The sequence below is a fragment of the Eschrichtius robustus genome, chromosome 8 (assembly GCF_028021215.1).
Source record: "Eschrichtius robustus isolate mEscRob2 chromosome 8, mEscRob2.pri, whole genome shotgun sequence".
Lineage (NCBI taxonomy): Eukaryota > Metazoa > Chordata > Mammalia > Artiodactyla > Eschrichtiidae > Eschrichtius > Eschrichtius robustus.
In genome coordinates this window covers 60,188,788-60,765,503 of record NC_090831.1, presented here as the reverse complement: position 1 = coordinate 60,765,503, position 576,716 = coordinate 60,188,788, and the positions used below count along the sequence as shown (strand labels likewise).

Genomic DNA, 576,716 nt, shown 5'->3' with positions numbered 1-576,716 from the left:
AATTCTTGCGTCTGCCCTTCACAGATGAGCTTCTTGAAGAGTTGTTGCATTTGCTGTTTTTGCTTCTTCACCTTCTAGTTTTTCCCCATCAACTTCAGCTTCCTTTGTGGAGTCCATCATTCCACTGAAATTACTCATACCAAGATTGCCAACAATCTCATTGTTAATAAATCCAACAGAATTGTTTTCAATCGTCAGATTACAAAGCCTTTCTTAAGAATGTATGACACTCGTCCTGTCTCCTGAAATGCCCTCTTTCTTGGCTTTCGTGATACCAGCTAGCTTTGTATTCCTTTCACCACTGTTCAAAATTATCGTCAGGCAACTTTATTAACTCCTTGTCTTCTGGGACTCCCATAACTATTGGAATTTTCCTGAGTCGTTGGCGCTCTTCTCTCCATATTTTATGATGCTCAAAAGATAATCCCATTCAGTTCCTTGGCCTCATTTATTCCAACCATATCTGTGGTGCTAATCTCTATGTGATTGTCAAATTCTACATTTCCAAACCCAAGTTTGTTTTCTTTCTCACTCGCTCCTCCTCCACTCTCCTTATATACATACTCCATTCACCCAGCAACACAAATCAGAAATTTAGGAATTCAGGAATAATACTTGACTATTTCTCAACTTTTCCTTCAGTTCATCACAGAGCTTTCTGAAATCACACCTAATTATGTTAGTGCCTCACTTACATCTGCTCAGTGATCTATACTGTCCCGAAGGTAAATCCCTATTTCATTTATAAGACTCCTAGACCTTTCAGGAGCTGAACTCCCTCTCACCAGAAATATTTTAATCATTCTTTTCTATCGAGAAAGATAAGATAATTCAAGAGAATCAAGATGCCTAAATTTGAATTCATCATGTACTATCTGTGTGACATTTATTATCTGTGTGAGGCAAGAGAATTAATTTGTCCATGTCTTTTTCCTTTAATGTTAAAAGAAATGAATAATAGTATCCATTTGTATATGTATGAGAATCAATTCATATCTGACATGTAAAATTCTACAATGGTCCTGACAAGTAGGAACCACTCAACAAATTTTACCTATATTTATTATTATTATTACCAATAGTAGTAGTAGTATCTCATTCTAGACATTAAATTTCTTCAGGGAAGGTACTATGGTAGGCATATAATAGATATTAATTAAATGATCATTGTATGGATAAAAAAATACAAGAGCTCTTCTTTTGAAAACCAACTCATGACACTATGTAATATTTTACTACTTTAAATGCTGAAATAATTGCAAAAATAAGCACATTTCAAAGAATTTCAGTAAGTGTAAACGCTGAACTTATGGCAGAAAGAAAATACTCTGATACGTATAAAATGAGAAGGGACATTAAGACTATCTCGGGAGACTCAAGCACTTCACGTGCAAGGGCTTGAGAAGCAAATATTTTCTGAAATAATCAAAAAGAAAATTAAAAGTTACGCCATAAATTTATCATGCCTATGGCATAGGAGAAAGCAAGTTTCGCAAAATAAAGCTCAACCAAAGCTGACTTTCAAACTGTCTTATTTAAAACTTCTGGCAGAGACCGAAAACTCAACAACTTGGTTTATCAAAGACCGCAATCAATATAGCAAGACTTACAGAAGATTGGAATGAACAAGCTGTTCCACAGACTCTGAACATTATTAGAGTTCAATAGAGTCAGAGCCAGCCATACCATATGGTTGCTGAAAAATTCACTCATCAGGAAGAGCCATAAAATTGCAGTATATTTCCAGAGGTGTAAAACTTCTGCCTATTAAGGATTAGAAAAAAAAAAAACAAAACAAAACAAAACTACAACAAAAAACACAGAGAACTTGCCAGGAAGGAAAGGGAAGCAAGATTAGAAGTCTTCTAAAATGCTCTTAGAGTGTTTGTGCTACATACAGCTACACAGCAGACAGCGAAATATGTCCTAGGAGCTGCAGAGATAACAGCGATGCCCAGAAATTCCAGGCTGTTTGTGAATTGTCTATAGACATTACTGACTCAATACTCACCCACTATTGACAGATGCCCTTCCAATGGCCTTTTCACCCACTACGTGTCCTGATTCAACTACTGCCATGCATTTCCTTCTATTCCACAAACTTTTTGGAATAAAACAAGTATTATGTTTTTCAAATAAAACCACAACATTTAGGTATCAAAACATATTTCTGAATAAAAGTAAAATTGACTGTCAGTCACTGGTGAGAAATTTAGTCTCTCATATTGCAGATCCTCAGGTCCCCCAAATTGTATAAAATCCAGAATATTTAAAGAGGGCCTCCTGTTTTTTTGGATTTCATTTTCTATATGTGCATATCAATCAAGTGGGACTGGTCTCCTGAGGGTGGGAGGCACCACTGGTTTGTCGCCAGGCTCAGGAGAGAGCATTTTGCCTAAATTTACAGCTTCAAAGTCCACCATCTGTTCTCCTAGGGATGTCCTGAAGCTCGTATCTTCTGACGCCTTGCTACCCCCTCCAAAGTAGCAAGAATCATGCATTGTAACTGATCAAAATGCAACTTTATTTTTGTTTCCTGCAGCCCCATTAAGTCTTATTCAGTGGTAGAATTCTTCCCTATTCGTGAATGAAAACTTGGATGAAATCAAAGTCCCTTTATTTTGTGCTCGTTCTTTATGTAATTGGTCACTTTGTCACAAACACTGTCTTATTTCAGTTATCAGCATGTCCAGACCAAGATTCTAATTAACCTCTTAACTTGATGAAGCAAAAATCTCTTCTCTAGCCTAGATCAGCCTTAGGCTAGAGCCTGCAAAAGGGATCGCAAGACCGAGTCAGATATTGTAAGTCAGCTGTACTCCTGGCCTTGGCCCGTGGTTAAACTAGACTTTCTCTTGTGATGCACTTTCGGTCACTTCAGGGACCCTCACCTGTGGAAACCTCTATTCTACAGCCCCATGCCAATGTCTGTTCCGAGCAGATACTTTGTATTCTTCTTCAGCATCCTGTGACACACCCTGTGATACCCGCTGTGATACACCGTATCAAGTCTCTCTCAGCTGAGGTCTCCTCAGTCTTCTAATCACCATTCTTGGCATGATCTTAGGTGACCTCATCCCAGCTCACATGGCCCATTCTGATCTGCAGAACATACTCTCCCATGCTTTGCCCTGAGAAACTCCACAGTGCTGCAGCATTCTGCTGGCTTGTCAGGAAGCAATTAGTTGGCACTTCTTCTGCCCACTAGTGCTTTCGATGTGACCCCCCCCCCCAACTGCAGAGACACACATATTTTAGCTCTCCAAGTCTTCTTGTGAAAGTCCTCCTCACCAGGCTTTAGGAAGTGGTACAGAGCCACGTGACTTTGGTGGAGGGTGCACAGGTTGGTTACAGAGCTCACAGCACCATCTTCTGCACAGGTATTATTCTCAGAAATCTCCTGAATAACATCATCTGCTGAGAGTTCTTGGAGTGGCGACACTGGAACTCAGATATTTTATGAATATACATTGCATATAAAGATGTGTCTTATGTCCATCCTGCTACCTCAGTCTCTCTTACTGGAACATATTTGAAACTGAGTCAACATGAGTCTCATTCCAGCATCCTGTCATGGTAGCATGACCTGCTAACACCGTAGCATCTTCAGTTGGGGGCACATTCTCAGACTTTATACTCTTGCTGCTCTGTTTTCCTTCTTGTTGCTTTCTCAAAAAATACACACGATTTCCCCTCAATTTCAATTGGGTTTTAAATCCTCTGTTCTTATAGTGGAGTGGGTAAGTAAGATGCAAAGACCAGTCTTACATTTTTCTCATCAACTGATCCCACTTTAAGAATAATAAAAATGAAAGCAAGAGTTTCACGTAACTACACAGATCAGTAACTACTGAGAAATAATACGTATTTATTATATAATTTCCCAATAGTAAAGGATAAAAGTATACACTTTAAAATTTTGCTAGCCAAATATCCAATGCGCTTGAAAGCTCTGATAATCTTTGCAATGAGTGAGACATCTTTAGTGCTGTTGAAACATTCCTTGGATATACCATGAGCGTTCCAAAGGAAATTTAAAACTTTTATGGAGGGCAGATATAACAAAACCAGTAATCACAATCAACAACCTGTGGTTATTCCCACAGATACTGTGACAGGTGAGAGCTAATATCATTCATCTCTAAGTTTCCTTTCCTCTTCTTTCTCTAGTTTTTGTCAAATGATGAGTGTACCTGGACCTCAGTTGTGTGCAGAAGTATAAATAATGCAATGAATAATCTCAAAAGAGGAGCCATTTATTTTTCAGCTAACAAAAGAGAAAGACAAGCACCAACCTGAAATACTTGCCTGGGATCCCAGAGCTGAAGCTCGATACCTGCATCTTAATAGAAGTTTGAAATTACACCAAGTATTGGAATAGAGAAGTATGTAAAAAATGACAGTGATGTCAATTATTTGAGACATCAGGTAAAATATCAAGTAAAATCTCATGTGGATAAGGAACTTGACTATAGATGAGGGTATTGCTTTGCTGTCTACACATAAATTATTGCAAGGGAAGGGCAAGAAATATTTAAACTGCCAAATGAATAACTAACAATGCCACTTATCTCCCTCAAATACAATGAATATTCATTTAGTTCAATTCAAAATTATTTTTCTTAAGCCTCATTGTTTTAGTTGGTGATAGAATTTCCGTGTGTGTGTGTGTGTGTGTGTGTGTGTGTGTGTGTGTACGTGCGTAAATGGAGTGAGACTTAGCTCATTAATGGTACGGAAGTAATTCAGTTGATGAATGAAACTGGCAGTGTGGGAGAAGAGTGGTTCATTGTAAATGCTGTACAAGGTATGATATATTACCTGTGATCAGAAAATAAGGAAGGGAGTGATGGTGTTCCTATTCTCTACAACAACAGGAGTGTGTTTGGGGTGTGCTGAATGACACATTTTTAAATGTATTGGGATGAACAATAACTCACTTAACAATGTGCAGTTAAGAAGAGAAACATGACACCGGTTAACATTTTAAAAATGACAGAAAGAGCTGAGAATGTTTTCTCTGGAGAACAATATTCAGTTGGACATGTAAGCTGAGGGATGTGAGTACTATCTTCACATGTTTGAAACTACCATGTAGAACAAGAGATAGATATTTATTTAGATGCAAGAGGAAAATGAGCAAAAGGTGAAGGGAGATCATGTTTGGATCAAAGGTAAGATGGGATATCTCAGAAGGAAGGAGGTTCTCTGCCATCTGAAGTGTTTCGATAGTAGATGTTAATCACATCTGAGATAGAATCTCACTTGGCTCATGTTTCTGGACTCATGAATCCCGGTCCATCACCTACTATCACATTAGACTCATATGGAACATATTCAAATAGGTTAAAGAGGCAAATGTATAAGAATACCCCTTGGCTCCCTATCCCAATTAGGGACCCCATATTGACTCCTACTGTTGAGCCTGGGGCTGAGTAGAGGTGATAGCCAAATCACAGAATTCTTTTGTGTCTTAGACCTTTCAAAGTGGATAGCTCCCTCCACTAGTCTCTGAATCAGTTCTAAAGAATCCTCTATTTCTTTGTTCAATTAACCCATACCCTCCTTTTTTGTTTTCAGTCATGAAACTATTTTTCATGGACTTCATAACTTAAAAATTCATGTGACACGTTGACAGACCAAAAAAGCACTTTCCCTTTTCAACATCTGTACTATTGTGATTTATGACCTCTTTTTATTTAGTTTGCTGTCCTACATTTTTTAAGCAGTAGGTAGAAGAATGAGAATCAGTTCTTTGAACTGTATTGTATATACATATCTGAGCTGAAGTACAATAACGGGTCTGTTGTGCATCACAAAGTAGAAGCAGTAAGATAAATAATGTAGCCACATAAAAATATCTTATTATTATAAACACCTCTGATTTTACCTAAACATGGCCAAGTACAGAGTAGCCATATCATCTTGGTGTTGTGCATAGCAACTGTGAAGCATATAAACTTGTAGGGGTGTTTGTTTTCAATATTTTCTAATCATTAAATGGAGGTTAACATTAGTTCGTCTTTAAATTCAGAGCATTACTCTATACATATGGAGCTTTAACATTTTTTCCCATATGGTGTCATATTTATTTCTACAAAGGAAAAGTGATGACAGAATTTTTTTTTAAAAAAAAGTTCCAAAAAATATGTATTAAAACAGCAGTAGATTTCCCATTAAGCAAAGAATTCCGTACCTCATTTTTCAGCCAGTTGAAGGAGCGCCGAGAATGTACTGGCTTTGGAAAAGATACATCTTTCCAACCAGTCTTCAGAAAAGTTCAATAAGAATAATTTCCATTCAGGAATTCCATCTTTCATATGCCAGGTGTCAGGACTGTCAAATCTTTGGACTGTTTAGTCTTATCAAACCTAATAAAACAATCATACATAACCACTAGGAAACATTTTGTTGTGCTTTTCTTCACAGCATCACTTTTAAGTTCAACTTGGTTTACTAAAAACCAGTTTTGCATTCTTGAATATCTTGTTCAGATTTCTAAAGAAAATTTTCTTGAAAGTATGTCAGTATAAGGAGTTATTCAAATATACACATAATACAAGAGCGATATTCAGATGCTTATATATTGAATGTAAACTATGAGACATAAAGTTTAAATGGTATTCTTTCTGAGGAAAAAAAATCAGTGGTTGAAACCTTTTAGCCTTATCTTACTGACAGTTCATGGGGAGTCGGATGATGCTGGCTGGATATTTCTTTGTGCCAAACATTTGAAATTCAGTAGAGAAAAGGGGTGTGCAGATGGCCTCCTTGCACCATGATTCAGTTTTGTGATATGATGGTTTCCCTTGTAGAGCTTTGAGTTGAAGGGGTCCTCGTTTTCCTTAGTTCCCATAACGTGTAGTTCTACAAAAGGAATGGGGTGGAAAGAATTTCTCAAATCAAATATTTTAAGTGTCACCTACAATTGATATTGTTAAAACCAATTCCTTGGCTTAATAACATTAAGGTCTCTTAATTTCTTCGTCAATGTATTGGTGAATAAGAGGGAAATTTATTTTCAGAGGGGGCTGATGCGATTGCTAACTGTTGCTCTGGCACAGGATGAAGCATGATATAGACTGCATTTTTATAATCCTCTGTGGTTTAAATTTCTCTGGATTTATGAGAGAATAATAAACAATAAATGCTGGAGAGGGTGTGGAGAAAGGGGAACCCACTTGCACTGTTGGTGGGAATGTAAATTGATACAGCCACTATGGAGAACAGTATGGAGGTTCCTCAAAAAACTAAAAATAGAACTACCATACGACCCAGCAATCCCACTACTGGGCATATACCCTGAGAAAACCATAGTTCAAAAAGAGTCATGTACCAAAATGTTCATTGCAGCACTATTTACAATAGCCAGGACATGGAAGCAACCTAAGTGTCCATCGACAGATGAGTGGATAAAGAAGATGTGGAACATATATACAATGGAATATTACTCAGCCATAAAAAGAAATGAAATTGAGTTATTTGTAGTGAGGTGGATGGACCTAGAGTCTGTCAAACAGAGTGAAGTAAGTCAGAAAGAGAAAAACAAATACCATATGCTAACACATATATATGGAATCTAAAAAAAGAAAACAAAGGTTCTGAAGAACCTAGGGGAAGGACAGGAATAAAGATGCAGATGTAGAGAATGGACTTGAGGACATGGGAAGGGGGAAGTGTAAGCTGGGATGAAGTGAGAGAGTGGCATGGATTCACTTTGTTATACAGCGGCAACTAACACAACAATGTAAAGCAATTATACTCCAATAAAGATGTTAAAAATATTTATATATAAATCACTCCTTTGCATACCTGTTCAGGAATGGTTGAGGATGATCCTAGTGCATTTAAAAAGGAGATAGAAACTTTATTGACCAACTGTCAGATAATGGGCCAGGTGCTTTTAGGTATATTGTCTCCTCTTACAGTCTCAGTTGTCCCTGAGGTTGTCAACCAGTCCTGCCATTAGTTAAGAGGAACTCTAAGCCATGACTTGTTTTCAAATCACTGGGGCCACTAGATCTTTTTTGACTGTAAATTATGCTTCTAAATTCAAGGATTCTGTGTTAGGTTTAAAACCAAGTCCTTGACCTTTGTATCAGTTTTAGTACAGGAGTGTTTGGTTTATTCTTTCAATACTGGCCTGATACTTGAGTTCATCCAAGAATACTTGGTTCTGTTTGCTTTAACCATGCTTCTCCAGAGACTTGAGTTCAGTCCTAATAGTTGCCACTGGGTCCTGATGACCAGTGGCATCTGACTTCCGGAATATCCAGTCATCAAACCGTTGTAGCCTCTATGATAACCATTACTTTGGAATTACCACTAGTAACTAGTGGGATAGAAATATTCATAAGCCTGTATATTCGCATAGCAGGGCAATGCATTTGAATATCAGCTATCATATGTGCCACTTAAAAAAAAAAAGATGAAAATCATCAGTTGTGGGAATTTTGAAGGTACCGTCAAAGTACAGTTTGTCGTTTTGTCCCCTGAGTGCATAAAATCTTCAAAGCCAGAGAGCCCTTTTCATCATTGTATTCCTTGCAACTAAAATGGGGCCTGGCCCCAGATGCCTGTGTCCTATCTTGAAAAAGCAGGTCTAGTTGCTACATTCTAATCCTTTCCAGTCTATTTCCAGAGTCTGATTCTAGTATCTGATAGCTTCTTTTTTTAGAGCCTTAGGAGCTTAATTTTTTAAAAAAATGTTTAAATGAGATTAGCAGTTGCAGAAGTTGGTGGCAGAGCAGAGCAAACGGTAAAGAAATTGAAGTGAAAGGGAGAAGAAAGAAGGTATACCTCTTATTACTGCCAGAAAATATCATAGGTGATTTTGTGACTGGTCATAGAACCATATTTGACAGATAACATTTAGTTTAAAAAGAAAAGCTTAGTTTAAAAAATGGGTATTTTAGGGGGAAAGTCATATAATTGACCTATATCGTCTTCCTGAAGAATACTTAATATACTTGTAGAATACTTAATATACTTAAATTACAGTTTTTTTCCACATCAGTTCCCATGGCAATCGATGTTCCCATACCTGACACTATGTGGTCATATCCACGTTTAGGCATCAAATCTAGAATTCTCTCCCCAGTGGTCAAGAAAGCAAGGAAATGAGGATGACACAATACAGATTATGTATTCTTGGTTCTTGTCTAATCACTATTTAAAGTAAAATTTATATGTTTATAAATTAATAAAATTTACAAATTTGGTACATCTAATCTTGTTAGTAGGAAATGTTTAAGCAAAAACAAACCATTAATCATAATTATGAAATAAGATATGAAGTGAATATTAACGAAATGTGAAGGTAAATCTCTATACTGCTAAACAAGTACAATTGGAGCACAGAAATATGAATTATCCAAGAGAACAAATAATTTAAGAAATGCAGGAGAAATCATTTGTTAGGCAAGAGAAATGGTTCATATTTTTTAGAGACTGTGTATAGTCTGCTTTGGTAAAGAATAGCATGTCCTCTCAAACATTAAGTTAAATGATCATGTAGCAGGTGCAAAAGAAAATATTTTGGAAATATGCCCAAATTTCATAAATTAATATATGCAAGCTCCATAAAAGAATTTCTAAGTGATAATTGTTACACGGTGGCATATAAACATTCTTGTAGCTTATAGAACTCAGCAGTATATTACCCTTCTTGACGAAATATTCTTGAATCTCAGTGATGATTTACTGGGGTTTGTAAGAATATTAAAAGTAAAAACCAATAATTACAGTGATTGTAAAACTATATATATAGAGAGAAATCATTTTTCAGAAAATGTACACAAGTAATTAATATGGGGTTGAAAAAACATTCCTCCAGAAGATAGTAAGAAGCGGTTAATACCAACAAACTTCTTAGCAACATGTTTTTATGGAATCTCAGTCACATCTATATTCTTATCTCTTGTCTAAAATCTCCAGCATTTCACTGAATAATTTTAGTTGAGATTTTCAGACATTGAAAAGCTGACTCTGTGAGAGCGTACGTGTGAAATACCTTCTAAAGTGGGTGCCTTTAACATGATTTCTTTGTATGTTTATTTTACCCATATTTTTACTCTTCTATTTTTTTTTTTAACATATTTTCCTTCAAACTTTGACCTGCATATCCTAAGGGTAGATACCCCTACTTCCTGACACTTCCAAGTACAAAACTCTCTCACTCCGTACGTCTCATGGGGATCATGGTTTCTTGTCATGAGAAGGGTGCTGTGAGAGTCAATCTACTGCCACTCAATGTAACATCTTTCTAATCCCAGGCGATGGTCAGAGGTCCAGGTGGCGTATAATACTGTCACACACATAGCACAGTGGAGCACAAAGGATGAATATTCATATTTAAATGCTTACAAGGATATCCATGATGACACAGTTGTTAGTAGAATCTGTGAGAAACAAGATTTTTAAAAAATCTCAGCTGACATATCTTCAGGAGATTATTTGCCATGTGTAATTTTAAAATAGATTTATGCTTTAAAAATACAGTCTTGAAGGAAATATCATAATTATAACTCATGAAAAATCAAACCACAAATAGTGACCAGAAAATATTTTCAGTAAGTTGGAAACTACATTAATTGTTCATAAGAGTATCAGTTTGATCATCTTTTCAGACTTAGTATTGAATTATTTTCATGTTTGAAATTATTTTTCTATTTTATTTCTAAATTTGTCATGCCATCCATGAAAAATCATACTTAAAGATTCAGAAACATTTCATGAATATATTTATTTATATATTATATAAATATAATATACATTTGTATATGTCTATATGTGTGTATATATCTGTATACACACACACACACACACACACACACACACTTTGGAGAATAGAATATTTATCTGTGTTTCTCTGTTCTGCCTTGACTTAATTCAAAGCCTGTGTTGTGAATAAGATTATAAGTGGTTTATTGGTTAAAATTTAATGAAATCCTCTCCGTTTTTTGCATGTACATTCTCCTTAATGATGCTCATTTTTTTAGCTACCTTCTCTACTACAAATTATCATTCCAGATGGCATTCCATTGTTTAAAAATTGATGCCACTTGCCTTCTTTTAGGAAAAGATTGTATTTAATAGGAAGTCTGGGCAGTGTTTTTCTACAGAAAGGCAGAGAGGGTGTAGCTTGAGGAACAATATTAGGCTTTGCAATTGAATTGTTCTTCTGTGAATTACTTCCTAAAAACTGATGTAAGCAAATAACTCTTCCAAGTCTCTAAGAACTGTTTTACAATAGGAAGTATCTCAACAATTTGCTGAAAATATTTTCATCTCTTCACTCAGGAAGTGAAGATCAAAAGTGATTTATTATTTCTTTTTCCTTAAAGTAACACATCATAGGTGCCATGTGTCATAGAACACACATCTTAGCTGTGGGTGTGTACCTGTGTTGAGAAACACTAGTACACTCTTGAAAAGAAACATCTCCCTTCCCCCGCCCCCGCCGACAATATGCTTTTAAATAAATGAAATGTAAAGATCACTGGGAGTAGGAAGAGACTTTTATATACTATGGTCATCTCAGTGCCTAGCTCAGGGTCTGACACAGATGCTTGATAAATACTGACCAGATGAATGAAAGAAAGCTGTTGATAGTCTCAGCTGCTGAGCAGCGATCTCTGAGTGAACTAAAGGACGCTGGGCTCTCTCCTCACTCACTATATTAGCCCCATACCTAAGAAAGGCCTCAAGGATATCTCAGTATCAGTTTACCCTTTCAGGTGATAAGGTGATAAGAACTGTCTATATTATGTCTGGGAAACACCAACTATGGAGATAAAGGCTATATAGAAAATTAGGAGGAAAAGAAAAAAATCACACAAGACTGAGCCAGGTAGGGACCAGATTATCACTAGCCTGTTGTTAGGTGGAGGAGATGGTCTAGGTGTCTGGATCTCTTTCAGGGTCTATATTCTATCATTCTGTGACCACTTTGCCCACAATATACACTAAGTTTGCTTATATACATGGGTGTTCTTGTACTAACAATAAACAAACCTAGATTAGATATCTTAGGAACTCCATAAAGTCACTCAGGAATGTAGAACCTAGAGGGTCCTAGCATCTTCCCTAGTTCTGTTTTTGACATTTCTCTCCATGTAGAGTAACTTTTATTTCAAGTTGAGTTTCACACTCCCTTTGTAACTTTTTCATCGGTTGAGATTCTGCAGGATGTGAATTTTAAGTCCTGTAATAACTATTTCTTAAGGAATGGATTTTAAGGTTATAGTATAGTAGTTAAATTCTGGTTCATCAGTAATCATTTCCCTTTTTTCGTTTTCTTTGGATTTTTCAACTGGCACCCACTGTGCCCTAGACTCACAAAGTCATGCTGCTCTTTCTCTTCTAACGTTCCAGTTAATAATGTTGATCTAGGGAATTCCCTGGTGGCGTGGTGGTTGAGAATCTGCCTGCCAATGCAGGGGACACGGGTTCGAGCCCTGGTCCGGGAAGATCCCACATGCAGCAGAGCACCTGAGCCTGTGTGCCACAACTACTGAGCCTGTGCTATAGAGCCCGTAAGCCACAAGTACTGAGCCCACGTGCCTAGAGCCCATGCTCCACAACAGGAGAAGCCACCGCAATGAGAAGCCCACGCACCGCAACAAAGAGTAGCCCCCGCTCGGCCGCAACTAAGAGAAAGCCTGAGCACAGCAACAAAGACCCAACACAGCCAAAAATAAATAAATAAAATAAATAAATTTATTTTAAATAATAATAATAATGTTGATCTAAATATCCCAGTAAACTTTTTTAGTGAAAATAAGAATGACAAGTTCCAAATTTTTAAATTTTATATATGCTACATACTAAACTTTTATGGTTACAGTAACTTACATAAGGGCATGCCATCTAAGAATTCTGAGCACTTCACTCATTTACCACATTTCTTATACTGAGAAAAGACAAGTGACTGCTTCTCCCAGACCCTTGGTGATGAACCTGGAGCAGTTCAAGTCTCACTTCCACTACAGGTTATTCTACTCACTTTCACTCTGCTGGGGCCTTTTGTAGTGAAGAAACATTGTTTCTACCAGCCCAGCATCCCATTCTCCTTCTTCTAATATAAATACCCTGATTTTCCTTAGGGAGCCACCCCTCCCTGAGTCTCAACTACATGGTTAGAATGTGCCTGGCATTGCTACTAGATTCAGGACTGGGCTTGTAACCCGAGTTTGTCAGATCATTTACATGACATTGACACAGCAGCTTGTTCAAGGATAGGTGTGTCACTCAGTCCAGTCTAATAAAACTCAAATCTAGAACTTTATTTGGAACTATTTTAGGAAAGAGAAACCTTTACTGGATTTAAAGGTGACACATATTTTCGGCACCGTAATGTGGAAGAGTCCTTGGGAAAGAGGATAGTATGGAGGGATAAAAAGTGATACAGAGACTAGTTATGACATTATTTAAGACATGGATTCAGCTACACCAAAGCCACAAGTCTCTGCAGTCTACAGTTATATGAGGCAACAAATACCCTTTGTCTTTAACAAGTTTTTTGGAGGAGTGGGGTGGTATGGTAGTCAGAAGATAATAGAGAGGTAAATTGTCACTTGTAACTGATTGCATCTTAGTAGCTAGTTTTATCTTTCATTTCTGGAATTTAATGGTAACTTTAAGTCAAATTCCTTCATTCATATGCAGAATAATAAAAACTCACCTAAATTTCAAACCTTATATCAAACCGTCTGGAAATGGATCATGGACCTAAATATAAAAAGTAAATCTAAAAAAAAAAAAGTAAATCTATAAAATTTCTAGATGAAAGCATAAAAGAAAATATGTATGAACTTGGGTCAGACAAAGAGGTTTGTGACCCAAGTTTGATGATTCAGACACCAAAACACAATGCATGAAAGTAAAAATAGATAAATTGAACTTCATTAAAATTAAAATTTCTCCCTGCAAAATAACCAGTTAAGAGAAAGAAAGGAAGGACAAAATACAGTGGGGGGGAAAAAACCTGTGCAAAGTATATATGTGATAAAGCTATCATATCAAAAAAAAGTTTTAACTCTAAATATTCAACAATTAATAAAAAGCGAATAGCCCAATTTTTTAAATAGGCAAAAGATTTGAACGAACATTTCACAAAAGAAAATGTAAGAAGGGCTAATAAGCATATGAAAAGATGTTCAAGATCATTAATCTTTAGGGAAATGCCAATTAAAACCACAATGAGAGACATCATAACACATCGATTAGAATGTGTAAAATCCGACAACTAGCAATACCAAATAGTGGTGAGCTTGCTGAGCAGCTGAAACTCACATACATTGCTGGTAGGATTAAAATATGTCTCAGCCATTTCCAAACTGGAAAAGAATTTGGCAGTTTTTTAATAAAATTCAACATACACCTATTGTATGACCAAGCAATCCTACTCCTAGATATCTACCTAGAATAAATAAAAAGGTATATTCACACAAAGACATGAGTATTAATATCAGCTTTGTCCATTATTGCTAAGAATTGGAAACAGCTACATGACCTTTAACTGCTGAAGGTATAAACAAACTGCAGTATGCATATACCTGCAATGAAGTATTAGCCATAAAAAGAATCAAACTATTGAACCACACAACAACATGGATGAATCTTAAATATATTTTGCTAAGTGAAAGAAGCCAGTCCTCAAAGGCCACATATTATATGATTTCTTTTACATGGCAATGGAAAAGGTAAAACTACATGGTGAAAGACAAGTCAGTGGTTGCCAGCAGTTGGGGAATGTCTAGCTTGGGGGGAATGTTGAGTGATAGAACTGTTGTATACGGAATTGCTGTGATGAACAAATGACTCTATGCATTTGTTAAGACCCATAGAATCGTACACAATAAAAAGAAAATTTTATTAAGTGTAAATTAAAAACTAAATCAGCCAGGTAGGGGATGTTGGGGAGGAAGGAGAAGCAATATTACATATAAATCACTTAATCACATTCAAGGGGATGGGGGCAAAAGGAGCTGAAACAATGTGTTCTAGTGTGTAAATTTCTCTCAGGGGTATGGATTAGAAGTCTAAAACTATTCTATTTGTATACTAGGGCTGAACAAATAAGTGAGTAGACATAGATAATAAGATCCAGTCTCATGCTAACAGAGAGAGAAGTTGTAATAAGGAAAGGGGAAAGATGAGAATGAATCCTGCAGTGCTGGATTAGTGTGGATGGTACCAATATTGACTCATTAAAAAAAATATAGCTCTATACACACAGGTAAATAGAAAAATAGCTATGGATACGTGTGCATGCATGAGTTCGCACACGTATTTCTTAGCTTTATCCACTGAATGGGGCTAGCATCAGTGACATCCTATTCGCAGATTAGCACACCTCATACCCAGATATCGGTTTCTTTTTTTTAAATTAATTAATTAACTAATTAATTTATTTGGCTGTGTTGGGTCTTAGTTGCGGCATGCGGGATCTTCGTTGGGGGCTTCTCTCTAGTTGCAGTGTGTGGGCTTCTCTAGTCGTGGCATGCGAGCTCCAGAGTGTGCGGGCTCAGTGGTTGGAGCATGCAGGCTCTCTAGTTGTGATGCACGGGCTCTAGAGCACGGAGGCTCAGTAGTTGTGGCGCATGGGCTTAGTTGCCCCGTAGCATGTGGGATCTTCCCTGACTGACCAGGGATCACACCCGCGTCCCCTGCATTGGAAGGCAGATTCTTAACCACTGGACCACCAGGGAAGTCCCCAGATATTGGTTTCTAAATGCTACTCTCTAATAAAGGAACCAGGGCTCCTGGGAGAATGGTTTTCTCAAGGTGTGAGGCAGGAAAATATGAGATGAGCCTGGAATATTATGTAGTACCAGAAGTAAAGGAGTGTGGAGAAAAAAAGAAAACGAAGGAGGTAGGCATATGGAAGGGCACAGGAGTCAAACTGAAGGATCTCCCAATGGACAAAGTTTGAATAGCTTGAACAACAGAATAAGTTACTGTGGTATTTGAGATTAAAAACCCCGAAATAAAAATCTATAAGTATATAATAATGCAAATTAATTAATTAATGCATAAATTTAAATGGGAAAAATCAGTGACTCTCCTTACAGAAGAATTTCACTTAACACATTCAAAAGTACTAAGAGAAAATAGAAAACCACCATTCGAACACTAGAGTAAAAATTATCACAGGCAAGATCCAAAGATGGATGCTAAAATGAGTTAGATAAAAGTTTAAGCTCAAACAGGATATTTGCACAGTATTTCTCTATAGTATTTAATAATTACAACAGAAAAAAAAAGTTTAGAATGAAAAATCTTAGCAGACACTTTCATGACCAAGTGGTTAAGTTTACCATCTCCAGTCATATGTACTGACTTCATGTAGCCCCTGATACAACGTATTGAGAAGGGCACAGCACTTCTGTGATAGTCTTCTCATTAATCCGCAGTGTCAATCTAATCATGAGAAAACATTAGACAAACCCAAGTTGAGGGGCTTTCTACAAATAACCAGTACTTTTCAAACGTGTCAAGGTCATAAGACACAAGTAATAACTGAAGACTGTCACACATTGGAGGAGACCACATAGGCATGACAGTTAAATGAAATGTGGAATCCTGGATTAGATCTGGAACAGAAAAATAACATTAATTTTTTAAAAATGGTAAAATTTGAATAAGGCCCGTACTTTAATACTAGTGTGTCAAGGTTAATTTCTTAGTTTTTGATAAATGTTTATAAGTATAAAATTTTCCCAGTATTAAAAGAAAACTAACTTATTGATCATTTTAACCAGCAGTAGGCTATCAGTGCTATTTATTCCATGTTGCCAATTTGAGTTTTTATTATTTAGGACATTTCCTAATTTTCCCCAGTGTGTTTTCTGTGATCATAGAGAAAGCATGGAAATACTGCAAAACATCATGTATATAATTTTTATTAGTTAAGATTGACTAAGCTGTTGTATCGAACAGACACCAAAGAATCAGTGACTTAAAAACTACAGTTCTCTATCCAAAACAGTACAGGGTGGGGCTTCGAGGGTATCGGGCAGCTTTGGTCCACAGAGTGATTCAGAGATCCAGTTTTCATTCATATTTTTTCTTCACCATCCTCTGTGGTGTCTTTCTCATATGTTACCACCATGTCCAAGTTAGAACTGATGGGAAGTAAAAAGAAAAACTCAGGAAGCTCTGCCTGGTCTTAAGAAATTATCCTGGAAGTGGCACATACCACTTTCACTCACGTAAACTGGGACATCTGTAAGGATGTCTAGGAACTGAATCAACTACAATTCTACTGCTATGGAAGAAGAGAAGAAAGAGTTTGGTGGTTGGCTACCAATCTCTAAAGAGCACTTTTAGGAGATTCCCGTCTGTTTTCAATAATGAGGAACTTCATATATAGAAAAGAATCTTTAAGAAATATGAATAATGTCATAACTATTAATGGTAATAGCTGACATCTGAATAGTAGGTTATACTTCAAAAATGATTTTCCTGTGAAATGTCACATTTAATTCTGCGAGACAAATATATTAATCCCAATTTACAAAGGAAGAAATTAAAGCAGAGAGAGATTAAATATTAAATAATAGTACTGCAGGAATACAGTTCTAGATTATCTGACCCAACATGGGCATTTTCTTTATAGACTGTTCATGGATACCCTCAGTTTAATTGTTAAGAATGGTTTGAAAATTTAAAAATCTCACCTCAGTATCATTCAAATTACATTGTTGGAAAATTGTATACACTGGTTTCAGGGAATTAGGAGTTTAAGAATGAGTCAAACTCTCCTTCTGAACATGACCTCACCATATTTGTTCAGTTTGTAATGACTGAATGTTTTATTTAGACCAAAGAACCACCAATTCTAGGCCCTGGTTAAAAGCCAGACCTCAAAGTCTGCTATTATTCCAAGACTACATTTCTAAATATTTTATTTCCTTAATTTGTCTCATGCACTGGTTTTGTCCCAGGCAGTTCTCGTTCACCTCCAAGTTCAAACAAGAGCCTTCAGTCTCACAGTCTCTCATCTCTCCCCCAATTTGTTTTGGCTGATTGCCTCCCACTGTGGCCACATGATTTCTCTCATTTGCACAATTGATGCCATAAGTCATGGCTGTTGACAAGGGAGTGCTTGAAAGGGTAGGTTCCTCCGTAGAGAGTGTGGTTAAAGGACAGATCCCAGAATTGAGGACCTCTCCAGTCCATAACATTCCATGATCAATCTCCTCCTTGTGGAGTGATAAAATAAACATCACCCCTATACAGCACAAGATTCTAAATAAGTATGCTGGTCCTTTCCTACCCACATAAAATTGATAATAAGATTATAATGAAGCTGCCAAAAATGTTAATTTGATTTTTTTCATTAATGGAAGTTTAGGTATCTGAATGGAGGAGTTGCTATTATGTCCTCGCTCTGTGATAGACAAAGCAGACCAGAAACTTTAGGCGAAAGTCATGGTCTCACAGCTTAAGAGGCCTATTTATACCTATGTAACCGTTAGAGAGGGGAAAGGACTCAGACGTTCCAAGAGGAATAAGAAGGGTTCCTTTTAAGACTGGAGAACAATTGTCTCCAAATATTTCAAAGGCAGCCCTGTAGCAGCCCTTAATAAGGCATCATTTTGCATTAGCTAATAGGGAAAGCTCAACTTTGGTAATTATTAGAAATCATATATTAGCTCAACATGAAGAAAAATAGGTATAAACATAAGAGCTATCTGGAAAAAAAATGGGGGTATTTCTACAGTGAGCTAGTTTCTCATCCCTTGGAAGTCTTCAAGCACCAGAGCAGCAGTATCAGAGTGTGTGGTTAAGAGAATAAATGTTGAGCCACACTGCCTGGGTCTGCAAACTTGGACACAGTATACTTTAGCATCCTTGCGACATAAGTGGAATAATAATGCCATCTATTTTAAATAGATTTGTGGTAATTAGTTTATATGGAAAGTACTGAGATGGATGAATCTTTACTAATTCTAAATGCTCAATAAATGTTGTAAATATTTCATAACAGCCAGAAATGGAGAAAAATCTGATGTAAATGGAAAAGAAAAAAAAAAAAAAAAGTATAGGAGATTGAAGAGCTGCATTGAAGATCATAACAGATCTGTAAACTCCCCTTAAGACTCTATATGGTCTGCTTTCCATCTTAATCTTTATTAAATTGCAAAGTATTAGAGGGCAGAGAATGTATGAAGAGAATGCCAATTTGAAGCCAGGGAAGATAGGGTAATGCACTGTTTTACAACCAAACTGTCATGGCTTATTAATGGGCTGTGAATGGGTTACGGATATGGTTACAGGAGATAACAAAATGTAAATCCATTTTATAACCATTTAAAATTTTTATCAATTGAAATTATTGTATGGAGCTATTTCAAGAATCAAAACTGATACAAAAAAGTTATGTTCATTTAGCAAGTTTAAGTTGTTCATTAAAACTTCTGAAAACATTGAGACTTTTTATTACTGATAAATAAAATACAGAAAATATGATGTTTCTCATCAAGTCTCACATAGACCACCCCACCCCTGAAATCACTTCCAAATGATGCCAATGTGCCGATTAAAGATTATGATTTTCCACATATTGTGACATTAAAATGTATTAGAAGTACTAGATTCCATGCTCTCTTATATACAGTGGTCCCTTGATACCTGTGGGGGATTGGTTCCAAGACCCTCCCCACAGATATCAAAATACAAGAATGCTCAAGTCCTTTATATAAAATGGTGTAGTATTTGCATATAACCTATGCACATCCTCCTGTATACTTTAAATTATCTCGAGATTATTTATAATACCTAAAACAAAGTAAATAGTATGTACATAGTTGTAAATACAATGTAAATGCTATGTAGATAGTTGAGAGTACACAGCAAATTCAAGTTTTGCCTTTTGCAACTTTGTACAGGTTTTTTTTTTCTTTTTAAACATTTTCCATCTGTAGTTGGTTGAATCCATGGATGTGGAACTTGTTGATACAGAGGGCCAACTGTAATCTTTTTTAATTATTTATATCTTTTACCAAATCCCAATATAAAAATTGCAATAAAACCAACTTAATCTGGTCATAATGTAAGTTTTTGTTTTTGATTTGAATTTTATTTTAATTTATTTTTTTATACAGCAGGTTCTTATTAGTTATCTATTTTATACAAATTAGTGTATATATGTCAATCCTAATCTCCCAATTCATCCCACACACCCCCAGTTCCCCCCCTTGGTGTCCATACGTTTGTTCTCTACATCTGTATCTCTGTTTCTGCCTTGCAAATGGGTTCATCTGTACCATTTTTCTAGATTCCACATATCTGCGTTAATATACGATATTTCTTTTTCTCCTTCTAACTTACTTCACTCTGTATGACAGTCTCTAGGTCCATCCATGTCTCTACAAATGACCCAATATCGTTACTTTTTATGTCTGAGTAATATTCCGTTGTATATATATTACCACATCTTCTTTATCCATTCCTCTGTCGATGGGCATTTAGGTTGCTTCCATGACCTGGCTATTGTAAATAGTGCTGCAATGAACATTGGGGTGCATGTGTCTTTTTGAATTATGGTTTTCTCTGCGTATATGCCCAGGAGTGGGATTGCTGGGTCATATGGTACTTCCATTTTTAGTTTTTTAAGGAACCTCCATACTGTTCTTCATAGTGGCTGTATCAATTTACATTCCCACCAGCAGTGCAAGAGGGTTCCCTTTTCTCCACACCCTCTCCAGCATTTGTTGTTTGTAGATTTTCTGATGATGCCCATTCTAACTGGTGTGAGGTGATACCTCATTATAGTTTTGATTTGCATTTCTCTAAGAATTAGTGATGTTGAGCAGCTTTTCAGGTGCCTCGTGGCCATCTATATGTCTTCTTTGTCTATTTAGGTCTTCTGCCCATTTTTTGATTGGGTTGTGTATTTTTTTAATATTGAGCTGCATGAGCTGTTTATATATTTTGGAGATTAATCTTTTGTCTGTTGATTCATCAGCAAATATTTTTTCCCATTCTGAGGGTTGTCTTTTCATCTTGTTTATGGTTTCCTTTGCTATGAAAAAGCTTTGAAGTTTCATTAGGTCCCATTTGTTTATTTTTGTTTTTATTTCCATTACTCTAGGAGGTGGATCAAAAAAGATCTTGCTGTGATTTATGTCAAAGAGTGTTCTTCCTATGTTTTCCTCTAAGAGTTTTATAGTGTCCAGTCTTACATTTAGGTCTCGAATCCATTTTGAGTTTATTTTTGTGTATGGTGTTAGGGAGTATTCTAATCTCATTCTTTTACATGTAGCTGTCCAGTTTTCCCAGCACCACTTATTGAAGAGACTGTCTTTTCTCCATTGTATATCTTTGCCTCCTTTGTCATAGATAAGTTGACCACAGGTGCGTGGGTTTATCTCTGGGCTTTCTATCTTGTTCCATTGATCTATGTTTCTGTTTTTGTGCCAGTACCATATTGTCTTGATGACTGTAGCTTTGTAGTGTAGTCTGAAGACAGGGAGTCTGATTCCTCCAGCTCCGTTTTTTTCCCTCAAGACTGCTTTGGCTATTCGGGGTCTTTTGTGTCTCCATACAAATTTTAAGATGATTTGTTCTAGCTCCGTAAAAAATGCCATTGGTAATTTGATAGGGATTGCATTGAATCTGTAGATTGCTTTCGGTAGTATACTCATTTTCACAATGTTGATTCTTCCAATCCAAGAACATGGTATATCTCTCCATCTGTTTGTATCATCTTTAATTTCTTTCATCAGTGTCTTATAGTGTTCTGCATACAGGTCTTTTGTCTCCTTAGGTAGGTTTATTCCTAGGTATTTAATTCTTTTTGCTACAATGGTAAATGGGAGTGTTTCCATAATTTTTCTTTCAGATTTTTCATCATTAGTGTATAGGAATGCAAGAGATTTCTGTGCATTAATTTTGTATCCTGCAAGTTTACCGAATTCATTGATGAGCTTTAGTACTTTTCTGGTAGCATCTTCAGGATTTTCTGTGTATAGTATCATGTCATCTGCAAACAGTGACAGTTTTACTTCTTTTTCAATTTGGATTCCTTTTATTTCATTTTCTTCTCTGATTGCCGTGGCTAGGATTTCCAAAACTTTGTCGAATAATAGTGGCGAGAGTGGACATCCTTGTCTTTTTCCTGATCTTAGAGGAAATGCTTTCAGTTTTTCACCATTGAGAATGATGTTTGTTGTGGGTTTGTCGTATATGGCCTTTATTATGTTGAGGTAGGTTCTCTCATGCCCACCCTCTGGAGAGTTTTTATCATAAAGCAGTGTTGAATTTTGTCAAAAGCTCTTTCTGCATCTACTGAGATGATCATATGGTTTTTATTCTTCAATTTGTTAATATGGCGTATCACATTGATTGATTTGTGTGTATTGAAGAATCCTTGCATCCCTGGGATAAATCCCACTTGATCATGGTGTATAACCTTTTATTGTGTTGTTGGATTCTGTTTGCTAGTATTTTGTTGAGGATTTTTGCAACTATATTCATCAGTGATATTGGTCTGTAATTTTCTCTTTTTGTAGTATCTTTGTCTGCTTTTGGTATCAGGGTGATGATGGCCTCCTAGAATGATTCTGGGAGTCTTCCTTCCTCTGCAATTTTTTGGAAGAGTTTGAGAAGGATAGATATTAGCTCTTCTCTAAATGTTTGGTAGAATTCAGCTGTGAAGCCATCTGTTCCTGGACTTTTGTTTGTTGGAAGATTTTTTTTTTTTTAAACATCTTTATTGGAGTATAATTGCTTTACAATGGTGTGTTAGTTTCTGCTTTATAACAAAGTGAATCAGTTATACATATACATATGTTCCCATGTCTCTTCCCTCTTGCGTCTCCCTCCCTCCCACCCTCCCTACCCCACCCCTCTAGGTGGTCACAAAGCACCAAGCTGATCTCCCTGTGCTATGCAGCTGCTTCCCACTAGCTAGCTATTTTACATTTGGTAGTGTATATATGTCCATGCCACTCTCTCACCCTGTCACATCTTACCCCTCCCCCTCCCCATATCCTCAAGTCCATTCTCTAGTAGGTCTGTGTCTTTATTCCCGGCTTGCCACTAGGTTCTTCATGACCTTTTTTTTCCCCCTTAGATTCCATATATATGTGTTAGCATACTGTATTTGTTTTTCTCTTTCTGACTTACTTCACTCTGTATGACAGACTCTAGGTCCATCCACCTCACTACAAATAACTCAATTTCGTTTCTTTTTATGGCTGAGTAATATTCCATTGTATATATGTGCCACATCTTCTTTATCCGTTCATCCAATGATGGACACTTAGGTTGCTTCCATGTCCTGGCTATTGTAAATAGAGCTTCAGTGAACATTTTGGTACATGACTCTTTTTGAATTCTGGTTTTCTCAGGGTATATGCCCAGTAGTGGGATTGCTGGGTCGTATGCTAGTTCTATTTTTAGTTTTTTAAGGAACCTCCATACTGTTCTCCATAGTGGCTGTATCAATTTACATTCCCACCAACAGTGCAAGAGTGTTCCCTTTTCTCCACACCCTCTCCAGCATTTATTGTTTCTAGATTTTTTGATGATGGCCATTCTGACCAGTGTGAGATGATACCTCATTGTAGTTTTGATTTGCATTTCTCTAATGATTAATGATGTTGCGCATTCTTTCATGTGTCTGTATATCTTCTTTGGAGAAATGTCTATTTAGGTCTTCTGCCCATTTTTGGATTGGGTTGTTTGTTTTTTTTGTTATTGAGCTGCATGAGCTGCTTGTAAATCTTGGAGATTAATCCTTTGTCAGTTGCTTCATTTGCAAATATTTTCTCCCATTCTGAGGGTTGTTTTTTGGTCTTGTTTATGGTTTCCTTTGCTGTGCAAAAGCTTTTAAGTTTCATTAGGTCCCATTTGTTTATTTGTGTTTTTATTTCCATTTCTCTAGGAGCTGGGTCAAAAAGGATCTTGCTGTGATTTATGTCATAGAGTGTTCTGCCTATGTTTTCCTCTAAGAGTTTGATAGTGTCTGGCCTTACACTTAGGTCTTTAATCCATTTTGAATTTATTTTTGTGTATGGTGTCAGGGAGTGTTCTAATTTCATACTTTTACATGTACCTGTCCAGTTTTCCCAGCACCACTTATTGAAGAGGCTGTCTTTTCTCCACTGTGTATGCTTGCCTCCTTTATCTAAGATAAGGTGACCATATGTGCGTGGGTTTATCTCTGGGCTTTCTATCCTGTTCCATTGATCTATGTTTCTGTTTTTGTGCCAGTACCAAACTGTCTTGATTACTGTAGCTTTGTAATATAGTTAGAAGTCAGGGAGCCTGATTCCTCCAGCTCCATTTTTCGTTCTCAAGATTGCTTTGGCTATTCAGGGTCTTTTGTGTTTCCATACAAATTGTGAAAATTTTTTGTTCTAGTTCTGTGAAAAATGCCAGTGGTAGTTTGATAGGGATTGCATTGAATCTGTAGATTGCTTTGGGTAGTAGAGTCATTTTCACAATGTTGATTCTTCCAATCCAGGAACATGGTATATCTCTCCATCTATTTGTATCATCTTTAATTTCTTTCATCATTGTCTTACAGTTTTCTGCATACAGGTCTTTGGTCTCCTTAGGTAGGTTTATTCCTAGATATTCTTTTTGTTGCAGTGGTAAACAGGAGTGTTTTCTTAATTTCACTTTCAGATTTTTCATCATTAGTGTATAGGAATGCAAGAGATTTCTGTGCGTTAATTTTGTATCCTGCTACTTAACCAAATTCATTGATTAGCTCTAGTAGTTTTCTGGTAGCATCTTTAGGATTCTCTATGTATAGTATCATGTCATCTGCAAATAGTGACAGCTTTACTTCTTCTTTTCCGATTTGGATTCCTTTTACTTCTTTTTCTTCTCTGATTGCTGTGGCTAACACTTCCAAAACTATGTTGAATAATAGTGGTGAGAGTGGGCAACCTTGTCTCGTTCCTGATCTTAGTGGATGGAAATGGTTTCAGTTTTTCACCATTGAGGACAATGTTGGCTGTGGGTTTGTCATATATGGCCTTTATTATGTTGAGGAAAGTTCCCTCTATGCCTACTTTCTGCAGGGCTTTTATCATAAATGGGTGTTGAATTTAGTCGAAAGCTTTCTCTGCATCTATTGAGATCATATGGTTTTTCTCCTTCAATTTGTTACTATGATGTATCACGTTGATTGATTTGCGTATATTGAAGAATCCTTGCATTCCTGGGATAAACCCCACTTGATCATGGTGTATGATCCGTTTAATGTGCTGTTGGATTCTGTTTGCTAGTATTTTGTTGAGGATTTTTGCGTCTATGTTCATCAGTGATATTGGCCTGTAGTTTTCTTTCTTTGTGACATCTTTGTCTGGTTTTGGTATCAGGGTGATGGTGGCCTCGTAGAATGAGTCGGGGAGTGTTCCTCCCTCTGCAATATTTTAGAAGAGTTTGAGAAGGATAGGTGCCAGCTCTTCTCTAAATGTTTGATAGAATTCGCCTGTGAAGCCATCTGGTCCTGGGCTTTTGTTTGTTGGAAGATTTTTAATCCCAGTTTCAATTTCAGTGCTTGTGATTGGTCTGTTCATATTTTCTATTTCTTCCTGGTTCAGTCTCGGCAGGTTGTGCATTTCTAAGAATTTGTCCATTTCTTCCAGGTTGTCCATTTTACTGGCATATAGTTGCTGGTAGTAATCTCTCATGATCCTTTGTATTTATGCAGTGTCAGTTGTTACTTCTCCTTTTTCATTTCTAATTCTATTGATTTGAGTCTTCTCCCTTTTCCTCTTGATGAGTCTGGCTAATGGTTTATCAATTTTGTTTATCTTCTCAAAGAACCAGCTTTTAGTTTTATTAATCCTTGCTATTGTCTCCTTCATTTCTTTTTCATTTATTTCTGATCTGATCTTTATGATTTCTTTCCTTCTGCTAGCTTTGGGGTTTTTTTGTTCTTTTTTCTCTAATTGCTTCAGGTGCAAGGTTAGGTTGTTTATTCGAGATGTTTCCTGTTTCTTGAGGTAGGCTTGTGTTGCTGTAAACTTCCCTCTTAGAACTGCTTTTGCTGCATCCCATAGGTTTTGGGTCATCGTGTCTCCATTGTCATTTGTTTCTAGGTATTTTTTGATTTCCCCTTTGATTTCTTCAGTGATCACTTCGTTATTAAGTAGTGTATTGTGTAGCCTCCATGTGTTTGTATTTTTTACAGATCTTTTCCTGTAATTGATATCTAGTCTCATAGCGTTGTGGTCGTAAAAGATACTTGATACGATTTCAATTTTCTTAAATTTACCAAGGCTTGATTTGTGACCCAAGATATGACCTATACTGGAGAATGTTCCATGAGCACTTGAGAAAAATGTGTATTCTGTTGTTTTTGGGTGGCATGTCCTATAAATATCAAGTCCATCTTGTTTAATGTATCATTTAAAGCTTGTGTTTCCTTATTTATTTTCATTTTGGATGATCTGTCCATTGGTGAAAGTGAGGTGTTAAAGTCCCCTACTATGATTGTGTTGCTGTCGATTTCCCCTTTTATGGCTGTTAGTATTTGCCTTATGTATTGAGGTGCTCCTATGTTGGGTACATAAATATTTACAGTTGTTATACCTTCCTCTTGGATCGATCCCTTGATCATTATATAGTGTCCTTCTTTGTCTCTTGTAATAGTCTTTATTTTAAAGTCTATTTTGTCTGATATGAGAATTTCTACTCCAGCTCTCTTTTGATTTCCATTTGCATGGAATATCTTTTTCCATCCCCTCACTTTCAGTCTGTATGTGTCTCTAGGTCTGAAGTGGGTCTCTTGTAGACAGCATATATATGGGTCTTGTTTTTGTATCCATTCAGCCAGCCTGTGTCTTTTGGTGGGAGCATTTAATCCATTTACATTTAAGGTAATTATCGATATGTATGTTCCTATTCCCATTTTCTTAAATGTTTTGGGTTTGTTATTGTAGGTGTTTTCCTCCTCTTGTGTTTCTTGCCTAGAGAAGTTCCTTTAGCATTTGTTGTAAAGCTGGTTTGGTGGTGCTGAACTCTCTCAGCTTTTGCTTGTCTGTAAAGGTTTTAATTTCTCCATCACATCTGAATGAGATCCTTGCTGGGTAGAGTAATCTTGGCTGTAGGTTTTTCTCCTTCATCACTTTAAGTATGTCCTTCCACTCCCTTCTGGCTTGCAGAGTTTCTGCTGAAAGATCAACTGTTAACCTTATGGGGATTCCCTTGTGTGTTATTTGTTGTTTTTCCCTTACTGATTTTAATACGTTTTCTTTATATTTAATTTTTGATAGTTTGATTAATATGTGTCTTGGTGTGTTTCTCCTTGGATTTATCCTGTATGGGACTCTCTGTGCTTCCAGGACTTGATTAACTATTTCCTTTCCCATATTAGGGAAGTTTTCAACTATAATCTCTTCAAATATTTTCTCAGTCCCTTTCTTTTTCTCTTCTTCTGGGACCCCTATAATTCGAATGTTGGTGCGTTTAATGTTGTCCCAGAGGTCTCTGAGACTGTCCTCAGTTCTTTTCATTCTTTTTTCTTTATTCTGCTCTGCAGTAGTTATTTCCACTATTTTATCTTCCAGGTCACTTACCTGTTCTTCTGCCTCAGTTATTCTGCTATTGATCCCATCTAGAGTATTTTTAATTTCATTTATTGTGTTTTTCATCGTTGCTTGGTTCCTCTTTAGTTCTTCTACATCCTTGTTAAATGTTTCTTGCATTTTGTCTATTCTATTTCCAAGATTTTGGATCATCCTTACTATCATTATTCTGAATTCTTTTTCAGGTAGACTGCCTATTTCCTCTTCATTTGTTAGGTCTGGTGTGTTTTGACCCTGCTCCTTCATCTGCTGTGTGTTTTTCTGTCGTTTCATTTTGCTTATCTTACTGTGTTTGGGGTCTCCTTTTCACAGTTTGCAGGTTCGTAGTTCCCGTTGTTTTTGGTATCTGTCCCCAGTGGCTAAGGTTGGTTCAGTGGGTTGTGTAGGCTTCCTGGTGGAGGGGACCAGTGCCTGTATTCTGGTGGATGAAGCTGGATCTTGTCTTTCTGGTGGGCACATCCACGTCTGGTCGTGTGTTTTGGGGTGTCTGTGACCTTATTATGATTTTAGGTAGCCTCTCTGCTAATGCATGGGGCTGTGTTCCTGTCTTGCTAGTTGTTTGGCTTAGGGTGTCCAGCACTGTAGCTTGCTGGTCGTTGAGTGAGGCTGGGTCTTGATGTTGAGATGGAGATCTCTGAGAGATTTTCGCCATTTGGTATTACGTGGAGCTGGGAGGTCTCTTGTGGACCAGTGTCCTGAAGTTGGCTCTCCCACCTCAGAGGCACAGCCCTGATGCCTGGCTGGAGCACCAAGTGCCTTTCATCCACACGGCTCAGAATAAAAGGGAGAGAAAATAGAAAGAAAGAAAGAAAGAAAGAAAGAAAGAAAGAAAGAAAGAAAGAAAGAAAGAAAGAAAGAAAGGGAGGAAGGGAGGAAGGGAGGAAGGGAGGAAGGAAGGGGATAAAATAAAATAAAATAAAGCTATTATAATAAAAAATAAGAAAAAGAATTATTACGAAAAAATTTATTAAGAAAAAAATTTTTTTTAATTGTTTAAAATAAATTTATTAATTTTTTATAATAAAAAATAAGAAAAAAATTATTAAGAAAAAAGTTTATTAAGAAAACAAATTTCAATTTTTTAAAATAAAAAATATAAAAAACTTATTAAGAAAAAAATTTTTTTGAATTTTTAAAAATATTAAATCAGGAAAAAATTATTAAGAAAAAAAATTTTTTAAGTAAAAAAAAAAAAAAGAAAAAACAAACAAAAAAAACGGACGGACCAAACCCTAGGACAAATGGTGAAAGCAAAGCTATACAGACAAAATTTCACCCAGAAGCATACACATACACACTCACAAAAAAAGGAAAAGGGGAAAACTTAATACATCCTGCTCCCAAAGTCCACCTCCTGAATTTGGGATGATTTGTTGTCTATTCAGGTATTCAACAGATGCAGGTGCATCAAGTTGTTTGTGGAGCTTTAATCCGCTGCTTCTGAGGCTGCTGGGAGAGACTTCCCTTACTCTTCTTTGTTCGCACAGCTCCCAGGGTTCAGCTTTGGATTTGGACCCGCCTCTGCGTGTAGGTCGCCTGAGGGCGTCTGTTCCCCGCGCAGACAGAACGGGGTTAAAGGAGCAGCTGCTTCGGGGGCTCTGGCTCACTCAGGCCGGGGGGAGGGAGGGGTACAGATGAGGGGCGAGCCTGCGGTGGCAGAGGCCGGCAGGACGTTGCAGCAGCCCGAGGCACGCCGTGCCATTCTCCCGGGGAAGTTGTCCCTGGATCATGGGAGCCTGGCAGTGGCGGGCTGCACTGGCTCCTGGGAGGGGCGGTATGGAGAGTGACCTGTGCTCGCACACAGGCTTCTTGGTGGCTGCAGCAGCAGCCTTAGTATCTCATGCCCGTCTCTGGGTTCCGCGCTGATAGCCGCGGCTCTCGCCCGTCTCTGGAGCTCGTTTAGGCGGCACTCTGAATCCCCTCTCCTTGCGTGCCGCGAAACAGAGAGGCAAGAAAAAGTCTCTTGCCTCTTCGGCAGCTGCAGACCTTTTCCCGGACTTCCTCCCGGCTAGCTGTGGTGCGCTAACCCCTTCAGGCTGTGTTCACGCCGCCAACCCCAGTCCTCTCCCTGCAATCCGACCGAAGCCCGAGCCTCAGCTCCCAGCCCCCGCCCGCCCCGGTGGGTGAGCAGACAAGCCTCTCGGTCTGGTGAGTGCCGGTCGGCACCGATCCTCTGTGTGGGAATCTCTCCGCTTTGCCCTCCACTCCCCTGTGGCTGCGCTCTCCTCCTTGGCTCCGAAGCTCCCCCCTCTGCCACCCGCAGTCTCCGCCCGTGAAGGCTGTTGGAAGATTTTTTAATCACAGTTTCAATATCATTACTTGTGACTGATTTGTTCATATTTTCTGTTTCTTCCTGGTTCAGTCTTGGGAGCTTATACTTTTCTAAGAATTTGTCCATTTCTTCCAGGTTGTCCATTTTATTGCCACAGAGTTGCTTGTAGTAGTCTCTTAGGATGCTTTGTATTTCTGTGGTGTCCGTTGTAACTTCTCCTTTTACATTTCTAATTTTATTGATTTGAGTCCTCTCCCTCTTTTTCTTGATGAGTCTGGCTAAAGGTTTATCAATTTTGTGTATCTTCTCAAAGAACCAGCTTTTAGTTTTATTGATCTTTTCTATTGTTTTCTTTGTTTCTATTTCATTTATTTCCACTCTAATCTTTATGATTTCTTTCCTTCTATTAACTTTGGGTTTTGTTTGTTCCTCTTTCTCTAGTTCCTTTAGGTGTAAGGTTAGGTTGTTTATTTGAGATTTCTCTTGTTTCTTGAGGTAGGATTGTATAGCTATAAACTTCCCTCTTAGAATTGCTTTTGCTGAATCCCATAGGTTTTGGATCATCGTGTTTTCGTTGTCATTTGTTTCTAGGTATTTTTTGATTTCCTCTTTGATTTCTTCAGTGATCTCTTGGTTACTTAGTAATGTATTGTTTAGCCTCCATGTGTTTGTGTTTTTTACGTTTTTTTCCCTGTAACTGATTTCTAATCTCATAGTATTGTGGTCAGAAAAGACACTTGATATGTTTTCAATTTTCTTAAATTTACTGAGGCTTGATTTGTGACCCAAGATGTGATCTATCCTGGAGAATGTTCTGTGTGCAATTGAGAAGAAAGTATAAGCTGCTGTTTTTGGATGGAATGTCCTATAAATATCAATTAAATCTGTCTGGTCTGTTGTGACATTTAAAGCTTTTGTTTCCTTATTAATTTTCTGTCTGTATGATCTGTCCATTGGTGTAAGTGAGGTGTTAAAGTCCCTAACTATTATTGTGTTACTGTCTATTTTCTCTTTTATAGCTGTTAGCATTTGCCTTATGTATTGAGGTGCTCCTATGTTGGGTGCATATATATTTATAATTGTTATGTCTTCTTCTTGGATTCATCCCTTGATCATTATGTAGTGTCCTTCCTTGTCTCTTGTAACATTCTTTATTTTAAAGTCTATTTTATCTGATATGAGTATTGCTACTCCAGCTTTCTTTTGATTTCCATTTGCATAAAATGTCTTTTTCCATCCCCTCACTTTCAGTCTGTATGGGTCCCTAGGTCTGAACTGGGTCTCTCATAGACAGCATATACACAAGTCTGGTTTTCGTATCTGTTCAGCCAGCCTCTGTCTTTTGGTTGGAGCATTTAATCCATTCATATTTAAGGTAATTATCAATATGTATGTTCCTATTACCATTTTCTTAATTGTTTTGGGTTTGTTATTGTAGGTCTTTTCCTTCTCTTTTGTTTCCTGCCTAGAGAAGTTCCTTTAGCATTTGTTGTAGAGCTGGCTTGGTGGTGCTGAATTCTTTTAGCTTTTGCTTGTCTGTAAAGCTTTTGAGTTCTCCATGGAATTTGAATGAGATCCTTGCCAGGTAGAATAATCTTGGTTATAGGTTCTTCCCTTTCATCACTTTAAATATATTGTGCCACTCCCTTCTGCCTTGTAGAGTTCTGCTGAGAAAGCAGCTGTTAACCTTATGGGAGTTCCCTTGTATGTTATTTGTCATTTTTCCCTTGTTGCTTTTAATAATTTTTCTTTGTCTTTAATTTTTGTCAATTTGATTACTATGTGTCTCAGCGTGTTTCTCCTTGGGTTTATCCTGCCTGGGACTCTCTCCACTTCCTGGACTTGGGTGGCTATTTCCTTTCCAATATTAGGGAAGTTTTCCACTATAATCTCTTCAAATATTTTCTCGGGTTCTCTCTCTCTTCTCCTTCTGGGACCCCTATAATGTGAATGTTTGTGCATTCAGTGTTGTCCCGGAGGTCTCTTCATTTCTTTTCATTCTTTTTTTGTTATTCTGTTCTGTGGCAGTGAACTCCACCATTCTGGCTTCCAGGTCACTTATCCATTCTTCTACCTTATTCTGCTATTGATTTCTTCTAGTGTATTTTTCATTTTAGTTATTGTATTGTTTATCTCTGTTTGTTCTTTAATTCTTCTAGGTGTTTGTTCTTTAATTCTTCTATGTCTTTGTTAAACATTTCTTGCATCTTCTTGATCTTTGCCTCCATTCTTTTCCCGAGGTCCTGGATCATCTTCACTAACATTATTCTGAATTCTTTTTCTGGAAGTTTGCCTATCTCCACTTCATTTAGTTGTTTTTCTGGGGTTTTATCTTGTTCCTTCATCTGGTACATAGTCCTCTGCCTTTTCATCTTGTCTGTCTTTCTGTGAATGTGGTTTTCGTTCCACAGGCTGCAGGATTGCAGTTCTTCTTGCTTCTGCTGTCTGCCCCCCTGTAACATAAGTTTTGATCAGACTTGGCATAAGGTTGGCTAGATATTTTTCTTCCAAGGAACATAATTTTAAAATTTTGTTAAAACCACACTTCAGTGATCTTTCATGGTGTGGGCTATGATCTCCTTTTGGGCAGAAAGATTTTACCCAATGGATGAAAATTTACCTGAAATGCAAGTTTTTTCTTCTGTTCTTATGACGTCAACTCCACACAAGTATATATTTATGTATAACTTAGAATAATATTTTAAAGTGAATTATTCGGGTTATTAGACTCAGAAGCAACATAAATAAAGTCTTCCATAGCAAACTTTCACATTCTATCCCTCATCTGAACAGTAACTGTCAACCCTCCCAAATGAAGTAATAAAGAGGAAAAGCAACATTACATGACTGGCAGCCTCATCTGTGCCAAAGAATATTTGTTATTCTTTCTTACCAGGGCTGTTTCCTCTGGTGGGCACTAGTGGAGTCATACAGGCAGATTTGTGAGGAAAAGCATACAGCCTAGGGAAACTTTCCAGGCACTACTTGGAGGAGACTGATTTTCTATTGTTAAAGAAAGTTGAAAGAAAAAAGTCTATGTCTTTAAATCTTATGCACATTAACTTCAGGTTACTTATTCCCTTGACTTTTTCTTGAGGTAGACAATAGTCTGGAGTTATTATGTATATGTACAGGAAGGTTGTACAACATGCAGAGAAGAGTATATGACTATCAATTACAGAAAAATTAGTTTGATTTTATTTTTTATATTCATTGTATACATGGTTTGGAAAGAGCAAAAAGCATCACTTTGCATTCAAATGAATAAAAAGAATTTATTAAGACCAAAGGATCCTAAAGAACAGGGAATCACACTTATATGGGCTTGTTGTGCCTTGGAACATAAGCTAAATCAGCCTAGTAAGCTGATTAATTAACTATCTTTGGGTTGATAATTGACCATTTTTGCTGGGTTGACAAGAAATCTAAATCTGCAACCCAAAAGGTCTTCAAATATTCTGTTAAAATTATGTGTAAAAATTAAAAGAAATTCCAATATTTTGAGGATAAATAGATTTCTTGTAGGGGATACAATTTGGTAGGGAATCATTGTCTCCAGAGCTTTGGAGCTGGATGCCTTGTTGAGATTTTAATTTCTTTTCTCCTTTGCCTGTCAGGCAGGTAAGCAGCTCTATATGTAATCATTTCAGGATAGACGTACGGCAGAAAAGAGGAATGAGCCACAAGTCTTTGTAGACATTTTTCTCAGTGTTTAAGCTCTTAGGAGAACCTAGAGGATTTTATTATGAAGCCAAATCTTTCTTGGTTTCATGAGCATAAATTTCTGAACACAGAAGGAAGATTGACTAGGCTGTGAATAAGAAGAGACAGAGAGAAGGTGACAGATTCACAGACAGGGGACACATCTTGTTCTTCAGCAGTTTCTCTGTGGAGCTGACAGGCTATTGGATGGATGGATGGATGGATGGATAGATAGATGATAGATAGATAGATAGATAGATAGATAGATAGATAGATAGATAGATAGATAAATAGATAGATAGATAGATAGGTAGGTAGCAAAAGGGTCCTGTCTGCCAAGCATGTGCAGGAAGCAGCAAGGAGTAGCTGAATTCAAAGAGCCTGTCAGCCCTCTACAGCAGTCATCACAAAAGCAAACCATAGGAACCAAAGACTAGAGTCTACATCTAGGATGACTCACATGTCCCAGGTTACCTAGGACTTCCCCAGTTTTAGCACAGAATCCCCTCAGTCTCAGATAAATCAAGACATTTGTCATCCTTTTGTCATCCCCTTTCATCCCTCTCCCCCTCCCAAGTACAATGTTTAAGTACATGGAACTATGCAACAAGCCTTCTACCCCTCCCCCTACCCCAACCACAATGTTTAAGTACATGGAACTATGGAACAAGTCTAAGATGAATATTTCAAAAAGGACTAAGATTTCCACCTGACCTAAGAAATGGGGATTGAGATTCAGAATTCAAAAGGAATTATGGATAATAAAGAAAGTTCTATTTTTTATACAACAGAACCTGTGTACTAAATGATATTTACAATAACTGAATACTAAAAGGAAACAATGTCAAGAGTTTTCCAGTGAATATTACTAGCCTTAAATTCTGTACTGAGCTAAAACATTGTGTAGACTCACCAAAGAAATAGTGTCATAATTGCAAAATTCAGAAAATCTAACAGCATTCCTGAAAAAGGTGCTTGAAGGACTATTAGTTGATATAGAAATGAATCAAAAGAAAAACTCAGGCATTAGAGTAATGAGAAATTAGAGTAGTAAGAAATTATGTAATAAGAAATCACATGAAAGCTTGAAGAACAATTAAAATTAAGTCTAAATAATGTTTCTAAAAATGATAGTACAACTAAATGTTAAAAAGGTGAAAAGGTTCTCAAAAAAAAAAATTGACACAAGAATGATAAATCAAAGATAACTTTCATCATGTCGCCTATACACATTTGAAAATTGTACCTTCGAAGATGAGGAGGTAAGATCATTTGTTTATTTATTTTTATTGAAGTATAGCTGATTTACAATGTTGTGTTAATTTCTGCTATACAGCAAAGTGATTCAGTCATACATATATGTACCTCTTTTTTTTCATATTCTTTTCCATTATGGTTTATCATAGGATACTGAATATAGTTCTCCATGCTATACAGTAGGACCTTGTTGTTTATCCATTCCATATATAATAGGTTATATCTGCTACCTGCAGCCTCCCACTCCATGCCTTCAAACCCCTCCCCCTTGGCAACCACAGTCTGTTATTTATGTTCATGAGTCTGTTTCTGTTTTGTAGATAAGTTCATTTGTGTCATATTTTAGATTCCACATATAAGTGATATCATATGGTATTTGTCTTTCTCTTTCTGACCTACTTCACTTAGTATGATAATCTCTAGTTGCATCCATGTTGTTGCAAATGGCATTATTCCGTTCTTTTTTATGGCTGACTAGTATTCCATTATATATATGTACCACATCTTCTTTATCTATTCCTCTGTTGATGGACATTAAGGTTGTTTCCATGTCTTGGCTATTGTAATTAGTGCTGCTATGAACATAGGGGTGCATGTATCTTTTTGGATTAGAGTTTTGTCTGGATATATGCCCAGGAGTGGGATTGCTGTATCATATGGTAATTTTATTTTTAGTTTTCTGAGAAACCTCCATAGTGGCTGTACCAACTTACATTGGGGAAGTAAGATTAAAATCATTCTCTGTTTTTAAAGTTTACCAAAAAAGAGATCAAAAGATTTGTTGACATTTGATTTTTTTAATAATATATAGGGTAAAATAATTGTCTAGAAACCATAAATAGATTTTTTTAATGAAAGAAAAAGAAAGCAAAGGATGAAAGAAAAAGAGAGCAAAGAATAAAAGAAAAGAAATAGGAAGACAGTATAAATAGGATACACAAAACAATTACAAAAGTAGGTCTAGTCATATTGCTTACGATCATGCAGGTTAATGAGTTAAACTCCTTAAATTATAAAACTCTCCATTTACATTATAAAAAATAATTTATTATATGCTATTATAAGAGAAATGCCTAACTTCACAGTTATCTTTGGGCCGTCCAATAGTGCTGAATCTTGAAACCCCATTGTAATATCACTAAAGGGATTATTTTAAAAGACATAAACCCGCAAGGATGAAGTGGGAGTAGAGACAATAGCGACAGAACTTTGAAGCCTGGGAAACAGATGAACGAGTGGCCTTGGCCTGATTTGCGCCACAGAATCTTCAAAAGACTCAGGAATTGCTGTCCATGTGTACCTCAGTTAGTGGGGGTGATGGCTGAGGAAAGGGATGGTGGATGAGAGCTATTTGAGAAGCAGTTGTCTGTCTAGATCTCTCCCACTCTCTCCCCCAACTGCCCCTCCCCCACCCTATTCATTGTCTAAAGCTCCCTGGAAACTTGACAGAGGGGATATCTCAACTGAGGGAAACAAGGAAAAGTTGAGGGCAGGTGTGCTGTGACAAAAAACAAACAAAAAATCCCGGGGAGATCAAGGGTACACCTGCCAACTGCATAATGAGACTTCCTCCTCAAGTCCCTTTGCCTTTTTACCAGTGTTACAGCCAAGACTTGACTTAACTTCTGGACAGGACTTGAGTGAGTTGTTCAGTGGGAAATACAATCACCCCCAAAGAAGAGGACTAAAGACACTGACATGGAGAGAGCCACAACACGTGGCCAAGGCAAATCATCTTACTGTCAGTCTCAAGAGCAACAGGTCCCATCACAGGCACAGAGCTTATAACCAGCTTTTCAGGTCCTTCAGTCTTGAATATAGTAAAGAACCCAGGATTACCAAGCATTTTAGGAAAGCCTCTAATATGAAAGACAGGGGATCAAAACATACAGAAAAAGAAAACAATTTGGAGGAAAAGAAAATTGTGAAAAGAGAAGGAAAACAGAACATCATAATCACAGGGAGGTACTGAATCTCAGACTTAAGCATACAAAGACTATATTATTTTAAAAATGGCAAATTATATCTACAATGACACCTACTTTTAATCTGTCTAATGCAGGTTAAAAACAATAATTATTCATGCTATAAAAGGTATAATGTACTTTGCCAAAACCTTGTAGGGGGCTTCCCTGGTGGCGCAGTGGTTGGGGGACTTCCTGCTAATGCAGGGGACACGGGTTCGAGCCCTGGTCTGGGAGGATCCCACATGCCGCGGAGCCACTGGGCCCGTGAGCCACGACGACTGAGCCTGCGCGTCTGGAGCCTGTGCTCCGCAACAAGAGAGGCCGCGATAGTGAGAGGCCCGCGCACCGCGATGAACAGTGGCCCCCGCTTGCCGCAACTAGAGAAAGCCCTAGCACAGAAACGAAGACCCAACGCAGCCAAAAATAAATATAAAATTAATTTTAAAAAGAAAGGAAAAAAAAACCTTGTAGGAAAGAAATCTTGAGTAGTAAACCAAGAGACATAAAAGTTTATATGCATTTTTGCCCAGAAAACCCAGTTCTAGGAAATGATCTTATGTAAATAATTATACATGTACAAATAGATATATAAGGACAGTCAATCTGAAAGTATTCATAATAGCAGAAAGTGAGAAAAATTCCATATGTGCATCAAAAGGTGGATGGTTTGCATGTAGAGTGACTAAGATTGCTTTAGTCATTAGAAATCATATCATGTAACAGTAATTGAAGACTTTGAAAATTTTTGTAATATGACATTAAATTAAAAATGAGTCACAATTTCAATTTTGAAGAAGTTTGGGTATATGTGCATATGTGTTTAGGTATATATATATAATTAATAAATGCTAAAAAATAAAAGACTGAAAAATATATCAAAATTTAACTGTTTATTTCTGGGTAATGGGGTTATGGGTTAAACTTATTTTCTTTTTATACTTTTTATTCATGTTCTAATTTTTAAAATTCAGAAATAGTAAATATTTTAAATAGGAATTTGAAATTCTCTTCAGTTGAATTGCCTAGTGACAAATATGGGATGAATGCTTTTCCTCCAAAGCATTTGATTGCTATTATAGACGTAGTCTTCCTACTAGCAGAAGAAGCCCAGAATAACCAACAAAAGTTGTTCACACAACTGTGCTGACAATGATATTAATGCCTAGAACAACGTAACAGTTAACTAAGTGAAAACCATGTTGGGTTCAACTCAGTGAGAACCAGAGGAGGGTAAAAGCAAATGGAGAAAGATGAAATTGACAGGAAAAACTGATGCTCAATTCGAGCTCCCAGCCTGGGTGGGCAGTTTGGGTGGGAAACTAACCTCTCGAGAGTTTGGGTTCACTGACCACACGTGAAACAAAGGTTTGCAGAACAGGCCAGATTGAAGCAAGTAGCTATAAAAGTGTTCTGTTCTGTGAACACCACCCTGCAACATAATTGGCCACCTCAACAAAGGAAAACAGTGCCCAGGGTTTCTCCATTCAGGAAGCAAATATGAAGAGCAGGAACTGGAGCCATGTGCCAACACTTCCCCAAGATCAGAGGCCAAGAAAATAGTATAATATCTGAAAAACAAATCTGGTCAATTTCTCATAGGACTTTCTAACTCAACTATTTTGAATTGGCAGTATATTTCTAAGGGTCTGGGTATTGGTTCTATCCTAAAACCATGAGGTTTTGTGAGGTTATTTTTACATAGCAACAGACTTTGCTATATGAACTATCATTTCTGATATTGGAAAGAGAGCTAGTCTACCTGGATTGTGGGAATACTTCTGCTACTTTAAAACAAAACAAAACAACCACTATATACACACACACACACACACACACGCACACATACACATATGCACACACACACACACACATATATATGAAATTAATAGCCTCAATTCCTTTTTTTCATTAACTCATTTGAGTATTCAACCTCAGTTCTGTGTATATAAGGCATTGATTATGCCTAAGCATTGAAGGGTGTATAAAGACAAGTCCCACACATTCTTCTTCAAACCTGGTGGGAAGGGAATAAGATTAATATATAAATGCTTTATTTTTGTAATTATAAATATAAAGGACTCTTATCAGTCAGTATAGCTAGGCTATGTTGCAGTAATTGAAAAAAAAAACACCTTGATATATCAGTGACTTCACATAATAAAGCTTTATTTATCACTTATAAAAGTCTAAAGAGGGCAAGAAGTTCTCTAGAGCAAAGCTCCACCACATGGTGACTCAAGAATATAGGCCAAAACATGTCCTCCAAATTTGCTGCCAAAAAGGGATGGAAGATGCACATTGGCTCTTTTTTTTTAAATTTTTTTTTATTGAAGTATAGTTGATTTACAATGTGTCAATTTCTGCTGTGCAGCAAAGTGACTCAGTTGTTTATACACATATACACATTCTTTTTTTATATTCTTTTCCATTATGGTTTATCACAGGATATTCAGTATAGTTCCCTGTGCTATACATTAGGACCTTGTTGTTTATCCATTCTAAATATAATGGTTTGCATCTACCAACCCCAAACTCCCAGTCCATTCCTCTGCCTCCCCCCTCCCCCTTGGCAACCACAAGTCTGTTCTCTATGTCTATGAGTCTGTTTCTGTTTTGTAGATAGGTGCATTTGAGGCACACTGGCCCTTAAATATCTCAGATCAGAAGTGATATTTGCACCAAGGGTGAGCGTATGTGTGTGTGGTGAGAATATGTAAAATCTGCTATCAATAAATTTCAAGTATGTAATACAGTATTATTAACTATAGTCATCATGTTGATTTATTCATCTCATTAATGGATATTTGTACCCTCTTACCAGCTCTCCTCACTTCCCCCCCCAGCACCTGGCAACCCCCTTTCCACTCTCTGGTTTTATGAGTCCAACTTTTTTAGATTCCATATATAAGTGAGATTATGCAGTATTTATATTTCTATCTGTCTTATTTCACTTAGCATAATGTCCATGTTGTCTCAGATGGCAGGATGTCCTTCTGTTTTATGGCTGAATAATATCCTACTGTGTGTGTGTGTGTATGTGTATGTATGTGTATATATATATATATATATATATATATATACACACACACGCCACATTTTCTTTATGCATTTATCTCTTGATGGACTCATAGTTATTGTCATATCTTGACTGTTGTAAATCATGCTGCAATGAACGTGAGAGGGTAGATATCTTTTGGACATACTAATTTCATTTCTTTTAGATATACGCTCAGACTTGAGATTGCTGTTAGTTCATGTGGTATTTCTATTTTTAGTTTTTTTAGGAACTTCCGTACTGTTTTCCATAATGGCTGCACCAATTTACATTCCCACCAACAGTGTAAAAAAAAAGTTCCCTTTTCTCTGTACCCTACCCAACACTGGTTATCTCTAATCTTTTTGATAACAGCCATTCTAACAGGCATGAAGTGATAGCTCATTTTGGTTTTGGTTTGCAATTCCCTCACGATTAGTGATGTTGAGCACCTTTTCATGTACCTGTTGGTCATTTGTATGTCTTCTTCGGAAAAATGCTTATTTAGGTCCCAGGTCCTTTGCCCATTTTTTTTTCCTAGATATTTAATATGTTTTATTCACCAAGTTAGGGGAGCTATTGTAACATTTGCTAATGACACCTGCTGTCTTCTCTCAGTGATTTTCTTTTTTTTTTAATTGGGGTATAGTTGTTTTACAGTGCTGTGTTAGTTTCTATTGTACAGCAAAGTGAAGCAGAGTTCCCTGTGCTATACAGCAGGTTCTCATTATTTATCTACTTTATACATATTAGTGTATATATGTTAGTCCCAATCTCCCAACTCATTGCACCCCCCCCTTCCCCCCTTGGTGTCCATAAGTTTGTTCTCTACATCTGTGTCTCTATTTCTGTCTTACAAACCATTTCATCTGTACCATTTTTCTAGATTCCACAAATATGCGTTAATGTACGATATTTGTTTTTCTCTTCCTGACTTACTTCACTCTGTATGGCAGTCTCTAGTTCCATCCACATCTCTATAAATGACCCAATTTCATTCCTTTTTATCCTTTGCCCATTTTTAAATCATGTTATTTGGGTTTTTTGAGTTGTATGAGTTCTTTATATATTTTGGATATTAACCCCTCATCAGATACATGGAATGAAGATATTTTCTCCTATTCCATATGTTGTCTTTCCATTTTGTTTACTGTTTCCTTTGCTATACAGAACTTTTTAGTTTGATGTAGTCCTACTTGCTTATTTTTGCATTTGTTGCCCGTGCTTTTGGGGTACTATCCAAAAAAATCATTGCCAAGACCAATGTTGAAAGCTTTCCCCTACATTTTCTTGTAAGAGTTTTACAGTTTCAGGTCTTACTTTTAAGTTTTTAATACATTTCACGTTCAATTTTTGTGTATGGTATAAGATAAAAGTCCAATTTCATTCTTTTGCATGCGGATATTGAGTTTTCCAAACACAATTTACTGAAGAGACTATCCTTTCCCCATTGTGTATTCTTGGCACCCTTGTCAAAGATTAGTTGAGCATATATGCATGGGTTTATTTCTGGGCTCTCTATTCTCTTCCACCAGTCTATGTGTTTGTTTTTATGCCAGGACCACAGGGCTGCTTTAGGCTCTGCAATTGGATGGAGGTCTGTGGGCCTGCCTCCAGGGGCCAGGATGAAAGTTTCTCCCACCAAGTGTCTGAGCAGGAAGGACTGCTGTCAGAGCATAGCTGAGAGGGGCTGAGGCTGAGTTACATAGCCATTTCAGGATCTGCTGTCAGGCTGATCGTGGCCGGCCTGCCTCAGGAGGGGTAGGTGGGGGAAACAGGTGGTGTGTCTCCTGCCTGGTCCCCGGGTGGGCAGAATTGCCTCCAGATCTCAGCCAAGACGGGCTGGAGTCAGGCACAGGACCACACCCAGGACCAATGTCAGCAGGTTTGTTACCCAAGGCACCTATGGGCATGAATCCTGCTGGGTCCCTTGGGGGATGGTCCTGGGGGCAGGACCAAGGCTGAATGGGACTATAGCCAATTCCACAGGGGGATGGGGCTATTTCTGGGTCTGTGTCCAGGACCATGGTTGGCGAGTCAGACACCTGGGCATGGGCCTGCCTTCTCAAAGTACCCCTCCTCGGTCTTGGGCTCCACTAGGGTTTCACAGTCACCTACATGGGTCCTAAAGTTCCCACAAAGGCACTTTTGTCTGTGGCTGGCTGCCAAATTATTGTTGCTGAGGGGGCATAGGAGCAGGGGACCTCCTATTTTGCCAGCTTGCTGAAGTCACCTCTCCAATTTCTTATTTTTGTATTTAACATAATAGCCTTAGAAAAAAGTGTTGATACCATTTATTTTAAATCATATATCTATTAATGTAAATGAAGGAGCTTGCTTAGCACAATGCCAGCACATAAAAAACTCTTCATGACTATTTTGACACATTAACTAAGAAACAATAATAAGAAAATGATTCCTTAGCAAGCACAAAATAATATCCATGAATGACATGGGTTACTGTTTTTAAGAAATACTCTTTAAAAACTAGTAAAATTGACTTGAAAAGAACTGGAAGAGATAAGTAATCAGAGATTCTAGAAATGTAAGATCAGCCCTCAGGCCCAAATCAACCAAAGTTCTAATCCAAATTAAGAAAACAAAGCAATTTAAAAAATTCAAACCCATAGCAGACATAATTTGTGATCTTTTTCACAGATCTTTCTACCCATAACTTTGTAGGAATTTCTCAAGAAACTTTGTTTCAGTCTTAATTGTTTTATCCTACCTTTTTCTTCTCTTTTGTTTTTAGTTGGCTCCATTTTTGTGTAATTATGCTACTCTTATATGATGATTTCCACATTAGATGATGCAGAATTACTACGCTCTGTGATTATTTTGAAGGTGGGTTATGGCTCAGTGTTTCCATTGCATTTTACCCTTCACTAACCAGTACCAAGAGGATGATACCAACTTTAAAGTACACAGTACCCAGGTTGAAACAAACATATCTGTTGGAAAATTACTGTTACTGAAACTAGCGGCAAAGAAAATAATGTACTAAATTTAAAAGACGAAAATCCAAACAAATGCATTAGAGATATTTCACCCATACTAGTATGCCTTGAAACTTGGACTTCTCTGATTTTAATGGCCTCTCTCATTCTAACAAAGAAAAATTCTAAAGAGAAGTAAGTACCAAAGACAAGGACTGCTGTACAAAATCCTAAAACATTGCTCCTAAGCATTTATCTTTACAGCAGCCAGAATACAGTTCTCAATTGGCTTTAGCTGCCAAAACACAACCCAAAGAGGCTATAAGAATCCAGGAAATTCAATTCAACTGTTTGAGAGAATGGACTTGAGGACACGGGGAGGGGAAAGGGTAAGCTGGGACGAAGTGAGAGAGTGGCATGGACATATATACACTACCAAATGTAAAACAGATAGCTAGTGGGAAGCAGCTGCGTGGTACAGGGAGATCAGCTCGGTGCTTTGCGACCACCTAGAGGGGTGGGATAAGCAGGGTGGGAGGGAGACGCAAGAGGGAGGAGATACGGGGATATATGTATATGTATAGCTGATTCACTTTGTTATAAAGCAGAAACTAACACACCATTGTAAAGCAATTAGACTCCAATAAAGATGTTAAAAAAAAAAAGCATAGTTTGGAATACCTACTGTATGTTGGGCCCCACTGGCCTCTGGAAATACAAAAATGTGTATGGCATTTTCATGCTGATACTGCAGTAAAGACATTTACTCAAACTCTGATACCAAGACTGGATAAATTATTGTTGTCTAAAGAATATTCCCAAAGGTATCCATTAACGTTAAGACTCAGTCAACACTTGTACTTAAATAATAACTAACAGTCATTTATTAAGCTCCCGCACCATTCTAGACTCTGAAATCCACCTAAATATATAGAACTCTCACTCTCATGGTGATACTGGGAATAATGGTCCTATTGTACTAAGATCTCTCATCCCTAATTACTTCTTTATCTGAAAAAAAAAAACACTATGTACATTTAAATGTTTTATTTCATTATATTAAAGGTAAGTTTACACATGGAGACTGCTGAGTACTCTGTACGTATGCTGCACTATTTGTCCTTAAGTCTAGGGATTTCCTTTACTTGGCATGAATTATAGGAGAGGTGCCCAACACCCAGACTGAGTGAGTTATTCTAGCTTATGGTGGTGTTGGAAAGAAAAGCGCATAAACCAGAGGATGTCATTAGACCAGTGACAGTGAAGGAGAAAATATCCAGCGCTGATAGCCCCGCTCACTTGCAAGCTGATGGGTGTCAACGTGCGGAGCAGTACAGACAGAATGGCTTAGGAAGGGGTTTGCTGCATCTGGCAAGAAAGGAAGTGTAACAGCAAAAAGAGAACAAAATATTGTATGTCTGTGTTTGCTCCACCTAGGAAAAGCAGACACAATGAATCTACAGTATGTACAGAGAAGGTACTAACCACATGTATTAATACAGTCTTTGTGCCTCAGCTATAAAACAGGTTCTGGACTTGTAGTTAAAGTGGCTGCCCAGATGGGGCCTTTTCCCCTTTCTTTGCAATATTCCATATTCTAATTATGACTTGCACTGCTTCTGGCACAAAAGCAAGGCCGCTGATGTGGCCCCAAGTGTAGGCATGATAAAAAGCCAGGACCGTGAACTTGTGTGACTGCTCTTTTCCACTTCCCTTCTCCTCCCTCAGCTAATTCAGTCTGTTTTTTTATTTTTTTGACAGCATTTGGAATTCTTCAATCTGTCTCTGGTTGCTTTTCAGTCACTGAAAAAAAAAAGAAAAAAAAGATCAGATCTTCAGAAGTAACTCTATAGTTACTGGCAGGAGAGGAAGCACAGACTAGTTAATGATGTAGTTTAAAACCCCATAAGCATATAAAGTGCTAATAATTGATTACAGTGAAAAGGACCTTGTGAGATAGTGGAGTTGTCCAGTGTTCTACATAAAATCCAAGTGCAAATCCACACCACGGGTGACAGGTTTCCCCACTTCATATGGTACTTCATTTTGGCCCTAAATGTTTAGGTTTTCCATTTTAGACCATAAAAAAAAATAACATCATAAAATTAACGAAAATCACTAAATGAGATGATCTAAATCACGTTGTTACATTTCTGTGATTGCTACTAGAGCCTTGTAAGTTTTCTGTTCTATACAAATTGGTGTTGAACTATTGAGTGTTAGAAGATGCATTGAACTACACCTTAACATTTCATCAAGCTCTTAAGAAGGACAAGTGTTCATAACAATGAGTCTCATGTGAGCTATGTAGCTATAAATATAGGAAAGTATACTACACAATTTGTCCTTATGTCTTAGCTCTTTGAATATAGTACTAACATAATTCTCAGGTAAAGCGTCTTCTATTTTAATGTAAATATTTGATACTTTTTTCCCCTCTTTTTCGCCCTTGGGAGTCATTTTTTCCCTGAGATCTCAATAATTTGTCATTTAATAATCATGAGTGGGACTTCCTGCAGTGGTTAAGAATCTGCCTGCCAATTCAGGGGATGTGGGTTCAAGCCCTGATCCGGGAATATCCCACATGCTGCAGAGCAGCTAAGCCCATGCGCCACAACTACTGAGCCCGCGAGCCACAACTACTGAAGCCAGCATGCCTAGTCTGTGATCCTCAACAAGAGACCCCACCACAATGAGAAGCCCGTGCACCACAATGAAGAGTAGCCCCTGCTTGCCACCACTAGAGAAAGCCCGCGCAGCAATTAAGACCCAATGCAGCCAAAAATAAATTAATTAATTAAAAAAAATCATGAGCATTGTTGTATTCATTCACTCATTTATTCATTCAACAAATATTTACTGAGTGCCTGGAAATACAGTAGTTAACACACCAGAATGAAACCCATACTTTACCAAGAGGAGATATATAATAGATAAACAAGTAAAATATATAGTAAGCTAGATATTGATGGGAGTTACTGTATAGAGAAAAATAAAGGAAATAAGAGGAATAGGGAATGGAATTTTAAATATGGTGGCCAGGAAATGCTTCACTGAGAATCAGGCTATTTATACTTCAGTAGAAACAGACAGAAATCCAGTCATGTGCATTTATGGTAGAAAATTGTTCTGTAGAGAAAAACGACTGCAAAAGCTTTGAAGGCAGATTATTCATGGAGTATGAGAAAAGCAGAGTGGCTAATATAACGAGAATGGAGCAACCAGCAAAGTTGACCACAGAGACATAACCAAGACCAGATTATGTAGATCAATATAAGGACTTCAGCTTTTACTGTGAGTGAGATGAGAAGCCACTGGAAAGTTTATATAGAAGAGTGACATATTTAAATTTATGCTTCTTAAGGCAGCTATATTGATAATAAACTGATGGGGAGACAGAGGCAGAAATGAGATTACTAGCTAGAAGCTTGTTATAATCATTCATTCAAAAAATGATGATGGCTTGGACTAGATAGAAATGAAGGGAGTACAAAATGCTTGGATTATAGATTTATTTTAAAGGTACAGTGAGCAGTGCTTGGTGATGTATTGAAAGCAGGTTAGGAGAGAAGGAGAAAAATTGACCCCAGAGATTTGGGCCTTGACAAATGAAATGTGGAGTTGCCATTTACTGATATGGAGAAGACTCTGTGAAGAACAGACTTGAAAGGAATGGTAAGAGCACGATTTTGGACTTGCTGACTTTGAGATGCCTATTAGATATCTAAGTAGAGAGATGTTGAGTTTAGAGAAGAGGTCTAGGATGGAGATATCCAACTGGGAGCTGTCAGTGGAGAAATGATGTTTGAAATCATGTAAAAGATGTGATTGGCAAAATAGTGTAGGGAGAGAAGAGAAGGGTCTGAGGACTTAGCCCTGAGTCACTCCAGTGATTCCTGGTCAGGCGATTACGAGAAACCCTCAAAGGAGTCTTAGCTGAAGCAGCCAGTGAGATAAAAGAAAACCTGAAGAGTGTAGTATCCTGGAGTCCACATGGGGAAACTTTCAAGGAGGAGGGAGTGATCAACTGCATCAAATTCTGTTGATGGGTCACATGAGATGATGAACAGGAACTGATTTGGATTTAGCAATATGGAGGTCATCGGTGATTAAACAAGAGCAATTTCAGTAGAGTGGTGAGTTCGAAAGCTTGATTGGAGGGGCTGTAAGAAAGAAAGGTAGAAGAATTGAGGACTGTTACTTTAGAAAACATTTTGAAAGTTTTTTAGGTAAAAGGAAATGAGAAATTCAGTGGTAGCTGAATGGAATGATAGAGTCAATAAAATCCTTTTCCTTTTTTCAGACGGGAGTAATAGAGCATGTTTGTTATAAATGATCTAGTAGAAAATGGAAGAAAATAATAATTGGAGGGAGAGCAATCTCTAGAAGTAGGAAAGTAAGCAAAACAATCTCCTGCCAAGTGGAAGAATTGTCTTTAGATAGGAACGCCCTTAAGTCATCCACAGTCAAAGGAACAGATGCAAGTAGGTGGTTAGTTATCATGGTAGGACTTTGTGGAAGCTCTCTTCTGTTCGTTTCTATTTTATCTGAAAGCAAGGTCATCAGCTGGGAGCTAGGATTTAAGAGGAAGCATTAGAAGTTTGAGGAGAGAAGAAAAAGTAGGAAATATTTTTCAGGAAGAGTGGGAGAATGAATGGACTAGGGGGATATAATATGATTGCCAGGCAATATTAAGAGCCCACTTGAGATTAGAGGTCATAAATTTAAAGGAAGACAATCGTTATGGTTGTGTTGTTCTGCAGCCATATTCAGCTGTATGGGAACAGATGTGGAGTAGGCAGAGAGATGGATTTAACCGTGGATTAACCATGGGTGAAATTCTGTAAGACAGATACAATGCAAGGAGAGAGAAGAGAGAAATTATAATGATGGGTCATGGGATATAAGGTAGCTGAATAAGAAAGAGAGTTCATGAGGGCACAATGAACAAGTGGTATGATCAACTGATTTTGGCCACCATGAGGTATAATATGCATGAACTGGAAAGACAAAAGGTAATAGTCATGGAGAAAGATTCCTGAAAATGCAATTTTTGGAAACTAAGAGTTGTTAGTAAAAAGAAACTATATGGTGTAACCTTAGTACTGATTGTCTTATGTAGATGGGAGGTGATCATTTTAGAACAGTGGTCCTCAGCCTTTTTGGAACCAGGGACTGGTTTCATGGAAGACAGTCTTTCCAAGGACCAGGGCGGGGGGGGATGGTTTTAGGATGATTCAAGTACATTACATTTATTGTGCACTTTATTTCTATTATAATTACATTGTAATATATAATAAAATAATTATATAATTCACCATCATGCAGAATCAGTGGGAGCCCTGAGCTTGTTTTCCAGTTGATTTACTAGGGTCTCTGTGCAGTCGGACCTCTCTGCTAATGATAATCTGTATTTGCAGCCACTCCCCACCACTAGCATCATCGCCTCAGCTCCACCTCAGCTCATCAGACATTAGATTCTCATAAGGAACGCGCAACCTAGATCCCTCTCATGCTCAGTTCATAGTAGGGTTCGTGCTCTTATGAGAATCCAATGCCACCGGTGATCTGACAGGAGGCGGAGCTCAGGCGGTAATGCAAGCGATGGGGAGCAGCTGTAAATACAGATGAAGCTTCCCTCGCTCACTCGCTGCTCACCTCCTGCTATGTGGCCCCGGTTCCTCACAGGCCACGGACTGGTACTGGTCTGTGGCCTGGAGGTTGGGGACCCCTGTTTTAGAGGAGAGGAGAGGTCAAGGCACCGAGAAGCTAGATTGAAGGAGCATCGACATAGATTTTGAAGTCAGCAAGAATTAAGACAGCAGTAGTTGAGGAGAGAGTGACTATTATCTAAGAATTAAAATCTTAAGAAAAAAGGGAAGGTGACCTAGTGGTCAGTAAATGAGTGCAACAAGGAAGGGTAATATGAGCTGTCACAGCATGAGCTTTAAAGCAGGAAGAATTGATGAAAGGGGGAGAAAGGATTGCTGAGAAATGGCAACAAGCAACAAGTGCCCCTGCCCCATCTCCAGGCCCAGGGGTAGGAGAGTGTAGAAAAGAGCCACCAGTTAAGGGGACTCCTAAGGAAACAGTGTCCTCAAGGAAGAACCAGGTTCAGTTACAGGCATGGCTCTCAGTCTTGGCTGCTCACCTCATAGATTGATTAGATAGATAATAGATAGAATAGATAGGTAGGTAGGTAGATAGATAGATTTATTTTAGATAAATATTTTTCAGTGTCATTGTTAAAGCTTTCCCCCACAATTCTCATAGAAGTCCTGCCATAGGATTAAAACAAGTAATTTTTCAGTCAAGTAAATTCCATGAATGACATTACTTACATCCTCTATTATGTAGTGAGAAAAGTATCCACAGTCACGCACATAATCAGTTTTCATTATCCCAGAAGATTTAATCAAATGCAATTAGGCAGGAAATAAGCTCACTTAAACATTCTTGGAGTATGAAGAATTCTCCAACAATAATAAAGACTAATCCTTCTTCATGTGTAACATTGAAGCTATGGAATTATGTGTGTCACTGGGTACAATTCCGCGATGGCTGCTGATACAGCCGCAGGAAGGCCATGTAGCCTTATTGAACTGGATGTCCACACTGCCTCTATTGCAGGCACTATCCCCAAGAAAACCTAGAAATACAACTGTAGTCTGCCATGTTTGTGAGAAAAGCTGTGTTTATATCATTCCTATAAGGTATTATGGTATATAGTTCATTGTGAATTAATGTACAGTTGGCGCTAGAGAAAAAGTTCAAGTGCTTATTTCTAAGAGACAAAAGAGGCAATTCATAACTTTTTAAGGCTGAATATTTTATCATTTTAAAATGTGTTCATTTATTCCTTCAGACAACAGGTTCTGAGTATCTAATATGTGCGAGGCACTCTGCGGGCTAATGGGCACACAGCCGTGAATGAAACTCTAACTTCCCATAGTTCACATTCTTCTTCACTCTGGTGAAGAGTCTTTTTTATTCACCATCCAAAAAGCAACATATATGAATGTTCCCGGATAAATATAGGGGGCTGGAATTAACTTTCAATTGGATATTTCCTCCTAAAATTATTTCCTGATATCCCTTGTGAAGACTGAAGATATATAGGAGTCTTACAAAACTTGGAATAAGAACTCACAAACTCAGAGAAAACTAGTTTCTTAGTAAATCTCTTGTGATGTTTGTGATTTCAAAAATCAGAAACAAATGTTTCTGTCACCCCCTAACAAGTGGACGAGGCAGCTAAAATCAACTCATACATCTTATTTTTTTTTTAAAAGATGAATACTAAAACATAGATGAGATTAAATAAGAACAAGAGAGATCTGAGGGTTTAAAAATAAAAAATGTGGCCATAATTCCTCTGAGAGGAAAAGCTAAGACAAAATACAGTGGTGCTGCAGAAAGAAATGAAAATCCCCAAGGCAACCCAGCAAAGGAAGAAGAGGTTCTCTTAAAGTATAAATGGGTCTTTGTTGAATTTTAACAAGCCCTCAAAGGACAGATTCCCGGAGATGTCTGAAGTTCTTCATTTAATGTGAAAATACTTTACACTTTCCTTTAAACAAAGAAATCACCCCACTGGCTAGGAGCCAGAGCTTGCACATTTTTTGAGGCACCACAGGAAAAGAGAAAAGAAGAAAGAAGCCAAGCACTTCCACATTCACCCTAGGGGAAGAATGTGCCCCACTTCCCAGAGTTCTCATCAGTGGCAGTTCTGGACCCTGACTAATGATTCCTTCCATGCTCCTGGCTTTGCCGCCCCCAATGCTGCTCTCCAGTTTCAATTTTCACCCCAAATCTGGACGTGGCTCCTCAGTGAAGAAAGCCCTGAGATGATGTGGAGGGAATAAAAGGGAAATGCAGATATTAGTGCTACCTGACTAGCAGGAAATTTGAACTGTATCAACTGAGATGGCCCAAAGAGCTGTTGAAATGTAAGATGAAGTTCAGAACAGGATTACTATGCCATGGATTTTGGGGAGGGGGGGCGGGCGGTGAGAAACAGAGTTTGAACTAAAAGCTTACCAGTCAGTGTGGCATACCATCACTTTTTCATTGCCTCCTGCTCTGGACAGGGGCTTCTTTGAGTCACAGCTGCAGTGAAGATTTTTACTTGACCTCCTGAAAAGGACTTTTCACGTCATTTGGGTGGCTGAGCTGGGATAGCTCATCTGTGGGTTACGATTTATTTAAGTATGTGAATATGATATTCATGGATACAGATAATCATAACACCTACATTTCATACTATTTGGGCTCCATAAATATAAAATAAATAAATTTCCATAACATGGCCGTATGGCATAGCAATGGGAGACAGGGAATGTCTGTGATTCACTCATGGTCCCACAGCTAGGAGATGGCGGTCAGGGCTCCAGACTGTGCTCTCACGCACTCAACCATCAGCATCTCCTTTCCAAGGGAAACATTGATATGAGCACTAATTGTCACTTTCAAAGATGTACAGATGCTCCTTTAGTCACCAGCAAAGCCCACTGGGATCCCCCAGAAAAATAAAATGCAATCCAGGGGAAAGCTCGACCCTCTTCTTTTGCGCTTAGTCTAGTTCCCTTGCCTATAGGGGGCCACCGTGTACAGAGGTCTTGCACCTAACACATGCGATTAGAGTTCCCAGTGCAGAACTGCTGCTGCCGACACCCCTATTCGGCTGGCCGTGTGCATAGATGCGCCCCCCGCCCCCGCACTGCAGCTGGCAGGCCATGTGCAGAAGCGCTGCCCCTGGCACTGCGATCTGGAGTTTGAGCAGCACAGCTGCACCTGCCCCGGAAAGCTTCCCTTTGCTTCTGAACCAAACTCGGTCTCATTCTATTGGCTTGAAAGACACCGGGCAGGAGGACCCTTCTTAGGGATTGACTGGGGAGGGTGGATAACACTTTGAAGAGAAACTAACATTTTTAATAAAAGTAGAAAAGGAAGTATCTAAGAAGGCAACACAGAACAGCAGTGAAGAGTTAGGACTGAGTTTATTTTTTTTAAACATCTTTATTGGAGTATAATTGCTTTACAATGTTGCATTAGTTGTTGCTGTATAACAAAGTGAATCAGCTCTACATATACATATATCCCCATATCTCCTCCCTCTTGCATCTCCCTCCCACCCTCCCTATCCCACCCCTCTAGGTGGTCACACAGCACCGAGCTGATCTCCCTGTGCTATGCAGCCGTTTCCCACTAGCTATCTGTTTTACATTTGGTAGTGTATATATGTCAGTGCAACTCTCTCACTTCGTCCCAGCTTACCCTTCCCCCTCCCCACGTCAAGTCCATTCTCTACGTCTGCGTCTTTATTCCTGTCCTGCCCCTAGGTTCATCAGAACCACTTTTTTTTAGATTCCATATATATGTGTTAGCATACAGTATTGTTTTTCTCTTTCTGACTTACTTCACCCTGTATGACAGACTCTAGGTCCATCCACCTCACTACAAATAACTCAATTTCATTTCTTTTTATCACTGAGTAATATTCCGTTGTATATATGTGCCACATCTTCTTTATCCATTCAGGAGAGGGTGTGGAGAAAAGGGAACCTCCTGCACTGTTGGTGGGAATGTAAATTGATACAGCCACTATGGAGAACAGTATGGAGGTTCCTTAAAAAACTCAGAATAGAACTACCATACAACCCAGCAATCCCACTATTGGGCATATACCCTGAGAAAACCATAATTCAAAGAGAGTCATGTACCACAATGTTCATTGCAGCACTATTTACAATAGCCAGGACATGGAAGCAACCTAAGTGTCCATCAACAGATGAAAGCACTGAGTTTTGATCCCTTCTCTTCGTCCTGTTTCCTAGCTGTGTAGCAACCTTGTTAAGATTCAGTTTTCTCATCTGTTAACCAGGGTAATAATAGTAGGTTTACTTTAAAGATTAAATGAGATGATGCATAATAGAACATAATCTGGACAATAACATTATAATAAATGGTGGCAATTAATTTAATGTCTTTAACATGCCTCCAAATAATCTAACAGTGAATACACCACAATGGAATCTAAAATTTCCACTTGTTTTACTCCCAGAATATATATTAGAAGATTGTCTTACCTAGCTCAGGGATTGGAAAATGGCAGGGATATTTTTGGTTACAAGAAAGAATTGTGAAAATTAACTTGAGCATATCCAGATTCTGGCAACAAGCTGACAACATGAAGCAAATAATTAAACTTAGAAGAAACGGAGAAGCGGCTGTCCGAGAAAAATCAGAACAAGTAATGCCTCCTTCTTAGTTTGCTCCCCAGATTGTCCCTCAGTCTTAGATGTCTCCTGGGCTGTTTAGTTTCTAGTCGGTGTGCTCTTGGAGCAGCAGTTGCCTAGACCTCAGCATTGTGGTTTCTAGCACCAAAGGAAGCTTTGTGACCATATCACTCTAAGTCACCGTGTTTCAAGCTGCCAAAGACTTTGGGGTTAAGAATGGTAGAGGACTTCTATAATTTAAGACCAGTTTTCTTTTTCTTTTCTTTTCTTTTTTTTTCCATTGGAGCAATTCAATGTGCATTGTGTGCACATGTGTTCCAGGACCGATGGAGACTCAAATGACTATCAGACCCTTTGGTGTGAGTTCAGATTTCCTGAAGGTGTTGGAATGTCTGTAAAACATCAGATGCCCTTCTGCTTGAGTTTTTCTTAAGTAAAGATATTTTAATTCTCTGCTGATTTGAAATCTCACTTTATTTAGGGAAAGGCTTGGCAGTATCTCTGAAAAATTGTTCATAAAAAAATGTTTTTGAGTTTCTGGCAGGTAACTGATTTTCATATTAAGAAGTTAGATCTAATTTGTCTATAAACAAAGACCAGGCATTGTGTTTGTGTGTGTTCCCTCCCACCCCCAAAATCTAAAATCTTTGTTCTTGTTCCAATACTATTAGTCATATTTTAAAGAATTATTGGTGAGCCGCTGTCATCACTCTTACAATGCTTTTTCCTACTTAAGCTTCAGAAAGTTTTTTCAGGGAGGCTTGGACAATGTTATCAATGTAAGTGTTGGGGCTTTATTTCTAAGCCTTTCAATAACTGTAGAGTAGCTTCCTCTGACTTCATTTTAAACTAATCGCATTTGTCAAAGAGAGGAAAGAAGCCTCCCCCAGTACTGTGCTTTGAGTACGGGATTCTGCAGTCAGTGGCTTCCACCAGTTACCTTTGTAGCCGAGCATCAAAACGTTAAGAAAATGCTGTGAAAAGGCGAGGATTTGTGGCAGATAGAATCTTTAGTTCACAAAATTTTCGTTCTCAACCAGAAACTGAAAACACAAAAATATCCATCAGTTAGAACATCACCAGCAAGCAACTTTGCAGGTGTGCTGAATATGTAGCTGCTTTTATAACATGGTTTGAGGTGCATTTGTGGTTTCTATTTGCCCAGCTATTCCCCTACATAAGATCTCTTGCTCCCTGTCCCATGGCAGAAATTCTACCATTAGAGTCGTTCTTACGGACTCCAAACCAGAGACTAAAGCAATGCTGCTAGAATGCTCCTGTGACAATATAATATATGATACTGGTCCCCTCAGGATAGGCTTGCTCATGCTGTGGGAGCAAATGACCAGCAAGTCACAGTGACATAAAATAATAGAAGTTTTATTTTTTTCTTGTTTACATGACATGTCCATCATGGGAGGAGAAGGCTTCTGCTCATCACAGACATTCAGGGAGTTCTCTCATCATCATTCCAAAAGAAAAAGGGATTCCTAAAGTAGTCTTTTTTCTTCTTTTCTTTTTTTAATGAGCAAGGCAGGAGGGGAATTTATTTATTTATTTTAAAATTTACTTAATTTATTTATTTTAAAATATTTATTTATTTATTTATTTTTGGCTGCATTGGGTCTTCGTTGTGGTGCGCAGGCTTCTCCTTGCGGTGGCTTCTTCTGTTGCGGAGCGCGGGTTCTAGGCGCACGGACTTCAGTAGTTGTGGCTCGTGGGCTCAGTAGTTGTGGCTCGCGGGCTCTAGAGCGCAGGCTCAGTGGTTGCGGCGCACAGGCTTAGTTGCTCCGCGGCATGTGGGATCCTCCTGGACCAGGGATCGAACCCAGGCCCCCTGAATTGGCCGGCGGATTCTTAACCACTGCGCCACCCGGGAAGTCCCGAAAATCGTCTTGAAGTTACAGTTAGGTACTCAGATCTCCAGAGTTACACATATCACTTATAATTACAATTCATCTGTCATTACTGGTCTCATGGCCCCCCACAACCACAAACACGGGCTAGCAAGCGCATCCAATATGTGCCTGAAGTGGTGAGAACCTGAAAGCATTTGGTTGGAGCACTAAGGACTCTCGACATTTATCTCAAAGGAGGAGTTCTGAATTTGGAAACATCCTTTACCTTCTGGCTCCAGGAATTCTCAAGATTAAGTGCTGGATGAGCAGAGGGGAAGTAGAGCAAGGCTCATGAGGTTGAGAGGCTTCATGGGATGGAAGCCAGAGGGAGAGGATCCTGGTTGTTTGGAAGCAAAGAGCAGATGTTAGAAAGGCAAAAGTAAGACGGAGATCAATTCACTATGCAACTTTGCTCAAATCAGTTTTGCTTAAAACTATATTGTTGTAGTTAGTGTCAGAGGTTTTTTGTTTTTTGTTTTGATGTAAATATACTTTAAAAGTAATGCAAAATAATAAATACTGTATGTGAGAATATTATCATAAAAAATGTTACATACTTGTGGACTACTACAAATAACAAAGCTGGGTCATTCATTATTTGCTTAGCATCAAAAGAAAGCAGCTGAAATTTCAAATGTACAGACACTAAGGTTTATGTGTAGAAGTTTCTAAGTTTGCTTAGGTAAGTATATTATAAGTATCCTCAGAATTCACTAATATGGATAACTACTTGTCAGGAAATCAACATTTTTTTTTTTGTATAAGAGGCCACTTACAGTTTGTTTCAATCTTAGATGTCAATGTTTTTATAATTAATTGCACTTATTTTTATAGTCACTCTCTCCAACCATGAAGCCACTCATGAATACTAGATTACTTAACTTTTTCTTAAGTGTGTCTCAGGAGTTAATTCCTTTTTATGTTGCAGAGTATTACATTGTATGGATACATGTAATTATTTATTAAATGATCTGTTGAGGAACATTTGAGTTGTTTCCAGTTTTTGGTATTACAGATAAAGGTGCTTTGAACATGCAGGCACAAGTGTTGTATGGACGTATGCTTTCAGTTCTCTTGGGCATATACCTAGGACCGGAATGATTGGGTCATAGGAAAGTGTATTTTTAACTTTTCAAGAAATTGCCAAACTGTTCTCCAAATGATCGTACAGTTTTCCATTCCTTTGAGCATTGTATGAGTTCCAATTCCTCCATATTTTCACAAACACTTGGTTTAGCCAGTCTTTTTAATTTTAGCCACTCTCACAGGTGCATACTAGTATTTCATTGTAGATTTAATTTGAATTTCTCTAATATTGCGCATGTTTTCATATGTTTATTCACCATTTGAAATATTTTGTGAAGTGTCTATTCAAATCTTCTGTTTATTTTTTGGATTGTTGTTTTTGATGTTTGTAATTGACTTGGAAGAACTCTACATATTCTTGATACAAACCTTTTGTCTGATACGTGTTGTAAAGCGTTTCTACCAGGCTGTTTTTTGCCTTTTCATTTTCTTAACTGTGTTTTTGGAAGAACAAAAGACTATGTTAAAAAACAACAACAACAACAAAGTTTTAGAAGAATTAAAAAAAAAAAAGTACAGGCAACTTACTTCTTAGGTTAGAAAGTAGCTTTTCTAAAGAAAGGGACTATCCTCAAAGTTGCATTGCAATTCTTCTGAGTCTAAGATACTAGATACTGTTAAGGTATGAACAGTCCACAACTAAAGATAATCATAACAAAAACCACCACAACAACAATATCCATTTCCTGAGTGCTGACGCTGTGCCAGGCAATGTGGTTGGCTACTTAAATAGGAAGTGAGTGAGACAGAAGCCTTCCCAACTACAAAATTATACAATTTTTTATCTCTGCCCAAGCCAGCACATTTCTGGTAGTGTTTCATAACTACTCTGACAACTTAAAAAACAGTGAATAAAAAATACACATTTGTAAACATCTGCTTCTCTGACTCTCTTTTAAATACTGTGATACTGGGACAGAAAAGTAGTTTGATGCATGTGATAATCTCAAAATGCAGGATCAAATCGCTTTGCATTCATCTCACTTGTTAAGAACTGATCGAGACAATGATATAGCATTACATCAAATAACTAAGAGGTTTTGCTTGTTTTTATTTATTTTTAAATTGTTTTTTCTTAATATTTACCTAACTTATTTTTTAACTATTAAAACAAGTTAGTACACTGTGAGGAAAATCTTATGAATTTTTAAGGTAAAATGTAGTTTCTGGAAAATATCATTCTTATGTTGGATTATTTCAACTGTACCCTCCTGGCACAGGGTTTTTTATTCACTGGCATTTGTCATGTGGTTCTCTCTGAGAAAATAGCCAATAAATGAGTTGCAAGTCAAAGGGAGTTTGATGTTTAAGTCTTGAAGGGTGGTAAAAATTTACACACGTACCCATGCATATAGTAAGCTCTAGCATCAGTGTAACCAGTTACAATTTTCAAGCAAATGAACTGAGATTAAATAATATAAAGAATTCAAACCAAAAGAGGTAGAAAGTAGAGGAAATATGTATATACAAAATGTGGAAAATATCATAAATAAATTATAAAATATAGATTTAAACATAAATATGTCAGTAATTACAGTAAATGTTAATACATTAAATTCCCTATTGAAGTCAAAGATTTTAACTGAATTTATCAACAACAGCAACAATTCTATGCTTGTTACAAGAGACACAGCTAAATAGAAAGTTAAGAAAATAATTAAAATTTAAAAACGAAATATATGAAGAGCAGAAACTAGACACACACACAAAAAGCAACTGTAGTGATAATAATATTGAGGTGTATAAGTCAGAAAGCATTAGCAGAGATAAAAAGGAAATTTTCCTGAGGATAAAAGATTCACTTGACCATGGTGATAAAAGGTTTAATTCTAAATGCCTAATTATATAACTTCAACTTTATGAGACAAAAATTAACTGAAATTCAAGGAAAAGTAAAAAATTAATATGGAATAGTATACAAATTATGATTACTGGGCTATAAAGCAAGAAATGAAAGTAATACAAACCACAATGTATAATTTTTAAAGAAAACATGTACAAACCAAATCTTGCAAGATGTAAAAAAAAATATTCCTATCAGGAAGGGATTATTCAAGTGATGCTTGGTTTTCAAATATTGAACTATCAGTGTATTTAATTACATTAAAGAAATAGAGAAAAAATCCTGATTTTCTTTATACATTCAGAAAAAGAATTAGACAAATTGCAATAACCATTACTTATAAAAAACTTTTATAAAACTGAATTTAAAAAAATTCCTTCATACTAAAGTGTATCTTCAAAAATCTATAGCAAAATACAAAGTCATAAAGTATTAAAATCTTTTCCCTCTAGTGTCCTGTTATCAACACTGTTATTCTACTTTTTATTGGGTTCCCTAGCCATTATAATAAGACAAGGAAGGAAATAAAATATATATGGAATGGAAAGAAAGAAAGAAAATTGTCACCCTTTGCAGTCAGAAAATCCAAAATAATCTATACATAAATTATTAAAATAAGTGCGTACATCAGTGTTGCTGGATATAAGGTTGTATTTGGGTTCTCCAGAGAAACAGAATCGAGAGAGAGAAAGAGAGAGGGAGGGAGATGGCAGAATTTAAGAGAATGTCTTACATAATTGTGGGGGCTGGCAAGTCTGAAATCTGTAGGGTGGGCCAGCAGGCTGGAAATTCCGGTTAGAACTGTTGATTGATTGATTGATCTATCTATCTATCTATTTATTTATTTATGGCTGTGTTGGGTCTTCGTTTCTGTGCGAGGGCTTTCTCCAGTTGCGGCAAGCGGGGGCACTCTTCATCACGGTGCGCGGGCCTCTCACTGTCGCGGCCTCTCTTGTTGCAGAGCACAGGCTCCAGACACGCAGGCTCAGTAGTTGTGGCTCACGGGCCCAGTTGCTCCGTGGCATGTGGGATCTTCCCAGACCAGGGCTCGAACCCGCGTTCCCTGCATTGGCAGGCAGACTCTCAATTATTGCGCCACCGGGAAACCCAGAACTGTTGAATTCTTGAGTCTGAAATCTTCAGAGCAAGTCAGCAGACAAGGTTTCCAATACTGCAGTCTTACGGCAGAATTGTTTCTTCTTTAGGAAACTTTAGTCTTTGCTCTTAAGGCCTTCAACTGGTTGGGTATAGCACCACCACCACCACCACCCCACCCCACCCCCGTGTTATGAAAGGTAATCTACTTTACTCAGAGTCTAATGATTTAAATATTAATCATAATTTTAAAAATAGCCTCACAACAACATATTGATTGGTGTTGAATAAGTTATTGGGCACCATAGCTTAGCCATGTTGATACATAAAATAAGCCATCACAGTCTACCCCTTGTCAATTTGGCACCCATACACATCTTTTTCAAACATATTTAAACTCTAAAGACATTATTAAAGTCATACTTCTGCTTAATATGATACAACTATCCTGTGTGAAACCCAAGTCCCCTAACCCTTTCACCAGAAGATGATGCAAAATGCTTGAATGATAATCGGTCTTCCCTTCATATTCTGTAACTCAACTACTATGATGTAAAGTTAACAAAATTTAACTACTATGAATCAAAGTTAATACATCTCATGTTATATGATGAGAAGAAAGAAAAAAATATTAGGTATACACACACACACAAATATATTCATAACAAAATAAGAAATACTCAAAACAATTATATTCCTAGTTTCTGCAACTGGTCACGTGGCCATAACTGGTATTTAAAACTACCTATTCCTCCATCCCTTCCATATTGTCTTAGCCCTCAGAAAGTACCTCAGCTGGCTGTGGTCTATACCTGGTGGCGTGACCCAAACCTGAAGGTCACGTGACCAATTCCTGAAGGTCCTAGGCCATTAGTAATCCTGCGTGAATTGAGTTGTTGTAGTTTTCTATTGACTTGAATCACAGGGCATTGTAGTACTAAGAGATGCCCTAAAGGAACTTCTGCATTACAGATATCCTCTTCCTTACCTCCATTTTATAGTAGCAGTCCAATTTCCCTTTGGCAGTCAGGATCAGTCCCCCTAGCCAGCGTAGGAACTCCCTTATTTGCCTGTTGATTCCGAGGCATGAGGAGCCCAAAGTGGTCAGGTGGCCATCTTCCCTTCCAATTCAGTGGAATCATGCTGTGTTTACTGATGGAAGCATTCCTCCCTTTGGAGACCTCCAGACCAGGGAAACATAAGATGGTGAGGACAGGAAGAAAAATTTTTAATGATGGACCACTAGCAGTAATAGTGGTTCCACTTCCATTTCCACCCCTTGATCCCTGGACCCATGAGTCCTGGATATGGTAGAAACAAAACCATATGTTGGACACTGATTTTCAAGATTCCTTGATATTTATATTATATTGTATTATATATTTGTATACATATACACCTACATATAAATCCATATATACATACATATATATCAGGGAATCTTGAAAAAACAAAGTAAAACACAAAGAATAAGTTATGAACTATGATACTATTTTATATAACATATGAAAGCACACCACAATATTATTGTTTATACATATATAAATAAGTAGTAAAGTATTAAAATCTGAACAGAAAAGATACACAAAATGCAAGAGTAGGGTTATTATTAGATAGATAAAATGATATGATTGGAGAAAGGTATAAGAGAACTTTCATTCATAAACTTATTTAAAAAAAACATTCTGAATCAAATATGGCAAAACACAAAATTTTTCAAATGGGGCACCTGAGTCTATGCTATGGACTGAATTGTGTCCTCCCAAAATTCATATATTGAAGCCCTAAACCCAATATAATCATATTTGGAAAGGGAGTCTTTGGGAGGTAATTAGGTCTAGATGAGGTCATGAGGGTGGGGCCTCATGATGGGATTAGTGCCTTTATAATAAGAGACATCGGAGAGCTTACTCTCTCTCCATCATGTGAGGACACAGCCAAAAGGTGGTCATGTGTAGCCCAGGAAGAGAGATCTCACCAGAATTCTACACTATTGGCATCCTGATCTCAGACTTCCAGACAGCAGAACTATGAGCAAATAAATGTCTGTTATTTAAGCCATGTTGTCTATGGTATTTTGTTATGGCAACCCAGGCTAAGACAGTCATCATTACATTATTCAAAATATAATTCCTTATATTTGAAAAATCACCTCTCTTTTAAAAAAAAAAATTCATTGCCATGAATATCAAGGTCATGTTGCCCAAAGGGTACAATGAAAAGCAGAATACTAGAAAAATTAAAAGTGAAAGCATTTTTCAAGTTTAAATCACTACACAACTATCAGATACTGTAAAATCCTTAAAAGTAGGAACTATATGAGTATCCCTGGTGCCTAGTGCAGTATCTGCCATATACCAGTGCTTAATGTCTGCTACATACAGAGTACATAAATGAAACAGAAAGTGTAAAGCTCCACAAACTATTGTTCTTCTGAAATCCCATAATAAAGAGATGAGGTTACAACAACTGCAAAAATATATCTTTTCAGGGACATTTTATCATGTAGCAAGTTTTCAAACTTTAATGTTGCTAGAAATAACATGGACCTCTTGGTCTGGTAAAAACCAGTCTCCTAATATCCTCTTTACACAAATTATTAATTCTGGCTTCTACAGTTGTGATTAAGCCCTTTTCCTTGCTTTCTTTACAATCTCCCTTCCCTAGTCTTCCTTTCCTAGTCCAAATCCTGGATCATTTCATACTAAACAGGCGCATGTGATAGCTTCCTTCTTTGCTGTCGTTTGAGCTAATCATCCCAAAGAGGGAATCACTCCTATTTTGTATCAGTCCCAAGAGGTGTACTTCAACTTCTTCAGGAAAAGTGATTGCATTTTATTAACCTGCATCACCCAAAGTTCAGAAGATTTTTTGATATACCAATAAGCTGTCATTGTAGAGAACCACATCTAGACTATGGGCCTGGATAGAATCATAGAAATGGAGCTATCAGGGAAAATCTAAAAAGAAAAGCATGGCTCCAAGTAAGAATTGTATGTATGGTTCTTTCTTCTCTCTCTCTCTTTTTTTTTTTTTAACATCATATGTGTTTATACTTTCACTAAATTTCCAAACGTGTTAATTCAAATTGGTCTCCTAAGTATTCCCTTCTGTTGGTAGCATTTAGCTGTATAGTAAAATGAGCAGCTGCCACAGAGCATTTGCTAATGCTTCCTTTCTCAAAGGGAGATTAGTACAAGTTTAAGTTTGTGTTAATCCCCACCTGTAGCGTGATGACCTCTGTTGGGTTTTCGTGAGTTCAAATGATTGCTACAAAAATAGTTTGGTCTTATTTGCATAATATAGGACTATAGCAACAATATCTGCACTGTGTCATTAACCCGTTTTGCAGTAAATGGTGTTTACATATGGCCTTGGACATGTGGTATCTATTAGGTAACATCTCCAAGAATGGACGCTTACTTACTTGTTAAATAGAAACCAAAGTGTCAAAAATAATTTGGGGGAAAGAAAAAGTAAATGGCAAACGTTGACAGTCATGAGGCTTACTGAAGTTATCAAAAATGCAGATTACTTAGACATTAATAAAAAGAAATAATAATAACAGCTTTTCAGGCTTGACTGGGACCATTTATGGCAAGATTTCAACATCACAAAACATGACACATTCATATTTTCCTAGTGCAGTTTTCAATTATAATACGATACAAATTTTATTAGTCGTCTAGTAATACTGTAGAATAATTGAAAGAGGCAGTGCATGATTTTTAAAATGGGGACATTGATTCTGATTCTACGAGGCCTTGATTTAAGAAGAAAATAATTAATGAAACATCTTTTATGTAAGGGAAAAATAACTATCTTCCATGGTTTTATCGTCCATTGTTGAATTTTTCGCTTTATTTCAACTGTCTTTAAAAATCATTTGTAATGGCCTAGCATAAACATAATGAACATGCGTTAATTACAAAATGTTTTTAAATGTAAATGATCAGGACCCATTTGAGAGAGAAGAGTCTTGGGTACTTTGGCCTAAGGATAAACGTGGTGTCTCACCAAGTGTTTTCTGCTCCTAAAGAACTGTTGTTGCTGGCATCTCCTGTGACTTCAGATCCAATACAAGAAAAGTTCAGCTATTCTTCTCCAAGACCATGCTACTCAGAACTCGAGCAAGAATTCTTCTGGGAAATTGTTCTGCACAGTTCAACTACCTCATTCATAGTGTGAAAGAATGATGGGAACAGATACAACATCAAAAAATGTTGGTACCACTGCTAAGTAAACATTTTTTTGAGCTATGCCACCATTCAGCCCTTAACGTAGTACAGTATTATAACATGAGTTCCAAGACTGAAGGAAGTTTGGAGAAGTGTACTATATCTATGGATAGGTAGAAGAAAGAAATAAAACAAAAAAAACAAAAAAACCCTACAACTTTGGATCTTTAATTCTTCAATTTACCAGTTTTCATTGATAAATCATAAAAAAACATAATACAAGACATCTGTGTTTCTATTTCTTATTTAATCAAACTAATTTCAAAACTGAGTTTCCATCCTGCCAGGCTGGTGGAAGATTCAGCCTGAGTTTTTCTGGGGATCCTCCTACACAGAGGTCCCAGTGTTAAGAAATAGGAAATCTCTCTGACCAGTGCTGACAGTTGGCCTTGGCTGCTGCAGGGAGGCCTTGAGGTTTTGTTGCTCTCAGGAGCCCTGGTGCTTCTCTTCAGGCATCTTCAAAAAAGCTGAGAAGCTGAGACTCTCATCAAAGTTCCACAGGGTTGTGTGATATCTTGGGTCAGAGAAGAACCCATATTTTTCTGTTTCTCAAAGGCACAACCCCTCTCCCTTGCCCCCCAGAGGATTCCAACACAGTACCTTCACTGATTTTAGGCGGAGTCTGCTATATGTACCTTCTATTTTCTGCTCTGCAAGAATCCCCAAGGAAAGGAACGAAAAAGGTCAGCTACCCATCTGGAATGCAGGGACTGGCAAATTTGTAGGGGGCACAAATGCTATGCAGTATTAGAATAAAATATTGCCATAAAAATGAATAAAAAAATGATTGCCAGAAAATTTTAATTTTAATGGTAACTGAACAAAAATGTGAAAAATATTTTGTCTTGTGCCTTCAGTGCAACCCATTCTAAGATGTCTTAAAGCACATGATATATTTTTTTCCCAGCCATTTTTGTCTGGTTTCTCTTGGACTCAAACTAAAACTGACCTTATCACTCACTAGACTCTCCTCTCCAACCTCCCCAATCCAGTCACTTCTCCCCTCTCGTCTTGTCTGCACTGGGTACTGCACTGCTAAGGTAATGTACTCCTGAGAAGGGGTACATCTTATATTTATTGACTCTCAGTGTTTCAGAAATAGTGATTGATGCAAGCTAGATTCTGTCATTCCATATTCCTCCACCAGTCAACTGGAGATGCTTTGCTCACTATACACTCAGTTACTGGGTCCTATTGATTTTACTTTTGTCCATGAACTTCTTTGTGTTGGCATTTTTATGATGCTCTGGTTACCTTACAGCACTTCATCCAGAGCCTTCTCTTGAGGAATCTGTCTACATGCAGATTTTCCTTCATTCCACCTTGTACAACATCACATGAGTCTGCTGAAAATACTGGTTTAGCTTGGTGTCCTTGGTCTTGCCCAAAAGTGTTCATTCTTTCCCTCTTGTCAGAAGGATTAATTCCAAGCTATTCAGCATGGAGCTTCCAACCTACAAAAATATGGACCCAACTTTCTTCCTTTACCTTATTTCTTCTTATATCTATTTTAAAAAATCAATCTAGGCATGACTTTATGGTTCCTTCCTTGCAACCCACAGGTCCCTATCCTATTGCTCTCCTGCATCTGAGGAAATCCCTAATATTCTTTAAGTCTGGGTCAAGATCCGCCTTCTCCAAAAAAAGTGCTTCACACCCTGTAGTAGAGACAGTGGCTTCTCTTGTCTGAAAACTTCCAGGCTTGCTTTCTGGTAGCCATTTATTATTTCCTTGAGTATAAACTTCTTTAGACTTGTTGTTGCTCTTTTGTATTTTTAAATCATTCATATTACTAGTGAAGTTTTACCTGTGTGGCTATAGACTGTGGGCTTTGAGTGTGAGACTACGGTTCTTCTGTGTAGAGATCAGCACAGCATGTGGAGCTGTTTCATCTCGCCATCAAGATGTCTGAAATGAATGTATAGCTGTGCCTCAGCCTGAAGACTATGGCCGAGTATAGAGAAGAAAATGTTTTTGGTGAAAATTAACATAGAATAAATTGTCTAATATGTGTGTGTATATATATGAATATATATGCACATAAGTATGTATGTATATCTATAGCTTCTATTACAAATAAAATGGCTAAGTACACATCTTGATTTTTGATAGGGTTGGAGAAAGAGATCCGACATTCCTCTGGAACAAAGGAAAAGGAAATTTAACTAGTGTAAGGGATGTCTTTCCTCCAAGAGAAAGGAAAAACCTTCCTCCAGCAACCAAAATCCAATAGAATTTTTAAAAAGTATTTTGTATGCATGTAAAAGTGGATAATATTTGAATTATCCATTCATCAAAGCATTAAAACGCAAAAACTCATTTCTGCTTTCCAGAATGGCGCCATCGCACATTTCTGCTCCAGAATAATTCGTGTAGATGGATCTGGCAGCCAAACGTGAAAGTGTGGGTGCTGAACGGCTGGCAGCTGGCCCAGTATTTAACCCTGCTGTTTTAGAATGCCATAAAATAAGCACAATTTAATCTTTCCAAATCATTTGGTCATTGGCTGTGATTTCCGCAGAAAATAACTTCAAAGAAGACAGGCACCTTTGTTGATGCTTGTTTAAGCAGCCTTGAGCGCCAATATATTTAAGAATAGGAAACAAAAGCCTCAAAGCCTGTGATACATTTTTGGGATTATAAAACAAGGGGGTGTGTAGACCAGCCTACTAATTTTCCCGGTGGTAAGGATGTGCTCAGATTGATACAATTAAGAGATAATGTCAAAAAAAAAAAAAAAAAAAAAAAGAGAGATAATGTCATCAGCTAAAAAGTCATCAGAGGTGGATAGATAATGCTTGTTAAAATCTATCAAAGCAAAGACTTTGCCATAGATACAGAGAACAGATTGGTGGTTGTCAGAGGTAGGGGGTACTGCTCAGTGAAATGGGTGAAGAGAGTCAAAAGGTACAAACTTCCAGTTATAAAATATATACGTCATGGGGATGTGATGTGTAGCAGGGCAACTATAGTTAATGTTATCCTGCATATTTGAAAGTTGCTAAGAGAGTGAGTCTTAAAAGTTCTCATCTTACTCATTCCACGAGGCCACCATCACCCTGATACCAAAACCAGACAAAGATGTCACAAAGAAAGAAAACTACAGGCCAATATCACTGATGAACATAGATGCAAAAATCCTCAACAAAATACTAGCGAACAGAATCCAACAGCACGTTAAAAGGATCATACACCATGATCAAGTGGGGTTTATCCCAGGAATGCAAGGATTCTTCAATATATGCAAATCAATCAATGTGATACACCATATTAACAAATTGAAGGAGAAAAACCATATGGAGGTTTGTATGGAGGTTCCTTAAAAAACTGAAAATAGAACTACCATATGACCCAGCAATCCCACTACTGGGCATGTACCCTGAGAAAACCATAATTCAAAAAGAGTCACATACCACAATGTTCATTGCAGCTCTATTTACAATAGCCAGGACATGGAAGCAACCGAAGTGTCCTTTGACAGATGAGTGGGTAAAGAAGATGTGGCACATATATACAATGGAATATTACTCAGCTATAAGAAGAAATGAAATTGAGTTATTTGTAGTGAGGTGGATGGACCTAGAGTCTGTCATACAGAGTGAAGTAAGTCAGAAAGAGAAAAACAAATACTGTGTGTTAACACATATATATGGAATCTAAAAAAAAAAAAAGGTTCTGAAGAACCTAGGGGCAGGACGGGAATAAAGACGCAGACCTACTAGAGAATGGACTTGAGGACATGGGGAGGAGGGAGGGGAAGCTGGGACGAAGTGAGAGAGTGGCAATGACATATATACGCTACCAAATGTAAAATAGCTAGTGGGAAGCAGCCGCATAGCACAGGGAGATCAGCTCGGTGCTTTGTGACCACCTAGAGGGGTGGGATAGGGAGGGTGGGAGGGAGACGCAGGAGGGAGGAGATATGGCGATATACGTATATGTATAGCTGATTCACTTTGTTATAAAGCAGAAACTAACACACCATTGTAAAGCAATTATACTCCAATAAAGATGTTTTTAAAAAAATACATTTAAAAAAATAGTTCTTAAAAGAAAATTCTGTAACTAAGTATGGTGACAGATGTTACATATGCTTATGGTGGTGATAATTTTGCAACATATAAAAATATCACATCATGATATATACCTGAAACTAACAGAATGCTGTGTGTCAATTATACTTCAGTTGAAAAAAAAAGCGAGACTTTGCTATGGGGAACACAATTCAGTGTATAAAGTTGTGATGTCCTACTATTGACCTAGAAAAAAACAGACACACATTTATTTAGGATATTCCTCACAATAACCTCATTAATTTATGACATCGATCTGAAATGCAGATTGCATCATTTTATCTTATGGTTACTTGGAAACTTATAAGAAACAACTCTTTTTTTTAATGCTGTCATTTGACAGTTTGGAGAATATTATGTGATTTATTTCAGTAATTGTTTCTATCCTATGTGGAGACAAACTCTATGGAAAATAACTGATCTCCCTTGACCAAAGCAGAGGATATATTTTAAATTAAGAAAACCAAACCTGAAGTATTCTAGCAGGAGGGACCCTGTTGTCATAGTTGAACAAATTTTATCACGGTCAGTGAAACTCTGAGACATGGTTCATTATTAAGACCATCTCACCTTGTCTTGATGAAAAAAAAATGTATAGAAGACCAAAAATTCATTATGTTCCCAGTGCATTTATCTGACTTAGACTACAAACAAAATAGAGTAGTTCAAAGCAAAATTACTTCTAATATCAATAATACAAAGCAATTTATCTCTTATTTACCTTATCATCAAGAACTAACATAGATGTCACATCATGTATTTTATTAAGCACCCTAAGGTGCTTTTTCTGTCATCAATTTTGTCCCTTATCTCTTGTGCAAATATTCTGTTTTGTCTCCTTTCTTTATATTTTCTGGTGACAACTTTTAATTATTTTACTAGTTAATAGTCCCTTATGTAGTTCAACACGTCATCGATTTTTAGTTCCTTGATCTCTTTTATATGTTCATTGCCAATCTATATTTATATTCTTCCCTCCAAAACTAGGATGCATGATTTGTCCTAATACCATCCTCAAATTCCTTGCCCCTTGAATTTCCTTATGTTGTACTTTTTAGATGATCAATTTCTATCTCTGGTTTACTCGAGCCAATTAAGTTCTCTGTTATTCTTCCTTGGCTAGAAATGATTACCAGAAAAAAAAAATAAAATGGCCTAACTCTACTAATAAATGCCATTACAAACATGACATTGGACGGAGCAATCTTTATGCTGATTCCCGTTTCACCCAGAGATTGTCGTAGATGTTTACATTCTTCTTAAACCTACATGATTCACTCTGTAGATGATCTATCCTCCTTAACCACAGAGTAAAAATTTCTCCTCTCAAATCCCACAGGGATAAGGGTCTGGATCACCCCACTAGGAGACAAACCTAGACCAAGAGAACTACTAGTTGAGGGTGAGGGGCATCTAAAACAGGTGGTGGAGGAGGGGATGAGAGTATTAATTACTCTCCAAAAGATGACCCACTGAATAACCTCAGAATAAGCCCAATACTTTCTGATCCCTCTTGTAGCAAAGCCCTACCTTTCCTTAAAGATTGATGTCAATCACCCCTGCCACTATGGTGACTCATTTGCTTTCCTCATAGTCTTTAGCATAGGAGCCTGAAGTAACAGATTAATAGCTGTAGCATAGAGTTTAATGGGACTAACTTTGTGTCCATTGGTGGAAGGGTTCTCCTTTGGGAACTAGCACCTCTCAATCCACAGAACCTAAATTTGTGGCAATGAGAAGCACAAGTTCCCCAAGTATGTCACTGGGAGTGATGGTAATTGATATGGCTGCTATTTCCACCACTTGGTTCCCAGACTTATGTACTCTACTTAGAGACAAAACATCAGATGATGGTACTTGATTTAGAGTGTACACTCAGTCCTGAGGATGATACAGTCCTGGAGGATTATTCTTGCAGGGTATCATTTTTCAAACTTGTGCCTCAGCTGTATCTTTAAGAGGTCAAACTACTGTGCCATGGAGCTAGTGGCTTCTTTCTGGTCTTGTATGGGAAAGAACCAGTGGATCCCTTGGTCTTGTTTCCACTGCCATATCTCCTCTGATGTAATTATTATATTATTTGGTATTACGTGTCAGTGAATAAAACACTCTGTAAATCCTCAGATACTGGGTCCAGACAAGGCTTTGCTGGCATGAAAGTCGATCCCTTACCAAGCGTGTGTGTCGATTACAGTCAAGATGAGTTGCTGCTCCTTTCAGAGTGGAAGGATCCAGTGTGGTCAAACAAGAAGCTGATTGGACTCTTCAGAATACAGTGCTGTAATTGGGTCAAGGATTGATCTCTTTGCTGACAATTTGGGCGTTTAGCAGGGGCAGTCACTAGAATAGCATTGGTGAGTGGGAGCCCATGCATAGTCTCCATGACTTCACTCTTCATGTATCCATTGTGCCAGCACTAGAGTGAACAATGATGGAGGCTGGCTAATGTCTACTGGCCAAGTCTCTCTATCAACTTGGTTGGTTAATACCTCTTTTGTGGACAGTGTGTGTATTTTCTGATGGACATTGACAGGAACTTAAGATTGTCACATTTTGCGCTTGCTCCATAGGTCCAAATACACGTCACTTCTGTAGACCTCCTGGTTCCTAATTTTCCATTCTTACTTCTCTATGCCCCTGACCAGTCTGCTGGGCTATTTATCACTGTCCTTGAGGTCATGTGCCCTTGGGCTATTTCTGTTTCCACACAAAGTGGATGCTAAATTCACCACTCTGAGCTCTGCCTATTGGGAGAGTTTGCCTATACAATTTCCTTTCAGGGAAACCCCTGCATTGAACTGCAGTGAATCAGCCATCCATTTTCAACTAACACCAACATAACATACCAACCCTTTAGTGAACCCATTACTGAGGAATACTATTCTCCATCAGCTGGTTATAAGGGACCTTCAATGCTGCCATAGGTGTGACTTGGGGGAAATCTGCTGGTGAAACAGTGCTAGATAATGTGAGGGTAGGTCTGGGCCACCTGCTTATGCATTTACTTTTTCTCTCTGTCCCTGCTTATGCCTGACTCTGGATGTACTACTTCCATCTTACAATGACTGCTGGGCCCACCTTGCCATATTAACTCAGTAATCTGAGAGGACTCAGTTCATCATGGCCACCTCTGGATGCTTGGTCACTTGATGTCACAGGGTCAGAAGCTCCATTCCTACCAAGGCCTAGTTTCATACCAGGAGGTATGCAGTAGGTGTATTTTTAGTAGGTGTGTAGTTCTTTGCAACAAATTGTATGGCCTGTTGCAGAACCCAGGGATCTATGTTTGAATACTCCCACTGCAGGTACCGTAGTCTATGCTTTGATTCTCCCATCAGAGATACATATGGTACCACAGTACAGTACGGCTCAAGTGGCAGGTGCTTGCACCACATCATGCTCGTTCTTCCTTTGAGCCCCACAAAAAACTGGGAGCCTACCATGTCACCCAGAAAATGTGTTGGAACATTATCCTAAGTGCTGAAGATGATGGGTGCAGAATTCAGAGTTTTGTGCTTCATTTTTAGATTCTTTCTATCCACACTTTTCCTAAAAATATATTTAAATTTCTACCATGGCCAAACTTTGCCTTGGACCAGGGGTATACGAACATGGATAGGAAAATTTTTACCCCTTTATTAAGCATTTTCTTTCATTATGTTCCACAGTTGTGATAGCAATACCTGTTACTTTTTCATTAATAGAAATCATTGATATTTTCATGTCACATTACAGTTATTCCATATATCTTGAACTATTGTTTCTTTACTTAATCATTTTAATATTGTGAGTTATAGATCTGCCTGTGAGCTCTTGAGTTTTGATAGTTTACAAGTGCGTATATTACTGCATCAAAAATTCATGATTTTTTTTACATATTTGATGTAATGTTTCAATATAGTTGATTCCCTTTATAGTTCTATATATTTATGTTATGTATTTATAAATATTTTTCTGAGAAGGAATCCATAAACTTCTACAAAATTCCACAGAGCTCTCGTTCATGGCATAAATTTTCGGAACCCCTGCCTAGACCAGGCTTCTCTCTCCAGCACGCTCTTTTATGACCCTCAGGCTTTGGCTTACATGGCAACCCTCACAGGCCTTCCTGACCACCCATCCTAAGGCAGCCTCCTGGGCACTTCTAACCACGCTATCCTGTTTTTCTTTCGTCACAGTATTTATAAACGCCTTATATTTCCTTGTTCACATGGCTGTTTGTTGGCTCAGTCTGTCATATTTGATCTAGTTGACATTTCCTTCTTAAATGTCCACTCTAGTATTTCAGGCTTTTCCCTCTGGATTTCCTTCAAGGGATAAATTTCCTTTAAATGATAATTTTCCTTAGTTTTTGTCCACTAACCTTTCTTCTCTAATTCACTTTCCTACCTGAACAATTTCACCCATTCCCACTAGTCCAAACATGATCAAAAGTGTATTACTCCCAAGGACATATGCAGGCCCACAATCCGTGATCTCCCATCCTGAAATCCATAAAGCTCCTTTTTCTACAAAGTTCACTGGCAGCAAAACAGCACCTGAATTCACAAAATAGCCTTTATTCATCTCATGTCCTGTGCATACTCATACATTTCACCAACAGAACTCATACTTTGGTTTATTACATGGTGTGGCCCAAGATTCTGCTGAAGATACTACCTTTCATAGGATGTGAATAACATAATAGTTTTCAAACTATTATAATATTTTCAAAACTGTGACATTGGAAGGGCTGAGATCATTTGTCTATTTCTAGCCCATACCTAGAGAAGGACCCAACTGTCTTCTTAGTATCCCATAGCTCAATGCGATTGCGTTGCTCTCCTACTTATAAGCCACTTCAGTCACTTCTCTAAGGACATCCAGTGCTTCAGCCACATCAGACTAGGTTCACGCACACACCTCACTTTTCCACACCCCTGCCCCCGGAAAATAAATCCTCCTGTGTAGTCCTTGTAATGTCTACACGTCTCTGAGAATTTTTCCTTAGCCTACCAAAGCAGAATTACTGAATGTCATTTGGGGACACTTTTGATTGAATAATTATTGCTGAAAACTCTTACAACATTAAATTACAAAAATGCGTGTCCTGGTATTTCTCTTGCCACTATGTGAAGAGCTCCATGAATGGAGAAGCCATGTCATATTCCCACAACAATGTCTGGCTCTGTTCTCACACTATGTTAGATAAATTTACCATTTTTCCCCCGCTCCCTCCTCCCGTTTCATTCCGTTTCTGTTAATTGCACTAACAGGTATCTAGTCACTCAAGCAGCGTTCCTTCATTCTCCCTCCCATCATTCTCTTTAACTATAACATCAGTCATTCATGCCTTGTGAATCCATCTTCTCTTCTCTATCTCCTATGCCACTGCTATATGCCCTCATTATCTCTCACCCAGTGTTTTGAGACACTGTCCTTTTTCTCTACCTGAAAACTCACTTTCTATGCAGTCTGTTATTATTCTAAATGAATGGTCTAATTGTGTTACCTGCTAATTTTAAATGTTTTAAATGACTTTACACAACCTATACAATGCTCAAAATCATTAGCATGGCATAAATATCCTTCAGAAGTTGCCCCAGTCTACTATTCAAGCATCACTCCGTGTTATTCAACCCCAAAATTTGTACTTCCCAGCAAATCTTCTGTGACTTGAATCTTCTTGCTCTTTCTGGAATATAAGCCTCTATATTGGTCCCATATCACGTTTCAACTCAAGTTAAATAGCCAGCTTAAATACCCACCTTTTAAAAAAATTCTCCAAGTAGAGAAGATGGACATCTCAGCTCAAGGAAAGAGAGAATTCACCCTTCTTCTGCCCATCCATACTGGTGAGGGTGGATCTTCTTTACACAGCCTACTGATTGAAATGCTAATCTCTTCCAGAAACACTGTCAAGGATACACTGTCAAGGATACAAGGAAAGAATGTTTTACCAGCTATCTGAGCATCTCTTATGGAAGTCAAGTTGAACCACAGACTTAACCAGCACAGTTAGAATTAAGATAAGGGTATCTGTTATCACCAGTATTATTTAATTACTCCACAAAGTAGTCAACAAATAATAAATGCATTAGACAACAACAACAACAAGGATGAAGCAAAATTTTAATTATTTGTAGATTATATGATAATTTCTTTAGGAAAGCAAAATAACTATTGTATAAATTATTAGAAATTATAAAAAAATTTCAATAAAGTAGTCATTTGCAGAATAAATTCTTTTCTTCTACAACAGTATCACATAGAAAATATATATTTGATTTACAAAATCAACAAAAATATACCTACAAGTAAACTTAAAGAAAAGAGTTACATCCACATGAATATGATTATAAAACTCTACTAAGGGACATTAAAAAGATCTTTAATGAGATATATATTGTATTACTGGAGAGAAAAATTTAAAAATATTTTAAAATATCAATCCTTCCTAAATTACTGTGAAAATTCAAGGCATTCCCAATGAAAATAGACATTTGTTTCTCTTTGGTCTCATATCAAACATGACAAAGCTGAGAAAATTCTTTGAAATATAAGCAATGAGGGTGACCTAGTCTTACATAGCATTAAATGTCATTATAAAGTTAAAGTGATTGGAAACATTCAGTACTGATGAGAAACAAACATATCAATGGCACAGAATAGAGAATCTAAAAAACAGATGCAAATATGCATGGGAAAATAATATATGTAAAAACTGGCATTTCTACATAGTCTAGATGATTCATCAAGTGGTATTGGGCCACCTGGCTTATAATTTGGAGAAATAAAATAAAAAACAAAACCTGGAAAATAAACCTTGACAACTACTTCACTTTCATCAAAATAACTCCCAAATGGACTTCAAAGCATTATAATGTAAAAGGCAACAAACACAAGAAATCATTTTCAAATATCTTTCATCTTTGGGGTACAGAAGCTTTTCTAAATATGTTGCAAAATTCAAAAACCATGAAGGAAAAAATTAATAAATTTTCAAACATAAAAATTGAAAATAAGAAAAAAAGGAAAATCATTAACTGGGTGGAAAGACAAAAATATAATAGACAAATGGGTAATAATTACAACAGAGAAAAAAGTCCTATAAATCATAATGTAAGCAAAGAACAACACAAATGAAAATTTAGCAAATTGCCTGGACTGGCATTTCAAATACATTCAATAACCTAAAAACATATGGTCAAGTTCTTCATCTCAACAAGACAAAAAATTTACAAATACAAACAATGAAATATTATGGCCATATGGTTAGCAAATATTTTTAAATGATTAATAAGGTAACTTGGCAGTATTTACCAGAATTTCAGTTGTGCATATTCTTTGACTCCATATTTCCAATTCTATATGTCTATTCTTCACAAATACACAAGTGGTAAAGATTTCAGTATGAAGTTAATATAAAGTAATCTTTGTAATAGGGAAAACCTGAAAATAACCTTGGTCAACAGGAGAAACATTGTTCAATAGGAGAAGGATTCAGTAAATTAGCATATGGACTACATAATAGCAGCCATTAAAAATAAAATAGAAAGTTATTTGTGAAACATTTTTGAGTGAAGAAAAGGATGCTGTAGAATAAAATATCAAATAAGATCCTATTTATGACTGACAAGTAGTATGTACATTAAGAACACATGCCCAAATAGAGATTTTTGGAAATGCACAGGGATGGTGGCAGTGGAGAGGGCAGAGAGAGTGCTGTGTGAGTGAGGGAAGGAGACAAAAGAGAAAATAAAAATTGCCTTTTAATCTTATTATATACAGTTCTATATTGCTAGACGTTTTTTAGATTAGCCTGTATACTTTGTATTATTTTAAAAAGGAAAAGGGAAAAGAGAGAAATTGTGATAAAATTCGTTTGTATAGGAGTAATAAAACAGGCATTTTTTATTTTGACAATTTTGTTGGCAATGCAAATTATTACGGTTTTTTAGAAAGCATTTGTTAGCATCAATAAATTGAATAATGTGCATACACATTGAGCCAATAATGATATATTCAAAAATTACACAATAGCTGTGTAAACCTAAGTATGCAAAACTGTTTATGAGAGAATGCTCAATGAAGAATTGTTTCTAATAGCTAGAGTTTGGAAACAACTTAAATATTTTATCAATAAGGAATAGGTTGAATAACTTATTCAGTTTTAAGTAAAAATAAAAGACACATGTTTCATTTTCACCAAGAATTTTATTGAACAATGTATTCATTAACCGAACGAACTTTTTGGCCAATCCATTAAGAGCATACAGTGCAATATTAAAAACACTGGAGCATATCTCTGTGTATCGGCAGAGGAAGTGGCCCCTGTAAAAAGTTGCAGGACAGGACCTGTTTCTAACTAAACTAAATTCTATCTGGTTTCTGTAATTTACATAATAATATGAACCATTATTGTATACACTGTTGGTGTATACATGTGCAAAATTAGAAATAATATACATGAATCTGTTAACATATATGTTATATATAAATACACATATGTAATCTTTGTTATAGTTGAAGGGTAAGATTAAGGGGAGTCTCTAAATTTCTGTTCTCATATTGGTGATGATTTAGAAGATGATTTAATACTTTCAATATCAGAAAAATAATAACATTATTAATTCAAAACCACCTAAGTTTTTAGATGTCCACACAAATATATTAACATGAAGCATGACTCGGTGCAATTAAGTAAGTTGTCTTCTTTGCAAAAAAGCTAGTTAAAATTAATCTGATGAATGTAAAGACCTATCAATTTGATGTCACTCTTGTTAAAATATAAATATCCAAGAGCTCAGATACTGCCTCTCGGCACACTTCACACCACTCACTCAGGTGATGTTCAAGGGTAGGAAGACCTGCAAATTATTCTCACAGAAATTAGCTTCTCTTTCTGTAGACCTATGCACTACAATGTTCATATCTAAAACTTGGTATTGTTTTCTCATTCAATCACATAAAAATCCTTCACAATGACAAGGTTTTTCAGCCTTACCTCTGTGGGTTACCTTTGAGACTTTCCTCTTTCACAGAATTCTGAATGTGGAAATGGATGAACTATATCATTATTAACCAACCCATCTTCTGCATGACTTGTACACTCAAACAATTAGAGGCTATATTCTCCTGCAAAAAACTTTATTCCCGTAAGATATTATGACACTGAAATTGAAATTCACAAAGGTAATATTAAAAAAGACTATGTTTTCAGAGGATTTTGTCTTATTTCAGACTTTGGTCATGATTAAAATCTCAAATCAATTCTAATGTGTGATAATAAATATGAAAATTTTTAGTTTAGTAACATGCATTCTCAATATAAGAAATCAAAGTAACTTATGAACTCAATCTAATATATTTGAAGTTAGGAAATATGTGTTCAACATCTAACTTACATAGAACTGAAAAAGTAGAATAAAAGCATGATTAACATGATCTCCTTAGATGTATGTTGAGTAAAAGACTACCTTAATGATAATATTCATTTTTTTGCTTTAATTTGGAGTTAACTCTGGAAATTTCAGTTTCTTAGACATAGAGTATGCATCTAACAAACTCAGTAATTTTCATTTTATAGGGAGTCATAGGAAGGCAAAACTCTAAAAACTCAAACTCTAAAATCCAAGCTGAATGAAAATAACACCAGGATATACATATGCATATTTGTTGGAGGCTCTATCTTATAAAGTCAGAGTTTGCAAAGTAACATAAATGAATTACCATTCCTTTTGCACTTATAATTATATATATATATATATATATATATATATATATATATATATATATATATATATATATATATAAAATACACATATGCTTGCTGCGTGACAAATGTATGTATACATAGCATACCTACGTATACATATAAAACACACACACACACCTAATACTGCATTTCCTGGACTCTAGAAGCAGGCACCTCTCAACCACAGTCACCCTCGCTTAACAGTTTAAAGGCAAATTTACTCCACCCTTTAATAAGGCTGTTTTTAAATTTTGAATCATTTCCTCTAGCTTTCCATGGTAAAGTATATTTTTAAATATTTTATATATATAAAAATACTGAATGGCCTTATTAGCTGCAAGCTATAAATGCCACAAAACAGATTTGGAAATTGGAACATACCCAACATAAATGGTTACCAACAGTGAATGGGAAGGCATACGAAACAGGGCAATAAAGCCACCACACAATATGAGGAAAATCATTAAACAATCTGGAAAAGCATCAAGATGGCTGGCCTCTTTGTAGTTCCAGCACAAAGACTGAGCCTTATTTCTAAATATTTTCCCTGGTGGGGAATAACAGCTTGAAAATCATCCCAGATGTATTCGTTTGTGTAACCATTTGCTTCTTGTAGCATATAGGCATGGAAAAATTATTGAAGGCTTCAGTTCTGGACTTGTATTTTTTTAGATGTCAGGCTTTTGAAAAATAGCACCATTTTTCTTTAAAACCGTTCATTTACCTGGAATGTTGGCCAGCAGGCCTATAATATGGACTTGGTTTTGTTAAGATTGAAAAAATGCCCAATGGCAAAAGAAGAATGGGCAATTTTAGTGGATATAACTAAATATGAACCCAAACTCAAATGAGCAAATGTCCAAGCAGGGTAAAAACCAGTGCTTTTATGATTCTAAGCTAGCCAAGGAATTCTAGATCCTGTTAAAGAAATATCAGTTTAGAGAGAGAAAGTAATCTAGAAAGTTTTCTTTAAAGATACTGAAAGCAGAGCATTTGAAATAAAGTTTAAGACAGTAGACTTTACACTCAGGCATTTCTTTTTTCTTGAAAGTATCCTCTCATTTTGAGATGATTCTAGATGCTGAGACAAGAGTTCCAAAAGCTAAAGGTCATTTTTTAAAATCAATTTTAAAACACAGATGAAACAATTTACAGTTCTCCATCAACTGTTGACAAATTCATTTAAACTCAACTTTTCAAAGTTCTAAAAATGTATCAGATGATCTGCTAAGTATTAATTCTGCTTTCTACATTTGAGTATACATTAATTATTTTTAAAGTAGAGTCTCTGCGTAGTGTGGTGTAGGTGTGTCCGTGTGGGTATGTGTGTAGAGAGAAAAAGGGAGAATGAGATTTCAATGGCTTTTTTTCCCCCTCACTTGATCAGATTTTTTTTGTTTTGAATCACTAGGAAATAGCTAACTTTTTTTGGTAGGCATTACTAAAATGTTGTATTATTATTATTATTATTATTATTATAAACTAGATTGTTGTTTAGAATGTGAAGGGGTATGTTTGAATCCATCATCCATTTTACAGATATTTAATGAGCACCTATGCTATGCCAGGCACAGTTTAGCAACCAGGGCTTCAACAGTGGCAGGGAAACCACAGTACATCACGCCTCCAGAAGGCTTCTTCAGAAAAACTAGAATCATACTCCTGATTACCTAAGGGAAACAACCTGGGACAAGAAATAAATAGGGGAGTATTTTTTCATTTATAGAACTCTAAATATTTTGTAAACGTTACATCAGTTTCCCTATAATTTATGTAAAAGATTTATCACCTGAGTATGTGTAACTGATATCCTGTAGCTTAGAAAAAAGATCTTTGACTCAAATGATCTCTTGCTTTGAGACATACTATTAGCCACATGACAATGACACCAGAAGGAATGGATTAGATTAATTTCAAGTGAAAATAAGGAACTCAATCTAAACTACGTAAAACTAACCTCACTATGATTTATTGCTTTTTTCAGACCATTGAAGCTGCAAATAAAATTTATGAGGGAAGAACAATAAATTAGGACTGGATAAAGGCATAATTTTAGGCCTCAAGTTGCTTGTACAGTTAGATTTTAACACATAAAATTGGGAGCATAATACTAACAAGTTAAGAAAATCAGCCAAGTGCTGACATGTAAAAACATTTTTTTGTAACAATTGGTTGGTTCAATCAGTTAGCGTTGTTGACAACCTGAAATTTCAAAAATCTACATTACTTATATTCAGTGAACATTAAAAATGTAGAAAAGTTCATAAATGCATGCGACAGAAGTTCACTGGTCTTGGAATATATTTGGGGAGTAGGAGTGGATAAGTTGCCTTTAAAGTTAAAAGTATAAAATTACCACATAATAAAAGCCTGTGCTTTGAACACTAATTGCCCATTTATTAAAAAATAAATAAATAAATAAAGCTCTCTTCCTACAATTATGAGGGTGTGATGTATAAACTTTCTTTGGTTTTACTGAGATGTGTTTTATATACTTTCAGTTCTACTGCTCTTTTCCATTTATTCTGGACTTTAATTCTACTAATATGCATAGCATCAAGAAAGCATTACATCTATGAAGATTCCTACAGTGTTTTAATTGAGAGTAAATTGCCTTCAATAAATGGGGCTTCCTACTGGCCTGGAAGGCTGGCCCACCCTAGTGTCTGGGCACAAATGTTCATTAAACCGAGAGTTAAACCGAGGCACGACAGCCCACTTTGTCAGCTGCCTAGAGGGAAGTTGTCAAGTCTGGGACCCTGCTGCTTTATTCCTATGACTGTGTTTTAGAAACACCTCACAAGTGGAATTGTGGTTGCCTCATCCAGAAAATGTGGAAAGGATTAATGTGGCATGTAAAACAAATCACTCCTGAGCTCAGCTGAGAAAGTGGGTATTAAAAGCACTCCAGTCAAAAGAGCTTTAGTGAGAGGGTCACGGTGATATACAGTCAGCATATGTTGGGCTGGTAATGCTGCAGGGTGTTTGGAAATGGTAATGGTCCATGGGTGTAAAGTCTTTCAAGACCTCTTAAAGGCACATGTGTTTCTTGAGCATGTTCTCCAAACAAGGACCTGTTATGGGTTAGATTCACTGAAGCTTTTAAACTTTATTGATTGGTTTGTGGGATTCCAGGTTCACTTACTGCTTAAAAAAAGAAAAAGAAAAAACAACCTGTTGATAAACACAGGCAAGAATCCCACTTTAATCTTAACCTTATGAATCAATAAACAATGTGGGATGTTGCCTCCTCATCGATTATGGTACACACTGTTTATTTTTATTATGGAAGTGCTTGCTAGTTTTCAGAGTTAATGGCAATAGATCTATGTTGTTCTTCTAAATCCAGGTGCTTTGTAGATTTATTTTTGAGGGGGAAGAAAAGGGAGACGTGAAGATTTCTTGCTATTTGAAATATGAACCATGGCCTTAATAAAAACTTGTGGGTTTCAAGTTGAGAGAGAACAAATAAACGTACGAAGTGTAATTTCATAAACTGAAACGATTTTCTTTGGTATTCCCACTTTAGGTACAAATTCTTTCAGAGCTCATATTATAATGCAAATACGTAATTGTAGCCACAGTTGAATGAACTGTTAAAGAAATAAAATGCACTAGTTTTCTACATATAAGTAAACTATTTTTTGCCAGTTCTCCTCTGTTTGGTTTCTATTTGCACTTTTTTATGGGACGCTTATATTTTTTCTAGGTTAGACCTCATCAATTCATTCATTTTTCTAAATAACCTACACCAAAGGATCATGCAAAATCTTTGAAAAGATGAAAGCACAGGCAAAGTTTGCAGTAAATAAGGAGTGATGCGTTTAAGTAGTTGTCAGCACATAGACTCAAAACAAGCATGTGTTTTTAGGTAAGACCTGATAGAGTATCAAGACAGGTTAGCAGGAAGTACTGGTTAACTAACCTAAAAATCTCATCAGTGAAACTAAACAAATAAAAATATTACGTGAGACTGGCAAAAGACAAGGTAGTGTGCTTTTGGGTTTGGGTTCAGTGCTCCTGAGTTTGGCCCCAACTTACAACCATGACTGCAAATATTTTTTCACCAACTTCAAGCATGACATTATTTGTTACCTTTGCTTTACTGCAGGCCTGGTAAAAGTCAAGATCAATAATTTCTCAGGACCATTTCCACTCTACACTGAAATTACAACCAGCCTGAGGGACACAGCAGATATAAAATTTCTTGCCATCTCTGTAAAACTCATAAAGCATCAGCATTGCTTTGTTTTTTAATTGAACTTCCCGTCTTAGTCCCGTTTACGTCACTACTCTCTGACAAATACATTTGGCTGGGAGGAAGGTGTATGGTGAGCACTCATGGTCATTGTATTGGATATGAAATTGATGCGTATAGAAAGAAGATGAAAACGTTACAAAAGCTAGATGGTAAGGACAAGGGAAGCTGTCAATATCACTGGATTTTTGCTAGGCAAGCATGGAATAGTATGGTTATGACTACTTTATATTCAAAGAAGCAATTAATGTTGCTGCTCTCCATATGCCCAACTGTGGCTGAAAAGGACACTGAGTTTTCTGTGCAAAATGCTCAGTATACATGAGTCACTACCCATGCACCGATTGCCCTTATAGCCTTTGATCTTCAAATGCATTTATTTTATGTGAATAGTCTTCTTCATTGATAAGCATGCATTGAGTCTGCAGCCCTGTCTTCCCAAGTTGCTTATAATTACTCTTTCAAGGTATTTCTGCCTTAGATATAAATGGATGTAACTTTTATGCTCTGTTAGAAGCCTCCACTTCCAAATGTAAAACTACTCAAAATTTTCTATTCTAGATTTAGGATTTTTCACATCATTTGCTAAATATGGTAAACGTCCAGAAGGTCAAAGTGCAATGCTTGTCTGTTCCATATTATCGGAAAAGGTATTTTCTTTTCATACTGGAATGATGATAGGAAATGGATGATCTTGACAACAGTATTTCTTTCGTTGTTAGGTATGCGTGAGTCTGTACGTGCATGTGACATTTTTGCCACTTTACACTGAAGATGGTTCTGGGCCTGAATGGTAGATTCTGAGATGTCTAACTAGTACTGAGTTGGGAAATTCCCTGTGCTCAGGGGTTCTGACTTTGAACACTTCCCCAAACACACTAATTGGGGACCTGGACTATGTTGACTTTTGGAGGGTTCCACATCTCCCAGACAAACTGCACATGAGGGCAGACTAACCCACACCAGGATGTGCTGCACACCTGTACAACAGATGACCAATTTTAAATGTGCAAAGAAAAACCTCCACAGAATAACGTGATGTTTCCTTCACGTGGTATACCTGCAATGCAGACAGCTAAGGGGCTAAAGCGTGCCATTGAGCTGTAAGTTTTCATTGCTAAAGACATTTTATAGGGCTTAAATTTTATATAGTCCAGTATCAAGTAGTACTCCTAATTGCATGACTTCAAAGTAGACATGTGAGCCCTACTTTAATATTATTTTAGTGGCAGGCAGTCACTGCCCTTCCAATTGTTCTTATGAGGTCCTAAATTAACACTATTATTGGGAATGTTATTTAACTTCAATTTTAGTGAAAACTATGCCGCCTCCTCTGAATGGCAGTTTGAACACTGAGATTAAATTGATAGAGAGAATCAAGTCTGAATCAGTATATAGCCCAGAGGTACATTGTGAATCCCATAAAGCATTTGTTGCAGGCACCTGGTTAGTGTTCTGAGCACCTGCTTAATGTTTTTTTCATCATCACAAATGTCCAAGTGCTCAGTAAGTCACTGGGGTTTGAATGACAGCCGTGCGCTAAGCAAGAAGTTATGTTTTTTCACTACCAAACTGGACCATAAATGATGAAAAAGAGGTCAAAAAGGAAGTATGGAACCATACAAATTTGAAAGGGGAAACTGCTAATAGCTATAAACCTGGTGCAATCAAAGGCTTGGCAAGTCATTGCAAATTACCTGCTCTGTGAATTACTGATCTCACTGCATTATGATATAGAACTTTCTAACTCCTTTCATCTGTAGTAACAGGGCTTTTAATAGCTCACAGATCAAAAGCAAAACACTGCCAGTGGAATTTTGATACAAGTAAGCCGAGGTTGCAAAAGTATAATGCATGTGAACAAAATGTTAATACACATCCAATATTGCTTTCAGTTGACAGATTATTTAATATAGTATATGCGTTTTATTTTTACAAAGCAAACTTACCAATATAGTACTTACAGAAAGGGAAGATAGGTAAGGCATGCCTGACTAATATAAAAGGAAGAGTGAAATCTTGCATGATACTTTCATTAGGGATTAATGTAGGTTGGTATGCTTTAAGCAAGATCTTGGCAATCTTTCACATGGAAGATGTCAAGTCCCTAAATCCTTTTCTTCTAGCCCCAAACTCAGACATGTGGGAGTCAGGGGTACTAAAAATTATCCCTCCAAATATTTTTCTAATGAGGGGAAATATCTGTATCACTAAGTTTCTTTTGAAAAATGTGAAATGCCCATGAAGTGTGAAGTCTGGCGGTCATTTGCATGCCGCTATAATCAGATTGTTTTCCTCTTGCCCCCTTGCTGAAGATCATGGGTACTGATTAAATGGACATTTTTATTCTACGTAAAAAAGTCCCAGGGAAAAGAACAAAAAAACCTTGGACCATCAGATATGTTATAGCAAAGATGTGGCTGAATTACTGCCAAGCTAGATTTTTGCACTGATGCAAAAATACCCTGGTGCCTGGGAGTTGGAGAAGAGGAAGAAGCAGATGAAGCAGACAGTTGCCAAAGAGAGATTTTCAGTCATACTTGGATCCTTTATACTTGATAATAACTGATATGGCTGAAATAGAAAATTATTTCCTTATTGGTTCTTGGATCTAAGTTCTTATGTAACCCACTGTAATTCTTTTGTAAGAATAATTTTTTTCATTTGTGATCAATTAGTGTTACTCCTTGCTCTAGTGTTAAACACAGTGATGAAATAAGAGAGCTAGCATTCTTATCTTACAGGAGATGCACATAAGTGGCCACAATGATATAAAGAAATACAAATTGTGACAGTGCTATAAAGAATATAAACAGAAGGCTGGGAAGATTTTGAATAGGGATGCTGTTTGAGGGGGGATTGTCAGGAAAGGCTCACAGATGAAATGCTGTTTGAGCTGGGATAGGATCAATATGAAAAAGCTAGACTTGTAAAGAGCAGAGTAGATGGGAAAGATAAGATAGAAAGAAAGAATAATGAAAACAAAGGTCCCAAGTATGTGAAGGGCTAAGAGTAGTTGATGAAATGCAAGAAATACAATGTGGCTGGACCACAGAGAGCAGGGAAGAGAATAGAAGATGACGAGGGCAGATGATGTAAGGCTGTGAGTCAGAGTAAGGAAGAGAGCAACATGTTATAACTAGCTATTCTAGGAGGAACAAATGATCTGTGAGAAAGCACTGAAGCAAAACCAGCTAGGTAAACATTGAAGTGCCCAAGTGAGAGATGATGGTGGTTTGGATGAGGGTGGTGGCGGTGGAGGAGGATAGAAATGAAAGCAATCTGACTCTACACCCATCAAGTCCTCAGAGAAATAGTGAAAGGCTCTCAGCCTTCCAGCCCATGTGATATAGTAGCCCAACCTTCTGGTTGAAGTGTTCCATGAACAATACTCTACCCCCAACCTCCAGACAGAGAATTTGTCTCTCCCACCAATATTCCCTTGAAATTGTTTTAGGATTTTTTTAAGTCTGTTGAATGAGCTAAGTATAGAACTCAGGGAAACACATGAATTACTCCTGCAGTGTCTATTGTAAAAGTGATTTCAAATCTTTGTGGCACCAGGTGGGGTGGTCAATAAATCCACTGGTCAATAAATTGCAGCTGATGAAATCTGAGCAGCTGAGGTGAAGTTCTATACATTATGAGGGGGGGTGGGGAGAGAAAGGTTGCTGGGGCAAGGAGTGTGAGATTAGGGAGGACTTTAGAAAAAAATGTGTTCTCGTCTATATATTTTTGCTTATTGTTTTTACAAATAGCTTTCATTCACAGTTCTGTATTTTGTATAAATTAAGAAAGTTTATTTTAAAATTATTTTAAAGCATTTGAAAAGAGTATCTGGAGACTTTCCGCACTCAGTACCAGATCAAAGAGGGGAGGCATGAGCATGGAACGTAAGAGCAAACAAGACAGGTTAGAGGCTGTTGAAGTGTAACAGAGAAATGCATTAGTCTGTGCCTGGGGCCAGGGTCCTGGGAGGGGCAGCTGGTAGATAATACTGGATAGTAATGCCTGCATATCACTTATAGTTGCAGTTGCTAAATAATTATTTTATGAACCACATATAGTTTGTTATAGAGTACAGGTTACGGTTGATTGATTCCTTTATGTTTTATAATTTCTCATGAGAGAAGGAAACTTTAACTCGTTAGTAAAGGGAGGAAGATACACACCCTTGGTCCTTAAGTTACCAGTAGCCGTTGCCTATAAAAAGACCAGTAACCAATATGCCTTGCTGCAGGGCTTCCCCATGCTTTTCTTGTCATAGCATACAGAGAAAATGACAGGATTTGTATGGCTCACTGGAGGAAACTGGAAGGGATTTAAGAGTGTCTATAAATATCTTTGGGGGCAAAAAGTATTACATTTTCTTGACATTTTATAATTACAAAGACACAGAGCATTAGAGAAAATACTAAATGTTGCAATTTTTATCATACTGGCAAATAAAATCTTTTCAAATATCCAATGAAAAACTTGAGTTAACTTTCATGTATGAACTACATACCTTTGAAGAAATCATCATGTCTGTCACTGACAAATGCAATTAATGTTGGCATTTCTGAGGACAAAATAATTTTTAATCCAATTGAACTCTTTCGTATATTTCAAACTAGAACTCAGAATGTCTGCATTGCTAGAGCATCCAACATGCAACAAGCTTAAATGTCACTGAGAGCACAAATGTCAAAAACTTATATAAGTATCCCATATATATATGTAAAGACAGGGATTGAGGCTGCCACTCACATCTAAACCTAAGAGTCCCTGCAAAATTTCTTTGTCCCTGCAGGCTGTGTGCCACTGTCTTTGGGGATCTGAGACCTAAACTCAGCTACAATATGTTAGGGTGCCCCAACTAACACAATCTGAACCTGAGTCCTGAATAGATGTCCATGTACAGCAGGGATCCCCAACCCCCGGGGCCATGGACCGATACTGGTCTGGCAGCCTGTTAGGAACCAGGCCGCACAGTAGGAGATGAGCGGCGGGCGAGCGATCAAAGCTTCATCTGCTGCTTCCCGTCGCTCGCATTACTGCCTGAATCGTCCCCCCCATCTGTGGAAACACTGTCTTCCACGAAACTGGTCCCCTGGTGCCAAAAAGGTTGGGGACCGCTGATGTACAAAACACTCCTTAGCCATCGAGAAAGACTTCATTTTTAAATTTTTTTTATTGAAGTATAGTTGATTTGTAATGTTAATTTCTGCTGTACAGCAAAGTGATTCAATTATATATATATATTATACATTCTTTTTATTAAAAAAAAATTTTCCATTATGGTTTATCATAGGATATTGAATATAGTTCCCTGGGCTATACAGTAGGACCTTGTTGTTTATCCATTCTATAAATGATAGCTTACATCTGCTAACCCCAGCCCCCCACTCTATCCCTCCCCCAACCTCCCCCTCCTTGGCAACCAGAAGTCTGTTCTGTGTGTCCATGAATCTGTTTCTGTGTTTTAGATAGGTTCATTTGTGCCATATTTTAGATTCCATATATAAGTGATATCATCTGGTATTTGTCTTTCTCTTTCTGAGTTATTCAGGTAGGATGATCATCTCTAGTTGCATCCATGTTGCTGCAAATGGCCTTATTTTCTTTTTTATGGCTGAGTAGTATTCCATTGTATATATGTACCACATCTTCTTTATCCATTCCTCGGTCGATGGACATTTCAGTTGCTTCCATGTTTTGGCTATCGTGAATAGTGCTGCAATGAACATCGGGGTGCATGCATCCTTTCGAAGTGTGGTTTTCTCCAGATATATGCCCAGGAATGGGATTGCTGGATCATATGGTAGTTCTAGTTTTAGTTTTTTAAGGAACCTCCATACTGTTCTCCATAGTGGCTGCACCAATTTACATCCCCACCAACAGTATAGGAGTTTTCCCTTTTCTCCACACCCTCTCCAGCATTTGTTATTCCCAGAATTTTTAATGATGGCCATTCTGACTGGTGTGAGGTGGTACCTCACTGTAGTTTTGATTTGCATTTCTCTAATAATTAGTGATGTTGAGCATCTTTTCATGTGCCTACTGGCCATCTGTATGTCTTCCTTGGAGAAATGTCTTTCAAGATCTTCTGCCCATTTTTCGATCGGGCTGTTTGTATTTTTGCTGTTGAGTTGAGAAAGATTATTCAGATTGTCAGATAGCTGAAGGTATCACTTGGCCTTTCTTGCAACCCAGTGTTTGGGGGTCATTATCTATGAATCATTTCAATGTTGCTTATAGCAAGAGGCTACTGAACCAGGATGCCAGGCACCCCAGGCCCTACCTGGATCTTCCAGGACTGAGGGAATATCTTGCCGTAAATCTGCAACTCAGATTTACAGCAAGAGGCCATGTACAGGAAAATTCTATTTTACAGAACGGTCACTGAACCAGGAAGCTGCCTCTCTACATGCACACTAGACTTTAGACCATATAGGCCCAGTCATACTCCAACAGAAGTGTAAGCTCTTTGATACACTCATTCCCAGCAGGCCACAGGGAAATGGGAAAGAAGTGGAAGCAAGGAGAAAGAATAAACGACTGGCTTACCATGAGGATTGTTGAATTTTTCTCATTAGCATATATTTTTGGCTAATATTTACAATATGGCATGTTCTGGCCTCTTTCTGAAAAAAAAAAAAAAAAAAAAAAAGATACAGAAATGCTCCAAATCCTTTCTTTCCTACCCTGTGGAAATGAAAAAAAATAAATAAATTCAGACAGCACAAGTTCACAGCCTGCCTTAGGTGATAAAATTAAATTTATAGTGACAGAGAAGCAGGCGTATTAATTACAGTAATGAGGAAAGAAAGATTACTATTAATTTTGATTAAAACACCTTAATATTTCTTTTTGAAACACTGATAGCTAATGTTCCTCAGGAAACCAATTTGAATATTTAAAAATACTATCGCAACCATTTTATCAGAGTGTAACGCGTCCAATGTTGAGTTGGAATTTGGATCCCTCTGATTTTCCATCTTTGCTTTGTTTGCAGTTTGTGCTCATTGCTAAACTCCTGTTTCATAGTCATGGAATATATTTATTTAAATATTTCTCTTCATATGGGCCCAAAGCATATCCAGAGGTGTCACAGAAAATTAATCTATCAAAATCAGAAGAGTATGTTTCCGTATATATATACATACAGCACACTATTTTTGGATCACAATCTATATTTTTCCAGTGTTTTTCCACAATGTGTATTTTTCTCTGAAAAAAGAGAATTTGAAAAGAATTGCCAAATCTGTCTTGGAACTTCCACTTTAAATTCAAAACAGATTCCCAAATGTCTACTGGGATATATCTCTAGTATGACTAAGAATGTGCACCTGTGATTACCTAAACCAGCCAAAGAATGGCACCATTGCTTCACATAAATGTAGTCACAGGTATTTTTTATTTGGTTATAGAATTTTATCATAAATCCCATGGCTCAGTGTAGAATTCTATCTGTCCTACAGGCCCACTTTTTGCCTTTAGATAACATTTTACAGCAAAAACCTGATGTATTGCTTCTGTCACACTTTGGCCACTAAAGGAATTTAAAACAGCACAATGGGTGAATAGTAAGGAGACAAAGGGAATTCTCTGCCCTTTTGGCTCAGTCCATGCATATGGTCATAATTTTCCAACTTTATGACAATAAGGGGAACGCATTTATCACTCCTCTGTTCCTTCTTAAGTTGATCCTCCATTGTTAAGTTTAGCAGTTGGCCATATGTCTTATAGAATTATTAAATAATGTGAGATGGCCACTTGAGTTTTACAAGGAAATAATGAATGGTAGACAAAGAGTGGCAGGTTTGAAGGACAGGTTCAGAGAAGCATTAACCAAACTGGATGATTATCTTACAGTTTCTGAGAGTTAAATAGAAAGCTAAAGATAGCCTGACAAGTCTCAGGCTAATTTGTTCTGTCATGTTCTGTTGCAGACAGGATAGGCCCACATCAGCCCTGGAGTAACTACAGTAAAAAATCTTATCTTTTTTCTTCTTCATAATTGTAGACCACACCTAATAGTCCTTTACCTGATTTATCTATAATTGCTCGTACAATTTGGATGGTTCTTAAGACTGAGTTTTCAGACAACTAATTAAATGACACAGTGATTTCACTTGTATTCAATATTGCTCAGTTTTCAAAATCAGGCAAGGAAAACAACAGTCCAATTTTTAAAAATACGCAAAAATACTGGACGGTTTACCAAGGAAGATAATAAAGTGTTCAATGTCATGACTCATCAGGAAAATGCAAATTAAAATCACAATGAGATACCACTATATAATCACCAGAAAATCTAAACGTTAAAAGACAGAAAATGTCAAATGTTGGTGAGCTTGTGGAGCCAACAGAATATTCATACATTGTTGATGAGAATGTAATACCATGCAACTACCTTGGGAAAAGATCTGGCAGTTCATATATAAAACTAAACAAATGCCTACCTCGCAATCCAGCAATTCTACTCTTAGGTATTTACCTAAGAAAAATGAAAACGTGTACACCAGAAAGACTTGCACAAGAATATTCGCTAAAAGCCTAAACTGAAAAACTAGATCAAGTTTTCATCAGCAGAAGAACGGATAAACAAACTGTGATATTTTCATACACTGGGATATTACTCAGAAATAAAGAGGAACATATCACTACAACCCCATGGATAAATCTCAAAAACATAATGCTAAGTAAAAGAAATCTTACACAAATGAGTAGTTACTATGTGATTTGTTTGAATGACTATGAAGACTAAAATGGCTAAAAGTAATCCATGATGTAAAAACTGGGACATTGGGGCTTCCCTGGTGGCGCAGTGGTTGAGAATCTGCCTGCCAATGCAGGGGACACGGGTTCGAGCCCTGGTCTGGGAAGATCCCACATGCCGCGGAGCAACTAGGCCCGTGAGCCACAATTACTGAGCCTGCGCATCTGGAGCCTGTGCTCCGCAACAAGAGAGGCCGCGATAGTGAGAGGCCCGCGCACCGCGATGAAGAGTGGCCCCCACTTGCCACAACTGGAGAAAGCCCTCGCACAGAAACGAAGACCCAACACAGCCATAAATAAATAAATAAATAAAATTTAAAAAAAAAAAAAAACTGGGACATTGATTGTCTCTGTGAGCAGGGGGCTGGGAGATGAGGATTATGTTGGATTTGGCATAGTGATATTCTATACTTTGAAAGAGGTTTTAGTTACGTGGATGTAGATACACATCAAAAATCATCAAATGATGCACAAGATTTGTGCATTTCGCCTTACATAAAATTTACCTTAACAAAAAAGAGTCAATAAATATTGAACCCTGGTTGATGATATTCATACTGTTTTGAGGTGAAGGGCACTGATATCTGCAGTTAACTTTAAAATGTATCACATAAATAAGATAGATTAGTGGATAGAGAGATTAGTGGATAGAGAGGTGAAAAGTAAAGCATGCAAAATTATAGAAACTAGATGCTGAGTATATGGGTATTTACCATGTAAAACTTTCAAACTTTATGTTTGGAAATTGCCATAAGAAAATATTAGGAAAAAGAAATCAGGCATCGCTGATTTTTCCTTCTTCTTTTGTATTGCTCCTGACAACTTAAAGTTGAAATGAAAAAAAGCAAGAGAAATACTGAATACAGCTCTCTAGTTTAAATAAGGCTTCGATGTTCTGCTTGCTATTCTGTTTAAACCCGCATCTCCATGATTACTTAACGTGGAAGTGAATGACTTCCTTACTCAGAAGGACTCTGTTCTCACAATAAAGAGCAAGCATGGAAAGCAATGAAGCAAGTGCATTGGCCAGGGGATGCACGATGAGCCAGGCATACGAGAGGCCTGCTCACAGACCTCCCCTGTGCCAGCAAGCAAACAGCAGAAGTTCTTTCTCTACATAAGAGGCAAGAAGACACAGTGATTAACTACAAGGCTTTGAAGTCAGGGGCATCTAAGTTTGAATTTGGGCTCTCCCCACCATTAGCTTTCTTTCCCTATCAACATTAGGTTCAGAAAGGTTCACTTTCTGAGTTTTGGTTTCATCATTTACACAATGGACAAGTTATTGGCATGTACTCTTGAGGGTCTTTCTGAGGAATAATGAAGTACTGTGGGTATTAACAATTATTGTCACACACAGACACTCACACATAAATGGAGAAGAGAGAAGAGAAATGAAGAAATTAAGTTGGATGGAATTTAGAGAAAAGTAAAGTTTTTGGAGCAAAGGGTGTAATGATAAAATAAGAAGCTAGAAAGAAACTATCAAACTACACAACTCCTGGTTTTCCCTTTATTGCTTTTTTGTTTTCTTTTTTTTGTACCACGTGGGTTGCAGAAGTCTTTTTTTTTTTTCCCCTTCAACATTAAAGCAGTGACAGCAATGATTATTCCTAAGCACAGGTCTGCATAAAAAGCCACACTATGGAATATTTTACTTTCTCTGTAAATCTCCTCACAACCTTCTCATAAATAAATGGGGCTAAAGTCAAGGAAACTGGGCTAAATCCCTCCCTTACTGTTTGGACTATTCCCAAATCATTCATCATGGACACTAGAGGATGGGGGCTTCTCTGTGGCATATATCTTAGGGAGGTCTGGCAGGGTTAAAAGAAAGAGACAAAGGAGCCTATGCTCAAGTATCCAGGGCATTTTTGCCAATCTAATGCTTAAAAAAAAATGCACGCACAGCATACTTTTGTCAATAAATCCTCTAGGTGCTTACACTGAAGGTGGTGGAAATTGCTTAGGTAGTTCAAAATCGTATCTGGAGCTTTTTGCAGTCCAGTGTTCTGACAAGTGAAGATGATCTCTAGATCCTAAACTCAGTGACCTCCGAGAATTGCCAGTAGTTTTCTATTGGATTAGAACGGACTAACTCTGTCAATTTGAGTGGTATCTATTTCAATTCTACCATTATTTCTGAGCAAGGAGGATGATCTTGTGCAGGGGAAACTGGGCCAGTTTTAGGGCAAAAATATCCTGGTCCCAGGGAAACTATGCATGTTGCGTAAGAGTCACAAAATCCACGATAGATTGCTCTGTACAATTGCTCTTAAGTCTGCCTAGGATTCCATGTCCTATTTAAAATCTTTGAAATGAAACTTTATGCCATAGGGTTCTCAATGAGAGGAAAGGGTACAGGAAAGATATAAAGTAGGGCTGAAGCAAGACAGCACATCTGTTATGGTGTGAATGGCTCTTACAAAATCTCTTCCTTTCACTCAAAAACGTCTTATTGTTAACTGTTTTATTTGGGGGTATAAAATTATTTATGGGGTTTAGAGTAGAAGGCCACCATGTTTTATCTTCTTCTGGCTTCTGTGCTTGAGAACAATTGCCAAATTGTGGTTGTGTCAGGAAGACTTTAAGTGAAAAGCATTTTATAATTTCTTTAATTAAACATGATCAAAGGCGCCCTTAGAGCATTGGAATGAGCATTTTCCTAGATATGTGGCACTGTCTATATTCTTTTAACATAGCCTATTGGCTCGATGAACCTGTTGTTGGTTCCATAGTTCCTTCTGCTATGAACAACCAAAATTTTCCACTCTTTGAAACTTAGTGTTTTACTATACACAGATAAAACACACCTGTTTCTGATATACAACCACTTTCAATTCTTGTTAACTGTGAAAAATTCATGAAATGGATAAAAATCTGTATTCCCCTTTCTGGTGTAAAATATAATTTGGGGCTTCACACTGTCGATTAAAAAACAGTGAGCACCTACTATGTGCATGGAAGGCACTATGAAAGTCAACAGATCTGAAAATGTTCATTGAGCACCTACTTTGGGCCAGGCTCTCATGCACCGTCTGAAAGGTGGGCTATGAAAACAAAAAAGAAAACCAGAAACAAACACCAATAACAAGCAGAGAAGGAAGGGGGTGGGTTGACGTTTAAACTGGATGACCAGAGAACTTAGTACTGGGGGAAATAAGATTATAATGGGAAAATATGAAGAAAGATGGATAAAAAAATGAGGGTGCAAAAAAATATAGGTTGTTGGGGAAGATCTTTCCCAACAGAGGGAGCCACAAAGGCCTTGAGGTGGAGGAACACTGAACACTTGAAGAAAAGAGGCCAGTGATGCCGTAACTGAACATCTGGGGCCGGAAGAAGCACAGGATGAGTTCATAGAGGTAACAGGGAGCCAAATTATATAGGGCCTTGTAAGCCATTGTAAAGACTTTGGTTTTTACCATGAGCGAGATGGGAGCCTTTGGAGGGGTTGAATAAGAGAAGACATTATCTAAGTTTTAATAATACCTAAATCAGGATGGTTGCTCTCTTGAATAGACACACAAACGCACACACACACACACGGTAGGATGTGAGTGTAGAGACAAGAGAAACCAGTTAGCAAGCCACTGAGTATCCCGGCTGAGAGATAATTATGGCTTGGATCAGGGTCATAGACATGAAATGATGAGAAGTAGTCAGATTCTGAATATATTTTGAAAATAGAACCAGCAGGATTTGTTGAAAGATTGTATGCATGAATTAAGAGAAAGAGATGAATCGATGATTCTAAAATGTTGGTTGCCATTTACTAAGGAGGGGAAGGTAAAGCAAGTTTTGGTGGGGTGGGGGGGGCAGTTACCATTTCTGTTTTGGACACATTTCATGTGAGGAGGCAAGTGAAGATGAGTCGGCACACAGGTGGAGATAACCATCTGGAGTTGAGGTAGAGATCCAGGCTTGATACATATATTTGGGAGTCATCAGCATTTAGATGATATTTAAAGCTGTAAAATACTATATGATCATCTTGGGAGTGACTGGACATTGATCAAGTTAAAAAACCAAGCTTTACTACATCGTGAAGAGTCCAGACTGAGGAACTAAAACCAAAAGGGAGGGAGGGAAGGAGGGAGGGAAAGAGTGAGAGGCCAAGAAGAAATGGCCATTGAGGGAGGAGGAGAACTGAGAAAGCATGACGCCCCAGAAGCCAAGTGAACAAAAAGAGAAAAGAGTGAGGATTATACTTTTTGATATACAGAAACAATTCTTTACCTTATAAGGAAGATATAACGATATAAAAATATTCCAAATTTAGTACAGTGAGTGGTAAGTGCTACAAAAGATCTGTATTCCCACTGCTACAGTCACGCACAGAAGGGACTTCCTGACCCTCAGTTCATGGGAGGCCTGCATGAAGCAGGTGGCATTTAAACCCAATGTTGAGAGATGTGTGGAAATTTGACGGGTAGAAGGGGAGGAAGAGAGGACAGTTATATCAGAGGGAACATCTTAAAAAGAAGCTCAGAGAAGGGAAAGAACAAGGTATATTTAAGGAACAGGCAGTGGTTCAAGCTGGCCTGGGTGTAGAGGATGTATAGCCTACTTTCTGCACACCTCTAAGGCAGGTGATGTCAGATTTTGCTATGTGGTTTTTGTTTTTGTTTTTTATTAACTCTCCAAAAGCAATGGGTATAAGAAGTCTTAACACAACCTTGAAACTTTTTCAGTCCTTTCCCCCAGTCTAACTAAGTCTTACCTACCAAATCTTATATTTTCTTTTGTAAATATGGTAACAGTCATGGAAGACATCTGTATCTGTTTATCATCTGTGGAGTTCTTGTTCTGTGTAAACTCTGGTGGGAGGAAAAAAGAGTAACAAGTATGCAAAAATATTTATTGTACTACGAGTCCCTACTGTGTTTCAATTCTGAAGTTGGGAGGAAGAAGTTAGAGAGAGAAATAGGAAAAAGATAAGGCTCACTCTTTGAACAGTTGCATGAATTTATGAGGACAGTCTGCCTGAATGGTTGGAAAATAGAAAATTCATTCTATAGATTTGGAGTTTGGCCCAGCATAATCTGACCTATGCTCCAGTTCCATGGAGACGAAAAAGTTGTGTTGCCTGCAACCACATACAGAATTCCTTAAAAATAACAGTCGTTATCTCTGGGGTCTGATCAACTCATGGCACTGAAGAGAGAAAGAGATAGAAAGAAACATGAGGAGGAATCACATGAGATTTTATTTTCAGTAATAGACAGGAAATATATTAATAGATTCCATCCCTCAAAAAAATGAACATGGTAAATTTTCTTACAGATTTTTTAATGTGAATTTTAATTTTAGGGCCAACTGCACAAGTTTTTTCCCCATCTTTGTATTGCCAGTGGCGCAGTGGGATGAACAGAGAACCTATTATCCAATTCAAACTCAGACACCAATTTAAGCCCCCGGTCTCTTTGCTCCTCATGGGTCTCATTTGCAAAATTGAGGGAGAGGACACTGGTATATAATAAAGTGGGAAAGACTGAACGCTTTGGAGTCATACAGATTTAGTAGCTGTATGATGTTGGGCAAGCTACTGACTGTCTGAATTGCAGTTGTTAAACTGCAAATTAGAGAGAATAACAGCTCTCACACAGTGCTGTGATGAGGATTAAAAGAAATCATGTAGGGAAAACTTCTGGCACATAGTAGACCCTCAATAAATATTCATTTCCTTCCTTCTTTTAACTTGAGCATTTCAGTTCCAGTATAATGTCAAGCCCTAATTTGGGGGAAAATTTTCTGAGAGAAAGTACAGAGTTTACCACTATTAGTTGTTTTACATTTTTAAAAATTGGCATCCAGTCTGTTTCAGAAAATAAGACAGCCTCTATCTTTAGGGTAAAAATAAAGAATTTGTAGGGAGCACGTACTACATGAACAGTGAGGAGAAAACTGGTATGCCCCTCAGGAGAAAATTTAAGATTATTTGGGAAAAAAGAGGATGGAAGGAAGAGAGGAAGGAAGTTAGTTGATAAATAGTTTTAAAGCCTATAGATTAAAAATGAACCAAGTAAGAGAAAGAAAGGTATTTGCTCTGCTGCCCTTCCCATTAAGATGTTAGGTATTAGGGCTGGCATGACACAGACATCTTTCTTGTTCCTAAAATGGAAAAATATCTTTTATGAAAGTGAGTGAGTTTACAGCAGGAATGTCAGCTCAGTGAATGATTCAGTGCTCTACGTAAGTGGATATATACTTTACTACTTTGACCTTTCTGTATTTTTCATATTTTGCCTGACAACATATTGCAACCATTCCTTTCAGTTAGCAATTAAAGTCTAATTTGCAGCTGCCTTTATAAAACCAAAGCTTCCCTGCAACAAATGAAAAATTTCAAGTCCTATTGTTTGTTTGATCTCTAGTATCATACAGTTCGATATTTCAGACATATAAAACGCCCAGAGCACGAAAAAAACACAGTAAATAGTCACCGTCCCTTAGCACCGTCCGTTACTCAATGTTTTCAGTTTGTCATACAGTATGAAATATAAATGAAGAAAAAGAGGAAGGGAGACACAGCAGTAATTTATGCCTGTCTAGAAAGTTTGGCACTGCAGCTCCAAGTATAGGGAGCCATTTACAGGAGAAAAACCGTAACCAGAGAATATGGAAGTGTGGAAGGTGAGATCATCCACCAGCAGCAATCTTTCAAATTCATAGACACTTTCGGATTCATGAGGTGAGAATGAGCAGTGCAGAGAACTGTGAAGTTCATTTGTAGTGTTTGACTTTGTTAACACACACTCTCAAGCTGTCTTTGTTATGAGATGGTGGTCGAATAGTAAGTGAAAAAAAAAATCAGTATGGAAAATATCCCCATTAATTGGAAATAATAATAGTGTTACACATAAAAAAGTTAAAGGACTATATGTAACTTGAAAGTGTTATTTAAAAGAGAAAAAAATATGTAAATTTAGCAGAACCTTGTACCAATCATTTAAAAAAAAATCTTTACCTGAACTTTTAAATGATTAATTTGAATTAATTTCAATTTATTTGAATGCATTTGTCTTCTATTAAGCATGGTCAAAATTTGTCTCGAAACATTGTTTTTTTAAACTAAACATTTTCTTCAAGGCAGAATTAAATCTATGAACGATTTAATACCGACAAGAAAAGTAATTTATGGAATGAAGCAATGATGTAATGATCCATGCCTTTGTTACATTTCTCTCACTAAGCCTCACATAGATGTTATTTCAATTTCAAAATCAGAAGAGGGAACTGCCCAATATGTCTTAGTAGTTTCTCTAGAAACAGGCAAATCAAAATCTAGGAATCAAATGATGAGAGTCTTTAAGGTGTTTCGGGGTGAGAGAAGGAAGGGGAGGTAGCATCAATATGGCTTTTGGGGTCTGAAAAATTAAAATACCGTGCATCAATAAAGTGTCACTTATTCTGAAAGACTTGTCTAGCAATTCAGAAATTTTAAAAGTAAACATTTGGGCTAACAAAAATACACAGGTATAATAATAAACATGATTAAATTAGGGGTAAGATCAGGAAAATCTAAAAGGATACATAAGGACCTAAGCTGTATAGACCAGAGCTTTTCAAATTTTAAAGTGCACACAAATTGCTTGGGATCTCATTAAAATACAGATTATGAATCAGTTAGTTTGGGGTGGGACCCAAGATTCTTCATTTTTCATGAGCTCCCAGGCCATGCCAATGCTGCTGGTCTGTGGACCACACTTTATGTAGCAAAGCCCCAGATCATGATAAAGGAAGAAGGTTTATCCTAGAAATTGCATCTAGAGAAGTGTGAATATCATATGATCTTTCTGACCAACCCCTGTTCCCACTGTTATTTTCAATGGAATTTACTCTAGAAAACATAAATGAAGGTAACATATTCAAATAAACACAATGTGATATTCTACTAAGGTAAATATATGAATAACTTAACTCAGTTCTCAAAAGAGCCTGTGAAGTAAAGACTTTTATTATCTTCACTTTATGGAAAAAGAAACAGTCTTGGGGAATTGAACTAATCAAGTCAAAACCACATATGCAGGATTTAGAAGCAGTTCTGAATTTGGCAAATCTTACTCCAGAGCCTAAATATTTTTGTCAGTTTTACTACAATTGTCAAGATTGCCCTATTGCATTCTTAGTAATCTTGCAAACAAAGCACTAGACACAAAAGATACAGTAGGGATACAATGGTGTATGAACGTTGGGCTATACCATCTTCATTGACAGCTTCTAGAACAGAAGTCACTCAAGAATAACTGCTCTTGACATTAGAGAACTTACATGTGTGGTGAATAGCAGCCTTGATGCAATAAATAATCTGTTTCAAGAACCAGAATGAATGAGAGATGAGAATAAAATACTGGATTAAGCTCCTTACACTAAAGAGCGGACAAATAGATTCTAGATAAGGACATACTGGAGGCTCCACAGCCCTGAACATATGGGATTACCACTAAAGCTCCACGTCAGAAAAAATAGCCCTTAGATTTTAGAATCCCTAAGGGACTTTTACTCTATGAAGGGTACACTATTAAATATTTTATGCATTTGATTTTTTTAAAGGGTATAATCCTTCCCCTAAGGTGTGCTGGCCCCAGGGTCTTTGAACAAGTCTAGACCAGAATTAATTAGGAGCCATCATTTTCATTACAAGTATGTTATAATTATGTTTGCTGATTTCACACTGTTCAATATACTCCCTCCTGTTCAACTACAGCACAAGGCCTTTAGCACCTGTTGCTTATTTCTGCCAGACTGAAAATATTCCTTTCTCTTTATTATTCGTGTGCAAGGCTAAGATGAACTTGCCAAGAGTTGTCATTCTTGAATGCACCTGCCAAGTGTCAGATACTTTAATAAGTGAAATGCTTACAGCATATGCTGTGTTTGCCACAGCTTCCAACTTCCAGTGCCCAGTATTTCACAAGAGATTGAATATATTCAGGATGACAGATCCATTCCTTGATACATGTGTATGTGACCATATGCCCATGCGTATACAACACGCTTATATAACACACCCCCCAGGTTAGCTTTGGCTGAGTATATATCTTACAGTAATTTACTACCTTACATCTTCAACTTTTTTAAAAAAAGAATAAATCCCTTGGACTATACTTACTGATTTGTTGGCAGTTGCTTTCATGGCATCAGTCTGTGTACTAAAAAATAAAAAAATAAAATTGAGTTTTGGGCTACAAGGTAGCACCCTACGTCCTGTTTTGATAAGTTCTTTGCTTTCCTTTTCTGAGGATGCCTAATACTTTTCCCACTCTTCTGTTAGGTCTTCAATCCATCCAGATAAGAGTACTGCAAAGCTACTGTAATTGAGGGATGGGGCCTAGAATAGAGGCATTCATCCTCGATATACTGAGGTACCCAGCAGGGTGAAGATTTAAAGGAATGCATCCCTTTTCCATGAGTTATTCAACTTTATCCTGGCAGTCTCATCAGATGTTATCAGAGGTGTGGAATGGAAGGAAGGGTAGAGAAGGCTTTCTAGAATGCTGACATGGGACTAATGCCAAGAAAGATGGAGTGATGATGGTTCTGCTTTCATAGCTTTACCACATTCCCAAGGATGAGTGAGGGCTCCCACGTTTTGTTCAGTTTCCGAGGAGCCCATGTGTTTTATGTTTACCTTCCCTGCCCGGCAGAACATTAACTTCCCTTTCCTTGACAGATATCAAAAATCCATGTAAAACTTTCCTGCAATCCACAGTAAAACTGACGTCTGCAGCAGGAAGCCGTCTTATTTTATGAGCACACTTCTTCAGGTAACCTCAAGATAGAACAATTTAGACAACTTTCCCTTTTGAAACAGTAGAGCAAAATATTCCTAGACCTCTCTCTCCCTCTTTTTCTCCCTCACTTTCTCTCTCTCTTTTGCTTTCACTCTCCCTCCCTCTCATATATGAAAACACCATTCAGAGCTCAAGCTGCTTGATAATTAAAGAAGGAATTATACATCCTAAGGCCTTTACTATTAGAATGTACATGAGTTTAGTTCATGAACAGCAAGCTTTCATGCACCAAGTGGTCAAGAACCTTGTTGATATAGCACCACCGGAATGAAACCAAGGGACCTTTCTCAGAGGAAGAATTTCCCACATAAGTAAGTCTGCAAACCTGTACACTGACAATTCATTACACCTTCTGGAAAGGTTGCTGTATAGGGCTATAGTCAAACTGGATTTTTCTTATCCTAAGTTAACTTATGCCTTGGTAACTATACTTCCTTGGATGTGATTCAGTCACAAGTGGGATTTTCTCAGAGGTTCTTGGCACACTTAATTTCTAATTGATGCCACTGATAACATAAAAACAGGATTGGGTTATACTTGAGGAGAGAAAAAGATTCTTCAGGTGTACTCTGAATGAGCTCATTTTATCCAGCAAAGGAACGGAAGAGCATCTGCAGGTAAGGTGACTACAACTCTACTGCCTTTAAGTAATAGTATTACTGGATCATTACCTAGGAAAACAACCCTAGAAAAAGGTCAAAGCTGGTAGCTTTCAGAGGACTCAGGAAAGCACATAGGGGATAGAGTTCTCTTTCTTTCAGAGCCTAGGCCACTGATCAAAGAATTCCAAAGAGAATTCTGTGCACAGTCACTGATAAAATTTAAAAGGAGATTAGAGGCCCATTTCCAGCCAGAATAATCTGAAAGCCCTGACACGTACCATTATATTGTTTGATGAACATTTCCAGAAGAATGAGATGTCCGTTTTGACCTTTGCAGTGTGAGTAACACATGTCGAAAGGAGGACAGAAGGCTTATTTTTATACAGATAGCAGAAAGCTGCTCTCCTTGTTAAGAAAGCATGGCAGACTGATTTTGTCTTTCTTTTTTCCTTTGTAATTTGAAAGTCCTCCCAGATAAACCTTTGCAGTATACAACTTGGTTTTGACATCCTGGCTTTATGCCTCTAACTGTTTATAAGTCATGCAAGGAAGTCATCTATCTTGACCAATATGGCTCAGACATATTTTCCATGTTAATTACACATGTTTGGACTGACATTGCAGTGATACAATTTCATTTGTTTAAAACAACAGAATGGATGGCTCTTTAACTCAACAAATGTAGGTAAAAATTCTTCCCAGAGTAAATGCAGCAAGTCTGGAAATTATAAAGGCACAGGCACGAGTGGCTGAAACCCCAGAGACTAAGAAGCTGATATTCTGCAATGATCCCTTATTTAGATTAAAAGCATGTTGGAAAACTACGACATAATTATCAAAAAATTATAATATATGTGTTAGACACTCCAACAAGATTGGTGTCCTAAAAATAATCACCAGTTGAAAAGGAAGCAGAAGCATTTTTAACTCTAACGCAATGGAACGATTCGAATTTGGGCTGTGTTTTTGAGCAGGACCTCCACATTTTTTTTACACTTACCAGAACACCAGCAGTTAACCCCGTAATGGCCAACTGCTCGTTATTACCCTACATTTGGTCCACAGCTGCGTGGTTCTGCTCACTTTATTGTCATTTCAGCCCTCAGCCCCTTAGATGCCTGGTGACCGCTTGCATGCAGAGGGGCCTTTGGTTAACTAAATCCCCATCAGGATCACAGCTGTTGTAAAACATTCGGTGACAAAAATATCCATGTGCAACGCATGGTAGATATATTTGCGAGCCAATTTGAGCAAAACTTGAAAAACAAATGAGGGGACTAGTCGAATTCTCTGGCTTCTGAACTACATTTCCTCTATTTTGGGGGAATATGCTTTGTAACATTCCAGCATTCCCCTCTCAGTGCGACGGATGATTGGGGCTAAATTTCAGAGTGATGGGCCCAGTTAAGCAAAAATATACTTTTCCACCTTCCTTCACTCAGCCTCAGTAGTTAGAGAATGAATGTCATGTTCAATTATTCAGACAGATTCCTGACTTTGGCATAATACTAACGTCAGTATTGGGTATTTATTCACGATGTGCCTCAGCTTACGACACCAAACCCTTGTTTCAGCCTGGAGGCCTAGCACAGTGGCCGCATATGTGCAAGTGTGTCTTACCCCAACCATGTGCAACAGCCAACGCTGCCAGGTCCTGTTCATCGCACAGAGGGCCCTGAAAGTGCCCTGTAGGTGATTATGGCTGGTGTTACAATGGTCAACCCCATGTCCGGTTATGACGCTGAGAGACTGTGCTGATTCTGCTTCACCTCGCTACCCACAAACGTTTAAAAACAGGAAGAAGACAAGGAGATAAATGACCTACACCCCAAAAATAGAATGAAGAGATCTATTTCTCGATTGTATCATTGAATGCCACTCCTTTGTCCCATTTTGTCAAGATCCAAAATCAAGTAACAGATGCAATCTGAGACTCCCTTAGATCTAACTAAATTTAAACCCACAAAGGGGGGAGTTGATTCTGGTTCTAACTAATCTGAACTTTGGTTTGTGCATGCCTGTGTTGATTGATTGAATTCCTACCCCACACATATTCTGTTCATTCACTAAATTGTTGAGATGTTGCTTAACAGTCAGGGACCTAGATTTTTCTCCTCCATTAACTCATTCAGACATGTCTTAAGCACTCACTATGTGCCAGGCACTGAGGATAAAATATTAATAAGTCACAGTCCTGGCATGCAAGGAATCTAAGGTTCAGAGGCATATAATCTCTCAAACGTAAGAGAGGGAAGATTCTTTTTTTTTTTTTTTTACCCTTCCATTAATTCTCCAGTCCTCTGCTGCCATAAATTATACAAATTTATGAGAGGAAAAAGTGCCATTAGTTAGTTTTAGGTGTTTCCCCAACTTGGTGAGGTAGGAGAGAACTCGCGTATATTACCTATGCACTGATGAGTTATTGACTTCTTAGTAATGTTCATTGAGGAAAAAAGATTTTTTTAATTTTGAAACTAAAAATTATCAGGTAGATATCTGGAGCACAACCAATGTATTATGTACATGGAGTTAAAAAATATAATTTATACATTCTAGCTTTAAAGAATTTGAGTCAGGGAAAACAAGATTATGACAAATAATTAAAAAACATAATTGTGTGTGTATGTCTATATATCTATGTAAGATGTGAAAAATTATGTATAGGAGAGCTCTTGGTATAGAATTGTCAAGGCAAACTTAACTAGTTTAGATTCTCATAATCTAAATTATGTTGCTGCACTTCATGATATTTTACAGAGGGTCCCCTCCATCCATAAGATAAAGCACTGGAAGGGCTGTGTGTGTGGAATCCATAGGTGAGTGCAACTCTGCTATCTGAAGCTGGTAAGCTTATTAAACATTTGATCAAGACCAGTGAATTCCAAGCCTACTTTGGTCTATCGCCCTTTTGGATCCCTATTTCTACATACTTTAGCTTTTTCTTCTTGTGTCTCCTCTCTATTGGTTAATTCTGTGCTGTTATTTGAAGGCAGGTCATGGTTCATAAAATAGAGGTTTTCTCTAAAGTTAACAAAATAAAAAGAAGTTTCTGGATTTGAATGTGAACTTCTTCCTGACCAAGAAGACCTATAAGATATATCCCTTTACACTAAATATATAAACCTGGGGCCAAGGATTAGCGATTTCCCCTCCTCTAATGTAATAAGAAAGTACAGTAGTAAACATTTTCTGAACTTGTTTAAAGTTTTTTTAAAAAAATAGAGCAGCTCACTTCTTATATTTCTCATAATAGAGGAGAAATGAAGATGTGGCATTCAGTTTAGTCCAAAAATTACGTATTGAGAGTGTGTGTGTGTCTGTGTGTCTGTGTGTCCATCCTAATAGCATATATGTATATATGCTATTAGGTGAGATATTGTGAGCACAAAGGAAAATAAGACAGTCTTATACATAAAGTTACTTCTAATCATCAGAGAAGTAGAAGAGGAGCCAAGAGCTTAATCATGATATAGATAGATTAAAAGAAGAAGGAAACGTATCATAAAAATACATATAAGGATGAGCACCTGGCCCATACCAGATAGGCTCTCAAGAGGGAGGTAAACTAACTCTTAAAAGAAAAGCAAAATTTAGGAAATCAAAGAAAAAGGAATGACACAGACTCTTACTTCCAAGGAAACAAACAGTTTTTGAAAAGAACAGAGACAGACATACAATATGTTGAATTTTAGGGAACAGCAAATAACTCAATACAAAATGCAAGAGTTGGAGAGATAGAAGAGATTGGAAGAGAGGGCTTTATATACCAGATTATAGAGTTTGGAATTTATTAGATGAGGAAGATGCATTAAAAAATTTTATGAAAAAGAATATCATGATGAGCTAATAAGGGCCTATGCTAAGCACTATTTGCCGTGAACAGGAAAAATAAACATATTGAATATATTCAGGAAATAAAATTGATTGATAGGATTTCACTTGGAAAATGTAGAGGAAAAGCTGGTGTCAAATGTGATTAGCAAGTTTTGCCTTGAGTGATTGAGTGATACATGTTACTACTTGAAATAAGAAACAGAAAAGGGAATGGGATCAAGAGCATAGGTAGAAGCTTAAGGCTTAAATAGGAGGTAGGGAATAAAATATCTGAAACTACAAAGGAGATAAAAAGTAAAAATATAAATGAGTGTTTTACTCATCAATTTTCTCTGAAAGCTAGATAGATGTTTTCTGACAGATTCTTAAAAGAAAGATTTTTTTAAAAGATTATACTTAATGAGATTGAATCTGAAAGTCAACCCTTTAAGAGAAATAATCCATATTCTGAGAATGATAACTAAGAACAGTATTTCCTAAGAGCTCTAACTACAAAATTTTGTAGTTTTAGAAAACATTACATGTCACCATTACCTGAAACTAGATTTCTTTAGGTAACATATAAGCTTTGCATTTCATTTAAAGTGAAAATACTGCGCTATAAATCTTAAAAAATAAATATTGGAAACTATACATTTCATGAGATATGATTCAATTTTTAATTAGAAAATTTATAGGCCAGCCATTTATATGAGAGAGAGAGAGAAGGAGAGAGAGAGAGAGAGAAAGAGAGAGAGAGAAAGGTAATAATACGAGAGAGAGACACAGAGGTAGTATGAGAAAATATCCACATGCATTTAATAAAAATGAAATAATTTGACATCACTGTTTACCTATCAATTGGCAAAGTTGAAGAAATAGTAAGAAAACAAGCACTTTTAAATACTGTCAGTGGATAAAAAGATAGAATTTCTTATATAGCAGTTTGAAAATATAGATTAAAACCTTTAAATTTTGCACACCGTTTTTATCAAACATGTTATTTATAAATTATGGGTGTATTCAAGAATTAAGCTGCAAATATATACACACACACACACACACACCCCCACACAAATATATATGTAATCCCTGTTGTTTATGTATTACAAATGAAGTGGTAGTTTTTAATCAGTGTTTTCTAAATTTTAAAGAAAACATCATCCAATATTCAAAAATATGTAAAAAATGAAAATATTCCTCAAAAGGACTTTTGAATGGGTATTTTAGTCATACTACACAGAACTTCCAAAAATCTTCTCCCATTTATCTTCCCTAAAATCCTCATTACAGTTTGGCAGCTGCTCCCAATGTCTCTGATTCTCTATTAAAACTCTCCAAAACTTTTTTCTACAATTGAGCACTGGCCATTTCTTCTCTCTCACCTCTTTTCTCCATCTTTTCAACTCAACTTTTTTCTTTTCTTGCATGTGTCTTCCTCACATGAATTAACATAGCCTCTTAGACTTACACATTGCTCTAATTCATCCGTTTCCTGGATCAGCACAGCAAAACCGCACGCCTGAAATTGCCAAAACAAAGTCTCCTTCCTCTTTGGAAGGTAGAAGAGAATGCTTTAGAAGAAGAGGGACAGCTGAAAATATGTATATATGTTAATTTTTGAAAGTATCTGTCATAGAGAATTTATCATATTTGTCATATTTATAATTGAGAATATTTGAAATTCTAATTATCCAGCAACAGATTGGTTACATTAATTATGCTAAATTGATGCAGAATTTGATGACATAGCTTTCAAAAAGTTTGTGTGTGTGTGTGTATGTACATATGAAGTATATTTAATGGCAATATTCATATACTAAATTTTAAATCTCTAGTTTAAATAAACGTGTGTAGAGTTAATTTCTCCACTCTTTATTACTGGCTTTGTTGATATATCAAAATATATCAGTAGGATAAGAAATTATGTTTTTCTTTTGTCCTATGTTTTCTAAATGTTTTCTAATTAAGTTATTTGTAAAGGTGAAAATCTTTACTGCTCTAATATAAATAACATGTTAAACTCAGAGAAATGAAAATGTGTCTAATTTCATCCAAACTGAATTTTTTTGAAGTCTCCAATTGACATTCACTTACAATCATGTATGCTAGTAGTTCTAAAAACAGATGTGAGTTATTTTTAGCACTAACTTAAAAAATATAGAACAGTTTCCAACTATATTAATTTGCTAGGGCTGCCATAACAAAATGCCACATACAGGTGACTTAAATAGCATAAATATATTCTCACAGTTCTGCAGGCTGCAAGTCCAAGATCAAGGGGGTGGCAGAGTTGATTTCTCCTGAGGCCTCTCTGCTTGACTTATAGATAGCTGCCTTCTTGCTGTGTTCTCACGTGGCCTTTCCTCTGTTCACGTGTATCCCTATAATCTCCTCCTCTTCTCATAAGGACACTAGTCCTACTGCCAGAAAGTGGATATCAAAATAATAGAAAGATACAGTTTATACAGTACCACTACTGTATATTTTATTATATTTTAATTCTTTGAAAGTGTGTTATCTACAAAATAACTCTATTAACTAAGAAGTATAATTAATTGAAGATGCCTTTTTTCAGTAATGCTAAAAAAATAGAAAGAGGCTGAATGTATTTCCTCCATTTTTAATCTAGCTGTGCCATTACAAGTGTCACATACACAGCTGTGCTAACAGATACAGTCATCTAGAATGCATAGCTAGAAAGGAAATACTATACTCCAGGGAATGCCTTAAAAAAATTAGGAGGGCTACTCATTAGTTGTTCTTTGTTTTCTACTTTGGATTACATCAAACTGACCCAAACTCCTATTTATTACTACTCCATTAAAACAAAAGCAAAGTTTAGACAGAGAACATTAATCAATTCATATTTCAATAAGCACAAAGACTACATAGGCCAATAAATCATGCAACCAGCTGTGTCTTTTTTTTAAAAGCATTGGTAAATAATCAGTTCAACTGAAATTAATTGCATCTTTTCTTCCCCCAATCCCTCATACACATAGCAGTGTGAAAGTATCTGGAGACAAAGAATAAACTGAGATTCAGTCATAAATAAGATAACCAATTTGTCATACAGACCAAGTAGTACATGGTGAGATCATTGAGTTCTTATGTATATAGCCAAAGCAAAACGGAGTGCTTAAAGTTAAAAAAACAAAACAAAACAAAACAAAAAAACGGAGTGCTAAGAAATTAGATCACAAATTTTTCCAAGGGACATAGGTAGTTTTTCAATGTGTAAAAATTCATCCATATATGAGGACTTTTTTTCCTTTTGTGGTATCACCATCATAATGATTTTATTTACCCAATTACTTTTCTTAAACTTTCATCAAATAATTTACTCAAATGATTTCTGATTGTAACACTTTGTTGGAAATGTGGGTTTCTAGGATTAGCTGTGTGAAATAAGTCATCTCATGACGTGAGGCTTCTACTTCATCCACTACCTACACCAACTTGGCAAAAATCCATGCCCAGAAACTTCCTAAAAAATGAAGTATCTTTCCTCTTTAGAAAGTAGCACATGAGAGTTGATTCAGGATGCTTTTATGTTAAGTATTCAAAACTATACCTTACAGTGTTAACTACAGTCACCATGTTTTACATTAGGTCCTCAGACTTTATTTACCTTACAGCCGAAAGTTGATACCCTTTTACCAACCTCTTCCCATTTCCCCTACACTTCAGCCCTTGGCTACCCCTTTTCAACTCTCTCTGTATGTGTTTTTTTTTTCTTTTTTAAACATCCCCATATATGTGATATCTTGCAGTATTTGTCTTTCTCTGTGTGGCTATTTCACTTAGCATAATACCAAAAGGTCCGTCCATTTTGTCACAAATAGCATGATTTCCTTCTTTCTCATGGCTGAATAATATTTCATTATATATATATATATATATATATATACCACATCTTCTTTATCCATTCATCCACTGACTGACATTTAGATTGTTTCCATATCTTGGCTATTGTGAATAATGCTGCAATAAGCATGGGGGTGCAGATATCTCTTTGATATCCTGTTTTTATTTTCTTTGGATATATGACGTATGAGGATCTAATGTAAAATATGGTGACTACAGTTGATAACACTACATTGTTTAATTGAAATTTGCTAAAGGAGTGGAACTTTAATGTTTTCACCAAAAGAAAAATAAACAAAAAAAGGTAAATATGTGAGGTGATGGATGTGTTAACTAGATGGAGGGAATCCTTTCACAGTGTATACGTATATCATATCATCACGATGCACACTTTAAATACACTTTACAATTTTATATGTCAACTGTACCTCAATAAAACTGAAATAAAAAAATAAAAAACTACTTTGCAGCTGATTTTTCTTCTTCTTCTGGGGACATAATGAGGACTAATTCTGTCACATCTCACACTGCTGTTTACTTTGGTCAGCCCTAAATCTGAGTCTCCCAAGTCATCTATTAACTCTAGGACTGCTGAGAAGCAACACAGCCTGGTAGTTAGGAACGCAGATCTAAAATCAGGCCGCATGCGCTCTAGAGCTCGCGAGCCACAACTACTGAAGCCCGAGCCCCTCGAGCCCGTGCTCCGCAACAAGAGAAGCCACTACAATGAGAAGCCCGTGCACCGCAACGAAGAGTAGCCCCTGCTCGCTGCAACTAGAGAAAGCCCGCGCGCGGCAACGAAGACCCAGCAGAGCCAAAACTAAATAAATAAATTTAAAAAATTATACTAACCGAAAGAAGCCAGACACAAAAGGTTGCATATTGTATGATCCTGTTTATATTAATTGTCCAGAATACGCAAATCCATAGAGTTCGAAAATAGATTAATGGTTGCCGAGGGGTATGGGGAGTTACTGCTTAATGAGTATGGGGTTTCTTTTTGGTATGACGGAAAGATTCTGGTACTAGATAGTGTTGATAGTTGCACGACTTTGTGAATATACTAAAAACCACTGAATTGTAAACTTTATGTATACATTTTATGGTATGTGAATTATATCAATTTTAACAGTAAAAAAAAAATTAATCAAATCAAATCAAATAAAATCAGGCTGCAACTTACTGTGACTTTGGGCAAATCATTTAAATTTCCAGTGTATTAGGTTCCTCATCTGCCAAAGGGGGAGATAACACCTACCTCACCTGTTAGAAGGGTTAAATGATAATATTGGTTAAGCATTTAAACAATGGTTAGCACATAGCAGCCTCAAAGAAAGAAATATAGTATATCCCTTAATCTGACCAAATGCTGCCCTCCCTTCCAAATCTTTTTCCTAGGCCCAGAATAGGTAGGGCCAGCTTCACGGGCACGCTACCTGTGCAGTCACGCAGGACCCCACACTTAGAAGGGCCCACATTTGACATAACGTTTTGTTGCCATCTTGAAATACATAACGATTTTTTTTTCTTTTTTTTGTAAATTTATTCATTTATTTATTTTTGGCTGCGTTGGGTCTTCGTTGCTGCGCGCGGGCTTTCTCTAGTTGCGGCGAGCAGGGGCGGCTCTTCGTTGTGGTGCGCGGGCTTCTCATTGCGGTGACTTCTCTTGCTGTGGAGCACGGGCTCTAGGCACGCGGGCTCAGTAGTTGTGGCTCATGGGCTCTAGGGCGCAGGCTCAGTAGTTGTGGTGCATGGGCTTAGTTGCTCCATGGCATGTAGGATCTTCCCGGACCAGGGCTCAAACCCACATCCCCTGCATTGGCAGGCGGATTCTTAACCACTGCACCACCAGGGAAGTCCCGAAATTCATAATGATTCTTGAACATGATGTCCTGCATGCCCATTTTGCACTGGGCCCTGAAAATTATGTAGCCAATCCTAACAATATACTATCCTGAGATTTCCTTATCAATTCAATCTCTTCTCTGAGCATTATCTTTAACTTCTTACCTTAAGTCCTGATGATACCATTTTCCTTGTCTGATGCAGAGGTTATTTTTTTTTTTTTTTCTATTATACCCCACATACCACAGGACCAGAAGGTAAGGGGTTGGCTATGTATCACTCCCTCCCATTTGAAGCTTGTACCATCAGACTAAACCACCCAGTACATCGCCTTCTTATTCTCATATTTTGACCCAGTTAGTCCCTCTTGACTCATTCTCTTCTCCATCTCAATTCATGCCATCATTCTTGGTAACTTCAGAATGCATATGGATGAACCATTTACTCTGCCTGTCAGACCCTTCCCTTCCTCACCTTCAATTACCTGTTCCTCCACCCCCTCCCAACCAGTGATGCTGGTTGCATCAGCAGTAACTCACCATTCCTGAAAACTTAAAATCAGTCACTCCCTTCCCTGGCTGCCAACTGCTGTTCTTTCGGCTTGCATTCCCAAGTACTCATTTTGCAAGAATTCCTCAACTTCAGTGAAACATCTAATCCATTGACTTCATGTTTCACTCTCTTCCAACTTAATTATGTTTCCTCTTCCCCCTTTAACCTGGCTTTTAGTCCATGTTTCCTAACTGAAATAATTCCCTTTTAATTATTTTACCTTGCTTGCCTCCTTTTTTCTCCAGCATGTTCCCCTGAAAAATCCCAAATATTGGCTGAAACCATTAAAAAAATTTTTTTCATGCCAGCATCGGAGAAGCTAAATGTAATTGTAGATAAACAACTAGGAAGAATACAACCACTTTAAATTTACGCTAAAATTTTCATACAGCTATTTAACACTGCCAGGCAATCCTACTGCACTCACATAGTAGTTTCATTTCCCCAAATAAAATCGTAAACAGCATTTTAATACTCTCTTCAGTCTTTTCAAACTACTGCCCATTTCTGCTCCCCTTCATTGCAAGGCTGCTAGGATGATTTTTTTTAGTACTTATTAATCCTATTTCCTGCCATTCATTATTCTACTTATGACATTGTAGGTTTTTTCCCATCACTCCCAAGAATCTATTCTTTTGTTACAGTCACTTATGACCATCATCTTGCCGAATCTGCTGTTCTGTCCTCTTCTTACTTGACCTTCACCAGCATTCTATGGTTGACATTCTCTCTTCCTTTGGTTTCCAGATATTTGACACTTTTCTGTCTTGCCTTTACCTACCTCCTCACTGGTGAGCTCTTCTAAGATTCTCTTTCCTCTTAATATTTGCCTGACTCAATCCTGGTGTGTGATTTCCTTGGTTGCTCTTATCCAATTCCATGGTGTAAATACCATCTACATAAGGTGAAAAACTACCCCAGTTTGCCAAGGAATAAGGGGATTCCCAGGTCTTAGAACTTTCAGTACTAAAACAGGGAGAGTCCTGGGCAAACCAGGATGATTGTTCACATTTTACCTATGTGCTAATAACTCCCAAAATCATGCCTCTACTCCACACCTCTCTGATGAGCTTTATTTCCATTTTGGTGTGTAATATACATTTCAAACTCAAATTTGTCCAAGCCAGAAATCTTGATTTGTGCCTTCAATTTTTTCTTCTCCCATTAGCGCCATCTCCATAGATATTATCATAATGCACCAGTTCTTATGTTAAAAAAAAAAAAAAAAAAAAAAAGGAGAGAAGAGGAAAGGGAAGGAAAGGAAAGAAGAGAAAAGGGAAGGGAAGGAAGCTAGAAATCATCCATGGCTCCTCATGACTCTTCCTTTTCTATCCTCCAGTCCAGTTACCACCACCTGGTCCACGCCACCACCATCTCCTACTTGCACCACCACAATAGTCTCCTAACTACTCCCTGTTTAACTCTTGATCCTTTCCAAACCATTCTGCATGATGAAAGCTGGGACAATTCTAGTTTTAAACTAGAAAATTCTTTTGTACGATATATATAAAGAATCATTTCTTTTTAAAACACTTCAATGGCTTACTACCTCTTTGAGAATAGCAACCAAACATCTCTCCAGGTCTTATAACAGTGCTTCTCTATCAACCTGTGGAGAGGATAAGTTTGTTTTAGTTTATGCTTTTGTTTTTTCTCTATTGCACCATGGACTGACGTGCGGTCCTACTGCATATGACTGGAAGCAATCTGCAACATGAGCTGCACCATCCAAGTTCAAACTCACCTGAACTGAGATGAGTCTGGTGATCAAGGGCTGGAATCTCAGCAATGTCAAGCTGCTATAAAGGTTTTAAAATTTAAGTACTTTTCCTGTTTGCTGACTAGAAGTGGTTCAACTCAAACATTTATTAGCAGTGGTCTATAAGTCTCTGCCTCCCTGACCTTAATCCACACCACCTATCCATGTGCCCCCGACACAGCTGGTGCCCTGGCTTCCTTTCTGCCCTTCAAATGAACTGTCAGGCCTGTGGATTCAGCTTAGAATATTCTTTGTCCAGCTCTCCACAATAAAGCTTATTGTTATGCTTCAGGTCTCAGCTCAGACACTTTCCTCAGAGGGGCTATCCCAAAGGCTCCCTCTCTCAGTTGATGGTCTTTACTCTCTGAATCATAACAGAGTTTATTCCCTTTACAATACATTCTAGAATGTTAACATTTTTAATTTTTGTTTTTTAATGTGTTTTATATTTTGAAATTAATTAGGACTAGTATAATAAGTAAAACCATCCTTTGCTTGCCAATTCTACACTTACTGAGGAAACCAGAATTAATACATGGATGTGTATCATCTTTTCAGTACAAATACATACAAACACACACCTTTCTTTGTTTTTTATTAATGGACTCATTCTCTACATATTACTCTGTGAAATAATTTTTCACCTAAGAATATATTTTAGACATTTCTAAAGTCTATAGACCAAGACTACACTATTTTATGGTTTCTCTTGAAGCAGGTATACATAACTCAGGTAGGTAGTTTTACATAAATGAGATTTTTGGTTATGTTTTTAATTTACAAGGCTTGTTTTTTTGGTTTGTTTGCCTACTTCTTCTCTGTTCCCTTTCTTCACCTTCATCAATTCACCCTCCCCCATTATGATTCTTGTAAAAACTCTGCCATTTTTTATAGTGTGTGTTGTGTGTTGTTCTAGTTGTTTCTCTGCATCTTGCTTTTCTCACTCAACAACTCACTGTCATAATCACTCCAAGACAAATGACACAGGTCTTACTCACTGTTTGTAATTGCTTTTTAATAGCCCATAGTGTAAATGTATCATAATTTTTTCTCAATTGAAGGCCATTCACTCTTTCAGACTTTTTTCTCTACAAAAAAGTACAATAAACATCCTCGTATGTATATTTTTATACAGTGGTGCTTTTACTTCTGAAGAATGGGGTTGCTTCTAAGGCTATGGTTATTTAAAATTTTAGAGGCACTGCTAAATTGTTTTCCAAAAAGATGGGAATAATTTATAATTCCAATAGCAAAGAATATATAATTTCCTTCATACCCACCAGCAGTAGGTTTATTGAAATTTTAAAATTTTGTCAGTCGGCGATGGTAAAGTGATACTTCCTTGTTATTTTAAGGACAGGAAATTTGAGTTTACTCTTCTGTGAATTCCCTATTCATATCCTTGATGTATTTTTCTATTGAGTGGTTTGTCTTTTTCTTTACAATTTGTAAGGATCCTTTCTGTATTATAGACATTAAATGCTCATCATCATCTGGGTTGCAACCTTTTATGTTCTTCCCCCAATTCTATCGTTTGTCTGCTGACTTTATTTATGTTAGTGTAGTGGACATTTGTCACGTTTGTGGCTGTTCCAGGATCTACTGAACACTTTTTCTATATGTGGATAATTTTCCACTTATGAGTTCTGTCTCCTAAACCAGAAAGTAGAAACTTGCTTTCCCAGGTTCCCTTGCAGCTAGGGTACTAGAATATGCCCCAGCCCCTTCCTATCAGATTCACCTGCACATAACTCTAAGGTGGAAATGATCAAGGCAAGACAGTGAATGTGGTATTGATGTCCTACAGAGACAGCAGTGCTATCTTCTCAAAAGCAGTCCCTCACTATAGTTTGGACATTTTCCCTTCCAAATTGCTTTTCTGAACATACAGTTAAAATGTATGTTGTTTTCAACCAAGAACCTTAACTGATACTGATATCAATGTGTATACAAAAGTTATAATTTTTATGTCAACTATATCTCTTTATTTTATTTTTTCTGAGTTTCTGGTAATGTTACGATGTTTCCCCTTAACCCCTATATTGTATAGGTAGCCTTGGTGATTTTCTTCTGTTTTATTTTTAAATTTTAAATCAATAGGGAACAATTAAATGCACATGTATACATATATTTATATTTGTATTTTTGTTTATGTTTATGTGAATATTTATAAACAATATATACATGTAAATATTATACGGAGAGAGAGAGAAATCAGTGCTGTCCAACAAAACATTTTGCAAAGATGGAAACCTATAATCTACACTGCCCAATAAAGTAAACACTAGCCACACTTTAAAACATGACTAAAGCAGCTGAGAAACATAATTTTTAAATTTAATTTAATTTCCATTAAAATGTAAACAACACTTGTGGCTAGTGGCTACAGCATTGAACAGCACATATAGTGAGAGTGGACCCAACTTAGTTTCCTTCTGGATAAATAGCTAATTGTCATCCCCACTTAATAAATAAGTCATTCTTTTCCCACAGAATAGAAATACTAATGTTTCCATATCTGAAATTTTCATATACAGACATTTATTTTCTAGATTCTCAGTTTTTTATGGATCCATATGGCTAATACCATATTGATTTGACTGTAGTGACTTTGTAGTCTGATGAATAATGTGTGAAGCATATTTTGCAGCTTCTGATTCTCCTATAATCAAACTTTTCTTGGCTGCTTCAGACATATAGTCTTCCAAGCAAACTTTTATATCATTGTACCCAATTCTAAAATCAACCTTGATGAAGTTCTATTTATTAGTGCCTCAAATTTATAGGAGAATTTTGAAGAATTGACATTTTTACTGTATTAATTCTTCCCATCCAAAATCACACTATGTTTTTCCATAGTTCAAAGATTGTTTTATGTCCTTTAATATTCTATGAGTAAGATTCACAGATTTTTTTTTTAACATAGGTCCTGTGTTTTCTTTTTTTTTTTTTTTTCTTTTTTAAACATCTTTATTGAAGTATAATTGCCTTACAATGGTGTGTTAGCTTCTGCTTTATAACAAAGTGAATCAGTTATACATATACAATATGTTCTCATTTCTCTTCCCTCTTGCATCTCCCTCCCTCCCACCCTCGCCATCCCACCCCTCTAGGTGGTCACAAAGCACCGAGCTGATCTCCCTGTGCCATGCGGCTGCTTCCCACTAGTTATCTATTTTACATTTGGTAGTGTATATATGTCCATGACACTCTCTTACCCTGTCCCATCTCACCCCACCCCCTCCCCATATCCTCAAGTCCATTCTCTAGTAGGTCTGTGTCTTTATTCCTGTCTTGCCACTAGGTTCTTCATGGCCTTTTTTTTTTTTTTTCCCCTTAGATTCCGTATATATGTGTTAGCATACTGTATTTGTTTTTCTCTTTCTGACTTACTTCACTCTGTATGACAGACTCTAACTCCATCCACCTCATTACAAATACCTCCATTTCATTTCTTTTTATGGCTGAGTAATATTCCATTGTATATATGTGCCACATCTTCTTTATCCATTCATCTGTCGATGGACATTTAGGTTGCTTCCATGTCCTGGCTATTGTAAATAGAGCTGCAATGAACATTTTGGTACATGACTCTTTTTGACCTATGGTTTTCTCAGGGTATATGCCCAGTATTGGGATTGCTGGCTCGTATGGTAGTTCTATGCGTAGTTTTGTAAGGAACCTCCATACTGTTCTCCATAGTGGCTGTATCAATTTACATTCCCACCAACAGTGCAAGAGTGTTCCCTTTCCTCCACACCCTCTCCAGCATTTATTGTTTCTAGATTTTTTGATGATGGCCATTCTGACCCGTGTGAGATGATATCTCATTGTAGTTTTGATTTGCATTTCTCTAATGATTAATGATGTTGAGCATTCTTTCATGTGTCTGTAGGCCATCTGTATATCTTCTTTGGAGAAATGTCTATTTAGGTCTTCTGCCCATTTTTGGATTGGGTTGTTCGTTTTTTTGTTATTGAGCTGCATGAGCTGCTTGTAAATCTTGGAGATTAATCCTTTGTCAGTTGCTTCATTTGCAAATATTTTCTCCCATTCTGATGGTTGTCTTTTGGTCTTGTTTATGGTTTCCTTTGCTGTGCAAAAGCTTTTAAGTTTCATGAGGTCCCATTTGTTTATTTGTGTTCTTATTTCCATTTCTCTGGGAGCTGGGTCAAAAAGAATCTTGCTGTGATGTATGTCATAGAGTGTTCTGCCTATGTTTTCCTCTAAGAGTTTGATAGTGTCTGCCCTTACACTTAGGTCTTTAATCCATTTTGAGTTTGTTTTTGTGCATGGTGTCAGGGAGTGTTCTAATTTCATACTTTTACATGTACCTGTCCAATTTTCCCAGCACCACTTATTGAAGAGGCTGTCTTTTCTCCACTGTATATGCTTGCCTCCTTTATCAAAGATAAGGTGACCATATGTGTGTGGGTTTATCTCTGGGCTTTCTATCCTGTTCCATTGATCTATATTTCTGTTTTTGTGCCAGTACCAAACTGTCTTGATTACTGTAGCTTTGTAATATAGTCTGAAGTCAGGGAGCCTGATTCCCCCAGCTCCATTTTTCGTTCTCAAGATTGCTTTGGCTATTCGGGGTCTTTTGTGTCTCCATACAAATTGTGAAATTTTTTGTTCTAGTTCTGTGAAAAATGCCAGTGGTAGTTTGATAAGGATTGCATTGAATCTGTAGATTGCTTTGGGTAGTAGAGTCATTTTCACAATGTTGATTCTTCCAATCCAGGAACATGGTATATCTCTCCATCTATTTGTATCATCTTTAATTTCTTTCATCAGTGTCTTATAATTTTCTGCATACAGGTCTTTTGTCTCCTTAGGTAGGTTTATTCCTAGATATTTTATTCTTTTTGTTGCAATGGTAAATGGGAGTGTTTTCTTAATTTCACTTTCAGATTTTTCGTCATTAGTGTATAGAAATGCAAGAGATTTCTGTGCATTAATTTTGTATCCTGCTACTTAACCAAATTCATTGATTAGCTCTAGGAGTTTTCTGGTAGCATCTTTAGGATTCTCTATGTATAGTGTCATGTCATCTGCAAATAGTGACAGCTTTACTTCTTCTTTTCCGATTTGGATTCCTTTTATTTCTTTGTCTTCTCTGATTGCTGTGGCTAACACTTCCAAAACTATGTTGAATAATAGTGGTGAGAGTGGGCAACCTTGTCTTGTTCCTGATCTTAGTGGAAATGGTTTCAGTTTTTCACCATTGAGGACAATGTTGGCTGTGGGTTTGTCATATATGGCCTTTATTATGTTGAGGAAAGTTCCCTCTATGCCTACTTTCTGCAGGGCTTTTATCATAAATGGGTGTTGAATTTTGTCGAAAGCTTTCTCTGCATCTATTGAGATGATCATATGGTTTTTCTCCTTCAATTTGTCAATATGGTGTATCACCTTGATTGATTTGCGTATACTGAAGAATCCTTGCATTCCTGGGATAAACCCCACTTGATCATGGTGTATGATCCTTTTAATGTGCTGTTGGATTCTGTTTGCTAGTATTTTGTTGAGGATTTTTGCATCTATGTTCATCAGTGATATTGGCCTGTAGTTTTCTTTCTTTGTGACATCTTTGTCTGGTTTTGGTATCAGGGTGATGGTGGCCTCGTAGAATGAGTTTGGGAGTGTTCCTCCCTCTGCAATATTTTGGAAGAGTTTGAGAAGGATAGGTGTTAGCTCGTCTCTAAATGTTTGATAGAATTCACCTGTGAAGCCATCTGGTCCTGGGCTTTTGTTTGTTGGAAGGTTTTTAATCACAGTTTCAATTTCAGTGCTTGTGATTGGTCTGTTCATATTTTCTATTTCTTCCTGGTTCAGTCTTGGCAGTTTGTGCCTTTCTAAGAATCTGTCCATTTCTTCCAGGTTGTCCATTTTATTGGCATAGAGTTGCTTGTAGTAATCTCTCATGATCTTTTGTATTTCTGCAGTGTCAGTGGTTACTTCTCCTTTTTCATTTCTAATTCTATTGATCTGAGTCTTCTCCCTTTTTCTCTTGATGAGTCTGGCTAACGGTTTATCAATTTTGTTTCTCTTCTCAAAGAACCAGCTTTTAGTTTCATTGATTTTTGCTGTTGTTTCCTTCATTTCTTTTTCATTTATTTCTGACCTGATCTTTATAATTTCTTTCCTTCTGCTGGCTTTGGGGTTTTTTTGTTCTTCTTTCTCTAATTGCTTCAGGTGCAAGGTTAGGTTGTTTATTCGAGATGTTTCCTGTTTCTTGAGGTAGGCTTGTATTGCTATAAACTTCCCTCTTAGCACTGCTTTTGCTGCGTCCCATAGGTTTTGGGTCGTCGTATCTCCATTGTCATTTGTTTCTAGGTATTTTTTGATTTCCCCTTTGATTTCTTCAGTAATCACTTCGTTATTAAGTAATGTATTGTGTAGCCTCCATGCGTTTGTATTTTTTACAGATCTTTTCCTGTAATTGATATCTAGTCTCATAGCGTTGTGGTCGGAAAAGATACTTGATACGATTTCAATTTTCTTAAATTTACCAAGGCTTGATTTGTGACCCAAGATATGATCTATCCTGGAGAATGTTCCATGAGCACTTGAGAAAAATGTGTATTCTGTTGTTTTTGGGTGGAATGTCCTATAAATATCAATTAAGTCCATCTTGTTTAATGTATCATTTAAAGCTTGTGTTTCCTTATTTATTTTCATTTTGGATGATCTGTCCATTGGTGAAAGTGGGGTGTTAAAGTCCCCTACTATGATTGTGTTGCTGTCGATTTCCCCTTTTATGGCTGTTAGTATTTGCCTTATGTATTGAGGTGCTCCTATGTTGGGTGCATAAATATTTACAATTGTTATAGCTTCCTCTTGGATCGATCCCTTGATCATTATATAGTGTCCTTCTTTGTCTCTTGTAATAGTCTTTATTTTAAAGTCTATTTTGTCTGATATGAGAATTGCTACTCCAGCTTTCTTTTGATTTCCATTTGCATGGAATATCTTTTTCCATCCCCTCACTTTCAGTCTGTATGTGTCTCTAGGTCTGAAGTGGGTCTCTTGTAGACAGCATATATATGGGTCTTGTTTTTGTATCCATTCAGCCAGCCTGTGTCTTTTGGTTGGAGCATTTAATCCATTTACATTCAAGGTAATTATCGATATGTATGTTCCTATTCCCATTTTCTTAAATGTTTTGGGTTTGTTATTGTAGGTGTTTTCCTTCTCTTGTGTTTCTTGCCTAGAGAAGTTCCTTTAGCATTTGTTGTAAAGCTGGTTTGGTGGTGCTGAACTCTCTCAGCTTTTGCTTGTCTGTAAAGGTTTTAATTTCTCCATCGAATCTGAATGAGATCCTTGCTGGGTAGAGTAATCTTGGTTGTAGGTTTTTCTCCTTCATCACTTTAAGTATATCCTGCCACTCCCTTCTGGCTTGCAGAGTTTCTGCTGAAAGATCAGATGTTAACCTTATGGGGATTCCCTTGTGTGTTATTTGTTGTTTTTCCCTTGCTGCCTTTAATATGTTTTCCTCATATTTAATTTTTGACAGTTTGATTAATATGTGTCTTGGCGTGTTTCTCCTTGGGTTTATCCTGTATGGGACTCTCTGTGCTTCCAGGACTTGATTAACTATTTCCTTTCCCATATTAGGGAAGTTTTCAACTATAATCTCTTCAAATATTTTCTCAGTCCCTTTCTTTTTCTCTTCTTCTTCTGGGACCCCTATAATTCGAATGTTGGTGCGTTTAATGTTGTCCCAGAGGTCTCTGAGACTGTCCTCAGTTCTTTTCATTCTTTTTTCTTTATCCTGCTCTGTAGTAGTTATTTCCACCATTTTATCTTCCAGGTCACTTATCCTTTCTTCTGCCTCAGTTATTCTGCTATTGATCCCATCTAGAGTATTTTTAATTTCATTTATTGTGTTTTTCATCATTGCTTGGTTCCTCTTTAGTTCTTCTACGTCCTTGTTAAATGTTTCTTGCATTTTGTCTATTCTATTTCCAAGATTTTGGATCATCCTTACTATCATTATTCTGAATTCTTTTTCAGGTAGACTACCTATTTCCTCTTCATTTGTTAAGTCTGGTGTGTTTTGACCCTGCTCCTTCACCTGCTGTGTGTTTTTCTGTCGTCTCATTTTGCTTATCTTACTGTGTTTGGGGTCTCCTTTTCACAGACTGCAGGTTTGTAGTTCCCGTTGTTTTTGGTATCTGTCCCCAGTGGCTAAGGTTGGTTCAGTGGGTTGTGTAGGCTTCCTGGTGGAGGGAACTAGTGCCTGAGCTCTGGTGGATGAGGCTGGATCTTGTCTTTCTGGTGGGCACGTCCACGTCTGGTGGTGTATTTTGGGGTGTCTGTGGCCTTATTATGATTTTAGGCAGCCTCTCTGCTAATGGATGGGGCTGTGTTCCTGTCTTGCTAGTTGTTTGGCATAGGGTGTTCAGCACTGTAGTTTGCTGGTCATTGAGTGATGCTGGGTCTTGATGTTGAGATGGAGATCTCTGAGAGATTTTCGCCGTTTGGTATTACGTGGAGCTGGGAGGTCTCTTGTGGACCAGTGTCCTGAAGTTGGCTCTCCCACCTCAGAGGCACGGCCCTGATGCCTGGCTGGAGCACCAAGAGCCTTTCGTCCACACGGCTCAGAGTAAAAGGGAGAAAAAATAGAAAGAAAGAAAGAAAGAAAGAAAGAGGCTATAATATAGTGAAGTAAAATAAAGCTATTGTAAAGCAAAGCTATACAGACAAAATCTCACCCAGAAGCATATACATATACACTCACAAAAAAAAGGAAAAGGGGAAAAATTAATATATCCTGCTCCCAAAGTCCACCTCCTGAATTTGGGATGATTCGTTGTCTATTCAGGTATTCAACAGATGCAGGCACATCAAGTTGACTGTGGAGTTTTAATCCGCTGCTTCTGAGGCTGCTGGGAGAGTGGGAGAGATTTCCCCTTCTCTTCCCTGTTCGCACAGCTCCTGGGGTTCAGCTTTGGATTTGGACCCGCCTCTGCGTGTAGGTCGCCTGAGGGCGTGTATTCCCCGCCCAGACAGAACGGGGTTAAAGGAGCAGCTGCTTCGGGGGCTCCGGCTCACTCAGGTGGGGGGAGGGAGCGGTATGGAGGAGGCGGGGCGAGCCTGCGGCGTCAGAGGCCGGCGTGACGTTGCACCAGCCTGAGGAGCGCAGTGCGTTCTCCCGGGGAAGTTGTCCCCGGATCACGGGGCCCTGGCAGTGGCGGGCTGCACAGGCTCCCGGGAGGGGCGGTGTGGAGAGTGACCTGTGCTCGCACACAGGATTTCTGGAGGCGGCAGCAGCAGCCCCAGCGTCTCACGCCCGTCCCTGGGGTCCGCGCTGATCGCTGCGGCTCGCGCCCTTCTCTGGAGTTCGTTTAGGCGGCGCTCTGAATCCCCTCTCCTTGCGCGCAGCGAAACAAAGAGGCAAGAAAAAGTCTCTTGCCTCTTCGGCAGCTGCAGACCTTTTCCCGGTCTCCCTCTCAGCCAGCTGTGGTGCGCTAACCCCTTCAGGCTGTGTTCACGCCGCCAGCCCCAGTCCTCTCCCTGCGATCTGACCGAAGCCGAGCCTCAGCTCCCAGCCCCGCCCGCCCCGGCGGGGGAGCAGACAAGCCTCTCGGGCTGCTGAGTGCTGCTCGGCGCCGAGCCTCTGTGCGGGAGTCTCTCCGTTTTTTCCTCTGCGCCCCTGTTGCTGTGGGGTCTGCGCTGATCGCCGCGGCTCGCGCCCTTCTCTGGAGTTCGTTTAGGCGGCGCTCTGGATCCCCTCTCCTTGCGCGCCGCGAAACAAAGAGGCAAGAAAAAGTCTCTTGCCTCTTCGGCAGCTGCAGACCTTTTCCCGGTCTCCCTCCCAGCCAGCTGTGGTGCGCTAACCCCTTCAGGCTGTGTTCACGCCGCCAGCCCCAGTCCTCTCCCTGCGATCCGACCGAAGGCCGAGCCTCAGCTCCCAGCCCCGCCCACCCCGGCGGGGGAGCAGACAAGCCTCTCGGGCTGGAGAGTGCTGGTCGGCACCGCTCCTCCGTGCGGGAACCTCTCCGCTTTGCCCTCCGCACCCCTGTGGCTGCGCTCTCCTCCGTGGCTCCGAAGCTTCCCCCCTCTGCCACCCGCAGTCTCTGCCCGCGAAGGGGCTTCCTAGTGCGTGGAAATCTTTCCTCCTTCACAGCTCCCTCCCACTGGTGCAGGTGCCGTCCCTATTCTTTTGTCTCTGTTATTTCTTTTTTCTTTTGCCCTACCCAAGTACGGGGGGGAGTTTCTTGCCTTTTTGGAGGTCGGACGTTTTCTGCCAGCGTTCAGTGGGTGTTCTGTAGGAGCAGTTCCACGTGTAGATGTATTTCTACTGTATCTGTGGGAAGGAAGGTGATCTCCGTGTCTTACTCTTCCGCCATCTTCTCTCCTCCCCCGCCCCGTGTTTTCTTTTTAAAAGTTATCTGTGAGAATATTATGCTGTTTACTATAAACAGATATCTTTCCATTTTCATTGCCATTTGCTTATAGACAATATGGACAAAAGCTCTTGGTCTTAGCATATTTATCTTGTTTTTATCTTAAATTCTCTTATCCATTATTTTCCATTGATTCTGATTTTAATTAGACTCTTAGGGTTTCTAGACATATAATATTGTCATTAGGAAAAAAACCTTCTATTTTCTAATGTTTTTACTAAATTTTTTTTTAACTTACCATTCCAAAGCAATGGCAGCAGTAGAAATTTACATCTAATTTTTCATATTAATTGCAATGAGAATTTTCTAACTTAATGATAATTAGTTTAATTTGAGGTTGATTATTTTGTCATATTTTATTCTTATTAATTCATAAAATTTTAAAAAAATATCTTTATTGGAGTATAATTGCTTTACATTGTTGTGTTAGTTGCTGCTGTATGACAAAGTGAATCAGCTATACATATACATATATCCCCATATCCCCTCCCTCTTGCGTCTCTCTCCCACCCTCCCTATCCCACCCCTCTAGGTGGTCACAAAGCACCGAGCTGACCTCCCTGTGCTCTGCGGCTGCTTCCCACTAGCTATCTATTTGACATTTGGTAGTGTACATAAGTCAGTGCCACTCTCTCACTTCATCCCAGCTTACCCTTTCCCCTCCCTGTGTCCTCAAGTCCATTCTCTACGTCTACGTCTTTATTCCTGTCCTGCCCCTAGGTTCTTCAGAACCTTTTTTTTTTTTTTTTTAAGATTCCATATATATGTGTTAGCATACGGTATTTGTTTTTCTCTTTCTGGCTTATTCACTCTGTATAGCAGACTCTAGGTCCATCCACATCTCTACAAATGACCCAGTTTCGTTCCTTATAATGGCTGAGTAATATTCCATTGTATATATATATGTACCGCATCATCTTTATCCATTCGTCTATCGTTGGACACTTAGGTTGCTTCCATGTCCTGGCTATTGTAAATAGAGCTGCAATGAACATTTTGGTACATGACTCTTTTTGAATTATGGTTTTCTCAGGGTATATGCCCAGTAGTGGGATTGCTGGGTCATATGGTAGTTCTCTTTTTCATTTTTTAAGGAACCTCCATACTGTTCTCCATAGTGGCTGTATCAATTTACATTCCCACCAACAGTGCAGGAGGTTCCCTTTTCTCCACACCCTCTCCAGCATTTGTTGTTTGTAGATTTTCTGATGATGCCCATTTCACTTCACTTCTAACAGTGAAGTGAAACCTCACTGTAGTTTTGATTAATTCATATAATTTTTTCAGAATGTATTGATATTACCATATGATTTATTTTTAATAGATTGATGTACGTCATTATACTGATAGGTTTCTGGATATTACAACTATCTCTTTTTTTTTTACAAAGATCTTTGTGTATTTACATAGGAGTTTGAGCTGCATTTTTGTTTTTTATGATAACTTCATAAGGTTTTATATTAAGAATTTTTTCCAGGGGAGTAGTAGCTTAAGTAACATAGGAATTATCTATTTTTTATAAAGACTTGATACAATCCAGCTGGGAAAACCTGTGGCCTTACTGGCTTTCATTAATGGCAGATTTTTAACCTTCTCAATCACTTTTTGATTATTGACATTTTTTTTTTACCTTCTCTTGGGATAATTTTAGAAATTTAAATTATGTTAGAAAAGCATCTATGTCACCTATGTCTAAGGTTTTCAGATTTGTTGTCATAGAATTGTCTGCAGACATACTTTATTATTTTATTACTATTTTAATCACACCTCTAGTTATGTCTCATATCTCATTCCCATTCTTGCATATTTTGCCCCTTTCTAGTCCCTTAATCAGGCTTCTTTTTCTTGCTCTTCAAATCTCACTTGACTTTCAGTATAGTTCAGTAGTTGAAGAAAATGTGATCTCTGAAGTCTAAATAGCTATAATTATATGCTATTATAAAACATTTGTCACTGTGAATAATAAGAAATTCTATTGTTACCTTGAGTCTTCAAATATAGCTCAATCAGAAGGTCTACTCCCGTTCAGTGATCAAAGCTCAGTCCCCCGTTGAGGGCCTATCAGGGGAAGAGAGGAGAGATGGGGCACAAACTGTATTTAGTAAGCAGGTGAGGGCAACTGTTTGTTGGCAGCGATCAGGAGTAGAAGGAAGCAAAGAGAACAGGAAAATTCTTGTTTGACTGGCATTGTTATGAGCTGGCGTGGTGATCCCTGAGGCCTGCAGACATAAAGCTGACTCTGAGAGTATTTCTTAGGTTCTTCAGAAACCTCCATCTCTAGGGAAGACGTCGGTTGATTACTACTTCTGTATTCACTGAGACTCCTTCAGGGTCTGGGCCTCTTCAGTATCTCTCCCTTGAGATCACATTCACCCTTCAGAGAGGAGCCTGCAGAAACTGAGATGATCTCATGCAGGTTCCTTCTCACGCACGGCCCGTATATGGTGTGGGTCAGATAGCTCAGGTGTCTTTACTTTGAGAACTTCTAAGCACAAGAGTTAGTCCCTCATGGCTAGTCACTCATTTGTGACCTTTATACTTAACAGCCGAAGTCAGACACTAGGCTCCGATGTCTCCCCCAGTCTGCCATGGACTGAACTAGATTCTCAGTGTTCTCTTAAAGCCCTCTCTTTAGATCTGAAGTGAAGAACAAAAGAATCCCCACCTTCTGCCTTTATAGTGTGAATTCACAGAACAGCTATTTCTAAATAATTCCTTTACTAAATTATAACAACGGTTCAGTCTCAGAAAAATGAACGAACTTAAGCAATTTTAAGCAGAAAAACGATTAACTCACTTAACTGGTGCCTACCAATCTGGGCAAGGCAGCAGAGGAGGCTCCAAGTGGGCCTGGAGGACTGACTCCCAACCACTGCAGAAAGGACCCATCAGGCCTTGGCCACTCCTGCCACAATCAGGAAACTCCACCCGATGCTATATACCAGTTTCTACAGGCAGTTCCTGAGGAGGCAATGGTGAGCAAATCAGACAGTAAATTCCTGCAACCATGAAATCTTACTTTCGGGGGGAAAGTGGGGATGGGAGACAGGGAGCAAGAGAGGTAAATATGTAAAATATACATTATGTTAGATGATAATGATTGCTATGGAGACAGATAAAACAGAGGCAGTTTGCATTTTCAAGTAGGTTTTCACAGTTGAAACATTGTTACTTTTCTTACAAGATTGAAACATACAAACATATCTGAACATTTTTTGAATAATCCTTGATATTTTCTGCACGTATTACCTCTTGGGATAATGCCCCAAGTCTCTCAGCCAGTCTCTCTGCCAGTAAATGGGGAGTGAGAATTCAAACTCAGGACTGGCTGTCTCCAAAGCACATGCTCTTTCCACTACCCACTAGTTTTTATAGTAAAATGTAAACGAGTTTTAGATTTGCCACATCTCAGTTCTTTTATTAATGTGCATATAATTAAGAATTGATATTTAGAGAAATCACTGAATCTAAGTAGATTAAAGCAAATGCCTTTGGGTCTTTCTAGTCATAAGGCCATTCCTGGAAAGTTCTGAACACCTGTCTTAATGCCTAGTTATTGCTCAATCTGAAAACATGGTGCCTTGAGTTGGACCTTGGAAGATGGTAACCAAGATGGCTGCAGAGTTGGTGAGGTGTGTTTGGTGTTATCCGTACATTCTCCCAGAACTGCTCTAGTCCTTCCAGTTTATATATTGAAATGCTCAGGAGTAATCACCATTCTTAACAGACTGGATCTTGTCCAGCCCCAGATTCTTGGGCTTCTCTGAATCTCATATAATGGCCCCAGAATCAAATCCTATTAACTGCTAAGGACCACCCAGGAGTAGCCCTTAAACTGGATGTAGACATGTCGAATTTCCCAGAGCTTCTTCAAGCTAAAGTGGGTCACCCAGACCACACAGAGGCAGGACAGGAGATCTAGTGGAGTTTTGGTTTGGACTCCACTTCCAAAGAATGTGTGATGTCTTCTCCAGCACCGAGGAAACAGGCCAGAAAGACTAGAGCCTATTCACTCATGGAAACAGCTTGGATGCAGTATATCATCCTACCACTTGGCTTCAGTAATGTGCATGAGTATCCACTGTCCTCATCTGAGGATCACAGCTTATGAATCCTAAATTGCGAATTTTCCCAAGAATGTTGTAAAAGCCATCTCTCCAATCTAGCCTAACCAATAGATTAAAGAAAGATTTCACTTTGTTTTCTCTCAATTGTCTTTGTCTGATTCTTGGTAAATTCAGATTATTTTCATCAGTATTTTTCTAGAAAATTATTAACTAGGTAATTATATGTGCATTACAATTTTTAGATGACATGTGTTATATATGTGGAAGAGTCACATCGTTTGTCATTCAGTTTATTTCTGCCCATGAGTTTTGGGAACAACACAATCAGAAATATCTACAACATGAAGATTATATCAGAGTGAATTCTGTGAACTGACAGTAGTAAATTGGGATTTGCTTTACTTTTTTTAAAGCCTGATTGTGCTGGTACAGTAGTTGAACTTACACCTAGTTGTATGTCTTTGTTTTATATGAGCAAAAGTAGAAAGTGATAAATGAGCATACTGAACCATTCTCTAGCTGAGAATTTTTGACCTTCTGAGTATCTATTACCACTGCCATGTTCTAAGCCTTTCTACTAAATCGCTTGAGCAATCCCAAATTGATATTGTTATTTAGAAGAAATTTTTCTTGTGTAAAGAGATATTAGTATGGTTACACTACAAGTCACCATATAATCTGATCTAAGCATAGAAATGCCTCTGAAAACCCAGGATGCTGCTTTTCCTTTAACCATCCATCAACCCGATGACTGAGAGTGTAAGACAATTTTATTTATGATATTCCACTTTCCCCCGAAACCAAGAACAAGAGGTCTCATCAGTTTATAAAATATATAAAATTTCATCTAAGATAGATAAATAGATCTGCAAGTGATAGTTCTATAGAGAAAAGAGAAAATTCTGCTAGTTTGTCTATTTCTTGAATAAGAGGGGTGGGGGGCTAACCCAAGAGTCATTTGTCAACCACCATGTGGAATCACTTATGCCAGACCGGGCCATCAATTAAATTGGAAAGCACTGCACTGCACTTTCTAGATTGTAGAAAAAATGCTTACACAAATGAAAAAGAGGGAGCAGCAAAACTGTACCTGGTTGATCCAATCCCCCAAGTTCCTCCAGTTCTATTACCATAGATTGTCTTTCATCACCTCCTGGATTTTCACTACAACTGCACTGCAATACCAGCATCCAGTTACATATCCACACCGCTGGTTAGCAGACACCCTAAGAAATCTCTCCAGTTTAGTCATTTATGTGTCAGTGAGCAGGGAGCCCCACTTCCCTCATTGCCAGAAAACTTACTTCTGCAGGACTGGAGTGATGGCCAGACATTTACAAGCCATCTTCTTTGGCTGACAATTTAGTTTTTAAACCCTTAATGGAGCATCTGCAACTACTGTTTTATTGACATAATTTCAAATGCAGTTGTGTTTCCAGTAATCTATGACAGTTTTAAAAGTTTGAAGAGACCAGGAGCTGGAGACAACAGTAGAGCAGATGTGTTTCATTGGGATTTGTTAACATCTTACTAAACTACGTTACAGAGACATTTCAGGAGGCAGGCATCAGCTCAAGCAACAACTCATCTTTAAACACACACTTCGATGTCAAGTGATAAAAATGAGAACACACAAGCCACCAAACACCCAGCCCAGTATGCAACTATCATAGATATATATAAGGTGAATGAGTAAAACACAGTCTCGTAAGTGCCACGGCACAGTCATGTTATTAATTTTAAAGAAAATACACCTATTCATTAAGAAATGAAACAACCACTGAGCACCTATTATATGCAAGACACGGCCTTAGGTTCATGGGATCCATCAGTGACTAAGTTACATGAGTTCAAGGAGCTTCTGTTCTGTGGGGGGGGGGGGGGGGAAGAGGGGGTGGCAAAATCAGACTGAAACAAAAATAACAAATAAGTAAATTACAAATCTTCCCAGGAGGTGATAAGTGCAATGAAAAGATGAACAAGTGGAACATGGTAAGGGAGCTCCAAAGTACAGGGATTGGGGAGGGGTGTCAGGTCACAGAATCTTAGTCAGTATACTGTCTGGCAAAGTGATGTTTGAACAAACACTTAAAGGATGTGAGGGGATTAGGAATTATTTTTAAATAATAAATTATCAATTAAATATGAAAGTATAAAAAATTAATATGATAAATTGCACAACAATCTGATAAACAGAGCTGAAAACTAAAGTAAGTTGTCAGAGAGCAAGAATGATGGTAAAAACAAACTTTCCTCAATTCTCACTGTGCTCCTCCCAACTGTTTCTTTTCCATAACTCCCTTCTTCCTCATTTCCTGCTTCGCTCTTCTTTTCTTTCCCTGACAAATTCACATGCTTTTTCTCCCTTCATAGGTGTATTTTTAAAATTACATGAATAACTAGAAGTGCTTCCAAGAATACATTATTATTTTCCCAGGAAACCAACACACCCACTTACCTTGTTCTTGCTAGAAACACCTTTTTTTCTTTACTGAGGTTGTGACCATCAGAATTATAGTAAGCTCTATGTCTCATTTAATGATTTTAATTTTGTTCCTAAAAACTTGCCGTAAAGTGAAAGGTCGTAAATTGAAAGCAAAATTCATTAATTTTAAAGGGAAAGTACGAGGTATATTATTCCAATCCAAAATACTCAAAAAAATTCTATAGACTGGAATATATATATCAAGTGAACAATGAAAACAAGTTTACATAAATAAATAGTATGAATAAATACAAACAATAGTTTGAAAATAAAACTCTGAACATAAATTGTAATGAAGTTTATTTTACTCACCAAGGAAGGAAGAGACTGAATAAGGGAGGGCAGTCGCAGTTGGTGCTTATCTTCAGACAGGAATTTGAAAATTGGATCTGCTGGATATATTAGTTTCCTAGGGCTGCCATAACAAATGATCACAAGTTGGGTGGCTTGGAACAACAGAAATTCATTCTCTCATAGTTCTGAAAGCCAAAGGTCCAAAATCAAGTCCAAAAGCCTTGGCAAGCCTTCTGGAGTCTCCGAGGGAGAATCTGTTCCATGCCTCTCAGCTTCTGGAGATTGCAGGCAATCCTTGGCATTCCTTGGCGTGTAGATGCATCATTTTAATCTCTGCCTCTGTCTTCACGTGGTGTTCTCCCTCTGTGTCTCTGTGTCCAAATTTCTGTGCTTATGAAGACATCAGTTGTTTGATGAGCACTCACCCTCCATTAAGATCTTATCATGACTTGATTACATCTACAAAGACCCTATTTCCAAATAAGCTCCTATTCACAGGTACCAGAGTTCAAGATTTGACCTTATCTTTTTGGGGGACACAATTCAACCCACTGGAAAAGAATTTCTTTAAGACTGTGACGAAATAAAGGCTAAACCTGAGAGCAGTGGAACATGTGGAAACATGGAAACATGTACAAAAGAGACTACAGATTCAGAAGATGCAACATCTGTCTTCTCACCTGGCATACTAACACAGAGCAAGAATGTTTTGTTTCATCCAAACATGATGCTCAATTTGAATTTGTTGCAAATGATATTCTTATTAGATATTACTGTGTTAAGTAATTGGCAATTGTGACTTTTCCTGGAAATATGTTGTTGATTTAGTATATAGTTTTCAGTACATTTTGGGATGAAACAGTTATTTCAAAAAAGTGTTATTTTGAGAAAAGTGAGCTGTTATGGTGAAACTGGTCAATTGAACAGTCATAATGTGAAGTAAATCTGTATCTTTAGACTCAAGAGCAACTCAACTGTAATCTAGAGTCATCGTTTGTTTTCATGATAATGTACTAAAAGCAGTATTTCCAATGTATGCTACTGAGTAGGCCCTGAAAATTCTTAAATATCCCTATAGTGTATAATTTCTGCATAAAAATGGAGGAAGAGAGAAAAGGTTGTTGCCATGTGGATGTTGCAGGTTCATTTTCTGATTAAGTCATTTGAACACCAACTGTTATTGGTTGAATTATGTTATGTTCCCTCAAAATATATGTTGAGGTCCTAACTCCTAGTACCTCAGAATGTTATTTGGAAAGAGGGTCTTTGCAGATGTGCTCAAATTAAGGTGAAGTCATTAGGGCCCTAATCCAATATGAATGGTGTCCTCATAAAAGAAATGTGCACAGAGTCAGACACTATGTGAAGAGGTTTTACGAACCTTTATCTTCACATAGATAAAGGCATAACACCATGCATGTACAGATGAAGGCTGAGATCAGGGTGAGGCATCTATAAGCCAAGGAACACCAAAGATTGCCAGAAAACCACCAGAATCTAGGAGAGAGGTGTGGAAAAGATTGTCTCTTACAGCCAATCCTGTCAATACCTTGACCTTGGATTTATAGCCTCCAGATCTGTGAGACAATAAATTTCTATTGTTTAAGACACCTAGTATGTGGTACCTTGATACGGTAGCCCTAGAAAACGAATACATCTCTTAGTGTCAGAAAATTTTATGCCTCTTGGTGTGAAGGGGGCTAAAATTGATATGACATAAAAATTTAAAGTTATTTATTATATGCCATGGACCTTCAAGTTTGGTCTTGAACAATGGAAACCTCAAATACTGAATGCCAGGGGTCTATCCTATACTGGAGCTTCCCAGTACAACCGTGTCCCTACCTCTCTGGGAGAGTATGGTTTAATTATTGCTCCAATGAGAGATGAAACTCAGGTTCCTGTAACAAGGGTGGTCAGTGGATGAAGCTGCATCTCTTCTCTTTCACTTTGGGTGACTTAACTCCAAAGAGGAGTCTGAGATGGCACTGAAATGTAACATATATGTAGCAGTAACTCCTCACTACCAGCATAACCTCCACGTTTTTATTCCTTCCTTTGTGAGAGATGATAGCGGAAGGCAAGTACCCAGCTAAAAATATATTTCTCAGCCTCACTTGCTCAAACGATGCTCAGTAAGACGCAAGCACATCTCATAAGCAAGATGCAATAAACAGTTGGATGAGACCTCTGGAAAAGTTTATTAAGCTGACAAGTGCCCCTTCTTTTCTTCTTCCTCAAAAACTGGTTGCAAGGTGTTGAGGTCCAGCAGTCATTTGGGGACCATGAGTGGAAGGCTAAGAAATTCATCCCAGAATCCCTGACACTCTTGTGCTATTGAACAGCTATCCGTATTGAACAGCTATCAGTAACTGCCTATCTCCATACTTTTTATTGGTCGACAAATATACAACCATAGATATTTAAATCACACAAGTCAGCAGCCTGTCACTGGTAGCCAAATGCAATTCTTAACTGATATTAAAATCTATTCTTGCAGTAGACACTCCCTTGGTTTCCAAGTTTCCAGTTAGCTTGATCTGAACTTGTCACACTTTACAATGCAGATGAATACACTAACATTCTTCATTTTTGTCACTGAAATAAACATTTGACCATGAGAACATTACTGCACATTTCAAGGAACATAATTCTAATGAAACCATAATAAATATTTTTACTCTGAGGATTATTCTTGTTTTATCAGGTGACTACTTCAGAGATAAAGAAAATTCCCCCTCAAAAAAACCTTTAAATTACTTAATTTTTTTTTTTAAATTAATCAGAACAAGTAATCATTTTTCAAAGCCACAAAATGGGTAAGACCTAACTATCTGGTGTGAGTTTCACAGAGTTTTCAATTTTGTAGGCAGCCAAAAAGAGATGAAGGTGGCAATGGTTATTCACTGATTCACTGAGACCTCTACAAATAGCTTCACTAGCAGTGGAGTGGAAATTAAAAAAGGAAGAATGTGAGGGATTCTTTGGGGATATTAACTACCTTTTTGGAACCCAAGTAATGTCTAGAGCATAATTCTAAGAGTACTGGTAGGTGTAACATGGAAAACACTTTAAAAAATATACCACAGAACCACTTACCTGGGGACCTACCAGGTAAGTTTGTTTTATTCATGTCTTATGGATAAGACATAAATGGAAGCCATTCTTTGCTTTTAATAATTCCTCTTTCCTTTCTCCATTCAAAGAAAAATTTTAAAAAATAGAGGAAAAAGAAGGCGATCATCTGAATTCCTTAAAAATTGAGGTTACAGCATTGCCTAAGATTAAGCTTATGTAATCTTCAATATTATAAAGTTAAAAGTATGTGGTCAAAATATTTTTGTTTTTGTTTTTTTAAAGAAAGTGAGGTTTTAAGAGATTTCCCCATGCTTTCCTAGTTAAAAGAGCGTATTAAAAACCTATGCTTTTTTCTGCAGTTTCCCCCTTAAAATTGTATTATTTCGCTTAAGAAGTCTTAGCTCAATTCAGTTACTTGGCATTGTTTCTTTGAAGGTGTCACCGTCCATGTGAAAAAAACAAGTTGCCCATGTTGACCAAGTACCTGAGATGCTTCAGATGGTTTGCTTTTTCTTCTTGGCTACAACATCTAGGCTCAGCAAAACTGTCTTAGTCAAGGGCACAAGTAAAAATATTTTTAATTGATCACCATTCCAGAAAAGTCAGCCAATAAAGCCTTTTTAGGATAGCTCTTCCCGGGCTGATAAGTCACTCATTGACAATCTTAAGCAACGGCAGACTTCACTTAAAAAATACACTGTAGTTCTTAGCCAAAGGAACAAAAGTCACAAGTGGTTCCAGCATTCTCACCTTTCTTTCCTCCTAGTTGAAGATTTTCACTTTAGGACTTCTGATTCTGCTACTATTGTAAGTGCTTCTTCTTCCCTTCCAAGCACCATTCTCTCATCTTTTTATTTTCATAGCCATTAGCCTTCCAAATCCTGTTTCTGAATGACATCATTCTTGAGTTCTTTGACACTTACCTAGATACTTAAGTGTAATATCTCAAACGTGTTTTGCATCTTGGAGTATAATGAGATTTCATGTTCATTATCTTATTTCTGAGGAGGCAGGTCAGGCAGGGAGAATCATAAATACAAGTTCTGACACTGAGGATCAGACAGCTACTTATAACTCAGCCAGTATCACATATATGCTAAGTGACAGAGCCAAGACTAGCATCCAGTCTTCAACCCCCTCGTCCAGTTCTTCATTCGCTCTGCTGTGCTTCTACACTCACTTTTGAAATGGGTACTTTTGCCCCATCAACTAGGAAGGTGACTGAAGTGACTCATGGGAGACAAAATTCTCTCCCAGTCAGACATGTCTCCAAATTGAATTATTAACATTGCTGAAGGTTTAAGAAGTTACTAAGGTACAGAAAAATGTTATTTTGAAATAAACAATTTATATTATGTTACTCTCGACAATTAGGTCATTTACCAAAGCTATAATATTCAATGCCATTCCTGCAAATCTAACACAAAGCCATTCTTAAAAGCTGAACAAATGGCAAATGTTTCCAGAGGTATCCCTGGCCTGAATTATGTGGTTACCTTAGGGAATTTTATGAATCCAGGTACAGGATGTCATAACAATGTCTGCTTGGGTCAGAGAGCTTCTGCTCCTAGATTTACAGGACATTTGGCTTGTATTCTTTGTTCCTCTATCTCATCAGTTATTTCTAAGGAGACCTATATTGCCACAGTCTTGAAAAATGGTCTTCAGGGTTAGGGAAGGATGAAGATTGGTGGCAAAAATCCAGTTTTTCTCCTCTGTTCTTCCAATTCCTACTTAATTTTAGCTCTGTCTGTAGCCATGAGAATCAGCCTAGCATAAACACAAAAATAAGGTTGAGTAAGCACACCCAGAGCCTAAATAAATTAAACCAAACTTTGTAGGTGAGGGTATAAGTAGCTGGAAGCTTAAAAATCATGTATACCTGTATTTTCTCTTGATTATTTTTCTGTTTTTTTCTTAGCCATCTTTGTTGGAGAGATATTCTGAGTTTATTTATTAGAGAAAAAAATGTTAAAACTTCTCTCACATTAGGAAGTAATTTGCTGGGACTTCCTTGGCGGTCCAATGGGACTTCTAATGCAGGGGGTGGGGGGTTCAATCTCTGATTGGGGAACTAAGATCCCACGTACTGTGTGGTGTGGCCAAATAAATAAATGCCATTTAAAAAAAAACAAAACGGTTAAGACGGTAATTTAAAAAAAAAGAAGTAATTTGCTAAGTCAATGATCCATTCAATAAGTGCCCACTGAGAGCTTATTTTGAGAGACACTGTGGTAAGTACTGGGGATAGAATATGAACCAGACAAGTATGGTCTTGCCTTGATGAAGCTTGCCGTCGATGGAAGTGTACAAAAGTAAAAATAAAAATTAAACATAATAAGGGCTGCAACAGTGAGAATATAGAATTCTATGAGAAAATTTAGAACAAAACATTCCTGTGGGCATAGCTAAGATTAAATACAATCCACTGTATATCTGGTTTAACTCAATTCAAACTTCCTCCTACTCTTAAGAAATTATACAGAAATAAAAATAAATAAGGGTGATATTATTATAAGGATAACCTTGAGCTTGCTATAACATAGACAAAAATGTAGATCATTCTTAAATTTGAATCCATTAATAATTTTTGTATTCTATTAATTGCAATGTAGTGTCTTCTAATACTATGTGACATCCTCTTTCTAAATATGAAGAGATTATTTTGAACATTAGAGTAAAATAAAAAGACATGCTCTTTTATGCTAATAATTTTTTTGTCACAGTAGGACTCCATCTTCCTTGACTTGTGTCTTGAAGTGGCTGCACTTATGGGTGTAAGTCCATGTGAAAATAAAGTCACCAAAATCCACTAATATGGTAGGAGATGGGCAGCTACAGCTAATGTTCATCTATACTTTTAATGAAGAAATTATAAATTATTTATTACTTTTAATAAAGAAATTATATTATTCTACAAGATGGTCAGTGCTTTAGTGTGGTCATACAAATATATCACATTTTCAAATTGCTCACCCAAATTCACTGCTAAGAAGGTTTGCCTGCTAACCTGATACTGATTTTAATAAAAAAATAATAATGAACTGGAGCACATTACAAATTACTTTTCTTAACTCAGCAAATTTACATAGCGTTTCTACGAGAAATAACCAAGAAACCTTGGCAAGATTCTATACTGATTTTACAATGTCATTCCAGGGAAAGAACTTGCTGTAGTAGAACCCCTAAATCTCCACTGCCAAAATCTTAGCTCTGAGTTGATGATTTGAAAAACAATACCACCACCACCCAAACTGAATGAACATGAACATCTATTTCTGTTTATGAATATGTACTGCTATCATATTGTTTAGGAAATAGTTTCCACAAGAACTTTATTCCTATCATCAGGACAGCATAACTAGGACATGTGATAATAGATGCTCCAAGATTAGCCAGCTGTAATTTGAACGTTTATCATAACTTGAAATACCTTTAAATTTTGATAGTAAGGATCCAGTCTATTGAATTTTAGTCTTGAGTCAGGCCAGAGCTATTTTGGTACTAATTTAATAAAGGAATACCTTGTTGAAGATTTACTTCTTCCTTGTCTTTTTAACAGTATACATATCCACTTGATCAATGATGCAAATCTAACTACAGGAGATCCATGGAACTGACAGGAATCATGGTACTCCAATCCATAGAATCTGAGTAAATGTTTGCCAAACTCAGATTTACATCAGTCTAAAATAAATACCTTCTAGTTTCTCTATCTAGTCGTGTTTCCTAAAGGGCTACCAAGTCTGACAGCTGCTATGGCTATAGCTATAGGCAATCCTATTTTAGAGCTGATAGTACAAAAAAACCCAAAAAACAAAAAACCACTGCATACACACACACACACACATTTTTTTTAATGTTCACATTTCCCAAGAGAGTAGTTGTCAGCTATCCAGGGAATGTGTCTATGTGGGCCAAACCACAGAGAAATATTCTTATCTAGTGTATATTTATTTTACTATTTGCCATATTATAAATATAATCCAAATTTCCCTTTCTTCATGAAATGTTAATACATGTTTTCTAATCTGAAGCTGGAAATCTGTGTCATACCAGTGCTCTTAAAAGAATAGCAAAATAAAAAATTTCATATTATATCCAGATATTTTTACTTAATACATTTAAAAAATCTACATTTATATAACTAGCCTCAAATAATAATTAAATTATGCATAATATTAACAAATAGAAAAGTGGCCTTAGTCTTTAAATACATTTCAAAAAGAAAGAAAATATTCTTATTCATGCATTAAGTAATATACTTTCTGCGAATGTTTTCATTGAGTATATGGTATATAGTACATGCTTGAAAAAGATTTTTGAATTTATTGAAAGAACAAATTAAGTATCTAATTGTATACATATATCTAATCACATTAGCATGTTAACTGTGGTATTCTAAACATTCATATATCCAGTCCAATATAAAACCCTTTTTCACTAATTCACTTAAAAACTGCACTTTCAAAACAATAAAAAATAATCATACTTATTTTTTAAAGTTTCTTGCTGTCTTCTCTTTTAAAAAAATAAGTTTCTAATTAAAATTTGACTTTTTAATAATTTGTAGCTTAAGGAATTTGAGCACACCTACTTGCTTTCCTTTCCTGTGGCACCCCACTTAAAATGATAGTAAAACAATAACAACAAAAACAACAACAACAATAAAGAATACACCCATAACAGTGAAAGAAATAGAAGGAGCATTCAACAAGAAAAACAAAAAGTAGATGAGGAGAACTAATTTTCTGGCAGTTGGGCAGATACTCTAACATAACTTGCCCTGAAAATAACTAAAAATGCTGGATACAATGTACACAGCATCAGTTGAATTTGTGGGCATGCTATAAAGAGGTAAGGATTATTTAGGCAAAAACTTGGTTTTACCTTGAAGATATTTGTCAAACCCAGGTAATCTTGAGCTATAGTTTTCAAAATTTCACAAATCATGGGAAACATGAAGTAAACCCTAGAGCCAAGCCAATATGGAACTCTTACAGATGATTTTTCTACATAAGCTAGAGAGGACATGGTGCCATATTCTTGATTTGAATATAAGTAAATGTTATCTCCTACAATCTCTTACTTTCCCACCCTCTCCCTACCCTTCTAACTTCCACCACCACCTACACCTTTTCTGCTAATGATAAAAAGAAAAACTTCCTGAAGTGAAATTTGGTGCTGGCAGAGGAGAAAAAATTAACTCACTTAAGAATTCATAAATACAAATAGTTGTCAGTGAATTTTACAAATCAATGTTACACTAGCTGGAATACCTAAAGAATTTTAGGTCATGAGCTTATTTTGAAGTGGTCCAAGATCAGTAGTAAGTACAGGCACTGGCAGAAACAACTTCTTTTCTGAGGGACACCAGTCTTAAACCAAGGCCTTAAGGAAATACAGGCTAAACTTCAAAGAAACATGAACTCATACTCAAAAATCACCAGGGCTTCCCTGGTGGCGCAGTGGTTAAGAATCTGCCTGCCAATGCAGGGCACACGGGTTCGAGCCCTGGTCTGGGAAGATCCCACATGCTGCGGAGCAACTAAGCCCGTGAGCCACAACTACTGAGCCTGCGCGTCTGGAGCCTGTGCTCCGCAACGGGAGAGGCCACGACAGTGAGAGGCCCGTGCACCGCGATGAGGAGCGGCCCCCGCTCGCCACAGCTGGAGAAAGCCCTCGCACAGAAATGAAGACCCAACACAGCCAAAAATAAATATAAATAAATAAATAAAAAATTAAAAAAAAAAATCACCAAACATGTAGGAAATCAAGCACCATGAAGGAAAGCCAGCAGAATTAACAAATAGCAGAATCAGACAAAAATAGGAACAAAGAACAAGGGCAACAATGAGAAAATAATAATGAACATAGCAGACATTAATCCAACTACATCAATAATCACTTTGAATGCCTAAATGCACCAATCAAAAAATAAGACGTTGGGCTTCCCTAGTGGCACAGTGGTTAAGAATCCGCCTGCCAGTGCAGGGAACACGGATTCGAACCCTGGTCCGGGAAGATCCCACATGCCACGGAGCAACTAAGCCCATGAGCCGCAACTACTGAGCCTGCGCTCCAGAGCCCGCGAGCCACAGCTCCTGAAGCCTGGGCGCCTGGAGCCCGTGCTCTGCTACAAGAGAAGCCACTGCAATGAGAAGCCCGCGCACCTCAACGAAGAGTAGCCCCCGCTCACCACAACTAGAAAAAGCCTGCACACAGCAACAAAGACCTAACGCAGCCAAAAATAAATAAATAAGATAAATAATAATAAAAAATTTTTTTAAAGTATACGTTAAAAAAAAAAAGATAGACGTTGTCAGAGTGGATCTAAAAACAAGATCCAATTGTATGCTGTCTACAAGAAAAGCACTTTTAATATAAACACAAATATAGATTAAAAGTAAATAGACGGAGAAAAGTATACCACACTAATACTAATCAAAAGAAAGCAAGGGTAGCTATATTAATTTCAGACAGAGCAGAACTCAGCAACATCATCGATCAGTTGGATATAATTAACATCTAAAGATTACCTCATCCAACAACAAAATACACATTCTTCTCAAGTTCATATGGAACATTCACCAAGATAGATGATATTCTGGGCCATAAAATACACCTTAACAAATTTAAAAGGATAGAAATCATTCAATGTCTGCTCTTAGACCACAATGGGATTAAACTAGAAATCAATGACGGAAAGACATTTGGGAAAGATACTGTATTTGAGAAAAGCCGAAAATACATGGAGATGACACAACACACTTCTAAATAACACGTGGGTTAAAGAAGAAATCTCAAGAGAAATTTTAAAATATTTCAAACAAAATGAAAATTAAAATCCAACTTATCAAAATGTGTTGGGATGCAGAAAAAGTAGTGCTTGGGGGAATATTTATAGCATCAAATACATATATTAGAAAAGAAGAAAGATTTAAAAATCAATCACGTAAGTTTCCAATTCAGGAGACTAGAAAAAAAAAAAAGAGCAAATTAAATCCAAAGTAAGCAGAAGACAAGAAACAATAAGAATTAGAGCACAAATCAATAAAATTGAAAATAAGAAATCAACAGAGAATATCAATGAAACCAAAATTTATTTCTTTAAAAAGATTAATAAAATTGATAAGCCTCTATCCAGACTAAAAGAGAGAGGACACATATTATTATTATCAAAAATGAAAGAGGGAACATCATTATGGATTGCATAGACATTAACAGGATAATAAAGGAATACTATGGACAACCCTATTCCCCAAAATTAGAAAACTTAGATAAAATGGACCAATTCATTGAAAGACACAATTTGCCAAAATTCACACAGGGAGAAATAGACTATCTGAATAGATTTATATCTATTAAAGAAAATGAATCAATAATTAATAACCCTCAGAAACAGAAAGCACCTGGCCCAGATGGGTTCACTGGTAAATTCTACTAAACATTTAAGGAAGAAATTATACCAATTCTCTACTATCTCTTTCAGAGGATAAAAGCTAAGGAAATACTTGCTTCCTAACTCACTTTATGAGGCTAGCATTACCTTAATTTCAAAACAAGACAAAGACATCATAAGAAAAGAAAACTAAAGACCAATATTTCTCATGAACATAGGTGCAAAAATCCTCAACAAAATATTAACTATTTGAATCTAACAATGCATAAAAAGAATTATACACCACAACCAAGTGGGATTTATCCCAGGTATGTGAGGCTGGTTCAAAATTTGAAAATCAATTAATATAATCCATCACATCAACAGATCAAAAAAGAAAAATCACATAATCATATCAATAGTTACATAAAAAGAATTTCACAAAATTTAACACCCCTTTATGATAAAAACTGTCAGTAAGCTAGGAATATAGGGAGTGAACATCTTCAACTTAATAAATAATCTACCAAAAAACCTACAGCTAATATCACACTTAATGGTGAGAAACTCATAGCATTCCTACTAACATCAGGCAAGGATGTCCCCTCTCAGTCCTCCTTTTCAACACTGTACTGGAATGTCTAACTAATGCCTAAGACAAGGGGGAAAAAAGATATAGAGATTGAGAAGGAAGAAATAAATGTCTGTTTGCAGATGACACGATCATCTGTGCAGAAAATCTGAAAGAACTGACCAAAAACTCCTGGAACTAATAAGCAATTATAGCAAAGTTGCAGCTTATAAGGTTAATATACAAGTCAGTCATTTTCATATGCCAGCAATGAACAAGTGGAATCTGAAATTAAAAACATAATACCATTTACATTAGCACCCAAGGATGAAATATTCGGGTACAAATCTAACTAAAGATGTACAAGATCTATGTGAGGAAAACTATAAAACTCTGATGAATGGAATCAAAGAGTAATGAAATAAATGGAGAGATATTCCATATTCATGGAAAACTCAATATTATCAACATGTCAGTTCTTCCCAACTTGATCTATAGATTTAATGCAATCCCAATCAAAACCCCAGCAAGTTATTTTGTGGATATCAACAAACTGATCCTAAAATTTATATGGAGAGGCAAAAGACCCAGAATAGCCAACACAGTATTGAAGACGAAGAACAAAGTTGGAGGACTAACGCTACTCAATTTCAAGAGTTACTATAAAGCTACAGTATTCAAGACAGTGTAGTATCAGTGAGAGAATAAAAAGATCAATGAAACAGACTGGAGAACCCATTAATAGACCCACACAGATTTGATCTTTGACAAGAAGCAAAGGCTGTACAAGGAGAAAAGATAGTCTCTTCAACAAATGGTGCCAGAACAACTGGACTTCTAGGTGTGCAAAAAAAAAAAAAAAAAAAAAAAAGACTCTAAACACAGACCTTACACCTTTAACAAAAATGAACTGAAAATGGGTCACATACCTAGGTATAAATCACAAAACTATGAAAATCCTAGAAGATAACATGGGAGAAAACCTGGATGACCTTGGGCTGGCGATGACTTCAGGTACAACAAGAAAGGCACAATCCATGAAAGAAAGAATTGATAAGCTGGACTTCATTAAAATTAAAAACTTCTGCTACGTGAAAACAATGTTAAGAGAATGAGAAGACAAACTACAGACTGGTAGAAAATATTTGTAAAAGACACAGCTGATAAAGGACTGTTATACAAAATATACAAATAACATTTTAACACTCAACCATGAGAAAATAAATGACCTGACTAAAAAATGGGCCAAAGATCTGAACAGACACCTCACCAAAGAAGGCACACAAATGTAAAATAAGCATATAAAAAGATGCTCCACATCATGTGCCATCAGGGAAATGAAAATTAAAACAATAATGAGATACCACTGCATACCTATGAGAATGGCTAGAATGGTCAGTGTTCAAATCTGAAATACTGACAACACCAAACGCTGGCAAGGATGTGGAGCGACAGGGACTCGAACATTGTCGGTAGGAATGCAAAATGGTACAGCCACTTTGGAAGACAACTTGGCAGTTTCCTACAAAACCAAACATATTCTTACCATATGATCCGCTAGTTACACTTCTTGGTATTTACTCCCCAAAGCTGAAAACTTATATCCACACGAATACCTGCACACATATGTGCATAGCAGCTTATTCATAATTTCTGAGACTTGGAAGCAACCAAGATGACCTTCAGTAGGTGAATGGGTACATGCAAGCAATGGATTATTACTCAGTACTAAATAGAAATAAGTTATCAAGCCACGAAAAGACTTGAACCTTAAAAACATATGATTAAGTGAAAGAAGCCCATCTGAAAAGGCTACATACTATGTCATTTCAATTATATTGCATTCTGGAAAAGGCAAAAATTATGGAAATTTAAAAGGATCAGTGGTTGCCATGAGTTGAGGGAGGGGGAAGGATGAATAAACAGCACAAAGGATTTTTAGGGCACTGAAAATATTCTGTGTGATAGCATAATGATACATGTCATTATACATTTGTCCAAACCCATAGAATGTACAAAACCAAGAGGCAACCATGATGTAAACTATAGACTTTGGGTCATTATGATATGTTAATACAGATTCATCAATTGTGACAACTGTACTAGTCTGGTGAAGGATGATGTTGGTAATGAGGGAGGCTGTACACGTATGGGGCCAAGAGTATATGGGAAATCTCTATAGCTTCCGCTCAGTTTTGCTGTGAACCTGAAATATTCTTATAAAAAAAATTTTTTTAAAACATTAGCCTTAGGGAAATAAATGTTTTAGATTAAAAATTAAAACAAGTAGCAGAACACAAAATTAGAACTTACAAGTAGCTGCCTCTTTGGAGCAGAACTGTGGGTAGAAAGACATGTGGATTAGAAAACTGCTGTTTTTCATTATAAGCCCTCCTGTACTAGGTGATCTTTTTCCTATTAAAATGAACCACCTGCGTCTGAATCGATAAATGGATAAATAAATAACACAAAACTAATACAAAAGGACTCTTGTACAGAGCTCTTATCATTCACGTGACTAGTGGCTGCCCAGCCTTCTCTTACATCCTCCACTTGACACTAATTTTACTTCTTTGTCCATTTATGCTATCCCATATCATGAGGTGTAATGCTATCTCTCCTCCTTTGCAGCAAGAGAGTCTAAATAAATCCCAGAGCTGAACTGCAGGAAGTTTCTTCAACAGCTTATAAAATATTTTGTAATCACCACTACACGTGAGCTGAGATGCATGTCAGTCATGGAGGAGGAACAGAAAGAGGCAACTGAGAATCGCTGGGATCATTCAAGCTGCTCATTCAAGCTAATTTATAGCTAGAGCACGACGGGAATTTACAGAGATCCCTCAGGGCTCCACAGATGGCAGCTCAGCCCTCTGAACAGCAGTGCCCCTTAACTGGAACACACCCGAAGAGAGACGACAGTGCTTCCTCCACGTCTGAGGTTCAATCAGTGAACCTAGCAGTGACCCAGGACCAGCTAGCATGACTCACCTCTGAGTCAGTCCCATTCTGTCTGTCCCTAGTTAACCTTGTACCAAGTTCCTTTGGTGGTGCTTTTGTTTGTGTTTTTAAACAGGCTTCACAACTGAAGAAAATTTTGGAGAACAACATTTTCCCCCTCTCTTCATGTAGGATCAGGAATGACAAGCTACAAACATATCCCTTAGTAAGGTAGCTGATGCCTCATTGGGTGGTTTGCCACCTATGCAACATCAAAAGGACACAGTTCCCTAGATGTTGTCAAGAGAGCGTAAACTCATCAAGGGACCAAATGTATTCTCTTCCTCCTACAGTTAAAAGAAGAAAAAAGCAAAGTTCCAGTCTTGTCTTCCTATTGCTAGTTGTAATTCAGTCGTCCCTCCAATTTGCTTTCCAAGAGACTTCTCCCGATACATAACAACCCAGGAACATGGAAACCCCAAATCACACCTTTCTAAAACTATCCCATGTTGACGAACAAACAGTACAGTAGAGAACTGTATTAAAGGGATGAGTAATATCCCAGTTTTGATTTTTCTATATTTTGTTTAGTAACTCACCACATTTTCCCATGTCCTGTCTTTACTATGTATTTTCTAAAGCTTTACTTTATCAGAACTGAATGAATCTTGCATTTCATATCATCTCCAAAGCTATGCAAAGAGAGAAGAGAGAATAATTTCACAGACTAGGTTTCCCAAAAAGAACAGATCAGTAAGAAATCATTGCCAATCTCATGATGAGATATATTTATAGGTTTGGAGTACTTAATATACATTAGCACAATACAATCACTGAGATGACAAAATAACCACAAACACATCAGAATCCGTGTTTCACCTCACTGGACCTGCAGATGCTTTCCATTCTCATGCAAAGAGCAGAGTTTTCACAGAGCAGTTTACCTAAATCTGAATCGTAAATAGGGAAAAAATTATGTATTTGCCCCAAATCTCTCAGGCATTTTAACGTGCCTACATGTATGGAGCGTGGGGTGCCCTTGCACATATGCGCAGATGAAGTTAATATACCCACATACATGGCATGGACACTGGTTTTTGTGCTGTTCCTCCAACACACCACGTGTCCTGCAAGCTTGGGGCTCTTCATTTACTGTTCCTCTACCTGCCACGCTCTCCCGCAGTTAGCAACACGGTTCACTCCGGCCACAACTTCATGCTTTGCTCAAATGTCACTTTCTTAGTGAGGTGTCCCCAGATTACCGAATCTGAAATCACAGCTCCTCCATCCCAGCAACTCTGAACACTTCTTCCCTGTTTTATTTTCCTCCAAAACACTTAATACCTTCTATTGTATCTATAATATACGTATTTCTTTTGTTCTCTAACATCCATATGCCTTGCACATTGAGATGCTCAAAAAGCATTTTTTTGAATGCTTGAATGAATTTGAAGACGATGCAAATGATGTCAGCTTGGTATCCTGATAAACTTTTTAAAGTGTCAGTTCTCCACTATAAACATGCATTTCCTTTTACATCTCAGTAAAACTATATATTCTTTCCAATGCCCAAATGTTGTTTTGATTTTTTTTTTGCTCAAGAGATTTCTTAGCTTCCCCCATTTTCAATTGCTGTATCTCACCGGCCTTCTAGTCTGTCTTCATCCAGTGTTTATTTGACATTTCCTAGTTTACTGAGGACTACCTCAACAAAGAGGGGTTTTCCAAGCAAAAAAATTCCCACAAAGAAAAAAAATCAACCCTGCTACAGGAAAGAAGAGAAATTGCTGCAGGAGGTCATGTAAACAAAGTGAAAAATATCTGGGAATTATAGGCAAGTGGTCCACCCAGAAGGAGAGAGAAATTGGACTGCCCAAGGAACCCCTTGCTCCCATTCCTCAGATGAGATGTCTCTGGCAGGGGTCCCATCTACCCCCTCTCAATGGGAAATAATTTTCCAGGAGAGCCATTTGGACACGTGGCTACTTTCCAGTCACTTGAGAAGTTCTCCAGCAACTGTGTCCTAAGATGTCTACAGCGTAGGTATGATTTCAGAAGATGAATCTGCCTGAATGATTTCTTGCCTGGACTTGGCCGGGACTTTTTTCCATCTATTCTAATTTTTTTCAGTCTACATTTTTATGAGTATTGAATAATAAGAGTATTTTAGTTTAGATGTCTCTAGTAGCTGAGATCAAGTCTTAGACAAAAGACTTCTAAGGCTGAAATATATACAGAGAAGAGTTCAGGATGACATCATGTTGTATGCACACCAGAAGTGACCACAAATAACCTACAATAACCTTTAAAATTAGTTTTTTCCTGACTTCATAAAACAATATTTTATTTGGCAGGCATATATTGGCAAGCTCTTTCAAAAGCTCTATTTGTTTTCTGTATCCAGGAAGACACAACCAGTGTTTTCACATAGGTTTCCTTCTATGCTGTGGTTTTGCCATTTTCTGCTTCTTATGAGTGGCTGCTGCAGAATATTTTTCTTTGAGACATTTATTAAGAGTAACAAGGGTATGAATGAAAAACCATCCGTATAACAATACAGGGTGGGTTTCTGCTTCCACATGCAATGCTGACCAAATCCAAAGGACAGAAGTTGAATATATCAACAGTGATACAGTTGCTTTACTCTGAGGTTATATAATAACATGCAGCTGGATAAAAATACATTATAGTACACTGAAGGGAATCAGTCCATGTGTCCTTTGATGTGTTAATTAAACCCAAGGTTAGAAAGAGAAATGTTGCATCATAACCTAGTTTAAAAAAAAAAAAGTTATAAAATTATCCAAGCCAAACTGAGGTATAACAGAGAACAGGAAAACAATTTCAAAGTTATCTCATAGGTATGCCAATTGTTCCCCTTTAAAAAAAAAAATGTTCCTATTACAAAATAAAAGTGATATTTTTTCTAAATATTTTAACATATTATAAAATCCTTCTGAATCTGATTAATTTCATATTACTCAGGTTTCTGAATTAATTCACATCACAGTTTTTCAAACTTCTACTATTTCCTAGAAAACAAAGATGATTATGTATAAATCCTTTCAAATATAATAAAAGCAAAATTTAAATTTCCCAAATAAACAGCACTTCTAGAATAAGTCACTATATTTCATTTTCTTCTTTTGGTTCCTATTAATCTTTTACTGTCACACAGGCAAAAGAGGAAGGTTCCAATAATTAACCTTGTGCTGTTGACCTAACCAGAATTAACTGGCTACGCAACAATTTAGTTGTCCATATAAAAACAGGAAGAGAGATTTCCCCAAGTAACCCTTATTCACCATGAGAAAAACAGCTGGTGCTCTCTCTTTCCATATAAGCCTGTGAAGCATGGATGAAAGGATGTATATTTCTGATATCCTCTCTTGTAAATGGGTGGTTTTTTCAGTGGAAGTATGCCAACATTCAGTTCCTGAGAAGCAGGGGCCCAAAAAATTCTGGTCAAAATATTTAGAAGTATGTCTTTATAAGAGGAGGTCTGTGAAAATGAACCAAGTTTCCTCACCAGTGTTACATGAATGATCACTGCAAGATAATAGTGGAAACCTATACCTTTTCCTCCTACGAAAGGAGGGAAAGATTAATTAAAAAACATTGCCCTCCAACAACAAAAATCAAAGTTTTAATACCAGACTTCTTTGTGTCCTGTTTTCCAGTAGTTCTGCTACATTTCCCACAGTACACTGCTGGGATTTTCTATTTTTTATTTTCGCTACGCATGCTCACACATCTGTTGCACATGTGTGATCAACCGACTAGATTTTTGAGCCAAATGTCCTGTTAAATGGACAGAGTGGGCAGAGCGTTCCTTTGAGAGTTAGATTCTGCCTCTGGTGGATTGCCTCCAAATGCAATGGTGTAATAAAGAAAAGAAATCTGCTCATTTGAATTGCATTGAAATGAACTGTGTCCTCTCCTAAAATACCATATGGTAATGATCCCTGGAGGTATGGCACATAACACCTAGGTCTGGCAGACTCCAGTGGAAGGCTGTAAACGTCCCTGCGTAGTCAGACTGTGAAAGGCAAGATAGTTGACAAGAAGCATGCGGGGTGAAACAAGAATCCTATCTGATGTCCCTCAACCAACTTGAAAGAGAGGAGATTGAACAAAGAAATCCTAGCAAGCTGTCCCGGAGAAATCCTTCTCCCACTAAAAAGCAGTTCTTGGATCTCACCTCCAGTAAAGTGAAACCGTACGGAAAGAAAGCTGTTTCACCTGAGCGGTAGCCAGAGTTTCTTTGCAACAAATTATCTCAATAAGACTCAAGCGTATGTCTGCAAAGCAAAAGGCCGTCTTCATAATCAAACCTCCACCAGAGCTAAGAGCAGATGGGTCCAGTAACCAGAGGCGCTGAGAGTCCTGCCGCTACTCTGACTATAGCACTCTCAGTGAACATGATCCTACAGTGGGTAGTCGCTGGTGACCTACACGCCATTCTGTGAATCCTCTCAAGGGACACCCCCCGCCCCACACACACACCAGTCCTTTTTAGGGGGGAGAAATTCAGGTAACTCTGGTGGTGAGGTACTGACATGTCTGTATGCCAGACAATAGAAAAGAATAGCCTATTTTATCCCCTATGGCAATAAGGTAGTGCTATAGAAATTCAAGTATGGGGTTTAACCACAATAAAACCCCAGTAGCCATTGGTAGTTGTAAAATTTTCAGCTACGTCATCAGTTCAATTCTGGCCTTTCATTTTTCTTGAAAACAGACAAATCTGCCACTAATTTAGTCCCTAATCAAATATGTTTCTAGAAATAATGCAGGAAATTACCTCAAGACATGAAGTTATTCCTGCCTGAATTTTTTTCTATTCTAATAATTTGATCATAATGGTGTATGTCTGCTAATGGGGTGAAAGAATTCCTAAAACTTCAGTTTCTTTTCAATCATCACTTTTTCTTTTTCTAGAAGCTTTGACAACTGAAGTCCATCCATATACCCAAATTTAAACAATGGATTCATTATACTTGTTCTTAACTTTCCTGAAAATTTGTTTTATTTTTCATGTCAAATGTGACTTTGTGTTTTGATTTCTACAATTCCCTTGTGATAATTTTGAGGAAGCTCAGTTATGATTAATTATAAAACACAGATATTGAGTAATGGGATAATAGTAGCTAGAACATATTGGGCAGTTTTATCTTAAACAAATTAGTAGGAAATTAGTTAATAGTCACTCATTTAATCTTAAACATAATCCAGCAAGATAGGTATTATTATTCTCCCTGTATTTTACAGATGAGGAAACTGAGGCTTGTCAGGATTTTGTAACATGCCTTCGGGCAAAAGCTGACAATTTGGCTGAGGTGTAACCCTACCTTGTGTTTCCAGAGCAGCGTTCTGAAATGACTATTATACCCATCATGTTAGAAGGGTTTTTGGTTTTGGTTTGTTTTCGAAATTCAGACTCTAGAACTGGCATTTCAGACATGTCTTCTCTACGTTCTAAGATCATCAAAGGGGAAAATTCGATTTACCTCCATAATCTCATGGTATTTTTAGGAACCATCATGTAACTAAATATTTTTCCTACCTCAAATATGAATCTTTTCCATGACTTAAGTATTAATCCATTGTGTCTAAATTCTGCCTCTAATAACATTATCTGAAAAGCTTAACTTTCTCTTCAATCTTTTCTTTCGTAGAAAAAAACCACGTTTCTTTAATCTTACCACAAAAGTCATCTTTTTTCCCTACTTTCTAAAGCAAGGTACTTTGCCAAAAGTAGAGAGTAAAAATACACAAACAGATTTGATTTTAAGATATTTTGAAAGAACTACGTGTGTTTAATTGAAGTCCTCCTGTCTATAAGGTTTTCCTCTCCTTGTGTCAATTTTACTTGAGGACCTCTATGAATACTGGGATCACAAAAAATGGCTCTTGGAAATTGTGCAGCAGGCAGCTGACATTTCCAGTGATATCCATATTTCAGAATAATCCTCCTAATAGCAACACAGATGTTTCTTTTTTTCATTAACTGTAGTATCTTCCAATTTAATACTGAAACACCAAATAAATGTCAGCTCTTCTTTGTTGTTGATAAAGACATTGGATTCTGAAGCAGTACTCACATTCATATATTACAACCCTGTTTATTGTTTCAACAGAGGAGTTCTGAGTGCAAAGTGTGTGGGAAGAATATTTATCTTATTTTTACAGATCAGAAAGCTGATGCATAGAGATTAAATTATATTTACGAGGTCAATGAAAATATCAACAGAACTGTAATGAGCCCAACCTGCATTCCACAAAAGTCTAAAAATAAAGTGGATTTTCAAGTCATATGTAACTAGCATTTTGAAACATATTATAAAATTAAACAATTCATATGTTCATGCCTTTCATTTCAGCCTTAATTTAGGCTATCAACATTTTATCAGATTCACAGGAAATTCCCAGCACAGTTTGCCAATTGATCTAAAAGCATAAAGTCCAAAGGAGTCATATACATATATATATATATATATATATATATATATTTTAATTTAGAGGATGTATTTCTATAAAATGCATAGTATCATCTGTGCCCAGTAAATGTAAAAGTACTACATTTGCTTTTAGGTGGGGACAAGACTGCAGAAATACAAGTTCTCACACTTCTTAGCTCAATTCTAAAAGCAACTTTCTGGCCATTTTAATAATGCTACTAATTGTCCTGGATGTAAATTTGGGTGCAGCTATATTTCTTTTTGGATGTTTTGTATCTTTCTTGTAATCCAATTTATAACGATTCCCATAGGGAAGTGATTTGTTCTTGTGGACACACATAAATAATCTCTATCTCTTGCTGATTTTAAGTAAAATCGTTAGCTAGGTTTTAGTGAAAACAAATAGCAGTCTCCACCTATTAGCATAACCAAGAATTTGAGAAATAAGCTCCTAATCAGATATATAAGCATGGTCTGATAATATTCTTGAAAATTATTCCTGAAATTTCACATTTGAAATAAAATTAAGAAATTAACCAGGGGCGGGGGGGGGGGGGGGGGAGGGGAGGAAGGAAGAGAGAGGGAGAGAAAAAGGGAGAGAGAGAGAGAGACAGACAGAAGCAAAGAAGCCCAAAATAAGGATTTTGCAGACTAACCTCAGACAGGTGCCTCAGAGACTTTTTAGTCCAACTGCTGTTTCTCCAGTTAGCATACGATGTGCTGTGTATGAAAACACTCATATATAAACAGGAATTTGAGCTCGGCAACACTTCTACTTACTTTCTCTTCCTCTCCCCTCCCTTCCCAATGTCCTTTTACTTCCTAATCTGCCAAATCAAATGCTAAATCAGGAGCAATCGCCTACAATTAGCCTTTTCAATTAAAATGTAGAGTTCAAAGTTGACTCCAGAGTGAGTAATTGCTTTTGAAAACCACAACCAGCAGGCAGCTGCCAGATTATTACAACAGTTTACTTAACCTCAAAACATCTGATCAATTTTATTATCTCAGCAGAAGAGAGCTATCCTGGAGAGTAGGGTCTAAAATATACTACTCATCCTAGATGTCTGAGAGAAAATAAAAATTCCTCAACACTATAAATATCCTTTTGCCATCACCTTGCTGAGAAAACAAACTCAGATCACACTTTCTTCATTCGAAAGTCAACAGAAACTAAGAAATTGAAGGCGAAAGCATCATGATATCAGCTGGGGCAAAAGTGTGGGGAAGGGGGCCAGGAACAGACAATTTACAAAATTACAAGGTTTAAAAACATTCAAACATCCGGCTCATGATGTTTGGGGTTTTTAATCATCCAGAAAGGAGACAAAGAGAGGGCTGCCAACCTCACCAAAACAAAGAATATCACGTGTCAAGAATCCTGACTTGGCTGTCTCCACACTGCCAACCTTCCTTTTCTGAACTCTTCTCTGAGGCCCCAGGGATGAAGAGGATTGAAATCCCTGTGTGATACAAATGGCCTGGGCAGCCCTCAGAGCTCCTGCTTCCACCCAGCAAGGCCAGGGCACAGAATACATACAACCTTCCAGGGCCTCCACCCCTGGGGATTTCTCCAGCCCCTTCTTCCTGATCCTTCTATCCCCATCTTGCCAGGCCTTCCCCACAGACCTTTGGATTTCATCTCCTCACTGCTTCTGCAAGCCCACTGGCACCTACCACGCTGAACAGGTGGTCTTGATCATTTCACCTTCCCCAGCAGCTTTGTTGTGATGACTGAGTGGTTATTACATGTAAAGTGCTTAGAACCGGCCTGGCACACAGCAAGTGCTATGTAAGTTTTAGCCTTTTGTTTTTATAATTCACTCCGGATGCAGTCTTGACTTTTCTTTGGCTCTGGACCTGGCCTGTCGGGCAGTTCTACCCACTCTCAGGCCCAGCTCCTGGAACATCTCCTCAGATAGTCTGGATGGAGGGTTCAAACAGCTAGTTACCTGGGCTGTTTTGGTGTCCTTACTTAGGAGTCATGTTATAAGAAAGCTTTGACACAATCATATATCTGTCATCTTCCTAGCAATTTAACCACCTTGAACAATGACCCCTAATTATAGTTATTTCCAAAATATACCATCATTCCCAGCCACAAAGGGGTAGATAGATACCACTAATTCCCATCACTACATTTGAGGAATATTAGTATTGCATCTTTTCTGCCCATTCTAGGAACTGTCAACTTGAAAGAAAAACAACATTCAAAGAACAAGTTAGTTTAGGAAATGTTCATGGGAAATAAACCACTCATTTCTACAAAAAGGCTCTTCAGTATCTGAAAAATCATGAAAGCACTGTCTAAATACTTATTCTTTCTTTGAGTTTTATTTTCTGATGATTGTCTTTTGTGTCTATTCCCCAATCCCATTTCACTTTTCCTTCTAGAACCATGCTAACATATTTGACAGCCTTGAACTCCTAGGAATTCTTGTGTAATAATGTTTTGTGTATGTTCTAATATAAAGTGCATTGATTTATAACCTAATAATCTATAAAGGTTATTGGTTTGTAAAAATTTTGATTCAGTCTGTTTATTACTTTTATTCATTCAACCCAGTGTTCTTACAGTATCTTCATGTTATTTTGTGTACATCTAGTTTGTTGCTTTTAATTACTGCAGACTACTCTAGAGTGTGTGCCCAAGTCATTTTTACCTAACCATTCAATTCTTGCCATTAATTAACAAGAAAAATATTAACATCCAATACTTAATCTCACCTTTGATCAACATGATCTAAAGTCACAGTGATTCTGCTAATTCATTTTTTTCCCTCCAATCTTAAGAGTTTTCCACCTGAATTAGAGACAAATGATCTCTCTTTCACTTTCTAGTAAAGATACACTCAGAGAAATTAGCATTTTTTTCTTTTGAAATCTGATTGTTGGCAACCAACATGTTTTGTAGATAAAAGTAAATATCTTTCACAGACACAGAGCAATATAAAACACAGACATCTTAAAAGCCCTGTGGAAACAGGCCATGAATAAAAAGTAAATAGTTAGCCAGCCACGCTTTCAGCATCTATTGCGTTTTAACCACAAAAACGTAGGAAATGCACAAGATCCCAAAGATGATATTCAAATTCCTGCACTGCAGCACTATTTGATATAATGCAATAGGGGAAACAATTTAAATGTCTGTCAATAGGAAACTAGAGTCTAAATAAAATATGGGATTTTACACAACTGTAAAAAAAAATGAAGTAATTCTGTAAGTACTGACACAGGAACATCTTAAAAATACATTGTTAGTGAAAACAGCAGTCCACAGAAGAGTATTTTTCATATGATTCCATTTTTGTTTAGGAAAAAAAAGGCAAAAGAAATATCCATGTATAAAAATGTGTGTGTGTGTATATATATATATATATATATATATATATATATATATATATATATATATATATATATATATATATAGGATTGCATGTGCTACAAAGTATCTGGAAAGATTCAAGTTGCTCCAGAGGGATAGCGAAACCTAAGAGAAGGAAAAAAAATTTACCTTTTAATTTCTGTCCTTCAGTATCAGTATTTACGTATTTTTCGGTTGTTTACAAGTAGGTATTAATTTCATACTAAATTTTTCTAAATATAAATAAAACAAAAATATAACAAATAAACCTGGCTTTTGAGGAAGGTTGGGTATTGGTTTTGTTCACACAGGGCGTAATGCAAGAGCCGGCCCGGTGACAGCATCATCCAGGCAAGCAGAAGCAGACGGAAGAAAGAAACCAAGGAGCGTAACACGAAGTTACCCCTACCCCAAATCACTTATTAGACGGCAATGCAGAGTCAAAGTAACTTACTGTTTCCACATTGACACATTACTTGCCAAGCTGTAGGTTTCTGGGGTTTTTTTAAATTGTAATGGAAAAGAAAAAGAAAATTCTCAATTTAAATAGAAGTAACAATTTTCAGTGAACTAGAGAAGTTTAGGGAAGTTTATTTTGTGGCCAGTGATGCTGACAGTAAGGTAAGAAAAAAAAAGATCTGTTAGAGATGCACTTCAAATAGTTAAGATGCTAAGACATTAAAATATATTTGAAATAATATATATGTGCTTCTTTCTCCTTGATGAAGATTATGTAAATTCTAGTTTAAAATATATTTTACCAATAAAAGGCTAATGCCTCAACCTTTCATAAATATTTTGCTTTTGAACTTTTGATGTTTTAATGGTCAGTGCTTCAAAATAGATTATAATATTTTAAAACGTTTTTCTCCAAATATTCAAATATTAAAAGTCCAATCCAAAACAGAACTTGGAGACTTAATGTCAAAATTATGGGAAAAAAATAAGAAAATTTTAATGGAAAAAATAGAGTTAAATGCAGAACCACCCACAATAGAAAGAGAATGAATGTGCTTTTATCTCTGAAAAATACCCATTTTTAATTTTCCTAAGACAGACTGGCAGGTTCTTTTAAAAATTTAAGAATGAAACATTTGATTTTGATACTATGTAATCAAACCAGTTGTCCAGTGGAATAGTTTATCTTAAATGTCTGGGAAAGCTATAACATACAGGGAGATTATGGAATTATATCCATGGCAAATAAAACAATAGTAACAACAGACTAACAACACTTGGTGAAACATACTCCATGTAGAACCAAGATGTTTTACACTGATAACCACGAATAAGTGATCTGGATTCTATTTCCTCCAGTCATTTAAAATTCGGAATTCTTTACATATACAAATAACATTAATGTTACATACTATATGCTACACTAATTTTTTAGAAGAAAATTTTCTTCGCTTATCAAAATAGTCCATAAGATTTTAATGAGAAAAACATTTTTAAAAGTATGAAATAAATTCTAGGTATTTGCCCTTGAATCTTGCTTTCTTGCTGGCTTACCAGAAGTGAGGCAACAACTGAAAGGCAATATTTATGATGTTATACTCCCTCTAGTGGGCATTTTTTAAAGGGACAGTTCAGCAACCTCCCTACACATGCCAGTGCATTCTGAGTTTTAGGATTCTGATCCTCAGTGGGAAGGGTCTTTGCAGATTACTTAGTCAACCGTCCCTGTGATACAGGAACCTCAAAGGCAGCCAGATCATGTTTGATCTAAGTTTCACTCCCTCAGGAAAGCTACTGTTTCTATCTTGGGATAACTATTGTTAGCAAGTTATGTTTATATCAAAGCAAATTCCATTCTTCGTATCATGCACTTTTGGACCTCTTGAAGAAACTGGGAAGAGTTTATTCCCTTTTCCATTTTGCTCACCCTAAAGTAAATTTATAAAATATCTCATCCTAAGAGTAGCCACTGAACAAGTGAAAAACAGTAGCATTAAGAAGCTATTTTAAAAATATATTGTCTCAGGAGGGGGTAACAAAATAAGAATGCCCTATTAATAATCCATGAAATTACAAATATACAATCATTGCTTTATTTGCCATTATATAATACCGTTGCCCATCATATCCAAAACTGAGTGTTGTACCAAGTAACAAAGAGTTTATGGAGACAAATATGCCCAATAAATGTTTGTTAATTTGAATTTAAAAAAAAATGATCCTTTCACTTTGTATGAAACTACTTAATTAATTTCTGTGTGGTGGAAGAACTAGTGCAACTGATTATCTTTTGCCAGTCTACAGTAGTAGAGGAGCCCTGTGTGAAGCCTAAAAGACCTCAAGGGTCTTACTGCCCAAAGGGTGAAGCAAAAACATCTGAACACTTAGTCTCAGTAAAGGGACAAGGTATACCTACCTTACATACCCTCAGATTCATCTCCCCGATTTAGAAGGCTTCATACTGAAATTCCCACCATTGCGTTAATGCCCCTTGAGCAGAAAATCCTCCTGCCCTTTGCTCCTTTGCGCTAGCACAGAACGTACAACTCAGTAGATGCTTAAGCCATGCTCACTACTGATGAAGATGAAGCCCCAGGTTTAATGCTTGACTTCACCAATACTTACAAATTCTCATTTATACCATTTGACAGATTAACTTGCCTTTGTGAGTATCTGCTGCTGATAGAGGTGTTTTGGTGGTAAGAAGGAGTGAGGAAAGGTGTGGAGATCAATGAGACTTAGGACAGGTCTTATATTGTGTCATGGTGAGGGAAACCCTGGAGACAGGGCACTATCGATGTAGGATGGAAGAGACATATTTAAAGAAAGAGACAGGAACATGCAAGACACATACTTATCTAGCCCAGATCCATTAACCCACAGAAAAGGAAGTTCAGCCCTTTTCAGAAGCAAAGCGCCACCTTCCCCAGAGGAGAATTACAGGACTTTTTCTACTATAATAATTTTAATTGTATCTACCACCCTAGGTCTTGGTGTTGGGGGGAAGCATGGCTTTGGAAAATCATTACACAATTGGGTGAGGGGGCAGGTGGGAGGCAGAGGAGAGGTATGGGGATACGGGCAACTGGAGAGCAGTGGATTTCTTTGTAGATTAGAGTACATGGGCACACGATGATGTTTGTACACGTGAACAACAATATAGGCACATCAAGCAACCTAAGGCAACATTTCTCACAGCCTGGCCTTCGATGTCACCTGCAGCACATGTGCACAATTTTTACAAAACACAATTTCCACGATGCAACCCAAGGCCTACCCAATCTGAATTTCTAGGGATGCTGCATGATACGCAACATAATTAACAGTATCTCCACATGATTTTCAGTATAGATATGAAAGTGTAAGAATCAGCATCAGGGACTAAAAAAACTTCTTCACAGGTCCTTATAAAGGAATGGGGGTGGAGGAAGGTAGGTTCTAAAATTCAACCCTTTCAAGTCCCTTAGAAATTGCCTTTTGAAGGGCAACGTGACATCTCCTGATTCAATTTCCCTTCTGGGAAAGGTATTTGGTTTCTTTGAATAAGCACTAAATTACATAGTTGTCTAACATTTAGAGGCCATATTGAAAAATATCTATCTTTAAATTCTAGGACCACCTTGAGCTCGGAGAAATTATACTCTGAGAATCCCAGAGCAAAACTGAGACGAGAAAACCACAGCTTTATATCCTACTTTTGGCTAAACCAGAGAAAGTGCCAATAAATTGAAAAGCTGGATTTATTCACTCACCCATATATTGAGCAGCTACTATATATAATGTGTTATGTTTAATGACATGAATACCAAGACGATGAGTGACATTAGTCTGATCCTAACTAATGAGAGTTTGTTAAACTTCCAGAAAATAGCATCATGAAAATGTATAAACTTAATGTGAAAAAGTTTTCAGTAGATACTTTATTTTCAGATTGATACTTTAAAATGTATTAAGAATTCTAGTTAAGTGTACGTATAAGTGCCTGTCAATGATACCATACAGATCACAACAGGTTCTTACTGTGCCATAATCTCATGGAAAAGTTTATGCAGCATCACTCTCAGTGGGCTGCAAAATAGTTCAGCAGTTTTGTGGTTCAAAAGCAACAGAAAAGGGCTTCCCTGGTGGCGCAGTGGTTGAGAATCTGCCTGCCAATGCAGGGGACACGGGTTCGAGCCCTGGTCTGGGAGGATCCCACATGCCGCAGAGCAACTGGGCCCGTGAGCCACAACTACTGAGCCTGCGCGTCTGGAGCCTGTGCTCCGCAACAAGAGAGGCCGCGACAGTGAGAGGCCCGCGCACCGCGGTGAAGAGTGGCCCCCGCTCGCCGCAACTAGAGAAAGCCCTCGCACAGAAACGAAGACCCAACACAGCCAGAAATAAATAAATAAGTTAATTAATTAAAAAAAAAAAAAGAAAAACAGAACAAAACAAAACAAACCAAAAGCAACAGAAAAAAATAAATCTTCTATGGTGCAGAGATTATAGGAATCTTGGGAAAAATAAAAGTAAGGTTTTTTGTTTGTTTTTTGCTGCCTTCTACCTTTTGTTAGCTCTTTCAACCATAGGTTTCCTATTTGCAGCTCCACACTGTAGGAGCACAGTTCTTCAACCATGACCTTCTCTCTCTGCTATGGAGGGGTAGGAGTGGGTTAAAACAATGATTCTCAAGACAGGGGAAAGAAAAGGAGGAGAAGGAAGCAGGAAGAAGCTTGCATTGTTCCAAAAATCATGTTTTAGTACAATTTTTATCTTGAAATAATATGCTTTTTCATAACAAAAATGTCAGAGAACAAACTTCAAAGGAAACTTCTTTGCCAGTATACTAGTTTTTCATTGTTGTTGTAATAAATTACCACAAACTTGGTGGCTTAAAACAACACAAACTTATTATCTTCCAGTTTCATAGGCTGGAACTCTAACACAGAGCTCCCTGGTCTAAAATCAAGGTGTCAGCAGGGCTGCATTTCTAGAGGCAAATCTGTTTCCTTGTCTTTTCCAGCTTCTAAAGGATACCCACATGCCTTGGTTTGTGGCCCCTTCTTCTGTTCAAAGCCAGCAATGTTGCACCACTCTGATCACTCTTCCATAGTCACACCTCCGAAGCTCCTCCTGGCCTCTGTCTCCACTTTTAAGGACCACTGTCATTATTGGACCCACCTATTTAATCCAGGGTCATCTATTTAAGGTCAGCTGATAAGCAGTCTTAGTTTCATCTTCAATCCTAATCCTCCTCTGCCATGTAATGTAATATGTTTACAGGTTATGGGGATTAGGATATGAACATCTTTGGGGGGCCATTATTCTGCCCAACTACAACTGGTGAGGATAGTCAAAACATGGTCACTACTAACCATAGAAGAGGCGCCCCTTTAAAGGGAGATACAAAATGCAAATCAAAAAAGTGTTGGAGCATGAAATATATAAGTTCATTAGATGTGGACCGGGTTAGGAAGGCTGGGCAACACTGGCTTAGTAGTAATATTCACTGTTCAGGAGGTGGTTTGATTGGGTGGAGAAGGCAAATACATTTATGTCGGTGCCTAGATTTTAGCCTAACAACTAAAATACTCTCAAAGTGAAAATAAATAACATAACTTCAGATATTTCTCAGTCCAGGAGTTGGTATTTGAAGGAAAATGAAACCTCTAAAATTTGTCAGCCAGTAGTTAGGGAAGATAGTCCTTTTCCTTAAATATGATACCATTGGAAGTACACCTATGCCACCAGTGGGGCGTTGTGCAGAATTACAGAGAAAGCAATTTTATACCTTTTGTTTGGGTTGTTTCTTTCACTTTTCTGATGGTTATTGACCCATCTTTCTTCATTTTCTCCTCCAACCAGAATATGAATTTCTCAGATAGGCATCACAGATGAATGCCAGTGGTCCTAAACGTCAGTGCCTACAGAAGCCAGGCAATAAAGAAAAGGAGGCAGAGTGTGATACGTTAAGGAGTAATGGGGCTTATGGAAAATTAGAGTGTGCACCACATCTAAAAAGGGTACTTACTTCTCAGGTTGAGATCACTTGATTTGCAAGAAAAAGACCCCTCATTGCTAGATAGCTGCATTTTTATAATGAAATTTTCCAATTTTCAAACAGAGGCAATTATTTCATATTTTAGTAGAAACATGAAAAAACATATCTGTGGGTTAAATCCAGCTGCAGAGCTTCCAGTGTGTAAACTCTGGCTAATTTTCTAGTCTTCATAAAGCTATATGCTACAAAATGTCGCTCAACATAAAGGGTAAACATAATACTGTGCTCGCTTGCTTGTGAGAGAGAAAGAACATACTCATGTACTGAGTAAAGGGTTGGACTATCCTGCTTTAAAATATGACTTGAGTTAATATTTTCAAACATTTTCCATTTTATTTTTATAATTTTATATGAATCATAAAAGGCCTTTAAATAAACTTCCTTTAGTACCAAAGCATAAATTAAGTCCTTTCAAAAACCAATTTTGATGTGGGACAGGGGTGGTAGGAAATATTTGGTTTGTGATTATCACACTAAGATCATTCTGGTCATTGCTGAGAGCCTGAATATCACACAAAGTTTATAATAATCAAATGCTGAATGCCGTGTTTTAAACGTCAATGTCGGTAAAATAAATTAATAAGCATATTTCACTACTTTTGTGACAGAGGAAAGCCTGCAAAACACAAACTCACACACATATGTAATACATATATATACATGTTTGCATATATAGAGATGTGTACAAATTTGTTTCCCTGCTGAACTGATCTCACTGCATGTGCTCAAGTCCAAACAAGAGAAGCAAATTCTACCACCAGGTGGAGCTTAGCTTCCATTAAAGCAGCAGATAAGTGAACAAGATTTCAAGAGCTTGTTTGAATTTTTTGTATACCTTAGGAAAAGACTGAAGTAAAAGGTAAACTAGAGTAGAACCTGGCTGCAAATAGTGGGGTAGACTAAGAGGATGGGCCATAACAACAGACAAATGGTGGATTTACTTGCAGGAGAAGTAGGTACAGAGTTACTGAAGAGTGTGGATCAGGAATGCAGAATGAGAAGAACATTATTTATGTGGCTTATGAAGGGAAAGAAGATTTGGGAGGCCCATTCAGTGTTAAGCTTGCCTAAATTCTTTTACACCTGTTACCAACATTTAATAGTGTAGATTCAAAGGAAATAGAGATGTGTAAAACATGCTGTCTACTCTTAACTTGCCTAGTGGTAAGGCACTGTAAGTTCTATAATAGCGTGAAAGTATGACATAAGCACAGATGAAGAAGAAATAAATGTGTGTAAAAATATAATAATAGAGCACATCAGGCAGCAACAGCATGTTCAAAGGCATAAGGCAAAAGAGCACAGCGTGATCAGGAAATGGTAAGTGGTGTGCTGGCATATGTGGCATATAAGGCGTGACTGGCTTATACGGTTGAGGGCATAAACTAAAGTGATGGCAGGAGAAATAAGAAAGTCTTGATTTAATGGATAGTTCAAAGTTAGGCAGTTGCAGAGGGAACAAGGTTAAGAAAAAGGGTCCAAAACTCTAAAAGAGGAAGAGCAGCAAGCCCTGGTAACATGAACTTGGAGAACAAGTCAAACTAGGGGAGAAAGTACAACCTCAGTTTTTTTATTAAGTTTAACTAAATAGAAATAGTAAGATATCCAAGTGTAAAAATGTTGTTTAGGTTTTGTGCGGCTGCACAGGAGTGCTGGCATGGGTGACTTATCCTGCGGCGGTGTGGGTTTGAGGAGGCGCCTCGTGGGGGTGAGGCGTTTAGGTGCGTGGCCTCCCCACTCTCGTTGGGTGACGTAACAGAGACCTTGGAGCCAGATTTGCTGGGTTTGTACCCCCGCCCCAACATTTACGCGCTCTATGGCTTTGGGCAACCCAGGTAGCATGAATCTCATCAGCACAGAGAGAAGGCTTCACTGAAAACTCACTGCAGAGCGGTGGGGGAAGCCGGATTCCACAACGGCAGCAGCGGGGTTCGTGGCAAGAATCACGGCTTGCAGGCCACCCCGGGGGGTCTCGTCTTCCTGCAGCTTGTAGACCCTCAGGCTTAGGAGCTGTTTCAAACACACAACCTTGAGAGAGTAAGGTGTTCTTGAGACTCTCTGTACTGAATCCGTGACTGAACCCAGTGAAGACCTCTATATAAATGTTTAAGATTCTGGCAGCACATGCGGAGACCTACTCTTTTAGCCACCAGCTGCTGGAGACAGCCTCGTAGACAAATTGCTACCAAGTCAGCCTGTTCTAGCTGAACAGCAATTGTAGACCCTCATAATCTGACTTCATAATGGAGACTGCCACATCCACTGCCATGCGGCTGACAGGGTCTTGGTGCTCTGGCTGCGTGTCAGGCCTGAGCCTCGGGGGTGGGCGAGCCGAGTTCAGGACATTGGTCCACCAGAGACCTCCCGGCCCCAAGTAATATCAACCGGCGAGACCTCTCCCAGAGATCTCCATCTCAATGCTAAGGCCCAGCTCCACTCAACGACCAGAAAGCTCCAGTGCTGGACACCCCATGCCAAACAACTAGCAAGACAGGAACACAAACCCACCCCTTAGCAGAGAGGCTGCCTAAACTCATACTAAGTTCAAACACACCCCAAAACACACCACTGGACGCGGTCCTGCCCACCAGAAAGACAAGATCCAGCCTCATCCACCACAACACAGGCACCAGTCCCCACCACCAGGAAGCCTACACAACCCACTGAACCAACCATACCCACTGGGGGCAGACACCAAAAACAACAGGAATTATGAACCCACAGGCTGTGAAAAGAAGACCCCAAACACAGTAAGTTAAGCAAAATGAGAAGACAGAGAAATACACAGCAGATGAAGGAGCAAGGTAAAAACCCACCAGACCAAACAAATGAAGAGGAAATAGGCAGTAGACCTGAAAAAGAATTCAGAGTAATGATAGTAAAGATGATCCGAACTCTTGGAAATAGAATGGAGAAAATACAAGAAACGTTTAACAAGGACCTAGAAGAACTAAAGAGCAGACAAACAATGATAAACACCACAATAAATGAAATTAAAAATTCTCTAGAAGGAATCAATAGCAGAATAACTGAGGCAGATGGATGGATAAATGACCTGGAAGATAAAATAGTGGAAATAACTACCCCAGAGCAGAATAAAGAAAAAAGAATTAAGAGAATTGAGGACAGTCTCAGAGACCTCTGGGACAACATTAAACGCACCAACATTCAAATATATAGGGGTTTCAGAAGAAGAAGAGAAAAAAAAACGTACTGAGAAAATATTTGAAGAGATTATAGTTGAAAACTTCCCTAATATGGGAAAGGAAATAGTCAATCAAGTCCAGGGAAGCGCAGAGTCTCATACAGGATAAATCCAAGGAGAAACATGCCAAGACACATATTAATCAAACTATCAAAAATTAAATACAAAGAAAACATATTAAAAGCGGCAAGATAAAAGCAACAAATAACATACAAGGGAATCCCCATAAGGTTAACAGCTGATCTTTCAGCAGAAACTCTGCAAGCCAGAAGGGAGTGGCAGGACATCTTTAAAGTGATGAAAGGGAAAAACCTACAGCCAAGATTACTCTACCCAGCAAGGATCTCATTCAGATTCAATGGAGAAATCAAAACCTTTACAGACAAGCAAAAGCTAAGAGAATTCAGCACCACCAAACCAGCTTTACAACAAATGCTAAAGGACTTCTCTAGGCAGGATTCACGAGAGAAGGAAAAGACCTACAATAACAAACCCAAAACAATTAACAAAATGGTAATAGGAACATACATATTGATAACTACCTTAAATGTAAATGGATACAATGCTCCAACCAAAAGACACAGGCTCTCTGAATGGATACAAAAACAAGACCCGTATACAGGCTGTCTACAAGAGACCCACTTCAGACCCAGTGACACATACAGACTGAAAGTGAACGGATGGAAAAAGATATTCCATGCAAATGGAAATCAAAAGAAAGCTGGAGTACCAATTCTCATATCAGACAAAATGGACTTTAAAATAAAGACTATTACAAGAGACAAACAAGGACACTACATAATAATCAAGGGATCAATCCAAGAAGAAGCTATAACAGTTGTAAATATTTATGCACCCAACATAGGAGCACCTCAATACATAATGCAAATGCTAACAGCCATAAAGGGGAAATCGAAAGTAACACAATAATAGTAGGGGACTTTAACATCCCACTTTCATCAATGGACAGATCAACCAAAATGAAAATAAATAAGGAAACACAAGCTTTAAATGATACATTAAATAAGATGGATTAATTGATATTTATAGGACATTCCATCTAAAACCAACAGAATAGACTTTCTTCTCAAGTGCTCAAGAACATTCTCTGGGCTAGATATATATTTGTATAGATATCTTGGGTCACAAATGAAGCCTTGGTAAATTTAAGAAAATTGAAATCATATCAAGTATCTTTTCTGACCACAACACTATGAGACTAGATATCAATTACAGGAAAAAATCTGTAAAAAATACAAACACATGGAGGCTAAACAGTATGGTACTAAATAACCAAGAGATCACTGAAGAAATCAAAGAGGAAATTAAAAAAAAATACCTAGAAACAAATGACAATGAAAACACGACGAACCAAAACCTATGGGATGCAGCAAAAGCAGTTCTAAGAGGGAAGTTTATAGCAATACAACCCTACCTTAAGAAACAAGACACACCTCAAATAAAAGACCTAACCTTACACCTAAAGCAATTAGAAAGAGAAGAACAAAAAACCCCCAAAGTTAGCAGAAGGAAAGAAATCATAAGGATCAGATCAGAAATAAATCAAAAAGAAATGAAGGAAACGATAGCAAAGATCAGTAAAACTAAAAGCTGTTTTTTTAAGATAAACAAAATTGATAAACCATTAGCCAGACTCATCAAGAAAAAAAGGGAGAAGACGCAAATCAACAGAATTAGAAATGAAAGAGAAGTAGCAACTGACACTGTAGAAACACAAAGGGTCATGAGAGATTACTACAAGCAACTACATGCCAATAAAATGGACAACCTGGAAGAAATGGGCAAAATCTTAGAAAAGCACAACCTTCTGAGACTAAACCAGGGAGAAATAGAAAGTATAAACAAGCCAATCACAAGCACTGAAATTGAAACTGTGATTTAAAATCTTCCAACAAACAAAAGCCCAGGACAGATGGCTTCACAGGCGAATTCTATCAAACGTTTAGAGAAGAGCTAACACCTATCCTTCTCAAACTCTTCCAAAATATAGCAGAGGGAGGAACACTCCCAAACTCACTCTATGAGGCCACCATCAACCTGATACCAAAACCAGACAAAGATGTTACAATAAAAGAAAACTACAGGCCAATATCTCTGATGAATGTAGATGCAAAAATCCTCAACAAAATAGTAGCAAACAGAATCCAACAGCACATTAAAAGGATCATACACCATGATCAAGTGGGGTTTATCCCAAGAATGCAAGGGTCTACAATATACACAAATCAATCAATGTGATACACCATATTAACAAACTGAAGGAGAAAAAGCACATGATCATCTCAATATATGCAGAAAAAGCTTTTGACAAAATTCAACAGCCATTTATGATACAAACTCTGCAGAAGGTAGGCATAGAGGGAACTTACCTCAACATAATAAAGGCCATATATGAAAAACCCACAGCAAACATCATTCTCAATGGTGAAAAACTGAAACCATTTCCACTAAGATCCAGAACAAGACAAGGTTGCCCACTCTCACCACTCTTATTCAACATAGTTTTGGAAGTGTTAGCCACAGCAATCAGAGAAGAAAAAGAAATAAAAGGAATCCAAATGAGAAAAGAAGTAAAACTGTCACTGTTTGCAGATGACATGATACTATACATAGAGAATCCTAAAGATGCTACCAGAAAACTACTGGAGCTAATCAATGAATTTGGTAAAGTAGCAGGATACAAAATTAATGCACAGAAACCTCTTGCATTCCTATACACTAATGATGAAAAATCTGAAAGAGAAATTAAGGAAATACTTCCATTTACCACTGCAACAAAAAGAATAAAATATCTAGGAATAAACCTACCTAAGGAGACAAAAGACCTGTATGCAGAAAACTATAAGACACTGATGAAAGAAATTAAAGGTGATACAAACAGATAGAGAGATATACCATGCTCTTGAATTGAAAGAATCAACATTGTGAAAATGACTATACTACCCAAAGCAATCTACAGATTAATGCAATCCCTATCAAACTACCAATGGCATTTTTCACAGAACTAGAACAAAAAATTTCACAATTTGTATTGAAACACAAAAGACCCCACACAGCCAAAGCAATCTTGAGAAAGAAAAACGGAGCTGGAGGAATCACGCTCCCAAACTTCAGACTATACTACCAAGCTACAGTAATCAAAACAGTATGGTACTGGCACAAAAACAGAAATATAGATCAATGGAACAGGATAGAAAGCCCAGAGATAAACCCACGCACATATGGTCACCTTATTTTTTATTTTTTTAACATCTTTATTGGAGTATAATTGCTTTACAATGGTGTGTTAGTTTCTGCTTTATAACAAAGTGAATTAGCTATATATATATATATATATATATATATATATATATACACACACACACACACACATACATATATATATTTATATATATCCCCATAACTCTTCCCTCTTGCCTCTCCCTCCTTTCAACCCCATCACCTTATTTTTGATAAAGGAGGCAAGAATATACAATGGAGAAAAGACAGCCTCTTCAGTAAGTGGTGCTGAGAATACTGGACAGCTACATGTAAAAGAATGAAATTAGAACACTCCCTGACACCATACACAAAAATAAACTCAAAATGGAATAAAGACCTAAATGTAAGGCCAGACATTGTAAAACTCTTAGAGGAAAACATAGGCAGAACACTCTATGACATAAACTACAGCAAGATCCTTTTTGACCCACCTCCTAGAGAAATGGAAATAAAAACAAAAATAAATAAATGGGACCTAATGAAACTTAAAAACTCTTGCATAGCAAAGGAAACCATAAACAAGACGAAAAGACAACCCTCAGAATGGGAGAAAATATTTCAAACGAAACAACTGACAAAGGATTAATCTCCAAAATTTACAAGCAGCTCATGCAGCTCAATATCAAAAACACAAACAACCCAATCCAAAAATGGGCAGAAGACCTAAATAGACATTTCTCCAAAGAAGATATACAGATTGCCAACAAACACATGAAAGGATGCTCAACATCACTAATCATTAGAGAAATGCAAATCAAAACTACAATGAGGCACTATCACACACTGGTCAGAATGGCCAACATAAAAAGTCTACAAATAACAAATGCTGGAGAGGGTGTGGAAAAAAGGGAACCCTCCTACACTGCTGGTGGCAATGTAAGTTGGTGCAGCCACTATGGAAAACTGTATGGAAGTTCCTCAGAAAACTAAAAATAGAATTACCATATGATCCAGCAATCCCACTCCTGGGCATATACCCAGACAAAACTATAATTCGAAAAGATACATGCACCCCAATGTTCATAGAACCCCTATTCACAACAGCCAAGACATGGAAACAATCTAAATGTCCATTGACATATGAATGGATAAAGAAAATGTGGTACATATATACAATGGAATATTACTCAGCCATAAAAAAGAACAAAATAATGCCATTTGCAGCAACATGGATGCAATTAGAAATTATCATACTAAGTGAAGTAAGTCAGAAAGAGAAAGACAAACACCATATGATATCACTTATATGTAGAATCTAAAGTATGACACAAATGAACCTATCTACGAGACAGAAACAGAGTCACAGACATAGAGAGCAGACTTGTGTTTGCCAAGGGGGAGGGTACTGGGGGAGGGATGGAGTGGGAGACTGGACTTAGCAGATGTAAGCTACCGTATGTATTGATAGAATGGATAAACAAGATCCTACTGTATAGCACAGGGAACTATATTCAATATCCTATAATAAACCATAATGGAAAAGAATATTTTAAAAAGAATGCATACATATGTAAAAACAAAATATAGGCATGGACTACTATATTCTCAAATCAACATTTAAAAAAAGGATACAGGGACCTGGGTCATTTTGCTAGTCTTGATTGCTGGCCTTTTAGGGACAGTGAGGAGTGATGGCTGAGGACTAGAGGGGCAGTTCTGATGCTCTGGTGCTTCTTGAGATCCAGGTTCTTTGTACACCCCGGATGCAAGAGGAGCCTGAACAATGCCAGAGGTTGACTGTTATTCCAACTGCACAGGATTGGGGCCTGAAATCAGGGGTGAGTTGATTTTAAAAATATAGATATTTTTCGACATATGAATTTATAAATTGAGATTCTAACATATTACATATGCTTCAATGGATTCTTAGATATCATTTGATTTATATATTCTCTTGCTCAGCCAGGCTGTAAACTAAACTTGACAATTTATATCCCAACAGATAAAGGCTTAACTAAAGGATTGTTGACACTGCTGCTAGACAGAAATTAAATTTTATACCTGAAAGGGACCTTAGCAGATTACCATTATATTTAATATAAGCTGGAGTTAACCAGAGGACTAAAATTTAACGATTAGCCTCAAGAAGATTTCATCTTAAAAGTGAACAGAGGTGTATAAAGAAAACATTTCAATATAAAATATAATTGGTAATGAACATGCTATGTGAATACCAAAGAAAGATAATGATACCACTAATTTCACTTTTACCATATCACTTTCCATTGCCATGATTTTCATTTGTTTCTCACCTTTCCAGAAAAAGTGTCAAAGAGAATAGGCATCCTGCCTTATCTCTTTGTAGAATGTGCCTTTATCTCCTTGTAGAATTTCCATAGGACCCAGAGATCCTGAACATAAGAGATGTTCAATAATTAGGGACCAGGATGTGGTCTGCTATGTAGTTCTCATCTTAATACCAGGAGATACACATCTACTGTTAATGACTAACTCTGACAGTTGGCCTGAAGCCCGTAGAAGAATGAGAATCAAAACAAAAATACACAACTGAATAAATAGATTCTAAAATTTTTATCAACGTATCTATTATTGGTCATTTTTTATTGTAATTTAGGATAACATTTAGATCCTATTGATGAGAAGCCGTGTAGGGGGGAATTAAAAAATACAGGATTGTGGTCCTGCTTGTGCCACTTACAAGCTATGTGATCGTAGGATCTTCACTTGGCCTCTAGGAGCCTCAGGCTCTTTTATAAAATATGGAAAACTGTGTTCTCAAGAAAGTTACATCAGATATGCAAAATTTATATGGCAAAAAGTAAAACACACTTAATGGGAATTACTACTGAATAACTAGTTGGTCTCCAAAATACTCTTTTACCATAATAAAGATCACAAAGGAAAAAAGCAGTCTTTTACATACTTTGTCCACTCCTGTGTTACTTTGTATAATTGTCTTCTTTAATTTATTCAAGGCTCATAACATATTTCTCCCAGGGGACTTCCCTGGTGAACACAGTGGTTAAAAATCCGCCTGCCAATGCAGGGGACACGGGTTCGATCCCTGGTCCGGGAAGATCCCACATGCCTCGGAGCAACTAAGCCCGTGAGCCACAACTACTGAGTCTGCTCTCTAGAGCCCGCAAGCCACAACTACTGAAGCCTGCGCACCTAGAGCCCACGCTCCGCAACAAGAGAAACCACTGCAATGAGAAGCCCGCGCACCACAACGAAGAGTAGCCCCCGCTCGCCGCAACTAGAGAAAGCCCGCGTGCAGCAACGAAGACCCAACGCAACCAAAAAATAAATATATAAAGATAAATTAATTTTAAAAAACATATTTCTCCCAGGTAGATATGAGCTATTTTTGGGGGAAAAAAAATCTTTTTGAGAGTGTTACAAGTGGACCGTGGCTGAGACTAAAAAATTCAGACCTTGGGAAATGTATCAATATTCACACTATTTCTCTTGAAGAGAATGGATGACAGACAGCGCTATCACCCATTCTGGGGAGTGTCTAATCGTAATACAAGAAATAAGCTAAGTCCTTTGGATGGGGATATAGTAGAGAGTAGACACTGCTTGCCGTATGGTCCAGGTGTAGTTGGGCCCAAACACCCAGGAATCTACAGTGCTTCTGGTAGAGAGCCAAGCGGAGACAGGCCTCCCTCCCTCTGCTTCTCTTTAGTGGTAGCACATGTCCCTGTAGCAACAAAAACATGATCACAGTTTCAGGGAGAGTCCAGCCTCTACCTCCTGGAACTGCATGCATCTGTGATCAAGCTCTCTGAGTGAGCTGGAAGAGCATTTAAGACCGATACTCTGAACGCAAGTACAGTCCCTCCTAGGGGGCTGCTGTGGGACACACAGGGATGCTTCAGACTGCAGACGGCCGTGCCCAGGAAAGTGGTTTTCTCATGAAGGTAATAATAGCATGCTGACAAGACGAAAAATAAAGGGTGAAAGAAACTAAGGTACTTAGTCTACAGCATGCATGAAATTGCTGGGGAGGATACTGTGAGTCAGGTTAGTTTCTGACAGAAACCACGTGGGTTCATGTTTTAATTTGGGTTTAGAAAAAAAGCGTATAAAATCATTTTCACATCACAGGCTAGTGAAGTCACCAATATTAAAGTTGTACAATCACAAAAATTGCGTTGAATCTGCATTGCCCATGAGTATTGTTAATTGTATATAATTATGAATATGTATTTATTATGTATAAATATGTACAACATATTTTCTCTATTTTCCCAATTTGAGATAAACCTGGCTAAATCAGTAATACCTAATCTCTACAAGTTCTTCTTGTATGTGCATACAAAACATAAGCTTACAATGCAATTGTTTTAGAACAACTCTTTCAAGAAAATGTTGACATAAAAATATGTGTATATGTGTATATTGCTTTTCTCTTTCTCTACATTCTCATTCTTCCTCTACACACACACAATCAAGAAGAAATTAATAAGACATCATAATGGGGGAATTAAATTTTGGGGTCTTTCTTAAGAGAAAGGTTTACATTTAAGTTTTAACTCTGGTTCAAAAAAATCGAAGAGACCACAATTTTCAATTCATACACTAGAGAGTTGCAAGAAGAGAAAAGTGTGTATCAAAAAAGCTCTACTGGAAAAATCCCCAACCTATCAAACTGTCCTTTACTGTATTCACAGATTTATGCAGATGTGTAGAGAGGTTCATTCACTCTTTATTAACTGTAAAGATAGATAATTGACATTATATATATTTTGTGTGCTAAAAGAATATAAAAGAGTGGCTTCAGAGTTGAAGGTTTGTTTGATACTAAGCCACACTTAGAAGTTAGTAAAATAAAAATAAAATTCTATTTAGGCAACACATATAGCTTTGGGAAGGAGTAATATTATGCATAACTCCATGATTAATCCAAATCTTTTAACATCCTTTAAGATTCTCAAACCAGAGCCAAGAATATTTGGTCTATAGTTGATTCTCTCTGCTATCTTATTATAGCATATTGCACTTAATCTTAAATTCCTGATTTACGGTACAATTTATGGATATTCCCACTGGGATACTAAAGCTCTTAATTTGTTTACATATTTTGGCTTTTTTCCAGATTTATGTGAACAGTAACTGATCCAAGAAACAAACAGGCGGAAATGTCTTTGAATAGCATTCTTTTACTATCAGGTCATACATATCTCCATTCAGTAAAACAGGCCACTGAATTCCTGAACTCGGCAGTTAAATAATACATTTTTAAAACTCAGGTGGGATTAAAGAGAATGATTTTCTATTCAAACAAGAAAAGAAAAAGGAACTATGAACTTAACTGGGTCTTAAAAACACATACACAGGATGGAAAAGGAATTCCTCCAAACTACTGAAAAAAATTAGTAACACAGATTTTATCATCTATTTCCTCCTCCTCAAAGGGATGTTTTGTTATCCACTTAGACTGAAGAGCTTGCTTTCAATTAAATTAAGTGCTCAGATGTAAAGAATAGAAAAGAAAAAAAAAAAAAACCAAGAAAAGAAAAAGCTGACATACCAACAAACTAACCAATTTCAATAGCCCATTTTATAATGAGGTAGAACAAAGAACAAAATGGATAGCTCCAAAATGGCAAAGCTCCAGAAACCTCGTTCAGTTAATCTAGTAGATGCTTTGCCAAACCTCATCCAAATAACCCAATTATTACAGTCCACAGACTAGTGGAAATTCTTACAAAATTGGCCTCCATGTGAAATCTCAGATCATGTTTCCACTCAGGTCAAAAAGATAACTAGGATTGCCTTGTGGAAGCTTTTGCCTCTGGCTTAACTGCAATTTTGCAAAATGGAAAATAGGGAATGCATCCAGGTAAAATTCTGGATGTAGATATTAATCAGATTTTTTAAAACCTCAAGTAAAGAACAGTCCCTCCTAGTTGTAATCCAATTCCCTGAAACAGTATCCAAGGTAGAATCAGAAATTCTGGATTTCCAAACTCACTTTGGCTTCCAGTGTGCTGGGTGATCATGAGCCCTTTATCTCTGCATCTGCCTTTTTGTAACTGTCATACCACAAGGTTGATACAGACCTACCTCACAGAGACCCTGCAAGGATTAATTAAGGTTAAACAAGAAAAGTGCATTAGACAATCCAGGCTTCATCTATGCTGCTAAATAGACCCAGATGTTTTAACACCTGTTCAGATTATTTGGTAGCATCTTCACGAAGTAGAGAGTAATTTGCATAATGCATTTCAGCTGTAAAGACTTCTAAAAAATATCCAATTACTTTTATTTTAATTCTATAGTACTTTGATTAGCAACAGAAAACCTGATTTTTTTCCTCAATACACACTAACGTGTTAAAGTCAGATTTTGTGTTTTGTGCTGCACAAATTTAGATGTGAATCTTTTATCTGGTGGTGGTAATGTATATTTTAATAAAGCCTTAAAATTGAAAAAAAAATAAGCTCCTTATATAACAGAGTTATTTAAGGACTCGTGATAAAACCCTGCACGATTTTTTTTAGGTTACTTTTTAAGTCCTGGCAATCCAACATCATCATATGTAGTCGTCAGAGTCCTTTCTCAATCTTCACAGAAAATACCATTTGTAATATTTCATTTACCTAATCAATATTTATTGAGAAAGCCAAACTGATCAATGTTATTTCAGCAACTGCAAAATTCAGGTTTCAGCTCCGTGCGTTAAAAAAGAGTTCAGATTATTTATCCATTCACCAAATCAATGTCGGGCACATATTTTGTGCCAGATATTATTCTAGACAGTCACTAGAAGGTATCATATGAAGATTCAAAGTTCTTGCTTTTATATAATTTAAATTCTAATGAAGAGGCAAAACTTAGAGATGTGAGTGGTAAAGGAAATTCTTTTTAAGGAACTAGTTATTAGACTGATGAGCAAATTAAAAAAAAAAAAAAGAGCTGGTTATTCGAATATTTAAGAGGACAGAACTTCAGACTGAGGAGACACTATATTTGTTTTTGGACACCAATGACAGAATAGGAAAAATCAAAATTGCATAATGAGTTTTTCAATTTACAATAACACCAGGAAAGAGTAAATCACGGGAAAGAAATGTGGAAAGTGTTTGTAAAGGCTATAATTTCCAACACAGGGTTCAGCCCACTCTTTGCTGGTGACTCAAAGTGGGACTTCTCTTTTGAATAATATTATTTAAATTTTAAAAAAATTTATCTTTTTCAATTGAAGTATTATTGACATACAACATTATATTAGTTTCAGGTATACAACATAATGATTCAATATTTGTAGACACTGCAAAATGATCGCCACGCTATGTCTAGGCACCATCTGTAACTATACAATATTACAATTTTTTTTTCTTGTGGTAATTACTTTCAAGATTTACTCTCTTAGCAATTTTCAAATATGAAGACATTTTTAAAAATCGAAGGTTCTAATATTTCAGATAGGAAGAGAAAAAATTCCTGGCTCTGCTCAGGTCAAGCTCATCACACTGACACCGTTCACCCCCAAATTCTCCCATTGAGCAAACACTGTGATCATTCATGCTTAGGAAAGTCTCATGACAAGGGAAGACTTCATACTTCCTCCTGCCTGGGCATTTCTCTAGACCTTCCTTTCTCTTGTAAAGACAGTGAATGGATTTCAAGTTCTCTTTTCAGGTCTTGTTGTGTTGCTGAGGTGCAAATGTCTGTATGCAACTCTGGTTCATCAAGGAAGTATTTCCTTCTACTTTTTCATCTTCCACTTTTGTTATCCAAATATGTCTGATCATTCATTGCCTGAGGAAATCCCAACAACTTTAGAGCTCACAGAGATTGCCATCTCTGTGAGTGATAATAACTGTATGTGAGTATCAGTCTTTGTATGTTTTACTGGCACATGCAGATCCAAGGATGTTCTAAAATATGTTTGCGTGTTGGGGGTAAGCAATGCACAAAGGAAAGGAAGAGTATAGCAACACTAAAAGGTAATGGGCTTGACCCATTTTCTTTCTCTTGCTATTAACGAAAATAAAACTGAGATTCCCATCTTTGAGAGTCATTCTTTAAGGGATCTTAAAATAGTATGTTTTACAGACTCACAGACTTAGAGAACGAACTTATGGTTACCAGAGGGGAAGGATGGGGGGAGGGATACATTGGGAGTTTGGAATTGATGTGTACACACTGCTATATTTAAAATAAAATGCCGTTCCATGGGGAAAATAATAGTATGTTTTATAATATTATAAAGAATCATGCTTAGGAATATAAGCTCCAAAGTTAGATAACCAAATTTGAATCACATTTTGCCCACTTGGTGCTTGAATGACTCTGTTACTCAAAGTTATTCAAAATGTATGTGCCTTAGTTTCTTCATCTTTTAAATGGAGACTGGTATACTACCTAGTACATGAAGTTACTATGGAAAAAAAAAGTTATGTACATGCAAAAGCACTAAGAACAGTTTCTGGAACATACTAATCATTCAACAAATGTTAGCTATTTCTACTATCTATTATTTTAATTGCCCGTATTTTAACTCAATATCATTTCAGGCCCCAAAAAGTTTAACTTCTTTTGAAAACTTTTCTATAACATTCAGGTCTATTTTTCTCCTTCAGTAACTACTAACTAAGGGAAGGAGGCATCCAGAGAACCTTCTAATACTTCGGGATCATTGCCCTAACCAACAGTTCTCCTGGTAAATGTTCTGCTTTAGCAAAATGTGTGTCTCCAGATATATCCTAGACTAGTGAGAGCAAATGTACCACACACTGCCACAGATCTTCTTTCCTTGCTTACCAACTGGTGTTTGATAAAATGATTCAAAACTCAGTACTAGCAAAAAAAAAAAAAAAAAAAAAAGCCAATGAGCATTTATTGAGCTCACCTGTCTGCTGGAGACCCTGCTCTCAGCTGGGCTTCTGCATCCATTTGTTGATTAGCTGGAGGTCAGGTGATCCCGGCTCTTGTTTTCCTTTTGGAGGCAGCAGGCCAGGCGGAATGTGTACATCATGGTGGTGGCAGAAGTGGGAGAGAGCAAGCAGCAACATGCAGGGTCTCTTAAGCCTATTCTCTGCGGTGCACTGCCACTTGTGACTCACTCTGTTGGTCAAACCAGGTCACAGGATGAATCCCAGAGTCATGAAGTGGACATACATTCCTCGTATGGAAACTAAATGGAGGGAAAGAATATTGCTAAACAGTAATTCAACCCACCACACCCATGTAAACATTATTAAGTGGTCACAATATTCTTTTCCACTGTGCCTAAGTATAGCTTTTATATCCTTAGCTGCCACAGTAATTGCTGGTAAACCTGCTAAATATGAGGGAAAGAAAACAAATCTGATTGAGACTTCCGGTTTTGCAAATTTTTAATATATTTTACAGAATAATATATCTGAATCTCAAACTCTATTTTCCTATAATGTAAAACATCACACTTATATTTTGAGAATGTTCTGTTCAGTTATTCAGTTGAGACTGAGTCAGTTTGAAAAACATGTACGTATACACTAAATATCAATGAAAATTGTCGTTAGATTTTAAAATATCAATAGTTAGCAATTACCTATATTTTGTTGTGTAAAGAGAACATTTAAAATATTTAATAGTAGTTTCTTACTTTTCATTTAAAAAGATCCATACCTCTTCACAGTTTTGAAACTAAGAACATACCAGAACATATATTAATGTTTCAATGCCAAACACCAGCTGCACAGTCACATCTTGTCCACGTATTTTAAACCATATTAATAAACCCTAAAACAATATGTATTTTTCATTTATTGTTTATTTTTGAATTAAGCTTTTAAAACAATTTCAATCTTTCTTATCTCAAACGGCTTTCTTCACATTTTAATTAAAATATTATCATTTGTTTCCTTGATATAGTGAGTTTCAACATTAAAAGGAAGTAAAATTTACATATTTAACATAAGAAAATGTAGTACTACAACTTGATTTTTATAAAATGAATACTGTATTTATATATATAACGTAAAATTTGATAGGTGTAATTACAGAAGACCCTCGAACAACACAGGAATTAGAGGCGTTGACCCTCCCAGCAGTCAAAAATCTGTGCATAATTTAGAGTCAGCCTTCTGTATCCATGGTTCCTTCCTAGCTACTGCTGAAAAAAACCCACGTATAAGTGGACCAGTGCAATTCAAACCTGTGCTGTTCAAGGGTCAAATGTACAGTAAACTAGCATAGAAAAAGAGCGTTTTCCTGGTAAACCAATGCAAAATGCTTAAAGTGACCACAGTAAGAATGGCTCTCGGTAGAATACAGGGGTCTGAGGTCTTGGTAGAATATAGGGGTCTGACTTTTATCTGCAGATGAGTGTATTTGCAAGAAGTCATCTCTCAAATTGAGCACTTTCATGAAAAAAAAAAAATACTACCTCTTACCAATATGTCATTAATCAAACTACCGATCGCACTGTGTTAACTTCCTAAAAAGGTTAACTTTAAATTGCATGTAATTAAGTAGCATACATTTAAAAAGAAAACAGCCTTTCCACAAAATTTGCACAAGTAGAAAGCAATTTCAGCAACCCTCAGGCATACTTACTATAATTTTTAAAGGGATTTTGAAAAGTAAAGTGAAAATGGACAGTTATCATGAAAGTAATTAAGTTTCCCGAAGTGGAGATGAATATATAACTGTAAAGTTGCCTCTGGATCTCTTAACAAATAACAAAAACAACTAATTTATCTTTCCCTCCTGGCCAATAATGCTCTTCATTCCCTTTATCCTTAGCTACAATTTCTGTATGTTGGAAACATGGTTGGAAAGCCAAAAGCTTCAGGACTTTCCTCGGGTCACTGGACTGATCTGTCCCTCCTCGTCCATTCCTCCAACGCTCATTCGGAGCCTCTGGCTCATTTCCCAAGGCCTCTCTGCTGGATGTCCTTTGCCCGCAATCATTGTTATAGAGGAAATGAGCTTAAAACTCATTCTCAGTGGTCCTGAGTTTAAGCCCTGCCTTTTGCTACTAGGCAGACATGTGTCTTTGGAGAAAGTAGTGAGGATCCCTGAGCCTCAATTTCCATCTAAACTGTAAAGGATGTGAGGAGATTTCTTTAAATTATTTTCAATGCTGTGAATCACTTTGTAAACTATAAAGAAAAAAATTAAATGCCATAATGATGATGATGATGATGATGATTTCAGACATCGTCATCTTAATATTTTATTAACTAAATCTCATAACACTAAATGTTTACAATTGCCTAGGGTAAAGGCATACTAACTGTCCCAAGATAAATTCTTGTCTGGTATAATATTCCCTTTTGTTGAAATCTAAGGTAACTCAGCCACCACTCAATAGATACAGTAATGTTGCTTGTGCCAGAGATTGCCTAGTTCCCCACCACGTACCTAAAGGCACTCATTTTCTCCTTAAAGTCTTCGTAACTTTTCCCCTTCTGCCTTTATGAGCACTTTTCAAATTCTTAAAACATTTTCACCTGAAGATGTCAAAAGGCGCACCTATGACTTTTTACAGCGTAGCCAACCTGCCTTAATGACGACAGACATTCTAACCAAAATCCACACACTGCCCATATATTTCCACCCTCAAGATTTTTAATTAAATGATTTATTTTATATTTCTTAACATCCCTAGAGAAAGAGAAAAAGTGGCGAGCCCAGGAATTGAGATCCAAGCCTACATTCATTCAAATAACACATTTCATTTAGGAGAATGAATTGCAGTAATTATTTCATTTCCTCTATATTCTACTCACTATTATTTAAATGTAAAATATAAACTCTCCTACTATTATGGATACTTGAGAAATGAAGGCAAAATCACCCAACATGTTAAGAAGAGACTGCACAAGGTAGATATTTCATAGTCTATCTTTAACTGAAAACATTTCATGCAATTTTTATAGTTCCCACGTGCAGCCTAAGCCCTGGCATAATCTGATCTAATGTGTTTTTATGAAGTGTATATATAGAATAAAAGGCATCTCTAATGACTGGATTGACAAAACTGTAAAATATAAGGTACGGGAAAAATCATCAATATTTAAGATGTATATACCAGTGGAAATTTGAAAGAATAAGAACTCGATTTAAAAAGGCAGCAGTTATCCGTATCAAAAGAAAATTAATTATTTTATGTGCAATGGACTCTCTTCCTTTTAGAAGACTAACTTAAGATTGACCAAAATAACTTCACTTTCATGAAGCTTTCCAGTCTTCTTTTAAAATTATTCAGAAAAATCAGAAGCCTTTTAAAATAATGTAAGTCAAAACTATATTTCATAAACCAAGGAAAACATACAATTTTAAAACATTAGAAAAGCAGGAGATTACATCTCCTTTAGGGATCTAGGGTAATGTGAGGCTAATGGTGCAGATACTCAAAGTGCAGAGTTCACTGCTATCTCCTCTTTTTTTTAAGGTGTGAAAAATTGGAATGCAATTCAAAATAACCCATGGAGAGAGGATAATGTTAGAATTAACAATACTCATTAATCTTATTTATTAGTTTCATTATAGTGTGATTTACTAATTAACAGAGAGATAATAGTTGACATTTCCTAAATTCTCATTCCTTGGAGAATTAGCTGACTCATCATTATTTCTATTTTACCTTTCATGCCTTTGTGAAAAGATTCTTTACATGAAGGCTATAATTTTCCACTTATCTGTTCTTTTCCAGTTTAAGCAATTTATATTTGACATGCATAAAAAGTTTTCAAGTTCACCTATGCATCACATCCTCCAAATTATAAAAGACATAAAAGACAACTTAAACATTCTACCATATACAATTCGGAGAGAAGCACAAAAGAGATACTTAGGTAAATGTTTCTAAGAACACAGTAGGTAATTTTCTCCATGTTCTTTATGCTACCAGTAGTTGACCAATGAGTCCGGAATTTCTTTCTTTGATTAAGGCAGCAATAATGGTGGCACCTTGCCTTAAACTTTCCTGTAGCTTCCGTTCATCCTGAAAGAAAAGATAAAACAATAATTATTTTAGAAAGAAAAGATATCAACACATTAAATTTAACAAGGACCTACTTTTCTTTTTAAAAACAATTTATTTTTTAAAAACTTTACAAACATAAATATAACATTGTATAAGTTTAAGGTGTACAATGTGATGATGTGATACACATATATACAGCAAAATCATTACTAAGTAGGGTTAGTTATCATACCCATCATCTCATATAGTTACCATTTTTTGGAAGGGGGGTGAGAACGTTTAAGATCTACTCTCTCAGGAACTTTGAAGTATACAATACATACTGTTAACTATAGTCACCATCTGTACATTAAATTCTCAGAACTTACCCATCTTATAAATGGAAGTTTGTATCATTTGACCAACATCTCCCCATTTCCTCCACTCCTTAGCCCCTGGCAACCACAATCACAGAATCTCTGTTTCTATGTGTTCAAGGAGACACTTTGCAAGGCTTGCTGTTCTTTGGGCTCAGTACTGCATAGAACTCAGACCACAGCCATTGTCCCAAATAAAGGAGAAACGCTTTTATAAGCACTTTCATTGTAGAAAAAATATCTGCTGAAGGTACCAAAAAAAAGCAATGACACAATTTCAAAAGCTAATAATATGAAACAAAAGATTATTTTCCCTTAATCCAATATTGAAGACCAACTTTGGCTCTTCACTTAAGTGTGAATATTTCTTTGATGATACAAGGTTTCTCTTCACCTTTTTTTTTTTTTTTTCTTGAGGGTTCTTCAACAACAGACTTTGTTATAAACTGTGAGTACTGGTGTGGAGGAAAAAAAACAAAACAAAAAACCTGCTTGTTTTTGAAGTAAAGATCAGGCAGATTTGTGAAAAGAGTTATTTCACAAGTTGCTAAAATGTGATTTTCCCTTTGAAATCATATTGCCTATGAAATTCTGTTTTTTCTAGTTATTTAGGCTTCTTGAAGGTATGAGGGGATGATAATATGAAGGGAAAATGAAAGTGGAAACAGAGTTAATATCTTAAGGTCCTTGGGTTATGAATTGTGCTAGGTTCAAAAAGAGGGATCTGGTAACCAATTTCTACACTTCGGCATCGTCCGTAATGCCTTATCCCAACATTCGGTATATCACTAGGACCCACTGTTTCTACCTCCTTAATGTTTCTTGAATCCATATACTCCACTCAAACTGCCACTGCCAGCATAATACCTCTGGCCCTGAATTACTGAAACAATCTCATAGTCTCTCTGAAGTCTGTCCTCTTCTATCCTATTTCCCACACAGCAATGAAAATACTGATTTTACATAATAAAAATCTGATCACATCATTATCCTGCATAAAATCCTTTGAAGGCCATCTTTAAACTTCAGGATCAAGTATTAACCCTTTACCGGGAAGGTCGTTTATCCTTCCAGCCTCTTCTTACCATTCCCTTAAAATCACTCAGTTCTCCAAGCCATGTAGAACTGTTTAAGATTGCCCAGTCAAGCCATTTTTCAAGCTTTCATCCCTTTGCACCAGCTAATCCCTTTGCCAGAAAAGCTGTTCCACTCCCTCTCCTGGCCTAGCTTACCCTAGTTGCTCCGAGGTTCAACTCAGATATCAGTGACTCCTGAAATCTCCCTTGACTGCTGTTCTTCAACCCAATTTGAGTGAGGTGAATCTATACGTTTCCATAGCTATGAATTCCTCTAGCACACTGAATTCTAATAGTCTTTTTAGCTGGCCATCTATTCCACCAGATGATCAGTTTCTTGATGTAAAGAATATTTTATCTTTGAATATAAAATACTTAGTTCAATGCCTAACACATGGTTGCCCTCCATACATTATAACAAATTCAAAGCAAAGGAGGCTTGACAATGATAGACTTATGTTCACCCTTTCAGTTTGACTCATTTGTTAACAATGACCACTATTTGGTTACTCTGTTTACCCCTATTTACATATTTAGCCAGAAGTCTGGCAACAGTACAAAGAAGAATATTATCTTATCGAAGCCTTCCCACTACCACCACGCCTCCACTAGCCCAGGCCTGGGTTTCTCATCTATGATGATGATAGTTAAGAGATCACCTCTACTTAAACTACTCTTTCCCGTCAGTTTCCCTGATTTGTTCTAAGAGGTGGAACTGGGGATGAGGCACAGGGGCTGAATGTGGCTACTTTGCCTCTTGTGAGTGAGTTTTAATGACATTTCAATAATGGATTTCAAATGCTGTACCGGTTTCCAGAATATCAAATCACATTAACAAATCATTTAAAAGCCAAATATGTTTGAGCTTAAAATGTGATTCACTTATATAGGAGCAGATATCATTCATGACGCACCATTTATAAATATAGAAATAGTATTCTAAAACTGAATGAAATACAAACCAACTATAGATATGTATTTGTCACTCAATAATCAATTAATTACAATGTTGCACGGTATGATACACATCTACTCCCAAGTCTCATTAAAATGAGATATACAACAGATGATGATAATTAAGGTTTCCCATTCAAAAATAAACAGAAAAAGGCTATCTGTATAACCTCTTTGAAACCAGTTTACACTTATAATGAAAGCAGCATGGTAACAAAGAAATGAAGGGGGAAAACCTGTTTAAGATCCTAGGGCTAGAGAAATCGCATTTCTCTATCTTGGAATAAATCTTCCATGCTCATTTTGATTGCTCCACAACTTACATATCTTTAGCTACTAACAAATTTAAGTAAGATTGTTCTTTGAAAGATTACTTTGGCAATTTTTTATACGCATCATTTGGAAAGATTAGAATTCAGTGAGAAGAACCTATGTTATTCCACTAAATATTTGTTTTCCCTCTCTGCCTGACCTCAATCATTTCATCTTTGAAAAATATGGAATTTTAAGAGCTGATTTCAACAAGATGGTGAGACATACATATACTAAGAAAATTCTAGTATGTACAAAAATTAGATAGACAAACAATTTATGGATTTCAAACTCATTTCAAAATTCCATACCTCTATAAAAGTATTGATAACGTAAGTAAAAAATGCAAGGAAATAAATCTTTAAAAAGCATTTCCTGCTGAAAGTGGATATGCAAAACAGTGTTTTCAATCCTTGATGGAGATAGGGAGTGGAGGGGCAATACAGGTGGTCATTTTATTATCAATCATCTATATTTATGCACATGTATATGCATACATTCCTTGTGTGCTCCAAATATTATATAATAAAAATGTTTAGTGTTAAAACTACGTGAGCAAGGTCAACATGAACACTGAAAAATCATGTTGATGGTATGCACTCTTGATATGCTATGATGAAATGGTATTTACCTCTGTGGTCTCCCTCCTCAAAACCCATAACGCCAGTCTAATCATGAGAAAAAACATCAGACAAACTCCAATAGAGGGACATACTACAATATATCTGACCAGTACTCCTCAAAATTGTCAAGTTCATAAAAAACAAGGTAAGTCTGAGAAGCTGTCACAGCCAACTGTGGAGACATGACAGCTGTCTCCTAAGGAGACATGAAAACTAAAGGTAATGTGGTATCCTGGAATAAAAAAAAAAAAATTTGGTAAAACCAAGGTAATCTGCATAAACTATGGCTTAGTTGTTAATAATAGGGGAAATTGCACAAAGGGCACAAGGGAACTCTGTAATATCCTCCCAATTTTTCTGTGAACCTAAAACACAAAGTGTATTATTTTTCAAGAAAAGATGTGTTTAATCAGGCTCTAGAGTCAGATTGCTGGTATTCAAATACTGGCCTTCACAACTGTCAAATATCTTTGAGCAAATTATCAAAGTTTTATAGTTCTGCGTTTTTCATCTAAAACTGGGGTAACAATATTATCTACTTTACAGATTTTTCTGTAGGGACTAAACCAGGTAAGACATGTAAATCACAGATACCTAACAAATATTCTATAATAACCGCTGTTAGAATTATTATTTTTATGGAGGGTACTGTTTCAGCCACAACACAGTAGCTGATAACACCTACTCACCATACATAACCATTAAATCTGGTAAACTCTATGTAAAAATGCCGTTTGCGGATCTAAGACAGTAACCAATGCATATCTACAGTCCTTGAAAGCAGAGACCATTCACCTCAGATGTCTTGTTGAGAGAATTTTTCGAAACTATAAAGAAGAGAAATAGAGTCCAAGTGAATGATGGTCTCTCTGGATATAAAAGACAGAGATTACAATTTAAAGTTGTCAAAGTGGCTCAGATTGTGCGAAAAACATCCCTGTGATGGGAGAGTTGCAAAGAAGTCCTAAAATTCTGCTGAAAATTCCCCTTATTTGGCCAATTCCTAATCGGCACTTGCACAGGTGGACTCCATAGGGCCTAGCAGAGAATAATTTCTGGGAAGCTAGAGCAATGAGCAGAGATTTCAGAAGCTGCACTGCACTTAGAAGATTAGATGTGAGGTAGGCTGGAACAAGGAGACCTTGGTGAACACCCACGGCCTTCAGCCGAGATCTCTGAATGACCATGCCTATAAGCCAGGAATACAGACAAAACTGAACTAGAAATGCCCTAACAAAGCTTTAACAAGCTCCAGAAAAGCAAGTTGATTTCCCAGTAACACACATGCTTGCCAGAACAAATTTTAATATTCTTTGGAGGAAGCTAAAATAAACTAGAGCTTTTATAATGTTTTGTAACTAACAGATGGCATACAATAAAATATTACTTGACAAGTAAAGACCGCAAAACAGCAAAAATAAATAAATATCCATAAACAAGAGAAAAAAAAATCAATTTAAACAGATCCAGAAATGATCCATATATTGGAATTACCCTGCAAGGATTTCAAAATAACTACGATTAATATATTTAAAAAATAGAGGAAGAGAATGAAACGTTGATGAAAACTGGAAAGTTTCAACATAGAATTGAAATCTCAAATAAAAAAACAATTTTTACAATTTTACAATATAATACTTGAAATTAAGAATTAATTGACTGATTTAATATGAGATGGGAAGAGCCAGAGACAATATTAGTGACCCTGAAGTGAAGTAAAAAAATATCCAAACTGAAGCAAGAGAGAAAAATGGTGAATTACTACCATAATCATCTTATACCTTGTAATCACATTACTATTCCATTTCCCTATTCCTTATCTACTGACACACCCTACCACCATCACCAAGAAACCTGCTTGGAACATTTAGAAAACTACATATGGGTTATGTCAGCAGCCATGTCATCTGGGAATATTTACTCCATGAAACAAACAAAAAATTTGAAAAACGTTAACCCCATCCCTAGAAAACCGATGTGATGTAATGTACAAATATATGTACAGGACTAGACTGTAGGTAATATTGCTACAGTTGCACATGAGAGAACAAGGGAATTCAGAGCATGGTAAGATAACATGAGGCAGGAATGTTTCCTCAGGGAGACAGAACCAAATGATGAGAGAAAGAGGAAGAAAATACTGTAGAGTCCAGGATGAACAAGAAATATTTTGGGACAAGAAATGGCTGATCCTTAGAGTGACATATCAATGTGATAAAGCTATTGTAAGAAGAGTGGGTACCCAAACTTTCACATTAAAAAATTAAGAAAAAAGCACCCAAATTAAATTTATCAGCAGTTCACTTACTATCTGTAACTCCAGCAACATTCATGGCTAGGCTTCAGGTTTATAGTAACCTTGATTTATACTCAGTCATAAAGAGCATAAACTGTGAACATGGCACACCAATGTTTACATACCCACACATAAAAATCAAAAACATTGATGCAGATCGGCCGGCGTGGATCTCGGGGTTGCGTGTCCTGCTCTCTGGGCTGCTGCTTTCATGATGCCTGCACAACGGCAGAAGTCCGTCTCAGGAGTTTAAGTCACTGTTTTTCAAACTCGTTTGACCCTGACCCGCAATAAGAAATACGAACCGAACTTGAGGAAGATGGCGGAAGAGTAAGACGCGGAGATCACCTTCCTTCCCACAGATACAGTAGAAATACATCTACACGTGGAACTGCTCCTACAGAACACCCACTGAACGCTGGCAGAAAACGTCCGACCTCTAAACAGGCAAGAAACTCCCCCCGTACTTGGGTAGGGCAAAAGAGAAAAAAGAAATAACAGAGACAAAAGAATAGGGACGGCACCTGCACCAGTGGGAGGGAGCTGTGAAGGAGGAAAGATTTCCACGCACTAGGAAGCCCCTTCGCGGGCAGAGACTGCGGGTGGCAGAGGGGGGAAGCTTCGGAGCCACGGAGGAGAGCGCAGCCACAGGGGTGCGGAGGGCAAAGCGGAGAGGCTCCCGCACGGAGGAGCGGTGCCGACCAGCACTCACCAGCCCGAGAGGCTTGTCTGCTCCCCCGCCGGGGCGGGCGGGGGCTGGGAGCTGAGGCTCGGGCTTCGGTCGGATCGCAGGGAGAGGACTGGGGCTGGCGGCGTGAACACAGCCTGAAGGGGTTAGCACACCACAGCTGGCTGGGAGGGAGACCGGGAAAAAGTCTGCAGCTGCCGAAGAGGCAAGAGACTTTTTCTTGCCTCTTTGTTTCCTGGTGCGCGAGGAGAGGGGATTAAGAGCGCCGCTTAAAGGAGCTCCAGAGACGGGCATGAGACGTTAAGGCTGCTGCTGCCGCCACCAAGAAGCCTGTGTGCAAGCACAGGTCGCTATCCACACCTCCCCTCCCGGGAACCTGTGCAGCCCGCCACTGCCAGGGTCCCGTGATCCAGGGACAACTTCCCCGGGAGAACGCACTGCGCTCCTCAGGCTGGTGCAACGTCACGCCGGCCTCTGACGCTGCAGGCTCGCCCCGCCTCCTCCGTACCGCTCCCTCCCCGCGGCCTGAGTGAGCCAGCGCCCCCGAAGCAGCGGCTCCTTTAACCCCGTTCTGTCTGGGCGGGGAATAGACGGCCTCAGGTGACCTACACGCAGAGGCGGGTCCAAATCCAAAGCTGAACCCCAGGAGCTGTGTGAACACGGAAGAGAAGGGGAAATCTCTCCCAGCAGCCTCAGAAGTAGCGGATTAAAACTCCACAAACAACTTGATGTGCCTGCATCTGTTGAATACCTGAATAGACAACGAATCATCCCAAATTCAGGAGGTGGACTTTGGGAGCAGGATATATTAATTTTTCCCCTGTTCCTTTTTTTTTGTGAGTGTATATGTATATGCTTCTGGGTGAGATTTTGTCTGTATAGCTTTGCTTTACAATAGCTTTATTTTGCTTCACTATATTATAGCCTCTTTCTTTCTTTCTTTCCTTCCTTCCTTCCTTCCTTCCTTCCTTCCTTCCTTCCTTCCTTTCTTTCTTTCTTTCTTTCTATTTTTTCTCCCTTTTACTCTGAGCCGTGTGGACGAAAGGCTCTTGGTGCTCCAGCCAGGCATCAGGGCCGTGCCTTTGAGGTGGGAGAGCCAACTTCAGGACACTGGTCCACAAGAGACCTCCCAGCTCCACGTAATACCAAACGGCGAAAATCTCTCAGAGATCTCCATCTCAACATCAAGACCCAGCATCACTCAATGACCAGCAAGCTACAGTGCTGAACACCCTATGCCAAACAACTAGCAAGACAGGAACACAGCCCCATCCATTAGCAGAGAGGCTGCCTAAAATCATAATAAGGCCACAGACACCCCAAAATACACCACCAGACGTGGATGTGCCCACCAGAAAGACAAGATCCAGCCTCATCCACCAGAGCTCAGGCACTAGTTCCCTACACCAGGAAGCCTACACAACCCACTGAACCAACCTTAGCCACTGGGGACAGATACCAAAAACAACGGGAACTACAAACCTGCAGTCTGTGAAAAGGAGACCCCAAACACAGTAAGATAAGCAAAATGAGACGACAGAAAAACACACAGCAGATGAAGGAGCAGGGTCAAAGCACACTAGACTTAACAAATGAAGAGGAAATAGGTAGTCTACCTGAAAAAGAATTCAGAATAATGATAGTAAGGATGATCCAAAATCTTGGAAATAGAATAGACAAAATGCAAGAAACATTTAACAAGGACGTAGAAGAACTAAAGAGGAACCAAGCAATGATGAAAAACACAATAAATGAAATTAAAAATACTCTAGATGGGATCAATAGCAGAATAACTGAGGCAGAAGAAAGGATAAGTGACCTGGAAGATAAAATGGTGGAAATAACTACTACAGAGCAGGATAAAGAAAAAAGAATGAAAAGAACTGAGGACAGTCTCAGAGACCTCTGGGACAACATTAAACGCACCAACATTCGAATTATAGGGGTCCCAGAAGAAGAAGAGAAAAAGAAAGGGACTGAGAAAATATTTGAAGAGATTATAGTTGAAAACTTCCCTAATATGGGAAAGGAAATAGTTAATCAAGTCCTGGAAGCACAGAGAGTCCCATACAGGATAAACCCAAGGAGAAACACGCCAAGACACATATTAATCAAACTGTCAAAAATTAAATATAAGGAAAACATATTAAAGGCAGCAAGGGAAAAACAACAAATAACACACAAGGGAATCCCCATAAGGTTAACATCTGATCTTTCAGCAGAAACTCTGCAAGCCAGAAGGGAGTGGCAGGATATACTTAAAGTGATGAAGGAGAAAAACCTACAACCAAGATTACTCTACCCAGCAAGGATCTCATTCAGATTCGATGGAGAAATTAAAACCTTTACAGACAAGCAAAAGCTGAGAGAGTTCAGCACCACCAAACCAGCTTTACAACAAATGCTAAAGGAACTTCTCTAGGCAAGAAACACAAGAGAAGGAAAACACCTACAATAACAAACCCAAAACATTTAAGAAAATGGGAATAGGAACATACATATCGATAATTACCTTGAATGTAAATGGATTAAATGCTCCCACCAAAAGACACAGGCTGGCTGAATGGATACAAAAACAAGACCCATATATATGCTGTCTACAAGAGACCCACTTCAGACCTAGAGACACATACAGACTGCAAGTGAGGGGATGGAAAAAGATATTCCATGCAAATGGAAATCAAAAGAAAGCTGGAGTAGCAATTCTCATATCAGACAAAATAGACTTTAAAATAAAGACTATTACAAGAGACAAAGAAGGACACTATATAATGATCAAGGGATCGATCCAAGAGGAAGCTATAACAATTGTAAATATTTATGCACCCAACATAGGAGCACCTCAATACATAAGGCAAATACTAACAGCCATAAAAGGGGAAATCGACAGCAACACAATCATAGTAGGGGACTTTAACACCCCACTTTCACCAATGGACAGATCATCCAAAATGAAAATAAATAAGGAAACACAAGCTTTAAATGATACATTAAACAAGATGGACTTAATTGATATTTATAGGACATTCTACCCAAAAACAACAGAATACACATTTTTCTCAAGTGCTCATGGAACATTCTCCAGGATAGATCATATCTTGGGTCATAAATCAAGCCTTGGTAAATTTAAGAAAATTGAAATCGTATCAAGTATCTTTTCCGACCACAACGCTATGAGACTAGATATCAATTACAGGAAAAGATCTGTAAAAAATACAAACGCATGGAGGCTACACAATACACTACTTAATAACGAAGTGATTACTGAAGAAATCAAAGGAGAAATCAAAAAATACCTAGAAACAAATGACAATGGAGATACGACGACCCAAAACCTATGGGACGCAGCAAAAGCAGTGCTAAGAGGGAAGTTTATAGCAATACAAGCCTACCTCAAGAAACAGGAAACATCTCGAATAAACAACCTAACCTTGCACCTGAAGCAATTAGAGAAAGAAGAACAAAAAAACCCCAAAACCAGCAGAAGGAAAGAAATTATAAAGATCAGGTCAGAAATAAATGAAAAAGAAATGAAGGAAACAATAGCAAAAATCAATGAAACTAAAAGCTGGTTCTTTGAGAAGATAAACAAAATTGATAAACCATTAGCCAGACTCATCAAGAGAAAAAGGGAGAAGACTCAGATCAATAGAATTAGAAATGAAAAAGGAGAAGTAACCACTGACACTGCAGAAATACAAAAGATCATGAGAGATTACTACAAGCAACTCTATGCCAATAAAATGGACAACCTGGAAGAAATGGACAGATTCTTAGAAATGCACAAACTGCCGAGACTGAACCAGGAAGAAATAGAAAATATGAACAGACCAATCACAAGCACTGAAATTGAAACTGTGATTAAAAACCTTCCAACAAACAAAAGCCCAGGACCAGATGGCTTCACAGGTGAATTCTATCAAACATTTAGAGACAAGCTAACACCTATCCTTCTCAAACTCTTCCAAAATATTGCAGAGGGAGGAACACTCCCAAACTCATTCTACGAGGCCACCATCACCCTGATACCAAAACCAGACAAAGATGTCACAAAGAAAGAAAACTACAGGCCAATATCACTGATGAACATAGATGCAAAAATCCTCAACAAAATACTAGCAAACAGAATCCAACAGCACATTAAAAGGATCATACACCATGATCAAGTGGGGTTTATCCCAGGAATGCAAGGATTCTTCAGTATACGCAAATCAATCAAGGTGATACACCATATTAACAAATTGAAGGAGAAAAACCATATGATCATCTCAATAGATGCAGAGAAAGCTTTCGACAAAATTCAACACCCATTTATGATAAAAGCCCTGCAGAAAGTAGGCATAGAGGGAACTTTCCTCAACATAATAAAGGCCATATATGACAAACCCACAGCCAACATTGTCCTCAATGGTGAAAAACTGAAACCATTTCCACTAAGATCAGGAACAAGACAAGGTTGCCCACTCTCACCACTATTATTCAACATAGTTTTGGAAGTGTTAGCCACAGCAATCAGAGAAGACAAAGAAATAAAAGGAATCCAAATCGGAAAAGAAGAAGTAAAGCTGTCACTATTTGCAGATGACATGATACTATACATAGAGAATCCTAAAGATGCTACCAGAAAACTCCTAGAGCTAATCAATGAATTTGGTAAAGTAGCAGGATACAAAATAAATGCACAGAAATCTCTTGCATTTCTATACACTAATGACGAAAAATCTGAAAGTGAAATTAAGAAAACACTCCCATTTACCATTGCAACAAAAAGAATAAAATATCTAGGAATAAACCTACCTAAGGAGACAAAAGACCTGTATGCAGAAAATTATAAGACACTGATGAAAGAAATTAAAGATGATACAAATAGATGGAGAGATATACCATGTTCCTGGATTGGAAGAATCAACATTGTGAAAATGACTCTACTACCCAAAGCAATCTACAGATTCAGTGCAATCCCTATCAAACTACCACTGGCATTTTTCACAGAACTAGAACAAAAAATTTCACAATTTGTATGGAAACACAAAAGACCCCGAATAGCCAAAGCAATCTTGAGAACGAAAAATGGAGCTGGGGGAATCAGGCTCCCTGACTTCAGACTATATTACAAAGCTTCAGTAATCAAGACAGTTTGGTACTGGCACAAAAACAGAAATATAGATCAATGGAACAGGATAGAAAGCCCGGAGATAAACCCACACACATATGGTCACCTTATGTTTGATAAAGGTGGCAAGCATATACAGTGGAGAAAAGACAGCCTCTTCAATAAGTGGTGCTGGGAAAATTGGACAGGTACATGTAAAAGTATGAAATTAGAACACTCCCTGACACCATGCACAAAAACAAACTCAAAATGGATTAAAGACCTAAGTGTAAGGGCAGACACTATCAAACTCTTAGAGGAAAACATAGGCAGAACACTCTATGACATACATCACAGCAAGATTCTTTTTGACCCAGCTCCCAGAGAAATGGAAATAAGAACACAAATAAACAAATGGGACCTAATGAAGCTTAAAAGCTTTTGCACAGCAAAGGAAACCATAAACAAGACCAAAAGACAACCATCAGAATGGGAGAAAATATTTGCAAATGAAGCAACTGACAAAGGATTAATCTCCAAGATTTACAAGCAGCTCATGCAGCTCAATAACAAAAAAACCAACAACCCAATCCAAAAATGGGCAGAAGACCTAAATAGACATTTCTCCAAAGAAGATATACAGATGGCCTACAGACACATGAAAGAATGCTCAACATCATTAATCATTAGAGAAATGCAAATCAAAACTACAATGAGATATCATCTCACACCAGTCAGAATGGCCATCATCAAAAAATCTAGAAACAATAAATGCTGGAGAGGGTGTGGAGGAAAGGGAACACTCTTGCACTGTTGGTGGGAATGTAAATTGATACAGCCACTATGGAGAACAGTATGGAGGTTCCTGAAAAAACTACAAATAGAGCTACCATACGACCCAGCAATCCCACTACTGGGCATATACCCTGAGAAAACCATAGGTCAAAAAGAGTCATGTACCAAAATGTTCATTGCAGCTCTATTTACAATAGCCAGGACATGGAAGCAACCTAAATGTCCATCGACAGATGAATGGATAAAGAAGATGTGGCACATATATACAATGGAATATTACTCAGCCATAAAAAGAAATGAAATGGAGGTATTTGTAATGAGGTGGATGGAGTTAGAGTCTGTCATACAGAGTGAAGTAAGTCAGAAAGAGAAAAACAAATACAGTATGCTAACACATATATACGGAATCTAAGGAAAAAAAAAAAAAAAAAAAAAGGCCATGAAGAACCTAGTGGCAAGACGGGAATAAAGACACAGACCTACTAGAGAATGGACTTGAGGATATGGGGAGGGGGTGGGGTGAGATGTGACAGGGTAAGAGAGTGTCATGGACATATATACACTACCAAATGTAAAATAGATAACTAGTGTGGGGCGGCCGCATGGCACAGGGAGATCGGCTCGGTGCTTTGTGACCGCCTGGAGGGGTGGGATGGGGAGGGTGGGGGGGGGGAGATGCGAGAGGGAGGAGAAATGGGAACATATTGTATGGCTGATTCGCTTTGTTGTGGGGCAGAGGCTAACACACCATTGTGGGGCAATTGTACTTCAATAAAGACGTTTAAAAAAAAAAAAAAAAGAAATACGAACCTATGCAATTAAACAAAATGTTAATCAGAATTGTGCTTTTCCTTTCTATGGGCAGTGCACTTGGATGTTTTCTATTCTGTTTCCTTTATAAATTGGCTGCTGTGCTTTGATTTGAAAAAGATAAAACTGAAGGCTCTCTAAAGCTCTTTTTGGTTCTAAACATAAAAAAAAAAAAAAAAAATCAAAAACATTCATTTAATTAAAAGAAAAACAAGAGGATATTTAATAAGATTATTAAAGTCTGCATTTTGCTTAAATCTAAATTATTGTCGTAACAGTAATTACTTGTTATCTTATTGTTCTGTTCACTTAAGAACAAGGTCAAATTTTTGAAAAACAATAAAAATTGCACTCTATCTTCTCATAAAAAAATAAAAATATAACTTTCAGCTGTAAAATACAACATTCACTCTTTTTCTTGGTTACAGCTGTATTATAAACTAGAAACTGGTCCTAAAGGAAAAAAAAGGATGTAGTAATCAGGTTTCTTAAATTACTGGGAGGGAAAATATCAAAATGTTAACAAGAGTTATTTTTGGATGACAGATTTATGGCTATTTTTATTTCATCTTTATGTTTTGCTATATTTTCAAATTTTTCATAATAAACACGCTTTAATAAGAAAAATAAGTTATTTTAAAACTTAGTTTCAAGACTTTAAATTCAGGGACTAAATTTGATTTGTTATCTCATAAAATCAGTACTTCATAATTGTCTAGATTTCCAGAGAATATTTATCCCCACCAAAAACTTCAAAATCTGTACAAAGAAAACATTTTTGTTTGAATATTGCAATTTTCAATAAAAGATTTCCAAAAGAATCATATTAATAATTCACAAAGTTATAGCTTATGGCTGATTTAGAGGTTAAGAAAGATATCATGGAAGTTAAGCTAAAAGTAACAACAAAAAATGTGTACTTAATTTTATTCAGCATGTTAACAGTTGCTCATTGAGATTTTGAAGAGTTTCTCACAGTTGGGTTATTTAAATACCAGGAAGAATATTTTAAAAATCAATATAAAATTGCTGTTTTTAATTTTTTATATCCTTGAACTGAATTATTTAGGATTAGAATTCACCATAGGTTTTAACCAGAAACTTGTCATATTTAGCTATTTCTCTATCACTTTGTAATTTCAAGATTAGGATGAAATATGCTATGCTTAGATGGGGGCTTCTCTGGTGGCGCAGTGGTTAAGAATCCGTCTGCCAATGCAGGGGACACGGGTTCCATCCCTGGTCTGGGAAGATCCCACATGTCATGGAGCAACGAAGCCCGTGCGCCACAACTACTGAGCCTGCGAGCCACAACTACTGAAGCCCGTGCGCCTAGAGCCCATGCTATGCAACAAGAAAAGCCACCGCAATGAGAAGCCCGTGCACCGCAACGAAGAGTAGCCCCCACGCAGCAAGGAAGACCCAACACAGCCAATAAATAAATAAGTTTATTTAAAAAAAAAAAAAGATGCACAAAAGTTCTATTACCATTACCTTTTAAAAACAGTTTTAAAATTACTCTAGAGTAATTAAGTCTTGTCAATGGAATCCTGTACTTTAGGTTTTTTGTATGAGATATACATATATGTATATATATAATTATTATTATTATTATTTTTGGTTGATGGTAGGTTTCTTTCCCATGGTTCTATCTATCATCTTCCATAGAGTAGTGAAGTCTCGATGCAAAAATTCTCATGGGACCTCTAAGCCTTTGGCAAGCTCTTTGGAAATCAGGGAAAGTGGATTTCTTTACTTTCACAGAAGATTGCGAATGAAATGGCACCTCCATTATTCATACCAGCTTTTTTCCCTGCTCCCCACCGTCTACCTCACAATTTGGACAAGTAACGCCTGCAGTTTCAGAAGTAAATGACGAAGAAGTAGCACCTTGCAAGTGTACAAGTGGTCAATTTTCTGTAATGCCGTATCCTCAGAATTCCTTACTGATCCACTGTCCCTTTCAGTTTTCTCAAAGGAGAACTTTTGGCAAAACTATACCCAGTTTTGGCAAAACTTGAAGAACTTTTTAAAAGGTATATTTCAAAACATTAAACCCTATCATTGTACTACACAGATATCAGTACTTGAATTAAAGAGGTATAAACAAGTTTATGGTATGCTGTTAGAATCAAATTTATGTGGAGTTTGTAGGATCTTGTCTCAAAGAATGGCAGGAAAAGCTATGACATCACTGTTCTCCAAATCTTTATAGACAACCTAAAAGGAAATCTTTTGAGATTTTCATCTTCCATACACATCATTCCTAAAGAACACAATGTACTCTGTTAAAAGAAAATCTACAAATTTAAAATATACGTATAAATGTATTATTTAGGCTTTAGATGTCTCAAGAGATTACAAAGATCTTTTGGAAGGGTAAACATTACATTGTCTCAGCAAATTCCATACCGAAAGCCTAATTCAAGTTCCATGAATTATAAAACTGTCCTGAAATTCAATTTCCTTATATTTTGGTATTAATATCTTTCTGCCATCCATCCTTATTTTGGTGAACTCATGCAAAAATTATCTAAATGCCACAAAATTTCAATCACTCTAAACAAATAAAACCTGTATCTACATATGTCTATATATCTATCCATCCATAACACATACAATATACAAAAATCCTAAATTGTATAGTTTAGAAACATTTTAAGTTTTGTTACATTTGTAAGGTAATTAATATCGTATCAACATAATTAGAGGCTAAATTTCCTTTCTGTATACATTTTGCTGAAATGGAAGAAAAAAAAATCTAATGGTAACACACTGTCCCCTAGTGGAGATGAAAAAAAAAGTTCATTATTTGTAAATTTCCAAAACTGCAGAAAAAAAGCAGTCATTTACTAATAGAGTTTGCAAAAAACAAGAGTCCTCTCCAAATGAAAAGTATTTGCCTCTTGCTCATTTGAGTGAAACAAATGTCTCCTGAAAACCTCGACAACAAAATACTAGTGAAAATGCACTTGAGTTTACTTATTAACATAAGTACCACACAGCACTTTTCATTTCCTTTATTCTCCATGCCTAGCACAAGGTCTTGCACATACTGAAGGTTCTCAGTAAATATTTGTGAAACAAGATAATTAAGAAGAAAGAATTGGTCAAGAAACCCTGAGGGGGCAGCACTGTTACTCTGCTGAATAAGAACAGAGACTAAAGATTAGGAAAGACCCAAACTATGCAGCTCTCAGAGCCAGAGTGCAGTGGGGTAAAACCTGGGCAGCCAAAAGCACCAGACATCTGGCTTGAGAACACGCATTTCATTATCGTGTCAGTTATTTCTAGATCTGGGACTTGTCACACAGTCATACTTTATTTTCTTACATCATTCATAATATGAATTCTCCCACTTAATAAAGTTGAAAAATCTGTCTCATACACAATGTCTCTTTTAATTAGCAAAAATGTTTTGATCCTATACAACTTACCCAACAGTTACCAAGTCCTGCTAGTTTTCTACTGTGACCTCCCTCACCAGCTATACTCTGACCACTCTCAGTCTACATCCTTACCATCCTGTACCTAGATTCCTCTAGGATGTCCTAACTGGCTACTTCTCTCTGTCCATGGCTACGGCTCTAATCTCACTAGAACAACCATTTTCACTGTGTCAAACCCACGTTACTTTCAGCACAAACTTCATCTTAGCATTCAAGACTATTCACAATCAACCTAATCAATCCTTCTGACCAGTTTCCACTCCTTTACTATACAGAATCCACTTCTGTGGCCATACTGATACAATCACTGTTTTCTCTTCTCCAGTAAAATGGTTTCCCAATAATTGTCTTTCTAATTCACATCAATTTTCAAATACCTGGCTGTGATGACTTCCTCTTATGAAATCATTTATCTTACTACACATCAGTAATTTGCATTATCATAGTTTGCCTCACAATCTCTTACAATATCTTGTTAGGTTTGCATATGTATAGATCCTATTTTCTTAGCTAAATTGTAGACAGTAAAAGGCAACTCTCCCAAATTAAATTCTAAAATCAAATAAAGTACTATACCTATAGTAGGTACTCAGTAAACTAGCCAGATTAATTTGCTAGTTAATTCTATAAATATCTGGCTTTATATATAACTATTAAGTCATCTTTGAAGCATCGATGTTTTTAGATAAAGGATATATCATTATAGAAATAACCCCCTAAAAATAAAAATAAGAAAAAAACTTGTATCTATACTTGGAAACTGAAAAGGTGTGAAAAACTATAAATTTGTGCTACATGATTCCTCTCCTATGAAAGAAAGCCTGGTCTCAGAGATAAGTGTAGGGACAATGATAAATTTACACTAACATACCCAAGTCAGGAGGATAAAGGCAGACAATGAGGCAGGCATTCTCTTATTTGAGGTGGTTGCATAAGCAGAAAATCTGTATACCAGGTGTTGGTAGGCAATGAGTCCTGTTTCCACAATGGGTGAGAAAAGATAGGGTGGACAGAAAGATTATTCAGAAGAGTATCTTCTTGAGTGGATGGCCCAGGCGTTAGTAGAAAAATGTACTGATAATTTCTCTTAGAGCATAAAGATTGGTTGAATTTTTCCCATAGAATTTAGATTCAAACTTACAAACTTAAATCAAGGAAAGATAACTAAAATAGGCCAATTCAAACATAACTTCTTGGAAGCAACATGTGTGTGTGTGGAAAGGGAGGAATTACTATTGAAATAGTTTTGAGCAGTTAAAAAAGAAAAAGATGTCTGGTTAATGACCATTAGACTCTTAAATATTGGTTAGATGGGTGAATAGTTAGTATCCAAAGTTTTAATCTCAAAGTTCCACAGAAAAATATTTACCATTGTATTAAAAACTCTATTTCCTTCCAAGAAGAAGACTTTCAATTGCAACTTACATAAAGAGTTCTATCCTGACCAGAATGGTGCCAATTTTTATCAGTCTTAACTAGCAGATAATTAGCCTGACAAAGTTCCCTCCCACAATGAAGAGCAGAGTTCTTTTTCATGGAGAAGGACACATGGTAGAAGATTACCTACAGAGCTTCTTCCTAATAAGAAGGTAGATAAAAATCAGCAGATATGTGAAACAATTTTCTAGGTGGAAAGAACCTTCTGGAATCATTAGAATTAACTATATTTCTCTGAAATGATGTTGCTAAATGAAAACAACAAGATTCAAGAAGATACTTTGAACATAGAAGTGGGAACAAAGTAGGAATAATTTTACATCTCTAGAGATTCATGTAGATATTAAGTAAATGTATTTGAATTAAATATCTCATTGGAAGTGGTATACAACCTGCCTATTCTATGGAAGATAAATGGAAGATAAATGGAAGACAGACTTGAAAATTTCTAGAACTCGGAAGAATAAAAGACTTAAAATAATAAGAAGAGAGTCAAGACATTAATTAAAGAACCAAATTGTATAAGGGAAACTTGGGGAGAAGACACAGATAATACAGAAGTCATTATAAACATGTAGAAGAAAATTCCCTGAGTTGAAGAAAGACCAGTGTCTGCAGATAGACAGGTATCAATTTAGACCCTTGCAAAATTAGTGAAAGAACCCCCCCCAAAAGAAGCCATATTCTGATGATACTTTCAAATTTAAAGATAAAAATTCAACAGGCTGCATCAGGCAATACAGATTATTTTCAATAGATAAGAATGGCTGATGTGTAACTTCTCTGAAATATTAAATACCCCAAGAAAATGGGATCTAAGGAAAAGACTGTTACATAGGAATCCTGGCTAACTGTAAGAAGGACAAAAAAGGAGACATTGTGGGATATGCAAGGGCTCTGAAAGCATACCCATTAGTAGAGTCTTTCTTTAAAAAAAAAAAGGAGTACTTAAAAAGTTAACTTATTCAATAACGAAATAAATGAGGAAAAAAATAAGAACAAGACTCCTTTCAGTGACTGTATTTCAGGAACTTACCTGATACCAGGATGTAAGTTATATATTAAGATATGAATAGAGAGATGTTTTTCCCTTAATGGAATACATAGTTGGGCAAGTCAGACAAACACATAAACACATATATGCATTCACAATAGCAAGTTATGAAGAAAACAACAAACCAGTTTAGTATCAAAATGAAAACAGCATTAGAATTTCTAGGCACAAAATAATTTAAACCTATGTAAAAAAAATCTACATAAACAAACATGTATCCACAGAAATGAGCAGTCTCTTAAACAAGAACAGACTTGAAAAGTAAGAAATACAACTTTTACAAATAAAAAACATTACAAATTTAAACCAAAAAAAGCCTCAAAGGATGGATCAAACAACAGATTAGACACAGCTGAAAAGAGAATTACTGAAACTGAAGACAGAATTGAAGAAATTACTCAGAATTCATATTAGAGAAGACAAGAAATGGAAAATATAAAGAGGTTAAGAGATTTGGCAGACATGATAAGAATGTTTACTATATATTTAATCAGAATCCCAGAAAGGGAGGATAGAGACAATGGGGAGAAATAATATTGCTTAAAAAAGTCCAGAATTTATAGCACATAGGAATTCATTCATAAAGGAAACCCAATGAATTCTGAAGTGGATAAAAAGGAAACTCAACAAGTAGACAAATTTCAGGGAAACCATGGAACACTAAACATAAAGACATGATCCTAAAGCAACTAGAGAGAACAAACCAACAGAGGACCAACAGTTACACTGACAACAGTTTTTCTCACAGCAATAATGGTAGCAAGAACATACTGGCATATCTGCAAACTGCTAAGAATAAAAGCAAAAAAACAAAAACAAAAACAAAAAAAACCCCAACTCCCTCCAAAAAAAACCTATCAACCTAAAATGCATATACCTCTTACCCACAAACATCATTTATCAAAAATGAAAACAGAAGATGGGCTCCCTCAGATAAACAAAACATAAAACTTTATTCCTAAAAATACTATGGCACTAAGGGATGTACCTCAGGTGGAAGAAAGATAATTTCAGAAAGACAATCTAATAAGTCAGGAAGGCATGGAATACAAAGAAGTAGCTTTAAAATGAGTATATAAATCTAAAACAAGAAATGTCTTAAGAAAAAAAATAAAAGTAACATACTATTTTTGAAATATTTTGTAAGCCTGAAATTATTTCAAAAATTTCAAGATGAAAAGTTATTAATAACAGAGAAAAAAACTAGTGAAAAACTAAAATCTTAATTAAACAGTTAAGAAAAAACATGAGAAAAGTAGAACAGACAGAAAGCAAAAAATAAGGTGAGAGTAACCACTCCAAATACTTTTTTTAATTTGAATAAATGTAAATGACTAACTAAGCCCATGGGTAAAAACACAAAGATTGTCATGTTGGATTAAAAACTAAACACAGCTACATGGCCTTTATAATAGCTACACATAAAACACGAGGACACACACAAAAGGCTGAGAGTCAAGTGACTGAGAAGGGTGGATCAGAGAGGCACTAACCCAAAGAAAGCTCGGTTCACTGTATTCAGTATATTCACTATAAAAATACAGACTTTAAGACAAAAAGCAATATTACAGATAGAGGGTCACTACAAAAGTTATAAAAAGTTTCCTTTACCAGAAGCACTTTTGGGTATTGGGGGAAATTACAAACTCCATTTTGGACAAATCTGAGATTTGAGGGAGACATCCAAGATAAAATATCAAATAGGCAGTTATGAGTATAGAGCACAGAAAATAGTCATTTTCAGATGAAGGGTATTTAAAACCATATGAGTGGGTGAGAATTCTGGGGGATCACACAGGACAGTGCTCTAAGAATCTGCAGCATTTAGGCATCTAAGAGAAGTAAAGAAGCTGGCAAAGAGTCTGAGAAGGAGCAGACATACTTTGTAGGAAGAAATCAGGAGTGTGATATTTACAGAACCTGAGGTAAAAGGGTCATAAAGAAGAAAATGATACCTAGTTGTCCATCAATATTTACAGATTGTTATAGAAAAAAATCATTCAGTTATACAGAGAGAAGGATAATTATTTTAATGGATTATAAAGCAAAGCAATGTTTTAATAATTATTCTTCAAACACAAGGTTTTTTAAAAAATATGTAAAATACATCACAAAATGTTGGAATATGAAGAGGGCTGAAAGTCATACTGAATTTCTTATTTTACACAGTCAAGCCAATATATATTAAATCATCACTGATTTTAAGTTAACAAGAAAGAGAAAAAGTAGATATGCATATAAAACTCAAAAAACAATCAGTAGTAGTATGAAACAGGATACCACCTTACAAAACCACTAGGGAAAAAAAAAGCAAAGAAAATATCACACATCCTATGAGGTAAATTCCATTAACTAGAAATTTAAAACCAAGGCAGCTTGAGTAACTTGTCCAAAGTCACACAGATAATGACTGAAAAATACAGACTTGAAATCAGGATCAGAATATAGAGAGTCCAAGCACTTAACAACTTTAGGGATAATCTTATCCAAGAAAACATGCTTCTGAATGACTAAAGTTTAGACCCATTAATTTTTTTGCTCAGTTTAACATCAACTTAAAAATATAATCCCTCCTGTGGTTTTTTAATGACTCAGCAGCAATAAGTTGGATGTATGGTGTAACACAGAGCATGGTACGCATGCCCTGCCCCCAAAACAGCAAAATAAGTAAATAAATAAAAACAACCAAATTAATTTATGTTTTATGATGTGAATATAAACTGATGAGAGAATTAAATCTCTTGGGTCAATAATAATAAAAAGTCTAGCTTGGAAATTGGAACACTGATTGCGCAATTTGTGACATCCAAACAAAAGGTAGAAGCCAGCGTTTTTCAGTGAATATTGATGGAGGAATAAAAAAGGAGTTCTGTAAAACAGATGTAGGGGACATAACACAAATATTTATTGAGTCAAATGTCACCTTCTCTTATAGTTTATGTTGTCACACATATACATTGCAAAGGTAAGCAGGAAGCCTTGTCAATTTCAGGAACTATCACGCCATAAAATGATAAGCCATAGCGAACAACATATACCAGAGTCAAATTGCTAAAGCAAAGGCAAAAATTAAAATTTAAACCAAAACATACACTGATTTGACCGTCATGGTTGGTTGGGTTTGGCATGATCCCTGGCAGGATCTGTTTTATATTGAGACATGATGAACGTTTGCTTTCTGTGCTGACATGTTTTCAGTGAGGTGTAGAACACAGAAAAGGGTAGGCAACATTTTCATTATTTCTCCAGCATTATAATAAACTGAAAAAGATCTGGGGAGAACACAAATAAGCAGCACATTAGAAATCTCCTGTGGCACTCTGGAAACCTTACAAAGGAAGCACTAACATGTTTTCCATTCACCCAGCCTAAGGCATAATTCTCCAGTTTCCTGGATATACTAATTTCATAAAGAATAATTTAAGTGTTATATAGAACACACACGATCAAAAGGAAAAGAAAACCTACAAAATCTTTCTTCCTTTTAATTGTTTATTCATTCTGATTGGGATTGGAAGGCCTTTAAAAGACAAATAAATGCCTGGTGGCTATAAATAATTAAAATACTGGCAGAGAGGAGTAATAATTACAAGAAAGAAAATGTCTGTCTGGACTATATACATGTCCAATGAAAACAGCAAGAGACACTGCTGTATGGTGAACACTAAATCATAAAAGCAAAAATGATTGATAATCTTTATAGGAATATATTAAAAGACATTTAAAAGTAAACTCAAGTTCAATGATAGGAAGTTCTTATAAGTAATTATGTACATCATTCTTACAGGAAATATAGTCCTCTCACAGAATGAAATATTTATTTCTGTGACTTGATAAATGAAAGGAAAACTTGCACTAAAAAATCTAGCCTGCTCAGATTTGTTTTGTTTGGATTCAAGCATTTTACTTGGAAATAAGTTCACATCACTGCAGGACAAAAACAAAACAAAAATAAAAACACACACAGAGATTACCTAAGAAGACTGTAGCTTACAGTGACATTCTTCTGGATACTATATGTCTCATTTTTAAAAATAAGCATTGTGAATTTCAGGGAATGAAAGCTTGGGGAGGTTTTTCTAATTATTATGGAAGAAGCCTTGGGTTTTGTTCTTCACGGTCTCAATAATCAATACTGAAGGGACATCCTGATTTACAATCATTATGTTCCTTCTGAGGTAAAAATTTCTCGTACATCCGTTTATAGCATGTTATCTTTTTGCTTTCAACTAGTTATGTGCTGTTTAGAAGGAATAAAGTGGATGTTTTATGAGGGAAACAAAATACAAATGTTTAATCAAAGAGTAAACAATTCCTTGGTTTTGACTAGGCACATTTTATTTTTTATTTCCTATTTTAAGAATTTTTTTAACCATTAAAAAAATTGACTTATAGTTAATTTACAATGTTGTGTTAGTTTCAGGTGTACAGCAAAGTGATTAGTCATACATATATATATTCCTTTTCAGAGTCTTTTCCATTATAGGTTATTACAAGATATTGAGTATAGTTCCACTGTGCACACAGTACTTCCTTGTTGTTTATCTATTTTATATACAGTAGTGTGTATATGTTAATCCCAAACTCCTAATTTCCCTCTTCCCCCTAACTAGGCACAGTTTTCAGAGGACACAAGATAGTGTGGAGTTTTTAATATCTCATAACATTAGTCTGTTTGCTTATAATAGGCTTATTTATCCAAAAAAAGGGAGTTATGGGAAGATTGTAAATATGATGGATTAATACTATATTTTAATATACTTAACATTTAAACTAAGAAATGACACAAGCTTCTCAGGATTTACTCATCTACCCTTCTAAAAAATTAATTAGTAGTCATTCCCTGCCATGTGATATGTTGGTAATTTCTAGGGTATATAAAACAGCAAAAAAAAACAGTTTAAGTTATAGAAGAGGAATACTGAATATAGATGAGCCGTAAGGGACTCAAATTTCAGATAAGTCCAAAGGCAAACTATGTTAGACTCATGAGGACCTACTTGTTTGTTGAGAAACAAGACTCAGAATCCTCAGTAACTTAGAGCTTTGTCCAGCAACATCCACTTTCACATCAACCACAAGAGGCCAAGAATATATTTTAGAAATAACCGTTTTATAGGTCTTAGCAGAGGATCGCCCAACATGCTAGGCCACCCAATGGATATCATGTGATGGTAATGATGAACTCTAAAATATGGATTGTATGCCAAGCTGTATGGTGCTTAAGAGACATGGGAAGAAGTCACCATGCCACATTAAACTATGAATATCCATGGATTGGGGATTTAAAAGGAATATCGAATTTGTGGGGTTTTAACTACTTTACTTACAACCCTCTACATTTTAGAAAAACAGCTTGAAAAATTGAGGGAAAAATATGTAAAGGTTTATTCCAGCACCAAAAAATTGACAAAATGCCATTTTTATTAAATAAATAAAAACAAAACAAAAATTGTGAATAAATTTGACATAAACAAGAAACATCCTGATTTTAAACTGCTAATCATCTCTTTTTAAGAGCCACTCAGAAAATGAATACCTGAAATGGCATTTAAAATACAATCTCTTTTTTTTTTTTTAGCAACTTTATTTTATTTTTAACATCTTTATTGGAGTATAATTGCTTTACAATGTTGTGTTATTTTCTGCTGTATAACAAAGTGCTCATTGTGGAACAAGGAGAGGAAGCCACAGAAGAAAGAGGAGTTCCATTTAGTTCCAAACTAAAACTAAAACATGATCTTTTAAAAGTGTAAATAAATATAGAACAGAGTTTTTGTTACTTTAAATATAGTAACTATTAATTTTTTTTTTTTTTTGCCAGTAATAAAACAGTACCAAGCATAGTCTTCACCATTTACTCACGGCCATCTATGTAATGTACATTTCATCTGAAAATAGCTGATTTGTTTCATGTAACCCAACAGAATAATTCAGAAGCTCATTAAAAATAAACTCATGAATCAGCGAAAGAGTAATCACCACAAATTTGAAGATAATGTGAGAAAGAAAACAGCCAGGAATGGACGAGCTTTCAAGAATGGAATTATGAGTAATGAGAATGATCATTGTGGACTCTTTGGACCATCTTCCCCAGCCCCCCTCTGCAAATAGTTATAAATTCTAAGTACAATTTTAATTAAGAAATCAACTGATTATTTTTTAATTTTATGAAGTAGGTTGTCTAATGGATGTTGACTTAAAGAACAAGACTGTTCTTATAAGGATTTCTCATTTTAATAAATCATTGAGAAGCTGGATCAGGTGGTAACCTGATGACACATGCTCCCCTCATTTTAAACCTCTGCAAATGTGTATTGGTAATGATGGTGGGATTAAATGCACTCTGGAAGTACACACATGCACACATAAATGCATATATGATGATACTGGAAAATAAAGAAGAATGCTATGATATGACTAGAAATTTTGGAGAATTTCTGAGAAATAGAAAAAGATGGAATCAGACCGGAAACAAAAACCATAGACCAAAACATGTACAAGTTAGGACTCTGTGAAAGACAATTCTGGATTGACTTAAGCTGAGGATGAACAAATTCCAGGAGCAGAAAAAGATCTTGGGCCAATCTTCAGGGTAACTATTCGTTAGCTATATTCTAAGGAGTCAACAGGATGGCCCATCCCCTCACTCCCCACCTGCATTAAAGAACTGGCAATAAAGATAGTTATTCAGAGCCTAAAGCAGATCATGTGGGCACTTGGTCCAGAGAAATAACCATGCTTTAGGTTGGCAGGAAATTCCAAAAAGAAAAGGGGTCCTCTATAAGGAAAACAAGCTATCAGAAGTAAATGACATTTACATAGTAATAATAATGTGGACACAATGCTGTGTTAACTAAAAGTTGTGATAATATGGATGCAATGTTCTCTCATCATAATACATTGTGGAAAAAACAGTTTATACTAGGTTTTCAAGTTTGCTTTCACCATATAAGAATCTATTTTGATTTAACACATTATGAAATTAAAGAAAAAACACAATAGGAATTTTTAATTAGAGGCCAAAAAGCATTCAGTACTATTCAACAACTATCCCTGAGTAAGAATACAAAAAGAGATAAAAAAAAGTGGAACGAACACTCACTGTTTCATTATGTTAAGAATTTCCCTTAAAGTTACAGAAAGCAGAAGGATAAATGGCATGACTACTATAATGTATCATTGCATTGGGTTTCTTAGCCAATGTAACAAGACAAGAACATAAATAAGATGGTTAAACATTGGAAAGTAAGACATAATCCATCTTACCTTTTAAATATAAAAGGTAATCATTTGAAAATATAAAAGAACCACTAATAGTGTTTAGCAAGTAGCCAAGTACAAGATCAATCCATAAAATAATGTGTTTTCCTACATAATAGCAATAACCAATTATAAAACTTAATATTTTAAAATATTCCACTCTATAAAATTTGATAGCTCTCAAAACACTGGCAATAACTGATTATGAAGTGTAATAAAATTAAATAATCACAATAATAAAGATGAAAATCCATAAAATAGTCATAATTAACTCTTGAAAACTGTCAGGTAAAGCACTGATATTTCCAAATTAAAATAAACTAATCAACAATAAAAATTAGTAATTGCAACTGAAAATAAGTAATTTGACTCTACATGTGTAGGATGTTCAAAAAGAATAAAAATAAAATACAGTGTGTGTGTGTGTGAAAAAAAAAAGAATAAATCACAAAAAACTGCTATAATGTTAAATATTCTTCATCCAGTAGTTTTATAGCTAATATTACTAATTGTCTGAATTTGGATTTATTTTTATTGACTGATACAACAATCAAATATGTTAGTTTTGGTTGAGTTTTCAGTTACAGAAATAATAAATTTATGCAATTTTTGAGGCTACCCTATTCTACAACTACAACAACTAAATCTGTTTTGCTACTCTTAGATGTTATATGGGAAAATAATAGAGAAATATTATAAGTTTGTAAAAATTCATCTCAGCCTCCCCTGAACAATACCAGTGACTAAGAATGCCATTTCCTTTTATTTTCTCAAACTGATATATAGAACTTTAAGAAAGCAAATCTGTCGTTAGGGGAATCAAAAGTGTGTTTAAATGAGAAGTCTGAATCTGGGTTAGAGCTAATCTGTGACTTTCGCATAGGTGATAATCAGGGGGAAAAAAAAAAAGGTTTTTAATGTAAAGAGAAACCAAAAGACAAATAAAGCCAAAGGAATAACTTGGCAAGAAAGCCAGATTTTGGCTAGAACATAAAACAAGGGAGTTTTATTTTATTTTATTATTTTTTTAATAGATTTTTAAATTAATTTATTTATTTAATTTTTTGGCTGTGTTGGGTCTTCATTGCTGCCCATGGGCTTTCTCTAGTTGCAGCAAGCGGGGGCTGTTTTTCGTTGCGATGCACGGGCTTCTCATTGTGGTGGCTTCTCTTGTTGCGGAGCACGGGTTCTAGGCGCGTGGGCCTCAGTAGTTGTGGCTCGCAGGCTCTAGAGCGCAGGCTCAGTAGTTGTGGCTCACGGGCTTAGTTGCTCCGCAGCATGTGGGATCTTCCCGGGCCAGGGCTCGAACCCGTGTCCCCTGCATTGGCAGGCGGATTCTTAACCTCTGCGCCACCAGGGAAGCCCCAACAAGGGAGTTTTTAGTGATGTAAAAGAAAAGAAGAATCCATACCAGGTTCCAATTTGTAAGGCACAAGGAAAAACTAGACCCAAATAACATACCACCTTAGTAGGATTTGGTAATGAACAGAATTAAGAAAAAGCCAAATATGTTACATTTATAACAGAGTATGATAGCCATAGAAATTTTTTAAAGTTATATAAACTAAGTTAACCAATCAAAATCAACACAATTCGTCACTATAAGATGCATGAATTTTTTTTTTAACTTATTTATTTATTTATGGCTGTGTTGGGTCTTGGTTTCTGTGCGAGGGCTTTCTCTAGTTGCGGCAAGCGGGGGCCACTCTTCATGGCGGTGCGCGGGCCTCTCACTGTCGCGGCCTCTCGCTGCGGAGCACAGGCTCCAGACGCGCAGGCTCAGTAATTGTGGCTCACGGGCCCAGCCGCTCCGCGGCATGTGGGATCCTCCCAGACCAGGGCTCGAACCCGTGTCCCCCGCACTAGCAGGCGGACTCTCAACCACTGCGCCACCAGGGAAGCCCCAAGATGCATGAATTTTTAAATAAATTACTTTTAAATAAATTCACAAAAAGATCTTAAAGTCATGCTCAGCCGTCGATTAATAAATTTAATTTAGTCCCATCTTTTTTAACAACTAAGTATATTAGAATGTAAAGTGTACTTTTTACAGGATGGTTAAGGTTTATCAGTTACTCATCTGAGAACTTCGAGCACCTTCTCAATATAGAATATCATAACCTATTAAATTATTGTGTGACAAAACTGTGTAAAAATGAATTAATAGACACTATTTTATTTCTTCTGACCCTATTTTCTTTGATTTTCCAGAACAATGATGAATGATTGAGTAAAACTAGTAGCTCAGAGATACTAGAGAGCCTTTGTAACAGATGAGGATAACATCTTTTGAGCAACAATCGAATAAATGAACCCACAGCTGAATAGCTGAAAGTATCTTTATATTATTTGGCTTCTAATGGCATGTAAGTTTTAGTCTTCAAGTTGATCAGTAAGTTGGTCATAATAAGTTATTATGGCTAGGAATATGACGAGTGAAAGAAATGAAAAGAGTATAAGGAGACTAGTGAGCAATCCAAAGACATCAGAAAATAGTTATTTTTACTTCATGATTAAATGTATAATATACAAATTATTTTCAGTCTTATAGTATACCTGTAAACAAGAAACACTAGTATATATTGCTTTAATTATTGTAGCTAAGCCATAACAGTAAACGCATAAAAGGAGAAGATTCAAAGTTTTAGCAATCTATCTAATTTTAATTAGTACTACCAAACCCATTATTTTTTAGGGAAAAAAATGACATTGATCCCTTTTGCCACATCACACATTATGCTTCCCTATAATTATAACAGATTGAATCAGCTATACATATATCCCCATATCTCCTCCCTCTTGTGCCTCCCTCCCACCCTCCTTATCCCACCCTTCTAGGTGGTCACAAAGCACCGAGCTGATCCTCCTAAAAGAATCATCTGGGGCTTCCCTGGTGGCGCAGTGGTTGAGAGTCTGCCTGCCAATGCAGAGGGCGCAGGTTCGCACCCTGGTCTGGGAGGATCCCATATGCCACGGAGCAACTGGGCCCGTGAGCCACAACTACTGAGCCTGCACGTCTGGAGCCTGTGCCCCGCAACAGGAGAGGCCGCCACGGTGAAAGGCCCGTGCACCGCAATGAAGAGTGGCTCCGCTTGCCCTCGCACAGAAATGAAGACCCAACACAGCCAAAAATAAATAAATAAAATGCTGGCTTAAAAAAAAAAAAATAAAGAAAAAAAGAAAAAAAAAAGAATCATCTGGAGGAGGAATGATCAAAGAGGGATTAGAGCAGCATTTCTCAGTCTAAGCATTATTGTCACTTTGGGCTGAATAATTGTTATGGGGGGCTGTCCCGTGCTTTGTTCGATGTTTATCATTATCAATGGCCTCTACTCACTACGTGCCCATAGGACCATACCCTCGGTTGTAGCAACTCCACATGTCTCCAGATATTGCCAAATGTCCTCTGGGGGGCAAAATTCTCTGGTTGAAAACCACTGGATTAGAGGTAGGAAGAGCAATTATTTTTAGATATAAAGTGAGAGGGACCATGACTCAAGTGATGAAGTCAAGATCTATACAGGTCTTACATATATAATGAAGAAAGTATATACAGAATTCCCTTATTGATTCCAGTTTCTAGTCTTTGTAATGGAAAAATAATAATCAAAAAAATGGAAATTAGCGAAGGAAGCCTATGTTTTAATGAGGTGAGGGAAGGTATGGAAAAGAGATATTGGGTGGATGATCTCTTCATATGAAACCTAAGTCTACAGAGAATAATAACTATAGAAACCCTTTCTGAACTTTTAACAGAAAGATAAAAATAAAAATATAAGTAAATGATACAGAAATGGTCTGACAATACAGGCAATCCGGTCATTGCTAAACTTGCTTTAGTAAATTATGATTGAATTGCAGCTAGATCACACACAAATTTATCTCTTGTCAAAATATCAAAAATGTTGCTAAAAAGCTGCACAAAATTAAATCTAACTGTAAAGCAAAGGTTTCATGAGACATTCCATATTTAAGTGGATACTGTATCAAACTTTTCCGAAAAGTAAAGAATGAGTTTGTAGTATCATTACTTATTCATATACCTGTTTTGAAGTCTGGATTTTTATACTGTATTTCTCTAAAAGTGAAACACACTATTAAAAAGAGTAAATAAACTCCACTAGGTGTCCTTGGCCTAGATCTCAAAACCACTTTATCCCAGTATATTACACCTAAGAAAAGATGAAGAATTTTCTGCCTTTTGATGATCATGTTTTTATCACTACTGTTAGGTACTCTTGGAAACGCTCACAACAAAACAGAAAATCTGTAAGTGTATGTTTTAAACAGGCATAATTTCAAATGCACAGCCAGAAGGTTTTACCAAATCTAAACAAGTACAGTGTCGAGCAGTAGGTTAATATATACCTCTATGAAGACCCCTGTTTGACTGGTCCTTGAATATTTTGTGGTTAGGTAAGACTTTATTATATAAACTATATATTGAGCTTTATTCCTTGTAATTATATTAAGTGTTATTTGTGAAAGCTCTTGCAACTTATTTGGAATTTTGCTTCCTCAGCTGGCAGCAATTACAGATTCAAAGACCACCGGAAATAATTCTTCAGCCCCTCTTGAGATCCACAAGCTTGTTATGAACACTTAAGCAACTGTACAGGAACCTTATACTTCGGTAATAAACAAGGCCAGAGGGAAGGTTATTCTTTTCCATTAGAAAAAAAATCCTGCTCATAAATAATTCAAAAACCAGAAGAGAGGGGCTTCCCTGGTGGCGCAGTGGTTGAGAATCTGCCTGCCAATGCAGGGGACACGGGTTGGAGCCCTGGCCTGGGAAGATCCCACATGCCGCGGAGCAACTAAGCCCGTGAGCCACAACTACTGAGCCTGCGCGTCTGGAGCCTGTGCTCTGCAACAAGAGAGGCCGCAATGGCGAGAGGCCCGCGCACCGCGATGAGGAGTGGCCCCCGCTTGCCGCAACTAGAGAAATTCCTCGCACAGAAACGAAGACCTAACACAGCCAAAAATAAATAAATAAATTAATTAATTTTAAAAAAACAAAAAAACAAAAAAAAAAAACCAGAAGAGAAATGATAATTCTACCGACATATGGAACTTCATCTGAAATCAGAGCCACCCTCCACAGGATTTTGAACTTTGAAAATAACAGTTCACACAAAGTAGTGACTACTTGCCCAGGTAATATATTCAACTAACAAAGCATCTTCCATTTGAGCAACCACAAACATTTCTGGCTTCAGTTGTTAACCTCCAATGAAACACTATTTCCGTACTATTTTAAACTTGTATATGGTAATAATCACCTGTTTATCTCTGAAGCATCGACACTCTTACAGTGCCCTTTAGAATGTATTTGTGTACCATTTTCCTTTCCATGTCCTTGACAGATGGAAGTATTCACATCTTCCTCCCAGAACAAAAGTTGAGAAGCACACTACTTTCTTTTCAACTGGCTCACTTTTTGTCTCCCAGATTCTCACATTACTGGGCCTACTTCTCAGTAGCTTTTCAATTTTACCTTCTTAGACAAAAAATGCAATTGTGTGATACTTGAAGCCAATTAATATGGAAGAGTAGATTACATGGCAAATGAAATTCATAATTCACCTTGACCACATATGTATAAAATTAAGTTTTAAATATTTTACTATAAATTAGAAATTGATATGAAAATGGATAAGAATCCTTTCAAGATAATTATAGATCTTAACTAAGATTTCTTGACTGCCTTGTATCAAGTGTTTCAAATTAACTCGTTTAGTCGCTTAATAACCGTATGATATGAATATTATTTTATCTTTACAGATAAGAAAAATTAAGTATCTCATCCAAGTTTACAGAGCAAATAAGTGATGGTCCTGAGTATTAAATCCAGTTCTATCTGAACTTCAAAAATAACATTTTTTTCTATGATTCTATGCTCTATCCTTTCTGAAGTTCAAGAAGGATTCAATTACCAATGAGACTGACTTCAAATATGTACAACCTGAAATAGAGTTACCAGTTAATGCAAACAATTGCTAAGCAACACATGGTCTTTATTCTTAAGGAACTCACAGTCTAGCTCTGGAGACACTTTTATTTCTATGGTGTCTTTTAGAGCTCTCTCTGTTGCATCAAATACATGGAACACCAGCACTGCACATAGAAGGTTTCGCAGAAGAAAATAGCTATCCGTTGTTTATTCAAATGGAGTGAGAGGAGGGTAGTGGAATATATAGACATATAATAACTGATAATATTGTATTATTATTGCATATAAAATATTATAATATAATTACATTAATATTGTATACAAAATAATATATTCATTGTTAATTGTAATATTCACGTATAATAATATATTATATAAACATATATGTAAATCTTTATACATGATATGTCTTGCCACTACCCTCCCCTCACTCCACCTCAATCAACAATGGATACCTCCTTTCTTCCACAAAATCTTCTCTGTGACGTGCTGGTGTTCCATATATTTGATAAACACACATACATATCACACAAATATGTATATATCATATATGACATAGCTACACATTATATATACCTTAATATATATGTATGTATACACTTTATTTTAAAATCACAATCTATAAAAGTATTCCCTATGTCTGAGAGCTCCGAGCTCTATAATTTGGGCCAAGTCTCAATTCATTAAGATAATTTCTTGAAACACTATATTACAGAGAACAAGATTAAGACCCTACTTTACAAAGAAGAACTAAGATTCAACTCTAGTGACGTGTACTGCACCTTTTTTATGCGGTTAACCATTGGAAAGGAGTGGAATGGATGGATGAAAAGGGACTTTTGTTCTCTATTAAATATAATTCTCTATTTTTAAATTGTTTTATAAAAAGCCTGGGCTCATGTATTAGCTTTATTTAATGATAACACCACCAAAGATATGTAGCATTTAAAATGAAATACCCAAAGGAGAGTTGAAATTTAGAAACAGCTAAACACAATCTCTTTTTATTAGCCTATGATTAAGAATACTATATAACATTTAAGTTTTCAATCATCTTATTCCAACAAGGTTAAATCTTCCCTTTAACTTCAACCAACACTTTACTTGGTTTTTCACTAGAATATCGACTGTTTTGATGATTCTATTACTTTCTATAAGCATTTCATACAGAAAAACAACTTGAGAATAAACCTAATGAATAATTCTAAGCCACATTTAAAGATAGCTATGACATTTGCTTTTTCATTACCATATTGTATGCAGTATACAAACAACACATGATGAATTGTGAATTGCATGCTTGCAATTATAATCCTGCATAAAGTATGAGCATTGAGTGCTGATTAAACTAGTAATGCTTTATTAAACTTTAGGAAAATATCCTGTAGGAAACAATGTTTCACAAAATAAGCTTTATTCATTTTTGAAGTGACAAAAAAATAACGTAAATTTAAAACAAAGCTAAAATGCTGAAAAATAAGCAAAGTTAATAAAACATAAACTGTCAACTATTCACATATATCTGACATATTTCTCTAAATGAACCGCTTATAGCTGAAGATATTTATGTGAAAATAAGATCATCATTTCTAGAGAATATCTGCTGTTTACTTACCCCCTACAATAATCTTTCAGATAAGACAAATCACCTGCAGCTAAAATATCTATAATTTCTCAAGAAAAGGATTTGTCTATGCAAGGGTAGAACTGGCAAAGGTACTATATGTTGGGGTGAGTGGAAAAAGTTAAAACTATCCTTGAGTATAGCCTGAGAAATATTTAAAAAATAAATAAATTTGAAGTATCTTAAAAAACTATTAACCAAGAATATTTTAGAATCATTCAAGAGCTTTCAAGAGATCGTCAGAAGGTATCCAAATTATACTGCAAGTCCACATTTACCTGTATTAACCTGTGTTTCAGGTTTATCTTACATCAGTGAGGTGCGTAAGCTCATTATAACTGCAATCTTACACAAGCTCCGAAACATAAACACAAGGAAAAAATGTAATTTGATGACCTTAATATACTTTTCTAGTTATATAAGTGCCTACATATTGTGAAATCATTTTAAAAAATAGAGTCTCCCTTAAAGTTATGTTGTAATTGAATGGTAGAGACTAAGAATCATTAGTTAAAGTATCTACTAAACATTTAAAGGGACCTATTCACTCTCTTTCTGAGCAGCTCACTTCACATGAGAAAGTCATAAGGCCATTAACTGAAGAAGAGTCAGGGTGGAGTATTGGAAAGAATATAAGTTTCATCTGCAAAAGAGAGACAACAAAACCTAACATGTCCACCCTGAACCTGCCCTATCCACACTAGAATTTTTCTAAATTGTAAATGGTAGTTCTAAGAAAATCCTGATCAAATACAACATTTTATTAAGTTAACTCTCATATATATTTTTATCACTGTTCTCTTTATGCTACTGGGGGAAAAAAGTTAAATGAAAATACTACTTTAGGGCTTCCCTGGTGGCGCAGTGGTTAAGAATCTGCCTGCCAATGCAGGGGACACGGGTTCGAGCCCTGGTCTGGGAAGATCCCACATGCCGCGGAGCGACTAGGCCCGTGAGCCACAACTACTGAGCCTGCGCGTCTGGAGCCTGTGCTCCGCAACAAGAGAGGCCGCGATAGTGAGAGGCCCGCGCACCGCGATGAAGAGTGGCCCCCGCTCGCCGCAACTGGAGAAAGCCCTCGCACAGAAACGAAGACCCAACACAGCCAAAAATAAATATAAGTAAATAAATAAATTTATTTAAAAAAAAAATACTACTTTATAACATGATTTTTTCTGAGCAAATTAATATTGCTCTAAAGTAATTTAAAATATAAATGTGACACCAAAATCAAATGCTTTTTCTTTCTCTTGCAATTAGACTATACTTGCCTTCAGATCCACGGTGCCTGGCATATAGTAGGCACTTAACAAAAACTGATCCATAAAAGAAGGAAGGAATGCAAATTGTATCTCTTGTGTTACCCAGACTGAAATTTGCCATGTAGTTTAAGAGTTGATATAATTTAAATATTGCCAACTTAGATACTGGCATAATTTTCTATTTTGGAATTCAAGACTAACCACGTATAGTTGCTTCTTTTTTCCAAAGCAGAAAACCTACTACAAAATACAGAGAAGTGCCATGATTAACAGACTCATTGTCTGGTCAGCCGTACTTCCCACAGACATAATTAACTTTAAGATTACTACTATTTTGCCATCATTAAAATTCTTTGATAAAAAAAGTCAAGTAGAGTCATTGCTCTTAATAAAGTGTACCCAAAGGAACACTATACAGGCTAGGGCAAAAGAACAAAAATGTATGTACCATATTTATGTTATTTACTAATTTACTATTATATGACTGGTTTTTAAGAATTATTATGTTTCCTTTATTCATATAAATTATTTTGCGGAGACATAAAGAAATGAACTATCAAGTTGAATTGCCTCAGTTGAAGAACCAGGGTAGAAGGACAACAGTGAAACTTCTCTTCTCTGGCCCACTCTCTTCCCACAAAAGCCCCAGAGGGGATCTGTCAAGTCTTTCCGTAGAGCATAGTTTAAAAACCACAACCTTATACAAGACTTTTTATCTCAATCTTGTAAGAATACCCTTTTCTAAATCATAGGGTAACAGTCATAAGATTTGAATATTTCCCAGCATTTCCTGTATATATGTTTCAATAATCCAGGACACATTTATTATAAAATTCTGCCATTTTTACCAAAAAGAATTTTTTTTTTAACATTTGGAGGTCACTAGCTGCTGAGAACTGTTCATTCATTTATTTTTTGAAACAACTAGTTTTTGAGTACCTAGTATGCCTTAAGCACTAAAGACAGGTGTGAAATATTTCACAAGAAAACGGAACCAAAGCACAACATTTTGGACATTAACGCCTAAAACTGGTCAACGGATCTAACGTTCAGAACATTTCCTTAGCTGGTCCTCCCCACTTGGTCAATTAGCATCCTGCATCTTCCTCCTTCCATGTCATCTGGGATCTTACACCAGGGGTCAGCAAACTACGGCCCTCAGAACAAATCAAAGCTACCTCTTGTTTTGTAATTAATGTGCCACTGGAACATGGCCATTCATTCATTTGCTGTTTATCTATGGCTGTTTTTGTCCTACAATGGCAGCATTAAGTACCCACAAAACCCCATACCTTCTTTCATCTTTTATAAGAAAAAGAAAACTACTTTATAACAATTTATAAAAAATAAAATATTTTGATACCTAGGCTTTAATTATACAATTTCTTAAATATTTAATCAAGACTTGACATCTGAATTTTATACGAAATACTAATGACCAACTTTTCTATATTTTCTTCACAAATTCACATAAATGGGTTAAGAAAACAGACCCTAAATGAGCTAACAGCTGTACGGAACTTCTGACTTAGTTTTCTACAAAGACTAACAAATCTAAAATATTAAACACAAGAGATTTAAGTGAGCTATGTAAATATGAATATTAAAACATTTCACTTTAAAGGGCAAAACAAAAGGCATTGTATATATTCTGCTTTTCACTATAATTCTTAGCCTTCACAGGCTAGTAATTATCAGAGTGTTAGGAAGATTATTTATTTAACTGCATTTGAAAATGCTTGATAAGAAAAGCCCCAGTGAAGCATTTGTACGAGTAAAATAAAGCAAACCTGGATATTCCACTGAGTAAAAAGTATGCACGCACCAAGTATCAACGACGTTCTATATTAATTTAAATACAAGAACACACTTAAGGTGGAAAGGCTTCTAATGTCAACAATAATGTTCTACATTGTATTAAAGAGACTGTACAGGAAGAGAAAGACTTTACACATTGAGATGTGCAAATTTAAATATAAATGCTGATAAAACTTGGATTTTGAGCTAGTCTTGGATAAACAACTGTTCCAAAATAATCCCCATTTCTTAAAGAAAAGTAAAATCTGCGAGAAGAGTTTTCCTAGATTTGTATTCACACGCTAACATTTTAAAATTTCTTTGGCTACCTTCCTACCCTACTCAAAATGCAACATCTATGTTATAAATATAAATATGTAATAAATCTCCTCTTGAGGATAATGCATAATTCAAAATCCTATCCTCTGTTAAATTCTAATGAGGTTTTAAGCACTTTTAGATTTTAGCACATTAATGCGTAATAAAATCACCAGAGCAAAGAATAATGAATCTCAACCCTAGTTCACCTATAACTTAGTTTCTTCATGCTCAAACAAGGATTGTAATAAGATTTCACCAAGATGATTTAAAGATGAATAATAAATGCCTGAATTACATCAAGAAAAAATTGTAGTAAATGTCTGTATCCAGTTAGGCTTGGCAGTTTTATACTCTATGTAAAGCTCATGATTAAAAAAACAATGCTGGGGGAAAAAAAGTTCTTTATCTTGTAATTGGCTGAGTTAAGGAGTACAAAGCACTGAGAGTAGTATGCAGCATATGGTAAGCAGGATACAAAATCTGAATCATGAAAATTACTATCACTACCATCACTATCACCTCATCTCAGAAATAAAAGAACACAAACAAAACAAACTCACGGAGAGACAACTCTCCTCTCTAGGAGTGAAGCACTTGAAAGTAAAAGTGACTGAAATGCATGCTTCTAGGTATTAAAAAGGTGAAAATTGCCACTATTCAGGAAAGATTTTATCATAAGACATCAGGGAATTTAAAACTTCTCTTAGACAACAATTTTGAGACTAAAATCTGTAGAAATACAAGGACAAAAAAGTGTGGCAGAAGCTATTAGATTTCATTAGGTCCCATTTATTTATTTTTGGTTTTACTTCCATTTCTCTTGGAGGTGGGTCAAAAAGGATCTTGCTGTGATTTATGTCATAGAGTGTTCTGCCTATGTTTTCCTCTAAGAGTTTTAGAATGTCTGGCCTTACATTTAGGTCTTTAATCCATTTTGAGTTTATTTTTGTGTATGGGGTTAAGGAGTGTTCTAATTTCATTCTTTTACATGTAGCTGTCCAGTTTTCCCAGCACCACTTACTGAAGAGGCTGTCTTTCTCCACTGTATATTCTTGCCTCCTTTATCAAAAATAAGGTGACCACATATGTGTGGGTTTATCTCTGGGCTCTCTATCCTGTTCCATTGATCTATGTTTTTGTTTTTGTGCCAGTACCAGACTGTCTTGATTACTGTAGCTTGGTAGTATAGTCTGAAGTCAGGGAGCCTGATTCCTCCAGCTCCGTTTTCTTTCTCAAGATTGCTTTGGCTATTCGGGGCCTTTTGTGTTTCCATACAACTTGTGAAATTTTTTGTTCTAGTTCTGTGAAACGTGTCAGTGGTAGTTTGATAGGGATTGCACTGAATCTGTAGATTGCTACCGGTAGTATAGTCATTTTCACAATGTTGATTCTTGCAATCCAGGAACATGGTATATCTCTCCATCAGTTTGTATCATCTTTAATTTCTTTCATCAGTGTCTTATAGTTTTCTGCATGCAGGTCTTTTGTCTCCTTAGGTAGGTTTATTCCCAGGTATTTTTTTCTTTTTGTTGCAATGGTAAGTGGGAGTGTTTCCTTAATTTCTTTTTCAGATTGTTCATCATTAGTGTATAGGAATGCAAGAGATTTCTGGGCATTAATTTTGTATCCTGCTACTTTACCAAATTCATTGATTAGCTCTAGTAGTTTCCTGGTAGCATCTTTAGGATTCTCTATGTATAGTATCATGTCATCTGCAAACAATGACAGCTTTACTTCTTCTTTTCTGATTTGGATTCCTGTTATTTCTTTTTCTTCTCTGATTGCTGTGTCTAAAACAATGTTGAATAATAGTGGTGAGAGTGGGCAACCTTGTCTTGTTCCTGATCTTAGTGGAAGTGGTTTCAGTTTTTCACCATTGAGAACGATGTTGGCTGGTATATGTCATATATGGCCTTTATCATGTTGAGATAAGTTCCCTCTATGCCTCCTTTCTGGAGGGTTTTTATCATAAATGGCTGTTGAATTTTGTTGAAAGCTTTTTCTGCATCTATTGAGATGATCATATGGTTTTTCTCCTTCAGTTTGTTAATATGGTTTATCACATTGACTGATTTGCGTATATTGAAGAATCCTTGCATTCCTGGGATAAACCCCACTTGATCATGGTGTACGATCCTTTTAATGTGCTGTTGGATTCTGTTTGCTACTATTTTGTTGAGGATTTTTGCATCTATGATCATCAGTGATATTGGCCTGTAGTTTTCTTTCTTGCTGAAAAGACAACCCGCAGAATGGGAGAAAATATTTGCAAATGAAGCAACTGACAAATTATTAATCTCCAGAATTTACAAGCAGCTCATGTAGCTCAATAACAAAAGAACAAACAACCCAATCCAAAAATGGGCAGAAGACCTAAACAGACATTTCTCCAAAGAAGATATACAGATTGCCAACAGACACATGAAAGGATACTCAACATCACTAATCATTAGAGAAATGCAAATCAAAACTACAATGAGGTATCACCTCACACCGGTCAGAATGGCCATCATCAAAAAATTTACAAACAGTAAGTGCTGGAGAGAGTGTGGAGAAAAGGGAACCCTCTTGCACTGTTGGTGGGAATGTAAATTGATACAGCCACTATGGAGAACAGTATGGAGGTTCCTTAAAAAACTAAAAACAGGGGCTTCCCTGGTGGCGCAGTGGTTGAGAGTCTGCCTGCCAATGCAGGGGACACGGGTTCGAGCCCTGGTCTGGGAAGATCCCACATGCCGCGGCGCAATTAGGCCCGTGAGTCACAACTGCTGAGCCTGCGCGTCTGGAGCCTGTGCTCCGCAACGAGAGGCCGCGATAGTGAGAGGCCCGCGCACGGCGATGAAGAGTGGCCCCCGCTTGCCACAACTAGAGAAAGCCCTTGCACAGAAATGAAGACCCAACACAGCCAAAAAACTAAATAAATAAATTAAAAAAAAAAAAAAAAAAACTAAAAACAGAACTACCATACGACCCAGCAATCCCACTACTGGGCATATACCCTGAGAAAACCAGAATTCAAAAAGCGTCATGCACCACAATGTTCTTTGCAGCTGTATTTACAATAGCCCGGACGTGGACGCCACCTAAGTGTCCATCGACAGATGAATGGATAAAGAAGTTGTGGCACACATATACAATGGAATATTACTCAGCCATAAAAAGAAATGAAATTGAGTTATTTGTAGTGAGGTGGATAGACCTAGAGTCTGTCATACAGAGTGAAGTAAGTCAGAAAGAGAACAACAAATACCGTATGCTAACATATATATATGAAATCTATAAAAAAAAAATGGTCATGAAAACCTAGGGGCAGGATGGGAATAAAGACACAGACCTACTAGAGAATGGACTTGAGGACACGGGGAGGGGGAAGGGTAAGCTGGGACAAAGTGAGAGAGGGGCATGGACATATACACATGCCAAATGTAAAATCGATAGCTAGTGGGAAGCAGCCACATAGCACAGGGAGATCAGCTCGGTGTTCTGTGACCACCTAGAGGGGTGGGATAGGGAGGGTGGGAGGGAGACGTAAGAGGGAGGAGATATGGGGATGTATGTATATGTATAGCTGATTCACTTTGTTATAAAGCAGAAACTAACACACCATTGTAAAGCAATTACACTCCAATAAAGATGTTAAAAAAAAAAAAGTGTAGCAGAGAAATCTAAGGGCATGTATGAGATCCATTTAAGACAGGGGTAAGTAGGATTGTAAGTATTTGTCCACAGAAACAAGTTCATGGCTACCTGAAGACAACTACATACAAGGTGACTGGGTATGCAACATTGAACACTGAACATTTAATTCTGATTGAAGTAATATTAATAGAGTCTCCTTCTCTCTGACGGGGGATGACTAATTATGGTTTGCATAGTCACAGGCAAAGCGCTAATATATCTATCATTGCTCTCCCTTAATGGTAGTAGCACTGTGCCAACAGTATGGGCAATGGAATCAGATGTGGTCAAATATTTTAGCGGTGGGATGTAGACAGTTTTTAGAAAAGACATAGTAGAGGGACCACCTAGGAAACTACCCCAGCTTCTGCCAAGAGGCAAGCAGCACCTGACTATTATAGTGATCACAGCAGGAATGAAGAAAGAAAGCGGGAAATGCCAGAAATATAGAATAATTAGAATTCAGAGCATTTAGTTATTGGCTCTATCTAGGACATGGAGAATAATCAGAAGTGATTCTTGAATTCGGGTAACCTGAAGAACAGTGGCTCCCCTAACAAACAGGAGTGTCAGGAGAATACAATGGTTCAGATTCCTTATCAATAAAATTGGAATGAATACTTTGTGGAAATATCATGACAATTAAAAGAGCTAAAGCATGAAGACTAAGCACTGTGACATACAAAATCAGGCTTTCAACCCACTAGCCAATATTATCTAAATGGAACTGATGGCCTTTGAGAAAGGTAACTACGGTAATATTTGCAATCAAGGGAAAACTGATTCATGTAGCCGATTTATAGCCTCATATAGTATATAAACTTTACATACAATTTGTTCAATAGATAAATGTCGCAGGAGTAAATTGCCATGTAATATTCATAACTGTGTGAAGTGGGTAGAGATTTTGAACCTCATCTAAATTTTCCACACAACTATTATAAGTATGATTTTGGACTCAAATATGGTTCTGTCAAAATATTATTAGTATATATTCAAAATAAATGATGGCATGCACAATTTTTACTAGAATTACCACAAACACTTTGAAAACAGGCTAGTTAGACTCAAATGGGACATAATGATTATTAGTAATAATAGTGGTACATAATAGCAATAATCATAACAATAATAATTAAATATAAAAGAAACGTATGAAATTAAAGATACTAAGAATTCTCTGTAAAATCCCTCAGAAATACCATAAAACCTTACTAAACCTCTGTGGTTCTCTACTACCTGCAAAATGTAAAGAAGAAGAATATAAAGGAACTAATTGGAAATTTTATTGAGTGTAAAGGCATAGGACCTCCTTCCCCATGTCTAAGCCATAAGCTCCTGAGGCCTCGGTTTCCACATGTGTAAATTTCTGTGTGAAGGCATTTTTCCAAATAACATTACATGATATATATAGTATGTACTGTAATAAAGGGGTGTCATGGTCAACTAAGTGTGGGAAATAATGGGTTAAACTAACTTCTTTCCTGCCTGACTACCCAGAGTCTTCTGTAAGTCAATATAAATTGTGAGTCTCCATGAGTGTGAGTGGAATAAAATAATATCATTTGGCAAATCAATTTGATCACACAGTAACTCACTCCTTGGGGGTGGAGTGGAGAAAACAATACTTAGGAATCTATGCTTTAGGTTATTTCACATGAGTTTCCAATCCAGTATATCATTTGAGCTTCACAACAACCAGGGAAGAAAGCAGAGCAGATAAGGATCCAATTAGTGATAAGGAAATTTAAATTCAAAAAGATAATGAAAGCAGCAAATAGTGAGATTTACCTTTAGATGTTTTCCACGTCAGTCATTCTAGCAAAACAGTTTTATTAATTGAGACAATTTCTGATCTCAAGGAGAATACCACCCACACGCTTAAGAAACTACTCTCTCTTCCAAACATGACACTCTCTTCTACTCTATAAAGCAGCCACAGTACAGCTGACTTGCTGTGTCACTTTGAAACACTTAAGCTATTTGGAAGCATGATTTGTTAAGTTAAGCCTAAATGTGGAGGCAGTCAGTTACGAAAGAGTGTGTCATGTAAAATTTTCGCTCTCCCAAGAACTTTCTGTGATACCTAGATTCAAAACACGAGAAGAAGTTCACTCGGTCGGTGGCTAGAAGACAGAGGAAGGCAAAATAAAGCCTTTCAAAGATAAGTAACATTTCCGAAAGACCATCTGCTTCTAGTTCTTCAATGACAACCTTCATGAGAGACTCGTTAAAATTCTTGAGAAATTATTAACTGCACATTTGCTTTAAGAGTCAAAAATACATTTTGCACATGCCTCAGTTTAAATTGTAAAAAATATATATAGTCATTCATTATCTTATGTGAGAGACCGGGCCCCAACACCAAAAAAATCCTCCTGAGAAATCTCATTATGGTGTTAGTTGCAACCCAGAGAAAATAATTCATATTTTGTTAAAGCACATACCCTACACACACAGACATGCATACACAGATACACAGACTTCATTATGAATTTTAGGAATTTCAACGATATACAAAGGATTTGGGATATCTCTTCACCAAGATCATGACCTATAGGAACACGATCCTCCAGATCCAAAGTACTTTATTATACTGTTGATATGTAATTAATCTAGGTGCTGGCAAATTTATAATCTTGTTATCATATTTAAAAATACATACATCCCCCTTTTATACTCCTTAAATTACATTGCTAAACTTACTTCATTTTGGTTTGATTAAAATTGTTACTTAATCTGCAAGGATTAAAACACTTTCTACTGCCCTAAGGCTTTTATTTTAAATTATACTTGCATCTATTCTGAACAAGATCATGATTTAAAATTATGAGATTAAATTCTATTAATTTTGACATTCCATTCTGTAACTCCCCGTGTCATTAATACGTAATATTTTCTTTCAGACATCTTCTAACAATAGCCTGTAAATGATCCTTACCACTATTAAATGTTTACATATTAGTTGTCTATTTGCTGCCATAATAAATTACCACAAATTTAGTGACTTGAAACAATACAAATTTATTCTCTTACAGTTCTGTGGGTGAGAACACCGACACAGGTGTCACTGGGCTTACAGCTCTAGAGGAGAATCCATTTCTGTGCCACTTACAGCTTCAAGAGGTTGCCCACATTCTTTGGCTTGTGGCCCCCTTCCATCCTCAAAGCCAGCAATAGCTGATCAGTCTTTTTTCTCACTTCCTTCATTCTGACACTTCTGCCATCCTCTTCCACTTTTAAACACACATTGGGCTGGGTCCACTCAGATTACTCAGGATAATGTCCTTATTTTAAGGTCAGCTGATTAGCAACCTTATTTGCATGTGCAACCTTAATTCACCTTTGCCATGTCAGGTAACATATTTACAGGTTCCAGGAGTTAGGAACAGGACATTTTTGGGGGGAACCACGACTCTGCTTACTAGAGTTGGCCACAAGCTCATACTTTATATGCTGTCAATCAGTATCTGTGTTTATCATTAAAGGTATTTCTATTTAAATAATGTTTACTACATAAAGTCTTAAATTAGAGCAAAATAGTAAATGGCTTGGTTATAGAAAACTGGGGACAAAAGCCTTAAGCAACTCAATTAAGATCTTGAGCATAATGTACCATTTCAGAAATGTTAACAGAACCCAACGAACAAATTTGAAATCATGAAGCTAGGATGATCTCACAAGTGTCATTCCCACCATCTCTCATAAAGGAGCAATTCCCTGGCTTCCATAAAAGCACCTGCCTGATGCATGCCACATGCCTCTCGTCTACTTCCTTTATAAACTCCCAAGGATTCATGTTTTAAATTAAAGCTTCTATCAGTAGCCTGATATAAATGCATGTGGTTACAACAACACCTACTTTAACTTGCTAATCACACACGCCCACATTCTTTTGTGCATCACCCTACCAAGCATAGTTTTTATGACTGATGCCATTTATGCAGTAGTTGCTTAATTATCTGTATTCAAGAATTAATCAAGTAACAGAACTTCCTTTTTGAGAAACATAAAATATGAATTTTTTCTACCTAAATTATTTATACTCTAAGCTCTTTGATGGTCGGAACATGTTTGTCTTATTTTAGTGCCTTTCACAGATCCAAGCATATAATACAGATCCAAAAAATAATTGTTCAAAGAATAAATGAAGGCATATTAAACATGTATCTTAAGCCTTCTACCATTTTTGTCCTTACTTGCCTAACAGAATCTATTACTCTCATTATACAAATTTTGCTTTAGTTAAAATCCAACATTCAGTCATAATTTACAAATATTTATTGAGTGCCAACTATGTGTCAGGCTCGTCAGATTCTTTATTAATACAGTGGTAATTTAGTTCCTGCCTTCATTCCTGTGATTTGTGGTCTTTCAGATTTTTCAGTCTTTTGCATTTGATGCATTTGATGTTGATATCTGTTCCATGAAGGGTTTCTTAATCACCTCAAGCAGAAATGATCTGTCTCTTCTAGTCCTCAATATTGTCTATTCCACTCACCATTTACACTGCCTCATATAGCAATTATTTATATGCACATCTCATCTCCCTTAATGCAATTTCTTATATAGCCCCTTGTAAGTTATCTTACACACACACAATAGTTGGACATAACATGTTTTCCCCTTAAAAATCTAACCTCTGCAAAAACTTAAGAAGGATGTTTTCTACTCTGAAACTGTAATTCTCTTCTTCATTTATGTAATTCTTTTCTTTTTATCAACGGTGAAATATTTATGAATCTTGGCCAATAGGAAACAGAGTGTGTGATTATAAAGAAAAACTACAGTACTGTGGGTAAATATACAGTAATTACTAATTTGCAGGTAGATAATACTCAGTTCAATTATCCTAGTATCCTAAAGCAGTTACAATACACAAAGTTTTCCTCTAAGGGCCGACCATTACAATCTATCCTTCCTAATGATGTCTTTGTAATGACTGACACTTGGAGCAATCGTGATACTACAAGCAGATTCATCTCATTACGCCTTCCATCACAAGGGAAGTGAGACAAAGGCAGTGCAAGATACACAGTTAAAGATAAAATTCAAAATAAACTTCAAGATATATATTTTATATGCAAATTTACAAGTTTTTCTGTAAAGTATGTAGAGATGTTTTTTACATTTTGTGGTGTTAATACAACAACAGCACATAAATTCTGCACATGCGTGACAGGGAGGAGTGGCCCTTCATACGGTATGTTCGAGTCTGAAAGCTTAAATTAGATGACAATAGACGTGTGGCCCAGATTAGGTAGATTGTGCCCAAGACAATGTGGCTAGCTGGCAAGTGAGCTAAGACTTGATCTGGAAATAATTGTCAGCTCTCGTTTCTAACCCTTTCTCATAAGTAACACCGTCGCCTCAGGAAAAGGTACTAATGCAGACCTGTGGAGTAGGGTCATTTCTTTAAAAAATTCTCCTGCCAACTAATATTTTCAAAATGCTCTTCACAACCTTCTTAAGTGAACAAGCCGGCCAAATACAATAAAAACTAGTTGATATGCTACAGTGAAATAAGCGGAGAAGCAATAAACTACATGCAAAACATTTCACTTCATGCATAGGAGGAAACAATTTCCAGGGTAAACAAAAATAAAAGGCTCTCTCAGTTAAGTTTTTGAAACATCTACGGTACCCTTTAGGCTTGAAACAATTTGTATCCAGAAAAATGAATACTGTGTGGTAAGGATCAGTGAAGCCTCAAATTTACTTTTAAAGTTAACTGTTGCCAAGTTTGAAAACTTCTTCCATTTTATTTCATTTATACTTAATCTTCAGAAAGGAAGAAAACTCTTTAACCTCTAAGCAGCCTCTCTGTTCCACCATCAGCCTTTTGTAAGAATCATTGTAATCGTGATATCATTACTGTATGCAAAGGAAAATCAATAGCAGACTCAAGTCATAATTTCACACATTTACAATGAAACCAGATGTTTAGAAGAACAAAGATGGAATTAAAAATAGTTAGGTCTACATACGGATTGTTTTACCAAGTCACCAAGAATCAAGTCATTGGTGATTTGGAAGGAACTGAGTTGACTCACACTCACCTGGGATGAATCCCAGGAATCTCTCTTTCTAAATGCTTTCCAGAGAAGCCATGAGAAGCCAGGTTTGGCTCTTCCCAGTCCAGGTCACACAGAATGTAAAGGATTTAAATGCTGGAGAAGTGGAAACATTTGCATTCTATCCTGTCATAGCTCAGAAAGACAGAATGCAAGATCTAGAAGCATTGTGCTGGGAATGTACAGGAAACATGCATATGTCTTTTCATGCCACCACCAGTGATCACTCATTAATAAACATTATATCACTGTATGTACAGATACTGTGTCAGTATTGAGGAAATCAAGGCCCTTATCTTGTATTCTCCATTTCTTCAAAATTTAGCATTCAAGCATAACAATGTTTTTATTTAAAAAGATAATATGTGGTATACCTATACGTTAAAATAGTTCCTTAGGTTACCAGATTCATCCATAAAAATTACAGTTAAGTTCTAACTATATCTATATATATAATCATTTAGCTTCCTAAACAGAAAAAATCAAATATTAATAGAAGCTCATTTTATCTCATTGGGTAATTCTATATACAATAAAACTGGTGCTCTCTATTTGATGCAGAGTGTTTTGTGCCATAATTATGTAAAATCTTTTATATCTGAATATTTTAAAGACATGAGCAAAATGATTTTTTAAAATAAATTTATTTATTTATTTATTTTTTTGGCTGCGTGGGATCTTTGTTGCTGCGCGCGGGCTTTCTCTAGTTGTGGAGAGCGGAGGCTGCTCTTAGCTGTGGTGCTTGGGCTTCTCATTGCGGTGGCTTCTCTTGTTGCGGAGCATAGGCTCTAGGCGCGTGGGCTTCAGTAGTTTTGGCACACGGGCTCCAGAGCGCAGGCTCAGTAGTTGTGGCGCACGGGCTTCGTTGCTCCGCCGCATGTGGGATCTTCCCGGACCAGGGCTTGAACCCGTGTCCCCTGCATTGGCAGGCGGATTCTTAACCACTGCACCAACAGGAAAGTCCCCACAAAACGATTTTTTAATGACAGAATATCAAAAACCCTGCGCTACACAATTTCAGTGGGATATTTAGGGAACTAGGATTACTTAATCGTTTTATTTCCCCTCAGTTTATGGATAATCAGCAACTTCCTTTTTACTTTAGAATTTTTAAAATTTATTTAAACTATTAAAACAAAACCTCTCAGTCTTATTAAGGATACTGTTAAGATTAATAGAATGGCTATTCAGTTTAGGATGCTGAAATGATTCTGGTGACAAACCACATTTAGCATTGTTGAGGATGTTAAATGTCAGGACTAAACCTGCACGAATCCCTTGACACATTTCGAAAGCTTGAACCATGGCTTTTTAATGACTTTTCATCTCATGTTGAAAATCTGGTATAAATAAAGAAGTGCATTCTATTCTGTCATTTTTAGAATTAAAAGAACAGTAACACCACAAAAGAAAACAAACCTGTGAGTGAGAGTTAAGACTGTCAGTCGGCAACATTTCCTGAGTGAGCACCATATGCTGTCAGAAAATACGAAGAGTCCCATCTTCCAATCACTAATAAAAAAATTATCAACAAATAGTTGCTTTCTTAGAATTCTGTTAAAGACACCCTGCAAGATTCACAGAATGGTACAATAAAACAATGTAAACGAGGTGGGTGTTGTGTCTCTTAATGCCTAAAATGAGCCAAACATAGTAAATCGCATATTTATTTGTTTATTTATGTTGTCCCTTCCAAGGCAGAGAATATTTTGATTCATAACAAATATAAGACCAAAGAGCTTCAAAAACTTAGAAATCACTGCCTGAAACCATCAACTTGCCAAAACCCAACTTGGGAGGGCTCAATTTCCTTTTTCTTTGCTTAACACTCTAGACATATTTCTTGTAGATTTTGAATAGGTAAAAAATCATATTTTAAACTATATGATTTCTTATATTATATATATATATACACACACACATAATACACACTATAGTGGATGCACAGGAAAAATAATCACTATCTTGACCTCCAGAGTTTGATTTTTATTTATAGAGCACTAATATTACTAACTCAATAAAAATCTTTCTATATATAAAGCTTTCTTCAAAATATCTGCAGAAATATTGATTGGGTTTATTATACCTTAAATGATTTTTTAGTTTCTAACTAATGTATGCTTCCTAGGAAGTCTGATATATATTTTTCAGAAAGAAACAAGACCAGTGTTGTATGTTCTTCAGCATAAATTCTACTCTGTATATTATGGTGTGCTTCTGATTGCCTAAATTATCGAAATAATTGATGTTTTAGATTTTATATATTTAGAAATCCAGCTTTTAGGGCAAAGGAGCACTTTGCTGGTAGCTTGTCTCTTATTTAATCTTAGCTTTAAGTAAAACTAACAATACAAATTGAGGTTTATCCAATAGAATAAAAATTAAAGATCTATTAACCTATCAGAAAGATTTGCTGCCAATTTATTTTCATAATTTCTTTATATATAAACTACCCATAAGGTATTTAAACTATTATTTATAATATCAATATAAGTCAGTAGCCAGAAAACTATAAGTAGAGTCGAATCTGGCTCTGCGGCCTATTTTTGTTCAATCCATAAGCTGAGAATGATTTTCATATTTTTAAAGGGTTTTAGATAATGGAGAAAGAAAGAATAGGAGGCAGAGACTCTATGTGGCCCGTGAAATTTAAACTGTTTACGGTCTGTTCCTTTACAGAATAACTTTGCTGACTACTAGTATAACTTCCTATAATTTTTTTAAATTAAAAAAACTGACAGTCAACCTTCAGAATTTATTTACTGTATAAAGCAAAGAAAACTGCAGGTAAATAAAAGGTATAGATATAAATATCTACACCAAGTCATACTTCTTAAACTTTTCTCACACAAAGGAACCTAATTCATTCCACATATCACAGAGAGCAGGCAGGTATTATACAAGATACCTCACATTTACTTAGTTGTCTCTAAAATGGTCTCATGTCACTGAAATTACGCTGAACATTTTACAGAGTAGGAACCTGAACCTCTGGAAGATTAAGTGATTTTTTTCTAGGAAAATAAGTTGTGTTTAAAATGTACTAATTAACATTTTTACCTTAAATAACATTACCACCTTCTAATTTTGAACTTTCCAACTTCCCTCATGTGCTAAACTCTAGGCAGAGGTGAGAAGCAACTGCTGGAATTAAATATCAAGCATAACCAATTTCTCCCAGTGTTGTATTTTAATATTTTTTATTAAAATAATGCCAATCTGATTTGTGTTTTATGTAGCACAACGCAGACATTTAACCACTCAACTCAAAATTATAATTATAGACTTGCATTTGAGACAATTGCATCTGGAAAGCCTTTCATTGAGTAAATTGTTTAAAATTTCATGGTACGTGGCTCTCAAGTGATTTATTATGTTCTAGCAGTCCAACAACAAGCGGCAATAAATAACTTCACGGGGGTAGAGGCCTGCCTCCCACTACTCGTAATGGGGTGTGCCAAAACCAAATAAAAACAGAACTCAAGCTTTTTATTTCCAGGAGTTTAATATAAACAAATTTATTGAGCACTGGTTAAGTATTATAGGCTTGATTCCCCACATGAGTTATATAGTGAACGTGAAGGAATGCTTATACAGAGCGTATCAGGTCTAAATACTTAGAGTGACAAGATTAAACCTCTGTCATACACTGTAAGGGTAAAAACACATGCCTGAGTACTAAATATATAAAAAATAAATAATAAATATAGAAATAATAAAACACATGCCTGAGTATTAAATATATAATATAATATATAATATTTATATATATAAATATATAAATTAAATACATTAATTTCTTCTTGGACTCCCTAACCAGATTAGAACTAGAGATTACATTTAAAACTTGCTGGTTTCTGAGATTTTATAAGAAAACATGAAAGTGTTTTTAATGCAGTTCTCTTTGATTAATTAACATTAATATTTTACTAGTGATTCTTATTTTAAAGTTTTTAAAAATAATGTTACTGGACTTGAATACTAATGCACTGCTGCTTTGTGTCCACTGTTCTATTTATCTCTTTCACCAAACCATGGGCCAGCTATCGATCGGTATCATACACATTCTACATATATCAATTGCCCTCTCATTTTAATGGTACAAAGATTCCTGCAAATCATATTTCTTCAATATCCAAGCATGTGATGAGTGGACTTATCTCACTGAAAAAACTATAGACCAGTTCAGATATTGCTGAATTTAAGGTCGTGAGTCACGTGACCAGCTGCTGGCTAGGCACGTACAGTAGAAACACAATGATAGATTCAGAGAAATTATAATTTAATCAAACAAAAAAACAAACAGAAATGGGTTCTTTAACCTCACTTAGTTTGAGAAGCACTACTCTCCAGGATATGGTAGGGATATAAGTGGAAATCAAGGGGAAGTGGCAACATAAATAAGTATGATCAAGGTCAATATAGATACCGTATAAATTTCTTAAAGACTAAACCATTGTTTAGTTATTAACGAAGCAAACACAAATGCAGCTAAACTCTGTTCTGAGTTATTGAGAAGCAAAAAGTAATCACTACATAATTATGCTATCTGGAATTTAAGAAGTGTGTTTGGGTTAGTTTATTGGAGTTTTGGCCAAGGTTCAGACTCACAAATATCTCTAGGGTCAACACTCATTCTCATTTTATCTCACTTGCTTTATCTCAGTAACTGTCACTGCTCTGTCTGAGTTAGACAAGCTTTTGGCCACTTTTGCCCACACTTGTACTTTGCATCCAATTTGTCTGTCTAGTACAGACATTGGCAGCTTTTTCAAAGGGCTGTGCTAAGGGTTTAACATCCCTTCTCGTGACTTGAATGGGTGAAGAGAAGAACACCTAAACATGCTCCTAGTCTTGAGAGTCAAGTCTGGACCCCACACTCCCTCGAGTGACCTCTGTAACTTCACTTGGTTCTCCCCTCTCCATCCCCTCCTACCAGATGCTGGGATTTTATTGATGGCATCTTAGAAGATCGCAGAGGAAATGAGAAGACACAGCATAACTTAGGAATGAATGCAGAAAATGACAGGTCTACATCTAAGAAAATTCTATACTATGTCATGTGGAATATTTTCACTGCCATTGAAAGATGGAAGCTGTATGGCCAAAAAATCCAGTCCTGATTTCAAATAAGTGCATTTTTAAAAAACTTTTTTGGAGTCCCAGAACCCTAAGAATCTGATGAAATCTGTGGACCCTGTTGTAGGAAAATGCTTGCATCAACAAACAGAATTTTCCGTTTAATTTTAGGCAGCTCATGGATCACCTGAAATAAGGTCAACCATCCCAGTTTAAGAAACTCTGATCTAATCCAATCTTTTAATTTTACAAATAGCTCAATAAAGCTCCAAAGAGGTAATGTTGTTTGCCTAACACAACACAGCAAGTTAGCAGCAAAGACATACAAGTTTTTTCACTCCAAATCTAATGCCCTGAAGAGACTCTTAAAAATCACAGGAAGCTTCTGAGAAAGAGGAGAAATGCTTATAGTGTTTTCTGAGACATGGGGAAATCTTCCAGAGCACAAATCCTGTTTTTTTTCCCCTCAAGAGCCAAGAAGTGAAATTCATAAGCTTCTCTTTGTTACTCTGATTTGAAGAGACAGAAGTGAGGAAGATAAGCAACTCGAGTTAAAGTACCCAGAAGGACATGTAAGAGTTGGGAGAACGTCCTCATATGGAAACAACATGATTCTGCACCAAGTCTATATTCATTAGGATAAAACCAAGTCAACCTAAACATTATTGTACTTATATTAAGAAAAGAATATTAATTAAATTTCTAAAACAAAACACGTTTCAGCTCCCCCTCTAGCTGCCCCCTCTCCCCCAGTGCTTACCCTAGTTACCCCTACCACCAACTAACTACACTGACTGCAGCCTGAAACCTGAGTCACCCTAGGCTCCTCCCCTTCCTTTGGCTTCTAATGCTCTAAGACCCATCAGTACCTCCCCTAAGTGGGTGTCTCTCGAATCCATCATCTGATTTCCTCTCCAGCATTCCTGCAAATCTCAAGCTCTAGCCACCTCTTGCCTGGCTTTTCTTTCTTTCTACTCGTGTTTCTTTCTACCTCCACTTCTTTCCAATTCATCTACCAAACTGCTCTGAAAGGGATCTTTCTATAAAGCAAATCTAATCACATCACTCTCTGGCTTGACCCCCGCTTCAGTGGCTACCTGTTACCTATAAGCTTCCTTTAAAAAATTTTGTTGGATTTCTGAAATATTTTCAAATGTTATATAATTACTTTGTCATTTTGCATGGTTAAAGATAAAGAATAATGCTTATTTTAGATTATTATTTTATCAGAGATTATATAAAAAGTTGTGTAAGTTATATATAAAAGATATATATAAATATATAGTTATATATGAAAGTTATCCCATGAAGTCTTTAAACTCATTTTATATGTAGAAAAGAGAGTTCTTATTCCTCTCATTGAAAAAGGATGGATGCTATTTGTATTGCTGTATATTTATTTAAGAAAAAAAAGATTTAGGGCTTCCCTGGTGGCGCAGTGGTTGGGAGTCTGCCTGCCGGTGCGGGAACACGGGTTCGAGCCCTGGTCTGGGAGGATCCCACATGCCGCGGAGCGACTAGGCCCGTGAGCCACAACTACTGAGCCTGCGCGTCTGGAGCCTGTGCTCCGCAACAAGAGAGGCCGCGATAGTGAGAGGCCCGCGCATCGCGATGAAGAGTGGCCCCCGCTCGCCGCAACTAGAGAAAGCCCTCGCACAGAAACGAAGACCCAACACAGCCATAAATAAATAGATAAATAGATAAATAAATAAATAAATAAATAAAAATTTTAAAAAAAGAAAAAAAGATTTAGAACATACTGCAATTAAAATACAGACTGAACTTTTATTCTATTACATAATGAAAAAAAGATAATACTTTATACCCTAAAATTTGATTTTCATAATTTGAGCTTAATAAATCAGCTGGCTTATTTTTTATGATGATATGTCTTATGTTTTAAAGCTAAGAAAAAAGAGAAAATAGTCTATAGTACCACTTGTAAGGCTTCTCCATAGTGACATAAACCCCAGGGATATGTTCGCCTACCCCAGGGGTTTTAGAATCACCAAATGGGTCATGCTGAGTTACCAGGATGGCATCCAAGGCTCTTCTGAAGACTTTGCTCCATCTCTGGGTCCTTCACTCTATTTACATCAACTAATTTGGAGTTCCCCAGACCCCATGCCCTTGAATACGCCATTTTTTTCTTCCTGTAGGGTCCCTTTGAGTCCCCTTTTTGTAAATGTAGACACTTCCATTCATTCTTTACACCCCAGAGTAGGAATCATCCATTCTCTGAGGCCTTCTCTGAAACACTTTTTCCTTTTGCCATCCCTCTATTCCATGTATGACACATTATTGTCACCATATACATTTTCCTTCTGAACTCTTAATCTCTAGGTAGTAGGAAACTCAATACCAAAACATAGTATGGGGCAATACACATTTATGAATAAATTTATCAATGAAATGAAAAGTTAATTTAGGAAAATAACTAAAGCAACTGGAAAATAGAACAGGTACAGGTGAAAATTTTCTCAACACGACATGGCTTTTTATGTAATGTTATATTGTTACATTCTCCTTTGAGTATTTTTTTGGGGGCGGGGAGGTGGAGAGGATATCCAAAACACGTTATACGAGCTTCATGTATTGTGACTGAGTCTACGGTGGTGCAGAGTAATCTGGCATAATATTAATGTGACAATCCAAAATTTTACTTTTCCAAAATCTCTTAAGGAGTGGGATGATGCTCTTAAAATAGTGTCCTTCTCCCTAGACATTCAATTGTATCTATGTCAGATATTGCGCGCTGTCCACTAAAGACTTTCTCCTCCCTCCTCAGTTATAGGAAAGTGTACCTGAGACACAGCTGCTGGCTGGGGACTGCATTTCCTAGGTCCTTCTGCTACATGTATGGCCATGTGACTAATCCCTCATTGCTAATGGAGTGTGAGCGAGAATGATGTGAGCAACTTCTATGTGACTTGCTTAAGAGGAAATCTCTGACCCAAGGCTTCTGTTCTTTTCACTTCTATTTAGAGTAGTGGCAACCGGTGACTTTGGAAGCTGGGCACTAAAAAACGGTAGAGGCGCTGCCTGCATGAAACAGAGCTGCTAACAGACATGGATGATCTATCTGGACTGGTTACCCAAGAGAGAAATAAACTTCGATCTTGGTTCAGCCACTGAATTTTGGGCTCTGTTAGAGCAGTTTAGAAAACTGCCAGTCTTTGTATGTTTCTACATCTAAGATACATTTTTATCCAATTTAAATAAATCCTCAAAGCAGGTCTTTTAAAACTAGCAAATTGTTAATATTTATAAGGAGAGATGCATCTTCTGAACTATAAAACTTTTGGATAGCAAATTTTATAAAGCCTGATATAAAAAAGTTAACTTTGTATCTACATTTAGAAGTGATTTGCTGACAAAAGTAAACCAACTTTTATGCAAAAGTGACATGATAACATTTCCTGTTATGAGGCCCTACAGAAAGTGAAATGCAAAAGTACTAAAAGAGAACCATTTGGTGCAAACCCCAACAGGTTGATGTTTTCCAAAAAATGGTTGGGTTACATTAAAATTTTCTGAAGTTTGAGTATACCTCCTGAATCATTAAATAAAACTAAGAAGACTGCCAGTTTCTTTTGTTACATATGGGATATTTAATTATTAATGGAATCCTAGCTCCTTGTAAGACAGAACTGAGAGTATAAATACGAGGTAGAGTTATTATTTAAAATTTAGTTTCTGCTAATTTTCAAGTTGACTTCAGAATAAAAAGTTATGGTTTGTTGCAATCATACATATTTTATAATTCATTATAGAAATGAACCCTGTAAATAAAGTTTCTCTTCGATTTTTATTGCCAAAGGGCACTCATGAAAAAAAATAGGTCTATAATAAAAATTAATTTTCCTGTAGGAAAGTATTCAAAGAGGGAGTTCTGTGGTGCTACAAATAAATGGGTAAAGAGATACTTTCTGAATGCTTCTTTCTAGCATTTAAATTCAATAAAAAGATATAACTGACAGCTCAATAGCATCACTTCTGGCATTATTTTCATGGCTTAAAATAATCTGGCCTCCTTTTGTGAAGTAGATGTTTGCTTCCCTGGGGATGCTATCAATATCACCATGCTGAAGCTTCACTGCCGATGGTCCTGGCATTGGCAGGGCTCCAGTAACGTGCTAAAGCATGAAATCTTGTAATTTCTGAAATAAGTAACCCCTATCAAATGGGTCCAAGACTGGCTCTATTTTGATAGAAATGGTAAAATCTGATAGATTTTACTCCAAAGTACTGAATGGTACACTGCTTCCTACTTGGAGATTGGCTTTTTCTGTCATTCCTCTGAAAAATTTATGCCTCTTTATTTCAAAGACAGAGTACCAGACATCAGACAGGAGCTCCCTTGATTTACTGCCACCAAGGTTACAAAGCGGCTGTGGCAGGAACCTAGCCTTTCTCCTAGCATTCTGCTAGAAGCCAAGGGTGTCCCTCCTCTTGCTTCAGGCCCACCACTGAACTATGCCCTGTATCCCACCGCTCTGGATGTACAGATGCTGTGCAGTAGCCCCTCTCTCTTTCATATTGCCACCTTCTTAACTTCTCCTTTACATCAGCGTGGTTTCCCATCGTAAAACAAGAAACCTCTACCCACCAGTCTTCTTCAGGCACTTACCTTCCTCCCTGCCCTCTTCACAGGTATCATCACTGTCCTCAAATTGCCCAGCTCGCATTAGACTTGAACGTACTGCCATTTGATTTCCTCCTAACGACTAACACTGTAACAGCCCTTGTCAAGGTTAGCAATTTCCTACATTTTAAAACAAATGCTTTAAAATCCTTACCTTACTTGACACTGTTTTAGAGTCTGAGAATCTCCTGCGTTAACCAACTCTGCATATACTACTCTGTAATACATGAACATGGGACAAGGGGTTCTATTTACACAGTTACAACCTAATGGTGGCACTTGGTTCTGTGAAATTTGGCAACCTGCTTTTTTCTTTGTGTCTGGTAATGTTAGCCAATTCTTTTCTTCCTTGAAATGTCCTTTTACCTTAGTTTCTATAATTTCATACTTCTTGTATGGTTACAGGTCCTCATTCCTTTACTCATCCCTTAAATGTCGACTTCATTGGGACTCTATTCTAGGCTTCCTCTCTTCACTGTCTGCCTGTGACACGCTATTAAATCTATGGTTTCAACTGCCTATTATTGATAACATCTATATATCCACATTCTAATAGTAATAATGATAAGAGATACTATTTCTGTTACTCTTACATTTTGCCATGCATTTTATGTGTGTTGACACATTTAATCATCACAACAATTCCATGAGGAAAATACTATCTTTACTCCAATTTCAAAGATGTGGAAAGTTAAGTTCAGAAAGGCTTATGCAACCTGTCCATAGCAGCAATGCTAGTTGGTGGCACAGCCAAGATTTGGACCAGATAATTTATCCTTCAAATTTCCTTGGGATGCTGCCGATACTATCATGCCCAACCTTCACTATTGCATAGCTCCAAGTCTAGCTCAAGTCCGTACACTGAGCCTTACCCACGCTGCCTCCTGGACTTTAGATCTTCATGTATGACTACTGGCTATCGCCACCTAAGTGTAGCTAACGTTTCAGTAATGCCAACCATATGACCGGCTAGACCTGCATATGTAAAGACTTTGGTCAATAGGGAGCCTCAACTGAGACAAACTAAACCATCCCCTGGCCAAAGATGACCAAGATGAAGGTGATCAAGTTGGAGCAAAATATGTTCCTACTTCATTCACACAAATATGGTATAGATAAAACACAAAACTTAAATATAGACATAATTCCAACTTTTCCAAGTGAAAAATTGTGTTTTGGGAAACTTCATAAATTCATGATGCTATACACCTGTCCATTTATTTACAGGAAATACATTACATGAAAATGCAAAGTACATGTAATATTCATTTCGGTTTAAGAATGTGATTCATTCAGAGCTGTTTGGACCATTCTGGCCACATACTAACCAATCAGAACACAGCAATACCCAGACCAAAGGCAATTCACAAGATGAGATATGTATTTGCTCCAACTCTGGAAGAAAGAGTTGTCATAAAGACGTACATTTTAGGTACCACAGATATATGAAAAAGCAACTTAGTCATGGTAGCTGGCAAAATGACAATGTTTATCTATAATAGGTATACACATGATAAAGGCAGAAATTCTCATCACTTTATGTTAAACAAGAGCAGTGATAGTTTGTGTAATACTGATAGTTTGTGATAGTTTCCTTGAATTCATTATACCCAGAATGGAACTCATCATGTGTTCCCTTGAACCTGGTTCTTCACTGTCAGGATTGCAGTGAAGGACCCCATCATGAAATAGTGGTCCAGCCAGAAACATGGACATCATCTTTGATTTCTCCCTCTTGACAACTTCCAAAATGCTTTTGTAATATAATGTCATATGATGTTTTGACAATAGCAGTCCTGTGAGGCTGTATTATCCTCATTTTATAAATGAAGACATTTATATTCAAAGAGGTTGACTTCCCCAAAGGCACAGACATAAGAGTTAAGATGTTTATTTTGTGGTGCCTCAGTTAATATGTTTATATACATTATCTCATTTAATCATTAGAACATTCCTGTGATTAAGCTCTTTTTTTCTCAAATAAGGTAATTAAGTACAAGAGAGATTAACTCAGTCACTAGAGGAAGTGAGCCAGGATTTGAACTCAAGTCTGTCAGGCTTAAAAGTTCCTCTTAATTACTCCTGCCCTCAGGAAATTACAGAGTAGGCATCTAAATCCAACTTATTTTCCCAGTAGGTGATCATTCAACTGACCAGCTATCCTAGTGATGGGACATTTGCCTTAATTTGGGGCTAAGAGTGTTATAAGAACCACTGTTATACTTTAGATCTTTTTCTTGAAAATGATAAACATTTGTATACACCTTTACTTTTGCAGAGACTATTAAACCTAGATGATATTTCAGTGACTGAGAAATTTATAATGCATTTCAAAGTTAACCTTATTAAAATTAATTCTCTATAACAGTGCTGGAGTTTTATTTGTAGAAAACATAGCAGAACACAAAGAAAACCTAACATACACCAGACTCTGGAAGATACTTTTCTTTAGAGGACTTTTGTAAGTCTGTTTTCTTGCCATTTTCTTTCTTATCTAAAATAAAGATACATAACTCTTCTCTATCCATCTTCCCTCAGCCTCTCCAAGAAAACCCCAAATGTTCTGGATATTTTTAATTAATAAAGCCTGTAAGTTTTACGCATGATTACATATGATAACAGGGAAAGACTGAGAAATTAAATGATCTGTTTAAGTTATAAAAATGGACCAGCAACAGCACTAGGTTGTATTATACTAGGAGCATAATTTATTTAAATTTGTCTTGCAAACTAAACCCAGATACTTGGTTTTTGACCTCTGGGAAAAAGAGCCACATTTCTAAAATATGTTCAGCCTTCATTAGTTCTAGGAGCTAGATCAATGGCATAAACGCATTCTTACCATCGAAGAGCAACATAAGACTATGCTATAGCCGCAATCAATGTACAGGACCACCACACACAAGAAGAAATTATCAATTAACTAGCTTCCTATGTTCATTTTGCCAGATGGAACCCATATATAAATACAAAATTTAAAATACCACTTTTCCTCATAAAATACTTAGAATGAGGTTTTGAAAATGCCTTAATTGCTTTTTTTCACCTCTCTCTCTCTCCTTCCTCTCTCACTTCCTCCAGTTAGACTACTATAAAAATCATCAGTGACTAAACATGAAAAAAAAATGTATAGCTCATGTTGGTAAGTCAGGTACACTTCTATAGAGGTCCTGCCAGGTGTCCTGGAAGAGTCTCCTTTAGACTTTAGGGATCAGACCTCCTTTAGGGATCAGACCTAGCCTATAAAGATACTGTAAAATCTTCAGGTTGAACAAAGACATGAGGTTCTAGCTACTTTATCCTCACTCATTTCCTTCATTTAAAAAGCTCCATACAAATTGTGAAATTTTTTGCTCTAGTTCTGTGAAAAATGCCATTGGTAGTTTGATAGGGATTGCAGCTCAATATCAAAAAAACAAACAATGCAATCCAAAAGTGGGCAGAAGACCTAAATAGACATTTCTCCAAAGAAGATATACAGATTGCCAACAAACACACGAAACGATGCTCAATGTCACTAATCATTAGAGAAACGCAAATCAAAACTACAATGAGGTATCACCTCACACCAGTCAGAATGGCCATCATCAAAAAATTTACAAACAGTAAGTGCTGGAGAGGGTGTGGCGAAAAGGGAACCCTCTTGCACTACTGGTGGGAATGTAAATTGATACAGTCACTATGGAGAACAGTATGGAGGTTCCTTAAAAAACTAAAAATAGAACTACCATACAACCCAGCAATCCCACTACTGGGCATATACCCAGAGAAAACCATAATTCAAAAAGAGTCATGTACCACAGTGTTCATTGCAGCTCTATTTACAATAGACGGGACATGGAAGCAACCTAAGTGTCCATCAACAGATGAATGGATAAAGAAGATGTGGCACGTATATACAATGGAATACTACTGAGTCATAAAAAGAAATGAAATTGAGTTATTTGTAGTGAGGTGGATGGACCTAAAGTCTGTCATACAGAGTGAAGTAAGTCAGAAAGAGAAAAACAAATACCGTATGCTAACACATATATATGGAATCTAAAAAAAAAACAACGTTCTGAAGAACCTAGGGGCAGGACAGAAATAAAGACGCAGACGTAGAGAATGGACTTGAGGACACGGGGAGGGGGAAGGGGAAGCTAGGACGAAGTGAGAGAGTGGCATGAACTTATATATACGACCAAATGTAAAACAGATAGCTGGTGGGAAGCAGCCGCATGGCACAGGGAGATCAGCTTGGTGCTTTGTGACCACCTAGAGGGGTGGGATAGGGAGGGTGGGAGGGAGATGCAAGAGGGAAGAGATATGGGGATATATGTATATGTATAGCTGATTCACTTTGTTATAAAGCAGAAACTAGCACACCATTGTAAAGCAATTATACTCCAATAAAGATGCTTAAAAAAAAAACCTTCCAAAATCCTACATTAAATCTTCCTTAATTGAAAGAAAGTACAGAATTCCCCTGATTACTTTCTGTCTAAACATGAACATTTTATGGCTCTCCTTCATCAATCACCTCTTAAATGTTATAATATCCTTGTTTGTACACAAAATTAAACCTGTGTTTCTATTCAGCAAGCTTTGTTAATTACACCAGTTTTGCCTGTTTTCATTTGTACAGTCTTAGAAGAAAGATGTAACTGATAAATATTTCTCTAATTAAATGGTTCTTTTTAATAGCACTAGAGTAAACAGTTGCTTGAATGTCTCTATCTGACAGTGTTGTTGTAGCCTAAAACATTTTTAACAAACCATAAAGAAAGGAGATTATACGACTTCTGTTAGTTACCAATTAGTTAAAAACACACGAGCTTCTCAAGAGCCTCCAGTGTTTCCGTCTATCTACTGTGCCAAGTTTAAACTCTTTCAACTACTTTTCAGGATTCTCACAGCATGGCCTTACTGGGTCTCCGCTGTTCTTTGATAGGAACCCAACACCCCTCTGCTAAAGGCGTCATGCTTTTTTCCATTTCTTCACCTTTGCCAATGCCCTTCTGTTTATCTTTAACATAAAAATACAATCCTAAAATGGTCTGTCATCTCTTCACAGAAAGCTTTCCCCATCTTTTCCACCCTACTTTCGTTACCAACTTCTATATATTTGTAGAAAATCTGTTAGCCTATAACACATACTGGCATTTATTTATATGCTGCTTCCTAGCTGATTGTGTTGAGTCAGTTCAATCTTGTCATCTAATTTATAAACTCTGTAAGCACAGGAAATGTGTCTTATACTTTTCTGGACATTTCCTAACAGATGCTGCCTATATAGAAGGTGATGGATATATCCAAATGTACTAAGAGATTAAAACATTTTCTGCCCCAGGTTTTCCAAGAAGGGTTATCCAGTCTGGAATAAAGGCATGGGGTCCAAATTGCCAGGTCCATCGCTTATCAGGACGTTTCGGTCACCGAGGTCGTGTGGTACATGCTGGAAAAGGAATGGGCTTGTGGATATTCCAGCTTTCTACTTACTAGCTATCTTACATAGGCAAGCAAGTTAATCTCTGAGCCGCTGACACCTTTGTATAAAGTAAAAAAATGAGAATACTTACACCTCACTGACTTCTTTGCTTTCCTTGAATATGCTGTGCATATCCTGCCTCAAGTCTCTTTCTTCTGCTTAAATATTTCTTCCCCATCTATTTACCTAGTGAATGCCTACCCTTAAACATCACATTCTTACAGAAGCCTTCCTTACTCATTTCTCACCTCACTTTATTCAATGACCATCTTCCCTGGTAAACTGTACCCTGATAGAAAGCATGGATTGCACTGGTGTAATTCACACTCTATATCCAGTGCACTGTATAAATAAGCAAACATTAGTTACCCAATATTTGTTTCCTTTCCTCTTTCCTCTCATTATGTATTATTTATTTGTATTTAAGATCCCATAAGTGACTTTTCTTATTCCTCGATGTGCTCTTAGCATTTGACCAACCACCATACAAAAATGTGAATTAGAAAAACACAAAAATTATGTTATTTACATAAAGAAAGCAACAAGGTCAAGCAAAACAACACAAACAGGGGTCCACATCCCCTTTGTGTGAACTGGCTAAGCAGAGGATTCATGGTAATTTCCAACCTAGCTGCTTACTGGGATACAAGTAAATACTTCTTACAACTTGATTCACTTTAGACAATATTTTTTTAACCTATTAATGTGAAACTGTTTAAAATTAAGTGTACAAAAAGAAAGCACCTCATGATGGAATATGAAAATGTTAATCTGGAAATTCTTCTTTGTATACAAACTATCACTAATAGGTACTATACTGGAATAGATTTCTATGATGGAGAAGATACAAATTTTAAATTAATAGGCATTAAGATTTTCATACCTAGCATCAGTATTTTCTGTCTCATTAAACCTGCATAAGAATCCAGACCAATACAAGTTATTAAAAGTGAAATAAAACACACCACACACAAATCATTGACATAACACTGAAATGAGAACTGACAATGCCATTCTCTTTGAAGTGAGAAGACACTTGTTACTAAAATAAGAGAGCTCTAAACTCCATTTAGTAAGAAAAAGTAGGGTATTTATCTAAAAAATTCTTAAAAAACCCCCAAAACCCTCAAAGGCTGTACAAATAAATTCTCATGTTCAATTTATCCAGAGTGAAGGTTAATGCTAACCAGTACACCCTAAAGGAAAAAAAAAAAAAAATGTATACTATGTGGTTTTATTTACACAACATTAATGAAAGTAAAGTTCTCAGCAAACAGGTAATGATAACTACTCAAGCAGTTACAATTAGATTTGGCTCACAGTACCTGGCAGAGCAAGGGTCCCTGAGGGGGCTTCTCAAGTAAAATTATAACCCCACACAGCTAAACACAGGTAGTCAATGCCAACATACAGGGGATGCAGGATTTAAGAAATTGAAATCCAAATCCCAGGAACATGACTTTCTGTAGTCCTTAGCTGGCAGAATTACACCATCATTCTATCTTACACAAATAAGAAAAGACCATGGAAATTATATCTTATTTCCACTTTAATACCTGGTTCACATCTTCCCTAACTTATAAAAGACAAGATGTCATTCAAATAGATAAAAATACTACTGTGCACATTACAAGGTATATGTACTACATTAATAAAAAAGAAATAAAGGATAGAAAATCACAAGGTAAAAAAAAAAAATTCAATCCATTCTCATTTGAGGAAATAAAAGTTTTTTGAAAGATAAAACAATCTTTAGCTGTACACTTGTCTAACTTGACATTTTGTCTAATAGTTTCACAATTAAACATTGCTAATTGTAATCTAAAACTGAGAGTCAGGAAGGTGAATTATACCCAAATGGACGATTTCTCATAAACTGGTAAAGTGATTGCCTTGTTTTATCATTTTACAACATATTAAACATTTGCAGGGGATCAATCTTACTCGGACAACAAGAATGTAGGCAGCTTAAGGATGAAATACTAAGGCTTTAAAATTCAAGAAAGAAAAATGAACTTAATGATATTTAATGTCCAGCTAACTCACAGTGTGACTCAGTTGCCTACGAATAACTGGTCCTGAGCCAGAGATCTTTCTGCCCCGTGTTGCATCACCATTTCACCAGTGCCTCTCTCAAGGATTACATCAGGGGGACTTCCCTGGTGGCGCAGCGGTTAAGAATCCACCTGCCAATGCAGGGGACACGGGTTCAATCCCTGGTTCCAGAAGATCCCACATGCAGTGGAGCAAGTAAGCCCGTGCGCCACAACTACTGAGCCTGTGCGCCACAACTACGGAGCCTGCGCACCACAACTACTGAAGCCTGCGTGCCCTAGGGCCCGTTTGCCACTACTACGGAGTCTGCGGGCTGCAACTACTTAAGCCCACGTGCCTAGAGCCCGTGCTCCACAACAAGAGAAGCCACCGCAGTGAGAAGCCCACGCACCGCAATAAAGAGTAGCCCCCGCTCGCTGCAACTAGAGAAAGCCCGCGTGCAGCAACGAAGACCCAGTGCAGCCAAAAACAAAGGATTCCATCAGAAAAGGAAACTATAAAATTCATATGCTTCTTCTTAGCGATTGGTTAAAATGAGGTTATTTTCAACAATAGTCCTTTCATCTACTTAGATAAAGGAAAACAATTCTTAGATTCAGAAAAATGAGAAGGGCTGTACTGAGGGAAAATAAAGACGAACACAAATGTTAAAAATAAATTATAAACAAATAATTTAGACTTTTCCAGTAGACATGATAATATACTGGTTTTAGGAAGCTCTAAATTTCTGTGACTAGCAGCTTGGATTTATAATTAGTCCACATATTAAAGGGAATTTTCACACCCTAAATAAATTAAAATATGCTATTAGAACCAAATAAAATATGAAAGTATACATCACAAGCATCCCATAATGTAGGATGTGATTACTTCTGTTAATTTATGGAAATGATTCCCTGTCTTACCTCTTTGAGAGTGCTACCTGCCTATATTCTCCCATTTCCTTTGCAAGGAGAGAAAGCAAACAATTAAAACTGTATATAACTAATTAGCAAATAATAAGAAACAGGCAGCCAGAGGAGAAACATTGGAACATTAGAAAATTTTTATTTTACTTAAAAAATTTTTATTTTAGAATAGATTTTTAGCTGAAAGGCACTATTTTTAAATCTCTCACTATTGCATATCAAGAGGCACCTGCACAGCATCAGCAAACATTTAACATGTTACTTCCACCTTTTATGTAACTCAGCACTGATTGTCTAGCTGATTATGATTTAAAATCTAATTCATATTAAAATTTAAACAATGAAATTAAAATGTTTTGCATATTTTTTATATTACTTGTCTCCTCTGCATAACTCTGCTTAAAGTATATCATTGATTTAACTTCAAAACTTCCCCCCCACCCAACTCACTACACAAGTCTAATCAAAAAGTACTTTCTAAGAAAAGCTCTATAGAACAAAGGAGAATTTTCCCCTAGAAATGGTGCTTTCTGTCAGTGGTCCTGCATATTCTTCCCTTGCCAAGAGATTTAAGGCATAGTACACATTCTTAACAGGTCCACTTGCTTCTGGCATCCTCCTGGTACCAAACCTGTTGATAATCCTGGTATAAATATTTTCAAGTAGTTTATTTAGATAATAAAGGTGACCTGTGTTACACACAGTACTATAGTTTTCTTCCTTTCCTATAGAAAATGCCATTTGAGTCCCATACACTTTCCTCACCTCCCTCCTCAAACTGGCAGAGGAAGTCTGCTCTTCCATCTCCCACACACTCTTAATTCGGTAATTAGAAGGGATTCTTTCCCAATTCCTTTCCCACCATAAATAAAGTAGTAGGGACACTGGGGAATTTCCTCTCTGTAGTCATACAAAGAGGAGTGGCCAGAGTAGACATTAAGAAGTTTGATGCTCACTGTTCTGGAACTGGGGCTGCAGCTAGAGGGGAAAGTGTGGTTACCAGGAAGCTGCAGAGGTGGACTCCATCCTCAGAGAGTGGAAACAGGGAGAAGCAGTGTGGCATGTGACATGAGGACTGGGTGCTCAGGGACAAAAGGGGTAAAGAGCAGAGGACAGGAATGTCTCATAACACAGAGAATCTGAAAGGATAATTCTTCCTGTAGTGATAGCCTTGTCGCCCAAGAACATGAGCATTGAAAAGATGACTTTTGGATATATGGATCATTTCTATGTCAGGTTTTCAAAACAGGAGTTTGCTAATATTTGAGTGGTCAATAAACACATTCTGATAATGTAGACAAATGAAGACCCCTTAATAGCTTTTCTTTTCTAAATTACACATGTGCAATTATACATATTTTGACCTGTGGCACTCATATTTATCACATGTGACCTTCATATAGGTCTAGAATAGGTGTGCAGGTGATGGATAAAGGAGATTTAACCTGTCAGTCTCAAACCCAACTCATTTAAGGAACATTTAAGTAGAACATAAGGGCTCCTGGGGTGAGTAAAGACCTTTTAACACATATCAATTTAGGTATTAAGCAGTCATCGGTATACCCAACATACTATAGGAATGCTTTTCTCCCTAAGAAACTAAAACTGTCTTTTAACATTAAAATTCATGATATTCATGAATAAAACATCAATGTGTTTTGTTTTTAGCTAGAAAAATCCACAATTCTCTATAATTTTGTCAATATATTTTAAATTATGGAGTCAATATTTTAAATTTTAAACTAGTTTAGATACATATGCTTTAGAGGTTCATTTGTTAAATGGACTTCTCCAGTGATTTCCAACCTAGTTGCCTAAAAGAATCACCTGGGAAGCTTACTGAGGTCTGAGTCCTATCTCAAACCAATTCAATTAAAAACTCAAGGGCTAGAGCCCCAGGTGATTTTAATGGAGGGTGGCAGTAAAAATCACTGGTCTAATCCCATTTCTAGCTCTTTTGTGAAATGTATTAATTGGTAATTTAAGAAAAAGTTTCCCATTGTCAAATGTTTGAGACCTAAACCTAGAACTATCACTATATTTAATTGATGCCTGAAGCATTCTTTTAATGATAGAGAATAAGATGAGTATTTCTACTCTTACCACTCCATTTAATGCAGTTGAGCAAGTCCTGGTCAATGTTATCAGAAAAAAAAAGAAAGAAAAAAAGAAAGAAAGAAAGAAGATACAAAACAGCCTGAGGGAAGATTCAGACGGTTTCTATTTGCAGACTACATGATCTACTTACAAAATTCAATAATAAACTCCTAAAACTAATCGGGAAGTTCAGCACAATGACCAAATAAAACATTAATTTATAAGAATAAATGTCACTCCTCTAATTTAGCAATAAATACATAGAGAATATGATAAAATGAGAATTAACACCCTAAGAAAAACTATTCAGTACAGAGGAATTAAAGTATTCATGAATCCCTATAGAAAAAAAGTTAAAGGCCTTTTAAAAGGCATAAAGAACTGAATAAATGAAGAGATACTCCATGTTACTGGATGGGATCACTTAATATTAACATAACGATGCTCTCCAAGTTAAACTATATAGTAAATGCAATCTCAATAAAAATTCCAGTTGCATTTCTTTAAGAATACTCGTTAGTAGGTGGCATTGAAACAAGTAGCTCACTATATTGAAAAACTTGAAAAAATTTCAATTCTTAAAGAGAACAATATAAACACTGGATTCCTGTTAAAGTTTCTAAATGTGGAAAATAAATCAATGAGTTAATAGAAGAGAATATAGGAGAATGCATTACGTTTGTTATCTGTGTGTGAGGAAAGACTTCTTTAAAAATTAAAAAAAAAAGGCTATGTATGGTTAATTAACAAGACTGTCTAGAAAACACAAAACAATAGGGGCAGAAGACAGCAGATCAATTACTGCCAGTTATTGGGTGTGAAGCAGGGGAATGACTGCAAAGGGGCACATGAAAACTTTTTGGGGCGACAGAAATGTTTGATATCTTGATTTTGATGGTAGTTGCAGAACTATACACATTTATCAAAACTCAATAAACTGTATATTTTAAAACAAAGAATTTTATTTTGTGTAAATTATACCTCAGTAAATCTAACCCCAAAATACCTGTAAATTGTAAGGTTGAAAATTGATTAACTTATTACATAAATACTCAGAATTTATATTCAAAGAAGGACAGCATGAAAAACATTAGCATTTGGAACAAAGACATTATTCTCCAAATGTCAAAAACCAATGGAGTTTATTGTGTCAATTATATCTCAACAAAGCTGTTTAGTATATAAAAAAAATATGAAGGACATACATATATATAAGGAATTCCTGCAAATTAACAAGAAAAAGACGGACACCTCAATAAAAATTATGACCAAGGATAGGATCAGACCAATCACAAAAGAAGGAAATTCAAAATGATAGTAAGGATATGGAAAAAGTGGCTCAATTCATTAGTAACAACAAAGATGGAAATTGAAGCAAGATATCAGTTACACCCATCAGATCCGTAGTTAGGTGGTTGAATACTGTCAAAAGTGGACATTTAAAACCTTTCATGCACTATTGGTAGAAGCGCAGATTAGTGAAGAGATTCTGGAGACTGACTTCCTATTTTTTAAGATGTCAGTTTTCTTCCCCTACTCATTTCATGTCCTTTTTCTTAGCACTCTTCACCTTCTGATACTTTCTTGTTGTCTGTTTGCTCCCAATACAATGTAAGCTACCGTGAAGTTAAAAGGTTTTATCTTACTTTCTTTATTTTGTCAATTTTGGTGGGGTTTTTTTTGACTGTTTTGTCTACTATTGTCCTCCTAAGTCTATAACAGTGAATATGACGTTGAAGAATTCAAGATATATTTCTAAATAAATTAATAAATAGACATTACATTACATCTTAAGCAATATTGACAGGCTTTTAGGTATAAAGTCCATATAGTGTTCTTAGCAAAATCAAAAGATTATTTTCTCTACTAAAACTACTTAGAAAATGGGCATATGTGCACTGGAATATGTAACAGAGAATTCATGAGTTACAACAGCTCTATTTAATCACACCCTATTAATTTTACATCTTCCCTTATTGTACAAAAATATGCAAAACAAGTAAACAAAAACTGCCTGTATGTAACCTAAAAACTACAAAGATGAACATAACTGAGGCGGATTAAATGCTAGGCTGCCAATTTGAACAAAGTCAACATAACCAACAAAAAAAGACAGACTGGTCACTGAGATAAAAATTCTTTCACTGGCAAGAATAAAAAATCAGGTAAAGTGAATATATACTTCTGAAATAGCAACAACTCTGGCAATAGTGTAAATTCTTAGGCATAGAATCAGTGAAACATTGAAAACATGCTTTCAGTGACAAATGGATTGATAACAACATCCTAATGTAACTCAGAAAACTGAATTATATAATAATCTCAAATGTAAAGGAAAATACATGAAAGTTGTCATGATTGGCAACCTTCATCTTGAACTAAGGGTGAACAAATCTTTTCTGTAAAGAAGCACATCGTAGTATTTCAAGCTTTGTGAGCCAAATGGTCTTTGTCAAAAACTACTCAGCTCTCCTTTTGTAGCACGAAAGTCACCATAGACAACACAAATGAATGAACCTAGCTGCATTTCAATAAAACTTTGTAATTAAAAACAAGCAATTTGCAGATCTAGCCCATGGGCAGTAGTTTGCCAATCCCTATTAAAAAATTTGCTTCCAACTAAAATCAATTATAAATCAGAAGTCACCAGTCTTTCATGCATATTCACAAGGAAAAATTATTAAATGAAAAAAAGAAATTGAGGTTTAAAGAGTTACAGAATTACAGGAAGTTAATAGTACTCAATTCTAATTCTATTTTTAACATGAAGTACCCAATCAACTACAAAGTCCTTAAACTGCATAATTTTAATTTTTAAAATGGAAAGCATGGAGATTTATGTGGAATTCTTTAAAGAGAAATTCAATGAATTTTAATTATTTAGAAGACTTACATCTTTCAGTTAATATATTCCAAACAAGATTTCAAAGTAACTCCTACATTATTCAGCAAAAAGTTCAAGTTAGGATCAAAATAGTCTATAACATAATATTCATCCTACTTTCTGAGGGATAAAATAACTAAACTCTAAACATTTCCACACATTTTTAAAGCCAATTACAAGATACACTTCAGGTCTCCAACTGAGAGAATAGGAGGTAATTTTTGTCATTTTTTGAACAACATCTGGGAATTCTTTATAGTTACACGCTCACATGGATTGGTGGAAATGTACTGCATTTTTAGGCAGTACATGGAAACCAGTGAAAACAGTTCTCACAGGCACAGTTTTAATATTAAAGTTAACAGAATGAATTTGTAAACATACATAAAGGGAAGTTGAAAAACTGGAAGAATTTGAAAGCCTGATGTTTAGGAATCTTAAACTAATCAGTTTTAAATATATAAACCCAAATCACAGTACTCTCTAAAGTATTCTAGTTTCCTCTTCATCTCTACTGAAACTAAAAAGAATACCATTGGAATAATAAAATGTTTAAATAGAAGAAACAGAATGACGGTTTAAATACTGGAGAAAATTGTTTTACCTGTTAGTATGAGTCATTCTGGACTTAAAGTTGTTGAATGTTTTGTTATCAGTCCCAAAGCCTCTGAACTTTGACTTAATCCAAAGCAATGCTACGTCTCAAATCCAAGATTTAGTACAAAACCAGACTTTGCATTAACATAGGCAGTTGTATCATTTTTCATATTCTCGTTATTGGAAAAATGAACTCACCAATTAGGTGAAAGTGATGTTTTTATCCTAAAAGTAAACTATCCTAAAAAAAATTCATATCTAGGCTTTGCTTAATAGAAATATCTAGAATTTGTTCTACAATATACACAAATTTCATATGGATGTTTCTTATAATGACTTTCCTTTATCCAAAACTCAGCAAAAGCAATCCACGTCTTTAGCATTTGGAGCTATAAATTCACAGAAGTCCTTGAGAGCCAGGAGTGCAGAGGAATGACAAAGATGACAGAGGGGAAGAAAGAGACCCCCCCTTAATCTGTGTATAAAGTCCTGGTAAACTCTGAACTGCACATGTGTAGACTGACTCAAATAAATATTGCCAAAGATCTGAAAACTGAACTTTGATGCAGAATGTTGTTCAGGTCCCAGATTTTTCCCTGGTGGCACACATGGGAGATGATTGGATAACACTGCAAAAGCTTGAAAAACTAAACTGACATTGAAACCACAGCCCTCAGGAGGCAAGATAGGATTTGAAATCTGAATATAAGTGGGTGGATAGACTGCTAAAACAAATCAACATTATTGGCAGGATTTTAATAGAATACAGAATTTCATAGTGTAGTACTTAAAATGTACTGGATACAACAGAAAATTTACTCGCTAGGACTCAAAGAAGCAGGAAAAATCTCAACAACTCTCAAGGGAAAAGAGAATAAACAGACACCAACATCTAGGTGACCCAGATGGTAGAATTATCAAAAAACTTTTAAGCATGTATAATAACCATGTCCGATAAAGTGAGAACAAAAACTCTCAAAATGAAGTGAATGATACATGTCTCAGCAAAGAAAATACAAATTACAAACAATTCAACTAAAAAATGGGCAAAGAACTTGGACATTTCTCCAAATATACACAAATGTTCAATAAGCACATTGAAAAGATGCTCACCATCACTAACCATCACAGAAATGCAAATCGAACCACAGTAAGATACCACTTACATCCATTAGGATGCCTATTATCAAAAGATTAATAAACAGAAACAACTGTAGGTGAGACTATAGAGAAATTGGAACCCTTGTGCACTGTCGGTGGGAATGTAAAGTGGTGCAGCTGCTAGGGAAAGTGGTGCAGCAGTTCCTCAAACAATTAAAAATATAATTAAACATATATGATCCAGCAGTTTTACTTCTGGTTATAGTACACTCAAAATAACTGAAAGCACAATCTTGAAGAGACATTTATATAACCACGTTCATAGCAGTATTATTCACAATAGTCAAAGGTAGAAGCAAGCCAATGTCCATAAACAGATGAATGGGTAACCCAAATCTGACATATACATACAATGAAATATTATTCCTTCCTTAAAAAGGAAGGACATTCTGACACACACTAAAACACAGATGAACCTTGAGACATTATGCTAAGTGAAATAAGCCAATCATAAAAAGGTAAATACTATATGATTCTACTCAGACAAGGTAATTTAGAACACTCAAATTTATAGAAGTAGAAAGTAGAATGGGTGTTGCCAGGGGTTGGGGGTAAGAAAAATGAGGGGTTACTGTTTAAAGAGTTTCAGTTTTGTAAGATGAACAATGTTCTCTGAATGGATTGCAGGGATGGCTATAATAATGTGAATATACTCAATGCCACTGAGCTGCATACTTAAAAATGGTTAAAATGGTAAGTTTTGTGCTATGTATATTTACCACAATTTTAAAAAATAATTTAAAAGAAAATAATTATAAAAAAAGAAAGGGAAATTTTATAATTTAAAATACAGAATTGAAATTTGCACTGGATGAGCTCAATAACAGACTGAAGTCAAAAGAGGAAAGAGTTACTGTCAAGACAGACCACTAAAATTTTCAAATCTGAACAAAAGAAATAATTGAATCAACTCAGCAGAGTCTCAGAAACCTGTAAGACAATATAAATATAAAATCTGACATGTATATTCTTAGAGTTCCAGAAGGAAGAAAGACTGATGCAGAAAAATATATATTTTAGAAAATAATGACTCTCCAAATTTGATGAAAAAATATATTTAGAGATTCAAAAACAGGAAACTGCAAACTCCAAAAAGGAAAAATCCAGAAAATCATGGCCAGATGCATCATTAATCTAACAGGTGAATACTAAAGATTAATATCTTAAAAGCAGCTAGAGAAGAAAATAACACATTACATATAGGAGAACAATAAATTAAATGCTTTCATTTTTCTTAACAGAAACCATAGAAGCCAGATGACAGTACAACATCATTCTTAAAGTTCTGAAGGAAAACAAAAATTTTTAAAGTCAAAGTAGAATTCTACAACCAGTAAAAATTTCCTCCAGAAATGAGGGCAAAATAAACACATTCTGAAATGAATGAAAAGTAAGATTTCATGATCATTGGATCTGCTCTAAAAGAAATGCTAATGGAAACTTTTTAGAACAGAAATGATACTAGAAGCAAACATGGAATTGAGGAATGAAGATCAATAGAATTGGTAAATATCTGGGTAAATATTAATATAATAAACTGTTTTTTTCCCTTCATAAATTTGCTAAAGTATGAATGACTGTATGAAATAAAAATTATAACATTGTTGGAAAGATTTCAAAGTGTCCAGACAGAATACACCTGACAACTACAACATACAGGAGGAAGGGTAAAAGGAAACGACATGGTTGAGGGTTTCTATATTTCACTTGGAGTGAAAGACTATTAAACTTAAGTAGACTATGAAAAGACAAGTATGTCTATTATGAGAAACCAATGAATCAAAAAATACATAAAGAGATAACTAAAAATCTATAATTAATTAAATTGCAAGCAACAAGAATTTACTATATAGCATGGGGAACTATACTTAATGTCTTGTAATAAACTATAATGGAAAATAATTTGAAATAACATATGTATAACTGAATCACTTTGCTGTACACCTGAAACTAGTACATTATTGTAAATCAACTATACAATAAAAATTTCTTAATAAAATATAAATTAAATTGGAATGTTAACAGATATTCAAACAATCCAAATGAGCACAGGAAAGAGAAAATAGAAGAATGAAAAAACAGGGTACAAACATAAAACAATTATAAGTGGTAGACCTAAGCTTGTCAGTAATTACATGTCAGTAATTACATTAAATGTAAATTGTCTAAACAAACATAAAAGAAAAAAAAACCATTTGGATTTAAAAAATAAGTAAATAAAAATATTGCCTACAAGAAACCAGTTTTAAATAAAATGATATTGTTAGAGTAAAAGTAAAATGATGGGAGAAAAAATTCAACCACGAATACACCAACCTAAAGAAAGCTATAATGACAATATTAATTTCAAATAAAGAAGACTTCAGGTAAAGGAAAATTCCCAGGGATAAAGAGGGCATTACATAGAGATAAGGGAGTCAATTCACCAAGAAGATACAGACCATATCCCATGTCCCCAACAAACTTTAAACATTTAAAAGAACTGAAATCATACAAAGTATATTCTTTGGCTGTAATAGAATTATACAAAAAATCAACAACTAACATACATCTTGAAAATCCCCAAATATTTGGAAATTAACACATTTATAGCCAGTGGGTTAAAAAGGAAGTCTCAACAGAAATTACAAAGTATTTTGAACCAAAAGAAAATGAAAATACAACACAACAAAATTTTTGAGCCATAGTTAAAATACTGACTAGAGTAAAATCTATAGTAGTAAATGCTTGTATCAGAAAAGAATAATGGTCTTAATAATCTAAACTTCCACTCTAAAAAAACAATGAGAGGGATTTCCCTGGTGGTCCAGTGGTAAAGAATCCACCTTCCAATGCAGGGGACATGGGTTTGATCCCTGGTCGGTGAACTAAGATCCCACATGCCACGGGCAACTAAGCCCATGCCACAACTACTGAGCTCGTGCACCTCAACAAGAGAGCCCGCATGACACAAACTACAGAGCCCACACGCTCTGGACCCCATGCCCCACAACTAGAGAGAGAAAAAACAACCTGCATGCCACAACTAGAGAGAAACCCGCACATCACAATGAAGAGCCCACGTGCTGCAACTAAGACCTGACGCAGACAAAATAAATAATTTAAATAAATAAATAAATAAAATAAATATAAAAAATACTAAAAAAAAAAAAAGGTCCACATCAAACAAAAAAAAATCTAAAAAAAAAAAGAGAAAAGTGAACTAAACCTGAAGCAAGCAGAAAGTAAATAGTAAAGAGCTTAATCAATGAAACTGAAAACAGAAACACAAAAGAAAAAGAAAAAGAATTAATGAAATCAAAAGCTGGTTCTTTGAAAAGAATCATAAAATTGATAAACCTCAACTTGATAAAAATCACTTATGAAAAACCTAAGCTATTCATACTCAATAATTGAAGTCTGAGTGCCTTCATCCTAAGATTGTAAAGAAGCCAAGGGATATCCTGACAACTTTTCTTTACCACTGTAATGCAGGTCCTGGTCAGTGCAGCAAGGTAAGAAAAAGAAAAGATGGATAGATTAAAATAATAATAATAATAGTAATATTCTATTTGCAGACAACATGATTTGATTGCCTTTGTGAAAATCTCAAGGAATGTACAAAAATAATTCTAAAACTAATAAGTAAGTTTATCATAAGACACAAGGTCAAGATATATAATCAACTGTATTTCTATATAATAACAATGAACAATTAAAATAATTTTTAAAGTTATCATTCATTATAGCTTCCCTAACCACTGCCCCCCAACAAAAAAAAAAGATACTCTTAGGTATAAGTACAAAGGATCTGTATTCTGAAAACTATAAACCAAAAATGAAAGAAATTAAAGTAGTCCTAAATATGTGTATATATATATACTATATTCAGTGATTGAAAAAATTAATACTGTTAAGATGCCAATTCACCTGAAACTAATCTATATATCAAAGGCAACTGGAAGCAAAATCCAAGCAAGAAATTTTATATTGTAAAGCCCATTCTAAAATGTATATGGAAAATCAAAGAAACTGGAACAGCCAAAATAATTTTGGAAAAGAGGGATAAAGTTGAGAATCAGATTTGAAGACTTATTATAAAGCTGCAGTAATCAAGATAGCATACTATTGGCAAAACAACAGAAATATAGATTGATGGAACAGAATAAGGAGTCCAGAAATACCTATAACAACACAGTTGTTATTTGAAAAAGGTACAAAGGCAATTCCATTGACAAATAATAGTCTTTTCAATGAAAGTGCTAGAATTTAATGTCTGTATGTAAAGAAAAAAGAGAACCAAAACCTATACCTTATACTTTGAATAAAAATTATTCAAAATTGATCATGCTTCTAAACAGAAAACCTAAAACTATGTAATGTTTAAAAGAAAATATAAAAGAAAATCTTGGTGGCCTTGGATAAAACAAACTTTTCTTATATAAGACACTCCATAAAAGAAAATAAAATGATAAATTTAGATTTTACAAAAATCAATATGTTTATTCTGTAAAAGACATCACTATGAAAATAAAAAGACACATTACAGACTGGGATAAAAATAATCATAAATTACTTATCAGATAAAGGACTTGTCTGAAGAACATATAAAAAAACTCTGAAGACACAATAAACAAGTCATCAAAAAACGGGCAAAAGATCTGAACAATTTAAAGCTAGATGGACAGCAAGTAAGGACATAAAAAGATGTTCAACATCATTAGTAATTATGGAAACAAGTTAAAACCACATAAGATACCATTACACACCTATTGGAATGGCTAAAATAAAATTCATAATACCAAGTGCTAGCATTGATGTGAAGCAACTGAAAATCATACATTTCTGGTGGTAATGAAAAATGACAGCTACTCTGAAAAAGAGTTTAGGAATTTTCTTAAAGAAGTTAAATGTACCCTTTCCATATGACCCAGCAATCACACTCCCAAGTATTTACTCTAGAAAAATGAAAACCTCTGGTCATATAAAAACCTGATAGACTGGGAGTTTGGGATTGACATGTACACACTGCTATATTTAAAATAGATAACCAACAAAGTCCTACTGTATAGCACAGGGAACTGATCAATATTCTGCAATATCCTAAATGGGAAAAGAATTTGAAAAAGAATAGATACGTGTATATGTATAACTGAATCACTTTGCTGTACACCTGAAAGTGACACAACATTGCTAATCAAGTATACTCCAAAATAAAATAAAAATTAAAAAAATAAAATTTTATTTACATGGGTTTTTCAGACTATGAATTTATGGACAAATGAGAAGTCTATCATAATATGAAATATGGGGGAGAATATTTTTGTAAACATCATGTACACAAATATGTCCCCCAAATATTTTATTTTTCTATATTAAAGAAAGATAATGAAGAACAATTATATATTAGTTTTAAACTATTTAATTTTCAACAAGGAGGAAATAAGGTTTAAAATGATTTTATTCTAGGGAAGTTTTATATATCCTTAAGGATTTGGTTTGTTTTCTCTTCCAAATTGAGAACTCTATAACAAGTTAGGTTTCCCTTTTTGTAATAATTTTGAAGAAGTTCAGAGTCAAATTTAAAATTATGTTGAATATCATGGCTGGCATTTGTATCGTCATTTTCCTTTGTTCTGACTTTCTATTTTTATTGCATTATTACTTGTATTTATCTTTTATGATAAGCCAATTAAGAAAACTTTATAAAAATGAATTGGAAAATATAAATAACAAAAAAAAATCTATAATTATGTGAATATATATCTGTATAGATATTAAAAAATGAAGTTTCAATCATCCATATACTTCTTAAGCACCTATTTTGGAAATTATGAATACAAAAATTATTAATAAAAGAAAAGCTAAGATAGCCATCCTTTCCTTCTCTTTATCATATACTCTAAGATATAAACGTTTAAACTAGAAAAAGGTATTATTTTTTCTTCAATATATTAATGTTTCTGAAAATCCTACATGATTTTTACAAAACACTTTTTCATATATTTCACATTATGAAGATACTTCTCATTTGTCCACAAATTTTTAGTCTGAAAACCTACATAAATAAGAATATATACTTGTGATTTCCTACATAGCTCTTATTGCAATCATGCTTACTCCTGTGATTATTTGTTTAATATCTGCTTCTATTCTACTGAGGGCAGGAACTGTACTTATCTTGTTCATAAATTTCCACATTCCTCTAGAGCAGACGTCAGTAGACATTTCTTTGTATAGGGCCAGATGATAAATATGTTAGGCTTTGCAGACCATAAGATCTCTCACAACTCAGTTCTGATGTTCTAGTGTGAAAATAGCCATAGACAATAAGTAAATGAATGGGTGTGACTGAGTTCCAATAAAGTGTAATTTACAAACACTAGTGGCAGGCCATAGTTTGATGATTCCTGCTATAGAGTTCTGTACGCATTCAATATTTTTGAAACTGAATGAATGAGAATCTTAAATTCAACATAAGATCTAGAGAAAGAACAGATTCCATGTTTAACAGCACTAATGGTGGAAGAATTGTTTGTTCTTGTTTTAATCACATATTACTTCTGACTTGAAAATGATATTAAATATTCTAAAAGAAATTAAGACTAAAGTTAATATTCTCATCATTGGTCAACTCTGGATGGTAGTACAGTCTAAAGAAATATTAATTTGGTTGTTTGCAATATAATATCGGTGGCTTGTCATTATGTTTTTCCCTAAAAGGAAAAATAATAAAATTGTTATCATTAAATATTTCAAATCTTAAAAAAAATACCTGTGCATGAAAATTTATACCAGCATTACTTATAATCACCTAAATTGTGAAACAAATTAAATATACTCCTTCAGGCTCAAATATGTTACATCTATCAAAGAAGAATACTACTCGGGGCTTCCCTGGTGGCGCAGTGGTTGAGAATCTGCCTGCCAATGCAGGGGACACGGGTTCGAGCCCTGGTCTGGGAAGATCCCACATGCCACGGAGCAACTAGGCCCGTGAGCCACAATTACTGAGCCTGCACATCTGGAGCCTGTGCTCCGCAACGAGAGGCCGCGATAGTGAGAGGCCCGCGCACCGCGATGAAGAGTGGCCCCCCACTTGCCACAACTAGAGAAAGCCCTCACACAGAAACGAAGACCCAACACAGCCATAAAAAAAAAAAAAAAAAAAAAGAATACTACTCAACCATAAGAACAAACTATTGATATATGCAGGAACATGGGTTGATCTCAAGTACATTACACTAAGTGAAAGAAGCTAGACTCCAAAGGATACATATTGTTGATCCCATTGATATTGATATTGTTGAAAAGCCAAAACTATACAGATATAGAAGAAATCAATTATTGCTACGAGTTAGAGGTTGAAAGAGAAAATGACTAAAAAGGTGCAGAGTGAGGTAATTTTTTCAAGGTAAGGAAACCGCTTTGTATTCTTTTTGTACTGGTTGTTAATGGACATATTTGTTAAAGCTAACAAAAATGTACAATTTGGATGGATGGATGGATGGATGGATGGATGGATGGATGGATGGATGGATTGATGGACGGATGGATGGATATTGAGTGTGTTTCAAAACGAAAAAAAATACTGTTAAATATAAATATCCAAAAAGGGATCAAGTAGGTAATATGTTCTCTTTGGGGCAAATTCATTAACTCACTTTTTTAAAAAAAGTGGTGATAGAGTACTTTAAGTTCACCAAGGCTCTATGTAACACACAGAATCATAATTCTATGAAGCAGTTACAATTAAGGTTGTGGTCAGATGATCAGTTAGGTCTAGAAATAATCACTTGAAAGTTTACTCCCTATAAATGAGAGGAATGAATATAATAACTCAGAAAATAATAAATGTGTATATTTCTATCAAATATTATTCAACACTAAAAAGTTCAAAGGCCAATGATTTAAAACCTCAGAGCACTTAATTGTGAAAACACTCCCTAAACACAAAACATTCCAATTAAATTTCTTCTTCACATAATCTTTCCTTTTTAACTAAAACTAGAGTTGGAGCTAAATAGCAAGAGTAAATACATGATAATTTTATAAAACTAGGCAACTTATTACATGAATCATCAAATGAAGGGCTATTTTCCTTTGGAATTTTTGTGGACCTACTAAAACAACTGTGGTTTTCCAAGCACTGCAACTACTGAGTAAATTTTGTTGTATCTTTCTGTACACCTACCGTACTATTATAACTTCTTCCATCAATTCAAGAGAGAGAAGATGTGTTAAAAGTGTAAACCACAGAGAGGAGATTAACAAAGTTTTCTTGGCTGTTGCCTAGGATAGGGGAAAAAAAGAGAGAAATGGCAACTTTGACTGGAACTTGTTTAAGACATCTGAATGTTTTTAAAGGCAGCTTTGAGATCTTCTTCCATCCAAATTGTACATTTTTGTACAATTGAAAAAATATTAGAAAAAATATTAGAAGCAGCAAGGGAAAAGCAACAAATACCATACAAGGGAATCCGCATAAGGTTAACAGCTGACCTTTCAGCAGAAACTCTGCATGCCAGAAGGAAGTGGCAGGACATATTTGAAGTGATGAAAGGGAAAAACCTACAACTAAGATTACTCTCCCCAGCAAGGATCTCATTCAGATTCGACACAGAAATTAAAAACTTTACAGACAAGCAAAAGTTAAGAGAATTCAGCACCACCAACCCAGCTTTACAACAAATGCTAAAGGAACTTCTCTAGGCAGGAAACACAAGAGATGGATAAGACCTACAATAACAAACCCAAAACAATTAAGAAAATGGTAATAGGAACATACATATCGATAATTACCTTAAATGTAAATGGAGTAAATGCTCCAACCAAAAGACAAAGACAGGTTGAATGGATACAAAAACAAGACCCGTATATGCTATCTACAAGAGACTCAGTTCAGACCTAGGGACACATATGGACTGAAAGTGAGGGGATGGAAAAAGATATTCCATGCTAATGGGAATCAAAGGAAAACTGGAGTAGCAATTCTCATATCGGACAAAATAGACTTTAAAACAAAGACTATTACAAGAGACAAAGAAGGACACAACATAATGATAATGGGATCAATCCAAGAAAATGATATAACAATTGTAAATATTTATGCACCCAACATAGGAGCACCTCAATACATTAGGCAAATACTAACAGCCATAAAAGGGGCAATTGGCAGTAACACAATCATAGTAGGGGACTTTAACACCCCACTTTCACCAATGGACAGATCATCCAAAATGAAAATAAATAAGGAAACACAAGCTTTAAATGACACATTAAACAAGATGGACTTAATTCATATTTATAGGACTTGCCATCCAAAAACAACAGAATACACTTTTTCTCAAGTGCTCATGGAACTTTTACCAGAATTGATCATATCTTGGGTCACAAATCAAGCCTTGGTAAATTTAAGAAAACTGAAATCATACAAAGTATCTTTTCCAACCACAACACTATGAGACTAGATATCAATTACCAGGGAAAAAACTCTAAAAAATAAAAATACATGAATGCTAAAAAATACATTACTAAATAACCAAGAGATCACTGAAGAAAACATACAGGAAATCAAAAAAATACCTAGAAACAAATGACAATTAAAACACGACGATCCAAAACCTGTGGGATGCAGCAAAAGCAGTTCTAAGAGGGAAGTTTATAGCAATACAAACCTTCCTCAAGAAACAAGAAACATTTCAAATAAACAACCTAAACTTACACCTAAAGCAATTAGAGAGAGAAGAGCAAAATATCCCCAAAGTTAGCAGAAGAAAAGAAATCATAAAGATCAGATCAGAAATAAATGAAAAAGAAATGAAGGAAATGATAGCAAAGATCAGTAAAACTAAAAGTTGCTTCTTTGAGAAGATAAACAAAATTGATAAACCATTAGCCAGACTCATCAAGAAAAAAGGGAGAGGACTCAAATCAATAGAATTAGAAATGGAAAAGGAGAAATAACAACTGACACTGCAGAAATACAAAGGATCATGAGAGATTACTACAAGCAACTATATGCCAATAAAATGGACAACCTGGAAGAAATGGACAGATTCTTAGAAATGCACAAACTTCTGAAACTCAACCAGGAAGAAAGAGAAAATATAAACAGACCAATCACAAGCACTGAAATTGAAACTGTGATTTAAAATCTTCCAACAAACAAAAGCCCAGAACCAGATGGCGTCATAGGCGAATTCTATCAAATGTTTAAAGAAGAGCTAACACCTATCCTTCTCAAACTCTTCCAAAATATAGCAGAGGGAGGAACACTCCCAAACTCATTCTACGAGGCCACCATCACCCTGATACCAAAACCAGACAAAGATGTCACAAAGAAAGAATACTACAGGCCAATAACACTGATGAACACAGATGCAAAAATCCTCAACAAAATAGTAGCAAACAGAATCCAACAGCACATTAAAAGGATCATACACCATGATCAAGTGGGGTTTATCCCAGGAATGCAAGGATACCTCAATATACGCAAATCAATGTGATACACCATATTAACAAATTGAAGGAGAAAAGCCATATGATCACCTCAAGAGATGTAGAAAGAGCTATTGACAAAATTCAACACCCATTTATGATAAAAACCCTACAGAAAGTAGGCATAGAGGGAACTTACCTCAACATAATAAAGGCCATATATGAAAAACCCACAGCCAACATCATTCTCAACGGTGAAAAAATGAAACCATTTCCTGTAAGATCAGGAACAAGACAAGGTTGCCCACTCTCACCACTATTATTCAACATAATTTTTGGAAGTTTTAGGCACAGCAATCAGAGAAGACAAAAAAATAAAAGGAATCCAAATCAGAAAAGAAGTAAAGCTGTCACTGTTTGCAGATGACATGATACTATACATAGAGAATCCTAAAGATGTTACCAGAATACTACTAGAACTAATCAATCAATTTGGAAAAGTAGCAGGGTAAAAAATTAATGCACAGAAATCTCTTGCATTCCTATACACTAATGATGAAAAATCTGAAAGAGAAATTAAGGAAACACTCCCATTTACCATTGCAACAAAAAGAACAAAATACGTAGAAATAAACCTACCTGTGGAGACAAAAGACCTGTATGCAGAAAACTATAAGACACTGATGAAAGAAATTAAAGATGATACAAACAGATAGAGAGATATACCATGCTCTTGAATTGAAAGAATCAACATTGTGAAAATGACTATACTACCCAAAGCAATCTACAGATTAATGCAATCCCTATCAAACTACCAATGGCATTTTTCACAGAACTAGAACAAAAAATTTCACAATTTGTATGGAAACGCAAAAGGCCCCGCATAGCCAAAGCAATCTTGAGAAAGAAAAACGGAGCTGGAGGAATCAGGCTCCCGAACTTCAGACTATACCACAAAGCTACAGTAATCAAGACGGTATGGTACTGGCACAAAAACAGAAATATAGATCAATGGAACAGGATAGAAAGCCCAGAGATAAACCCACGCACATATGGTCACCTTATCTTTGATAAAGGAGGCAAGAATATACAATGGAGAAAAGACAGCCTCTTCAGTAAGTGGTGCTGGGAAAACTGGACAGCTACATATAAAAGAATGAAATTAGAATACTCCCGAACATCATACACAAATATAAACTCAAAATGGATTAAAGACCTAAATGTAAGGCCAGATACTATAAAACTCTTAGAGGAAAACATAGGCAGAACACTCTATGACATAAATCACAAAATCAAGATCCTTTTTGACCCACCTTCTAGAGAAATGGAAATAAAAGCAAAAATTAAAAAATGGGACCTAATGAAACTTAAAAGCTTTTGCACAGCAAAGGAAACCATAAACAAGATGAAAAGACAACCATCGGAATGGGAGAAAATATTTGCAAATGAAGCAACTGACAAAGGATTAATCTCCAAAGTATACAAGCAGCTCTTCCAGCTCAATATCAAGAAAACAAACAACTCAATCCAAAAATGGGCAGAAGACCTAAATAGACATTTCTCCAAAGAAGATATACAGATGGCCAACAAACACATGAAAAGATGCTCAACATCACTAATCGTTAGAGAAATGCAAATCAAAACTACAATGAGGTATCACCTCACACCAGTCGGAACGGCCATCATCAAGAGGTCTACAAACAATAAATGCTGGAGAGGGTGTGGAGAAAAGGGAACCCTCTTGCACTCTTGGTGGGAATGTAAATTGATACAGCCACTATGGAGAATAGTATGGAGGTTCCTTAAAACACTAAAAATAGAACTACCATACAACCCAGCAATCCCATAACTGGGCATATACCCTGAGAAAACCATAATTCAAAAAGGGTCATGTACCACAATGTTCATTGCAGTTCTATTTACAATATTCAGGACATGGAAGCAACCTAAGTGTCCATCGGCAGATGAATGGATAAGAAGATGTTGCATATATATACAATGGAATATTACTGAGTCATAAAAAGAAACAAAATTGAGTTATTTGTAGTGAGGTGGATGGACCTAGAGACTGTCATAGGGAGCAAAGTAAGTCAGAAAGAGAAAAACAAATACCATATGCTAACACATATCTATGGAATCTAAAAAAAAAAAAATAGTTCTGAAGAACCTAGGGGCAGGACAGGAATAAAGACACAGACATAGAGAATGGACTTGAGGACACGGGGTGGGAGAAGGGTAAGCAGGGACGAAGTGAGAGAATGGCATGGACATATATACACTACTAAATGTAAAATAGATAGCTAGTGGGAAGCCGCCGCATAGCGCAGGGAGATCAGCTCTGTGCTGTGTGTCCAGCTAGAGGGGTGGGATAGGGAGGGTGGGAGGGAGACGCAAGACGGAGGAGATATGGGGTTATATGTATATGTATAGCTGAGTCACTTTATTATACAGCAGAAACTAACACACCATTGTAAAGCAATTATACTCCAATAAAGATGTTAAAAAAAAAAACCCAACATTTTTGGTGTTAATTTACATCAGCAGAGAATCCGCCATAGAATGACCAATAGTAGCCATATCTGTTACATTTTGATAGATTGCATTCTTTGAACATATTTATAAGAAAAAAGCTACACTTTGTGAACATCAGCAATAAAATCATAAGGTTACAAATCAAAGGAAATGTTAAATTTTTTAGGTTTTATAAAGAAAAATATAAGCCACAGCAGTAAAGTTTTAATCAAATGAAATGTTACAATAATAACTTGATAAGTATATTGCACTATACAGACTACAAGTCCTCAACCCATGTTGCACATTAGCATCACCTGGGGAATTCTAGAGATAAACTCCATTTCCTGACCCTACCCTGAGAGACTCTGATTTAACTGGTATGGGGTAAGACCCAGACATTTGTATGTCTTCAAAGGCCTGCAGGTGATTTCAGTATTCAGTGAGGCAGGGCTGGGAACTAGCAATATAATCTTTTATACCAGTCTATAACCTTTAATTAGTAATAAAATTTTGTGGAGAGAGGTAAAATGTTCATAGTTACAACAATATAAGAAGGCAACAAATACATTATAGAGGAGTGTATCTGTTATGCTATTATATTGGAGGATGCTATGCTTCATATATAACAATAATGGCAGATTTATTGATCTAGCCATATGTGTTTGTGTAATTTTTCTAATCTCATTAGGTGCTTATGTGGCAACTATTGTTATTCATTGGTTGAGGTATATAGGAATTATTTTAAAGAAAGTATCACATTTAAGTTTAAGACTTTCTTAAAAGAGAAAAAACTGAATACTAACTATAGACCTCAAAAACATATTTACTTTCCAAATTAAAATATACTAATATGCATAAACAACATCTATTAAAATGTTCTAATAAAAAATTAGAATCTGTTTTGTTATCACCACAATCAAATTCACAGGTGTAAGAATATACACATAATGCTAAATAGGTCAAATTCTTGAATTTTGTTAATCTTTATGTGTTTTCAAATCTCCAGCTTCAAGGTGTAAACAAAACAAATTATGTGGTATCAAGTGCATCAAAACAAAAACACAAACTTAATGGCATGAAATTGACAGTTTTCACTGCTATAATCCAAGCTTTTTCATTACGGTACTCTTTTTTTCAAACTGACATTCCCTTTGAAAATAAGGGAACACTTTTCCCAAATGAAAAAAAGCAAGCATAAATTATTAAATTAATGCAAGGATGTGATACTTGCTAGTAATTATCTTACTTTACATACCTAATGATGTCATGGCACTTTTATACTAAGAAACATTTAGAAATAGTATAAATACTAAATATTAGCAAACCAAAGAGCAGTGATTATATCCTTCAAACAAATAAAAATTATTTTTTAAATCAGACCGTTCTGTTTACAGTAAATAACTTACACTGATTTTTAATCTATTCCATATACAATCCATACACATACACAGAAACAATGTAATTAATCTCTAATAAGCAACAGAACTAGGGTAATTTTGATTATCATCAGTATTTATTTCTCAATCTGTAAACCTAATGTTCAATTGCTAGAAAGGATGGTAAACATTTACCACTGAACAATAAATAAAAACATATATAATCCATACTCTGCATTTGTTTAATAAAATCTCTGACATCTAGCTGAAATACATTATTTCAGATTCTTCTATCATTGGCCAACTAATTGGTGTTAGGCAACCTTAATAGGGAAAACAGGAGAAATACTTTCTCCTGGACAAATTACGTCAATGATTATATGCCTGAAATCATTTTCAATAGTATTAAAAAGTTTTAAAAGTTTATGAAATATATAAAGGCTTATTAGGAATTTTTTAGGAGGTGGGGGGTTGAGGTAAATAAACCACAGTAAAATTTGTTTCAACAGAAAATGATTTAAGAAATAAGTATAGATTGTCACCGTGGTTTATAAACATCATTTCAATAACATCTTAATAAATCAGCCCACTGGGGACAAAACCCCTCTGTAACAAAGTGTTAAATAGATCAAGTATTTCATAAATTATCCAACAGAAAACTCCAGTGTTAACCAAAATAATGCGTAGGTAGATAGGACTTCAGTGAGCACCTACTCCATGCCTCTCATTTTAAGGAGAGGAACTTGATACTCAAAGAATTATATTTATAATTTTCATAGCCAAGTTCATCACTAGTGAAGCATCAGTCCTGGCTCCCCGATTTCCACTTCAAGACCCTACTCACCCATAGCAATTTTTAATCAGTTAGAACTCACCCAAAGTTTAACTGTGACTTGTGCCAAGTTTTTCTTCTCCTTACCCTTTCGAACTTCTTCAGCCAACCCTATGTCCCTCCACTTTCAACACACTGTTCTACTTTAAGTCAAAAAACTCAAGATGAAAAAGGGTCCGATGACCCATCTTCACCCTTGTTAAGTGTACACTTCCATCCTGTGCCAGTGACACTGAGTTGACAAAGTAACAAAAACCGCCTTGAGATTTATTCAAGCACTTTCTGTAAATGTCTAAAGAAAGACTTTATCAGACAAGACTGATAAACACTGAACCGCCAGAGAAGTCCCTAAGACTGCGCTCCCACTGCAGGAGGTGTAGGTTCAGTCCCTGGTGGGGGAACTAAGATCCCGCATGCTGAGCGGCCAAAAAAAAAAAAGACTGATAAAGAAAATCCTAAATCACATGAGTTGGCTCAAGTCTTACACAATGAGGACATTATTGCCTCAATCTCCAAGTGCTTAACAGTCAAGGCACCAGTTCCCCGTCTCAAGAATGCAGGGTTTCTCCATCATTTTGATTTGCTGCCAGCAGTGTGGACTTCATCTTGAGGTTAGTTTTGTTTTTTGTTGATATATAAGGAATGGAGATTTCCCTGTTTACACCTAATGGGAGTGAAAATGGTCTCCCACAGGTTTCTCTTAAGAGTGTAAAGAAATTTCCCAGAAGCCTCCAGAAAATTTCTCCTTGCATCCCAACAGCCAGAATTCAGTCATGCCCTAAAGCAATCATCAGCAAGGGAGTGAAGATTATCTTTAGACCAACTAGTACATCTCTGGGACAAAGGACAAGGTGGTTTTCCCTATGAAACATGACTTTTTACAACAGGATACTGAACAACATTTCAGTTCTGCTAGAAAAGAAGAAGGGGATCATGGTTGCCAAGCAGTCAGCCCTCAATGTTAATTACTCCTTAGCTGCAAATTTCCATACACAGCTTTATTGCCTTATTTTCAAAACTTCCAGCCCCACCTACATGCTTCTATCCCTTCCCTAAAGGAAAAGACCCAAAGTCTCATATGGTCCCCGCATCAAGCTCCAAGTCCAGTATCTTCAGGTAATAACCATTATCCCCAGTAGGTCCAAATTGCTTAGTGAACTCTATCTATATGATAAACTATCTACTCCTTCATATTTACATACCAATCGATGGTGCAATAAGACCAGAAAGCAGCTATAAAATGCCAGACAGAGGATCAATAAAAAGCAATCAAAAGTAATCACGGGTCTAAAGCATGCTCATATCCTTTCCCTGGACAGGGAAGGAGCAGATTTCCAGGCTTGGGAAAGGAACAAGTTCTTGGGGGGCCCACATTTCTGCTTTCTGAAAGGCTTACCCTCACCCATTTTCCTCGATGGACACATTGCTGAATGTGTCTATCAGACAGCTCTAAGAAAGATTTTTAATATTCTAATTTTAGCCTATAATTTAATAATTTTTTCTCATGTACAAAAAAGTTGGAAATGAAGTATTTAAGTGAAAGAAAGCTCTTCTTTCATAATTTTCACTTTTCAGAAAAGGTTTTACAGTCACAATTTGGAGGGGGTGGCATAGTTATTAGCCAATAAAAAGAAAACCTTTCTTTCTTCTTTTCTTTTAATAAATTTATTTATTTTAATTATTTATTTTTGGCTGTGTTGGGTCTTCGTTGCTGCACGTGGGCTTTCTCTAGTTGCGGCGAGCGGGGGCTACTCTTCGTTGCAGTGCGCGGGCTTCTCATTGCGGTGGCTTCTCTCGTCGTGGAGCACGGGCTCTAGGCACGTCGGCTTCAGTAGTTGTGGCCCGCGGGCTCAGTAGTTGTGGCTCACGGGCTCTAGAGCACAGGCTCAGTAGTTGTGGTGCATGGGCTTAGTTGCTCCACAGCATGTGGGATCTTCCCGGACCAGGGATCGAACCCGTGTCGCCTGCACTGGCAGGAGGATTCTCAACCACTGCGCCACCAGGGAAGCCCCAAACCTTTCTTTTTTCAATTTCATAATGGTAGCAAAGTTAAATACAAAATTTCAAATAACTTTAATTGGCATCATCAAATATTCTTCAATGACATAGAGACTAAATGACAAAGATAAGGTTTACTTTCCTCAGGTATTACCCTCTTGCTACCTACTTTATTACTTTAGGCCCATTGAGCATATGGACCATATGATTTCCTTTCTGTTTTATTCGTATGTGTTTAATTAGTCATGGTACACTGAAACACATACTCGGTCACTAAGCAAATTTCTAGGGGATTTTCTGTTCCTGAAACTTGAACTTCATGATAATATTTCTGGATTACGGCCCAATAAGCACATTTACATTCTTTTGTTTAGTTTAGACAGAAAGACATTTTATTAACATTTTAATAATCCATGCTACAACAGAAAAAAACATATGAAATGGGGCATTTTCCTGAATCCTTTTCAGGCCTATTTTCAGCTAATTAATTTTTTAACTATTCTAACTATTTCAATTTTTCTGTTAATCTTAAAAGATCTAAAGCAACTCATTAAACCAAGAGCAAGTATCAACAGTATTCAGCTCAATTATAGCTATCATGAAGGAAATATAGATATATGAAACATCAAAAAACCCCTTAAGGCTCCATATAAAGAGAAATACGACGGTGACTTGGTACACATATACACAATCTGGTAGTTTGGAGGGCACATGGAATGGAGAGGAATTTAATAATTCCTTAAAAACTGGGGAGTGCATGAAGAAGATACATGGATTGATGAGAGGCTGGAGAGCCGAATCTTTTCCACAGAAAAAAAAACCAGGAAAAGCATTAGGAAGAACCTGGAGGTTTATATGGCTGAAGCAGACACTTGTATTAGAGATTAGTAAGCGTGTGTAAAAGCTGGGAAGTGCAAATACCCAGGATGGGCACTTCAGGCTGCAGTGTGACCTAGTTTGTTATCTTAGATAAATGAGGAGCTGCATCAATGTGAGGAGAAGATGCACGATTTTGGACAGAGTCATTATTTCCATCTTTAAGTAATCTTTATTTTGTGCGATTTTATAGCTAGGGAAACAAGAACAAACGTGTGGTATGAGACAAAGACGAGACAAGACCAGGGAGTACTGCAAAAAAGATTAGTATCAAAGTACATGTTCAATGACACAGATATTCTTATGGTTTCAAAACCAGACTCAGTGATTGAAATGGTTATTATATATCTATGTATACTCAGTGATTGAAATGGTTATTATATATCTATGTATATAATGGTTATTATATATCTATGTATATATCTATGTACATTCAAAAAATGTATCATAGGGCTTACCTGGTGGCGCAGTGGTTGAGAATCTGCCTGCCAATGCAGGGGACACGGGTTCGAGCCCTGGTCTGGGAAGATCCCACATGCCGCGGAGCAACTGGGCCCGTGAGCCACAATTACTGAGCCTGCGCGTCTGGAGCCTGTGCTCCGCAACGAGAGGCCGCGATAGTGAGAGGCCCGTGCACCGCGATGAAGAGTGGCCCCCGCTTGCCACAACTAGAGAAAGCCCTCGCACAGAAACGAAGACCCAACACAGCCATAAATAAATAAAAATAAATAATAAATTGCCATATCTTAAAAAAAAAAAAAAGGTGTCATATAGTACTGTAGTTGTTAATGTTACAGGCTTAGATATCAGACTGGCTTGAGCGTCTATTCTACATCCGCCTCTGATAGCAGCATGACCATGGCCCACTTATAGAAACTCTCTGAGCCTCAGTTTCCTCAACCATGGTGATAACCCCCGATTGGGTCATTGTAAGCATATTAGATAATGAACCTAGAGACCTAAATTCAGTGTCAAAACAGCATAGTCCCTCAGTAAATAATAATAATATTTGTCATCATCTGCCCAACTTCTCAAAAACAGTATAAGCTATATATTAAATTGCATTTACTTTTATGCACATTTCAAAAGTGTCTCATTTTATAAAGACAATCTGAAGATTATTACAATTGTGTCTTTTTTTCAGTCCAAATGAATTTTATAAATAATAATTGACTAATATACATCAGGTCTTTCAGCTCCTTGACAAGTTCCTTAATAAGTTCAAAGAACCATTATTTCAGCTCTTCTAGCCATGATAATCAAAAAGAGAAGAAAAATAGAAAAAGAAGCGGAAAAAAGAGGCAAATTAAATGCAACTGAATGACTCCCATGCAAACGTTTAGTATCTTGCAATATCATTCTGCATCTCCTGGCCCCTGGTGGATAGATACACATGAATAATCTTATGTACGTTTCAATGGCTGCAATTTCTTCTCTTTGGTGGCTACAGGTCATCAGGACTAGGGTAAATCTCAGCAAGAGTGTGGCACAGCCTATCTCACTAGCAGCCAGTAGAGTAACAAGGGAAGATATCCCCTAATGGTGAATAAAAGCACCACAAATGTATTGATAGAAACCTGACGACTCACAGAAGTCAAGTAGGAACAGGAGAGCCAGTTTGCTGTGACCAGATCTCATTTAATATTCACAGAGACAAAAAGTACCCAAGAAAAATGCATAATGTGCATTCATTCCCTCCCAGACAATAATATTGTCTGGAAAATTGTGGCTACATATTTACCATCTGGCAACTGGGAAACATTAGCAGTCAAGCAGCTAGATGTTTGAGCAAGAGCTACCACATACCGGCATGGAAAATCTGAATCAGCAACAAAGCCAGAAGCATACGTCCTGCCAAAGAATGAATATTCATAGTGTTGCCAATACCATACGGGTTGAATTAAACACAAATGCAAACAACTGCTACAATTTCACATTGATATTCTGCCTGACAGCAACATCAAAGATCAAAACATAGCATGATATAGGATAATTCATCAAGAGTATGTATACAGTTAGCATGAGGAAATGAATCAGAGACTAGCAGTAATCTACAGAGGAATGGCCTTTCTGAGTGGGAAAGAATACTGTAAAGGAACAGAATACAGATCACGCAGAGAAGTAGACAAGGTAAACAGGCTTTGGAAATCGCTTACAAAGATGAAACTGCTTTAGCCTTTCGAATCTGAATATGTTGATTTCCATCTTTCTCAAGTCTCTTAAAATGTATTTATCGCTACCCTAAAACCATTCAACATTAAGTATCAGTAGAGGGACTCTGCTGATAGTAAATATATATTTCCAAATCTCTCATACAATAATTCTTTGGTTTACCATAGTCTATATCAAGATCAAATTTAAAAGTTCAAACACAGAAAACTAAACTTTCAAACTTGAGGCTAAAATGAAAGTTCATCCAAACATATAAATGTCAAATCAGCCTGCAGACACGTAAACCAGATGTTTCCCTGCTAGCATATGCATTTACCCTGACAAGGTTCTGTTTTCACTGTTCCCACTGTTTCATTTCAAGGTGTCCAGGCAAGGTTAAGCTAGATACCTATTTTTAATTGTTGACTTTTTAATAGAGGACATCTCTAACTTGGAAATACTGCTTCAAATAATGTATAATGCAGAGAAATTAGGATTTGAATCTCTTGTAAGCATCAGAAACAATGAATTAAGTACAGTGCAGTTTGGATCATGGTGTTACAAAATGAACCAAGTAACTGTAATTAAACCATACACATTCCTCAGTAGATTTATTCTATTTGGCTTCCTCTGGATAGCCAACAATAAAAAGAAATCTTCCAAAAAACAGGTCTGATCATGCTATTCCATTCCTCCAGTTGTAAACTTTCAAAACCCTCCCTTGTCTTTAGAAACAGCAATTTTTAGTGTGGCTTTTGGGGCCAACTTCAATCTGGCAATCTTACAGCGTAGAACAGAGGTCTTTCCAACATTTCCAAGAATGGGGAGGACCCTTTTCAACTTCAGAATTGCTCAAAGACTATATGCCACCCAGCATGATTACAGAACTTTCAGTGTTTATCACTTGAATTATGCATAATAATAATGAATTTAGTAATGTCTTTATCAATTATAATGTCTACATATATCTGAAAATAATATGTATTATTATCATCTACACAAAATTCTGGGAGCAGAATAGGTTTGAAGACCTCTGTAGTGGCTTTATATCTCATGGTTGAAGAACCACTCCTAAAGTGAAACAAATAAGAGATTAGGAATTCCCTGGGCACTGTTGTCACCCCATTGCCTAGCACTATGCTTGCAGGAAGAGTGTTCATATTTATGTGCTAACAGAATGAACTACTTAAGACCACAGTTTCAGTTGTAGTTACCAAGCTTTGAGGCTTTGCTTTAGTTGCTTCCTCTAGTGGACTGGCTCACCTGGGCATCCACAAGCCTCTGTCCCTCAGCTCCTTCAAGCCTCTGCTTAAATTCCACCCTTTTAGTGAGGCAAACCCCATGCGGGATTCTCAAGGCCCCTCTAACTTAGTCCACTGCATTTACTTTCTTCTAGCACTAATCACTTTCAACCATTCTCTAAATTACTATAGAATTTTTTTTGTATTATTTTTTCTTTGTCTCCCACCCACTAGAATGCAAGCTCCACAAGTGCAGAGATTTTCTGTGATTTGTTCAGATTCTAAAACAATGCCTGGCATAGTGACTTTTAAAACAATGATTAAATCTTTGGATAAATCATGTCCTTTTGTTGATTCTGATTGTTCCTCTGTAAAAACAAAAACAAAAGGGATAAAACCTCTCCTACTCAATTTACAGACTGGTTTGAGGATCAAGTGAACGTGATCTAATCATTGTTCTGAAATTTATGTAATCAAACTTGTAACTCTTTCACATGGGATGCTGCAGGTGAAGAAGGTGAGAGAAGTGAGGCCTCCCCTCTCTCCTAGAGGCCTACAGTTGGGGATGATAATTCACCCCCTCAGCCAGACACAGTTCAATTCATGAACATCACTGTATTCATTTCATTGACATAACTGATAGTTCTAACTATAAAGATAGGCTAAAGATGTTTTAATTACAAATTATAAGCCAGCCTGCTTCAACTTGGAACTTTTTTACCTAAAATACCTTTAGTTTCCCAGCTGAGTTGAGCATGATTCTCTACAATCATAGGTATGATGATTAGGCTTGGCTAGGCTAAGGTGCTCAGTTGTTTGGCAAACACTAGTTTAGATGCAGCTGTGAGGTATTTTTCAGACGTGATTAACATTTACCATCAGTTGACTGTTACGCAAAGCAGATTATCCTCCATAATGGGTGGGCCTCATCCAATCAGTTTAAGGCCTTAAGAGCAATGACTGAGGTTTCACAAAGAAGGAATTTTGCCTCAGGACTAAGACCTAAAAATCCTGCCTGAACTGCCTGCCTGCCTGCCTGCCCTACAGATTTCAGACTTGCTGATTCCCACAATCAAGTGGCAATCTCTCTCTCTCTCCCCACATATATTCTGTTGGTTCTGTTTCTCTGAAGAATTCTAATACAATAGAGTTCTAAAACTGAAGTTTTAGAAACAATGCTAGTGACATATCTTCTTAAAAAGCAACATGCACAATTTCATTGTTATTGCTTACGGAAATTACTTTAATGTACTTAATGCACAGATTTTAAGTGTAAAGTTTAGTAAGTTTTGACAAACCCAACTGTATATCCACCATCCCCATCAATACACAGAACATTTCCATCACCCCTCTTGCCGTTTTCCACTGTTCTGATTTCTATTACTACAGATTAGTTCTGCCTGTTATAGAACTTCATATACAAGAATTCACACAGTGGGTACTCTTTTGAAAATGGTTTCTGTTGCTTAACAGTGTATTTCAGATTCAACCATGTTGTCATGTGTATCTATAGATTTAGTTTTTAACATTTATGTTTAGGTTTCTGATCACCTTGAATTTTTGTATTAGGTGAAAAGTGGAGATTGAAGTTCACTGCTGTCTGGTACTCTTCCCAATTGCTCTAGAACAACTTGTTGAAAAGATTTTCCTTCCCTTATCAAATCACCTGAGGTCTTTGCAAATATCAATTCACTATGTATCTGTGTCTATTTTTAGACTATGTTGTTCAATTCCTCTTTCTTACACCAATTCCACATAGTTTTAATTCTGTAGTCTTACGAGTCTTTAAGTCAGTTGGTATGAGTTATCCAATTTTATTATTTTAAAAAATAATCACAGCTATTCTAAGTTGCATTTCCATATAAATTTGAGAATCAGTTTGTCATTTTCAAAAATAAAGGCCTGTTGCTATTTTGACTGGGATTGCACTGAATTAAAGCTCAATTGGTAGAAAACTCTCATCTTGTCAATCCAGGAACATGATATGTATCTCCATTTGTTTAGATATTATTTAATTTCTCTCAGTAATATTTTGTAGTATTAAGTGTAGAGATCTTGAAAATTTTTTAAAATTAGTATTCCTAAGTCTTTTGTGTTTTATCATGCTACTGTAATAGTTTAATTTTTAACTTTAGTTTCCAAGTTTTTGTTGCTAGAATATGAAAATAAAATTTTTCTGTATTGACCTCATATTTAAAAAAGCAATATTTCTCCAAAGTTAGTTAACTATGGGACTTTTTCGTAAAATACATATTAAAAACTCATGAAATTAATATTCTACATAGCAAAATGTAGAAAAACTTGCTTTACTTCTAAGGTAAATTTTGCTTCAGTAAACAACTCTATATTTATAATTTGTGATACACTAATGCTCTCAACCACAACGTCTCCCATAGTTCAAAAAATATAAACTTGGGCTTCCCTGGTGGCGCAGTGGTTGAGAATCTGCCTGCTAATGCAGGGGACACGGGTTCGAACCCTGGTCTGGGAAGATCCCACATGCCACGGAGCAACTAGGCCCGTGAGCCACAACTACTGAGCCTGCACGTCTGGAGCCTGTGCTCCGCAATAAGAGAGGCCGCTACAGTGAGAGGCCCACGCACCGCGATGAAGAGTGGCCCGCGCTCGCCACAACTAGAGAAAAAGCCCTTGCAAAGAAACAAAGACCCAACACAGCCAAAAATAAAAAATAAATTAATTTTTTAAAAAAAAATATATATATATAAACTTTATGATGATAATTTTATATCTTATGTTGCTGCTCTTACAAGCTTAGGAAGAAGTGGAATAAACACTCTAGTATAAATGCCATAATTACAAAAGGTGTCAAATGTCAATCTTGTTTTTTAAAAACAGTCTTTATAAATCAATGCAGTAGCACTGCTTTTGCAGAAGCAGGACACAAAGATCTCAAGGTACAACTCCTCCATGTGCTTCTCCCCTCGGTGTGAACAGGGCCAATTCATTCAGCATTTTCTTCTTCATTTATGCAGGATTCTCTCCCCTTCTCTCTTTTGGAATTTAGAACTCTCCCAGCGTCTTCACCACCAATACCAACTTTCTTCTCCTTCAACCAAATGGCAGTGAATCTGAGTTTTCATACTTTGTTGCTGATTGATTTCAATAAAACTGAAATATATCTATAGCAAAATTTAGCAGGAGCAGGCAATTTAAGCCTTAATTAATCACCTGTTCACCTATGTAAAAAAAACATTAGCAAGCAGATGGGGAACTACGATGATAGAAAGGGACAAACTGGCCTTTAAATCAAATCGGGATTTTACCTGGAGGAAATCTAATTTAGGCTTTTAAGCTATGCTGTAAAGCAGAGAGGTCTGTGAACCTAGGTCTTCATTGTCCAGACACAACACTATTGTCCTGAGATACACAACATAGGGGCCTTCTCCAAGTCGATGAGACAGGGCACTTTTATCCCTGACTTCTAGAATATGGAGCCCACTCTGTCCAAGTGGAATATGGAGGGCTCATTGGACTCTTACAGACCACTCCTACTCTGCCCCCAAGGAGATTTTTTTTTTTTTTAAGGAACTGATTTTTTTTCTCTTTATTTGTTTTTGGCTGCGTTGGGTCTTTGTTGCTGAGCGCGGGCTTTCTCTAGTTGCGGCAAGCAGGGGCTACTCTTCATTGCGGTGCGCAGGCTTCTCATTGCAGTGGCTTCTCTTGTTGCAGAGCACGGGCTCTAGGCGTGCAGGCTTCAGTAGTTGTGGCACACAGGCTCAGTAGCTGTGGCTCGCGGGCTCTAGAGCACAGGCTCAGTAATTGTGGTGCACGGGCTTAGCTGCTCCACGGCATGTGGGATCTTCCCGGACCAGGGCTCGAACCCGTGTCCCCTGCATTGGCAGGCGGATTCTTAACCACTGTGCCACCAAGGAAGCCGCCCTCAAGATTTTATACATATACATACACACTTTTGTTCATGCTTATTTCTCAAGTCTCAAGCTCCCTTACCAATGTCTATCCACATCCTTTTTGCCTCTTAACCTTTCCCTAAATTTGATTACAAGGCTTCTAACAAAGTAGCACAACATGGAGCTACAAGCCATCTGTCAACACAAACATATAACTGTTTTATCAGAAAAGAGAAAAATCTATAGGAAATTTTTCTCTACCCAGAACAAGCTAGGCAAAAAAGAAAACTAATTTTGGATTTACTTCTTACATGTTTTATTTTGCTGCAGTTTTCATGAATAAGTTTTTGTTTCTCTGTGTCTGTTTTTATTTTTTTTTAATCAATTGAGTTGCAGGATTATAAGGTATACTTTCCCTTAAGGTCAAGATAAAGAGGATACCACAGACAAGATGACCAGATTGAACAGTAGTCAGTAGTCTGATCCACCTTAATACTTAGAAACTTATGCAAACTTGGAAATTATGCTCTGTGAGTTTAAAACCTTTTGGTTTGTTTTCTTTCTGGTGTTCTTTTTTTTTGGGGGGGTGGGGGCCTTAAAGAATATGGCATATTTTCCAGGAATGTTTCTGGGGAGGTGGCATCTGGGAATCAGTGGGGTGAGAGACTGGAATAGAGATTTTGCAGTTTGAGACATCTCCCCAGATCATCCTGATGCGTTCCTGCACCACCACTATTATTACCTCACCCCCACAAAGACTCATGGGGCAAATTATTAAAAAAAAAAAAAAAAAAAAAAAAAAAGGCATGAAAAACACTGTTTACAACAGTGTTCTTTATAATACACAATTAGGAGCCCAACCCAAAACAAAGTAAGCTATACAATGATCCCTCAAAGCAAAGATAAGATAAGCAGATAATTAAGGTGAATGCTATTAGAAAAACCATGTTCTGGCTCCCTAGTGCTCTCTGGAATGTATCTCACTAAGCCAATTCTGGCAGTGAAACACAGCAAGCATCTAAGAACAATTCCTTCTGGAACCAAGTATATCCATAGAGATTTTGCTTTATTTTTTTAACAGGGTTAATTTTTAAACTAACTTAAACTTTTATTCTGTTTCTCTGAAAACTTAAAACTGTTTTTCTAATACAGCCCCACCTGCAGCTGATCAAGGTAGCCCAGGTCAGGAAACTATCTATCTAGGTCTTGATGATGCCACAGCCAGTATCAGATCCAATTGCACCGAGAAGAACATTTCCCAGAAGAGCAGAGAATGGCCTCAGCCTCCCACATTTAAAATGATGCAGAACAAGTCCTAGGAAGTCCTTAACTTCATTCCAGCCACAAGGCAGGTCTGAGAAAGTGCAGTGATATTGAGAAAGGAAGGGGGCAGGGCACAACCTTTAAAAGAATGACACAGCTGTTGAGGAAATGACATAAACTGGTTAGAACCAACTAGGTCCGAGATGGCGGAAACTGATTTCCACTAGACCTTGAGCTTCATTATACTCATTGTAAAACATTAGCATATGCTAAATGACACAACCACCAGTGCTATGACAGTTCCTAGGCCCACCATAAAAGGCCAAAAAGTGGGTGGTGGCCCAATTCCTGGAAATCCCCGCCCCTTCCCCAAAATAGTTGGAATAATCCTCCTAATCATTAGGCTATGAAATTACCCAGCCCTATAAAAACTGACCACCTCGTACCCTGGTGCCACTCTTGCCTTCTGAGATGGCCCACACTCTGCAGAGTGTGTTTCTCCCATGGCCTCTTGCCTTCTGAGATGGCCCACACTCTGTCTGTGGAGTATTTATCTCCCTGAATAAACCTTCTTTCACTTTACTATGTCTCACTCTTGAATTCTTTCCTGTGTGAAGCCAAGAACCCACACTTGGCGGCCGTCCTAGGACTTGGACATGACCTGGGATGTGACCATCCTCTCCCACCCCACTCTTTTCCTTGCAACAATACTGTGAGGGCTCCACTGTAAACAGCCTCCTCCCCTTGATAAGACTTTCTCTCAGGCAGTGTCTTCAGGCTCTGCTCTCCAAGCCCCCTCCCACCTCTGCACATCCATTCTCGCCACTCCATGGAAACAGACCATTTGCTTCACCTGCATTGCTTGCTCTTTACTCCTCTGTAAAAACTAAAGGCAAAGACTGGTTCTGGGTTTCCAAGCACACCCAGGCCAGGATTCCTTTGATTCACATGCCATAGTCAAGGAAAGACCCTGCCAACCTCCATGGCCAGCAGCATCCCATCCCTAAATAGCCAAGAAGAGAAGGTTGGATCATAAAGTAACCTGAAAAAGAATATGAACTGCTAAATCAGAAGTCCACTAAATATTAATAATTTAACATTTTAGAGAGTGTGTATGTAATCTTTTTTTTTTTCTTAAGAAGCCCTTCTACAAAAACCTCACTGGACAGGTGAACACTGTGGTGCATATGAGGTCCAAATCCAGCTCAGCCACTTATTAGCTTATGGTATGGGGAGTTCCTTAAGTTTCTGGGCCTGGAATTTCTCACCAGTGTACAGTGGAACTATTACCACCCACATCACGAGACTTCTCTGAAGTTTCAGTGAGAGTATATATGAAAGTGGCCTAGCACACGCAGTGCTGAAAAAGTGTTAGGCTTCTTCCCATACTCCCTGAATGGCTTATTTTAACAAATACCCTTCATTTAGCAGCTTCACTCACCTAGGCATGGGCAGAAGGAAAAAAACAGAATATACAATGAGAGTTCGTGGGGTTATTTTAAGCTGAGAAAAGAAATGCTGTAGATACAGTCAAGAGAAAAGCAGTGGTGTTTTCCAAATAACATGGCAGACTGAATTTCAAAGATACAGAGTCTCAAGCCTGAGCGTCTGCAAAGAATTCCAGAATTCACTCATAGTTAACAGAAGAGCCAACTTCACTGATCAAGGGAGAAGATCTGTTCCTGTCACATCAAACTTTCTGGTCACAGGAAAACAGCCATCACTCTTAGTTTCATTTCCCCCGAACAGCAAAGATTGTGAACACCTAGATTACTCATAGAGTTTTGCTGCTATTTTCATAGTAACAAGTCTCCTCATAACCTAATGAAGTATATTATTTTAATACACAAAATATGCCAATCTTGTTAATTACTCAAATGATGGTAATCATGTTTTAGTGAAACACAATAGCACTTTGTTCATCTGACAACATAGTTGGGAAAACCCCTTAAAAAAAAAAAAAAAGCAGCAATCTTGAGAAAGAAAAACGAAGCTGGGGGAATCAGGCTCCCAGACTTCACACTATACTACAAAGCTACAGTAATCAAGACAGTATGGTACTGGCACAAAAAAAGAAATATAGATCAATGGAACAGGATACAAAGCCCAGAGATAAACCCACACACGTATGGTGACCTTATTTTTGATAAAGGAGGCAAGAATATACAGTGGAGAAAAGACAGCCTCTTCAATAAGTGGTGCTGGGAAAACTGGACAGCTACATGTAAAAGAATGAAATTAGAATACTCCCTAACACCATACACAAAAATAAACTCAAAATGGATTAAAGACCTAAATGTAAGGCCAGACACTATAAAACTCTTAGAGGAAAACATAGGCAGAACACTCTATGACATAAATCACAGCAAGATCCTTTTTGACTCACCTTCTAGAGAAATGGAAATAAAAATAAACAAATGGGACCTAATGAAGCTTAAAAGCTTTTGCACAGCAAAGGAAACCATAAACAAGACCAAAAGACAACTCTCAGAATGGGAGAAAATATTTGCAAATGAAGCAACTGACAAAGGATTAATCTGCAAAATTTACAAGCAGCTCATGCAGCTCAATATCAAAAAAAACAAACAACCCAATCCAAAAATGGGCAGAAGACCTAAATAGACATTTCTCCAAAGAAGATATACAGATTGCCAACAAACACATGAAAGAATGCTCAACATCACTAATCATTAGAGAAATGCAAATCAAAACTACAATGAGGTATCACCTCACACCAGTCAGAATGGCCATCATCAAGAGGTCTACAAACAATAAATGCTGGAGAAGGTGTGGAGAAAAGGGAACCCTGTTGCACTGTTGGTGGGAATGTAAATTGATACAGCCACTATGGAGAACAGTATGGAGGTTCGTTAAAACACTAAAAATAGAACTACCACACGACCCGGCAATCCCACTACTGGGCATATACCCTGAGAAAAACCATAACTCAAAAAGAGTCATGTACCACAATGTTCATTGCAGCTCTATTTACAATATTCAGGACATGGAAGCAACCTAAGTGTCCATCGGCAGATGAATGGATAAGAAGATGTTGCATATATATACAATGGAATATTACTGAGTCATAAAAAGAAACGAAATTGAGTTATTTGTAGTGAGGTGGATGGACCTAGAGACTGTCATAGAGAGCAAAGTAAGTCAGAAGGAGAAAAACAAATACTATATGCTAACACATATATATGGAGTCTAAAAAAGAAAAAGTGGTTATGAAGAACCTAAGGGCAGGACAGGAATAAAGATGCCGACCTACTAGAGAACGGATCTGAGGACACGGGGAGGGGGAAGGGTAAACTGGGACAAAGTGAGAGAGTGGCATGGACATATATACACTACTAAATGTAAAATCGATACCTAGTGGGAAGCAGCTGCATAGAACAGGGAGATCAGCTTGGTGCTTTGTGACCACGTAGAGGGGTGCGATAGGGAGGGTGGGAGGGAGGGAGACTCAAGAGTGAAGAGATATGGGGAGATATGTATATATATATAGTTGGTTCACTTTGTTATAAAGCAGAAACTAACACACCATTGTAAAGCAATTATACTCTAATAAAGATGTTAAAAAAATAAATAAATAAATAAAAATACAGGCCCAATCCCTGAGAGTATGGTTTGATATTCTAGATTGGGTTTCTGGAATCTGTCATTACTTTAAAAAAAAAAAAAAAAAAAAAAAAGCAAAAACCTACCTAAACCCAGGTCAAACAGAATAAGGTAAACATGATAAATGTGACACACCTACACCATGACTACACCACTGTGAATCTGAAGAAAGCTTTCAGGTACAGAAGAGAAAACTTAGTTATGAAACCAAATCACACACCCGAGAAGGGCAGGTGCTACTGTTAGGGTAGCAGATGGGAACCAGGTTGGTGGGGGTATTGTGGTAGAGGCTTTCCGCTGGGTACTACTGTATACGGTTTAAGCTTAAAACCATATGAATTCACTTTTTCTCAAAAAAAAAAAAAAAACAAAACAGAAAATTTTAAAAGAAAACACACATCTGTAAACCTTAGCATCGTCTCATATGCAAAAAAACTAAACTTTCAATTCAGGACAGTATCTCCTTCATTCCTTTAGATGTCAAATTTTCTATTTTTTACTGGAAAATTAGGGGGTTTTTTCCTTTTGAGTTTTGTATAATATAAAATCATGAGAACTGCAGAACTCTTGGCACATGAAGACTCTGACCAAACCTCTGCACTAAGACATGACAAAACTCTAGCACAACTTCTAACAGCGTTGAGGCCCTGTCCCCAGGATAACCCTAACCCCGGGGGAAAAAATCCCACTGCCAGTAGAATTTACTGTTTGTTCCAGCAAATACCAGATAAGCCCCTGACCCCCCTTCAGAGTATTTACTAAAAAGGACTTAAAATTGTGACTCTTTTCTCGGTCCCTTTGAGATGTATATGTATCTCCTACAAGTCAAGAGGATCTTTCTCAAGAAACTCAAAGTCATTCCTTTGAAATGTAATCATCAGGAAGGACAGGGCTTTGGTCTCCCAGACTCTGTGGGAGGACAGAATCATAAGTTTAGTAATTGCCAGCTAACAGACACAGCTGGCCTCATCACTTTTATATTGACCAACCTTTTGTTATTTCTCACTTGATGTGCACTCTTTCAGCTCTTCCCCACTCCTTCAATCTCCCTTTAAAAGGCCCACTCACCTAAACACAAATCGAATGGAACTCAACTGTTCCTCCTAGTATTCAGTCAGTAGCTACTGAATAAAATGTGTTTTCATAGCTTCAGCTAGTGTCTGTTTTTTTTTAATCTTTGACAGTAGTGCCTTTGATATGTATAAAGAATATGTCCAAAGACCCTAATTAATTTTTAAAATCTCGTTTAGCATCATAGCACAAAACTGTCCCAGTAAAATGGATTAGAATAAAAGAACTAAAATATTTAATTGATGCCCTTAAGTCTTCTACCAATTCTATAAACATACACACACCATTTAGTATGAATCTAAGTTGCAACTCTGCAGAATGAGCCAAGAAAAACAAAGAAAACACTAATCCTGTAAACACACACTAAAATTATTTTCATATTACCATTAAAATAAAATTCTCTTGAATCACTTTTCCAAGTAGAATTTATATGTTTCCTGAGTATATACTCAAAGCATAAATTTTTTTTTAAACTTCAGGAAAGATTTTTATCTTACTTGATGAAGTATTTTTGTATTGACTAGAGAATTCATTAATGTAGATCTATTCATCGTGTTTCTGGTATCCAGATTTTGTTAATTTCATGGACCCAAGCAACCAGGCGTTTCACTCTAATTTATTCCGAAACTATCACCTGCAGATCTGTCAGCTTCCAAAAGAAATGCCTTTCCTTCTATGGACATTACTACTTTTCTACAAATAAATGAATTTCTACCACCTCAGATGAGTTCTTGTGCAAGAAGCAAACCGGCTATGCTTCAATACATACTAAGTGGCATATTTCTCACCGTTATAGTAATTCAAATGAATGCCTCAGCATAACTATAAACTGTTAAATGTTATGGATGTTGAAAAGCATTCTCTCACACTAGAAATTGAAAGGGTTAACGCACAAACCTCAAATCTACACAGTATTAAAATATATATATATATATATATATATATATATTTTCTTACCTCAAGAGCAGTATTTAATCACAGGAATAGCTACATTTAAAATAGACATCTAGAAATACTATGAACACGATCTGCATTAAATATTTTCTGCATGGCATTCATATTCCTATAAATTCAAAACACTTATGGCGTTCAAGAATAATCTGAGGGGGCTTCCCTGGTGGTGCAGTGGTTGAGAATCTGCCTGCCAGTGCAGGGGACGTGGGTTCAAGCCCTGGTCCGGGAAGATCCCACATGCCGCGGATCAACTAAGCCCGTGCGCCACAACCACTGAGCCTGCGCTCTAGAGCCCGTGAGCCACAACTACTGAAGCCCGTGTGCCTACAGCTCGAGCTCCTCAACAAGAGAAGCCACCACAATGAGAAGCCCGCGCACCGCAACGAAGAGTAGCCCCCGCTCGCCGCAACCAGAGAAAGCCTGTGCGCAGCAACGAAGACCCAACGCAGCCAAAAAATAAAAAAGAATAATCTGAGGCCTAAGGATTCAATTAAAAATGTAAGTTGATGCCTAATTTGATTTCTACACACCACTGAATTAATCAAGTTGCAGTTACTTTATCATCATCTTAAGATGTCTTATAAGTCCATTAAAATTTTTCTGCAAAAATTTTGCTAAAAGTAAAATCACACGGCTTTTCAAAATGTAAATATCACATACATTTAAATGCCTAATATTGTGAAAGATTAATAAATTGGCATGTCATCAATTCCCTTAAGCAATAAAGCAGGTACCTAACAGACAATGACTGTTCACATGATAATGCAGTGAGAAAGCTTGCAGAAACCTGAAACAAAAACATCTAGAACATAGATATAAAAAGCCATTATTGCTTAACAGTTCACGTTATTGCTGAACTCTTCCAACTCAAAAAGAGTTTTTTTCATGGTTTTTAATTTCTGCTTTTAATGGTACAAATGAACTTATTTACCAAACAGAAATAGAGTCACAGAGGTAAAAAACAAACTTATGGTTATCAGGGGGGAAGAGGGGGGAGGGATAAATTGGGAGATTGGGATTGACATATACATACTACTAAATATAAAATAGATAACTAATAAGGACCTACTGTAAAGCACCAGCAACTCTACTCAATACTCTTCAATGACCTATATGGGAAAAGAATGTTAAAAAAGAGTATGTATGTATATGTATAACTGATTCACTTTGCTGCACAGCAAAAACTAACAAAACATTGTAAATCAACTATACTCCAATAAAAAATTAATTTAAAAATTTCTGCTTTTATATTTTTCTAAACATTTTTCTCTCAATATTTTTGAGCTATGTCTAAGAATGAAGATGAATAATTTCAACATATAAATACACTAAGAAATCAAATTCTTTGTAAGGTAAATGAATTAAAAGAGTAATTATAGACCCTGTAAGCTGAAAGGAGATCAAAGGAATACACACCCACCACTTAGTATAATTCTATTTAATAAAAGATAGCATTTAAAGTTTCTGTTTGTTCTTATGTTGAAATAAAAATTTATTAGTATGTTGATTATATATGCAAAACTTTCCTGAGTTCTTAAATTTAAAAACTGGTCTGCAGATTCTCAAGGTTTCTACTAAGGTAATCATATTATTTGCAAATACTGATAAGGTTTGTTTCTTACTTTCCAATCCTTTAAACCTTTTCTTTCTCTCTTTTGTCTTACTGTGCTAGTTAGGACATCCAGAACAAGGTTGAACAGAAATGGTGATTGTGGCCATTCCTTTCATGTTCTTTATTTTAAAGGCAATGTTCCCAATACATATTAAGTTTGATGTTTGTTTTAAATTTTTGGTATATCACTTAGCAAGTTAAGAAATTTTACTTCTACCCTCAGTTTGCTAAGAATTTATCATGACCTAGTGATCAATTTTATCACATATTTTTGTTCCAACTTTGAGATAATATTTTTCTTCTTTAGTTTGAATACATGGCAAATTATTATTATTATTATTATTTTTCAATTTGGCCACTGGGTGTCAATCTTTTTTTTTTATTATTATTTATTTATTTTTATTTATGGCTGTGTTGGGTCTTCGTTTCTGTGCGAGGGCTTTCTCTAGTTGCGGCGAGCGGGGGCCACTCTTCATCGCGGTGCGCGGGCCTCTCACTGTCGTGGCCTCTCTTGTTGCGGAGCACAGGCTCCAGACGCGCAGGCTCAGTAGTTGTGGCTCACGGGCCCAGTTGCTCCGCGGCATGTGGCATCTTCCCAGACCAGGGCTCGAACCCGTGTCCCCTGCATTGGCAGGCAGATTCTCAACCACTGCGCCACCAAGGAAGCCCCATGGCAAATTATTGTAGTGGGCTTTTTAATAACAAACTGAATCCCTGGGAGAAGCCAATTGGCACTCATGTTTATGAATGATATTGACTTACAATTTGGAGTTTATTGTAACTTTTACCTCTATAAATTCAACTGATAACATAAATGTGGGTTAACCCTTTTTTGTTAATAGTTTACACGTTTTCAGGAATGCAGCATTAACAGAAAGCATCAGAGAAGTAAAGTACAGTTGGTCCTCCGTATCCACAGATGCTGAACCCATGGGTGCAGAAGGCCACTGTAGCAGGCAATTTATATGAGGGACTTGAGCACCCACAGATTTTGGTATCTGCAGGTGGTCCTGGAAGCAATCCCTTGCAGATACCAAGGGATGACTGTACTTTAAATCAGAAAGGTAAGGATACCACTCAAATCTATTATGTTCTGACAATATGTGCGAGTATATGTTCATTTTTGCACAGTACATGTTAGTATATCAACATATAGTTATTAAGGGCCTACTTTGTATTAGGCACCAATCCATATACTAGAAATAAATCAGTAAACCAGATTAAAACACACACATACACATAAACACACACACCTCTGCCTTTTTAGGGTTCACATATTAGGTGAGTGAGATGGGTAATAAGCACATATAAATAAGAATCATTGTGCACAGACTGTGTTAAATTGCTATGGAGAAAAAGTATGATAGGTGATGGCGAGTACCAGAGTGGGAAAAGGGAAGGTCAATATATATACAATACAAATCACATCTGGGAAAAAAAAATACAATAAAGGAAACTGAAACTAAGCGTTTAGATAAACAGTATAAATACATGAAAGCTCTAATTTTTTTTTTCTATGAAAAAGACAATTATGGCAAGGCTGATAGATGTGATAGAACAGTAGTTTTCAACCCATTTCCTCCCATTGCCACAAAAACAAAGAATGATGCTCAGAAAGTGACCTATCCTCTCCTTCCTCTCTCAGGGAGCATGGTGGAGTGAAGATGAGGCAAATAGTGGCTATTTTCATTATTCAGAGTCAATGTTTTCCAAACACTGGAACTATCTTTTAGCAATATATAATTTATAGTGTGCTTCACAAGTGGCTAACAATAACTACAGTTGGTAATATTTCAAGAAGAGTCTGACTACCTGCATTTTAAGGTCCCCTAAAAATCTGATAGTCTATAATTCCACAGTTAATTAGTAAACAAGCACCCAAATTAACATCATGTGGACACAAATATTTTGTGTCTTTATCTTACACATTTACTTAGAAAAATTTCCCAAATTAAAAATTGTATCAGTTCAGGCTGCTATAATAAATTACCATAGACTGGGTGGCTTAAACAACAAATATTTGTTTCTCACAGTTCTGGAGGCTGGGAAGTCCAAGATCAAGGTGCAGGTAGGTCCAGTGTTTGCTGAGAAGCTACTTCCTGGTTTGCAGATTGCTATCTTCTTCTTGTATCCTCACATGTTATAGAATATAAGGCCACTATGGGCTTCCCTGGTGGCGCAGTGGTTGAGAATCTGCCTGCTAATGCAGGGGACACTGGTTTGAGCCCTGGTCTGGGAAGATCCCACATGCCGTGGAGCAACTAGGCCCGTGAGCCACAACTACTGAGCCTGCGCGTCTGGAGCCTGTGCTCCGCAACAAGAGAGGCCGCGATAGTGAGAGGCCCGCGCACTGCGATGAAGAGTGGCCCCCGCTTGCCGCAACTGGAGAAAGCCCTCGCACAGAAACGAAGACCCAACACAACCAAAAATAAATAAATTAATTAATTAATAAAAATATCTGTTTAAAAAAAAAAAAAAGAATATAAGGGCACTAATCCCATTCATGAGGTCTCTACCCTTATGACCCACTTATCTCCCAAAGGCTTCACCTCCTAATACTGTCACATTGCAGCTGAGATTTCAACACACGCATTTGGGGAAGACACAAACATTTAGTCCATAACATGAATAGTTAATAATCTATCATTCTGGCCTGTTCAGCCTGTCCCCCATGCTGTGGGGAATCGTACCACAATTTTCTTTTGGGAATGCACCCAACCCTTGTACTCATCCATGTAGTTTGGGTGAGCTAACCTGGCTCCAAAGGTGGGCATATGAAGTAGGCCTGGTTAATAAAATGAACATCCACATGGGCCAAAGTAATTGAATCAGAAAATAAAGACACGTCTTACAAATAAGCTTAATGAAAATGAGAGCCAAGAATTTTGTTGAAGATACTGGGATATAGATATTCTCTTTGCACTGAGTTTACTAAACTTACAGAATATAGACCTGCAGCAGCTGGTGCTTATGTTTGATACAATTCAGAAAACCACATGAAAATAAAGACCCAAGTTATTGGGTATATAGAGGGGTGGAGAAGAGACAGACAAGAGAGAGAAAGAGGCAGTCCCCCCTTTGAGCATCTGGGGTCCTATAATGCATAAAGCCATGAACTTGAATTTTTCAGTTATATTGTTAAAGCGATTTGTGTTTTGTTTCTGACATTTACAATTAAAATTTCCCAACTGATAGGCCAATTAGTTCCCCAATTAATTCACCTGGCTTAAAAATCCATTGTGCCTCCAGTAAATTTAGTTGAAACTGACATAAATGCTGCATTTTTTAAGTTTTGAAATGATCATAAAATTTGTTCAGGAAGCAAAATACTGAAATTTATACATTAACATAAAGCTACATAAAGTAGATTTACACACATTTATTAATAGATAATATGTTTCAGAAACAAAATATCACTATTTTCAAAATTTCAAGGTAACTGAAAATTTAAAGATGAAATTAATTCACAGTTCTATGTTATATAAAACTATGGCAGGTGTACGTTTATTTCCCAGCTCATTAAAAGTTATCAGTCTATTTACCTAAGTTACAATTTTATAATTTGCAAACATTGCATAGTCTACGTTTTCTTTTTTAAAATAAAAATCTTAGTGAATTTGGCATTTTGACTAAAAACTTTCATGTTTCCCATCTAAGATATCATATTAGACATAATACATGACATTTGAACTGAGACAAAGGGAAATCTGAATCAAATTCATATCCAAAAAATATAAACCAACTTAAACTCTGAGAAAGCTAGGAGCTAGCAGTAATTTAGCCACCATATCTAAGTCGAACTTTGGATACCTGATGAAACAATTACAGAATTCTAAAATTTCCACTTGAGTTTAGCACTTAGAGTTATATGAAATGTCCTGGAGAGGAAAATTCCCCTTCCTTCATACACCTCGTTAAAGCTACAGAAGCTATAACAGTAGAAACAAATTTAGTAATTTCTCAAACTTTTCTAAGATTTTTTAAAAACTTGGTAAGCTTTTTGGAATTTTACTTATTATTTTTCTTTACTGTACATTTTAGTCAGCCAGGAAATTCACTATTCTCAACGGCTTAAGCAAGATAGCTCTCTCCTGTTTTACCTTAGCACATATGCTTTCTTATAAAGTCCCAAAGATACACCAGCTGAAAAGATCTGTAATCTCAAGTGCAATATATAGGGTTTTAGAAGGTACAGACTTCCACAGAACCAGCCATGCTGGTGGCAAAAGGCAAAATACTGGGTTGACCATAAAGTTCCTTTGGTTTTTAAGTAAAAATAAAAGACACAGTTTTCATTTTCACCAAGAACTTTATTGAACGACATATTCACTGTTTTGTTCCACTACCTTCTGCCATTTTTCAGGGAACTTCATAATTCCATCTTCCCAAAACTTTTTATCTTTTTGATCAAAGAACTGTTCCAGGTGCCTTTTACAGTCTTCCATGGAATTGAAATTTTTTCCATTAAGAGAATTTTGTAAAGACCCAAATAAATGGAAATCCAAAGGTGCAGTGTCTGGTGAATATGGCGGATGAATCAAAACTTCCCAGCCAAGCTGCAACAGTTTTTGCCTGGTCATCAAAGAAACATGCGGTCTTGTGTTATCCTGATGGAAGATTATGCATTTTCTGTTGACTAACTCTGGACGCTTTTCGTCGCGTGCCGCTTTCATTTAGTCTACCTGGGAGCAGTACTTGTTGGAATTAATTGTTTGGTTTTCCGTAAGGAGCTCATAATAGAGTACTCCCAATCCCACCATATACACAATATCACCTTCTTTGGATGAAGACCAGCCTTTGGTGTGTTGGTGGTGGTTCATTTCGCTTGCCCCACGATCTCTTCCATCCCACATTATCGTACAGTATCCACTTTTCATTGCCTGTCACAACTTGTTTTAAAAACAGAACGTTTTTCTTACGCTTCAGTAGAGAGTAGCATGTGGAAATATGGTCAAGAAGGTTTTTCTCGCTTAGCTTGTGTGGAACCCAAACATCAAAGTGATTCACATAACCAAGCTGGTGCAGATGATCTTCAGTGCTTGATTTGGATACTTTGAGTGTGCCAGCTATCTCCTGCGTGGTATAATGTTGATTGTTCTCAATTAACGTCTTGATCACTGTCAACTTCAACCCGCGTGGTGTGACGTTGATTCTTCTCAATTTATTGTTTTGATTTGATCGCTGTCAACTTCAACTGGTCTACCCAACCATGGAGCATCGTCCAGCGAGAAATCTCCAGCACGAAACTTCGCAAACCACTTTTGACCCGTTCAGTCCGTCACAGCACCTTCTCCATACACTGCACAAATCTTTATTTGCGTTTCAGTTGGGTTTTTACCTTTCTTGAAATAATAAAACATAATATGCCGGAAATGTTGCTTTTTCCTTCCATCTTCAATATTAAAATGGCTACACAAAAATTCAGTGTTTGTAAGTCTTTTTTTTAAAATGCATGCTGATAGGACAGCTGTCACGATACATGCTAACAAAATTGTTTTGAATGAAGTTAAAGACAAGTAAGCGTTACTAGAGCCATCTTACAGAAAAAAACAAATGAACATTTTGGCCAAAGCAATAGCTATTTTCTATTACTTATTGTCATGAACTTACCACAAGGGCCACGTTTGTTATTGCTTAGCTAACCACTGGGAAACACATACCTGTGGAAATAATTAAGCTCTAAAAAGCAGAAGTTATGCATTTATAACATCTAATTAACCTGACATAGTTCCTTCAGTAAAACCTCTCCCTGAGGTTGGCAAAGGTCAAGTCTCAGCCACCATTTGACTTCCTCAAGATGCCTTACAAAAGGCCTTGCACATATTTAAAAACAAAAAACAACCCACAAAACTTGTCCTTCTTCCCAAGGCCTTAAAACACTCAGTAAAAATTTGAGGAAAGGTAGGAAGCATTCACTTATGATTTACTTGACTTGAGAAAGTATATTTGTGAAGAAAACTCACGTTCTTGTGATGGTGCTGGCAAAGCCTGGTGTTCTTTTAGGTTATGAGAAAAACGGTAACTACAAAAGAAGAAGCACGACTTTGGAAAATATGACTGAGGCTTTTTGAAATTATACTGACCAGGTCATTTGTTGAAAATTATTAAGCTGCTTCCCAGTCATCTATATAGTTGTTCAACTGGTTATTTTTTAGGGTAAATGCAATGCCTTCATTATAGAAATTGCTATCAATGTTCAGAAATGTTTGTCACTGAGTGTTTTAATTGTTGCTCTATGATCAGTATGTATTTTTTTTTTTTAATTTTGTAACATCTCCATCTAAAAAATTAGATTTAGGGGTCATGCCTCTTCTCTTCATGGGCCAGACCTGAGAATTCAGTAACTAGATTTTTAGCAACTTCTTATCTAGGTTTTTAGCCTATTTCTTCTCTTGAAGGTCAAAAGAGTACTAATAATGTTGTGTTAATGCTGGACTTTCTTAAAAGAGGGAGAAGAGACCACCCTCCCTGAAGAGCCTAAGTCCTTTAATTGCATCAAAACATCTTAAATATGAAGTCAAAAATTTAATAAAGGTATAAAAGGACTAAGATGATGAAGAATATGGCACAATTATTTTAAACCCTCGTATATACATATATTGAGCAAAACTTATTATTCCTATTTAAAATTCAAAACTAAACAGATTAAGTCAGAATCAAAGATATGTACCCAGTAGACAAACAAGAAATGGCCTGACTTTTCACTAGAAAGGAACTAGAAATATATAGTGTAATATAGATGCATTAGAAAACCATAAACCTGTACATTTATACATTTAATAATTTTGCCTGTAACTTGATATTTGCTAGTTGGTATCTGTTCAAAGCAGCATATCCTCACTAGAGAATCAATTTTTTTAATTGACTTCACTATCAAGAATAGAGTATAAGACTGGCTCAAACCTACAAACTAAATGTAAGGACATACTACCAGTAAGTGGTATATAGATTACTTTAATGGTCTCTATTTTAATACATTTCACATTGCCCCAATTTCAGCTTGCAAGCCTATGAACAAAAATTAAATTTCCTCTCTTTGAATCTTTTAATGAAGAAGTCTTTGTGGTAAACAATAAAAAAAGTACAGCATGTCCTATAATAAACGTGTTTATTCTTGTGTTCCTGAATCCCCTTGTAAAAAGTCTGTCCGTATAGCAGAAGATCTGTGGCCTAGTTATGAAATTTATTACAATTCAGAAGCTTTTAGGCCATAAATACACATGGAGAATCGTATTTTTAGAAAGGAAATAGAGTAAAAATGCAAAAGATTAAAATAAATAATTTTAGCTGAAAAAAATGGTAAATTATCTGTGGTACTCTTGAACACTCTTTCCTTATATTCTTCGTCATATAGGATTTCAGCATGATATAGTGATTAGAAACATACAAAATATAAACACTGACCGAAGCATAATAATAATCATGAATGGTGTCTTTGTAAAACATCTGTGCTTTTTCTGCCCATTAAAATCCAGATTCTAAAAGAGTGATTATAGATATGTTTGTTATTAAACCAACTCATTTCCTAATAGCATTAGTATATAATTGCCATTATGCATTCAGTAATAGAAAGTTGAAGCTTAATTAAAATATATTTCCTTACCAGTTGTCAAAGATGAGTAATGAGATGGATGGAAAACTAATAAACTTCACTGTTTTCTATACACAAATCTTTATGCCAAACATTACTCATAGCTTCCTGACTCTCAATGGAGAAGGTCCCTCTATATTTCCTTTGTGTTCATGATCAGAAATGTTGATAGGATTCTCAGAGACAATAAACACATGTTCTAAATTTACAAACTATTATCTTTTCTAAATCCTGATGGTTTAGGGCAGGAAATAAGGAATTTACATACAACCAACTCTCATTCCTGGAACATGGTCCTTAGATAGTCCCAGATTTTGGAAATGTTACCCTTAATCTAAATGGCATGCAATATCTAAAAGTCAATAGGCCCCAAATATTTCTAAGTATTCAGAGTTATTGCCATTGGCTTAGAATGCTAAATCTTTATTATCTTGACTTCACATTGCTTCTATCTAGTTTCACTTCCCACTCTGCTTGATGTTTTCAAGTCCTCTAGCATGCACATCATGTTCTCTCTACTTGATTCAGTTAAACACTGCAATTTTGGAGTTCTTTGTACAGCTGCTTCTGCAGTTTGGATAATTAGAGTTACATAAAATGAAAATAAACAGAGAAAGATATCTCCCTCCCTCTAATATTATTTAAGGAAATTCTACATAAAACTGCTGTGAACAGTGTGTATATATATATATATATATATATATACAACATGTTTTATTTCAAAGGGCTGAAATAATGCCACATGCATTAGGAAACTCTCCACTTCCCAGGGAATAATTACTCAGTTTGTTCTTTCAACCTATTTGCCATGCCTATTTTTTTTTTTTTCTATTTCATTAGTTAAAATATCAGAATTTGGGTAATGAATGAAATTAAATCCTATTTTCAACTTTTCATTGATGTTAGTCATATGGCAGGAGTTTTACTGGGGAAACAGTTTATAGGAAATCAGATAACGCCCAATGAAGTTTCTCAATGCTTTCTACGAGTGCACAAACACATCTTCCCTGAAGATTACCAAAAGGATTCCAGTTGTCAGATTCACTGGCTTCTTTTAATTTCTAGTTCTCCTGACTTACTACAGCAACTCTGTTTCCTGGAAACTGTTTTTCAAGCCTCTGAGACACAATACTTCTGGGTTATATGCTCCACTGTAATGAGTCTCAACTCCCTCAAATGCAAAGCCACCATTTTATAGCAATTATTTTGTAATACTAGCTTCACTAACCTGAACTGAAATAATACAGCCTATCTATGAATATATGCTCCCTAATTTATTTGATGTGTATCTGACCTAAATCAAGCTTTTTAAAATTGTACAGATAACATAAAACTAAGTTTCCATTTCGTTGGCTCCCCACTTCCCTGCTATACTGTCTCTAGCTGTTACTACTCTATTCAAGTGTCAAGAAAAAAGTAAGTTTGTGTAATCATATGTACGTGTGTATGTATGTATACATATATGTAAAATCTGTGTGCATGTTTTTCACCTTTACACATTTCTGGCCCTATTTAGGTTATAAACCCCTTACTTTGCTTGGAGTGGGTAGCAAGAAATATAATTTTTAGCCTCCTATAATATTAGCATTCTGGTATTATTGTGGTGGGCAGCATCTGATACGGCTCCCAGTGATCACTACCTACTGGTACCCATGCCCTATGTAAATCACCTTCCCTGTGTGTAGGTAAAACTTTGTCATTTGTTTCCAGTGAACAGAATACAATAAAAGTGACAGGATGTCACTTGGTGATTATGTTACAGAAGACTGTGACTTCTGTCTTCGTTTTCTCTCTCTTGCTTGCTCTGATATTGTGGGATGCTCTATGGACAAACGCCCATGACAAAGAATAGAGGCTGGCCTCCAACCATGAGCTTGTGAAGAACTGAAGACTCAGCCCAGAGAAACTGAATCCTTTCAACAGCCAGCTAAGTGGCTAGGAAGCAGATCATTCTCAGTGTAGCCTTGAGATGACTATAGCCTTGAGAAAGACCCAGAGCCAGAGACCCACAGAGACTGTGAGATTATATGTGTAGTTTTAAGCAACTAAGTTTTGGGGTAATTTGTTATGCAGTAATAGTTAGCTAATACATTGTTCAAAGGATTTAGTTCATTAAGAATTTTCCATGGTCTTTTTCATTCATAATTTTGCTTTTTTTATTCAAAAAAATTAAGGAGGGGGCTTCCCTGGTGGCGCAGTGGTTGAGAATCTGCCTGCCAATGCAGGGGACACGGGTTCGAGCCCTGGCCTGGGAAGATCCCACATGCCGCGGAGCAACTGGGCCCGTGAGCCACAACTGCTGAGCCTGCGCATCTGGAGCCTGTGTTCCGCAATAAGAGAGGCCGCGATAATGAGAGGCCCGCGCACCGTGATGAAGAGTGGTCCCCACTTGACGCAACTAGAGAAAGCCCTCACACAGAAACGAAGACCCAACACAGCCAAAAATAAATAAATAAATAAATAAATATTTAAAATAGTGTGGAAAAAAAAAATTAAGGAGAGTTCTGTAGCAGAAGTTTGTAAGTAATAATCCATTTCATTTAGATATGTCTAAGTATAATAGCTTATTGCTACTCTCTCTGATGAGTCTGCCAAGTAAGCTAACCAAACTCCCTGAAAATAGTTTCAGTTTTTCAAACACACAGTTGTTTTTTTGTTTGTTTGTTTGTTTTAACATCTTTATTGGAGTATAATTGCTTTACAATGGTGTGTTAGTTTCTGCTTTATAACAAAGTGAATCAGTTATACATACACATATGTCCCCATATGTCTTCCCTCTTGCGTCTCCTTCCCTCCCACCCTCCCTATCCCACCCCTCCAGGTGGTCACAAAGCACCGAGCTGATCTCCCTATGCTACGCAGCTGTTTCCCACTAGCTAGCTATTTTACGTCAAACACAGTTTTGGAGAGACATTATCTTTCATAACCTTCCTATTTTCCCAAAGAATGACTAAATCTAAATAATAAAAGCCAAAACAATTTGAAAGTGAAAAATATTTAGTCTCATCAACATTCCCACGTTGAAAAGCCTGATTACTCTGAACAGGGTATTATGGGTTTCTGTAAACAGATTTGGTGCTGCATGTTTGGTGTACATGCCGTATGACGGCATGGAAAGTAATGTGAGTTTAGTAAATAATTCAGTTAAATTCCAAGTAATTGCTCACTGCAGGGAGTAGAGTTTTAAGTCTAATCTCCCCAAAGATTTTCATTAAAAAAAAAATCTGTGTTCTGCTACTTGATAGCATGCACCTATTTGTTCTCCAAGTGATCACACATACTTGAAGGCTAAGAACACAGAGCAAATGGGGTGCATTTGAGAGGAAAGATTGGTGTAAATTGTATCCTACAAATTCAGGTCTTTTGGCACAAAGGTATCCGAGAGCAGTTGGACCTGTTCATATAGTTCTTAATGTTTTATTTTGAATTTACCTGAAGTAATTACAAAGAGATTCATTGTCAAGAATGTTTTCTGGGTGTCCTTTATAGTACACACAAAACCTTCAAAACCCAGACAACAGAGAAAGACAATAGTACTTAACTCATCAAGTAGAGAGATCTTGCTTACACTTTGGACAGAAGAACAATTTACACATCTTTATCTAATTTAATGTTTTGCCAAACAACTTCATTTCACCATTTCACATCCTATTTTGGAGGTTTATAAAAGGATCCTCATAAGTCTTTTACAAACAATTGTTTTTTAAAAAACAAAAAATTACAAAACTGCTTTGGTAACTTTCCTCCTTTTTCTATATGCCTCCCAGAGCCGCAGTAGTTGTAGGAAGAGAGGAAACAGTGGCATTCAGGAGCTGGGAGAAGGTAAGGGCTCCCCTGTTTTACCCCTGGCCTCTTCAAGACTTGTTTTCTGTAGCTCTGCCTGATGTAGTCCTTTCCAATGGCCTCATCTTACGAAAGCACTGAGCCAACTATTGCTTTCAAAAGTCCTGTTTCCCACTGTATCAAACCCAGTAAAATGACAGTACAAAGGAGAAGAAAGGAGACAGAAGATAAGGAATAGATAATAAATGGCACATACTCCTGACATGCTAACATATTTAATATTTCCCTTAACCTTTCTCTAATGGATGTTAATTCCTTCCCTGTTATGGACTGAATCTCTGTGCCCCTCCTCCAAATTCATATGTTGAAATCCTAACTCCTACGTGACGTGACGCTATTAGGAAGAGAGACCTTCAGTTGGTGATTAACTCATTAGAGTGGAGTCCTCATCCATAGAATTAGGGCTCTAGAGGCCTCACCCTCTCCCTGCTCTGTGAGCATACAATAAGAAAACTGTGCACTGCAACCAAGAACTCCCTAGAACTCAAACATGCTGGCACCCTGATCTCAGACTTCCAGCCTCCAATCTATGTTATCTGCTATAGCAGCAGAACAGACTAAGGCACCACCCTTGTCTTCTACTTTATTAAGGTGTCTGACCAAAAAAAGAGAACAGTTTCCTCTCTGAACTAGAATAAAATACACAAACAATAATGAGTAATTCTGAATAAAATAAAGGAAATAATAGTATAGGTGAAGTTTATGGTCACATAGGGAGAGGAAAGAAAACCCAGGCCCAGTTCTAGAATTCCCGTGTCAGAGTGAGAGATGGTTGATGGTACCACATGACACAGCCTGCACACCTCTTGTGTCTCCTCTTTCTCATCCGACAAAGGCTTTCAAACAGAAGTTCTGACTTCTGCATTTTAAAATGGAGAATCCAAGGCTGTGAAAACGTATATCCCTTGTTTAGGGTCATATACCTTGTTTTTCAGTTAGAGGGGAAGATACTAATTCAATGTAAGAAATAATCAGTTATAATAATTTTAGGAAACTCTTTAACCATGAACCTGTGTGACTCATCTCTAAAGCCCTGAGTACATAAAATGCACAGATTAAATACAAAACTGCTACAGATAAATTTTATAGACTTTGCAAATTTTATTATTATAAAAGTTCATATGCAAAATTGTAATTAAAAATGTATATTTGTGGCAGACACCATATGGAAAGCCTGGATATAGACAAATAACAAGCCCTTGAATGTAAACACATGTTAAAGGTGCTCTGTTTGATTTCATTCCAACCTAAGACAGGATTCTATAACATAGATGGCGCTGATATTGCAAAGTGGCGCAAGCAATGCCTTCCCTAACCATAGCCCATCTTTCATTTCTGCACTATAGAGACTATAGAGAAAAAACCAAGCTACATTTCCCCAGATTCTGTAGCATCTAAATTCTGTAGATTCTATTATGCACATGGAGGAGACTTAGAAGGTAGAAGTGGTGCCAGAACAAGGAGACTAGATCTAGGGAAGAGACCTTTCATTTTATGGATCAGCTATGGTAGAGTTCCTACCCATGGTCCCCTAGCATATTATATAAGCAGAATCAGGGATGGGAGGCATTTTTCTTAGCACAGTCCCACAGGACGGCTGAGCATTTCTGTTAACTGTACTGTTCCTGGCTAGCTAGTATCCAATCTTGGTTCTGTGACTCTTGAGAAATTCTATAAAGCTACAAAATACCTTTTCAAAACCCGTCTTTTAAACAATCAATGATACACTTTTTTTGTTTCCAACTAATTATCTTTATCAATATAACTGCCCTATTTTACTGAGAGTTTTTGAGTGTTTATAACAGTTGTCCTTAATGAACAAGAAGACAGATTTTGGTTACCTGAGAAACTTTTTCAAATGGCCATTCTTCACTCCCTTACCAAACTTAATCAACATTCTACCTGGTATATCAGAGCCTCCACTGATGTGACAGTCCTACACAGATTACAAAGGGAAATCAGTGATTCCAACATGCCAATGGAATGAAGGACCACTGACCTGCATCAGTCATTTAAATCTGGCTCACACTAAACTTTCATCACAGTTTGAGCTTGTGAAACATAGAGCCCCAGGGATATCCCTGATCTCTTGAAATAGAGACAGGGAGGTACAGACTAGGAATCTGTATATTTAATTCCTCAGGTGACTATAATATTGTCAGCTGGGGATTTTTCTAAGACCCAGTGTTTAAAAAGCTACTGGCATAGAAAATCATTTATTAGTGGGGTCTAATGTATGTTCATTTAAACAACTTAAACTTATTTCTTTCTTTGAGAATACCAGTAGATTACTCAAGCAAGGGGCAGCTGTACAAATCCCAGATCTGGACTTCAGGAAAATACCTAATAAGATGTCTCATGATATCTTTGTGAAGACGGTGGATAAGTAAAGCTGAATGCAAAAATCAGTTGAGTGGATTATTCAATGTTGTAATGTCTGTACAAAAAAGTTACTAATCAAAGGAATAATATCGTTGTAACCTAGAAGTTTTACCTGTAAAATGGTCAGTATAGTTTAAGTTGTAATACAGCGACAACGGAGTCTAATTTCTTTTTCATGCTACATGTTCACTGTTAGTTTGCTGGGGACTCTGATTCACAACATTTTCACTAGGCACCTAAGCGGAAAGAATGTCCACAATTTGGAAAACCTCTGGTGGGATTGGGTAGATAATAGATATAGCAAGTTTTATACTGGCCTAAAGTTAATTGTTTTTCTATTCTCAACACTTCTGCCACCAAATGTGTGTTTTATTTTTCCCACACTAAACAGTTCTGACACTCACTACCTGCAGTTAGCACTGACCACACACCCCAGGCTAAAGGCCTCAGTCCCACCAGGCTGACTTCTATTTCGGATGCCAACTGTACTTCTGACCAACAAGCTATAGGTCACGGGTTCCTACAATCCGCTTCTTGAATGGCTCACAGAACTCAGGGAAACAGTTTACTATCACAGTTTTAAGGAATATTATTTTAAAATGTAAACTCGCAAATATTTGCCTTAAAAAACAAAGTCATCATAAAAATATTTTAGATTTCAACAAAATTAAGACTGTAAACTTGTAAGCTACTGGCTTGAACAGTTCATGACAGAAATACTAAGTCTGCATATGTTCACTGCCATATTATCCGATACAAATTTTCAAATAACTAAAACATGTTCCCCAAACACATAATTTTATATCATGGACCTCCATGATGGTTTGCATAACAAAGCTGGATTAACAGGATGAAGAATAATATTTTATGCATAGAATTATTTAAAGTAACACTTAAAAAGGGACTAAGAGCCTTTATATGGACTCAACTATAAAAACTGGTTTTAATTATTCATAGTTATTTTTGTATGGTTATTTTTAAAAAAGGGATAGGACCTGATTTAAATTCATTCAACAAATTGTAAAGGCAAGCTTTATGCTACATTTCTAGTCTAGAGCATAAATTTCAAATCTTTCCTGATTTGTTTACAACTTGAGGAACTGAAAACTGGATGATAACATTAGAAAACTTTATACTATGGTCAAGTATTTTGTACTTATATTTATATACGTGTGTGTATATAAATGTATAGATACATATATATACACAGTGAAGCCTGTCACTTGATCTATAACTCTAAGTTTAAGCTACCCACGAAGAGCTCAGTTTAAATTATTAATTTTTTGAGGCCACTAGAATATTTTAAAGTCAATTTTGGGAAAAAAAAGTTAATTAGTGCCTTACTATGGTGATATAGATAAGAAACTAGCATATTCAATAATTTAGCAAATAATCTCTCTCAAAGGCAGAAAAAATACACACATAAAGCTTATCTAGAGTTAAGTATTTGTTAATGTTTCTTATATCAGTAAAGAAAATATGGAGAAATTGAGTTAAGATATTATAAAATTAGATGCATTTGTCAGTGACTGAATTATTAAATTATCAGTAATTGATCACAGACAACATTGTAGAACATTTATAGATACTAAAGAAGGAATCAATCCTTAGCTTTATCCAAATCAATTTTTTCGTTAAAGGTATATACAAAATATAGATGACATCTAATTTGTAAATTATATGATGCAAGAAACTATAGCTAATTAATCATATGCTATAATCTAGATCAAAAAAGACAATGAAAGACTGAAATAATAGAATAAAACTAATCAGCTTAAAATTGCCAAACGCAAAAACTCCGATACATGTGTGTAAAAGAACGCTATACAAACACAAACAGAGGTTTAATAGCATCATGTGTTTAAAAAGAAAAGAGCCTACGTAATTCTATTTAACTATAAACATCATATACATCAACACTGTGAAGGTGCGGCCAAATACCAAGACCATCTACATTATCAGAAATATCACATACATAACAAGGGAGGTTTTCTTTAAGCCCGAATTAACATATGTGTAACACAGATACAGAAGTCAATTCGATACATTCTCTCTTCCAAGGAGGGGCTATCAATAAACTGAAAACCTATCCAAAGAAGAGGCACCTGATGCTAGTGTCTTATGAAAAATGGTTTAAAAAAAAAATCTAGAAAGGTTTCACTGATCAGAGACTTAGAAGCATACACAATAACTACCTACAAAACACCTAATGGCTCCTACAGAGATGAATTAGATTTAGGGAACAAAGTCCAGTGTATGAACACTACAAAAAGTTGTATCTCACAGCACAGTGGAAAGCACAGAGCAACACTCTTCACTAAACAGTGAATGAAAGCTCCACCTTATACATATTCATATCCTTGGTGTTTGCAGTGTCAAGTAGGCACTCAATGTTAGAAGTACTGCTTTAACTAAATCGAAAAATTAGTACCGAAGTAGAAAAAGACTATGCAGAGGTAGTGCTTTCTTTACTTAACGGTATACTTGTGAGGAGTGTTTCAAAGTTTCTTTTAGGGAACATTAGTCCCATGATTTATCTATGGTTAAAGGATTACAGGAGAAAATGGAAAATGGCATTGCCCTTGTCCCCAGGTTGGAGATATGAAATGCTCATCAGTATATTAAGGATTTGTGAGAAGCCCTCATTAAAGAAGTCTGTTTAACTCTATTCACTGCTGCCTCTCCAATTTTTTAACCACAGCTCTTTCTTAATGGCATATCTAACAAACATCCCAGGATCTCTTAGTAAATGCTCTTTAAGGTGGAATTATGCATTGGACAGTGTGCTGGGCTAGTAAAAGTCAATTCACATCTGTGTCTTTAAGGACAAAAGTAAACCTTTCATTTTAAACATTTTCACATACTTGAAACATCATTACTGAAATGTTAAGAAGAGACAAGCAACACCTAAGTAAGCTATCTTTGCATCCTAAAGCAATGAGAGACATATCCTGAAGGGCTTGCAGGGCCATCTTTTTCCCACTTTTGGTAACTTAGTAGACAGCTGGCTTAGCAGGTCCAAGTTTGCTTAAAAGAGCAGTCAGATACCAAGCAGTGGGCTGCAAAGGCGCGTCCTTTTCAACAAGGCTACTTTTCCAATCAGGGAGCCTTCATAGGTACAGAGTCACATAGATACTCACTGTTCTCCATTCCATAAAAGGGTAGAACATGTCAAGTGTGAAAAAAATGAATACTTTTATGTAAACATGAACTCTACAAGTGTTACCAGGTTTAGCAAATAAAACACAAGATGCCCAGTTATACCTGAAATTCAGAATAACAACAAAGAATTTTTTGTGCAAATATGGTCCATGTAACATTTGGGACACACTTATGCTAAAACATACTTTTTCTCTGAAATTCCATGCTCTATTTCATCTGGCAACCAGACCCTCCACTAGAAAGTCAGCTACAGACCCTTTGTGCTTAGTCTAAATCATAGGACAAGGAGAGTTTCAGAACTGTGTGTGCTCTACCATTCCCCAGCTTTTGAAGTTTTCCTGAGTGAACTCTATTTTATACCTGTATAGCATAGCATTAGTCCATGACTCCTTTGCATGGCACAAGAGAAATAACTGATTTCTTTTTCCCACGACGTTAATCTAGGGTACAACCAAAGACAATATTGAAGAGCAAACATTCCTGAAGGAAGATACAGACCTGAGTTCTAATTCTTACTCTACCAGTTTTATGTCCTTGGGCAAGTATATGTCTCTCTTTAGGCCTTGGTTGTGCTGACTTCAGGAACCATACAGCACTAACATTTTACAATTCCATGATCCTAAGTGAACTAAACTTTGCCTTGTCCTTAGGACCAACTGGAGGTCATGCTTGTCTATGTCAGAAGCAGAGGAAACAACCTCAAAGTTAAAGAAAACCAAGGAACTGGCTAAAAGATGGCCCTTATATTCAACTAAAATCCATTTATTTCAAAAGAAATGTTGTTACCTTCAGGCTAAAAAGGCACCTTAAATATTTCATAAACAATAGCTGTTATTCATCAACCATATAGTACCAAATCACTTTTATTCCAGACCACTAAAAAAAAAAGCAGTTGACTATTTTATTTCCTTGACTCCTATGTGGTACACCTCTAAGACACCATGAAGCTTTCTGCAAGTACTATGAAAGGTATCTATGCACAAAGGGCAAATCCATCTTCTCTAACAGATTCTCCAAACAGTTTGATTCAAATAGCACTTCTCTGCACAAAGAATCTATAATGCTAATTCATTTTGCCTTCAGCTTAAGTAACTCGCTATTAAAAGACAGAGACAGTAAGAGTTTTTGTCTAGTTAAATACCATGCCCTCATGTATCCCAAATGCCAGCCACTGCTTTCAAATGATTAAAGTCTTGATTACCAACATCTTTAGCACAGCATTAAAGGAATAAACAACTTTAAATTATACAAACGGCTAAGATTGTGACCTGAGAGTTGCCAGTTAAATACAAAAGTCCAGTTAAATATGAAATTCAAATTTCAAATTCCAAAATTGGAAGTAAAAATAAAATTATTTATTATTTATTTGAAATTCAAACTTAACTGGGGATTCTGTATTTTCATTTGCATATCTGGCAATTTTATGTGGGCTACCTATTGTGAGATCTTTGCCAATTTTCATCTTTTTTCCCCCTAATCAAAACACTTGTTTTGATTTTTAACTTTCCCTTAGAGTCAAGAGTTTCTACCTGCTGCAGAACATGAATAGATAAGTAATTTTCCAGCCCAATTTTTTTTTAATATTTCTTTGCTTTTAACAAAATCAGGTTCCCACCAATAAAACTGTAGTCTAAAAAACATACAATCTGAAGAGACCAACATTTTACCTACCTGTGGGTAATATACGAGAAGGCCATATAATAAAATATTTGTTTTTTTCACTTCCTTGGCAAATTCTCTAATCCGCATTAGGTTTTCCATTTTCTGACCAAATGGTACTGATTCATAATCAAGAAATTGCACCTGCAAAATAATATAAAAGGTAACAATCAGAGTACCATTCAGTTTCCCTTGAAAAGTATGACATTAAAGAAGCTTAAAACACATAATATTGAAATGATTTTTATCATTTTATTAACTTCTAATCATTTCAACCCATAAATATTTAATAAAATGAATCATCCTTTATAAATACAGATGCAGTAAACACTAATTGAAAAGTATAAAATGCTAATATTCTATTTCAATTTGTGTCAGAGTCAAGTGTATTGATATAAAGAATATATGATTTCATCAATTCTTTCAAATTACTTCCTAATTTGTAATTTGAAACTAGGCTAGATAGAAATAAATAGGTTAAGAAATTAACAATAACAATAAAATTCAAGGGACTGCTTATCCAAATACATAAAGTTTTTTAGAAGAATCCCTTTCAAAGTAATAATTGGAATTTAATAATAATCTACTTCTTAAAGTAAATCCAGAAGAATTTTATGTAGAATTCTTTTAGCAGTGTTAGTGTTTTTCTTGAAATTATTCAAGTGACTATTTTTTAAGCATTATTTTTCATTTAAATTTAAGGTCTCAGGGTGATCTGTGCTCTTTTCTACAAACTATTACTACTGAGATGATACAATACTGTCTGTCTTTCATGGGATATAAAAACCTAAATCACAACAATAGCTTCAAAATAAACTATTTAAAATATAAATGCACATATACAATGAGCATAAAGAAATGTGTATTCTTTTGCAATATCAAAATTTTAAAACTTAAGAATTATTTGTTCAATTACGTGTATTTATTAACTAGGAGCATTTTATAATATACTCCACCTTATATACTAATACTAATCCCTTATACCAATCTTATACTAATCCCTTCCTCTCTGCTCATTCATATGGAAATGTGCTCTTTATGACAATAGACAACAAAACATCTTACCATGTTCTTTCTGTAAAACAAGGGAATGAGAGGTTTTTTTTTTCACCCATTACATTTTGCTTTTCCAGGGAAAATTGCTTATATAACATCCATTTTTAAAGATAATTGAGATAATGTGTAATATATTTTAATTTAGTAGATATTCAGTAACTTTCTTGGAACTTTTCATTAAATATAGTCAGTTGAAAACATATACATATAGCTGCTACCTCTTGAAATCTAAGGTAACAATATAGACTTTTTTCCTTAAAAATGTCCAATTCATAAACCAAAAGAACAAAGAAAAGCACAAAAAACTTTTTTTGGAAGATAAAAAGCAGAAAGAATAAGTTTCAGGTTTTTCTATCTGCTGAATAGCTGAAGAAAAGACCATGTAAACCCTGAAACCCTGGGCTCACCTTCCCCTAAGCTGTTTCCCTGAAAACTTATGAAAGTGAAACTTCAGCTTTTTTACCAGGTGGCATTACTTATGGTAAAACTAACTCCTGACTGGTGAACCACACCCAGGCTGGAAGAATTGTGAATGAACTATAAATACTAGACCTTCCTTCAAAGTAATTCAGCTTATAGCCAGGTGTTCCCCTTGCTGGTACCTGGAAGCTAATGACTATCAGCTGCTGCAAAAGATGTCAGTCCCTATTTGCAGCTGAAGCCTTCTGAAAGGATGGCTCACATACCACTTTCTGTGATCTCCTTCCCTCACCCCTGAGAAGCCAAGGTAGAGGGAGAAGTGGGGAGAGAAAAGCAGCCCATAAACTCATGTGAGATGATGGATGAGCTCAGGAGCTAAAGCAGAAGACACGCCCACCTCTGCCCTGCCTTGTTCCCTGCCCTGTAGTCTTTCACAAAGTTGGTCCAACTAGCGCTATAAAGGCTTCTACTCTTAGGAGTCTGAACCTAAAATTGCTGGTGGTGTGCTTGCTACAAAAGCAGGCTAATTCCCCAACATTGAGGCAATTTTGGAAACGGCAGTCATGGTATGGATCTGAAGCCAGGGGACAGGCTGAGGGTAGGAGTCTCTCCAGAGCCCATCTGGCCCGATCACTACATAGCCCCATACCAGCTGGGCTGGGGAACAATACTACTGTTTGGAGTTAAAAGCCTCAGTGGACTGTTTAACTCTTTTAACTGTGTAATTAGCTGTACTATTCAGATACCATGAAATGCTAGCGGCCACCTTGCCCAACATACTTTAGGTGAATGGAATGCCCTAGAATTTTGCAATACACAACCTGGGCAACCTTACTGCCAGCCTAGCTAGCTAGCTAGCTAGACAGACATTTCTTGTTTAATACAAGTCTTCCTGACAAAATTTGAGTTCAGAAAAATCTTGCACTAAAGTAAGGGAGGTGGGTGGTAGGGAGACGGTTTGTGTAAAAATAGCACAAGGAGCAGAAAAGACAAGACCACTATAACTGGTAATTATAGCCTGCACAGAAATTTAAAAGGCACAGAAATGAAAGAGCGGAAATGCTGGTAATGCATTAATTAGAGAAGGAACGATGACTATGATACAACTGGGAATGAGCTCTGCGCCAGGAAGCTGCCATTAGGGTTGGCCCAGGAGGAAACGCATGCTGCCAGGAGCTGGGGAACCTCTCCGGGAAGTCACAGCTGGGAGCAGGTACTCATTTTTAACTTTCCTTAAAGAGTGTCCTACAAGAGAGCCTAAAATTATTTTTTTAAATACCAGTTAATTACCTTAACTATTAATTGTAAAAATAAATTATAACTCTGGGAGTCTAAAAAAATGGTAAACCTAAAACTCTCGACAAGATTATATTGTAATGAGAATGTTCAATAGATAAAGTGTGCTGAATCTTTTTTTTTTTTTTGAAGGACAGAAATTAGACCTTACACTTGGTTAACTTACAGCTAATTATGTATATTAAAAGTAATGCTATTTAATTAAAGCTATATACAATTATATTGTATAGTTTCCAAACTTGCAGAAGGACTAAAGGATTATTTGTATCAATGCAACAAAGCATAGGAGGAAAGTAAAGTAGCAAACAAAACAATTGGCCGACAGCAATAACCAAAAAAAATAAGCTTGTAGAAATAATCCCAAATATAAAAATAATAAAGATAAATGTAACACTTTTTAACTCTTTCTTAAGTGACAGATTTATCAGATTGGATTTTTAAGAAAAATCGAACTATATGCTAGCTATAATATAAATGTCTAATGAGAACTATCCTGAAAGTATGTACTTTACAGGACAAGATAGTTTTCATTAGACATTTATGTACGTACTGGTATGAAAAGGCATACCATGCAAATACTACCAAAAATTAAGGTTGTAGCAATATAATAGGGTTAAGACAAAAAAAAAAACATTAATACAGATAAACAGTACATAATAAAAAACAAAACTTATAATAACCATAACCTTATTACTAAGAACATAGATTTTAAAACACAAAGCAAAAAAAAAAAAAAAAGACTGAATTATGAGAAAACAATATCCAAATCCATAAACACAGAGGGATGTTTGACTGCACTTCTCTTAGAAACTAATGCATCAGATAAAAATTTTTTTTAACGTCAAAGGCTTCTGCTACCAGTGCAGCAGCTGAGTTGAGGGTGTTTCTCTTTCCTCCCAAGGTTATCATTCTATTCCTGTTTTTCTGGCTGTTTCTATCTAGGAAAAGTTGCACACAAGCTGATGCAACTTCACATTAAATGGACCTAACTCCTTTATTTACTAATCACATAGAAACTAATTTTTCTTACAGAAACAGATGTTGTAGCATAGAACATCTAGGCTGAACTGAAGGACACGCTACATGTACAATAGTTTTTAAAAGTTCTCACCAAGTCATGAGATTCTAAACTAGGAATGGAAGGCTTTCACTCCAGCTATAGGTCTGTAAGATTCAACACACCCTAGCTCCTTGAAAAGAAAAAATGTTAACGGCACTCAAAAAAATCAGTAGGTCAATTCTGTTCACCGTAGATTCCACAAATTAAGGAAATAGTGCGTAAAAGTGAATTCTGGGCAAACTATTTATATACCTACAAACTGCCTATTTACCCCATTGTTGACCTAAAACAAAGATGGGTTTATTCATTTGGGATCATCAGAGAATTGTGATTCCGTGTCTGTAACCATGGTGAGCCACGTGCAAATTCTCACACAGCAAGAAAAGGAGAAGGCTTTTATCGAGGGGGAAAAGGAAGTTGGAGGGCTATAGTAAACAAAGAGCCCACGACTTTCTATTCACTGAGTCTTCGCCAGGAAAGAAGAGGAGTGTTTCTTCTTCCTGTCGGGCTCTGCTATAATCTCAGGGCATGAGAGCTCCCCCTTCTGGTCTCCTAATTCTTTTTAATAGAGGTTTATGTTTATTAATTTTTTCATACCACCAAACCAAGTACTTAAATTATAGGGAAACTTTAAGACATAAAGTAGTAGAACATAGGAGAATAACGCAGCTCCTTTTCTAAATACTTAGTATGTGCTAAATATTATTGTAGCTGACATATGTCACTTTTGAAGAAACAGATACGGATATTGACCTTATGAAATGTATATAATCAGGTTGATAAAATTCGAGCATGAAGAAGTAGGATGCATCTCAAAATTCTCTTTCACCATGTGAGAAAGCCTGATGACATCATAAAAACCGGAAGATAATCTCCAGCAGATGTACTTCCTAATACCAATAACGTAAAATTTAAGCATATACATAACACTGTGCTACTAATTTTGTATTCTAAAATACACCAGATACTTATGAGGTCCAGGAAAACATTGAGTTCGTACAATATAATCAACTTTAATTTTAAAAACAGGACAGATTTATACAACTGTAGCAGAAGGTTGCAAAATGGTCATGATAACTCAAGAAATGTAAATGTTTTTGCCTTAATAAAACAAACAGTTTGGACAGGATACAAGCACTTGTATCCATTGAAATGTAGCAAAACATTTCATCTAGGTTGAGTTCTGCAGATTTGCTTATAGCTACACCAAATATATATTCTTTGGTCTCTTTTTGCACCATTCACTAATTTACTACATGTAAATTATAGGAAAAACAATATTCCCCAGTTAGGAAGCCATTTCTAAATGTTCTTTTTCATGCATACATAAAAAAGATATGGATATCTTCCTACCCACCCCCCCCCAAAAATAATGTAATGTCATCTTTTTTAAAGGTAGCAAATTCACTCCTATAAAATAGTAAACTGCTTAAACATTTAACATGTGGATAACTTCATGGCTTTGTGGATGGGCGAGGTTTCTGGCACTCAGAGTTTGGAAGAGACTTCTCTCTGCCTCATGTCTTCTACATTCAGTTCTACACATGCTTTATATTTGTCTTAGTAACCATTTAATATACCCCTGGTCCCCAAGAACTCCAATTACTTTTTTATATTATAAAATGTGATTTTCACTTGTCACTGAGGACAGGTACATTAATTAAAGGACAATAGCTAATATCACGTACAATATTCTTTCAAATATCAGGAATGTTCCATAAGACCACATTTAACACTTCTGTCTCATTCCAGAGTCCATGTTCACAGGAAGGCCTGAGAAGGGAGTCAGGATTTGTGGTAGAAGGGAAAACAAACTCTTTGTTTATTTGACTAAGAAAAAAGTCAATCTGTGAAGCTTATGTATATATCCAAGTAATGCATTGCTTAATGCCCACCAAAGTAGAAGGAAGGATGGTCAAAATGAAAGTTCTGGTAATTATCAAATAATTGAGTTAGAAAGAATTGGTAGATAGACCAGAGGTTCTTTGAATCCACACAATAGATACTGCAAAATTATCAACATACGTGTACAGAAAAGTAAATTGTGTGAATGAGGCCCAACATATTCAAAACATCACTTTTCAAAAGAAATATCAGGGAAATCTAAAAATTGATGAAACTGGCCAATACTATGCAAATCAAAGTAAGAGTTTATCTTAAGGATAAAAAAGCCCCAAAAACTTCAGAAAATTTTCATCTCACTTCAACTACTTACGAATTACATGGATTTTATTAATGAAAATTAATTTAATAAATTGTACTTCTAAAAAGAAAAAAAGAATAAGCTTTTAATATTGAATCACTTCATTTTAGAACAAGTTTAAATCAATGCCATCATGAAATTCAACTCATAATTCTGATGAACAGAAACTAATTAAGTTTTAAGCTATCATGGAAACTGAGAGCAAATGCCTAACAACTCATTTGTAAATCTTAACAAAATACCAGCAAAGCTAGTAGGTTGGGAAATAATGGCATTTAATAAAAGGTAGTAAATAAAATAAAATAGTACTTTGCATTAAAATATCAACCATAGAAAAGGTTTAAATGTTTCTATTGATTCAAAGAATTAAAAAGTAAATGAGTTTTGGGCTTCCCTGGTGGTGCAGTGGTTGAGAATCTGCCTGCTAATGCAGGGGACACGGGTTCGAGCCCTGGTCTGGGAAGATCCCACATGCTGCCGGGCACCTGGGCCCGTGAGCCACAACTACTGAGCCTGCGCGTCTGGAGCCTGTGCTCTGCAACAAGAGAGGCCATGATAGTGAGAGGCCCGCGCACCGCGATGAAGAGTGGCCCCCCGCTCGCCGCAACTAGAGGAAGCCCTCGCACAGAAACGAAGACCCAACACAGCCAAAAAAATAAATAAATAAACAATAATTAAAGGTGCTAATAATTTAAAAAAAAAAAAAAAAAGTAAATGAGTCTTATAGTACCAGTAAAAATGTTACATTTGTATATACATTTTTTTTCAGATCCTTATTTAAAAGATCAAAGTAATGGAATGAGAACTTCATATTTTAATAATTTTTTTTTGTCAGTTTGATTACTATGTGTCTCGGCGTGTTTCTCCTTGGGTTTATCCTGCCTGGGACTCTGCACTTCCTGGACTTGGGTGGCTATTTCTTTTGCCATGTTAGGGAAGTTTTCAACTATAATCTCTTCAAAGATTTTCTGTGGTCCTTTCTCTCTTCTCCTTCTGGGACCCCTATAATGTGAATGTTGGTGCATTTAATGTTGTCCCAGAGGTCTCTTAGGCTGTCTTCATTTCTTTGCATTCTTTTTTCTTTATTCTGTTCCACAGTAGTGAATTCCACCATTCTGTCTTCCAGGTCACTTATCTGTTCTTCTGCCTCATTTATTCTGCTCTTGATTCCTTCTAGTGTAGTTTTCATTTCAGTTATTGTATTGGTCATCTCTGTTTGTTTGTTCTTTAATTCTTCTAGGTCTTTGTTAAACATTTCTTGTATCTTCTTGATCTTTGCTGCCATTCTTTTTCCGAGGTCCTGGATCATCTTCACTATCATTATTCTGAATTCTTTTTCTGGAAGGTTGCCTATCTCCACTTCATTTAGTTGTTTTTCTGGGGTTTTATCTTGTTCCTTCATCTGGTACATAGTCCTCTGCCTTTTCATTTGTCTATCTTTCTGTGAATGTGGTTTTCGTTCCACAGGCTTCAGAATTGTAGTTCTTCTTGCTTCTGCTGTCTGCCCTCTGGTGGATGAGGCTATCTAAGAGGCTTGTGCAAGCTTCCTGATGGGAGGGACTTGAGAACTTCATATTTTAAACAGTCAATAGAAAAACCGAGTATTACTTTAAAACATGTAAAAAAATCATAAAATTAACATTTTTCAGATTATTTCACAAGATTGATTCTCTTATAAGGACATAACTCTGCCACTGTTGTATTTTGCTATTAATACAATTATCTGAAGTATTATGTACAACTACAATTAAGTAACATCTGTATCGTCTGTAACAAATTTTAGAACCAAAAGTTAAAAACAATCCCAATATGAAGCACTGATTTGTTTAGCTACTATTATCTGAAACATTTGACTCTGTATTTATTTATTTACTTATTTTTCTGTTTGAGAAAACTCTGAGAAAAATTGTCAGAGAATACAAATCATTGAAGAAGTTACCAAAAACAGGTGTGTGATTCTTCACTGAGTTTAGTATATAATCTTTATATATTTTAGTGACTTGTCAAAATTTCATCTTACATGATAAAATTTATTACTGCTATTATTATTAAGGTTGTCTGCAGGCCATTTAGATCAGCATTTTCTGATTTTTTTAAAAAACAGGTATTTTTGGAGTTCACAAGGTAAGACACTCTATGCATTGGGGCAAACGACTACAAAAGTCCATTAAAATACTCTGAATTTCTAAGAATAACTGATTCTGTTTTAATGTACCTACATTTGTAAGTGAAAATGTCAAGGCAAATTCAAGTCAATAAACATTTCTGAACACCTACACAAGCTGTCTTGAAAAAGGGAAAAAGACTCTGAGCACACGAATATAAAGGAAGGATTCCAAGACAAAATATTGTCACTCATACTTTAAGGATAATAGGAGTCAAGCAAGCAAGCACTAGAAAAATGGTGTCTCAGGTAGAAAAACTCACCAGAGTAAACACAGATGTGTCAGGTAACAAAGTACATGTGCAGAACTATAGTAGTTCAGTATTACCAGAGGGCAAATTGCTCAGTGAAGAAAGAAGAATAAGTATGATAAAATTAAGCAAGAGCCAGAACAGCCCAAGGCTTTATGATCTGACTGAGCTTTGTCCAGGAGGGGATGAGGAGTGTCTAGAAGGTTTAAATAATGACGGGGTTCAGGGCAGGCCACCCCAAAATATACCACTTTGACATACTGATTGTTTTGAATTAAAGTTACCTGAGAAACAGTGGGTACAAGGACACTCTGAGCCTCCTTTATGTCCCCCGAAAGCAGGAAATAAGTTTCCATGTGGAAGCCACCCTCCCTGTACCAGGAGGTAAACAGACATTCTTATGGCCAGAGACAGGGCACTCAGGGCCGAGAAGTCTGTGTAAACACACTCTGCTTAGTTTCTTCACTAATTAGTACTGAAGCCTAAGTTTCTTTGTCTAAAAGGGTATATCAACAGGCTGCTTTGATTACTCTTGGGTACCTTTGCACATACAAAATTAAAATTTTTTTTCTCCTGTTAATCTGCCTTGTATCAATTATTAGACCAGCCAAAAGAACTTAGAGGGGTAGAGGGAAATTTTTCCCTTCCTGACAATGAGAGTAACATAGTAGATCTGCAATTAGCAAAATCTGTTACAGTGGCTGTGATGAGGTCAAAACTGAAAACAAAAGAGACACTTTTGGGAGGGACGGTTCTTGGAAGGAAGAAGATGATTACAAACTTTTTAAACTTCATGCACTTAAACATTCCTGTCAAAACATAGGAATAATGAAAATTAGATGTAAAAACGTAGGAATTGGCACACAAGCAATACTTTAAATCATGAGACTGATGGCCCAGAGAGTATATGTCTATTAAAGAATGTCTAACAGATATTTTAGTAAAGGTACTAAGTAACTGTGGCAAACAGATCATTTTGGATTGAAAATTTAAGCCGAAGTTCGAGAACCTATGGCCCATGAGTCAATCCAGCCTCCTGCCTGTTTTCTGTGAATGAAGTTTTATAGAAACACAGCCAGCCACACATGTTCTTTGACATCTTGTCTATGGCTGCTTTTGCACTATAGCAGAGTGGAATAGTTGCGACCAAGACCATATGGTGGATGAAGTCTAAAGTATTCATTATCTGGCCCTCTACAAGAACAATTTGAATTTGACACCCCTAATATAAAAAAATTATCTCAGATCCAGGGAAAGAAAATGGCCTCAATTATCTCTTGTAAAATGAGAGCATTCTACTAAATGATTTTTCAGACCCTTTTCTTCTTTAACAATCTATTGTTACTTGAAAAGGGCAAGTACTGACATCCCTCATCAATGTCATGTGATAAAGTGAAATGAGCACAGCACTTATTCTTGAACTGAGGATAATAGCATCTATGATAATCAACTCTTAGGATTGCTCTGGGGATTAAATGGGATTATTTACTTTAAAAGAAAAGGATAGTGACTCATTATGTCAAACATTCAATGAGTGCCTGTTATTACTAACATTAACATAATTATACTAATAATATGCATTAGCAGGCCACATTTGGGGTTGGGGTGGGGTTCTGAGAATTATAAATGTCATGAGAGTTGCATTTCTTGCAAATGGGAAGAAAAAAAAACAGAAGATCAGTTATATTTTCACTGGTTGAGCAAAAATCCTAGAACTCAGTTATTACCATAAACACATGGAATTTTTTCAGAAGACATTTATAGTTCTTTCTCAAATGATCTAGAAATGGGTATAATACTCAGAGTACTCAGAAGAGACATGCAGGCTTAACAGTCCTGTCATTCCCAAATAAGAATTTTCCACTACTGACACTAGGATTATCTTGGCAACACTTGTTGCATTCTACCTTAGCAGGTACCAGTAAATAAAGTATCCCGGCATTTGAGTAGAATAAGTATAAACTTCAAAATCCCATAAAATAAAACCTGTGGTGCCTGGAAAACTGAATCATACTATACTTTTCAAAAGTGTCACGTATAAACTTATTGCAAGTAGGGTTCAAGCCAAAGGATGTCTGGAACAAGAAGCTTTTCGCACTAATTCCATCACCTTTCCATTCTTTCAATAAAAGAAAGTTGAGTTTCCAGAAAACTGCCTAAGTAATCTACTTTTAGGTAGCTATAGATTTTTATCCTAAGGGAATAGTGCTTAGGCTTGGAATATTCTTACCATCTTCCTGTCTGCTACTGACTCAACCCATGGACAAGATTTGTTTTACTGTTTTTGTTTTTTCTCAGAATGTGTAGCATTAGTACAGAGAAAATTTTGTAAAAAACATGATCCATCATACAAACAATATATAACTTGGCAAAAGCATTATAATATGAAAGGTATTTTAAATTGTGCTTATACCTGGAATTCTATTAAATTTCAATTATTAAGGAGGCCTTGGAGGCATGTAACTTGCCTTTTCAAGTATAGGTTTTAGGATAAAAACTTCTGTTCAAACACACACACACATAAAACACCAACACACAAACGCCTAGAAAGCTTTTGGATATGAGTGAAATCTTTCTAATTATTTCTGCCAACAAGTTCACGGTAATCATCTGCCTATTCAGCTTTCAGAAACAAACCATAAAGATCCTTCTCTAATGTTGCCTATTTTGCTATTATGCACCCAATTTCACAAAACATAAAATTGGAGATTATGGTTCCTCTCTTATTAAATGAAGCACTAAATCTTAGTACTTCTATCTCTTAAATATATCTTGATTCTAGCCATTTCTGCCCATTCACTATAAAACTACCCTAGTCCTAGCCACCACCATTATTTCTTAGACTATTGCAATAGCCTCTAAATGAAATCAAATGCATCAAGGAATCCCTCTGGATCACTTTAGTCCATTCTCTGTGTTGCATCCAGAATGATGTGTAAAATGCAAAGCTGATCACATCAATTTCTACTGTGCAGTACTCCTTTATAGAGTTCAAACTTCGAAGGCCCACCTTGACCTAGACCTGTGTAGTTCTCACCTTAACTCCCCCCAATGTGTAATTCATTCTCTCTGTTTCAGATACACTGGCTCTTTCCAGTTCTAACCATCCTATGTGCTACTCTTTCCAAATAGAAATGCTATTCCTCTTACTCCTCATAGACTCAGACCCCGCTCAGCCTTCCAAATTTCAGCTTTCTCCCTTATACTTAAGAAGATCTATCCTGATATTCTATTCCAGGCTAAATTGCCCCTTTCTCAAACAGACCTAATTAAAGTTCTTACCTTGGGGTGGTGGATAGAAGGGACAGATAGTGACCAGGGTCCTGTGGCCTCCCAACCACTGGGTCACTTCCCAGGCTAACTCATCTTTTAACTAAGCTCATATTATTAAGAATCTTCATTTACAAAAACAAAAATAGCTAAATAATATTATTTCCTTACTTCAGATCAAGATATGAAAATCTGGAAAATTAGCACATATGGAAATGCCTCACTCTTCTAAAGTAAGATGTAATTTAAAAAAGTATTACATTATGAAATAAGCTACATGTATGTCAAAATACCTGACACACAGATGTTCAGTAAATGCTATATGAATTTATATTAAGCAATTAATTAGATAATGAAGAGACTAGGATAGTTCCCTGTAAAGTGCTAACTAGACAGCACCTAAAGTAAGTTTAAAATGAATTAGTAAGAAACAGCATTGGAGTGAGTTTTAATGATTAAGAAATCATTTTCAGAAGGTAGGACATGGCTACACATGGAAGGATAGATTTCTTGGGAGATGGGAGAAAAATTAATCTTGCAACTGTTGTTAAAGAGAGAGAAAAAAAGGGATAAATGCAAAAAGGGAAGAGCTAGACTTAACACAATAAAACCCAGACTGTGAAAGAGGAAGATAAATAAGAAAGCGGTAAATACAAGAGAAACCATTTTTAAAATCCCATGAGTCTTGTGATAAGGATTAAAGTACAGAAAGGTGTCAAAAATTGCTCAAAAAAGGAATATCCTACCACCTGATTCATATTGAACATGACTATAATAATCTAAATTGCTCTACTATATCTTTATGTAAAAGACATCCGTCGTAGATCATACAAAAGTAAAAAGACGTCACAAAATATTGTAGTATAGACAATATTTTTAGAAAGAGAAGCTACTTAGATGCAATCAAGGACATCCTGCTCTTTTATAGATAAAAATTCTGACCTAAAGTTCAGAGACAGGAAATAACTTGACAAGGTTAATAGGTATGTTATTTGCACACACCTAGTACCTGTACCTTGAATCCCACTCCAGGTTCACATCCTTACCTTGCCAAAGATCTCCTAAAACGTTAAATAGCCAATTCTTCCTATTCAACACCTCCTTTACAAAAATATAATTTTGTTTTCTCCATGAAGTAAAATCCTTTTAGATATTATAAACAAAGTCAGGCTTAGCTATGTTCATATTAACATATATATTAATTTATAATAAATTACAGAAGTATAACATGTAATTTTAAAATAATAAATGGTACTGAAAATATATTTGGTCCCATCTTTGTAAAGAAATAGCGTAACATAATTAAGCTAAGGGCCATTTCCACTGCTTAAAATAGAATCCAGTGCACAAAAAAAATCTAATAAAAGAAATCCCCAGACATAATTTTTAAAAACTGAATGACCAAACCAATTGTTTATTTCCTTTTCTAGGGCTAAAATTCATGTAAGCCACTTAACAAAGGAGGCTATTTTCATTTATTTTGCCTCCTATCCATTTCATGTTAAATTTTATAAACTGATTTGCTAGGACAGCACTGGCAAATAAATTCACAAACAACTTTGCTCATCTGACCAAGTTTAGTAAACTACTTAAAACAGAAAATTAGTGATTCCAAACCCCACGCTTAATCAAGAAAAAAAAAAATTATTCAGAAAACAGAGAAAAAGTTCTCTGGAATTCATTCTATTTGTACATCCATTAGAACATCATTCTATCTGAAAATAAATAACCTTTATTCATTAAAAGAAAGACTACCACAAGGTATGTCCCATGAGAATCAGTTCTTTACACATCATCAGTTACATGTCCATCACAATTAATCTTAGGGAATTTCTATATCCCACAACACAAACTTTCTAGTAACCATTTAGCCGGAAGCAAAGATCTCCTAAGACTTAAAAAAACAGTCAATTCTTTCTATTCAACACCTCCTACAAGAATGACTTCATCATTCCTCATCTTTGTGTTAGATATGAATCCCTTTGTGATTGAAAGGGCAAAAAGGTTCTAAAGGTATTTTAAACCAATATTTACTTAGATTTTATTATTGATTTAGGCAGGAAATACCTGAGACTTACTATATGAGAAGAAAACAAATGAAAACGTTCGTAGAATTTTGTGGAAGTGATTGCATTTCTGCCACTGAAGCTGTATACAAACATGAAAGAGAAAACTTTAAAGTATCTTAAGTGATGACATCACAGACGTTTAACATATAATAAAGTTATAATTTTCTAAGGGAAAAATCAAGGTATCCATAAGGCTACAATAGCAACATGGTTGAGATAGGAACAGAAGAGGGAATGGGGCCTAATCTCTTGGTCATTCATTGGCTATTAAACACTCATACACACACACACACACACACACACACACACACACAATATATCCATTCAAAAATAAATGTAAATAAACTAGGACCTGAAACATTCATAGTTGACCCTTGAACAATGTGGGGGGTTAGGGGCACCAACCCTTTTCACAGCTGAAAATCCACACATAACTTACGGTCAGCCCTCCGAATACACGATTCCTCCTCCATCCCACAGTTCCTCAGCATCCGTGGATTCAACCATCTAGGATCCTGTAGTACTACAGTATTTACTACTAAAAAAAATCTGCCTATTAGTGGACCTGCGCAGTTCAAACCAATATTGTTCTAAGGTAAACTGTGCCCCATAAAGAGTAAACCCAATATGGAAGCAGTAAGAATTACGATAGGAAGCGCTCTCTTTTTTGGTCTTATAAGAAATTTTGCCTTAAAAACACACTTTCTTAGTCCAGTAGTAATAAGGTTAACAGAATGAAATGTATAGAACAAGAAGTTAAAGTGAAAAATATACATGCTGGGTTCTGTTAAGAAATTTAACAGGACCACAGATTTTTATAAGTTAAATTCGATAAAGGCTCAGTACCCTGTGAAGCTAAAGAAAGAAACCATTAGCACTTAAAAGAAGGAATCAATGTGTTTTTCCAATTGTCATTTGTTCTTTATTAGGAAGAAATTTTAAACACATATATATATGTATATGTGTATTTTTAATCTCTTTCCATCTTATTATTTAACACATTCATGAGAGCAGAAGAGTAACAAGTGTATATGATAAACTGCACATTGGATTGATTCTGTTCCTGGCTCTGCCACTGGTGAGTGTGGAACCTTCTGGAAACAATTTACATCTCTGTGACAGTTTCCCCAGATGTGAATGTATCAAGTGTCAACTGATGGTGGTTTTCCATTTTTTTTATTTGCTGACATGTTCAAATATTAAACATTTTGAAGTATTTTAAAGATCATGTACTCTGATCTATTATGTCAATAAACTACTTCCCTGTAACTAGAACTAAATTAGGCACTTTTGAAGGTTTATTTATGTTTTTCAAAGCATTAAAATTCCATATGGGAATTTATGTTTTTTGCTTAAGTAAATTCATGAAAAGATTCCTATCTCTCCTAAAGCACCAATAAAATTACTGTCTACATTGTCAGGGGAAATTAGAGCTCTTGGGTAATTATCCAGATAATTACTGTAAAATTATTTTTTTGTGAAAAGTGATAAACTATTTTATCAAGTAAAATTAAAGAATTTGTTTCATTTCTCAGTTTTTAACTTCCACTTAAATTTGTGGCCAATTTCTTTCTGCTTTTAAAAATTAAACTTTTGGTGCCTATTATATGAATCAGCTATGCTCACTGAATAAATAAGAATATACTGTCCATTATCTCATCTGATAGTAGTACTAAAGGATATTTTGTGGAAATCTTGCCAGATCCAAATAAAGTAGAATCTCTATTTTATTTTCTGGACCTGGAAAGTATTTTTTGACAGTTTTACATTTGATTTTACATAAACTTGGATGGAAAACAGCTACACTTAGCGCTGTCTTCTGAAAATCTCCTCCATTGCCGGGGAAAAAACACCTCTCTGATCACTAATTTCTAAGCAAAGACAGCCTACAATTCAGACTCTTAACACTTCTGTGTCTTGTACAATTTAAATAGAAGCCTATGGGGTTTTTTTGGAGTGATTTTTATATCAGAAACTTTATGAATTTACCTTTTACTATTCTAATAGATCTAAAGTATTGTCTTTTCTAAATATTTGTTTATCATTACTTAAGTAGTGAACAAAAACAAATAATAGGAGTAGAAAATAGAGAACTGAACATGTCCCATGTTGATAGTTATTGTATCAGATGATTCCAAAAGAGCTTTCAGATGACCCTCTTGACAGCTGCAATCTGAAAAAGGTGCTAGCAGTACTATACACCCCCTGCTAACCGCAAGAAAGAGAGGCTAACAAAAACTTCAGTCAACTCGGGATAAACACTTGGCTCCTTGATAACTTACGTGATAGACTAAACAGCATCAGAAATCACATCTGAAAAGGATTCTTAAACATAATTCCTACACAACTTTACGAAAGAAAGCATTGGCTTTTAATGTTTATAAGGTTTTTCTTGTTAAAAAAAACACAGAAAGTGATCTAAATTTTAAAAATTCCTTCATGCCAACCAGTTTCTAGTTTTAAAAAGGCTTTTTTTTTTCTTTCAAGTAGAGACTAGTCTAGTACAAGGTGTGATTGCTATCCAAATATGTGTTCCCAAAGGCTCACAGTTGAAAGATTGCATACAATAACAAACGTCATCCTAAGCCACACAGATGCACTGAGCAACAGAATACTTAAAAAGTGACCCCACCCAACTATCTCTGCTCACTTTAATGCTGGCACCTATTTTATCATCCGTCAGTCTCCAGCTGACTACAGAAATCTGGAAAATTCGGATAATTCATTATAACTACAATTAAGTCATACCTACCAAAACAAAAGATTTTTTAAGTTGATCAAATTAACATTGATAAATTCCTTAAATCATATTCCACAACATCAAGAATTAAGAAGCAGGCAAAATTAGACTACTTGAAATACATAAAAAGAATATAAGAATGATGACCAAATAGATGGTCCAAAAGGGTATTTTGAACAAAGTAGTAATAAAGAATATTTCTTACAAAACTAAAAATAACCAAAAATATTTTCGCAAAAATGACCACTTGAAATGAAGCATGTCACAACATATTATCATATAAATGTCTACAAGATCATTCGAAAAAGTTTATTTTTGCAAACATAACCTAAAATTTAGAAATAGAAGATAAAATAAAATTATTTTAATAAATATCTTAGTTCTTCTAAAATAAAATCCCAATTATTTGTCCTACTTTTCATGCTAAAGTTTTGTTCCTTTCTCTACATGGATCTTAAAGCAGTAGCCTCTACCTATGCCAGTTTACCTTAGATAACAAAAACCTCCTACATTAAGTATTTCCTAACCCATTTTGCTTTCATAAAATCCAGGGAGAAGTTGAACAACCAAGAATCCTACAGAACCCGAACTAAAACCTAAGCATCCTAAATACCTAGAACCCAGCACCACTAATCGTCCATTCCTTTAGTAGTTAGCTCCCTCCAAGGGGTAAATACTCCAGAATGAAGTTGAAAGTCACATGTATCTTTTGAATGACTACTGAATGACAGCTAACCAGGGTATTCCAAAATATTTTTCTATATCTACATAAGAATATAATAGAAGAGGTATGTGGGCTTCATCAATACTGTAAGGCCTGACATCAATTTTTTAGCACTGAGAACATGATCTAATGTTTTCGTCAAACAAATGCCCCAGCTAAACTGACTTTCAGTCCCATTTCTTCTGAATGTTTGTCCTTGTACAGTAAAACATGATGACACTGCAAATGACAGCCTTAACTAAATACCCTCTGACTTGAAAAAACCCTCACAAACACCTACTCAACCACAATTTTCCTTTTCATCTGACTGATTCCTACCAAGCCTTCCTCTCTTCAGATGGACTGAAAATCAAAGTTGATAAACCTTGGCATAGGAAAAAGGACCACTGTACTACATCTCAGCCAAGAAAAAATAGGCCCGTAAACATTTACAATACATGCATTCAATAACTATTGAATCACATAATCCCAAAATAAAAATGGAGGTACTTTTCTATGACTCGGATGTCACTTTGGATTTACTTTCTGATGAATAAAATCTACCTGTTGAGGGAAGCAAATGAACAGACTCTTCTCAGAATTTAAAAGTGCTTTAAAAAGGCTTATTTAAAAAAAAAAAAAAAAAAATCCCCCATGGTAGGGTCCTTTTTGTCTTGGCTTAATTTTGTAGAGAAGTAATTCAGACAGAAGCAAAGTAAACATACCATAGCCTCAGAGCTACCTGATTCACATAATATCTTTTCAATTACATATATATGTATATATGTCTGCATATGTATTCATACTTTCATATCCACACACTATATGTATATGTATATGTATTGTTCCCACTTAACTAATGTAAAAATTGTGTCCCCAGATATCTAGACTCAACTTTAAGTCTTTTATTCTACACTATAATATTTTCCACACAACTATTTATTTGGGGAATATTTGAATGATTCTGCCAAATTTTAAGTCACAGGGAAACTGAAATGGCCTTTTGTCAATTTGGGGGTAAAGTAGCATCAGAAGGAAAAAAAAGATGAAGCCTTTACACAGTCATTTACAGGACAATTAAAAAATCCAGAGACAATTTACTTGACTCTCAATCCAACAGGGCAGTATTCTTTACCTTTCCAGTGATTTGTTCCACCCCAAGGATACAGATTCCAGATATGTTCTAGTGACATTTTCCTATTAAGTTTAATAATAACCCTAATAATCACCACACTGATTCTACCTATGCAATGGGAAAATAACAGGTAGACAAGTATTAACTATAGAGTGACAACTCTCCAGTTTAAAGTGAACATTTTACAGTTTTTATAGCATATTGACTTAGCGTATACTGACTTATAATAATACTATTCTAAAACTAGTTCTCGCAGACACTTCCTTCCTAACTAGAGGATTGTCCATCTTTTCCCTTAGTTTAATACAGAACACTAGGTAGCCAAAAAAAAGAATGAAAATCTGGCACTTCTAGGATACATGAAATGGAACTCTACAGAAGTCAACAGAAAACTAAATTCAAATATTTATGGAAGCAATACAAAGGACTGAACTTGAGATACAATAGTAACAATAAACTACAAGAACTAACAGTTTAAAAATGCTGTGTGTGTGTGTGTGTGTGTGTGTGTGTGTATGTATTTGGTGAAGAGAAGCAGTGGAAAGGGGTAGAAGGAAAATTCAACGATGACACAGATTCCCACCTGGGTGCCTGCCGCAACTATACTGCCACTAAGAGAAGTCAATTGACGGGGAATGTGCTTTTGGGAGAGATCTGACATGCTAGGTGCGAGAAGATAGTCAAGTACTCAAATGGAAGTTCCTGATAAAATGCTGAACAATGTAGGACTGAAGCTCAGGAATCAGATTAGAGCAGCATCAGTAAGCTTTGACTCATCTCATACAAATTGGAAAGAGCAGGAGCTAGACTGTTCAATGAAACTAACATTGCACGGCTGCCAAGGGCCCAGCACTATAATATCAACTATATTTTACATTCACTCATTTTAATCCCGACAGTGATTTAAGAAGTAGGGGTACTAGCCTCATTTCTAAAAGGAGGAAAGCAAGCCTCAAAAAAGTTAAGTAACTTGACCAAGGAACCGAGGTATTCTGAATTCAAAGCCTTTGCTCTCTTTATAGTGCTCTTCTGCCTCTTCAGAAGAATATCTGGGGACATGGTATGAATGAGATTTCTAAGCAAGTTAATGTGGAGCGATGAATAGGGAGCCAAATAGAACTCTGAATTTATCTCCAACCTATGGAGACTTAGAGCCCTTCAACATTGGGAACATTTCATGCTGTTCCTAAAAATCTCAATGAAAACATCTGTATTTCTGTTAACATCATTCACACGAGGAATTTGGGTTTCCATGATCAGCAGCACTCATGGAACTCATCTCTAGGGCATAAAATCAAATACCATAGGCAGGTGAAATAATCAAACTTCCCCTAACTGCTAATTTGTTTCTACTTGCATGGCTCAGTCTAGAGCTACTTATTTTTAGTGCAAATTTTCTTTATTCTGTATTAATAATCTCACCTAACAAGAATTTAATTCCCACACTAAGACACAGGTCTGAGCTTTATGAATTCAGCAATTGCTAAGCAATTGTTTTGAGAATTTCATGTTTGGAACGCCTTCCCACAGCAAAATGCTGCTGACAACAGATTCTTCTCAGCTAGTTTGTCAGTCCTGGGCTCTGATTTTGTTACTTCCTGGTTTGGCCCTCTGAAATTCCCCTCTGCTGCACAGTTTAAAAGGCCAATCAAGTAAATTCTGTACTAAACATACACTTTTAGTCTTTCACAGAAAAGATCTCTCCAAAACTTTCATGGGCCATTCTTCTAGGACTTCTTTTTTATCTGTTGCTCATTCTACTTTTGCTGTCCATGGAACAGAGAAGATGAAACAACCTAAGAGTATTTTCTTCCATCTGATTTGTGCCCCTCAGTTTTCTAACTTTGGGATTTCTTCTCTAATGGCATTCTGGTAGTACACTAAAATAAAGCTCTTTCACATTATCCAAACAACATGTCAACTCAGCAATAACCTCTGAAATTCTAATGAAGGAAAAGACATGCAATTTTTGCTAGGGTGAAAACCTAGCAAATCAGTTCAACCAAATAATTGAAATAATAAGGACCTGCAGTCAGAGAAGTCAAAGCAAGAAAGTGCGTTCAAGAACCCACCGAGAAGAGTTTCTTCTTTTGGATTTAGATGGATTTCTTCAGTTGGATGAAATTTTGTTAAAAAGAAAAGTTGAATTTCAAGGAACAAAGCCTAAGTTTGAAAAGTCTGCATTAATTCACTTACTGAAATAACAACAACAGGATATAAAATGGAAAGATTACTCTCTTCAAGCATATTCAGTAATTTCTGGGTTTCTTCAAAATCAGAGGTCATAACCTGAAAGACCAGAAAAATAAAAGAAGTTCTTAAATGACTTAAGAGTTCATTCAATGAGAAAAATGGAGAGTTTTTAAACATTTAAACATTCAAAATATCTATCAAGCTTAATTTTAAATTTTCAAACAATGTTAAAGGATACCCATAAGATTATAGCTATTAAAAATTTTTTAATTCATTAATTCAAACCTATCTTCTTATCTACTTTTTACCAGAAATTTGAAAATACCGTCTAAAGAAATATCACCCTCTTCTCATTATGTGAACTAGGTTGTTAGAAAATGTTATTTCCCTATTTCAAAAGACAAAAATAACATTTCTAAATACATATTGAATAACACAACTCATCTATCAAAATCTTAAATTCAAATACTTAAGAATCAAGAAAACTAAGTACTTGTCAAACATTACATTTATACAAATCCTCAAGTGCTTTCAATCATTTGTATTAACTACTTACATTCACACAAACAAAATTGTAGCATTCCTCTAAGATGATTTGCTGAAGATCTCTGCCAGATGTGACTTTTACATGCTAGGAGAAAAAATTAGAGGAAAAAAGAGTTTACAAACTAGATAGAAAGACCAAACATGAGCATAAACAACTTTATGAGCACAAAATTTCCATAGGCACATAACGCCAAGGACCATGTATAAGAGCAAAATAATTCAGACTGAAGTTTATGATGCTACCAAAAAAAAAAAACCCACTTGAACTAGTCCAAAAATAATTAACATTGTTGTAGCAAATAAGGATATAGGAAATTGTTTTAGATAAAAAAATGTTGAAAAGGCTCAAGATATATTCAGGAATAGGCAAATAGTCTGGTTTTTCTTATACAAAAAATACTCACTCACTCAGAGTCCCAGCACAGAGGCAGCACCTTGAAAAGAGCCTAGGTATTATCAGAAGGAAATTTACTGACTAATTTTAGGGCTTGTGCTGGAGGGGCGGAAATCTGGTAGAACTCTCTCCAGGGACAGAAGCACTGGCAGGCAACATTTTTTTTTTAAACTCTTCTTCTACCTACCAGGCCATCACCATTTCTGCCACTGTTCATCAACCTAGTTAACCCATGTGCCCCACCCCAGTATTCCCCTGAGGAACAGCCCTCCTCAACCCACCCAACCGGCCCAACCCAACCAACCCACCCAACCCGGCTGGCCTCTCCAAAGTAGCTGCTGCCCCACCCCAGCCAGTGGCTGGCCTCAGTCAGCACCAGCATCCCTCCAAAGTGGCTCCTGCTCTCAGGGGTCAGCCCCACACATCAGCAGGCCTGGAGCAGTCATGGCCAGACCTCTCAGCCAGCCAGGCCAAGAACCAGCCCACCCTTTCAGCATGCCTGCAACAACTGTGGCCCAACCACAATAGGAGGGCACAATGACCAGGAGAGACTGCACCATCAGGCCCCACAGGACAGCATTTATATAAGGTCACTCTTTCAAAACCAGGAGATGTAGCTGATATACCTAACACACAGAAACAGAGTTAGGTAAAATGAGGAAACAAAGGACTATCTTCCAAAGGAAAGGTGGCAAAACTTCAAAAAAAGAACTAAACAAAATGAAAATGAACAGTTTTATCAGATAAAGAGTTCAAATTAGCAGTAATAAGTAAGCTCACTGAATGGGGAGAAGAATGTGAACTCAGTGAGAACCTAAAAAGAAGATATAAAAAAGAGCCAATCAGAGCTGAAGAATACAATAACTATAATGAAAAATACACTAGAGGGAATCAACAAGAGATCAGAAGATGCAGAAGAATGAATCATCAATCTGGATGATAGGGTACTTGTAATCACCCAATCAAAACAACAAAAATAAAAAAAGAGTTTAAAAAAATGAGAATTAAAAAAAAAAAAAAAACGGACCTCTGATACAACATCAAGTATACTAACATTTGAAGTACAGGGGCCCCAGAAGGCAAAGAAAGACAAGGACACAAAACTTACTTGAAAAAAACAATGGCTGAAAACGTCCCAAATCTGGGGAAGGAAACAGACATCCATGTCCAGGAAGCACAGACAGTACCAAACAAGATGAACCCAAAGAGACCCACACCAAGACACATTATAATTAAAATGTCAAAATTTAAATATAAAGAGGGAATTTGTAAATCAGTAAGAGAAAAACAACTAGTTACATACAAGGGAACCCCCCCCATAAGACTATCAGCTACTTTTCAGCAGAAACTTTATAGGCCCCAGAAGAGACTAGCATGATATATTCGAAGTACAGAAAGGAGAAAACTTACAACCAAGAATACTCTACCTGGCAAGATAAAGAGTTTCCCAGAAGCAAAAGCTAAAGTAGTTCATCAGCACAAAACTGGCCTTATAAGAAATGTTAAAGGGAATTCTTTAAATGGAAAAGGCCACAGCTAGAAACCAGAAATTTATGAAGGAAAAACTCACTGGTAAAGGCAAACATATAGTAAAGGTAGTAGTAGATCAACCACCTATATAGCTAGTATGAAGATTAAAAGACAAAAGTAGTAAAATCGTCTGTATCTAAAATATTTATTTAAATGATACCCAAAGTAAAAAGATATAAAGTATGACATCAAAAACATAAAACATGGGTAAGAATAAAATGTTGTGCTTTTAGAATGCATTTGAACTCAAGACACCATCAACTTAAAATAGACTACTATATACATAGTTTGTTATATATGAACCTTATGGTAACCAAAAGTCAAAAACCTCTAACAGATACACAAAAAATAGAGAAAGGAATCCAAACATAACACTAAAGAAAGTCATCAAATGAGAAGGGAAAAGAACCAGAGAAGAAGAAAGCGATAAAGAACTACAAAACCAATCAGACAACAACTAACAAAATGACAATAAGTACATACCTAATAAACAGTCACTTCAGTAAAAATGAACTAAATGCTATAATCAAAAGACACAGGTGGCTGAAAGGATTAAAAAAAAAAAATAAGACCCATCTATACGTCACCTTCAAGTGACTCACTTCATATCTAAAGACACACACAGACTAAAAGTGAAAGAATGGAAAAGATTTTCCATGTAAGCTAGGGTAGCAATATGCATATCAGACAAAATAGACTTTAAAACAAAAAATGTAACAAGAGACAAAGAACGTCATTATATAAAGATAAAGGGATCAATCCAACAAGAGACTATAACACTTATAAATATCTATGCACCCAAAAAAGGAGCACCTAAGTACATAAAGCAAATATTAACACACATACAGGAAGCTATTGACAATAATATGATAATAGTAGACTTTAACACTCCACTTACACCAATAGACATATCAGACAGAATATCAATAAGGAAACATTGGCCTTAAAGACACAATAGACCAATAAAACTTAATAGATACAGACCTTCCACCCCCAAAACAGCAGAATACACATTATTTTAAAATACACATGAACATTCTCTAGGATAGATCTCATGTTAGGCCGCAAAACAAGTCTCAATAAATTTAAGAAGACTGAAATCACACCAAGCATCTTTTCTGACCCAAACAGTATAAAACTATAAATCAATTACAAGAAGAAAACTGGAAAAAAGAACCACAAACGTTTTTGGAGCCTAAACCAAAAGCTACTAATCAATCAATGGGTCAATGAGAAATCAAAAAATACTCTGAAACAAATGAAAATGGAAAGACAATTGTTCCAAAATCTATGGGATGCAGTGAAAGCAGTTTTAGAAGGGATGCTTATAGTAATGCAGGCCTACCTCAAGAAACAAGAACAATCTCAAATAAACAATCTAACTTTACACCTAAAGGAACCAGGAAAAGATGAATAAAAGAAACACAAAGTTAGTTGAAGGAAGGAAATGATGAAAATCAGAGCAAAAATAAATGAAATAGAGACTTTAAAAAAATTTTTTTTAAGTCAATGAAACTAAGAACTGGGGTTTTAAAAAGATTTAAAAAATTAACAAACCTTTAGACAGACACATCGTGAAAAAAAGAGAGAGCCCAAATAAATAAAAAGAAAGAGAAGAAATTACAACTAATACCACAGAAATACAATGGACAAGAGATTACTGTGAATAATTATACACCAACAAATTGGACAACCTAAAAGAAATGGATAAATTCCTAGAAACATAAAATCTTCTAAGACTGAATCAGGAAAGAATAGAAAATTTGAACAGACTGATGACTGGTAATGAAATTAAATCAGTAATGAAAAAACTCCCAACAAACAAAAGTCTAGGATGCAAAGGCGTCACACGTGAATTCTATCAAACATTTAAATAAGACTTAATACCTACCCTCCTCTAACTATTCCAAAGAATTGAAAAGGAAGAAATGCCTTCAAACTCATTTTAGGAGGCCAGCATCACTGTGATACCAAAGCCATATAAAAACACTACAAAAAAAGAAAATTAATATTCATCAGGCCAATGTCAATGATGAACATAGATGCAAAACTCCTCAACAAAATATTAGCAAACTGAATTCAACAATACATTAAAAGGATCATACACCATAATCAAGTGAGATTAATTCCAGGGACACAAGTTTGATTCAATATTCACAAATCAATGAACATGATACAGCACAGTCACAAAATGAAGAATAAAAATCATATGATCACCCCCAATAGATCTAGAACAAACTTCTGACAAAATTCAACAACCAGTTATGATGAAAACTCTTAATAAGGCAGGTATAGAGGGAACATACCTTAACATAAAATAGGTCATACATGACAAACCCACAGCTAACATCATAGTCAATGGAGAATAGCTGAAAGATTTTCCTTTCAGATCAGGCAAAAGACAAGGATGCCCACCATCACTTTTATTCAACATAGTATGGGAAGTCCCAGCCACAGCAATCACACCAGAATAAGACATAAAAACCATACAAACTGAAAGAGAAAAAATAAAACTGTCACTATTTGCAGATGATATGACACTATGTATAGAAAACCCTAGACTCCACCAAAAACCTATTAGAATAAATGAATTCAGTAAAATTGTAGAATACAAAATATGTAGAAATCTGTTGCAGTTCTGTACACCAATAATAAACTGTCAGAAAGTGAAATTAAGAAGGCAATTCTATTTATAATTGCATCAAAAAGAATAAAATACCTAGTAATAAATTTAACCAAGGAGGTTAAAGACTTATACTCTGAAAACTATAAAACATTGATGAAAGAAATTAAAGATGACACAATTAAGTGAAAAGACATACTGTGTTCATGGACTGGAAAAAAAATTTTTGTTAAAATGATGATACTACACAAAGCAGTCTACAGATTCAGTACAGTCCCTATCAAAATACCAATGGCATTTATCGTAGAACTAATACAAATAATTCTAAAGTACCTATGGAATAACAAAGGACCCCAAATAGCCAAAGCAATCTTGAGAAAGAACAACAAAGCTGGAGGTATCATGCGCCCTGATTTCAAACTATACTACAAAGCTATATTAATCAAAACTGTATGGTACTGGCACAAAAGCAGACATATAGATCAATGGAACAGAGAAGAGGGCCCAGAAATAAACCCACCCATATCTGGTTAATTAATTTATGACAAAGAAGCCAATAATACATAGTGTGGAAAGAAAGTCTCCTCAATAAATAGTTTTGTAAAAACAGGACAGTTACATTCAAAAGAATAAAACTGGACCACTTTCTTATACCACATACAAAAATATACTCAAGATAGATTAAAGACTTAAATGAAAGACCGGAAACCATAAAACTCCTAGAATAAAACATAGGCAGAACACTCTTTGACATAAATCATAGCAAATTTTTTTGGATCTGTCCCCTAAGGCAAAAGAAACAAAAGCAAAAATAAACAAATGAGACTTCATTAAACTTACAAGATTTTGAATATCAAAGGAAATCACTGATAAAACAAAGATACAACCTACTGAATGGGAGTATTTGCAAATGATATGATCCAAAAAGGGTTAATATCCAAAATACATAAACAGCTCATACAACTGAATATCAAAACAAACACACAACCCAATCAAAAAATGGACAGAAGTCCTGAACAGACATTTCTCCAAAAGAAGACATAAAGAAGGCCAGCAGGCACATGGAAAGATGCTCAACATCACTAATCATCAGAGAAATGCAAATCAAAATCACAATGAGAGATCACATCATACTTGTCAGAATGGCTATCATCAAAAGGACCACAAATAGCAAATGTTGGAGAGAGTGTGGAGAAAAAGGAACCCTAGTGCACTGTTGTGGGAATGTAAACTGGTGCAGCCACTATGGAAAACGGTATCGAGGTTCCTCAAAAAATTAAAAAATATAACTACTATACTAACCAGCAATTCCACTCTTGGGTATTTACCCAAAGAAAATGAAAACACTAAGTCAAAAAGATATAAGCACCACTGTGTTCAATGTAGCAGCCAAGATATGGAAGTGCCTGTTGATAGATGAATGCTTGAAGATGTGGAGGTGTGTGTGTGTATTATATATATATATATATATATATATATATACACATATATATATATATACACATATATATATATGTATATATATATATATATACACACACACATACACATACATATGTATGTATGCATACACAGTGGAATACACTCAGCCATAAAAAAGAATAAAATCTTGTCATTTGCGACAACATGGATGGAACATCCATGATATTCCAGAGGGTATTATGCTAAATGAAATAAGTCAGATAGAGAAATACACTTATACGTGGAATCTAAAAAACAAAACAAATGAACGAACAAAATAAAACATAAACAGACTCATAGATAAGGGAGAACAAGCTGGTGGTTGCCAGAGGGGTGGGGATGGGGGAGGTAAGGGTATGGGCAAAACAGGTGAAGAACATAAAGTAGTACAAACCTCCAGTTACAAAATAAGTCATGGAATGGAATGTACAACAAAGGGAATCTAGTCAATAATATTGCAGTAATTTTGTATGGTGACAGATGGTTACTAGACTTATCTAGGTGATCAATTCATAAGGTATATAAATGTTGAATCACAATGTCATACACCTAAAACTAATATGTCAACTATACCTCAATAAAAAATAAAAATAATTTTAAAAAAAGAAATTAGTATATATGATAGAGAATAAGACTTAAACTAGGGCAACAATAATAAGAGAAGATTATTACTAGAGGTAGTCCCAGACTAGATAGAAAATAGTACATACACTATAAAAACTTTCCTAATAAAATTTTTCTTCCATATAGTTCAATGCTCTAATTATTCTCTATTTTTTCTATTATAGCAATATGAACAAAAAACTACTAAACAAGGGCTCTGTTATAATGATATCTCTGCTATAACTCTGTACGAAGTCACATTTTCGTGGTTAATACTGGCATTACATTTAGAAAGCTTTAGTTATATATCTAAAATACAATGCTTGTTCCATAGTAAAACATGAAACTGTATCTCTAAGAGCATTGCCTCTTCAGAAGAATTCAGCTTAATTCTACCTAATTTTGACAATATATTTGAGAAAGAGAGGTAAAGGTTTTGAGGTCTTAGCTACGCTATAGAAATCACTTGGCTCATGAATTTCAAGAATTTTACTTTGGTTTAAAGTTTTTGAGTACAAATTTCAGAGGGAACATTATTCAAAAAAAACCCAAAAAACTTCCATAGCCATCAGCCATGTATCAATAGTGAAATAAAGAAATCAGCTTCTGCTGTGCAACAGTGAGTTTGCTCAAAGAGTCTCATCTTCTAGACACTACAAGATTATTTTTCAGGGGGTTCTCATGTATCCAAACATTTTAAAAGGCATGAATAGCTAATATACTCCAAATTGGCTCTTCAAGGATGTTGACATAGCAGGCAGACTTGCAAAAATAGGCATCTCTCTTCTTGGAGCAAATGTGCTTACGTTCTAGAAAGTAAAGATAGAGACATCTCTCTCCATAGAGCAATCTGCTTGGCATTCTAGAGTAATAAAGACAATGTCTCTCTTGTAAGAGGAGGATGGGCTGGTTTGCCAGCAGTCCCTGTATAAGGGCAGTGCTTCCCGATATCCAGATTCTTCTTTAACGCATTCCACTGCCTAGCAACACCCAGCCCTAATGGCATTTCTCCTGCGGAACTGCAATTCAGAAAATCAGTGCTGCACTGCTATCCTCCTTACTGCTACTGTTGTAACAAAGTCTTTCCTCTGACCCTGGAGTTCCATGTCTTTTACCGATATTTACAATACTGGCATGAGTGTTTGCATAAAAATTGGGTATAATCCTCAAATCCTGCCTCGTTTCTGACTTGACAGATATGAAATAAGGCAACCACATATCTCAACTTTAACAAGTGTGAGTGAATTCTGAACTCAAAAAAAAAAAAAAAAAAAAAAAGACTTACTTTAAAAAATTTCCTTTTGGGGACTTCCCTGGGCAGTGGTTAAGAATCCGCCTTCTAACGCAGGGGATACAGGTTCAAGCCCTGGTCCAGGAAGATCCCACATGCTGTGGAGAAACTAAGCCCGTGCAGCACAACTACTGAGCCTGTGCTCTAGAGCCCTCGAGCCACAACTACTGAGCCCAAGTGCCACAACTACGGCAGCCCGTGTGCCTAGAGACCATGCTCCACAACAAAGAGAAGCCACTGCAATGAGAAGCCCGTGCACCACAAGGAAGAGTAGCCCCCGCTACCACAACTAGAGAAAGCCCCGTGCAGCAACAAAGACCCAACACAGCCAAAAATAAATAAATTAATTAATTAATTAAAAATTTTTTTTCTTTTGGAGGTACATAAATAAGGTCTAGGATGAGAACATGAGGGATATTCCAATTTAGCTTTTCAAGTATTAAAACTGATAAAATTCTTGAGGACCCCATACTCTTAGGGCATGGGGTCTCTGAGGACAGAAACATGTTTTTAACCAGTAGCAAATGCTTGACAAATAGGTTTTTAAAACTTAGCACAGTCTTGTTTCAAGAAAATAAAAAAAAAAAGTATATGTTCTTAAAATCAACTATGTGGAAGTTTTTTAAAAAGGTAAAAAAAACTCATCCAAAAATAACACTACCTAGAAATCATTACCCTGAACATCAGGTAAGTATCGTTTCAACAATCCTCTATTAATAATATATGCAGTAAGCTGGTAGGACAAAACAATGAAGGAACAAAAGCATTAGCACATTTTATGAAAATGGAATCATATGCATGTCATTTAAAAATTATTTAATGTTAGCAAAAAAAAAAAAAAAAAAAAAAAGCCCTTAAATATAGTAAAACTGAAGGTGCTGCTATACTTCAGATTATTCTTCACCTCCAGGGAGCTTTTCCTAAATGTTAAGTAAAATATCGTGAACATGATTAAGACACTGGACTTTTCAATGGCAACACACTTCATTTGTAAGTCAGTACTAATTGATTTCCTGCTATGAGAGAGAAAGAAATAGCACTTTGTAACTCTTCTACCCACTGTTCTGGTCACTTGTACTTTTCTACCTTGACAAGGTTTATTAGATTCATAGACTATTCTATAGCCGTAATTCACACAATTTAGACATAATTTATCTATGCTCAAGACAACTGTTTTAAATAAAAACCTCTCCTTTTATAAATTCATTTTAATTCACTTCTTTATTTGATGAACTTCAGCTGCAAGTGGGTTTTGTTTGTTTTTTAATAAAAACCTCAACATTTTTATATTCCTAGAGTTTTTCCTTCTATTAGTTGGAAGAATAGCTTATCTGGGAATAAAAATTTAGTTCACACTTTCCCTCAGAGATTTGCAGTCTCTGTACCACTGTCTTCAAACACTGTTTCAAAGCATTGTCCGGATGCTTTTTAAAGTCCATGTGTCATCTACTCACTCTCTATTCACCATTTTTGGGGGGTAGATTTCAACATCAAGTAGTTCCACCAGGAAGTAGTCATAGAAGTTACATATGAATTTTTTTTCTGTTGTCTTTCTAACTAAATGACAATTTGGCTGGTGGTAGTATTCTCAGATTCCCCTTTGATTCCCTCCAAAGTTTATACACAACGCTTCACTGTATGTATTTGGATAGTAAGTATTGTGGAGGTACACGAGGTCAGGCAGAGTATCCTCCTTTCTGTAAGTTTTGTTTTTGTTTTTTGCTCCTAGGTACCTACCTGAAGAATTCTTTATGAGGAGTTTCTAAATCTTAATTAGAATCAGACCATATTTAATTGTCAGTTGCTGTTCCTCAATTCTTCTTGAAAATATGCCCTCTACATCTTACAGAACTAGTTAGTCATTTCAAGGAAATTTTCTTCTAACTTTCAGAATAACATCTTGGTTTGTCTACTTGACATATAAACATGATCCATATGTTGGATGCCTTTATTATCATTCACACCTATTCTCTTATTTATCATTTAGTTTTTAGTTGGAATACACTGTGATTATCCCAAGTTTCCCTCTATGTTAATAACCTGACCTGACCTTTGCTATATTCTATGTCTAATGTACTAATTATTTCTATAACAGTGTGGCTCTAATTGTTTCCACAATTATCAGTCACTCTATTAATCTCTTGCAATGCTGTCTTTTGAATTTTTAACCTTCTTGAATTCCGATTTTTACTGAGTTATTCTACAGAACCAAAAGGTGTGAGAATATTTTGAGGGACAGAGAGAGCCTTGAGGTTTCTTCCAGATTTTTAAAATCAGATTTGTGTGTTCTGTGACTTTCAGTATAAATTGTAGAGCTTACTAATTATTATTTTTACAAGCTGAAGAGTTTTAAAATGGTAGGCACTGATAGTTTCCCCTGCCTCTGCTGAGATACCACCAAGAATCGAGGGATTTTCTGACTTTTCCCCAACCTTCATTTTTTTACCCCCTTTGAAAAAAATATGAAAACCAAACTACATTTTTTTCCATCTTGCAATTGAGACTCTTTTAATAATTGTTTCCAGTGAAATTTAACTCTTTTATTTGGTCATACTGCTTTCCTCCCAAACAGAAAACAAACAGTATTTTCCATGCTTGAGCAAAGAAACTTAGATTCTACCTAAATATAGCAAAGGAGACTTTGACACCTTTAATAAACAAAGACCACCTTAGACAATGCTATTAGGTTGTTTATGAAAAAGTTCTATGGCATCATCTTAAGCTATCATTCCTAATGTTTCCACACTCAAACACAACAAATGGAACAATCTGCTGGCTAGAACTCCTTGTTCTGTAAATATTTTGGTTCGGAGAACATTTAAACAAAATTTAAAACAACCTTCCAATGTGTTTAGTAAAATTTTAAAAGTATGTCCAAAAAAAAAAACCCCCCACCAGGAAATACTTTCCTTACATCATAAAAAAATAAGAATTTACAAAATATTTACTACTAACAAAATGCAAACATCTGCATATTCAAAGTACTATTTAAAGTAGGGATATTAGGAAGGAAGCTGCGTTGCCAAAAAACGTTTTCCATTTCAAGAAGAGTTAAGGCTTAACTAAGGCTGAGGGCATTGGTTTCCAGTGCCATGAGTCAGAGGTTCAAAAACGTGTTTCTGAAAGCCAGCACTCCTTTTACAGAACATGTTGGCTGGATCATTTCTTAATCTGAATCCATCAATTTCCCATTCAAACAAGGGCACTAATGTGGGTATATACAAGGGAATCAGAGAGAGATGCACTTTTCACTCTGTAGACAACACATTAACAATTAAAAGTCTTGTGGCTGCCAGAGGGTAGGGGAAATGGGGAGATGCTGGTCCAAGGGCAAAGTTTCAGTTATGCAAGATGAATACGTTTTTAGGGATTTAATGCGTAGCACGGTGGCTGTAATTAACAATAGTATATTGTATAACTGAAATACACTTAAGAGGGTAAATCTTAAGTGTTCTCACCCACACCCCCAAAAAAGAAAATAGTAATTATGTGAGGTGATGGATCTATTAGTTTGATTATGGTGATCATTTAAAAGTGTATATCAAAACATCACGCTATATACATTAAATACATGCAACTTTTATTGGTCAATTATACCTCAATAAAGCTGGGGCAGAAAGTACTTCTATACTGCAAATCCAGAGAACCTTACGTAGCTATGACTGATGCCAACAGAATGCTGAGTCTGGGCCATCAATTCATCAGTCACTGTCTTTATCAATGGAGTCGCCTCTGACCTGTGGGTGCTGTGTCTGGACCTTCAGTCACAGGGTAACAGCCCAGAGCCTCTCCATCCTGCTTTTCAGCAGTCTTTACCTGAGACACTCCTTTAAGAAGTACTATTTCCAAATTCTGAGTTGCCAATTAACATTTACTTCACGGTTATTTTTAGACTTCTGTGGAGGTTTTGTCCATCTAGCATTGAACATTTACTCTATTATTTTTTAGACAGCTCTAAAGCTCTTTCTTGCAGTTAAGAACATGGCACCTGGAGCCAAGATCCCTGGGTGTTTGAATCTAGCTCTGCAACAAATTTGCTGTACAACTTTGGGCAAATTACTTAAGCGCCATGGCTCAGTTTACTCATCAGAATTGATAGATCAGTTAAATTAATATGTGAGAGTTAAGGATTAAATTTTCCAAAACTTCTTCCCTATCGGCTGGTCTCCTGGCAAGCTTCAGAGAAAAAAGCTACAGCTTTAAAACAATGAATGTCGGTAGAGTTTTGAGGTGGTAAGTAAATCAGGTTACCATTCTGCCATGCTATATCAACTATGGACACTAAGCTGGTGGATCATACCAGAGGCCTTCTACTTCCCAAGCTGCCACCACAAGACTCAGATCGTAGCCTGTTGGACATACCAAAGTCTTGATAGTGTTTCAATCCTATCAGGCAGGCAGAGTAGCACGAGAACCAAGGTTCTGCCATGCTGCAACGGTGTTAGATCACAGGCCCTTATCACACCAGGAAAAGGGCTGGTTCTCCCTTAATTATGTAGCTTAAAAGCCACACTGCACAAAGATTAGAGTCTTATAATGCAGTGAACACTGCCTCTGTCCCTGAGTCCATGGATTGGACTTTCCCCAATAATCATTGTTCTAGAAAGACCCTATTCTAGTGTGAGTCCTGTCATGTCATTCATCGTTGTTTTCTTGAATTTATGTGAAACACTAATGACCATCTTTCCATATAGTGTACATTAAATGTTTGCTATTATTCCACTCGCTTCTCACTTAACTTCCACTTTTAAATGACCCTTTCACACATCACCACATCTCCATTATCCCTTTACATTTGAAATCTTACATTTATTGACATTTTACTATTCATCAGAATCTGTGCTAAATACGTTAAACAATTATCTTACTGAAACCACATAACATACCTCTGCATACATTATCATTATCCTCATGTTATGGATAAGGAAGGTAAGCACAGAAGTTTAAAGAATCTGTCTGAGACCGTACTGCCAGTGAGGGGTAGTACCAGACTAAGGTCTGTGGGACTCTCAACAGTTAACCTCTCAAGTACACAGGGTGTCAGTTTACTCCAGGTAACTAGTACTACATCATGGAAGTCACAAGACTTTACTCAGAGGGCAGTGACACTACAGGTCCCAAGGTCAACTCAGGAGAAACACCTCATCTGGAGGAAGTCATTTGAGTGCTAAAAAGCCTAATTGCCACCACAGACAATCCCCTAACTCAGATCATTTCTCTGGGTCCTAGACAGGGAAGAGAGTATCTAAGGTAGGTCCTCCAATTCAGGTCCTCAGATTTGATCCTGGAAGAGTCAAGGGCTTCTGAACCACTGCATTCAATATATGCCAAGCAGGTGATGGTTACAGAAGTAATTATTGTGATAATACCACCTGAATGAAAGTTCTCCTTTATATGTCCCTCTGTCTCACTGTTAAAATTCCCTTTGAAGGCCAGTTACTTTCCTGATGCAGAACCACAAGAATTGTGGAATGGAAAATACAAGTCCTAATCTTAACAAACCAGAACACTATCACAAAGAATTCTAGCCTCCCATTTTATCATACAGATTATACATCCAAAGCTAGAAAGTGTCTAGGCAAAAGGCAAAGCTACCAAATCTGCTCAAGCTTATCTTTCCACTAAGGTTTACTATAGAACGTTATACTATATATGACTAATGGGCAATTTTGTAGTAAATGAGAAGTGACTGGCATTAGCTCACATAAATCATGTTTGGCAGGCATATTTTGTAAATATTATCCATTTTGTAAATGATAAAGGATGATATGTTAAAAAGGCGTGTATGGTAATATGACCACTTTACGTTTCTTAGTAATGCATAAGACATTTGCAAGCTGAGAACTGGCAAGCTGACGTAAACAAATCTTATCTGTCTTAATTAAAAATTTTTAAAAAGTCACATAGAGTAGGGTACCCTACTATCCACTGGATTAGCGTAAGTTAGAGTTTCATTCATTCAACCAATAAGTTATCTATTGAGGGCTCTGGGCCAGACACTAGATAGCACATCGAGACCATAGCAATAGACTAGACAGTTTCTTTCCTTATGGAGATCATACTGGGAAGATGAAATAAAGTTAAGACCTGTGTTTCTCCAATTTCAATACGCATAAGAATCTCTGGGAATCTCGTTAAAAATATAGATTTTGATTCCATTAGATGTGGAGCGGGGTCTAAGAATCTGCATTTTTTTTCCAATTTAAAATTTTATTTAAAAAATGGAACAGATACTTAATCATTAAACACATGAAAAAGTCATCACAGATATCTTTTCAAATCAAATACACAGTATGGTTCTATTATACATCCACAAAAATGGCTAAAATTATAAAACTGACAACAATAAATTCTGTTTGGGTGTGAAATTGACTCTAATTCTTGGTGGTAGTGTAAAATGCCACAATAAGTAGACTCTGCATTTCTAACAAGCAACCAGGTAATGTTGCTATAGTTGGTCCATGGATCACACTTTGAAGCAGCAAGCAGTTAGATAATATAAAAGTCCTCTCTCATTTTCAGTAGATATATTTACTGAGAAATGTGCCCAACTAACAATCAGAAGGTAACTTTAACCTTGATTCTACTGAAGGTACTGCCTTTCTGTATCATCTAAAATAAGTTACCTATATCTTTTATTAAATATATCAGTATGGAAAGCTAAGTGACTAAAATTAAAGAATTTATTACTTCAACTGTATTTTCCCTCAAATTCTTCCCAAACTTACAGCATAATCTAATTTACACTTACAAAATTTTAACTTTTCTAAATAATACAGACACTGCCCAGATATATACAGAAGTATCAGGAGAGCCTAGTTTCCATATAAATATGCACTAATAAAGTATGTACAAGTTATGTTCTAATCAAAATGTCATTAATTTGAAATCACTAATTAGAATCCACACCAAATACTGTTTCCAATTAGTTTTATAAATGATTTAAACAGTCTAAAGATAATAGTCTATTACATTTAGCTATGCATTCATTAGAAATTACAATTGTATATACATACACATATACAAATATATATGTATATATACGTGTGTATACACACACACACACACACAGCTTTGCCCCCAAGCCATTGTAAAATGTGAGTGTGCATGAAACAAAAGTTTACATTAGCAGTTCTTAACTGTGGGAAACTTTGTCCTAAGAGGAAATTCAGCCATATCAGGAGACATTTTCGGTTGTCAGAAGTGGGAGAGGGAAGTACTACGAGTGTTGAGTTGGTAGAGGACAGGGATGCTATTAAATATTCTATAATGCACACGCAGGCCAGCCTCCAGAACAAAGAGTTATCTGTCCCAAAATGTTAATAACATAGCAACTGCAAAATCCTGGGCTAAATGGAGAGTTATGGTTTTTGGTCTTCAGCATTTATTCAGAAATCAGTAGCTGACACCAAAAGCAGTAACATTTTAACAACTTAAGGCTTTAAGGCTTTAGGCTTAACTTTAGGCTTTAAGGCTTTAGTAGAGTCATTTTTTTAACAAGGGAAATACTAAAATTGCATTTTATCAGACAAGTGTTTTAATATAATTTTCAAATAACATACCATAAATATGACAAGTGTGTTCAAAATGGCTAGATGAGGTCTATATGATATCGCTTATATGTGGAATCTAAAAAAATAATACAAATGAACTTATTTACACAACAGAAATAGAGTTACAGATATAGAAAACAAACTTATGGTTACCAGGGGGGGAAGAGGGGAGAGGGATAAATTGGGAGATTGGGATTGACATATACACAGTACTATGTATAAAATAGATAACTAATAAGGACCTACTGTATAGACCAGGGAACTCTACTCGGTACTCTGTAATGGCTTATATGGGAAAAGAATCTAAAAAAGAGTGGATATATGTATATGTGTAACTGCTTCACTTTGCTGTACACCTGAAACTAACACAACATTGTAAATCGACTATACTCCCAATAAAAATTAAAAACAAATAGAACAAAATATATTCTCAGCTCGAACTCTGTCTGCTACCAAGTTTTTAACACTGCCTCCAATTTTAAATTAGATAGGAAATAAAAAAAGAAGAAAACTAAAATCAGCTATAAACATGCATGAGTAGCTTAGTGAAGAGTTTCTTCATATGTAACCACAAAGAAACAATGCACTGATTAACTTTTTTTTCTTTTTTCTTTTTTTGGCCATGCTGTGCGGCTTATGGGATTTTAGTTCCCCGACCAGGGATCAAACCCGGGCCCTCAGCAGTGAGAGCTCAGAGTCCTAACCATGGGACCGCAGGGAATTCCCAACTTTTAAGGAATATTTAATACCACCCTAACACTTGTACAATACAATACTGCCAATATAATTGTTCAGACCCTACATAGTAAGTGATTTTTATTAATGTATTTTCCTCTTGAGTGAAAAATATAATTACTGTATATATAAAATAAGATTTCCATCTCATACAACTTTCCATTATGAGTTACATAATAGTAACCTATTGAATATACATTTAGCCCATAGGCCCAAAACGTTTTTTAAATGTTAAGGATAAATTATATTTTGAGCAAAAATAACAAAAACATGATCATGTGACTTATTTCTGAAGTATGTGAACAATTATCTACCTCAGGATATTTTTAAAGCAGTATGTTTCTAGATGATACAGAAAGGTAGATTCATATCCTGATACAGAATCTTATTACAGATCCTAAAGAATAAACCTTAAAATGTTGCTTATGGACCTGTTTCTTCACGCCACTGCAATTCCCCCTCAGCAGAGCTCAGTTCCCCATCACTCTCTCTCTCCCTCCCCCTTTCCTAACAGAAGGCTTCTGGCCACCAACTTTATCAACATAGCTAACTCCAGTTCGTCTCATCAACATCTTTTATTTGCTATTCTTTTCCCTCCATTTGTAACATCAGTTTTCTTCTGGTTGGGAAATCAGTTATAACTTCTTGGGTGTACTCTGTGTTCTACTAAACTCTTCTCAACTATTCACATGATTGATGGACGCCCAGCAGCTACCTCTATCTCCAGAAACACATTTGGCTGATGTCCAGGTGGAGGGGTATTCCAGAAGCTTGCTTGTTCATCATTCTACCACCACTAACCACAACTATTTGTCTGGCTCCCCCATATACACAGCACTGTGCAAGAGATCAGCGATAAAAGAGACGGTGAAAGAGACAGGCAAAAGAATAACAATAAAAAGTAGCATATTCAGAATGACACCACTGTTGGTAAGTAGTTTAGAAAGTCCAAGAACCAGAAAAAATGGGAACAACTTCATGGAAAGAGTAATATTAAATCAAGTATTAAACAGAACTGACAAGGATGGCATGCAATCAAGCAGAACACTGAGTGAAAAAGAGTGAGAGAAAACTACAAAATTTCAAAGCATGAGCAAGACAATATGCTGGGCCACAAGAGAGTTGACATTGTGAGTGAAAGGTTCAGCACCAACTGTGAGAGGTCTGAAATAATGGGTCAAAATGTATAGACTCTGACTCACATGCAGCGAACAGTCATTGAAGATATGAGGAGAAAGAGAGGAGATATTTAACCTAAGGAGACAAGTACTATAAGGCTTTGAAAACAAGTTCTCAGGTACCAAGACACCATGGATAATTTATTCTGACCATAAGTTCAAGGGGTATATTTGGTTTAGTTTCCCTAAAACAGCAAAAACCTTGCAGCCATTATTAAAGCCATTACTTAAAGCCACCAGAACAAAAGAATAATCTACTTTATGGTGTTACTAAGTATAGTCATACCACATGCAAATAGTTGAAATGTATCACCAAACTCAATTATTAGGGAAACATTAATAAGCATAAAATTATTATTTTAAAAACATTACATGTCCTCTATTCAGAACCAAAAAGAAATCAATAAAATGAGATGACATCAGTGAATAAGTTTTGAAACTTTATCTCGATTTAAATAACATAAGAAAATTAGTGCATACATATTAATGAAAATCAACTGTTGGAGGTTGGAAACTATAATCTACATGCCAAAGAGCAATTTTTGTCAGCTTCTTATAAAAATTTTCCCTCTAAACATATTTACCATGTGTGTAAAATCAATTTCTTGAATTACAAGAGAAGACCTGACTTTTACAAATATATCCCCAAAGCTAGATGTTGGCTATTCTTTGGGCTTATTTGTTTTTAACTTAGCATAACGTAACTAGAACTTGTGTGCAGTGACCTCATTCCTGAGCGGACAAGGATTACCATTTTTACAAATTAACCATCTGGTTCCTTTAGAAGAGTAATATTTCAATACGTCCCTATGTTTCAAAAATACACACAGATACAAAAGGTGAATACATGTTAAGTATACAAAGAAAAAGTAGAGAAAGTGGCATTTAGGGAGGATTATCCTTATTCCCTCATTAATAACCAAATTCTAAAACTCTGACAACCAATTATAATTATAAACTGTTAATGTTATTAAATAGACCATGAACATAATTAATACCATCCCAAGCAACTAGGTGGTCCAGTTATTTTGTACATTTTTACCTCTGGAGAACTGATCAGGAAATCTGGCTAACATCCCAAACAAACTAAATGGATTTTATTGGATGGTCTTCAGCTAATTTATGTAGTCTTGTACATACAGCAAAACCGCATACCCTAAATGAATTAATTCTGTTGGCATTGTTCAGAGTCAGAGGCCCAAGAAACATTGTTCACAGTGTTATTTCACTATTACACTGTACAGTGTTCAGCTTCAAAAAAATGAAAAATCGGTATTTTAAACATAATATTTAAAAATGTGTTATGTGCCAAAATAAGCATGAAATAACCCTAATTTGAACAGGTCTTACAATGCTGAGATGACTGAATTTGTTCTATTTCTTTCATTTCTGCTTTTCTTCTTACTTCATTTGCTATTTTGGATGTTTTGCTTGATGAATATGTCATACACTGAATTTAGTTATGTCTATTTAAAAAAAAAAAAAAAGGCACAGATCCATACTCTGGACAAAACCTTGAGGACATTAGGAAAAATAAACTAGGTACCACAGACAACGTCAACAAAACTAAAGCATGCCTTTCACCCAGGAAAACAAATGATTTTCAGTTATTATCCTGCTTGTCATTTGTGGTTACACAAAACAATAATTAAATTATGTGCTCCAGGAAACAGGAAGGGGTGGATAAGCAAAACACACAAAAAGCCCCTATGGCCCCTGTTTGTCCAGATTATAGATCAGCATTCTTCAGGAGCTTCTTTTCTTTTATTATAGGAACAAAAATTGGGTTGAAGACACTTGTGATCTTAGGGGTACTGTGATGTATAAAAACATTAAATACTACCTGTCTTTTTCCATAGAATTTTACTTTTAAGCAGCAGCAGCCAACGGTCTTTTTATATATGTAAATTGGATCGTGACATTTTCAGCTGAAGTCTTCTACCACTTCATTTTGCTTGTAGGACCAAATGTAAGCAATGGTAGTGGTTACAGTAGTAGTGTAGGTGGTGATAGTCACAGTATGCTTAACAAAGCCTACGAGGCTGCACTTAGACCCGTCGCGGTCTCTATCCTCACCTCCCACCAGCCCACCTCCACTCCAGTCATACAAGTCTTATTTCAGTGCCCCTGAACGAAGCTCTTCAAGGACCTTTCACACACTGTTCCTTCTGTATTTCTCTTTAAATAGCTAACTCCTGAACACCAGTTTAGCCTTAAGTAAATGCCACATCTGCCAAGAGACGCTCACTTCCTGCCCTCTACTCCCAATTTACATCACTTTCCAGGGCTCTCTTACATAAGGACAGTTTACTTTTTCCTTAGTATCGTTATCACAATTTGTAATTAAACATTTTTTGTGTGTTTGTTTACTGTTTTATCCCCAGCTGCACAGTATGCTCCTTGTGGACAGGGAACGATACCTGCTTAGTTCAACTGCATAAATCCAGTGACTAGATCTTGATAGGCATTTAATATTTGGTAAATACATTCATGAATTAAGTAACTAATGAAAGACCAATCTTCCTACTTATAAATTCCTTACAGTTCTCAGCACAGTATATAGCAAGAATTATTTTTCAATGACAGTTGGGAAGAAGGGGCGAGGTCTCTTCCATCACTGTCTACTGCCCTGAAGTATCTTCTAGAGACCTCTATCTCCAAAGTAGGTAGGTTCTGTGAAATACTTGGACCTCCTTAAAGAAATCAAAGAAGGAATCTAACAAGCCTGATAATGAAGTCTTGAAATTTAAGTCTGGGTAAAATCTGCATGTGTACAGAGGGTGGGAGCAGTAAGTCTCTACTCAGTTAATTCCTTATTTCACTTTTTAGCAACCTCTTCCATGTATTTGGCGTGTATCATTACATTAGAGTTGAGATATTCAGTTCATCACTAAAGTATGTCTCAAAATCTAGCATGGATAATTATAATAAGCATACTCAATTTCTTCCTTTAGTTTCATCAGGAAACATCCTTTCTTTTCATGCCAATAAAACAATCCTCCTGTTGTTCATTGAGCAGCTCCACACCTACACAGATCTGCCCTACAGGTGCCTGGATTTTAATAGTGGTGACTTCATCCTTTTTATATGTCCTTTGCAAAACGAGACAAAAGCTCTGGAGGTAAAAATATTAGAATATGTGGCATTTTGCGTTTGTCTCTAAGTTATGGGCTGAAAAATGGCATAAGATAAATGTGCCCTTATAAAGGGAGAGAAAATTATAGAAAACTGGTAATTTCTTTTACAAGGAGACTTCTTTCTGACCTTAGATATAATCCTTCTGTCAAACTTAAAATTCTTTTATTTCACCGTTTCTTAGAAAAATATTCAGTAGTAGAAATCATAATGAATCAAGCAGCACCTACATTCAATTAGTTATATAATCTTAGACAAAGTATTAAGCCATAAGGTTTCCCTATTTCTATTTGTAAAATGAGAGGGAAAGTCATAGGTTTATTTTAAAGGATTAAGGTACATAATATTCTCTCTGGCAAATGGAAGGCACTCCATAATTGTTAGTCTTGTGACTGTTTACGAGAGAAAACATCCCGATAAGTCCTTGTGTGGTTTAATAGTTTTTAGGCAAATTTAGAAGCCAGGGCAGATTTAGCAGAAATGAATGACATCTCCTCTGAAGGTCAACCAAGATTGTCTGAGTAAGTTAACAGGACACACAAAGTTCCGTTTTACAAGTTCTACCTTCATTAGACTCATTTCTTCTAAAATTCATGTTATACTCAGTATGTTTCATCAGATTATACAACAGGTTACCTATGGCTATACTATGCACTGATCAACATAAAAATCTAAACAAATTAGTCATTAATTCTTTTCTTGGTTGGTTTATATTGGATAGAATGACATTTAATTCAGGAGATGATATTCATTCCTTGGTGAGAGTATGTCCTCAGGCTGTTGGTTTTGGGTAGTTAGCGCCTCTTGTCCGTTGTTGATTCCAAAACTATTCAGAATTTTCTGATCATCTCTGGAGTTTTTTATACAGAATTTCTGATAGACTCAATTACTACGGCCTAGAATCCATATAAAATAGACTGTATCTCCGCTCATTTGACTAGGGAATTATAGTTGAGATGGATGATGATCTTGATGAGGAAATTTTAGGTACAATAAAGCAAATTTCTGATGTTCAGAGAAGACTCAGGTCTATATAGAGTACTGCCTCACATGCCACAGGAAACTTGGATGGCCATGTTAGTGGGTGTTTTCTTTTTACAACTTAGAAGATTTATTTTGAGATAGTAACAGTTTGTGATAATCAATCTCTAAAACACACCCCCCAATGATACCCACACTTCCCAGTATTCACAATACAGTATTCCCTTGTATAATTCCCTCCTCTTGAGTGTACGTTGGACATACAGACTTGCTTCAAATGAACCAAATACGAAAGAAATGATGGAATGTCACTTCTAAGATTAGGTTACAAAAGTACTGGGCCTTCAATCCTGAGTGCCATGTGGTGAGGCAGCCCTGTGGAGAAGCCTACATGGCAAGGGATTGAGACCTGCCAACAACCACGTAAGTTTGAGAGCAGAATCTACTTCCACATCAAGTCTTCAGATTAGACTGTAGAGGACAGCCTATAGAGGACAGACAGCTTGACTGTAATCAAATGAAAGACCTTGAGTCAAAGGAACCTGGCTAAGCTGTGCCTAGATTCTTAACCCACAGAAACTGAGACAGTAGATGTTTGTTACTTAAGGTCACTAAATTTGGGGGTAACTTGTTATGCAGCAAGCACAGTACAATATATAATACAATGTCCAACTTAGTAATAAGAAGTTGTGATCAGTTATCCATTCATTTATTTATTTATTCAACATTCAATAAATGTCCCCCTTTTATCAAGACTGCATCATGCTTTGCGAAGACCTCACATGGGGCTGTATAGCCTCTCACAAAACACAAGAGAAGGGTACATAAACCAGACCTCAGGGGAAAAACAAACAGGAAAAGCTCCCTGGGGAAAATGACATCGTGGGTGAAGGCCCTGGAGGTAAGAAAGTACTATCACATTTGAGAAGCTGCAAAAAGTAGAGCTGGCCTGAAGAGTGCACAGTTAGTTAGAGAGTGCAGGGCTGTTTGGCAAGGGTGCCGGTTAAGAAGACAGATTTTGGTGTTACATGAATCCAAGTTCATCTCCATGTCCCTGTTCTGCCCCTTCACAACAATGTTAACAAGAACCATTTAAACATCCCCTCTATGCCTCAGTTCTTTCATCTGGAAAAACAACGTTAACAGTACCCATTTCAAAGTGTTGTTAAGAGCATTTGCTATGGTACCTAGCATAAAATAAGTGCTGAAAATCGTTGGCTGTTATTATTGTTGTTTTTGTTATTTTTATTAGTAGTATTAGTCATGTGAGAGATCTTATGAGACATAGCAAGGAATTTTTATATTAATTTAGAAGCAGTGGAAAACCAAGAAACAGATTTGAATGGGGAATAACATGATAAACAATTTAGAACAATCATTCAAACAGCCCCATAAAGAATAAATCTGAGAGGGGCAAGATTGAAGGCTGGAGGTCAGTTAACAGGCTGTTGCAATAATCCAGACAACAGTTGGGGTGCCTAGGACAGTGGCAATGAAGATAAAAGGACACGTATGAAGGATAATGAGAGGTAGAATTCAAATGTTTTGGAACTTGATTTGCTTTGGGAGTGAGATAGAGAATGAGTCCAACTTTATATGAGGTTTAGAGAATGAGGAAATGATATGCATTTTCAGAGACTGAAACCTTAGCAGATGGAGAAAGACTGGCTGGAAAAAGAATTTGTGAATGTGAAATATCATCGACATCATCGACATTTAAGGGACCTCTGACTGACTATACAGATCTGAAATGCAGGAAAATGAATAATTAAACACAGGGCTAGAGAATATTTTGTGTCCCTAGCAAATGAAGGATATGTGAAGCCATCAGCAATTTTTTTTTAAAGAGGTCCAATTACCTATGTACAAAATCTAAAAATCATCAATAGAATCTTGAATCCTGCAAAAGAAACTTAGAAGCAGCAGCCAAAAATGAAAAAGGATAAAAGAAAAACAAGATGTTACAGAATCCACTGGATGAGACTCCTTCTAGAAAAAAATAGTATCAGACAAGAGAGTCAAGTGGTGCAATAAATAAGGTAAGGACTGATAAATGTCTTGTGGATTTCCCATAGGAAGGTCACTGAGGACTTCACCGAGAGCAGTTCCTACGGAAGGTTGGGGCAGAAGTCAAAATGCAGGGAACTGAGGAATGAGAAGATAAATTATTTTAAAGAAGTTTGGCTACAGGGTAACCTTGGGTTTAGAACTGTTTCTTTGTTTTTGTTTTAATGGAAGGAACATGTATCTGTTAATGGGGGAGGAGGAAGGGGGGAAGAGAACCAGAGCTCAGGAGAGGAAATAGTCTCCGTGAGAAGATGGCTACAGATGCAAGATTCTTTAAAGGTTCGGTGCTTGGAAGATAGGAATGTTCCCATATTGGAGTATATAATTATACTCTGAAGTTAGAGATAAGACCATATTTAAGAGTGGAGGTGAAAATGGTGGGGTTAGACCAGTGGTTCTCAACTGGAGGATGATTTTGTCCCCCCTCCAGGCAACATTTAGCAATGTCTGGAGACATTTTGTTTGCTACAACTAGGGGGTAAAATACTGTCATCTAGTGGGTGGAAGACTGGGATGCTGCTAAACAGTGTCCAAGGCACAGGACAGTCCCTCACAATATCTAGTCCAAAATGCCAATAGTGCCAAGGTTAAGAAACCTGGGCTAGACATTTAAGGAGAGAGGAAAAGGTTTAAAATATCCACTGAGGAGAATGGGGAGCTCACAGTGGAATCACGGTATGCTTGCTTTACAACATTCGGGGCCCAGTGAAGAATGAAGACCAGTATTTTTAAAGTACAATAATCTACACTGTTGTATACTTTTCTCCAGCAGTGTTAAGACTGAATATAGGCTCAGAGAAGTGAAAAGTTAGACTGATAACATGAATGAGGTTTTACTAACTGGGTTTAATAGAAGGACAAGGGAATTAAAGTTATTGGTAAGCGATCCATGATCCACTGAAGTGATGGATCATGGTGTCTAAGTAAAGTGTGAAACAAAAGGTAGCTGAAAGAGAGAAGACAGTGGGATTAGAGTTTCCTATAAAATTTAAATATGTGCAGTGAGAGTAATTTAGTGTAAGATAAGGAAAGGTAAAATATTGTGGTCAGAAGTTAAGAAATAGCCTTAGTATTTATTTTTCAGCACAGTTAAGATGATGGCTATATCCAGACTGGGCCCAACAGGTAGGTAGATGAAGTGCACTGAAAACAACGGACACTGGAAATGAGAAGGACAGGACCTGAGAAGCGAAGGCACTGAAAAAAAAAAATCACAGAGCGCCAATTACACACCATTGTGTGTATCCCTAAATTCCACATCATATCATTATTTAAACAATGATTTGAAAACATACATGGACCCAATGTATCACTGCAGCACTACATACAACAGCCAGGACACAAAAGCAACCTAAATGTCCATCAACAGATGAATGGATTAAAAAGATGTGGTAGGGCTTCCCTGGTGGCGCAGTGGTTGAGAATCTGCCTGCCAATGCAGGGGACACGGGTTCGAGCCCTGGTCTGGGAAGATCCCACATGCCACGGAGAAGCTGGGCCCGTGAGCCACAATAACTGAGCCTGCGCATCTGCAGCCTGTGCTCTGCAACAAGAGAGGCCGCGACAGTGAGAGGCCCGCGGACCGCGATGAAGAGTGGCCCCCGCTTGCCACAACTAGAGAAAGCCCTCGCACAGAAATGAAGACCCAACACAGCCATAAATAATAAATAAATAAATAATTTTAAAAAAAAGATGTGGTATATACATATATAATGGAATACTACTCAGCCATAAAAAAGAATGAAATAATGCCATTTGCAGCGACGTGGATGGACCTCAAGATTGTCATACTGAGTGAAGTACGTCAGACAGAGAAAGACAAATATCATATGATATCGCTTATATGTGGAATCTTAAAAAATGGTACAAATGAACTTATTTACAAAACAGAAATAGAGTCACAGATGCAGAAAACAAACTTATAGTTACCAAGGAGGAAAGGGGAGGAGGGATAAATTGGGAGACTGGGATTGACATATATACACTACTATATATAAAATAGATAACTAGTAAGGACCTATTGTATAGCACAGGGAACTCTACTCAATACTCTGTAATGGCCTATATGGGAAAAGAACCTAAAAAAGAGTGGATATATGTATATGTATAACTGATTCGCTTTGCTGTACAGCAGAAAGTAACACAACATTGTAAATCAACTATACTCTAATAAAAATTAGAAAAAACCACACAAAACAATGAATAAACAAATTTCTCTCTTAAAACAGAGTTGGGAGACCAGAAGGGGGAGCCCTCACACCCTGCAACTACAGCTGAGCCCAACAAGAAGAAACGGTCCTCTTCTCTCCTGGCGAGGACTCAGCAAATAGAAACCATGGGCTGTCTATTTACTCTAGCCCTCCCAACTTCCTTGCTCCTTCTATAAAATTGTCCTTCCCTTGTTATGCAGGGACTTGCATGTGGCTTGTCATGGTTGCAGACCCCAAATTTCAATTGTCTGTTTATCCTGAAGAAACCTATCTTTGCTGAAGAGATATCTGGCAGTCTATTTGTTTTAGATCAATAATTACCAAACATACAGGAAAAGCAGCAACAAAAAGAGACTATCATAATAATTGTAACAAAAAGGACTCTTTGTAGAATCTAACACTGGGAAGACCAAGGAATGAGTCACACAGGATGCATCAGTTGGGTGTTCAACAAGAGTGTAGAACCCAGCTCTCTAAACCTAGGGTTGATAGCCAAAGTCCCAGTAACACTCTTTCAGGGTTCCATCTTATTGGCTTCTGCACTGAATGGATAAAGCATGAACGAAATTATCCAAGAGTAGAAGACTATTTTTCAGGCAAAACGTTGCCTCACGAGGTCAGACAATGGGAAGTTATCTACACTTAAATATCCTGCAGGATGCAGCAGAGAAATTAGGGCACAGAACTTAGGAACAGATTCTTAACAGGTGGATTTGAGATAGAAAGCAAAGAACAAGGTGCTAAAAATTCCAGCAACAGAGGAGGAATACTCAGAAAGTCTACGAATAAAGGTAACTTGGAAAAGAAGATTGTAGTATAACCTTTACACCCAAGAGACAGTGAGGTGGCTGCCATTTCTTTCCAGCTTTAGATTGTTGCTCCAAACGCTACTGGTAGAATTTAGCACTGACTGTCATCAAAACGACCATGGGGAGCTTGTTAAAAACTGAAATTCCAGAACTTATCCCAGATGATTCACTAAATATTTACACATTCCAGGAATCTATGTATTTAACAGTTCATGTATTTAATACAGGACTGAAATTTGGGAACTCGTAGTATCTACTACTTAATACTGTCACACCTTCATCTCACCTGATGAGTTGAGATGTTAACAACAGATGTCATTGTTAAGTCTCTTATAGCTCATATTCATTGAAAACTTACGGTATGGCAGATGCTTTTCTAAGCACACTGAAATACATTTTTAAAGTTCAGTTGTCCCAACAACTTTACAGTGCAGTTGTTATTAACATTTTCAATTTAAGATAAGGAAATTAGGCAATAAAACAGACATCTGAGCACTGGCAATCTGATACCAGAGCCTGTTGTCTTTACTGACTGTGCTATCATGATAGAACTAGCTTACTAAAATAAACCTTTTCCTTTCGCTTTCAACTAGAATTAAGTATGTTGTTAAAAAGCCATGACATGTTGATCATAAACCCAGGCAGTTACACATTTTAATGAAAACAAGGAAACTGATGAAAACAATAAAATCAGCTTGGCAAGCAAAACATTTCAAAGCACAAAACTGTCATAAAAATAATGGATGTCCTTAGGGGTAAAAGTAGTAAATAATTCCTATACACCTCCTCACACTCACAGCTACTTCTTGCATTTCCTTAACCCTAATATTAAATATGAGGTTGACTTGGACATTGATCAGTTCAGAAAAGGGGGGGGGGGGCAAGAAACATCCATTCACTTCTTCAATATCATAATTATCCTATCTTTTGCATATCTGTTTCTCTCTTTTCTTCCTCTCTCTTCTTAATCTCTTTCTTTTCTTCACGTATTCAACAAACTTTAGTAAGCACCTAGCATGTGCTGGGCACCGTGGCTCTCAAGACAAGTGTCAACCTCACGCAGGGGCTCATGTGCACCAGGGCGGGGGGTGGCTTTCTAAAGAAGTCACACTGACGCTGAATTTTAAAGGAGAAATAGAACTCGGAGAATGAAGGTGGGGAGGAAATCCAGAAGAGGAGTGGAGAAGGGGAACGAATTGTATTTCAAGTCAAAAGTGATGGCAAAACAGAGGATTTCATTATAGCAAAATAAGAAAATTAGCTTGAAAGTACTTTTATGCCTTCTCAAGGAAGGCATCTTTGTACAATAAAAATCTGTGGCAATCAAATGTATTTTATCAAACTGGATATTTGAATACTTACATTTAATTCATTTTTTAGCTTTTCTTCAAGACGATGACCTACATGTTCTTCATCTTCTTTTGTGTCCATAACTACACAAATTTGTTGTGAAATTCTTTCTGAGATACAAAAGAAAAAAAATTTTAAGTTTCAAACAGAATATGGAACAAAGCCCTAGTATGCTGAAACCTATACTAACCCACTGTTCGTAACTATTGAACAAGAATAGGGAGGTGTGGCCTTTGGGCCAAGTGAAGTGACTTGGACTGCACAGAGATGTCCTGGACTCAACTGACCATCCAAGCCAGTAAATCTATGTATTTAACATTTTGTGGGTGGGTAACCAGGACATCATGTAAGCAACAGAAATAAGAGATCTCTGGATATATTTGAAGAGAGTAACTGCAGGTGACAGCTACTTGGCTCAATAATTCAATCCTTCCACATTTACAAGGAATCTCCCAGAATCTAATGGAATCCCATCTCCCAGGCAGATCCTCTGGTTAGGCCATAAGATGTCTCCTGCGTACAGCTCACTGTGCCACCTGGTGCCCTGGCTACGCATAGCATTTTCCTTGCCATTCCAGTCAATTCAATTCAATTCCTGCCTGTTTAACTATTACCACAACAAGTGAAAATAGCCAAAAATAGATTTTCTTCAAATTTGGAAGGCTTGAGATGATATAATTTAAAATCATAAGCTGTATGACATAGTGATATTCACCTTTGTAAACCCTGGATGCACTCTCCCCAAATATGTGCAGTCCTCCTTTACAGTAAACAGATCTAAAATACTACGAAATGGCTATATTGCTGCCAGTTAAGAACACATTTCATGGTATTATGTCATGGATTTTTTTAAAAGCCTAATTTTAAATAGGAGTCCCAAACCAAAAGTTAGTTTAACTTATGACCTAGCTGCTTCTTACACAGGCAACTCCACATAACAGGCTCTCTAGAAACACTGTTCTAGCAATAGTTAATGATTCTTCCCCAAAAAGCTGGGGAGGACCAAACTTTTTTTTCTTTTTCAATAAATCATAGCTGTTTTATTAATTCTAAGAGAGATTTTTGTTTTGGTTTGTTTGGGCTCGCCATGCGGCATGTGGGATCTTAGTTTCCCAACCACGGATCAAACCCATGTCCCTGCATTGGAAGTGTGGAGGCATGGAGTCTTAACCACTGGACCACCAGGGAAGTCCAAAACATTTAAAATAATAACGTCACCAGTTAATGGTATTCCTGTTACTACCTATGTCCCACTTATCAATAATAGTATATGTTCCAAGAGCCATACCCGATATTCACACCATTTCTCATGATGACCCTGCAAACAATATTATTGTGAATCTATGTGACAAACTCAGGAAACGACTTCAGAGAAACAAAGTAACTCGCCCAAGATCACAGGGTTATGAGTAGAAGAAAAAGAATTCAAATCCAAAGAAATTAAGCTTACGAACACACAGCTATTCTATGGCACTAAAATGAAAAGAAAAAGACATCTGACATGAATTGAACATCAAGCATTTTCATATGAGAGGTCCTAATGCTTCATAGTTATTATCCTATTTAATGCCTCAAAATAAATATGTATTATAAGCTATGTATTATAATTCCTGTTTTTACTCACAAGGTACTTAAATCCAGGTCTTCCCAAAGCTTCTGCCTTTTCTATCATGCTTCCTACCTTACAATAATTTCTGTAAAAGAATGTGAAACGGTCTTCACTCTTTTATACCCTACAAATTCAAGAAAACTAATATAAGCGTAGTAATTCACACACACCAAAAACATTATAATAAAAAACTTAATGTGTAAGTAATTTACTACATATATAATATGATGGCACCACAATAATTCTGACTAATTTATAAAATAACGCATAAACAATACTTTTTAAAACAAAACACAACATATGCAGATTTCCCTTCCTTGTTTCATCATATATCCTTTATAGAATTCCAAGCTCTATCAAACGTAAATCAACAATAAATTAAAACTGACATTATCCCCCTCCAAAACTGAGATACAGTTAGCCCTTGAACATGGGTTTGAACTGCAAAGTGTCCACTTATACACAGATTTTTTTCAATAGGAAATAGTACAGTGCTGTATGATCCTCAGTTGGTTAAACCCACAGATAGGGAGGGCTGACTAAAAATTATATGTGGATTTTCAATTTTGTGAGGGTCAGTGCCTCTAACACCCACGTTGTCCAAAGATCAACTGTATAAATAAAATTAAGTAACTCAAAGTCAATTTGGCATTAATTTTTTGCCATGTGTCAGCTGTTCTAAATAGCTTTTTGTTTGGGAATCTTTGCTTGAGGGATCTTAGTTCCCCTATTAAGGGATGGAACCGGGGCCCCCTGCAGTGGAAGCGCGGAGTCCTAACCACTGGACCGCCAGGGAAGTCCCTCACCTGCTTTTTGGACAAAAATGACATCTTTAAAATCGCAAGCCTTTCAATTATAAACATAATATATTCCTCTATTTATTGAGATCTTCCTTAATTTTTCTCAGTGTTTTATAGTCTCCAGTGTAGAGTCTTTTTGCAATTTTTGTTAAATTTCTAAGAAACATTATTGATGCTATTGTAAATAATATCTTTAGTTGCATTTTCTACTTGTTGATGTACAAAAATATCTTAAGATTTCTATACAGTCTTTGCATTTAGTAACTGCTAAATTCACGTATAAATTCTAAGGGTTTACAAGTTATTTCAGATTTTTTATATATACAAATATGTCAATTGTGAACAAAATTTTAATTCCTTTTTTCCAGATCATAATTTTTTAATCTGATAATGCAACTTTTAGAATTTTGCTTCTATGTTCATGATAAAAATTAGCCTGTAATTTTACTCTTATAAGGTCCTCGTCAGAGGTTTATTAAACATTTACACTGCCTTCATGTAGTGGGTTGGAAAGTTCTCTCTTTTTCTATTTTCTGAAGAAATGTGTATGACTGGTGTTATTTCTTCTTTTCAATCGTTTTGTAAAATTCACTGGTAAAAGCCATCTGTCTTTGTGGTAGCAGTTTTAATTAGATTCAATATCTTAAATGGATGAACAACTTTTCCTAGTTGTATTTGCCTATGAATGTGTTCATTTAACCTAAATTTAAGTCTATTAGCATAAAGCTTTGGACTGAATGTTTCTGTTCCCCCAAAATTCATGTTGAAGCTTTAACCCCCCATGTGATGGTATTAGGAAGTAGAGTCCTTGGGAGGTAATTAGGTTTAGATGAGATCGTGAAGTGAAGATCATCTCATAGGGTGAAGTCCACATGATGGGATTAGTGCCCTTATAAAAAGAGGAAAAGACACCAGACCTTCCTCTCACATCCATGTGAGGATTCAGCAAGCAGGTAGCTGTCTGCAAGCCCTGAAGAGAGCCCTTATCTGGAAAATGAATCAGCTAGCACCTTTATCTTGGAATTCCCAACTTCCAGAACTGTGAGAAATAAATTCCTGTTGTTTAAACCATCCAGTCTATGGTATTTCATTATGGCAGCCCAAGCTGATGAACAAAGTTGCTCACATCTCATTGCAATGTCTATAGGATCATCACTGATGCTCTTTTTTCATTTCTGATAATAATTATTTGAGCCTTCAATATTTTTCATGATCACTTTTGCCAAGGTTTTATCAATTTTATTAACATTTTCAAAGAAAAGTTGTGTTGATTCTCTCTTATGCTTGTCTTCTAACTCATGAATGTTTACTATTTTCTTCAATATCTTCTTCATTCTACTATCTATAGATTTAGTTCACTGTTCTTTTCTAATTTCTTACAAAAGAAAAAAAATAGTGGGCTTTTGTGCTTTTCCTTTATTCTAATACAGTCAACCCTTGAACAATACAGGTTCGAACTGCGAGAGTCCACTTACACCTGTTTTTTTTCAATACGTACATAGTACAGTACTACATGAGTGTGACTGGTTAAATCTACAGATGCAAAACTGTGGACACAGAAGGCCAACTGTAAAGTTATCCACAAATTTTACACTGTAAGGAGGGTCAGGTTCTAAACCCCATGTTGTTCGAGGGTCAACATTTAAGGCTCTAAATTTTCCTCTAATTACAGCTTTATTTACACATCAAATATTGTGATATTTTTCAGTTTAAATTATTTCATTTTCAATTTAAAAGATTTCATTCATTTTTTTCTCACTTTATACACTTCTAGTTTCCGCTGTGATTTCTCATTTGACTCATGGATTATTAATTTTATTGTCTTTATTAGTCTGCTATTGTGCAAGAAGTTGCCATAAATTTAACAGATTAAAACACCCACTGAATATCTCACAATTCTATAAGATAGAGAGGAGAAAGCTAGAGAGAGAGAGAAAGAGCAAAAGACAGCATGAGCATACACAAGAAGAAATGATAATGAGCTCACACATAAAGAAATGATAGAGCAAATGGGGCAAAATGTAAAAAATCAGTGAACTGGTGATCTGGGTAAAAGACAGATGGAAGTTATATGTACTATTCTTCCATCTTTGAAGTTTAAAAGTATACTAAAATAAAAAAATATTCTAACCCCCCCAAGAAACAAATAAGATACAATTAAAAATAGATTTATATACACACACATACACACACATAAATAGAAGACTTTAAAATTCATCTCTCTAAAGTTTTAATTACGTGAGGTGATGGATCTGTTACCTAACCTTATTTGTGATAATCATTTCACAATATATGCATGTAACAAACCATCATACTGTACAACTTAAAATGTTTTACATCAATTATATCTCAATAAAGCTGGATAAATTTATTAAAAAATTAATTCTGTTCATTAAAGATCAACTGAGCAAAACATAATTAAAGACCTAGATTCAAGACAATGTAACAATAATGAACAAAGTCAATCTTTTATCATGTTGGTTTCTGTATTGTCTGCTGACTTCTTGCAATTCCCAGTTACTTGTATTCCACATGGAAGTCTGTGCCAGACTGGCCACTTTCTAATAGTGTCTACAGTCCATATCAATATCATTTAGCACCAACAATGATAAATTTTCTATCCGGCTACGGTCATTTAAAGTCTAAACTAGGTTCAACTGGTTCTCAAACATGGCTGCACTTAAGAATCAACTCTCAGTATCTTTTTGTTTTGCCTTTATATTTTTAAAATACATATGCTTATAACTCACCCAACAAAATTCTCGCCTGTACTTTCTGAAGCTCCAAAAGTGATTCTAATGTTCAGCCAGGTTGCAAACCTCTGCTTACTCACTGCACTGATTTTCTATAATGTGAGGTTTATAAAAGGTTTCTCTATCTTAAAAAAAACATAAAAATTACCTACGATAGCTGATTAATCCCATCAAAATGGTATAAGTCTTTTTGAGTATAATAATTTGGGGATAATTCGGGGATAATTTCGTAGTTTTCTCTCATCTCCATATTGTGGCAACTGAAGGATGACGAATTTAGGGAGAAAAAAAATGTGTTGGGTTACTCATTTCCCTTTGACATTTCAGTGTGAAATTTTTAAAGAAACCCCAACCCACTCAACTCCTACTCTGATCTGCATGGCTCACTGGAGTTTACAATTTAGCCATTTCGTGCCCAATATTTTAAAGGCAATATTATAAGAATAAAATGCAATGTTTATATTTCAATTATAAGTATGAGGCACTTCTTGGGTATCCAATATTTGTTAAATTATTGAGGTAAATGCAATTTTTCAAAATCTTATACAAATTCTGTATCTGAAAATAGTATATTCATACTTTGACAGCATTTTACATGTGTGAAACGAGATGAGAGACTAACAATTACTACGTAAAGCCAAATTTTCTATAAGGAGTTTATAAGTAACTAAAAGAAAAACAGGAGACATGGGAATAATAAAAGATACTACATGAGGATTAATGAAGATTGTATGAATTAATATGTGTAAAGTTATGCAGAATGCTTTGTACAAGTATATCCCCAATAAATATTCACAGAATAAATGCTATCACGGTCATATACATTCATTATGAATATAAGTTAAGATTCCTTTTATCTTACCAAAATACAACCCATCTCTAATTCCAAATGGTCTTAACATTTGGAATGGTGCCTTGTGGTCTTAACGTTTCAGAGTTTGATAAACAATCCCTATCAACTTTGTCCCACTGCTTTTCAAGTTTCAAAGTTTCACCAAATATGCAGTAGTTTTATATAGTAATGGAATACACATCTTGAGTAATCAATAGTCCCGTTTTCATCACTTAAATCCTCTGAAGCTAAAATGGATACCTTCTAGCTCTAATCGTTCATATCTTTAGTTTGTCCACTAGACCTAGGCTGAAACATCTTACATGATTTCTATTAATGATTCCACAAACATGCACTGACAGGCTTAACTGAAAATGTTGATGTACTTAAGATCTTCATCAAAAACAGGCATCTGCCATAACTGTACTTGTACCATGCAGATGGAAGGCCAAAATGGGAAAGAATGTAAGCTGTAGGAACAGGGCTCAAATAAATTGAACCTCCTCTCTTCCACAGTTATTCTAGTATCCCCCAACTCACGAAGACGGGAAAAAAGGCACATTATTTAAAATTCACTTTCTTCATGAACCACAAAACACTTTCCAATCATTAATATGATTAATCCTTATTATTTCTCAATGCAAACAAAGTATTTAACAACTTCCTTGAGGTTAATGATGAAATCAAAAGAAAAAAGAAGTCTTTAGAATTCTTGATCTGCTGTTCTAACTATTAATAAAGCACTTCTTAGAAACATTTAGAGTTTAAAATAAAAACAATAGCACTGGGGAAAAACCATAAAGTCATTTCACTTCCTGGAATCATAAACACTCTAAAACAAGAATCTACTCTTTGTTCTCGCCCCAAAAAAGACCTAAGGATAAATTGGAAAAACATTGAAATTAATTTTAAATCATACCTGACCAGTCAACTTGATGACTAATATTATTCTCTGAGTTTTAGTTTTCATACTACCCTCTCTTTTAAACAGCTTTTAAAAAATCTTTCTAAAAGGCACCTGTGTCACATGATGAAATATTTTGATATCTAAACCACTAGGGTACATCCCTCCCCTCAAAATCATTTTTAACAAGTACTCTGATTTACACTGAATAACTTCATTTATATATCACATCTAGTGTCGCACAGCTCTCATAGTGACAACATAAAATTCAAACTGGAACATAACTTGGAAATCGACAGGTTAGAATTAAAAGCTGTAAGCATTAATTAATAAGCTCAAAATTTTCAGTTAATACCTCATCCCCATGCATGACAACTTCTAAATGGTCAAAGAATATGTATGATTGCCAATAATTAATAATAATGCCAAAAATAAATAACGTGCAACTTGATTTTACTTTACTGGCTATAATGATTAATTTTGTATGTCAACTTGCCTGGGACACAGGGTGCCCAGATATTTGCCCAAACATAATTTGGGTATTTGTCATGGTATTTTTAGATGAGTTTAACATTTATATCTGTAAACTAAGTAAAGCAGATTGCTCTCTCTAATGTGCGTGGGCCTCATCCAATCATTTTAAGACCTGAATAAAAGAAAACGTTGACCCTCCCCCCAAGTAAGAGATGACTCTCCTGTATAACAGCCTTCAAACTGAAACATGGCTCTTCCTGATTCTACAGTAGTCTGCCGGCCTTTGGACTTGAACTGGGACATCGGCTTTGTAGATTTTGGACTTGTCAGTCTTAATAATCTGTAATCATGTAAGCCAATTCCTTATTGTGTGTGTATATATCTCATTTGTTGTGTTTCTCTGGAGAACTCTAACTAATTCACTGGCAAAAAAATTTTAAGCACTCTTCAACAGATAACTCATAATTCTAAAGTCCTCACCAGAGGATTCCCACCTCCATATATTTTATACAGGGCAACATATAATCACCCACAACACGTTGGGCTTTACACCTCATTCTTCAGCCACCAAATAATACCACCTACAATTCCCTGGACACATCATGATCTTTGCAATAATGTTCATGATCCCCCCGCCTGCAGTGCCATTACATTTCCTTGTCTAATTCTCCAATACGGACTACATCAAGCATCATCTGCATTAGTAACTCTAGGCAAATGTTTTAGATGTATTTTGGTGAGAGGAGAAGAAAAAAGGAGGGAGGAACAGAACCGCCAGGAAGAACTTTGTGAAACTACAGTACCCCCCCCATCTCCAAACCCCCAATTCTGATACATAATGATAGCTCTCTCAAACACGTATAACCACACAACTAGGACTCTCCTTATATCCAGGTAATCACTGCATTGCTGAATTTGAGTGTTCAGGAAAAGGCCCCTCAGTGTAGTTTCAGAAGTGGAAAGAAATCCACATGTACTGTGACCCTAGTAAGTCTACTGGCAAAGCAGATGGTCAGATAGTACACACCAACAGAGCCATATCAGTTCCTTACAGCCAGCAATCATTCTGGTTGTCAGTGCATTCATTCTGATTATTTAAAACTCATGACATTCTATAATTATTGCTAATATTGCTTTGGCTTTTTACTACGGTAGATACTTTTATACATTATTTCATTTAATCATCACAACAACCAAGGAGAGAAATTATTCTCCCTATTTTACAGATGAGTTAAGCGAGGCTATAAAGCCAGTAAGTTGCCCAAGGTCATACTGCCATGAATTGTGAACTTTAAGCTTTCTAACTCAAGTTCATGTGAAGTTAGCATCCTAAACGATATTTTTCCCTCTCATACTGTTCTACATTTTTATTTTATTTTCATTGTAGTTTTTACATTGGATTATATTATCTATTTGTCTTTCTCTCCCACAAAATCACAAACTCCTAACTCTGTAACTTATAATTTCCCAACATTACCCCCAGGTTTTAGCACAGGGCACCAAGAAGGTATTGAACATTGATTAATTTCCATCTCTGGGCTACAAGCATAACTAAAACGCTGTTAGGGTGTGAATTGTGTCCCCCTCAAAATGTGTATGTTGGAGCTCTAAACCCCCGTCTCTGAGAATGTGGCTGCATTTGGAGATAGGCACTTTAAGAGCCAATCAAGTTAAAATGAAGACATTAGGGTGAGCTCTAATCCAACATGACTGTTGTCTTTATGAAAAGAAGAAATGTACACACAGACATGCACAGAGGGAAGACTCTGTGAAGACACAGGTAGAAGACAGCCATTCCCAAGTCAAGTAGAAAAGCGTCAGAAAAATCCAACCCTGACAAAATCATATCTTAGACTTCCAGCCTCCAGAATTGTGAGAAAATAAATTTCTGTTGTTTAGGCCACCCAGTTTTTGTACTCTGTTATGAACTAATATACAAATTCTCTTATCTAAAATTTGTTGAATGAAAATTAGCATTGTTGAATAAAAGACTATATCTCATATCTCATTTTCTAGAATAGGATGCAAAACAAATTTGTGAATATAAGGAAGTAACTAGATATCTAGAAAGAGATCAGGAAATTATATCAGGAGAATCTAACTTCAGAGAAAAGAAATTTTAAAATGTAACAATTTTGCTTCAAAACAAATAACTTTAAATATAAAAACAGTCCTAACTTTGAAACAGCCAGGCTAAAATACTTATCTTAAATCTCTATTTTCTAGAAGAAAAAGTAAAAAATAAGGTCAGCCTTAAAAAAATGCTTTCAATACAACGTAACTCCAAGTTTTGTAGACTTAACATTTAAGAATCATATTCACTTTACTAGGTACACACACATTATTTTCTCTTTCATTTGAGAATATACAGATATACAAACATTTACTAATTTCCATATGGAAAGAAGTAGAAAATATTTAATTATGCACATGATGGTGACCTATGATTGAGAATTTTTTTGAAAGAAACATCTCAATTCATTTGCAGTATTCTGCCCAATACCAACACTAAAAATTATTTATTTAAAAGAGAAAAAAAAAAGGGAATTCTTGAAAAGTGGCATTGACAGCAAAGGAACAGCTTTTAATTTCTAAGAATCCCCACATAAAAACAAACTTGAATAGCAAAATCAAAAACTCATGGACAACATTTTCAATAAACTTAGATACAAAGGTTTCATCATAACCCTCACGATGCAGCCAAATGAAAACAAACCAACAACAATGATGCAAGACCTGAAATACTGGACTCTATCTGGGAACAAGTAGAGGGATCAATAAAACAGGGTGCCTGACAGATTGGTTAATAGAAGAACCTTAAAGTTTGCCAACAGATAGTCACTGAAAATTTAAGAAGAGCAGCCCTAACTGGAGGAGTTTTAGCCACGAAAATAACTTTTTGTGGGGTTAATGCAAGAGAACTTGGTTAGGTCTGAAGGAAAAGTGTACATACTGTGAAAATTGACACACCACCTTCAGCGTAGGGTCCAACTAAAAGAGAACTTGGAAGTGGAATCAAAATTACACAGCACGGGCTCCCCTGGTGGCGCAGTGGTTAAGAATCCGCCTGCCAATGCAAGGAACACGGGTTCGAGCCCTGGTCTGGGAAAATCCCACATGCCGTGGAGCAACTGAGCCCCTGTGCCACAACTACTGAAGCCCGCGCACCTAGAGCCCGTGCTCTGCAACAAGAGAAGCCACCGCAATGAGAAGCCCACACATCACAATGAAGAGTAGCTCCCACTCACCACAAGTAGAGAAAGCCTGCGCGCAGCAATGAAGACCCAATGCAGCCAAAGTCAAAAGAAAGAGAAGATCCACCTGAAAGTGTGATAGGAGAACAGAGCCAGAAAAATATTAGAATTGTGCTTCCACATTTGTGGACACCACAAGAAGGCAACAAAAGAGGGAGATCTTTGAGCTGTCGTCGAAACTGTCTTCCTCTTCAAATTCAAGAAAATTAACTTCACATCCAAATGAATAATGGCAAAATATCAAAGCCAAACCCCACACAAAATTATTATAAGCAAAAAGACAATAAGGAGCAGAATAACACCTTTAAAAATAATGAAAACATGTCAGAAAGATGTGCCCATCAAACCAATCAAAACTGTAATCTATTTCAAAACAAGCTAAAAACCATTGAGCTAATGAAACAACACATGAAACAACCATGTGATTTGGAATTTTAAAAACTCAAATTAGGTTGCAGAACTCAGAAAAGAGCTCAAAATAGAAGAAAAGATCATTTAAGAAATGAAGACTATACTAGAAGTGACACACGTATAAAACTAACAAATAATACTTTAAGAGAAAAAGGTAAAAATAAATTTTTTAAAAATAAACATTCAATATAAAGTAATAAATATTAAAGTTAGGTAAAGATGATCTAACATAAACATAATAGAAATCTATAAAGAAAAAAGAGACTACTAAAAATTATACACAAACACCCATACACATACAAGTACATCACATATCAATACCTGCAAATATTTACCAATAAAAATCAATACCAAGACATTTTCTAGCAAAATTACTAGACTTAAAAAAAAAAAAAAAATCATTCCTTTGGGCACATAGACAAAAAGAACAGAAACAGATAACGGAATAAAAATGAGATAATCTTTAGGACTTTACGTAAGAAAAATAGAGGAACATATTTAAGTTATGCCAGGGAAAATATATGAGCCAAGGATTTTACATTCCGCAAGACTAACTTTCAAGTGTAAAGCACAAGCAGTTATCAACGTGAATTAAGTAAACAGTTTCCCAGGTAACTTTCCTAAGAAATGTACCAGAGCTCAAGCTTCGGATAACCAAAGTCTAGAGGGATGTGAACAAAATTATCGATGAAGAGCATAAAACAGAGTTACTAGCAGAACTGCGACTAAATAAGAGCTAAAGTTAAAACAGGACAGTGTATAACAGCTATACAACCTGAAAACATACAGTGTAAACAAAAAAAATGGAGTAGGAGAGTAAATGGGGACAGTATATGTAGGAAAAATTGTTTAAACTTTTATGGAAATAACATTGGTTTATAGCATTAATATTTACACTTTGAGACCTAGGGTGTGCACTGTTGAATAAAACGAACGAACATTTACAAAATATTCTAATTCTATTATTCCCTGTAGCTTTGAGAACCATGATTCTCAATGTGCTGGAAATAAGATACAACTTAATATTGAATTGGAAGTACCATTATGAACTTATGAAGTATTTCAACTTTATGAAACACACACACAAAATAATTGGTAACTTTAGAGAATGATGATTCTTTCGCTTGAAAACTGATAAAGAAAAATAATCAAGCATTTATTTTTGTCACATAAACTGTACCATTGGGTAAGTAAATAGTAGATGAGTAAAGTTTATTTATGAAAATACCTCAATACCTGAAAACTAATTAATAGAATTCAAATATATATGTCATGATTCTGAACCACCCACACAACCTCTTAACAATATAGGCATTGAGTATCAATGGCTGCTATCATCACAAAGTTATGTAACCAGACATTAGGTGTCTCCTAACAAAAAACTCACACCATCTCTAGTCTTGAGAAAAAAGATGAAACTAAATCTGACCAAGCTTGTAGGTCCAGCTATGACTTTGTAGATGACAGAAAAACATAAAGAACTGTACCATGCATAAATATGCACCCATCAAAATTCAAGAGAAGAAAAGCTACAAGTTACATGGCCTAAATTCAGCAAAAGACAAAGTGCAAGCAAAATAAAGGGATAAGGAACCTGTAGGTTGAGATTTTAAATGTTGTTTAAAAAAATTATCACAACCAAACTGCAGTGATGAGGGATGCACATTTGAGTGATAAAGTTCAAAAGAAATATGAGGAGGAGATTGCTATAAAATCTGGTTAGCCACTACAAAATACAGGAAAGGGCTTCTGAGGTGCGTGGCAAAGTTCTCTTCATGATCTGGGTGATGTTACGCAGACATGTGCATTATTCTTTAAGCTACAAATTAGTTTTAGATTTCGGTATCTGTGGGTTATTTGACAATAAAAAGTTTTACGAAATAAAAAAAAAAAAATTACCTGAAAGTACACCAGTCTTTTCATCTGTACTTCTATTCATTCAGAAAGTACCTTTACATATGATCAAGGGACAAAATTAGGTCTTCAGTATAGCACATAAGGATACAACAAGGTCTGTAACATGCTATTAAAGCAATCAGTAAACTTTTTAAAATTTAACTGAGAGGAAAACTACCAATAACATGAAAAAATAAGAGCAATGGTATTTTTATTTATAAGGCTCTAAGCTTTAAGAGCTCAAAATATCTTAGGGAGTCCTTTAAATTCTAATGAATCAATGCAATATTACTAATAAAGTTAGAAGATATTAGCCTCCTTTAAAGTAAAAGAAGATATCAGCCTCCTTTACTTTTTTAAAGTAAAAAACAATTGAGGCCCAGAGTAACTCGGCCAAACCACTGGATTATTGCTCACTGAGTGACTGACAATTAATTATTACTATTATTCTGTGTTATAATAAGCATATATTAAATTCTAACCAAAATCTACCCAGCAAAATCATCATGGCCTCATTAGAGATGATGATACAAATGACTTACCTGGGATTATACAGCTAGTAAACTCAGGAGCCAGGATTCAAACCGGGCAACCCGGCCGGGAGTGAAGGCCCTCAACCACTCCACATGCTGACAGAATCAGTAAAGAAGATAAGATACTTCCCCAATTCAGCATCTTACCCAGGAGTTTCCCCACCTTTTTTTATTGGAGTAATACACGTCAAACGACAGTCTCACAGGTTCATGGAGTAAAGAGAATTCTCCACGGGCTCTAGCATTCCCCTTTCCCAAACGTTAAGGCATAATAGAATGTAAGAGCAAATGACATCACTCTGGGGCGAATATGAAATCTTCTTTTGTAGCTTTTAATGAAATAACTGGCAAACTTTCAGTACTTAATTACTGTATTTCATTGATTGAAACTTCCATTTTTCCTCTGTATAACTTCTCTGAAATAGGGATGGCATCATAGAATTGCTGCCCATCAGGGCCTTATAAAGATACACCTAACCTCTATTAACATTCAGTAAAATTACCTTTCCGTGTATATGGTGGTCATTTCCATAACTGTAACATTACGGATTTGTGTAATGACCACCACAGTCATAATACAAAGCAGTTCAATCCTTCATGCCATCTTTCTGTACTCACCACCTCCCCAGTTCCTTAGCCTAAGCAACCTCTGATCTATTCCTTGTTACTACATTTCTGTCTCTCCAAGAATATCATTGCTAGTCAACTATACTGCAACATAAAATAATTTTTTTTTAATTTAAATAATAAAAAAATATAAAAAATAAAAAGACAAAAAATAAAACAGATAACCAACAAGGACCCACTGTATAGCACATGGAACTCTACTCAATATTCTGTAATAACCTAAATGGGAAAATAATTTGAAAAAGAATATATACATGTATATGTATAACTGAATCACTCTGCTGTACACCTGAAACTAACACAACATTGTTACTCAACTATGCTCTAAAATAAAATTAAAAATTTTTTAAATCATATAAATGGAATCATTCAAAACATAACCTTTTGAGATCAGTTGAGATCTCAAACCTTTTGAGATCATTCAGTATGATTCGTCTGAGATTAAGTTATTTTGTATATGGACAATTCATATATTTTCATTTGAGTTGCATTCCATTGTATAGATGTACCAGTTCACCAATTCATCCGCTGAAGGATACGTGGATTGTTCCATGCTTCTGATGATTATGAACAGAACTGCTATAAACAGTTACATACAGTTTCCTGTGTGAAAGTAAGTTTTCCTTTCTCTAGGGTAAATGCATTGGAATGGGATGCTGGATCATACAGTAAATGTGTTTTTCTCACTATAAGAACTGTCAACAGCATTTCAGTGTAGCTGTACCATTTTCATTGCCACCAACAATTGTGTAACATTTCCAGTTGTGTCTTCCTTTCTTTTTGCAGTCTCATGGTAGGTTTATTAGTGTTATTAATCCTTTCAGGTAACCAGCTTTAGGGTTTTTGTCTCTGACATTTTGTTTTCAACTTCATTAATTTCTGCTCTTTATCATTTCCTTGCTACTCCTTGCTTTGGGTTTGCATTGCTCCTCTATTTCTAGTTCCTTAACACAGCAACTCAGATCACTGATTCAAGACCTTTCTTCATTTCTAATATAAGCATTTAGGTACTGTTTTAGCAGCATTCTACAAAGTGTGATGTCATTTTACTGAAGTTCAAAACATTCTCTAATTTATCTTGAGACTTTCTCTTGGACACAGATGATTTAATGTTTATTTTCCAAGCGCTTGAAGGTTTTCCTTTTACCTATTATCGATTTCTAGTTTGTTTCTATTATTGTCAGAGAACATACTTTGCATGCTTTCAATTCCTCTAAGTTTGTTAATATGTTTTATTACCCAGGGTACATTCTGTCTTGGAGAGTGTTCTCGGTTCACTTGAAAGGAATGTTTATTCTTCTACTGCTGGGTGGAAAGTTTTGTGTAAATTAGATCAAGTTAGTTGGTGGTACTCTTTACTCTTTCTATATCCTTGTTGATCTTCTATTGATTCCAGCAAATACTTAGAGAAATATTGCAGTTTCCAGCTATAATTGTTGATTTGTCTATTTTTCCCTTCATTTTGGTCAGTTCACGCTAAGTATATTTTGAAGCTCTGCAGTTAAATGGATACACATTTAGAATTATGTCTTTCTGGTGAATTTATCCTTTTATTATGTAAGGTACTTTTTTATTACTTTCATATTAATATAGTCATCCAGTTTTCTTTTGATTCGTGAATACATGGTATGTGCTTTTGCTTTTATTTACTTGTAACCTACCTTTAAAACATTATGTTGGAAGTGAACTCTTGTAGGCAGCATACAGTTGGGTCGAATCTTAATATCCATCCTAAAATCTTTATCTTTTAGTTGGTGTGCAGAAACCACTGACATTTAATGGAATTACTGATATATTTGGATTTAGGTCATCTATTTTATTATTTATATTTTTGTTTTCTCCCTTTGTTCTGTGTTCCTCTATCTCTCCTTTCTCTTCTGGTTTAAACTTGTTTTTAGTATTCGGTTTTATCTCTTGTGTTTCTGATCGAATCTCTTTGTATAGTTTTTTTCAGTGGTTGCTCTAGGGATTTCAATATTCATATTTAACCTTTTAGAGTCTACGTGAAATATTTTACCACAGCAAGTAAAATGTAGAAACCTAACCATGGTATTATAGGCCCCTTTACCTTACTGCTTTTATGTTGCACTTAGTTATCTACAACACTGCAGCTGTCTCATACATAGAAAAACTCATCAGAAAATATTACCTTTGCTTTCAACCTATAAATAGTTTAAAAATGTAAAGAGAATTATGTGAGTCTATTCTATTTATTGATTCTGTTGCTCTTGCTTAGTTCCTGATGTTCCTAGATTCCTTCTGGCATCATCTCCTTTGTATGAAAGGCTCTGTTGAGATATTCTTTTAGAGTACATCTTTTGGCAACAAAATTATCTTTTTTTTCCTTTACCTGAAATTGTTTTTATTTTATCTTTATTCCTGAAGGGTAATTTTTCTTTTTTTTTTTTGCTGGATATAGAATACTGAGTTAATAATATTCATTTTTAGCACTTTAAAAATCGTATTCTACTTTCTTCTGGTTCCCATGTTTTCTAATGAGAAATTTATAGTCATTCAACTGATCGTTCCTTTATAAGCAGTGCATCATTTCTCTCTGGTTAATTTCAGGATTTTTGTCTTAGTTCTCAGCAGTTTGCTTATGAAGTAAGTATCTGGATATGGACATCTTTGGGGTTATCATGGTGCAATTACCTGAGCTTCTTGAATCTGCAGTTTTATGTCTTTTATCAAATTTGGGAAGTTTTTATTCATAGTTTCTTCAAATGTTTTTTTCCTCTGCTTCCGGGATTCAGATGACCTGCTGCGTTCCCACAGACGCTGAGTACTGTTAATTTTTTTCCCCATTTCTTTTCATTCTGTAGGTCAGAACGAAAAACTTCCAATGATATATTTTTAACTTCAGTGGCACTCTGTCATCTCCATTCTGTTATTAAGCCCACCCAATAAGTTTTTTTATTTTGGTTATCTTCTTTTTTTCAGTTTTAAGATTTGTGTTTGGTTCTTCTTTATTTTCTCTATGCCTTTGCTGAGACTTTTCATCTTTCAAGAGCATTTTCCCTTACTTGTTGCAGCATTTTTATAATCAGTGCTTTAAAGTATTTTTCAGAAAATTCCAACATCTGTGCCATCTCAGCATGGGTATCTATTAATTGTCCTTTCCCATGTGAGTTCAGATTTTCCTGACTCTTTGCATGTTAACTGACCTCAGATCATATCCTGTACCTGTGAGTAATATCCTCTCTCACCTCCAACCTCTCCCTGTACATTCCACTTCTTTAGTGCATCCCTTTTCATTACTCTTACCAGAAAGCTGGGATCCTATTTCTCCCATTTTGCACACATTTCCCATGACTGCACCTGTGTCCAAAGCTAAGCAACAGGAGAAATTAAGGACAGCAACAGTGGTCATCCCACCTCTTAGAATCATAGCAACTCTGATTGAAGAGGAATGTTCACTTCTCTCAGAATTTTAGGCTTCTCTGGGCCCCCACTGATGCCATTGTCAATACCACTATTGCCACATGATTGCTTGGGAATTAAAGCACTGAGTCAGAGAAAAGAAAAAAGGGGAGATATCTTCACTTTCTGAACGTTAGGAAATTCCTTTCCTGCTTCTCTGGTCAGAATTAAGGGGCTTTTCTTGGAGGTCTGTCAACTCCACCAATGCCCACTTCTGGACATTGGACCCAGGGCTGCACTGGATCCAGGTCAGGACATAACAGAGCCTGACATGATTCACTGCCAGTTAGGGAGTACTTCAAATTTGGGTCTTACTCATTAATCCACCTGTACTATTTACTTTGAAGCCTCAAACAGCTCTTCTATGTATTCTGTCCATATAGATTCATTCGCTAGGAGAAGCAGAGTGGAGTGAGCTTGCTCCGTCTTACCCAGAACCAGAACTCTGCCTGTGTCTTTTTACATATGAGCAAGTGTGATAAAAATATATGCCTAAATAAACATAAAAGAGCTCATTTAATAAATATGTTTATAAGTTTCTAAGTGAAAATAAAACATTACATTGTAGTTTAATTGGCAGCACTTTTCTTTTCTCAACGGTATAAAAATAATATTGCTTCTTACAAGCAGTGGCACCTTAGAGTCAATGAAACATGGTAGAAATGAAGTACCTGGTTACCTGCCTCCCAGGACTCCCCAATCACGTAACAAGACCACGTTGTGGTTGACAGCTGCTTATCTAACAGTGCTGTCCGCCTCATGCCAAAAGAGCAGAGACCATCTAAACCTTTAAACTTCAAAAGCAAAGTCACACTGTCTCTCATTTGCATACTTAATCAGGCAAGAGTTAAGAATACTCTTCAACAGAAGCCTAAATCAGATGCTTAGAGACTTAGAAAGTAACATAAAAGTCTCAGCTGGTTCACTAGGTCACAGTATACTAGAGAAGACAACACTCTCAATACCAAAACCAATTAAGCATTAACTGAAGCCCATAAGGATATAAAATAGAGACAACAACTCAGAAGGTCAGCTGTCCTCTTGTGCAGGACCCTTCAATGCTACAGCTACATACTATTAACTCCAAGTGGAAGAAGGAGAAAAGACATGGAGGTCCTTCCAACAGAGGACGCTCCTCTGCCTCCGCTGATCTCTCTGCTCTCCCAGGAGTTGACAGCAGCAGAGAAGAACATTAACACAGTTCCAACCATCTACCCCGGAGTTGCATCAAAGCACTCCTAGCATAGATATCCAGAATGCCCAAGTTTTCAATGTATCACAGTTTCATCTGCCAAACTCTTTTGCAATTCTCCCAAGTTTCAATCTAGTTGTAAGTACAATGGAATTCCTTCAGAGCTCTCAATCCCCTGGTTTAACGTGCTTCACAACCTACAACTTAGCCACTTTTGGTTAGGATATACAGTTTAACAAAATATATTCATACATAATGTGTTTTCTTAAGTGTTTAATTCCAGTGTTATTCTAACTAAAGTCCTATATAGGAGGCATAATGTATAATCTCAAAGTTAACAAATGAGGTCAAAATCTAATTTATAATACACTCATCTTTTAGAAATTCCTCTAATTGTCCTTGAATATTAGAACTCTTGGTATACATAAAGTATCCGGTCTTACTTGAAGGGTTAGAAAACAGATGCAATTTGGAATCTTCATTTAACTTCACAAAACAGTAATATGTAAAAGCTCTAATATGCACAGCTTCCTCTTTACCATGTGATAAACCCACTGACGCATTAACAAGGAGCAAGGAATACCTAGACATATGCTTCCATCAATTAATCATGAGTAGGGACACGTGAGTGCTCAGGATGGTGTTTGTATTTTACAAAAAATTTTCAAACACAGTGGTGAAGAGAGAAGTAAACCTAAATACTAGATTAGTTCTAGAAGCAAGTAGGCAAAAAATCCAAAAGTCAGTTTTCCATTTTCTTAGAAACATCTAACACAATGAATTCCATCAGGCCTCATCCACTATACTGACCTCTTGAGCCAAAATTTTTGTGTTCATAGGTAAGTAAGAAACAACTATATCAAATCCAGAAATAGTCATTTCCAAAAGATGTCAAGTCCTAATCCATTCAAAGTGGGGGCCGTCATCTTCTATTCTCCTGTTCAGTTCATTGAATCAAAAGCCAATCTTAGAGTCTATTTTCCGTCTCACATGAACAATTTTAAAGGAGTCAAACAGAATCACCACTGTTGAGCACTGAAATCCCCATCTCAGTTTCATCTGTAGTAAGATGCCTAAGGTTTCTCTGAACACCGATCTAAAGGAAGCTCTTAGAACAGTCACGGCAGCAGGCCGTCAAGCAAAGAAAAGCAGTCAACAAGCCATGACTACAGGACAAGTGGACAACAGGGGTAGTAACTAGAGATTTGAGAAAGAAATACAGACCCACATTAAAAGGCCAAAGTGGGGCTTCCCTGGTGGCGCAGTGGTTGAGAATCTGCCTGCCAATGCAGGGGACACGGGTTCGAGCCCTGGTCTGGGAAGATCCCACATGCCGCGAAGCAACTAGGCCCGTGAGCCACAATTACCGAGCCTGCGCGTCTGGAGCCTGTGCTCCACAACAAGAGAGGCCGCGATAGTGAGAGGCCCACGCACCGCGATGAAGAGTGGCCCCCACTTGCCGCAACTAGAGAAAGCCCTCACACAGAAACGAAGACCCAACACAGCCATAAATAAATAAATAAATTAATTAAAAAAAAAAAAAAAAAAAGGTCAAAGTGGTCTTCTGTAAGTTGCCTTTCTTCTCAACTGCACATGTTTTACCTGGAGGACATCGGGAAGGCAGATTTTTTTTTAAGATGTTTTATATCAGATCTTAACCACATTTTTAAATGAGTCACTGAATACCAAATGAAGTTTCCTACCTTGCAACTGAAAATAAGCAGCAGACATGTGACATCTTGTCTCCTGCACGTGTTTTTACGTGTAAGGATATTACTGTTTTCCAAGAAAACGATGCAAAACCTTTTTTTTTTTTTTCTTTTCAAAGTATATATTCTTTCTTAGTTAAGAGAAGTAAATTTGAAGGAAACGCAATTTTCTAAGGCTAGTGACTCATCAGGATATTTATAAAAAGTATTGTATTATTACTTAAAGCATAAGTGTCATGTTTGCATTTTTGTTGTTTTTTTCCTACCTACATCAGAGTTAAGCCTAACTGGCTGGTTTTTGTCTGTTATTAAGTCTTATTTAGCTAGTTACTTAATACCTCACTGTGACCTTAGAAGTTTTTGAACATGACAGATTTACTTGCTTATGCTTGAATTAGCATCTCACTAATGATAAATTAAGGAAATTATAAAGTTAAACAAAAAAGTGAACTCCACTTTCTCTAATCTTGACCCGAATATTTAACTTTCTAATTTACATTTTTTTTTCTAGTAAGAGTCCAAGGAAAACAAATTGCTATTAAATCATATTGCAGCCTTCCTGTTCTCACTAATTAAAGCTTGACGCAAATGTCGATACAGAGTCACGTAAGATACAATGGCAGTACTATTCAAGAGAGTGAAGAACAAAAAGTGTAGTGTTTACAAACAAGTTATGGTATTAATGTGAAAATTTGGAAAATGAAGTATCATCGTCAATAGCCAGACACATCAAAAATTACAGTTTCCATGTAAATCTTAGCTTTGCATTATCCAAAAAGCACGGTTAATAATAAAATGGCGGGCTTCCCTGGTGGCGCAGTGGTTGAGAATCTGCCTGCTAATGCAGGGGACACGGGTTCGAGCCCTGGTCTGGGAAGATCCCACATGCCGCGGAGCGACTGGGCCCGTGAGCCACAACTACTGAGCCTGCGCGTCTGGAGCCTGTGCTCCGCAACAAGAGAGGCCACGATAGTGAGAGGCCCAGGCACCGCGATGAAGAGTGGCCCCCGCTTGCCGCAACTAGAGAAAGCCCTAGCACAGAAACGAAGACCCAACATAGTAATCAATCAATCAATAAATAAATCTTTAAAAAAAAAAAAAAAAAAGAAACAAAGTTATTTAGTGTTAAAAAAAATAATAATAATAATAATAAAATGGCATCATCACTGGCTATTTAGCAAGAAAAACCTGATGAGGACATACCACAGATGTAGAAAACTGATTTAAAGTTTCTCATCTTTTCAATTTGAGAATATTTGAAAAGGCTATGCACTTAAAATGCCATGATTTTAAGTGAAGATATTAAAGGATCACTAAAAAACAAAGGCATTAGTTTCTCCATATGCATAAAATACACACTATAACACCATGAATCTTCCTAAATCTCACGAACACTGAATCAGTTTTATCCACATGTGATTTGATTTTATTCCTTTCAGTCAGAGACAACTTAAAAGTATATTCAGCTACTTTCAATGTATAAGCAGAAAAGAATTCAATTGCTTGCCTACTGATTTAATTCCTTTAAAAAATTGTATGAAACATAAAAAAGCAGGCATACGGGGATTTACAGCTTGACTGTGCATAAATACTTGACACTGAAAGAAATCACCTGTATCAATGATGTTGAAAATAAAAATCTATTTTCAGAATAAAGTCTAAAGTTCTGAACCAATAGGCGATACTGTATTTCCGAGAAATCAATTTCCTTTAAAATAAAGTTCTTAGCAAATGGAAAACATTACATAATGACTGGGGAAAGACATGAATTTTTATATGAACATTAATATTAACTATTTTAAGTAATATTAACTAAAGCCAGTTAAAAATGAAATGATTATCAATGTAACCTATTTTTTCCATTTTTATATAAACCACTATGAGGCTTTTTTACAGTACTAGCTTACTTAGGTTTGTACAATCATAACCAGGAGAGAACAAAATACAATTATTTTTAAAACACTCCAGTCAGAAAATTTAAAATATTAAAATATGTGATCACAGATGATGGTAGAAAATAAATGCAATGTTTTATTTAGAAATCCCTTAGGGGCTTTCCATCTTAGAAAATTTTAGCATACAGTATTGATCCTTTTGCCATGATATGGTCAGCACAGTAAATCAAGTGTGGGTTTGGGACTGTTTGCATGGTACATGTAAATCTAGATAAAGTATGTTACTGCTGTAACCATTTTAATAGTTTGCGTAGGTCTGAGCATGCAGAGCAGGCTTGGGTGGGCTCAACCAGCGTATGTGACAAAAGTACAGTACCTCTTTGTTAAGTGGCTCTTCACAAACCTGTCAGTCAAACCAGAGTCTTGCTGCACCAATTAACCACACTACTCCCTAGAAAAGTTTATGTTTTAAATTTCACGCACAGAAGCCTAAAAGAGTTAAACATTAAAGAACAATGAACGAATCTAATTCTCTACCTCAGAAAAAGGAGTATTAAAAATGCTTTGTTTTACATAAGAGTAAATTTGTGATTCACTGTACATTTTTCAAAGTTGTGTGTGTGAAAGACTGTAAAAGAAATCTGAGAGTACTACTTATATACATGTTTCCTATTATTGAACAGTTCACTATAAATGGAAATCCACGTAAATATACTGACAGTAAAATAAATTAAGCTTAAAAATAAAACTTATCTAACAACATAAAATAAAAGTCAAATTTTGAGACTTGCTATAAACCATAATTTGAGGATTTGAGCATCAAAAGCTTGCCTGAAGTTAGTTACATCAAAATTCCCATACTGAAGAGATGGACTTGAACATAAATTAAGAAGGACCAAAATATACATGCTGTTCCAGTGACAAGTCAATCTGGGAATACGAAATGCTCTTACAAGTTTTGACATTTATCTTAGACATATTTTATAGAGTTTGAAAAACACTTAGTAAACAAGAAAATAGTTACATCAGAATATAATACGTTGACCAGCAATAATTGGTATTTAAGTAAAAAAAGCAGCACAGGAAAGACAACTTACAGAATACTAAGCACTCATATCACAGAGAAAAAAAGTTCCATTCTAGAAGAGGAAAAACTGTTATGACTCAGTGATGAATGTTAAACTACCAGAATTTAAAAATGAAAGAAACAGTACCCAAACCATCATTTTGAAACTATTATTCTGATTTCGAATTTTAATATTTATTCTTTCTCTAGTCTTGTCTAGAAATCTGCTGTTTCAATATTATCTGCTTTTCCCACACTCCCACACTCTCTAGAATACTACTGTGTGCTTAGCACAGCACTAGGAGATAACATCTTCAGCATCAATTGTGTGATCATTCTTCCCAGCTGAAGACACGGTTTTAACCCAAGAGAACCTGAACTGGGCAGGCTAGATTTTACAAGCCATTTGCTGTACCCACCAAAGAGAGAGATTGACTCCAATATCCACTTTAGTGGTCAATGTGAGTAGGGACATGACTCAGAAGTACAAAGTGGCCACGTCCCAGAATTGAGTCAGGCTTAAGGTGAAGGGAGAAGGGGATTAAATTGTGGATCCTGTTCTTACTATGTGACCTAGAGGAAAGTACTTAATCTCACTAAGTTTCAGTTTTCCCACTTGCAAAATTAGGAGCAGTAATATCTATGTTAAGAGCATTATACAGAACAAATGAAATAACATATAAAGTACCTGGCATGAGTGCCATGTGCTCCAAGTCCTGGTTCTAAACCTTGACAAAAGTGCATACATTCAAATATTATATCATCTCTATTTTAAAAAAGAAAAAAGATAGATATATATACTGGAGCTCAATATGCATGTGCTGGAAGCAGGCAGAGAGGTAAGGTGGGAGGAAAAGGCCATCTACTCCCATAATTTATGTTCCTTACATTCTAAAGAAAAAATACCAATAAATTTGGTTCAACTCAATGTCAGAGGAGAGAAAAAAGAACAGACATTCTTTCCACCTTCACTGAATCAAATCTAAAAGAGGGTCACACCAAGTTACAGTCAATGCTGAAATCCAAAAAGTTCTTAAACTTTTTAAAAATTGTTTTCATATATAAATTTGATGGCAAACGCATAGCACAGGGAGATCAGCTCGGTGCTTTGTGACCACCTAGAGCGGTGGGGTAGGGAGGGTGGGAGGGAGGGAGACGCAAGAGGGAAGAGATATGGGGATGTATGTATATGTATAGCTGATTCACTTTGTTATAAAGCAGAAACTAACACACCATTGTAAAGCAATTATACTCCAATAAAGATATTAAAAATATACATATGATGGCAAAATGAGTCCTAAACTTGAACTGGCTAGGGGCTTTATAGTCATTCCAAATACTGAGCATAAATATTCATGTACTGTAAGTTTCATTATGTGGTAAGGTCCCAAATCCCACTGGTAATGTGATATAATGTACGACATTATACATGTCGTACAAGCAGTGCGACATACAAGCAGTAGCTTCTGAAAATACATAGTAATCAAAATTCCTAAACACATGTAGCCCAAGAATTTCAGAGAAGGGAATCTGAGCAATCTCTGCTTAAGGGAAAAAGGGAGAACAGCTGTATAAAGAGGTAAACTGACTAAGGTAGAAAAATTTATAGTTAAGAATTAATTTTCTATCCTTCTTAAATTAGTATTTGCTTAGGACCCTTGAATATCCTATAATACAGAAACAACCACACTACTTACATCATTGAGTTCTTGGAGAAGCAAGAGATAATCTATATAAAATGCTTTAAACAATGCCTGGCACAAAGTAAGTACCCAGTAAATGCTGTGTCATACAAGTGCCTAGAAAAATACTTTGAACATTTGCATGGAAAACGCAAACAGGTGAATAGATAGCTCAGATAGTTAGCCTGCTATATACCATACTCTATTTTAGAATTTTATTTTTAAAAATCTAAGAGTTTTCCTTTTCCTGTGCCTGGAATTGTTTCTACTATGAGGTCTCAGAGACAGTATTAGTTCAAGTCATGGAGGCAGGTAGCAATCCCAGTTGAGCCAACAAACATTTGAAACTGACAGCGTGGAAAGACTTGAAGCTCTAAATACAATAAAAGATATTATTTAGGAAAAAAAAAATCAACTATTCAAGACTGGAGAGTAGCCTAGAAGAATGCTTCTGGAAATTAATGTACAAACTAATGAGCCAGAGTTTTTGCTAAAATGCAGATTCTGACTTCATGTGTCAGGGCCAGACATTCTGCGTTCAAGTTCTCTGGTAATCCCAACACTACCGGTCTAGAAACCCAAACAGAGTAGGAAGGCACCACAGCAGTGGTCCTCACAGGGTATGAGCAACATCAGAGTCTCTTGGGAAGTCATGAGAAATGCAAATCTGAAAGAACGTAAGGAGACTCTTCTCTAAATCAGCTGTTGACATCCAGACCGGTTACTTTCCCTAAGGATAAAAGTAGAATACTTTTTAAATACTTGACAAGGAGCATACTAGAACGTGTTACCTAAACAAAACAATTTCTCTCTGCAAACAATTTCCAAAACTAAAGTCCTCTGCAATTATACTTAAAATGTAGGCTTTTAGGGGCTTCCCTGGTGGCGCAGTGGTTGAGAATCTGCCTGCCAATGCAGGCGACACGGGTTCGTGCCCCGGTCCGGAAAGATCCCACATGCCGCGGAGCGGCTAGGCCCGTGAGCCACAACTACTGAGCCTGCGCGTCTGGAGCCTGTGCTCCGCAACAGGAGAGGCCGCGATGGTGAGAGGCCCGCGCACCGCGATGAAGAGTGGCCCCCGCTCGCCGCAACTAGAGAAAGCCCTCGCACGGAAACGAAGACCCAACACAGCCGAAAATAAATAAATAAATAAATTAATTAAAATGTTTAAAAAAAAAAAACCTGTTGGCTTTTACATGATAAGAAGCCTGCTCTTGATAATACATAGGCAAAGTATTGAGATACATAGCATCCTCACTTGAACCACTTACCAACTTTTCACAAAATGGCTCACTTCCATTTTACCTAGGTCACAGAGATATGAGTTTATAAAGAAACCAGACTGAGTTTTATATTTCCTTGTGCTGAGAATATAGCCAACTACAACATGGTTTAGGCAACTTCTCCAGAGTAATGTTTATACATAGCCTGGCTCATATGTAAATATATGTCAACATTTTGATTTATAGCTATAGATGATCTGTTTACATACACAGATACACAAATTAAAGTACATTAATGGTCTGAAACACAATATTCTTGAAGGACAAAAAACATGAGGATAAACTACAATTACAGAATGTTATGAACAAAGAAAAGATTTCAGTCTTCTGAATGTGAAGCCAACTGATTGTTAAATAGGCTTTCCATAAAATAAAATAAAAACTGTTGCCCTCACAATTCCCATTCAGTATTTCTTTCAACTTCAGTCAACATCTGAATTTACAAGGTCACTTCTCAGTCGCTATCTGAGTACATCGTTCTGTCCTTAACATATTTTTGAAGGAGTAAATTACAAATAGATTGTAAAGCACCACACTTGCTTAGGCACTGGGGGTGGACCCCTCTGATTTTGGCTAGGACCATGTATACATACATACAACAGTGGTGATGTCAGGAGACATTTGATGGTCACAGCAGGGGAGGGGAGGGAGGGAAGAGTGCTTCTGGCATCTAGTGAGTAGAGGCCAGGCAACTTTTAGGATGTTGCCTGTCAAAACAGTCCCCAGAACAAAGAATTACCTGGCCTAAGATGCCAATAGTGCCAAGGTTAAGAAACTGATTTGAACTGTGGAGGTTGCAAAAGTACAGAATGAATGTCCCTTGTGCATCATCATTACATTTCTAGCACGGTGTCAAGCACAGTAATAAATATTTGTTGATTATGAAATAAACTACTTCTGTGTAGCTGAGATCTTAGAGTCAGAGATGAAAAGAATGAGAAAGGGGTTATTACATATATAATATCTAAAATTACAAAACAAAATTGCAGTCATTGTCAGAACTAGAAGGAATTAAAAATCATTCAGCCCAATTTCTCTATTTCAGAAAATTTTTTTTCTCATGCAAAACATGCTGTCTAATGTACTGATATGGCAGTGTTGGGAGGGGGTAGACAGTCCTCTGAATAAATAAAAACAAAATATAATATATTTATAAATTAGAATATCAGTTTTCACTTCTAATAGTGTCAATGTCACCTACGTTTCTCAAATTAATAAAGTGTTTCCTTTATAAAAGCTAAAACCAATGTTACACAAATCATAATAAGTGATATTTCAAAGCAGGAAACAAAATAAATGTAATTATTTTTCAAAAAAACAACTCACAGACCTCCGTGGCCTACAGCATTTATACTTCTGAGAATTCTGGGCTTTAAAATGTCATGAGAAATTCTCAACTGGCTTACATTTTTTGAAACATAGGAACTGACAGTCATAAACATACCCTTAATAATCGATTCAGCTGCATACAGATCTCGTTTGTAGGTCACCTAGAGGACAGATAAACTTCATTAGACTTAACAGAGTAGGAAGGAATGTGAAAGCAATAAAATTATGCCCCCAAGGAAATTCTTGATTTTGGAGAAACTATAAACACATAATACTGACAATTTTTAAATTATAACAACATCAGTTTATTCAGAAAAAATATATCGTTTCTACAAATGGTTGAAGATTTGTTTTTAAATCTTTAAGTAAATTGAGACGTTATGTGGCAGTGGTTACCAAAGTCTTATTAATATAAGTATTATATCAAAGAAAATGTGGTAGCATTTAAATAAAAGTATTAAAATTATTGTTTAATAGTAGGTTTTATGTTAGAAGGAAAGAAGGAAAAGTATATATTTAAAAAATTACCAAATTGCATTCTCAGTTGAAATGAGATAATTCTGAAAGACCAATTCACATTGAAGGTCTTCATTCTGAATTGAGTTTATCTGTATACATCCAGATAAGGTTCACCTTTTTAAGATTTTTATTAATACATAACTGATAGAAAGAGCCTGGAGGGTACCACTATGTATATAAGAACAATCATGATCTTTGCTTAAGAACATACAGCCTCCTTGCAATAACCTATTCCTTGTAATATACCCTGCATGGTCCTACAGCAGATAGTTCCCAGACTACATCCAGTGAGCTCAGGTACAGAACATGTCAAGTGCACGGCACTGCAGAATCCCTTTTCCTACATCACAGAACTGAGGAACATAGTAAATAATCAAATATATTAATAAGTACTATAAGGTCTTAGGAGCTTATCATTCACGTGTTCAGATGATTATGATGCAAATGGTCTGAAAACCCACTTTGAGAAATACTCACTAATTAATACCCTTCCATGTCTATAATTTGGACTATTTTCCTCCAGATTATATCCTAACTAAACTTGTACAGAAACTTTGTTCAGCTAAGTGGCTCAGGGCACTTCTACCCAAAATAGGTTTCCCTGCTATGCCTGTATCCTGGCGGGTAACCCTGGTCCAAAACTATACCTTACAATCCAGAACTAATGTAGCAGCTAACCTGTAAGACAGATGGAAATTTCCTCAAGCACTCAACCAATCTATTAAAATCAAATATGACATTGTTAAATTATGTCTAAAACAAGCACATGTGAACCAAAACTAGTACTATAGTTACTGATCCAAAATGCAGTTCTCTTATCTGGGGGAAAAAATAGAAAACAGACACTTAAAGCTTCAGACTATGCATTTTACCAAATTAAAGAATGTATTGATCTCATTCACTCATTCAATAAATATTTATCAAATAACTACCATGTTGTACATCCTGTTCTAAGGGCTGGAAGAGAGCAATGAAAACAGTGAGCAAAACTCAACCTGTAGAAACAACATTTTAGAGGATAAATTTCTCTTATAAGAATTGAATAAAACACGTTTGTTTCGGGCTTCCAAGGTAGCGCAGCGGTTGGGACTCTGCCTGCCAGTGGGAATCCGCCTGCCAATGCAGGGGACACGGTTTCGAGCCCTGGTCCGGGAAGTTCCCACATGCCGCGGAGCAACGAAGTCCGCGAGCCACACTACTGAAGCCTGTGCTCCGCAAAAGGAGAAGCCACTGCAATGAGAAGACTGCGCTCCGCAAGGAAGAGTAGTTCCCGCTCTTGGCAACTGGAGAAAAAGCCCACGCACAGCAACGAAGACCCAACGCAGCCATAAATAAATAAATATTTATTCTACCAAATAAAGACAAGACAAGGCTGCGGAGCTCAAGACAGACAGGAAGCAGAGATCCTCAAGGCCTAGAGCAGAGCCACATGGGGGCTTCACGGGCGAGAGAAGAGGCTGGAAAGTCGGGGCTCCCACAACACAAACCCACACATGCACCTGTGGTAGAGCCCTCCTGTCATGTCAGTTACATCCACTTATTCTTTTAAATGCCTCTGAACACCTTCTAACCCCTGGCCTTCGGCCAGGCAATGGGGACACAGCTACCTCTCATGGTATTAAATATTAATATTAAATATTTAAATATTTAAAAAAACACATTTGTTTCCATGAAAACCCAAAGTTAACTAGATACCTGAAATCATCACTCAATATTTCCAATTTAAATGAGAAAAGGGGCTTCCCTGGTGCCGCAGTGGTTGAGAATCTGCCTGCCAATGCAGGGGACACGGGTTCGAGCCCTGGTCTGGGAAGATCTCACATGCCGCAGAGCAACTAGACCCGTGAGCCACAACTACTGAGCCTGCGCGTCTGGAGCCTGTGCCCCGCAACAAGAGAGGCCGCGACAGTGAGAGGCCCGCGCACCGCGATGAAGAGCGGCCCCCGCTTGCCGCAACTAGAGAAAGCCCTCGCACAGAAACGAAGACCCAACACAGCCAAAATAAATAAATAAATAAATAAATTTATAAATGAGAAAAGGCTTTTTTTTCCCTATAACTGTCTGCTATGTAAGGTAAACTCAAATCAGAAATTAACAGGAAGATTACCATAGCTGATTTTTTATTTCTTCCTGCTTTCTTTGAGAGATAAAACCACATTCCAAATTTAAATAGAATAATTGTGAAAGTACTTTATTCTTTTTTCCAAATAAATCTATCTTAACAATGGGTTTTTAAATTAAAAAAACTTGGTCTCAAATACTAAAATGATTTTTCTAGCATATTTGCAAGACAACATTTTTGCACTGGAATCAGTCTTATGAATAAAATACATGAATTATTACCTAAAGGTTCTTTCTACACTAATATTAAATAAGTAATTGTATAAACAAGAAAGACGTCAAAATTTGAACTGTGCCCTCTGCAGTGAAAGCACAGGGTCCTAACCACTAGACCGCCAGGGAATTCCCCTAAAATTCATCTTTTTGTCTACATTTTCTTGTTGGCTGTGGATACGTACTATACACAGATTAAAGTTTTTGATGTTTATTAATATATTCTACATAAAGCCTTATTGAAAACCTCAACTGTACTTCTCAACAAACACTGATTTAAGGAAAATAAACTACAAAGTATTTCTGACAAACTTATCAAGTACTGTGTTGAAACAGAGCCTTCTGTTTTTCTAAATAAAACAGCTGCCATATTTCAAAGGGAAGAGTACTGAAAGTGTTTTAATTCTGAATTGATGACCCTTTTTCTATCAAGCTTTTACAGTAATACGGATTGTCCTTTCCTTCTTTTTAATTTTATGAAAAGTTTAATAATCAGTTTTGAGATTGATTTTCTTCTGTAAGCATGATCTGCCGGTTTTCTTTGACCTTGCATAATACCTCAGTATGGAAAACAGTTACTTAAAAAAAAAAAAAATCAGCCCTAGTGATAGAAGAGCCTCAATCCTCTGATTCACTGGTTTTCACGCTGTGCTCCTTAGAGCTCAGGGGCCACCGGAAGACCAGTGTGGACGCTTTGTGCAGCTGACGCTCAGGGCCCCACATCTGCTACTCACCTAGTTTAGCTCAATTTTTGCCGTTTTGTTTCACTGTGCTTCTGTGCAGTATTGCATCTTAGTACTTAGCTTTAAAAATATTTATATTCAGTGGAAGAGAAACCTGAAACTGACAGCCACAGAGATAGTTGCCTTTAACTCCTAGGCCAGAGCACTCTCAGCTATCTCAAGGTGAGTTCCACAGGACACTATTGTACCTGCTTTGTCTTGCTCTGTGTTGACAATATGGTAAATTAAAGAGACTTCTCAGAGCCAAGTCCAGTTGGCCACCATCTTACATAAATCAGACTACACTTAATGTTCTTCCATCTTTCACCCCATAAGAAAATGAGTATGTACTCCAATAATTAGAATAAAGCCAGAAAATCTTAAATTTCGAAGACAGATACAAATTTAGATTTGGATGGGGATATTATATTGATTTCCAGTTCATCAATTATGTCTATCTAGAAAATGTTCTTTCGTCTAGACTGGATAACTAGATGAAAACCTCTAAAAAGACACAATTTCACCACATTGTATTTTTGAGGTTAAAAAGCAAAAAGTGAGACTATTTTATTTTGTTTTTAACAAAGATGCTAGAACACTTGAATCTAAAAAAAGTAATTCCCATCAAAAGAAATCCTCAAAAGTCAGTCATTCCAATAATGTTGTGATGACACTTCAACGCCTTCTAAAGAAGCATTTTCAGACAATGGAATACAGTTAAGTTTCTTCAATAACTTATTATGAATCTTTTATGCCTTGAAGACAGTTTTAACCCTTAGAAACAAGAAGTCTGTTCAATTAGGTCTGTGTAGTATAGTAAGTGACCAACTCTTTATATTGGGACAAAAATGTGGTACAACTGTAAGTTAAAGGATTGGAGACTAAATGTAGTCTCCTCTTATGTAGACTAGATGAAATTTCACTAAAATAAGAGTATGTTCAGTAAGGGCCGGCGAGGCACAACCACGCAGGCAGAGCTTAAGAGCCAACCCCTATTCTCAGGAGTTGGTCCTGTATTCTTCTGTGGTTGGTCGCTCTTAGGGAGGGGAAAGGAGGGAGAAGAAGGGGGCTTTGCTTATTCACAAGGATGTCCTCTACCCTGCATGGTGATCTGAAAAAACTGATGTTTCCTCTAAACCCAGAGGAGCTACTGCAGGAAGGTTGGCCTCAACTGTGAATGCTGACTTTTTGCATTTACTTCTATTTTTTTTTTTAAAGTATGTAAAATACAAAATAATAGTCCTCCTGGGATTTCTGGCAGCAGATGAAATAACAGTCCTACATGTGGTCATGAGAAATTTCTAGTCATTCTTCCCAGCACCAGGGGTGAACTCCCTCACTTTCTGAGGGGTAGGGGAAGGTGCCCTGGCTCTGTATTTCAGAATCCTCCTTTGCCTTATTGTTTTGTGGTAGTGAAAATCCTCTTGAAATATGCACTCTCTTCACTGTGCACTCTTCACTGTGTCAGATTTCTGAATCATGTTCCAGGTATTTGGCCTGCCACCCAAGTTCTATGCCAGTTTTAGCATAATTGTACTAAATCTTCTTTCAACTCTGAGTTGTAAAATGTTGTAGCATTGTTGGAATTAGTATTGAATTAGAACACTTATTTCAATGTGTAGATTCCATTGCTGTGGTTTAAACAGCAATGGTAATACTCTTTATCCATGCAAAATAAAACCATACAATTAAGTTAAAAGCTTCTACTAAAGACAACTCATATAGTATCATCAAAAAGCTAAACAGGGCTAAATGAACAGCCAGTAAGTATCAAAAATATTTTTTAAAGGTAGAGGATGATGAGACAGGAGGCAGAAGAGGGAAATAGGGAACCTGAAACAACTACATCATTTGCACTCAAAATAACTTCCCCTCAATCACAGAAGAAATTTGACACCTTAAAAAGACCTCAAAACTGCAATTTGAAAGACTTTTTGCCCAGTTCATTGCATTACGTGCCCTTTTAGAATCCAAGATCCTGGTAAGGCACATCATTATTCAAACATTCTAAGAGCAGGGCTTCCCCACTCCGGCCCAGTTCGGAAACTGATACTATGAAAATGATCCCTCTGGGCCTCGCAGGATATCACCCTTTGGTATGTGTATTAGTTTCCTAGGGCTGACATAACAATGTACCACAAACTGGACAGCTTAAAAGAGGAACATATCCTCTCACAGTACTGGAGGTTAGAAGTGTGAAATCCAGGTATCAGCAGGGCCACTGCCCACTCCGAAGGCTTTAGAAAAGAATCCTTCCCCATCTCTTCCTAGCTTCCTGGGGTTACCAGAGATCCCTCACTTTCCTTTGCTTGTCGATGTATCACTCTAATTTCTATCTCTATTGTCACTGGCATTCTCCACCTATCTGTATGTGAATCTTTTCTCCTATTCTTACAGATCCGATTTAGGGCCTCTTCTTTACCAATCTGACTTCATCTTAACTTGAATATATCTGCAAACACTCTTTTCAAATAAGGTCACATTCACAAGTGCCAGGGGCTAGGACTTGAACACTTCTTCTGTGGGGGGACGCATTTCAACCCACAGCAGCATTATGAAATGACTCAGCAGGAGAATGAGTAGAAGCACTTGGAAAGGCCAACCACAGCTCAGTGCACTGACATGTCACACATAAACGGGAAGCAGAGCGCCAAGATGTACGGACTAAAACTGTGACACTGTATTGCTGGTGGAGGCAGTGCAATTTGAGATTTCACTCAAAAATACTGAAATACATTTGTGAAGACAGGGTGTAAAATTCAAAGAAGAGCAGTGTGCTGCTTTCCTTTCACCTGCAGACCTGAGGGTACTTTACAAGTTTAAAGAAGGCTCAGAATACCCACAAGAAGTAGGTACTCACATAGCCTAAAACATCAGCCATGAGGCCAGAGAGTGTTGACATGTTAGTAGCAATAAAATGTCTTGAGTTTTTACTGGGTTTTTTTTGTTTTTTTTCAACATTGACTGCAAATTAAGTCTAGCAGGTCTATGGTGACATGGGTCAGGATCTTTAACAAAATACCTAATTGGTTACTACCAAAATCCTCCCAATTGATATGTATATCACCATCTGAGCCATATATAGAAAAGGATAAACAAAATGAATAAAATGTTTGCCTTCTGGGTTGATGATATTTGGATACTCTTAAAAGAGCAATAAGACTGCATTAATTTACTCCACCAGGCAACAATTCAGGCATGTCAATATTTTGTAATCTTAGAACAATTTAAGTATGTATGAGAAAATCTTAGCCTGCAGCAAGGCCCACCACGTGACTTACAAAATACCTAATCAACACATAGGGCTTTTTGTTTTGTTTTTATGTCAATGAGGAAATATGCTTTTAGATTCATATAATCTCATAATTAGGATGAATGTTTACTAACCAGATTTAGAGGGATGCTTTATAAAGATTTCATCCAACATTTCAAAAGCAGCAATACTTATTCAAAACTATGATATGACCCTACAATTCTATTTCAGAATACACTGTTCAATTCAACATATTTCTACCCAATCAAACACAGGAGAGTCACGCTGTAAAGCACTCCTGCCACAACAGGAAGCTGAACTACGATAGTGCAACAACCACTTCATGCCTCCTAAAGAAAGAAGTTTGCCATAAAGGCAGTCAAACCTTACCACAGGAAAGAGCACAATTCCTCTTTGGAGGAGGTGAGTGGTTCTAGCCAACAACCCCACTGGGTCAAAACTGGCAGATATGTGTTTCAACCCAGTTAAGTTGGAGCAACCACCCCAAGACCTGTGAGGAAATGTTGTTATTTTGGGAAGCAGAGTTGCACCCTCAATCCAGTTGAAGGTAAGGCTACAGAGTAAAAGATTATACGTAAAGAACACACACAAAAATTGTGAATAAAACAATCTTATTGGCTAAAATGGAATTTGTTTGAATAAATTATCCCAGCATGAATTTTCTTGCAACCAAGCAATAGAAATGATACCATGTTTGATGGTTTAGAAAACCTAGTGAGACTCAACGCCTTTTATGTATGCATATATGCACACATCTTTATTCCTGGAAATACTGTTTCAATATGAAACCAAATATTTTTATACTTCTCTATCTTCTAAAGCACCTGGAAATTGTCTGTACTTGTAGACAATACGTCTTTAGGAATGACACACCAACGCAGAGCAAAGTACCAACTCTCTTACCTTCCAGAGGTCAGGGGATCCTTCTATAAGTTTGGCTTTGATGTGACAGTATTTTAGAGCCAAATGCAAACACTCAGTTCCAAATTCCAAGTCATAGTCACTACACTGTGTAGGAAGAAAAAAGAATTAAGAAGTTGAAATATAATTTTAAATAAACTAAACTTTTAATTTCATAATCAACTGTACATAGAAAAGAGCCTAGAAAATTCGCAAACTCTTTAGTTAGCTACTGATTAATCAGGTCGATTAATCTTCCCCTTGTCCTAAAAGCCAAATGAAACAAATAGAAAACAGGAATGTTGCAATCATAAGAGTTTTTAATTTCCTGAATAGTTTCAGGTGCCAGATAAATACAATACTTTATTTCCTTTGCTCAAAAACTACATTTCCAAACACATTTGTGAAATGCCTCAAAGTACGACTGAGGATTACCGTATCAGACTTGATTTAACAAATATAGGTATCCATAAAACTCCAAACCCCTTATCTCATATTTATACCGCTTTCGTATTAATTGGTTTTTTAAATATCAATATATCCTTTTTAGAGGATATATTTTGATTCTGAACATGGAAATATTTCAGTCTTTCATTATGAGAAAAAATGTAAACGCCCATTAGATTTTAGTAAAATATAAGTAACATTTTTTAGCATTTTAAGCAGAACCATCAAAATGACCAACACAATATAATTCAGCTGAATAACAGTCACTAAGTACCTATCAAGTCCAAGGTTTGTATTAAGGACCAGAATATAAAGACAAATGAAACATGTTTTGTGTCCTCAAGGAACTCAAGTCTAGAAGGGGAGGTTGATCTATAACAAATATTTTATAACAGAATGTGATATGGAGCATTAGAGGAATATTTATAAGTAGACCAGGAGATAAAGTACTTAATTCTATATGAGGGTATCAGGGAAGGCCCATCAGAGGAAATGGTCTCTGATCTCATTCCAAAGACTGAATAAAACTCAAGCATAGGGATACTCTTCAGGCTAAAAGTGCCAAACAAAGATACAGACGTTGCAGACATCTGCTGGATTTGCATTTTACAAAGAGCATATCCATATAAGACAGACTGCAGGAAGGCAACAAATATGAATATGACATTTAGCACGCTTTGCCAATCTTTATTGTACTGGAGATCACAAAATGCCAAATTTTAATGATTTATGAAGTTAATGTACAAGAAAATATAACCATCAAGTATACCCAGAGTCCCAAATTAATCAGAACAGTCTCAGCTTAAACTTTCTATACTGATATACTACATAACATGACATTTATTAAACATTTTCATCTTTAATATAGTATTATCAGCAGTAGTTACATTCAAATAAATTAAGTTTTGGTAAACCTCTGCATTCTACTTTCAACGTCTGCACAGGCTCATCTAGTAGTATGCAAGTGACACCAACCTACAGTAAAAAAAGAGTTCTCTCCTAACACACGGTTAAATCCCAAAGATGACCAGCAATAACCCTTTTCCTGCCTCTTTCCAGATGCTAGATATTGAACACATTCATGGACAGCCTTAAAAGTGCTCACAAAGTGCGTACTAAGAGGAACCCACAGGAACAGCTACTTCCTTTCTATCTCAGGGATGAAAATTACTTGATGCTGTGCTCCTGCCACTCACGTGATGTACCAGCCAAGATGGCAACAGCTTACAAATTGCATGAAGTCTTCAGGATACCAATCGACAGAGCCAACAGGAAACAAGGAAAATGATGGATCAGGTACTTATGAAATATATACTAGAAACAGATACTGAGCCATCTTGGCAGAAATAGTCTGAAGCTGTTATTCACTGTATAGATTAATATTACAACTATTTACGGGGTTTTTGGTAACTTTTTTGTATTAAACCTTAGAATGCGTTTCTTAAGAACATGGATGACGATTTCTACTTCTGCCTAGATATGGAAAGCTGACAAAAATGATGCTCATTTCACAACGAAAGAAAAAAGCAGACAAACTACAAAAGCAGAACTTTTTCTCAAAACATCAGAGCTGATGTCACAGGATTACCAAGTAGCCCTAAATCTAAGAAAAGGCATGCCTCCCCCAAAAAGGGAGAGAGTGCCATACAGGCAGGTAAGAAGAAATCACCTACAAATTCCGACAAACTGTTAAATACTGAGTGGAGGAAACTAGGAGAACGTAGAATCTCTGGGAATCACAGCCACAACAGGAGTTTATACCCACCTGCAGGGTCTTCTTCAGCAACCTGTTACTGGGTGCTCATGAAGAGCTGTAATAGTATTTCAAAGTGACTGTGATTTTAAACTCAAGGTAATCACTAAACAAACGCTTTATAGTAAGAAGTCAATAGTGATAAGAGGGAATCATAAAATGAGAAATTAATACAAAGGCAGGCAGAAAAAAAGAAAAGGAACAAAAATAAAGCACACAACAAGATGGTAGATTTTAATCAAGTAAGTTAATTAATGTGTAACTACACAAAGTATCGACATTATCCAGCATGGGGGCCATAGTGCTATCACTGATCACATGAAAAACACACAAATACATAGGTGCAGAGAACCCTCTGCCTCCCTAAACTTGGAGCCCAAAATAGTGTTAACAATGTTCTCCTCAGGCAGAAACCCTTAGCACACTATTGTCAGAGGTCCCCACATACACTGCCGACCCCAGTCACCTTACAGTGAACCTCACAATCAACAGCCCCACTTATAAAATCCACCAAATCCAACCAGTCTCCAACGTACACACATGAGCAAAAAATCCAGATTTAACTGAAACCCAAGGTAAAACTAAAATGAAAGATAAGGTGAAAAAGGCAAAAAAATAAAGTATTTTGTAGAAACTAGAAACTATACAGTTAATAAAGACTTAATAACACCAGAATGATAGTGTCTATACTCATAAAATAAGGATAATATTTAAGAGGATAATATTTAGAAGGGTGGAAAACAGAAAAAAGGTAATAGATGACTCAACCACAAAGTCCAATATGTTAAAAAAAAAAAAAAAAAATCAGGGACTCCCCTGGTGGCACAGTGGTTAAGAAACCACCTGCTGGGGAAACTTACACAACCCTCTTAGACAGCCTCATCCACCAGACGGCAGACAGCAGAAGCAAGAAGAACTACAATCCTGCAGCCTGTGGAACAAAAACCACATTCACATTAAGATAGACAAGATGAAAAGGCACAGGGCTATGTACCAGATGAAGGAACAAGATAAAACCCAGAAAAACAACTAAATGAAGTGGAGATAGGCAACCTTCCAGAAAAAGAATTCAGAATAATGATAGTGAAGATGATCCAGGACCTCGGAATAAGAATGGAGGCAAAGATCGAGAAGATGCAAGAAATATTTAACAAAGACCTAGAAGAATTAAAGAACAGACAAACAGAGATGAACAATACAATAACTGAAATGAAAACTACACTAGAAGGAATCAATAGCAGAATAACTGAGGCAGAAGAACGGATAAGTGACCTGGAAGACAGAATGGTGGAATTCACTGCCGCGGAACACAATAAAGAAAAAAGAATGAAAAGAAATGAAGACAGCCTAAGAGACCTCTGGGACAACATGAAACGCAACAACATTCACATTATAGGGGTCCCAGAAGGCAAAGAGAGAGAGAAAGGACCACAGAAAATATTTGAAGAGATTATAGTCAAAAACTTCCCTAACCTGGGAAAGGAAATAGCCACCCAAGTCCAGGAAGCACAGAGAGTCCCATACAGGATAAACCCAAGGAGAAACACGCCGAGACACATAGTACTCAAATTGGCAAAAATTAAAGACAAAGAAAAATTATTGAAAGCAGCAAGGGAAAAACGACAAATAACATAAAAGGGAACTCCCATAAGGTTAACAGCTGATTTCTCAGCAGAAATTCTACAAGCCAGAAATGAGTGGCATGACATATTTAAAGTGAAGAAAGGAAAGAACCTACAACCAAGATTATTCTACCCGGCAAGGATCTCATTCAGATTCGACGGAGAAATCAAAAGCTTTACAGAGAAGCCAAAGCTAAGAGAATTCAGCACCACCAAACCAGCTCTACAACAAATGCTAAAGGAACTTCTCTAAGTGGGAAACACAAGAGAAGAAAAGGACCTACAAAAACAAACCCAAAACAATTAAGAAAATGGTCATAGAACATATATATTGATAATTACCTTAAACGTGAATGGATTAAATGCTCCAACCAAAAGACACAGGCTTGCTGAATGGATACAAAAACAAGACCCATCTATATGCTGCCTACAAGAGACGCACTTCAGACCTAGGGACACATACAGACTGAAAGTGAGGGGATGGAAAAAGATATTCCATGCTAATGGAAATCAAAAGAAAGCTGGAGTAGCAATTTTTCATACCAGATAAAATAGACTTTAAAATAAAGAATGTTACAAGAGACAAGGAAAGACACTACATAATGATCAAGGGATCAATCCAAGAAGAAGATATAACAATTATAAATATATATGCACCCAACATAGGAGCACCTCAATACATAAGGCAACTGCTAACACCTATAAAAGAGGAAATTGACAGTAACACAGTAATAGTGGGGGACTTTAACACCTCACTTACACCAACGGACAGATCATCCAAAATGAAAATAAATAAGGAAACAGAAGCTTTCAATGACACAATAGACCAGATAGATTTAATTGATATTTATAGGACATTCCATCCAAAAACAGCAGATTACACTTTCTTCTCAAGTACGCACGGAACATTCTCCAGGATAGATCACATCTTGGGTCACAAATGAAGCCTCAGTAAATTTAAGAAAATTGAAATCATACCAAGCATCTTTTCTGACCACAACGCTATGAGATCAGTAGTGAATTACAGGGAAAAAAACGTAAAAAACACAAACACATGGAGGCTAAACAATACGTTACTAAATAACCAAGAGATCACTGAAGAAATCAAAGAGGAAATCAAAAAATACCTAGGAATAAATGACAATGAAAACACGACAACCCAAAACCTATGGAGCAAAAGCAGTTCTAAGAGGGAAGGTTATAGCTATACAAGCCTACCTCAAGAAACAAGAAAAATCTCAAATGAACAATCTAACCTTATACCTAAAGGAACTAGAGAAAGAAGAACAAACAAAACCCAAAGTTAGCAGAAGGAAAGAAATCATAAAGATCAGAGCAGAAATAAATGAAATAGAAACAAGGAAAACAATAGCAAAGATCAATACTACTAAAAGCTGGTTCTTTGAGAAGATAAACAAAATTGATAAACCATTAGCCAGACTCATCAAGAAAAAGAGGGAGAGGACTCAAATCAATAAAATCAGAAATGAAAAAGGAGAAGTTACAACAGACACCGCAGAAATAGAAAGAATCCTAGGAGACTACTACAAGCAACTCTATGCCAATAAGATGGACAACCTGGAAGAAATGGACAAATTCTTAGAAAGATATAACCTTCCAAGACTAAGCCAGGAAGAAAGAGAAAATATGAACAGACCAATCACAAGTAAGGAAATTGAAACTGTGATTAAAAATCTTCCAACAAACAAAAGTCCAGGACCAGATGGCTTCACAGGTGAATTCTATCAAACATTTAGAGAAGAGCTAACACCCATCCTTCTAAAACTCTTTCAAAAAATTGCAGAGGAAGGAACACTCCGAAACTCATTCTATGAGGCCACCATCACCCTGATACCAAAACCAGACAAAGATACTACAAAAAAGGAAATTACAGACCAATATCACTGATGAACATAGATACAAAAATCCTCAATGAAATACTAGCAAACAGAATCCAACGACACATTAAAAGGATCATACACCACGATCAAGTGGGATTTATCCCAGAGATGCAAGGATTCTTCAATATACGCAAATCAAATAATGTGATACACCATATTAACAAATTGAAAAATAAAAACCATATGATCATCCCAATCGACGCAGAAAAAGCTTTTGACAAAATGCAACACCAGTTTATGATAAAAACTCTCCAGAAAGTGGGCATAGAGGGAACCTACCTCAACATAATAAAGGCCATACACGACAAACCCACAACAAACATCATTCTCAATGGTGAAAAACTGAAAGCATTTCCTCTAAGATCAGGAACAAGACAAGGATGTCCACTCACACCACTATTATTTAACATAGTTTTGGAAGTCCTAGCCACAGCAATCAGAGAAGAAAAAGAAATAAAAGGAATACAAATTGGAAAAGAAGAAGTAAAACTGTCACTGTTTGCAGATGACTTGATACTATACACAGAGAATTCTAATGATGCCCCAGAAAACTACTAAAGCTAATCAATGAATATGGTAAACTTGCAGGATACAAAATTAATGCACAGAAATCTCTTGCATTCCTATACACTAATGATGAAAAATCTGAAAGAGAAATTAAGGAAACACTCCCATGTACCACTGCAACAAAAACAATAAAATACCTAGGAATAAACCTACCTAGGGAGACAAAACACCTGTATGCAGAAAACTATAAGACACTGATGAAAGAAATTAAAGATGATACCAACAGATGGAGAGATATACCATGTTCTTGGATTGGAAGAATCAATATTGTGAAAATGACTATACTACCCAAAGCAATCTACAGATTCAATGCAATCCCTATCAAATACCAATGGCATTTTTTACAGAACTAGAACAAAAAAATCTTAAAATTTGTATGGAGACACAAAAGACCCCGAATAGCCAAAGCAGTCTTGAGGGAAAAAAACGGAGCTGGAGGAATCAGACTCCCTGACTTCAGACTATACTACAAAGCTACAGTAATCAAGACAATATGGTACTGGCACAAAAACGGAAACATAGATCAATGGAACAAGATAGAAAGCCCAGAGATAAACCCAGGCACCTATAGTTATCTATGACAAAGGAGGCAAGGATACACAATGGAGAAAAGACAGTCTCTTCAATAAGTGGTGCTGGGAAAACTGGACAGCTACATGTAAAAGAATGAAATTAGAACACTCCCTAACACCATACACACAAATAAACTCAAAATGGATTCGAGACCTAAATGTAAGACCAGACACTATAAAACTCTTAGAGGAAAACATAGGAAGAACACTCTTTGACATAAATCACAGCAAGATCTTTTTTGATCCACTTCCTAGAGTAATGGAAACAAAAACAAAAATAAACAAATGGGACCTAATGAAACTTCAAAGCTTTTGCATAGCAAAGGAAACCATAAACAAGACGAAAAGACAACCCTCAGAATGGGAGAAAATATTTGCAAACAAATCAACGGACAAAGGATTAATCTCCAAAATATATAAACAGCTCATGCAGCTCAATACTAAAGAAACAAACAACCCAATCCAAAAATGGGCAGAAAACCTAAATAGACATTTCTCCACAGAAGACATACAGATGGCCAAGAAGCACATGAAAAGCTGCTCAACATCACTAATTATTAGAGAAATGCAAATCAAAACTACAATGAGGTATCACCTCACACCTGTTAGAATGGGCATCATCAGAAAATCTACAAACAACAAATGCTGGAGAGGGTGTGGAGAAAAGGGAACCCTCTTGCACTGTTGGTGGGAATGTAAATTGATACAGCCACTATGGAGAACAGTATGGAGGTTCCTCAAAAAACTAAAAATAGAATTACCATATGATCCAGCAATCCCACTACTGGGCGTATACCCAGAGAAAACGATAATTCAAACAGACACATGCACCCCAATGTTCATTGCAGCACTATTTACAATAGCCAGGTCATGGAAGCAACCTAAATGCCCATTGACAGACAAATGGATAAAGAAGATGTGGTACATATATAAAATGGAATATTACTCAGCCATAAAAAGGAACGAAACTGGGTCATTTGTTGAGACGTGGATGGATCTAGAGACTGTCATACAGAGTGAAGTAAGTCAGAAAGAGAAAAACAAATATCGTATATTAACGCGTGTATGTGGAACCTAGAAAAATGGTACAGATGAACCAGTTTGCAGGGCAGAAGTTGAGAGACAGATGTAGAGAACAAACGCATGGACATCAAGGGGGGAAAGCCGTGGTGGGGGTGGGGATGGTGATGTGATGATTTGGGCGATTGGGATTGACATGTATACACTGATGTGTATAAAATTGTTGACTAATAAGAACCTGCTGTATAAAAAAATAAATAAAATTAAATTAAAAAATTTTAAAAAACAAAAAGAAAACAAAAGAATCCACCTGCCAAAGCAGGGGACACGGGTTCAAGCCCTGGTCTGGGAAGATCCCACATGCCGTGGAGTACTTGCATCACAACTACTCAGCTTGTGCTCTAGAGCCCGTGAGCCAAAAAAAAAGAAAAGAAAAAAAAAGAAACCGCCTGCCAATGCAGGGGACATGGGTTTGATCCCTGGTCTGGGAAGACCCCACATGCCACGGAGCAACTGAGCCTGTGCGCCATAACTACTGAGCCTGTGTGCCACAACTACCGAGCCCACATGGCACAACTACTGAAGACTGCGTGTCTAAAGCCTGTGCTCCACAACAAGAGAAGCCACAGCAATGAGAAGCCCACACACTGCATCGAAGAGTAGCCCCCACTCGCCACAGCCAGAGAATGCCCGCACGCAGCAACAAAGACCCAACGCAGCCAAAAATTAATTAATTAAGTAATTAATTAACTACTTTTAAAAAAATCAGAAGATCAGAAAAGGCTCAGAGAAGCGAACAACCAAATAATTTTTTTAACTGCAGTAATAAAGAACATGAGTTCCCAAATTTAAAAAATCTTATGGAATATAGAAGCTAAGAGACGAAAATATACCAAATCCAATTAACAACAACAAAAAGTCTCTTATAAAGAAGTAGGAATCCAAATTGGACAAGACTACTTAGCAGCCAATCAGAAAAACAATGGAACAGTTTCCTCCTAATTCTGAAGGCAGTGGTTGTCAATATAAAACCATACTCCCAGAAAAGCTATATATCATGTTTGAAGGCAGAATATGAACTTTTAGAAACACTGGAAGTCTCGATAGAATTTTAATTCCTATGTACTCTTTCATTCTAAGTTTCTTAACAGACTTTGGTTTTTAGAGTTTTAGGTTCAAAGCAAAACTGAGCAGAAAGTACAGCTATTTCCCATTTACCCCCATCCCCACATACGCACAGTCTCCCTCACTAACAAAATCCTACACCAGAGCGGTACATTGGTTAAAATCAATGAACCTACACAGACACGCCAATACTACCTGAAGTCAACAGTTTACATTAGGGTTCACTCTTAGTTTTTTACCTTTTATGCGTTGTCACAAACGTATAATGGTATGTATCCACCACAATGGTAACATATAGAATATCTTCACTGCACTAAAATTCTTTGTCCTCCTCCTGTTCATCCTCCTCCCTTCTCGCAATCCCGGGCATCCAATGAACTTTTTCCTGTCTCCATCGCTTTGCCTTCTCCAGAAGTCATATACCTGGAATCATACAGTATGTGGCCTGCTCATATTGGCCTCTTTCCCTTGGTAATATACATTTAAAGTGCCTCCATGTCTTTCATGTCTTGAATTATTTTTTAGCACTAAATAATATTTCATTATCTGGATGTACCACAGTGTATGTGTGTACACACCTACTGAGGAACAGCTTGGCTGCTTCCAAGTTTTGGCAACTATGAGAAAAACTGGTATAAATATTCAAGGGTAGGTTTTTGTATGGATATAAGTTTTCAACTCATTTTAGTAAAGACAAAGAAGTACAACTGCTGGATCATATGCTGAGAATATGTTTAGTTTTGTAAGAAACTGTCAAAATGTCTTCCTAAGTGGATGTACCATTCTGCATTATTACCAGCAATGAATGAGAGTTCCTGTTACCCCACATCATCACCAACACTAGATATTGTCAGTGTTCTGGATTTGGGCCATTCTAATAGATGTGTAGTGGCATCTCATTTTAATTTGCATTTTCATGATGACCTATGATGTAGAACATCTTTTCATATGCTTATTCCCAATCTGTCTATCTTTTTTGATGAGGTGTCTTTTACCCTTTTATTAACTGAATAGTTTGGGGTTTTTTCAGAGTTTTAAGAGTTCCTTGTGTATTTTGAGTAAGAGCCCTTTGTCACACGTCTTTTGCAAATACACGCTCTCAATTTGTGGCTTGTCTTCTCATTCTCTTCAAAGTGTTTTTCATAGAGAAGTTTTTAATTTTCATGAAGTCCAGCTCATCAATTCTTTCTTTCATAGATCATGCCCTTGTATTGTATCTAAAAAGTTATCACAGTACTCAAGATCATTTAGGTTTTCTCCTATGTTATCTTCTAGGAGTTTTATAGTTTTGTGTTTATCATTTAGGTCTATGATCTATTTTTGTTTTTAATTTATTTATTTATGGCTGTGTTGGGTCTTCGTTTCGGTGCGAGGGCTTTCTCTAGTTGTGGCAAGCGGGGGCCACTCTTCATCGTGGTGCGTGGGCCTCTCACTATCGCGGCCTCTCTTGTTGCGGAGCACAGGCTCCAGATGCGCAGGCTCAGTAATTGTGGCTCACGGGCCCAGCTGCTCTGCAGCATGTGGGATATTCCCAGACCAGGGCTCGAACCCGTGTCCCCTACATTGGCAGGCAGATTCTCAACCACTGAGCCACCAGGGAAGCCCTATGATCCATTTTGAGTTAATTTCTATGAAAGGTATAAGGTCTGTGTCTAGATTCATTTTTTTTGCATGTCAGTGTCCAATTATTCTAACGTCATTTTTTGAAAAGACTATCTTTGCTCCAATGTACTGCCTTTGTCAAAGATCAGTTAACTATACTTACGTGGGTCCATTTCTGGGCTCTCTATTCTGATTACTTGATTACTACAACTTTACAGCAAGTCTTGAAGTCAAGTAGTGTCTGTCTTCCAACTTTGTTCCACAGAATTTTATGGGCTGTCCTGGGTATTTTGTCTCTCCATACAAACTTTAAAATAAGTTTATCAACATCTATAAAAAAAAATTGCTGAGTTTTTTATTGGGATTGCTTTGAGTATGTAGATCAAATTGGGAAGAACTGACATCTTGATAATACTGAGTCTCCCTATCCATGAATAGAATCTCTCTCTACTTCAGTTTTTTTGTTTTGTTTTTTGGGTTTTTGTTTTGTTTTCTTTTGGTTTGGTTTTTTTGGTCACAGTTCTAGAACTTTCCTTATATAGACCTTACACATATTTTGTTTGATTTACAACTATTTCATTTGGGGGCACTAACATAAATTGTGTTTTTTTTAACTTTAAATTCCTATATACCAGCAATGAACAGGTGGAACACAAAGGACAGTTGTACATTAACTCTGAATCCTGCAAACTTTCTATAATGACTTAATTCCAGGAGGTATTTTGTCAATTCCTCCAGATTTTCTAGATAGACAATTATGTCATCTGCAAAGGCAGTTTTATTACGTCTTCATGAATCAGTGTTTCTTTTTCTTATTTTATTGACGAGGAATACCAGTATGATGTTAAAAAGAAAGGGTGAGGAGAACATCCTTTTCTTTCTCCTGATCCTAGTGGGAAAACTTCTAGTTTTCCATCATTAAGTATGCTGTTAGCTGTAGGTTTTTTGTAGATAATCTTTATCAAGTTGAAGAAGTTCCCCTCTATTCCTAGTTTGCTGAGAGTTTTTAATTATGAATGGGTGCTGGATTTCATCACATACTTTTTCGGCATCTATTGAAATAATTACTTGATTTTTCTCCTTCATCCTGTTGATGTAATGTATTCTAATAATTTATTTTGTAAAGTTCAACCAGCCTTGAATACCTGGGATAAATCCCACTTTGGTGTAGTCTATAATTCCTTACATACACTGTTTGATCCTGTTTAAGAAGTTTTGCACTTATGTTCATGAAATATTGGTATGTAGTTTTCTTATAACGTCTTTGACTGGTTTTGGTTTGGCTAGCATCAGAATGAGTTTGGAAATCCTCCCTCTGCTTCTATCTTCTATAAGAAATTGTCCAGTATTATTATCATTTCTTCCTTAATAGCTAGAATTTCCAAGTGAACCCATATGGGCTTGGTGTTACTTTGGAAAATTATTAACTATTGATTCAATTTCTTTAATAGATGTAGGCCTATTCAGATTGTCTACTCTTGTGAGAGTTCACTGATTGTGTCTTTCAAGGAATTGTTTCATTTCATCTAGGTTGTCGAATTTGAGGGCATAGAATTGTTCATAATATTCCATTATTATCCTTAAATGTCTACTGGTTCTGTAAAGATGTCTCCTATTCCATTTTTGGTATTAGTGATTTGTGTCTTTTCTTCTTATGTGGTTTATTGATTTTATGAACGAGCTTATAGTTTTATCTACTGATTTTGTCTGATTTTGATTTCCATTTCATTGATTTGGCTCTATTTTTCTTCTGCTTACTTTGCAATTTGCTCTAGCTTCCTAATATGAAATGTTAAAATGACTATTGATTAAATTTCTTTTTTTTAATATATACACTCAATGCTATGTATTTCTCTTCAAGTACTGACTTTGCTACATTTCAAAATTTTGAAGAGTTGTGTTTTCATTTGTGTTTAGTTCAAAATATTTTTTAAATTCCTCTTGATATTTATTTTTTGATGCATGTGTTTAGAAATGTATCATTTAATCTCTAAGAGTTTGGGGATTTTCCATTTATTTTCCTGTTACTGATTTCTAGTTTAATTCCATTTTGGTCTGAGAGCAGACATTGTATGATTTCTGTTGTTTGAAATTTATTAAGGTGTGTTTTATGGCCCAGAATGTAATCTTGACTAACATTCCATGTCAACTTGGAAGGAATATATATTCCAGTATTGTTGGATGAAATAGTAGACAGATGTCTATTGTATCCAATTGGTTGATGGTGTTGAGTTCAATTATGTCCTTACTGATTTTCTGCCTGCTGAAACTGTCCATTTTTTTTTTTTTAATTTTTATTTATTTATGGCTGTGTTGGGTCTTCGTTTCTGTGCGAGGGCTTCCTCCAGTTGTGGCAAGCGGGGGCCACTCTTCATCGCGGTGCGCGGGCCTCTCACTATCTTGGCCTCTCTTGTTGTGGAGCACAGGCTCCAGACGCGCAGGCTCAGTAATTGTGGCTCACGGGCCCAGTCGCTCCGCGGCATGTGGGATCTTCCCAGACCAGGGCTCGAACCCGTGTGCCCTGCACTGGCAGGCAGATTCTCAACCACTGCGCCACCAGGGAAGCCCCTGAAACTGTCCATTTTTAATAGAGGGGTGTAGACGTCTCCAACAATAATAGTGGATTTATCCATTTCTGCTTGCAGTTCTATCAGGTTTACCCCATGCATTTTGATGCTCTGTTGTTAGGCACATAATATTAAGGGTTTTTATATCTTCTTGGAGAATTGAATCCTATATCTTTAAATAAATCCTTCTTTATCCTTGGTAACTTTACTTTCTCTGAAGTCTACTCTGAAATTAATGACTACCTCTGCTATCCATGAGTGTTAGCATGGTAAGTCTTTCTTCACCTGTTTACTTTTTCTTTTTTTACATTTTTTTTGTTATAGTTGATTTACGATACTACCTACGTGTCAGATGTAACAATATAGTGATTCACAATTTTTAAGGGTTATACTCCATTTATAGTTATTATAACACATTGGCTATACTCCCTGCACTGTACAATGTACCCTTGTAGCTTAGGTATTTTGTACAGAGTAGTTTCTACCTTTTAATCCTCTACCCCTGTATCCTGTCCCTGCCCTCTTACCCCTCCCCACTGGTAACCACTAGTTTGTTCTCTGTATCTCTGTGTCTATTTCTTTTTTGTTATATTCACTAGTTTGATTTTTTTTAGATTCCACATATAAGTAATGTCATAAAATATTTGTCCTTCTCTGTCTGACTTAATTCATTTAGCATAATAGCCTCCAAGTCCACCCATGTTGTTGCAAATGCCAAAATTTCATTCTTTTTTATGGCTGAGTAGTATTCCATTGTATTTGAGTGTGTGTGAGTGTGTGTACACACCGTATCTTCCACTAACCCAAAGTTAGAATAAAAGAAATCAAAGATCAGGGTAGAAATAAATGAAATAGAATCAAAAAAAGAAAAGAAAACCGAGAAACTAAGAGCTGGTTTTTTAAAAAGATAAACAAAATGGATAAATCTTTAGCCAGATTCATCAAGAAAAAAAGAGAGAGAAGGTCCAAATCAGTAAAATCAGGAACAAAAAAGAAGTTACAACTGATAACACAGGAACAAAGGATCATAAGAGATTACTACAAACAACTATATGTCCATAAAATGGACAGCCTAGAAGACATGGACAAATTCCTAGAAATGTACAGTCTCCCAACACTGAACCAGGAAGAAATAGAAAATACGAACAGACCAATTACCAGTAATAAAATTGAATCAGTAATTTAAAAACCAAAAAAACAAAAAAACTTCCCAACAAACAAAAGTCGAGGACCAGATGGATTCACAATTGAATTTTACTCAACATCTAGAGAAGAGTTAACACCTTTCCTTCTGAAACTATTTCAAAAAATTGCAAAGGAAGGAACACTTCTGAATCCATCCTATGAAGCCACCATCACCCTGATACCAAAATCAGACAAAGGTATCACAAAAAAAGAAAATTACAGGCTGATATCACTGATGAACATAGATGAAAAAATCCCCCAAGAAAATATTAGAAAACATAATCCAACAACTCATTAAAAGGGTCATACACCATGATCAAGTGGGATATACCCCAGGGATGCAAGGGTAGTTCAATATCCACAAAAATCAATCAATGGGATATACCATGTTAACAAATTAAAGAATAAAAACCATATGATCATCTCAATAGATGCAGAAAAACCTTTTGACACAACTCAATATCCATTTATGGTAAAACCTCTACAGAAAGCGGGTAAAGAGGTAACATACCTCACCATAATATAGGCCATACATGATAAACCCACAGCTAACATTATACTCAACAATGAAAAGTTGAACACATTTCCTCTAAGATCACAAACTAGGATGCCCACTCTCACCACTTTTATTCAATAGAGTATTGGAAGTCCTAGCCACAGCAATCAAACAAAAAATAAAAGGCATCCAAATTGGAAAAGAAGTAAAACCATCAATGTTTGCAAATGGCATAATACTATACATAGAAAATTTTAAAGACGCCACTGAAAAACTACTAGAGCTCATGAATGAATTCAGCAAAGTCGCAGGATACAAAGTTAATATACAGAAATCTGTTGCATTTCCATACACTATAATGAACTATCATAAAGAAATTAAGGAAACAATCCCATTTACTATCACATTAAAAAGATAAAAATACCTAGGAATAAACCTACCTAAGGAGGTAGAAGACCTGTGCTTGGAAAACTGTAAGACACTATTGAAAGAAACTGAAGACAACACAAACAGATGGAAAGATATACCGTATTCATGGATTGGAAGAATTAATACTGTTAAAATGACTATACTACCCAAGGAAGTCTACAGATTCAATGAAATCCCTATCAAAACACCAGTGGCATTTTTCACAGAAATAGAACAAATAATTTTAAAACTTGTATGAAAACACTAAAGACCCTGAAGAGCCAAAACAATCTTGAGAAACAAGAACAAAGCTAGAGGTATCACACTCCCTGATTTCAAACTATATTACAAAGTTACAGTAGTAAAAAAAAAAAAAAAGAGTATGGTACTGGCATAAAAACAAACACATAGTTCAACACAACAGAGTAGAGAGCCCAGAAATAAACCCATGCTGTCATCGTCAATTAATCTACGCCAAAGGAGACAACAATATACAATGGAGAGAAGACAGTCTCTTCAATTATTGGTGCTGGGAAAACTAGCAAGCTACATGTAGATGAAAGAAAATAGAACATTTTCTCACACCATATACAAAAATAAACTCGAAATGGATTCAGAGTAAGTCTTCCTAAACGTAAGACTGGAAGCCATAAAGCCCCTAGAAGAAAACATAAGAAGAACACTGTTTCACATAAATTGTAAAAGTTTTTTGTTTTTGTTTTTGGCTCTGTCTCATAAGGCAAGAAAACAAAAGCAAAAACAAATAAATTGGACCTAGTTAAACTTAAAAGCTTCTGCACAGCAAGGGAAACTGTAGACAAGATGAAAAGACAATCTCCTGAATGGGAGAAAATATCTGCAAATGATGTGACTGATAAAGGGTTAATATCCAAAATATATAAGCAGCTCGTATAACTCAACATCAAAAAAACAAACAACTCAATTTTAAAAAATCAGCTGAAGTCCTGAAGAGACATTTTTCCAAACACAACATATAGATGGCCAACAGGCACATGAAAAGATGCTCAACATCGCTAATCAGAGAAATGCAAATCAAAACCACAATGAGATATCACCTCACACCTGTCAGAATGGCTATCATCAAAAAGACCACAAACAACAAATGTTGGCGAGGATGTGGAGAAAAGAGAAACTTTGTGTGCTACTGGTGGGAATGTAAATTGGTACAGCCACTGTGGAAAACAGTATGGAGGTTTCTCAAAAAACTAAAAATATAACCACCATACGACCCAGCAATTTCACTCCTGGATATATATCTGAAGAAAATGAAAACACTAATTTGAAAAGACACACGCACCCCAGTGTTCACAGAAGCATCATTTACAATAGGCAAAATATGGAAGCAACCTAACTGTCCATCAACAGATAAATGGATAAAGAAAATGTGGTATACATATATACAATAGAATACTACCCATCCATCCCTTTACTATTAATCTATGTCTATTTAAAGTAGATTTATTGTGGATAACATACAATTTGGTCTTGTTTTTTGACCCTCTCTGCCTTTAAATTGGTGTATTCAGATTATTGACATGTAAGATCATGGATGTAGTAGGATCAGTGTCTACCACATTTGCTACTGTCTTTTGTGGCCCTTGTTCTTTTTTGTTCCTTCTCTGCCTTTTGTGGTTTGAATTAAACATTTTATATGATTTCTTTTTCTCCTTTCTTAATATTTCAGTTATAGTTTTTTTTTAGGGGCAGTCCTAGAATCTGCAATTACATTTACCACTATTTTCAAATAATACTGCATTGATTCATAGGTAGTGTGAGTACCTTAAAACAAAATGTTCCAATTTCCTCCCTTCCCTCTCTTGTATCACTGCTGTCATTCATTTTGCTTATATGTTAAGTATACATAAGTATATATAAACATACACAGCATATAAATACACTGTTGACTATTTTGAACAACCTGTTATCTGCTAGATCAATTAGGAATAAGAAAAAGAAAGCTTTTTCATTAATCGTCACTTAATCCTTCCCCAATTCCCTTGCTTTCTTTATGTAGATCCAAATCTCTGACCCATATCATTTTCCTTCTCTGAAGAACTTTTTAACATTATTGAAAGGCAGGTGTACTGGCAACAAATTCGCTTGATGTTTGTCCTGGAGTCTTATGTTATTCCTTCACTTTTGGATGATAATTTTCAAGAGTACAGGAGTCTAGGTTGTTTTTTTTTTCTCTCTCTCTCTTAATGCTTTAAGTATTTCACTCCACCCTCTTCTTACTTGCATGGTTTTGAGGAGAAATTTGATATAGTTCTTACCTTGTGCCTCTATAAATAAGGTGTTCCCTCCCCCTTTTGGCTTTTTTCTAGATTATTTCTCTTCAGTTTTCTGCAGTTTAAGTATCATATGTCTAGGTGTAATGTATTTGGCATTTATCCTTCTTCATGTTCTGAACTGTCTTGATCTGTGATTTGGTGTCTGACATTAATTTTGGGATGTTTTCAGTCATTGCTTCAAGTAGTCTCGTCCTTTTTCTTCTTCTAGTATTCCCATTTTATGCATAATTTTTGTAGTTGTCCCACAGTTCTTGGATATTCTGTTCATTTCTCTCCAGTCTTTTCTTTGCTTTTCAGTCTTGGGAGTTTCTATTACGACATCCTCAAGCTCAGAGACTCTTTCCTCAGCTGTGTCCAGTCTACTAATGAGCCCAAAGGTATTCTTCATTTCTGTTAGTGCTTTTGCTCTCCAGCGTTTTATTCTCAGAATTCCCATCTCTTTACATCGTCCCTCCACTCTTGCATGTTATCTAATTTAACTGCGGAGCCCTTAGTATGTTAATATTTTAAGATTTTCGGTCTGATAGTTCCTACATGTCTGCCATTTCTGACTCTGGTTCTGATGCTTGCTCTCTCTCTTCAAACTGTGCTTGTTGCCTTTTAGTGTGCCTTGCAATTTTTTCTTAATAGCCAGATATAATGCACAGAGTAAAAGGAACTGCAGTAAACAGGCCTTCAGTAATGTGGTGTTAAGATGGGGGAGGGGGACGCGTGAGGAATCATTCTTTAGTCCTATGATTGCGTCACAGTCATTTAACGAGTCTGTGCCCCTGGAGCGAACTTCACACGTGCTCCCAGTCCCCCACCATTATGTGGGGCAGGTAGCTGGAATGAGCTGGAGTTGGGTATTTCCATTCTCCCAGGTATGTTAGGCTCTGAATAAAAGTTTAGGCTCTGGTACATCAGGTTCTCTGGAAGACCAACTTTGTTAAAAAGAACAATGCTCTCTGGTACTTCAGAATGGTTACTTTTCCCCTCCCCTTGCCAGAAGTATGAGGGGATTTTTCTCGTGTACTCACTATGAGAATCTGGTTGAGCTCTTGCGGGGAAAACGCATAGAAGTGGGGGAGGGGCCCCCCGTGACAGGGTAACCCCTGGAGCTTCATACACGGACTTGTCCCCACTGTGTCTCCAGTAACTTATCAACTGCGGTTTAGGTTTTCCCACCCTGGCACTGGTTCCTGCAGGGGTTTCTGCTTACGGATTTTCGCTCCCGTAGGTTGTGAGCCTCTGCATTTGCCTGTTTCTGCAATTTTGAAGACAGCGGTTTGCCCTGTGACTTCCCTTCTCTGACGGACCTAAGACACGTTTTTGATTTTTCAGTTTGTTTAACTGTCTCCTTGTTGTTAGGATAGAGTGACCATTTCTAAGCTCCTTACGTGCATGCAAAGCAGAAGTTCCCCACACACTCTTTCTCAGGGGATGGTGCTCCTCAAAACTGGGGAGCGGAGTGAGAAAAGGGAAGACATAAGAGGCCGAAAGCATGATATCCTAAGAGGAGAGGAATAAAGAGAACAGCTAGAAGAGCAGTGAGGAACGGCCTCAAGATGATGGCTAGTTAGGAGGCAGAGTGACAACACAGGTCAGAGAGGGAACTGGGCTTCCTCAGGATGGATGCCTACAAATGGAAAATAAAAGATTCTGCATAAAACATGCAGGTTGAGAAAGAGTAGAATCTCTTTGGGAGGTCTCAGGAGAAATCGCCTCTGGGAAGAAAGACTAAGAGACAGAGTTGACACGAAGATTTTATTTTTACCCTTGCCATCTGTACATGGTCCTTGTACTTACTGGGAAAAAAAACTTCATCTAGTATTTATGTAGTATAATGTAATACGCAGTAGAAATGTTATATTCCCAAGAATTATGTGCTTATAAGAGTTAAGATTTTGTTTCTAAACAAAAAAAAGTATTTTTTTTGTATTTAATACTTGCAACAAATCAACCTGATGTTCTGGTGATAATTAACTTGCAGAGCATTTAAAGCTCTAAGCACCTGAATCTAAAAATAGTATGTGTATTACTGTATTATGAAATTTTAAATCTGGCTACCATTATGATACACATGGGATATTAAATTCTCATACAGTCAATTTGTTCTTGTTCTTTTCTTTTTCTAACAGTAATCTAAAGCAATTTGAAAACTGCATTAAAATTCATAACAAGTCCTTAGATAGGGTTTGCTTAGATAATGAAAGTATATATGTACTTTACTGAATTTGATGCACTGTTACCAAGTGGTATGCATGTTGCAGTCAGTTGGATTCCAGCTGTGGTCTTTCTACAGAACGAGCTGTCTGACTGGGGAGAAGATATTTTAGTAGTCTATCCCTCAAGATTGTTCCACTTTAAGAAATGGAGAGTAAGAGTTGCTAAAAAGAGCAAACATAATAGCGATGTAAGGTGTCTGGCATAGTGTCTCGGTTATGGTTATTCCCTGATAAACTCTGGCTAGTTAGTGATTACAATACAGATAGTTAACCATACAAACTGGGGTTTAAAAAGCAGCCAGAAGCTATTCAGTAATATCTAATGGTTGTGTAGAGTTCTATTTTCTCTGTAGTGTGGGTAGCTCTGAAAATGTGTACAACCTTCTCCTTCTACTTTCCCTTACACCTAGTTTGCATTAAGAAAAATGGAAGAAAAATTAGCAGTGAAATTGGAAGAATAAAGGTAGAAGATGAACAAAGTTTTAAAGTATATTATTCTCAATTGTGACAATTACAAACATGGATATTCTCTTCCCGTTTTGATTTGTTCTGTAAATCACACATAGTTGAAGCTTTTTTGTTATGTGTATATTGTTTTCCTGTCTTTTCTACATAGTGGTTAAGTGACTAACATCAAATAAATAGTTTATAATACACCTCTCACACAGTTCAGTCAGTCTCCGTGGACCATCACCCTATAGTTAACCTCCTTCCCAGCCCTTTCTCCTGTACCATCCTCTGTTACGCTTCAGTTCACTCAAACTCATTACCTAATAGGTTCTTCACCTCCTAGATTCGAAGGAATACCTATTGCTCACCAGCATTCTCAACTGGTTTCTACTGCTTTTCCCAACCATCCCTAGTAAGTGGTTCAAACGCAGGGTACGAAGGCAGGATTAACATTCCAGATCCCTACTGCTCTTCTTCCATGCAAAACACTCTTTCCTTCCAAAATGCATGTCATCTGGACAATGTTCCAACCTTCATAACACTATCATCTCTCACTACTTCACAGGCTCTGCAGTTTCAGGCACATGGGATGAGTCTTCCTTTTTACTCCAATTACTGACATTATACTGGCTAAATTCAAGGTCCATGTGCACAAACTTTAAATATTCTAGCCATTTCCTTGACGTTTATCTTCACTTGAACAACTAATTTCTGTTGTTGGGAACTTGATTTTTACCTTTATCTGTGACTCCTCTGAAACTTTTCATTCCATAATCCAGTCTGACTGGAGGATCTAACCATCATTTCTCTTACTCCCCTCTCACAATGAAGTTGCCCTTTTCCCTGAATGAGGCATCCAATCCTATAAAACTTCCATTTGCTCGTGATTAGGAAATGTTCACTTTCTTAGACTGCCCTTCATCAACCAAGAGACTATGGTGGAAGGCATGAAAAATGTCATTACTAGCACCCTAACTGCCTTGATCTCTTGTCCATCCACTAGATTTCCTTTATAAACTCCAACTACAAAATCATGTCATCTGTTCTATTTTCTAAATTTTTAGTTCATACATTTCAGTTATCAAACTACATAGTTCAAAGAACCAAATATCTCTGTAAGATTTGTTATGAAAAAGTCAACCTCACCCCCTTCACCCTACTTTGTCTTCTCCAGAGACAATCATTTTTCCTTCTTTCAATTGACTCTTCTAATATTCATTTCCATGTGTAACAGTCAACTATCAGTGAGTAACAAATGGACATATAATCTCAGTGGCACATAGCAATACACTTCTTTCTCACACATGGCTGTGGGACAGCTGAGATGACTGTGCTCTAAAGCTGCAGGACTGTAGGTTGGCTGTGGCAGTTCTGATCTGTGGGTCTCACACTGCAGGCCACAATGGAGGGGCAGCCACGAGAGTATGCCTTCCTTAAGGCAACAGATGTACCAAAGGGCAAGCCCAACAGCACAAGGACATTTATGCCTCTGCCTATATCACATCTGCTAAAATCCCAAAGCAAGTTAAGAGACCAAATCCAGAATCAAGGAGCAGAGAAATATACTTCACTTACCAGGAGGCCATAGTAAGGGTACAAAAGCAGAACACTGTCAGGCCTGAGCAATGGCAATTAAATAGTCTACCATCACACCATCTCTCTAAACAACATACTTGTAATGCTGCCTCTTTATTTTCTGAGTTGGCCATCATATATGGAAGAACTTTGTCTTCTCTCCTCCCAACATCACCACAGTACACACCAACACTTCCCATTCCCCATGCCTTCAACATCCTAATTTTGGTTAAATCAATGTGTGTTTACATTACTGACGATGTAAACATTACTCATAGCTAGGTTATATAATTCCTTTCCTGCACAAGTCTTTGTTTTTCCTGGAATTAGAACTTCTCTTTTGTTTCAAGTGTTTGGTTTTCTACGTACTTATGACTCATTCAACAGCAAACAGCTATTTGTCTAGATCTACTCTCAAGGTATTCACACACATAAGGCATTTCACCAACTTTATGTTCCTGAAGAAGTCACTTTTGGAGTCTTCTGACCTTTTTCAGCATGGCCTGATTGTTGTCCTCTGACAGTGACACACAGCTATCAACCTGAGAACGCCCTATACCATGATCCTGGGGATACTCTTCATCTTTCTCCTATCATGAATCTCCAATATCCCACATAATCTTTTTGAATGACACTCTCCTTTCTGGGGAACACATCCTCTAATAGCTTTCTGAGAAAGGGAGTATAAGAGGTAAGCTTTAAAAACACTTTTTGCTGCATTATTTCTTTGATATTTCCTCCTCTCAATTTTCTCTTTCAGAAAGTTTTGTTATTGAATATTGACTTTATTTGATTGGACTTCTAATTTTCTTTTCTTTCCTATATTTCATCTTTTTATCCTTTATGGGAAAGTTCCTCAGATTTATTTTTAACCCCAGATCTTTTTTATCCTCTGAACATTTTTTTTTTTTTTGAGCATTCTGATCTTAATTCATGTTGGCAATGAACTTTTATCTCTGTAATGATATTTTTAAAAGTTTTCCTTTCTCTGCATATTCGCTGCTTCCTCATATTATGCTTTTCTGTTTGTTTTGGTCTCTGTCTTTCACAGTAAAGTGCATTCTTCATGTGGGATGATAAACTTGTCAGTTTATATTTAAGAGTGGAAGATTAAAAAGCTACTAAGCAATGAGTGCAGCGGTGGGGTTTGTGAATGGTGAGCTTCACTATATGGTGATGGGGAACCTCTGAGATTAGTACTTTTAGGTTTTCTTCTTCGACTAGACATATTACTCAAATAAAACACTTCCAATCTCCAGCCAGGAGAGAAAGCCAAGCCGCCAAGGTGTTGGCTGCTGAGTGGGAGAAGAGACCATGGGCTTCCCACATTGGGCAGGCAATGTGCACATGGTCTGTTAGTCACTGTTTGGGGCAAGGCACTTCTTCCCTCAACTGCACCCAGTGTTCTCCCCAGACGGAGGAAGCGTTTCAACCCCACCTGTCTCTTGGGTGGGGGGGGGGGGGGGGGAGGGGTATCATAGAGTAGAGAAGGTGATTTAGAGATCAGACTATTTTTTAAATATGTTCCAGCAAAACTACCTAATTTTGTCCCCCTTCACTCAGTTCTAGGAGTACCTGGTACTACCAGGTCCTGAACTTTTGGGGAATTCTACTGGAGTCAATTTTAATTCTTAGCTTTCCCTACAATTCTCTTATAACTCAGCCTTCTCAGATCGACTGCATCAGTTACTACTTATTCACCTGTTTTCTGGTTATTTGTTTGCCATCACCACCTCTCATTCTCCTTATTTCTATGGGTTCATGTTGGTTTTAATCCCTTGCTAAGTGGATTTAGTGAGGTTTGAGTAGTGAACAAAACTAGATAAATGTTCAGTAGGTCATCTTTACCCAGAAACAGGTAAGTAATTCCAAATTGTCATCCACAGAGGCGGCTTCAATTTATATTCCCATAAACAACAGATGAGAATGTAGCAGAGTTCTTAACATGAGGTGAGTGAATAGGACTCAGAGGGACTGGAAAAACCTCTGAAAATAATATTGTGTGTATAATGCAGTTATTTTTCTGGGAAGGGATTCTACAAGTGTCAGAGCTTTTATAACACAAAAAAAGTGAGGAACTATTGTTTTATGGTAATCATATAATGGTCCATGGTTACAAATAATCCGATTACATATCTATTTTTCCAGCTTTAACATCACTCACAGTATTAGTTCTGCAAAGCAGCCTGGGAAGTTTGCCCAACAAAGAATATACACATTAGAGAAAGACTAAATCAAAGGCATGCATGCACAGGTTCCTCACTCTGCAGTTACAGAACCATACTCAGAATGTTTCAAGTAGAAACAAAATAGGCTATCTTACAATGAGGTAAACAATGAACACCTGCATTCAATTTATCATTTGAAAATCAAACTTGAAGCATTTTGCATACATTTACATTGTTTGAATTCTGCAATGTATTTGAGAATCGCAGGAGAGACAGTTGTCCAAGAAGCTTTGTTCTCACAATATATCCAATCATTTTATGAGTAAATAAACAACCTCAGACTAAGTCCACATGAGGCTGATAACATAAATGACATTCTCAGTCTTCAGGAAACGAATTACAAATGACCTGGCTAAGGACAAGATTTCTATGAGTACAAATTTTTAGAAGAGTTTATACAGAATTACATTTACAAACGGCTTTCAAACGCTTATCAGTTAAAAACAAAAAACAAAAAACTGTCAGTTTATTCACATTTTTATCAGCTCTACCCAACCAAAAGCCACTATGAACTTACAGGCAAACACCACCCATATGCATCAGTTAAACATTACCTAGAAGATGATACTTCTTTTCTGCATCCAGATAATTAGAGGGAAAAATAACATGGAAAAATAAATTGCACTGGTAATTGTATAACTGTTTTTAACTATTTCTGTTCAGCTTCACAATCAAATACTGTCAAGCACTATTAAAAACTAAGAGGTTCACTGAATATTTTACTCTTATGTATCTTCTTTGAAAAAGTAAACTGATCGAAGTCAGCAAATAAAATGAAGAAACTGAGATAGTGCCCAGAAACCCACTGAGTAGACATATCACACATGCATTGTCCAGCCCCAGGGTCAACAACTAAGGGAAAAACTGAAAAACTGTATCAATACCCAACCGCAGAGATAAGGCAACTTTAAATTCATGCAGAGAGAACTGTTAGAACAGGGGTCCCCAACCGCCAGGCCTCGGAAGGATAGCGGTCCGCGGCCTGTTAGGATCCGAGCCACACAGCAGGAGGTGAGCAGCGGCGAGCGAACAAAGCTTTATCTGCTGCTCCCCAGCACTCGCATTACCGCCTGAACCATCGCCCCCCAAAACCCCGACCGTGGAAAAATTGTCTTCCACGAAACTGGTCCCTGGTGGCAAAAAGGTTGGGGACCGCTGTTAGAAGGCTGCTATTGTAATCTCATCAAGAGATCATGAGATCTGAAATAAATCCAGGAAACAGAGAAGGGAGGGCCCAGAGCCAGAAGCTATTTCAGCATCATCAGGGTTGGTGACATTATTACCCCAGTTGGAAGGTGCAGAAAAAGGGAACAGTTCCATTGGTTAGATTCATGGCATCAGTTTAAGTTCCCTATAGAACATCTAGTAGGAATACTCGTAAGAAGCTGTAAATAAATGTCCAACATTTATGAGAGAAACATGAAAAAGAATGATCAGAAAACTTGAGGAATGTCTATCCAGATACCAAGCAAATATTTATGGAAAATTTGCCAGGCATCCTTCTCTAAGCACCGAGAAGGATGAATGAGGCTGGAGAAGATATACAAGCAAATACAACACAAAGAGATCAAAGTTAAATTTGTATGTTCACAGGCTGCGGGAAATGAAGGGAAGCACCAATGACTTCATGACATCAGTTCTACTTTTTCTTCAGTGATACAAGTTGCACAAAATTTAACCTGAGTTCAGTGCAACACTTAAAACTGTAACAATCTGCTTTACACCCCAAACATTATCTCATTATCTCAAGACCAAAACTATAGTTTTAAAATTATCCCACCTTCTCAACAACTTGCCCGATAGCCTCCTGCTGGCCCATTCCTTACACTAATTTTAGTACCTTCAGCCTTCTCCCTGGTTCTCATATTTCACGTGATATTTTCAAATATTTCTTCCGAGTCTCACTTTACAATCTAGTTCCCCCAGCATCAACTGTTGACTTAAACACTGTGAAACTCTGTTTCTAGGTTTTCTATGAAACTCTGTGGCTCCTAAAAACTCTTCTCTACAGCCTAGCCTACATCCTTCAATCATGAAAAGTCATAGCTAAGAGAACAGGAATTAAATTTGCCTGAACACTAGGCCATTGAGGCTGAAACTAACAATGACAAGCTATTCAGCAATAAAACAGAACAATGGACTGACATGTGCAACAACATGGATGAATCTCGCAATCGTTATGCTTTAGTCTTAGAAGCCAGACACAAAAGACTACAAATTTGGCCCAATAGAAGGCAGCAAGGACAGTGTGCCAGTGGCAGATCTAGGCTTTAAGAAACTTTGTGTGTTTCCACCCTTTTATACCTGCCATCTCCATAAGAACATGCCTGGATAGACTGCTGGTCAAACAAAGGTGAAAGAATGGAGCAGGGCCGTCCAGCCAATGTGCACCTGCAGTACGAAGCAGAGCTGCCCCAAAGCACAGCACATGCGCACACACACAGGCGCACATGCGCACACACACAGGCACACACACACACACATACTTACTGATGAGAGCCTGGACTAAGGCCTGCATGTCCCTCTCTCACCATCAGAGAGCTAGGCTGTGGTCTCTGGGCAGGAAGAAACCAGTTACAGACCAGTGAGCACCTATTTAGGAGGATTGTCTGGGGACACTGGGAAGTCGGCCAGGAATACCTGGATTGCAATACTTCTGTAATAGGTAACATTCTATTCTGAGAAACTTAATAGATCTCCTTAGCAACAAGGAATGGGGATCATTTCATTTGTTGTCAACAAGTATAGAACGTGTGAGGGAAAACACAGCCCAAGAGGTTGGTCACATTTCTGCTCCTTTTCTGCACATTCTACAGATTCCAGCATGGACCAGCAGAGCATGCCACTGGCAAACCCCAACTCCTCTGTGCCATTACACCTCACTCTGTGCACCAGCCTTTGATGTACTTAGACCCTGTGTTCAAAATGAATTACACCGGCCCTTGCCACCTCTAGCACAGATGGAGGCAAATACATGGTGCACCACTACTAACAAGGCCTAGGGAAAATGAACACTCTTCTATACACAATCACTCTCCTCATTATCCTTATGTAATCCATCCAATAATGTAACAACTGAGTTATAAAAGACAGAATTTTAATTTCATCCTTCTCATTTTTATCACAACAGGCAAAGTGCCGGAAACAATGTGAGGTTTTCCAACTTTGCCCAAATTTATCTGCTCCTGTTGCAATAATTAGGACATGGAAGAGATATTGTACTTGAATTTTTTAAACAATATTGGGTGCTGGCCGTGCCCTCCCCACCCACCCCCCACCTTTTTTGGGAAAGAAAATACCCAATCTACAATCCCTGCTAAGAAAGCATCAACCTTGTTTTATTTTCCTGTCATACCCATCCCTCCCCAACCCCACTCCATAGGTTCTGCTGACTGGTCTAGGGGACCTATCTCTAGAGGAGCCAGTCCATCAGATGATCAGTAGCTTATGATCTGGGTGAATTGGCTGATGAAGGCTCTATATGCCCGAAGTTTGAACTAGGACATGAGGAAAGAATTTGCCAGTTGAGAAAGGAAGTCAAATCTACTATGGCATGCACTCCTCTTGGAGAGCGAGGGTTATGGCAACTAAATCTGAAGTTACAGAAAAACAGAAATCATAAATTTAGAAGATGAGGTAAAAAAAAATGGATTAATCATAAGGCAGCAAAACCCCTAGAAGTAACTCAGGTCACAACAGCTTGCCAGTTACCAATGAATTCTCTTTTTCCAATAACTTACATGTCTTTCTTGGGAAACTTTGAATCTCTCTTCCTTGCAAACTCAAGAGCTAATCAGGGAAATTCCATAGACATTGGAAAGTTCCAGTACCAATAAAAGTTCCTGATAGAGGCAATTACCTCAAAATCCTTCTGAAAGACTGTATAACTACCAGCATCACTGATGATTATTTGTAAATACGGCGAATTATCCAAAAACCTTTTCCAAACCAAAATGACAAGTATAAGACTGACTATTCTCTGCGAGAATGCTACCTGGGTACCCCTGTCACAGCATATTTGAAGTCTCCAGAGTCTTAGCTCATTAGTATCAACACGGATAGACTCTTCTCCCATGCACTGAACATTCAAAAAATTCCATTTTTAACCTTAAAGTAAACTTGTACGATGGAATATATCGACCATACAACCAACGTCAAAAGAAATGGCACTCCTCTTTGAACCATGTTTTGGGAACATATAATGAACTTGGCAATATAATAGGTAAGTGATAGTCTGTCCAAAAACTACTGTGAAAAAATTTAGTCTTTATACTCAAAAAGCATAGTGTAGTAACACCTTTTCGTAAGATTGGGATATGTTTTAAGAAAAACAAAGAAAAAAGAAATTTCGGTGATAGTACAAAGGACAAAATGTACGACTCATTCCCAACCTCAGCTCTCAGTCCTCTGAAAGAACTGCATTCCCTCCCAGATTAATAATTATTTCCTGAGTGTTGACATTTATTCCCTGCTATTCAACGTAAGCAAAAGCACATTCTCTTTCCAAAAGGATTATCGTGATATTAAACAGACATCCAACATAGAAAGGCCTAGATGAACTACCCAAAAAAAAAAAAAAATTACAGGAAAAGAAACAGCTCTGATTAGTTTTCATTGTGAAAATATCAAGAGTAGGAAACACATGTAGATATCAAAGAAGGAAATCCCTCTTAAAATCTGGATGTCCTGCGATCTGGATAGATCACTTGTCCTACAAAGCCTATCACAGATATCTTATTCTCTAGGGAATCCTCATATTAGAAGATTTAATAGCCATCAAGTCCATTATGAGTTAAAATTACCTTAATTTGTACGCATTGGGACCACAAAAAAGCTGAAGCAGTAATCCTGAAAAAAGTAATTAATCTATGTTAAATACATTTAATCAGTTCTGTATGAGTTATGTTTTCAGTTTAAGAAAAAGATTCAAAACATACCTAAATAATTCTTGCCAAATCTTTAGTTTGTTAAATTGTGTCATTTTTTCCCCCAGAAAGTACAATGCTTGTGAAAGATCTCAGGGTGAATACACTGAACACAAGAAGCTATCTCTTGATCATTCAAATGCACAGCAACAAGATAGAACAAACTTCCTCCCTGGTGTAATTCGAAATAGGACCAATTTAGGACCAATTTTATCCAGTGTCTAAAAACTATCAAATCACAAACATGCCATATTTGCCCCACCAGGGACCATTTCTAGTTGCCTTGCTGCAATGTCAAAGAAAAACTAGGAGTTTGAGAATTGATGTCTTTCCAGGTTAGAATAAAATGAAAATTAGCACCTTGAATAAGACATTCCAGTTCACTTGTACCATGTTTTTTTCTGTTTTTCCTAAAAGAATCAGAATATTTTATAGCATCCTTTCAAATCATCACCTAAAAGAAAGAGCAGTTCTTTTACTTTCTCCTTTCCCAAGAATGGGGAGTTCTCCAATTCACTCCAGGTCAAACTCTGATTGTATTCAAATATATCTCGGCCTTGGGGAAAAGCAAGGGAAGGTGGCCAGCACTCAAAGGTATCAAGTAACAAGCACCCTAACACTTTTTTCAAAGTGCATCTTGTGCAAACAGAAAAACGGTAACTCCAAGGGAATAGCCATTGGAGAAATGCATATACTCTCCCCAGGATGAAATATTTTTTCTTTCATACATTCAATTCACTAAAAATGTTCTTAAGTTAAATGGTGGTTTTTATCCTAAAACTGTATGCTTATTAAGAAATTATATCAATATATACACTCATATCAATACACACATATCAGTATCTACATATGATATATCAACAGAGGCACTAAAAAGGGGGAGCTCCTTGGTTCAGCAATAAAGGTGCAACGTGCAACACTCACTCCCCTTGCCTTGCACAGAAGTGAAAATTCACCACACCTGACCTTGGTATATTCCACATCATGGACTTGCAACAAAATGCCAGGCCATATTCACCACACATTGTCTTTGCCAAAGGCTAAGAAACTGTATAATTAGTCTTTTTTCTCAGTTTCTCCATAAAAATCAGATTAAAAAGGCTTCCTGTTGTAACTTCCATTTTATCTAATATTTTTGAAAGCCACATGTATTTCACCGTAGAGGAAGATGATACTGAATCACACGTCCACTCACTGTAGAACCGTTGGTGAGAGAACATCTTTTCTTTTAACTTTTAGGTTTTTCTTTTTTAATGGTTTCTCCTCCTGTTGTTTATTCCTTGGTATTATTTTATTCAGTTTCCTAAAAGATTTGAGAGCCCTGACTTAATTTTTAACTGAAGAACTTAAATACCCTGGATGTTTCACTGTACAAATGCACTGATTAAATACAGAACAATCTAAGCAGTAGACCACATTCAAAAGACTAGTTTTACTTCAATTTTACCATAAATTAAAAACACTACAAAGCACTACATTTAGATTAAATCATAATACTCTTGCAAATCAATTCCTAAGTTGTTGCTTTGCTTATAAGAACCACAGATAAGTAACTCTACCTCTAGTTTTCATAATGGAATATTTCTTACTATGTTTTGAGGGAGAACCTGTGGTAATTTGGGGTCATTTTTAACCTGATTGCCTGCTAACCACCACACAACACAGCACACACCTCAGGCCTCAGCAGGAAAAGTGGATCCTTCAGCAATGGCTGTCTAGGCAGCTTATATACAAGACCTGGAGTTAAATCATTGAAACAATTAAAACATTTTAACCCCACTGCGGGAAACTTCACCAAAGCACAACTTTTAAAAGAAGACGTTTCTTCATACAGTTTTAAATTACTGATTATATCCAAGAGGTACATCAGACTTATTCAAGGCCCTATGCAAAATGAAGTTAACACTGGCAGTAGTTAGGAGCCTGTGAGATAATGAATGTATTATTTTATCCATTACTTCATTGCTAGCATTTCTACCTGTGCCTGATAAAAATGCAAAGGAATTTTTAATCAAAAAGTAGCATATTTTAAAACTATATTCCAGAGGTATCAGATTCTTACAAAAATTTAGTGTAAATCATATGGCTCTGGAAAGCATATACTACTGTCATCTGGATTACCTGAGAACAGTATATCTGTACTAATATCTTTCTTTTTTTTTCTTTTTTTTTTTTGTACTAATTTTTAATCTAAGATTGCTTTTAGAGTGTAGTCAGGTCTTCCACTGTCCTTAGATTATATACAAATAGTATTTGATTAACGATTAAGGAACATTGACTTCAATCTGAAAGTATTGAATTATACATGTGAAAAATTAGCTCCTGAGAGATACTGGCTCATCCTGTGCCCAACCTTTTCTTCTCATCTGTAAACTGCATACTAATAGTGTAAACAATCCCACACATGAGTATGTGTATGCACACACAAAAAGCCAGCATTCGCAAAAAGCCAAAGATTCCACAGTCAGATTAAGCCTTAAATTATGTATTTTCATAAGGAATCTCTTTAGTTAAAAAAAAGAAAACAAAAGGCCTAAATAAAATCGAATTCTCCTGTGGTTGCAGTCACAAAGGACATAAAAAGGGCAAGTTCCTAGAAACCATGATGTTAGTTAGCCACAAGTAAAAGAAATACTGCATTCAACTCTGAGGGATTTTTAGATCAGGTTAAACCAGCAAATGTACCTGCTTGTTTCAGAAGTTTTCAATAGCTTTCCCTCAGTTTACCCATCTAGAAAAGGTAAAGCTCAGTCATCAAGGATCAGGAGCTGAAAATAACTTTCATTTTCCTCTAGCTTTCTTTCTTATAAGTAATAAATTCCACAAAACTGTAACATCTTAAAGATCACAATAAAACGCACTCATCCATTACACACATACCCACAAGCTGACAACTGCCATATGTCAGGAATTCTGCAGAGCAATAAGAACCAATTCACTGCATTCTTAAAGTTCTATGGCACAAATAGGAATTTTTTAATTTTTAAAAGCCTCATTATTACCCACACTATTTTTATGATACAGCTTAGCAAAAATAAGTAGATTTCTATTCCCCAGAAAAATACTTAAAACAAGATTGCCTTCACCTTTTCTTGCCACTGCTCCTCACTTGCCCTTATCTCCCCTTTAGCTGTAACTGAGAAGTTAAAATACATGAAAATTGTCTCCAAGGCCATCAGTTTTGTGCAGAAGTGCACTATTTTCTGAGTGTTACTAGCTGGGATCCACAGCAAATGTTCCTTATGCAAATAAGTTCAGGAAATGCTAACTTCAAAATAGTTCAGCAACTTCATTTCAGAGACTTTAGTTTACTAATATGCATTTTGAATATTTGAATGGGGGATATCATGCCTAGCATTTCCCAAGTATATTTCACCAAGAGATCTTTTTCCAAAACTTACTCTCTTCAGGAACAGTGTTCCATGGAACACAGCTTGAAAAATTATGATTTAACCCTTCCTAGTTCAACTTTTCCACAGAATATGCTCACAGCCTATGTCCCTCTTCTCGTGTCTTTCCCTCTCTGTTTTGTTTTGTCTGTGTTTCTCTGTCTTTTTCTCTGTCCTTCTCTATTTCTCCTCTCCTCCCGCCCTCATCTCTGTATCTATTTCTTTCTCATCCTTTTTAGTCTCCCTCTGTCCCCCTACTTCCTCCCTCTTTTCCTCTCTCTTTCTCACACACACACACACACACACACACACACACACACACACAGAGCACCTCTTTTACAAAAGTCTAACCATTGGTTTCATGCCAACCATAGCATCTATATATTAATAATGAGCCTGTATTTAACAACAAGTGAGACTTTGATTATATATCCTAAGAACTGAGTTTCAACTCACTAGTTCAGTGTAGGCATGTGCTTTGTATTAGACACTGATATTCTGGTTTCCAGAAACATCTCTTAAGTAAAAGCTTAAACACTTTGCCTATTTAATCACAAAGGGCATTAAGCCACTAATTCCATCTAATGTGAAAATTACCAGTCTACTTACTAGTCTACTACTAGTAGTCTAATAGGAGACTAGTCTAATAGGAGAAAATATGCCTGATCTGCTAATTTAGCATATCTACTTAATTGTAATTAAAACATCAAAGCAGACACAAACACATTTTAGAGAAAGATATTTCCAATTTAAAGAACAAGACCTTTAGAAGATATTTATTTAGTACTAAAATATAATTTAAAATAACATGGTGGATATGACATGTATATAAATAGTATACATAGTATCAACTTTTGCATATTTGGTTCTTTCATATCTGACATTAATACTCCTAAACTCAGGAGTAACTGACTTACAAAAATCATGTGAAAAATCGAGTAATAAAATTACTTGTTGGGACTTCCCTGGCGGTCAAGTGGTTAAGACTCTGCGCTTCCACTGCAGGGGGCATGGGTTCGATCCCTGGTTGGGAACTAAGATCCCACATGCTGCACAACACAGCCAAAAAAAAAAAAAATTACTTGTTGAGGGGACTAAGCAAAAAGAGCTAAGTATTCCAAAAATGCTTTCTTCCATAAGAACAACAAGAACATTGGCAGATATTATGGAAATCAGCTTTCTAAGAACTCTGCAAAGTAAACAAAGGCACGTGAGGATCTGTGGAATTGTTCAAACACATAGCACTAAATCTTGGTAAAAACAGTTAATGTTGCAGAATTTTAATTCACCCTGTTCTGCCACACATTCTCTTCTGAGCATGACAGCCCTGCAAACCAACTGCCTACAACCACAATGATAACCAGAAGCCTGGCAGCCACTGGATAAGGTAAAACAAGGCTGGAGCTTCTCAAATCCCAATTCCCAGATAACTGCCATAATTTGACCTGTCCAGAAGTTCCCTGAAAAATCCAAATCCAAAGGTTTGTCTTTATTTGACTTGAGTCAGAGCTTTCCAATGCAGTGTTTCCTTGGGAGCATTAGCTACATACTATCAATGCTAATTGTTTATTACTGCAGCTGCCTAATGTGGTTTTAACAATTGAAAATAAGCTGACCAAACAATTAAAAGGAAAAGCTGGAAAATGAGATGTCCACAGGGGACTTTGAAAAGCTCCAACCTATTCCTAGGAATCTAGAAAAAGCCACATACAAGCATAGGGCTGTGCACATAACAAGGAAAGACCTGAAAATGCCCTATGCTCTCACTTCTGCCTGCCATTTTGCATCTTCACAAGATGGAAGTGAGAACTAAGGCAGAGTTGTAACGGCTTTTCTGATTATAGGAAGTGTGCCCCTACACACATAGAGAGCCCTTAGGCAAAGCTGGGAAAATTGTTAGTTCCAGACATTTAAGGAAAGCTCTAACCATTAGCCAACTGCTACAAGCTAACTTAGCAGACTTCAATGGCTACATATGACTAAGGATATAGATATTCCAGAATGAGTTCAGGAAAGTTATTGAACAGTAGAAACAACCAATATTTACAACAGTAAATGCTAAGGGGATGGGTTCTGATTTTCATAGTTGCCATATTAGTAAAAATATCCAGTTTAACAAAAAAAATATCAGATACGCAAAGAAAATGAAACAGAAGTAGAGAATAATCATGGGAGAGAAACTGTCCTGAAGAAGCCTAGACTTTGGATTCACTAGATGAAGACTTCAAATAAGTTTTTTACAAATAAGTTCAATGAACAGAAGGAAACCATGTCTAAAGAACCAAAGTATGAGAAAGTTGCCTCATCTGTTAGATGATATTAATAAAGTAGAAATTACTAATAAGAACCAGATAGAAATTCTGGAATTGAAAACTATAACAGAAATGAAAAATTCACTAGACAGACACAATATGGTTGTGTAGTCAGAAGAAACAACTGGCACATTGAAGATAGGTCTCCTGTGTTGGTATGCTTGATGATGTCCCACCTAGAAGGAAACAAGAAAAAGGGGCAAAAAGAATTTGCAAAGAAGTAATGCCTGACTACTTCTTAAATTTGATGAAAAAAGTTGATTTATAAATTTAAGCTCAATGAACTCCAAAAAAACAAACAGGAAGAGATACATGTCTGGATGCATGACAGTCAAATTGTCAAAAAACCAAGAAGAATTCTGAAAGTAACAAGTAACTTATGCGTAAGATTCACTATTAAAGTTAACAATTTCTTAACAGAAACCATGGAGGACAGAAGGCAGTGGGAAAACATATTTAAAGGGCTGAAAGAAAAAGATTGCCAACCAAGAATTCTATATCCAACGAAATAATCTTTCAAAAATGATGTAGAAATTAAGACATTCCCAGGTAAGCAAAAAGTGACAGAATTTGTAGACAGAATGGTCTACAAGAAATACCAAAGGAAGTTCTTGAGGCTAAAATGAAAGGACACTAGACAGCAACCTGAATCTACATAAAGAGTACCAGTAAAAAAAACTACATACATAGGTAAACATAAATGATAGTATACATGTATTTTTGGTTTAACTTTTTCTCCTTCTTAAAAGACAATTGCAAAGAGCAATAATTATGAGTATTGAAGGGCATGCAGTGTATAAAGATGCAATTTATATGACATTATACCACAAACTAGTGTATACAAAGGACAGAATAGGAGAGTATTGCCGACCTTACATTGTTTAAAAAGGAAATCATGTTGATTCTTTTAATGCCAGAAAAATTTCAATTAAAAAAATTATCTAGGACTGGGCCTTCCCTGGTGGCACAGTGGTTAAGAATCTGCCTGCCAATGGAGGGGACACGGGCTCAAGCCCTGGTCTGGGAAGATCCCACATGCTGCGGAGGAACTAAGCCTGTGCACCACAACTACTGAGCCTGTGCACCACAACTACTGAGCCCGCGCGCCACAACTACTGAAGCCTGCGCGCCTGCAGCCCATGCTCCACAACAAGAGAGCCACAGCAATGAGAAGCCCGCGCACCGCAACGAAGAGTAGCCCCCACTCGCTGCAATCAGAGAAGGCCCATGCACAGTAACAAAGACCCAACGCAGCCAAAAATAAATAAATAAAAGAAATACTTTTTTAAAATTTCATGAAAAACAATTATTTAAAAAAAAATTATGAAGGACAGACAAACATATCTGTAGGCAGTACTCAACCATCAAGTCACCAGTTTTGGGACTCCGCTGTAATGTCACTCTCAGTACTGTAAAACTTATAAAATATGTACAGTTATCCCATTTTTTTATATAGGAAATTCACTCCCCAACTGTAAGCCATCTGTCATTAAAGCTGAAACATTTACTCAGGTTATTTTCACCAGAACCCAAATGATTTCCTTTAGTCCTCTGCATCATTAATATATAAAGTAAGATATATAATATGTAAAGGTTTTGTTTACCCATTGCTAAGCTAACTTCCCTATAATAACACTATTATTTATTCTCACATAGTCTTTTATTGTATAGGTTAAGTGTTCTAATGTGGCATTTTAAAAATGCTTGTAGTGAACTGCCACACCAAAATAAGATACACTAGAGAACATAATCAATTTCAACTAAAAATATAAACCTATATCTTCCAAGTTTTTAGTTTTTATAAGGGATATATATATATATGTTTGTTTGTTTGTTTGTTTAATGAGTGGCTATTACATGCTAGGCATTGGGCTCAGCACTGAGGGTAACGTAGTGAACAAGACAAAGTCCCTGCCCTCCTGGACTACAACTTACAACTTATAGGGGGATAAAGATAAGAGACATGTAAACCAGACCAAATAGATAATTACAGATTACAATCAGTAACAAGACTGACCATAATGAGAGCCACCCAGTCAAGCCCAGCTTATACCAACCAACACCCAGCCAACCTGCAGACCAAGTAAGGGAGAAGAGTTGTTGTTGCATGCTGTGGAGTCTTGGGAATACTTGTACATAATGACAGCTGACCAGCACTTGCAACATCAGGCACTGTACTAGGAGCTTTCCATGTGTTACCTCATCCAAACTTCCCACTGATCCTTCGAGATAGATAATATTTTTAGCCCTATTTAACCAATAAGGAAATTGAGAATGACAGGTTGAATAACCTGCTTACAGTCACACTGTTAATAAGTGTGAGAACCAAGAATCAAACCCAACTGGTCTAATTTTAAAGTCCTCTGGCTCTTTATTACTTTGATAGTGTCCCTTCTCCTAAGTTGGCTTCAGTCTGCTAACAACAATATCAGTAAGTATATCCTTGCCCTATTTCTTTTCTAGCACTCATGGATGTAGATTATAAAAAATACACTACGAACTCAAATTGGTGTTTCCAGATTTATTTTTGTTGTTCTTGCCGCCTTATGATCTCCTTTACCTGGGTGCAAACTAAACAGTGCTACCAAGCTTTGATACCACTTTAAATGATTATACTGTTTTATCTTCCAGAAAATAGAAGAAGTTACACCAGCAAAATGAATTTTACTATTTATCATTTAGATTTTTAAAACAAATTTTAATTAAATTCAGTTTTTTACAAAAATGTCTTACAAAACTAAAAATAGAACTACCATACGATCAAGCAATCCCACTACTGGGCATATACCCTGAGAAAACCAGAATTCAAAAAGAGTCATGCACCAAAATGTTCACTGCAGCTCTATTTACAATAGCCAGGACATGGAAGCAACCTAAGTGTCCATCAACAGATGAATGGATAAAGAAGATGTGGCACATACATACAATGGAATATTACTCAGCCATAAAAAGAAATGAAATTGAGTTATTTGTAGTGAGGTGGATGGACCTAGAGTCTGTCATACAGAGTGAAGTCAGAAAGAGAAAAAGAAATACCGTATGCTAACACATATATATGGAATCTAACAAAAAAAAAAAAAGTCATGAAGAACCTAGAGGCAAGACGGGATTAAAGACAAAGACCTACTAGAGAATGGACTTGAGGATATGGGGAGGGGGAAGGGTAAGCTGTGACAAAGTGAGAGAGTGGCATGGACATATATACACTACCAAACGTAAAATAGATAGCTAGTGGGAAGCAGCCGCATAGCACAGGGAGATCAGCTCGGTGCTTTGTGACCACCTAGAGGGGTGGGATAGGGAGGGTGGGAGGCAGGGAGACGCAAGAGGGAAGAGATATGGGAACATATGTATATGTATAACTGATTCACTTTTTTATAAAGCAGAAACTAACACACCATTGTAAAGCAATTATACTCCAATAAAGATGTTAAATAAAAAAAAAAGGTCTTACTGAAAATAATAATATTTCCAGATGACATTGTAAGTATACAATTTGATAGTGACAACATCCTCCTGGAAAATAAAATATAATGGCAAGAATGTTCCTTTTAGGAATAAACTAAATTTAGTAAATTCCTTCATCTGAATCAAGAAAGCCAGGGTAAGTATAAAAAGTGAAATTTATTTAAAATGCAGCACTCAATATACAGTTCATTTTTTCACATAATATTATACTGCGTTATATACCACCAGGACATGATATAACATGATGATTTGTACTATGGTTGAAAACAAAGGGCATTTATGCTTTCCATAATCCATCAGAATCAGGTATGAAGTAGACTAGCCTACTTCTAATGACAGGAAGTCTGTGACTTCCTGATGCTCTTAATTCCATTTAGTATTTTGTGGTAGGGAACACACAGACTGCACGAAAGTATATAACCTATTGTTAACAGCCTAAGGAAGCTTTGGACATTTACCCTTTTTTTTTTTTTTTAACTTATAAAGAAACTTGAGATCTTTAAGGGAAAGAAAAAAAAAGTCTGGCCAAAGCATCTTAGAATTTTTAGTTTTTCTTAGAAATGGAGGATACAAAATTTTTCCTTGCAGTTTTCTTATTATCCTAAAGACAATAATGGGTAAGAAAAGGGTGTGTTTCCAAGAAAGGAATTTCGTGTCATTAAACACATAAGTTTAATAGAAAGTTTCCTGAACCTCCACACTGAACTACAGCCATCAGAAATTAACAGTCAGTCATCCTATTTATTGCTACGATTTCAAATACACTCATTCCCCTATGGCATGTATATCAAAAAATATTCAACATTAGAACCAAATCTCAAAGTGAAACCAAAAAGTTGAAAACCACACAGGTAAAGACAGACAACATGCTAATAAAAATGCACTGCTGAATATATTCACAACTAACCAGCTGAGGACATAGTCTCCAGTCTTTTCAACTAACAAGCTAAGGACATTGTCTCCAGTCTTTTCATCCTATGTTATCAAACCTTATTAAAAGGTATTTGCAAAAGCAATTATACTTTTTTATGGGCAATTATTATCAAAATGTATTAAAATAAAGCATGTTGTTGTTTTAAGAATCAGTTACAGCAAACACAACAGGTAATCAGGCTGTAATTTTTATCTCGTTTCTGCCATTTAACACATATTGACCTTTATGAGTACCTTGACTTCTTAACTACCAAATGGGAGGATCACCTACCAGTTATTCTTCCTTCCATATCCCACTCAGCGAACTAGTTTCCCTTTCGCTCTGTGTGAATCAAAAATTCGATGCTAATTTAACCAAAGTCCTAGATGAGGCCAAAGAGGACATTTTAAATCAGTTTCGAGGAATCGAATAGTCTTAAAGACACATACACTCCTCCCGGTCAATCCCCATTCTAAACACATTTCCTGGGACTTCCCTGGTGGTGCAGTGGTTAAGACTCTGCTCTCCCAATGCAGGGGGACCCGGGTTCAATCCCTGGTCGGGGAACTAGAGCCGGCATGCCGCAACTAAAGATCCCCGCAACTAAAAATCCCACGTGCCGCGACTAAGACCTGGTGCAGCCAAATAAATAAGTTAATTAATTCTTTAAAAAGATGATTAAAAAAATAAACACACTTCCAACTCACACAGGTCTCAGGAACAGATGTAAACGCCTGCCCAAAGTGGATGCTTAGACCAACAGGCACCCAAATAAGAACTGTCAAAGCAAAGGGCAAGTAGCTCTAATAGGGATTCATCACTTGTTCAATGAATACATTCTAACATCTGTTACGTAGAAATTTTAAAAGAAGAAATTGTCATTGAATAAAAATGTGATGTGGTTAAATCTGTTTTAGTTCTGTAAGCTGAAGAATCAATTATTACTGGAGTTTTGCATACAAAGGCCAGTATTTTTCCCCATTGAAACAAACCTTCTAGTTTTTTTCCCCCACTAACTTAAGCCTGAAATCTCTTTCGAAGCAACTGTTTCTTCTCTAACACAGTGTAAAATATCCCTGTGGTGATTCATCTGGTAAATGCATTTACCACTAACTCCTCATATGTTTAACTCCATCCTGCTATCAGCTTAGTTTGCTTGGGCTGCATTAATATCTCATGCCCATTTATGCTCATGTAACCAACCAAATGACCATTGGATGGTCCTTTCCATCTCTACTCATCTCACTGGCTTGACAACTTATATACCCCATCCATGCTCTATAACAAAGTATAATTTGAACCAGAACAAAATTTCAGGGAAAAAAATCCTAGGTTACTTCTGACTCTCAACATTATGAAACTTAAAGAAATTAAGTTTAAAGCATTAACTGTAAGTTTTTACATGTGAACACTTTACTAGGGACTAAACAAACTGAAGCCAACAATGGACTTAACAATAATGTGTAATAACTTCCATTAATTGCTGCTATTTCCAGTTATTTCCTTCTCAACAACCTAGCAAGGATATTAACCCCTTTCATGGTCAAAAATACCAAGAGTCAGAAAAGTACAGCAAATTACTGAACATAAAAGTAGCAGAAACCAAACACAAACTCAGACCTGTGTGATTCCACATTTCTTACTTGTACAGCATGATGAATGTGGTGGATTAAAAAGAGCCACAAATTCCTCGGGGTGTTTGTTTTCCCTCTCCTTAAATATATGGGCTGGATTCAATCTGCTCTGACCTACAGAAAATGACAGAACTGGCGGAGCTCCAGCTCTGGGCACAGGCTGTAACAAGACCGGCAACTTCCACCTTGATCTCTTGGAACCCAGGCTATCTTCAAGTTCACTGTCCCATTCTTCAATTCACTGTTGATTACAGTGAACAGATTCACTATGGGTTTTTTAATCCGGGATATATTTCCATTCTCAGATTTTCATTTGATTTTTCACCCTTCCCATATTTGTCTTGAAATTCCTCATCACTCATCCATTCTACCAACCTTGTATATCAATTCAGGTCTTATAAATTCTTCAACATATTTTTTCTTCAACCTATTTGTCATAGTTATTTTGAAGTCTTATACTGCTGCTTCCAACCTTGGGGTCTTTTTCTATTGACCTCTTAACATGAGTCACTCTTACCTTTTTAATGTTTAATAGTTTTGAAAAACATACTAGACACTGTAGAGGATGTATTCTACTAACTATAGATTGCTGTCTTCCACGGTGTTTCCTGGGAAGTGGTACTCCTAAAATGTGGTCCTCTTAGAATATTGATGAAAAGCCCAAGGTGTTTACCAATTCCCTTTGCATAACAAGACTCCAACTCCAAACCCTGTCTTCCTTTGAGGTGAGCAGCTCAAGTCTCTGCTTATCTTCTTCAGGCTTCCAGTTGATGTTTCTCCCTGGGGCTCTTGGAATATTGTCCCACACATGCACAGCCCAGGAGTCAGCAAAGGCTTGAGGAAATTTTATATGCATGTTATCAGGCCTCCCTCCTCTGTGGCTCCTTATGTTCTGGAATAGCTCCCTCAATGGCCAACTTCCCTGGCAGCTCCAAACTCCATCCTCTGGTTTCTCAGGATAAAAAAAAAAAAAAAAAAGCTTTCTGCCTGGCCACAACAGGGACTGAGAAGTGACCTCAGGGAAAAGCACTCCATGTATCATTCAATGTTCAGTCAGGAGTTGTAAACTACACAAAAATTTCAACAGGAGAAATTTAATATACAGTATTATTAACTACGTACAATAGTTACACTAAGAATTAATAAAACAGAACTCTAAAAAACATACCAACTCTGAGGGAAAACACCCAAGGAAGGAACAACTTGGAAAGAAGAGGGTGTGGGGCCTCTATCCAAGGCTGAGATTCAAATCTCATTGGAGAAGGTATGGCTGTAGCCCACTGGATGGTGGAGGAGTTTAGCAGCTCGACCTGGGCCAGAGATGGTACACAGTCAGCAAGCCAAGGCTGGCATTTCAGGAACCATGGGTGAGGAAGACTGGCAAGCTGGGAGCCCCTCTGGATGGCCCGGAGCCTGAGACTGATGAACAAGGAACTGCAGACAGGGACTGACAAGCCCAAAGCCTCCTGCTGGAATGCCAAGAAACCAAGGCTGGCACACACACAACTGTGGTCCAGGACTGCAAACGGGAAATCCTCCACCAGCCTGTCAGCAGGCAGGAGCTGGCAGGCAGAGAATGGCAGGCCAGAACGCGCATCAAAAACTCGTTCAAGAGTGAGTGGCACTGAATGCCACACACACACACACACGCTGCTGGCAGCTGCAGAGCCAGCAGGAATGGAAGCACACCAGACTTGGGACGAAAATCCCCTTCCTTTCGCACCCTCCGTTGCAAAGGAGAGATGTCCATGGGATCCAGCGATGCAGTGAAGAGTGGATTTAGAGCTGAGTGGCACACCATATATATGTGGATCCTACCTAGCGTGATCCCCTTCTTTCAAGGGTTGAATTCTTTCCAATTTTTGCACACTTTTGGTCCTCACTGCTGTTATACAAATACAAATATATACATATATATCTCATCTCTCTTTCTGTATTCATGTCTCTGTCTCTCTCAAGAGAGAGAGATTCTGGAGTTTATCATTTTTATCCACTGAAGAATTGGCTGTTCAAGCACTTCTGTCCTTACAAGGAGCCAAAAGCCCTGGGAAATGATTTGACACAGAACCTAGAGAATACCATAAGCAGAGAACGACCACTATTTTGTTTCAGACTACCCACTGTGAGGTTTATGAGGTATATGGCCATCTTGGCATTCACAGTGCTCCTAAGTTTCACTAAAAATAAACCCTTGTCCAAAATATTCTCGGTAAAAAAAAAAAGATTCCACTCGCTCTAAAAGAAATTGAGTTCATTCAACAACCTATGAAAATGTCTCCTTTAATGGTCCAGATAATGCTAAACTACATCTCAAGCTCATATTTTGAAACATCAAACTCTTTCTCAAGATATTAATGCCCACATATAACAACGCCCATAAAATAAAGACAAACTTTGAAATCATGTGCAGGGCAGAGATTAAAGTTTTATTTGTTGTAAGTCAACAATATCTCAGAACATGTTGAAGGGCACACAGTTTGAAGGGTTGGCCCACACACAACTATTTCAGATATGACTAATCTCTACAACAAAGGTGGTTCCTAAACACGCCAGATTTAATATAGTATAGAGTTAATAATCTTTTTTATGTCTCTATATATGACTTTTCAATGTTCTAGGCAACAGCCCAATAACACAAAACCCTGCCGGAACCACTTAAAAGCAAAACTTTCCTTCTGGTTCTTTTGGCAACACTTTGTGAAACACCCAAGAAGAAAGCTATATTACAAACTCAAACAACTTTGGCATCAAACAGCATGGAAAATTGTTACTTTATAAGAGACATGTGTATCTTCTAAAAATGCTAAGAAAATAATTTAGCAACGGCAAAAAACAGTAAGAGCTGCTTGTACGACATTGTAAGTGGACACAGTATGGACAAAACTCCACAGGTGAATTAGATGTATCAGTCTGGGGAGTAATATATGATAAGGGATTATAGGAATTAGACTTCAGGTTGTGTGTTGCTAGGGAAGATGTGCACTGGAAAGGTAGGTTCAAGGATCAGAGAAGGCTTCACTGATTAGTCAGTCTCACTAGACAAGCACATCCCACCACCAAAGGCGGAAGGTGAGGGGAAGTCACGGAGAGGTCTGTGCAGCTACTGCCTCAATTGGTCCCCAGACCAGTGTCTTTGTCTGGTGGTGAACTGGGGTAACAATCAGTGGCTCTAATAGTCAGGTAGACAAGGCAGACGGAGTGAGACGGTGAGGACAGGATGAAACTACCAGGCATCTTTGTGCCTGCTGGTCACCCCATCTAACAACAAAAAGACCTTAGGAGAAAAATGGCTTCTGCTGCACTTCACCCTTCCAAAACTCATTCATATTGTTCTTTTGGCCAATCTAACAAAGAAAAATAGTTCCCAAATAGCCAAATTGACACAGCAATGCCTACCACAGATGGGTGTAATTCAGATATCCACTACAATAGGATATAATTCAGAGATGCACAGAACGGTCATTAATTCACCCGCTTAACAGAACAGTTTGATAGGTCTAAATAAAATTTTATGAATTTTTAAAATTTATATGCCTTCATGATAAAGTATCTCCTCAAAATATCTCACCATACTTTTTCCATCATTCTCCAATTTTTTCTAAAATAAAAGAACCTCACAGGGGAGTTTAAGTTCTTAAATCTGCCTGCAAAACTTTTTTTGGCCAGAACTGGTAAGCTACCATGAGATGTTAATACATATACTACACAAATTAATACAAGAAGCCCAAGAAGTAAATGAGATCAAATTTATTTCATCATCTTATTCTGGATGAACCCAAACCTTACAAGATTTCCTTTTACAGTCAAGTGAACCAGGAAGTTTTTCATTTTGAACCTTATTTCTTCCACCTAAATAATAGCATCTCTTTGCTAGTACACAGTACAGTTCATGATATGATCATGGAATTGCCTGGTAGTCTGGAGCTCTGTCATTTTCGGAAGAGCATAAATTAGAAGGACTGCCTGTGTGCTAGAGTCTGTCAGCTCTTGTCACATACAAAGTGTGGAACTGGACTGCCAGTTATGTATAATTCTTCAGTGTCCATGTAATTTCTCAAACCTCCTTATAAATCCTGCCCTCTCCCAAATGTCCTCCAGAAGTCAGCACCTACTTTGAGCTGCAGTAAAATATCAGGAAAAGAAAATACTGTATCTCTCAGTTCATTTCTATTTATTTTAAAAAGCAGCTTCTCTTGCCAAATTCTGTAAGCCAGAGATCAGGATTTTAGAGATAAAACAAAAAGGCTTTGACAGCTCCAAGAGACCTTTCTGCCTACTGCTTAAAACAGAGTACGTATTTCCATTGGATGCTTCTTCCCATACATTCCATTCCCCACCTTTAACTTTCTCATCAAAAAAGCACAAACATACCAAAGATTTCCAGTAATCTCCCAGAGCAGAAATTTTTTCCCCAGGATCTTATTTTTCCATTACAATGCCATGAACGCAGGACAAACTACAGGAAGAAAGTAACGACCCTATTATTTTTGTTATCCTCTCTCCAGTCTGATTCTATGTCCTCTGTTTGCCTCATCTTTTGCCTGTCTTTTGTTGTTCTTACAGACACTTGCAATTGGACTGCATCCACAGTGCATTTTTTAAAAAATCATCTAACACAGGTAAAGACAGATGTTCATATCTTATTAAGACACAGTTCCTAAAGAACAAGTGTGAACCAAGGTAAGAGCATTAAAAAAATTGATATATATTCTCTAAGGTTTCTACAGTATGTCCAGTTTTCTACTCCATGGTATATAAGGAAAATAAACTCATAGTTTCTATAAAAGCATTATATATTTTATACTATAAAGTCCTCACAATTTTCAGAATTCTGACAATAACATGTATTAAACATCTACTAGATTTGAGGCACTATTCTGGATATTTGACACAAAAGAAAGATTTAGAGTAAAATATGGTTAGCGTCAATTATACTAAAGAGTGCATTATCACCCCAAATACCCAAAACAATCCTTGATTTCAAAACTTACTATAAAACTACAGTAATCAAATCAGTGTGCTACTAGAATAAAGACAGACATATAGACCAGTGGAATAGAATAGACAGCCCAGAAATAAACCCTTACATTTTTGGTCAAATTATTTGGTGCAAAGACTATTCAATGGGAAAAGGATGGTCTTTTCAACAAATAATGCTGGGAAAAATGGATATCCACATGCAAAAGAATGAAGTTATGCTCTTACCTAGCACCATACACAAAACTAACTCAAAATGAAACAAAGACTTAAGTGTAAAAACTAAAATTATAAAACTCTTAGGAAACATAGGAGAAAGCTTCACAACACTGACTTTTGCAATGATTTCTTGGATATGACACCAAAAACATAGACAAAATTTAATAGATAAATTAGAGTATATCAAAATTAAAAGACTTATGCATCAGAGGGCACTATCAACAGGGTGAAAAGGCAATCCATAGAATGGGAGAAAATATCTGCATATCGTATCTGATAAGGCATTAATATCCAGACTATATAAAGAACTCGTACAACTCAACAAAAACACAACCCAATTTTTGAAAGGAACAAAGGACTTGAATAGACATGTCTTCAAAGAAGATATACAAATGGCCTATTTTTACACAAGTAGCCTCTCCCTACAGATAAAACTTGATTAAAAATAATATGCCAATAAATTTGAACATACAAACAGATAAATTTCCAGAAAAATACAATGTGTCAAAATTGGCACAGGGAACATGACAAAGCCTTGATAATTCAATAACCATTACAGAAACTGAAATGTTAATTAACAATAACAATCAGGTTCCAGTCCAATATGGCAGCATAAGACGACCCTGAACTAACCTCCTCCCATGGACACACTGAATCTACACCTACACACAGAGCAATTCCTCCTGAAGAACTGAGGGCTTACTGAACAGCTTCTGTACAACGAACAAGAGAAGGACCACAGAGAGATGGGTAGGAGAGATAATACCAATGGGAACCCCACCCCACAACATGGCAACCTGCAGTAAGGAGGGACATCACCAAGGGGCCTGTGCACAGGTTTGCCTGCCCTGGGGCATCATGGAAAATAAATAGTGGTTTAACGGGCATCTATACTACATGAAGGAAATCCATTTACTAACCATAGAGCATCTGCCAAATGGGTGGGGTAGGGATAGTGGGAAATAGCTGAAACTCTGGGATCAGAGGCACCACGGAGTGCCATTTTTTGCATTCACCCTCCATCTTGATGGTACAAGTGAGAACACAGTCCAGGCACTCAAGCTGGCCTGCCAGTGCTGCCACAGTGTACCCCAGCCCCCTGGCCCACACCAGCATCTTGCCAAGTTAGCTCTCCTACAGTGTACACCAGGACCCCACAGCTAGTGCCCGTTCAAGCTCCAGCAGTCCTTCCAAGGTGGCCCCAACACAGTGCACCCCAAGACCCCCACTGGCCCAAGCCCATGCCAGCCCACCTGTCACAGTCACCCGGCCCACAGAGTCTATACAAGGTATATTCCTAAACAAGGCCAGGCCTTTAAGACCAAGAGATGTAGGTGTTCTGCCTAATTCACAGAAAGACCACCAGAATGAAAAGGCAAGGGTATGTTCCAAATGAAAGAATAGGATAACCTCCCCCCCCAAAACCTACTAAAACAGAGATAATTTACCTGATAAAGAGTTAAAAGTAATAGTCATAAACATGCTCACCCAACTCAGGATAAAAATGGAGAAAAAGACTATTAACAAAGAGTTAGAAACTATAAGAAAGAACCAATCAGAACTGAAGAATACAATAACTGAAATGAAAAGTACACTAGATGGAATCAATAGCGCATTAGATGATACAGAAAACTATATCAGCAATCTGGAAGACAAAATAGTGGAAATCACCCAAACAATACCTATCATCAATCATTTTTGATGTAAATAAACTAAATGCTCCTATCAAAAGACAGAGTGGCTGAATGGACAAAAAAAATGAGACCTGTCTATATGCTGCCTACAAGAGACTCATGTCAGATTCTGTATTCTGCAGAATACATGTTATTTTCAAGTGCACATGAAACTTTCTCCAGGATAGATGACATGTTAGGGCACAAAACACGTCTAAATAAATTTAAGAGGACTGAAATCAAATGAAGCATTCTTTTCCAAACATGAAACTAGAGATCAATTCCAAGTAGAAAACTGAAAAAAACAAACATGTGGAAACTAGACAACATGCTACTAAATACTCAGTGGATCGAGGAACCCAAAGAGGAAATTAAAATACCTGAGGAGGGGATACCTTCAAGATGGTGGAGGAGTAAGATGTGGAGATCACTTTCCTCTCTACAAATACATCAAAAATACATCTACATGTGGAACAACTGCTACAGAACACCTACTGAACGCTGGCAGAAGACCTCAGACTTCCCAAAAGACAAGAAACTCCCCATGTACCTGGGTAGGGCAAAAGAAAAAAGAAAAAACAGAGACAAAAGAATAGGGACGGGACCTGCACCTCTGGGAGTGAGCTGTGAAGGAGGAAAAGTTTCCACACACTAGGAAGCCCCTTCACTGGTGGGGACAGGGGGTGGGTGGGGGGAAGCTTTGGAGCCACGGAGGAGAGTGCAGCAACAGGGGTACAGAGGGCAAAGCAGAGAGGTTCCCGCACAGAGGACTGGTGCCAACCAGCACTCACCAGCCTGAGAGGCTTGTCTGCTCACCCGCCAGGGCAGGTGGGGGCTGGGGGCTGGGAGCTGAGGCTTGGGCTTCGGAGGTCGGATCCCAGGGAGAGGACTGGGGTTGGCTGCGTGAACACAGCCGGAAGGGGGCAAGTGCGCCACAGCTAGCTGGGAGGGAATCCAGGAAAATGTCTGGAACTGCCTAACAGGCAAGAGACCATTGTTTTGGGGTGCACGAGGAGAGGGGATTCAAAGCACCACCTAAACGGGCTCCAAAGATGAGTGCAAGCCACGGCTATCAGCGTGGACACCAGAGACAGGCATGAGACACTAAGGCTGCTGCTGCAGCCACCAAGAAGCCTGTGTGCGAGCACAGGTCACTATCCACACCTCCACTCCCGGGAGCCTGTGCAGCCCGCCACTGCCAGGGTCCCGTGATCCAGGGACAACTTCTCCGGGAGAACACACGGAGCACCTTAGGCTGTTGCAACATCACGTCGGCCTCTGCCACCGCAGGCTCGCCCTGCATTCCATACCCCTCCCTCCCCCCAGCCTGAGTGAGCCAGAGCCCCCGAATCAGCTGCTCCTTTAACCCCGTCCTGTCTGAGCGAAGAACAGACGCCCTCAGGCGACATACACCCAGAGGCGGGGCCAAATCCAAAGCTGAACCCCAGGGGCTGTGCGAACAAAGAAGAGACAGGGAAATCTCTCCCAGCAGCCTCAGGAGCAGCAGATTAAATCTCCACAGTCAACTTGATGTACCCTGCATCTGTGAAATACCTGAAGAGACAATGAATCATCCCAAAATTGAGGCGGTGGACTTTGGGACAAACTATAGACTTAGGGTTTGCTTTCTGCATCTAATTTGTTTCTGTTTTTATGTTTATCTTAGTTTAGTATTTAGAGCTTATTATCATTGGTAGATTTGTTTACTGATTTGGTTGTTCTCTTCCTTTTTATATATATGTATTTTTTTTTTCCTTTTTCTCTTTTTGTGACTGTGTATGTGCATGCTTCTTTGTGTGATTTTTGTCTGTATAGCTTTGCTTTTACCATTTGTCCTAGGGTTCTGTCTGTCCTTTTTTTTTTTTTTTTTTTAGTGTAGTTTTTAGCATTTGTTATCATTGGTGGATTTCTTTTTCGGTTTGGTTGCTGTCTTTTTTTATTACTTTTTATTTTTTTATTTTTAATATTTTTTATTTTTTATTTTAATAACTTTATTTTTTTTTCTTTTTTTCTTTCCTTTTTTTTCTCCCTTTTCTTCTGGGCCATGTGGCTGACAGAGTCCTGGTGCTCCAGCCAGGTGTCAGGCCTGAGCCTCTGAAGTGGGACAGCTGAGTTCAGGACATTGGTCCACCAGAGACCTCCAGCCCCACATAATATCAAGTACCAAAAGCTCACTCAGAGATCTCCGTCTCAATGCTAAGACCCAGCTCCGCTCAACGACCAGCAAGCTACAGTGCTGGACACCCTATGCCAAACAACTAGCAAGACAGGAACACACCCCATCCATTATCAGAGAGGCTGCTTAAAATCACAATAAGTTCACAGACACCCCAAAACACACCTCCAGATGCAGTCCTGCCCACCAGAAAGACAAGATCCAGCCTCATCCACCAGAACACAGGCACTAGTCCCCTCCACCAGGAAGCCTACACAACCCACTGAACCAACCTTAGCCACTGGGGGCAGACACCAAAAACAACGGGAACTACAAACCTGCAGGTTGTGAAAAGGAGACCCCAAACACAGTAAGTTAAGCAAAATGAGAAGACAGAGAAATACACATCAGATGAAGAAGCAAGGTAAAAACCCACCAGACCAAACAAATGAAGAGGAAATAGGCAGTCTACCTGAAAAACTGTTCAAAGTAATGATAGTAAAGATGATCCAAAATCTTGGAAATAGAATGGGGAAAAAACAAGAAATATTTAACAAGGACCTAGAAGAACTAAAGAGCAAACAAACGATGATGAACAACACAATAAATGAAATGAAAAATTCTCTAGAAGGAATCAATAGCAGAATAACTGAGGCAGAAGAACAGATAAATGACCTGGAAGATAAAATAGTGGAAATAACTACCACAGAGCAGAATAAAGAAAAAAGAATGAAAAGAATTGAGGACAGTCTCAGAGACCCCTGGGACAATATTAAACGCACCAACATTCGAATTATAGGGGTCCCAGAAGAAGAAGAGAAAAAGAAAGGAACTGAGGAAATATTTGAAGAGATTATAGTTGAAAACTTCCCTAATATGGGAAAGGAAACAGTCAGTCAAGTCCAGGAAGCACAGAGAGTCCCATACAGAATAAATCCAAGGAGAAACACGCCAAGACACATATTAATCAAACTATCAAAAATTAAATACAAAGAAAAAATATTAGAATCAGCAAGGGAAAAGCAACAAATAACATACAAGGGAATCCCCATAAGATTAACAGCTGATCTTTCAGCAGAAACTCTGCAAGCCAGAGGGAGTGGCATGACATCTTTAAAGTGATGAAAGAGAAGAGCCTACAACCAAGATCACTCTACCCAGCAAGGATCTCATTCAGATTAGACGGAGAAATTAAATAGAAATAAAAGGAATCCAAAATGGAAAGGAAGAAGTTAAAATGTCAGTGTTTGCAGATAATGTGATGCTGTATATAGAAAACCCTAAAGATTCCACCAAAAAAACTACTAACAATGAATTTGATAAAGTTGCAGAATACAAAATTAATATACAGAAATCTGTAGAAATTTCTAAACACTAATAACAAGCTATGAAAGAGAAGTTTAGAAAATAATCCCATTTACAATCCCATCAAAAAGAGTAAAATACCTAGAAATAAATCTAACCAAGGAGGTTTACCTGTACTCAGGGAAACTACAAGACACTGATAAAAGAAATCAAAGATGACACAAACAGATGGAAAAATACACTGTGTTCATGGATTGGAAGAATACGGTTAAAAGGACCATACTACCCAAGGCAATCTACAGATTCAATGCAATCTCAATTAAAATATCCATGACATTTTTCACAGAACTAGAACACGTAATCCTAAAATTCATACAGAAAAGTGAAAGATCCTGAATAGCCAAAACAATCCTTAAAAAGAAGAACAAAGCTGGAGGTATCACACTGCCTGATTTCAAACTCTACTAGAAAGCTATACTCATCAAAATAGTATGGCACTGACACAAAAACAGACACGTGGATTAAGTGACCAGAATAAAGAGCCCAGAAATAAACCCACACTTGTAGGGACAATTCATCTATGACAAAGGAGGCAAGAATATACAAAGGGGAAAAGACTACTTCTTCAATAAATGGTGTGAAACTGGACAGCTACATGAAAACTAATCCAACTGGACTATGGACTACTCTCATAGCATGCACAAAAATAAATTCAAAACGGATCAAAGATTCAAATGTAAGTTGGAAGCCATGAAACTCCTAGAAGGATACATAGGCAGTAAGCTCTTTGACATTGGTTGGCCTTAACAATATTTTTTTGTATATGTCTCCTCAGGCAAGGAAAACAAAAGCAACTACAAACAAATGGAACTGCACCAAACTAAAAAGCTTTTGCTCAGTAAAGCAAACTATCAACAAAACAAAAAGGAGAAGATATTTTCAAATGATGTATCCAATAAAGGGCTAATATCCAAGATATATAACCAGCTCATAAAACTCAGAAAAACAAACAACCTGGTTTAAAAATGGACAGAGGATCTGAATAGACATTTTTCCAAGGAAGACACACAAATGGCCAACAGGCACATAAAAAGATGCTCAACATCACTAGCCATCAGGGAAATGCAAATCAAAAACACAATAAGATACCACCTCACACCTGTCAGAATGGCTGCTATTCAAATAGACAACATAAAACAAGTGTCAGCAAGGATGTGGAGAAAAGGGAACCTTCACACAGTGTTGGTGGAAATGTCAACTGGTGTGACCGCTGTGGAAAACAGTATGAAGATTTCTCAAAAAATTAAAACTAGAAATACCATAAGATCCAACATTTCCACTCCTGGTTATCTATTCAAAGAAAACAGAAACACTAATCCAAAACGAAATATGCACCCCTATGTTCACTGCAGCATTAGTTACAATAGCCAAGATATAGAAGCAATGCGTCCATCAATAGATGAAAGGATAAAGAAGATGCGAGATATATATGTATATATATATATAAATATATATATACACACACACACATATATATATACATATATATATATGTATATATATATATATATATGATGAACTATTAGCCATAAAAAGTATGGATGGAGCTAGAGGGTATTATTCTAAGTAAAATAATTCAGACAGAGAAAGACAAATATTGTGTGATTTCACTTACATATCTATCTAAAAAACAAATGAACAAACAAAACAAGTAGAATTATTGATACAGATAACAAACAGGTGGTCACCAGAGGGAAGGGGGGAAGGAAAGAAACAGGTGAGGGTGATTAAGAAGTATAAACTTACAGTTATAAAACAAATGAATCATGGATATAAAATGTACAGTGTGGGAAATATAGTCAATAACTATGTAATATCTTTGTGTGGTGACATATCGTAACCTCACTTGTGATCATTTTGAAACACACAGAAATATCAAATCACTATGTTGTATAACAGAAACAATGTTTTTGAAGTAAAATTGACCTACAACACTAAAACTTAGAAAAATAAATTTGTGTTCACCAGAGGAGGGGGGTGGGAAGGGGAATTGAATGAAGGCAGTCAAAAAGTATAAACTTCCGGTTATAAGATAAATAAGTACTAGGGCTGTAATGTACAATATGATAAATATAACTAACACTGCTGTATGTTATATACAGGTTGTTAATAGAGTAAATCCTAAGTTCTCATCACAGGAAGAATATTTTCTTCTATTTCATTAATGTTATATCTGTATATGATGATGGATGTTGACTAAACTTACTGTGAAAATCATTTAATAATGTATGTAAATCATTATGCTGTACACCTTAAGTTTATACAGTGCTTTTGTCAATTATATCTCAAAACTGGAAGAAAAAAGTGGGCAGAAGACCTGAATAGACATCTTTCCAAAGATGACATATGGATGGCCAAAAGACACATGAAGACACACTCAACATCACTAATCAGGGAATTTTTTTTTATTGAACTATAGTTGGTTTAAAATATCGTGTAAGTTTCAGGTGTATAGCATAGCAATTCAGTTATATATATATATGTGTGTGTATATATATATATATATATATATTCTTTTTCAGATTCTTTTTCCTTATAGGTTATTACATAATATTGAGTATAGCTCCCTTTGCTATACAGTAGGTCCTTGTTGGTAATCTATTTTATACATAGTAGTGTGTATATGTTAATCCCAGCCTCCTAATTTATCCCTCCCTCCATCCCCCTTTCCCCTTATGGTAACCATAAGTTTGTTTTCTGTGTCTAGGTCTCCTTCTGTTTTGGAAATAAGTTTGTGTCTTTTTTTCTTTTAGATTCCACATATAAGCGTTATCCTAATGATATTTGTCTTTCTCGGTCTGGCTTACTTCACTTAGTATGATAATCTCTAGATTCATCCATGTTGCTGCAAATGGCATTACTTCATTCTTTTTTATGGCTGAATAATATTCCACTGTGTGTGTGTATGTGTGTGTGTGTGTGTGTGTGTACACACACACTACATCTTCTTTATCCATTCATCTGTCGATGGACATGTAGGCTGCTTCCATGTCACGGCTATTGTAAATAGTGCCGCGATAAACATTGGGATGCATGTATCTTTTCAAATTATGGTTTTCTCCAGATGTATGCCCAGGAGTGGGATTGCTGGATCACATGGTAGCTCTGTTTCTAGTCTTTTAAGAAAACTCCTTACTGTTCTCCTTAGTGGCTTTACCAATTTACATTCCTATCAACAGTGTAGGAAGGTTGCTTTTTCTCCACACCCTCTGTAGCATTTATTATGTGTAGACTTTTTAATGATAGCCATTCTGACCAGTGTGAGGTGATATCTCATTGTAGTTTTGATTTGTATTTCTCTAATAATTAGCGATGTTGAGTATCTTTTCATGTGCCTTTTGGCAATCTGTATGTCTTCTTTGGAGAAATGTTTATTTAGGTCTTCTGTCCATTTGTTGACTGGGTTGTTTGGTTTTTTTTTTTTTTGATATTGAGCTGTATGAGCTGTTTGTATATTTTGGAGACTAATCCCTTGTCAGTTACACTGCTTGCAAATATTTTCTCCCATTCTGTGGGTTGTCTTTTCATTTTGTTTATGGTTTCCTTTGCTGTGTAAAAACTTTTAAGTTTAATTAGGTCCCATTTGCTTATTTTTGTTTCTTTTTCCATTACTCTAGGAGGTGGATCCAAAAAGACATTGCTCTGGTTTATGTCAGAGTGTTCTGCCTATATTTTCCTCTAGGAGTTTTATAGTATCTGGTCTTACACTGATGTCTTCAATCCATTTACTAACAGGGGAATTTAAATCAAAGCCACAATGATGTGTCGCCTCACACCTGTCTGAATGGCTATCATAAAAAAGACAAATAACATGAGTTGGTGAGAATGTGAAGGGGAACCCTTGTGCACTGCTGGTGGAAAAGCAAATTCATACAGCCACTATGGTAAACAGTATGGAGGGTCCTCAAAAAACTAAAAACAGAACTACCATAGGACCTAGTGATTCCACTTCTGGCTATTTACCTGAAGAAAACAAAAATACTCATTTGAAAAGATATATACACCCTTATGTTCATTGAAGCATTATCAATACAATAGACAAGATGTTGAAACAACCTAAGTGACCATTGATAGATGAATGGATAAAGATGTGGTACGTGTATATATGTGTCTGTGTGTGTGTATATATATGTATATAAGGGAATATTTCTCAGCCATAAAAAAGAATAAAATGTTGCTCTTTGTGACAACATGGATGGACCTGGAGTGCTTTACATCAAGTGAAATAAGTCAGACAGAAAATCAAATACTCTATGATTTCACTCATGTGGAATCTATAAAACAAAACAAACAAAACCAACATTCATAGAGAGAACAAAGTGCTGGTTGCTAGAGGGGAGGAAGGTGGGGGGATGGGCGAAAGAGGTGAAGATTAAGATGTACAAATTTTCAGTTATAAAATAAATAAGTCACAGGAATGTAGTGTACAGCATAAGGTATATAGTAATAATTCTGTAATAACTTAGCATGGTGACAGACGGTAATTGGATTTATATGGTGATCATTCATAACATATTAAAATATCAAGTCACTATGTTGTACACCTGAAACTAATGTAAAGTCAATTATACTTCAATGAAAAAGAAAAAAGAGTAACAATCAAAAGCTTGTTTATAAAACAGTGAAAAATGTTTATACACAAATAAATGCAAAGACGCCCAGTGTTCATAGATGGGAAGATTTCATACTGTTCAAGTATCTATACTTATCAGTGCAATGTGCACTTTCAATGCTTCCCCCAAAACCCTAGTGACTTTTTTTTTTTTTATAGATTTAGGAAAAACTTGAAATTCAAAGAACCGCCAAACACCTAGTATAGCCAAAACAATTTTAAGAAATGAGAACAAAGTTGGAGATACTACACTTCCCGATTTAAAAGTATATTACAATATTAAGTACTCAGAATAGCATGGTACTGGAATAAAGTGAGAGACGTAGACCAACAGAATAGAATAGAGCCTAGAGATAAACCCACATATACACACTCCACTGATCTTTGCCAAGAGTTCTGAAAGTCAGAATGGGGAAAAGATCATCTCTTCAACAAATAGTGTTGGGGAAACTAGACGTCCAGATACAAATTAATAAAATTGGACCCCTATCTTACATCATACACAAAGTTAAACTCAAAGTGAAGTCTTAAACGTAAGACCTAAAACTGTAAAACTCCTAGAACAGAGAAAACGCTTCTTGACATTGCTTTTGGCAATGATTTCTTGGATATGGTACCAAAAACATGAGAAACAAAAGTAAATACAGACATATGGAACTGCATGAAACTAAAAATCTTCTGCAGAGCCAAAGGAAACAACAGAATGAAAAAGCTAAACTAAGGAATAGGAGATATTATTTGCTAAACCATGTATCTGATAAGGGGTTTTTTTATACTCTAAGAGGTATAACTGACTTCATACTATATTAGTTTCAGGTATACAACAATTCAGTATTTGTATAAATTGCAAAATGATTACCACGTTAAGTCTAGTTAACATCTGTCACCTAACATAGTTATAAATTTTTTTCTTGTGATGAGAACTTTTAACATGAGGTTAATATTCAATATCTGTGAGAAACTCGTAAAACTTAAGAGCAAAACAACCCAATTTTAAAATGGGCAAAGTACTTATCCATTCATTTCTCCAAAAAAGACATAATGGCCAACAGGTATCTGAAAAGATACTCAACATCATTGGTCAACAGGGGATCACAAATCGAAACTAAAATGAGATGTCACCTCACAACAGTTAGGATGGCTATCATCTAGTTTGGGGAAAGGGAAGTGCTGGCAAGGATGTGGAGAAATTGTAACTCTTCTATAACCGTTGGTGGGAATGTAAAATGGTACAGCCACTATGGAAAACTGAATGGAGGGTCCTGAAAAAGCTAAAAATAGAGAAAAAAACTGTCTTCTAACCCCATTCTCCTTTTAAAAAATCTCCAAACTTACATAGTTTTACTGGAAAGAATTTCAGCAATAGTATGTTTCTCATAAAAATTGTTCAAGAATAATTACCCACCTCATTTTATAAAAATAATACAGCATTGCTATAGAACTCAAATAAGGACAGCACAAGAAATGAAAAGGGGCTTTTCCACGTATAAACACAGAGGAAAAATTCTAAATATCCGGTAGCTAAATCCAATAGTATAAAAAATTACATCAAGTAGTGTTTATCAAGGAATCAAAGATGGTTCAACATCAGTGAGTTTCAAGTTAATTCACCCCATTCGACAAAATGAGAAAAAGTCACATGATGATCTTGCTAGATACAGAAAATCAAAATTTCAAAAAGCATACTTGTGATTCTGTAAAAGAGATCAACTTTTTTGGAAAAGAGTTAAAGATTAGTTCAACTTGTTGAAGACTTTCTATCAAAATAACACCTACAACAAACAGACTCAAGTTAGATACAGTCCCCCTTTAAAGAAAATCCAGAAGACCATACTCCACTTTGCTCTTCTGCAACATGATACCAGAGGTCCTGGCCAAACCAACAATGAATAAATAAGGATTCAAAGGAAAAAGAAAAATTTGTCATTATTTGCATACAGTATAATCATTTATGGGAAAACAGAATTCAAGAATAAACTTAAAACCAGAGTTCAATGAATCTGCCTATTATAAGTTCAATCCTCCAAAGAGGATGTGAGGGAACATAACAGCAAACATAAGTTAGAAAGTACAAAATAAATTACAACAGCTAACACATAATCTAAGAAATTACTGATAAAGAATATGTAACACAAAGTAAAAATCCTTCAAAAATTTAAAAGACCTGAATGAATGAGCCATACTGTGTTCATAAATGGGACAACTTACTAAAGACATCAATTTGATCCCTTAGTTTATAACTCTAAAACATTCCAATAAAAGCTTCCAACTGGTGGGAATTTATCAGGTTTCAAATTTTTTATCAAAGTAATAAAGGTCAGTAGCTTAATCAGTCACATGTTATGCCCTGCCTCAGACTCTCTTGGTCTTATACACCCTATGCCACTGAAGTGACTAACCACATATGGGCCCACATGGTCCTACAGGCCACAAGCCAGTCTCTGGTTTCTCCCTGTAGCTACCTCTGGACACAGTTACGGCTCCCATGGTGTAAGTCATGGGATCTGGCTTCCCTTGGACTGAGTGGTACAGAGTTCATTCCCTGTGGGAGAAACTTCAACCAAAAGTTGAAGTTTGGGTTGAAGAGATGGCCGATGAATTCTGTCCCTTAGAACGGTCTGTTAGCAGGAAAAAATAGTTTCTTATAAGCCTGTCTGGACATGTCCTGTGTAATAAAGTGACCAGCTGTGTTTGTGAAGCAGTGGCCAGACTGGTACACATACCTCACATCAGTATTTAAGCCTTGCCTAAGGCTCTATATGCTAGGGCACCTGTGCTAAAAACAGGTAATTTTTGAAGTAATTAACGAATTCAAAACAATGGGGTAGTTTCACAGGAAACAAGTACATCAGTGAAAAACTCAGAAACAAATCTATGTATATTGAAAATTGTCAATATAACAGGCTGTTTCACAAATTAGAAAAGAATTGATGATTTAGTAAATGATGTTGGAAAAACTAGCTTTATAAAGATTAAAAAACTAGAATTATATTGCAGAATATTTTCTAATGCCCTCCAAAAAGATTAAAGACTTAAGTGTGAACTGAAAAAACTAACACCAATAGACTATAACCACAACACAGGAACAAGTTTAAGACTTTAAATGCACATAATTTGGCTGCATATAAATGAAGAACATTAAAGATAACATTAGCAGAGAAGTTATAGACTAAGAGAAACTATTTGTAATGTGTACAACTAAGAAGGAATACATCCAGGATACAGAAGAAACTCCACCAAATAAAGAGAGAAGAAACTCAAGAAAATCAACAAATGATATTAATACACATTAATAAGATAAGCAACACAGAAATGTAAAAATATATGTAGAACGGTAGCAATAAAACTCAAATTAAAACAGAGATCAATATATAATATGCCTATTACACTGACAAAAATTAGAAAGTTACAGCACTTCAAAACTATAGAAGATGCGGCTGAAACTAGAACTTCTCCACCCTCCACTTCATTGCTAGTGGTATCTCAAACTGGTGCAGCCACTTGGAGAGCAACCAGGTAGAAGAATGAAATTAAGAATGCATGTACCCCATGACCTAGCAATTCCACTCCTTGATATGTACCCCAGAAAAACTGTTGCACTGTGCTTACAGTGACAAATATGGGGATTACCATTACTGCATTTTTGGGAGCAAGCAATGTAGGTCTCCAAAGAGACAGACAAGTAGAATGTAGTCTACGCACATAATTAAAAACTATGAAGTAATCTAATCAAGAACAAGGAATGAGCTCTAGATTCTTCAACATGGATGACGTCATAGTGAATAAAAATCAAGACCTGTTAAGCTTTAAAAACTTAACCTGAATAAGACATGTATTTAGATACATATGATAAGTTGACTAAGAAAAGCATTAAATACAACAGAAGAGGTTCTTCAGGAAGCAGAAGAGTAAGATCTTGGAAAACGGAGAGAAAAAATAAATTTTTTAAAAACGAAGAGGTGGCTAGCACAGATAAACGGTAGTAGCCAATGATAAACCAAGAAGGAACATCAAGTCAGTTCTAAACACCTAAGATCCAAAACAAAACAGAAAGGGAACTGACAAGTTTGCACTTTAATGTATCTCTAAATACACGTTAAAAACTTTGATGGTAAAACACTTTGGGGTATAAGGCAACAGATTTAAAAGGTTTCAATAAAGGGAAAAAAATCACCAGGAATTAAGGTGACCAATAAATGATAGTGAAGTAGAAACATGTTTTACTTTTTTAAACTTATTTTATACCTAGTAGTTTGCACCTCTTAATCCCCTACCCTATCTTGCCCTTCTTACCTTCCCCCTCCCCACTGGTAACCACTAGTTTGTTCTATATCTCTGAGTCTGTTTCTTTGCAGTATTCACTAGCTTCTTAGATTTCACATATAAGTGATACCATATGTTGTCTGACTTATTTCACTAAACATAATATCTCCAAGTCAATCCATGTTGCTGCAAATAGTAAAATTTCATTCTTTTTATGGTTGAATACTATTCCATTGTGTATATATACCACATCTTTATCCATTCACTTGTTGGACACTTCGACTGCTTCTATATCCTAACTATTTTAAGTAATGGTACTATGAACATGGGAGTGCGTATGGCTCTTCAAATTAATGTTTTTGTTTTCTTCAGATATATACCCAGGAGTTGAACTTCTATATCCTTTGTATATTGAGGAACCTCCATGCTCTTTTCCACAATAGTTGTACCAATTTACATTGCCACCGTCAGTGTACAAGGGCTCTCCTTTCTCCTCATCCTCATCAACATTTGTTATTTGTGGTATTTTTGATGATAGCCATTCTCACTAGTGTTAGGTGATATCTTACTGTAGCTTTCATTCACATTTCTCCAATGATTAATGATGTTGAACATCTTTTCACGTGCCCATGGGCCATCTGTATGTCTTCTTTGGAAAAATGCGTATTCAGGTCTTCTGCCCATTTTTGCAGCAGGTTCTTTATTTTGGACATTATATGAGCTGTTCATATATTTTAGATATTTACACTTTATCACTGATATCATCTGAAATTATTTCCTCCCATTCAGTAGATTGTCTTTTCATTCTGTCGATGCTTTCTTTTGCTGTACAAAACCTTTTAAGTTTAATTAGGTCCATTTGTTTATTTTTGTTGTCTGCCTATTTTTAATGAAACATGAAAGGAACAGTATATACCCAAAGTAGACATAACAGGATAAAAGATGTGGTAAGGAAACTAAGTCATGAAGTCTGTAGACTGGAGTTTTGAGCAATGGACTATTACTGTATGCCGTGCTAAGGAGCTGGTAGTTTATCCTGTGAACCACAGAGGACCACCTAAAGTCCTAGAGCTGTGGGTGAACACTGACAGATTTGCATGTTAAAAGGATCATTTGTGGGGATCACTGGTGTGGAACATTAAACATGGACAAGGATGGCAGGAGGAAAATCATCAAGAGAGATCCTCCCCCCACCCCCCCCCCACCCAAGCCCACATGAAGGATGAGGGCTATATCAAAAGATAATCAAGTGATTAGTTTTTAAACTGTACCATCAAATCTTATCAATGTAAGGGAAGATTCAGAAAAAAAGCAAGTTTGTGAAGCAATAATTTATAACGTTTTCTCCACATACATGAAGTAAATAAGAGACAAAGTACTGTTTTAGGCTATGGTTAAGAAACTTCTGAAGGTAAAAATATTCTCAAAGGAGATCCCAGCCAGTGTCACAGAACCGTTTTTTCTATAGCACTTTCGAATTTCTCCAAAATAGAACCAGAACTCATCTGGTTACCTGAATATATATAAGTAGGATAACTGGAAGAAAAATAAAGGTAGAAGAGAGGATACAATCTTGAGAAATATGAGCAATAGAGAAAAGCATGACTTTGGGAAGTGTTTAATAAATTCAAACAAACTATCAAGTTGTGAATTTATTTTCTCAAAGTATAAGTCTATAGATCATGGTTTTATTTATGAGATGTGCAACTTGCTACCATAGTTTGTGCCTGACATTTGAGGGGCAAAAATAATGTTTTGCAGATACTTCCACTAATTCAACAAGTCGCTCATTTCCAACTCAAAGCTTTACCATAAGAGCCCTCATTTGTTTTTCACTCATTTTCTTCATAGTTTCTTCCATCTTTCACTTACTCATCCCACTGCATATCTTTTCATTTCTATCCCTTCCTCAATTCTTCATTTATAAAAATGATTACTGCCCTCCTATGTTTCCTACTTTTCCTTTTCAAAACCCCATGTGACGTGAGGTTTCTTCTGAAACTCTATCCTGAGGCTCTTCCTCATCACCTCCAAATTCAATCCAGGCCTAACTAAACACAGAGAGGGAGGCAGAAGGAATGGGCAAGTACACTCCGTAAAAACAGCAATAAAACCTCCGAGAACTGTAATGCTTGTGGATATAAAGGAAAGACTCTTAATAAAAGTCAATGCTTTTGACTTGTTTCTTGTTAACTTGGCATTTAAAGCCCAGTGTGTTAGCACTCAGTACAAGATACAAGTCCTACTTCATTCTAATGCATGTGGGGTGTGAGCAGGTACGTATTACAAAATGAAATTCCTATTATATTCCTTTCATTTTAAAATTGTATTCTTGGACCTAGAGACTTCAGTGACAGGAATCTTTAAGAATCAAAGGGCTGTTTTAGGCACGTTTTTGAAAGGTGTTTTTTCCCTTTCAGGTTAAACAGCCAGTTGTATTAAAATACTGTTAATGGAGATTGAGAAAATTTAACACCTAGGTATTAATCTCTGCAGTGAAGTCTAGTATATCAAACCAAAAGGTACATAATTAACACTGCAGAGAACAATTCTGTCACTGGTTGAGTTCTGCTCTGTCTTCCATGCATGTGCATTTTCATGAAAATTTAACAAGCTATCTTCTAAAATTCTCATTGAGAACTTAAAAACTTGTGTTAGAAATGAGGCCAGGTCTCAATAAAGTTTAGAATACCATCTGTGCCCATCATACCAATTTTCCTCAAGAAATTGATTCATGTAATTTAAAAAGCTTTTGTACAAAATTTTTCTAAAACAGTATAGAACATGATTATGTATTTGAATATTCAATAAGAATCCTCTGGACCAATCTGGTGTTTTCCTCATGTTTCTATAGACTGAGTAATTTTCACTACTGAATTTGTTACTCTTTAATTTAGCCATCTTTTCCTTTAGCAGCTGCTTAATGCATCGTTAAAAATTCAAGGAAAGAAAGTTTTTCAAATCGTTTTTAAGCAACAAAACCAAGTACGTGGGAAAGTCCAAAACCAATCAAAACCAAATACTTAAGTATTTATATATTTTAAATGTGTATCACATCTGCAGATTTTTAATGACTTCAATTACTATCAACCCAGTCACATGTCAGTATTCACATATCCAACTAGTTTTTCTATTTTGTATGTGTACTCATACACACACGTGGACATGTAAGCATAAATACATATTATATATAGTTAACATAACGAGTTATATTAATATCATGAGCATTTTCATGCTCCATAAAGATTCCCCCAAAACAACTTTAAGTGACTCTTTAAATTCATTAAAACTAATCTCTAGAAATAGAGGCCGAATAGAATTTCTCACATTTACAAAAATGCTGCAAATCACTAGCCTTACACACAGATGTTTGCCTATACTTCTGATTTCTCAGATGAATTTCTTGAAGGTTTTAGAAAAAATTTCAGTATGTACATATAACATATATATTACCCCATGTAAAGCTTTCTACATAATAACTGACCTAAGTGTTAACACATAAACATGTATCTACATATACCCATGTATGTATAAAACTTACATTTGAAAATGTTAAGAACATCATGTAAGTCATGAACTCTTCCAGGTGCTAGAGATAAGATAAAATTCCTGCTCTAATGGAGTGTTCATGCAGGAAAGAGAAAAATCTACCAAAAATACATTAGTGATATCTAATGAAACTAAAGCAGAATTAAGCAATACATGACAGAGAATTTTTTTTTATATAAGTTATCAGTGGAAAGCTTCTCTGAGGAGGTGACATTTGCATAGGGACCTAAATGCAGAGTGGAAACAGTGTTAATATCTTGAAAAAGTGGCCCAAAAGAAGCAGTACATTGGATATTTTTCATATTTATATGCATACACTTTGATGTTCATCCATTGAACAAATATGTACTTGGTACTAATAAAATATCAGGCAAGTTGCTAAGACAGGTACCATGCCTACTTTCACAGGGCTCATGGTCTAGCAGGGGAGTTGGACATTTCATAAGTGATTTCCCAAGTAATTATTCCATCTAATTTTGATGCTGGGAAGAAAAAACAGGGCACTGGGAAAATGTGTAGTGGGTTGGACTAACCTAGTGGGGATGGGGGTGGACAGTAAAGGCTTCCCTAAATGATAATTTACTTACTACCTAAAGGATACACAGCAAGATAGGAAGTAAAGTTCCAGAAAGGGCCAAACTTGTATTTGAGGAAATAAAGTGAGCATAACTAGAGCACATAGAACAAGAGGATGAATGACATGAGACAAGAAATGGTGGGGGAAACAATCCAGCAGATTCATACACAGAATTGCAGCTTGACATCTATAACTTCCCAGCACCATTTGATGAGGAAAAGTCATCCATAACCTCAAACTCGGGAAAAACAACAACAAAAACCAAAAATAACCACCTTTTTGGCCACAGTCCATATGGCTTTGGATCAGATTAAGATGTGTTTCTTCTATGTATAATACAATCTCATATGACCTTACTTACAAGTGCCCGATTTCTGCTCAACTCAGTAAATGATCAACACTATTATGTATTTTCTACTGTGAGTACCACAAAGTTACACCCTTGATAAGATATAACAAGTTCACATGTCAAGTCCACATTTCAAGGCCACATTAGTGATTGACCCATTTGATGGTTTTGCAGTTTTTTTGATCAAATATTTCAGTTTCCCATAAATGTCCAGAAAATAGCCCTGGAAAATAGATATATTTTTTCTTTGGGATGATTTTGTATATTTTTAGCTTAAGTGTAAGAATTTAAGAATAAAAGTCAGTATTTACTATGGACTAGAGGTATCCTTTTCTATCCTAAAGCCTAGATACCTCCCCCCTCCCTGGGTCTCAGCTGATGATCTGCACCCCACATCACTGAGAAAATAAAAGCCGGACAACAAACTCCAAAAAATCTCCCCACTACATCTATTAATCTACATCTGTACCCAAATATGGCCTTTCCTCCTATCCCTGTGGATGAACTATCCATCCCCTCTCAATACAGTATCAGTCTTTTCCTTTCTACTAAATCACTCCATCATTATATCAATATGTTGTCATGCCACCCACCTTAATAAAAAAATTCTCAGTTTAGAACGCCCTTCAGCCACCCCATTTTTCTGCTCCATATGCATGGAAGTTCCTAAAAAAAGCGGCCCTCCTATTCTCTAGTCAATCAACTGCAACCAGGTTTACATAACTAACACCACCACCACCCCGACACTGGCGATCTCACACTGGCAAGGCTTATTATGGTCAGTTCTCGATCCTTTTTTTAAACCACTATGCAGCATTTAACAACTGCTCAATCACTCTTGAACCCCTTTCTTCACTAGGCTTCTGGGACATTACCCTGTTACTCTTTGGCCACTCCTCTTCTGAATAATGCCCCTTCCCAAGATATCCATGTCCTAATTCCCAGAATCTGAATAAGTCATTTAGAAGGCAAAGGGACTTTGAAGATAAGATTAGAGATTTTGAGATGGGGAGATTATCTGGGACTGTCTAGATGGGTCTGACGTCATCACTAGGATTAGATGTGACATTGAAATCAAGAGATTGTAATGGTATGAGGGATAGGCCAGAAGCCAAGGAATGCAGGTGGCCTCTAGAAACTGGAAAAGTCAAGGAAATAGTCTCCCCTGTAGTCTCAAGAAACACAGCCCTACCACCTCGATTTTAGATTTCTGATCTCTAGAGTTTTAAAGTTTCTTTTTTTAATTCTGTAAGTTTGTGGTAATTTATTTCAACAGTAATAGGAAACTAATATATCTTCCCAAACTCAATCTTTGACTGCCCCAGGATTCAGCCTTTGTACCTCTTACTTTCTCTGTACCTGTTTTTCTAGATATGTCAGTTAACTCCAAGGCATTAAATGTCTGCATGATGGCAATTCTCAAGTGCCTATCATTATCTGGATCTTTCCACAGAATTCTAGTTCCATATAGTCAAAAATGTTAAGGGATACAGTTGAGTATGTCTAAAGGAAATCTCAAACTTAGTCTATCAGAACAAAACTTTTGATCTGATCACACAAAACCATCTCTTCCTCTCGCATTCTCCATCCCAATAAAGGGCAACTGCAATTGGGAGATTAGGATTGACATACATACACTATTGATACTATGTATAAAATAGATAAGTAATAGGTACCTACTGTATAGCATAGGGAACTCGACTTAATGCTCTGTGGTGACCTAAATGGGAAGAAAATCCAAAAAAGAGGGGATATATGTATACTTATAGCTGATTCATTTTGCTGTACAGTAGAAACAGAACATTTTATTCTTTTTTTTTCCTTTTTTTTTTTAATCAGTCATCAATTTTATACACATCATTGTATACATGTCAATCCCAATCTCCCAATTCAGCACACCACCATCCCCACCCCACCACAGTTTCCCCCCCTTGGTGTCCATACGTTTGTTCTCTACATCTGTGTCTCAACTTCTGCCCTGCAAACCAGTTCATCTGTACCATTTTTCTAGGTTCCACATACATGCGTTAATATACGATATTTGTTTTTCTCTTTCTGACTTACTTCACTCTGTATGACAGTCTCTAGATCCATCCACGTCTCAACAAATGACCCAATTTCGTTCCTTTTTATGGCTGAGTAATATTCCATTGTATATATGTACCACAACTTCTTTATCCATTCGTCTGTTGATGGGCATTTAGGTTGCTTCCATGACCTGGCTATTGTAAATAGTGCTGCAACGAACATTGGGGTGCATGTGTCTTTTTGAATTACAGTTTTCTCTGGGTATATGCCCAGTAGTGGGATTGCTGGATCATATGGTAATTCTATTTTTAGTATTTTAACGAACCTCCATATTGTTCTCCATAGTGGCTGTACCAGTTTACATTCCAACCAACTGTGCAAGAGGGTTCCCTTTTCTCCACACCCTCTCCAGCATTTGTTGTTTGTAGATTTTCTGATGATGCCCATTCTAACAGGTGTGAGGTGATACCTCATTGTAGTTTTGATTTGCATTTCTCTAATAATTAGTGATGTTGAGCAGCTTTTCATGTGCTTCGTGGCCGTCTGTATGTCTTCTTTGGAGAAATGTCTATTTAGGTCTTCTGCCCATTTTTGGATTGGCTTGTTTGTTTTTTTAATATTGAGCTGCATGAGCTGTTTATATATTTTTGAGATTAATCCTTTGTCCATTGATTCGTTTGCAAATATTTTCTCCCATTCTGAAGGTTGTCTTTTCGTCTTGCTTACGGTTTCCTTTGCTGTGCAAAAGCTTTGAAGTTTCATTAGGTCCCATTTGTTTATTTTTGTTTTTATTTCCATTACTCTAGGAGGTGGATCAAAAAAGATCTTGCTGTGATTTATGTCAAAGAGTGTTCTTCCTATGTTTTCCTCTAAGAATTTTATACTGTCCGGTCTTACATTTAGGTCTCGAATCCATTTTGAGTTTATTTTTGTGTATGGTGTTAGGGAGTATTCTAATTTCATTCTTTTACATGTAGCTGTCCAGTTTTCCCAGCACCACTTATTGAAGAGACTGTCTTTTCTCCATTGTATATCTTTGCCTCCTTTGTCATAGATTAGTTGACCATAGGTGCGTGGGTTTATCTCTGGGCTTTCTATCTTGTTCCACTGATCTATGTTTCTGTTTTTGTGCCAGTACCATATTGTCTTGATTACTGTAGATTTGTAGTATAGTCTGAAGTCAGGGAGTCTGATTCCTCCAGCTCCGTTTTTTTCCCTCAAGACTGCTTTGGCTATTCGGGGTCTTCTGTGTCTCCATACAAATTTTAAGATGATTTGTTCTAGTTCTGTAAAAAATGCCATTGGTAATTTGATAGGGATTGCATTGAAATCTGTAGATTGCTTTGGGTAGTACAGTCATTTTCACAATATTGATTCTTCCAATCCAAGAACATGGTATATCTCTCCATCTGTTGGTATCATCTTTAATTTCTTTCATCAGTGTCTTATAGTTTTCTGCATACAGGTCTTTTGTCTCCCTAGGTAGGTTTATTCCTAGGTATTTTATTCTTTTTGTTGCAATGGTAAATGGGAGTGTTTCCATAATTTCTCTTTCAGATTTTTCATCATTAGTGTAATGCAAGAGATTTCCGTGCATTAATTTTGTATCCTACAACTTTACCAAACTCATTGATTAGCTCTAGTAGTTTTCTGGTGGCATTTTTAGGATTCTCTATGCATAGTATCATGTCATCTGCAAACAGTGACAGTTTTACTTCTTCTTTTCCAATTTGTATTCCTTTTATTTCTTTTTCTTCTCTGATTGCCGTGGCCAGGACTTCCAAAACTATGTTGAATAATAGTGGTGAGAGTGGACATCCTTGTCTTGTTCCTGATCTTAGAGGAAATGCTTTCAGTTTTTCACCATTGAGAATGATGTTTGCTGTGGATTTGTCGTATATGGTCTTTATTATGTTGAGGTAGGTTCCCTCTATGCCCACTTTCTGGAGAGTTTTTATCATAAATGGGTGTTGCATTTTGTCAAAAGCTTTTTCTGCATCTACTGAGATGATCATATGGTTTTTATACTTCAATTTGTTAATATGGCGTATCACATTGATTGATTTGCGTATATTGAAGAATCCTTGCATCCCTGGGATAAACCCCACTTGATCATGGTGTATGATCCTTTTAATGTGTTGTTGAATTCTGTTTGCTAGTATTTTGTTGAGGATTTTTGCATCTATATTCATCAGTGATATTGGTCTGTAATTTTCTTTTTTTGTAGTATCTTTGTCTGGTTTTGGTATCAGGGTGACAGTGGCCTCATAGAATGAGTTTGGGAGTGTTCCTTCCTCTGCAATTTTTTGGAAGAGTTTGAGAAGGATGGGTTTTAGCTCTTCTCTAAATGTTTGATAGAATTCACCTGTGAAGCCATCTGGTCCAGGACTTTTGTTTGTTGGAAGATTTTTAATCACAGTTTCAATTTCAGTGCTTGTGATTGGTCTGTTCATATTTTCTGTTTCTTCCTGGTTCAGTCCTGGAAGGTTATACCTTTCTAAGAATTTGTCCATTTCTTCCAGGTTGTCCATTTTATTGGCATAGACTTGCTTGTGGTAGTCTCCTAGGATGCTTTGTATTTCTGCGGTGTCTGTTGTAACTTCTCCTTTTTCATTTCTAATTTTACTGATTTGAGTCCTCTCCCTCTTTTTCTTGATGAGTCTGGCTAATGGCTTATCAATTTTGTTTATCTTCTCAAAGAACCAACTTTTAGTTTTATTGATCTTTGCTATTGTTTTCTTTGTTTCTATTTCATTTATTTCCGCTCTGATCTTTGTGATTTCTTTCCTTCTGCTAACTTTGGGTTTTGTTTGTTCTTCTTTCTCTAGTTCCTTTAGGTGTAAGGTTAGATTGTTTACTTGAGATTTTTCTTGTTTCTTTAGGTAGGCTTGTATAGCTATAAACTTCCCTCTTAGAACTGCTTTTGCTGCATCCCATAGGTTTTGGATCGTCGTGTTTTCATTGTCATTTGTCTCTAGGTATTTTTTGATTTCCTCTTTGATTTCTTCAGTGATCTCTTGGTTATTTAGTAACATATTGTTTAGCCTCCATGTGTTTGTGCTTTTCACGTTTTTTTCCCTGTAATTCATTTCTAATCTCATAGCGTTGTGGTCAGAAAAGATGCTTGATATGATTTCAATTTTCTTAAATTTACTGAGGCTTGATTTGTGACCCAAGATGTGATCTATCCTGGAGAATGTTCCATGCACACTTGAGAAGAAAGTGTAATCTGCTGTTTTTGGATGGAATGTCCTATAAATATCAATCAAATCTATCTGGTCTATTGTGTCATTGAAAGGTTCTGTTTCCTTATTTATTTTCATTTTGGATGATCTGTCCATTGGTGTAAGTGAGGTGTTAAAGTCCCCCACTATTGTTGTGTTACTGTCGATTTCCTCTTTTATAGCTGTTAGCAGTTGCCTTATGTATTGAGGTGCTCCTATGTTGGGTGCATATATATTTATAATTGTTATATCTTCTTCTTGGATTGATCCCTTGATCATTATGTAGTGTCCTTCCTTGGTCTCTTGTAACATTCTTTATTTTAAAGTCTATTTTATCTGCTATGAGTATAGCTACTCCAGCTTTCTTTTGATTTCCATTTGCATGGAATATCTTTTTCCATCCCCTCACTTTCAGTCTGTATGTGTCCCTATGTCTGAAGTGGGTCTCTTGTAGACAGCATATAGATGGGTCTTGTTTTTGTATCCATTCAGCAAGCCTGTGTCTTTTGGTTGGAGCATTTAATCCATTCACGTTTAAGGTAATTATCGATATGTATGTTCCTATGACTATTTTCTTAATTGTTTTGGGTTTGTTTTTGTAGGTCCTTTTCTTCTCTTGTGTTTCCCACTTAGAGAAGTTCCTTTAGCATTTGTTGTAGGGCTGGTTTGGGGATGCTGAATTCTCTTAGCTTTTGCTTGTCTGTAAAGCTTTTGATTTCTCCATCAAATCTAAATGAGATCCTTGACGGGTAGAGTAATCTTGGTTGTAGATTCTTCCTTTTCATCACTTTAAGTATATCATGCCACTCCCTTCTGGCTTGTAGTGTTTCAGCTGAGAAATCAGCTGTTAACCTTATGGGGGTTCCCTTGTATGTTATTTTTCATTTTTCCCTTGCTGCTTTCAATAATTTTTCTTTGTCTTTAATTTTTGCCACTTTGATTACTATGTGTCTCGGCGTGTTTCTCCTTGGGTTTATCCTGTATGGGACTCTCTGCGCTTCCTGGACTTGGGTGGCTATTTCCTTTCCCATGTTAGGGAAGTTTTCAACTATAATCTCTTCAGATATTTTCTCTGGTCCTTTCTCTCTCTCTTTGCCTTCTGGGACCCCTATAATGCAAATGTTGTTGCATTTAATGTTGTCCCAGAGGTCTCTTAGGCTGTCTTCATTTCTTTTCATTCTTTTTTCTTTATTCTGTTCCGCAGGAGTGAATTCCACCATTCTGTCTTCCAGGTCACTTATCCGTTCTTCTGCCTCAGTTATTCTGTTATTGATTCCTTCTAGTGTAGTTTTCATTTCAGTTATTGTATTGTTCATCTCTGTTTGTTTGGTTTTTAATTCTTCTAGGTCTTTCTTAAACATTTCTTGCATCTTCTCGATCTTTGCCTCCATTCTTATTCTGAGGTCCTGGATCATCTTCACTATCATTATTCTGAATTCTTTTTCTGGAAGGTTGCCTATCTCCACTTCATTTAGTTGTTTTTCTGGGGTTTTATCTTGTTCCTTCATCTGGTACATAGCCCTCTGCCTTTTCATCTTGCCTATCTTTCTGTGAATGTGGTTTTTGTTCCACAGGCTGCAGGATTGTAGTTTTTCTTGCTTCTGCTGGCTGCCCTCTGGTGGATGAGGCTATCTAAGAGGCTTGATGGGAGGTTCTGGTGGTGGGTAGAGCTGACTGTTGCTGTGGTGGTCAGAGCTCAGTAAAACTTTAATCCACTTGACTGTTGATGGGTGGGGCTGGGTTCCCTCCCTGTTGGTTGTTTTGCCTGAGGCAACCCAACACTGGAGCCTACCTGGGCTCTTTGGTGGGGCTAATGACAGACTCTGGGAGGGCTCACGCCAAGGAGTACTTCCCAGAACTTCTGCTGCCAGTGTCCTTGTCCCACGGTGAAACAGAGCCACCCCCCGCCTCTGCAGGAGACCCTCCAACACTAGCAGGTAGGTCTGGTTCAGTCTCCCCCGGGGTCACTGTTCCTTCCCCTGGGTCCCGATGTGCACACTCTTTTGTGTGCGCCCTCCAAGAGTGGAGTCTCTCTTTCCCCCAGTCCTGTCAGGGTCCTTCAATCAATTCCCACTAGGCTTCAAAGTCTGATTCTCTATGAACTCCTCCTCCCATTGCCAGACCCCCAGGTTGGGAAGCCTGACATGGGGCTCAGAACCTTCACTCCAGTGGGTAGACTTCTGTGGTATAAGTGTTCGCCAGTCTGTGAGTCACCCACCCAGCAGTTATGGGATTTGATTTTACTCTGATTGCGCCCCTCCTACCATCTCATTGTGGCTTCTCCTTTGTCTTTGGATGTGGGATATCTTTTTTGGTGAGTTCCAGTGTCTTCCTGTCGATGATTCGAAACACAACATTTTAAAGCAACTATACTCCAACAAAAATTAATAAAAGAGAAAAAAAAAGGGGCAACTGCATTCTAGTTATTCAGAGCAAATTCTTGGACCCATGATTCTTCCCATTCTGATAACCCATACGTGACCAATTGGCTTATCCTCATTTTATTTTTAAATATATTCAGAACCAACACTTCACACCAAATACTCTACTATCCAAATTGCCCTAATTGTCATCATCTTTGCCTTGATCATCACTATAGCTTACTTCTTCCCTTACCTTCTGTAAGGTACCATCCCCACAACTGACAGGTGACCCCATAGAGGTGAGGTTTCACACAGCACCATCCAAAGTCTTCCCTTCTCATTCAGGGTAAAATCTAAAGCCCATAACATTGACTTTAAGGCTCAACAAGATACCGGACCCAGGAACACCTCCTACTTCCCCCATGATGTCATTCTCTTCCAGCCTCGCTCACCTTCTTAGATTCTGCGTCCTGTACGTAAAATAATATTCTGTCAGTTACCTGCATGACTTATCGCCTCACTTACTTCCTGATGTTGGTTTAAACTTTACCTTTTCACAGAGTACTTCTGACCGCTCTATAGAGAACAACTTCCCACCCTTGGAACTCTGTCCTATCTTACTCTTCTCTATTCGTTAAAAGCAAACATATATATACACAAATCATATAGATGAGAGAAATATTTTATACAAATTTCCTTATGAACGCCTTTACGATCAAAAATAATTTTCATAAGAAATTGTATCAAAACCTCCAAAATGGCTTGAGAATTCCTCATATGAACCACAGAACAGTTATTTTTGTGTGACTACGTTCTCATTCTCCCAAGAATGCAACAGAAGAGAATTTATCACATACAACAGATATCTTAGGGTACTGGTTCACAAAATTCAGTGTCAGGATCACGTGGCCAGCTTGCTTGTTAAAACACAAATGGGTGGGCCCTATTCCCAGAGTTTCTAAGTAACTAAGTCTGAGGTGGAGGCACAGAATTTGCATTTTAACAAGTTCCAAAACATGCTTATGCTGCTCGTCTGGGAACCATAATTTGAGAACTATTGCCTCAGTGCATTAGGGCTTAGTTCTCTACCAAAAACTGTTGAAACATGCTACTCTAATGTGAGGATCATAAGGTAGTATTAAATTTTCTAAAATAGAGCTATCATATTTATTCTTCTTAATGTAAATGCTTATATAAAGATGAAAAAATTCTTTCATTAATCTTAAAAAATTAGAAATACTTAGCAAGAGTCAGGCTTTTTATAGATAGGTTAATATTTGATTAATGACCAAATACAGGTAAATTTCTGTATAACGAATTTTAAGAAAACAAAACAAACCACTGACGACTATTCATACCATGAAAACTGATTACGATTTACATTCTCAATATTTAAAACAGTAATTGATAGTCAAGATTGATTCATTGTGATTAACTTTCAATTCAAAATGTGGTATTCTTTTATTATAAAATGTCAATATTTATACTACCATTATCTCATATTCTTTAAAGTCCATCTATCTCTATTTACTGATTGTCTAACATCAGCCAAGCATTGCCTTAGTTGTTGTAAGTGATCTTATTTCATTGGGAAGTTTCTGACAAGCATAATACCTGATATTTAATAACTGTTTAATAAATAAACACAGAAATGAATAGCAGTAAAATTTACAGGTACAAAAATGTTTCCAAAACATGAAAACAAAGACAATCCAGTATAATCTAAACATGAATGATTTGATATTTTGAAATCACTTACCTTTAAAATTTTAACAAAATATCTATACAGCTGTGCAAAATGTTTTCTACATTAGGCCTGAGATTGCAGGCCTGAGCAGTAGACCTGCTCACCAGGTGGGCCCTCGGTCAGTGTCTGGGAACTTGGCTCTTTGAGTGTTTCCAGTGAACAGTTAACTGATAAGAGTGGCTCACTATGCCTAGATGTTCACATAAACAATATGGTTTATGTTGAACACCGGCTTTTCTCCTGGGAATCCCAAGTTTATGTGCAAGGCAGAGGGTATCTATGTGACCAACACAATACCTTAGACATCAAATCTCTAATGGGCTTCCCTGAAAAGAAACATCACACCCAAGCTGCTGCCTTTTCATTGCTGGACGGAAGGTGTACTTTGTGCGACACTGAAGGAGACAGATCATGAGGAAGATTACACATGGATTCCTCCAGACTCTGCCTGGGTCTTTTTCTCTTATCATCCAACTTCACTCTAATCAATTTTAGCCTTGAGTCCAACTATGTACTCAGTTCCATGAGTTCTTCTAGCTAATCTCCAAATATGGGGATGGTTCTTAGAGACCCTCAACACAGCAGATTGTCAAAAAGCCAAGATTCTTACCTGCTGATATGCTTCATAGATCACATCAAATAGAAAGGCCTGTGGCATTTCACTTGCCCTGTGTCTCGCACGTTCCAGCGAGTGGTCTAAGCAGCCATCTGCAGATGGACTGATGACAGTAGATACAAGAGGTCGGATTGCTCCTGCAGCCTAAAGGATAAACAGAGGCAAATGACACATTTATTTCACTTAGAAAATATCTGAAAGTCAAATTCTGAACTCTGTATCTTTGTTTTGAAACGGATCTTACACCTTCAACAAGCTACCTCAAGAACATATTTAAACAAGTCTTAATTTCGTTCCTAAATCAAATCATTTCCAGTCAAAAACCAATCTCATACCATTAGAGTTCCATTTATTAGAGATAGAAATAATTTTTCATTATGGATCCAAAATCCTCTTCATCACAGGCCATTGAAGTCAAATACTAAAAAAGGATGCTAAGATACAATTGAGTATTCCCTGAAGATGGGAAGAAGGAGACTATTGTCAAAGAACTGAAACGGATTATACATGAATATTTACTTGTTAGTGTGCCTTCAAATATTTAATCTACACATTACATCATTAAGGAACAAGACATATTCCCTAAGATCCCCAAAATGAGCTCAGCCACCAGCCAAGTGACAATGAATATATGTCTTGCTCTAATTCCTGCAAAAAAACAGCTCCCTTCAAACATAGCATCAATGCAACGTTCCCTGAGGCAAATATCCATTAATTTCAATTGCTCTTATGAAAGCTCTGTCTCATTAATAGATGCATCTAAACTTTAAAAAGACACCTTATCTGACAGCTTTTCCCTTTACCTTTAATAAGTTTCACTGTAATACAGTCTTGAAGGTCATTACCAGACAGCTACCTTGGTGAAGTAGCCTTAAAATAAACTTCCTAGGGTAGGCCTTAACCCAGCTGTCTTATACTGACTATAAAATATCCTATCTTTCATGTAATTGCAGCATATAACATTAAAAACCTAAGAACAAATTTGGTCTCAAGGAGACCAACATCTGAGAAGGACAGTCCATAAACTAGTTTACAAAAGCCAAGGGACTGGTTGAAAGTCAAAGCTAATGTGAGAGCCAAGTAGACTGCACAAATTGTGTCGCCATTTCCAGTAACTCAAGCAGAGATTTGGAGCCTAGGCATAACAGCAAAAGTGAAGAGACAGCCAGGGGTGATAGGAAAGGAGTAAAGTCCAAGTAGGTGAAAGGTAGATAAAAAGCAGGTCCATATGGTAGTTCTATTTTTAGTTTTCTACGGAACTCTCATACTGTTCTCCATAGTGGCTGTACCAGTTTACATTCCCACCAACAGTGCAGGAGGGTTCCCTTTTCTCTGCACCCTCTCCAGCATTTGTTTGTTGATTTTTTGATGATGGCCATTCTGACCAGTGTGAGGTGATACCTCATTATAGTTTTGATTTGCATTTCTCTCATGATTAGTGATGTTAAGCATCTTTTCATGTGCCTTTTGGCCATCTATATGTCTTCTTTGGAGAAATGTCTATTTGTTTTTTTGATATTGAGCTGCATGAGTTGTATATTTTGGAGATTAATCCTTTGTCAGTTGCTTCATTTGCAAATATTTTCTCCCATTTTGAGGGTTGTCTTTTCGTCTTGTTTACGGTTTCCTTTGCTGTGCAAAAGCTTTTGAATTTCATTAGGTCCCATTTGTTTATTTTTGTTTTTATTTCCATTTCTCTAGGAGGTGGGTCAAAAAGGATCTTGCTGTGATTTATGTCATAGAGTGTTCTGCCTATGTTTTCCTCAAAGAGTTTTACAATTGCTGGCCTTACATTTAGGTCTTCAATCCATTTTGAATTTATTTTTGTGTATGGTGTTACAGAGTGTTCAAATTTCATTCTTTTACATGTAGCTGTCCAGTTTTCCCAGCACCACTTATTGAAGAGGCTGTCTTTTCTCCATTGTATATCCTTGCCTCCTTTGTCATAGATTAGGTGATCCAGCAATCCCACTCCTGGGCATATAACCAGAGAAAACGATAATTCAAAAAGATACATGCACCCCAATGTTCACTGTAGCACTATTTACAACAGCCAGGACATGGAAGCAACCTAAATGTCCAGCAACAGAGGAATGGATAAAGAAGATGTGGCACATATATACAATGGAATATTACTCAGCCATAAAAAAAGAATGAAATAATGCCACTTGCAGCAACATGGATGGACCTAGAGATTGTCATACTGAGTGAAGTAAGTTAGACAGAGAAAGACAAATATCAGACGGTATCACTTATATGTGGAATCTAAAAATAAGGGTACAAATGAACTTACCTACAAAACAGAAATAGAGTTACAGATGTAGAAAACAAACCTATGGTTACCAGGGGGTAAGCAGGGGAGGGATAAATTGGGAGGTTGGGATTAACATATACACACTACTGTATATAAAATAGATAACTAGTAAGGACCTACTGTAGAGCACAGGGAACTCTACTCAATACTCTGTAATGGCCGATATGGGAAAAGAATCTAAAAAAGAGTGGATATATGTATATGTGTAACTGATTCACTTTGCTGCACACCTGAAACTAACACAACACTGTAAATCAACTATACTCCAATTAAAAAAAAAAAAAGAGCAAGCCCAACTTGTCAAGCCTAGTACTCATCAGCAGAGGTTAGAAGACAGGAAAGGAATACACATGCACACACGCCATAGTGTTTTTTAAGGAAAAAAATATAGTTCTATTACTTATAGTTAATTAACTATGTACAGTTAATTCTATGCCAGACAATGACATAAAAATTTAAAAGAACATGAGACATACAAAATGTCTCCATGAAGAGCTGTGCAGACTCTCTGCAACTAGAGAAAAGCATTTTTAAAAAACAACCATTTAAAGCCTTTGAAAATTGTCCTAAGGGCATTCAACAAATTAACATTTAAGAATATCTCTTAAACCTTGGAAAGAACAGTCTGTGGTACTGGAACTGTCATCTGTTTTTTTCCTTCATTCCACAACACCCTGCTCAATGTGACTTAAGTTCCACTCAGAGTAGGTATGGCCAGAAAGAAAGGGTTCCCTCTCCCACCAGCTCCCAGTGGGAGGGGCAGAGTGCCAGCATTTCCCATCCCACTCAACTCCATGTCACAAAGGCTCAGTTACCAGCAAGTATGGCCAAGAGGTTGTAGACTCCCTTCACCCACATAGCCTCCACCCAATAGAGTGGAAGACCCACCCCAGGCATGGTAGGTAGAGAATACTGGGGCCCTGATCACGCTTGGCCCAGTCAAACACAGGGCAGAGGTTCTGTGCCAGGAGAGGCAAAAAGAAGATGAGTCTAATGCCTCCAGGCAGCACCCTGCTCACGAAGTAGTGGTGTCACTCAAACAACATGCCCACCTATAGCTCCAAAGCAGTGGCATGGTGACTTTTCACAGGGAGAAAGACAGGCTCTAAGAAGAGACAGCTACTAAGCTCTCCCCAAGGGAACTTGCTTAATTGGAAGTGTGAGGAAGTTTAAGGGTAAGCACACTCTCAAAAGAAACGGAGATCATGGTAAGCAATTAAGAGGAAGGTGAGAGCTTCATGAGAGCAACAAGCTGAACCATAGGGAAACTAGTTTACCAGAGACAACCAGACCAAGAGACAGCTAACAAGAACCACCCACCCACCCCCAGAATCAGAGCAAACCTCCAATACCGGCTTTACAAACTACCCCTGCTAAGGGACCAGAATTTACTTGGATCAATCTATAGGGTATTTTATGTATTTGGCACTGTTCCAAAAAAAGAGCAGTCAGCAGGCAATGAATGGAGCTTACCAGTTGGGTGTCAGAGGCAGACAGTATAACAGAGATCGGGGAAATACAGATGAAGAGAACCCTGCTAAAACAACTGTCATTCCGTGGTGACTGAACACTTGTCTAGAACTGCACCCTCTGAAGTGACTTCAGAGGTTTTGCCCTGTACAGGAATAAGACTGTGACTTTGCTGGTCTATTTTAGTAGCCAAGAAAATAATAAGTCTTGGGGAGGTACTTGGAACTGACAAAATACATTATCTAAAATATGCATTTTTCAACAACAAAAAAACGGAAAGACATGCATCCAAACAGGAAGGTGTGATCTATACAAAGAAAAAAAAAAAAAAAAAAAGCAGGCAACAGAAACTGCCTGTGAGAGGGCCCAAGTGTCACACTTATCAGGTAAGACTTCAAATCAGGTATTATAAATATGTTCAAAGAACAAAAGGATATCATGCATAAAGACATAAAGTATGATGACCATTAGTATTATCAATATTAGGAATACATATTTTTAAAAACTGAGTAGCAATTTTAGAATTGTGAAATAACTAAAATGAAAAATTCACTAGAGGGGCTCAACAATAGATTTGAACAGGAGAATAACTGAACTTAAAGTCAGATCAATAGATTACACGAAGAAAAATGAACAGATTCACAGAGAAACGTAGGACATCATTACAGACATTTTTGTAATAGGAGTACCAGAGGGAAAATGAAGGCAAGAAAGGAGCAGAAAAAATATTCAAAAACTTATGACTGAAAATTTCCCAAGAAAAGCAATCTGCACACTCGAGGAGCTCAGTATCCTCAAAACAGAATACACACAAAGAAATTCATATCCAGACACATCGTAGTAAAAATGCGAAAGCTAAAATCACAGGAAAAAAACTTGAAAGCAGCCAAAGAAAAATGTTTTATCATTAACAAGGGAACACCAATAAGATTAACAACTGATTCTAATCAGAAACAATGGAAGCCAGAAGGCAAGTGGGTGATATGGTAACTGCTCAAAATAAAAACCTGTTAAAGTTTAAGTCCAGCAAAATGAGCATTTACAAAGATCAGATCAAAATAAAGATTCTGAGCAAACAATTAGAATTTGTGGCTAGCTGATTCACCCTATGAACACTGATAATCTTTAAGCACAAAGAAAGCAACCCTAGACGATAATTCAAATCCACATTAAAAAAGAGCACCAATCATTTAAAAAATAATAAAAAACAGTTATAAACGCCTTTTTCTCCTTTCTTATGTTAAGAGGTTTAAAAAGGAATTGTATAAAATAAATATATAAGTTAATTGATCAACCTATAATACTGAAATATATATTTGACAAAAACAGCATGTTGTGACAAGGAAAAGATGAGTAAAGGTGTATCACAGGAAGAAACTAACAGATGATAACTTGAATCTACAGTAACAAATGAAAACTGAAAATGGAAAACAAGAAAGTTAATATGACATTCCTTATAAATACAGCTCACCTTTCTTCTCAGCTTCTATAACTGGTGTAAAATAAGATGAAGTGATAACAACAATGGATTATTGGGTTTCTAACATACATGCACCTAACACTAATAGCACAAAAAGGCAGAAAAGGGAATAGACCTATTTAAGAGTAACATTTCTGTACCTCCCTAGATTTTAGTTAGCATATATCTGAATTATGTTAAGATGTATACTCTAAGCCCTAGAGTAGCCACTAAGAAAATAAAAAGTTAAAGTGAGAAAATAAACAAATTAATGTTCCATAGAAAATATTCATTTGATACGAAAGTAAGCAGTAATGAGAAAAGAGACACACATGAAACAGAAAGTAAACTGGCCAATGTATATCAATGACATTAATTTTCAGCGGATTAAACAATCCAAAGTCACACTGTCAAATTGGATTAAAAACCCAACTGTATGCTGTCTACAGGAGACACACATTTGAGACTCAAAGATCCAAATATACTGAATACAGAAGGATGAAAAAGGATATATATCAAGCTAACAGCAACCTGTAAGAAAGCTGGAGTAGCTATATCAGAAAAAATCCAAAAATGTTAAAGATAAAGCCATCTTATAATTTAAGAAAGGTCAATTCAACAAGATATAAAAATTTATCTAACAGAACCCCAAGTACATGGAGCAAAAATTGGTAGGATTTAAAGGAGAAATAATCCAGCAGTTGGAGATATCAACACCCCACTTTCAATAAGGAGTAGAACAACTAGGCAGAAGATGACCATGGAAATAAGACTTGAAAAGCACTATAAACCAACAATATCTAACATATCTATTGAATACTCCACCAACAAAAGTCTATGTTCTCCTCAAGTATACATGGAGAATTCTCCAGATCAGACCATATGTCTGGCCATAAAACAAGACACAATAAATTTTAAAGGATTAAAGTCATACTATGTTCTCTGATCTTAAGAGTCAAATTAGAAAACAGTGGTGCAGCCACTATGGATAACAGTATGGAGGTTCCTCAGAAAGTTAAAGATAGAGCTACAAAATGATGCAGAGATTCTACTTCTGGTTATTTATCTGAAGCAAACAAAAACACGAACTCAAAGATACCCACCCCCATATTCATTGCAGCATTATTTACAATAGCCAAGACATAGAAACCTAAATGGCCATCTTCAGAACATGTGAAGACCTCAAGGGCATTATGCTAAGTGAAATTAATCAGAAAGACATATACTGTATGATCCCACTTATGTGGAACCTAAACAAAACAAAACGACAGAAATAGCTCATAGATACAGAGAACAGCTTGATGGGGGACGGGGGTAAAATGTGTAAAGGAAGTTAAAAGGTACAAACTTCCAGTTATGAAATACGTCATGGGGATGTAATATAGTTAATACTACATTGCATATTTGAAAGGTGCTGAGAGAATAGATCTTAAGTCTCTTCAGAAGAAATTCTGTAACTATGTATGGTGACAGATACAGACTTATTGTGGTAATTTCTCAATGTACACAAATGTTGAAACATGTTGTACACCTGAATCCAGTATGTTGTATGTCAATTATACCTCAAAAAATGTTTTAGAGAAACAAAAAGAAATGTGAGAATTAAGAACACAGCAATTGGGCTTCCCTGGTGGTGCAGTGGTTAAGAAACCACCTACCAATGCAAGGGACACGGGTTCCAGCCCTGGTCTGGGAGGATCCCACATGCCTCGGGGCAACTAAGCCCGTGCGCCACAACTACTGAGCCTGCGCTCTACAGCCTGCGAGCCACAGTTACTGAGCCCACAAGCCACAACTACTGAAGCCCACGCACCTAGAGCCCGTGCTCCACAACAAGAGAGGCCACCACAATGAGAAACCCCGCACACCGCAGCTGAGTAGCCCCCGCTTGCCACAACAAGAGCGCATGCACAGCAATGAAGACCCAAAATGCAGCCAAAAATAAATTTAAAAATGCAAAAAACAAACAAACAAAAACATAGCAATTGAACAACACACTACTAAATGAATCCAAGAAGAAATCACTATGGAAATGATACTTTGAGATCAGTAACATACACAATGTAAAGTAACTTGAGAATGCAGTTAAAGCAGTCCTAAGAAAGATTTATAGCTGTAATTGTGCATATATAAAAGGACATTTTCGGGGCTTCCCTGGTGGCGCAGTGGTTGAGAATCTGCCTGCCAATGCAGGGGACACGGGTTCAAGCCCTGGTCTGGGAAAATCCCACATGCCGCGGAGCAACTGGGCCCATGAGCCACAATTACTGAGCCTGCGCGTCTGAAGCCTGTGCCCCGCAAAGGGAGGGGCCGCGATAGTGAGAGGCCCGCGCACCGCGATGAAGAGTGGGCCCCGCTTGCCGCAACTAGAGAAAGCCCTCGCACGAAACGAAGACTCAACACAGCTAAAAATAAATAAATAAATAAATAAAGTAGCTATAAAAAAAAAGAAAAGGACATTTTCAAAATCAAAACCCTAACCTTCCACCTCAAGATACTGAAAAAAGAGAAACACTTAAGCTAATGCAGGCATAATAATAAACATAAGAGCAGAAAATAGAATAGAGAAAAACCAAAATCAAAAGTTGGTTCTTTGAAAAAGATTAAACAGTTTTTTTCTAGTTTAGCTAAAGGTTTATAAGACTCAAATAAGTAATATCAGGAATAAAAGTGGTGACATTTCCACTAACCTTATAGAAATAAGGAGTAAGAAAATTGCAAGCGTATTTTAACAAATTAGGTAACAGATAAAATTACATTTTTCTAGAAAGACACAACCAAAACTAATTCAAAGATAGAAAATCTGAAGAGACCTTTAAGAAAATTAGGCATTTTTTAATTTCCCACGAAGAAAAGCCCAGCCCCAGATGGCTTCACTGGTTAATTATAATGAAAGTATTTTTTTCAATACCAGTTCCTCACACTACTTCAAAAAAAATAGGAGGGAACAGTTCCCAACTCACTCTTTAAGACCAATATTACCAAAACCAGAGACATCACAAAAAACCAAACTACAGATCAATACTCCTGCAAAATATAAACACAAAATTCTTCAAGATAACAAACCAAATTTGGCAACTTGTAAGTAGTATTGTGCACCATGACCAAGTGGGATTTATCCCAAGAATGCAAAATTAATTTAACATACCAAAAAAAAAAAAATCAATGTAATACACCATATTAATAAAGAACAAAAACACATGAACATCTCAATAGACTCAGAAAAAGTATCTGACAATATCCAACACTTCATGAAAAAAGCATGCAACAAACTAACAGAAGAGAACTTGCTCAATCTGATCAAGGGCATCTACAAAAAAATCCACAGCTGACATCATACTTAATGGTGTGATGGCTTTTAATGTTTTCCCTTCAACATCAGGAACAAGGATGTCCACTGTTGCCACTTTTAATAAAAGTACTGGAAGTTCTCATCAGGGCAGTTATGCAGGAACATCTAATAAAGGCATCCAAGAAAAGTAAACTGTCTTCACTTGCAGATGACACAATCTTATACATAGATAATTCTAATGAATCCACTTAAAATACTATTAGAACTAATAAACTAGTTTAGCAAGAATGCAGAGGACAAGATTAGTATACAAAAGTTAACTGTATTTCTATACATTTGCAAGGAACAATCCAAAAGTAATTCATTTATAGTAACTTCAAAAAGAATACTTAGGAATATATTTAACAAAAGTGCAATATATTTAAATATATTCAGTAAGTGCAAAACATTCTAAGAACTACAAAAAATTTCCTACCTCTTTTCTAAGATCCAACATCTCCACATACTTACTGGCATCCATTCCTTCTCATGTAGGTCTCTATAGCAATAGTCTTCTGTCCTGCCTCAATTTTGTATTCTTTTACTGAATTGTCTCTATTAGAGTACATGCATTTTGTGACATCTCCCATCATTAAATCAGTCTTCCATTGATCATACATCTGCCAGCTAGTACCAGTTTAAAATAAGACTCTTTCAAACAATTGTCCATACTATACTATTCCTTATCTGTAATTTTTCTTTCCTCCCATGTGCTCTGTAGTCTACTTTTATTAGGATTTTATCTCCACAACTCCACAAAATAAATTTTTCAAGCTCACAATGACCCTCACATTGCTAAATCCAATGGATAGCTCTTTATCTTCTTGAGGACATTTGTTCACTTGGTTTTCAGAAACCATTATCACCAAGCAAACTCTCATCTTCTCACACTTTAAATCCTAGATCCTTATATCCTCCTTCTAAACGGAAAGCACTTCCAGAACTCAGACCTCAGACTTCCCTAGCTACATTCATTCCATAGGTGACCTCTTCAAGTCCCATAGTTTCAAATACTATCTTATACAAGACTTTGCAAATCTATAAATCCAGCCCAGATATTTCTCCTTAAATCTGGAGTTGTACATCCAAATACCTATTTAACATCTCCATTCAGATCAAAACACACAAACGGACTATAAAAATCCAAGTTCTGGTTTCACCCATACCACACCCCCCTAACTGGCTCCTCTACAGGTGTTCCCGTCTACATAAACGTCTACTCTATTCTTTTAGTCGTTCTTACCAAAAACATTGAAGGTCATTGATTTCTCCTCCTCTCATATTTCCTATCGAATCCATCAGCAAAACATCAGCTTCAAAATATCCCAAATCTGCCCACTTTTCATTGTTTCTACTGCCACAATCTGAACCCAAGGCACCCATATTCACTCTCTCAGATCCCACACAAATCAAGAGCCATAAAGACATTAGTAATTTTGGCTATATTGAAATAAAAATGCTTGTTCATCACAAAACAGTATTTTAAAAAGAAATTTTTAAAAGGGAGATAATAGTTACAAAGCATATACTTTGCAAAGTATTCGTTTCCAGAATAACCCCAACAAACCAGTGGTTATTTGAGAACTAGAAATGGGGGCAAAAGATTTACATGTGCAATTCAATGAGAACACATAAAGCCCATAAATATATGAAGGATACCCAACCTACTTATAAGATGCCAATTTAAACCACAAAGAGAAAGCACTTTCCACTATCTGGATTAGAAAAAAATAAGTCTAACAGTGTCAAGTGATGGTGAGAATGTGGGACAACAAACTGTTGTTAATACACTATTGGTGACTGTAAATTGATACAAATTTAGAAAATAATTCAGCATCATCTGGTAAGGCTGGTAACATGCACACATCTTGACTAGAGAAATCCTTGCACATGTGCACCAGAAGACATGAGTAGCACTGTTCATGCTAGCAATGTTCATATTAGCATAAACTAAAAATAAATGTCCACTAACTGTAAACAGATAAATTGTGACATATGAAGCAGTGATCATGAATGCATTATAGATACACAGATTAATGTGAATACATCTCCTCCAATACACTGGGCAAAAAATATATATACAAAACAGTTAAAAATCATATGAACGTGTGAATTATACCTCAACAAAAAAATAAAATCTAACAAGTATGTTCTTTAGGGATACACGCTACAAAACTGAAGAAAAGGGCAAGTAAACAAAGTTCAAAATAATGTTTATCCATCTGGGAGGAGTAAACAAGATCAAGGCAGGGACAGTTTCACAGTGACCAGTAATGTTCTATTTATTATACCATGTGGTAGATCTGCAAGTGTCCGAAGTTCTCTGCCTGTTTTTGGTATTTTTAAAAAGAGAATTTCTAAGATGTATATTTATGGACCCTCATTTTGATTATTGAAAACTAACTTCAAGAGCAGAGAGCATTCATTTTTGAGATGTCACTATGGTAGGATTAGTATATTGCAGAAATTAGTAGGTTCTTTCCTATGGAAGCTAAAACATCAGTTGGAAAGTAACACAACATAAAGACAATTGAAAGCACAAGGTGGCTTCCTAAGCCACCTAAGACCAGCTTCCTAAGTCTCACTACACAAAAAGCCGAAAAAAAGAGTCACAAGTGAAAATACCTCTGCTGTCCAAGTATGGACAAAGTGAGTTGCCTCTAAAATACAGCTATCTGAGAAGTTTGTCTTATAAAATGTAATTCCCAAGTTATCAAACACACTGTTTCCATGGGAATTAGCATAATGAGCTCTGATTGGAAGCTTAACAGCTCAGCACCACAGTGATTATGTGCCTCTCAGGCTAATCTATCAAATATTTCCACATATCAATGCATGGAAAACGTCATAGATACAAATCATACAATACGAATAAAGAACTCCACCTCTCCTGTTTACTTTTAAAAGCAAAATTGAACAATGCTTATCATCCATCAACACAGCAGGTACTAACATGCATCCCTCCTCAGGCATCTGCATTCAAGCTAATTATGACACTCTACAACAGAAATCCTCTGACTAGGTAATTACAATTTCAGTTAGCTGAGTTATCTTTATTCAGAGACTACTTAATAAATGTTTACAGAATAACATCTTCAAAGCTAATCATTGCCAATTATGAGATTTTGACTATTTCACATTTTTATAGTAGAATACTTCCCATCTCCTTTTATGAGGAAAGAATCTATAGTTTATTCAGTATAGAAATATAGGTTTTAGAAAAACCTGTCCAAACTGTGCTATCACTACAAACTATCCCTAAACCTGAATATGCAGCACAAAGGCATAAGGAGTCCCCGCTGTACACTAAACTTTAATTCTGGAGAATTAGAGTAATACCATTTATCTGAAACCTAATATGATCAGAGATAAACTTGGATATGTACTAAACTTTAATTCCTAGGTATACTCATCTTTCCTTAATCTACCCTTTCAAACTTCATTTTAAAGTAATTAATTGAACAGATTTGCAAGGGCAGATAGTTTCAGGTAATCAAGCAAAACAAAAGCCTTTCACATAGCAGCTTCTCTAGCATCAGAAACAGATCAAGTTTCACCTCAGACCATGGCAGTCAGGGAATAAGTAGTTCACCACCTGCCCTGGTCTTAATTTAAACCTTTGTCAACATTTCCCAAGAAATAATCAGAACTCACTGTTTTCTTCCAGAACTCACTCATTCTTCAGACATAGGACTTAAATCAATACCAAACTTTCTCTTGAGTAGATAATAAAGGATCCACTTGGCCCAGGAGAGCTTATTACCTGACCCCCACCCAGGACTGAACTCTGACCTTCAGTGTGGATCATCATGATCACAACCACCCAGAGATCAAGTGATTACTAGCCATGGTCAATTCTACTTTATGTCAAATTTCCAAATACAGAGTCAAATATCTGTTAAGTGATTTTTTCATCTCTATTTTAAAGCAATCCATTCCTAGGTATTTTATTCTTTTTGATGCAGTGGTAAATGGAATTGTTTCCTTAATTTCTCTTTCTGATCTTTCGTTGTTAGTGTATAGAAATGCAATAGATTTCTGTGTATTAATTTTGTATCCTGAAACTTTACTGAATTCATTGATGAGCTCACTCTGAAAACTGTAAGATACTGATGAAAGAAATCAAAGATATCACAAAGAGATGGAAAGATATGCCATGTTCTTGGATTGGAAGAATCAATGTTGTCAAAATTACTATGCTACTCAAAGCAATCTACAGATTCAATGCAATCCCTATCAAATTACCAATGGGATTTTTTGCAGATCTAGAACAAAAAAATCTTAAAATTTGTATGGAAACACAAAAGACTCTGAATAGCCAAAGCAATCATGAGAAAGAAGGACAGAGCTGGAGGAATTAGCTACTTCAGACTAAACTATAAAGCTACAATAATCACAACACTATGGTACTGGCACAAAAACAGAAATAATAGATCAATGGAACAGGATAGAAAGCCCAGAAATAAACCCACACACCTATGGTTGTACCACTACGGAGAACAGTGTAGAGGTTCCTTAAAAAACAAAAACAGAGCTACCATATAATCCAGCAATCCCACTCCTGGGCATATATCCGGAGAAAACCATAATTCGAAAAGATACACGCACCCCAGCGTTCTTTGCAGCACTATTTACAATAGTGAAGACATGGAAGCAACTTAAATGTCCATTGACAGATGAATGGATAAAGAAGATGTGGTACACATATACAATGGAATATTACTCAGCCATAAAAAAGAATGAAATAATGCCATTTGCAGCAACATGGACGGACCTAGAGATTATCATACTAAGCGAAGTCAGACAGAGAAAGACAAATATGTGATATCACTTATATGTGGAATCTAAAAAAATGATACAAATGAGCTTATTTACAAAACAGAAACAGAAAACAAACTTATGGTTACCAAAGGGGAAAAGTAGGCAGGGGGAGGGATAAATTATGAGGTTGGGATTAACATATACACACTATTGTATATAAAATAGATAATCAACAAGGACCTACTGTATAGCATAGGGAACTCTACTCACTACTCTGTAATAACCTATATGGGAAAAGAATCTGAAAAACAGATATATGTATACGTATAACTGAATCACTTTGCTATACACCTGAAACTAACACAACATTGTAAATCAACTATAGTCCAATATGAAATAAAAATTTAAAAATAAAAAATAAAAAAACAGTCCAGAATACATTGCATAAAGTTATAAAACTGGGTAGTGAAAGTATATTCTTGATGCATACATACACATTAACTTCAGCAGAATTTCCAAAGTGTTGTTCATCATTGTTAAATAGTCATGCTGCACAGTCCTAAGAGATCCCACACACACCCCATGTCAAAATTTCTCATTATATAAATTCCACTGTTTCTCTTCAGATTAACAATTTTCCAACAAAAACTAATGCTGCTAACTATGCTATAGCACATGGGATAGCACCCCCCCCCCCACAAGAATAAACAATTATCTTACCCAAAAGGTCTATCGTGCCAACGTTGAGAAACCTTGTGCCAGGTTGATACTCAAATATAGGAAGAAACAAAGTCCTGGAGCCTGCTTTCAGATACAAAAAGTCCCTGTTTTGGGGCTTCCCTGGTGGCGCAGTGGTTGAGAATCTGCCTGCTAATGCAGGGGACACGGGTTCGAGCCCTGGTCTGGGAAGATCCCACATGCCGCGGAACAACTGGGCCTGTGAGCCACAATTACTGAGCCTGCACGTCTGGAGCCTGTGCTCCGCAACAAGAGAGGCCGCGATAGTGAGAGGCCCGCGCACCGCGATGAAGAGTGGCCCCCCCTTGCCACAACTAGAGAAAGCCCTTGCACAGAAACGAAGACCCAACACAGCCATAAATAAATTTTAAAAATAAATTAATTTTAAAAAAAAAGAATTTAGGAGCTACAATTCATCTACTTTAAAAAAAAAAAAAGTCCCTGTTTTACATATTGCAAAAATCCAATACAGGAAGTATAGGAGACCTTGTTTTATGAGAAAAGATAAGATAAATCATGAACCAGTGCAGAAAAGGTCCCAGGCCGTCATAATCCTTAGGCAAATGCCATTTCCATAAATAGGTCTGCAAAGATGTGGCAAGCAAAAAGTCAGTGCCTAAACCCTAATTTCACAGAAACTTGAAGGCAAGGGTGGGGAGGGCAGGAACACAGGGATTTAGAGAGAAGAGATGAGGACTATCTCAGGGAACAGAAAAATGAAAAGCACACAAGATACAAGTCCCTTATTTCCTATGGCTCATATATCACAACGTTAGTCAAGTCCAGGCAGTCCAGTGTCCTGAACATTTTAGTACAATCTACTTCCCTCTCCATTTCATTTGGCTTAAATAGGATTCATCATCACTCAGCTGCACCATTACTGTAGATCCCAAACAAATTTCACTTCCCTGAAACTCTCCCTTTAGTCAACCTACCAAACAAGGCAGACAGTCATCTTTGTAGAATTCAAGTCTTATTATTCCCTCCTCAAAAATCAGTGGCTCCCTCTTACTTATGGATGAAATTCAAGGAAAGATATCAGGGAGGATTAATGAATTCCAATCTGCACATGATTCCAGAGACACTGAAAAAGGCAAATTTAAGTGGTTCTATCTAGCTGGAAGTTGAACACAGCAGGTCTGGAATTCAGAAGTGAGAAGCCTGAGAATGAGAGAGATTTGGGACAGTGTGTCACTGGGAGTTAAAATAGGTGCATACAAATGTGTTGTACCCAGTGAAATAATAGTCTTAAAAAGTTACATGTTGTATGATTCAATTTATGGATTCTGGAAAAGACAAAAATACAGGAACAGAGAACACATCAGTGGTTGACAGGGGTTAGAGGAACAAGGATCTGAATACTAAGGGCAACAGGAGGAAATTCTTCAGTGTTAGAACAGTTCTGTGTCCTACCTGTGGTGGTGATTACAAGAATCTTTACAGGTGTAAACACTCAGATTGTACATTCCCCAAAAGTGCGTTTTATTGTATGTAGATTTAAACAATATTAAGTATTGTGGGCATGATTTAGATTGCTCAGAAATACTTTGTTTGGTGGTAATAAAAGTTAAAGGAACCTTATTTAAAGGATGGGAAGAAGTATCTGAAAACTGAGTGGTCAAAAAAGTAAGAAGAATGAATAAAGTCACAGAAGCCAAGGTAGGGGCAAGAGTTCCAAGGAAGAGCTAGTTAACACTATCAAATTTAAGGCATTCTATACACACTGGTGTACTCTAAAACTCAATTCTGATGTCAGCCACCTGGAGTTAGCATAAACCCATGGTTCATAACCAGACTGCCATTACTTCAGACACCAGAGAGAAACGGGGTTCCCCAGGCCACCGACACTTCTGACCAACTGACTCCAAATTCAAGAGGTTCCCACAACCTCTATTCAAGTTCAGTAATTCACTAGAATGACTCAGAGCTCAGGAAAAATGCTTATCACATTATGATTATACGATTATGATTACTTACATTACATATTTATGACAAAGGATACAAATCAAACTAGATAAATAAATGAAGAGACACATGGGGTGAGATCTGGGGGAGACCAGAACACAGAGCCTCTATGGTGCCCAAACAATCAAGGAGCAGCATGTTTTCAGCATCTCGTTGTTCACCAACCAAGTAGCTCCTCACTGTGCTTCAGTGTCCAGAGTTTATTGGGATTTCACTTTGTAAGCATGATTAATTAAACCATTGAGCATGTGACTGAGTTCAGTCTCCAGCACCATTCCTCTCACCCCAAAAATCCAGCTGGTTCAAAGCTCCACTGGTCTTGCTGGTAACCAGCCCCTATCCTGAGTCATCTCATCTTATTAGCGTAAGCTCAAATGAGATCCAATGGGCTCATGAAAAACGAAGACCCTTGACAAATTTCAAGGATTTATTCTCCCTGCAAGGAACCAGGGACAAAAGCCAAACTCCTTGTTATACAAAAGATTTAAAATGTATTTAATTGGGAATTGGAAAGTTACAGGTGATTTTTAGGCAGAATAGTCAGAGGGGAAAGAGGCCAGATTGATTGCAATGCATTGAGCAATAAATTGGAGATGAAGAAGCAGAAGCAATAAAGATAACCTGTTACTGTAAGAAGTTGATTAGGGAGGAGACGATAAAACATCATTAGAGATGCAAAAACAGAGAGCTCAGGAAAGAAACATATGCAAGTAACTAAACTAAACGTCTTCCCTCAGGAGCAAGTATTTAGGAGGTTGCTCTACTGATAGCATGAACTGAAAATGAGACTTTACTGGCAGTTCTTAGAATATATGCAATAGCTTATTAGTCCTTCTAAAAAGGATTCTCCCTACATCTTTATTTTTCAGTACTCCAACTTATTCTACCCTTCCAACATATCCCTTATAACAATGTCCTTATAACTACATCTCTTGACTTATAATTATGCAGAAATATACAAGTACTTCATACTTGTAAAGGACTCCTATTTTGGCAATATGGCAGATCACATACCTTGGAAAAACCTATTACAATTTTTTTTAATGCAGAAGAATTCATAAAGAGCTTTTAAAAGTAACTTTGAAAAGTGCCTTTTTAAAAAAGAACTTTAAAAGTATGACTCTCAAGAAAACTCCCTAGAACTAACATGATAGCCAGAAACCAAGGAAGTAAGATGGCAGAGACCTTTGGGTTAACAAGAGGCTTCAGTTTTAACAAATGAGAAGGAATGAGGAATTAGATCCTGAGCCTGTGCTACTTGGTTGGTTAGAACTGTAGCCCTCAAAGATCCATGAGAAGCTATATACTTGTTTAAAGAGTAGACTAGAAAAAAGTGCCCTCAGTGAGGAAAGACAAAGCAAAATTGTCTGTCCTGGCTTGGGAGTTGGGGCGGGGTGGGCAGGAGGGTGAGCTGGGGGTGGGAGTAGTCTTCCCTGAGAAGTGGTAATGATCATCTATACTTTATACGTGTGTTTGAAATTTGTTTTAACACCACCATAGGATCTACAAAACTTCAACCCGAGAACTGACAAAAGTTGCTGCAGGTTGGAAAAGCCCTTGGGATCCCTGGCAGAGGGAACACAAATTCAGGTTTCAGAAACATACCTTCATCCCATGCCCAGAGGATTCCTGCTGATCGAGTCCTGCCAAACATGGGCTTACAATCCAAATTGCAAAGGAGGACACCAATCCTCACGAGCAAAAGTGAACAGAATTGAAGAGCTGGAGAATTAAACTACCAAGAATTACTATTAGCTACAATGTATAAAATGTTTAAATACTGAAAGACAAAACAGAAAAGCAAAATAGAAAAAGACCAGTCACATTTGAAAGGGACCAAACAGAACTCCTAGAAATTGATAATTATTACAATTGTAAAACTCCTTAAGCAAAAGATTAGAACTGAAGAATGAAATAGAAAACTGAAATTACCCGTCCATGAGAACAAGCAGAAAATATTAAAGTTGAGACATGAGGACAGGATAAGGTTTATCATATATAGATGCATATGGATAAAGAAGAAAAAAAGCTGTCAGTTGGGAAATGGGACAAGGTCAATATTCAATAAGATAATCGCTTAGGATTTTTTAGAATTGATTTTTAAAAACCATAGAATTCATAAAGGACAAAAAATCCAAAGCAAGGGAAAAAAGATTCATGTATTGAAATACCAGAGACACTGCACAAAACCTGAAAAATTCTTACATGCAACCAGACAGAAAAGGCAGATTACTTTCAAGTGATACAATTAGACTGGTTAGCAGACTTCTCAAAGGTATATTAAAGTCAGGAGACAATGGCATAATATATTTTCAAGGTACTGGGGAAAAAATAACTGTACACTTAGAATTTCATACTCTGACCAACCCTACCAAAAGTAAAAGAAATAAGAAATAAAAGTAAAAGAAAATAAATGAGAAGCAAAAGTAAAAGAAATGATAAAAGCTGCCCTACTGAAGTCATCTTGCCTCTGTGGAACCCAAGAAGGGAGCATACACAGAGAAAAGAACTGGGGTCCTGGCAACACTTTTGAGCCCCTATATGCAGACAACCTAATGTCAGCCTTAATTTTGGGGCATCTTAGTCTCTTGAAGTAGTACATCATCATTAATTTGGATTTTTTAACCAAAATGTAATGTAAGTTAAAATATCAACGTTATCTTAAGCCTGCATACTCACCAGGGGGCTGTCACAGTGTCTCATTTATTCAGGAAATGATTTATCTGAAAGGGACCTTTTTGGGTAGGGTTTGAAAACTAAGAGGTAAGAAAACAGGACAATCAGTTGAGAGTCTATAAAACACAATTTAAAATAACAAAGGAGAATGAGTTCAAAGGAATCCCAGGCAAACAACTGCCTGGTAGCTCTAAGCAAAAATCTTCACTACTTTCTTTATAGAAAGTAATTCAGACCAGTTTTCTGCAATTTGACCTGAGGTTAAAACGATGCCAATACTTCCCACCAATTCAAGAACTTCAACTACTAGTAGTACATCTCAATTAGTTGTGTTTTTGTTTTTAGGATTAAAATTTAGAACAGGGTAGGAGAGGTGGCAGAAAGTAGTGCCTGAATTTCCTGAGGCTACTGGGTCACTATCCTCAACATTCTAAGGAAATGAGAATAAGCAAAATAAGTGTCCCCAGTTGAAAACTGTATTGTTTAGAGCAAACCCTTCCTGATTAGCAGAAACCAGCTTTTCATTGCCCTTGAGCTCTTTTACAACTCTCATAAATTATAGATAACTGATAGTAAATGGAAAATCATTCTTGCCTATAAACTTGCCTATAGATTCTGCCCAGTGAAGGTTCAACTGGCACCCCTCGTCCCGTGGGGAAAAAAAGTTTTGTCTATTTGTGAATTAATTTCAACATTCCTTTATTCCATACAAATTTGTCCTCCTCTCAATTGTAACATCTGTCTGGTTCCCTCATTAATGAGGGCAATAAACTCCTTAACATGCTCCTTATAACTGCATAAAACTAATAATGATTTTACACTTATGAAAATTATCCCTTAACATCATCAAAAACAAGGCAGTATTTCTTAGACACCAAATTTCTGAAGTTTTCTTAAATTAGTTGTAAAGATTTTGCTTTAAACCAGCTTTTCAATGTATTTGGAAAGTTTCAGATTTAATTAAAACATAATTTGTTTTATTTAGAAGGCATAATGAGACCAAACCTTACAAATTATATTCTGATTAACAACTTAAGAAAATTAGAGTCTAAAAGCAATTCTGACAAATATGCAACTAACAAAAAATGACCAAACTGCTATACATGTTTTATTAGTCACCTGTTAAATGATATTCTCAGCATATTAATTGGTGCAAATTAATCTTTTGCCTTTCAGACATACTACCAAAAGAATCACTTCATACACAATCTTAGAAATTCTCTGAATACTCAAAAAACCCAAATGTTTGATTTTCACAATGAGTTGTAAGTGCTATTTTCCCAAAAGGTAACATAGGCAAAGAGCCATAATTTATTTGTACTATGGTATGCCTTAGACTTTCTAACTTCCCAAATTATATAGTCTTCCCTAAGAACTTTCAAACTTGTAAAGTTTTACTCAAATTCTTAAAAGTTATAAATCCTTTCTTCTTTTATTCCTCCTCATCACCCTTGCACCTGGCCACATTGTCTCTTCCACAATCTAGGAGCCTGGAAAAGAGGAAGAGGTCACAAAAAACACTGGAGCCGTGAGAAAGTTTTGTGGTCACTAATGTTCCTGAGCCACAATTTTCACTACATCAAAATACCACTTAGAAGTTATATTAAAGATAAGAAAAATGTTTCATTTTACCTGTGGAATTCTTACATAGGTCTAAATGTAAAAGAAATTCATGTTGTAGAGAGATGGAATTAGGAGCAATTTCCTGAAAATGAAAATCCAAATACATATAGATAACTAAAGAGAAATCAGACTATCTTTCCCAGTTGAGTATTTTATAACTTCCTGACCACCCAGATGGCTAGGAAGGCTTAGATGACTCCTTCCATTGGTCTACAATCTTTGAAGGAACATATTATCTGAGATATTATAATTATTCTTACAGTAATACCACTTTAAATACTTAGCACTTTACTATGTAGTTAACATATATACAATTTCCAATCCTAAAAGCAGCCTTACAAGTTAGCATCTATATTTTTAAGAGGAAAATAACCTCAAAGAAGTTGAGAAAGTTGAACATATTATACTACTAATAATTAGAAAAACAGAATTGGGCCTCAGTCTGTCCAATTCCACAGCCTATTTCTATTATACTATACTAAGTCTGGGCCATGAATTTTCACTAAGTCTCAAATTTAGACTGCAAACTTAAGTTTAGTATCTATTATGTCATTTACAGGATTTTACTCAGTAATTTTAAAAAGCAAATATGTTCCAAAGATTACAATAGATCTTTTGCTATCCTGTGTTTATTTTGGTGAAATAGAAGTGAACACAGAATTCTGTCATCCTAAGATTATTCACTTTAAAGGGTGTGAAATTCTTGCCTGGCTGTTTGTGCTAAAAAATAAACCACTTCTAAAAAATTAAAACAAAAATTGGGTGAAATGAGCCAGGTTTGTTTGGTTTGTTTTTTTTTTTTTGCTTTAAATCACATAGCTCCTAGACTCTTACAAGATTCTTAGGCTTTCATTTCCTTTTTTGTCATGCCGCGGCATGTGGGATCCTAGTTCCCCGACCAGGGATCGAACCTGCACCCCCTGCAGTGGAAGCGTGGAGTCCCAACCACTGGAATGTCAGGGAAGTCCCTCTTAGGCATTTTTAGGTAAAGGAATGAAATTAAATATGCAGCTAAGGTCCATCCATTCATATCCATACTCTAATGACATTATTGCATTCTTCTCCAAATAGCTCATATTACATTATGATAAATGACTACCTAGCAAAAGAAATTCCAGAACAGTCTCACGATCTATAATAATATAAACTTCCTAAAACAAATTAGCATAACGTCTTATGTCATCTTGCCCATTTTAATTAACTTGACATTTAAATATTGAATATAATTCCATCAAAATCCAGCAAATGAATATGTGCTATAGCGTTTGCCCCTTTTATCCGTTCTCAGAAGTATTTCAATACTTACCCCATGTTCCTTAGCAGCTGTGACAACTTTAAGGAGGACATCTTCCTCAACAAATGGTCTCACAGCATCATGGATAATCACTACTTCCGGCTTTGAGAGTCTACGGTTGGGCTGATCCTCCGCCAGTGCTTTTAATCCATTGAAAATTGACCTGTGGCGGGTCACTCCGGATTCAACCAGAGAGATGCCTTTATGCTGGTACCTCTGAATAATACACTTCATTGCTTCCATGTTCTCTCCAGTGACTGCCACAACAATGTCCTTTATCCAAGATACTCTATAAGGAAAGTATGCACACATTTCGTTATCAACTGATTCTTAAACAACTCAAGTTAAGCTAGTAACAAAACTGAGTTACTAATTACTACTAATACATCTTCATAGGGACATTAAAAACGGAAAGTGGGGGCTTCCCTGGTGGCGCAGTGGTTGAGAATCCGCCTGCCAATGCAGGGGACACGGGTTCGAGCCCTGGTTTGGGAGGATCCCACATGCCGCGGAGCAGCTGGGCCCGTGTGCCACAACTGCTGAGCCTGCGCGTCTGGAGCTTGTGCTCCGCAACAAGAGAGGCCGCGACAGTGAAAGGCCTGCGCACCGCGATGAAGAGTGGCCCCCGCTTGCCACAACTGGAGAAAGCCCTCGCACAGAAACGACCCAACACAGCCATAAATTAATTAATTTTTTTTAAAAAAGGCAGGAACAAAAAAAAAAACAAAACGGAAAGCTATTAACTAAGTCAATGTTATGCATTTTTAATCAGGTCTAGTAAAGGGGTTGATTAAGAATTTGAATTTTTCATACTATAGAAACATGAATATAAATATAAGTAGTATTTTTCAATACATAGTGTGAAAGTACCCATACTGCAAAACATAGATTAGGTATAGATACGTATCACAGATTTCTTAAGTTAAATTTATATAATTAGCATATTCATCAGTAGACTGAGAGAAAAAATTTAAGATTATGCTTTTAAATTGCTTTTTTTCCCCCAATAATTCTCTCCATTAAATAGGAACAACTCAAAGCACTTTTGAATTCCACAAGTTGTGTCTCTTTCAAGAAGTCCATTGATTTGGCAACAAAGCTGGATAGCTGAACTAAACTTTGCCTACATCGAGGTGAAATGTTTTAGCTTAAATAGGGAAACTATGCTAATTAAGTTTGTATAAGTATAAATCAGGCTCAAATAAAAGAGAAAACTCATATTTTAATGAAATATAAAATTAAAGGAATTCATCTGCTGAGTCAGATACAAGGCAAAGCAATTCTTCTCTGTTCTGAAACACTTTCTTAAAGGCCTACTGACATACAAATACTAACAGTCCACAGCGCTGAGTGGCAGGGGCTGCAGTAAAGTTGGGCAGAATTCTCTTGAAGACCAGTGTTAACAGAGGCTAACGTGATTATACACTCAAAGTTCCACAGCTGACGGGCCCAAGCCAGGAAAACTACCTCTGGCCCATGATATCAACTCTGATTAAAGGCCACTTTAAAATTTAATGGCATTCTTAGCCTCTGAGATCCTACATGTTCATGCTAGACAGTTAAGTCTTGTACTCACTTTTAAAGAGATGAAAGAAGGGTCTGAAAATTACCGAATAATGAAATTAACTATCGATAAATGAACAACACTGGGTTGCTTCACTCAATGATTAACCATCTCCTACCTTCTGCTATTGAACAAACCCTTCCTATAAGCCAAAACCCCATTCTGCCTGTGGCTACGACAGCACTACACTGATGCACACAACCAAAACTTCAGGGCACACTATCCTTTCATTTTAAGTCCATTCTTCTAACAAATATTTATTGAGCACTGAATAAATGATCAGAATTGAGTATACAATGGAAATAGTTACTGCTTTCACATAGCTTACAGATAAAACAAAGAACACCAACAATTGCAAGCTGCAATAAAGTGCTGTGAAGGAGAGGTCCAGGCTCCAGGATTGCATGCAGCACAATATTTGACCAGCACAGAGAAGGCCAAGATAATGCTCCCTAAGGAAGCAGAGTTTTCTCTTCAAGTGGCAAGAGGCAGGAAAATAGGCAAAAGGATTTGGAGGGGGAGAGAGAGGGATGGTTTAAGCAGAGGCCGTAGCAAGGTTCTGAGAAACTAGGAAGAAATGGAGGGGAGTTCTTTAAGCACGGAGAAGAGCCCATGAAGAGGCTGGAGAACCAGACAAGAGATGGGCTGGGCTAGGCCATGGAGACCTCCAAGGCCTTATTAGGGGTTCTAGTATTTAATCTTAAAAAATAGGAATCCAGAGAAAAGCTTTATGCAGGACATTTACACTCAAATTAATACTCACCTCCCCCAGTATTCTATGCTGTTCAATGACATAATGGGAACTGTGGTAGGCAGAATAGTAACCCCCAAATGATGTCCATCACCTAATTCCCAAAACCTGTGAATATGTAACCTTACCTATCAAAAGAATTTTCTATATGTAATTAAGTTAAGGATCTTGAGCTGGAGATCATCCTGGGCTATCTGGGTGGGTCCAATATAATCACAAGAGTCCTTAACAGTGAAAGAAAAGCAAGTGGGTCGAGGGAGAAGATGTGGTAACAAATGCAGCACTCATTATGACACAGGACCATAAGTCCCAGAATGCAGGTGACCTCCAGAACCTGAGAGAGTAAATGGATTGCCATCTGGCAAGTAAATGGATTGTCCCAAGAGCCTCCAAAAGGAACACAGCACTGCTAACACCTTTATTTTAGCCTAGTGAAACTGATTTTTTGACTTCTGACATCGAAAAGTTTAAGAATGTATTCATGTTGCTTTAAGCCACTTAGTTCCATGCAAATGTTCACAGGAGTGACTGCAACTTCTAATTTAAGAGCATAAACTTTACTCTGGTGCAAGATGGAGAATAGATTGGGAAGAGAAAGCATGCAGACAGACCAGGTAGGAAGCTGCTGCTGAAGTCCAAGCAAGACAATGATGGCAGCCTGTCTATCAGATGGTGCTTGTGGATGAGATTTAAGAGATGGTAACCTTCCTGAGTTAGAGGTAATAATCCTCCTGAGTCAGTAAGAAAAACTGGCAAAATAAATAATTTATCAATTAATATGAAATAGTAAGTTAATCGATGTTAGCTAAGTCTTCAGCATTAGTCATGTTTTAACTCATGCAGTCCTCACACTCTATACTGTCTCATATGGGAAACATCAGAAGGACCTGATACACAAATACATCGTACTTTATCTTCCTATACTGCCATCTGATGCCAAAAAATACTTGAAAAAAATATTTTGACCATTTTTCATCAAAATACAACATTCCATCTTCTAGAAGGTAGGCTCCATGATAGCAAGGACAATATCAGTTTTGCCCATTGCTTTACGCCTAGTAGGTACTCGACAATTATTTGTTTTATCAATAAATGATTTTGGTCTGTCTCATCTACCAGGATCTTACAACATAGCATAGTTTCAAGGATTATGAAAACAGAAAGCTCTCCTCATCAACCTGAAGAGAGAATGAAAATCAATGAAAATGCCGTCCCTATGCAATATTGTTTGTTGATTGTTTTATTTCGATGAGTTTGACTCTTTACTCTGATTTCTAGATTCTAAGGCTCCAAGGATGACTGGAATTACTTATGTTTTGTCAGACACCTTGGGGGAATGTTAATCGCAAGTAAAGCAAAGCAACACCACTCACAGAATACCAGACCAGAAAATATGTAGTTATGTGAACAGGCAATAAGGAGGATTCTGGAATATGACTAAGTGTAGGTTGCTTTTTGCTTTGTAATCCATCCATCCCCCACTTCTATCATTGCAAATTTAGCACTGCTAGAGCTTACTCTATTTACATGGTTTACAACTTATACTGTGCTTAACCAAGTCCTTAGCAAGTGACAGTTCCTCAGTGCCCTCTAGATGTAAGGTTTCCCAAGGTTCTGTCTCCAATGGCACAGCTGTGACCCAGGCAGCCATCTCTCTCATTATTTCTGCAATAGCCTCTTAGCTCGTCTCCTCCTTCTCACTTAATCAGCACAATCCACTCTTACCACTTCGAGATGACTTCTCTCAAGTGTAAACCTTAGGCCATCCCCTGCTTGCTCTTGAGCAGGACACTTCAAGACCTGATCTCAGCCTTCTCCCTGCACCACTTGGTCTCTGCCACGCCCCTCTTTCTCTGACCGCCACATTGTCTCACATCCAGGTCTCCGCTTATGCTGCTTCCTCTGCCTCTCAACATTATCCCCCATCCTCATCGTTCCTCCACCCCCACCCACTGCTGGCTGAGTCCTACTGTTCTTCAGCTGTCAGTTCAGATGTGGCCTCCTCCAGCAAGCTTTCCTTGACATTCTGAGTGCGGCATCTCTGCTCTCGGCTCCCAGAGTACTCTTATCGCTAGGGAGTCTTATCAAGCATCATACTGTTTCATTTTTACCTCCCTCACTAGGCTGCCAACTCACAGGAAGCAAAGACTATATCCCAGAGCTTGGCACATACCAAGCTTTCAGTAATATTAATAGCAGCAATAGCAACTAAGATGTATTAATTGTTGGCTAAGTGCCATGTACTGTTTGGAGCATGTGTCTGTAATATTTCACTTAATAGTCACATCGGCTCCGAAAGAAATCATTATCTCCATTTCACAGATGGCACAGAGGCAGTGACCTGCCCATGATTATACAGCTAGGAAATGAAGGGACCTGGGTATACTCCAGTCTGACTTTGGAGCTCACACTATAAACCTCTGTAGAAGCACTAACACTGAGAGGTCATAAAATCCATGAGAGAAAAAAAAAAATCACATCTGGATCGTCTTGTCCCCAGCAATTCATTTATTTTGAACAATGCTGCTGCATTTGTGGTCAAAAAATGGTCAAGTTTATTTCTTACAGTTTAAGCATAAGTAAGTATTACTTCATTCATGTGTTCATTTAGTCATTCAGAAAACATCCAGTAAGCATCTGTCATTTGCCAGACATTATACTAGTCACTGGTAATCCAATAACAAAGACCGGCAGAATTCTTGACCTCACAGACTATGTATCAAGAAGTATCTGTTAGGGCTTCCCTGGTGGCGCAGTGGTTGAGAATCCGCCTGCCAAGGCAGGGCACGCGGGTTCGAGCCCCGGTCTGGGAAGATCCCACATGCCGCGGAGCAAACAGGCCCGTGAGCCACAATTACTGAGCCTGCGCGTCTGGAGCCTGTGCTCCGCAACAAGAGAGGCCGCGATAATGAGAGACCCGCGCACCGCGATGAAGAGTGGTCCCCACTTGCCGCAACTAGAGAAAGCCCTCGCACAGAAACGAAGACCCAACACAGCCATAAATAAATAAATAAAAGAAGTATCTGTTAAATGAATCAATGAATAGGTAAGAGGAAGCTTAAGCAATTAGGAATAAAACGTGCTCTTGAGTTTATAGAAAAGTTTAAAAGTAATCAAATCTATTTAGTTTATTAATAGGACATCACACTGTTTGCTTTTTTTTAAATAGAGAAGTTTTAAGTACATGTTCAACTATATCAGTGGACAGGACTTTTTTCTAAGGCAAGAGCTTAACCTGTGCCCTAACCTATCACCTTTTACTTTCCATAGTCTATTCTATCAGAAAAATAAGCTAAAAGCAACTTTTAAAGACATGTTGCTTTTTTGACCAAAAATTACATGAAATTAAATGTTAAAATATAGAATAATGAAGAGGGAGAAAGATCGGACATTGCTTGACAGTATTCATTCAAACATCTGAGTTAATGAACTTCCAAAGGTCAATCCCAATTTTACTGGAATGCCTTAAAATATCTATAAAATGATTACCTATGTTCCATCAAACAGAAAGCAGTCCAAAAAAGTAGATATAGATTAGACAGATATACTCGCGGCCTAAGACTATCTGAAACAATTTTATGAGGCTCTAAATAGAAAAATGTTTTAAACAAGTGTTTCTCAAACTGCAGATTTCAGGACCCATTAGAGTATCATCAAATCAATTTTGTAAGTTAAGACTAACAGTTTTGAGTCAATAGAAATTAATACAACAGTAAAATTCGAATGCATAGCAAGTAGTAAGGACAGATTGTTTTCATGAAATTCTCTTTCAAATATGTTGGATGTAGTTAAGTATGTGTCACTGAGTCAAGAGCAAAATCTAATTCTTATAACAGGTCACAATAAAAAAGTTCGGAAAGCTGTTTTACACAACTCTTAAGAGATAATGGGCTTGTTATGCTATTTTGTTCAGCAACCAAGCATACATCCAGCACTTGCAAGCCTTTATAAGTACTGTTTGTGTTTTGAAGGATTTATTCACATACTTTTCTAGTTATAGAATTAAAAGCCTTTTACAGTATTAAAATTTAATATGTAGAATCATGGCACTAAGAAAGGCCTTAAGTACCTCACACAGTGCCTAGTGAACAAATATTTGCTGAATAAATGAATTTGGTCGACCTCCTTAGCTGAAGGCAAGTCCACACTGAACCCCCTGTAGCTGGATTTTATCAAGTTCTGAGTATTTCCTCCCTAGCACATTCCATAGGCAAATACAAACCTAACCTCAAGCTCCATTACACCTACCGACATTTTGAGGAAAAAATACAGTATCTCAGATGTAATCTTCTCCCAGAATATTTTAAGATTTATTATATTTAAATATAATATATTTCTATTAATATGTGTATTATATTTTAAAAATAAATATTACTTACAGGTATATTGTGCTCAGACAGTTCAACAAGATCAGTTGAAAGTAGATTTAAACAAATGCTTTTAAAAAACAGATGGAGGGACTTCCCTGGTGGTCCAGCGGTTAAGACTCCACACTCCCAATGCAGGGGGCCCGGGTTCGATCCCTGGTCAGGGAACTAGATCCCGCACGCCGCAACTACAGATCCAGCGCAGCCAAATAAATAAATATTTAAAATAAATAAATAAAAACAGATGGGAAAATCAGGCCCTGCTAACAGTCCTTAAGTGCTCTCACCCAGGCTGCAGAAGTTTGGCCCCAAGGGACAGTGACAGCTGTGGCTCACTGACATGACAGTTGTCATGGAAATTAGGCCTCGGGATTGTACTGTGGCCATAATTTATAGATTCCTCCTTCTCCATAAACACCCTGATATTTTAGAAGGAAAATACCGAATTGGTGTGAAGGGGCTGGCTCCTGACTGCCTTGACAATGTCAAGCCTCTTTAATATGGCCCATGAAGGCTTCCACTGGTCAAGCCCAGACTACCCGTCCTGGTCTTCTCTCTTGTCTCACAGTAGCCACAGGGGGGGCAATGGGAACTGAAATCTCCAATCATCTGACCTGTGCAAAACACAGTCCCACTCTATTTCTTCTACAATACAGGCCTCTTCCTTCCCTTGACTCAGACTTAATCCTTTTATTAATGAAGCATCCAGACAAAATGTTTAAGTCAAATTCATATATCTGAGCAATCACTCAAAAGCATCCTAAATTCATCTTTCTGAATCCTTAGTACAATTAATCACTAAAAATTGCCAATTCCTATCTTCTAAATATTTCTCCTGTCTTCCCTACTCTATTCCTACTTTCAGCTTAATTCAAGCAATTAATATTGCTCATTTGGATTAACATTTATGCTTTCTATTCTCTTGTTCTAACAGAATTTGCAGTGGTTTTCAGAAACACAGTAGGACAGAACAATTTTTTTTAAGTACACCAAAAATATTAAAAGAAAACTTTCAGAAGATCAAATAAACCAGAAGTTAATCCACTGAAAAACACCATGGAGTCTTTAACAGTTACTAAAAATGGACTTTCATCGATTTTCCAAGTAATAAGAAAGCCACCCAGTCTCAATCACAAAATCCATGGTTTCCAGAACATACAAATTGACAAAATGAATTTTTCATCTGAATTTATCAGACTCGAGGAGATTAACTCACATTAACCAAACTAAAAAGGCTCTGAAACATGAATTTGAATGCCAACGTATTAATATACAACGATACACATTACTATCACAACGTCCGCAAAGTTCTTTATCAACGCAACAGCGTATTTTCTTCCTATAAAAGATTTCTATGGGAAGCCAATTTATAATAACAGGTTTTGATGAGCATGAAACCTTATCAAGAAACATCTTAAGCAGTGTCCTCGAGAACTCAAGAAGCCTCATGAGCTATGGAGAGGGCTGTGCCTGACTTCGTGCAAATCTATTGTCAGAGAAATTCCCACCTAGTCCACAGCCACCAGGAGTCTGAATAAGCATGGCCAAAGTTTGCCTCCCTGACTTGCTTTCATTGTAGTTGTCATTTGAGTCTATTTAGCTATTCCAGGTTAACTAGCTCTCCTTAATAACACTGTCTTTCCCTAGATATTTGAAGCCAGAAATTAGACTGCCAGCAGGAATTTTTACTTCCTATTTCAGACCTGGGAATACATTTTTTTTTTAACCAGTAAAATTTAGATATCAGTTGATCGACTGTGAGTAGATTTTACAACCGAACTGGCAGAGCTTTAGGCCCCTGCCAATAATACCACTGCCACATGATTTCTTAAAGCAACTTTTCCTTTTGCAAACTCAGGTCATAAATCGTTATGAATAGGATTAATACCCTTGACCTCAGTTCCTTGTTAACAAAATAAGAAAAATCAAAGTTCTCTTCAAGTTACAATCTGTGGTTCAATTTATATTTTAATTCCCCCTAAAAGGCCAAAATGAAACTTTAAAACTCCTAGAAATGTTTTTAGTCAACTTCTGAAGACCTTTGTTCTTACTACAACCTACAAATTAGTTACACTTGATCCTTTTAGTATAATGCCTGTAATGCACAGATCTGAACAAGTTGCATAATCTCAATATACTTTGTGAACATATAAACATATATATTCTTCTACACATATAAAAGCTAATTGTAACATATACACACACACAACTAGTTCAGATGGACTTTGAGCCTCCATTGGTCCAATGAAAGCCTTTAGCCAACATGTTTAAGATTTGAGGGTTCAGAGATTCTTTTAAATCTCATTTCATCTGATAATTAGTTTAAGAAATTTCAATGGCACACAAGTAAAACGTGGCTAAACTAGAAAAATGCGTATTTTTCCAATTTCAACTGAAGCAGAAAAACAATATGAAGTCCCAGACAACTCACAAGACAAACCTCTCAATGTCTCCTCCAACTTCTCAGTTATGCAAAGACAGGTGCTTTAATGTGTAGCATGTTTGAAAAATAAAGTACTTCCTTGAGTCTACCTTAAGTGCTAAGGATCTCATTGGAAAATGAGAATCTGGCTCTTAATTTCTCTATGGCCAAGAGCTCTTCACTCTGCCATTGGCTGTGCTGGTTCTGAGCCTGAGGCTAAGCCTCCAGTGTTCTGACAGGGTTCTGGGAGTCTGTTTTTTTTGAAGGTTTCAACCAGTTGCCTTTACAGCTGTAGACAATTGTTCTCTGTCTACCCTACCTTAATTAGTACTTTTAACTGCTGAGTCTTTCCAAGGTTCTATGACTTCAATCAACTTGCTTCCTTCACAGCTCTTCTACCTAAAGGCTTCCGTTTCTGCTTCCTTGAGCCTGTTAAAACAGACTGTATGGCTATACATTTTTACTTGCTTTGGATAGGTAAGTCAATGAGGAGAAATAAATGTTTACATGGCATTAACTGAAAACCAAACTAGTCATTTTTTTTGCATTTCCCTATCCCATTTTGGGGCCAAACTTCCGGGGTAACCTCCTTCTGAATCCTCATTAGTTCTTTACATTGACTCTCAGTTCCAAAAGCCAGGAACTTCCATAATTTATCTTTCGGGATGAAATGACCTAGGCCTTTTAGCACCACACTCTAGGAAAACTATCAGCAGTCTACGGAGCTCATCTTTTACCAATAGAAGGGCTTTCATGTGGCAAATGGCTAAGAAGCACCCATAGATACACCCCTGTGATGCAAGGTTTCCAAGGATTTCCTCAGACATACTCCAAAATAACCATATTCCATAAATTCTTCAGGCATTGTAATAGTTTACAAAGAATGATCCCGGAAGTATTTCAAAATGGAGGTTTTGATTAGTTACTATTGCTATTAGGATTTTATTACTGCTGTGATCAAATTAAGTAAAAATATGTGTTCCATCTTATTTTACATCAACAAGGCCTTTCCAGAACATTCTTGTACTTTAAAATCGATATTTTTTAATATCCACCTATCTCCTGCTGCCTCAGAAGAGGCAAAACGGCAAATACAGAAGTTTTGTGGGGGTTTTTTCCATACGAAGGAAAACTCAACGTAGAAACGTCTGCACTCCCTTACATCTAAATGCTTAATAGATAAAGATCCTGCTGGCCGAGGATTGTGTCCCCTAATATTACCTGCATAAATGAGCTACGTTGTCACAATATCTATGACACTGGAATATTGGAGGAGCATGAATCAACTACTCAGAGAAATGGAAAACTACAGAAGCGAAAGAAGCACCTGGAACTCTTTCAATGTTTGTATGAGTTTCACATGTAACCACCAGCCACGAATCAAAGGCGAGTATGGGTCTCTACACTTCCACTTACTTTCTGAATAGTGTCATTTGGAAAAATTACCATATGCAAAGCAACTGGGGCCTTTGGCTTCTGGGGTGTGTGAAAGCGTGGGAAGTAGGGGTCTGTTTTCTGGATAACATGCTACTGTCCTTTGACTAGAACCTCATTAGCTTCGTCTTCATTAAAGCCTCCTAAAGCAAACGGTTCATGTCAATCCACGTGAAAACATATTCCCACAGCTCCACACTGGCTTCTATAAGTTTAAACACCATAGCAACACCTATGTGGACCTTTGTACTCGCCCCCCCGCCCCGCTTCCCATCCCTCCAGCCTCACCCCATGCTCCACATTACACACGGCTAAAAACGAGCTAAAATAACATACCCCTCCTTTTCACCTCCTTCGATCCTCACTACTACTCCCCTGGTCTTCCTTATCCCACTCCTTTTCCCTCCATTTCCCCAGCTAGTCCGTTTTCGAAGATACAGCATGTAGTTAGCGCCCTTAAATCCGTTTCCACCATCTAAAGGTTTGGATTAAATCCTGCTTCTCGGTCCACCTTCAGTACCTAGTATTTAGCACAGTATGTCTCATATCACATACTCAGTTAATATTTGTTACTAGTTGATAAAAAGAATGACCAAAGGCCCATAAAACTATATTTGCAAGTAAAATCTAGTTTGCAACTAGATTTTAACCTAATTTGCAACTCATCACCCACGCATGCGCGGAGACAGCCGCTGAGAGTGAAGAGTGAGCGTGAGAGAGAATATGAGACAGGGACAGGGAGACTCCTAACCCAGCTTCCCATTAGTCCCCACAGGCCCCGGGGTTAGAACTAAACGTCCCCCGCGCTAACCCAGTCAGTCTTGAGGGCAGCTCCACAGGCCGGCGGCTGGAGCAGTATAGGGCTCCGCGGGGCAGCCGCGGGCTCCGCGCCCGTCTGTTAAAGGGCCAGAGCTCCCCTTCCGTGAAGGGCTAGCGGGAATGGAGCCCGAACTGGAATGACCGAGCGGGTGGAGTCCGGCCCCGCGGTCCGCCGAGAGCGGGTGCCAGAGCGAGCACAGCTACTGGAGCAGGTGCCGCGCGCGGGCTGCCCTGGGCGTGAGGGCGGGGAGCAGGGGGCCGGGGACCGCAAGGCGCGCTTGGCGCCGCATTACCTCTCCAGGGCCTGCAGGGTGTAGCTGATGAGCGGCCTCTCCAGGATGGGGCAGAACTGCTTCGGGGTGGGGACGCCCATCCTCTCCCCGCTCCCCCCCGCCGGCAAAACGGCCGCCACGGCCGGCGCGCTGCACCCGGCTTCGGCCCCGGCCCCGCTCAGCAAGCAGGCCGAGGCCGCCAGGTCGGCGCCGCGCAAGCCGCGCAGGCGAGGCCCGGCGTCCGCGGGCCCAGAGCTGCCAGGCAGCCATGACTCCATGGCGGCGGGCGGCGGGGCGGGCCCTGCTCGCCCCGGGCCACTGCGCCTGGGCTCTGCTCCGGCCCTAGGCTGGGGTCGCAGCGGGGAGGGCGGGCGAGGGCAAAGCGCGCACACAGACAGCGTCCACCGGAGCCGCGCGGGCCAGGCCGTTGTACGGCCCCAGGGGACGATCCAGCTGCCGGTCTTCCCTCCGGGAGCGTCTTCGGCCTCTGTCCCGAGCCCAGCGCCCCGGAAGGGCTGGATTTCCCGGCTCTCGGCTTCTCTGGCAGGCCCAGCAATCGCCGCAGGTGGAAGTGTCAGCCCTCCCTATATGCCTAAGGGTCTCCTTAAACCTTAACAGCTGTGCGCAGGCAGTAGCGGTCAGGACTCCCTCCCATCCCTCTCCCCTTGAAGAGATTTGAAGAGATTTGGATGCGAGCCACGAGATGGGACAGAGAAATGTGCACCTTAGCTATCTGGCTTTCATTCGCTCATGAGGCATCCTGGTTCCATCTCGGGTAAAGACAGGTGGATGGGCAAATGTTATTATGAAATATCAGTAAGCCAAACTGCAGCCGTTCCCAAATTTGCCTGCAAATTGGAAACACCTGGAGAGCTCAGAAAATGCTGACGCCTATGTCCCACCCTCACAGATTGGGTTTAATTGGCCTGGTGTGTGGCCTGAGAGTTTAAAGATATCCCCAGGTGATTCTAATGAGCAGGCACGTTTTTTTGGAACCATGGAGCCAAAGCGATAATACTAATAATTGCTGAATAGTCGGCACACATTATCTCATTTAATCTCCAGGAGAACCCAGCTATTACTGTTCCCCTTTTACAGAGGCGGAAATAAGGTTAAAATGTTTAAGTAACTTGTGTAAGATTGCACACCTAATCGCCTTTGCACAGAAGTACAGCCAGAGTTGAAAAATTCCAGGCCTGAAGCGTATCATGCCCTTATTTAGTACTGTCTTCGCTGGCAATGCTTACCATGAAAGTGTACTAAAGTATTTGGAGTGTCAGAGCAGATTGTATTAGGCCCCTGGAATGTAAACTCCTTGAGAGCAGGGTCCTTACTTTTGTGGTTTGGGTTGTGTCCCCAGGTCCTGGAATATAAAGGAAGTTTAATAAATATTCATTGAATAAGCTACTGATTGAATGAATGAATGACAATCGAAGTATATATAATTAAATATTTGCTAATTTATCAATCTTCACCCATCAGTAGTAAATATAACATTCATAAAATAGGAGTCTTTTAAGCACTGAAAATATTATCAGATTATAATTTTCCAATTTAGTATTTTTAGCCATTTTCCCAGTTTAGAATGAAGCATACAAAATTAAGATTTAAATTTTCAACTTTTATTGTCTTTTGATTTGATCTTATTATTAAAATCACTATCAGTTTAATTTTTGTTCCTTTTATATTATAAGCAACGTTTAGCTCCATTCTACTTGAAATTTGTCAGATCACTGACTCAGTCGAAAAGTAGGCATCATAATACATTTCACTTTGTAGCACCACCACGCGTATCTAACCTATAGTATGCATTCAATTAATACATGTTGACTAATTGATGGATAAATTAATAAATGAGTCTACCTACAGACGCAGAAAAGCAATCAAATAATTGTTTCTATTAATATTGATCTTTAAACCTCGCTTTTTTTTTTTAAATAAAGTCTTTTTTTTTTTTTTAAAGGAACTCCTTTATTTACTTATTTATTTTTGGCTGTGTTTGGTCTTCGTTTCTGTGCGAGGGCTTTCTCTAGTTGCGGCGAGCGGGAGCCACTCCTCATCACAGTGTGCGGGCCTCTCACTATCGCGGCCTCTCTTGTTGCGGAGCACAGGCTGCAGACGCGCAGGCTCAGTAGCTGTGGCTCACAGGCCTAGTTGCTCCGCGGCATGTGGGATCTTCCCAGACCAGGGCTCGAACCCGTGTCCCCTGTATCGGCAGGCACACTCTCAACCACTGCGCCACCAGGGAAGCCCCAAAACCTTGCTTTTTAATCTAATGGTGGAGCTAAAGCTATTCTTCATTTTCTTATTCTTGAGCAAAAATAGCATAGTAATAAAGGTCTTGTTATATTAATTTCTGTATAATCGTTAATATAATTAAACTTTGAAAATTTAGCCAGAATCTTATTATATTGATTTAGTTCTGTTCTTAGAACAAATATATTAACTTTGCTCTGTTCACTATGAACCCGTAGATCTTACATAGCGTATGTTAACAATGTTTAATAGATAGACTTTTATTGAAAAAAAGGACAGACTTTATTTGGATATCATAATATGAGAAGCAAAGTTTTTTTCTGTGCCTTTTTTTTTTTTTTTTTTTTTTTTTTTTATGTGGGATCTTCCCGGACCAGGGCTCGAACCCATGTCCCCTGCATTAGCAGGTGGATTCTTAACCACTGCGCCACCAGGGAAACCCCTTCTGTGCCTTTTTATATGGCTATAAATAATTCCTTATTATGCATACTTTGGGTAAAGGATGTAGTTTCCGGGTTACTTTTTTTTTTTTTTTTTTAATTTATGGCTGCGTTGGGTCTTCAGTTGCTGTGTGCGGGCTTTCTTTTTATTTGCAGCAAGCGGCGGCTACTATTCAATGCGGTGTGCAAGCCTCTCATTAAGGTGGCTTCTCTTGTTGTGGAGCACGGGCTCTAGGTGCGCAGACTTCAGTAGTTGTGGGTCGAAGGCTCTAGAGTGCAGGCTCAGTAGTTGTGGCGCACAGGCTTAGTTGCTCAGCGGCATGTGGGATCTTCGAGGGCTCGAACCCTTGTCCCCTGCATTGGCAGGCGGATTCTTAACCACTGCGCCACCAGGGAAGTCCCTGTCTTTACTTTTTAATGCATATAGAAATACCCATTAAATGGAAGTGGCTCTTGTCTTTGTATCTGAAAGGCCTAAAATTCCTGTTTTTGGTTTGTTTCTACATGTCAGTGTACCATGGAAGATTTATCTTGGGGATTTTATTATTATTATTATTATTATCATCATTATTACAGAATTTTAGATCAAATTGGGTTCATTTTTCAAGTGTTAATTCAAGTATAATTAGCACTGTCAATCACTCTCCTCCTCCCCAACCATACTTACTGTTTTAATAGCATTTCTGGAGGTTAGTTGGGGTGTTGCTCACAAATGCTAATGAACAGCTTAATGGTTTACCCTTTAACTCTTTTCAATTCAGAGCCAAACAAAATAAATTATGGTTCCAGCAGGGGCCAGCCCCAGCATTTCTGTCAGCCTATGAATTCTAATTCCTGTTTTGCTATTGTGTATCTTATGTAAATGAGACAGTCTATTAACCTCTGACCTTTAACTCATTTTTATACATAAGAAAGGTAATGCTCCGAATTGAGGTCTTTCTGTGGATAATTCAAACTAAACACCACATGGCAACAAGAATATTATCTTTCGTTCTCTCAGTATTTCTTATAAAGTTAATTATCAACCGTCTCAACTGTCCACCTTGTTTTTCCTGTATAGCTAAAAAGGGAAATAGTGGTGAATAGCCTTAGGACTGAATGATAAATTTGACTTCATTAATGCTACCAGAGTTTAACTTTTCATAAGAATCATCTGGGGACCATTGTTAATATACATAGTAGTTCTTATATAGTTTATATAATATAATCATTTACATATTATATATTAATCGTAGAAGATATATTATTGGCACCTTTGTTTCAGGAAGGAAGACCCCTTCCAGGGCCCAAGAGTGGGCTTTTGTCGAACACCTGGAAATGAATTGTCCGAGGAGACACAGGTGCTGCCAAAGCAAAAGACTTTATTGGGAAGGGGCAGCCGGGTGGATAGCAGCAGAGTAAGGGAACCCAAGAGAACTGCTCTGCCAAGTGGCTCTCAGTCTCAGATTTTATGGTAATGGGGTTAGTTTCCGGGTTGTCTCTGGCCAATCATCTTGCTTGGCCCGTAGTCTGACTCAGCATCCTTCCTGGTGGTGCTCGCATCTCTCAGCCAAGGTGGATTCCAGTGCAAAGAATTCTAGGAGGTTGGTCATCTCCTCCCTCTTTTGGCCCCTCCCGAATTCTCCTGGTCCGTTTTCGGCGGCGGCACACCATGTTCCTATTGGGACCTCCTGTTGTGAGACAACTCAAGCAGGTGGTTATCATCGTTCCTGGCCAAGGTGGATGGTTTCAGTCAATGGTCCCCTAACACCTTCTGACAGAAAGTTTGCTTCGGTAGATCTGGAGTAGGCCCAGAAATCTGCATTTTTAATAGGCTTCCTTAGGTGATCCTAATGTAAGTATGGACCAGACTTAAACACTGAATTAAAAAAGAATTACACCCCAATTCACTTTACATCCAGTGCATTTAATTTCAAGACCTAATGCAAAATGCACGTAATATATTAAAGATGCCATATAAAAATTGCATAAGAAATCCATTAAAATGTCTGTTTTATTTCCTTGTTAATTTATAAAGAAGAAAACACGAGGGGAAAATGTTTAAGTGCCAGGAATTTTTTAAAAAAGATGATAGAGACCTGGAGAACCGAATTATCCGCAAGATCTTTCTACAGACCTGTCATTGAAAAACACGTCACCTCTGACAGCCACCAAAGGCCATGTCCTTGACCACAGCTTAAGCAGAATTGAAATTGTTGCCTGGAATTCTGTCCTGAGCGTGGAACTCAAGGGTGTGATTCAACTGAGGGATGACACATACCTCCAGAAACTAAAAGAGGGGAATGCCCTCTATGGACGAGAAATGTGGGAGAGATGATATCTTTGATGGGTTTGTTTAGGAAACAAATGACTACTCTAGAATTGGTGGTAGCCAGTTTTCATAATCTGTGGAAGAGAAGAACATACAGAATCATCAATGAAGACCAACAGCTAGAAAAGGAAGATTTGCCATTTCTGTCAGGAAAAATCTTGGCAGCAGTTATTCCTATATATTTTAACTGCAACTTATTACTAAAACAAGATTAAAAAAAAAAAAAAAAAAAACCTAGGCTTTAAGAAGAAAATGCTCCCTGAGAATTCAAAGTCATATCTGTTTACTAAGGAATAAGAAAAGAAGAATGTGGACATTTGAATGTGGCATTATTACCACCACCACCACCCTGCTCCCTGCCAAGCACAGAGTAAATATAGGATGTGAGCCGTGCAATAGAGTCTGAATGTGGGACATCATTGCCTTATAATGCCTCACCTAAGAGGGTACCAAGTCTTGATCTTAAGCAGATCAAAAGGGACTCTGGTGGGGTATGGTACAGAGAGGCAAAGAAGTGACATGGATGAGGGCAGAGAGAGAAGACTGAGACAATGATGATACAGTCTCTTCAGTGATATCCAAAGGATACGAAGATATAAACAACTTTTAATTTTTGTTTTAAAAAAATAGTGCTTCACTGCTTTTTAGCATGGGACACTTACTTCGATAGCCAAAAAAACAAAAAAAAAGAAACGAAGAAGAAGAAAACACAGAGTAGTTTGGGCAGATGCTGTAATATCTAGTTAGGAGAACAATAAACTAAACTGGTTTGGACAGGAAGCACTTAGTAGTGATGGAAAGACCACGCTTCATGGAGAAGTAAATTGTGGTAGATTGCAGAGAGGAAGAAATGAGGTCACTGTGTTGTTTATGCTGTATGTGAATAGAAATAAGTTAAATAGAAATTAATTACTTCCATTTGTGACCGTGGCTACCACTAACTGGCATAAGACATAAGTGAAAGAATGAATGAATTAAGAATGTTCAATGTGCCAATGAATATAAACCTAAATGCATGAAGACCAATTTACACTTAGTCTTCAGAAAAATTAGAATGCTTAAAACTATTCCCAAAAGAAAAAATTGTTTTGATTTAAAGTTGCACAGACTATCCTCTTTCTTCCTCTTCTCCTATCATTATTCCTTGAAAGAACTCAAGACCTTGACAAAAGATTAAAAAGAAAAACAAAACACTTTCCCTTTTGTCAAATCTTTCCTTGGTAGTTATTTTTTTCTCTTAACTTCATAAAAAATCTGATCATTAACTCCTATAGTACGATAACAAAAATATGCACAAAATTAACCAACACTGGTCCTGGGCAAAATTTCAAATTTCATTGTTTCTCTTTGGCTCTCCTGGCCTCTCGCCTTCTGGTCCTTTTTCCTTTCTCCCTACTATCTCCTGAATTGGGCATCTCACTATCAGCTCTGCTGACCGGAAGTTCATCTGTGGCTTTCACTGATGGGCTTAACCCTTTCAGCCTTGACCAGGACAGGTAGCTCCATCCTGTGAGAGGGCTACACCTTGAATTTGTCTCATTGCCTAGAAGAACTGCTTTACCATTCATGGGGTGTACTCACCTCCTGGCAACCTTCCTCCTGAACTCTACTCCCATTGACCCAGGTCTTATGATTGTCTCCTGCTTGGACTTCCACATCTCTTTGGCGTAAAGTAGAACAGAATCCCAGTTTGACTGGCTAGGCTTGCATCACCAGAGGGCTGTTCTCTGGTGAATTGGCTGGATAACATCTCTGAAAGGATTAATCACATAAAAACATGTCACCACTTAACTGGTTTTAAATGTCAGTCCTGTGAATTATGATACCTGGGTCTCACTAGGATGTTCTATAACCTGGCCTTGAATTACTTCCCATGCCCACTGGCTGCTCCTGCTAGATCTGGGTTTGGTCAAGTTATATGACTAAGGCCTTCCTGCCCCTACTAAACCTGGCTCTCAAAGTGATGAAAATACAACTATCTCATTTATCCTGGGAAATAGCAACTAATAACGGTTGTTTCAGACATTTCCATTTAAGTAAATATCAGAATCATGATTTAAAGGCACGATATTCTAACCTTAAAAATTCCTAAGGCCAGAGATAATAGCAAGAAGTCACCATACACAAGGCCAGCACGAGTCTAACCTTAAAAACAATCCACTTACTATTCTTTATTTTTGAATGGATGGTCCAAGATAAGTGTGCTATGTAATTGCTAAATCACAATAAGCTCTAGAGAACAAGAACTGTATCATTTTACAATTTTTCTGAGTTGTCTATTGTGTATAACAAACCATTCCAAAATTTAGTGTCTTAAGATAATACCATTTTATTGCTCACAATTCTATAGATCAGGAATTTGGGCAGTACTGAGTGAAGACCACTCATCTCTCATTTGAGATGGACCAGGGTAGTTCAACTGGACCTGGAGATGAATCCGAGATGGACTCATTCATACATCTAGGGCCTTGGTGCTTGGCTATTGGCTGAGGTATCTCAGTTTACTTCCACATGATCTTTCTCCAACAGGATAGCCTGGCCTTCTTTATATAGTGGATGGGTTCCAAAAGAGCAAAAGTAGATTCTACCAGGCCTCTTAAGTTCTATGCCCAGAATTGGCACAGCAATACTTCTGTCTCACTATATTGGTCAAAAGAAGTCACAAGTCCAGCCCAAAGTCCAGCTCAAGAGGAGGGAAAATGACTCCACACCTTTTGATGCAAGAAATGGCGTGTACTTATGGGGCATGGAGGAATTATTAATGGCCCATCTTTGCAGTCTTCTGCAGCCACCAGTCACCCACTTATGGAGATTCGCATGTCTTTAGATCAGAACATCTACTCAAACAATACAGATTTCATAGATTCCTGGCCAGAGCAGGGCAAAGGATTCAAAGGGTCATTCCCTTGCTTTCCTGCCAAGAGAGGAAGAGATTGAAGAAATACAGCATGATTGAAGAAATACAGCATGATACAGCCCTCTCTGCTCTTTCAGATCATTTGTTTCTATAAGTTATTCACTAGAAGTTATCAATAACTATCCAAACCCTCTTTTTTGCCATCATAAAACCCAAAACTAGGGCTGAAATATTAGCAAAGTGAATATATACCCAAGAAATTATTTCTGTTACTGAAGCCCCTACTGTTATATATACCCCAAGTGATAGGCCAAGAACTGATTTCCAAAATGTGACAATCTTTTAGTCTCACTTGTAATCATACTGTATGGACTAGCACTTTATTAGAGAGCAAAATGTTGGTGATGAGGGTTCTTCATTATCTGAATATTCTTTCACTTTTTAAATTGTAATCATAAGCATTAAATTTATTTAACTTTAACCAGAGTTAAAACTATTTCACATGATAGTCTTAATTTAAAGTTCAGTAAAACTAAAAATATGAGAAAATACAGTATTTGCAATAATGGAGAGGACCAACACAACTCCTTTGAAAGTCTATGAACAATTTGGAAGGTGGCTTCTATTATCCCCATACTGAAAATTGTAAGCTCCAAGTATTAATATTTGTTATGGCCATTTATTCTATTAAAGAGCCATGTCTACAAAATGATTTGGGCTTTTTCCTCTACCTACGACTATAGACTTGGTCAACTGGGAATTTCTGAACATTAAACCTACACTATCTTGGAAATGGAGCCAAAGGGCCCAATATCAACTAGAGATGCACAAACTTGTTTCAACCAAATGACTACCTAGCTGTCAGTTTTTAATAAACAAACCACACCCCCAGTGGTAACACTAGTGGAGACATTGTATTTTGCCGGATTTTGTTCATATGGACGTGGGGTCCTGCTTCAACAACCTCGTTGGTGTGAATTAGGCCTCTCGTTTGAAATCATCTGAGCCACATTTGAGCGATAAATTGCTTCTTCATATCTTGGGACAGGAACTGAATTAAGAGTCCGGTCTTGTGGGCAACTGCTCTCCATTTTCAAATCCCCTGAAGAGCACACGTAAACGTCAGGCCAGAAAACAGTGGACTAAACTACCCACAGGGGCTTCCCTGGTGGCGCAGTGGTTGAGAATCTGCCTGCCAATGCAGGGGACACGGGTTCGAGCCCTGGTCTGGGAAGATCCCACATGCCACGGAGCAACTAGTCCCGTGAGCCACAACTACTGAGCCTGCGCGTCTGGAGCCTGTGCTCTGCAACAAGAGACACTGCAATAGTGAGAGGCCCGTGCACCGCGATGAAGAGTGGCCCCCGCTTGCCGCAACTGGAGAAAGCCCTCGCATAGAAACGAAGACCCAACACAGCCAAAAATAAATAAATAATAAATTAATTAATTTAAAAAAAATAGAATCTAGGCAATAAAATAAAGTCTAACCTTTAAAAAAAAAAAAACTACCCACAGGTGGGGAAAATCAGACAGAGTGGGGAAGGGAGGGGGACTTTGACCTTTGCCATTGCCCAGCATAGTCCAGCTTGATGCCACTGCAAGTAGAAGCAAAGAGAGCCCACGTAGTAATAAAGGCAAAGGCAGCTTTGTCCTGATACACTGGAGGTGTGGCAGGTTAAAAAGCAGGTCCAGCTCCCTCTCAGCACATAACCTAAATTAATAGTTCTCAGCCAGGCTGCACATCAAAATCATTTGTGGGTGCAGATTGCATCAGGTGCAAAAGCTGAGTCAGAATCTGAGGTGAGACCTTGGAAGTGCTTATCCTGATGAGCACCTACATTTCTACTCACTTGACTAGATCATACACAAAGATGGAAACCTGGCCTAGTTTAACAACTTGTGATTGACCAGGGTGAACAGAGGAGTTATTGCATGATGGACTGGAGCACTGAATCCAGGAGTAGGGCCACTTTTACTCTATTACAGTACTCTACTGCATGTCAGGCTCAGTATTATATGCATATATCAATAATTCTTTCAGGTCTCACAACTGCTTTTGTGAGACAAAGGTTATCATTGCTCCCTTTTTACTGATGTGGAACCTGAAATTAGTGACTTGCCAAGGGAAGCGATGGGCTGTGATGCCAGGTCTGTCTAAGCAATACTATCCTCCGAAGGAGAGGACAGTGTTTCCAATTTGTTTTCAGTACTCTTTAGAGTGAGGTTCAGCTCTTTAATGCCCATCTTGACAAAATATTACAATAAATTATTCTTCAGTGAACAGTGAGCATTATCTCCTACAGCAAAATTTCCTGGATGAAACTGAGATGAACTAAATGAAGAAGGCATTGAAAACTATAACATGCCATAGAAATTAAAATTTCTTCTTATCTTGAATGATGGCTCTTATATCATCATCCTATAATACAAATTAAATTTTTTCTTAAATATTCCTACTTCCTCATTTTATTACCCAACTTCAGCATATTCTATTATTTTAAATTTGTTATGTCAAAAATTTTCTGACCACAAATTTTCCATTTCAAAAATGTTCTCAGCACCACAATTCTTCTTGAATAGAAGAGTAATGTAAATAAATAAATTGAAATTGAGCCCCCTGTTGGTGATGAAGTATTCCCCCCAAATGGCATAGTAACTCAATTTTTGACGGTCTTTGTGGTTGAACTTTGGAAAGCTTTTCGAAAGTGTTAAATACGTTCAACTGGTTTTTCAAAGATTACTAGTATAACTTAGAGACATTATTACCTCTTATAAAAAAACATATTTTCATTTCCCCAATAACTTTTTCTAGCTTAATACTCAAGGACCAAGGCCACAGTTGCAAAATTTCAGGGCACGCCATGCCCAGAAAGTATACTGTAAACTTTGCTTCCTGAAGTTTGGTAATGCAATAGTACAGATGAAAACTTTCATTTATTATTCCATTGCTTGTTATTAACTAATCTTAGAAGACTGTGGGGATTTTGTGTGTGTTCGTTTTGGGAGTTAAAAAAAAAAAGATTGTATGTGCCTAAATTACATGTTTTAGACCCTTCAAAGAAACGATGAATTAATATTTGCTTATTTTTTCCTCGTAAAAACTATTCATTGAGCGAACATCTAAAAAAATGAATAATTTCAATATTACCATAAATTTGAAGTGGAAAATGTTTTTCTATAAAGGAGTTTGTATAAATTATTTAAAAAGTAATTAAACTGGAGCTCAACTAAAGAGTATATTGTAGGAGGGAAAGTGATCTCCTCATGAATAGAAACTAAATGTTTTCATAAAGTGGTGTAGTTATTGTGACAGCACAAATTGTATTAATAACTAGTTGGGAATTGAAATAAAATGTTACTAAGTTTCAAAGGCTTGCCTTTTAATTAAATTTTGTGTGATTATTACATGAATGAAATAAAATCTAAGTATTTCTCCTTTTTGTGCTCTTGGGGCAGATAGTCATTTGTTCACAATTTTCCTGCTTGTAATCATTAGCATTCAAACTTTTTGATTGTCAGGTTGTTAAAACACTGAAAAGTGCAACCCAGAAACGAAGTGGTAGAAGTGAGTATGAAACGCTGTCTAGTGTGACAGAGACATTCATGACTGGAGTCTGAAAATCAGGGTTTTTTAGATTGCTGATTATTACCCCATAGCTTAATAGAGACCCAGAACTCAATGCAAGTACCATCTCCCCTGTACCACCTACCCACATTGACTGTCTCCCCTTTAATACTTGTTTAGAATTCATTATCTGCAATAACAATGATCTCCAAAGAAAGGTATATTTACCCTCAGGAGTATGCAAGATAATCCATTAGGATACAGAAAGTAAACATTAAAGCTTCTATTTGTTTTTTATTTCCTCCTTCTTAAAACGTAATTTTTGTGAGTCTTGTAATGTATTAACATTAGTATATATGTATACTATTTAAAAATTTTTAAATGTATATTGCTAGTGCATGCTCAAAAGTTTTTTAATGGTAGAGACTCATGTCCAAGAAAGTTTAGACCTAATGTTCTATTGTTCTGTACTTATTTTAACACTTTAATGACTGAATCTTCCTGGGCCCCTACTATCTTTATGATCTTAGCTCAGTTATTAAATTCCTCTATGTGCAAAATAGAACTAAAAATGATACGTTGCAGTGGATGTAGTTCTGATTGTATCATTTTTATGAGAACAGTTTTGTAAGAGATAAAGTGCTACTCAAATGTGTATGAATACCTTGAGAGCAGACAATAGTTCATTTTTGTATTTCCAGGACTTTTCACAGTGGCTGGCAAATAGAGCATGTTTAATAAATATATGAATAAATGAATGAATGAGGGTCTCTCTCTCTCTCTCTCTCTCTCTCTCTATATATATATATATACATATACATATCATTAACATTCTTATGGGAAAGAGCAAGATGTGGTGGAAAACATTAATGATCATAAATGAGAAAAATCAAATTATCTTGCTCTATCCTTGGCACTGTGATTTTTTTAAAAACAAGTCATTCATTTTTGCTGCGCTCAGTTTTTTCCTTTACAAATTAGGCATAATAAGATAATTATCCTGCCCTACTTCACAGAGCTGTTTTTAGAATAAAATTTATGTGAATTATATATGTGAAAGTTTGTCATGAACTCTTATGAAAATTCTAGGCTAACATTGGTGTTGATTTCTTATGGTTCTATCATCTCCTACTAAATTGCACTTGACTAGAAGGGAAAGTTCCTCCCTGCCTTATGCTTTTGTTACATTCCCTTCTGTGCCTAACACAATGCTTTACCCATAATCAATTCTTTATTTAAAAAAAAAAAAGGAGGCTTTTTAAGGAATGGTGACCTTCTGTTTTCAAACCTGCCCATGCTTTTGAGCAAAAAACTGGTGGTGTTTGAGGGGTTCCAAACCAGTACCAACTTGTGTCCCCCCAAGCACTTTTTATCAGTAAAAAGGCAAAGCATGTACTGGAGAGAATGCTTGATTTATACCTGTCTAGGCAATCAACCTGCCACCCACAGAAATGTTGGAAGTTTGGCAGTTAATCAGCAAGGCAATTTTTTTGCTCTATTCTCCGTTGATGATCCTTTGAGTTTGTTTCATAATGGTGTTCCTTAGTCATTTTGTCCCATAATAAAATGAATAAGGACTTTGTCTGTATCTCCACAGCACCTCCAGAACAGTGCTGGAGAACAGTGCCAGAACGGTGCCTGGTATATCCTGGGTGCTCAATAAATACTTGTTGGATGAATGAGCTAAATGACTCATGGAAATGAAGAATATGTATACTCAAGATTTTGAAGTATTTACCCAAACATTGATTTGATTTAATTCAGTAAAAGTTTTCCCCAATTTCCATCATTATAGGAAAGACTGAAAAAACTAGAGTTTGTGCTGAATTCTTTTCCAGTGTTAAGCTCCCCTGATAGTCAAATTACATTGCAATTTCTCTCCTGTGCTTATGCGTATGCATATTTGTTTTAAATACATATAAATAATGGGCATCCTTTTGATTTAAACCCAGTCCTATATAGCTCCTATTTTTTCTGAGGACCATAATTTCATGTTTGAGGAGAAGAAAAAATAACCAACACATTTGAACATAAATATATCCACTCTCAAGGCGATGTCTTTCATTGGGGTAATGACACATTTTTTTTCCCAAATATATAACCCAAGAAATTATTTTACACACAAACCAAAGAGGTTACAGAATGAATTTTTAAATTTAACCCTTCAAGATACCATTCTATTTCTTTCAGAAATTGCATCATGAATTTGAAGATTAGAAAATAATCACATTTTCAGTGCTATTTAAGTGTGCTTTCCCTAAGACTCAAAATTTAAATGCAATTTTTCTCACTCTCCTATATAGCACTTTTCTAAAGCAGTTGCATATTATCTCTACAAGGTTTATAGAGTAAGAATACTGAGGGCCCAGAGATGTATCCAGTTTCTCAATTGACCAGTTAAGTTCCTTTCTCTTTTCTCACCCTGCCCACCTCCTGGTGGGTCAATTGATGAGGAATGAATTGGCCAAAAGGCAAGGAGTGGGGGATGAGAGGCAAAGTCCTGGATAAAGAGAACTAGATAATTAAACACTGGATAGTGAAAAGTTGACTTAAAACAGCTCTTTTCAAAGGAGACTTCAAATTGCTGTCTCCTTACCAGACTGGAGAATCCAATTTGTCAGGATGAGTTGATTCTCATGCAGATGATGTAACCTGACAGCTAGCAACATGTAGGGGTCTGGTAACCAAGCCAAGAAATTTGGTAGCACAGAGTAAGTGAAGATGAATCTTTTTCTAATCAATCAGGATTACGTTTCTTAGAGGTTGTTTAGCCTGTTACACATTAACAGCATATTTTAAACACATTCTGTGCTTTTAAAATTGTTATAATTACAAAAATGGATTTTTTCTGCTCACAAATTAATTACAGGAAAAAGTGATGATGAAAGTATAGTTATTGACTCATGTTCATATCCTAGAATGCCAAGGATATTTCACAGGCAGATTGGCATAATTCAACTTCCTTTGAATTGTGACTAAATTGGACTCAAGGAGAACTTAGAGTTTGATCTATAAATATTCATTTACTATAATACAGTAGGGCTCTTTTTTAAGTGACAGTTCTAACTCATTATTAAATATATGCAGTAAATTTCCGGGATGCCTAAGAATATAGCCAAGGGAAAAAAATGATTTTGAAGATTGAAAAAAGATTCATGCACTCTCTGGATCTCAACTAACAAAAATTAATTAATTAACAGGTCTAAATTATGTCTGTCCATAATGCAGCCAAAGTACCAGCTTCCCAGATGTTCTTAATGTCACCGATCCCATTATAATTCCTCAAATGCCAACAGTACCTCCTTTGGGGTAGGGGAATTATACAAGAGAACAGGTGCTAGCAGGATGGAGGAGTATAACCATAGGCATGTTGGTCAGAATAATTATAGTTGTTAAAGCAAGAATATTCAAAGAGCAGTGCATAATCATGCATTACCAAAAAAAAATCACAATGATCACCTGACCAGTGTCAACATCCTACAACATCCTCCACTAGAAAGGGGCACCTCCTTTTCGACAAGTACCTGCGATACCGGAAGGCAGATGGCAGTACTGAATAGCCAACTGTTTTGCATATGTTGACTGTGATTGTCAAACAAAGGATCCTCTTTTTCAGGGTGCTTTCTCCATTGGAGATACTTGGTTAATATTTGCTACACTCTCTTCATTTCTTTCATTGCACCTTTTGCCATTTATCTATTTTCTTGTTTGCTTATTTGTCTCCCATTCTAAACTGTAAACTACCCATGGTCATTTTTCTTAGGGAGGGAGATAACTTTTTATCAAATTATAATATTCATGCAGTAAAGTACATATATCCTTAGTGTAGAGGTCAATGAATTTTCACAAATTAAACACAACTGTATAGCAAGTATCCAAATTAAGAAGCAGAAGACAAGCAGCACCCCAGAAGACTCCTGGTACTATGTCTAGGTTGTTATACTCCAAAGGTAAACATTTCCTGACTTTTAAAAACTGTGATTTCTTTTGCCTGTTCTTGGACTTTATTTCAAATAATGCTGCTCTAAATATATGTTCACAAAAAGTATATATCTCTGGCAAATATATGTACATATCTTTGTGGTATATATACATAGTAGTATAATTTGGGGGTCAAAGGGTATGCATATGTTCAGTTTCAGTAGACATGGCAGACAGTTTTCCAAAGCATTTAAACCAGTTTCCACTTTTACCATCAGTGTGTGAGTGAGGAATCATATCTGGTTTGTTCACCATTTTATCTCCTGCACGTGTCACAGCACTTAGCACCAAGTAAGTACTCAAGAAGTCTTGGCTGAATAAATTAAATTGATATAAGTTAGAAACGTCTAAATGACTATTAGCATTTCATCAATCTTTTCAAGTTTATAAGAAGCCGAAACAAGTTTATGGCCCACTTCACAATTTTGCTAAGAGCCATCCCTAGGTAATCGGTCCCTGAAAAAAACACCTCTTCACTGAATGCTGTTTTCTAGGACAGATTGCTGACTCAATGGAATAAACAGTATCAATCTGACAACATAATGAGTTTAGATATGTTAGCAGAGGAAGACAGTTTAGTGTCAACTTTCCCAGCTGCTCTTTATACAGTTAAGGACACAGAGGCCTAAAGAAATCAAATTAGGTGCCCTTAGGGTAAGAAAGGATTCATAAGTGGACATATTCTTTGTTTTCGTCTTTAAAACTTTGTAGTGAATGATTATTTTATTTGTATACAATAATGTGTTTTGCCAAGAACAGACTAGGATTTTTATTTCATTGGTAAAACTCATGTTTTTACTGTGACCATCCCCTAAAACACTTTTTTCTTTTCATTACTTAAACAGAACAAATTACCTTTGTCATTATGCAAAATTGCTTAGATTTTGTCTTTGGGATGAGATTTGCTCTATTTTTTGCATGGTGTGATCACAATCAGTCCTGAGGTTCAGTGGTTTTTTTAGGATGGACTTTTTATTTGTTCATGTGTTTTTACCAAATGCATCTAACAAATAAAACCATGTGGAAGAATAATAAAGCTTTAAGTCTTTCATCTAAAGAATAAGTGCTTTATTGTGAATACAATGAAATTGGAGAGAAATTCAACATTTAATATGTTTCTACCCAATAATTACAAATACTCTGAGGAGGCTGAATCACTGCAGTGTTCCAAGGTCTGGGACATAGACTGGATTTGGATGAAGATACATGTACTAGATTCTACTAATGGCTTCAAACCTTTACCCCTTCTTGAGTATCAACACCCTTTGATGTGTTACTTCACAGTTCTAATAAAGAGATGGAGTATACTGCCCCACTCTTTGACTTTAAATTCAGTTATGTGACTTTTTTTGGAAAATGGAATGTTAGGGTACATGAGTGACAAAGGCTTGAAAAGTACCAATGCATTTAGGCTTTCTCTCTTGAGCCTCTCCTATGATAATGAGATACCCTAGCTAGTAGGCCAATTCCTGCAGGAAGCTGAGAGTCATGTAGAACAAAACCCGACTGCCCCAGCTGAGCCTAGCGTAGGTTAGTTGACTCCAATTGACCTCCAGATACATAAATGAGTCCAGCTGAAGTCAACAGGCTCATCCAAACCCCATCCAGATCAACTGACCCCCACCCAGAAAACCCTTAGATGTGTGATCTAAGTAAGTGCCTTCTTATTATTGTATGTCATTGAAATTTTGTGGTGGTTGTAATGCAGTGGTATTGAAGGCATAGTTAAGGGATACAAGTATCATCAGATAAGCACGGGTGGATAATGACCATGTTTACCAGAGGATGGTAAAAGGAACAGGTGCCACAGCAAGGGCAACTTGTCAGCGAATTCAAGTTATAGGTAGAGAGAGTCTTTTTTTTTTTGTAAATGTATTTATTTTATTTGTTTATCTTTGGCTATGTTGGGTCTTTGTTGCTGCGTGTGGGCTTTCTCTAGTTGTGGCGAGCAGGGGCTACTCTTTGTTGAGGTGCTCAGGCTTCTCATTGCGGTGGCTTCTCTTGTTGTGGAGTACAGGCTCTAGGCGCACGGGCTTCAGTAGTTGTGGCACACGGGCTCAGTAGTTGTGGCTCACAGGCTCTAGAGCGCAGGCTCAGTAGTTATGGCACACGGGCTTAGGTGTTCCGCGGCATGTGGGATCTTCCCAGACCAAGGATCGAACCCGTGTCCCCTGCATTGGCAGGCCGATTCTTAACTACTGCGCCACCAGGGAAGCCCGGTAGAGAGAGTCTTAAAAGAAAGACTGCTGTTCAGTAAATAAAGAGCTTAGAAGTTACACTCTGTCCTAACAACAAGTGAAAAGCTAAACAAACTGAAAAATCAACAGCTCTTCTTATGCCTATCAGAGAAATGAGGTCAAAGGACAAACCATTGGCCCCAAAATAACTTTTATAATGTCTTATAGTTCAGATGTGGGCTTGGGAATCCACCTTTGGAATCCTCTCTACCCACTGAATGTTATTACTAACACATTTTATGTGCCATGTTTTGTCTTTCCAGAAATATGCTAGATCTTGCATAAGAGTAAACTACTTACCGTAGGCTATTGCTAAGGCTTATTAAACTTCAAGTCTCATCTGTAGTGGGAAAAGACAACTTTTTCAAGAAATAACAAATTGTAGGAGGTAAGGCTAAAACGAAGGGCTGTCAGCTCTCTCAAGTTTCATCAAGTTAAAACAATATGTCAATATTAACACCTTTTTGGATATGGCTTGAAAACGATTTTTACTATGAACATCCTTAAAAGGAGCTTAGGACCAGCGAGAAGAAATAGAACAATCATAACAGCCTGACTCAACAAACCCTATTTTGACGTAAAAAACCTTATCGAAGAGAGCATGCATCAATTAGATTTGCACAAAAACCTAATTTGTTTCATCCACATTCTTGAGATTTTTCTGTTTTATTAGACAACGATTCTTAGTTTTAAGGGCAGAGCGTATACACCAGCTAGTCATCTCTCTGAGCTTCAAAAACTGGTTGGCATGCTGATTTCACCTCCCTCAAGCACTGAATTACAGAATCGAGAAATATAGTAGAGAACTGAGAGTGAGACATTGAGTTGAAATAATGAGCCTAAAAAAAAGTCAGTAAAATAAGAATCATTAGGGAAAACACCATCTACATGAAATAGACTTTCTATAAATCCCTGAAGAATGCCGGATTCACTCTTTGTATTGAAATGCCTCTTCCAGCCAACCTCACCAATACTTTTCGTTTTTCTATTAATTACTTTACAACTGTCTATTAGCGCTCACCTGCTACAACAGGATCCTAGGCAGCCGGGAATCAGGGATTGTGTGAGACCCAGCATCAGGAGGATGGTGGAGTGGCAACCATGCCTCTTTGCCATGGCTTGGGAAGAACAAGAGACAGCACTCTGGCCATCTTGATATCGAAGGGTCTTAACAGCCTCTGCCTGTCTCATAGCAATGGTCAATCCCAACTCCCTCACCCACAAAGAAATTCTCTGGTTTGGAAAAACAAGATGAATTCTTCATTAGGAGGGTACCAAGCTATTATACAAGAGCTATACAGATGGTACAAAACATGGTTTACCTCTCCAAGAAATTTCACTCTAACTGAAGAAAAAAATGATGTACACAAAACTACAGCAATTAAGTGGTCAATTATGTGTTTCAGATTATAAAGGCAATAGATTAGATCAGCATTCAGTAATAATTTCTATTTTCATTCCAAAAGAGTTTGATTGTTAATCCAAGGTTTATGTGCTGCTGTTGTAATAGAAACAGCTGACTAATCACAGCTGCTTTTACTTGTATGTGACAGTAGTTTCACCTGTGAAAAGCAAGCAAAAAACAGAGAAAAAGGGGGTTAATAGCTAACTACTATTTCAAAATTACCAAATCATACCTCGTTTCTAGCATAAAATAGTAAAACAAAGTTGTTTTCATCTATAGAAATGAAAATTGTAATGTTTCTAGTGAACCTTCCTTTTCTAATATTAAAAAAATACACAAATGGAGAGTTAATATTCATATTAAATGCAGGCATTAATTAGGAATTTAATGTTTCTAAAGGATATAAAACAAATTTGCCAAGCATACTAAGGGTACCCTGATATAAGAAAGTTTCATCACTTTTTTTATGCCAGTAAACTATGTTGAAAGAATCTTTAGCAACAAAACCTCTATTTATAATTCTTCTAAATATCTTCTTGTGAGGCCAAGGATAAAATATACTTCCAGATACAGCAGGCATGTTTCCCTGGAATTTTGCCATTGCTTTTTAGAATGGTGTTAAATATTTTATTTCCGTTTATTTTACTGTCTTCTGTCTTTCCCCTCATTAAACCCTTTTGACATATACAAGAAGATATATATGACAAAGAAATTAGTAAATAAGGGAACAATTAACAAGTTGTGATCTCAAATGAGACTATAATATGTAATACACAATTATTGATAACAGAACATTTTAAAGGGTAGTAATATAGGATAGAGAAATGTGTAAGAAATGCTTAGAGGTATACTTTAAATAAACAGTATAAAATTTGCTCAAGTTTTCCAAAATTATATGGCATTTATTATTTTCAGAGAATACAGTCAAGTTTACTTGCTCTTGTTTTTCTTTTTTTGCATTATTATTATTATTATTTAAGCTTTAATGATCCACTGGACTACAGGAAGAAAATCTGTTTTCAGTTTTATCTCATTTTATTCTATTTCTGTTTTTAAATGTGTTTCATAATGTACATAATACATTAATATGATTTTATATATATATATATAATTTATAAGTAAATAAAAGTGTTTTGGAGAAAAGTGCCCCAAATTCTATTTTTCTTGTGGAAACATATTCCAAAATTTAGAGGATGACTTTTAAGCCATCAGTTAACATAAACTATAAAAAGAAAAAACAGAAGAAAACAGTAGCCTGAACATTTAGGAGTAGATTGACATATTGTATTGGAATTATGAAAAAGCAGGAATGAAGTAAAAGAAAAACTGCTCTGTTCCTTTTGTTGAAGAAATGAATGAGAGGGTGAGCCCTGAAGTGAAGTGACATATTGGTAAAGTAAGCAGATACAATAGCAGTCAAGACCGAGCATAGGGGCAAAAGGAGGATAAATGTGTGAAAATGTTTCCTTCATCAGTTTTTGTGTCACACAAATATATGAAATGAATGGGAAATGACAACATAGCCAAGAAAGGCAAACCTGGGGTGATTCAAATGGGAATGGATAAAGGCATTGACACAGTAAAAGAGAGACAGAGAGAGAAAGAGAGAGAAACTCCCTCTTTGAAAACTACCAAAATGCCACAGCTATTTATTTTTATCTAAAATTAACTAAGATCTGTCCAGAATATCTTCCAAAGATGTGTCTGCCCTCCACCTTGCATTCCCCTACCTTGCTAACACTTAACTTCTTTCCTCTGCTTCTCTCTGACCCACTCGTGGTCCACTTTCTTGACCAAGGGCTTGGAGAAGATGAAGTCCTTACCCAAGCCTATATTCTCCTCTGCTTAAATAGCTGGTCTCAGCTTAAGAAATATAATAACAACAACAGTAATATCAGTAACAACAAATATTATGAGCCCATACATTCAGGAATTCTTCTAAGGTAGAGATAATTACCCTATATTACAGATGAGGAAATTGAGGCATATATTGCTCAAAGTAGTCCATTAGTAAGGGCAAGGTCAGGATTCAAACCCATGTATTTTTGGCTCCAATATCTATACTCTTGACTACCCTGCAATACTATCTAACAATATACCAAATAAGTTAATTTTGAATGGATTCCCCATATAATCTTTTCTTTGTATTCCCATTTCTAGGACCTCAACATTCTAAAACCTTTATTTAGATCAAGTAATATTAGTATTAGTGGATTAAGCCCAATGTCCAGCTGTTCAAGTGTAAGAGAGTGGAATAAGAGGAAAGGGGAACTATTCCAGTTACAGATGTTATTTCTATGCATTCAGACATAGGTGAAAAAGAAATTGCAAAGTTGGCAGTGCTTCTTTTCCTTTGTACATCTAAAGGCTGTGCCCGGCAGTGTAACCACTAAGCAAAGCCTGGCACAGCTGTTCATTCTTTCTCATCGCCTTTTATCTATGCAGTGCTTTCCCGTTAATGTGAGTCCTTGAAATTCTGAAAGCCAAGTGCTTCATTTCCCATCATTCCACACCTAAGCCAAGTTTCTAAATTGGCTTTGATGTGTATTTAAAATGGCTTGGCATCCTACTGTCATCATTCCCTGGATCAGTCCCACTCTGTGAAACTGTGATATGATTATCACTGTCCCAAGTGAAGAGACCAGCTGCATATGGAACCATGATGATGTCCTTCTGCAGCTTTGGGTTGTTCATGGATTACAGTGATGACTGCTGGGGAGTACAATGTGAATGGGTGAGAGATACATGTTTTGAGATCATGTAGGAGTATGTAGCGATCTTCCTTTTAATCCATAGATTAAATCCATCCTTCAGCCTTAGGGTTTTAGTTCTGAAGTTTTATTTTCATAATAGGGCAGCCAAGCTTAAACACTGCCATATTCAAATGCTTTCTTTTCTGAGGTTGAGGAATAAGCTTAACCTAGGGCATATATTTATATTCTAGATAATGCCTTTTGGTGAGAATTGTCATATTTGGTGAGTAGTTCTTAGTTAATGTGTAATGGATTTATGGAATAGATCGTTTCTTTTTCCAACTAATATACTATTTCAAAGTTTGAATGGCTTTCATGAAAAAACCCCAAATAGAAACTGATCTGTAGTTAATCATTCACCTATGACTGCATGTTCTAATGACATGGTTGTTATTAAAAACACATAACAACAATAATAGCAAAAATGAACACCCAGTTCCTATCCCCCACTCTATCCATAGAATGTAAATAGTGAAAACTTCTCAAAGGTATAGGAATCTATAGTAAACATGCCCCTGCTTTTCATGTGCTGCATGAGATATTGCTCAAAAAAATGTTATCTCGGTTTTTGTATTTTAAATAGGTTTTGGCTTTAAATAGGCTGACTTGTTTCTTGAGGTACATGATATCTAACCTTAAGGTAGGCCATCCAAAGCTCTCAGAATTTCTCCCAAATGTCTCTTTTAGATTCTTATCTCAAGCATGAAACAGGAAGATTAATACTAGAAGAGACCTTGGATCTTAATCCTTACAACTTAATTTCTACATTTTAGAAATGAAAAAAAAAAAAGAGAGAGATTCTATAATAATTCAGTGCCTACTAAATGCAATACACTGTTCCAGTTTTCCAGTTGTAAAGAAAAGGCTGCCCAAGAGATTGTGCCAGGCAGATATGTTTGACTTTCCATATCCATCCTCTACTCTTCATGCTGCCCTCTGCCCCAAGGCTGACCTGTACGGATAACGTTCACCAGCTCTCAAGCCCATGACCTCTGAGGGGGGTCAGCTAGTGGGGAGCCCTGGCAGAAGATTAATCAGAAGGATGAGGGAGAAAGTAGAGTGACAAGGGTATTATTCCCCTGGACCCCTGGCTTTGCAGGTTCCCCTGACTGACTGCTCAGCTTGACAATATCCCACTGCTCCTCTCCATGTGTCCCCTCACCTTCCAGCCTCCAATAGGCTCATCCTTCCCTCTTTTCTTAGGGCCTGGTGTTGTGACAGCTTTGCTGTTGCTGGCCTGGGCTCCTGCACTAGGCCCTGTACTTTCCCTATTCCCCCCCAGACTTTTATTATTAGTCCCCTTGTAAATAAATCCTCCTTAATTTATTCTGAGCATGTTGTCTGTTTCCTTTTGGGATGCTAACTAATACAGAGATGTCAACTCAGATCTCAGGAAGTTTACATTTTAGCTGAATTTCCCAAGGCCATTTAGAAGTGGCACCTTGGGGATTAGAATTAAATTCTCCTAACTCTAAACTGAGATATCATTTAAGTGCCCCATATGGCCCATAGACCAGCTTAAACGGACACAACAAAAGGGCCAGTATGTGTACTTTTTCAAGTACAAGATTTTTAAAATCTACTGCTCGCGTTTATAAATTAGGAAAATTCATATAAAATATTTAGATTTTTGGTGGAGTTTTATTACTCTCTATGGGAGCAGATTTGAAACTGCCATTTTTTACGCAGGGCTTTTTTCTATAGTCCCTTTTCCCTTTCCCTTGCTTTATTCCCAACCTACTGGTCCTAGTGAGGTTGCAAACATTATCTTGATGTGTTTTCTCTTCCAGAGTTGTTTGTATTTGAGAGGAATCAAAAATGTTAACATTAAAAGGTGAATGAGGTATCAGTAGTTGTGGAAGAGCCAGAAAGAGGATTTGTTTGTTTATGTGTTTGTTTTGTTTGCTATTTTTACCAGGGAAGAGAGCAGCACACCTTCTGATAGCATGGAAATTATACAACGTTTGAAGGTTCCTGTTTTGGGCAGCAGCCCTGAGAGACTGTGGCTTTTCAGAACTCATTCCAGAGCTATGCTATGGTGTTGATTGTGTGTCCTTACAAGCCTCTCCTCCCTGTCATCAGCATTTCCAGCTCTTTATTTCAGCTCAAAATAGAGCTGCTCTAGTACCGTGGTCATCTTCCCCTTGAACATGCTTATCACTACTACAGGTCATAAAAGAGATAATAAAACACAATAGAAAATTCTCATAACCCAGGATGTCCAGGAACCACACCTGTTTTAGTTTAATAATATTACTGAATCATAAATGCGTTAACTCCAAAAGAACACAATGATTAAAAAAAAGGCGGGGGGAGCTTGTTCCAGCTCCAACATCTGCTGAAGGCATTCTCTTGGATTTCTTTCCTCATTTTATGAATTAAGGAATGAGGATAAGATATACATTTACACAAATACAATTCAAGCCATTAAAAGTGTTATTACCCTCAAATGTATGTTAATGACTGAAAACCAACTTAAGTTATGCAATATCAGCATGATTTGCATGATACGGCAATCATCTGGTGTAATCAACAGAATTCTTCATGTTTTTGGAGATTGCTTTGCTGGGACCTTACCATATACTGCCAGGCAGATCATCCTATCATTACAGGCCCTTTTCCTGAGCAAATTGACTACAGTGGCATTATTTCAAAAGTACACAGTTTTTTTTAAATATCCATATAAATATTGGATATAAGCCATATTTAGTGTCCTAGATGCACAAATCTCTACATATTTTTTTTTTGCCAAAGTCATCTGTAGCTCTTTCCTTTACTCATGCTATCATCAGCAATAAATGGCTTCACCTAATATATAGAAACTATCCGGAAACTGGAAATTATATGTGGGAAATGCCCAGTAACAGGTTATACCCTCAGCCCTCCTGGAGTTGGGTCTCAAATTTCATCTTATATAGCCTGCCTTAATGAGGTATTGGTAAAGATGGAAAAAGTCAGTTCCATAACAAGTTTGACCAAAATCTTATTCTGAAATTTCATAATTGAGTGACCTGGAAACATCATCAAAACTGGAGAACAGTACTAGTCGAATCTACCTTTTTGCGTGTCAGTGTGATTGAAAGTATAGCCATAGTGTTTGGGATAACAGAAAGTGAATATTTTAGGCTGGAAGACACTTGTGTAGACATTATCTAGTTAAACTCCCTTATTTTGCGGATAAAGTAATCGAGCCTTAGGAAGCTTAAGACACAAGTGTGATTTCACCCAACCAGTTAGTAGCAGCACAGTCTAAACCATAAAACAGGTCTTCTGTTTCCAAGTTCGTATGTCTTGCAGTCACTTGTATAAAAATTGCTACATAAAAAAATTCAAACAGAATTTTTTGTTTATTATGTGTTTAAAATGTCCAACTATGTCATAGATTCAGTGTAAAATGTTTCTTAATTAGTATACAAAGTGGACAAAATTAATCAACTCTTTGGAAAGAGTGTCAACAAACAGGCAAAATGGCAACTCTTCATTACATTATTAAATGCATTTGACAATTTTTGTCTTTGGCTTGCAATAAGAAAATTTGTGGCAAGACAGAGTTTTTTAACTCTCTAAGCTTCAGGAAGTAAAATGAACAAAAAACATAAAGAGAATATTTTATAATGTATAGACCACATATGAAAAGTAAGAGAGGAAACAAGGCAAAAAAATATACAGAAAGCTCTAGTTAGTAAAAACTGTCAACTATTTAACATAAAGTACAATGCTAGTTAAAGATGGGAAAGGGTTGTTAAAAAAGTCCTGGTTACTGGACTACTGGGGTCAGTGTTTTAGTCTGTCTTTGAATGCCAAATTTAGGCTAACATCTCAATAAATAAAAGGACTCAAGTGATCATTTTGTGAAAATTCACCAATGTTGTAACATAAAAGTTTTTTTTTTAATTTGTGTGAATTTAATGACAATAAATTTCAAAAAAAAAAGAATTTATTCCTACTGAAAAAGGTGAAGTTTATAGTTTAATAGTAAGTTATCTTTAAGCCTATCAGGCTCTTGATCGGTTTTACTAACAATGAACTTTAGCTGAATATGTCTGTGTCACTGACAATGTCATTCACTTTAGACATTCTGTCTCAATTCATACATCTAATCCCACCACTAAGAAATAAAATCAATAATACAAGGTAACCCTTGGTTTGCAGTTACTAAAATTCAAAAGAAAATATTCAAGTTCCTTCTTAAATCTCCCAAACTGTTTCAGTCTTCATTTGTAACAGAAAATAAATCCTTTAGCAGGTCTGCCAATGCAGATGATAAACTATCACTCAGTCTAATTTGCACTGGAAATAATTATGCAGTCAGCTTGGCATTAAATCATTTTAATCAGTTCTTGAAACTGGAAGTTGAAACATCTTCCCACTGGGATTTTTGCAGTAGTTGTTACCCAGTAGCTCTTTGAGACAATTTGCAAAATATGCAGGTTAAGGCACCAAATGGGTTGTTAGCTATGGAATCGTAAATGATGGACAGACCAATACAATGGAATGTCTATTCTAGTAAGTCTCTCTTAGTGGATGTAACAAAGATTTCTAGTGGCCAAATGTATACTCAGTTCACAAATCTAAACTCATTTTAATTCAACATAGAGCTATATTTTAATAGGTTCCAATTAAACCAAATGCGAGTCATCACTATCGGTCCTTGAGGGAAGGAAACATTTTCACAAGATAGTACACTGTACACTGAGGATCCCAAGTCATTTTCCCGGTGAACTCCTGAGTGTCTACAGGAGTTCATCAAAGGCTTGCCATGCATTTTATTTTTCATTAGAATATGTGACTACAGAAAGCATATAAATGCTGAATTTACGGTGTGCAGTGAATTGCCACTTTAGCGCTAAAAACCATTTTCAAGAGTTAAGTCTAATCCAAACCACATTTTAATTTCAAATGTAATGAATTAGATTTCGACACTTAAATTTCATGATGGTTGCAAAAAAAAATTCCAACATACTAAATTTAAACTCTCAAAGGCTTTAATTTTACTCAGCAATTTGGAACTTTCCTGGTTTTGCTTTGGCTAAATAATATTCTTTCCATTCATAACTGCCTAGTATAACATACTGAATATCTATTAAAGTAAATAAGATGCAAAATAGATAGATCAGGTTATACAATTTTTAAAAATCATTCTAGTAGCGTAGGGTGAATGATACAGCATGATCTTCTGGCAAAATCTTACTCATTTTATACAAGCCAGGAATGGATTAAAATTCAGTCTTTTTTAAATTAAAAAAAACACACCCTAATTTTCATTGTTTTTCAAAAAATATACAGCAAAATAAACATGGCTAACAGTATTGCCAATTAGTGGTTATTTGTAAATAGCATAAATGAATAAATATAAACCATTTGTAGTTAAAATATTAATTTTTTTGCAAATAGATATTTCTGAAAGCTCCATGTCCATATTTAGCTTAGGTGTAGCACACTATATGTATTATTTATTTGTATATGTACTATTAATTTTTCTTCCATTCTTGTTATTGATAAAAACACCTATCTATATATATCTAATATAACTATAAATATCAATATCTATCTATCTACCTATCTATCTATCAAACTGTCTTCTATCTATCAAGCCACTTGAGTAAAAGCTCTTTATCCATATTGGGCAAAATAAATTTGACAAACAAATCTTTAATTGATAAATATTATGATGTAAACTAGGGGTCAGACTGCCAAAATGATCACAATCACCATTTTGAAATGATAGTTACTAAGGTGAGAATACAATTATGCAGTTTAATCAGATTGGAATGTGTGAATTAACTGGAAAAAAACAAAAGCTGAAACATAATCAGCAATTAAGATGCAAGTGCTTTTTAGCATTTTAAAATAATAACTACAAAGCTACTCTTTCTGTTTAAATTTTTACTTCACTGACTGATTGTATCCTAGGCTTTTCTTATTGATTGCTGACCTTTTCCTGTCATTTGATGTTAAATACCATGCAATGAATGCATCACAATGTAACATGGCCTGAAATGGATCAGTAAGTTGAATGTGACCATAAGAAATGGATCCAATCCTTGACTTAGCAGAGACTAATCTTATTTATAAGGTTGCTTTATTTCATTTCATTTTTCTTAGTACATTCACTTACTAAATACTATTAACAATCAAATTAGCGATGATTTTAGTATTTTATCACCAAAACCTTTGTTTCAATGTTTTATTAGTAAAAGGCAACCACATAGTCTTCTTGATTGTGAAGCCATTGTCCAGTCAACTCCTTTTTATGCCTCAGGCCTTAGGACACACTAATTTTAAGACCATCTCTAAGGCCTTCTATAGAAGGTGCTTTGATGTTGAGAAGGAAGAAATGGCCAAAGTGTCTTAAGTCTTCTGTTATGTTAAATATCCCATATTGAGCAATGATGAGCAAGTAAAATAGACATATGAAATAATACATTTTTGGTATATTCAACCTATGATATAATTATTATGAATGTTCCATGCATTGATATAATGATATGAAGTAGTTTAAGATCTAGTTAGTAAGACTAGAAAATAAGCCAATAGTGGACTATGAATCATTATTTTATTTAATGATACAATAGTTGGCATTATTACAAAATGGAGAGATGTTTTCTTGTCTTTATGTACGTTGAGACTCTCCTACCTCTCATAGGGAAGGGACAACATTAATGTCCTTATTTAGCTTACTATGATTTATGTCATATACATGTGACTGTTAGACTTGTAATTCCAAAAAGAACGATCTACCACAAAAAAGCACTAAGGACTCCTTCATGCTCAGGATCCAAAAAATGAAAACCAAGATCTTATCAATACATAATCAAGCCTCTTTGGTTTTCTTCACTTGGAGTGATGGGATCAATCATTGATTGAACTGACAAAACAGTTATCTAACTGTATAATCTTGTTCAAGACTCATTACGTTGGTTAATAAATGACATGTCAAACTTGAAAACAGTGAAAAACTAGTTTTTGTTTTCTTTTGTTTTAGTTTTTGGTTTTGGGACCATGCAATATTATTCAAATATTCAAAGTTTCCCAACATATGGTAGTGATTTTTCCACAATTCCTTTCTCAAACTTAACTGCATATTAGAATCACCTGGAAAACTTTAAAAACTGCTGATATCTGAGTTCCACCTTCAGAAACTATGATGTAATTTGGATGGCAGCCTGGGCATTGGGTCTTGTATCTCCCCCAGGTGATTATAATGAGCAGCAGACCTGGTATATTTAAACATGATATTCTTATCACAACTCACTGCTGGATTGCCACCCAACTTTTTCAAACGTCTTATTTACTGAATAGATGGTCTCCCTATCCCTCTCTTTTTTCTTAATATAGAATTTTCTATCAAAACTTGAATATGCCTTATATTAAAAAAAGCAGGAGCTTCCCTGGTGGCACAGTGGTTAAGAATCTGCCTGTCCATGCAAGGGACGCGGGTTCGAGCCCTGGTCCGGGAAGATCCCACATGCTGCGGAGCACCTAAGCCCGTGCGCTACAACTACTGAGCCTGTGCTCTAGAACCCTCGAGCCACAACTCCTGAAGCCCGGGCACCTAGATTCCCGTGCTCTGCAACAAGAGAAGCCACCGCAATGAGAAGCCCGCGCAAGGCAATGAAGAGTAGCCCCCGCTTATCGCAATTAGAGAAGGTCCGCGCACAGCAACGAAGACCCAACGCAGCAAAAATAAATAAATAAAATAAATTAAAAAAAAAAAAAAGCAATTATTCTGATACGTTTATCCTGTAGTTTTTGTAAACACGTACTTTTTTATACATGTTAGAGACATGGACAATAACTTTTAGCAGTGTTTATTTTTGTTAAAAGAAACTGATGGAATTGAAGGTCAAGTCACCTTCCGATTGCACAGATTAAACAAGAAAGTATTACATATTTCATCTTTACAAAGCATCTTATTGATTTAAAAAGATCCATACTATTGATAAAGTTCATGATGAAACATATATGTAATAAGGAGACTAAAATATTTATTTTACATATCTACAGTATGTATTGTCCTATTTCTAGATCCACCACAAATTACACAGGAAAATATTTAGATACATGAAAAAGCTTCAGAACATACAAAATTAACATTTTGAAAAAAATCACTTGTGAAAGCTCATTAAATAATAACATTGACAATACATAGTTAATCAGCTTTACTTATTAGCTGCTGCCATGCATTTCTGGCATTCCATTCCAAGCGAGGGTCAGCATGCAGGGTATAATTTCATACTATGAGACTGTAAAAAGCTACAGGGCTTATTTTTGAAGTGAAATGTCACAAAGTCTTTCACTCTTTCAAAGGGCGATCACTCTTGGCTGCTAAACTGTTCCCATGAAGATTACCAAAAAAGCACCTTCCTGAAGTGTTAACCTGAAGGTTCATGGCAACAATTTTTTTTTAAACTTTTCAATTCTGAAGAGGTTTTGTTGGGGGGTGGGGGAGATGGTTTGGGAAATGAAGGGTAACTGAGAAGCCTTCTTCCTTTTTAAAAAGTAATGATTCAGTGATGTGTATAGTATCACCAGTCTTTCAAGAACTAATACTACAGGGTGTGTGGAAATAATACTACAGGATGTGTGGAATTTAAATGCAAATCCCACTCATGGATGTGCGTACATCTTGAAAAACTTGAAAAGAAAAAGTTATTTCCAAAGAAGCTCCTGATACTTAGGACAGCTTGCTGGGTTTGATCAAAGCAGAAAGCGTATATTTTCAAGTAAGAAAATAGCAGTGGCAGGCTTGAGTCTTCCGAGCAATCAAATCTGTAAAGCAGATGGTTACCAGTCAGCCCAGTTTGGAGAGTCTGAATTCTAACTCATGCTGTGCTTGCTGGATTTGCTGGCTCTTTTCCGCTCTCTGTGATGCTGGGCTGGCTTGGCAGGCGACATGCTCTCGAAGTTATGACTGGACTCATTGTGCTGCCGCGTGTACCTCTTGCACTTGCAGGCGGTGACCACCGTGATTTTGTAGGTGCGCGTGCTGCCATCTTGGCACTGCAGCTGGATTCTCTGGGTACGCGTTTTGTCATTGACACACCTCCACTCCTGGGAGCTCCTCCTGCTCCAGTACTTTGTTCCATAGCCTCCTCCGATCCAATTGGGGAGCACAGGCAGGGGCAAGCATTCGCCAGCGCACACCAGCTCCTTCAGGGGGCTGATGCTAGTGCACTGGCCGTCAGAGATGTATTTGGTGGAACGTAGTTCCCGGCAACCTACTTGAACTCGAGCTGCAGGAAACAGGAAAAATATGTGCATCAGAGGCAAAAAGCAAACGGACATTTTTAAAAAAGTAATCTGCAATGACAAAAATAATGTCCAAATGATAGCGAATGGCCAAATAGGAAGCGAACACCTATTTTATTTTCACAATGCAAAACACTGCCTGGATGGTTGTAGAGAAAGCTTTCAAGAAAATTATCAGCTTATATGGCTACAATTTATGGAATAAAATCAACTAGGCCTGATTTTTTTTTTTTCATGTATAACATTAACTAATAGCTTACTGGAGTATATGAAAATCTCATTTTCTTAGGCTTACTCCCCAATAAGTATTAAGCAGATCTTACATTTATGTGTAAATATTCATTCTTTAATGAGCTAAGAAGGAGTATACTTTAATGTTCTTTTACTCACGGGTCATATTAGTTAATGTCTGCACGTGCTTTTAATCAGGTTTTAAAAAAAAATCTATTGAGAAAATGTGGAAAATATTTAAATATTGTGTACAATGCAATCCATAATATTTTGTTTCAATTATAAAATTCAGCTGCAGAGAATCATATATACATATGTGTACGTTTGACATTTTGCATATCAAACTTAATAACTGCATTTTAAGCATAAATTCCCAAGCTGTCTTTTAAAAACACAAATATTAAAATGTTTAAATGCAAAATGTCACTACACCTCAATATTTAAAGAATATAAAACCCCCTAAATCAGGAACGTATGGTTGCCATAACAACTTGGCTACATTTCCATGAATTTTATGGCAGAAAAATGCCTAACATGTCTGATTTACAACTGCAAAAGGAACTACGGTGTTCGTTTCCTGAATATTGGTCATGGCAAACTTTTTGTTTAGTCATTTGAATTTGATAAGCATGTTCTCTAATTGACTGTTTCTCGTTACATGCCTTACATAATTAAAGCAAAAATTAATCTTGAAATATTTGAGTTTTCCTTTCCATTGCTTTGTTATCTAAACTTGAGAAGAATTGCCTGAAACAAGCTTGGGGAAAAAAATCGAGCCTTGTTAACCAGAAAAATATATATATTTCAAAGTACAGACTGCTGAAATTTAAAAAAATAAAAATTATAAGGGACATTGAAGTGGTCTTGCATAGAATATTGAAAGCTAGTATGAAGTAGGTACTAAATTAGGAGTTTTACTTCAGCTCTGTACCCCAGTACTAGTAAGGTGAGAGATATAGGCTAAAGGGATGTGATAGTTGTGAAAAAATTTAAGGTATATGCACATACATCCGTGCAGGTACAGAGTGTGAGACTGAAATTAGAGTGTAAACTAGCTGGCTGGTCAGGGTGCTCTGCCTGTCTGATTCTGATTCCATTTCACCTTCCTGCAGCTGCCTTAGGAATGCACCTGGAAACAGCCGGAGATGATTTTGACCTGTCTAGCTTTTTGTTCCTGTTCATATAGAGATTTGGCATTTTTGCAGTGACAGTTCATTGACAATGAATACCCGCCACATTGCTTGGTAATCTAATAATAATAAAGTAGTTCCTGTGTACCTAAAAGCAACCATCCTCATGAAAATTAAAACACCTTGGTTTTCTTAGAAAGACACTAACAGTCACATTTGCTTTGACGTTTCAAAGGTCGAAACTCCTTTTAGCACTTGAATGACGAGTGCTTGAGGACGGGCTAAAGATTTGTGTAAGATTTCTTGTGTACTGTTTCTCTGTGTCTCTCTTAAAACCCTATTACTAGCATGTGAACTCTTCTAAAGGAAAGGAGTGAAGTAAAAGTTAGAAGAAATTTGAATCCCTCTAACTAATGGTCAATGAGTGTGTCAATTAAGCAAACAGAAAAGAAGAAAAATATTTTCTATACGAAGTATTATTGTACTGTCATTATTTTATATCTCTAAAGTCATGAAAGTTTCCCCAGTCTCTCACAGAAATATACAGTTACCTAAATTTTGATCTGGTTAATGAGGAATTATTTTGGAGAATATGATTCTCCAATGTTTTCAGTTTTATCCCTCTTTCTCAAAGATCATCATCCAAAATTCAACTTTTTCACTAGACATGTTTTAGAAATCGGTGTGAGCCATTTTTTTTTCCCCAGAAAGCTTCGTTTTTTCCCTTGTGATTTCCCATACATGCTTTGGTTAATTACCTTTATACACTTTACCAGAATTGCACGTCCTGAAATAAACAGAAAACAACCTGAATTTAAGCTAGAGCAACACTTTGTAAAAATTCTCATTTTGCATGATTTTAAAGAAGCAACAGTCTAATTCCTGGAAACATTTTCTTTTGGAATGTTTAGAAACTTAAGTCTGCGCCTACATTATCAAATCACTGTTTTAGTAATGTTAACTTTGTAGGGAAGAATGCCAATATACACGTGCAGCAGATTTTCCCAGATTGTTTAGCAAAACATATATGGTTCAGGTTAGTTAGCAATGAAACAGTTCTACAGGAATGCGAGCTAATGCTACCAAATAAGAAAAAAACAAATCCATGGAAGTAAAACACACTTACTGTTCCGATCCAGTCCAGTGTCACTGAAATGCCTGCCTCCATTTCTGGCTTGATTCATCGTGCTGTTGTTGCTGGGCTGTGCTGGAACAGGTTTAACCACATGTGAATAAAGGATTTCTGTGGCATCATTTTTAAAAGCCAAACAGCTTTTCATGAGGATGCATGCAAGGGGAATGAGATAGAAATGAATGGCAGGAGGAAGCATGGTGAGCAGAGGATTTGCTTGGCTGGAGAGCTGGTTAATTCCTTTCCCTCTGCTTCTGCACTGTAACAGTGTAATTCCTCCTCAAGTTTCCCTTTATATATCCACTGAGGTTTGGCGTTCATTCAGGTGTAAAGTTGTGTAAAGCTTCAGAGTGAAAACACAGAGAAGGGGTGGGATCCCTACATGACCCTGCAAAAGAATTTTACCAATGGAAGAGAAGACTACAGAAAAGGAGGAGCTTGATATACAAATTGCCTGAAATTTCAGAGTTGGACTTCATCAGTTGTCTGTGAGCTGAAGCAGCCAGACACACTCTACAGCCCCTCTCTCTCTCTCTCTCTCTCTCTCTCTCTCCCTGCCATTTCCTTTCCTAAATCTAGTTCACATTCGGGTTTAATTTAAATGAAAATATGCTGCTGTTCATTTGAAGAGATTTACATTCCCACAGTTGTTCTGTATTTGCGATAGGGAGAGGGTTCATCCCAGATAATAGGGGGAATTCAGGAGTTTAAATATTGTAGGGCTTGCATGAAGCACCTAATTAGTTAAACATATCTTGTTTCTCAAGACGCAAACCACCATTTTTTTTTCTTAAATGTATAGGCACAGAGCTAAAATCTTCCCCCTGGACACACTTAAATAATGCAGCTTTGATCTGCATGAACTGCTGCGCTCCTAGGTAAATTATTGCCAGGGGTTCTGTGTGGAGAATAATGAGCATAGCTCTGTCTGCATTAAAGTAACTAATATCAATTTTCATCTTAAAAATGTGACACAAAAAAAAAAAAAAATGTGACACAAGCGTTAACATTCATTGCCTCATTTTACATGAAAGAAAGCCATTTCTGACAGATTATTGTTTAGCAAATTCAAGGTAATTTTTACAAGGTTTTTCATTTGCTGCAGAACACGTGTTCTACCTGCATTTACTGAACATTTTGTTCATTACTTCCTTTGGCTCTGCTGCTCAGATAAGAAACATGGTAGTTCTCTGTTTATCCACACAAGTCACGGATGTTCCATTAATTACTACTAGGCCACTAATCTCTATCCTTAAAACAATTATGAAGTTCGAACTGATTGGTGGGACATTTTGATTGGAATCAAAATTCTGAATCTCTTTTCAATTTTAAATCCATTTTTTTGCACTTTGTGTGGCTATTAAACTGACCTTATGGCATGGATACATCTCTTTATAAACTTTTTCCTACTGTAACTGCTATTCATATCTATCTATCTATCTATCTATCTATCTATCTATCTATCTATCTATCTATCTATCTATCTATCATCAGTCATCTGGGTTTTTCCACAGTGGCACTATCGGCATTTTGGAATAGATACTTCTTTGTTATGGGGGGGTGGCATTCTGTGAGTTTAGTAGCATACCTGGCTTCTACCCACTAGATGCCAGTAGCACCCCCAGTTATAACCAAAAATGTCTCCAGACTTTGCCAAACGTCCCCTGTGAGCTAAAATGACTCCACTTGAAAACTACTTGTTATCTATCTATCTCTGTCTCACTATAAAAGAAAGTACAATTAAGAACAAAAGACTAATTATTTAATAATACTAAGGAATAATTCGGAGAAAAATGGTACTGTGGTTTTACTTAAAAACAACAACAGCTTCTCTTTTAGAGGTATATACTGAAATATTCCTAGATGAAATAATATGATGCCTGGAATAAACTTCCAAAACAACATGGGAGGGGGGTAGTTAGGTGTGTGGATGGGGCATGATTTGATGGCTGTTGGGGCACGATTCTGGATATTCTATTCTGTTTACTCTTGTATATGTTCAAAATTCTACATAATCAAAAATTTTTTAAAAACTAAATTCAAAAAAATCAATATATACATACAAGTAAGTCCCCTACATACGAACGAGTTCATTCCCAGAGCATGTTCATAAGTCCAACAAAGTTAGCCTAGGGACCCAACTAACACAATCGGCTATATAGTACTGTACTGTAGTAGGTTTATAAAAGTTTTCGCACAAATAATACATAAAAAACAAACACAAAATAAAGAAAACATTTTTAATCTTACTGTCGAGTACCTTGAAGAGTACAGTAGTACAGTACAACAGCTGGCATACGGGGGCTGCCATCGAGTGAACAGGCAAGAAGAGTTACCCACTGGAGGAGGGAGAGGAGGTGGGAGATGGCAGAGCTGAAGGATCGTCAGCAATAGGAGACAGAGGGCAAGCTGCAATTTCACTCACGCCTGATGTTGATGGAACGCATGTTCGAATCTTTGAAAGTTCACAACTTGAAGGTTCGTATGTAGGGGACTTACTGTACTGCCAATCTGATCTCTATCTTAGGATTGTATGTAGTCATTTATTCTAACATCCTTCCTGGAAAATAATATATCAGTTTATTCTGTGCACATAGATATTATAGATCAGACATCCTTCTAAAATAGTAACTATGAAGGATTTCTTATCCTGCTTATCAGGGGACTTCATATTAAATACATGAAGTATGTTAATATTAACCATTGACTGGTAGACCCAATGCCAAAAGGAAGTAGGAACATCAAAATATCTAATCTCTTCCCCCTTACTATTTTTTGTGCCAGGAGGAGGAGATTTGTTTGTTTGTTTGTTTGTTTTTTTGGCTGCACTGTGCAGCTTGCAGGATCTTAGTTCCCCAACCAGGGATTGAACCCAGGCTGGGTGTGGAGTCCTAACCACTGGAGGAGGAGAAGATATTTAATCTGCAGTTTAATTATTAGGTTGGGCTAATCAAATTGACCAAATTAACTCATAATTGTTAAATCTGCTCTGTACCTAGTATTCTGTAGGCGCAGCCTTAGGATATCCCCTCGGGCAGGAGCAAAATTAGGAATGAAGGCAATGTGGTTGATATATGTGGACAGGAAAAATTCAGCATTCAGACGTGACTTCTATGATTAGGTTAACAAAATACAGTGACTTTCAGTCTTGCTTGCCTGCTCTAGCCATCTCACTTGCTTCTATGGAAGTCAGCTCCCGTAATGTAAGCTTTCATATGGAGAAGCCTAAGGGGCATGGAACTGATGTCTCTCACCAACATGGAGCAGAGACCCTCAGCCAAACAACCCATGAGGACCTGAATTCTATCAACAACCACATGAGTGAGGTTGAAAGCAAATCTCTCCACAGCCAGTCCTTCACATGAGGCTGTAGCCCTGGCCTACACCCTAATTGCAATCTTATAAGAGACTTTAAGTCAGAAGCACCCACAGAAACTATGAAATAATAAAAGTTTTAACTAAGTTGGGGTAATTTGTTACACAGCCATAAATAATTAACACAATATTATCTGCTTAAAAATGAAGAAATAGTAATTAAGCCATTCATTTTGTGAAGAATGCTAGGACCTCAAAAACATGGAATCATTTAATATGGTGACTGAGTAACTTTCATTCTTTGGGCAAGCTTTGAAACTTATTTTCCATGTCTCGGCTGAGTCATCAATGTGATGTCATTATTAATAATCAAATAATGATATCAGAATTACTACTATTGGTCTGATATGCAAAAGCTTGAAAGTAATTTTAGTACTCTAAAATAGTATTGTTTATTATGTGACTCTTGGCACTGGAATCAGAAAATCTGAATTTGAATCTTATTTCTGCCACTTGGATGTATTTCCTGAAACTCTCTAAGTCAGTTCCTTCAACTGTAAAACATGACCAAGCTTACCTACCTCACAGAGGGATAAGAAAATGTGAGCAGGTCTAGAACAAAACCTGGCCTGGAAGAAATGTGGAAAAAATAGTCACTGAATATGAGTCTAAGCCTACTGTTTCTCATTAGAGTCTTTGAACTTAAAAATGACCTTGGAAAAAATAGAAAAGTCTCAAATAAATGCAATTATCCTGTTTGAGGTGGGGAACAAAAAGTCATGAGAAAGGATTAAATATGAAATAATGAGTAAATATTATTTGATTAAGAAAATAATTAGCCTGACTTTTTATCTTTGATAAGAGAAGAATCAGAATAAATATACACAAAACATATTTATCGAATGCAATATCTGGTGAGCTATATCTGGTCCTCTATGGATTTAAACTATTTTCAGAGAGCTCCAGTTAATAAGACAGAACTTGTAAACTGGAAAAGTAGCCATCATTAGTTTAGAAGAAGATAAAAACTACTTATAAACTCTTCCTTCATAAAAATCCTTGAAAAGAGGATGGGCTAACATCTTGCATTTATTTCATATCAACATGTGTTGGAACCAGTGTTTATCATACCTGCTGTAGTCCAGGGACTGCAGAGCTGAATGAGGCATGGAGCCTGCCCTCTTCCCTTTCCCAAACGTTGCTCTTTAGAATTCCACTAAAGGAGCTCCCTTGACCTGATCTTCCTGTATCACTTTCTTCCTTCTTCACCACCTTTCTCAGTTGTCTCTTTATTTTTATTTTGCTTAAATGCTTTCGGTTTATTATGTAAATATTCCTTTTCCTATAAGCTTCCTCAACAGAGGTAATATTAATTTAGATAATACTGCTTATAATCCAGTGTAACCTGATGTAAAACCCAAGTGGAAATTCCAAATCTGGTGGATATATTTCTCGGTAGAACTTCTCAGTCTTGGCACTACTGACATTTTCGGCTGGATAATTGTTGTTGGAGCTATCCCCTATGTTCTGGGATGTTTAGCAACATCCTTGGGCTCTACCCACTAGATGTTAATAGCACCCCCCTCACCCAGTTGTGACAATCAAAAACAGTCCTCTGGTGTGCAAAATCGTCCCAGGTTATAAACTACTGGTCTAGGCAAATTCTCCAGTAAATTTCCTAAAAATGGCAGCACGCTGCTCTTAAGGAAAACCTCACATGCAAGCTCTAGGGAGCAAGTTAGGACAGTAGGGATAGGGTTTCCATCTGATTGTACAAACTAGGGCGAGTAGTAAGTTGTCCTTTTTATTGGCATTTGCTACCTTGCTCCGTAGTAAGTGATGTCCTCATTCTGTACACTTAGCTCACACAAGTACTCAATTTGACCAAGGCTGGCAGCATAATAAATATCCTTTTTTTTTTTTCATGGAAAGGCATTTTATTTTAAATATAGCAGTGTGTACATGTCAATCCCACACTCCCAGTGTATCCCTCCCCCCCATAACCATAAGTTCGTTCTCTAAGTCTGTGAGTCTGTTTCTGTTTTGTAAATAAGTTCATTTGTACGATTTTTTAAAGATTCTGCATATAAGCAATATCATATGATATTTGTCTTTCTCGTATTAAATATCCTGCCCCCAGTGGTGCCTGGGAGCTAGAATTAGTTTTGTTCCACAAGCCTAATAGTTGTTCTAAAACCACGTTTTACCTGGGAGTTTGCTAGATATGCAACTTCTAGGCCTGATCTCAGGCCAGAATCAGAATCCCTTGGGGTGGAACCCAGGAACCTGTGTTTTAACAAGCTCTCCAAGTCATTCTTATGCGTGCTAAAATTTGAGACATACTGTTCTCAAATCACATGTGCCCTCCTAACTGTGGCCTGTCCCCATAGTCTCCATTACAGTCACCTCATCTATTTTAACTGGGCCTCCACCTCAGAGTCTTCCAGTTTGCACAGTCAGATGGAAGTCCTGCCCTAAAGCTCAGCCCAGCTGACCAAAACCCGACCGCTTTTCCTCTTCCTGCATTTATTTCTCCCCACAGACTGGATGCTCTCAGTGTCCCCCAGTGACTGATTAATGCTTTGTTCCACAGAGATAGTCACAACAATTACTACCTACAGTGATGTCATTGCTCACAAAAATTTTGGCAGTCATATCTGATTCTCTCAGATATCAGTGTGAACTCAGATTTAGGCAAAATACTTCGACCACTGTGATTTTGATTGATTTCCACCAGCCCCTGGAACATACCATAGCCACGTCAGGCTCCTAGACTGGTCAACATGCAGTCTGGCTTCACTCTTTCCTGAGGAATCTCTTACTCAAGCACCAGCGGGTGTCATGGTCAAGCCAAAGATGGTAATAACTTACATCACCAATAGAGACTTAACAGTTGGTAGTTCCTTGGTATGTCAGAAAATTGGAGAACAAAAGGAATTCAGCAGAGCATTTGGCCCAACAATGCCACCGTCTTTTCTGGGAAATAAAGTTGTTATAGACATTTCTAATTTCAATTCTGATATTTTTTTTCTTTTTGGCCATGCTGCACGGTATGTGGGATCTTAGTTCCACGACCAGCGATCGAACCCACGCCCCCTGCATTGGAAGCGTGCAGTCTTAGCCACTGGACCGCCAGGGAAGTCCATCTGATATTTTTAATGAAGTGATTTGCCTCTTAGTTATGTACAGATGGAAGCTGTGGTGTAGAGGATTCCACAGCAACAATGTAGCTGGAGTGAAGGGAACGTGATAGGGAATATGGGAAAAAAGTTTGAGTACATTGATTGGAAAGGTAGATTGGAGCAGATCATGGACTACAGCCCTGTTTTGTAGGTTTAGAAGTCTGGACATTATTTGGTGGACAATGGAGAGCCATTGAAGGATGTGTGGTGTGTTTGTGTGGGTGGTTGATTTTTATTTTCACAAAGTAAAAATGCTGTGTAACTTATACCGAGGTAAAGTGATAGAACGTTTCCAGTACCCAGAAGTTCCCTTCCTGTCCTTTCCTTGTAACCACTTCCTTCCTCCTCTCTAAAAATAAACCACTATTCTGATTTCTGACACCAGTTATTAGTTTTGCCTGTTTTAGAATTTGATTTAGAAATGACTTTTTACACTGTTGTGTACTACTACATTGCATGGACATCCACAATGTATTTATCCATTCTAGACTGGATTGATTCCAGCTTTTGGCTATTATGAATAACACCTCTGTAAACATTCTAGCACCTGTCTTTTGATGCATATAGGCATACATTTTTGTTGGATATATACCTAGTTGTGAAATAGATGAGATACAGGATGTGTGCATGCTCATCTTTAGTAGATAATACTGAAGAGTTTTCCCATGTGATTTTTAAAATTTTATTTTTTGATTTATTTGGCCGTACCGCACGGCTTACAGGATCTTAGTTGCCTGACCAGGGATTGAACCCGTTCCCTTGGCAGTGAAAGTGCGGAGTCCTAACCATTGGACCACCAGGAAATTCCCTCCCATGTGATTTTATTAAATAAAATTTCTACCAGCCCTGACGGATTTCCCCTGACAGGGAAAGGACAAGATCAACACGATGTTTCAGGAGACTGAATCTAGCTGCAACCTCTGGGATGGTTTAGGTGTGGTTTTATTGCAACACAAGAAGGGGGAAACAGTGTTGCAAGAGCTCAGGTGGAAGAAAGATACTGGGGCTTCCCTGGTGGCGCAGTGGTTGAGAATCCGCCTGCCAATGCAGGGGACACGGGTTCGAGCCCTGGTCTGGGAAGATCCCACATGCCGCGGAGCAACTGGGCCCGTGAGCCACAACTACTGAGCCTGCGCGTCTGGAGCCTGTGCTCTGCAACAAGAGAGGCCGCGACAGTGAGAGGCCCGCGCACCGCGATGAAGAGTGGCCCCCGCTCGCCGCAACTAGAGAAAGCCCACGCACAGAAACGAAGACCCAACACAGCCAAAAATATAAATTAAAAAAAAAAGAAAAAAAAAAAAAGATACTGAACTTGAAGGAGAGAGGAAAGGCTAGGACAGAGATTAGAGATACTAGGGAGGTAGGTTGGTAGGTGATTGGAAATGAAGGCAAAGGTAAAAATAAAGTTTTAAAGCTGGGTCATGGAGAGACTGAGGTGTCAGGAGAACCAGGGTTGCACAGCAGAGTTTAGAGTTTAATAATGAGTTTGGGCTGAGTTAGAATGAGGTTAGGGTGCTGATAGGAATCCAGAAGAAAGTGTCTAAGAGACAACTGCAATCAGAGCTCAAGAAATCTGTCTAGCGGCTGACATCAGTTTCACTAGGATGCTTTCCTGTAACATTAGCACAATGGAACTTGGTTTAGAAACACTTTGTCAAATAACACTAAGACTTTCATTTATATATCTACTGCCATCTAATCATGCCCCTAGGCTTTTAAAATCTAACTCCCTACTTTCTGTAATTCCCAAGGAGGCTGAAATATTGTATTGTACATAATATAATATTGTACATATATTCGTGTTACCACCCCTCCCAAGTCGGTCCCCAACAGGTGTTCTCCTGGCCAGTGTCCTTTGAGCCAACAGAATGAGACTGAGTTCAATTCAGAAGCAAAGGAAAGTTTTATTCTTTGATCAGAGAATGGAGACGTTCAAGCTCCCGCTCTAGAGCACACACCCTCCCAATAGGTCCTGGGCGGAGCTGCTTTATAGCGTTTCGTCAGGGGCAGGGGGCGGAGTTCGCGCTTGGCGGGCACAGCTGTGCTGCTCGCTCCAGATCACAGCGTCGGGTGCAGCGTCTCTGCGCACGGCCCGCGGCCGCCATCTTGAATTGCGGGGTCGTGCCCCGCGCTTCTGCACCGGGGTCTGTGAGGTGTTGGCTGCAGCGTTTCACGCTCCGAGTTCTGGCCTGAAGTGCCGGGTGACAGTCCTCTGCCCGCAGTACCCTGTAAGCGAGTGAAACTAGACTGAGCACAAAGGAAAAGAAAAAAGGTTAGACTTTATTTTATTACCTGGATTCTATTTTTATTTTTATTTCCTGAGAATTGTTAAGGGCCTTTGCCAGTGACGTTTGTATAGGCTTATCAGATGAATGCCCTGTGTTTTATGTGAAACCATAAACATTTTTCAAGATTTCCTCTTCTTTTGTTTCCCCCGCAAAACCACTGGCTTAGTTCGAGTTTCCATCGTTATTTTCCTGAACTACTTTTTCCATAACTTTTTAACAGATCTCTTGTCTTCTCATCACCCTAAAATGCACGCTCCACAGTGAGATCCAGAATTACCTTTAAAAAAGGGGAGTCTAAACATCTCATGTAAAAGTGTCATTTGCTCCTTTTACTTGCAGAACAAACACCTTCATAAACCAGCTACCCTCATTTCATGCCACCCTCTTACTTGTGTTTTATGCTTTGGTAGTAGTTTCTCATGCTCATCATTCAATTTAACGCTTTCAGGCTTTTCATTCCTGTAAGTGTTACTTTCATAATTCAAAACTCTGCTCTTTACCGTCTTCCTTGAATATATAATTTAATCAAACAATGAGAAACAAGGAAAAGGACAACTGAGGCAAAGGAAGCTTTTCTGAACATTCGGTAGATGGATCTCTGAGAATTATGTACTACAGTTTAAAATAATATAAAGACATTTATTTTAATTTCAGTAAAATTGTGTGTTTTACATTTCCAGCCCTAAAATACTGCAAAACACATTTAAGATCAGTAAAATAATTTAAAATATAATAGTATGAAGTATTAAAATATTAGAAAAAAGAGTACATGTAGATTTTCAGCATGCAATATTTACTTAATTCATGAAGTTTGAAAGAATACTGCTTTAAATTTTCAAATTTTCTGAATGCATATCCTTTTTAATGCTCTCATGCCATTAACAAGAAAATTAACATGATTACTTAATAATACTTAAACTCATTTTAAAATGTATTGAAAAAAGAAGAAAAAAATGTATTGAACAAATACAAAAATTATTGTATTATGGAAAATATTCACATCATCAGATTTCTACTCTTTTAAAAACTGGGGTTATGAAATAGTGAGTATAACATATGCATGTTGTAAAAAATGTCAACAGTTCATTAAATAGGATAAAATTCACCTCTTCCCGTCCCTCCTCCAATGCTGTTCTCCAGAGATAATCACAGTTAAGAGTTTCTTGTGATGTCTTCCAACATTTTCTGCACTTACAAGAACATTTAGTTATACATGTATATGTGTGTTCATACAAGTATGTTTTAAATTTTTTTACATAGACTGGATCATGATATTCATATGATTTCTCAAATTACATTTTGTACCTAATGACCTATCTTGTACATTTTTTATATCAGAATGTACAGATTTACCTCATTCTTTTTAAGCCTTGCATTGAATGAGTTGTATGGATGTGACACAAACTATTCATCCAGTTCTCTATTGATGGCTATTTAGATTATGTTTAGATTACCTCCTTTATAATTGTGGCGGGATATTTGTTGTGTACAATTATTGTTTTTAGCCCCAAGTTTTCCCCTTTTCCTTCATTCAGGTAGTTGAGGAGGGGGTAGAATTGGGAATGGAAGAGTAAGGTTGGTTATGTGTACTCCACGAAAGATCAGAAGCCAAGCCTTACTCCTTGACAGCATGCCAGACAGGTGGCTAGCCTACAGAAAGGCAGGGTAACCACATTTGTTAAAGATTCCAGCAGGAAATGTAATTTCAGAGCCTCTGGACCTGAAGGAAGCATGTAGACTGGACATGAAGAGCCCAGTAGTGACCAACAGGAAACGATTGCTAATGAATAGAGCCTAGGGGAACCTCACCAGTGCCTTGGCCATATGGAGGAAACTTTGCAAAGTTCTTGTTAGGGGGCTGGTGGGCGAGGGGCAGGGATGAAAGGAAAATGAGGGTCAGAGTTCTAAATTAAATTGATTTTAAAATATAAAGAAATACAATATATATTTTTTGCACATCTAAGCTTCTAGACCAGAATTCATACCATCTTTGAAAACATTTAGATATACCTTGATATATTTAAAGTTGCACTTTAATTTTGGAGGCTTTTTATCCATAGAGAACAATTCTTCTTCATTGATTACAGAAAAAATTCCCATTTGAAATAATGTTTTTTTTAATCTTGACATCATTACATGTGGAATTTTGTGATATCCATTTGTTCTTTCAAAATGTAATTCCAACAAAAATAAACCATGCCTTTATTATAGTCTCAAGTTGTTAAGGATTTATTATATCATTTGGATGTCATACTTACATCAAGCATAGTTTAGAACACATAATATGAAATGATAAAACTTAATAGTCGGGGCTTCCCTGGTGGCGCAGTGGTTGAGAATCTGCCTGGTAACGCAGGGGACACGGGTTCGAGCCCTGGTCTGGGAAGATCCCACATGCCGCGGAGCAACTAGGCCCGTGAGCCACAGTTACTGAGCCTGCGCGTCTGGAGCCTGTGCTCCGCAACAAGAGAGGCCATGATAGTGAGAGGCCCGCGCACCGCGATGAAGAGTGGCCCCTGCTTGCCACAACTAGAGAAAGCCCTCGCACAGAAATGAAGACCCAACACAGCCAAAAATAAATAAATTAAAAACAAAAAACAAAAAACTTAATAGTCTATTTTGAAGAGCAAAAAAAAAAAATTTTATTTATGGAAAAGTCATGCTTTTACTATGACCATTGCATTTTTGTTTGCCGTTGCTTTTACCTTTAATTGGTACTTTTGCAGTCTTTATTGAAGGCTTTAACCTGGTTTAAGGTTGGCCAAAGGTTAAGTCAATTAAAAATCTCATGGAAACAATTTAATGATTATTCTCTGATTAAGAAGCACTGATTACAATTGCTTTTAGAAGGAAAGATGGAAAAAAAATCCTGAAAATGCCTTATGGCTTAGAATTTTATTATGTCAACTAACAGTTTATATTGTCTTCAGACCTAATTCTCTAGCGTGTTTATATAGCAGTTGGGGGCTGTTGACCTGACAGTGCCTGGGGAGGCAAGTCTCCTCTGAAAAACAGCCAAAGAAGAACTTGAAACAGACGGGGGAAGGCCCACTCCTGCCAGGACACTGCAAGTTGTTTAGTGACCGTCTAGATGTTCTGCTAGTTTTGTTGCCATACTTGGTAGTCCTGGGAATCTGGCTAGTCTCAGAAGTTGAGCAAAACAAAATACAACTGTGCACAGCCACGCCCTAGGGTGACTGTCTCCAAATACCATACAAGTCCAAGGCTGAAGCACTTGAAAGGCTTGTATCTCTGCAGATCAAATCTTCATCAGATTGAGCCTTTAAAGACAACCCTTAAGCACATAAATGTTGTCATTTACGGCACTGTTTCAGCACTATTTTACCTTTCCAATTATAAAGGTGGCTAATGCACATGATAATTACAGTTCCTTAAAATTTATGCACTCTCAAGCAGATCAGCTCAGAAATGTTGGCACAGTTTCAGGGTTCCTTAACAACTGCTTGCCAAACCACTCTTTGATCCAGTGAAATCATCACATGATTCAAAACAAGGCCTAGAGCCTTTCAAGAAGTCACATCTTAAGTCCTCACCTTCATCGGCCAACCTCCCCAGGTTCAACCTAAAAACTGATTTTTTCCTTATCAGTGCCAAAGGAGTACGTTTTTTCTCTGTGGGATTTATAATATGCTTTCTTGGTCCCCATTCATTTAGTCACCGTTTTAGCTAACATTTATTGAGTGCTTATGTACCAGAGATTGTGGTTTATCCTGTAGTTTAGGACTAAGCTACCTCCCCTAAATTCACTGCATAAGGTAGTGGCAATCAGTTAAACAGATAATACCAAAAAGCGCTATAAGTCAGGGTAGGGTAGAGTAGGAGGACAGACTTCGGGCTCAAAGCCACTGGTGGAGGTCAAAAAGAGTCCCAGTGGAGGTAATTCTGAGTGGAGCATTGAAGAAAAATTAAAAGTAGGCAGGTGATAAAAGCAAGTGGGTGGGAGGATTCTAGAGAGAAGAGATGGTGTGTGCACTAAGGTCTGGCAGCGAGAGAAATGGCCAAGTTTAGAAGCTAAAAATGTTTTGCTTGCCTTGAAATGCCTCCCATGGAGTAGCTAGAAAAGAGGTGGGAGAAAAGCATGCCAGGAATTTGAATAACCATTTTTTTGCCCTCCTGAGGAGTTTGAATTTTATTCTAAAGTCAGTGTGGACTTTTAGAAGAATTGTGAGCAAGAAGGTGACTTGACCAGTTTGGAGTTTTGGATAGATGACTCTGAGGGATTGTAGAAGAAAGTTCAATTCAGAAATATTTAGCATATAGTGAGCATATCTCAAATCAAAGTGTTGGAGGACTGAGGAGAGGATCTGGTCCTGAGGACAGTGCTGGACAAAAAAAGACTGAACCATCACTCCTGTGGGTCAGGACTATCATAAAGAAACGACAACTAAAGAGGAAAAAACTAAAAAGGAAAGGGAAAAAAAAAAATAAGGGGAAATGAAAGCTGGAGGGAAAAGAGGGGAAAGGAGTGGAGGTGATTTGGAAGCAACACTTGCTGCTTAAAGCCTAGCTCTCCAGTCAGGGCTGAAAGGGAGCAGGGAGGAGAGAGTCAAAATATGTGTCAATAGCATTCTATTTCTTTAAAAAAGACACAAATTATTTTCCTTCTTTAAAAGAAACCACTTTATTGAGGTGTGATTCACATACAAAAAGCTGTACATACGTAATATATACAACTTGATAAGTTTGAGGATAACTATATACCCATGAAACCATTAGCACAATTAGGGCCATAAACTTATCCATCACCTCCAAATGTTTCCTCCTGCCTCTTTTTGTTTAAAGGTTTTAACAAATTATTTTCTTTTTCACCTTGATGTCCGAGCAACTAATATCAGTAATTCGTGGTAATCTGGCCTGTTCTGAAAATAATACAAAAAAATTCATGACATTTCTATAAACCTTTCATGATTATAAATTGAATATCATATCCAATTGATTTGGTCAAAAACTCTTTAATGGCTCTCTTTCTAGCCCATGTATTTCAAATCTACCAACAAATAATACCTGCTCTTTCCTTAAATTATATCCAGAGTCTAACCACTTCTCACCCTCTCAACTACGACAACCTTGACCCAGCCTCTATCCTGGACAATTACTAAGCCTCCTCTACCTACTGACATCCTAGAAGCTGCTAACTCTCCAGTGGTTTTCCATCACCTTATAATGATCCAGAGACTGTGAATGATCTGGTTCCTTGTTACCTGTTTGTCCCCATCTCCTCCTGCTTTCCCGTCTTCTGTCTCTGATCCAGCTACACTGAGACTTTTTGTCTCAAATGCACTATTTGTCCCAGGGCATTTGCATTAGTGGTACCCCTCTGCCTGGGACATTTCTCCCCCAGATATCTTTGGTTCACGTGGCTCTGTAATTGAAAGGTTTTCACCATCACCTTAAGTTAAAATAGCACTCATCACCATTCACATTTTATGTTGTTTACTTTGTTTTTCTCTCCCCACTGCCACCAGCAGAATGTAAACTCCTGGAGAGGAAGGACTTTATTTTGTTCACTGTTGGGTCCCATATGCCTATATCTGGAACAAAGTTGGTGCTCAGTATTTCTTGACTAAATTGATAAACCAATCAGTATAAAATTGTCCCCTTAATAGTACTTTTTTTGCTTTATGTGACACACAGTAAGCATTATTATTTATAAGAGAGTTGTGGTAGAAAACTCAGTCCCTTCTCTACAGATAGATATTACAACATTGCCAGAATCCTGGAGGGTAAACAACTTTAGCATGGAAATGAAAATGCCAGTTACTCAGCAGTGGTTACTCAGAATTTAACATCTTTTCAGGATTTCCAAGTAATCTGAGAATGGGCCAAAGTTCTGTTCCACTCAAAATGGCAATTTTTCAAAGGAAATAACATCTTTGTGATGGGGCAACTCAGAAGTATTTAAGGAAAAAGAAAACTTAAAAAAATCATCCTTACACACTGAGAGATAACCAGAGTTATCACATAGGTGCATCGTTGATAATTTGATTGATATGGTATTGAATTGATGGATTAATTAGGAAGAGTGTTTAACTGAAATCTTTACATTTACTCTCTATGCAATATTTTTGTTTATGTATTCCATTTATTTTTGTCCTTAGTCAAGTTTTGTAGTTTATTTATATCTGTCCATACATTTCTTAAATTTAATCATAGGTATTTTATATTTTAGACTGCTTTTGGAATGGGATTTTTGGAATGTATATATTCTAAATATATATTGAAAAACTACAGAATTTGATAATTGATCTTATATCTGACTTCAGTACTAATACTGTTTAATACTTTTTTAGTTGATCTCAGTATTTCCTGGTAATCACACCATCTATCAATAATGATAACTTTATTCTTCCCTTTTCAGTGTTTTATATTTTTGTTTCCGTCATATATTGCTATTTATTCTTCTGGTTAAAACTTTCCACCAATCTTAATTTCTGTCAGCGATGATGGGCAATCTTGTATTGTTCCTGACTTAACTAGGAATGAATTTAATATTTCATCTTTAACTTTGGGTATTGGTAGTTGTGTTTTGAATAGAAACTTTTTAGGTGTCTCTAATTCCTTGATAATTTAAATACACTGAAGCAAATATCTTTGTACATAAATATTTGTATATTTTTATTATTTCCTAAAATGGATCCCAAGATGCCAAATTGTTTCCAGAGCTTCATGTACAAACTTATCTGCAGTGTGTAAGTCCCACTCTTATCAGCATTTAATATTGCCAATTTAAAAATCCCAGCAATTTAATTGATAAAGAATATTTTTTTAAACACCTTTTTTTTTTTAAATTATTATTTATTTGTGGCTGTGCTGGGTCTTCGTTTCTGTGTGAGGGCTTTCTCTAGTTGCGGCAAGCGGGGGCCACTCTTCATCGCGGTGCGCGGGCCTCTCACTATCGCGGCCTCTCTTGTTGCGGAGCACAGGCTCCAGACACGCAGGCTCAGTAGTTGTGGCTCACGGGCCTAGTTGCTCCACGGCATGTGGGATCTTCCCAGACCAGGACTCGAACCCGTGTCCCCTGCATTGGCAGGCAGATTCTCAACCACTGCGCCACCAGGGAAGCCTGATAAAGAATATTTTTAATCTAATAAGTAAGAAATACTATATGTCTTAATTTCTTTGCTCATTATTGCATTTGGTTCTTTTTTCATTTCTTAATTGGCCATTTGTATTTATTCTGCAAATTATTTATTCCATAGTTTTATTTAGTTGTGATTTCTGAAAATATAATAAAGAGAATGATTCCTTGATTTTTGTATTGCTCATTTTAGCACATTTGTGAATAATGCCAAGTTGCTTTTCAAAAATATTCTCTTGGATAATCTTCAGCCATATGTGAAAGTGCCCATTTCTTTCTACCCACCCCAAACCTGAGAAGAATAACTTTTTAAACTGAATTGCCAATTCAGTAGGTGAAAATTGCATATTTTAAACATTTCACTTTCATATCTAAGACTGTTAATAAATAGGACCATTTTTCATGTTTATCATCAGATTTTTTTCTTCCTGCATTATTTGTTCTTGTCTTTAAATTGTATTTACTTTATTCTTTCTACGTGTTTGTGAGAGGTCTTTACCTATGAAGTTATTTCTATAAATAGGAAGTATTTTTCAATTTGATTTGCCATTTAATTGTGCTGATGGTTCTTATTTATTTGCTGTACTGAGTGTCTCTTGTGCCCCATCTTAAGTCCTCTAGCCTCACCTCTTATTCCAGCCACTGTTGCAGAGTTCATTTCCCTGCTGGCTTCACCTAACTTCTCCTGGGTGCAGCCTGAGAGCATTTACCTGAAGCCTTTGTTCCAATCCTCTTGCTTCCTGACCTCTCAGTAGCATATACCCAGGAACTCACTTGTATCCATTTTTGCATCCTAAAAATATGGAGGAATCAACAATCTCTGGTTCCTGCTACCTCTGACTAATGAGGTCTGGGGGAAATGGATCTTCTTCTTTAATCCTTCAAGTGGACCTTCTGAGTTATCTCAGAACATCCCTAGGGATAGGGTACACTGGCACACAGAGGGTGGCCAACAGGATCATGTATCTTTGTATTGACTCTTTCTGCTAACCGGTCCCCCTCCTTCTGTCACTCATTCCTGCTCTCTGGCATCACGTTCCCAAATAAACTGCCCACACATGGATCTTTGTCTTAGACTCTGCTTTGAGGCCAGGTCATATGTGCTTTTACATATAAGCTTTGTCTATGTCTGTGTGTTGGCATGGGTATGTATGACCACATATATACTTCATGTATTTTATTGTTTCTATTTCTTCACGCTTATAAAGGCTTTCTCTATCACCAAGGTCAGATAAAGGTATTTGTGTACATTTTAGTTCTTTATGGTTCATTTTCTCATTTTTCTTTATTACATAAAGTCTATTTGGTAAGTAAAAAACACATCATTTACTTCTATCTTTTATAACATACATTATCGGCCACGTTTTTCAAATATAAAGTGCTTAATATTTCAAAGTGTGTTCTTCTTTCTAAATTTATTTTCCTGTATGTTTAGTGATGCTTGGCTAATGTTGCCTGCATATATAGAGTACCACAGTACATCTTGGGTTAAGAGATATTTTTTTTAAACATAGCTATTAAATTATTCAAAGGCAAAAAAAAAGTTTATTTGTGCAAAGTAGTGATATTTTTTTGTCCCAAATAATTTTTTACAAAATTAATTTTTAAATAAACTTGACTGAACGTCTAGCTTTTTCTCACTGATTTTGACGCTTAACTTTTCGGGGTTTCAGGGGCATTACAGATTAACAAGAATAGACTAATCCTCATATTCCTACTCTTCTTCACACATAATTATGATTTAATTAGCCAAAGATAGATCCATATAAATATCCACAGAGGAGGAGCAGATGCATTATATCAAGATGCTTTTTCTCCACTTCCTAGCTGGACTCACAGCCGCTGGTGACACTCCACACAGAGGCTTGTCACAGCAGAGTAAACAGCCGAACACTAACTGTGCCCTAAGTCTTAAATATTTAGGGCTTATGTCCTCATTCCAGGAGAACTTACGTCAACAACCTAATTGCTTCCATTTATGTACACTTTTATGAACATGAAATTATCCAGATTTTTTTTAAACAAACCTAATTAGCCACAAGGCCACAGCCACATGAGGGCGGGCTGTACGAAACAGCACTCTAGTATTCATGAATGATATCATTGCCTTAATCTTCTGAGTATCTCAAAAACAAAACAAAACAAAACAAAAAGCAAACTGTTCCCCCACAATCATGCACTAAATATTTATGTGTACAGGAGACTGTTTCTGGCCTTCAGATCCTTGTCCTTGAACTTTCAGTCTCTTCTTATGACAGGACTACCAGGGAGTACTGAGGCTTTTCAAATATGTTTTAATGCCTGACAGAGCAAATCCTTTCTCTTATTTTCCTTTTTCAAAAATTTTTTGGCTCTTCTTGTGTGCTTATTCTTCCAGTTGAACTTTTTTTTTTTTTGGGCCATGCCACAGGGCTTGAGGGATGTTAGTTCCCTGACCAGGGACTGAACCCACGCCCTCAGCAGTGAAAGCTCGGAGTCCTAACCACTGGACCGCCAGGGAATTCCCAATTGACCTTTAAAATCACTTTGTCACGTTCTTCCCAAAATGTGGCAGACAGCAAGATGCACAGCCCAGAACCCCTTCAAGGAAGGGCTTGTTGCCCAGCTGTGAGGACTACATAGATACCTTCCAGCTGTCAGCTCCTTCAAGGTCTTGCCCTTCCAGAGGCCACTTCCATCAGGTACCTGGGAGAAGTGGTAATAAAATCAGTCATTTCAGCTGGCCTGGGATGACTCCATGGGGCAATCAGCCCCCAGTTGGTTAGCTGAGGCTTTTTGCATCTACATCTTAGTCTACTTCTCCTTCTATTAATAATTCTATTAGCTATTATGAGATGGGCCAACATCTTTATGAGGATGGCCATAATAACTTACTCATAGAGTGATTCATCCTAACAATACTTGCTGAGCAATTCTGCTACTTTCCCCCTCCTTTTCCCACATGTCAATTCCTAATAAATGTCTTATACTCTAAATTCCTAAATTCCATCTCAATCTCTTTCTCTGGAGAACTCAACCTGCAGCAAATTTAATTGGGATAGTGCCAAACTTATCAATTAATTGTGAAAAACTGACTTTTTTAAACTCAGTTTTCTCATTTAGGAATAGGAGATGTCTCTAAATTTATTCAAGTGTTCTTATATATTTCTTAGCAAGCCTCTCTTCGTATAGAGTTTACAGATTTCTTTTTAAGGTTTTTCATGTTTGTCTTATATTTGTGGCTATTATTGATTTCTCTATTGAATAAAGCTCTTTCATTATATCTTTTAAGTGACCTATAATGTTATAAATTTATTTATAAATAATGCTATAAATGTTATAAAACATTTTTTTAGTTGTAACTTTACTGAGTTCACTTACAGAGTATGCTTATTTAAAACATTGTCTACATTTTTCCCGTCAAACTTCCTCTCTTCCTTCATTATAAGTTTTACCTGGCTTAATGAATTATAACCCTGATATATCAAAAAGATTTCAGTTTTCTGCATTTTAAGAGTAATCTCAATGGTGATAGCATCTATTGAGAGCCCTTAACGTATCAGGCCTTGGTACGGGAATGGTCTGGTGATACTTAGCAGCCACCCTACAAGGATACATTATAACCTATGCTTTTCACAGAATACATATAACTTACCCATTAGCTATTGCTTGCAAGTTATTGAACCAGGAGTCAAACCCTGGAAAATTTAACTCTAAAGTAAAAAATATAAAGACTTTTTCCCCAGGGAACATAACCACACCATGCCTTCCTAAGTTCATTTTTATTTTTGTCACATACAAATATTTAAATATTTAATAAGTATAAATAATATATATTTCAATTTTGATAATATATACATTTCAACTTCATAACACACACATATAAACTCCATGAGTAATTTCTAAGTGCAGTCTTTATATAGCATTCAAATGTAAAGAAGTATATAGACTGAAAAGCTACATTTCACCTTCACCTTACTCCCTTCCAAATGCTTGCCCTTCTCCAGAGGAAACTACTATTAACAATTTTCCATATATCTTTACATTTTCTATTAAGTTGTGCATTCACATGCACACACGTACACTCACATGAGTTTGCATATATGCATACCAAGCTAGTATATATAAATTTATTTTTGTGTTTGTTAATTTATTGGGTTTATACTTTACGCACTATCTTGTAATTTGCTTTTCTTACTTAACAACGTCCTTAAGTCTTTCCATGTCAGTATGGAAAATCAACTTTTTCTCTTTAAGCTCTTCAGGACCACCTGACTAGCACTCAAGCCCCCTAAAAGTCCAAAGCCGGATTAGGCAAGGGCTTGATACCTGAGGAAAATTGGAGCTCCAAAACCAAGTAGAGAATTGGGGGAAATTATTTTGAAGACAGATCTTTAAATAACTAATACATAAATACATACACATGCATACATACATATATACATATGTATGTATAAGCCAAATATTCCCATCTTACATTAATTTAGTTCACTGAAAACTTAACAGGTTCTTACCATATTTTTGTCACCAATAACATTTTCTCAGGTATTGCATTATTTAGAATAAAGATTTGGCTGTATGTACTATAAATCCAAAATCACAGTGACTTGTATAAGATGGATTTTTATTTTCCTGCTCTTAACAACACAATCTGAATTATATGTATCACTTCTACTCATATCTCTTGGTCTTCAAATCTAGTCACATGGCCACATCTAGCTTCAAGAGTGTCTGGGAAATTTAATCTGAGCCACCATGAGCCCAGCTGAATATTTTTTTGCTAAGGATGAAGGGGAGAACTAGTTGATTGTTACAGGCTGTGCTCGATAATTTCATGATTCAGTTTAGAAAAGTACCCAAACAACCACTTTTCCAGGGAAGCTTTACTTTTTTTTTTTCTTTAAATGCTTGATCTAATCCCTTTTGAAAAACTTCTTAAAATTGAATTGAAAATGCTAGTAACTCAAAACAGCAAATCTAGTTTTGTGAAGTTTCTTTACCTAAATCTATTAGCTATTATGAGTGGGCTAACATCTTCATCAGAATGGTCATAGTAACTTACTTATAGAGTCATTCATCCTAACATATGTTTATTGAGCAATAAGTTCTTACATCAGTCCTGAAAAACACACCAGAAATAAAGTGACAAAGATGGCCCCCATTGTGTGTTTATCTGTATCATATAATTTCATCCATCGCATCTGCATTGATAAATATTAGTGAAGAAATAGAAGACAGTTTACCCATGTTATTTCTATCATAAAAAAAAGAATTGTGTATTTCTGACTTAATTTAGCATTTTGTTATAGGATTCAGAATGTAAGGTCTTTACTTTTACAATAGTGAAATAAAACAAAGAGGAAGATTAGTGTTCCAACCATCTTATAGCCAAGAAATTCTTCACATTTATTTGAGTAATGCATCTGATGAAGTGAAATATGTTACTCATCAAAATTAACCTGTCTTTTACTTGAAATTTTACTTGAACGAATACTATGAGGTTAAAATAGAATGAAGACTGAGTTTGAAAATGAACTTCAAGAATACAGGACACCCAGCTGATAACTGTCTATCAACCCAGTTATTTGAGGAGAGGCATTTCTTGATACTAGTTCAGCTTATCTGTATATTGAGGGTATATATTGAGGGTGTATATTGATGACAGGTCACTAGAAAAAGCTCCTGGGAACTGAGTGACAAAGTACTGTATCTCTCTATCAAATTGACTTTGTAGTTTAACACAGATGCCTTAAGCTCCAGAAAATTTTTCCAGTAGGGATTTTTTAGTTCTGGATCATGATAATGCAACATAATATATCAGATGACTTTTGCCCTTAGGATCCTGGCGCCTAACAGGACAGGGATGAATTTATATACATGATGATCTTTTGCTCAGTCTCTTGCAGCCTCTACACGTGTTTAAGTAGATGCATTTTCTGACACTAGCATTTACTTTCTTAGAAAAGAATATCCAGACAGTAAAGTATATGCCTTTTTAGGTTAAAAATAAAATCTTCCAAGGGATACCCTAACCAGATTATACTAAATATAACCATTTGTCCATGGTTGTACATGTCTGCTCCAGTTCCTTACTGCCCATTCGCAGGTAGCATTTACTGACCCATGAGCACAGCGCTGCGGTAGCCCCACGATGTGTGGAAGTTCAGTGAAGCTCAAAGTAAACATATTAATGTCTACTATGGAGTATTGTGTGTGTGTGTGTGTGTGTGTGTATGGCGGGAGGGAGGTGTTGGGGGGAATCTACAGCCCTGAGAGGCCACACTTTCCCATTTGAACCAGAACACAAAGAAAGGTAATGTCATTCTAAGAAACATGAACAACCGAGGAATCCTTTTCCTACTCCTGTTAGTACTCTGTAGTAGCAATCTCTTACACTGAAAATGATGACATAGAAGAGAAGGGAAAGTTAGGACAATTCATATCTCCTTTCTTTTCAGTTCTTCCCTACTCATCAGCATGCCAAAGGTAGAGAGTGTTGGTAGAATGCCTAGGTATCAAGAAGTAAAAAAAACAGTTGAGATAGTTTTGTGCAGAGTTTCTAGTAAGGACAAAATACATATGCACGTATAGGCTATGACACATGAATTGTGGTGATTTCAGTAATTTTGCATAAAAACGAAATGGTCTTATATTTGCATTTAAGACTGACCTTGTACACCAAGATGAGTGATAAAATTCATACTACAATTTTTTAGTTTTAGTTTTTTCCGTACTTAGAACAACACGAAATAAATAAAAAACACCATGACAGGTTGAGAGACTGCAGAAAAAAGGAAAGAGCTCTACATTTTAGTGTCTTTAATGGAAATATTCCTATTTTTTGAAAAAGTGGCCCCATATTTTCACTTTGCACTGGGCTCCGCAATTTATGTAGCTCCTGTGTGAGCTCAGTGTATGTATCCCTCAGCAGCCTCTACCATCTGATTTAGGCATTGTCCTTTTTAAGTTACTTCCAAGTCTGACTCTCTGTTACTCCTACCTCAAGAATCTAAGAGCCACCCAGGGTCCTTTAACAAATTCCTTTTCTGTTTACTCTAGCTGGGTGGGTTCTATCCTTTGCAGCCAAGCACAGTGACTGATAATGATAATAATAATAATAATAACTAAAATTTATAGATTCTTACTCTATGCCTAGTACATATTCTCATAATAGTGTGATAAATACGATCAACTCTATTATCCAGATGAGAAAATCTAGGGTTAAAAATCAAATAAATTGTCTGAGTTCACTAGCTAATACATCCAGGGCCAGGATTCAAACCCAAGTGTCTGATTCCAATCCTGTGTGGAGCCACATTTATTGCCATTTGTCCTTTTAAACTTTGTTGATCCCTATGGGAAGAATTGGACTAAATTCTAAATAGGCACTGTGCCACCTAAGCAAACAGCCATTGTTAGAATCCGAGACAGTAAATGTTTGAATCGGCTTGTTGCTGAAAACATAATTCTTAGGGAAGATCCAATAAACTGTCTTTTCTGAGAACCACGTTGGTGGTGATCAAGAATGTTCAATGGTTTTTATGTCTCTGGGATTCATTGTTTCTGGATTTTACTTCCCTAGATTTTACAAGATTTTACCAGCATAGGATTACACTGATTAGCAAAGGCAGACAAAGTGAGGAATTCGGATGGCTTTAAATACCATACAAATACCTCTCTGTTTATCAGAGGTGTTAAGATAGCTTTCTCAGCAAGTTGTTTTCATGCTGCTTCTGCTATTGTTTTTCTTACTGAAGTTCACACAGATAACCTGGCAGGATACAAAATTTTGCAATTACAACAGATTCTTGGAAAGTTCTGTATAAATAAAACGAGAGACAAAAAAGATTGAGATTGATGGAGTTCGGAAGCTCGGACCACACCTACCTGTACAAAGTTTACCATTCTGCCATGAGTCCTGCACTCTGTGAAAATTAAATCACTCTAATTTAGGACACACATCATTGCAGTTTTTAGATGTTTCCAAGTTTTGCTGATACAAGGTAACAGAAACACGGTGCTTTTTTAAAAAGTATGCAGTGTACTGTAAAAAAAAAACCAAAAATCAAAACAAAACAAAACAAAAATCCCCCATGTAATGTGGGCTAAACTATGCAGGTTAAAACACTACAAACCACAAAGGTGAGGATCATAGGACAAGTATTTCTTTACCAGCTATGGGTGGGATAGTTTCTTAATGATTTATTCTGAAATAACGAAACAATCTGAAACAATGAACTGTTTCTCTATGCCTCATGAATATATATGAATTCAGTTCATAATAGAACAAGTCGTTGGCTGCCTCAGCCAAACAGCCAAAAGGGGATGATTGATTGTTTTGTGCAGAACCTCGCACAGTCGAAAGGTACTTTAAACCTGTGGTTGACCAAATGGGAAACACTGCCAAAAATGAATGTAACTCTTCAATAGTATCACAATATTAATACTGATGACCAGAAGTACTTGAGGACTAAAAATCACAAACTTCCCAAATCCACTACAGATTTGTTTATATAAACTATGTTTCTATTCTTTTTTTTTTAATTTTTTAAAAAATTTATTTTATTTATGGCTGTGTTGGGTCTTCGTTTCTGTGCGAGGGCTTTCTCTAGTTGTGGCAAGTGGGGGCCACTCTTCATCGCGGTGCGTGGGCCTCTCACTGTCGCGGCCTCTCTTGTTGCGGAGCACAGGCTCCAGACGCGCAGGCTCAGTAGTTGTGGCTCACAGGCCTAGCTGCTCTGTGGCATGTGGGATCTTCCCAGACCAGGGCTCGAACCCGTGTCCCCTGCATTGGCAGGCAGATTCTCAACCACTGTGCCACCAGGGAAGCCCTCTATTACTTCTTTAAATAAAAACTCTTATTGCCTTTAAAGTACATATACTAGAAAATAGATTTGATTAGCTTTAGTTGCTCACTTCATACATACTGGAGGGTTACTGCTTTCATGAGAAAAAAAATTTTTTACCATAAGTGAATATGAGCAAGTGATTTATTTTATTCACAGTCAGATAAGGAAAATGTCCTTTCCTGAAACGTAAATGGTATAATTTTTTATTTACTTAGAATCTAAAATTATATCTTCATATAATTTGGTGATCATTCATTACTGCAAACTCATTTTTCAAATTTATGGCTACTTGAAATTATTTGAGGGGAAAGGGATTGCTTATACTTACTTCTATCCATAAAAATGTTGTCTTAATGTAGAGTCCCCCAAATGTGAATTCCAAGGCATGGAATTAGATTTATTTGAAGGGCAACACAGGAAGCAGGAGTGAAGGGGCAGGGAGAAAGAGAAAGGAAGGAGAGGCCATTACAGGTGTGCATTACTGAGACCTGCTGCTGGAGGGAACAGACTCAATAGTGCAGGAAACTGTGAGAAACAGACAGAATACTCGCCCTCCACTGGAAGGACAGGTGCTACGTGCTAGTCCCCAGCTACCATCCTCCATTGGTTGAGGGTTACTCCTGGGGGCATGAACTCCCTCCCACTGCTGGGCTCATATACCCAGGCTGAGGATGCTCCCGTGGCTTCAGAGAAAGCTCTGTGATGGAAAAGTGGAGACCCTCCTGCCTAGAGGTGCAGTAAAATACAAGATGCCCAGTTAAATTAGGATTTCAGATAAACAGTGAATACTTTTTAAATTATAAATATTACATGAGAGGGGCTTCCCTGGTGGCGCAGTGGTTGAGAATCTGCCTGCCAATGCAGGGGACACGGGTTCGAGCCCTGGTCTGGGAAGATCCCACACGCCGCGGAGCGACTAGGCCCGTGAGCCACAACTACTGAGCCTGCGCGTCTGGAGCCTGTGCTCTGCAACAAGAGAGGCCACAATAGTGAGAGGCCCACGCACCGCAATGAAGAGTGGCCCCCACTTGCCGCAACTAAAGAAAGCCCTTGCACAGAAACGAAGACCCAACACAGCCATAAATAAATAAATAAATAAACCCAAAGTTTAAAAAAAAAAAAAATTACATGAGATACACTTATGCTAAAAAAATGATTCCTTATATTCCTTATTTATTTAAAATCTAAATGTAACTAAGCATCCTGTATTCTTTTATTTCTCTTCTAAATCTGGCAACCCTACCACTGGCAATGTGCTTGTGATGGGCTGCTGTTGGCTTGAGTCTGAACTTGCCCAGAACTGTCTATCTCTGCTGCAGCTAAAGTCAGAGGTGGGCTGAGGGCAGGTGAAGCAGGGCACCAAAAGTGTAATTTAGATAAAAAATAAATCTACCTAACTTCACCAAACAGAATACCACATACACTCATCCTATGTGTTTTCATTTTCCTAATCGACACACTTTTTTTTTTTTTTTTTTTTGCTACAAATAGATATCCACTTAACCTCCTCATAAGTAATCTTTTACTTGACTCTGTACAGCACAAGTTTGCTTTACCAAAATTATACAACAGATTAGTTATCTCCTGAATCTTCTCAAGTCCTCTTAGGCTTGCTCATGCCAGTTTCTTGTCACATTGTGATCATAGATACTTCATATGATACCAGTAAATGTTAGTCTGGGCCTTCTGAGGAGCAGATGGAAAGACAGGACCAGCCATGCGAGAGATTTATGAGGGGCAACAACACCTGTGAGAGGAATATGATGAGGTTTGACCACAGTAAATGAGAGAGGCAAGGAAAAAGGATGGGTGGAAGAGTCTTAGACTGTAGTACAGTTATAAGAGATCTAGGCAGGGCCATTGGGCAGTCATCCTTCAGAGGAGTCCTGTGTGCTGCGGGAGCAGGGCTGCCTTATTGACCCTGCCACACTCAGTCACCGACCAGGAACAACTCCTGGGAAGCGTGGCCTTGGTGTGGACGGAAATGGACATCAGAGCATGGTATCTGGTGCCCTTGTCATTTGGACTCAACTGCTCACTTTCATGTGCAGTTGCTACACAGTTTCATAGGCAGAGGTACAAAATACACCTGCTAAATGTACTCATTGACTGAGTACCCTGTTTAGAGATAGTTTTGAAAAATACTTAAGTTAATACTCATATCCATGAAACTGAAGTAACTGTGATATCGCATTTGTAGAGATATTTCAGGGCAGTGAAATTTTGTAGCATTTTTTCTCATCATACTTTTTTAGACAACAGCTTATTTCATCAGCTCCTTAGAGTTGTCTTGCAGTAAACTGGCAAAATATAGTAATAGTAGCTACTTACTAAGGCTATTGTAAGGATAATATGAAGATAACTCTAATAGAACCCTTAGCATATCACTGCCACATGGTAAAAGTTCAATTAATGTTAGCTATTGGTGAATAATTATTAAAAACCAATGTGGCATGGAAAAAGTGTGACATGTATCCATGTAAAATTGCCTTGCTTTTTTTTTTTTTAATAAATTTATTTATTTATTTGTTTTTATTTTTGGCTGTGTTGGGCCTTTGTTCTGTGTGCAGACTTTCTCTAGTTGAAGCGAGTGCTGCGCGGGCTTCTCATTGTGGTGGCTTCTCTTGTTGTGGAGGACGGGCTCTAGGCGCGCGGGCTTCAGCAGTTGTGGCTCGTGGGCTCTAGAGCGCAGGCTCAGTAGTTGTGGTGCACGGGCTTAGTTGCTCCGCGGCATGTGGGAATCTTCCCACACCAGGACTCGAACCCGTGTCCCCTGCACTGGCAGGCAGATTCCCACCCACTGCGCCACCAGGGAAGCCCCGACTTGCTTTTTATATTATTCCTAGCTCCACATTCCTGAGGAAGAAAACAACATCTCTCTTCCCATTGCCAAAGAAACTGAGAAGATATGGGAGGTGATGGATGTGTTAACGAACCTTATCGTGGGAATCATTTCACAGTATATACATATATCAAATCATCACCTTGTATGCCTTCATAGTACACAATGTTTTATGTCAACTATATCTAAATAAAGCTGGAAAATTTTAAAAAAAGAAACTGAGAGGAATGGGTCATGAAGATTGATTCTTTTACTTGTTTTTAGGGATAGATGCCTGCAATTGTGGATGAACAACTCAAAATCTACCAACTTTATTCATCATGTCATCTACTGCTGCCTAATAAATCACCACTAAAACTTAGTGGCTTGAAACAATACATAAGCATTTATTACATCTCAAGTTTCCATTGGTCAAGAATTCAGGAAGGGATCTTATGGGCAGTTCTCATTTGGAGTTTCTCATTTAGTTGTAGTCAGATATTGGCTGGTCCTGAAATCATCTGAAGGCATGATTGGGTTTGGAGGATCCATTTCCAACACGACTTTGATTAGACTGGCAAGATGGTGCTGGCTGTTGGTTGGAAGCCTCAGATCCTCTACACAGGGTTGTTTGAGTGTCCTCACAGCATGGCGCTGGCTTCCTCCAGAGACAAAGGTGAAAGCTGTGATGCTTACATGACCAAGTCACACACCATACCCTCCACACAACTGCTCACACAGGGCTAGCACACAAGGGTATGAATACTGAACACAAGGATTATTGGGAATCATCTTGGAGCTAATATGTTTATTAAAACCTCCTGCAGAATATACGTGTCCAGGAAAAATTACCTTTAATAAGAGTGCTTCTAGTACTGGACACTACAGACAAGAATCATTTTTCACCAGAGCTAAACTAAGCCTTGGTTTTTCATTTGTAGACATAGGCAAATGCAGCATAACTACCATATCCTACCCTTTTAGGAAAGGCCTAAAGCAAGGATGTAAGTGGGCAGCTTTCAAGCAGAATTCACCCCAAAGTCATACAGTGTTTGGCTTGGCCTAACCAGTGTGTATAATGAATATGCAATTAAATACCTTTAGAGAAGCATTTGTTCTCCACTTTGCCACCACTCCCTACAGTCTTAAATCAAGTTATATATTATCTGCTCGACCCCTGAAAGGTCCCAGCAATCCCTACCTTAAATAAATGGAAATTCTAAGTGTAGAGAAAAGAGGGCCAAGGGGGAAAGAGGAATAGACAGAGAGTTCCTGAAGCAAGCTCACTCAGCTGTCCTCCTCCATGCAGAGGATATTATAAGAACAAATGAGTATCTTGGCAGTATCATGAACGATTTAACATAGGCAAGAGAACAGTGCTCTTGAGAGTGAAGTCTGTTCAATACTAAAGTACGGAAATGGAAACTCCTCCGGAGGTCTTTAGAAAGAGGAAAGATTCTAATCTGTCTGGAAGAATTTAGGTGTGGTTTTTCTTGGGGATAAATGGGTTGGTTTATATAACTTACAAAGTTTCTTCTATGATTTTTTGACCCCTTCTATGATTTTTAAAAAAGTTATTCCTCCTCCCTCCACTCTCCCCACACACAAAGTCCCCTTAGGTGCAGAGTACGTCATGACTCTATCATGAAGCTCAGCAATTCCCTCTTCTGGGAAATGGGAGACCACCCAAGCGAACAATGATAGGCTGTCCCCTAAAATCTACATATCTGGCTTGCTGTAAATTGTCTGTCATTTCTCTCTTCCATTTGTAGAATTATTTTCAAAGTCTGGTCATTAACACTATTAATTTCAAAAGTTTCTATTTTGTTTCCTTTTTTCCCAAAAATATTCCCCATGCAAAAATATTCTGATTTTTAGTATATCCAATAATATATGCATGTCTTTAAAGCTCAACACTTTCAACTAAAGAACAAAGTAGTCTGTAATTTACGCTTTATCCCAAGCCCCAAAATTTTCAATGTGTGTGTTCTCATGTGAAGAAATCCAATGCTTCCAACATATTCTTTGAATGTTATGTTTTCTTTTCTAAACAAACAATGTGATGATCAATTTCAACCTTATGCCCAGGCTTCTATACAAGTGTGTTTCCCATTAAAGTTCATCATAACTTTTCCAAATGTGTTTCTCAAACAAATCAAGATTCTTTTATCCCTATATAGCTAAATAGTCTTGATTTAATTTGAGAGAAATTTCACATATCAGAGGTCAACAGAAATTGTAGCTGAGTGCCACTGTTAAAATTTTCATTGCACTTAAAAAGATTGAAAAGATATAATATACATCACCTTTTATGCTCAAAACTTAGAAACTTCTTAACTCCTTTTATCCCTGTGTTCACTCAGTGAACTTTTTTTTTTTACCTTTATTGAGGTATAATTGACAAATAAAATTGTAAGATATTTAAAGTGTATTTGATGATGATTTGATATATGTATACATTTTGGAAGGATTCTCCCCATCAAGTTAATTAACATATCCATCACCTCATATATTTACCTTTGTGTGTGTGTGTGTGTGTGTGTGTGTGTGTGTGTAAGAGAGAGAGAGAGAGAGAGAACATTTAAGTTCTACTGCCTTAACAAAATTCAACTATTTAATACAGTGTTATCAACTATAGACACCATGTTATACATTTGTATCTTTAGACTTCATTCATCATAGAGCTGAAAGTTTGTACCCTTTTTACCAACCTCTCCTTATTTCCTCCACCATCTATTCCCTGGAACTTACTTTTCTACTTTGTTCCTATGAACTTGACTTTTTAAAAAATTCTGCATATAAATGATACCATGCAATCTTTGTTTTTCTCTGTCTGGCTTATTTCACTTAACACAATGCCCTCGAGGTCAATCCAAGTTCTCACAAATGGCAGAATTTCCTTCTTTCTCATGGCTGAATAATATTCTATTACATATTTAGATATAAGTCTTGGCTACTGTGAATAATGCTGCAATGGATATGGGGGTGCAGATACCCTCTGATATCCTGTTTTCATTTCCTGTGGATATATACTTAGAAGTGTGATTGCTGGATCATATGGTAGCTCTATTTTTAACTTTTTGAGGAAAATCCCTACTGTTTTCCACAGTGGCTGCATCAATTTACATTCGCCAACAATGCAGAAGGGTTCCCTTTTCTCAACATCCTCGCCAACACACTTGCTATCTCTTGTCTGTTTGATGATAGCCATTCTAACAGGTGTGAGGTGAAATCTCACTGTGGTTTGGATTTACATTCCCTGATGATTAGTGATATTGAGCACCTTCTCATGTACCTCTTGGCCATCTCTATGTCCTCTTTGGAAAAGTGTCTATTCAGTTCCTCTGCCCATTTTTAAAATAGAATTGTTTGGGGGATTTTTGCTGTGTGAATTCTTTAACATTTTTGCATATTAAATCCTTATCAGATATATGATTTGCAAACATTTTCTTCCATTCCATAGGTTGCCTTTTCATTTTGTTGGTGGTTTCCTTTGCTATGCAGGAATTTTTATTTTGATGTAGTCGCACTTGTTTATTTCAGTGACTCAACTTTTAAAATCCAAGTCCCTGTTTTTAATTTTGAAAAATTTCAAACTTATAGCAAAGTTGAAAGAATTTTATAGTGAACACCCACATATGAATCACTTTTTACTATACCTTACTACTCATCTTTTACCATACCCAGGTACACTTTTGATAAACATAAAACAACTGTCATCCCCTACTCCCCACAGTCTGACGCACAGGTTATCTTAAGAATTTCTGCTGTCATCTGTGTATCCCCACCAGACAAAAAAATTTTTTAAAGCTTTATATTGTTTGTTTTGAATTATAATGATAGCAGGTTAAAAAATAATAATGACTACAGTGGATTGAAAAGTAAGAATTCAAGAGATCATAATAAACTTGAACAAAAATTCATTGGTCATCTTTGCAGGTTTCTGGTACCAGTTCACCACTCTGAAAATGAATTAATAAATTGAAAAAGTAAAGCATTTGTTCTGTTTTCCCTGTACAAACTGTATTTCTGGGCAACTAAATCTTCAACAAGAGAAAGTTATTTATAGAAGAATTACAGCTAATAAATGCAGAGAGACTGGAAGAAAAGTCACCTTTTGCAACCCCTTAATGAAATAAAGGAACTAGACAAACATCAAAGGCTAGTAAAACCTTTAGGAAGAGGTGGAGAGGGAATATTATAATGGGGTAATCTGGCTGACAACTCCTGAATCTACCAATCAATCTTAGCATCACCAACTGTAGGACAGAAGACATTGTGGGTCTCCTGAATGATGTAATAAAGAGTACACAATACCATCTATAAAGTGTTCCTTCCTTTAAAAAAAAAAAATTGCACTAGAACCTAAGTCAAGACTCTGAATAGCTCTACCTCCCAGTTACAAAAAAAAAAAAAAAAAAAGTACAGGCGATGGAAGCACTAGAAGCACAAGGTAAATAGTACCATGAGGAAGCCAGCAAACAGATGCAGAAAAACAGGACATTATTCAGGACCAATGAGCTGCTTTATTCAACAGCTGAAGGATATTAAAATGAAGGAGGGTGATAAGTGGAAGTAGATTAAAGAAACTTAAACACATTAACCAAATAATAATTGAGGACCTTGCTTACATCCTAATTGAAACAAATTGATTGTAAAAAGACATTTTTAAGATAGTTGAGGAAATTTGGATATGAAATGAATAGTAGATGACATTAAGCAATTATAAAATTATTTAGTTGCTTTAATAACATTGTGATTATGTTTAAAATGTCCTAGATCTTACAGTTAAGTACCAAAGGTGAAATGCTGTAATATTTGGGATTTGCTTTAAAATACTCTAAAAAATTATGGAAAGATAGATAAAGCAAGATTAACAAGATATTCTCTCTACACATATGATGTTTGGATGCTTTTATTAAAAGAGGTTAAGAAAGAATAGAAAAAAAAATGTCATCAGTAGTGGTAATGATAAAGGAAGGCACATGAGGGAGAAAGAATAGAGTTACCCATGGTTCATTAGCTTTAAAATATGTTATGTTTTAGAAAATTAAGTCAATAAATAGGAATGTGTTGAAAAATTATGCTGAGGTTGTATTGTATATGTGGGGGTGTGCGGGTGGTAGTCCTTTAATACCACATTAAGAATTTAATTATTTATTTTGTAATAAATATAAACCCAGGAAGGAACTTTACACTGAACAGTAATTAACCTCGTTTTGAAAAAAAATACATTACCTTTAAAGTTTTTTGCATTCAACCAATATGAAATCACTTGAGCATCACTTTTTTTTTTTTAATAAATTTATTTATTTTATTTATTTATTTTTGGCTGCGTTGGGTCTTCATTGCTGCACACGGGCTTTATCTAGTTGTGGTGAGCGGGGGCTACTCTTTGTTGTGATGCACGGGCTTCTCATTGTGGTGGCTTCTCTTGTTGTGAAGCATGGGCTCTAGGTGCTCGGGCTTCAGCAATTGCAGCAGGCAGGCTCAGTAGTTGTGGTTCGCGGGCTCTAGAGCACGGGCTCAGTAGTTGTGGCGCACAGGCTTAGTTGCTCCGTGACATGTGGGATCTTCCTGGACCAAGGCTCCAACCCATGTCCCCTGCATTGGCAGGCAGATTCTTAACCACTGTGCTACCAGGGAAGCCTGAGCATCACTTATTTTAAAAGAAGCTTTTTTGTTCATCCATTTTAAAAATATACAATAATCTTATAATAGTGAAAAGTTGTTTTTAAACCATTTTCTACCTCCTAAGATTCTGAGATGCTCTGTATTCTCTCCTTCCCACCCACACCCCATCATTAAGTTGAGAGTTTCCATTTAATGTGTGTATGTGCTGTGGGGAGGGTAGCAGACAGAGGGCAGAGAAGCAAGAGGTCCTAGGGCATCAAAGGGTGAGAAACAGAGGCAGAATGAATTGTGGGAGCTGACGCCAACCTCTACTACCTGAAACCTTGCCATTTTCCCCACTACAAGATATAGAAATGAAGCACCAAGGAAATCATGCCCAGACAGATTTCTGGCAGACTTTGCCTTCAGCTGGAACAGATAGAAGGAGATGGTCTATTGGATCCAAAGCAAGAAGATCAAGGAGTGGAGTAATGAAACTCTCAGTTAGGGTTTGCAGACTTCAAGTTCAGGGAGCATTCAGCCACTCTGTCAGCCTCCTTAGGCAAGCAGGAGTTTTCCCTAAACACGGACGGCTCAAGTGACTCCTTTCGTGGGAAAGCTAAACAAAGCTTCTCTGGGTAAGTCACTGCAAGGCGTCCTGGAGAGATTTGGCAGCAGCTTCAGGCTTCATAGGGAGCTGGCAGAGGCAGCAGAGAAATGAGGTCGCACAGTGTAGGAAAAATCTGACAGAGGCAAGCATTCAAGATTAGAGAACAGATACAAGTGGCAAGAAAGTGGTATTGATGAAAGGGAAGAAATGAATAAGGGTAGGGCAAGCATGCCCAATGTGTTGATCTGGTGGTGAGAGTCACCATGACAGGTTGCGGACCTAAAAAATGCAGAAAGCAAGAAAAGAATGAGAAAAAAAGAATGTGGTGGGGGAAGGAAATTAGGGGGAGAAAGGAAAAGCAAGCAAGCATGAAAGTGGATACTGAGGGACTTACCTGGTGGCGCAGTGGTTAAGAATCCACCTGCCAATGCAAGGGACACAGGTTCGATCCCTGGTGTGGGAAGATCCCACATGCCGTGTAGCAACTAAGCCGGTATACCACAACTACTGAGCCTGTGCTCTAGAGCCCACGAGCCACAACTACTGAGCCTGCATGCCACAACTACTGAAGCCCGTGCGCTCTAGGGCCCACGTGCCACAACTACTGAGACTGCGTGCTGCAGCTACTGAAGCCCACACACCTAGAGCCCGTGCTCCGCAACAAGAGAAGCCACCACAATGAGAAGCCCGCTCACCACAACGAAGAGTAACCCCTGCTGGCTGCAGCTAGAGAAAGCCCACGTGCAGCAACCAACACCCAAACGCAGCCAAAAATAATAATTAAAAGAAAAAAAGAGAAAGAAAGAAAAAGAAAGTGGATACTGAACCAGCCTAGAGAATCTTTATACATCTTTAAGGTATAACACATTTACCCCAACATACCATGGAAGAATAATATCAAGGTAGAATATCAGGGTTAACTCAGATTACCTTCTCCTTAACATGTGCCATATTTATTAGACATTCAACTGTTTGGATTTTTTCTCATAAATAAACAATATTCTTTGCCTAAATAAATTGTAATGTAGCCCTCATCTACTGTTCAAGAAGAATAAATATAGAAGCAATTTTGCTAGAAGTTTATTTTTATTACTTGCTCAAGTATTGGCTTCTGTTTCAAAGTATGTCACAAGCCATCTCCTAATTCTTCCCTGCCCAGGCTCACCATGCACTTTGAAGGTGGCCGCCCCAACAAAGGAGATGGATCTCTCCAGCCTACTTGTACCGGTATGTGTGCCATTTCATCCTGCCCTCTCACCTTTGCTCTTCCCCAGTTCCATTCCAGTATTTCCTAGTCTTTGATACTTTAGGCTTTGCCTCTCCATTATTGGACTCAACAGTATGATTCTATTTACCTGGCTTTGACTTTTAAATATTTGCTAGCCTAGGAGTAACTTTTCATGCTCTGGCTAGAGTGGAAGAGAGAAGGAGAAGCTGGCACAAATAATAGAGTATTGGCAGCCTTCAAGTGTGTCTAAGCACAACTTTGATGGATGCCAAGAATAGCATTTATAGCATGTGAATCCTTGCTGGGAGGCCCTGCAAAACTAGGCTTCATTCTCCTCTCTGTCCTCCTGCTATTGGTTACCTTGGTTTCCCGCCTTCACTTGATCTAGCACTAATGTCTAAAAGAGCGATTCTCAACTTCAACTGCTTGTTAGAGTCAACTAGGGGACTTTAGCAAATACTGATGCCAAGGTCCTAGCCTCCGTGATTTCATTGCAATCAGCCTGGGGTGCTGATTGGGCTCTGGGATCTTTCAGATCTCCTCACGTAATGTTATCATAGAGCCAATGATAAAAATCACTGCCCTAGAAACAGACCCCAGAGTTCTGGTTGCCTAAGTGATTCCAATCTGACCAATCCCTATTTATTTAAATTGGGGAGGAAAGGGGATTGAATATATGATAACTGAAGTATCATTTACTAATAAAGTAACAATTCTGAAAATGATAGAGCCAATCCAAGTGTATCAATATGCATTGGAATGCTGTAGCATTACCTTAGCCCACTAAAATAAATTAACATGTCATCTAGACTAAATGCAAGGAAGATGTTCATGTTGCACTTGGTGCAATGTGGAGTATAGGAAGAATGAAACCAGAAATACGTGGTATTCATAATAGACAGTCAAAGCCACATACAATTCAAGGGGTTTACGGAGTGCATGAGGAGAAGGTGCCAAGCACTTAAGAGAAAAGGAACCAGAGCTGCAGCCATGGGACGTGGGACCAATGATTAGGAACAGGAAAATAGAAAAGGCAACAAGAGACATTTACTAGTTGATTCCAGTTAATTCCAGTGGAAGGAATATTGTACAAAGCCTGGTCAATATTTGCCAAATTGTGCTGTGCAAGTATAACCTGACACCTGATTGCTCACAGGTCCTAATAAAAATGCTTCATTTTGTTTTCCTTTAAACACATTGTATTAGTCTGTATAAGCTGAGCTATGCTGCAGTAACATATAATGTCTCCCCTACAGAATCTCAAAGGATCAATACCACAAAATGTCTCAGTCACACACCATGTCCATTAGGAGGAGGTAGTAGTCATTCAGGAGCCCAGACGGACGAAGCAGCCACTGTCTCAGATGTTGCCATCCTCATGTCAGACCAAAAGAAATGTCATGGAAAATCTTGCACTGACATTTAACTGCTCCCATTCAGAAGTGACCCAAATTATTTCTATTTATAACTCACTGGCAATAACTGGTCACCTGGCCCCATGCAATGAGAAGGGATCAGGGAAGTGTAATCTAACCATGTGCTGAGAAGAGCGGAGGACCAGAAATACGACCAGCAGTTCAAACGGTACCACCATCTTCATGGTGAAACAGTCAGCCTTTTCTTGTTTTTCATGAAAACAGCTATGTATAAAGATATGTCATGTTATATAACTCGGTTGTACCCACTAAAATGTAACGAGGGAAAGAAATTTTGTTTTTTTCTGATGTGTCCCGAGGGCCTAAAACAGTTCCTGTAACATGAGAGAGTTTAAACAAATATTTTTGGATAAAACTCTTGTGAGAAGTAAGAATAGGCAGAGAGAGAGAGCTAAGAGTGATGTTATCATTGATCAGAGTGACTATCACTAACTTGCTATTAATTATTTCAAAATCACCAAGAAATTTCCATAGTCAAATGATTCACCAACTGTATTGAAATGATGCTGTCACCACTTTATTAAATTGCTTCAGAAGCCTTACCCCAATTAAGATCAAGTACAAATCCCATCATAGACTATGCCCAACACCACATATTTAACCACAAATAGCCAAGTCAGTCTTTAAAAAAATTTTTTTAAAGAGAATGGGCGAAGAGACGGCCTTGTCCTCTGAGATACTGATCTCAACAAATAGAATAACATTTCATACTCCTGCACCTGCATGGGAAGTCAATCATTTATATTGATCTGGATTTTCCCTAAATTAATCTATAAATTTAGTGCAAACCATTCAAAATTCTAGTTGGGCTTTTTTCTCCATAAAATTATTTCCATTTTAATTTCATCAAGTTCCTAACTTCCATAAGTCACCAAATTTCACCCAAAATGCCTTTGACATTTGCAAAACAGCTGGATTGGTTTAGGAGAATGCTTAAGACCACTGAAACTCTCTGGTGAATTTGCTAAGAAATAAAACCATATGAGGATAACCATTATGTCATCTTGGGAGAAGCCCTGGGGCCCTGTCCTCTCCCACCCTGGGGCCACCCGCAGAGTGTAGCAATGGAGACTCTAAGCATGGGGTCTTTCCCCCTTTCCCAGACCCCGGATTCTCCCAACCTTGCTCTGGACCTTGTGACCAGTTAGACGGAGCTGCCCAGAGAAGCCAGGCTGAGACTTCCCTCTGATCCTGGGCCCAGGGTCTGGGATGCGTGGGGACAGAATCTGACCATTTTGCAGTTTGAGTCCAACAGGGAAGCCCAACGTTACGCATATGGTGACAAGTAACATCATATGGTGACTGGTATGAAAGTAGAAGAAGGCATCACGACAGGAGGGGTTCAAGCCTCCTGGCCTTACCCAGATGGCTCTGCATTCTGGATGGTGGTCTTTACTCACAGTCAGAAAGAAAATGTGGCCTCTCAAATGGAATGACACAAGGTTCAAAGGTAGCTGACTGGCAGATTAACCCTGGCCACTCACCAAATCAGGATAGGAACTGAGTCTCATTCCTGTGTTCACCCCCAGCGTCAGCTGCCTTCCTAGAACATGGTGGAGGTTCCTGAACTTCTCCTGAAGGGAGTTAAACAGAAAGCAGGTCAGGATGTTCTGAGTAGACCGTTCATGACTAAGGGCTGGTTAACCCCAACAGAGGTTCTGAAAGGGGCTTTTGTTTCTCTTACACCCCTTTGAGCTTTTCTGTCTAGTGAGGGACCAACCATGGGCTTGAACTCTGTCCAGCATTTACCTGGCATTGGCTGCTAGTCACGGCGTGTCTTTTAACCCTGAAAAGGTGAGGGACCCAGGAGAGTACACCTGGCCCAGGTGTGCCTGATATCACCCTGGAGTTGGTCTGGGCAGCTGACCTCCCTGCCTGGAGCTGAGACAGGGGAGCCCCCAGTTTCTGGCCTGTGGGATCCACCCCATTCCTTGGGTAGCATGGACCCCCTGGGTGTTCCTGTCTCTCAGGTGGCCTGCTTGACCTTTCCTTTCTGAGCTGTGTTGACTCACCTCTATCCCCTGAGATTCCTCATTTCATAACCCAAGTTCTGCTCTCCTCTCATACTCCAGATTCATATCCCAAGTCTGCTCTCCCAGAATGACACTGTGGACGCTTTGCCTAGAATCTTTCCAGTCCTGCTTGGGGCATTTATAGGTTTATACAAACACTTGCTTTATAATCTGTAGATGGTCCTGATTCAGTTTTTACAGCAAACATTGTGTGATAAACTAAACATCTTTCCTCATTGGTAAATGTAACTCTATTGCATCATTCTTTTACAGCTGTTTAACTTCCACAGGACAGATGATTCATAAATCCTTTGCCCTCTCTGGTTATTTCTTAATTTTCTCCTAGTAAAGATAATACCACAGCCATGTATTTTTTCCTCAGATGAGCACACACTAGGACCTATAAGGGCAAGGGAGCCAGGCTGCATGGGGTGGATCCTGCCTGTCCCTCTTACAGCTGTGTGACCCTGGATCAGTTACTTAACTCACTGTGCCTCAGTCTTCACATCTGTAAAATGAGCCTGCTGTGGAAATCTTGCAGGTAATATAGCAACATAAAAGGTTTATTGCCACTCTAAGTTCCCTTCTAGTGACAAGAACGATGAAATTATGGTAAGGACTGATCAGAGGTACCATCACATTAACTCTTAAAAAGCAACTGTTCTGTTTTAAATTTATTTCTGGCAAAACAGGGTCAGAGTCTTATTTTTATATTTCCAATTGACAAATACCACTACATAGTTTTAAAAGTTAAAATGTCATTTGAAATTGCTGTTCTCTGTTTCTGTAACTTGAGATACTGCTGATGAGATGGGGGAATAGTTATATATATATATATTTTAATTTATGAAAACCACATTTATTAACTGTAGGTACTATAGCCACAGTGTGCATGTACCGTCAAAGCTTTCTAGTCTGACCACTCCCATTTATTTTTTCCTGCAAGTGGAAAAATCTCATAGCTTTTTTTTTTTTTTTTTACTTTGTACATAGCTGTTTTCCGTATCAACTTGCTTCTTTAAATAGACTGCTATAAAAATTGCATCTGAGCAAGGTTTTAACTCTTGTTGGAACAGACTGTTGCTGGGTAAGCAGTCAGTCTCAGTGGCGTGATGGAGCACACGGGTGTCAGAGCCAGGGCTGGGTGAAGAACCCATCGATGCATGGAATGGGCCCATACTGAGGATTCAGAGCCTCTGCTCATTGTCGGAGAAGCCCCGTGGGATGGTAGGTGGGTGCAGTGTCAGAGTTCAGGCCAGGTGAGGGGCATGTCCTTGTGGAAGGAGGGAGCCCAGTGGGTGATGCAGGAGTTCACCAGTGATTGATTGTCTACCAGTGATAGCAATACCACTCCCCTTGCCAATGTTTAGGAGGGCATGTGATGCCATTCTGGGCCCAGGATACCTGAAGGGAAGCATTCAGGGAAAGAAAGACTCCCTAAAAGGTTTTCACTCTTGGAAGGTGAAAATGGAAAGTCGTCCCTCTTATTTCTCTCAATAGTGGCATGTCAAACTGTGAAACCTGGAACTGCTACTGCTGACCTGTGTTGGGGGGAGGCAACCCGAAAAGAAAGTTGCCTTAGAGGAGTGTAGCCTTTAAAACTAGCAGAGTTCTGGAGCCCTGTTCCTGACTGTATGGAGCCCAGAACTGCTTTCCTTTGGACTTCTTGTTAGGGAGGCAAGGCATTTCTTTACTGTTGAAACAAGTAGAGCCTAGTGTCCTGATACTATAATGAAAGACATCCTCACTGATAACTACACCTTTCCTCCAAGGTTAGCACCTATCACTGCCAACGAGTCTGCTAGTGGCTCTGTGCACGACAAATCAGAAGGACTTGGAAGCAGCAACCAGGATCATTTATAGATAAACAATATAAGATCCAGGGCTTAGAAGCTGCCCTGGGAAAAAGCTACAGCCAGACTTCATGATTTTCCAATGGGTCTCTCTTATGTGGAACTCCAGACAAGAGCTTTGGGGTCATTCCACCAGTTAAATGAAGCTTCTTAAAAGTTCCTAATTAATACAAAGTGTGAACTTGTTATGTTACCATAGCTACCTACAATTTAGGTGTGAGCCATATTTAAGTTACAAAATTTAATAAAAAATAGTTTATTCAAACAAGAATCGTACAGGAAAAAATTGGCAAGAGGGAACAAAATAGCTGTAGGGTAAGAAGTTAAGGTATGGAAGCTAGACTTTCTTAGCAAAGAAACTGTCAAGTTTATCAGTCCAATAATATTCTTGGTAAATATTCTTGTCAAAGGACTTCTGACGGAATTCCTGAACTTTTAGAGAAAACAGAACCAAAAAATACCAAGAGATCATGTCAAAGAACAGAATAATTTTGATAGTAGAAGTCACTTTCAGCATCGGCCACACCAAAATAAACAGTTATGGGAGTGCACTTGTAATACTTTGAGTCATTAATTTGTAAATGACAAGGATCGGAAATAAGGGATTTTCTTCACCCCAAAGACATCCTAGTTGCTAAAGCTATGATACAAAATATAACAAAAGTCAACAAAAGGAAGTTGAAAAGGAATGTATGTAATCACACCAAAGGCAGGATGCATGACATTTTCCACCAACTAACATTACTATAGGTAGATGGATTAACTACTTACACAATCTGACTTAGAAAATACAGAAAATATTATTTAAAATAATGTCATATAAAGGGCTTAGTTGACCTCCTTTGTCGAATGGTATTCACACTTTAGTGACAGTATTTAAAAAGTTTATTAGTAAAGATAGGAATGCAGTAAAATATTTTTAGACCACCTACATTTAGCATACATTAAATTACACAACACATTCTTTTTAGTAAATGCTCTTTTTATAACATTCGTTCCAGTTACTGATAGAAAATGCAAACAGGGTTATGATATTTAACTAATTCACAAAATGCAGCTGTACTTCAAACTCTTGGCAGCTGTCCAATAATTTTAATGTAAATTTATATATAGAGAGGGAGAGAACAGGAATTATTTCAAATTTTTCTTATTAGTTCCTAATTTGGGGGACGGGTGGGGCAGGGAGATCAATAGATGCAAACTCTGGGCAAGTGTTGCAATAAAAATTAGAGTTAGTGTGGGCAGGATGTAGATCCAAGAAACAACATGTATATGTGAAAATACCATGATATTATGCGGTACTCCCTCAAGATAATATTACCACATCAACTAACTTGGTCACACTCTTGATTTAACGTAGAGAAATCTAATGCAAACCAGCTTAAACCAAAAGGAAAGTATACATTGACCCGCATAACCAAACTACAGTGGAAGCACGCATGGAGCAAGCTAGAGCCAAGAACTCACATGCCATTAGACTTGATCTTCTCTTGCTCTGTGTGTTAGTTTTATTTTCCTCTACTGTAGCTCCAGTTTCTATATAGAATGAAACATGGCTGATGGAAGTCTCTAGGCTCATATAATAATAGCTTAATGATAGTGAAAAGATTCTAGAGAAGGATCCTGATTGGCCTGGCTTGTGTGATTGACCAATAATTGTGGCTAGAGTTGTGAGGTCTGGATAAGCTTAAACCCCCACCTTTAGACCAAAAACTGTGGCAGAATAAAAACCATATGATCATCTCAATACATGCAGAAAAAGCTTTTGACAAAATTCAACATCCATTTATGATAAAAACTCTCCAGAAAGTGGGCATAGAGGGAACCTACCTCAACATAATAAAGGCCATATACGACAAACCCACAGCAAACATCATTCTCAATGGTGAAAAACTGAAAGCATTTCCTCTAAGATCAGGAACAAGACAAGGATGTCCACTCTCGCCACTATTATTCAACATAGTTTTGGAAGTCCTAGCCACAGCAATCAGAGAAGAAAAAGAAATAAAAGGAATACAAATTAGAGAAGAAGAAGTAAAGCTGTCACTGTTTGCAGATGACATGATACTATACATAGAGAATCCTAAAGATGCCACCAGAAAACTACTAGAGCTAATCAATGAATTTGGTAAAGTTGCAGAATAAAAAATTAATGCACAGAAATCTCTTGCATTGCTATACACTAACAATGAAAGATCAGAAAGAGAAATTAAGGAAACAATCCCATTCACCATTGCAAAAAAAAAAAAATAAAATACCTAGGAATAAACCTACCTAAGGAGACAAAAGACGAGTATGCAGAAAACTATAAGACACTGATGAAAGAAATCAAAGATGATATAAACAGATGGAGAGATATACCATGTTCTTGGATTAGAAGAATCAATATTGTGAAAATGACTATACTACCCAAGGCAATCTACAGATTAAATGCAATCCCTATCAAATTACCAATGGCATTTTTTACAGAACTAGAACAAAAAATCTTAAAATTTGTATGGAGACACAAAAGACCCTGAATAGCCAAAGCAGTCTTGAGGGAAAAAAACGGAGCTAGAGGAATCAGACTCCCTGACTTCAGACTATACTACAAAGCTACAGTAATCAAGACAATATGGTACTGGCACAGAAACAGAAATATAGATCAATGGAACAGGATAGAAAGCCCAGAGATAAACCCACATACTTATGGTCACCTTGTGTTTGATAAAGGAGGCAAGAATATACAATGGAGAAAAGACAGCCTCTTCAATAAGTGGTGCTGGGAAAACTGGACAGCTACATGTAAAAGAATGAAATTAGAACACTCCCTAGTACCATATACAAAAATAAACTCAAAATGGATTCGAGACCTAAATGTAAGACCGGACACTATAAAACTCTTGGAGACCGGACACTGTAAAACTCTTAGAGGAAAACATAGGAAGAACACTCTTTGACATAAATCACAGCAAGATCTTTCTTGATCCACCTCCTAGAGTAATGGAAATAAAAACAAAAATAAACAAATGGGACCTAATGAAACTTAAAAGCTTTTGCAAAGCAAAGGAAACTACGAACAAGACGAAAAGACAACCGTCATAATGAGAGAAAATATTTGCAAACAAATCAATGGACAAAGGATTAATCTCCAAAATATATAAACAGCTCATGCAACTCAATATTAAAAAAACAAACAGAGAACAGGGGGAGCGATGGGGGACAGCACCACACCTGCTGTGACTGGATACACTTCTGGTGCTGCATTCATACAAAGCATCTGGCCAAAACCCAGGTGGTGCCATGGGGGATAGCACCATCCATATTTAGAGAGGAACCTCTACTCTCAGTAAGAACACTGGTGCCCCCAAGTCAGGACACCCCTCTGGCTTAGAGGAGGCAGCATCGTGTTTGGAGGCTCCTGGTCAGGGCAGCTGTGCCTGTGCTCATCTGAGTCTGGCAGCCTCATAACCTGCTCAGGGCTTTATAGGAGCCATCAGCTAATTCCTTTCTTCTATGAAGAAACTCAACAAATGAAGAGCAGATCTTATTCTGCAAACTGTGAACTTTGCAATGGACTTTGCCTCACTGGAAAGTGGCTCAGCCCCTTTAAGTGAAACTTAACCTCCTCTCTTCCTACAGCAAGCCAGAGGACCACACCTAAGGGGTGTGCAAGAGTGTGTGTGTGTTTGTGTTGGAGTGTGAGGAGCATATGAGCCCAGTTCAGAATTACACCAGACTTGAGAAGTTCCAGTTAGGAGAATGGAAGAGAGCTGCACGTATCATCCACTGTGCCATCCCTGGCTTGACTGTTAACTTGGCCGACCCAAGCTCCCAGCCAGTTTTCCCTAGACTTGGCAATGTCAGGATGCCCACAGCTGTTTTCAGATGCTTCCTCTCCCCCTATGCATTTGCCTCAATGGGCCCTTCTCTTTCCCAGCTTTATGTGTATGTGTGTGTGTGTGTGTGTGTGTGTATATATATATGTCAATAAAACCTTTTTCGTATTAAAACAAAAAACAAAAAAAAACACATTATCTCCATTTCTGAGTGTCAGGAATCTGGGTGTTCCTCAACTAGGTGACTCTGGCTAGTCTCCCATGAGGCTGCAGGGCTGTGGCCATCTCAAGGCTCCTTTGGGGGGACCTACTTCCAAGCTGGCTCACATGACCATTGCAGGCTTCAGGTCCTCTCTGGCTGTTGGCCAGAGACATCAGTACCTTGCCATATGGGCCTCCCCATAGGTCAGCTCACAACACGGCAGCTGGTTTACCTTAAAGTGGGCCAGAGAACAAGAAAGGGTGCCCCAGACAGAAGCCACAGTCTTTTTGTAAGCTGCTCTCAGAAGTGATTGATAGCCCATCCTTCTGCTGTATTCCATTCATTAGAAGTGAGACCAAAGTCCAGCCCACTTGCAAGGAGAGAGGATTAATAATACAGGATGTGAAAACCAGTGGGGATCACTGGGGGCATTGTAGAGTTTGCCTGCTATATGTGTGTGTGCGTGCATGTGTGTACATGTATATGAACACATACATGCATGCACACACATGTATTTGTGTATGCACACATATATACACATATATATACAAATGTATACATACCCACACATTTATATATAGAGAGAATTTATGCTTGAAATGCCTGATTGTTACATCATATGTGTGAAAAAATTCAGCATTTTTAACAGCACTAACAAGACTTCTCTGCTAGCTCAAGACAAACTATCAATAACTCATCAGGCCTAAACTGAGCAAAGTGAGGGAAGGGTTAGTAATTTCAATGACATCACACAATGAAGTCCTATAATAGAAATTAATATTTGTGACTTGTATGCCTTTTCCACCCAGTACCACCTCTAATTTCAGGCAAGGGGGCTTCTGACCTAGGCTCCATGACTTAGAGGGCCCTGCTCAGTTCTTCCACTGGACTCTTTCCCCACCACTCCCACCCACTCCACTGTGGGAAAAGTGGATGAACCCACCTGGATTTCTTGCCCCCTCATCTTTTTCACACTCTATACCTAGGACCCTGATGGACATGTGATTCCCTAGGTGCAAGGGATAGTCAAAGGATAGCTATTTGGTGAGATAGAGCTTAGATATGGGGTTCTTGGGAGAAGATGTGAAATCACACTGAAGCAAACTCAGGTTTGGAATTGAAAATTATATTATTTGGTTAAGCTGGGGTTCTGTCTAGAGGTTCCTAGCTTTCCCAGACAGTACAGTATGTTTCCAAACCTGAACCACTTCCTGTTCCTATACAGGGAGGTATTTAGAGGATTGTGTGTGAATTTTGAGAGAAAACAGGTATGTAAGGATGAAGTGGAAATGGCTGCTTTCCTGAGAGTTTAAGAAATATTACATGTGGGCAATATTCCTTCAGAACCCCAACAACTAAGCATGCCATAGGGTTGAGGAGAGACTGATACTTCCTCCATTAGCTCAGAACCCACCACCATTCTGATAACTCAAAAAATGCAACACTTAGAGCATCGGACGATAGCGTGGACCCTGGAGATCAGTAAAGGGGTACTTTTGGAGATAGATGAAGTTTATTTAAGCAGTCTAAAGGGCAACAGGCATTAGCCAGGGAGAAGAGAGCAAAGGAAGACAGCTTTGCAGGATGCTACAAGATGACTTGAGGCAACTCACTGTTGACTTCAAGAAATATATGGAAAATTCTTTACAGATCTAGCTTGTAAAGCTTCAGTCACTGGCATTTGCATGGTAAAAATTAAGCAATTAATATGAAACAACAATTCACAGAAAAAATAAAAATGACCAATAAACATTTGAAAAGATACAACTTCACTAAATAAATACAAATGAAAACATTGAGATAAAATTTTTCTCTAATTAGATTAGCAAATTTCAACAAGATTGATATCATCCTACAAAGAAAGGGACACCCATGTATGATTCATTAATATCATCAAGGGATTTCAGCTAATGGAATACTAACCCAAGAGCACAAAAACATTTAATACAGCATTGTTTATCATAGCAAAAAGCTGGACAATATAAATGTCCATCAATAGAGTAATGAGTAAATAAACCATAAAATACGTTGCAGTGGAACATGATGCAACAATTTAATTCAGTAGCTGACTTTAAAAGATGGAGGTTCATAAGACGGTAAGGAGAAATATAAAAGCTGAAAAACACATTACATGGATGCATTCCATTAAAAAAAAACAAGAACAAAAACAAAAACCTGCACAAGCAGAAGAAAAAGTTAGCCAGCCACAGTGTAACAGATACTGGCAGAAAATATGAGACTTTTGGGTCAGAGACTAAGGACAGTTTATTACTCACAGTAACAGCATAGCCAGAGTTTGGATATTTGCACCAATTCCCTTAGCCACAATTCCTAGTCCAGGTGATGTGGTCACATACAGTGGCTTGTGTTATAGGAGAGGAACTCTGAGCTTAGGGAACCCAAATCTTTTATATTGGGTAGTAAGCCCGTCTGACCTTATCGTTATTATAAAGGAAGGAGACATGATCTTTATGATGCTGCACAGTAACAAACAAAACACCCACCCTTTGCTCTGGAGGTAGACACTGTCTCTATCTCCCAAGGCTGTTCACTGTACAAATATCCTTTACAATGCTTTACAATGTGGTCCTGAACAGAGGCAGTCAGTGCCGGTTCTCATAAGATGTGCAGTAACATGAAAGACTCATGTAGAATTCCAAGAATTCCCGACATTCTATTGTACTTTTCATTTTGGAAAATTTGGAAACAAACAAAACACTGTAGCTGTCAATTAAAATGGTATGTTATTTTACCTAAAGGTATAACAGTGAAAATGTTGATGCTCTGGTCATTATATATCATAAAAAGATATATCTTTTTATACATATAAGAATGTGATTTGATTGTAACTGATATATTACTCATTCTATGCTCATTCTACACAGTAGAAATGGGTGATAATGATTATTTTATTTCATAAATATTTATTATTATTATTTTTTAATTTATTTTATTTATTTTTGGCTGCGTTGGGTCTTTGTTGCTGCGCACAGGCTTTCTCTAGTTGCGGCGAATGGGGGCTACTCTTCGTTGCGGTGCACAGGCTTCTCATTGCGGTGGCTTCTCGTTGCAGAGCATGGGCTCTAGGCGCGTGGGCTTCAGTAGTTGTGGCACGCGGGCTCAGTAGTTGTGGCTCACGGGCTCTAGAGAGCAGGCTTGGTAGTTGTGGCGCACAGGCTCAGTTGCTCCGCGGTATGTGGGATCTTCCCGGACCAGGGCTTGAACCCATGTCCCCGGCATTAGCAAGCTGATTCCCAACCACTGCGCTACCAGGGAAGCCCCCATAAAAATTTTTTACTCACTTAGAAAAATAACATCCAGACTGTAATTATTCAAGACAAAATTAAGAAGAGAATTTTAAAAAATTATTTAGCTTTAATGATAGCCATTACATGTGTAATTTTTTCTTACACTTTTTTTTTTTTACTAGAAAATTGTTCTTGAAAAACAATTACATGTCAACAGCTCCATAAGAATCTTTTACTCTGTGAACAGTACATACTACCTGTCTGGGAGAGTGTAATTAAATAATGGATTTTTTGAGCTAAACTTCCAACTCCTTCATTTTACTGTTGAAGACACTGAGGCCCAGAGCCATTAAGTGACTTGAAGGTGGCCAACAAGTAGTTAACGTCAGAGCTGAGACTAAATCCCACATGCCCTGACTTGGAGCGCAAGGCTCTTTTTTCTTATCCAAATCCACATACGTGGTATGATAGAGCTTTCAAACTGGGTTATGCATACGCCTGCAGGCAATGGCAGCATGCCAGGGAGGTAAAGCCACAGGGTAAACACAGGGTGTCTTGCTTCAATGTAAATATTACTCAAAGATTTGAGAGGGGTTAGGGGGAGCCACTTTATTTTTATATTAAAACAAGATTGATTATAAAG

The 576,716-nt window shown here is 36.9% G+C and overlaps 2 protein-coding genes and 1 long non-coding RNA gene across 3 annotated transcripts; all 3 read right to left on the bottom strand.

The window, feature by feature from the left end:
- Window positions 1–122,447: 122,447 nt before the first annotated feature.
- On the bottom strand, window positions 122,448–125,546 carry LOC137768467 (uncharacterized). The gene is made up of 3 exons (XR_011074752.1): window positions 125,422–125,546; window positions 124,592–124,667; window positions 122,448–122,509 (listed from the first exon to the last, which is right to left on the bottom strand). It is a non-coding gene; the product is annotated as an uncharacterized lncRNA (long non-coding RNA).
- A 50,026-nt stretch (window positions 125,547–175,572) lies between these two features.
- CRPPA (CDP-L-ribitol pyrophosphorylase A) lies at window positions 175,573–495,514 on the bottom strand. Its single transcript, XM_068550567.1, has 10 exons — window positions 494,992–495,514; window positions 483,354–483,630; window positions 461,705–461,854; window positions 387,319–387,423; window positions 379,682–379,727; window positions 351,910–352,007; window positions 323,988–324,062; window positions 323,435–323,527; window positions 302,884–303,015; window positions 175,573–178,645 (listed from the first exon to the last, which is right to left on the bottom strand). The coding sequence occupies exons 1-10, from the start codon at window positions 495,246–495,248 to the stop codon at window positions 178,541–178,543; spliced, it is 1,338 nt and encodes a 445-aa protein (XP_068406668.1). The 5' UTR covers window positions 495,249–495,514; the 3' UTR covers window positions 175,573–178,540.
- A 29,937-nt stretch (window positions 495,515–525,451) lies between these two features.
- Window positions 525,452–528,756, bottom strand: SOSTDC1 (sclerostin domain containing 1). Its single transcript, XM_068549992.1, has 2 exons — window positions 528,515–528,756; window positions 525,452–526,011 (listed from the first exon to the last, which is right to left on the bottom strand). The coding sequence occupies exons 1-2, from the start codon at window positions 528,717–528,719 to the stop codon at window positions 525,596–525,598; spliced, it is 621 nt and encodes a 206-aa protein (XP_068406093.1). The 5' UTR covers window positions 528,720–528,756; the 3' UTR covers window positions 525,452–525,595.
- Between the last annotated feature and the right edge of the window lie 47,960 nt (window positions 528,757–576,716).

Bases quoted from the DNA above. Each gene is read 5' to 3' on its own strand.
- CRPPA (XM_068550567.1), bottom strand. From the start codon at position 495,248: ATGGAGTCATGGCTGCCTGGCAGCTCTGGGCCCGCGGACGCCGGGCCT. The intron at 352,008-379,681 runs GTATGTTTATGA...TTTGTATCTCAG, and splicing joins AGCTGAATCGATTATTAAGG to AAAGAATTTCACAACAAATT. The intron at 324,063-351,909 runs GTAAGTATTCAA...TTTTTCTCCTAG, and splicing joins AGCTAAAAAATGAATTAAAT to CATGTAAAAGTCACATCTGG.
- SOSTDC1 (XM_068549992.1), bottom strand. From the start codon at position 528,719: ATGCTTCCTCCTGCCATTCATTTCTATCTCATTCCCCTTGCATGCATC. The intron at 526,012-528,514 runs GTAAGTGTGTTT...TGTTTCCTGCAG, and splicing joins CACTGGACTGGATCGGAACA to CTCGAGTTCAAGTAGGTTGC.